The sequence below is a fragment of the Drosophila subpulchrella genome, chromosome 3L (genome assembly GCF_014743375.2).
Source record: "Drosophila subpulchrella strain 33 F10 #4 breed RU33 chromosome 3L, RU_Dsub_v1.1 Primary Assembly, whole genome shotgun sequence".
Lineage (NCBI taxonomy): Eukaryota > Metazoa > Arthropoda > Insecta > Diptera > Drosophilidae > Drosophila > Drosophila subpulchrella.
In genome coordinates, this window is record NC_050612.1 from 14,553,443 (window position 1) to 15,095,731 (window position 542,289).

The window sequence follows — 542,289 nt, forward strand, 5'->3', positions numbered from 1 at the left end:
TAATGTTTTTACTCGGGGTAATAGTGGCAGGAGGCGTGGCAGTTCCCGTCATTATATACACAGCCGATGCCTTTAGTATCGCCAACAAGGAATGATGTCTAGCTGGGATCCTAATACTGGAGCAATAGCTTCAATTGGTTCTTCTTTTGGCCACTACATCACTGTTTCGGTGTTCTTCATCACGATCGGTGGTCTTAGCTTGATACTTAACCTAATCCCGATGAGTTAAAGCCCGAAGATATGTAGTGTTGGATAAAAAAAGATTAAATACTTTAATAATTAAAATATATTTTCTACTTTAAAGTTTAAAGGAATGATTTAAATTTTTACCGATCTGGTAGCCCCAATTTCACCTCTCATGAGTTTTAGCATAGACATCAACCGTGACCATTGGAATACTTTTGGTATATTTTAATAAATAAAAATTGGTATAACAAGTATATTTCTTAAAGCCGGATGGTATTATTTAATTCTGCGGTCACACTGACAACAACACAAGTTGTTTTGTTAAACATTTCTTAAATTTTAGCCTTTTCTTAAAACATGAGCTCGCCCACTAGTAAAAATGTTAGCGAAACGAATGGGAACAAGCCCAAGAAGTCGGGCAAAACGAATTCAAATGCAAAAAGCGGATCCATGGACACACGCGCTGAATTGGCAGACCTCATCAAAAAGAAGGCAGAGACTTCGGTGAGACACAATATAAACAAACCAGAAACCGAAGGAACTTATCATGATTATATCGTATGAACTGACAGGAACAACTGGCCAATCTGGAGCGACAGATCTACGCCTTTGAGGGGTCCTATTTGGAGGACACCCAGCTGTGCGGGAACATCATCCGCGGCTGGGAGCGCTACCTGACCTCCAACAAGGCCACCAATTCCAAGGCCGACAAACGGAATCGCAAGTTCAAGGAGGCCGAGCGCCTCTTCTCCAAGTCCAGCATTACCTCCATGGCTATATGTAATCGTAAGTGAGAGATATATCGAGAATGGCCCAGATCCGGGGGCGTACTAGTGTTCAGATCTTGCGTTTTCTTAAGATATTGGTATTTAAGTATTGCGCACGATACACTATCTATCTATGTAGATATTAAACTTTCTAAGAAAATATAATTATATTTATTAAATTACAGCTGAGCGAGCCAGCGAATCGGATTCCATTACCAATGAAGACTCCAGCGACAATCAGATCTCAATCAATCAGAACACAACAACGGCCCACGATGGAGCCACAACAATTAAGAGCACTCCGAAAGATGAAAAGGGTAAGGCTGGAAAATTCAAGTACTAATGTACACCACATTTCCTGTTATAACCTTAAAAATCCCTTGCGCTGTTACAGATTCACCCTCGCATCGAAATGAAGTTAGTCTGGTCTCCAGTGCCGGAGTGGTGGCAGGACCCGCGAGCAGTGGTGGGGTCAACTCGGGAAACAAAGATGTCCTTGGCACACCCACATCAAATACAAAGAGCAAATTATCCACCAACTCCAGTGCGACGGCGAAGAAGAGCGGACACATAAACAAGAAGATTCGACATCGATGATGACTGCTGCTGTAGGGTCCGCACGCTCGAACGACCCACTCCTTATGTTCAAAGTTTAGAAATTACAATTTGTACAAGTAATAAAACGTAAGTTGTTTTATTAATGAGCCATTTATTTCCTGAGATATCGTATAGCACCATTTGTGGTCTCATGATTGTTCACAAGTAAAAGCCTTAAGATGGATGGCTTTCTTCAGGGGGAGTTCATCTACAACCTCTTTCACAATAGAAATGTACACTTTTATTATGTGGGACCTTTGACAAGGGTTCCTTTTACAAAGAGAACTATTATAAAACCAAAAATGTTTCATTAGTAATGATAAATTTAATCACGGCCTAAAAAAAATTGTACAATTATTTCACTATCTGAATTTGTTTCAAACTTCGCTTAGTCACTCAAAAGAAATGTTTTTGACACCATCATTGAAATTTCTATTCATGTTTGATAAAAAACTTCATGCTTCTCGGTTAAAAAGTATGAAATGTTAAGAAAAGACTTTATTCGGCCTCATAAATTAGTGTCTCTACAAAGGAATGTTTGTACTGGATTGATAGTTATTCTAATCATTCTTATTTCTAGGAATCAGTGGCAATAATTAACCAGACTTAAAACATAACACTTATACGAGACATTCATAGAGTCTGTTTGATAAAAATTAATATTTAACTTTAGTAAGAGAAATAAAATAGAAAATGCCTTTGTAGATTTCTACACGCAGGATGGGCTCGGCTTCAAAATAGCAGGCTTGGGCTTGATTGATGAGATACGGATTCCCCAGTCGTAGTTCGAGTTACTCTGGACTTCATGCTGATGTCACTCCACTGGTGATTTGGAAATATTCTAAGATAAAATTTTTAATTTTAACCTTAATTTCAACAAAGGAAACTTCGTTTTAAAAAATTTTAAGATTTGAGATAATATTTTGCCGAATTTAAAGTTACTTACTGTGTCTTTAATAGTTTTAGCGTATTGGATCGTAGAATAAAAACCACAAATATGATAATACCCTGAGACCAATTGAGGTAATCTGCTACTAGAAACGCCTTGGCCCAAATCGTATTCTGCACCAAGTAGGAGATTATCTCTAAGCTCCACGTCAACCCCATGACGATAAAGAGCCGCAGAAATAGTGCGTAACTGGAATGGATTTATGAGAGGCATTTTAAGGATATATCTTATGTAATATTGCTTTATTACTTGTGTTTGTCCGATTTCAGCTTCTGCTTTCTGCCATCCTTGCGGGCGAATTTCCTCAGTTCCATCTTTGATCTTATTAAAGGTATGGCCATCAGGATAAACATGGTCATGTTGAAGAGAATCAGCACTAATATCGGTCCAAAGAAGTAGAGCATAGCAGACCAACTTTCAGCTGGAAAAGAAAACGTGAGGTTAACTTCTTCAAATTGGAGTGCAATTGAAACTCACTGTCGATCCAACAAAAGCCTCCGGCGCCCATAAGAGGATTCCAATCCTCGTTCGCTACGAACTTATCCGATAAATAGGTGCCTCCGGTCAGGGCCACCGACATTCCCCACGCGTAGCAATTGTAGGCCAAAAACCGATTTTCTAACACAAAGACGCCTTTCATCCCATTCCAGAGGTCCAGGCTGATTACAGAAAGCCAGAAAAAGGCAGCCATGACGAAAAAGTAGCCCAGGAATGCTAACGAGTAAACCAAGAAAATATGTAAACGTTTTTATGATCCTTGGTCATATAGTCGCTAATATCTAACCTGCTGTTTGGCAGATCCCGGTCGTTAAGTGCCACAAGTCAAGAAGCAGGAACAAGTAGGCCATAAAAAGGCTGGCCATGTAGCAAACAAAGCATTTGCCATACAACTTTCTAAGTTTCTTAACGAAGAGATAAACGCCGATCGTAAGAACCATGCATGTCAACGATAGGATCAGCACTATGGGAAGATAAATTCGTCAGGGAGGATTTAAGAAATAATGATTTATATATTACCAACTGTCTGTTCAATTTTGGACGGCAATTTTGGGCAGTGGTGAGGTGCAATTCGAATATTACCGTCTGTGAAGTTAAGATGCTGAAGGCAGTATTCCGCCTTGTTCAGGTGCACGTTGTCAAAGTGGCGTAAGAGAATTTCATTCTAGAGAAGGACTACACCGATTAAACTGGTCTAATTTTTTATATTTATTAATGAAGCAAACCTCAAACAATGTGAATTTGTGCATTTCTTCTTGGTGATCTAGGTAGTACAAATCGCCTTCCTCACAGGGCTTGGGCAAGTCCCACTGCACCACTAGATCTTCTCTATAGTGCATTTTAACCACCGACCCGTTGTTGAGGGTTACGTTCAGGAAAGGATCGACATTACTCAGCTGATCCGTTGTCGTGTTACTGTAACAGTGACCGCCTAGTATTATTTGGTTATGGGGGCAGCAAAACCTGACGCAGGGCCTCAGTTTGCAGACACATCCTCTTATGTGGCTCGCTACAGCCTCCTTAGATCCGTTGGCCAGAAGCTTAAAGTCATATTCACCCGTCAAATAGGAGGGAATGAGTAGGTTCTCATATAGGTATGAGCCATTTGAGAATCTTTTTCCATCCGAGATATCTACTGTGTCGAAGAAATCACAGTCGATAATCTCACCATTGGATTGCAGCACAAACAATAGAAATGCAGTAAAAAATCCAAACAGTAGTTTCATTTTATATCGTTACACAGACTATTCCTAAGTACTTATTATATTTTTGAAAATAAATATGATTTCTTTACTTCGAAACCTTTAACAATTTTTTGTAGACGGAAAGCTTTAACTACAATGTACGGAGTCAAAACTCTGTGTTTCCGACAAAAGTTTTTAAAAGACTAATCCAAATCATAAATTCTGCCAGTCTGCAAGAGAAAATCTGACCAAGAATAATTTTGTTGAATCATCATTTATGCAATCATCAGTCGGAAATAAATTCTAAAAAAAATTTTGTTTTTCAAAATAAGTAAAAAACAAGAAAGAACGCTATAGTCGAGTGCCTCGACTATCAGATACCCGTTACTCAGCTAAAGGGACCAAGGGGAAATGGAAATAAGCAAGCAGCAAAGCAAGACTGAAATGCGCCACCTACCGGCGGTAGACAGAAGAATGCTATAGTCGAGTGCCTCGACTATCAGATACCCGTTACTCAGCTAAAGGGACCAAAGGGAAATGGAGATAAGCAAGCAGCAAAGCAAGACTGAAATGCGCCACCTACCGGCGGTAGACAGATTTAAGCGTTATGGGCGTTAGGGTGGGCGTGGCAAATTTTTTTTGGGTCAACCGATAAGTATTGATGAGACCAAACAGTTCAGTTAAAATTTTGTATCTAGCATGAAAATTGTGGGCGCCACAGGTTTGGGCGGTTTGTGGGCGTTAGAGTGGGCGCGGCATATTCGCGTAACAAAATTGCGCTGCTTACAAAGCTACGGAATCTAAATCTGAGATCCCGGTTCTCTATCTTTGATAGTTTCCGAGATATCCACGTTCATATTTACGATTTTTTGAAGTTTGGGGGTGGTTTGTGGGCGATAAAGTGGGCGTGACAAACTTTTTTTTGGGTCAATCGATAGGTATTGATGAGAACAATACATTTCAGTTAAAATTTGTATTCTAGCATCAAAACTGTAGGAGCCACAGTTTTGGGCGGTTTGTGGGCGTAAAAGTGGGCGTGGCACTCTACTGAAACAAACTTGCACTGCGTAAGAAGCTCAGGAATCTGCACGCCAAATCTCAATAGCCTAGCTCTCATAGTTTCCAAGATCTCAGCGTTCATCCGGACAGACAGACGGACAGACGGACAGACGGACAGACGGACAGACGGACATGGCTAGATCGACTCGGCTAGTGATCCTGATCAAGAATATATATACTTTATGGGGTCGGAAACGCTTCCTTCTGCCTGTTACATACTTTCCGACGAATCTAGTACACCTATCCCTCGCTTTGCGTCGTTTCGTTTTGCGTTTTTTCGAAGTTGCGTCGCTTCCTAATTATAACTAATTTTCATAGTGCGTCGTTAGATTTTCGATGTTGCGTTGTTTTGGGATGAAGTCGTTAATATGTTTTTAAAGGGTGGCAACACCTTAATTCCGCTACGCAATTAAAAAGCGTGAATTACTTTTTTTGTTTCGGCTTACTTATTCAATTTGCTTACTTGATGTAGTGTCATTGTAAGCGTCACTTGGGAGAAACGCGCTCGAAATAAAGTTACTTGTGAAATAAAATCAAATCAACCTGAGTCTACAAAATAAGGTAAATATTTTTCCATTTTATTTATTGATAAAGCTGTATTATTTCATAATTGAGTATGTAATTGAAGAATTTATTTTGTTTTAGTTTCTTTTTGTTTTTATATCTATAATATTTAATACAAAGAAATGATATTTTGGTTTTTTTTTATGATTTTGCTCAATTTTCTTTTTAAAAAGTAGTATTTTTGTAACCCTGGAACCCATCTTCAAACTTTACATGGTTTGCTATAGAAAATCCTAATTCACTTTGCGTCGTATTTTTTTGGAACGTATCCCCGACGCAAAGCGAGGGATAGGTGTATACCCTTTTACTCTACGAGTAACGGGTATAAAAACCGCGGATACAGTATAATGAGAATACGCAACCATTGTTCTTAGTAATTATGTTAAGACATACCGAATATAATTATTTAATTTAAAATACATTTCTTTAATCTTATGTAAAAGTAAAATCAGTGCAAAAAGAAAATAAATGGAACCACAGTTGCTTGGTTTAATCTACGAATAATTTTTATGTGTACTGATAAGTACGGCGACTTCCACAATCATTTTTAAGAATTCTTTTTTTAACGTCATTCTGAGTCACATTATTATAACTTTTACACTGGCCGGACTGTAGTGAGGGGACAGAGGGTTTTGAATTTAAACGGAAGCAGGAACGATTCTGAGCTCTTAATTTAACAAACTTAAAGCGGACTTCATAGAGTTTCATATGAAGTTTAAGTACAAACTGTACTCTGCACAGTGGTCGGGCTTGTATGGAGCCGCGGCCATAAATACTTCTAGATGTGCTACCGCTATGAAACTTTCACCAAAAATCTATAAAAATATTATAAATATATAGTAAAAAAATTGACCAGATCGTACAATTGTATCCTGTAGCTTCCTTGGGAACGATTTCCTCAGTAATTGCGCTTACTGGAGAAAGCAGTCATAAGTTCAGTAAATTCATAAATTCAGGCTGATATTTTTACTGTAAGTTATTTAACAACCTAGATCTATAATACCTGCATGTATGGGTGTAATTACTTATTTCCACCCCCACGCACACCCTCTCAGATAACAGACAAAAAGCTTAAGATATATACAAATATTTTTAATGTGGAAAACAAACAACAAAACAAAATCATATTCTTTTTAAATTGTTTCATTAAGTAATGAAGTAGTTGACTCTAGTAGCGTTGATTTTTGGTTGTAAGTAATTTTTCTTTGTCCAGTTATACATATATGGATCAGAGCTTAAAAGCAATCTGTTTAACAAATCTGTATTTCACGACTAATATTAGTTACTTTTGGTGGCAAGGAGTATTTTATAATTATAGTTTCCTCGCACTCCAGCCAATCAGAATTTTTGTTAAGAAATCTCTCTTTATTCCGATTAGCAATCTGAAAAAAACGATGCCAGCTTTTTACAAATATAGCTTATTTGTGATTGGAATTCGTCCAAATTCGGCTCATATCCCTTATTTCTTATGTCCTTAATTAGGGCATCCAGTACATTTTTAAATCTTTCCGCAAGTGTGCCAGATTCCTCAATCCAAATGTTAAAAACATAATTTCGAGTATACTCGCTTTGAATTTGGGTACCTGAGAAAATAATTAAATAATCAAACAAAAAAATAATCTCAAAACATAAAACACATAACAAATAACGCAAAAACAACAACAAACTACAACGGCAACAACAACATAACAGACACAGAACAAACAAGGAAGAACGCTATAGTCGAGTACCTCGACTATCAGATACCCGTTACTCAGCTAAAGGGACCAAAGGGAAATGGAGATATGCAAGCAGCAAATCGAGATTTAAGTGCGCCACCTACCGGCGGAAGACAGATTTAAGCATTGTGGGCGTTAGGGTAGGCGTGGCAAATTTTTTTTTGGATCAATCGATAGGTATTGACGAGACCAATACATTTCAGTTAAAATTTGTTATCTAGCATAAAAATTGTGGGCGCCACAGGCTTGGGCGGTTTGTGGGCGTTAGAGTGGGCGTGGCATATTCGCATAACAAACCTGCGCTGCGTACAAGGCTACGGAATCTAAATCTGAAATCCCAATACTCTATCTTTGATAGTTTCCGAGATATCCGCGTTCATATTTACGGTTTTTTGAAGTTTGTGGGCGGTTTGTGGGCGTAAAAGTGGGCGTGGCAATTTTTTTTTTTGGGTCAATCGATAGGTATTGATGAGAACAATTCATTTCAGTTTAAATTTTTACTCTAGCATCAAAACTGTAGAAGCCACAGTTTTGGGCGGTTTGTGGGCGTTAGAGTGGGCGTGGCACTCTACTGAAACAAACTTGCGCTGCGTAAGAAGCTCAAGAATCTGCTCGCCAAATCTCAATAGCCTAGCTCTCATAGTTTCCAAGATCTCAGCGTTCATCCGGACAGACAGACGGACAGACGGACATGGCTAGATCGACTCGGCTAGTGATCCTGATCAAGAATATATATACTTTATGGGGTCGGAAACGCTTCCTTCTGCCTGTTACATACTTTCCGACGAATCTAGTATACCCTTTTACTCTACGAGTAACGGGTATAAAAAGTGCGTCCCTCCTAGATAGAGCTGCTGAAAAATAAAAGAGGTTATGTTGAATTCTGCAATGGCAAATGTGCAGACGCAGGTTGTCGCAGCTGAAGTCAACATTTTTATACCCGTTACTCGTAGAGTAAAAGGGTATACTAGATTCGTCGGAAAGTATGTAACAGGCAGAAGGAAGCGTTTCCGACCCCATAAAGTATATATATTCTTGATCAGGATCACTAGCCGAGTCGATCTAGCCATGTCCGTCTGTCCGTCTGTCCGTATGAACGCTGATATCTCGGAAACTATAAAAGATACAATACTGGGATTAGGCATGCAGATTCCTGAGGTTCCTGCGCAGCGCAAGTTTGTTTCAGAAGAGTGCCACGCCCACTCTAACGCCCACAAACCGCCCAAAACTGTGGCTCTTACAGTTTTGATGCTAGAACAAAAATTTTAACTGAAATGTGTTGTTCTTATCAATACGTACCGATTGACCTAAAAAAAGTTTGCCACGCCCACTTCAACGCCCACAAACTTCAAAAAATCGTAAGTATGAACGCGGATATCTCGGAAAATATCAAAGATAGAGAAACGGGACTTCAGATTTAGATTCCGTAGGCTTGAGCGCAGCGCAAGTTTGTTACGCCAATATGCCACGCCCACTCTAACGCCCACAAACCGCCCAAATCTGTGGCGCCCACAATTTTCATGCTAGATAAAAAATTTTAACTGAAATGTATTGGTCTTGTCAATACCTATCGATTGATTTAAAAAAAAGTTTGTCACGCCCACTCTAACGCCCACAAACCGCTCAAGCCTGTGGCGCCCACAATTTTCGTGCTAGATAAATATTTTAACTAAAATGTATTGGTCTCGTCAATACCTATCGATTGATTTAAAAAAAACTTTGCCACGCCCACTCTAACGCCCACAACGCTTAAATCTGTCTTCCGCCGGTATCTCCATTTTCTTTTGGTCCCTTTAGCTGAGTAACGGGTATCTGATAGTCGAGGTACTCGACTATAGCATTCTTCCTTGTTTTGATTTCTATTCAAGTCCAGCATTACCTCCATGGCTATATGTAATTGTAAGTGAGAGATAATCGAGAATGGCCCAGATCCGGGGGCGTACTAGTGTTCAGATCTTGCGTTTTCTTGAGATATTGGTATTTAAGTATTGCGCACGATACACTATCTATCTATGTAGATATTAAACTTTCTAAGAAAATATAATTATATTTATTAAATTACAGCTGAGCGAGCCAGCGAATCGGATTCCATTACCAATGAAGACTCCAGCGACAATCAGATCTCAATCAATCAGAACACAACAACGGCCCACGATGGAGCCACAACCATCAAGAGCACTCCGAAAGATGAAAAGGGTAAGGCTGGAAAATTCAAGTACTAATGTACACCACATTTCCTGTTATAACCTTAAAAATCCCTTGCGCTGTTACAGATTCACCCTCGCATCGAAATGAAGTTAGTCTGGTCTCCAGTGCCGGAGTGGTGGCAGGACCCGCGAGCAGTGGTGGGGTCAACTCGGGAAACAAAGATGTCCTTGGCACACCCACATCAAATACGAAGAGCAAATTATCCACCAACTCCAGTGCGACGGCGAAGAAGAGCGGACACATAAACAAGAAGATTCGACATCGATGATGACTGCTGCTGTAGGGTCCGCACGCTCGAACGACCCACTCCTTATGTTCAAAGTTTAGAAATTACAATTTGTACAAGTAATAAAACGTAAGTTGCTTTATTAATGAGCCATTTATTTCCTGAGAAATCGTATAGCACAAGTATTACCATTTGTGGTCTCATGATTGTTCAGAAGTAAAAGTAAGGAAAAGCCTTTAGATGGATGGCTTTCTTTTATTTTTTTTTTTTTATTATGTGGGACCTCTGACAAGTGTTCCTTTTACAAAGAGAATTATTATAAAACCCCAAACGTTTCACTAGTAATGATAAATTTAATCACGGCCTTAAAAAATTTGTACCATTATTTCATTATCTGAATTTGTTTCAAACTTCGCTTAGTCACTCAAAAGAAATGTTTTTGACACCATCATTGAAATTTCTATTCATGTTTGATAAAATACTTCATGCTTCTCGGTTAAAAATGTATGAAATGTTAAGAAAAGACTTTATTCGGCCTCATAAATTAGTTTCTCTACAAAGGAATGTTTGTACTGGATTGATAGTTATTATAATCATTCTTATTTTAGGAATTAGTGGCAATAATTAACCAGACTTAAAACATAACACTTATACGAGACATTCATAGAGTCTTTAGTAAGAGAAATAAAATCATGGATAAAATAGAAAATGCCTTTGTAGATTTCTACACGCAGGATGGGCTCGGCTTCAAAATAGCAGGCTTGGGCTTGATTGATGAGATACGGATTCCCCAGTCGTAGTTCGAGTTACTCTGGACTTCATGCTGATGTCACTCCACTGGTGATTTGGAAATATTCTAAGATAAAATTTTTAATTTTAACCTTAATTTCAACAAAGGAAACTTCGTTTTAAAAAATTTTAAGATTTGAGATAATATTTTGCCGAATTTAAAGTTACTTACTGTGTCTTTAATAGTTTTAGCGTATTGGATCGTAGAATAAAAACCACAAATATGATAATACCCTGAGACCAATTGAGGTAATCTGCTACTAGAAACGCCTTGGCCCAAATCGTATTCTGCACCAAGTAGGAGATTATCTCTAAGCTCCACGTCAACCCCATGACGATAAAGAGCCGCAGAAATAGTGCGTAACTGGAATGGATTTATGGGAGGCATTTTAAGGATATATCTCATGTAATATTGCTTAATTACTTTTGTTTGTCCGATTTCAGCTTCTGCTTTCTGCCATCCTTGCGGGCGAATTTCCTCAGTTCCATCTTTGATCTTATTAAAGGTATGGCCATCAGGATAAACATGGTCATGTTGAAGAGAATCAGCACTAATATCGGTCCATAGAAGTAGAGCATAGCAGACCAACTTAGAGCTGGAAAAGAAAACGTGAAGTTAACTTCTTCAAATTGGAGTGCAATTGAAACTCACTGAAGATCCAACAAAAGCCTTCGGCGCCCATACGAGGATTCCAATCCACGTTCTCTACGAACTTATCCGATAAATAGGTGCCTCCGGTCAGGGCCACCGACATTCCCCACGCGTAGCAATTGTAGGCCAAAAACCGATTTTCTAACACAAAGACGCCTTTCATCCCATTCCAGAGGTCCAGGCTGATTACAGAAAGCCAGAAAAAGGCAGCCAAGACGAAAAAGTAGCCCAGGAATGCTAACGAGTAAACCAAGAAAATATGTAAACGTTTTTATGATCCTTGGTCATATAGTCGCTAATATCTAACCTGCTGTTTGGCAGATCCCGGTCGTTAAGTGCCACAAGTCAAGAAGCAGGAACAAGTAGGCCATAAAAAGGCTGGCCATGTAGCAAACAAAGCATTTGCCATACAACTTTCTAAGTTTCTTAACGAAGAGATAAACGCCGATCGTAAGAACCATGCATGTCAACGATAGGATCAGCACTATGGGAAGATAAATTCGTCAGGGAGGATTTAAGAAAGAATGATTTATATATTACCAACTGTCTGTTCAATTTTGGACGGCTCTTTATAATTCAGCATTGGGCAGTGGTGAGGTGCAATTCGAATATTACCGTCTGTGAAGTTAAGATGCTGAAGGCAGTATTCCGCCTTGTTCAGGTGCACGTTGTCAAAGTGGCGTAAGAGAATTTCATTCTAGAGAAGGACTACACCGATTAAACTGGTCTAATTTTTTATATTTATTAATGAAGCAAACCTCAAACAATGTGAATTTGTGCATTTCTTCTTGGTGATCTAGGTAGTACAAATCGCCTTCCTCACAGGGCTTGGGCAAGTCCCACTGCACCACTAGATCTTCTCTATAGTGCATTTTAACCACCGACCCGTTGTTGAGGGTTACGTTCAGGAAAGGATCGACATTACTCAGCTGATCCGTTTTCGTGTTACTGTAACAGTGACCGCCTAGTATTATTTGGTTATGGGGGCAGCAAAACCTGACGCAGGGCCTCAGTTTGCAGACACATCCTCTTATGTGGCTCGCTACAGCCTCCTTAGATCCGTTGGCCAGAAGCTTAAAGTCATATTCACCCGTCAAATAGGAGGGAATGAGTAGGTTCTCATATAGGTATGAGCCATTTGAGAATCTTTTTCCATCCGAGATATCTACAGTGTCGAAGAAATCACAGTCGATAATCTCACCATTGGATTGCAGCACAAACAATAGAAATGCAGTAAAAAATCCAAACAGTAGTTTCATTTTATATCGTTACACAGACTATTCCTAAGTACTTATTATATTTTTGAAAATAAATATGATTTCTTTACTTCGAAACCTTTAAAAAATTTTTGTAAACACAGAAACACGGAAAGCTTTAACCAATGTAAGGAGTCAAAACTCTGTGTTTCCGACAAAAGTTTTTAAAAGACTAATCCAAATCATAAATTCTGCCAGTCTGCAAGAGAAAATGCAACCAAGAATTAGCTTGTTTAATCATCATTTATGCAATCATCAGTCGGAAATGAATTCTAAAAAAAATTTTTTTTTTCAAAATTTGTAAAAAAAACACCGCGGATAAAGTATAATGAGAATACGCAACCATTTTTCCTAGTAATTATGATAAGGCATACCGAATATAATAATTTAATTTTAAATACATTTCTTTAATCTTATGTAAAAGTAAAATCAGTGCAAAAAGAACATAAATGGAACCACAGTTGCTTGGTTCAATCTACGAATAATTTTTATGTGTACTGATAAGTACGGCGACTTCCACAATCATTTTTAAGAATTCTTTTTTTTAACGTCATTCTGAGTCACATTATTATAACTTTTACACTGGCCGGACTGTAGTGAGGGGACAGAGGGTTTTGAATTTAAAAGGAAGCAGGAACGATTCTGAGCTCTTTATTTAACAAACTTAAAGCGGACTTCACCAGTTTACAAGAGTTTCATATGAAGTTTAAGTACAAACTGTACTCTGTTAAAAAAATGTTACTATAAAAAAAAGGTCCATAAAGTTCAGCAATGAGGAGAAATAAAATAAATAAATTAATTAATTAATTAAAATTAATTAGTTTTGGGAATTTTTGAATTGAAAATCGAGTTATCGCCAATAAAGCTTTGAGCATAGTTCTTATCACGGACAGACCACATTTATTGCAGCACATAATTGTTTGACTGATATTTTCTATATATAACTGCACTATTTCAATCGACCAAGTAAATAAAAAAATAAAACCATTAAAATTTTTGTTAAATCGGCGCTTGAAAAGTTAAAAGTTGACAAATGGTCACACTATCCCCAGAGAAATCATAATTTCAACAGAGGTAAGCGAGTTCGTATAACTGCCGTTTTGGTGGGCACAACTCTCTATAGTAATTTCCATTGAGTGTTGTAAGTCCAAGGTGTTAAATTAAAATAGTTATACACGATTTTATTTGAATTTGTTTAACCACAATCAATGAATGTAATTTACCTTTCAAATGTGGCAGGTTAGGCGTTAAGAAATCTCCGGTTGTACCATCATAAGCCACTACGGAATTGCGAAGAATCTCGATTTCATGTTGAGTGTGAAACCTAATTTCAGAACTAAGATTAGTTTGAGCATTAGGGCGGCTTTAATAGACTAAGCTCAATTGAGATAAGAATTTTTTGTCTGATAATATGGGTACTTTTATTATTTTTATTTTTGCGAAAATAACATTAATTTTTATATTGAGTATTTAATCTACTTACCAATAAACCAAATTCCAACTCAGTATTAAAACACTTTGAATATTATATACATAAATGGATTTAGAGTACTTTATGACATTTACTTTATTCTCATTTCATATTATTAACGAAAAAATGTACATAAAAACGTTACTGCTGCTTTGGTTTTCCTTCGCTCTTTGCCCCCGATAATTATACATAATTTGACTTTTCCTATGCTTTTTCCGGTTCCGTTCACTCCTTTGATCCAGACACACTCGTATTTTTGATGGGAAGCCTGGCTAGTTATCAAAATACTGCTCTCGACCGATTTTGGGGTGGTGGCCAATATTGTGGAATACTTCACTTTCTCTGTACAGGGTAAAATTCATTTATACATTTCGAGGCCGGAAAGGGTCCTTATTACTTGGAATGTGAATTCTGGATTCTGGACCTGGTCTCATTCATTCAACTAACGAATTCGCTATAGGTTAGCTATGTATTGTGTTAAGTTTGCTTTAAAAATTAGCCTTGGCTTATAAATATATTTCTGTGTAGATTTTCCTCAGCTTTTCCGCCAGGTTCTCGCCCGCGGTTTATTGTAGAAGCAGCCTGTAGACGGTTCGTGAGACGCAAGAAGTGCATTTGCAGTTCGGTTTGTTCGCTATTTTTGATTTCTATTCAGTTTTTTTTGGTTCGCTTTACAATTAAATTGTCTGACAAATGTACACAAGATAAATTAAATGGAATCGAAGCGAATAAAATTACATATGCGGTGTAAAATTACAAAATATCTTCTTCGTATTGTAGGTAACTATGGATGTAAATTGTAATCTATTCGATATTCCTGGGGAGAAATTGTTAATCTGAATAATAACATTGGTTCTTCTTAGCTTAGAAAATTAAATTTTTCTTTAAATTAAAATACATTGGCCAACATAGTTTAAAAACAGTTTTTAGACACGTTTTTCTTAATAAAAGCAACCATAAACTATCTATAAATTACATCCCGCCATCCACACACCCTCCTACTTTACAAGATATATCGTTACGTCCTTTTTAATCGCCTAATAGGTTGTAATGCTCTCTATGTGCTGTTCGGCTACTTAAGATTATTGTACAAGCGACAGAATCAGCAAACTGGATAGACGAAACGAAACCCATCGAATTGGATGCGAACGAAAGACTGAATTTTGTTAACAATAAGTGGGGTCGTCATCCATCCCGGTGCCCAGTGTACGACTCTACTGGTACTCGTCATCACTGCTCAGCAGCATGGTCTTCTCGTTGTAGTTCTGGCTGATGGTCGCCACCCGCTGGCCGCCGGGCTGGAACTTTCTCTGGTTGCCCAGCGTCTTGGAGGCCATGCAATTGCTGCCGCCGTTGCCCCCGGATCCTGGTCCAGTGGCCACCGCATTGTATCCCCCGCTGGTGGGCTGTGACGCCTGCATGGCTCCTGATCCTGCCCCCGAGCTCGGGTCGTCGGGATCGTAGCTGGAGACCCGAATGCCGCGCGAGTTCTTGCCACCTGTTTGGGTTTTAGTGGAGTGGGAATGGGCTTAATCATACCGGGTCACACGGATCGAGGGACTAAGTCTATGTACAGGGGCCATTGGATCATGCCATGCTTGCAGTACGTATGCCTTGATTAAGGGATATCATTAAAAACTTTAAATTGAATACTTTTGAGATCTATTAGGAGACCAATTAAAAATCACAAAAAGAATGATTCTAAACATCACGGTAAAAAATTATCCAAATTTAATAATGCCTAAGATCGATTATTTAAAAATTATCTACTAACTAGAGATCAAAGTTCTAAAAAGAGTTCTCTAAAGAAACAAAAAATTATTGTAATTATTGGCTTATCTTTTTTTAAAATTACCTCGTCATCCAATAAAAATGTACTACAAATACGAATTTCTAAATGTTCCGCTAAAAAATATATGTGTATGATTGCAAGTTCTTAATCAAGGCACAAGTATGACATATAGTTAGAATGAGGCCAATAAAACATGCAACGAAGAAAACGAGGCAGGCAAACGGTTGTCAAGCTTATCGTACATTTATTGCTAAATATTTTAGATATTTTATACAATTGGTTTAAACATTTACAAACAGAAGTAAATAGAAGCACGACGAGAGCTTATCACAAAAAAAAAATGTGGTCAAAAGGGGAAATCAAAATAAGAGAAAGAAAAAACTTGGTTTTTTGGTATCTTTGAGCGAAACGGAAATACGTAAATAAATGCTGAGGGGAATCTAACTTGAAGACTGCTTGAATAGAGAGTCTCCATTCTGTTGCATACAGTATAATAAAATCTTTGTTTACAAATACATAATATTGTACAATATTATAGTTCGTTTCGTACATAGCTAACATTTAAATAGGTTGTTTAAAAAACGCTTAGACTAAAGTGTAGAGTGTAAACATAAGAAATACAGAATTACAGACATATAGAGGCGCGCGGAACTCTAAGCGGGAAGGAGGCTGAAATCCCTAACTCAAAAGGCAATTTCTGTTCAGCTTTCAGCATTTTGTGGAGTGAGTAAGTAAGTAACTAGGCCTAGTACGTATCTCCTCTCTGAGTGTGCTTTCTGGGGGCTTTTTGGGGGATACTTTGTGGGGGGGGCTTTAGGCTAGGGCTATAAGTACACTTGTTTGCTTCGTTTTCGGATCGCCTTCCGCTTGGAATTGTGGAATTGTGATTGCAATTAGTATTTAGTAGCGAGCATCGCTAGAGTTTTAATTTTCATATTGATTTAGAGCTTTTCGTAACGCTGGGCCGAGGTTACTTCTGCAAAAGATAAGAAAAACAAGAAAGAAAACCAAAAGTGTGAAAAACATAACGATAATGGAATGAAAATAGGCATCGAAATGCATTAAATGAGAGCAACAGAACACAAGTAGAGATAAGATAGGCTTGGCAGGCACGAAGAAGGGAACGAAACATGCCACAGACACGAGCACAAAGAGATCTTGGGCTTAAAAGTCGAGAAAGTGGATAGGAAAAAAACAAACCTGAGCTGTACTGAGTGTACTGCTGGTACTGCGGATGGAAGTTGTGAATAGCATCTGTCATAATATCCTTGGGATTCATCGTTTCCTGGGGAAGCAAAAGCTTTAGATTGGGCAAAACTCAAAGGAAACCGAAAACTCACCTTAAGACTGCTGGAAATGGACTGCATGGTGACAGATCTTCCGTGTCCATCGCTAATGCAGCTGCGCGCATAGACCTATAAATATAATATGATATTTAATATAAATTTCATTTTGGCTACATATTATTAAGAGTTATATAAATAACTATTAGACCTATTAATATATACTTATATTAATACATTATACAATACAATTATACTTAACTACGACTTACTTTTATCGTAAAAATCAATTAAGAGAGATAAATTATCTCTTACTTTTTTCTCAAAATGCATTTTAAACAAATTTTGCTTTAAATAACTATATTTTTCCAGCCAACTCATCATTACATGAATGCCTTCCACCTCTCCCAACCTGATAAGCCCCGAAACTAACCCAAAAAACACTTATTCCGCTTCTATCTAATCACAAAAAATCGTAAATAGCTCCGTCAAATCTAAAGCCACTCCGACATTCCGGGACTCACCTGATAGGGGAATGCATAGCGCAGCGCGATGGCCGCGAACAGCATTTCGATGCAGATGAAGAAGTTCTGGTAGCCGGCGGAGACAGTACCGGGTTCCACGGTGACAGTGCCTGCACTGTCCACAATGGGCGAGATGACGTTGGCCTTCTCCAGGATGGCCAGACCCACTCCCTGCCAGAAGGACAAGAAGATCACCGACTTGATGGTGCAGAACTTCAGAACGGGTTCGAAGGGAGTCAGCAGGTCTCGCGTGGCAAAGTAGAACAGATAGAGACCATATAACGCCAGCGACACGGAGATGTTGTAGATAATCGTGATATAAATGTAACCGCCATCAGCACTGCAATGGAGATAAGGAGAGATATTAGTGGGATTATCCGAACAGTGGAAGCAAAGAGTGCTTTTTAAATATTTGCGTCTGCAACAAAGACATTTTTCTTCAGAAGATTTACTTATTCCCTTTATAATTCAATGTTAAACAATGAAATCTGGCGCACAACCGATTGGCCAAGTTAATCACCAATTTATGGCGCACGTTCGTGAGTAAAACTCACAACTGCGATGGTTTATGCCACCATTTAAGATGTAATAACACGGGTTATTAAAGCTAGATCCATTACCTCCAATCGCCATCGTGGTAGTGGCCAAAGGCCTGCAGAAAGATGATGATGAAGGCCACCAGCGGCTTGACCAGGCAGAACTGCAGAGTGGCCTGCTTGCAGAAGCGCAGGAAGCCAATCGTGTAGGTCTTGCCCTTCAGACAGCAGGTGCCATACAGGCAGGAGGTCTTGATGGGCTTGCCGCGAATCTCCGACATGATGTTGCCCTCGCCGCCCAGGTACTCATAGCACAGCGACAAGAAGTTGTAGATGACGAAGGCTATGGGTGAGAAATGAAATGATTAGCTGATGGCCCCTAAAGGAGGATTACGGCAGCCGAACCTTCGTAGCAGTCGCGCACGGTAAAGAAGTAGATGTACACATTGTCCGAGTTAAAGAAGAGCAGACTGATCCACGAATAGGTGGCATAGATGGGCACAATGAACAGGATGCGCACGATCCAGCGCTGCTCCTGCGGATTCGTGTACCAGCGCAGGTGCTGGTAAATCTGCGAAAGAAGAGGTGGTTCTCATTTAGTAAACAAGTCAGGTAAGTTTGATGAGTTAACCTACCTGTTGACAGGTGATAAACAAGGCGGCCCAGACGCAAACGCCGGCTAGAACCTGGGCGGTCTTGGTCTGCAGGAAGATGCCATCGCCCACATGGAGCAGGGGGTCCAGCGGCGTGCCCATCGGGGCGTTCTTCACCTGCACCACGTAGTTGGTCTTCCCTGTGACCTCTAGCGATCCCGAAGTTGTAGCCGTGCCGTTTCCACCACTGGCATTTAGAGCCGCCTCGATGAGACTGGCGGCGGTTGTGCTCATGCTGCAATGGAATCCAAAACGAAAGTGGGATTAGAGTGGGTCGTACTCGGGAATTATGATAGGGCCTGTTGAAATGCTCAGGGCAGACAGCTAGGCAGGCAGAAATGTTTACGTTCTCGTCTCGACTTTCACAGGAACATTGCTCCGAAAACGACATTCTACTCAGAGACACGAAACCCATTCTCACCCTGGCTGTGTTGAGCCATTAGCTATATTATAGTTGAGTTTAAGCCATAAATAAATATTCTTAAATATAAAATAAATAAAAAAAAACCTCTTTTACCTTTTTAAGATTTCCTACATCTTTCTTTTTAATAACATTTGCCTTGCAAACCATTTATTCGCGCTTACATAAATTTTAAACAACACGTTCGAAGAAAATATGTGAATCAGTCATGTGCAGAGCTTGAATAATAGCTCATGAATAATTATATTTATAGATTATTTATTGTAAAGCATGAAATGCCATTTAAAGCTTTTAATGGTATACTATATTTTACTTCTTATAACATTTTTTAATGAAAGTAGTTGTATATAATATTGTATAAGTAATCAGAATGTTTTAAGACTTTTGGTATATTATATTTAGGTGTGTTAAAAATGATCTAAACTCTCAGAAACACATGTTATTACACATATAAATCTCTATTTGTTGCTCCAAAATTTATGACAACACTGCAACAATGTTTGGACGAATTGGGTCAGCAAAGAAACAAAGTAGAGAATGTGGAGCGGCAGCAGAAAACAATAACAAACAAAAGAGTAGGCGGTGGGTGGTAAAAAGGGGAGGTGGGATTTAGGAGCAGAGGGACAGAGGCGCGCGCATTAGATCATCACGCAATCCAATATTAATAATGGACTCTCTGGCGCAACCAAGTAAAGTTATGGCCACCTCTGCACCTTCCACCTTGTCTCAGGGTCACTTCCAACTGCTCCATATCGATTTCACTCGCCTGGGAATGCCAGCCAATCAATAAACAAGTGTTAAGCAAGCCGAATATAGTACATATTTGATATGTATCTTGAAGCAGTGGCGGGTCTATAGAGTGCATCTGCTCGGGCAGCGAGTCCATTCGTCGGAAATCGCTTTAAAAATAATCTCAAAATGGGGAGCTTTTCGAGGAGATAAAGAGAGAGCAGTAGCGATGCTAATTAGCCGTACGGAAATAACCCCAAAGTGCATTGAAATCGGTTATATATATGTCCAAAGAAATTTAACTAAAAGATTTGGTTGAAAGGAAACATGTGGCCGTTCAAGTGGACTATTGGGGCACAGGAAATCCGATAAGAATTCCAGGAAATATATGTACATACAAGTTTATGTTAAAAACAGATTAAGAACTTTTATACAAACGATTTTATAAAGTATTTTAATGAGGCGAAAAAGTATAAAAAAATTTCAGCACAGGATGGCGAATATGTGTGGTATTTAAGGAAATGCCAATCCAATTCAATCCGTAGAAACTTTGCTGATAAGGGGCGATTTTAAGTATACAATCTTCTTAAATATATAAGTTCCAAGAAAATATTATTGCTAAGATCCCAGTTTTTTCATTTTTTAATGATACCATAGGTTCATATAAACACCAATGCCCCGAACTTAACCAAAAACCAAATCTGCAGTGAGAACTACAATTGGATATGAACCATGTTCATTGATCATCTACAAGCATTATTCATATGTATAATCATATCATAATGTATATTATTCTATTTTATTTGATAATAGTTATTGAGATCCCAATGATGCATGTTAGGGGGAATTGCTGTCGGTATCCCTATACCGAAGTGGAGGAGTTTGTCGAAGACTTCAAGTTAATCGACGACTTGGAGCTGCGCAGGGACAGCGAACGGCGGCGCTTGTCCGACTCGCGCCTGGCCTTCGACTCTTTATTGCGGAGCATCAGCAACTTAGCGTACTTGGCGGCCGACTCCTTGGAGGCAGCAATCCGCTTCTTGCGCTCGGCGATCATCCTCCGCTTGCGCTGCAGGACAACCGGGGTGATCAGGCGCTGGATCTTCGGCGCCTTGGTAATGGCCTTCTTGCCCTCCTTGGCCGGCAGGGGACGACGAACCACATAGCGACGCACATCGTCCTCCTTGGCCAGATTGTAGAGCTTGCGGATCTTGCTGGCCCTCTTGGGGCCCAAACGCCTGGGCTTGCAGATGTCCGTGAGACCGGGTATGTCCTGCTCGCCCTTGCGAACCACCACCAAGGCCAGCACGGACATATTGGCATTGACGATGCAACCACGCACGGATTTGCGCTTCCTCTCGCCATCGCGACGGGCACGGTAGCAGGATTGCCCGGACTTGAGGAGCAGGCGTACACGCTGCTGGCTGAAAACGCCCTGCATCATGGGGAATCCCTGCTTGTCATTTCCGCCAGCGATGCGGAGCACATAGCCATGCCACTCGTCGCCCAATTGATCCGCCGGAACAGAGGCGCCCATGCGCTTCTCGTAGAAAATACGCAGCTTGTGCTCGTCCACCACCTCGAAGAGCATCTGGCAGCCAGTGATTGGATAGGAAATGTTCAACTTCATCTCTAGATAAATTCTTATTGTCTTAGCTTGTAAGGATTGGATGTCTTGACGCTGGGCAAAACGAAAATGAATGAGTCGGGAATAAAAACCGGAAATGACAAACTGGAAGTCAGTTCAAATGTCAAAGTTCATTACACAACACTGATAAAAAGGGTTTAAAAAGTGTCGGTGAAATAAATCACGTGTGTTGCTTATAACGATAGGATCGTGAAAACGTCATCCTAGAACATTTATCCTCTGTAAATCTGCTTATAACAAAATAATAAGGTAAATTAAAAGCACCTGAAAAATAAGTTCCCTGCGCACCACTGTTTTAAATTAAGGTACAGTGCAAAAATCGGTACTAGAGAAAGACAACAAGACATTTTGGGAGTGCTATAACAAAGTGGTGAGCTCCTTTTTAACATCAGATAACAAATTGTAAGTGACTCACAAATGGAGAAATATGGTAAAAAAAAATGCAGAAAATATAAATGACATATATAACATGTTTTTTGTATATAATATTTACTTTCTAACGTCACTAGGGATTGTTCAGTAATGAAATGAATAGGGTTTTCCCATGGGAAGTGTAAATAAAAAATAACAATATTAGTCACACGAGTATAAAGAAGATATGTATTTTTAAGCTTAATATTATTTGTAAAATATAGTTCTTAAAACAAAATGTATGTAATGAAATTTTATATGGAACATTGGCTAGTTCGACAATACAAATTTGGAGTATTAAACACTTTACTTAAGCGAAATAAAGAACTTACAAACTAGGGCTTGTTTTGAATATATTGTTGGTATTTCAGTGGCTTTGACAAGGGTTTCCCATTAGGTGAATGAAAATCACGGCAGAGATAACGAATGAGTCACGAACTCGTGCCAAAGTTTAAAAATACTCGTATTGTTGAACTCGGATTTTGTGAGCACAACGCAAAAACGTTAAATGTTAAACGCTTGAATTTGCGTACAAAAACCAGAAGTAAATGGCCAAAAGAAGAGGAAGGCTAAAATGAAACACAATCAGCTGCACAAAGAAGAAGCAACAACAAGTTGCTGCTGGCGGAGAGATATACAGAAATTGGCCAAGCAAAAGTCTCCAGGCGATGAAGAAGAGTCTCCAAAAAGAGTGGCGAAAGACGAGTAAAGGCCATATTGCGATGAATGTCAGGCGAAAAGGGGGGCGAAGGAGAAGTTGCTAATTATAGAGGGAGTCGGTGGTTAGAAAACTTTTTGTGGGGCTTCAGAGGGTTAATTGAATTTGAAGCAAAAACAAAAATAAATAAAACATATGCCAAGACGACCTTTTGGAGAGTGTAGAAAGAAGAAGACTGCAAGCTTATCTTTCGCTCTTCCACTCACACACGCACACATACCTTTTGCTTATCAATGCAAAAATACATATGTAGATGTTAATAAAAACATACAACAAAACACACTCTCAATAATTTCGTCATCGAATCGGGTAATTCACAACTTGCCGTTTCAGGGAAAACAACTTTTACACTCACAAGCACACACGAACAATTCCTTTTTTAATTGGCACGCTAATTACCTTTTTCAAATGCAACTCTCCACGCTTTCGAGCGTTTTCACAGTTGCTAAATTCCGTTTAATTTCGCTGCGTCCGTTCAATTTCAATTTTCAATTTCCAGTTATCAGTTTTTCTTTCGTTTTTCACCTGACGCCAGTCGCGTCGCCCACTGACGTCGTCTTTTACTTCGAGGCTAAAAGAATGGCCTAAATCGGTTGATTTATGCCCGCGAACGCACACAATATGTTTGCCAATGTTTGGCAAACGATGCCTGGGGTTTTTCGCGAACCGTGGGTGTGAAAACAGCGAGGAAAGCGGAGCAAAATAAATGAAAATTACGCACGAATATATATGTCGGTGTGACCTAACTACGGGTTCCAAATCTGGATGCCAATACACAAAAAATACCGAAACATATGTTTTGCGGTATGTGCGGGGGAGTGCTGCTTTCAGCTGGTATTTTCTATTGACAGGTGGTAAGTAAATACCACATCGCACTGCGCAGGTAATAGCCTGTCTTCACTTGCACATGGTTTCTAATTTTCCGACAAGGGACATATGCGACTAACGTATAAAAAACTATTTATTTAACAGCACTTCTAGAATCCATAACTTAAGTTATTGGATCTCGATTTAGACGTGGGTTACCTCTATGATTTCGTGGCTGATTTCTCTAATATTCTAAATTAAAATGTATCTTTTTAGCGAGGGTCAAAAATGTAACCCATTTTCATGTTCAATTTTTCCCTAATTCCAATGGTAGTCAGAATGGGAACCCAAAACTGCACTTGTAGATTCCACAACTTGAGTCATTGGATCCCGATTTTGAAGTGGGATGTCTTTATGGAATGGTGGTTGAATTCTCTAACGATCTACGTTAAAATAATCCTTTTATGAGGGGGTCCAAATTTTAGCCTGTTTTCATGTTATTTTTTTCCGTATTTCCAATGGGACACCAAAACTGCACTTCTAGAATCCATAACTTGAATTATTGGATCCCGATTTAGACGAGGGATACCTCTATGAATTTGTGGTTGAATTCTCTAATATTCTCAATTAAAATTTATCTTTTTAACGAGGGTCAAAAATTTAACCCATTTTCATGTTTGATTTTTCGTAAGTCGAATGGCTTTCAGTATGGGAACCCAGAACTGCACTTCTAGAAACCATAACTTAAGTTATTTTGTGGTTGAATTCTCTAATATTCTACATTAAATATTTACTTTTAAGCGAGTGTCAATTAATTAATTCATTTTCAACTAGAATGAGGATTAGGAGAAATCCCCCTAATGTTCCAGCACAGTGCGACCAGACGTCGCCGGAGCGGGGTATTTCAAGCCGCCTGCCCAACGGCCACACTGATCTCGGGCGCCATGTTGTTTTTTGTCACCGTCACCAACACAAGCGCAAGAAATTACAGCACTTCAATTTTTGTGTTGCTGCCAGGAAAATCACAATTTTCAGCCCGATCAACTGCAGAGATTGTCAAATAAATATATTGAGTTTTGAGCCAAAACGAACCCATCTGTCTTTGTGCATTGGTGGTGCAGAATAAGTTGCGTTTTGTATGGTTTTCGTGGTGAGTGAAAGTTCATTGAATAAAAATCCAGTACTCGTACCCAGAAAGCGACGCCACGCCCCCCTCCGCCTCTCCTATCCGTTCGTTTCGCTTCTTCTTCATGTAGAGATGCTGCAACAACAACAACTACACTGGAAGGGAGAGAGGAAACAGAAAAAAAACAAAGAAAACTTCGCAAATCGGTGAAATTTAGTTAGAACAAACAGTTAAAAGTGTGTTAAACAGCATTAATTAGTGTCGCAACGCCTCGCGGGTTCCTCTTTGCTTTTCACTTTTACTCATAATTTTACGTCAAGGTACAGTTTAGCGTGGGTTCTACTAACCTAGTTCTAGATTCGTTTTCAAGATTACAGAAGATTATATAGGAATAGTAGGTATTACCGCGAAAAACGTGTGACCCAGGCCATAAACTCGACCTTTTCGCGGATTTTCATCCAGGTACACAGCCGCAGGCAAATTGATAAACATTCAAAATAGATAGAAAAGTCGTTTTGTAATAGTATTACTTTAAACTTTATTTGAAAGATTGCGTTTTATAAGACTGTACTTGATTAAAGCTAATTTTGTTTCATAAAAACTAATAAAATACCCTCAAGTGACCAGTTTAACCGACATCCCTTTTAAGCAGGCAGGTACAGATAGGCAATAATAACACAATAATAAAAGACATATAAACTTTAATTCAATTTTTATAATATAGTAACTTTGTTGATAACAACCAAAAACATATTCACCCTATAAAGTCGAATTTGTATTTGTTTTGTAAACCTCCCTTATTAATAAATATGCACCCCTTGAGCAACTATAGCAACGTCATTTAGGAAAATGAAATGAAAATTTTAGTTCAGCATTACCAAGGCAAACTCTTATTTTTTATAACGTTTAACTCTAAAAAGTCTTAATGTTTTGATCGAAAAACACCAATATATAGTATTGGTTGTATCACTTTAAGTGGCTAACAAACTTTTGGCAATATGTATGTATATTATTTTTATCATTATAAATTGTATATTGGTGATGATATTGGAAATTCAAGACTTTAAAGTGCCACAGTAATGCTTTTTTCGATTAACAATTTTGATTGTAATCTTCACCTAAGAACTATATTTTTGACCGCATCTATGCGTCTAGTTTAAGTGCTCAATACTTTAGGCCACGCGATCGCAGCGTGTTGGGACGATTTGGTCCGCCGCCAAAGATGCTGGTGCGGAAGTTTGGGGCCTGCGAGGGATTAATCCCCACGAGGCCGGGTTGTCCGGGAATCGGGACCGGACTGCTGGGAGCCCGACTGATGCCCAGGCCATTGTTTCGCAGCTTGGGCGCCACATAGGGACGCTGGCTGGTGGAGATACCGCCCAGTCCCAGAGGCGGCAGGATGCCTCCGCTGGGAGGAGTTACCACCTGAGGCTGTTGTGGCTGCTGTGGAGGATTCACATTGCCCTGCGGTGGCTGCTGCTTCACTATGGGCGGAACTATCGAATTGACGGAGGAGTAATTGGGAGGAGGCTGCTGCTGCTGAACTGGAGGCTGTACCGTAATCGGCGGGATCTGCGTCTTCTTCGTGAGCGCCGGAGCCAGGTACGGGTGCTTGCCGCCACCAGTGCCACTGTTGTTGCTCTGCGGGATGTCGTAGTTGCGGCCCGAGGGTGTGGTCACCTGGATACTACTCCCAGGCGGCGGTGCGCCACAAGGCTTGGAGTAGTCGTAACCATTGGGCATAGCCTGGACATAGTTGTCGAAGTACTGGGTCACCTGGTGCATCGGCGTGGAGTAGTTGACCGCGATGAGGGACTCCTTGGTGCGTATGCCCGACCGAGCCTGGGCCGCCTGGAGGCGCAGGATGTTGGCCTGCTTGATGTGCGGCAATAGCTCGGCGTCGCCCTTGATCTTCTCGACCACAGCCTCGTCGCTATCGACGTTGCCACCGCGGCTAATCCCTCCCTCGCTCTGCTCACTGGCAGCCTCCTTCTTGGTGGTGGTCTCCTCCGCGGGCTTTAGCAACTCCTTTGGCGTCTTCTCCTCATTCTGGCTGGGCACAGCCTCCTGTTTCTTTTCACCCTCCGGCTTCTTACGGTTCACAAACTCGAATAGATCGTCTATGTCGGGCACATCGGGCAGTGCTCCGTAGGAGTCAAAGCTATCACGGAAAGCGGTCGCCCACTCCTCGCTCTTATGCAGAGTCGGATCGATGATCAGCTTCGGCTGCTGCTTGTGACTATGACCGGCGCCCACGGGGGATCCAAGAGCAGCAGCTTCTCCGGGCGCTGAAATGCCACCCACATTCTTGATCACCGTGATGGTCTTCACGCGGGTTCCCTCCTTGGAGTCGATGTTGGTGGCAGCGTAGCTCAGGCTGAGGTCCCTCTTGGTCGGCTGCGGCTCCACGATCACTTCGGCGGGCTTCTCCGGGTACTTAATGCTGATTATCGTAGTTCCGTGTACGCCCACCAGCAGCAGAAGGCCCAGGGCGGCCATTATATGAAAGCGGGATATCTGTGGGATATTCCTTAATCAGTTTCCGTTCTTTTTTTTTCCAACCTTCTATCTTTGAATCAATTCATGGGTTAGTAAGGCCCTAGGGTGATTAATTTAATTAAATCTCTCTAGGACTGAAGTTATACATTTTAGTATGCACTTGAACTAATTATGGGGAAACATAATTTCTATATTTTGAATTTTATCATACACGATGGTTTTGGGTACATATTGCAACTCGAAGTGACACATTCGAGTATTGAGGGTTCAATTATTTGTTCAGATTAATATTTAAAAATCCTTACAGTACGGAAATGCTCTAGTCGATTATTTTTTAAAAGATCTTTCTTAATGGCTTCTGGCTTTATGAAATAAAATAAAACATAAAACACACCTTAACTGTATCGTATCTTATCTGCGATGCCTTGTATATTGCACTCTTCAATCGAATCAATCTTGATGTTGGTAAGGCAATCAAGTGATTTGTACATTGTTTTGTATCTAAACCAAACCCAGGATCTAATCAATGTTTTAAATTGTGTATTGCAGTACTGGTCTTAATGTTAAACTTGCGTTTATTTATGTGTTATGAGCATAGTTTGGAATATCTACACCAGCAGTAATAAAGATTGAAAGTCTATTATCAACTGGATGGCATTGCAAGTAAAATCTATTGGTCTTGGATAAGTAATAGCTGAAGATTGTTTGGTCGAAGTGAAGATCCGATAGGAAATATAACAGTAAGTTGTTCTTTATAAAAACCAGATGGGATCTATTAATCCACAAGTTGAACAGAGGATCTCCTCGAAATCACTGCATAGTTCACAATTTATGGCACACTTTTAAGGGTAGTCCTAGGCATAACGACCACTCACTGTCGATTTTCTCATTGCTTTAATCCTTCGCACATGCGATCGATCAATCAATTGATCCGATCGTTTAACGACGATGATACGCAGACGTGATGATGATGAATGAATGCTGTAATTGTGATGAGGATCGATGACGACCGAAGGCGGCGGAGACGAAGAAGGAGACGGTAACGCGGTCAATTCGATTTTCCTACTGCCGGTCCGAGATGCCAACAATGCTTTTTATATAGCCAGGCGGAAGGAGTTTCGGTTATTCGGTTTCCTGTAGCCAGCTCCCCGGCTCTGGGTATCTATATAACTGATGTCTTTGACACCGAGATACAAACAAACCGACAACAAGCCAATCGCATTAGCTCAAAGCACAAAACTAGCAGCGCCGTTTGAGTTAAAGCTGCATAATCGCTTTCCCATTACGTCCAAAACGATCAACGGGTTTTCTCCAGCCACTTCTGTTTTTGGAAAAGCAGTCGCCGATCCTCCGCTGCCCCCGATCTATTGATCCCACATCCTCCGATGGACACAGAGCCGTCTCGTCGGCACATAATTGAGTGCGACTAATGAGGAAATTCAAACGGGCTAATGATCGTGGAGCATGTGGATCTGTGGAAAATCCACTGGTGGGTGGTGGCTGCTCTACCTGCACCTTAAGTAGGGATTATAATTAGCTTTTCTCCCCAAACACATCTCTCTGTCTTTGGTAAGATCATGTGCGAAGGTCACCAGCTGCCCGGGTAAGTGAGACCTCATTTAGACCTTAATCTAGTTAAGAGCTACGGAGAGCTCGCACCTTGTTGCAAACTGGTCGTCTTACGCAATACCGAAACAGAGACGCTTGTCTTGGCCAGATCCAAAGATTGTCATGAGAAACTGCCAGGCGAATCCATGAAGTGAACTGCCTAATGTGTGTGCATCGAGCGATCAACTCGAGATAACATCAGGAGGAGACCACAGCCTTTCTCCCCCAAGGAACTTGTCTCTAAAAATAGTTTACATCGGAAATACAGAATTAAATCCTTACCATTGCGTGTGGTGATCAATGATAAGCTGGTTAAAGGCCTCTGCTAAAGACAGATCTAAGATCTTTTATTTTGCCTGACGCAAGAAGTTAGTTATCCGGTTCAAGAAAAGGATTCGCATGTAATAACTGCATACACCATTTTTTTTACCATTGAATAATGTAGAGAGGGTATTGAAGAATGCATTTTGTCGATTCCTCTATCGTAAACAGTAATTGAAAATCCAAAAGACTTTTGAAAAACGGAAAAACCTCGACTACAGTTCATTGTTAAAGTTACTCTTGAAATATGGTTTTTAGATGTTAGTTCAAGTTGATAAAGAATTTCATGAAAATCATCTTATCGGTGGGGTATCGATTTATCAGTCTTATTTTATTTGACAATGTGTTGGGCGCTGTCCCTGCTTGTGTTAAGGAAATACCTTTCTCAAAACAATTCTATTCTGAAGTGATATGGATTTATTTACAAAAATTATTTTGCTGGTCAGGTAAAAATTCAGGAATTATCGGTATTGAAAGGATCTCCAAGATCTCCAATCTTACATAAGAAGCTGTTAATTAAAACTTTAAGGAACGGAATTAAGATAACAAGAATTTGATGGTATTGATATTTGAAGGGCAGGACGACTTTGTTGAGGGGACTCCGAAGTTGTACCTAAAATATATATTTTGCATGCATAGTTTTTAATAGCTGGCTAATTGTATAGTAATCGTAAAAAAACATACTGTGTGGCTAACTCCTGATCTTGTGCTTTAGCTTATTAATTTAAGGAAATTTATTTTGTTGGCAAATTTTCCATAAGTATGCGATTATCGTTACAGATAAAACAATCAACGGGCAAGCACATCATCAGTGTCCAGGACGATGGACATCTGAACTCCAGCTAACGAATCTTCGATTAGTCTATGGATGCGAAGCGCCAGTGAGAGGAATCTCGGATAGCCAGACAGATAGCAACTCTCTGTCTGTACTAAAAAAGAAATAAATAACTAATCAAATCAAATTGATTGATCAAGATGAGTGTGATTATTCGGTTACAAAATCTGCCGTGGACGGCAAATGCGCGCGACATTCGAAACTTCTTCTCGGGCCTCTCGATTCCCGAGGGCGGTGTCCACATAATCGGCGGCGAGATGGGCGACGCTTTCATCGCTTTCAGGTAGTTAGCCTCAATCTGATCTATACGTAAACCTATAGCAATCTCGGAGCTCCAGCGGGTCTGGACTTGGGTCGGGGCCTGAGCCTCTCCTGAGTCGCTGCCGGGCTCTTTTCAAGCATGTATCCACAGCTGCGGTCAAAATAATAGCACTAAGTAATAATCTAAGAAACAAATTACTTGCGAAAAAGGCAATGCGAGTTTGGACATGGTTTTATGGACTAAGACAAAAGGTAATATCAGCCCTAATAATGCGCCCTTCCAGGTATTATATTAAATTTAGCTATATTTTATAAAGGTGTCGTTTAGCGTTCGAGAAATATATTTGAAATAGGACCTTTTCAGTTATACAAAACTTTAGGGATGAGAAAATAAAAAAAATGGTTAATGATGCTCTCGAAATAGGAATAAGAATGCTTTTTACAAAACACAAAATATTTAAGGCAAAAACATTTTTTTTAAAAGAAAGTTTCATAAAGTTTGTCTAAAATTGGATGGCACCGAAGTAAGTACGGTAAAGTATGAGAAATCGCAAGATTAGGTTCAATTCAAAATGCTGTAGTGATCATTAGTTAGTTAAAGAAAGGTCAAAAAGATGCCACGTGTGTTAAATTATTAGTTGTTTTTTTTTTGACAAAAAATCTTAACTTTTTTTGAGTATAGAGGACATCCACTGTTTAGTTCTAGAATTGTTTGAATCGTAGAGAGTTCTAGTCTTAAATTTATTTTATTTCTTACTCCATATAACATACATTTACGGAAGTAAAACTATCGTTAGCGTAACTTGCATGTTTTCTTTTACATATATAAAAAAAAAGAAGCAAAAAAAAAAAAAATTGTGAATATTTTGTCTTTAAAACCTACGAATATCAACATCCTTTATACGGAACTCTGAATTTACAATTTACTTAAGACGACGAATTGAGATAATCAATTTTTTGGTGAACTTTTAGCTTCGTAACGTGGGGTTTCTTGTTACTATAAGTACATTCAAATAAATATTTCAAGTCGATGTCCTTTTTAATAATCGATCGAATACTTTTTTGAGTATAGGAAAATAGTTTACAAAAATGTTGGTTACTGGTCAAATAGTTAAAAATAGTCATAGAATAAAATAAAATGAAAAAGTTTTAGTTTTGTTAAATTAGATTTTTTTTGTGCAAAATAATGAGAAAAAAATTCAATACAAATTTCTCACGATACCTATGTCACCACCGATTTTGACGATTAATCTATCCTTAACTCAATCTGCCAAGTTGAATTTCACCGTGTAAAAGTCGTATATCTCCGGCTAAGTACAGAAATTGCAGTGAGTAGGCTTAAACCTGTAATCGCCAATAAAATTATAGCATACATTGATATGTTGGCACTTTGTGATTTGCTCAGCAAAAAATTTCGACCGCTGTTCAATACTATTTGCGTAGGTAGAGAAAATCAGTACCCATGGGCTGTCAGCGCTTCTGCTGGCGACCACTGGTTTAAAACGATTTAGGATAAACTTTTGGAATGGAACTGGAATTCAAAGCGTTAAGTTTTAGCAGATACTTTCGGGTTGCAGCATTGGTTATAGGAGTTTTTGTGCTTTTTTCCACGATCGATAAGAAATGGCGTAACTACTAAATTTGTTTTAAACTACCAACGAAAAGCGTACTTCCAGCTGAAAGTAATGACCACTGGATGAGACTGCATACATCTGGAAATTGCAAGCTGAATGTTATATATATCGATCCATTAAGAAAGAAACGCCATGGAATGAATGAAAATACGGTGCTATTATTTTGACTGCATACAATATATGACTGATGACAAACGGGGGAAAATCAAAGCCTAACGAATTCCCGAAAAGGACTTCGAATATTTCCTCTTATAGAGTAACTCCCCTGATTTTTTGCATTTGTTTTTTTCTCCCTATCTTGACATAAATAAATAGCACTGACGAGGATGCCCGCTGCGCAATGTTGAAGGATCGCGAGAAGCTAATGGAGATCCAGGTGCGCCTGCTGCTCTCCTCGCGGGCCGAGATGCAGAAGGTCATTGAGACGGCTCGAAAGGGAGCCTCCGCTCCGGCGCCCATTTCCGTTCCAGTGCCCATGCCAGTTGTTGCACCCATTTCGGTGCCCAAGCCTAGTCTAGCTGCTCCAATGCCTCCGATTATTGGGGGTCTGAACAGCTTCCTGGGCCAAAGCAAGGTGGCGGCGCCAACAGGTGGGGTGCCCTCTTTTCTGGCCTACCAACAACAGGCCGGAATCCAGCTCTCCGAGATCACGGGCAGCCGCAGTCGCAGCCGCTCCTCCAGTTCCGATGACAGCGATAGGGAGCGTGAGAGGGAACGCGAACGGGAACGTCAACGGGAACGTGGTCGCAAACGTCACTCCGATCGTTTGGACAATAGCCAGGAAAGGGAGCTCAAGATGGCAGCGACACCATCTCCGTGGGCTCAGCCAACCCAAAATCAAATGCCAGCTGGTGACATGGGACTGGGTCTCAACATGGGCTTGAGCCTCAATATACCATCGGTATTACCCTCACTGCAAAGCTACACCACTAGTAGCACCACCAACAACGTGACCAACAACTACAATCTTGCTCCAAGTGCTCCCAATGCCCAGCTGCTGGCCGCTCTGAAGCAAGTGGCCAGCGGTGGTGGTGGTGGTGCTGGAGTTAGTGCACCAGCTCAAGGGCAGCCCACCAAATCCGAAGGCGAGCCCATTGCCTTCGCCAGCGTGAATCCCTATGCACAGATGTATCCGCAGCTGTTCCAGCAACAGCAGCTGCTCCTCCAGCAGCAGCAGACGCCGGCCAAGGTGTCACCCTCCATCGGTGGCTCTCCGGGAGGTGGAAACACGCCTCAGGTCGTCGCAGACACCTGCTACATTCGGATAAGTGGCATGTGCCAAAATACCTCATACAGCGACATCCGCAAGTACTTCCAGGGGCTGTACATTCCTCACAATGGCATCAAGATCATGATGTCGAATGGCAACCGCACCGGAGTGGCCTACGTGGAGTTCTCCCGCGTGTCCAGTGCCCAGAAAGCAGTTCAACGGAACAATACTATGTTTCGGGATCGCTTGATTCAGATAGCCCCAGTGGGCGACGAAGAATTTGAGCGGGCGGAGGAGCATGCCAATCGACAGCAAAGCGAGGGGAAGCGCAATCATAACCACAACGGTGGCGAGAGGAGCGAACGTAGCGGAGGAGGTATGCCCATGCCCATACCCATCACCAATGTCCTCTATGTAGAGGATCTGCCACAGCTCACCACCGAGCAGGAGATCATGAAGATGTTCTCCGCCAGCTACACCGTTGTGGACATTCTCTTGAGCCCCAGTCCCAACAATCGTCGCGAGTGCGTGGCCTTTGTCCTGTTTGCCAGGGAGGCCGATGCAGAGGCCGCTCTGCAGGATACCGCCAAGCACTATATAGGATTCCGCCAGCTTAGGGTGAGGCCCAGCAGTCAGGCGGAGATGCAGAATGCCAAGGAGAAGCAGCGCAGAGCGAATGAGCAGCTGCTCAAGGAGGAGGCCGATCAGCGCGAGGAGCTCTTGAAGGATCAGCAAAGGAGGCAGAAGCTGCAGCAACAGGAGCAGGAGAACAATAACCAAGCCAGCAGGTTCGCCGCCGATCCTAGAAGACGCCAAGTGGATGAGCTTCAGCAGCAGCAGCAAAAACAACAGCAGCAGCTTCAGATGCAGCAGCAGCAGATGAATATGGGTCCCAGCATCAATCACAATATGAATCCCAACATGATGCCTGCCTTTATGAATGGTGGCAACATGCCCTTTAACATGCCACCTCAGCAGCAAAACGGAGGCAGCAACTTCCCGTTTAACATGAACAACAACTTCAACATGAATAACAACGGCGATCCCAATGGCAATGGACCGAACTTCCACAACGATAACGGAGGCGGGGTTGGCATGCAGCGTCCTCGGCAAGAAGACGTGTTCGTGCGTGTCCACAACTGTGAGTATGCCACCAGGGTCAATGATCTGGGCGAACTCTTCTCCATCGAACAGCTGGGCATCGAGCACATCGAACAGCTTTTCAATGAGCGTAACCAGAGTTCCGGCGAATTCATTGTGGAGTTCACCGATCCTGCCAGCTGCAAGCAGGCCATCAGAGAGTACCACAATCGACGCTTTCGAGGAAGGGGATTGCGTGTGGTTTCGATCACACCACAGGAGATTGCTGATAGGATGAATAAGCCCTTCATGGACTATCTGCCGGGAGGAAACGGTTCCAGGAATGTGGAAAGTAACGATGTGAGTGGAAGTGGCAGTGTAAATGGAGGTAGTGGAAGATCTGACGGTAGTCACGGAGCACCGCCATCCCGTCGTCGCGGACCCAGTCGCTTCGATCAGCCGCAGGATCAGCCACCAGAACGCCTGGAGCGACAGCAATCATTGGAAAAGGAGGAGAACAGCAATAGCAGCTCCAACGCCCCCGTCAAACAGCACTTCAATCCCTTCGCTCGACCGGATCCTCCTCTGAGCAGCAGCTCCCTCTCGCCCAGCAATCTGAGCCAAAGCAAGCAAGCCTCTCCGGTGCCGGTCCCAGCTTCCCAAATCCCGGACAAGTTCAATCGTCCGGGATGCGTGGTGGCCATGCGAAATGTCCCCTTCAAGGCGGAGCTAAAGGATATTCTGCGCTTCTTCGGCGACTACAAGTTAAGTCCGGATGACATCATCAGACGTTTCAATGATGAAGGAAAACCCACCGGAGACACTCGTGTGGCTTTTGAATCGCCATCAGAGGCGCGTTCCGCTTTCGAATCGCGCCGCAGGAAACAGATATTCAATCGCACCGTCTACCTTGATATTATTTAGGCTATTGGCCCTCGACTGTTTGACCATCGCTAGTGTATATTGTAAATAAGTAATATTAAGACTAACACCAAACATACTAACTAGCCCCCAAGCTGTTTCATTTGTCATGTACATAGACCTTTTCAAATAAAACTAAAAACCATGTGCAACAAAGCGAGAAACTTTACATTATACATTTAAATGTGGAAATACGATACCCAAAGACGCATAGTAACTTCATAAACCCATCAAAGCCTATGTTTGATTTTATTTTTTTTAAAATCCAATTTATGTAAGTCTTTTCAAAAATATTTAAATATTAAGAACATTATTGTAAGTCATAACAAAATAAAACTTTGTTTAAAATGTTACAAAACCAACAAATTATTTATCCAAACTTAGGATGGATACGTGTTCCTACCTATATAATAGCATTAACCAGAATAGTTTTCATCAAGAGCTTGTCAATAAAAATATTCATAATACATGTACATTTAAGGTCCAAAAATGCTCTCCATAACACATATAAAAGGCTATACAAATCAGTGGCAATCTTAATTCAATCTTAGGCATAGTTCTGTAGCGGTATCACTTGTGACTTTTTCAGTGACTCCCGGCACAAGGGGCATTCATCCCGCTCCTCCAGCCATTCGAGCAGGCAGCTCCAACAGAAGATGTGCCCGCAGGGAGTCAAACTGCTGTTAGAGCGTGGTTCCAGGCAAAGGATGCACTGTGGGGCATCTGGATCTGCGTGCCTTACACTCGATCCTCGTTGCAGGAACTTCTTTCCGGTCTGCTTAATAGCTTCCAGCTGTTGGCGCTTGTGCTCCCGCCAGGCGTCCCAGCCACTGATGGCCAGCGAAAAGCTGACCTGCAGGAATGTGATGACACCCAGGATCTTGTAACCGTACAGCGAGAATTCCGGCTGCAGCCAGTGGCGAATGAGTACGTAGTTGATGCCTGTGGTGCGCTTGGACAGCTGGTACTTGCTGGCGTCCAAGTAGAAAAGTGATTTGTGCAGAGCCTTGACATAGCTGGGAGATTGCCTCAGCCTTTGTATGATCTTCTTGAGTTGCGGTTTGGCCTCTGGTCGGATCTCCTCGTGGTTTGCCACATATGCGTCCACTTTTTGCAGCAGTCGCTGGAACAGGGAGTCGCCACCAAACTCCAGGACAATAGCTATGAGTTGAAGCTGGAAATAACTCGAGATCTTAAGACAATTTTATAAAGAATGCCTTTGTTAAGCTTACCAATCTGCTGGGGATCTGCTTGTAGTTACCGTCCACTTGAATGATACCCGTGTATTCCTCGCCCAGCGTCTGGAGGCTATTGGCCGAGGCGAATCCATGGTAACTCAGCTCCGCCAGCAGCCTGCACATCTGGTTGTACTTTATCCAGTTCCGCGGACCAGTGAGGCGCAGGACATCGGAGAAATCCTCAGCCAGCTCGTTGGTGTACCGGGCATCCTTCTGCACGGATCTCACGATCTCCGGCTGCCGGGCACGGGCATTCCGAAAGTCCATGCTGACGGGGCTAATGGAATGTTGACTTTAACATATTTCATCCAAAGGCCGATCAAAGTGCGGACCAGATAACAAAATCAGCTGTTTTGCGCGGGTTGTTGCTTCTTCTTATTGGTAATTGAGATGACACTTTTGCTAGGAATAATAATGGCATTTTTAAACACTAAATTTGAAAGAGAAGCTCGGACACGATGCTTAAAATATAAAAAACATTAATTCCATTTATCATTAAATTCAATTTTGTTAGAACGTAAAATGGCAAGTGTTTATACTTAACTTTAGTTGCTTCCCAATAAATTTTTCATAGTTTTTCCAATCAAAATTGTTTGTAACAACTTTCAAAACAACTGCTCTTGCAATAGTTGCAATAGTCACGACCGACGGAACGCTCACCTCTAGCTAACGGCAGCGCACTTTCCAACACTTACAGTCAGCCATTTTGCATTAGGGCATCGCGGATGCTTTTTCTCCCTGACCAAAGGATATTTGGTTTTTCCATCAAAATTCGTTGATTTCGAGACGTTATTTCGAAAGCCCCCAATAAACAAGATTGTGTACCGGCAGCGTGTGTGCAATTGGCAAGTGGAAATTGTCGGAAAGGAACAGTTTTAGACCCCGAAAAAGTAACCAGCCGAAGACGTCACACCTTTTTAGGCACCAATACGATTACAGTTACTAATACCACGACTCACAGACTAATACAACAACAAAAACAAGTGCTAGAAAACAAGAAGAAGAAGAACTAGCGAACCTATCCGCAAAAGTCAAAGTACTTTTTAGTACTTTCGCCTCAAATCTAACTGCATTTCCTCGCGAAAGCCGCATTGAACTTTTGGAAATATTACGCAAGTACTATTTCTAGTCGTATCCGTTGGTTAATCATGGCTCAGTAAACATGAATCCGCAACGAGAATACCCTGCTCAACGCACTCCGTGTGGAGACCAAGGCAAGACGCAATTAGCCGCCCGCTGGCAGCTGCCCAGCCATATCATCAGTACTATTCCCCATCCCGAGTGCACTCTTTATAGCCACAACGATGGACAGCAACAACAACAACAACAACAACAACAACAACAACAGCAGCAGCAAGAAGCAACCTCAATCCTCGCATCATGGCAAATCCTCTTCTGGTGAATCGCAAAGGAAGTCCAGTGGTGGGTACTCCAATTGTACTCTTGCTCCTCGTTCTCTAGCAGAGGGCCTAGACTTTCCGTCCGGAACTTTTGTTTATCGGGTATCTGGCATTCTTGATGACCTATTCATATCAAATATTCTGGGACAGAACAGAACCTTTAAAATGAAATAGTTTTTAAGCCTCATCATTATGACTTGCCATTGCAAATCAACGTCTGGTGAATCGAAAGTTCCTAATTCATTTGGTTCTTGATAACCATCTATTTTCCAATTATGTGCTTTCGTTTTCCATTTTAATTTGTTTTTATTGATTATTGTATAAAAATATTCTTTAAATTCAAGTTCTTAAACAATGTTATTAATTAAAATAGCATATTATGTAGAATTCCATGAATATTGGCATTTCTGGCAATAATTTTCCAATATAAAAAAATCGTAAAAAATCATTTTGCTAGAGGAATATCACCTTTCAACTATAAATCCTATATTTTTCAATATACTTGTTCACCTTTCCCGCAGACGTACATGCCAACAGCAACAAGCAGCGGAACAGCCGCCGACGGGAGCAGCTTCCCACACCACGCAACGAACAGCAGCAGCGCAGCGCCAGGCAGCAGCAACAGCAACAGGCACAGCAGCCTGCCAAGCTACGTCCCAATGTGGACAAGCGACCTAGGGCTCGCGGTGGCGGAGGGACATACGATTTCCCTGCCTCGCGCGGCGAGGACGGGACTCCAGGCGGCTCCCGACTAGCCTACGCCGGCGCCGGCTACCCACGTAGCGGTGACTTTGACCATGAACTGAACTCTGTGTACGCACAGGGCAGCAAGAAGCAGAACTTGAACCATCTGCTTAACTTCCACTGCGTGCCCAGGGAACTGGAGCGGGGACATCACCACCAGCACCAGCAGCACCACGGCGTTGGCAGCCGGAAGCAGCGCTACAACAAGGAGCAGTTCCTGCAGGCCAACTTCCAGTTCGTTATTCGGTCGGGGGCAAAAGCCCAGGTGAATGGCTCGCCGGATGCCCTCATCGATTGGAGCTACATCGAGCAGATCAACATCCAGACCACCGAGGAGTTGCAGTGCCCCATCTGCCTGTATCCGCCGGTGGCTGCCAAGCTTACCAGATGCGGACATGCCTACTGTTGGCCCTGCTTGCTGCACTACCTCTCGCTGAGCGATAAGACCTGGCGCAAGTGTCCCATCTGCTATGACGCCATCCACGCGGGAGATCTGAAGAGCTGCACCATCGAGCAGCTGAGGGACTCGCAAGTGGGAGAGAAAATTACCTTCGAATTGATGCGGCGCCGCAAGGGCTCCATGTACATTGAAAAGCATGCTGCAGGATTGGGCGAAACCGTTGAACGTTTTCCATTCGTCTCGGCTGGCGAAGAGGCTAGACGCTACTCCAAGTTTCTAATAGCAAAGCGGTCGGATGTGGGCGCCATCATTGAGAGAGAGCGTTGCGAGCTGCTAGCTGAATCCGATGACTCCTGTCCTGAGGATGTGTTTATCCAGCAGGCGCTTGTGATGCTTCAGGAGCGCGGCGAAAAGTTGGGTCTCGAAAAACCAGATCCCAGAGAGGAGGAGGAGGAGGTACCACCGGCAAATTGCCCAGAAGCAGAAGCCAAGATTGATATTGAGAAGCCTGACGATGCCTCCATCTCGTCAGGAGAGGCATCTAGCAGCCTGAGCTGCTCCTCAAGCAACCATCATAAGTACTATTATTTCTACCAATCAAACGACGGACAAAACATCTACTTGCATCCTTTGAATGTGAAGATGCTGCAGGCTTGCTATGGCACCTTGGATTTGGGTCCCCTACTCATCGAAGCGCAGATCGTGCAGATGGAGCAGCACTCTATGGACGAGGACCATCGTCGCAAGTTCACATGCCTGGGGCATTTGCCTTTGACTTGCCAGTTTTCAGTAGTGGAGGTCGAGCTACAACCGCCGACTGTCTCTGGAGGAATACTCAAACTATTCAAAGGTAAGGCCACCGTAGGAAAATGTGAATTTTAGAAACTCAGCCAGTAAAAATTATTTTTGCAGAGGATATTTTACATCGTAAGAAGGAACGCCAGCGCCGGGATCGTGAGGAGCGTAAGAGAGAGCAGCACATCAACGAGATAAACGATCGTCAGATGGGTAAACTGATTGCAAGTGCAGCCAATCTCAACCTGAATTCATCCCATGAATTTCCCACTGTGAGTTTCCATTTGCCATCATATGGTTCGTTTGTTAATAAGTGGCTTTCTCTTCAGTGCGGCTTTGAGGAGGCTTTGCCCAGTCCCAGTGGCTCTGTTCCCATGACCATCAATCGCCAGGACAGTGGCTCCCGCTACTCCAGCGTCACTCTGGCCAGCGCCAGTCCCAAGCAGGAGTTGTGGCCCACCATTGGAAGCGGATCTCCGGGCAGTGGTGCTGCATCATTGGAGTTTCAGGTGGGAGCTTGGGGACGGTCAGCTCCCCCGCTGCCACGCGCTGTTTTGGCGCCACGAACCAGTGAAGAGGATTTCGAGCAGCGATCCGTTGGCCACTGGGGCCTGGGAGAACTTTTGGTAGGAGCTTTGGATCAGAAGAAGCAGAAGGTAGGAGCAGGAAAAGCCAATGCAGCAGCTCCTGCTGAATCCAAGAAGCAAAAGAAGGCCAAGGGCAAGAAGATGGTTCCCCTTTTTGCCACTGGCATGAATAGAGCTCCATGAAGGAGTAGGAAGTAGTGCATCCTCCTAGAAAGATTACAAGATTTATTGTATTTTTTGTTTAATTATGAGAATATTTCAACGTTATTTCAAATAACAAACACGCGATTGTTATTTCATTCAGGATTTGAAAAATCATTCAGCTAATCTATAATTTAACCCAACTTATATTCACATTACTCATAAGCATAATCGATACAATAAAGGCAGCAAGTAAAATATCAAATGTTACTATTTTTCCTTTGTCAAACCGTAGTGTTATAAATGTATTTTAAACTGGTAATTGTGTGTTGAATGACATTCAATTGACCCCTGACTGCTCTTTTCGTAGCTCCCAATGGAAGTGTAGAAATGACGTGCCAGTATTGCGTTGTTACAACGAATTACAAACGAATTAATTTACATTTGAAAGGATAGAGGAAGAGGAAGAGGAAATTTAAAGGCCGGCCAAATCCGTCGTCAATCGCTGCGTCGCTCGTACTCGAGATCTAAATCTTCCGCTACCGCCTCGTCGTTGGCACTTGGGGAAGGGTTCATCTGGCCGCGGCGCTTATGTTTTCTGTTAAGGGAGCCCCCACTTCCCGCTCCGTATTCGGGCGGCAGCTCCATGTACTCGTCCTCGGACCCTTCTCCATCGGTTGGGTCCGCATCGTCACCGTTGATGGAGCCATTTGGACTGCCCGGCGGGCTAAGGGCCTGGATGATCCGGCCCTTGGACTCGTTCCACAGGTTGTTCAGCCGCTCCCTTCCAAACAGCAGCAGGAAGGCATCAATGAACTCGCGTGACTTTTCCTCCCACTTTGTAATGATGTCCACCTTGACTTTGGTTAGCTCCCGCTTGCCCCGTGTCTTTAGCTCGTCCATCTTGTTCTGCAAGCGGAACTTCTTCTCGGAGAGAAAGGACACGTTCAGCTCCTTGGCCGAGTAGCCTCTGGCCAGATTCCTGCGCACATACACATCGTAGTCCTTCACTATCCGGGCCACAATGTCCGAGGTGGACACACCCTCTGTTCTCTCCGTGACCACGAACATTCCCTTCGCCTTGAGAGGAGCATAGATGTCATTGACTCCACCAGCGCCGTAGGGCAAGTCATCGTGAGCCACGAAATCGATCTTGTGCTCGTTGAGGTACTCTTCATTTATCGACCAAGGAGCATTGGGAACGATCTATGGGAAAAGAAGGAGAATTAATCTTAAGTATATCAGGTATTATAACATATGTTAAAAGAACTGATCATATATATCATGTATTATGTCATATATCTTTAGGATTTTATATACATATATTTAAAAGGTCCTTATATTTGTACAAACTGACCTCATCCACATAGCGACAATGGCGCACCGCCTCGTACCGCTCGAATCCGTTCATCACCGTGCGGCCCTTCATCCTGAGGGTCAGCTCATCATTGCACACGCCCACGATGAGATAGACGTTTGGAAATATGTTCTTCGCCTGCATCAGCTGGCGGGCATGACCCTGGTGGAACAGATCGTAGATGCCATCGGAATACACCCGCACCCTACGCGACGTCTTTCCGGCTCTGGCCATCTGATAGGTGATCCTCTGGGTGTAGTCACACCGCTCCAGCTCCAGCATGGCCTTGTCGTCGTAGGAAAAAGGGGCTGGCTGGCAAATATTCTGGAAGAGATTGGTGTATATCAGTATACCTGGAGATAAATTATAGGTATGGGACTTACAAAATCCTCGAAATCCATAAACAGCGGCAGCATCTTAAACTCCAGCGGAGAGGTGGGCGTCGCAGGAGCCGTGGACACCGGGGAGACCTCGTCCTCTTCGGGCATTTTGTCCATTGCTTACAAAAGAAAATATATACCCGGCTCTAAGTACAACAAAAGTGGTCCGCTCGAGGGGCTTTCAGCCGGACGACTGATTATATAAATTGAGACTGAGCCGGCATAGAACACACCAGTCTACTCTGTCGAGGATTGAGTTCTGACTACGAGACTTTGATGGAGAGATGCCCGCCAACTGCGCACTAGCGGCGATCAGAATAAATTGGCGGCAACTGGTGGCGAATCAATACAATTGAGTCCGGAGGCTGGCGAGGCACACGCCTTGGTGGCGGCTCTAGGCCCGGATTCATTGCTCATCTTCAATTGCCGCAAATTGAGGAGCAAACAAATAGGAAGCGGCGGCGGGTGGTCGCCTGACTTGGCACGGGTCCACCAATCCGATCAGGCGATGGGCTTGCAGCTATATATAAACCGCAGCGCCATTAAACAAATCAGTGAACCGCCTCCAGCCGGTGAATGGAAGCAGGCGGCTAATTGCGAGGGAATGGGTGTCCAATCAAGGCGAACGGTTTCATCATCGTTGGCGGGCGCAAGAGTTCCGCAATTGCCTTAGATGGCGACTGAATCGGATGCGCAATAGCTGGAGAAGCAGTCGACTACACATGCTTGTGGGTATGATGCAAATATCTTATAGATAATTAAAGAGGGTGGTCGATTGCATTTCCATCTCTTTTGAATTAGACTTTTCTGACAATTTAAATTTAATAACATCTTATTTCTTTATCTTTATGGCTAATTCCTTTACCTCTTTAAATGAATACACCTTTTTTTTCGATTCAATGTTTATTTTTCAAAAAATATTTAACAAAGCATTTGCAATAATTCCGCTATTGCCAACTGTTTCTGGTTTTTTTGAGTTTTCCGAATGCGTTTTGTTTGGTTGTTTTCTCTATAATTGGTTGGTGTTCTTGTTGTTGTTGTGTTTGTTAACTTAATTTAATGTTATGCGAAATAATTTAATATAAATATTTCTAGATATTTTGCGGCACCTGGAACTAACGCTGCCGCCGCCGATTTCATGCACGATCCGCCGAGTGCCTAATACAAAAATGAGTCTTTTCTGCGTTGGTTGCTTTTGTCCCACCACACACAGCTGAATTAGCTACAGGTTTCCTCGATTCCCTCGATTCTCAAAGATGGCGATGGAAAGGTGGAGTGGCTGAGTGGAGTAAGGAGGAGAACACGAGTGCCAACTAAAACTAGGGGATTACAGTACCACTTAGGGCTAGAGTAAATAGAAGTGGGTTCCGTTTCGGATTCGGGTGGCCTGCGAGTGGCGATCCTAGGGCATCTAGGGTGTGCCGCTGAACACTACTAGTTGCAAACGAGTCAATTTACAGTAGCATCAAAGACAGTAAGAGAAGAAGAAAAGGTCGGGCTGCTGTCCCGCACTAGAATCAATCGCTACGCCGCTCGTACTCCGCCTCCTCGTCCCCATCCGCACCCAGTTCCGGTGACCGGCTCTGCAGGCTCTGGTAACTGCGGCGTGCCAGCGAGGAGCGCTTCTGCTTTGGCCGCTGCTTGCCGTTCAGCGAGCCACTGCTGCCGCTGCCCTCGCTCAGCTTCTCGGCCATCTCCAAGTACTCGTCAATGGTCTCGCTGTAGTCCTCGCCGCCCTCCGTGTCATCGCCGTTCACCGATCCCGACGGACTGCCCGGCGGACTGAGCGCCTGCAGCAGCTTGCCCTTCGACTCGTTCCACAAGTGGTTGAGGTGCTCGCGCCCGAACAGCAGCAAGAAGGTGTCGATGAACTCGCGCGACTTCTCCTCCCACTTGGTGATAATGTCCACCTTCACCTTGCTCAGCTCCCGCTTGCCGCGCGACTTCAGCTCGTCCATCTTATTCTGCAGCCGGAATTTCTTCTCGGACAGGAACGAAACGTTCAGCTCCTTGGCCGAATAGCCTCTGGCCAGATTGCGACGCACATATAGATCATAGTCCTTCACGATCCGGGCCACAATGTCCGAGGTGGACACGCCCTCAGTGCGCTCCGTGGCCACGAACATGCCGCGCGCCTTCAGCGGTGCATAGATGTCGTCCATGTTATCGGTACCGTACGGAATGTCGTCGTGGGCCACAAAATCGATTTTGTTGTCGGCAATGAAATCGTCGGACAGCGACCATGGTGCATTCTGCACAATCTGTGGGGAAGAGAAGCGTGTTATTGAAGGATAAGTCTAATCAATGAGCGGGAAAACCCACCTCATCCACGTAGCGGCAGTGACGCACTCCCTCGTACCGCTCGAAGGCGTTCATCACGGTGCGTCCCTTCATGCGGTGGGTCAGCTCATCGTTGCACACACCGACGATTAAGTACACGTTGGGAAAGATGTTCTTGGCCTGCATCAGTTGGCGGGCGTGGCCCTGATGGAACAGGTCGTAGATGCCATCGGCGTAGACCCTCACCCTGCGGTTAGTCTGTCCGGAGCGGGCCATTTGGTAGGTGATCCGGTTCGTGTAGTCGCACCTCTCGCGCTCCAACATGGCCTCCTCGTCGTGGGAGAAGGGCGCTGGCTTGCAAATGGTCTGCAAAGGGAAACAACTATTAGTTGGGTTGTTCAACGGGGGGATAGAGAGTCCTCTGCCTACACAATCATCTTGAATATTGTCACACATGGTTAGGAATTCCTCTTACAACTAGAAAATATATGTTTCACTAATATTTCAATTGTACTTTGAAATGATTTCTAGAACTGTCAAGCCCGATGGGTTACTACATACATATGTATGTACTTTTCATAAAAGCAAATGACCAATGGAAATATGAAATGGAATCAACATGAATGAACATCCCTTTTCTCACGATCCTTAACTAGTTAACTAAATTTTAGTCCAATCATATTATCCCAAAAATCTACGATGCTCACCGCAAAATCGGAGGCACTGCTGAAATTGAAGATCGGCGCCGAGGTGGAGGCGGGCACCACAAGGGGATCCGGCGACGTCTGCAGCTGCGGGAGGTACTTGCGCTTGACGCCGCTGAGGTAATCCGATGTGGAGGCGCCGGAGATGGCGGGCAGCAGGTCCTCGGCGGCTGCTGCTTCGCCTCCATCGTCGGCGTCGCTCTGTGAGATGGTTCGTGTGCTGTCCCGCAGAGTGGTGGCCGCGGTGGTGGGCTCACTGGCTCCCTCGCCGACCACCAGCACGCCCTCCAGCTGGCCCACGCCCTTGGACTTGGACAGCCCCTTGCCGGGGCTGTTTGTGCGCTGATCCTGGACATCCGAGCCCGATCCCTTTGAGGCGCTGGTGGACGAGGGCATGGCAATGGCTGTCTCGTAGGTCCGCTTCCGGGTGGTCAATGTGGAGGCGGCGGAGGAGGCGGAACTGCTGGGCGTGGCCGGTGGCGATGTGCTGTTAATTGTGCTTTTGGCGAGTATCGATGAGGTGGCCATCGCAGCGAATGTTTGGGAGCGGCAGTTTTAACGGTTTCGCAACACGGTAACGCAGGAACAGAGATTCAAGTGACTTTCAGCTGGAAGAGATGGAACAAGATTAGATGGGTTTAATATTGATTGGAAATTATTTTTTACATGAAAAGCTAGGATAGAGCCTGAAAAATTGTACCAATTTTAAGGATCTAAAGTATGTATTTCTTTATAAGCACCTTAATCATGTGATTTTTTCTTTAATAATATTATTATAAAATTCCTCTAAAAAAATCCATCTGTTTAATCGCATTAACAAGTTTTGGTGGCCACATATTAAACATAACATAACCACCATTACGAAATTGGAAAGTTATTTTTGACCCCTGCTTTACTTGCTATTATGAGGTCGTTATAACTTTAAACATCATTAATTAATTTTATTCATTCATGGAAATTTTTAAAATGGGGTCTTACACATTGGCCCTTTATTTATCTTTTTGTTTAGTGAACAATGATTTATAACAATCATTAGCGTTTTTAATTAATTCCTACCTATTTTTAATCAAGAAAATATTATTATTACTTCAAAGAAACAGCGCAAATTATATTTTTATTAGTTTAATGTATACTTAAATGGTATGCACTTGTTTACTAAACAATTTAAAAATAAAATCCAATAAAGCCGTAAACATCTTTAGGTAAACAAAATTATTTTTGAAATTAGATTGAATGCATTTCTGCATAAACAAAACCACATTAACTTATTGAGGTGGTAAGCAATTTTGGACTACAGACAATCTTTTTGTATTATAAAAAACAAACCAAACAGATACGAGTATCAAATATCTTTCTTATTAACCCACTTATGTAGACTTCGAGTTGCAAAATTTGGAATAACTTTTCGCTGTCACGTGTGATACATCTGACCCTACTCCCCCAGCCCCGCCCCTTTTATACGAAGTTGAGACACGGCAAATCGATTTCGATTTTAATTGTCAAACGGATGATTTAATTTGCCACGCGCATCGAACCACAGAAATTCCCTAGAAATAAAGCGCAACTGAAAACTGCTGGTAAACAAAAACAACAAGAGACGGGTAGGTTGGTGGTAATAATAGACACGTAGTATTCTCGTTCTCGGAGCGGAGTGAGATGAGCAACTGAAGCAATGGGGGGCAGCTGGCTGGGGGTGGCAAAGTGGGCGACCGAACTAGTTCCGAGTGGCGCTGCACTTTACGTAAACAAGGGCAGACGGAACAGCACGTGATGACCCAGTAGCCCAAAACTTCTATACCGCCCTTCTATAGACAATGGTATAGTAAACCTATATACCTCGTAATATCTAAATGTATTTAATCATATATTTGAGCTACCAGGAATTTTCTTGTGCTCACTCAATGACGAATTTTCTGAAGGTCGTCCAAAAACAGTTTTTGTGCCAAAAAATATCGATGCTGTATGCGAAATGATTAACAAGATCGTCATGTGGCATACTGGGACATTATTTGGTCATGGCTATTTTTTTTATATTTAAGATTTTTAATGACGAAAATTAGAAAATAGCTTTAATAAGAATAGCATTATATATGTTAAACCTTGCGTGTTTTAAGAAAAATATTATTTTAATATGCTCTTTATAAAATATAACATATTATAATATAATATGTGCGTTTTAAGAATGTTTTTAAAGATAAAATATTTTTTACTTCAAAGAAATTTAAGACAAGGTGTATTTTAATATAAACATTTAACGATTAACATGTGCTTCATAAATTTGTTAATTTTCCAGCCAAAAACCCACTGTGCGGTCAGCTGTCTGGTGCGTGGCTAACAATAATTTAAGGTAGACAAACGATTTCTCATGTTTATTCATCACGGCACACATATCTATTAATCTACATATGTGGCTTACGTCGGAATATTTCTTGGCATTGAGAATACGTCAGAGTTGTCTACACACTTTGCTTTCCTTATCTCGAGATCCCCTAACAAACCGACCAGCGAAATTCCACTTGGAGACCCCAAATCAGGTGCAGAGAGTTATTTTTGGGAGTGTATTTTTGAGGTGTTCAAGGTTTAATCGAGCTCTGAGTCACTTGGCACTTGCAGTTCAAGTTCAAGAGATGAAACTCCGAATAAAATCAGATCTGATGTAAGCATTATTTGGGAACCAAGCATGTTGTGTCTCTTTAAAGCATGCTAATTTGGTTGCCAAGCTGAATTTTAGGTAACACTTTGGCCACCTTTAGCTGCGATACGTCAGGATCGTACGATATACGGCTATTTTTCTATGTAAAATACATTTTCATATCATCAAAAATTGAAAAAGATTCTGAGATATATAAAAATACCGTTTTTTAATAAAAAATTTACAAATTATTTATATTTCTGAATTTTCGAACATTTTAGTCATGAAATATTCTAAGAAAGTGATAAAAGTGATTCATTGCTTTCATAACGATAAAACTGTTTCTGATTTCTCCATGTTTCTTGATATATTCGAAAATTTTCCGAAAATACATTTTTTTTAAATATTTTTTTAAAACCACATCAGTGAATCATTTCTTTCAAGTTTTTTATTTAAGTAGAACGGAGGTTTATAATCAAAGCTGTCAAATCGGTTATGATTATAACAAAATGATTTAACAAGTTTGCATGAGATATTAAATCACTTCTTATCACGGTGATTTTTAAAAACGAATAACTTTAAAGGGTGGAAGCAAATGGTAGAAGTAGCGCCCAAAATCCCAAAAGATAATATAGCCAACATATGTATCTAATCTCCCTTACGAGTTTCAACGGTAATGACTTCAACTTTTTAACAATAATGACGAAGAGCCGCCTCCAGCGAAGTGAGTCAAAACGTAAACAAAGCCCGGAGAGAGTTCCATTTGAAACTATCGGGGCGGAGAAGTGGTCAAGTGGACGAGTGTGGCACCCGTAAAATCGATTGTCAAATTGCCGTGCAGTAAAAGCAGGTGAGCGATAAGATTTCCCTACCTGTTTTTACCTTATCTGCGAAAAGAACAATATTTGTGGGTGACGGGCGCTTCCGCTGCACTGGAATCGCGAATATCGAAACACGATAATTGGGTTTGGCGGAAACGAGCCGTGTTTCTACCAACACTATCTCCAGCGATATGACGAACACAGACTAACTTCTTAATTATATTAAACACACAGCAAACACACTCTCCAAGCCTGATAATCGGACTGTGCGATCTTGCCAGCCTGGCAAAACGGAGGGTGGGCAAAGTTCCCTATCAGTGCGGGATTATTTCTTTATACTAGGTACGTATTTTCCCCCAGACGAAGGCCAGGCTAACCCTGTCACTATCAGATGTGTGGAGCCACTAGAAAGATCATTTTTAAATCGTCTGATTTAGCATTAACGCTAATTTTACTTCATGGTAATACCTTTTGTGAATTTTATTTAAGACAAGCCTATTTTCCATACCTAAATAATATTTGATTACTATTTCATTGCATTAAATTGTAATTAAAAGCTGACAATTTAGTTCCTCTGAACATATTTTAAGCACTCTGATAATCTTTAAACCAGTTTGGTTCGTCACATATTTGCTCAAATTGAAAAAAACTCACACAAAAGAATGTAAATAATAAATTTTGTAAACAAAACCTGTAATACAAACTCTTGAAAAGGATCACACATATTTTTCTACGAATATACACCCTTAATTGTTGAAATAATGATAGCATTCTATACTCGTACACTTTTTGTGTTACACTTGTCAACACGGGAACCGGATGTGCTCAGATTATTCCAAATGATTTATTAAATTAGATCATCCGTGGAACGTGTCGAGATCATTAAAAAAATTTTTATTTTGTAAATTCACTCTGTGGACTATGAGCAGTACCCGATTTTAGCAACCGTAGTAAGGGATAAAGATTTCAGAAGGCCAAAAACCTTTTGCGAATCTCGCGGTATAGGAAGAAATGATTTTGGAGATTGCCTTTTGGCTGATCGTTCGCTTTTGGCCAAGAGCGAAAGGTTGAAAGTACAGTTCTGAGTTGGAACCCTCGAAATAAATAAGTGCGATTCCCAAGCATTATTCAAATCTCTGTACGTACGAGTGTTTTTGCCATTGATAAGCTGCGATCGGTGGACAATTATAGACTGAACTTGGTATACGACACTCTACTATAGTATATTGCCAGTGATAACCTTGTGGCGTAAGGGAGCTTATCATTAATGGTTGAAATACACCGAAAAACTGAGCTGACGTCAACTGTGATTTTTGGATGCTACGTGCTTAAATGTACTCTCTGTGAGAACTACTATCGTTTAGGGAATAGGAACTGCAATTTACTTATAAACACGTTGTGCTGGGCCACCCTAATAAAAGTTTATAGCGGTTTAGGGTTCGAAAGAGAGGGAGAGAGATTAGATTGCCTGCAATTGCACAATACCTGGGGCTATCGCTATCTCTATCTCACGAGCCTACGCATTAAAATACGAACTCCATTGAGAAGCCAAAACAGCTGATTCTGATTGTGCGTGTGATCTCTCCAACCACGCGCCCCCACTCTCTCTCTCATTCTCTCTCGCCTCTCTCTGTTGTGTTTGTTTGGCTGGAAAAGAGCGGCCACGCAACGCGAGGCAACGGTAAAAAGGCGCTTGGGAAAGTGGAGCAGTGAGTAAGACTTGCCCCATTGGAATGACGCTGCCGCCTGGGGAAATCGTACGATCGCAGGGCAAAGTGCGGCCCCTAATGACGCGTCACGAGAGTGAGAGAGAGAGAGCGGGTGTCCGTTGCAGGTTCAGGCGCAAAAAATCATACGACAAGGCATGACGTGGCGACGGCCAATTAATGGCGTCGTCTTGCCGGCTGCAAAGCAACAAAAACAAAAGGAGGAAAAAAATCGATAAGCCGCGGCGACAGCGCAGCAGCTGATTGGCGAGGGGCATAAACAGAGCAGGAGAAGGTGATTATGCAAACAAGCGCCTTGAGGAGCAAGAAGAATCCAAAACGCACATTGCCCAAAAAGAATTCAAAAAAGAGAGCTCTCTCTCTCTCTCTGTGCGTCTGCTCACGTCATCCTCTCCCATTGACCCGCATTGAAAAATCATCACATACAGCAAACCAAAATAGTTTCCACTCTCCACTTACTTTCCACTTTCTTCCAACTCGGAACGGAACGGTTCTTTCGTTTATCGATTGGCCTTCTTTCGCCCTTCTGCTGTTTAATCTTCGATTTTGAAGCGGAACTCAATGGTTTTCAGCTGGAATGACACACACGCACGGAACTCGGAGCACTCGTCGCTCGGTCTGTCGAGTTAGCACTTTTTGTTTGTTGTTTCGTCGCCGCAAACTCGATTTCGAATAACGCCAGCCGAACGAAACTTTTTTGTTGTCTCGGCAGTGTGGTCGCGCCGATTGCAATACCACCTACCCTGAAAATAAATACCGTCTCAGTTTCGAGAAATACCATTAATATACCAAACAACTAAAATAGTTAGGGGATTCCCCTAAACTATAAAATAGCTGAATGCAACCATATAGTAAATATGATTTAAATTAAGTTAATCCCCAACTTACAGTTTCTATATAGAGACAGGCTAGGAGATCGGCTTACAGATGTTTTTTGTTATCCATGATAACTTTAAGCTGAAGCTGACAAAAACACACATACACACTCCATTTTATAAAATAAGTCTTCTTTTGAATAAAAATACATCAATTCATCATCGTTTTGTTTAAAAATTCATCAATGATTCATAAAAAAACTTTTTTTTCCATACTGCTAAAACATTGGTAAATGGTATTGCAGAGTAAGGACATAATTGTTAGAAACATGGATACTCCTAAACATTTTGTTAATAGTATTTAAAAAAAAAATATTCAACTTTAAGTCACCAAGTAAAATCTGTCATATTAATAATATTGGTAAAAAAAGAAGGATTGCACAATGTTTTTTAAAATTATTTGGTTTTTAATCGCCCTCGAGGTAAGTCCATGCGCAATTTTGTTTCAGTTTAAGGATTTTGTCCTCCACGGCAGTGCAACCGGGTATTTGGAATAGGCCTTCGACCTATGATCCTAGAGGCACACAATCGCAGAAGGGCCAAGTATGGAAATCAACCGCTGGTCCTGGACGACAAGCTCAGTCAGGAATGTAAAACATTCGCAGAGGCAAGTCCTTTACAATTGATTCCCAGAACTCCTTAAAAGGATATGCACATACTTGAATATGTAGATGTATAAAAGACGTAGAAATAATTGCTATTTCTTTTATTATTATATATTCCTTATCCATCCTATTGTGTGCATCCATTTTTACTTCGAATCAAGAAACTTTATTTTTAAAATCTAAATTTTTTCAAATTCTAAATATTAGAACATGTACATATATTTGTATGTGGTACCACTTTCTTATTTTGGTATGTCCTTAAAAAGCTTTTAAACAGTTCTAACACTCAGAAATTAGTTAAGGATGGATTCGAAAGCGTTTGCGTAGAGGGCCATTCAGATGAAAACTTAGTAGGGGAGTGCGCCGATATCCATTCGGTCTTGGACGGAGGTGGCCCTATTGATGGCAGATATACCCAAAACGTATGCGTTTTTCGTGATGCTTTTCCCAGGGCTTGTGTTCGAAATTGGTTCCATTATCGAGGCTACCGTAATAATAAGAAATATTACAAATTTACGGCTATGATATGGAATGCCTCCACTAGACTTGGCGTTGGTCTGGCGAGAGTGTAAGTCACGGATAAATTTACCCATATCGGTCGATAGTGCAAGGCAATCTCTCCGCAGAAAGGATACGCGGTTCTTAGTGGTGAGGTATGTTCCACCTGGAAACATCTTTAAGGACATGGAATTCAATGTGCCCAAACGACAAACTCATTTTTGGGATAAAGTAGAAGAAACAGTTGACGTTGACCATAACCATCATGCAGTACGCACTACAACTCATTCTAACTCTGGCTCCAGTGCATTTGCTAATTGGATCTTTAAAACGTACATTTTAACACAAATATATTCGGCTGTTCATCCTATTTTTTCGTCCTTCCTAGGGATTATTTAAAGCAAACGCCATTTTTAAATTTCATTAATGTCTTTTGCGTATTTATTGACTTTCAGTGTCTTAAGGTTTTATCTGCAAACGGGTTTGGCTAAAATGTATTGTAAAAATAAAGCTTGAAAATAACAAACACCTTTGGATAATCTCATTTCACTCACTCTTAAATCACCAAATACATAGTTTATAAAAAATATTCGTTATAAAAAAACAAAGATTCTTTGGCAAATCAACTAAATCAAAAGCTACCGTTGAAGTTGGAACTCAGGAGAATTGACTGGATTCGGTTTAGGGCTGGGGGCCTTATCAACTAGCTACACACACGCATACGTTTCATATATATGTAGATTTTTGAACAACATTTTAGAATTCTTTATAGTAAACGTCTTAATTGCACAGTAAATGTCTTTAAAATTCGATTGCGTCGATGACAAGGAATTTTGTTCAACTTTGGCTTCAATGTTCCCGGGTCTGGCGCGTTCATCCCCGCCAAAACGTTCAGCGTTTGACTTGGTTTCTTGGCAAGCTGTCGAGTCGAATGGCAAGTGGCTAGGCTTGGGATTACAATTAGAATTAGGTGTAATAGGGGGAAAGTGTTCCGCCGCTTCATATTAAAAGCTAACAACGAATTCGAGAGTTCCGAGATTCCTCAAGAGCATATGTATGTGAGTATTCTCTAGGTCACTGGTTGCAAAAATGTCCGTGGGAGAGGTGTGGTATGAGTATTGCAGTGGGTGTGATGCATCCGCCCCTCAGCATTGGGACGGTATGCGAATGCCCTGTGTGATTGAGTTCTCCAGCACTATGTGGCAGTCGTCCAGCGGCTCGAGGATTTGGATGAGAAAGGTGAGAAGGTTGCGGCGCCGCAGGAAGCTCTCCTCCTCGTACATCTCGTGGGTGACTTTGGTCAGGGCCATGGGTTTTATGAGCCGCGTCAGCAGGTGCTCTCGCAGGCTCAGGCAGATTAGCAGCTGGAACTTGCCGTCCTTGCCGAGCGCCGTTCCGTTAATCTCGTCCATCAGCTGAACGTACAGACGCCAGATGCTGGAGATCTCCCGGCGCTGTAGACTGCTGCCACCGCTTCCGCTACCATTGCTGAACGAGGAGTCCAGGCTGGACGCCGAGTCCTCCAGCTCCATCTGCAGGTTGTGCTCAAAGAGCTCCTTAACCTTGGCTGTAATGGAATTAACAACCATAATTAGTAAACTGGATTTTCAAATAGTATAGCCGGGTTGTTGCCTAAACTCCACTTAAAAGTAACCCTTACTGAAATAGTCCCAGATGTACAGATTCCGTCCAAAGAACCTCGCCGAGCGGAAGCCGCAAAGAAAGACCTGCTCCAGACACTTGACCAGTCCATCGTCCCCGCACAGCAGGTTGGTCAGCGTGCCCACATCCCGATCACGGCTGGGTTTGTAGTGCCATTTGACAAGAACATTGACGCAGTTACCCAGCTGGTGCTGAATCTCCGAAGGCGCCAGCGACTCCTGGCGCTGCACACTGGGACTGCGCGTCCGGGGCGGAGTGCGAGTATCCGCTCCTGGTACCAGTTCTGCATTCTTGACACTCGTCGACACCCTTTGGCCCACCAACAGGCGCTCCGTGGAATCGTCATCTACACCACGGCCCAGCCAGCGGCCACAGGGAAATCTTTTGGGCGGGGGGAAAAAAATATGATGTTACACACGGGGACCACGGTTATACGGCTTGCTTTTTAGCTCACTTGTAGGTGTGGCCGGTGACCTCATTGCGCATCACCACCTGCTCCACCAGCCACTTGTGGCTGGGTCCCGAGTTGTCGTGACCAATGCGCATGGTTGTCAGTAGGCCAAGGTTCTTGTACTGCGAGTGAAGGGCCTTGGATTAGTAGGGAAGCTCGTCCGAAAACCGACTAACTTACGTGGAAGATGAACTCCAAGGATCCCTTCGGCACGGGCACCCGTTGTGTCTCGTTCATGGTGCCGGATACCATGATCCAGACGTTGCTGGAGGTGTGGTAGGAGCCATACTTGCGGGAGGGGAAGATCACGACGCGGTAGGGCAACTCTGTGGGCGGGGAAGGGAATCGAAGCCAAAAGGCCAATAAGCACAGGCAAAATATTGGACCGCTAGCGGCGGGACATACTCGTCGTGGGGTAAATGTTGGTGAAGCTGAAGTAGTCCACCGTGTTCAAGGTTAGCAGGTGGTAGAGAAACTGCTCCTTCTCCTCCTCGCAGCGCAGGAAGGCCGATCGCTTGTACAGCGACCGCAGCAGGGATTCGTCGGAGAGCAGGGTACGAAAATGCCTGGACAGCAGCTTCTTCTCCAGCGACAGACGCACCCAGGCGCGGGTGTAGCCAATGTGCGTCTTGATGTCCGCCATGGCCAGAACGTTCCTAAGAAAAATCAATTATTGATTGATTTTTGGATTTTTCCATTTTGCCACTCACTTCACATCGAACTCCAGAGACTCGGGTAGGGGACACAGCTGCTCCAGGCCCACGAATTTGTTCCGATCTCGCGAGCGACTGCGATTTGGACTGGGCGGACTGTCGAAGTCCGTTTGGAATGTGGAGAGATCTGGCACGGAATAGAAAAATCTTAGGCAAGCACTTAACAAAAAGGGAATCACATCTTACAGTCCATTCGCTTGCGCATAGCGTTCCAGGCCAACGCAGGCGAGGCTGTGGCAATGGTCATCTTGCTACCCGGACTGCTGGACACCGGCGGCAGTTGCTCCGCCCCGGAATTTTCACCTGCCCCGCGCGCCTCCTGCATCTCGAGGTAGGCCTGCAAATGGGCCCACAGGGCGGACTTGCCCTGCTTGTTCTGCAGGCCGTGCGACCAGATCTTCTCCAGTAGATCACACATGCTGGCTATCAAGGTGTTCTCCTCGATGCCATCGCCCTTTAGCCCCAGGGCCACTGCCTCATTGCCCATCTTCTCGAGCAGCATGCGCTTGGTCTTCGACTTTATGTCCTGCAATGAAATAAGTTAGAAACATTCTGTTTCAAAATACCAGCTAGCCAAATCCCACCTTCAGCAGTCGCTCCACAAACGTCCAGTTCGCCTGGGCTATCAGCGCTGGACTCACATCCGCTGTGGTCAGGTTGGCCGAGAGTCGATTGATGGCATTGGAGCCGGGCTTCTGGTCCAGCGAGATCTCTCTGGCCCGCCACTTGTTGCCGTTCTTCACCCGCCGCAGGCTGTTGCCTCTGTTGGGGATTCGGATGCGGATGCGGAATCGGAGGCGGATTCGGATACGGTTTTTGGTTTAGGTTGGTCGGTTGGTTGATGGAGGTTAGCGCGGATGAGTTTGAAGTATCGGTTTGAGTTTAGTTTAGAATTTCGAACGAGAACAAAGAGACAGCGGATTAGTGGGGATTCCGAAGGGGACTGGAGGATGGGGTGACTGGGTGACCGGGTGGAGGAGGAGCAGGCGGTGAGCTGTGGGCGGTGTGCATGCGGTGCAATTTACGGCGGGGAAACGGAACAAAACAAAACGAAAAGAAGAGTCTCGGTTAACGATTGGAGAATGCAAAATTTATTGTTAAGTGGTATGCACTAAAAGAAAACAATACGAGTAGAAATAAAGATATGTGGGTACCAACGGAGGTGAGTATCCAGTGTAAAACGCGCTACTTGATTCGAATTGATCCAATTTGGGCTAACAAAGGTACATGAAATACATCTACGTACAACTAGGTGTCTATGGTATCTATGTATAATTAACATTTAGGTAATATCAAACGTTTGTCAACCCTTTTGAGGGGCTAAGGTACATTTCTCTCTTGTTATAGGATGAGTGCGGGTGTTAGAAGGGGTATGGGACCGGTGTTTGATCTTAAAGCAGGACGTGCTCTACGACTAACTATACAAGAAGGGGAACAACTGTGGGAACTAGCCGACTAGGGCAACTACCTCGAGGCGCACTCCTGGTTGAGGACGCCCTTCTCGAGCAGCGGAAAGCTGCGGAAGTAGGCCGCCCGGTTGGCCAGTATCTCGCTGGGCGGCGTCACCTCGATGTCGATGCAGTTGAGCCGCTTCTCGAAGCCCTGCTGGGAGTCCTGGCTAAGCACGCACGGCTCGTAACTGGTTGCGGCGATCATGTTCTCCCCGTGTCGTCGCCTGAAATGGACGTAAGATATCAAGGTAAAAATCTATCCATTACCAAAGTCTTAAATGTCAAGTCTTTATATCGCACAAATCATTTAACACACCATGAAAAAACTGTCAAAAACATACATTTTTAAAATTTTATAAAATGTACTTTATCAAAATTGTTATGGTTTTTATTGCTGTGATTATAATCATTGAGGACGTAATCCCCAATGTATCGAGTCCGTATTCCGCCACCATGTTGAACTCGTCCCTCAAGGACGTTAATCGAGCGAAGAGAGAGTAGGTTGATAATACTAACATCTCACATCAATGCTTAAGTGACACCTTATCCTTGTTAGATTTTGGGACTTTCGGACTGGCTATGAGCTTAGAAAAGGTGGTGGAAGAGGTGGTGGAAGAGGTGGTGGTGCAAAGCGTTGGGGTGGTGCTGCAAAGCGTGCTGCAAGGCGTGGTCGAGGAAGAAGACGGTCCACTGGTTGTAGAAAACTCAACAATGCTGCCCTCATTCTCATCCCATCAATTGTAAATTGTATATCATTTGGAACGTTATAATAAAAAGAATTTTGTGTTCTTTTGTATAAAATAAATTAAATTATTTTTAAATGCTAGCAAATATCAATTAAAAAAAAAAATGTAAAAGCTTTGGAAAACCTGTCATTGCCCTCTATTTACAAAATGCACATATTCAGCATAAAAATGAAGTAGAATGAATTTTATCCAAATTTTAATTGTGTCTATCTGTATAATTTTACTCATTGAGGATGTAAGCCTGACGGAAACTAGCAGTTGCTCCACTCCACTTTCCACTAATACCTCAAACGCATCTCTCGCGGATGTAAGACGAGCAAAAAGGGAAGAGTAAGTTACGATACCGGAGTTCCAATGTCGCGCTACAGTTAAACAATATAATCTTTAGATTGTTGAATATTGTGCCCTCAGAGCATGCACGTAGAAAAAAAGGTTGGTATAAGTGGAAGCCGAGAAAGAAACGGCGTAGATTTCGTGGAGGGGGCGGCCGACGACGTAGTTTAACTACTTGTGGAAAACCCAATTATGTTATCCTGCTGCTTCTCTTCGCTATAAATTTGTATCTTTAAAATAAACTCGGAAAAATCTGAACCAGTAAGTTGCCAACTAAAGGTAATTGGAGGCTCACCTCAGTAGCTTCACGCGCTGGTCGAACAGCTGGAGCTGCTCATCGGGCTGCGACTCCCACATGGCCAGGATCTTGTTGTCGATCAGCGTGGCGAACATTTGAGATTCAAGGAAGCGCGAGAGGAAGGCGCGGTGGTGCTCCGGCTGATCCGACAGGAACGAGGATTTGTCGAAGTTCTGCAGCGTTTCACGGTTCGAGATCCACTCGTCCCGCGCCTGGTTTGGATAGATCACAAAGTACTCGTAGGCATGGAACATATGCACAAAGCGATTGAGAAAGATCTCCCGCACCGAGTTGTTGATGCGCAGGTCTTGGTAGTACTGCTCCACCGGCGTCAGTTTTTGTTTCTCCGTGCGCCGGGCACTGGCTGGCATGGTGGCGTCCACTGCGTCCACGTCGTGGTAGATGCCAACCGGCGAGGAAGAGAGCGAGACGGTGGGACTGCCCACCGGGGAGCCAGCTCCCCGGATGCCTCCTTTCCTACGGAGAAAGTCAGCGATGCGTGGCACGTGATCGATGCGCGAGGGATGCGCTATCAGCGGCTGGTAGTCTACCACGCCACCGCCTGGCGATCCCGACAGCGTGTAGACGGTCTCCTGCAGCTGCTGAAATCGCTCCTTGCTGCGGCGCACTGCCTGCAAGCCGGTGGGCAGGGTGCAGCTGGAGATCATGGCGTCGACACCACCTGCTCCACCACTTACGGATCCTCCAATCCCTCCACCAGCTCCCCTGCCCACATAGCCATTTCTAAAGCTGGGCTCATGATCGCGGTCCCGTTCGATCTCGAACTTGTCCAGCACCGAACCGATCTCGGCCATAAAGTCCATCTTGTGCGGAAAGACTGGGAGCTCCTCGGGCAGCTGGATGTGCTTCTTGTCGATGTCCACGAAGCAGAGGGTGGCCTCGCTGCCTATCTTATGAGCCGCTTCGCACTCGGCGTGCAGTCCCATCACAAAGGGCACCGGCGCATCCAAAAAGTGGTGGAGCGCGGCCGGCAGAATAGGAGCATATACGTGCGGCCAAACGAAGGGAAACAGCAACGAGGTAATGCACTCGCCCACGATCATAAGTCTTTGGTAGTCTGCAATGGAAACGGGGGACATTAAAACATCTGTTTGGCCTTGTGGGTTAGTCCCCTTGCTATACTGCTGAAAACCCTCCTACCTGTGGACCGCAGCAGGACTTGATTCTCCAGAAGGACGCACGTGAGCAGCTGTATGACACATTCCACGCCCAGGTACTTGAAAAGCAGCCGCAGTGGAAAGTCAAGGAGAGGCAACTCGGTAGCCAGAAGCGGACGCTGAAGTATCAGGGCGATGGCGGGCAGATGCGGCTCTGTGGGCGGCAGGTAAACGCGGATGGACTTGCCCGGTTGCGGCAGCATAACTTCGTAGAGAATGTTGTACACGTAGGACTCCAAGCTTATGCCAGCACCGGGCTGCCGCGGAAGACACCTATGGGTAAAAGAAGAAATGAGATTTGGTACACAGACTGACCCACATCTAATCTATATTCCAACACTAACCTGTAGAGATTCTTGAGAAACAATTGGGCGGCAAAGGCGTAGGGAGCCTGGCAAATCAGCGTGATGCTCTTGGCCACGTACAACTTGTCCTTGTTGATGTCGTAGTAGCTTTGTGCGGACTGCGGCGCCTGGCCGGCCACCTTGAAGTGCCTGGGCAGCGAGCGGCTGACCGGACCGTCCTGCTTCACCCGGCTGAGCGAGTGCGTCTGCTGGCCATTGGACAGCTCTGTGATGAACATGCTCTGCAGCGTGTGTATGGCCCCGCAAATGTTCCTGTTGCGGATCTCCTCGTAGAACACCAGGCTGAACCCATAGCAGCGCTTTCCATCCTCCCGCGTGGTGGCAAACGAGTGGAATCTGGGCTCAATGTTATGCTTCTGGGTGCGGAAGCGCAGACCCTGGGGCAGGGAGAGCTGTGGAAGACAAACGGAGGACAGGGTTGGGTGACTTGGCGATCTCAAGTGGCGGGCATAAATAAAATCCATTCATTCGAACACATGGCCAGATGTCGGAGATAAGAGGGTTTATCGGAACGGGAGTGGGGTTACGCGGCAGTATTCGTGGCATCAATTATAAACGCTCCGCTCTTCACTCCACACTATCAATGAGCTGGCTAGCCAAGCATGAATTTCCACCGAAAGGGCAGCCAATTGAGCTCAATTAGACATGAATATGGATTAGGGTGGGTCGGTTGTTTTGCATACCTAAGGTTTTTTTACTGGGGTTCTACTAAAAAATATAGTTAAGATTTATTATAAGAAATATGCAGTTATCAAAAATGACTGCTTCGTAGTTATAAGACTGATTGATTGGAATATCTAAAGAATAGGTAAACTACAATCATTGTAGTTTGTAGTACAATGTTCTCCTATAAAATCGAGTATATTATAATGACCTAATTCCATTGTCACATATTTATCCATCATCTTCTGACCTAAAAACACACATTTTCCATCAAAATTTGACAAGGTACACGATGTTAAAGGTTATTTTGGGCTACTAGTCCTATCTGACATTATCAACCGACCCACCCTAACAAATATGGCTGGGCATGAACTCAAATGTACTTCGGGTTTACCATGCAAATGCCGTGGGCATCGAAGGGGTTCCAGGGCACATTCTCGGGATAGTGGGCCAAAGGCTTGCTCTTGTAGGCGCGGTCCAGCGGCGAGCAGTGCAGGTTGTCCCCTAGGAGGCACAAGAATTCCAGATGAGTCCCCGGGGGGAATCTCGGCAAGCGTTCGCCACTCACCCGCAAAACGATCCGGCTCGAGGCCCGTGTCCAGATCCAGTCCGCATATCACAAAGTAGTCGGCAAAGCGCGAGAATTGCGGATCAGCGTCTCGCTTCAGTTGGTTCAGCTCGGATTGGGACTGGGACTGCTCTCCGGGCGAGGTGGGCGATGGTGGCACCTGGTTGTTGGAGCTCCCACTTCCACTTCCACTTCCATTCCCGCTGCTGCTGCTGAGCATCAGCTTGGACAGGCGACTGGCGACCACATTCTCCCGCGTGGTCATCGCTCCTGGTCGACGTCCTCCTCCTCCTCCTTTTCTGTCTCTTCTTTGTCTTTAATCCGCCAAATGGGACATCAAACAAAAAGCACGGCCCCCATGTGTGTGCGTGTGCTGCTTGTGTGTGTATACATGTACCGTTATGCGCTCGCGATTTCGTGCACTTTCCAATTTACACAACCAATCAATTTCCGTCTGCAAAAAAAAAATACATACGTTTTTGGTTACAACAACAGTTCAAGTGCTATTTTTACTTGTTTGTTTTTATTTTTACACTTTCGACGAGAGTGTGTGTGCGTGTGTGTGGGAAGAAGGGTATGCAAAGTTTTCTATGCCAATGTCGTCCACCAGCAACAACAAAAACACTCTCCTCCTACCTCTTATTTTCCCACCCCCACTCTTCTTCTTGCACTCTTTAAACTGAAACCCACTGGTGGACTGTTAAAACTGTCTTCAACTTGGAAACTGGGTTAAGCACTGACTGCGTCTTTGTTTGGATTCGAGTTTGAACCTACCAACAACAGCAACAACAGCAGCTGGGCAAACAAATAGCGTGGAGCGAGCGCGGAGTTTTAGATTTGAGAGAGCTCAACGCTCAACTTTTTGTTTTTAACACAAACGTAAGAAAGTTGTTTGGTTTTTGAAACACACTTCTCTGAGGATTCCTTCTATTTGTTTATTTATATGCATGTGTATATTGGTTTTATTCGAGTCGAAATTGCGAACGGATCTCGGGACTACGGACTACTTGATGTCTGATGGGAGACCTTTAATTTTCGACGAGTGAGTCTCGTCGGCCAAATTTTACAAAAACAAAAACAAAACAAAAACAGCAGAAGAGGCAAGACTACGTAAGAAAAACGTAAGTGTCAGCAAAACGTAAGTGTCAGTAAAAAAGGGAGACAGCCTCAGCGTAAGTGTCAGTGAAAAAGGGAGATGGAAGATGCGAACGTAAGTGTCAACAAAACGTAAGCCACCGTAAGTGTCAGTAAAAAAGGGAGATAGCCTCAGCGTAAGTGTCAGTAAAAAAGGGAGATGCAAGATGCGCGAGAGAAGAGAGAGAGCTCAACGCTCAACTTTTTGGCGAAAACAAATAGAGGTGGGGAAACGTCGATGTTTTCAAAGCATCAGTTGGCTAGCCAAACATCGATGAATTCTGTTTTCCATCTCTATTCCTGGCGGCTGCTCTCTCGGCTAAGAGTTTCACTAGTCGAAAAATCTTATTCTTTGTAGTGTGGCCGAAGTTTTCAAAGTTCACCCGCTATGCATGTAGCGTATTGACAAGCAGTTGGGTTTGTTGCCAAACGGAAAACAAATCAATTGAAGAAATTTAAAAAGGAGGAGTCTGCTGGTACACAAAGAATTAAAAAAAAAAATAAATGGAATGTTCAACAAATGTTTTTATTTATGTAAATTAGTAGTTTAAAGCTTCCATCTCGTCCCACGGATGCTTCGCCATCTTTCCCTCTCCACCGCAGTCCAGCTCCGAGTCCCAAGAGGCATATTGGACCTTGAGGAAGTGGGAGCCGGATTGGGAACGGAGTTTATCCGCTGATGCTGCAGGAAGTCGCCCAGCATCCTGGCAGTGGCTGGCTATGGCTTCTCCAACTGTTGCTTAGCGGGCGTCCTATTTTCCTCCTCCCTATATAAGCCAGTGGGTCCTCAAGCTCCGCTTAAGCTGGCCAAGTAGCTGGTGGTGGTGGTGTCCGGAGTCCTAATGAAGAGGTCGTCGGATATCTTATTACTGGTGGTTCTGCTAAAAAGATACTTAAATTAGTACAACGTAACCAAATTCTTTTGGCCAGGACTTACTTTATTTACGAGGACACGTCCGGGAGGATGTCCATGTAGAGAGCGAAATCCCACTCGGCATGTTCCTTCGCACTGGAATTCTCTAGTGGGATTCAACTATTCTGCGGATTTGCCCCTGTTGTGGTATTGCTTCCTGTCGGTGAAATCCCACAATAAAGGGCAACAGCTTGGATTAGGCGTCCTATTTGATCTGCACTGACCTCCTGCAGTCGATTTTGGGGTTTTCCTTCCATTTTTAGTTTCCATAACGCCTTTGCACGAACACCGCCAAAGATCAAATTTCTTATTCTTTGGGCCGCGGCTAACGGTGTTCATCGAAATTCACTCGTAAAATCTGGTATTTTTTCTGGAAGCGATTTCATGGGAAGAGAAACCATCTCGTACTCGCTTTTAGCTTGATATTTACCCGTTTTTAACTTAAAAACATTACTCACATTAAAAATTAAGAATGACACTTTTCAAATGCTTTTTCGAATTAACAAACCAAGAGCCCGTTGGGTGTAATTGCGGTTAAAATATATCAAAAGCACCTTTTTTCCATTATTGACCTCTATTTTCTCAGAATTATTTACGAAAACGAACTACTTTTGGTCGCAGTCGATGTGCTAGAACGTTTTGGTATTTTATTCCCTTCACCCAAGAACACTAAAATCTTAGGGGTGTTCTTTTTAAATACCACAATTGAAATTAACATAACTTATTAAATAAACCAAATAATTTGGATTAAATTAAGCTCTCATACATGGGATATAAATTAATCAAATAAATGAATAATAGTTAATAAATATTAGATATACGTATATAAATTAATAAAGATCCAAAACAAAAAGCCATACAAAAATACTATAAAATCAACCGCCAAACTGGTTCGTTAAATACCGCCACAGGGTGACTATGGCCGTGGAACCAATTCTACAGCAGGGGAGTTGGGGTGGGGAACCAGCAGGCAGCCAGCGCGGAACCAGTTATGAACCGGATCGCGACCTGACGTGAAAAAGTGTATCACATCACATAACATTTTTCGTATTAATTTGGAACGTAAATTGTGTCCCCCATCGCGACAGGAGTTTTCACCCGGGAAAAACGAGTGCGGAGGAGTGGCGCATAGGAGTGAACGCCAAGGAGGAGCACTCCCACACCGAAGCATCAAACGAATCGAACGAAACGCATCCCACATCCCCCGCATGCAATTGATTGATTGAGAGCACGAGACCACGAGTTCTAGGGCGATATGCATTCGTCACTCAACTGGACATCACGCGCGATCTCGCGCGTCCTGCGCAACAGCTTCTCCACGCTCCTGGAGACGGCCACGGGAGGCGGAGGAGGGGCAGCCGCCAAGGGGGCCTCCAAGTCTGGAGCAGGAGCAGGATCCTCGGGCGCCCCACGACCCCGTTTCGTTTCCGTCGTCTGCGGCTTTGCCAAGGACAACCTGCGACACAAGTACAAGCCGGGAAAGTACGGCGAGGACTCCTGGTTCAAGGCCTCCACAGCCAGCGCCGATGTGATGGGCGTGGCCGACGGCGTGGGCGGCTGGCGGAGCTATGGCATCGATCCCGGGGAGTTCTCCTCGTTTCTGATGCGCACCTGCGAGCGCCTGGTGCAGTGCAGCCACTTCAATCCCCAGCGACCGGTCAACCTGCTGGCCTACAGCTACTGCGAGCTGATGGAGCAGAAGAAGCCGATCCTCGGGAGCAGCACCGCCTGCGTCCTGATCCTCAACCGTGAGACGAGCACCGTGCACACGGCCAACATCGGCGACAGCGGCTTCATTGTGGTGCGGCAGGGCCAGGTGGTGCACAAGTCAGAGGAGCAGCAGCACTACTTCAACACACCCTTCCAACTGTCCCTGCCCCCGCCAGGACATGGCCCAAATGTCCTCAGCGACAGCCCGGAGTCGGCGGACACCATGAGCTTCCCGGTGCGCGACGGCGACGTGATTCTCATTGCCACGGACGGAGTGTTCGACAACGTGCCCGAGGATCTGATGCTGCAGGTGCTCAGCGAGGTGGAGGGCGAACGCGATCCCGTCAAGCTGCAGATGACGGCCAACAGCCTGGCGCTGATGGCCCGCACCCTGTCCCTCAACAGCGAGTTCCTCTCGCCCTTCGCCCTCAGCGCCCGGAGGAATAACATCCAGGCGAGGGGCGGCAAGCCGGACGACATCACCGTCGTCCTGGCCACCGTGGCGATGTGAGATGCGTGGTGGTGCCCCCCTGCCCCAACCATCCTCCCTAGTGATTAACGTTTACTTGTAGTCCGTACGTGTTTAGTTAGCTTTAGGAGCCTGTTCCGTGGTTCTGTCTACCGTTTAAGCTGCATGTTGAAATTGAGATTGTGGATGATGACGAGGACGACACAAAGATGCAATGACGCAACGACGACCCTTGACCCCATGAATTGTTAGTTACATATATACGAGAAAACTCATTTTCGAACAACCGACGAACTTCGACGCATCCTGGTGAGCGACCCCCGCCTTGATTGTATACATAACCCCTCGCTGTAAGTAGAGAAATGCGAACTATCTGCCAGATCTGGCGATCTCTGTCGTCAGTGGCATTCTAATCACCACAAACAATAAACAAACAACCGATTGCGAAACAAACTTCGACGCCGAGGATTAGGAATACGAGTCTGGGGTCCGGATAATGGACCCGGAATGGAGCCGAGTCGATTCGAGTGCAGCTATCTGACTGAGGACTGAGGATTAGCCGGGATTTAACCAGGCGAACGAACTGTCTTTAAACAATTTTTGTCGAAATGTACTCACTGATATTTGCGACCCAATAAAATTATTCATTGAAAACCCACAACGAATGCCAAGTCATTTCGAGATAAATTCATTAAACCAATAAATATGTTTAACTAATGAAAAAGTACGGAAAACTTATATAGAACGTTCTAATTGCTTAGATTAGCTCAGGGCCAGAAAGATGTAAATTAATAGATACAGCAGCGGTCGGGTTGATAACACTGGGGGTTGGTTGTGTCTTTTTAATACGCTGTTACAATCTATTCTTTACACCAGTACAGGGCATATTTATTTTTAAATTATAAAACCACTCGAAAGTTATTTGTTTTTTATTATCTGGAAGAAATCGATTGCGCTTCTGTGACGCAGGCTTACCTATATGCATTAAATCAATAATATAACAGGTTTTATATAGAACACATCTTTCTAATTGGAAAGATTAGCGCCAGGTCAAAAAATGTGTAAATATATAATTACAATCGAGGGCAAACAAAAAAGTATCCATATATTTTTAATTGAACTAAATAACAATCAATAATATCATACAAAAACCCTCACAAATGGTAGCGAAGGCATCTCTCGCATACAAAAAGTACAATTTTTATTTATTTTTTTTTTTTGATATATAGGGATTAGCTAAAATATTTAAATTCAATATGAAATCTTTACATTTTATATCAGTGTACTTCAAATACGTATTATCTTTTGGTACATTTTTTAGAGGTTAAATACCGAAAATATACCAAAAACGGCACGAAGTGCCATCACTATGCAGATAAGGAATCAAAACAAAAGGCGAAAAAATAGAATTCTTATTTTTTTAGCATGCGAAATGGGCAAATTGTTTTCGGAATTAAATAAATAATTGTCCGTTGGCTTTGCAACAAAGTCAACATGAAGCTGTACAAGCTGAACACGCACACGCGTGGATGCAATAAATCCTACGGTAAGGCAGTGTGGACGTTGTGCAAACATTGTGTTACATGGACATTTCCACACAGATGCGGACCTGGTGATGAATCTGAAGGACCATCCCAACGCCAATGTGGGCGATGTCGTCGAGATCTATGCCCCCGACGAGGAGAATGGCACCCACCTGCTGCTCCAGATCACCGAGTTCAACGGCAGCTGTGGCCGGGATGTGATCAGCATCGAATCGGGCATCGCCAATGCCTTTAAGATGCGTCAGTACTCCAATGTGGTGATGAGGATAGTCAACCCGGCGGATGTGGCCCTGGACTCCATAGAGATCACCTTCAAGGACCAGTACATGGGACGTTCGGAAATGTGGCGCCTAAAGACCTATTTGGTAAGGTAATCGCCTTCTTTCTGGTCAGGATCTACTCTAAAAGTATATCTCATCCCGCAGACTGACACCTGTGTGTATGTAAACAAGAAGATAGACTACAACGACATGCAGATCCGGTGCCAGGTGTACGAGATGTGGTCGCAGGGCGAGCGCGTGGCCAGCGGCGTCATCACGGAGGACACCAAGATCGTCTTTCGCAGTAGCACCTCCATGGTCTATCTTTTCCTGCAGATGTCCTCCGAGATGTGGGACTTTGACATTCACGGAGACCTGTACTTTGAGAAGGCTGTGAATGGCTTTCTGACTGAGCTTTTCCAGAAGTGGCGCAAGCTGAGCTGCAACCACGAGGTGACCGTAGTGCTCTTCTCCCGCACCTTCTACGCGGCTAAATGTCTGGATGAGTTCCCCGAACACATGCGCGACTGCCTGCAGCAAGACTACAAGGGTCGCTTCTATGAGGATTTCTACCGCGTGGCCATCCAAAACGAAAGATGTGACGACTGGTGCACTGTGCTGGGACAGCTGCGCAAGCTGTTCACTTCCTACCAGGCCACAGTGTTGCGCTACCATGAAAGGGAGAATATGAAGATCCCTCCGGCCACGAATTCCTCTGCCACGCAGGGCAACTTTTTAGAGGTGCTGAACATCTCACTGAACACCTTTGAGAAACACTACCTGGATAGAACCTTCGACCGCACCGGGCAGCTTTCTGTGGTCATCACCCCGGGAGTGGGGGTCTTTTCCGTGGATCGGGAGCTTACCAACATCACCAAGCAGCGCATTATCGACAATGGAGTGGGCAGCGATCTGGTCTGCGTGGGAGAGCAGCCCCTGCATGCGGTTCCATTGCTTAAATTCCACAACAAGGACACTACTTTGACCTCCGCTGATGACTACTCCCTGCCGCACTGGATTAACCTGAGCTTTTACTCTACCAATAAGAAGATTGCTTATTCCAGTTTTATACCCAGAATCAAACTGCCTCTCTTTGGCTCACAGCTAACGCTCCACGATGGTGTGGGCGACGGCGAGGGCGAGGAGAACGAGCGTCACTTCCTTAGCTGCAATCAGTCGGAGTACAAGCACAACTCGCTCTTCGACTACGATGCTTATGACGAGCAGATCTTCCAGCCGCTGCCCGCTCAAAGTACTTGGTAGGATTGGGCTTTATAAATATAACCGTTATGCCTTATAAAATGTATGTTCTCCTGTCCTAGCTCCTTGCAGCGCGTGGTGCGTGCCAAGAAGACTTCGGTGCCCAGTCTGGAGACCTATGCTTATAGGAACAACGACTGGGAGAACCTCACGCCCACTCAGATCCCGGCCATGCGGCGCAAGATGTCCGACCCAGACATTCACCACGGCACCTCAGCAATGCTGGCGGCATTGGTGAGGCACAAAACTCCCTATCCTTGATCTTCTTAAATTTTCCCCTTCTGATTATAGCAGCCGGATACCACGAATCTCTCAGAGTCACTGGCTTCAGAGAAAAACTCCCGGCGGACGATCGTCAGCATTGCTCCCATAGTGCGTCCCGGCCGTGCCCTGATCAATCCCTTTGATCCCTCGCAAGTGACCATCAAACTGACCTCCAATCGTCGTCGATGGACGCACATCTTTCCAAAGGGTCCAACCGGTGTGCTTATACAGCAGCATCACTACCAAGCGGTGCCGGCGAAAGCTCCACAAGCAGGTCAGCAGAAACCCTTGCAGCAGATCCAGAACAACAGCCAGTCTGGGTGCAACAACAACAACGAGCAGGACGATTACGGATGCGAGAGTGCAGAGCAGTACGACCGAGTGTCCAGCCATTCGCTGCTGAGCAAGTCAGCCTCCTCGCAGAGCTTTGTGATGGGTGATGAGAAGATGGACTGTGAGTTGCATTACCAACTAATCTTAGAGCTCGTATAATTTTTGTACCCTCAGTTTTCAAGAGGCGTCAGAACTCGCTGATGAACGCCCAGCCCGCCAATGTGCCCAACCTAACGGCCACCCAGGCGAAGTCCTACCTCTGGGGAGCCACCGGTGAGCAGGAATGGACGCCAGCAATTACCACGGGTAAGTGTTGCTCAAACAGTTGTGGGTTATTGTTTTAGAGATCGTATCGCGGGCACCAGTTGAGATGCCCTTTAAGTATGCAGTGCAAAAGCAAGTCCCAGCCAGTTTGGCTTCGTTTCTCCCGCGGAAATGTTCCTCCAGTTGCTGATAATCCTATTGGGCTACCAAATCGGAGCCAAGGCAAGCTTTGTGCGACCCTCTGACCTGGCTCAGTTTCTGGACAGGATTGGTCGCTTGCATCGCCTGCATGCCATCACCGTAGTGCATAGCCTGGAATCGGTTGATGCCAGCTATCTGGATGACCTGCATCGCGGGCTGATGGGCAACAGCAGCAATCACTTTTATTTGGTGCCACAGATGACGGCCACCGATAGCAATTCCACGCAGGTGCGCTTCAGTCAGCTCCAGGATGAGGAGACGCTGTACTTGGTGTTCGCCAGGGACTCCAGGGATCCAGTGGTTCAGATGCAGGCGCTCAGGGCCAGGGGAAGGCGCTACTCCAAGACGATGTTCCTGCTCAAAAGGCAGGAGTCCAAGGTGGAGCTGGAATACTTTTTTAACCTCCTATGGAAACTGCAGTTCCGATCCTCTTTGGTGGTGGTGGGCGCTAAAAAGTTCTACCAAATGGATCCCTATCCCACTGTCCGAGTGATACGCATGCGGAAAATATCCTCCTACGATCCGCATCACCTCTTTCCGTATCCCAATCGAAGGAACTTCTTGGGATACAGGATACGCATGCCCGTACAGCATGATGTGCCGAATACCTTTTGGTACCAGAACCTGCGGACTAAGGTCTGGGAACTGGAGGGCTTGGGCGGGATTTTGATTAACCAGCTGATGAAGCACCTGAATGTGACCATGGATTTGTTTCCCTTTAAGGTGAATGGTTCCTTAGTGATGAACATGACCGCTCTAACGGAATTGATTGTGCGTGACGAGGTGGAGCTGAGTCCACACTTGTACGATACCCTGCATCCGAACACCGAAGTCGACTACTCTTATCCATCGCAGGTGGCTCCGCGCTGCTTTATGATCCCCCTGGACAATGAGATTTCGAGGAGCCTGTATGTGTTCCTGCCATTCAGTCTCCCCCTCTGGCTGTGTCTGCTCGTCACGCTGCTCCTGGTGCAGTTCGTCTTTGTGCGTCGCCTGATGCCGGATTGTGGTCTCTGGGCCATACTGGGAGTGCCAGGAGCTGGCACAGCCAGATGTAGGAAATGCAAAATGGGCAGAAACACATGCACCTTTCTCATTCTCGTCGGGATCTTTATTCTTGTCCAGTCGTACAGTACCAAACTGTCCTCCTTTCTGACCGTAACCCTCACCCGGAGTCCGGCCAGCAGCCTGGATCAGCTGTTCGGGCTGCCTTACAGCATCCTGGTGTTGCCCTCGGATGTGGAGCCCATTGTGGGCTCCCTGGGGCATGCGGAGCAGTTTGCCACCAAGTTCAGCTTCACAGATCCCGAGGACTTTAACCAAAAGAGAATCGCCATGGCCCCGGAGTACATCTACCCCATCAGCAATATCCGTTGGCGTTTCTTTAATCTGCAGCAGCGATTCCTGCGAAAGAAACGCTTCTACTTCTCCAAGATCTGCCATGGCTCCTATCCATATCAGTATCAGCTCCGGGTGGACTCACATGTCAAGGATGCCCTCCATCGCTTCCTGATGCACGTCCAGCAGGGCGGACTGCAGGATCTTTGGCTGGAGACATGCTACCGCAAGGCCCGTCACATGGGCTACCTGAAGGACTTTTCCACTCTGGCGGAGCTGGAGGAGAAGCTGCAGCTCCGACCGCTGGCCCTCAATCTGCTGGCGCCCGCCTTCAGTCTGTTTCTGTGCGGACTGGTGGGCAGCGGAGTCGCCTTTCTGGTGGAAATCCGCCAGAGCTTCGGGTGCAGAAAAAGGTCACCGCCCACTAACCGCAACCCCGGGGATTAATCCAGTAGCTCATCCTAATCACTAAAACCCTTGCCGATATAGAAACGAATACTAAGTCTAATCTAATTTTACGTATGATTCACATTATTGCCCTACACAAATGAAACAACCCACCAATCGGATCTAACCAACGAATCGAAATTTGCAACCCATCATATACGTAACCCATCGAATCCTCCATCCATTGGTCGTTTAGTCAAGCATCTGAGGCCGATCGTCGAGGGCGAGCATCATCATCTGGGCGGCCTGGAGGCCCTAAGGGCTGTAGACCCGCCCCCCGAGCCGGAGGCGGAGGCGGGCGGCGGAAGAGGAAAGATCATCATAGGTTTGGACAAAAACAAATTCACCACTTTTGAACTCTGTACAAAGCATTAGCGATGCATCCAAAACACAAGCACACAAAAACTCACCTGCAACCACACACGAAACACGATTAGATACACTTGGTTTCTAATGATCTATGGATCTGAAGTTTGGCGTTATTGTAGATATAGTCCAGGGAGCTAAAGTAGAGGCTTCCCTTTATTCAGTTGCTGCTTTGCTTATGTATATATAGGGTTTTTAGAGTACTATACAGGTTTTTTTTATTAAACCCAGTAGTTGAGAGTTTTAAAATAGAGACAAAAATACTAGAAAAGTAAACTAAAATAAAGCTTCAGTATTTCAAAATCTTATAAAGTGTATACTTACTTTTAAGATGTTGATATATCTAATAACTTTATAAATATTAAAAGTACTAGGAATATTTTACTATCAACAGGGTTTTATATGAAGTTTTCTAGAATAGAAATACCCAAGGGTTTCCCTCACTCATAAACTGTATATTTATTAATTTATCATGATTTTATATCTTGGGATAACTTTGAACTAAAAAAATATTCACCATGAAAGTAGGATCATATTTGCTTATGGGTGACCCTTCATCCAAGTCTGTAGATTATCTTTGCTTTGCACTCACCCCGCTTTGAATCCCCGATACCTCGGCCAATGCACAAGAAAAAAAAGAAACCCCTGCATGTAGTTACTCATCCATTATAATTATAGCTTATTCCGTAGTTTGTAGAAGCCACCCAAAACTGCACAGCCCAGAAACCCACAGACACGCCCATAGGGAGGTGATTGGAACCCTCTTAGTTGGTAATCCCCACGGAGATGGGAGCATGTTGACCACCAGAGCATGTTCAGCATGTTGTCGTTGTGTAGTTTTGTAGCGTTAGCATGCTTGCCACGCCCACCTGCCACCTGCCACCTGTATTTCGTACGCACAACCTCCACACACGCTAACCCATCCGTTGGTGACAGCTCTCGTTCCCGGACTGGAGACCTCCTCCCACTTTGGTTATGATTTTCGTAGTCCTTCTAGCTTGAGCGATTTTGATTTACACACCTGTACCGGCGTTGGCTTTCTCTCTGCTCTGATCCCTGACCCGATCCCCGTGAGAAACCTGCTAATCCCCGCCTGGATCCGTTTGCAGGCGTCGACTGGAAGTCGCTCACGATCCCCGCCTGTCTGCCCATCACCACGGACTACTTCCCGGACAAACGTTCTCTGAATAACGACTATGTGATCTCGGATTATACCCTGCTGCCCGATGATGTGAATCATGATTATGCCCAGAGTAGAGCTGTCTACCGGAAGCCCCTGTCCACGGAGGAAGTGTGCAAGGAGATCGTGTCGCAGCGCCTGGCTCAGGGCTTCCAGCTGATTGTGGTCGATGAGAAGCCCCCGTCGGCGGGCGGTTGCTCCTCGGGATCGGCCGTGCTGCCAGTGAAGCCTCCGTGTGAGATTAACAAGGAGTACCTGCTCTCCATTGGCCGCATCTTTCACAAGATCTCTCTGAGCGGTTCTGTGATCACGGTCACGGGCTACAGACCCAGGTAAGCCTAATCTATATCTAAATCTAATCTAAATTTAGAATTCAAATTATATTATATTTATAAGATTTATAGTATAAGTTAACTGTGTAATATCAGCAATAACCTTAAGCATTTGACACTTTAACAGAGCTGATGAACGTAATAACTCTATAGATCCATTATACCGACTAAGGATAGTGTCAATACATGATATGATTTGCAGGTCATTTTGATAGTTTATTATTGGTTATGATTATATTATTATTATATTATTTTAAACCTCTCCGCGAATTCTTGACGTTCCTAATATCAATGATATTTTCCTTCTTCAGACACCCTTATCCCCCCATAAATGTGGACTACCGGTACCGCTTCCATGCCCCACAGCACGAGACCTACGAAATCTCCGGCGTGAATTTCACCACGGAGAAGCTGGAGAACTTTAACTGGAACCACATGGATCTGTACATCTGCACGCGTGGTGATGTGGATTACCCACTAATGGAGGTATATTCTATAATGCAATTTATACTTGCAATCCTCTAAAGAATTTCTCTTTTAGAGCCTCAAGTACTGGCGCTATCGCATGTACCTGCTGCCCAGGGAGAACATTGTGACCAAGATCGCCAGCTGCCAGCGCTGCGACATATTCCCCGATGTGACTGCGGATAATACCCGGGAACAGGTGGAGGACTTTGTCCGCCTTATCGAGGCGGTCAGCAAGCTGAAGCGCCAATATGCGCGCAAGGCGAGAGTAAGATAGAAAAGAATTCCTTGGCTTGGCTTCTGTGCATTCGTGATCCGTTGCGTTAATTCTGTAATTGCGTTCTGACTCCTAATTGACTAATCGTCCTGCCAGCAATGTCGACGGTGGATCAATCGAGGATTGATCGGTCAAACAGGCTTTCTAGCTAGTTCGTTTTTGAACACTTTGAAAAACTACAAACTACTGAAAATTAAAAAAAGATTTAAATTTTTTTTATATAATTCCTACAATTTTAAAGATCCTCTTTTAAAATGCCCAAGAAACTATTGTACATATTTTTTTAAAAAGATTTATTTTAATGATCTTCAACTTACTGTTGAAAAGCCATATTAAAATATTATTCTCTAAAGGTTTCTGATTAATTTTAATAACTATTGATAAAGCCTAAAAAAAAAACCTCTAATATTTCCCAAAATGAGTTAGGAAACTAAACATACTTTGTAAATAATGCTTTATTTCCCTAAGAAAACGAATGTTATCTATTGTTTGGTAACTTTAAAAGGAGGTTAGAAAGAAGAAGCGTAATCTAGAACTGTTGACTTAATTAACCCTGCATCACAAAGCCCGCTTTTAGTGCCCGTTGCCTTTCCCCTGATGTATCGAGTATCTCGCCTCACTTTTGCAGGACAGCCCCATCGCCCACATAACCAAGCGGAGACACAGTACCAGCATTATATCCAGGCCTCAGCCTAACCAGGTTATCTACTCAAATTATTTAAACAAATTAAACGTTAAAGCAATTTTTTTTTGTTTCATCTTAATGCGCACTTTTGCTTATTTTCGACTCAAAATTAACTTTCATTTGCGCACGTTTGAATTCAATATTTTGTAATTACTTCGATCGGATTGCTTAAGGATCGGTATTAATATTTTTTGTATCTCTTTTAAATGTCTCTGTCTTCCCGCCACACCCACTTTCGACCTGCCCCAATCCGCTCCGAATCTGAAACCGAATCCAACTCCTCAGGGACTCACGAACTCTCCGTTCCGGGAGCGAGTCGGCAGTAATCGACTGCCGGAAAAGCGACCCAGGTTTTTATATCGACTCCAAAAAAAAACAAAATAGATCTTAAGGCCCCTTATCTCTCTTGTACACAAACATACACACAATTCGCACATAAAAACACTGTACTAGCATTTGCATAAACCAGGAACCGTAATAGTTATATATTTATTTCATTAATTAGTTTAGTGATATCAAAAATAATAATTTTAATAATATATAAAGCTGCAAACATTGATTGTAAAAACATAGTATCGATGATAGTATCCCTATATAGTACAAAGAACTCCGCGAATTCTTCAGGATCTGATACCTAAAAATACTAAAAAAATACTAAAATATGATATGATTTGCAGTTCTACTTATTAGTTGACTAAAAATTGGTAGCTATAAATGTTAAAAAATTACAATTATTATACAAAAACGTATACTATTTTGAAAAATTCGTACTTGTGGTCTCAAAAACGTATTCTATCATTTAGGTATTTTACTTACGGTACCTGGTATAAGCTGCACGATTCGCTGGGGGTTTGGTTGGCTACTGTTCCTAGCTGGTTTGCTCCCAGGACTTTCAGGTTCCTGGGCCTAGGCTAATTGTATATATTTACTGTTGCTGGCTTGTTGTTTGGTTATACCCTTTTTGTATTGTACTCGTAGTCCTGTCGTTTTGTGCATCCCGTTCTCTCAGATTTTGTCGGTTGTTTGTTTCATTTCCTTTGGTTTCGTTACGTAATTTTTATATAATTTAATTTGGTATTTGGCTTTCAGCAGCATGACACACCTAGAATCACTGAAAAGCATCATAACCAATTAAACTCACCGCAGCAAAGGTTTGTGCCACCCAGAGGGCCAGGATGCCATCCGTCCTGGCTCCGTTTATCTATCACGACTCGACTAATCCCTTCCACTACCTCATACCCGAAATCCCTAACAAACACACACGCAATTGGCCTGCTGAATCCTGTATTCCCAACCCAGATACACACACACACACACACACACACACCAGACCCACCATGGATAAGGAACCTCTGATGAGATGGGTTACCCAATCATGTCATATCTAATCCATTTATCTTGTCTGCCACTCCACATGACAGCATTAATGTGCGTCCCAAATTGGAAAACGGAAGGATTCCTCGTATATTTCCCGCCACCGATGCAGTGGCAGCTGCAGGAATCGCCGCCAGAGATGACCAGGATGACGGGTAAGTCCTTCGCTCATGGGTAGTTCCATTTAAGTTTACGATTACCTTTCCTTCAGCTTCCACGTTGACATCCAATTCAGTCCGAATGCCACGCTGGCCGAGATCTTTGAGGCCATGAAGCATCCAGTGAACGGAGTGGGCTTCTTCTCCCAGACCCAGTCACTGCCCTCCTGCACTTTTGTGTCCTACGATGCGCTGATGTGGCTGAAGACCCGCCTCAACAATGGACGACATCATCCCCTGGATTTGCTGGAGGCCATGCGAAAGTGGGTTACTTTGTTATATGAAGAATGAAATGTTCTTACCTCTGCTTTCTTCTAGGGAGCGCATGATCTGCCATGCCTCTGGTGACTGGAAGAAGCCTGTGGTGCCTGGTTTTGTCTTCTACTATGTGGTGCAGCAGGACAAGAATGCCAAAGGTGGTTTGGTTTATGATTTCTTCTGTACTCCAATGTAACATTTAACGATGCCTTCTCATTTAGATTACGCCGCACCTTTGGGTGACTACAGCGCCTTTGTCAACGAATGGCTGGAGATTGAGTTCCAGGGCTGCAGCTTCCTCTGGCACGATGAGCCGGTGACCACCCCAGTGCCCAATTTCCTGAGGGACTGTCCCGCCCCCCAATCCTGGACAGAAACCTGCAGTAACAGTTCGTATTTTTGAACTACCCATATAACTTATAATATAACGCAACCCAATTTCCAGAGCGCGTCTATCGCCAGTCGCATCTGGAGATCGATGTGAACCAGAAGAGCGATCGAATGGAGTGGGGTCATGTCAAGCATCACACAGTGCTGCAGCCGAGATTCGCCTTTGAGATTGTGGTGGAGTGGGTCACCTCATCGGGTCCCATAGTGGCTGATTTGGTTAGTAATATCGTTAGGGCATTAAAATATATGATCTCTTTTATAACATTGTTGACCATTACAGATTGGCGGCTGGATGCGCAAGGCGAATCAGTTTAATTTCCTGGTATCAGTGCCAGCAGATCCAATGGCAGAGCCTTTCACCAAGAAGTCAGATCCTCTGAGGGGACCTATATTCATTCCGCTATGCACTACATTCCTGTCCAATGGAGCTGCTCTTTTCGATGGTACTTTGGGTTACATCTTACATTTTCATATAACTTACTTATAAACTTCGTATGTTGGCAGAATTTCCCGAGGATAGCAGATCGGATCGCATGTTGTTCTTGCAGGAGGCCATCTTGGCCAAGTTTGGATTTTTGCCCTGCGTTTTGGAAAAGAAATACAGTGTCGGCAAGGATGTGAGTGGTTCTTTTATATGTTTTTAAAGGACTTTCCAATATAATTGATCTGTTATAGCTACCAAAGGAGTATCAGTATGTGCACTGCACGGGCAACATGTTTGCTTTGATACGGTGAGTTTTTGGAATCTGTTATAACCTTTAATGTGTTCTAATCCATAATCCCTTCCAGCTGCGCCACGAACAATTACCAGGTGGAATCCCCCATTCTGCAGGAGGCGAATGTCACGCGCTGCGTCTATGGTCACACGAACAACACCAATGTGCCCAAGAAAGTGGGTTTCCTGTGGGCCTGGAATCACATGATACCCAACAAGAAGTGGAAGGCCCAGACTATCAACAACTCCGCAGACGGGGAGCTCTTTCAGCTTAAGATGCTGAAGGACTTCCGCGAGTTCTGCTCGAACAGCGATCAGCGCCTGTCCACTTTCTGGGCACAATCCCAGGAACTGAAGCGCAGGGCCCAGAAGTTCGAGAATAACAACAATAACACCGACGAGTTGAAGATCAGAGCTTAGAGTACAAGTGATTCGCTTTTTAGATTGTACATAAACAATATAAAGACTATAAATAAATCGGATCGAATATAAGCCTAATTTGACTGCTTTCTGGTAACCAGTTGGGCTTGATAGATCCCAAAGAATCGTTAGGAACTCACTTGCTTGATTCTTACTAGAAATTGCATTTATTTATCGTAATAAACTCAACACGTACATAATTTCCAGGGTATTGAAAATTTGAATGGCGATACACATTCGATAAGCTTTGGGGTCTTAAATGCTGCTAGGGGTCTGCGTCCGAATCCGCCCTTGAGTGTTAGGGCGTGTAGTCAAATAGATATATGTGTACTCACTCCCGTTTAGAGCAGTGGCTATAGGTGGATCCTTGACTAAAGCTAACCTATTTGGCTCTCCTCTTCTGGGGGTTCGCTTGCATTTACTTCATTTGTGACGGCTTTGGTCGTGTGGTGGTGTTATGGTGTTATTAGTTGTGGTGTACGATGACCTGGTTACGGGTTACTGGTGCTGTTGCTGTGGCTACACTGCTGGTGATTCTTGTTAAATGCTTTGGTATGCTGGCGAGCGGTATTACGTTTATTCATCGTCCCTCAGGAACAGGGCCAACTGCTCGCGATCCCGCTGCAGCCAGGCGGCGTTGAGGCGGATCGTCTCCACGCCCTGGGACACAGTACGCTCGCAGCCGGGGATCTGGTTGACCTGGAAGAACTCCTCCACTTCCTTGGCGCGCTCCTCGGAGGCGAAGTTCTCGATGAGATACTTGATCAGTCGGGAGAGCAGGAAGCCGCCCTGGTAGCGTTCCAGGAGCTGTTTGTTGTTCTCCTTGAAGAAGTCCCAGGCCATGTCTCGGCCCTTGGGATTGATGGCCACGGCGACAATGACAAAGACAGAGTCCTGAGCCCTCACTTCACCCTAGAAAACATAAAGTAAATAAATCCACAGAGTAATCCCCGAATGAAGGACTACCTACCGACATGGCAAAGTCAATGACGCGACGCAACAGCTTCACATCCCCGCAGCAGCCCAAGGCGCGCGAGATGCGGTCCTGCTCCTCGTGCAGATCGGTGGCCCTGTACAGATCGAGCATCTCCTCGAAGATCTTCTCGTCGCCATCCTGCAGGACTGCCTTGTAGCAAGTGGTGCGCAAATCCGCCGGCAGCGGATTCGTACCGTTCACATGACCGCGGAAGCGTAATTGCGCCTCCTCGATGGCATCTTCACTGCGGAACGAGACGAGGCGAGTGAGAACCAAGCTCCTGAGCAAAGTGTCCAGGTGATTTTCCCCGTCACGGGGCTCCCAGCCCAGGCGATGGGCCACCGGCTCGTACAGATTCCTGCCGAAGCGATGGAAGTCCTCCATAAGATCGGTGTGAGAGATAAGGATGTGCAGATTGGTGAGCGAGTTAGTGATCGCAGTCCACACCGTGTAGTTCGTCTCGTTCCTATACGAATCCACCAGAGCCAAGACCTCAGCAGTACTGGCGTGTCCCGCCTGCACCATGGCGAACATATCATCGATCAGTCCCAGACGATCCAGAGGCGGCAGCTCCATCTTCTCCACGGCGGGCATCAGTTGCTCCAGCATCTCTTTCGAGTAGCGGGTGCGGTAGTAGCCCACCGTTCCCGGATTTATCTTGATCCAATCGTCCTCGTCGACATCCTCGAGGGTCACCTCCATGGAGGTCTTGTCCAGCAGGAAGGTCTTGGCAATTCCCGTGGGATTCTTTGACGTGGACACCGAAATGGGCACCACCCACAGGCAGTTCTCATCTGCCTGCGAGCCATCCGCCGTGAATTTGCACTGCTTTAGGCGCAGGAGACGTTGGTTCTTGCTCGTCTGCTCCGACTCCACGCTGACCACCGGGAAGCCCTTGTGCTGCGTCCACGAGGTCATCACATCGCCCACATTCTTGGAGCTGGCCTCCTGCAGAGCAGCCCACAGGTCCTCGGTGCAGGTGTTGCCATACTGATGGCGAGTGAGATACAGGTTCATGCCCTTGCGGAAGTCATCCTCGCCGATGTAATCGTGCAGCATGCGAATCACCGAGGCACCCTTGTTGTAGCTGATCTCGTCAAAGATCTCGTCGATTTCGGAGGGATGACCCACGGGCACTTCGATGGGATGCGAATTCTTAAGGGAGTCCAGCTCCAGGGCTCGCGTGTACATGTCCGTGACGAACTGCGTCCAAATATCGTATTCGGGGAACAGGTGGTGCACGCACAGGAACTCCACAAAGGAGGCGTAGCCCTCGTTCAACCACAGATGGGTCCACCACTCCATGGTAACCAAATTGCCTGAAAGATATGGCTTTTATTAGAAAAATATGTATGTGTAATTAAGGGAGCCCAAAAGAAAAACCACTATAGATTATTTTTACTCCTATTGAATCTGATAGGGGAACACCCTTAAAGAACAATTTAAATAACAACCCGAGTTCATTCATTTTAAACCTCAAAGACATTGACACTAAAACCCAAAAGAAGTATCAATTCCCAAGCAATCTGCATACCAAATTGAGCTTCAGGTGCTTTTGCGTCAGACAACCTGAATCTGTGAATCAGAAATTATTTGAAGAATTTTTTAAAGATAAAAACCTGCTGCTGAATTTTAAGTTCCATGGGGAATGAGGGCGAATCCTCCGATTCCCCTTTACCGGATGTAGTATGTAGTACTCACCGAACCACTGATGGGCAATCTCGTGACCCACAGTCAGGGCAATCGACTGCTTGCGCATCAGCGATGTGTTCTTGGGATCCACTAGCACGAAAGTCTCGCGGTAGGTGACCAGGCCCCAGTTCTCCATGGCACCGGCCGAAAAGTCGGAGATGGCGATAAGATCCATCTTGGGCAGCGGATAGGCGATGTTGAAGTAGTCCTTGTAGTAAGGCAGCACCTTGGTGGCCACCTCTAGGGCGAAAGTGCCCTGCTCGCGCTTGCCAACGGGCGTAAAGACCCTGACGAGGACGCCATCGTCGGACTTGCCCTCCACATAATCGTATTCTCCTACGACGACGGCCACCAGGTAGGTGGACATGATGGGTGTGCGGTCGAAACGCACACGCCGCAGACCGTCTGGCAGGGAGTCCTCCTTGATGACCGGCATATTGGAGAGGGCCACCCGATCCTTGGGCACCACCAGGGTGATGTCGAAGGTGGCCTTGATGGCCGGCTCGTCCCAGCAGGGGAAGCAGCGTCGGGCATCGGTGGCCTCGAACTGGGTAACTCCCGCATAGCGCTCCTCGCCGTTGGGTCCGAAGTACTTGCTCCTGTAGAAGCCCTTCATCTTGTCGTTCAACTCGCCCGTGAAGGACATGTGCAGGACGCCCTGCGTTTCCGCCGGAATCTCCTGGGCGAACTCCAACGTGGCCGTCTCATTCTCTGCCGAGTAGACAATCTTATCCGGCTTTAGCTTGCTGCACTCATAGTTGAGTTCCACCGAATCAATCACAATATCCAGGGCATTAAGGGTTATCTGTGTGGTGGGCTCCTTGACCTGCAAGATAATCAGTCAAAATGTCAGTAACCGTTAGGTGAGCAACCCGAAACTTAGGATCGAAAACCGAAAACACAAAAAAAAAAAAACAGAAAGCAGAAACAGTTAGCCAAGCTAGCCAGGTTAGCCAGGCCGATGAGAAGAATGGCCAGAATCCACAAACAGTTACTTCAAGGTCGTAGAAATGCGGCTTTCTTGGCTTTGTGGGTTTCCGGCTTGAACCAGGCAATCAAAGCGCTCGAAAACGGGTTTTTGGCGAAATTTATACCCTGCCTAGGGGAGGATCCAGCCGATTGGCAGTCTTATTTATGATCTAATCAAATGATAATGCAATTCTTTCACCCCTCTTATCAGATTAATCAAGTCTTTGCGCAATCGCCGGCTTAAAAACCATTCATTTGCATAAACTTGCAGCGTAAACAACTTTTTTTTGCTGTCGAATATGATTAAACAAGTTAAGGCTTTTATAAAATATGAATAATTTAATAGACGTGTGTCTTTAAAACTTAATTAAAATAATGAAATATCTTAATTGCTTTTTAAAAAGATGGAAATATTTGATTCGCTTCGGTTATCCTAAGATTTGTAAATATTCAATAGGTTCTTTAATATCTAACCCAAACAAATTCCTATAAAATGATTAAATGATTGATTGGAAGGCAAAAAAAATATTTAGTTTGTGTATGAAAAATGATCGGTAATTTCTATCCCACATACCTTTCAGTGCTTGATAAAATGATTAATTGGAAATAGGAATTGTATTAAGATTTATAAACAAGTTTACAAACAAATTCTATCTTTATATTATGTTTTCTTACGATAATCGTAATAATTTAAAGATTCTTTCCAAATTTTCATAACAATATTCATTATATAATAATACAATCCTAGTTCTAGGGTATCAAAAGTGCGACTAAGGGTAGTAAATCATTTTCGTCGTTGACGCAAACAAAACGTAAACAAAATCCACCGTTATGAGCGGCGTTTGCAAAAAGAGATTGTCTCGAATATATATTTTTTTGCGCGGTACCCCCGAGTTCCATATCGAAACCGCCAGTCATTTCATTCCTTCTGCGCCGACAAAGAAATCGCTCTTCCCAGTGGGTGTACCCATATCTATATATATATCTCTATGGCTGTTCATCACTCCAAGTGTTTGCTTGCATGCAAATTGCAGCATAAAGAGAAATGTTAACAAGGAGAATGTCCAATACGAAATATTTTTGCACACGTCAGAGGAAAAAGTTCACACAATGGGGCGCAGAAAGTAACAATGCGGGAAAAGTGAAAGTGGGTGGAGTAGAGAGAAATGGAAAGAGATGGAGGATACAGTCGTAACTCCCTAACTTAAGTCACTAAATACTTGTTGAATAACTTCTGCTTGGGATAACATGATATAAATGTTTTAGAAAGGAAATCAATTGAATTTATTGTTCCTTCTTATATGTTCAGAAATAAACCTTATCTATCAGTTCTTTGATTCAGTTAGATAAAACTGCTTGAGCTGATTGCCGATTGACACACATATCTATAAAGCTAGGACTGGTACACGTTACCGCATCTTGACTGTACTCACATTGACTTGCACTATGGTCTTGCCCTTGAAGGTGAACTCCTGGAGATTGGGCTGCAGGAGCAGCTCGTAGTGTCGCGGCACCACATTGGTGGGCAGCCTCTCGAACTTTGCCTTCTGGGCCATCTTGCGCTCCTGATCCGATTGCTCCTCCTTGCTGAGTAAGTGCGTCTGCTGATGGGCTAGCCTAATCTGCTGATGGTTGCACCCTGGATGGTGGCGATCCTGACCAGATAGAACGTCCGCCGATGTGTGGGCTAGGATGGCACGGTATTGACTGCACAGATCTCCCAGTAAAGGAGCGTCACTGCTCTTCAGAGGGGCTCCAAGCGAGACACAAGAGTAGTCCCTGTAGAACTGCTTCTGCACCTTCACAAACTGCTTCGAGGAGATTAGGGCGTTGAGGTGGCCGCTTTCTGCTCGGAAAAATGGGTTCAGTGAGGTGGTCTTATCTGCTCTTCCTCTAGGCCTCTCCGGGGGGTTAGTTGGAGTAGTCCGATAGTGGTTAGCAACGATACTGAAGGAGGTGGAGCTGTTGTTATCGCCTGGTTTCGCTCTATTTATTAGCAACAAAGGGAGTTTCTGCGGGTTTCTCGCGGGGATGTAGCAACTCTGTAAAGATCTGGCAGCTGGAAGAGCGTAAAAGCGGGTTAGCACTGGGATATATAGCATATAATGCACACTGATAAGCGTTGTTATTTGATTAGCTATACAAGATTTCCGGGGGGGCGGGGTCTGGGATTCGAGGGAAAACGAAAAGCAAACCTTCGCACAAATGCTGTTCGAAATCGGAATTCGCCTTGGCCAAGTCCAAGTTGAGTTTGCCCAGTTCTGCAAGTATACTGTCTTACTATTAATTCACGATTCCGGATATATTCCGGAATTAACAAGGCGGAGGATAAAATAAAACGAGCAATATGCGTACAACACGCTTCGAGTGGAGTGGCCCACAACGTGAACGCAACGTTAAACGTAAGCCACCGTAAGCCGTAAGTGGGCCGCCCCCGACCGCCGATCAGCTGTTCCCAGTTATTATGCCAACTTAAACTAACTAAAACCATTGTCTAATCACCGTTCTTCAACTTCCAAGCCTGCTTGGCCGTGCGTATACCGCCTTTTAGTGCATTTTTGTACATGACTTTGGCCCGAATAAAATTAAAATAAAAATGAAAACACAGCGGAGCAACTCTACGGCAGTTTTTGTGTGTTAAAAGTGGGGCACTTACCAACACTGACGCTCGGCTTCCAGACGTTACTTTTCGTTTGAAATACCCCTTCAATTTTTGTTACGTTTTCCTCTGCTATGAAGTATTTCTCAAAGTATAGTATATTTTAGGTAACATTGTACTCGCCTAACATTTTTTATTTTTACATTATTCATTTCGGACGAGTTTTCAAGGAATCGCAACCACCTCATTGTACTGGAAATAGAGGTCTGGCAGTTTATACGCACATTTCGTTGAAAAACTAGTTCTTATATTTATTTTTTATTTCAGAGCAAGTTGAAATTGTAAACATTAAGAAACAAGAAACAGAACTTTAAAAAATGTTTCTTTTGTACAGAAAAAAATTACAGAAATCTAGCTTTTTTTCTTGGTTAAGGTGTATATTACCCCTCTATGTTACACTGTATTAGGACACGATGGTCACCCTTGTCATTCTACCACAAGCGAAATAAATGGAGTACAATATTGAACGATTATCAACAATTTTAAAAAAATTAAATTTTCTAATTTTTTCGATATATTCTATCGAAACCTATCGAGCCCTCGCCAGTGTTGCCGACTGCTTTCCAGTGGCCGCCCGGCAACACTGGTCAGCCATGGATTTGCTACCTCCGATCAAATCAAGTGAATTTAAAAGTTAGTTCAAAAAAACTTGTCGGATCGAACGGTGCGTAACCGGGTTCCGCGGCGCGTACTTTCAAAACCCCTCCGAAAGTCCGTAAAATCAGCGCGCTGTTTTCTAGACTCCTTCCATCCCGCAAACCCCTTCCAATCGGCAGAGCAACGGCACTGCCTCAATCAATTCCCTTAACCTAACCATAAAGCCAGGCGATTGTGCAATCGAAGGTTTCTCGTCCTACATATATAATCCACCTGTATAATGATCCGTAACCGAATCGGAATGGCGATTCTGCCCTGTTTAATACTAGCCACCTGCCTTCTGACAGTCCACGGAACACCACTGGAATGGGGTAAGACCATCGGCGCCTTCCAGTGCTAAGAGGGAATGGAGGATAAGAACAGTTAGGAGGAGCTACTGACCAGCTGGCAACCCTGGGGCCTAACCTTCATTTTACCGTCGCCAAGACTTAAGTTTGAAATCAATTCGACATAAACAATGCAGCCAGTGGTCTTATGTAATCGCTTGACATTACCCCGTAGCATATTCCCAACGCACGCATGTGTTTGTGACCGCTATCAGCTGACTATCGGAGCTGCCCCGGTAAAAAAAACGATTTCTTTTGTTATCTCTTTTATCAGTGGCAGAGGCGCCCCTTTTGCTATCAATGCACACGTCGCTGATAGCTGATAACGAATAGCTAAATAGCTACCTTTTAATGTTCGATACTCATTGTTATTAGACGTTTTCTCGTAAATGCTAGCGTTGTTGTTGTTACGCTTTCTCCTGGAAGGGTTACACGCTCTCTCGCTCTTTCTTTCACTCTCTTTTGGACTAAACGTGGCCGGCAAAAACAAACTACAGTTAAACTTGCCTAAATACAAGTTTCATGTATAAAAAAAATATTTTGTAAAGTGCAATTTTCTAGTTTATAGCCCATAAAAAGGTTTTAAAAACATAATGTAATAGCAATTTAACATCCTGTCAACAAATTTGTCCATCAACGTTTAGCTGGACTGTAAAATACAGTTGGACCGTCGAAAATTCCAGGTCCACAAACTGGAAAAACCACTGACCATTAGGTGAAGGTGAAAATTTGAATTTAAAATTGATCTCAACTCTATGAAAAGGGAAGATCTCCGCTGATTTACTATCAATCTCCTTCAGATGGATGGTTCACCAGCATGTAGTTGCACTGTACTCGGCATTTGCCACCACCTTGGCCGCCATGTGCCCGATTTACTTTGTCACGTATGCCACATCGTGTTTGCCGGTTTGTTTAGATTTCAGCGATTTCTAATATTTCAACAGTCCCCAGCGGGGTTTCTTGTTGCAGAAGAAGTTGAGAACCTATGCAGTGTTTGCTGTGTTCTGTATAACTTTAAACCAAATGACGGTTGCCATGGAATTTCTATATCGCAATCCGAGGCGAAAGATCCATTTAATTCTCTTCTAATCGGGCAAGCACTGATTGCTTGGGTAAATAAACCCAGAAACAGCCATCTGGAAACCCGATCCGACTTGACATATACATAGCATATAGCCTATAACGACGCGATCGGCGGGCCCCACGTGCGACTTGGGAACTTTTCCGAGGCATTCCATTAACACTTGCTCGCTTGAGTATTAGATATTGCTAATGGGTGGAAATCGCGCCGTGACGCTCCAAAAGCCGTGCGAAAATCCATATCTTGCGGGTATATCGAGATATACCGGCTATTTCTTGGGTTATATTGGGCCAAGTCATAAGAATTATTGACCGTTCTATCTATCGGGCATTTCAAGTAGCCCATTATAAATCTCAATCACTTCAGTTGCTGTCAAGTAATGGCTGGGAAAGATCTAGGTTTTATATGTAAATCCTTTAGTTTTAGTTTGATTTTCTTCTGGGATTAACTATTGAAATACTGTATAATAACTTTGAATCCGGAACTATTTTAAATTCGTCATCTTAAACATTTCCGAAAACGATAACACTTATCAGCTTTAGCAAGAATTACATTTCGTACAGAAAAATTCTTTATAAAACGAAACCCTTTTTGCTAGGTTTGCATATATTTTTCAACGTTGCTTCCTTCGCGGTATTTGTTTTCCACTTCATTTTTATGCTGACACGGCAGCCACATATTCATTTTTGCACTGGATAAAAAAATTATTGTAAGAAATTTCTTACATAACTTGTACAATGTTTCAGTTTTAATAATTCCACGAGAATGAACGTACACTTGGTTTTTTAATCACTTCACAGATGTTGCCTAAGCCTTTCAGCATTAAATTCACTTTGCTAACGCACAAACTAAAAATAAATTTTCTGCGTCAGATTTATAACTTATAAACAAGTACTTATGATCATAAAGTAGTAATTAAACTAAAGTTACTTAAAAGTAATGAGGGGAATTAGTGGGAATAAAATGTAAAAAGGCCAATTATTATTATAAGATAGGTTTTTGTAGCTCTGTCCCTTAGTTTTCAATCAACCGCTCCACGAATGAACTCAGCAATACGTAGGTATTATGGTATATTGCCAATTTAGCATTTTCTGCATCGATAAAAACGTTGACCTCAAACCAGAAGCGTGGAGGTCGACCGAAAGGTTCGTTCGCAACTGCGTTTCGAGTGGTAAATGTTAAATGCTGGCTAGGCTTTTGTTTTTGCGGCTCTTTTTTACAACCATCGATAATTGGAATGAATCATGAATAACCAATTAATATGGCATACCAATGATATTATCTATTCGAAGCTCTGTAATTAGGATTTAGAGCCATTATAAGTCAAAATAACTTGCAGTTAAACAAGTTCCTCTAATATTTTGCTATCTGTTTTGGCTTTTTGCAGTTTGTTGTGGTCTTTCGGTGTTTTCTCACAGCGACAGTGACCTAGAAAGGTGTTTTTGGCCATAAAGCTAGGGCCAATGACCAGGTCGCGTATGATGGATTATCGATCTGATCGATTGCTTATGGGGTTATTGCTTAAGGAACTGTGAAAGTAAAGCCTTGATATTGATATAATACAAATACTGTACTATCCAATGCGGAACTGCTGCCATTTCGGTTGTTTCTGTTCCGCCAGCTGCAGTTTTCCCATTTCCGCGAGAGAAGTGGAAAAAGCGAGTCAGGATTGTTTGCTTTATTTGTTTGCAAGGCGGCAGGTGTCGCACTTTACCCACCTGCCTGGCTAATTAATTAAATGACTAAATGACACGCCCCCAGAACGTTGGCAACAGGTTCTTTGATCTCGTTGGGGAGGGGGTATTCAAAATCGAAATCGAAATCCAAAACCGAGGGGTTAGGCAGGCGAAGCCAGATTTTGGAACGCTTATCAAATCATGTCACCATATTTTTTGCACACTAATCTTGGGACCGCCATGTTTTTGTGTACAAATTTCAAGTTTGCCATTGGTTTAGGGGACTGATACTATTATAACATTGCCTGATTCTGACGTCACTTGAAATTGAGGTGTTTATGGTTTGAGAACTTGTATATATACCAATTAGAGAGAATAAATTATTTTTGAGAATTTACCGCAGTTGGCAATTAAAATTGTTAATTTAAAGTCTATTAACCTCTTAAATACTTTGGTTATGATTTTTTTATTGCAACCAAATGAGGCTTTGGGAATCAAATAGAGACTTAACTGAAATCAAATACTAGTAATAGCCTTGAATAACATCAGTGATTAGAACTGATTTCTTAGGTCAAAAAGATGACATTACGTATCAAGGGATTTCCCTAGGGCTTTTGCAGGTTGACGTCTTAGGATCTTCGTCGCCTGTTGACTAATTTACAACACCTTATCAGTCTAGACCTTTAGACACATTTTTTTTTTGATGATTTGGAACTAGGTATTAGATTTTCCGCGGCAGTTGGCGCCGCATTAAATAATCAATTAATAAAAATGAAACGCAGTTCGATCAGAATTCATTGCCTGAATTGTGTTGCAAAATTTAATTTGAATCGCAATTTCCACAAATGGCGGAGCTTGATTGGAATTCGCGCCATTTTTGGCAACTTTAATGACGGCCGTTCGGGGGGGCTCGACAATTCGAGGGTCTTTTGCCATTGATTGAGCTTAATTTCCGCAAATAAAGCAGGGGGTCTTAGGCGTTTCATACTCTTATCGATATGATATAGTCAAGTGATGCTATCGGTCACGTTTGCCAATTCTAGAAGCCTACCAGAAACTATTTTTGATTTTAACAGTTGCCATTTTCACGCTCGCAATGAAGCATATCGGTTTCCAGATAAGATTACTCAGATATACGTATGTATTCGATTATCCTATTATGAGTAGTGCTTTAAATTATTGGTAAATGAGTCAGGGAAACCGGCCAACTATATTGATCACGTAGCTGTCATGTAGATGATCGGTCGATAAATAAGTCCGGGTGGGAAAAACTAGTTAGTTTTGATTTTTTTGAGCAACCTTAACTTGTAATAAAATTATTAAAGCATAAACAAATACTAAAATAAAGGTCAACGCAATAACATCATTAATTTAATTCGATTTTAAAGGATTTCAAAGGAGTTTTTATAAGGATGCCTAAAAGTATGAAGTATAAATTCGTACTTTTAAAGCATTTATAAGTGATATTGAAATAGTAAAACTTATAGGTTATATAACTTAATTATGTTATTTTAACCTTGAGATAACCACTCTTATTGACTTTCCTGTTTTTCTCTAACTACAGACTTCGCCGTCACGCTGAGGTCGAGGATCCAGTTCATGGACAGCAATTGGCAGACGATAGCCACCGCCGCCCACGAGTTCGACGAGCTGTCCGCCCTAACCTTTGACGAATCCGAGGAGCTGATCTACTTTAATGACCTGAAGCACAAGAATGGCAGCATATTCTCCCTGAAAAGGGATCTCCTAGCCGCCTCCCATGTGGTGGAGCAGACGATCGCACGCACGGTCAACGAAACTGTGGGCGGTCTGGCCTACGATCCACTCACCATGAACCTCTTTTGGTCAGACACCGAGCACAGGAAAATCTTCTTCGCCCCCATTCGCGGTTCGGCGCCGCCCAAGGTCCTGGTGGATCTGAGTGCAGAAGGAGGCCGCCCAGATGGCGTGGCCGTGGATGTGTGCCGTCGGAAGCTCTACTGGACCAACTCGAACCACTCAAAGCCCACTGTGGAGCGAATCAATCTGGATGGCAGCAACAGAACCACGATCGTTAACTCCTCCATCCATATGCCAAAAGGAATCGTGGTGGATCAATTTTCGGATCGTCTCTTCTGGATTGACGACCTCGATGGCATATACTTTTCGGTGGAGAGTTCCAAGTTGGACGGTTCCGATCGTCAGTTGGTGCTGAAGGACAAAAACCAAGAACCCCTGAATTTGGCTGTGACCAACGATGCCATTTACTGGACAGACAGGACCACCAAGGCGGTTTGGAGTCATCCAAAAGTCCGAGTGATTAAGGTAACCACCACTGCCAAACCGGATGAGGAGGAGGAGGATTCCACGGATAAGACGAACTTTGATCCTGAGCCGGTGATTGAGGTCAGTCCGCTGGTACGCGTGGCCAATCTTAGCGAAGAGGCGCGAGGAATTGTGGTGCGCACAGGTTTCTACCAAAGACTCCAAAAGGACCACCACTGCGCCAGCATTGTGCGCAAGGTGAAGGAGCGTTTGGACGAGCAGGTCAATAAGAAGGAAATACGCACTGTGCTGGACCAGAAGATGAAAGTTCTGGAGGACGAGCGCTGCATGAACGGAGGCGAATACAAGGCGCACACCGATCTGTGCATCTGTCCGACCGGCTTCAAGGGATCCCGCTGTGAGATCCGCGAGTGTCACCACTACTGCATTCACGGCACCTGCTACATGTCTGAGCAGGCCTACCCCAAGTGCTTTTGCCAGCCGGGATTCGAGGGCGAGCGCTGTGAGGTCAGCATGTGCACCGGTCTGTGCCTCAATGGCGGTCACTGTCGTCTGTCCAAGAACGAGAAGGAGGCGCCCAGCTGTGAGTGTCCTCCCAACTTCGGAGGAGCCCGCTGCGAGCAGAACTCCACTGAAATCTGCTCCCTCTTCTGCCGCCTGCTGAAACACGAGCCGAAGACCTATGTGCCCTTCGGCTGCCATGATATGTAAGTCGTGTTTTGGGACTTTTTAAGGAACTCTAACTAATTGTACCTTCTGTTCCCCCTTAGCTGTGAGGAACTGGCCCAGGAAAACAGCACAGAGATCGCCGTTCCGCAATTTAAGCACTTGGATGTGTGCATCACGCCCACAGTGTGGACCTGCAGCGTGATCATCATCCTGGTCGTGGGCATCACGACTAGCTTGCTGCTCCTGGCCGTCATCGTCCACGGAATCCGTCGCCTGTACAAACCCAAGCGACCGCGCATCAGGAAGACCTTTGTGGTGCGCAAGCAGGCCAGGACCAACTCGGCGGGAGACACGCCGCTGACCAACCGCCCACTGGCCACCGAGCAGTGCGAGATTACGATAGAGAACTGCTGCAACATGAACATCTGCGAAACGGTAGGGCTGTCATTGTAGTTCCATAGAAGCGATCTAACTTTTCTGTCACTTTGCAGCCCTGTTTCGACCCCAAGCTGGTGGAGCAGACGCTGGCCAAGTCCAGCTGCAAGGAGGACAAGAAGATACTCATCCACAACATGGAGGATGACCTGTACTAGGGCGCGGCGGACGGAGAACGACCTGCCCCCCCAAAAACTGAACCTTGTGATAGTCGTCGTCGTCGAGTGCGGATTGGTATTCGAGCTTGAAAAGCTGCTGCCCGCCCGGCCCTCGACCCCGTTAGCCGCCAAGGTGCTCACCCAGGCAACCAGCAACCAGCAACTAGAAATCAACCAATCACCAACAGCAACATGCAACACCTGCAGCAGCAGCAACAGCAACTTAAAACTGATGAGCCTGGAAAACTTACTTAACACTCGCCAAACCAAACCATTTACTTAAGCCGAAGCAACATGTGTACTTAGCGATCCTGGGAGGCGTGCTTCGGTCTCGCTAATTTATTCGTAGGATCATTTTATCCCAGGACTAGGATTTTTAGCTCAAATTTGTGAACCATTTTTTGAAAGTTTTTTATTTTTGATTCGGCTTTTATTTTGAATTCGTCATGTTGATATGAAAGCAAGTCGCGCGACTGACATTAGCTTTAAAAAGAACGGAATACGCACGGATACCACGAGCCTGTAGATCGTAATAGACCATTGTGATTGTGATTACTTACACCCTAAGCTGTTGTAATTAACCCTTTCAAGTGAGTCACTGTTCAAGTTCCTGCACCCCCTTGTGAAAAAAAGAAAACAATAGATAGATTCCCCCTCCCACTAATCTGCGAAATCTTGCCTCATCGGGTGATCCCTTCCCGCTCTCCTCATCCCCATCGTGCACTACTTTAGAAACGTCAAAGAAAAGCCCAGAAACCATGGGGAAAACTCTCACAGAAAGATCGAGAGTTGTAAATATTATTGCATAGTTTAATTTTAGTCGTAGTCCTTAAGAAAAGGGTTGAATAAAGAAAAACTACATGCAGTTGAAATTAAAGAGTGTGCTTACTTGCAGTTTATAGGCTCTTAATCACCGGCGTTATAGATAGTCACTTTCATATATAATATATGTACATATGCAGGTGCAACAAGTGAAGAACAAAAGACCATTGCCCATATTTTGGTCGTTACTTTTAACTTTTATATGTACTTTAATTTTTTGCACTTTATACTCGGTAAACTATTTTTCACAACGAATATTTCATAATTTTTAACACTAACCCTTAAAGCCGTTGCGATCAGCGGGATTTTTTAGATAGAGGTGCAGAAACATCGATATCATCGATGTTTTCAAAACAATCGAATAATAGTGCTCACATAATCCAATCGATAAAATATTATTAAACAGGGTGTATATTCTAGTAATACCCTCTTCTCACAGAGATCCATCCACCATCTACCATCCGTTAAACGGATGGTCCATATAACGTAATCTTATAGAACGTAATCGTAGCTTTGCCGATCTAAAGCCCCACATATAATCCAATTTAGGGAAAAAAAAAACTTACTTTTAAAACAAAAATTACATTAACATTATTAACATTTTTTTTTAATATAGTAAATTAATTTTACAATATAAATGTTTAAATGTAATTTATAACCGTTAGTAAAAATATCGGTTATGAGAGTTGCCAGACTATGGCTTATATCGATAGTCACAACAAACAATCGGTACTTAAGAAAAGTAAAAACATCGACCCAAGTTCCACCACTATTTCGTATCCATCTTGACAAAAAATTTTCGCAAAAGAAATAAGTTAGCAAATAACAGCGTTGCGGGTACTAAATCGCCACAATAACAACTGGAAAGCAGCGAGCATGGTTAGTATTAGCGAATTCAGATGAAGTTGCACCCGAGGACAGAGTTTTCAAGGGGTTTTCCACATCGCGTGTTTCGGTTAACTGTGAAATTTGCGCATTTTTTCGGTACTTAACCAGTGGCGTTGCAATAAGCGGTTCAGGGGGTTCCATGGGGGACGCTGAGGGTGTTCGTTGTTGGGGGTGGAATCGATGGAGCACCCCTTTGTGACCTTGCCTCCGTTTGGAAGCAGTACGTCACAATTGCGGACCCTCGGCGGATGTGTATCTATCCGAATTAACACCACGCGCTCTCGCACCTCCGGTTTCGTACAGCCCTTTGGTCCCATAGACGGATTTTACCTGAAAAAGGGAGGGGACAGATGTGAGATGTGTAGGGTCCTTGTAGACCTACCTTTAACAAATGTTTAACTAGCCATATTGTACAAAACCCTCAATCACTACGGATAACTGCCGTATTCGAAACCCAAACAATGGAAACCCATTTAAAGAACTATAAATAATCTATCGTTCAAGACCTAATTATCTGACCATATGGTGAAACCTTTTTATCTGTTAGCATGGTCATATCTGCAAAAATCCTCTTTTAGTGATATTACTACTACTGACTTATAGAAAAGAGTGGGGATTAACCACAATATGCTAACTATTTCTTAAAACCTCTAATACAGCTATAAATAATAGGAAACAGCCTATAATATCTATCATAATATAACTTTTGAAATTTAGATTAATTTTTAAAGCATCTTTTGATGAACTGATTTCTGCGAAAACAGTGAGAAATAGTGGGATCATGACAAATAATCTTCAATATAGCCTGTTCTTTGTGTGACAACCCAATAATTAGGCAAAAGTAAGAGAAATGCTTAAAAAACTTTTATTTTCATTTGAGAAACCATATTCCCTTGGCTAGAGCTTGTAAATATAAAAACATTTTACTTAACCCCTTTCAACCCTCTTTCTCTTACAGGGCAGCAACGACAGAGCATCGAGATCACCGCGTTCGGATGATCAGCGCGAGATCAACGATATGCCGGCCACCAAAAGATCGCGCTCCGACTCGGGTGAGTTTCCCAGCTGTCCGTCTATAAATAACTATGTATGATGGAATGATAACCGTGGCGATCAGCACATCGCCCCCAAACAAAAAAAAACAATAAACATGTTGTGTATGTCTGAGAATAAGCTTGGCACATAGGTTTATCAAGAATCCAACAATCCACGAAACGGAATCCACGAGGAGGATCCACGGCCTTCCGAATTGTATTGTATTTTTTGGTTGTCCAAGCATAAAACATAAGCACATCTTATATTTTCTCTCCTACTTTGTATTTGTACTCTACTCTACTCCGTTGCATCTAAGGGCAGCACTGACGCCACTAAATAATCGGTTTTTCTTTTTGTTCTGCTTAAGTAATTGCAGACTTCATAAACGCACGATGAACTCTAACTCAGACTGTGAGGTGTGAGGTGAGGTGAGAGTCAAACAAATCGATTTGAGAGTCAGTCTATCGCCAAAAAATCGAAAAAGGCGCGATCCCCAGTCGATAAACGAAACGATAACGATTACATATATGCTAAATAACGAAAGCGAAAGCGCAATGAAATGCGTATGCGTATTGTTGTTAAATCTAGGGCATCAGTGAGTCCTGAAAACAAAAACCGAAACCGAAACGAGTCGACGAATCGCCAGAACTAATCCAAAATGCATATATAACTATTATCTCTCTCTTTCTCTTTCTTCTATATCTCTCTTTTTTAGTTCTCGTAAGCGTTTTTCTCCTTTTAAGTTTGTTCCGCCTAAGACATAAGTTTAATCGAGCTCAAGATCGAGTTCGCAATCGAAATCGAAAACGAGGTATTCGAGATCGCGGGTATTCGAGATCGAGAGAGAGATGACCAATTAGATAACTCCACTACTACTCTACTACCAATCTACTACTACTACCAATCAGCCACAAAACAACCAAGCCCAACCAGTACATCGACATTAATCCGCTTCTAACCACCTCGCCACCACGTCGTCGTGTGCCGCCAGCCGGGGACTGATCCGGGTCCCGATCCTGAGATTCCCGAGACTCTGATTCTGGCTCCGGTCCTGTCCTGGTTGCATTTACATTAAGTACCAATGATTTTGTGTTTTGTCTTAGCTAGTTCAGATCAACCAACCAATCGTCCGTCCTGTCATTTGTCCGATTTGTTAAAATGGGGTACTAAACATCACCAACTAATCAGTCTTTAAGTAAACGATCTTTTCGATCAACATCCGCATCTAGTAATCCATTAACTTAAGACCCATGGGTCTAGCTCCTTGCGAGCTTCTATCTTTCTAGAAGAAACATTAACAGTGGGTAGATAACAGCTTTTTGTAGGTAGGGCGGTGGAGAACCTAACCAACTTAAACATATTGTTGCTCTTATTATCGTTTCAGCGTCTTGTTTTCTTTTTTTTATTTTTCTCTTTTTATCACTGAGCAATGTAAAATGTGTGTGACCCTTCTTCAAGTCAGTTACCGCGCCCCCAACTCATGGAAATCGAATACGAAAACGAATACGAAAACCGCACCTAAGGTTGCTTATAATTTCTAATTTTTATAAACTACTCGCCAGAGCTGAGCACACGCGAGGAGATCGGCAAATCCCCAAAGGCCCAGCCCGCGATTTTTTGTTCTCACTTCACCTGGAGGGGATTCCCCGGATGTCCTGCTGTGTGCCCAGTTCGCCTTGTCCAGCGGATGAATTTTGATTTGATATACATTACACATAACCCGACACATTACTACCTCCTATTTTATATATGTATATGGTATATGTATATATGATAATCACACTTGCATCACATACACTACGTATATCAATCAATTGCCTACCGATAAGCGAATATGTTTTATTTGACGGGAGCTTTCTCTTTTTATTCTTGCATTTTCCAGCCTTGACAAATAAATGACAAAAACTCAAGCCCCTCTGCATAAACGATAGACTCATAGAAAGACTCTCATCCAACGCAAAAGAAACGAAAAGTGAAATATGCATTAACCTTAAGTATCCAATAATCAATAATGATCAAGTTATAGCGGCAATATGTACCGATTGATACGCGCTCCATATATCCCAACTGATCCGCTCGAGGAGCCACTATATGATTAACAATTTGTTTTCTTATTTTTTCCTTTTTGTCTTCATCTTTCTTGCAGGCAGCAGGCAGTTTTTGTCTTTATTTAAGCGGTTTCAAACGCAATCTCTTGACCAATTTGTCTGTCCCATGCCAATTATGCCTTCGGAAACAGGCAGAAAAAGAAAAATACCGAACAAGTCAAATGAAAAGTCGAATCGAATCCCAAACAAATTGCATAGCTGATGATCGATCAACTGAACTGAACTGAACCCTCCCCCAGTATGAGATGCACTAATCCCTCTTCCCAATTCTAGGCAAGTCCACGGATTCGAAAATTCCCTACCTTTCGCAGCCCCTGTACGATCTCAAGCAGACGGGCGATGTTAAGTTCGGTCCGGGCACTCGATCGGCGCTCCTCGGCCTCTTGGGCGGCGCCCTGCCCAAGCTCTCCTCGGAGCAGCACGACCTGGTCAGCAAGGCCAAGAAGTACGCCATGGAGCAGAGCATCAAGATGGTGCTCATGAAGCAGACACTGGCCCACCAGCAGCAGCAATTGGCCACCCAGCGAACTCAGGTTCAGAGGCAACAGGCACTGGCGCTTATGTGCAGGTGAGCTAGATGGTTTCTGGGGTAATACTCTGGTATGCTGGATGATGTAGATTGTGTAAATGTCTGGCGAAGATTGGCACTCACGACTGCTGCTCCGCGTTACTGGAGGCAGTCGATAGGGTTCCAATCGCTGTGCCCTCTTAGCTGATAAGATCTGACTCCAACAACCATCAATTCCTTAAATTCCCTTTATAAGGAGACCAGTAACTAATTCACCTTCCGCTTACAGAGTCTACGTGGGCAGCATTTCGTTTGAGCTCAAAGAAGACACCATTCGCGTGGCCTTCACTCCCTTCGGTCCAATCAAATCCATCAACATGTCCTGGGATCCCATCACGCAGAAGCACAAGGGTTTCGCCTTTGTGGAGTACGAGATTCCCGAGGGGGCACAGCTGGCGCTGGAGCAGATGAACGGAGCCCTGATGGGCGGCAGGAACATCAAGGTAGGACGACCCAGTAACATGCCACAGGCCCAGCAGGTGATCGACGAGGTGCAGGAGGAGGCCAAGAGCTTCAACCGCATCTACGTGGCCTCCATCCATCCCGATCTGTCCGAGGAGGACATCAAGAGTGTCTTCGAGGCCTTCGGACCGATCCTCTACTGCAAGCTGGCCCAGGGCACCTCCTTGCACACGCACAAGGGCTACGGCTTCATCGAGTATGCCAACAAACAGGCCATGGACGAGGCCATTGCCAGCATGAATCTTTTTGATCTGGGTGGACAGTTACTGAGGTGAGTTGCTTGTACTTGAAACAATAAAATCCGGTGATCTAATCCGGTGTATCCTTTGCAGAGTGGGTCGCTCGATTACGCCGCCGAATGCCCTTGCCTGTCCCACAACAAACTCCACGATGCCCACGGCCGCGGCAGTGGCTGCAGCGGCGGCAACAGCCAAGATCCAGGCCCTGGACGCGGTGGCCAGCAATGCTGTGCTGGGCCTGTCACAGAACACTCCCGTCATGGCAGCCGGCGCGGTGGTCACCAAGGTGGGAGCCATGCCAGTGGTTTCTGCAGCCACATCGGCGGCTGCTCTGCATCCTGCGTTGGCCCAGGCGGCACCTGCTCTTCTTCCGCCCGGAATATTCCAGGCACCCTCTCCCGTGGCGCCCAGTTTGCTGGGTGTTCCCGCTGGACTCCAGCCTCTTCAGCCGGTCGTGCCCACTCTTCCGCCGCCCGCGCTCTTGGCCACACCCACTCTGCCCATGTCAGTCGGCGGTGTTGGTGTGGGCATAGTGCCCACGGTGGCCACTTTGTCGGTCTCGGAGGCCAGCAATGGAGCCGCCGCTGCGGCTGTACTCTCGGCCGCTGCAAATAACGCCGCTGTCACGGCAGCCAATCTCTCGGAGAACATCAAGAAGGCGCATGAGAAGCAGCAGGAGGAGCTGCAGAAGAAGCTGATGGACGAGGGCGATGTGCAGACGCTGCAGCAGCAGGAGAACATGTCAATCAAGGGCCAGAGCGCAAGGCAGCTGGTGATGCAGCGGCTAATGCGGCCGGTGGACTCACGGGTGATCATTCTGCGAAACATGGTTGGTCCCGAGGATGTGGACGAGACCCTGCAGGAGGAGATCCAGGAGGAGTGCAGTAAATTCGGCACCGTCAGCCGGGTGATCATCTTCAACGAAAAGCAGACGGAGAACGAGGACGACGACGAGGCGGAGATCATTGTGAAGATCTTTGTGGAGTTCTCGGCCGGCGCGGAAGCCATGCGAGGAAAGGAAGCGCTCGACGGCAGGTTCTTTGGCGGACGAAGAGTTGTGGCCGAGCTCTACGACCAGGGAATTTTCGATCAGGGAGATCTGTCCGGCTAGAAGGGGGAGATGATCCCGATCCCCCCGGTCTTTGTTCTGTCATTTTTTACGTAGCACCTAAAAACGAAAACGATGCAAGTTTATTTATTACGCCAGTCCGGAGACAACCGACCATTGTTGAGCGGCGCGGCAGCCAGATTACAATTATGATTATGATGAGATGATTCTGCAACGCAGTGATTTAGATTTAAAGAGAGATCCCCGTAGCGAGGGGAGCGATTTTCAGTGTTTTTGTATTATTGCTTGCCCTCGGAACACCGAAAACCACAAAAGAAAGCCCAAGCAAGCACACAACGGCCGACTAACAACGTGTACATTTACATTTGACTAATTTCAGCGCTTTCAAAATAAATATTAGTTTCCCATTAAAATTCGATTGTGTTTATAAATGGGTTAAAAATTAAGTAACAAGGAATGAAAATTAGGGAATAAATATCATCTAGAATTCATGTTTAGACTATTTTTTTATACATTATTATCCCTAACTTTCATTTTTAGTTTTTAAAAAGCAGAAATTAAAATATATTTTAGATTTGGTGCTCAGTAAAAATTATATATTAATTATTCCAATATACAAATTTTTGGTAATTTGAAAAATTAGAAATCTGTTAATATTTGTATATCGCCTCCTTGCCCATCTCCAGCGCACACATTAAAAAAAAACTATCGATAGACCGAGCGATTTTTAAAATGCAAGTGAAGGTATTTTTCACCGTTATTCCAGTTCCGCCATCTGGTCACGCTGCCGAGAAGAAAGAAAATAGAAATCAAAATAATGAAGTGATTTCCATACGAAAAACGCGAAATAGCAGAAAAACAAATAGCATTTGCTGGCGCTCGAGTGCCGCGGCTAACGCAAAAACGCTGTGCAATCGCGTGAAAAACTCTCGCAATTCGCCAGTTCGGTGGCAAAAGCAAACAAAGACAGCAGCAGCAGTGGCCGAGCAAAGGCAAGGAAGGCAAAGTCAAAAGCAAAGACAAACGCAAAAACAGCGAGGGATTTTTGGAGGCTACTTTTTTGGGGCGACATTAGGAGATAAAAGGTACAGAAAGCGTGGGGATCCACGGATTCGGCAGCGGATTGTCATGGATCCGGGATAAAAATATCCGGACAGCTGTTCTCTAGCACTTTGGAGTTCCGTGCTATTCAGGTTTTTCCGTTTCGTCTAGTCGCCCAGATAAGCCAGACAGACTGACGCTTTTTATTGTGTTTTTTGAGCTTTTTTTTTCGATTTCTTCAATAACTACGCACCCACACACACGCAAACATTTTGTTTGTTGGCATTTTTTATTGTACATATTTTGTGATAGTTGATATATATGTACATATGTGATCCGTGGAACTTGAGATTGTCTTTTGTGCATACACACACGATATAGATTTACACTTTGTTTTGGTCTTTGAGTGAGATTGCCCCGAGATTACAATCTGTGTATCCCTATCTCACCTGGCCAATTAGATGACCCTTGGTTATGTAACGCTATATAATGGCTATCGGAACCCAAGAACTGAAAACAGATTAAAGCCAAAAGGCACGTGCCTCTGTTTGAAAGTCTGGGCAAGATTGGCCAGTCACCAAGGGAACTCAAGTTGCAACAGTTCTAAGGTCAAGCCACTTTCCATACTCAAATAACGATAAGTAATGCCTATAGGATAAATAATAATAATTATAGAGTTTATGGCAACAACAAACACTTTGTCTTCACAAAATTCCTACAGTAATGGGCTCCATTACAAAAATAAATGTTGTTTGTAATCTTAAATAGAGCTGATTTCAATTAAAGGTCAAATCACTTCCTTAGTGACTTGCAATCTTAAAACGAAATTAAATGAAGAGTCAAACTTTTTCAGATGCTATACTATACTTTTAAAAATGTATACTTCTTTAACCAGCATTTTCTTATTAGAACCAAATAGATTAAAAATCTGTTAAAGGTCAAACCCCTTTCCAAACGACAAACAAACTATAACTTTGTAAATTCTTATATTAAACGCACTAAATGGAATAAAGTAAAGTAAAAGCCTGTCTACAAAGGTTTTTATTGAATTTAGTTTTCAATAGGAAACCTGTTTTCAATTAAATTTTATTATCAACCGTATAAGATCGATACTATAATAATCATGATGTCATAAATCTGTGGTTTTATAGTATGTCAGAAATACTATAATAAAAGTATTTTTAATAATTGAACATTATATTTGAATTAACACGTGCAATCCCTTTCATAAGAACTATTGTACGAAAGTTTAAATGATGCTCGATTCAGATAAAGCCAAATATATTAAGTATTTGGCACCAAGTTGACACTGATAATTTATAAATATGACAAATAAGAAGTTTAGAATTGGGAAATGAGTAGTTTTTTATTTCAGGCGATGATGTGTAGCGTAGGCCAAATACCCAAACAACACACTGTAAGCTTCCGATGATTCATCGTTCCAACATCTCCACTTCGTTCCAGACAACAGGGGCACCATTGAGGCACCACTGGCGGAGCACAGGAACTGCGGCCCCAAGATGAGCTGCAAGGTGCGGCTGATGGAGGATGGCTCGCTGGACGAGGAGCCGCTGACCCTCAAGGAGATCGCCTACCAGAAGCTGTGCAACAACCTGGACATAATCAGCTGCCATCGCCCCGATGGCAAGCGTGGCCTTAATCCGGGCATCGTGCTGCCCAACGAGATCTGTGACGGCTTTCTGGAGAACTACCAGCGCTTCAATCGCCCCCTGGACGACAGCGTCATCCGCCTTTTCGAGGACACACAGCGCACATCGCTCAAAATCGTCAATCTGCGCAACAGCACCCTGAGCAGCATAGGTGAGCTGGATTCTTCGCAACCGGCGTTGTATAATTCCATTGAATAGTAATTGGACAGAATTCACTCGGAGATCATGATGTCTTTTGTGTCCGTCTGTCGGAGATTTAAAACCTTGTCCCAAACAAAATATTCCAAATCTTCTACACGTTGCTCTGAAGCCTTCAAATTAATCAATCGGAATCGGGCTGCATATGTAAAATTATGTAAATCTCTATGCACATAGCCTTTTGCTGTATGTTTTAAAGCAAAAAGATCCCCAACTCGTTGATTATTTCAGACAAATAAGTGTTCTATCTTTTCTCAACTTTGAAAATTTAAACAAATTTGTTCCACTTATTAAAACTGTTTTTTAATTTTTTAGGGTTGGAGACCCTGATGCGCCACAAGCTTTTCGCTCTGTCCATGTGGTATTGCGACATGATAACCGTGGGATCTCACCACCTGCTGGCCCACTATGGCGACAGCCTGCGATCCCTGGAGCTGGGCATCAGTTCCCATCTGCTGCAGTATGCGGAGCCCAACGAAAAAGATCCGGTGGACTTCCAATTGACCTGTCCCCACCTGCGGCGCTTAGTGCTCAACGGTGTGGTGATGCACCACCGGCTGCAGTTCGCCCACCTGCACGACTTGGGCCACCTGGATCTGACCTCCTGCGTGCTGGCCAACTTCAGCCTGGAGGCTTTGGGTTCGCTGCCCAATCTGCACACACTCATCCTGTTCAATGTGTGGCCAATTGCCAATCAGCTGCATGCAATCTGCTGTTTGAGGCGTCTCTGCACATTGGACATTTCCATCTCCAGCTCTGGGAATGGCCATGGCACCTACGATCTGCCCGATCAAACGCTGGAGATGCTGATGGACAACCTGCGGCACCTCACACACTTGGATATCTCGGGCACGAATTTGGCGGGCAACGGGGTGGCCACCAAGGAGTCGACGAGTGCCAGTTCCACGCCCAGCCCCAAAATGGAGCAGAACTTTGCCCTCACCGACATCCCGGGACTGGCGTCACGCACACAGCGACCGCTGCAGTTCCTCGGACTCTATCACACGGCCCACTGGGCATGCAAAAGACACGATATCCCAGCTCTGGAAGTGGCTGGAGATGCCAACGAGCAGCAGATCCTCACCGCAGCTCGCTATTATCACGACAGACCAGTGCTACTGACAAGGGTGAGTTTGGCAATTGGATTGTTTAAGCTGATTTTATATTGTTTCCCTTTGTAGGTACTCAACGATCTGTACCATCTCTTCCGTTTCGAGAACTGCAAGGACATACACACAGCACTGGACGTTGTGCTCTCCGCCATGGACCGGCATCTCAAGTTCAAGCACATGCAAATCTCCGGCAGGTGGGTCTTAATATTAAAATAAATAACATCCTTTTTTATACGGGTATTCCTTTTCAGTGCCACGCTGTTCTATATTGTAAAGGGCAGGGATCGCTCCAAGTTTGGAACACTGCTGCGCAACCACATCATTCGCACGCTGCTTAATGGCATGGAGATGCATCTCACCGACGACACCATGCTGCGAAATGGTTACCTCACTCTTACCCAGTTTCACATGCCAGTCGATGTGGTAAGGATTGCTCTTATATTCCATTGACCCGAGCTAAAATTCCTGAATTCCCAGCTCTTCGAGTACGAGCGTCTCATCAAGATCTTGCTGCACGGCGTTTCCAAGACAGAACAAGAGGGATTTGTCCAGCGCATAGCCATCTATCTGCTGAATACACTGGCTTGCCAAGTGGATGGGCGACAGAAGCTCTTCCTTGGCGAGTTGGGCGTAGTTAGTGTATGTCTAAATAAAAAAAAATCCTGCAGGAATTTATATTAATCGATGATGTTTTTGTAGACCATGCTGACGCTGATCAAGGATCGCCTGACTCGCTCCGTCTTCGACGATGTGATGGAAGTGGCTTGGTCCACCATGTGGAACGTAACCGATGAGACTGCTATTAATTGTAAGAGATTCCTCGAAGGCCGCGGCATGGAGTATTTCCTCAAGTGTTTACATGTAAGTTTGGAAGAGATTTACTGTATACAGAGAACTGAGGATGAAAAGATTGAGTTCTATAAATCTATGTTTATTGTCGTATTAGAGGAACTTCAAGACTAGCTGTGGGGAAGCGAAAATATGTAAACTCCTTGGTCTCATCAACAATTAGGATTGCTTCCTGTACATTGAAACCTTTTAAACTGAACTGTATTTTCTGTAATAGACCTTCCCGGATCGCGACGAGCTGCTGCGGAACATGATGGGCCTGCTGGGCAACGTGGCCGAGGTCAAGTGGCTGCGGCCCAAGCTGATGACCCAGGAATTCATCGAGGTGTTCGCCCGCCTGCTGGACTCCCTGAGTGATGGCATCGAGGTGGGTGGTGCTAGTGCGAATTTGATGGCGAGATTGCGGGAGAGAGAGGTGGGCAGTGCTAACCATGCTAACCTGCGCTTCCAGGTCAGCTACAATGCGGCTGGAGTGCTGGCGCACATTGCCTCGGACGGAGCCGATGCCTGGACGATCAAGACGCCCAGTCGGGAGCACGTGCTGGAGCGCATGGTGGCCGCCATCCAGCGGTGGAACATCAAGAGCGAGCGGAACATCAACTATCGCAGCTTTGAGCCGATCCTGAGTCTGGTGCGCTGCTACGAGACGCCCCAGTGCCAACATTGGGCTGTCTGGGCTCTGGCCAATCTGACGCAGGTGGGTGTACATCCCCTAATCCTGTATAGAACTCTCAATTAATTTTTGCACATCTCCCACAGGTTTATCCAGAAAAATATTGCCAGCTGGTGGAGCAGGAGAACGGCATCCAGATCCTCAACGAGCTGATCGAGCACGAGAGTCCCTACTGTGAGATCAAGCGAATCGCTCGCCTGGTTATAGAGCAGTGCGACTCCGGATCGGATCGCATGGTCGAGGGCTGATGGCCAAGCGGATATGTAGGATAGCACCTTACTTTTAGGATTCGAGTTTGTTGTAATGTTTTTTTCTGCTTCCTCTGTTCCCCGTTTTAAGGCAAGTGTGCAAGTGTTATACTGTTCAAGAGATTCTCCCTTGACTTTTATGTTTACAGCGAGAGCAACAGATAGATGCAAGTTTAAGCTACGCGAGAATTATGCAACTTAAAACCTAATGAAGCAAAAGCAAGCAAAAATATTCGATAATTACATAATTACTAGATTATATATGTATATGATGTACCACATGTTGTAAGCCAGCGATCTTTTTAGGCCGTCAGAAGTGTAAATATTGTTAAAACCGGAAAGAGGAGGATAATAACTGATAGAAAAAGCAAGACAGCTGGAGATTAAATAAATCCTTAAGAATTGAATTCCCCTGGATCGATAGTTATTTTCTCTAGCTATATAGATAAACGTATTGAATTTAACAGTGCGATCTGTTCCTAGATTTGTGTTCATTATTCGATGCCCACTCCCCATTTTTTGTGCTTTCGCATCAACCACCTTAATCGCTCCAAGTTCTGGAGGATCGTTCTGCATAATCTAGCTATATAATCTAGACCCATAGAGACTAGACCGTAAGCACTGTAAATAATTGCAAGTAACAGTTCTGCGCTTGGCATTAATAATATTTATAACATTGTATGTTATCATTTAGTTATCTTATATTACGTATACATATAATTTGATTCGTAAGCGTGATCACGCCTGTGTCTTACACTTTCTTTGCACCATCCAAATAATTAGATGGGATGAGAGTTTTCACCCACATATTCCCTCTGTTGTTAATTTATAATCTTACAGTTGAACTTTTCTTTTGATTATTACATTATAAACATTACCATAAGTGGGGAAGTTCATTAGCTTAACTAAAACCAAACTCAGGAAACTCATAAAATTTTCTATTTCAAAAATATTAACTATGCAGATTTAAAATTTTAACTGGTTTAAATTATAACTAGGAAAAACTTCTAAGATTTTAAAACTTTATTAAACTATTGTTCGATCTTTTATTGCCAAAAAAAAAGGACTACTCAAAATTTTCAGTGAAATGTTTAAAAGTTCGACTGTAATTATAAAGCATCACCATACAATCGCAACTTTGTAGCAGAGTGTGGAGTGTGGCAAAAGGAGAGCTTCTCCTTCGTATGAAATTTCAATAAAGCTGCATCAATACAAACGTTGGAGGGTGTGAGTGTAGAGCTCTGGAATTGCGTAATTTGTCCACGAAGAGGGAAGGGGCGGAAGTGGAAGGAAATGCCAACGGGTTGGAAATGCTTTCCAGACGGAGCGCATGTGCCGTGGGAAGCCTGCATCCCCCAGAGAGCAGCCCTTAGCAACCCCATTCACCTGCTCTCTCTTTGGCTTTCCCTCCTCTCTATTTTGGCATTTCTCCCTTTAGTTGTCATTTTGCCGGTGGAAAGTTCGCTTGTTTGTTGTTGCCTGGATGTGAATGTGCAATATTTTTTAATTTCTGGGTGCAAGCAATACGGTAAAAAGCTAAAAAAAAAAAAAGCTTAATGTTAAGTTATATCCAAGAATCCGGTCCTTCAATAACAAAGAAAGCAATTATCCCCAGGGGTTAGCTAAAAAAACCATCAAAAGTCAGTAAGAACGTAAAGAAAGAGAATTTCATTCATTTTGCCAACAAAAGCATTCAATCACTGCAAATTGCCTAGTTTAATTCAACAAAATCAAAACAAAATAGTTCCGGCAATTGACGAGGCGTAAACAAAGTGCAAAACAATTGTTTGCCAGACGGATTCTGCGCAGTTTTCAGGGATTCCCTTCAGGATCAATAACCTCTCCTTATTGATAACAAGGAAATAGGGGAAAACGACAACAAACCGTTGCCTTGGCAATCAAAACAAAGGGCTCTCAAGGATAAGAAAATATTAAAAAAAAAAAAGGATATATGTTTGCCGGGCATGAAATAGACTAAGGTATTGATTACCGGCTTTAGCCTATGATTAACCGACAATTATTTTTTCTGGGCCCGCAAAGTAGTGCTACAATCCCAAACACGACAAATTGTAACAAACTGTTTTCACAGGCCCTAACAACGGGGGTATTCGAAAATCAAATAAATAAATAAATATCATTTCGACCTCGGCGGTATTCGAACCGCCACTCGAAAATCTTAAACACGCGAGAAAACCACATCTCAACGCATTCGACCAAATCGGTGGTGGAAGCTCCGTCGCCCAAGTTTCATTTCATTTCAATCAGAAGAGCTTTTGGGGAAAGAGCTCGGGAAAAGCTCTGCACAGTGGCTCCATTTGGGGAAACTCAGATAACTAAAACCCGAAACGAATTTAGGAAGTATAAATAGAATACTTAAAATAAACCACTATTATAACATTCAGTCTAATTTAAGATGTTTAGTCCCAAAAATGATTTTTAAACGAAACGTAAACGAAATAAATATCTGGATGTATGATATGGTATGACTTTTATAAATTTATTTATTTATTCTATATAATTATTTCTTTAAATTAAAAAAAAATGGTTTAAGGAAATTTTTTTTAAATAACAAGTTTTATTTCACATTTTCTAAAGATTAGTTAAGAAGATTCTGAAAATCCTTGAATGAATATGATATGATCCACAGCGGAACTTCAATCCCTACAATCACTGCCAATCTACAATATATCAACAAAATATACCCCTGATCCCAAGAACAAAACTGGATAGCCAGGAACAACAGGATGTGGCCCGGTTCCGAGCGAGGAAGCTCTCGGGCCCTGGAAAACCCAACCAGTCAGCAAAATGCCGGCGGTAGTAGTCAGCAGGAGACCCTGGCTGATATAGAACACATATCCACCATAGCCGGATCCCTGGCCTCCATTGGATCCATTTCACACACCCAAATGCGATATGTAAGGTCTTGGAGATGTTTTTAAGGACTAGATCTACAAATTCTAACAATTTCCAGCAATGCACCAATGATGCCGGCTATGATACGGAACACACTTCCCTCAACTCTGACTTTGATGAGGCCGAACTACGTCGGGAGTTACTGAGAGATGTGAGTTCCCTCAGAAAATCTTTAATTTACATTTTATTATAAATTTTCTAATGAAGTTTCAATGAATCGGAATTAATTTGTATTGAGCTATATACAACAATATATTTTGCTAATCTTAAATACCGTCCTTAATATTTTCTGTTTTATCATTATTTATAGAAATGGAAACTGCTCTTTGATATGGTGAGTAAACTAATGCCCCTATACCAAATTCTGCTCGGTTTTTATCATTACTTCTCTTTTCCAGTTCGATCCCGAGGGTTTCGGCGAAATATCCGTCGAGGAATTCCTGGTGGCCCTAAGGTCTCCGGAGTTCCTGTCCCAAGTGCCTATGAACAAGCGGGAGCTTCTTTTGGAGCGGGCCAAGAAGGCGAAACTGCCCATCGGACCTGGCTACGTGACGTTCCAGGACTTTGTGAATGTGGTGAGTGCACCGCAATTACAATCGCCACTATCCACTATCCTTTGGCCAACTGGCCAAGTAACCGGGTAACCAAAGTACCGAAGTTACCGTGCGTGTGTTTGTCCCTGGCTGCTCATCAACGGTAAACTCGATTTAAGTGCAAACACAGGTGCAAAGTACTCGGCCAGGACGACGACCGAAGTGTAGGCTCGTGTTCAAACAGAACGGACGGAGGACAAGGCTTCCTTCGTCCTGGCAAGAGCCACACTCTTGTTTGGCAAATGCAAAAAGTGCGCTTGGCAAATAAATGCAACGCTTACGGATACACAGTGGAAAAATAGGGTTACTTTATAGAAGTTCATAGTTCCAAATCATTTTATACGATGAAAAAACACAATATGTCCTACTCTAGCAACACCAAAAGTATGTAAAAGTCAAAGTTTAATAGATAGAGTTCTCTGACCACAAGGAAAATTACAATATTTTTAAAGCTCCCACCCACATTTCAAATTTCATACCAATCGAACATGAACTAATTAATAATTCAATTTTGAAAAAACATTTGCATATCATATATAGAACATACCTAATTATATACCAAAGAATTTAGAATTACTTACAAACTTTGATAGGGTTTTTTCTCCAAGTACTCCTATATCTCCTTTGGCCCTTTCGCAATGCTTCGCTGGACATTTGAGTGTTTGTCCTGGTTACCTAGGCTCTGGCTATTTGTCCTGATGTGGTCCGAAAATACTGGCCAGGATCTGGCTGCCTTGGATTTAAACTCCGAGGCAGCTGCTCCTGCGGGACAAGTGACTTCTGTGGGGGTGGTAGCTCTTTTCTCGGCTTTGCCTTTGATTGGCAGGGCAATCCTATTGCATTTTGATTGATTCTACCCAGTTGATTGGCACGCACACAAACCGCACACGACAAAACACTCATGCATAATCAATTGCAAAGTGAATATTCCATCGCCTTCGCCTTGGGCCATTCGATTGTTTGCCAAAGTGTCCTTAAAGTCATGAATTAGCCAGGCTGGCATGTCCTTATTTGTCCCTGTGTGTGGTGTGTGTGTGTGCCTAACGGTAATTGTGGATGAGACCCAACCCATTCCATTCTTTGTTAAATGGATTTCCATTCACTGTCCCCCGACGAGGACATTATTAGGTCCTTGTTTGGCCTGCTAATGCATTTGTTAGTCCAATTGAGGGCTCTGTTTCTGTATCTTCCGAAAGGAATTCATATCTCCGCCAGCAATCTGAGATCCTTGTTGCTATCGTAGACAACATATTTCCACTTAATTATAAATTTCAATGATCTGCTGCCGGAGGAGAGCATGTGATGGAGCAGGAGTGCTGGAGAGGGATCGCCAGGAATGCCGAGATACGATGTCCGACCTGACAATGCGCCATGCATAATGCAGGCTGATGATTGTTGCATTTTCAACAAAAGCTCGCACGTGACAAATCCTTTTATGGCAGCGCACAGAAATCGGAGTCGGGCGAGGATGTGGTTGTGGATGTGGACGTGGCCAAGACGAAAGACGCCACCGAGGGGCGCGATGTGTTGAACGTTATGACAACTGGAGGCACGAGGCTAGCTGGCGACTGTCGTTTGTCTTCTTCCTCGGATCGGTCTGCATCTGGCCGTGGTTTGGGTTCGAGTTCGGGATTTCTTTCGCTGGCATGGGGCATCAGGCACAGCAGGCGGCGGCAGCCGGTCAAGAATCAATCTGCGGCTCCATGGTCGTAGGCGAACTGGTAATGCTCTCATCTGCAATACAATAAGCTATATAGGCAAGATTTGATTAGTTGTGAATTTCATAGGGTTATAAACTTATTACATTAGAAGGTTAAATAATAAACTTGAATATCTTGACCATGTAAAGTTCTGGGTTTCCCTTGTAAACATATTACTCGTATATCTTATCTAAATGATAACATGCAGTAAATCTTATTTAACTCTCGTTTAAACCAATAATCAAAGTTAAGTAATTTTATTTATAGTTATAAATACTTAAATATATGACAAAATTTAGCAAATAGTATTACATTTTTAGGGGATTTTGATATATGTCTTGTTCTTTTGAACAGTTTTTAAGTACATACAGCTACCTCACATTTATTTTTTCCTAGGGCAACCTCAAGTTTAGTTAAACAAAAAAGATCTCATTGTGGTAGTACGCTTTTAGGGATAAGTAAGTTGATGCTCCGACCTTGTCTTTGGCTGCAATGTCGTGTATTGCCTTCGCCAATTTTCAGTGACCCTTCCATTGAGGAGTATCCACTTTTAATTGCAGTCGGTGGTGGTGGGATCGGGCAAAAAGCAGGAACGCCGCCAAGGAGCATTCTTGCATTAATCAGAAAGTCAACGGAGCTGCCAGGCATTCGATCATTCGATCATAAACGAAAGCAATTGCACACAACTGGCCAGCGAAGACGGGATGAGCTGAGCTGGGCTTCCACTGCCTGGTGGTGCTATGTGGTCCCAGTCTCCCATTCCCATTCCCAGTACCGATTCCTGTCCCGGTCCAACCCGATCCGGTCCAGTCCGTCCAACTGCCATTATCATAATCAGGAGACGCAGCTGGCAGACGCTGGACCAGCTGAATCTCATATCTGAACCTGTGCCAGTGACTGTGCCTGTGCCGAGCACGCACCAAGAAATTCCAGCGGCTTGTCTTGAATGGGCCAGGCCAACTGCAGAACGGTTGCTTCTCGAAGGAATGCCAGCCAGCTGCTGTTCTGATCTGCTCTGCAGCCTCTCCTCCTGGTGCCGCATCTCAGATCGGGTTTATTGAATAAACATTGGAGTGCCTGCATTCAGAAAAAATCCTTTTAATTGTTTTGTATTCGGAAAAAAAGTTGTAGAGTTCTGAAGAATTCTCTGGAATAAAAAAAAGAAATATGAATTTTAAAAAATTTATTCAGATAATTCTTGGTATTCTTTTTGAAGTCTCTGAAATAATATTCATACTTCTCAAAACACCTTTACCTTAAAAATGTATAGTTGCAGATTCAAAAATAAATATCTCTGGGCTTTAAAAGTATATTTTACAAATAAAGGATCAAGGCGTTGAAATACTATACATATAGTTTGTAAATGCAGGATATGGTTCCTATGATATCAATGTAAATATGATGATGTATCATTGCAAGTGTGATATGTTTTATAATAATCTTAAATCTTGAGCAATATAAAATGGCACAAGTAAAATATACTTCTCAATTCATTCCAGTTTCTTAAATCAAGTTTTTCCTTAAAAATATACAAATATTTTGTTATGACCACCTTTATAAGTTGGATTTCCCTGAGTGCTGTGATGCCCTCCACACTTCAACTGCCCTCTGATCCAGCCTCCGACGAGGTGGCGTCTGCTGCCGCTGATCTCGCGGAGCGATAGGCGGCGGAATCGGAATCAGATCAGATTCGGACTTTGGAGCCGCGAGTGCGACTTGGTCTCGGGTTTGATCTTGCTCTCGGGCCCCGAAGTAGGTGCAAAATGCCTTGCGCCTCGGACCCGGGGGAAACCAAACAAAACCTGGAGGCGATCTTTTGCGACGCGGTATTAAATCAATGCCAATCCATAAATGGCCTACGCGGCGCGTAGATTGAATTGGAATCTCTTGGCGATTTCATTATTCTGCAATAATATCGCGCAAATCGAGTGGGGCCACGATGAGATGAGCGAACATTTCTGGTTAATTATGAAGCGGCAGTTACTAACTCTTGACGGCATCTTACAGCTTATAGGGTATCAATTATGGGCCATTACACATTTTTCTGGGTTAAGCGATATCAATATTAGGAAGGCAGTTTGATTCTCTATTAATACGATTGCATAGAATGTATTGCCTTTTGATATTGGACATTTTTAAGCTGAGTTCTTCAATGGATTCCAAATTTTACCAAGTTTATTGATTATATTTTCTACTGCAAAATATAACCTTTGATATTTAGAAATCTTAATAAGAGGCATGTCCTTCATTTAATGACTTTCACATTTAATGGATCACCTTGAACTCGTTTCTTAATCGAAATATCCTTAAGGTTTTCCCATTCTTACCTTTAATCGTTTTTCCTGCACTTTGCTGAACAAAAACCGGAGAATTTCATGTTTATTTCGTGATGGCTGCTTGACTCGTGAATTGTGCTCGAAGTCGACGTGACGGGGCCAAAGATGATGTCGCTGTCCAATGGGGCTTTACTGACTCACCCACATCCTGGAGGTCTTTTTCGCCTCCACATCCTGCTGCAGTCGTTTTGCACCTCCTGCTCCACCTACTCGTTTTTTGCTGCTGACGATGTTTGGTCAATGGTCAATTTGGCAGCCGTTTATTTTGATTGTTGTGCATCCGGGGCAAGGATAACGACGTGCACACGAAATGGACCAGGACCCAGACCCCGACCCCTTTTCCTGGCCTCCCTGGCACTCCTCCTCTCCCCCTTTTTGGCTGCGTTGCAATATTTTTGCCATCGTCACGGAATATTCACCGATAACCCAGGCGCAAGTGGTGGAGATTGGACTGCAACTGGAGGAGCGTCCTCTGTTTGGCATCCTGCGGCGTCATGTCCCGTTTACATATCTCGCAATGATCATTTTTTCATGTTTTTCCACCTGCAGGTGTTGGGTCCCATTTATTTGGTTTATATGTTGTATAATCCGCGCGACCAAAATGTATCTACCAAAAAAGAGGAAATCGAATTTTTTCGGGAGAACTGCATTGTAATCCTTTAACACTTGTAGTTGGCAATCAAATTAGATTCCTAGGCTGGCACTCTGTACAAAACAATATACTCACTTTATAGGGAGACAACTAATTACGTTGAATAAATTTAAATGGGGTGCGCACCTGACATTTACGACGACACCATAAAAACCCGAGCTACTAGCTACTAGCCGGGGTCAATGAATGTCCATTGCATTCCTCCTACGCGTGCAGACAAAAAAAATGTTTTAACAATACAAATGGGTGCCCTATAATAATATTTAAGGTTTTGATTAAATTATTAAAGCGTGGTCACTTAAAAAATATTCTTCAGAAATGTTTACAATTTCCAAACATTTTAATTTGCTTTTGCGTATAATTCCCAACTATTTATTCAGGCTCCGCTTTTTATAGAAAGTAATTGATATTACTTAACTATAAAACAATCCTAAAATATGTTATTCTGACAAGATACAAATTACTTTGATTCAACTATAAAATTTTAAAGCTTCTCCTTTAACTTACTACTCCAGGAATACCCATGTATATCTATTATATTTCATTGGTAAATTTAGTAAAATCAATTTCTTACTGTGCACTCCCCTGCTCCGTGGCCCTTCAAGCTCAAGTGCGTCGCATAATTGCCCGAGGAGGTGGAGATGGGCAGACGGAAGCCCAAGCACGGGGTGCGCATCATTAACCTTGCAACCTTTGGTGCGCTAATGAGACGGCCAGTGTCCAATTTTGACCACTGGACATAGAACACGCGTGGCTCGGGTTGGCACCTCATCTCCTCATAGAGTAGTCTTCTCATGGGCAATAGGCAGCTGATTCCCTCGCCGATTGCGGCTGCTCAGTGGGTTGGAAAACTCCGCTGCGCTATTTGATTGTCCCGAGCGAGCGATCCTATATCCGATTTCCAGCACGCCCCTCCGACTCGCAAATGCAAACAATGCGTGCGGCTCAAGTGGAAGTCTCTTACGGCTCACGGGTCCTTAGTCCTTGGTTCCTTCTGTTTTTTGTCGGGCAATGGAGGCACCATTTTTGCCAATCCTCAAACAAAGTAAGAGTGCCTCGCGTGTCATTCCATTTCCGCCTGCCTCGAATCGCAAATCAAATACAGCGTTTCGAAGGAGCAGCTGCCAGGGATCCGTGCTCCTTGCTTTTGCATACATGGAAAGAAAATGTAGATATAGAAATCATTATTCATTGTACATTTTTAATGGATTCGTATAAAACATTTTAGACTAATCTTAAAGGTACTTAATCAATGATAAGTGAAAATCTTATCAAAATAGGAACATATTGCCTCGCTTACAATGATATTTCGGATATTTTCTTTTAAAAATTATAATCACAATTTGTGTAGTTCTTCGATATTTTTTTGCCTGCACACGCATATCCTTAATCTGTACTTTTGCAAAATCGCGTATAGCTTTAGATTTGCAGCTCATTCAAAAGCCAACGGGCGGTGACTTCGTCTCCATCTCCATTCCATTCCCATCCCATTTCCCATCTCAACTCTCTTAGTACAAAAGACGGCGTCAAAGGGCAAGACAAGTTAAGGTACTCGTACTATATGGAACACTCGGCGATTCTGATTGCGATTGTGGATATGGAAGTGGCTGTAGATTGCGGAATTGTGGATGCCGCAGCTTGTGTGTGTTTATTGTTCTGGCGGCGGCAAATACAGGAAACTGCAGAAAGGTGCAAACGAACTTCCGCTCCAAATCAGTTTTCGATTTCCTTTTTCCTCGACTACGCCCCTGCTTTCCATATTCATTTCAGCTGCTGTTTGCACTTTCCTCTCTGTGTTTTTTTCCCTTTGTTTGGCACGCGCTTGGGCAGATGTCACCTGAAATGAAAATGAGTTGATAAGTGGGAATTTTCTGGCTTTTTAGCATACTCCTCCATCCTCGAATCAATCATCATTCGGTAGCCACGGCGGCTGAAAGCCTGATTACCCCGTAATTAGGCAGCGGGCTCGGTCCTGCGAAAAAGAAAAAAAACAAAAAGAAACGCGGGAGAAAAACAAGCAAATGTGAATTTAATGAGTAAAAATGTGATAATTAGGCGGGACCCCCGAGGAGGCCGACAAAGGGCCAGCAGAAGCCCATCCCGCATCCTTTCGTCCCCGGGCTAATTACAGAGCAGGCCCAAGTCTTTTGGCCAGACAAGTGCATCCGTTTGCTGTAATTGCCGTGTTTGTTTAAGATTCAACCCATGTTCCAGCCATGTTCCTCCACCTGCAGCGCTCCCCAAGCAATGCAAATTGCAAATTGAATTAGGCCTTGGCATAATATTGTCATTCAATTAGATCATCTCGTTCCCAGTCTCCAAGGTGTTTCGCCAGTGCAAACATCAACAATTCCAGAGCCGCAATCCCACAGACTTTGTCTTGCTCTTGGGCATGCAAAATATAACATTTAATAAGCTGCCAAAGAAAAACAAAGTAATTGAGTGGCAGGCCAAATTGTACATTAACGGTTAATTGAGAAACGTTTGTTGATGTTTAGGTTGCTGTTTATGAACACTACTATTAGTGGGAAGGTTATGTATGTTTAAGACTGTCCTAGCCAGACTTTAACTAAGGATAGGAATATCTTGAAACTATAAATAAAATAAAATATATATTTAATTAATTTCGGTAAGGGCTATCTTTGCCAAACTTTAACTTAGGATAGGAATATCTTTTAATCGGAATATCATTTAAAATTTATAAACATCGTTAAAAATGACTCTTTTAATAACCTTAGGTTATCATTAAATATCAGATGATAAGCATAACACGACCTATGATTAATCAAAAACATCTCTCATACATTTCTTTAAATGGTATCTAACCAACATTCGCTTACAATAAAATGTTTACGGCATCTACTTAACAAGACTGAAATATCTCAGTGAAAGAGGTTCCTAACATGCATAAAATATGGAACATATATTTTCTGATAAATGTTTAAAATGGCTGTCCATGGTTTTTGCCTTGTGACCTCTGTGCCTACAGGCCAAATACTCGCTTTTGTTCTTTCATTAGCGAAACAGCAAGCACAGAACAATGTTAATCAAATAGCTCATTTAATAAGCAGCAAACCACGAGGACATTTTACATGGTCACCCTGAAATAAAGCCATTGGGCATGCATCATGCACCATGACCTCCTCATCCTCATCCTCCTTGCTCCTTTTTTCCCGGGCAGTTTATAAATATTGCTCAACTGTTTGGAATAAAAATGTCAACACGCCGGGCGAGGCCGTACGCAATGCATAATAGAGGGCCCACAAAAACCTCCGAACCTCTGAACGTCCGAACCACCGATCCTGTGGACCGCCAGTCATCCTACCACCGGAGCAACCGCCGGAGGAGATGTCCTTTTTTGCGCATAGCCACAGGCCGCAGGCAACAAAAAATACTGAAAACACATATCGCCGTGTTTGTGTGTTTCTGCTGCAACGGACGCAATTCAAAGGAATTTTTTGTGGCCCACAGAAAGAGCCGGCACCGTCGTCCTGTGGTCCTTCCCTCACTCCTTGCTCCCGTCTGCCGTTCGACCATGTCCGCCGACCCAATCCCGAGATCCCCAGCGTTAAATGTTTTGCGTCAATTTGTCGGCCTGTCCTGCCAAAGGTGAATGAGGTGAAGATACACTTAGGGGCAAAATTATAGTCCTTAAGAAACCACATGGATATTTAAGCATTCCTGAAAAATAAAAGAAAAAGGTTTTCGATATGATTCAACATTTCAAATCAAGTTATATTATAACAAAGTATTTAAACTTTTAAGTATTTTCAAAAATATTTTGAGAATATGGTTTGAACTCGAATTTATATAATTTTTTTTTAGTTATTTGGGTTACCATAAATAAAAATACTAAATTGAGAAAAAAAATTTAATACAAATTTTATTATAAAGTTCTTAAGCTTCTTAATCTATTAAAAAACACACTAAGATCCATTTTTGGAATCTATTTATTAAAAACAATTTAGGGTTATTTGGGTTAGTATAAAAAAATAGATAAGACTAGATAAATCAATATAGACCGCCCTTTCATATTGAATATTTTTTTAAGTGGTTTACCGTCACTTGTCTTAATATTTTGCACACGACTGTACCGTATGCTTTTAACACCGTTAAATGCCAGGGCAGTCGCCTACCTGGTGACGTCATGCGGAGAGCAGGACTCCGACTCCTTTTCCCTTTTGCGTCCAGGATAATGACATTATCAGCCGCAGCAGCCTTCGTCCGCCAAACAAACGATAAGCAATTATTTGTTGGGAATACAGTTTTCCCCTATTGGCCCTGTTGGCACTTTGTTGTGATCGCTTGATCTTGCCGAAAAATGCGATTTGTCACCCGTTTACAATGCGTGTGGGTGTTCGTGTTCCCATTGTTGACAACACAGATTCTCAGCGCCCTTTGTCTGCGAATCGTAACAATTTAATACCCAGAAATTGGTCCAAATCGGAAGGGAAAGTCAACTCGGAAGTAAAGTCGGATTATTTTTGATCTCGTCGTCTTCAATTAGATCATCTGACGTTTTGCAACACTGTTTGGGAAACACTGTTCTCAATGGAATACTGGAATGGAATTAGAATCAGCGTGGAAAGCGCAGAGCGCGAAGAGAAACTTACGCACGCTGGCGGGAAAGTTGTAAATCGATCGTTTTTCCTCAATGTTTAAGTGTTAATTGTGTTTAACAAATAATAATAATGGCTATGTTATAAGGAAAATTAAGGAGTATTGCACTCAAGTTGTAATTTCACCGCGTAAGTCGTTGTTTTAAGTGAAGCTCAAAAGTAGTGAGAAGTTACAGTTATAAAAGTACTCACATAAAATATGTGCTATGAAAACTACAGGAATCATGTTTACCTCTATTAACTGCACTTAAACCTATACTTTATGTTAATTAAACGGTTGCTTACACACACACACACTACACCCACGCAATAACCAGAGTTGCCACCTGATTGTTATTCCAGTGCCACAGCTTCCAGTTGTCAAGAGAAAATTTATCAATTAAAACAAAATTTGATAATTACTACCATTAAGGCTGGCCGACTAGTGCTGATTAACTAGAAGATACATAAATTTTCCCCCTCCCAGACTGGCGGAAGTAACTATTTTGTGCCCTGAGGCCGTGGCAAGCTTTTAATTTGTGGCCTTTTTTCTTTCGCAATCGTAATCGGGCATTTTAATTGCGTGTAGGCTTCATTTGGATGCGCCGTCCCCACTTTTAATTAAACACAATTCACATTTTCCGCTTTTTGCGGATTTTTGCCCGCTTCGTGGTTATTTTTAATGGCCGACATCGGCATCTCTGTGCCAACATCTTAATTACATAATAAACATAATTTAGTTTGGCCGGTCACACGCATAAATGTTATGTTCATAATTTTATGGCTCGTTTAGTTTTTTGTTTTCGGTGGGTTAAAGAATACCGGCGATTTGCAACAGCAACACCATCAATGAGCGAGCGAGACAGCAGTAGCATGTGGGTGTAAGCAAGTGTTTTGGTCCATTTTCATCCTTTCCTGTGTGTACACACTGTTCACCCTGTGTATTAACCCTTCACTTGACGAGGGGGTTATAACACCACGGTCACGGTGAAAGCCTCCTCCGGACTAACTAAAAATTCATGTTTGCGGGTTTTCACACGCAGGAAGCACAGCTTATCATCGGGATCCAAATCACGGACGCAACTCTGGGCCAATTTCAGGAAACTGGCGTGCAGGTGCTTCACAATCGACTGGGCGGTGGTCAGATCGAAGGATGTGTGCAGCAGACTATCGGTAGCATTCTCCGACACCACGAATCCCTGGGCCTGCTCCGTAATCCGGTTCGTGTTGTCGTTGTTCCGCTGCACCACCTCCTCCATGGCCTTCAGATAAATTTTTGACATTTTTAAAGAGACTTGAAAAACTATAAATTAAAATTAAAATTTGTTTGCTAGTTATGATCTGTGATCCGTATTCCAATAAGGTTGTCAGGGGACTGAAGATTTACAGAGTTTCCAATGATAGCTTTTTGAGTTTAGGGCACAAGCTTACTGGGATGGCAGCTTTATTGTAATATGTATCATCATATCAGAACCGTTTTAAGATGTCCTATTAAAAGCATTTTTTTTTAAATTAATTAGCTAGTACCATTTTATACAGATCTCATTCCTCGTAATGAATCTTAACTATCCCTATTCATAAAAAATCCATTGACAAGAAATTATCGAACTACCCTAGCTAAAAATGTCCTTCAACCTACAAAAAAAGTATGTAATTATAGGTGTTTCCCCATAATTTTTCACATTTAATGAACTTAATTATTAATTTAACCCCCAAAACTTATTTCCAGATGAGCGGCAAGCGGACACGTAGCTTTAAATGTGCCGTACACCATCGAGATCGTGAAGTCTGTTCTGAAAACGATTTCCAGTTGGTGCTCAACGAACCGCCACTCTTCCGAAAAATGGTGCACGCCGTGGCCATGGAGATCCTGCCCGAGGAGCGGGATCGCAAGTACTATGCTGATCGCTACACCTGCTGTCCGCCGCCTTTTTTCATCATCCTGGTCACTGTGGTGGAGGTGGGTTCAAGGCTCCTCCTTTAATATAACTTACACTTACATTATTTTCCCCCCTCAGCTGGGTTTCTTTGTGTATCACTCAGTGGTCACGGGTGAGGCTGCTCCAAGGGGACCCATCCCTTCGGACTCGATGTTCATCTACCGCCCGGATAAACGACACGAGATCTGGCGCTTCCTTTTCTACATGGTGCTCCATGCCGGGTGGCTCCATCTCGGTTTCAATGTGGCAGTGCAGCTGGTTTTCGGCCTGCCATTAGAGATGGTCCATGGTTCCACAAGGATTGCCTGCATCTACTTTTCCGGAGTGTTGGCGGGCAGCCTGGGCACTAGCATCTTCGACCCGGATGTGTTCCTTGTGGGCGCCAGTGGAGGAGTCTACGCTCTGCTGGCCGCCCATCTGGCCAATGTCCTGCTCAACTATCACCAGATGCGCTATGGAGTCATCAAGTTGCTTCACATTCTGGTTTTCGGTGGGTTATTTGACTGAAGAGTAACTCCTATAGATCATACTAGAACTTCTTTTCGTTTACAGTTTCCTTTGACTTTGGATTCGCCATATATGCTCGCTATGCTGGCGATGAGCTGCAGCTGGGATCTTCGACTGAGTTCGTGTCCATAGATCAGACGGAAACAGTGGTGGCTGTTTCGTATGTGGCCCATTTGGCAGGAGCCATAGCTGGCCTAACCATCGGTCTGCTGGTCCTCAAGAGCTTTGAGCAGAAGCTCCACGAACAGCTGCTCTGGTGGATCGCCTTGGGAACCTACTCGGCGCTGGTGGTTTTTGCCATCGCCTTCAACATTATGAACGGATTTGCCATGTTCAATATTCGCGTGGAGAAGATCCGGGTGACGGAAACGTATTTCAATGATTTCCAGGTGTGAAATCCCAGGAGGATTTGTTAAGGGATAACCAAAATGAATTCCTTATCTCGTATTTAATTGATATGCTTACATTTTGTTCAATGCGTTCCGTTGAAGTTTTTTATTGTTTTCGGACGTCGATTAAGTTTTGCGTTTATTGTTTTGTTAGCGGTGTATCTGTAGGATCAGATATATATCCCATTGTATGCTTACGTGTCTTTCGGCGTAAATTATTTCGTTTTGTTTGCTAGTTAAGTACAAACATTATATCGTAAGAATTGTAAGAGAATATTTACAACAAATCGAACTGATTAGGTGTAACATAATGCTCAAGGAATTACACATTTTCTATATTTACTTAAATATAACTGCAGAATCAGAAGACTTTATTTAGGAGCTTAGAATAAATCTCCCCAAGAAGCTGTAAAATATAAATAAAAAATATATATGCTTTGAGAGCTATATGGAAACCGATATTGGCAAAGCAAGCAATTTATTCTAAATTCACAGGCCTTATAACAAATTGAGATAACTACCTCAAGACCACAACTGATAAATAATAACGAGTATAATGCAAAAAGTTGAATACAATCGGTTTCAATTTGATATAGCCGAGCGTACAAGAGCACTGCCAGCTTTAAGAAATCAATTAAGACCAAGCACCAACAGAGTTAAGTGAAAATACACATATTTTGTATTTACATACTTGTTTAACTTGTAAATAAATAAAAAATAACTTTCAAATTTAAAGACAATTATTTTTAAATAAGGGGGTTAAGTTATAAAGGCGCTGCCAATTGGTTTTACACAGATTGGCATGTGGACACACTGGCCATGATCGTATGGACAGCGTTGCCACCTTGTTGTCCACCGATCGCGGTGTGGACACACTGATTCTCAGGACGCGTCATTTTGTCATTCCTTCCGTGAAAACTTCTTTAAATTGGCTTAAAAAGTGAGATAGAGTGTGTTTTAACCGATTGGCGTGGTGAGCGATAAGGTGGGGCCATCCATCCTTATCATTGCCATGAGTTATGACACAATCCGCTGGCAAAAAACTACAATTTCAGACGACGCGACACGCGCACCTGCGCCAATCCTTCGTTTTGTGTGTTAACTTTGGCTTTTTCCGGCGTTTCTCAGTTGCGTGTTTTTGGCCAGGACATTGGGACAGCCATTCGGAGGAGTAGTCAACAAATCCCAATCCCGGCGGACACGGAATTTATGTTTGTTTGAGCACATTTCGCCGTCAAGTCATTCGTCAGTCTTGTCACATGTATAATACTTCCGCGGGGGAGGGGGCTGCGGGAAGAAGCAGAAAATGATGGAAAAAATGCGGAAAAGGAAAAACAAATGCAAAATGTGACAGGAACGCAACTGAGACCCTTTAGCGATCCGGTGGACAGGAGCTGCTCCGCTCCCATTGACGCTGATTAATGTGGAATTGGGCTAATATTCATACTTATTTATGTCCTTGCACAAGTTTGGCAAAAAAGGGATCAATTCCAAAAAAAAGGTAACTGCTAAATTATTTATACATTTTCCATTTCTAAAAATATATATAACAATTATATTTTTTTAGTGCATAAACTTTTTTTGTTCATCAATTTTTTAAAGCAAATATATAAAGTAATATTGCAGAGTACAAGAGAAATGTTATATATATTATATAACTATTTGAGTTTGAAATAACCTACATATATTAATATTAATAGTTGTAAAATGATATCATAGTTTACTAGTTTAAAGATAAAACTAATTCGAAAACACATTGTAAAAAAAGTTTGACCAATAATTGTTTTTAGCCTATTGAAATATTTTAGTATCAACTTGAAATAAAAGTCTTTTATAAACCCTCTCTTAAGTTCATAGCAACGAATAACTTATTACTTTATGGTTATTTTATGGGTTCAGATTCAATTTTTTGTAATACCTACTCCCATTAGTACCAGTATTAAAGTAGATTTCTAAAGAAAAACCAGAACATAATTTGTAGCCGAGCCTCTAATGCGCTGGCTCTTTAGGAATACTTTAAGATCAGGTTTAATAACTCGCCTTGGTCAATAGATTAACTTGCTGGACGGCACTTAACTTATTCCCCAGGAATGAAGACAGACTGGAGTGGTCGTCAGTGTATAAATCATATCAATCGAAGCCTTCCTCCGCTCCGAAGTCAACATGACCAGGAGAACAGGCAGCCAATCCTCGGATTCTGGTGCGCAAAACATGTTTATAAAAAGTACAAGTTAATATTTATGTAATTCCACAGATGCGAACGCGGCCAGAGGAACCAGAAGAAGACGGCGGTGGAGAGATCATTACATTGACATATTCATGCGGAATCGAAATCGGAATCGGGGAATTCCAGGGAACACACAAACAATGGAGCACGCGACCATGTGGAGCGAAGTCTTGAGGAGGGCGTCCCACGCGAGAGCCAGAAATCAACCTGCAACCTGCAATGTGCCTTTTGTCTTGCCCAGGAACCTCACACATCTCGCATCGCACATCGTCCAGTTGTCGTCGCTTTATCCGCAACATGGACATGGGGACCGGGATCGTCGGAATGCTTATCAAGGGGCGCACTTGTAGCTGTCATAAGGCCAACTGAAATATTGGCAGCCCCAGCCCCAGTCCAAGCAGAAACCGAAACGGCTATCCCCATTCCCACCCCATTTTTCTCAATGGAGTTGGATGCACTGGACAAAAAGTCCACTTGAGGTGGAAAGAAAGGGGCAAAGGCACCAGAAATGCCCCAGGACTTGTCCTCCATCCATTTATCTCACTCGACGCCGGTGACGGCAACGGGCAAATATGGAAATTCGTTGCCCTGGCCGCCCCCTTTTTTTTGTGAGACCCCCGCAAACCCGCCACTTAAACCGCTTCATTAAACACTCCATGAACTCCCTGTCCTGGGCCAAGTGTCCTTATGTCCTGGCGGTGTAATTAATTTCTGCCACAGTCGAGTATTTGAAAAAGCTTAGAAATGCGGCCGAGGAGCGGCGGCAGGGTTTCCCGTGCCACAGGAGCTATTATGAAAGGGAGTCGAGTGGCGGGGATAATAACACAAGAAGTCGGAGAAAGAAACTGGAGTTTCAGAAAGGATTGCAGTTATGAATGCAAATAATGAAACTCTGTAAATAACTATGAAAAGAGCTACCTCAAAGATAAGGCCAGAGAGTGCAAAAGAATTTGCCACAAAATAACCATAACAGAATGTTTCATTCCACATTCAGTAATATTTTAATTACTTGTAAATACCTTACATAATTCCCAACTGATGTGGGATGAACAAGTGTTAATCGAAATTATCGGATTTACTCGATCAATAAACTTTGGCGTGTCACCGAACCAATAATAATTAAGGCAACTGCCTAAGGATTTCCAAAGGTTCACAGGACACCTGGCAAACAACGAAAAACCAGGACACAAATCAAACAAATGCGGGGTAAGTGAGCAAGCAGTGTTATAGTTATAGCCGAGCTAATCTGATTTACGGCAAGAAAGTGACTTAAAGCCCATATTGAGTTACCCCGAAAAGCGAGTCCGTCCTGCCACCTTGTCCTGTGTGTCCTTTATGGGCCTTTTAGGTTAATTGCTTCTGTTGCATTCCCTCCATTAACCATTGGTCACATGAGGTCATTGTGGCTTCATTCTGGGGGAGTACTTCCTTATCCGGATGTAAAATAGGAAACGAGACCGGGTGGGGAAAAGGGAAAGGCGACCGGGAAACACAATCAACACGAACCTAATGCACGAAATTAGTTTTCATATATGCAAAGCCGAGGGCGGGAGCCTTGGCTCAAAGCTGTCAGCTCCCAGGGATCGGGATCCACCACCCACCTGGCGGACACCTGTGCGTGCTTGCCGGCAGTTCTTCGTCGTCCTCGTCGTCATCCTGGCACAGACAACAAAGAATTCCTCTTCGAGGGCAACTGTCAAAGTCGTGGCAGACATTTTCATAATTTTCACATGCTCAGGGAGTTTTTCCCTTTCTCCTTCCCCGAACCCACTTTTTTTTGTCCCAGGCGTGCCTCTTAATTGCCCTGAATGGAGCTGGGCAAAGTGGGAAGCGTGACAGGAGTCAGGGTAATGCTATTTAGAGCCTGCCACGCCGACTGTCACCTGCTGGGATTTGTGCGAGTGCCTTGCCACCAAGGTCGCGACAGGAATTTTCACGACATTTTCACTCTTTTTTCAATCTGACAATTTTGGGTTGGGCTCACAAATTATACCATTAAGTAGGATGTGTTCGAGTTACAAACCTTAAATCAGTCTAATATCGTTTTATAATATTATATGTTAAGTTGGAATAATTTCGTAAAAGTGGAAAATTACCGCTATACTTAGTTAGCTTTTCTCACAAATTCGAAATTTTGTAAACTTTATTTTTAAGAAACAAAACACAGTTGTCAACAATGGATGAAGATGTATCGGAAGCAGTTCTTGTAGAAAAGAATCTGGCTTCCTCTATTGAGGAAACAGATCTTGTTGAGAAGATTCACTCAGCCTATCAAGAAGAAGCAGTTCTTGAAAAGGAGTCAAACGATAACCAGAAGGCCAGGGAAGAGCAGCAGTTCACCTTCTGTGACTTCCAAGATGAATCGCAGCTGAAGGTGCTCCAGAGCCTGATCGACAAGGAGCTCTCCGAACCGTACTCCATTTACACCTATCGCTACTTTGTCTACAATTGGCCAGATCTGTGCTTCTTTGCCCTTGATGGAGATCGCTATGTGGGCGTGATAGTGTGCAAAATGGAAGAGACAATGGAGGGAGTCCAGATGGGTTACATCGCCATGCTGGCGGTGGAAGTGGAGTACAGGAAGCTGGGCATTGGAAAGGCCCTCTCGGAAATGGCCATAGAGACCATGGCGATGAAGGATGCAGCCATGATTTCCCTGGAAACGGAGCTGACCAACAAACCGGCATTGGCCCTGTATCAGAGTTTGGGATTCATTCGGGAAAGGCGGCTATTGCGGTATTACATGAATGGAGTGGATGCTTTTCGTCTGAAACTTGTGCTCCATGACTCCTGCATGCTGCCCCTGAGCGAGGATTAGCATAGTTAGTGGTGGCTCCCTTTTGTTAATGAAGGCTTCTGATCGGTTTCGAGGTGGTTTTCATTTCTCTGACCTTTGCTCCGTTCTCTTCAATTAGCGCCCCAGCATGCTGCTACTTGGGTAGCCCGAAAAGATAGACTCTGGAGTCCAAGGACTTCTCAAACCAGGTAGATGAAACTCCGCCGCCTAATTGAGCCGCAAAACGGTCGATTTTGATGGCGATGCCGATGGAAACTGCAAAGAGTCATGCCGGGCAGGGTGATCAAACCGATCGACCAGAAGGGATAATTGCCTCTCAGGGTCAAAGTCTCGACACATTAAGGAGCACTCGTCGCCTCGATAAGGTTATGCTTTGATAGGTGGTCCTGCATCGGCATTCCCTTCAGATTCATTCATACCGATTGAGGGATTATCGTCAAGTTCTCGAAGAATGTCTTTCAGCAGTTATTTACAAGGTTGCTTGTTTTGATGGGGCCTGTTTGGTAGTAAATAAATCTCTGGTGGTCCCTTAGTATCTTTTAAAGCACTCTTTTTATAGGACTTGTTATAGCATGGGTGTGATTGTAATGGTCATGACTTAAACTAATTTAATTCCCAAGAACCTGATAAAAATTCTAAATGTTTTAAAATTATTGATATGCTAAACTAATGAACCTTTGATTGCGTATATTTCTAGTTCTCATTCCCTCCACTAAAAAGATAAATACTTGTTCTTGGATTTAAGGAAACATTCATCGATTGAGCACCTCTTTCAGGTCATCGCTTTCCTTCAGAGAGTTCTCTGAGGAACATTGAACCCTTGGAGCTTCTCGTCGGAGGTCTTTCAGCCCGCAGATCGTTGATCTGTGATACCCACTCGAAACTTGCTACCAGCTTCCTCAGTTGAGTTCTGGATCCGATTCTGGGTCTGAGTCCGACTCTGACTTTGACTTTAACTCTGACTCCATTCCATACACTTCACCTTTCCGCCAAATGTAAACAAAAACGTCCAAAGTCAACTTTTGGGCAGGTGGCTCCCAGCCGAAGCCGCAGCTTCTGTCCACAGCTCCGCAGATCCAGAGGCCAGGGAACAGAGAACAGATGACATGCAACGTTGTGGCAGAAACCTCGGTGGAAGGGGCGGCGCGAAGAGGTGAAGCGTTGATTGAGTTGCACCTGCCATTCGCAGAAACAAGCTGGACGAGAACAGGAGCGGGATGGGGGCAGTTGGATGCCCGCGTTATTTATGTGGATTTTTCGGCTTCAGAGAGCTGCAGCTCTGGATACCGAGTCGCGGTCGCCGTTGCCGTCGCCGTCTGAGCCTGTCTGACCTCGTCCCCGATTGCTGTTGACATTGTGCCTGAATTTCAATTTGATGTCCACGAGGCGGCAGCTCCTGTCTACCATAAATCTTGGTCGACCAACTGCCTCCTAGACTCTCAGGATTGGATTGGTTTGGCTCTGGCATTCTCTGCCTGTCTGTCTGTCCTCAATGGGAGTTCTACTCCGCCCCCGAAATCCAAAGGAGTCGCTTCTGCTTTATCTGCTATATCTGGCACTTGCATGTCCTCCTGCTAATTGTATAATTTAATTGGAACTTAATTGGTAGGCGCAATCAGCCAATTCTGATTATGGACAATTATTAATTGCAAATTAGGGACTGTATGCGACTATATGACAAGGGTGTACGCCAATTTTTGTAGTAATTTACTCTTGACTTCGATTATTGCCTGCTCATTGAGACACAAGTGAATTTCGTGCTTAATTTATATTAAGCTCTCTGAGTGTTTTATTTATTCGCCGAAGTAATCAAACATCTTTGATTTCGCAACGCTTCTTTGATTATGCATCATTAATAAGTGGCATTTTAGGACCATCAAATAGGGATATTATACCCTGTTCTTTTTAGGAAAAAGAGTTTGAAAGGTATTTTAGTTATTTGTGTTTTATGTAACATTAAAACCCTTCAATTGAAATGCTTACTTGAAAATTCATGGACTTCAGACCTGTAAATTTTTCATCCACAAAGAATGGAGATTACTCTGTAAATCTTCTATCTATATATAAAAAGCTAGCCCTTTTAAGCTAAGAATCAATGCACAGCGAAATCTACTTAGAGGAAAGCCAAGAAATAATTCGGAAGAGGTATCTTTTAGTCGAGCAACAAAGAGATAGCTAATAATGATTTTTGATTCGACAAAAGTGCTTCAAGCGGAATGCCTGCTTGGAAATTCATGAACTTAAGTCCTGGTAATCCGGCAGGATTGAAAACGACGTGGAATGACAATATGAATTATTACGAAATTCTTATGCTACGCCTTCATATTTCATGGGGGATTTTCAATTTGCCACGGCGCAAACTAATATAGAGCAAATATCGATTGGTGGGACGATAGTTGTTGGCTTGCCCCGCTTTTTGGAGTGGGAAAATTCGTTGACACACGAGTCTCCTTCGGAGTGGATATTAATTAAGGATTTTCCTCAAGTTTTAGTTGCAGTCTTTCGCTTTGAATTCCGACTCATATTTATGTGGAGCAAATATTGATTGAGTGGCTCCCACTTTCCACTTCAAACTCCCTGTGTATGCTTAACCGCCCTGAGTTATTTATGAGGAAAACGAGAATTTCATTTATAATTTAGACATTTATTTTTGTTCAATTTTTCTCTGTTTATTTATTTATCTATAATTTTTTTTGTCTTTGCTATTTGGTTTTCTGTTGTCTCGTGCTGAACATTTCCGTTTCCTAGTTGATTTTTTTTTGTTTTTGGGAGTGGAGGGAAGTGGAGCGAAGGATGGGCTGTGTGTGGTTCCATTATTTTGAAAATCGAATATGCTATCTTGGGGTTTTTGGGGCCCGCAAGGATTCTATTTTGGCTTACGCCCTGCTGGCTTTTATGCCAGATTAGCTATTTTCATTCTGCGATTACTTTGGATATTTCTCTATTTGCGTACGAGATATACATTGCTATCTATCTACATGTATTCCGGCGATTTTGTGTGCGTGTGTATCGTATCGTATGGTATCGTATGGGTCAATATGTCAAGCATCTTGATAATCGTCTTGCTCGATTATTTATTGCCTTTAAATTGTGACCAAAAACCATATCGGCAACTGAAACTGAAAGAAAAATGAGGGAAATGAAAACGCTTTTGTTGCTTTTGTATTTCTGTTGTATTCTTGAAATGTTTTGATTTTATTATCTTTGGCTTTTCGTGTGTATTTTTTGAATTGGATATTTTACAGTTGAATTGTTGGTTTTTTTCCCACTTCTGTGTGTTGTTTTTGTTTTTTAGTGCTTGTTTTTGTTTTGTGTGAATTTCACTATATTATTAAATAAATAAATAAATAGTTGGCTCGATTGACAAATTAATAAACCCTCGCTGCCCTACAATAAATAAATATAATTAGTAATACTTTTGAGTGTCTGTGTGTGTGTGTGTAGGGGGATTATGATAAATATTTGCTCGATTTTGTAACGCATTAAGTGACTTTAATTTAATTCGATTTGCTTAATTGATCTGAATTGAATGGTTCTTTGCTGTGGTTTTTCATCGTTCTTTTTGTAGTTGTTGTTTGACTAGTGTGCGACTTAATAGTATTTACAATTTGAAACAATTTGTTAGGGGCTAGTTATAACTAAATATGTATTATATATAATCGCTAGGAGCTACATAGTTCGGGAGCAGATTATGCTTATGGATGTATAAACAATTTGATACAGTTTGCTGATGCTTCGATTCATTCAGAGTAATTGCGGCCAATAAATACATAATTTAAGAAAACAGGCAGAAACCATTAAACGAAAACATGGATAATGGGTTAATTTAAATCATAGCGAGAGGCGATTAGTTCTGTTTCTTGATTTTCCTCTTGATTTTTACTTTGTTTTTACACGCGAAATAAATTCAGTCTTTGGTTCTATCACAACATTTGTTTACACGTTTCGGCTTCGGCTTATGTTTATGTTCATATTTTTTTTTGAGTTTTTTGAGTTTGTGTATGGTGTTTCGGAACTGAAACGGTTAACGGGTAACTGCAAACGGTAGCGGTAACGGTAATGCTAACGAAAAGCAAAAGCCAAACGAATTTCGAATTTAGTTTTGAACTAAATCGTTGAGTGAACTTTTCTTTTCCACCAACTCTCTGTCTCTCGGTCTCTCCTGAAGCTGGAGCTGATATTGCACGTGACTCCGGATGCCGATCCTCATACTTAGGACACACCCAGATCGTGCAGCAGGTGCTGGGTGATCACCTCGCCCTGCTCCTCCATCAGCTGGGCAGTGACCGTGTTGATCAGGTTGAACACAATGGCGAAGACGGTGAAGGCACAGTAGACGCCCAAGGCCAGCCACCAGATGAGCTGCTCGTACTCGCGATGACCGAAGTTCTTCAGCACCAGGAAGCCAATCGTGAGTCCTGCCAGAGCTCCCGTCAGGTGGGCAATGTACGACACCTGGGGACCCTTGGCGAAGGCCCCGCCATCGAAGTATTGGGTGTACAGAGCATAGCCCAAGTCGCAGGAGACTAAAAATAGAAGAATGGCAAGGGATCAAGTTAGTTACAAGTCGTTAACAATGTATACAAGGAAAGTAAAAGGAAATTTACTGAAGAATTCGCGTTTAGTTAAAAAGGTGTATGATTTACTGAAGAATTCGCGTTTGGTAAGTAAGTAATAAAATAAATAGACCAAGTGAAAGAGTGAAATGACAGTTATATTTGTTTTTTTTTTTAGAGATTAAAAAGAAAAGAAACTCACCAAAGATGACAACAGATCCCAGCTGCGTGGATGCGCTCTTCATGTGCGCATAGTTCAGTGTGATGTTGGCCAGGTGGGCGGCCAAAAGGGCATAGACGCCACCGCTGGCGCCCACAAGGAACACCTCCGAGTCGACGACACTGGTGCCCAGGGATCCGGCGAACACGCCCGCCATGTAGATCACACCGATCCTGGCCGTGCCGTGCATCACCTCCAGGGGAATGCCGAAGAACAGCTGGATGACGATGTTGAAGCCCAGATGGAACCAGTTGGCGTGGAGGAACATGTAGCTGAAGAAGCGCCACACCTGGAGCCGCCTATCTGGGCGATAGACCAGTACCGAATCCGAGGGAATTGGAACCGGGAGCCCGAAGTTCTGGGCGGGCATTGTGTAGCGGTCGTAGGCGAAGATGGCAATCTAAAATGGAGAGAAGAAGGGAGATTTGGGGGTTAGTTTTGGGGGTCTCATACACTGATTTATGTTGTTGCTGTCTGGCACGCGACCGCGTCCCAAATAAAGTCTTATGAAAATGTTTAGGGCGAGTCCTGCCAACTTGGCAGGGCTTCAAAAACTAAAACTCATACGCCCCGTGGGCCGCCCTGTAGGTTTATTTGATATTCGTGCTAGTTTCTATTCGAAGGGAAGCGTTTTTATTATAGAAGTAAAAGAGCATGTACTGCGGAGAGGTTGTTTTTCATTTAAAATTATATAAAATATAGAAATTTCTGGGGTTTTCAAACCTAAAGTTAGAAGTTCTTCATATTTGTTATCTAACTACCATTTCTAGTCATATCTCCTCAGTTTTTATATGACCAAAATGGCCTTAAAAACTGCGAGTTTCTGGTTTCATATGCTTTTCTATTCGCTTTTCCTTCAGCTGTTTGTTGTTCAACTTGTTTACAATCGATTTTCGGGGGCGCCAGCGAGTCAGACGCAGAAAACGAAACATGTAAAAGCGGGAAAGGCGAGGAAAACTCTTGGAAAGAAAACTTCCGCCCTTCGCAACTTCACCGCCCCGCCCCCTATACAATTTTTTTTATCGCTCTTGGGATGAAAGTTTGCGGCTTCTTTGATTTAATGGGATGAGTGTATCTCGACTTACCTCAATGATGGAGATCACTAGGATGAACCAGGGAAAGTGCTGACGGTGGACGTACTTCAGCAGGCCCAGATCCTCGGCCTCCGGAAGGGGCGTGGCCGGAATGGCCTCCCGCTGCATGTAGATGTGCTCCCCCTGGCGGGTGCAGCAGGTGCTGCTGGCCGTGCTGCAGTCCGTGTCGTAGGACGAGGAGCTGGAGGCAATGGAGGCGGGAATGTCAATGATGGTCTCCTTGGCGGCGGCGGTCGCGTCGACTGTAGAATGCTCCTCCTCCTGGGCCTCATTCTCCTGGCCCAGATCCACCTTGGTTTCGTTTACATTATGTGCGGGGCTCTCCATTCTGGCGCCGTTGAAGAAATTCTGTAAAGACGGAACACGCATAAAGTGAGTAATTAATTAACTTGAACCGAACAATAAACAAAAATCAATTAAGTGCATAAGTTATTCATAAAAACGCAGAACAAAACAAGAGCAATAACAACACTTCAGACTTCAGACGGGGAAAATGCAGCAGAAATAAAAGAAAAGCGGGGAAAAGCATGCTTTTTTGTGGCCAAGAATTTTGTTTATGGTCTGGGACACGGATTCCGATGGCTCTGCAACTTCCTGGTTTTCCCCCTGGTTTCGGCAAGGCTGAAGGGAAAACTGGGTCAGCTGGCTGGCTGGCTGGGTAACGGCTAACCATAAAATTTGATGGGCCAAGTTTGCTTTTCCCCACGTTACGGGGGCCTCTAAAATTAGCCGGACAATCTTGAAGATACTTTTGTAGTACGTTACATAAACTGCACTTTTTAGCCCTGAAATCATCTTCGCTAATGGCCAACTAATCAGCTAATGGTCAGGCATTATTGTAATTTGCCTGGCCAGCGACATTTCCCCTCACAAATTATGTTAATCGCATTCGATTCAATTACAGTCACAGCGCACAAATCTTCTTAAATTCCTCAAACAATTGTTCGAAAGAAAAAAAACCGAATTCATTGCCTTGCACAACAAAAAAAATTCCAAAAAACGCGTTTTTCTCACTCCCACTCGTTATGTTCGTATGGCCCCCTCTCTTTCTTTAAGTCGCGTTGCGTTTTTGTGGCCGCTACCTACTACCTACACTGCTCGAAAAAGTGAGTGGGAGCAACGCCTTGGCTGGGCTTTATTTTGTTTTTATTTTTTTCGGTTGCCTAGCAATTACAATATGGCACGAAATCGCAGTCGGGCGCTTATTAATTAATTTATTTATTAATTTTCATTGCAGACTGCACTGAATACCCATGCGAGCATGAAGAAGAGATGTCGAAAGCGGTCTTTTCAGCATAATGAATTAATTCATATAACTCTTTTTTTCTATGGTCTATGGTCTATGGTCAGTTTAGCATAGTTTCACATGACCCGCGGTGTAATTTGCATTTTTTATGCTTTCTGCCGCACCACTCGCACCCCTAAAAAAGTGCCAAAGGGTGCGAAAGAGAGAGGGCACACACAACACACAGGTTGAACAAACTCATTACGCCTCTAAGTTTAAGTGCTTTTGTTTTGCCGCTGTGACAATTTCTATTGCAATTTGCACATTTCTTGCATCTCTCCTTCACATAGTATCTTCGTATCTCGCGGATATAGTCTCATTAAGGTCGGGGCCCCGGGCTTACCTTAGGTTTTTCTGCCTTTCGCAATATTATAATCCAAAATGCGTGGGTTTCTTGTAATCCAAAAGTGTCTTTAGTTTATTGGCATATTCGCTCGGTTTTCACTTGATTTTTGTGGCTCACACATTGGTAACTTGGTTTTGGTAGTAGTATTGCTCATAAATCCAGGAGCTTGTTTTTCAGATATTTTTTTGTAATTATATTATTCTGGTTGCACCCACACACCGCACACGACAATTTGAAGATTTTTATGTTTCTGTTTATTTCGAGACGCTGTCTGAGTTCTTTTTGGAAATTCGATGATCTCGCGCTCGCGGCTCGCACGCAACTGACTTTCAACAGGGAAATCAGCCGGCTTTATAAGTGCTCGATGAGCAGGGGGTTTATAAGAGAGGGCCTCGAACTCAAACGTGTTGTGTTTTCGTTCCACCGTATAAGAGAGTCGGAAGGTATGGCCATCCAGATACAGATACTATGTGGGTGCACTGCAGTTATTCGCCTGCTGCAGCTCGGGGCGAGCGGTTCGTTGGGTTTGTGGTTCTAGGACTGGTTATTCACCGGCTTGGTTTCCCCATCCGCTGTTTGGTAACCCATAACGGCTGGTGGTGACTCATCCAGAGGGGCCAGCACTTCTTGCCAATGCCACACTGACTAACCATCTTCGACGATTTGCGATCTTTGTCATGACTTACTACGCAGATCTGGGGTCTTCTAATCTTCGCCACCTTGCGAAATTCCAGCAAGGTTGTTACGAGAAGGTGTTGCGGCGTTTTTATGACTAATTATTAGTGTAGAAAATCTTTTCATCGAACCAGAACTGGAAATATGATGTCTTGTTCTATATAATGATGCAAATTATTTTTATTTTAAGAACATTGAGTTTTTTAATCTGATTTGTGGTTTACCTTTAACACAGGTCTCAAAAGATACTGTATTCAGGAGTTTCATAATTTTAACCAGATTATGACTATAACATTTCTTGATATAAAAGTTTTAATTAAGATTTCTTCTGATTACGCGATTAGAAATAGAAATAATGTTTTTTTTTTTAAATAGATATCACTTACCAAACAAATTTAACCTAAATGCATGAAAATTTTAGTTTATATTTAGCTTTTTGCCTCATAGTGACTCTCATCAGGCAATTTACAGGAAGTGCCATTGCCCTGTATTTTGATGATTTCAAAGAGTCTTCGATGCTTTTAAACAAAGGGGCCATAAAAGTCAATCAAATTTAAAAAACAATTAAAGACGATGAGAGCCAGATTAAAAGTGATTTATCTTGGGCTTCGCAATTCCGAACAATTTTCAGAAGTTAAATCAATGCTATTAAGTAATGTCATTGTAATTGGTATGGGGTACTACACAGCTGTTCTTGAATAGGACCCAAATAACAATTTTATTTTCTGGTTAACGATGTTCTGGAACTTTGGGCTGTATTTTCAAATATTCGTATTTGTTAAACGTATAACACTCTCTCGAACGTTAACAAATATTTTCAAAATGCAAAAACCGTTACGCTTTATTCAATATCTAACACATGATTGGTTTTTTTTGGGGAACGTGCCACAGCAAGTGAACTAAAATGCAAATCAAGAATCAGTTTAGCAAGGCAGAACATGTCCCGGATTTGAATTCGAAACCGTAACCCTCAGATTCCCCTTGATTCCTCGATTCCCGGTAAGAGATCATCATGGTCAGGGGGTTTTAAATTTCACACCTTCTTCAGCTCCCTCGGAGGCGTTGAGCAGATAGAAATCGGTAGCAAAAATAAATATTTATACAAATTATTAGGCAGCCTAAGCCGCTGCAGTCACGAGTTCGCGGGAAAGGTCACGGCATGTTGCACAAAAGGAGTAGCTTTACCGGTGGCTTCCTGGCCTAAAGGATCAGGCGACGTTATTACGTGTTTTGCATGATAAGCTGGGAATTTACACAGATCTGATAGATAAGACAAATACCCATCCTGGCCAGTCATCATCGAGGAGAAGAACTCCCACTGCCGCATGTGAAAAGTGAAAATGTGAAAATATTTTCACAGCGAGGGAAGAGAGAGAGATGGGACGAGATGAGATGAGACGGAGTGTGCTCGTCCTCGTCGACTGAGATTTATGATGACTTTTTAACATGTGCGTGTGCAACAGGTAAGCAGGCACAAAGACACAGTTGCATTACATGGCCATGACCAGGCACGTCATCAGCTCTGAATTCTGAGTTCCCAGTTCTCAGTTCTCTTGGCTGAGAATCATCTTCATCGTAAATCCTTTTTTCCCACGTTCCCTCAGGTCGGGTTCTCCAACCACCGCTGGATTTTCATTGTGCCAGACACGCATCTCAAAACTGAACACTCCACGGTCAGGGACCCACTGCTCTGACAAGGTCACCCACCACCCAACCATCTACCCACCCAAAAAAAAAAAACACTCGACTACAGGTAACCAAGTGGGCGTGGGTGGGCTTTTCCCACGCAGGACGTTGATTCCTGGCCCGTCGCTCGGGAAATTCCTCCAGCCAACATGTGCTCAACATATGCGAATGCCGAGTGCCTCATGGGCCGGGAATCAGGAAATTCCGTCCGCCACTTGCGCTTCCCACCGCCCAGCAAGGTGTCCCTTTTCCGCTTCCCGGATTTTCATCTCATTTCGCGATTTTATTTTATTTCCCGCGCACTTGTCTTCCGCAAGTTCCGCCAAATGTTTCGCGATGTGTGTGTGGTTTTCCCAGCGCATATATAGGAGTCCTGACCAAGGATCTAAGGACTAATCATCGGCCAGGGGCGCGTCTTTCAAGCAGCTTCTCGGAAGGCAGATGCAAAGAGGTGTTTGCGATCTGGTAAGAGGGCCTAAGACCTATAAAGGTCACCTCTAACTGACTGCAAAAGTTGGTAATTAACTATAAAAAAATGTTAAAAATTTAATATTATACAATAGAATTCCAGAAATGTGTTAAAAATTGAATAAAAGTTTGAAATTTTGATTATATTAATGACATTTGTGTAACTAAATTAAATCTCTAAGTTGATATATAGAATTTAAATAATATATGGATCTAAGATGTTTGTATAAATGTTTAGTTAACTGAAGTATACAATTTACTTCAAGTAGAATTTATAAATTTTAAGTCTTTTTAGTATTTTATTTACAATATTATTATTCCTCTATCATCTTAAAAATCAGTTTACTCTTTAAGCAATTTACAAACTTTCAGGAAAACAACCAGGGAAAGGCCAGAACTAAAAGGCGTTAAGGATGCCCCAGGCGAAATGCAAATTTTATAGAACCATAAAGAGGCAACCGAACTTGACGGGCCAATTGCAAACGGCAATGGGAATGGAATTGAAAAATTGATTGAGAATGAAGGCCAATAATAATGGACAAGTAATGAGACTGTCCGCAACAGCCGAGGGAATCGTGGGAGTCGAGGACCAAAAGGAGCAAAGAGTGCTGGCCAAGGAGCCAGGACATGCTCGAAATTTATCTATTGGATTAAGGTCTCTTTTGTGGACGTCATTATGGCCAATGCCAAAGACAAATTGGAAATTTATTGTTATTGGCAGGAGATGGCGGCGGTTTCGGAAGGAAGGAAGCGTAGCAAGGATAACAGACCAGCGAATATGCATAATAAAAATGTCAATCAATGAACTGCAACGACCCGAAAGGAGTCCTCGCCTCCGCATCCGCATCCGCATCCAGGGAATCGAGTCCATGGGTCAGTAGTGCGGCCACGATAATTGAACATAAACATTGCATTCAAGTAGTAATTGTTGAAATTATTGTGCATCCTAATCCCGAACCAAGAAACCGAAACGAACGCAGGACAACGAAGGTTCTGGCTCTGCGGTCAGTAGTTCTTGGGTCTGAAAATAAGCAGTTTGTCCACAAAAAAAAGTAAACCCCAGGCCGGTCCTAGTTAAAAAGGACATTTGTATGTATGCCATAGACGATTTGGAATTTGGAATAGTTCCCAGGACATGTCGACACTGCCATTTCGGGGCAGCCAAAAGGGAAACACCAGTGCAAACACACAAATGTTGATGCCCGCATTTCTCCCAAGCGCTGAGACAAAAGAAGGCCAAAACGGAGCAATGGCCAAATCCAAATTGGCTCTGACTTTGTGGAGTAAGTCATCAGAATGAATAAATAAACAGGGCCTGGTGAGGATACGATAATGGTTTCAGATAATGGCCGAGAAAGAGGTCCTGAATCAATACGAAAAATGATGGGTACGTGAACCAGAGTTTAAAGAGCGATTTGTAAAGAGTTGGGTACATATTGATGCTTTGCAAGTTGATGACTCTATACAAGAACTCTTAAGCCATCAACTTCAATCAGTTGAAAGTAAATTTGTAAGATCAACAAAGTTTGAGCAATTTAAGCCCTTCCATATAAATCACAGCGTCCACACTTAAGTTGCGACCCATTTGTATTTAATTTGAGTATTCAGCAGAACTCCTAAATTGGCAAGCGCCGCAGCTCAGTAAAAAAAAAAGGGGGAACTCTTTATTTTCCCCTGACCAACCATGTTTAAAACCAGCACTCACCATCGAGGAGCACTTGACCACTGGACCCCGCTCGCGAAACTCGTGGCGCTAATCAGTTTAAAGGGCGCTTGTCCACTTTGGCAATGCTTTGGTTTTAATTACGCGGCAAAAGTTGGACCTCATCCGCATCTGCAACTGCCACTGGCTCCCCACCAACCCCATGCCCAACCTCCCCAGCTCTTCATCGCCAACTTTGCAATCTGGCGAATTTTTCGCTGCAGCATCTCGCCGGGATTCCCAGTTAGTTAAAGTGCTGGCAACACATTAAAACTGCAATTCATCCGCAGCCGCAGAGGAGGCCACACATGGTCGAAAGGATGGGTGGATGAGGAGGCTGGAAGAGGCTGCAGGAGGGGATTTGGATGGCCCTTTTGGAGGTTCTACAGCTCAGCAGGGGCTTGCAGCACTAATGAACATTTTATTACAAAAGTTTGCTCTCTGGATGAGGAGCGAAAACTTGTGTGCAAGTTGCACATCTTTTTTATGGCATTTCATTGGGATCTGGCTGGGATCTGGGCAGAACTTGGCCCAATTTGAAATATTATTATGCCAAGTGGCCAGCTGAGCCCACCCCTGTGCCTCCTGATCCCCTCGTGGAGTGTGGGCTGCACTTGTGCGACTTCAAATCCAGCTGGGAATGCAACTGAACCCTTTCTGGAGGAGGAGTGGGAGGAAGAGATAGAGGAGGAGGAGGTGTCTGGTTGGTGTCTGCGACCCGTCTGCACTCGTGACACCGCTGAAACCCAATCCCTGGCAGCTTGGATATTTGCTCAGCGGAACCAGAAGTCCAGTCAGCTCTGTAATTCCGTTTTAATTTGTACGCCCGGCGTGAAGTGACTTCGCTCCTCCTGGCCAGCGGAAATGGACACCCCAGAAGCATAGAGAGTCACCCCCAAGATGACCTTGTTGGCCTCCCCAAACCCCTGCTGGCCAACAAACCCAATGAAGAGCTCAGTTTTCTCTACCACTCAACGTTTTAATTACGGATTCGAGCAAACATTGCAACCGAAAATATTTGGTCAAAAGGGGAAGAAATGGGAGGGGAAATCTTAATGCTCGAGTGGAGAGGAAAGGGTTGCAGGGTCCTAGGGTTAGGGGTTAATGGGTTTCAGTTTCTAATCATGATTATTTTAATTGTCCTGACCTGAGCACTATATAAAAAAGGGGTTCAAGTGTGGGTAGTTTTGTTCAATTTTTTAATGAAAACTTTTTAGTTTCACTAGATAAGTTTTCAGAAATGATATAGGGTTAATGAGAAAAACTTTATTGGAGTTTTTATACATTTTTGTTAAGGGGGATTAGGGGCTCTCTTTTAAAGACTTAGTATTTAATATTTTAAAATGTTTTCAAATTGAATTTTATTTGGTATGTTGTTAATATTATAAAATATCCAAACGTTGTAAATTTATTTTTTTAATGTATGGTGAAGATTTGTAATATTTCATATTTTTTATTTGAAAGTTTACTTTTAATTTGAAATTTTTTATGTTGATCCCTTAAATTACTTCATCATTTGCGTTGGCATATGCCCCATAAAAAGCTACACCTGTTGGTCTGTCAGCTTTGGGGGGTTAAGACCCAGTTACCAGAGCGATCTCCGCTACACGACTGAAAGCCCTCCGTTCGGGGCACTGCCATTGATGGATTATGCTGTCAATCTCTGGTAAATTGCTCCTCCTTAAGCCCCCCTTTCCCTGCGCCTGTGGCACGTGCCTCCCCTCGCTTATCGCCCCTCCCCCTCTATCTACCTCTCTTTTGGGGACTCGACAAGTCGTCACTTGGGGGCTGGAGACCCCCAAGGAGGGGGATTGGGGAGGAGGATGTGGGGCCAGCCTTTTCGGTCCGCTCTGTCGGCATTCATTACAAGGAGCAGGCGGCTAATTGAAAGCTGCACTCGACCCAGCTTCGAAAAACGCTCGGGGAGGAAACCGAAACCGAAACTGAACCGACTTTTGGGCAGCTGCGAAGTTATGTAAAAGGGGGGTTGTCGTAGTTCCCCCCCCCCAGAAAATAAGGAGCGATGGATATTGAAGCGAGGCAGCTGTCGATTATTGACACTGCGGTTATGAGGTACAGTGCCCAAGGTGGAAAACAGTGGGATGGGGGAGATGGTTCCAGATTGACACGGAGAAAAGTGTAAAATTTTTACAATTACAATTTTTTGAAATTAAGTATATTGGATCTTTACTTTCTCGTATCAAAAATGTTATTAATTGTTTATTTTTCGCTTATAAAGGATTTTGATTCACTGAATTGTAGGTTGGGAATTATAAGAACACACATATTTTCTGTAACCCTTGCATTTCCTGAATAAAGGGTTGGGAATTATAAGCACAAGATGAAATATGGTCATATTATCAAGATAGTTTTTATTGGAATTGTAATATGCAGCATTGTTGTTGGTAAAATCTTTAATTTCGGTTCATTTTGTTACTTTATTAATATACTACAATATTTTTTCTGAGTGTAGGGTACAGGGGAGCATCGACCATCGATAAACGGCCCCAAAACAGATGCTGGCAGACGGCGTCGGCAATTACAACACGCGAACGAACGCAGGCCAGACAACAGGTTGGTCCTCCGGCTCCAGCTTCCATCTCCACTTCCATCTCCGCTTCCACTTCCAGCCGCACTTCCATCTCCGAACCGAAACCGAAACTGAAACCGAAAAAAGTTGGAGTTAAAACAGGAAAAAACAACAACACCCGAAAATATCCATTGGAGCCTGGCCATCGTTTTTCGGCGTGGTTTTTGCGCTTTTGTTTTCTGCTTGGGTTTTTGTTTTAATTTATTTTTTGTGTTTTCTGTATTTTTTTTTTGTTTGTGGTTAATGATGAGCCTGAATCGCCGTTCGCCGTGTGGCATGGACAGTTGAACCATCCGATAAGTCTGCCCTCCTGGAATCCTCCCCTCTGCGACCGACCAGCGCGATAATTGCCGGTAAAACGCCTCGCTTGGCCTTTTAAATGCTGACTCGCGTTCCTGTTGCTATATGCGCTCTCGTTTTTTCATGGAAATCGCTTAAAGTTCGGATCGTAGGGTATGCCTACTTTGGCAGGGGGTTGATAAGGAGTTACAGACACGGTCATCTAGGAAGTTAGGTTTGCAAAAGGTTAGGTTTTTGGCAAAACTTGAAAAGGGTGGCGGAGTTTCAACTCATTTTCTCGAAGGGTTTTGTAGATTTTTAAGGACTCACAAAATAAGTTTTTAATAACTGCAAAATAAATATTTATTAGGGAGATTTTCGTTTTTAAAAGAATTGTTAAAAGAAGATCGAACTGTTTTTGGAAAATATTATCTTCTTGATGTAGCGGCTTGAACTATCTAGCTTACAAAAAATCAAGAATAATTTCTTCTCGTTTTCAAGAAAGGATACTTTCTTCTCGGTTATTTCTTTGTTTACAATATTTGGAATTAAAAATGTAATTAAAGTCTTTAATTGTTTTATTGAAAACCATATATTACAGTCTTTTAAAATGCTCTTAAAATTTAAAATAGTATGATACGCTTATCCCTGCAGGGATAGGGCATATATCATTCGTTTTGGGGTATTCCTTTCTCCACGCTCTCCGTTCCGGCTGGCCCTTTTTTCGATGGCATTGTAGGCCGTCTGCAATGGGCCACAAATTGCAGCTGGCGCACGGAAGCGACGCTCACGAATCCCGAAAAGCCGAAAAAAAATCCATAACCAAAGTGGACGGTCGGACGCGGGGCCAAGTTGAAAGTAAAAAGTAAAGCACGCGCCGCTCGCGATCAGCACTCAAAGCCGTTGACCGCTGGGCTCTGCAGTACCGCTCCCCTCTGCCGCTCGGCTGTACCGCTCCGTTCCGATCTGCTGCGACTCAATCAACTCCAGATGCAGTTGCAGTTGTTGCACCTGCCCAGCAATTGCAGCCGAGTAATTAGTGACAGATCGCTGGCGCAATCGCGTGCTGATAATTCCGCTTTCCAATCCAACGCTTCGGTTGAATTTTCGAAACATTAGAGAAAGGCAGATCCACAAAAGGGTAGTCTACCATCTAATATCTAGTTCTATTTGGAAAATCCCTGCTCTGCTAAGCCATTTGCCTCGATTGTGGAAACTCTATTTTGCGTAATAATTCCTCAATCGGTTTATGCCTCCAAAACCCTGAAAATCGTAAACCCCTAGCCCCGAAGAAAAAAAAAAACAAAACATAAAGCGGAAAATCTGAGGCCTCACGCTGTGTCATTGTTTGGTTTTTTTCGCAATCGGGGATCAGAACATCCAGGACCAGTCGGTCCGTAAATCTCCAAAGGCCGGCTGTCATTCTCCTGCTCACGCGCCCTGCAATTTGTCATGGCCTGACCATGACACACATTTCACTCGGTCACGTTTATGGAAATGGAAATGAAAACGCATTGCAATGGAAATGAACATTTATTCGCATTCAATTCGGGTGGTTCTTCCTATTCCAGTTTGGTGCTCCTTTTCTGGTTCCTGCTCCCTTCAATGGGCAGGGAATTAGCGATGCTGGCAAAGGGCACGTTCATGCATTCGGGGATTCCGGGGATTTCGGTATTCAACCTTGTAAATGTACAATTTTCGCAAGGAACTCACACGGAGATGATAAAATAATGATGGAAAACGTATTTTTACTAAAAGATAACCTTCAGAAAAGAATCGAAGACTTTAGAATTCTTTAGACCTTAAAGATGATATGATATAACTTTGGAGAAAGTTATAAGGGTGAATTTTTTAATAACATAGAAATTCCTTTGAATATAGCTAGAAGTAAAATACTTGTAAGTAACTGACACAGAGATGACAATTTTATAAATATGATATGATATGGTACGATATGTATACCTTTGAAAAAAGTTGTAAGGGTGTCTTTTCTGGTTAGCAAAGCTTGAATGTCGAGTAGGAAACTAGTTTTACATAGCTTATTCTGTAATCTCCACCCTTAAGAATCAGACTTGAACATTCCATATCATAAAACATTCAAGGATGCTGAAATTTATGCTCAATAAAAGAATCAAGCCGGAAGGCCTATTGTATCCAGAGCTCGAAACGGAACGATCTCAACCCAAAGAAGAGGATCACTCCTCCAGCTGACGTTCTTCCAGGGCGCACTTTGCTTCATCTCCAATGAGTCGCCGTTTTCCTACCATAAACATTCGTGTTTATTGCAAATTATGGAATCAAATGAGTCGGCCAGCCGCCTTGTCACATGTTCTGTTCCTCGATTCTGTTCAGAAGATCCCAACCCGATGCCATATGGCTAAGATCTGGGTGTTGGTCTAGTCTTGCGGTCCACAGCTGACACCAAGAAGCGCGTGGCACCCAAAAGGAGCAGGGAAAGTGGATGGATGCAGATAGGGAAAGTACCGAAAGGACGCCCCAAGGAGTCTTGCTTATCACGATGCATTGGTAGTTCGCCACCTGAACGAAAGACTCGTGTCAGTTGTCAGTCAGTCAGTCAGTCCTTATAGGATGTTTTAGGGAGCGGGGAGCTCCTTTCCTAATGATGATGCTGTCAGATTTGCCCCGAGAACGACAACAGTTGGTTGAGTTGCCCAGCCAGCACGAGAGTTTTCACTTTTCCTAAAATGAAAAGTGTTTCGTCAATAATTTGTAAATTTAATTTGGTTGCCGCAACAGATGCCGCTGCTAGATTCTTCGATCCTGGACCTTTGATCCCTTGTTTTGTTTTCGAAAATGAAAATTAGTTTTGACGCTGTTATGACGGCTGCTGCGTCTTTGGCTGCTGTTTCTCCAGGATCTTGGCCTTGATTGAGGTCCTGTTTTGGGTACTGGCCCTTTGTTAATAATGCTGACCATTTGCTGGACCCGGGGTTTGGCCATATGGTGATCCCAAAGCGCGTGCCCAACACACGCTTTCCAGGAATAGCTCCTGCAGGACCCAAAACTAATCAGCGTATTTAAAGTGAAAGGAGGCAGATCCCATTAAGGGAATCGTTTCAGGGGGTCCTGCTTGTCTATTTAACAATCGTTGTTCATTAGTAGGTGCTTGATATATAGAAAACCTTATCCATGATCATTACGGGTTTTATATTAATTTCAAGTGAGAGATAATTTTGAATTTCCCTTGTATTATTAAGGTAAATGTTATGTACCACTAATTTTCCGTTCCATTTTCATAATATTTTAATCCAATTTTATATTCTACTACCCAAACGGTCTGTAAACGTACAGTAAACTGTTTATGTCAGCAGCTTTATGTTGCACAAATTGTAAAATGAATAACCCATCAATAACTTTAATTAGGCCGTCATATCAGTGTCTCATTAGCAGCTTATAATTCCCAACCAATACTGTTTCCTACTCGGCTGACACCACGCCGAATTCCCTTCAATTGGCAACCAATTATAACACGCTGCTGTCATAACAACCATCCTTTGGCCCCCAATCGGTCGGTCAGTCGTCCGTCATAATAGCGCGATTAGTGCCTCCATAATCCCCAACTCGGACTGGCGCAGATACGATACCAGATAGGGATACATATATATCAATTAGCTATTTGTACCCGCTTCCATTTGGCCATTTAATTGGCATTTAATGCCACATGGTCAACGGCCTTCTGTCCTACTGCTGCAAACGGCGATGATTATGGTAATGTAATCCCTGCAAACGGATTTAGCAAATTTTGGTGGAATTTGGCCAGAGCTAAAATTGAATTTTCGGTCGTTCGTCTGTGTGTGCTTGGTGTGGATTCATTCAAAACTAATTTAATTAGCATGTGTAGCCGCCAAAGGGAATTATTTGATATTGCCTCCGTTGTTTATGTTGTGGCCACAGGACATGGGATTCGGATTGGGATTGTGTGGCAGTGCAGTAAAAATTTGCCCATTCCTTTCAATTGATTTAAAGTGTGTTTAAATTGGATGCAGGACATCCCGCGTTACTCAGAGAAATAAAGAAAATGCTGGAATATATTATGAGACTTTATTTACGCTCGAGGACTCCATTATCCTTTGGTCAACACTCTTCCGCACTGGCGGCACATAAATCCGCAATTACATCTCGTGTTTTACCGCTCACCTCGCTGCATTTTTTAATGCTCTTAATGCCTTATGGCCCGCACAGACACACTTGCCGGGGTATCCTGGCCGCAAATTGTGAATTCGCTTAATGAGAAAATCCTCGCTTATTAAAAATGAAATTTCGCACTTTAAATACACATCTCGAGCCAAACTCTTCACTCAACCGATTTCCACTTGCGCTAATGGACGCGAATGGACTACATATATTTATGTGTCCATCCTCAGCTTCCCCTGGGTTTCTGCTCTTTATCATAATGAACGCCCCTTTCGATTCCCCCGCCCCAATCGCACTAATAAACTTATTTGCACAACTAACTTGAGCAAACATTTGGGGAACACCCCATCAAGTACACCTTCCTATGGCCCCTGGATGTGGGTCTGGATCCTTGTTCTGAAATGCGACTTCTTTACCAGGAGGGCGTCTGCGGCGACTCATTAGGAAACACCTACCTCTGAGCCTGAAAGAAACCCAACCAAGCCCACTGGACACGCAAAAGAACTAATTAATGCCGAAACACCGAAAAGCGCGAAATAAACAAATGAAAACAAGGTGGAAATTGTTGCATAGAGGATATTGAATGTGGGATACCCTTCACAGTACTGTGAAACATATGGGGTCTTAATGTTCTTATCTTAAGATAGTTGTATACCAAGTTTAACAGGAATAGCAATAAAGCGAGCCTAGTTACTTGGGATTAGGAGGATTGGTTATGGATTGTAACAAAAAAAAGACAACTTACTTGGGAACAGATCTTTAGATTTGTACTCAAAATTTTTACCAAGCTTTAATGGAATATCTCTTCTAACTTTTTAAAACAAATTAAGATATCTTATTTATTAGTTCAATTTGACTTTCTTTCGGGAATTCTCCACTAACAAACGTTCTTATCTAAAGAACTAAGCCCTTACTAACTCGCAGGGCATTTTCTTTTCCGCAATGGAACAACAGATGGACTTGGCCTTAGCTGGGTGTTGAGTTGAGCAGCCTTGCCCAGTTACAGCCTCCAAGAAACCCAGAGACTTTTAATTAATAAACGGCCCGCAAAATAGGGGCTGCTGAGGAAAAGGGGCGAGGTCTGAGGGTCTGGACTTTTTGGGACTGGGCTAATCGCTGGGATTATTAATTAGTTAGCCGTGTCGCGTCGCGACTTTGGAATGATAATTGCGCCTGTCGTTGGTCTGTTTCTCGGGCTCTACAAGTTGCCGTAAGTCTGGCAAATGATTTGATTAGCCAATCAATAATGGGCGCCCCAAGCCCCCGAGAACCCCTGTGTAGCCCCTGCGAAAATGGGGAACCATCGGCGGCGGCGGCGGCAAAATGATTTTGTTGTCTCGCCGCAGGCCACAAAGGTGCCAAAGGAACGTGGTATGGTATGGGATTTCAGGCGCATTATGGATTTGCCTGCCCAGATTCAGCTCCTTCTGCTCCAGCTCCTGCTCCTGCTCCTGCTCCTGCTCCTGCTGCTCCTTTTTCTCCTTCTGCGGTGGCTGGCAAAAAACACATAACATTTATTTATGCCCGAGACGTCGTTCTACTGCAGCCCCGACCTCAAACTCAACCGCAGCCTCGACCGTTTTGTTTTTGCTCGAAACCAGATCCAGATCACTTATTATTAATTTTAGTGGTTAAGAAAATGGGAGCTCCTCGGGTCCCCGAACTCCCTGAGCCTCAACTCTGCCGATCGGCAGTGCCTCGGGCCTCAAAAAGGCATGCAGATGGGCAAAAGGTTCCTGGCAATGTCCCATCTTGGCTCGAGTCGACTCGAGTCAAGTCTTGGGTTGGTTTTGTTTGGTTTGCTCTGATTTGGATGCCCTTACGAAGGGGTGTTCTTCATTTGTCTTGAAAGCTGAGATATAAACCACTTGGGCTCTGAACTTTATCTGTAAAATACTTACGTTATATAGGTAATATCAAAACTTCTTTTAAGGAATCTGTATCTGATCAGATGGTTATTGCCCACCATCAAAACATATCATCCAATGATTTCTGTCTGTTCCATGGGAATTATGCAATATTTTTAGATTTTTAATATTTTTAAGTACACTGATATGAACAAAAAGTACTTAAGCTGTTATTACAGATAAATTTTCCATATATTTCCATTATGTATGGGTTTTAGTTATGGTAAGACCAGTATTCTTACCATAAAATATCTTAAAATGTTCCAAAATCTTTTGAGTACCCCCGAAAAATGTCATAGTCCCTTTAATTTACTGCAAGGGTATTCCGAATTTTGGTTCCGCTTAGGCTAATCCTGCCCTTGGATGTGTTTTGTTTTCGGGGCACTTTTAATTAGTTTTGCTTTGAAGGCAGTCCAGAGTTCCAGCTCCAGGGCTGCCTGCAGCTCCCAATGGTAGAATCAGAGTCCGAGTCAAAGGCAAAGTGGTGCAGCATATGCGCTACTTGGAATGCGACGTCGTCGTCATCGTGGCAATGCCCAATTCACCGGCGGACTCCCAACCCCAGAACTCACTCATTTTCCCATTCAGTTTGGGGCAACGCCCACTTTTGGGTACGCTCCAAGTTCCAAGTTCGCCAGTCTCATTTTCGGCTCTCTCTGCTGGTCTTTTTTTTAATAGTCCTCCATTCGCCATATACGCAAATCGATTAAAATTGCGGACCGCAGCGCGTCCAGCGGACTGGAATGGAATGGACACTGGGATTGGGACCAGGTTTGGGTTTGGGTTTGAGTTTGGGTTCCTGGACACACACTCGTATTTAAATGCCAAGTGAAAAACTATAGCCAATTACTTTAAATTAGTGTAATTCCCATGGTATGGCATCGCCTGGATTGGATTGGATCGGATCGGTTTGGGTTTGGGTTTGGGGTTTCGTTTCGTTTGGTTGGGGCTGTGCTGCTCCTCTCACCCCTTTGAATTGTTGTATTTATTATTTTAGAAGCGCGGGGCCTGTGCCATTTGGTATTGGTCCATCTGGCCCGCGGGTGTAATTTTAATTTCTGCAGTCCCACTCCTGTGGCATCCCCATCCTCCACTGCCATTCCGATTGGTCCTTGTGCCCGTCTCAGCTGTTTAGAGACGCGTAATTGCCGTGCGTCTAAGCCCCACTTGGCATGGCCCACTCCCCGGTGTCCACCAAGATCCCAGATCCGCGCTCCATTCTCCACTGCTCCATGCTCCATGCTCCACTTCATGTCACAGGTGGCTGCCACAGAGGCTCCCACTCCTTGCCTCCTCCTCCGAGTGCATTTAATAACTTTTTATTCGCATCACCCTGCATGGAAAATGACAGGTGCAGGGGTGTGATGAACTGGATTAAAGGATTAAAATATTATCCCAGAATTACAAAAAGAGTAATTAGAAATAACGAAAAGAATAACGATTGTTAGCATTATTCAGTTGTGGTAATGGTAAGCGTGTGGATACCAAAATGATCTTGAACTTGTGTATCTGTGTAAGAATTATATTAATTTCTAAAATATTATTTGTAGGTATTGAAATTATATGTAATATATTTTTTAAAACCCGTAGCAATAGGATATTGGTTCCATAAAGTAAACTCAAACTTGAATCACATGTTTAACATCTAAATATTCCATTTATAACCTTTAAAGGGTACTCTTTAAGTCGTATCCTGTGCAATTACTTAGCTCTGCGGTTCTTTCACTTTTAGATCAGTTGCACTGTGGGAAAATATGTAGAAGCTGGCAATCAATGTCCAAAACTTTGCCCCACGGCCATGACAACTTGGCTCGATTTATGAGCCTACGCCCCGGAGACCCCTTTCGGCCTTCAAATCGCACCAAAAGACCAAAATGAACCCAGCCCAACCGATCCAACCGAACCAAGCCAAACCGAACTGAATCCATTCCAGCGGGCTAAGGAAACTGGCCAAAGCTGCAGTTTCTCATGGCTTAGATTTGTGGCAATAATTGATTTTAATTTATGTAGTTGAAAGCAGTGGTGTGTGCTGTTAAAGAAGGGGAATTTTGTTGGTGATATTTAGGCCTGTTAGTCCTAGTAAAACGAGTGATATATGCATACCTCATAATTGGTCAGTTTTAATGATATATATAGAAATACCCTGTCTTCGAAATGTAATCCATACAGTAATAGTTTTATTATGGTTTCCTTTTGTCAGCACTATATCTCTGAGCTCTCAGAAATTCATTGATAAGGTCAGAAACAATCCATTGATAAACCTTCCTATGAAACTTTGGACAGCAAACAGTTGCTGGCTAATCCTGTTAGTTGGCATAAGTTTTCGTAATAATTTTAGTGGCGGAGTGACTTGCTTGCAGGGTTCACCCTAGCGTATAATTGTCGGGGTCACCAATTTTGATGACTTTTCCGCCCCTGACTTTTCAACCCGGCCAAAAGATAAACAAGCCAAGTGGCCAGTTCCGAGAGTCCGAGCCGCGTTACTGGAGTGTAACTTTGCCTAATGAAATTATGAGGCATTTCTCAGCTTTTTGGCTTGTTCCCTTTATTTTTCTTTATTTTATTATCTTTTTTTTTTTGGCAAGATGTCTGTTCTGCGGCCGGGCAAATTAACGCGACGGGCTGGGAAAGCACTTGGAAAGAGGTTAAAATTCCGAGCGAACTATGACTATAACAGTTGGATTCCCATTCCGGCGAAGAAGAACTCCCAGTTCCCAGCTCCTCGGATCCCAGGCCAACCCAGAAGCAATTAAAACGCGTTTTCGCAATTAAATGACTTTGCTATTTTTATTTTCCCCCTTCTGGCATTTTTCCGTGTTTTTTTTTCTATAGCTGTTGGCTTTTTAGTTGAACAAAAGTTTATGTCAAAAATGTAAATCAGAGAGAAGAGAAAAGTGGGGGGCTGGCAAACGAAATGACTTTTGGTAATTAGACTTCTTGACTCTCGGGCTCAAGTTTTCCAGATCCGAAAGGGTGTTTTTTTTTTTTTGGTGTATTTGGGAAACTGTTTCCAATTAAAAACGGGCGGAGTCGGACTAGGGGGAATTAAGGGAAAATAAATACAGAATACGAAATTGTAATAACTTTATATCGCAGCTGGTTGTTTGTTTTCTGGAGCACAACAACTACTGTTGTCAACTCAACTGTTTCGCCAGCGGAGCGATGACGCTGCACTTTCCTCATCTGCCTTATATGTGCGGTATATGGTATATGGTACGTGGGATGGGGAAAAAGCATCATTATCATTTCTGGAACGCGACATTAACATTAACTTGGCTCCAAGACGCGATGTTGATGCAACTGCCAAGCGTAACGAACACGCTTACAAGTAAGCCCAACTAACAACGAAAAAAAAAACGAAGAGCGAACAAACACCAAACACAATCATCATTAGTGGTGTTAGTACAACGTTTTATGTCTGCAATTCTCCATATATGGAGGAATCAGCATTCGGCGATATACTATATAATCATCTGGAGCAGTCGGCGGGTTCTTCGGGAGCAGAGCTCTCTCCATACATACGACATCTTCTTCTTGGCCCGTGGTCACACCTCGCGTCTTCCCGATTCCATCGTCATCATCATCATGTCCCGAGTTAATAGGGTTTTTCTCTGAACAATTCTATCAATGCTTACCTCGTGTGTGCTTTTCAGATAGTCCAGCTGCATATAGTATAAGACACCTATTAGAGGCACGCTTCAATGCCTAGGAATTGCATGTTCCTAACTTGGGGGAACTTTGTTGAGGAAAAGGGGTTTCATTTTCCTAGGAAAGTGCTTATTTTCGCATGTTTGTGCCGAGGAAAAGCCATTTACCGCCCCTTCATTATATTTTCAGCATTTATAGGGTTTTGAAGTCCATTAACGCCGAACGAGGAGTTTCAAAATTGTAATTAATATTCTTTTCTAAGGGTATTGCAAGTTTTTCCACAAAAGTTGAATAACACTGTGTATTAAATATCATATATTACTATAAGGTTTATTTGAGACAGTAGACCACAGGTTTTATTTTAAATCGTATACAGTAAGGATCCATCCTAAATAAATTTTGTAAAGTGTAGAATTTGGCTTCCCTCTTATCAAGAAAATACCTTAAATCACTATTTAAGGTTTCTACATAAATAAAAACACCCAGCACTTACTAATTGTGCATTACACCCTTCCTAATCCTCACACCATCTCATCTTGCTTCCTCCCAAGTCAATTTCCTTATAAAACCCATCCACTGACATAACTGTTAATGCACTTCCTTTTTATTATAGGGATCTCGATGCTACCCTACGTGCTACTGGTAAGTAAAACCAAATCCCCGATTTCGATGTTATTCGTGGAAGTAAATTGAGATGTCAACTCGGTGCGATGATGATTGGATGGAGGAGTGGATCCGATGAGCAAACACCGATAAGGGGTCTTTAGTATGCCCAATACCAGATAGGCCAAGAGATACATATATATGGTATGTAGGACGGAACCGAAGATGATGCAAAACGTGGGCAACCTCCGAGATTTACGATGGAAAGTGTGAGAATTCGAGACGCGACAAATGACACGGAGCGAGAACAGTTAGAAGTCCAGAGATATGGGCAATGACTAGATCATTATCTCTCCGCTCTCCACTCTTTTCGGTCATCAGTGAGCCGTGAAATATGATCAAAATATTTATGCCCCGGCCGCAATTATGAGCCGGGGTAACAGGGAGAAACGCATAAAAAATAAAGAGGAATCTCGGCGTCCAAGAGACAATGGGACCCTCAGGTTTGGGTTCTGTTACCTGCTCACCATTCAGCCAGTCAGTCCAAATGTGTATACATTTTATGACTCTATTTTTTGTTTACCATCGAAAATTGTTTTTTACGATCCGGAGTTCGGAAGTGCAACGAAATTGCAATAAACATTCCAATTTGATTTGCCTGGATTGATGACCGCCGTTCAAAACTCGCCTGGAATTCTCAAATACATGGGCAGTTTCACACTCGCCCCTGAGTTTAAGTGCAATTATAATGTGACTAAAGAGACAAAGAGAATTAGAATCAAAGACAAATTGTCGACAGAACTAAGAAGCGACATTGCAATTAATTATTTTGCCCGCCCTGCCTGCACCTGAGCGACCTGAACTTTTTCTCCGCCTTTCTCGAGAGACAAGTGAGAAATTAAAACTTTGCGCTGCAAGTGGAAGGAGAGTGCACTTCCGACAGGTCAAAAATGAATCGCGCAATTAAACAGTTCCCCGGGTTTTCGGACAGGGGCTATACTTACCTACCTAACTGAAGAAAATTCAGCTGCAGAAGGTGTGAAAACTTAATTAAGCCCGAATGTGAAGACGCAAACAAACAAAGTGGAAAACATCGCGAGGAAAATGCAAGATATTTCTGGCCGATAAGGTCCACCAACTTAAAGTTTAAAGACTTGAATTCCCCACCTCAAACACCGAACACCGAAATGTGTTGGCAATCTCGAACCAGAGTTGCCAAATAGATTTCTGCGGTTGCCTTTTGCGGTGGCTTTGACAGCAGCTGACAGGGAACTTGTTTGCTCTCAAGCTGGCATACATATAATTGAAATAGAAATTCAGTTGTACAGGGGTCACAGTGAAATGGGGGGACTTTTTGATTCAATGTGGTGTAAAGAGGTTGAAATATTAAGCTTGGTCAAGGGAGTTGTTCATAACTAATGGTGTTTTTTAAAGGTATAAACATATCTTTAAAAGAAGAGCATATTGTTGGCTATAATACTGATGATAAGGTGTCTTTAAAACAAACATCACGGATATTGTATACCGTTCGTGTGACGGCAGGTATAGATTAAGTATACTTACGTGGTAGGATGGTAGTTTAAGACATATATTATCTTTTTAACATGTTTTTAAAATATTATAATTTAAAATTTTTAGTTGGTACTGTTCATTCATGTTTTAAAATGAACTCTCTAGATTTATTTTGGGATACTACCTGACCTTGATCACACTCGCACTTTACACAACAAGGCTACCTAGCTGACATTCCGCTCCAGCGATAAGAAAACATTCCCCGAGCATGCGTCACAGAGTCATGAAAACAATTTCATTGCCTCGTTTGATAAGGCCAATCGAGGGCCCGAAAAGAAACCCATCATCCTGGAACAAAGGACTCGCCTTCGTGGCTGAGCGGCGTGGGCGTTGAGTGAACCTCTTCGTTCTTCGGGAGACGGAGAACCCGGTGGTCTCTGCTGACTGCGTCTGATTTATGCGTGCTGGAGAATTTCATGGCTGCTTAATTAGTGATTTACCCAACCCAAAACACTCCCACGTATTCGGGGAGTGGGAAGTGAACAGAACCTCACACAGCGAATCTCAGATGGATGAATGGAGCGAAACAATCGCCTTGAATTAAACAATTAATGTGTAATTATCACAGTTTGCCAGGGATTTCCATTTCTGCCCCGGGCCAAGCGCCAAGGAAGGAACTAAAAACCGAAATCGGGGATCTGGAGATCGGAGAGAGAGAGTCGTCAAAACGCCCACTGGAGGTGCGGGCGTCGCCGATTTCTGGCCAGGGCGTGCCGACAAACGATCCTCCTGGATCCTCCACATCGAAAAGGGCAATACATCATCATCAGAGGCTGAAAGAACTAAATTGGAAGGGAGAAGCCATCCAGCGATCCTTGGAGTGCTGAGTAGTTGAAAACTGATTCGTGTAATTTGGTCAGATAGATGGTCTCACATACACCTGGAGAAAATATACCATTTAAGATAAGTCATGGCCTATTCCTGTTTTTATAAGTAACTTTTTAGGTTACTATAATAAACAATGGATAAATTCCTAACTATGCAATCAATATCATATCTTGAAAGATCACTATTTAAAATCATTCTCGCAATTGGTCGCATCATTTTTTTCGAGTGCCCAAGGAGATGCTCATCGTTAGAGGGGGCACAAAACAATTAGCTTTGGGTCAGGTTTAGGGTTAGGGTTGGGGGACCGGGATCGGGATCGCCACTTGGTCAACGATCACTGAAGGCGCCGCCGTCTGTCAGTCGGAGTCAGGAGCTTCAATTATGTTGTTAGGCTGGATCAAAGCGATCACCGATCACCGAACTCGGAAACAAGCCGAACTGATCATCGAAAATTGTTTCGGACACTGAAAGGGCAATTAGAGAAGAGGGAAGCAAACAGAAACCAGCTAAACCGAACCACGTGGTCGAGATAGGAACCTTTAAATTATGCAAATCTGTTTAGGACTAAGCCCGGAAGGACCAATTCAAACAATTGCATTAATGGCGCTGCAAATGTCCTTTAAGCAGGGCTCAGTTCCCAAGGAATCCAGCCAGCTGGACCAGAAAACCGATAAACTTTTGTAGAAAGCGTCTAGGCGTGATCCTTGGGAACCGATCGGATTGGTTCGGATCGACATGGGGATAATCCAGGGACACACAAAGGACAATTAACTGTTTCGTGCTCTAATTCAGGTGCGTGAGCCGAAAACAGAAATTGATGGCAATTATTCGGAGCTGAGCCCGCTTTAACCGCAAAATTGTCCCTGATCTTGAGGCCTTTCTTCTCCCGGTCTCCGTCCTCTTAAGCCGCATTGTCTTTGTTTGATCTGTACCGAAAGAAATTTGTTCCAAAGTTTAACTCTACTCTACTTCGTTTTTGGGAGTGATCCGAATCCGGAGCAATAGATGAAAGACCTCTTAAGGCGCCGCAGATCTGGCAAAGCATATAAAGTGCTTAGCATAATTAGTGGATCGTCTTGTAGAAATACCCATCCCTAAGGCCTTTGTTAGCGCTGAAAATCTGCTTTGCTCTCATGATCTCTAGTTTAAGCAACTTAGGCAATCTCTCGAAGATCTCGAACTAAACCGTAAGAAATTTTCAACAATTTGTTCAGCTTTTCTGGGATCCCCAAAGCTGATCCTCAATAAATTCGTAAGAAACTCCCATAAATGTCAAAATATTTACACAAATTAAGCATTTCTTTTGGATCGAAATAAACAGAATCTCGGCTCCATTGAGATATTTCTCAAAAAAAAATCATACAGCTTCTGTTGTTATGGAAAGTGCAGCGGAGCAGAAGCATTTTCCCACAGAGCTTTCCTGCGAACGGTTTGGGGTTCTTTGATCGCCGGAGAAGAATTGAAAATGAAACGGATTTTCATTCTGGCTTTTCTTTTCCTCTTTTTTTTTTGACCGGACCCATGACACCTGAAAGCGCCCACACGAAATTGAGACATCCACTTGGACCGGGGAGATCAGAGATCTCTGGGTCTTGCCCAATTCCCATAGCTTTTTCAAGTGGAATGTGTGCCGGGTGTTGCATCTGGGGGATTAGTAGCACTCCGGGCAAGTGATCGTAATGACTTTTGGATTTGATTCCGTGGGAACGGCAACTGCAGTGACATTGAAGTGGATCGATCTGGCGGAGATCGGAGATCTTTCGGTTGACAGCTGCGGCTCATTTGCATAAATTCCAATCCGTACCTGCATTCGTGCATTAAATTGTCTGTCTGGAGGAGTCGAAGTTGGATAACCGCAAAAGAAGTCACTTTGGCCAACTGCTGTGGTCGGAGCTTTCGGCTCCATCAAAGTTCAGGTGCAACAATGTTGACAACACCCTGCCGCCCTCCACGATCTTCGGTTCCTTCTGTTTTGGAAATATTATGCAGGGTAATCCCTTAATCGCCCATGTCCAGCCTCCTTTTGTTGCCCATATTTCTACTAATTTCCTTCGGGCCATTGCCATACCTTTTTGTCTCACAAAGGGATGCGAAATTTCTAATAATCCCTAAGTGGACATAATCCTTTTGTGTGCCACTGTTTGGGAGGATCCTTTTGGCATTCAGTTCCGTTTCTATCCGTATTGTGAACACATTTCCTACAATTTTTTAATAACTCTTTTGCAAAGTAGAAAATGTAGTGGAAATGTATTATCCCAACGATTGTCCTGTGGGCGGATATGGATATTTAATACTTTTATACATTTGTGTTGAAAGGCAGGGTCAAATGCGAGTTAAATTCGAACGGCGGCAAAGTTTTGAGGAAGAATTTCCCGAAAGAATTATCGAAACAATTGGACAAGTGAGCCGCTGGTCAGAGAAACCCGTTGGACAAGTCTTATCTGCTACGTGTGACACCATATAATACCATATGCTTATGTTTTCTGGGCCTACCCCCAACGAGCTTCACACATCTGTTCCCCGATCTCGGCGGAGTCTGCATCGAAGGTGGTCCAGGTCTGTCTCCGCTTAATAACCGAATAAAAAATGATAACCCGAAAATAAGAAGACATCAAAGAAGCCCAGCCACAGACTGCAGGCCAAATTAAGAGAACTCTGTGGCTACAGAGCCTAACAAGCTACGAAAAAGAAAGACCCGATAAAAAGAAATGAAGGAGAGCAGGTAATAAGTAGGGCGACTTTGGGATACCTTTTAGTTTGACTAAAATAACTCAAAATTATATATTTAACATTTTTATAAAACGTTAAGGTTTTCCTTATGAATCATATTGCAAACTTGTAATTTTGAAATGGGAGATATGTTTCTCTTAACGTTATTAGATTGATATGAATCTTGCAAAATCGATGTATTACAGCTTTATATAATGATGGCAGTATCTAAAATAATACCAAGCTTGATATTTTCCACCAAAGTACAACAACTAATATGAATACCCTGTACCCAAAGAGAACGGAGAGAGGAGCGAAGCCATAATGCACAAAGGGTCATAATGATCGGCAAAGATCGCAGCGCGTTTGGAGACCGAAGACCACCGCCGTCTAATTTATTCACAGCGAGATGTGGGGATCTGTTGGGGCTGCGTCTGTTGGTTCTGGACAGATCCGAGCCGCTCTTTAAACTCTTATTAATGAGCCGCGCAAGTGTCGCACGCAACGCGCCGATTAAGGCCCAGTTAACAGGGCTCGAAGGTGGCGACCGACCGTGTCCATGTCCGATGCCCAAAATCCGAATCCATGCTCGGGGCCAAGTCCGTATCCATGCACTAAAAAAAAGGGGCTTGAAGTCGACTTCAATTAACATTTTGTAGAAGTTAATATTTAATGTTTTTCTTATTATTCACTTGATACGAAAACTGACCTCTTCGTTATTTAATGGTTTAAATACAAATTTCAGAGCTTCGTCAGATTCAGAAAATATATGCAAGACCATAATAATTTTTCAATTCAGCAATTGATTTTAAGGCAGTGTATCTTTGGGATCTCTGGGATTAAAGTGCAGTCAGAGCGACGCTTTTATCGACCTAATGGACCTGGAACCAGATACCAGATCCCCCGATCCGTGGACCGCCTCTGTGTGACAACTGGGAACTTGCTGTTTCAATTAAGGCGGCCCATAAACTCGGCCCTCTTTTCTCGACCGATGTCTGTTATCTGCGGGGCTTGTCACTCGCCTCGATTTTGTTTTCCACTAAATAAAGACATTAAAAGGGCCGTCGGGTTCTGTTCTGTTTTTTTCTCGTGTCCCCTTGTTTCGGTTACGGATTTTCGGACGGGCTTAGCTGCTGGGATTTATTGGGGACCACCATTGGACTGTGTGGCTTAACACTTTTTAATTTCACTTGCCACACGGGGCAATCAATCTTGGGCCCCGGGATCGCGGAGTTATGAGCCTGAGAAATGGTCACCGGCCGAGAGTCATAAAGCATCATTAACAAGGGGCAGCTGCTCTCCGGCGCTTCGAGATGGCCATAACCGGGGATTTTTTGGACATGTATCTTGGACATTGGACATTGGGATGCACTTTTTGTGGGCGACCGCAGCAACAAGTTCCATAGAATCAGCTGCCGGGCGGGAAAAGTGTTGACAACTCGGCTTCTTGTGGGGTCGGGTCTCATCCAAAAAAATTGGGAGGTGGAGAGCAGGTGGTCTGTTCCCCCGCCTCGATTTTTGGGAATTATGTTTGCTTTATTGCAAGTTTTTTTTATCTTGGTTTTTAGCTGAGGGAAAGAGATCGAGAAAATAAGATTCGAGGGAATTCGTTACGGAATGCCAGACCTCAGAGCTTTCTGCTCTACTTTTCCCCTAGCTAGATTTAAACCGATTAGATTGTCCACTGGGGGTTCCTCCATTATCTCCAGCTGCTGGGAATTGAAAGGAGATTGCATACATTTTCTTTTCTATTCAACGCACCACAGAAACACCTTGCAGAGCTTATTAATTTAATATGGATTAGACCTTCTAAACTTCCTAAAAATTATTTTGAATTAAGTCTATTAATACCTATTGATTCTTTATACATATTTATTATCATATATCAATACATCTCTTAAGATCAGGGGTTTTACTTTAAAGAACCATTCAAAAATCAAGGAAGAATTGATTTCCGAGACACTATATTTTAAATATTAGTTAGTGAAAAAATTGTTAATATTATATCAATTTAAATTCTTAAATTTTCTTCTTTTTCCAGCTCAACTTGAGGCTTGATAATTTTCGTTTCCAATATCCCAATTAACGTATTGAACGTTTAACCAGAAACCCATCGACGTGTTGAAATGCCTTAACTTCTCTATCGCTCTCTTACCTCCAGGTTTCTTACCCTCACATAATCATATCGTAATCTTGGTAATCCAGAGACTAACAACGAAACTCGCCAAACGACCGATTCGAATCAAGCGAACATTTTCATGAATGAACCAATGAGTGAGTGAGTGAATGAATTTCGATTTCCACAACTCCTACACCACAATAGCGATAAGAAGGGGCATTTGGCGGGGGCAAATCGGGGTCCCAACCTACTCGCGCATGCAAAACACGATTTACTATTAAGGCAAAATGCGCAGACAGTACAACAAAAAAAAGAAAAATACAAACCAAATTGGGGAAAAGGGGATAGGGGATCGCAGGGAGGAACCACAGAAGCCAGACAACAAACAACTTTTGACGTCGCATAGAAGAAATTGAATGGAGTGGAGTGGCTGAATGGAGGAGTTCCATGGTCTCAAGACTCAAGTCCGAGGCCCGGAGGAGTTTAGAGTTTTTAGACCCGACGCGAGGCGACGCGACTCCATTCATAAATGGCCATGCCAAGCGGGTTTTGGCAACGTGCTCTTCGCCGGATGACTCATCTCCACTGGCTGGGAATGGGATATGGGATATGGTATGGCTATGGATGGCAATGGGGCACGTGATGCCATCGTCGAGGTGTGTCAATTAGCAGTTGTTGCAGTTGAAGAGGCGGTCACAGGAGGATGGGAGATGGGGATAGTGGATTGGGTTGCTGCACGAGGATGAGGAGTAGGTGATAGCTGGCTGTTTGAGTCCAGGGCGTGACTCATCTCGTCATGGGAGCTGCTGTTGCCAAAGAGGTTTCTATTCTCTGGTTCTTTGCTTAGAAATTAGCGAAATTCTTGCTATCCAGACAGATGAGTCGTTAGATTTGAAGACGATATATGTATATTTTATATAACAAGAATTTTTAAATTTATTTTAATATTTATAGTTTGGTAATAGGATTTTTAAGATTAAAGAATTAAGTTTTGGGATTTATCGATTAAGAAAATATCCATCCCTTAAAGTTCACAGACATCCTCACAAAATGAACTAGTTCTTTGTTCAAATTTAACTCAGGATATCATATTTTTAAAAGTGTTTCCTATTATAATTCTTTTTTTTTGTTTCACAGATCCGAAAGAAAAGAAATTTGTATACCCAAAAACTAGTTCAACGTGGAACTGGAACGTTCATCTCTGAAGACTAACGCCTATGCCAATTTATGAATGAAGCAATTGCCAACTGGTTTTTTCAGCGCCCAGACTTCCTGCGCCCTAGACTTGATCTGGAGGCCCAGACTAAAGCCGAGACTTGGAGGTAGACGACTGGCGACTGGAAGTGGGCACCCACATGATCCACAGGCCAGCGATAATTGTGCGGGTGTTCCGCACAACCACTTCAATACTGTGTATCCACATCCGCTGGCTTCTCTATTAAATGCGGAAGAGGGCGGCATTCGTATTCCAACAAGTTCCTGCCCCCCGACTCCAGAACTCCACAGTTCCCAACTCCAACTCACGTGCTGGGCGGGATTCTCCGCCGCGGATTCGTTTTTGGTTGGGGTTTCGAAGCCCAGAGTTCTGGGTTTGGCATTGTCGGCTCGCTTTGTGGCGCCCACAGCCGCGTGCCGCTCCTCCTCCTCTTTCCCTTTGAATGGTTAACTGTCATTGTTCTGGTACATTCGTTTGCTTTATTCGTCTGTAACTGGCTGTAACACACAACAATTGACCCAATTATGAGGACATCGGGGATATCTGGACACGGCGGAATGATTTTTCATGTCCATTGAACAATAGCTCCGGTGGCTTTATCTCGGGTAAAAAATCTGTGTTTAAGTCAGGTTTATTTGGTTAATTAATTTATCAAAATTATTAAAGAACTCCCTAAAGAAAAAAAAAATGTATGTATTTCTATTAAGTAAAAAGATTTGGAAAAAATTTGTTTAAAAGCAATACCAATGTTTATATTAAATTTTAAAGATATCCTAATTCATGAGTCATGAGTATGCCAAGAGTTACTTAGCAAGTAAATTACTTATTAAATAGAACATTACTTTATACAACAAAATAAGTAATATTTCCTAAAAGAGTCTTCATTATAGGCTTACCATCAACTTCTGCCTACAACCCACACCAGGCTCTGCATTTTCCATTTAGCCTTCCCGGCTAAACTTCATCCTTGGCTTGATTTCTTGGCTGCCTGCCTACTTGTTCTTATTTTGTTACAATTTTCCTGCTGCGAATTTCCCTCGAAAGTTGCAACAAAGTGGCGAAAACAGCCGCCAGGAGGAAGGCAGTGCGCAATTTTACTATCAATTAGGCGGCCACACGGGCAAAAGTCGAGTTTATTGTTGAGCCCCCCAAATTGGAGGCCGAGAAGGAGAATAAAGTAAACCGGTGGATAACTTTGGGGAGGTTCATGCACTGCGGAAAAAAATGGCCTGAAGTTAGAAACTAACATAAATGTTGTATTCCAAAAAAAGGTTACATTTAATTTCTGCCTCAATGAAAGTGTTAAATTCATTTTTATATTATTTACTTTCGCCACAATAAATTTCCTTCTTAAATTCCAGATGACGAGCCGCGTCCCACGGCAGGTGTGTTCGCCAGGGGATTTCAATGCCAAAAGAGTAGGGATTCAGGAGTCCCAAGGAGCGGGGGAATCCGAGGAGCCGGAGCACGAGCGCCACAGCAGCTGCCGCTGAATGGACAGCGGCTAATTCCCCGTCCGCCTGCCAAATGCCAGAATGGTAAGGCGGCAACAATGGTCGACGCACAGGGTGAAGGTCAGATTTCGGGCAATCAAACAATGGACAAAGGAATCGTTTTGAATATGAAATGAGATTGGCACACAACGGGTCGAGAAATGGTAGTCGCCTTGACCGTAGGTGGACTCCAATTACCCTACGGCAGCTGGAACCGCCTCGCCTGGCCTCGTCTTGTTTTGGACTCGGAATCGGATTCGGATTCGCAATCTCCTCGATCTCGATTGATCTTTCAATCAATGGCAGCTGCCTTTGGAGTGCGCCAATTTTCAATCTCGAACGTCAATATTTGCCTGGACTTAAGGCGGATTGGAAATTCCAGGAATGCCCTGTTTTTGGGGCAAATCAAGTTGGATATCTCAAGATAGGAGTAGACTATTGGGTATCCTGTAGTTTAAATTTGTAGGCCCAGTCAAATCTAAAAGAGCACTTCTTATTTATTTTTAAAAATCATCAGATAGTTGCCATAATTCTAATAGGATTAATGAATTTATAATAGTCGTTGAAATACACTTTCCTTCTGAAGGGTACCGGTCACTAAACTCGATCTAATCACTTCCTTTAAAGGCGGAATACCGCCCGATATCCCCACTTAAACCACTGAGGATCAGGCACGTTATCGCCAGCTTTTTATCGTGCCACCGCCCAAAAGGAGCCGCGTCATGAGCGCAGATTGAAATAATTCCGAGTTGCCAACTTGCCAAGTCATCCCGAATTGGTCAGCGGTCGTGGCCTCAGATCTCTGGGTGTATATATGTGTATATTCCTGGGGAGGAGCGGAGATCGCGTGCGATAGGCAACGTCAATATTTGTGTTTATTTCTGGCTCGGATCGGATCGGATCAGTTGGGAATGGGCATGGCCATGGGCATGGGCATGATTATGAGGTCCTTGTTAGTCCCTTTGAATTGGCGGCGCTTTCGCTTTGAGGTCGAACAAGTGGCTGCCCAATTTGCGCTCTGTTTGTGTATCATTTTGTGGGCCAGGCTAATTGTTTTGTGCCCTTAAAGATCGGCTACCTGACCCGATCTCGATCCAACTATGGGAATCTCGGCGGTTTTATTTGCCCTGCATTTCATTATTTTGCGGTGGATGTGGGAAAACTGCAAGCAGGCTAGAAATTTAACAAGTTCTTTGGGTCGTACAAATTGTTTAGAGTTTACTGGACACTTTTTACGAGGTGACTGAAAGAAAGGGAATGAGATATTGTGGTGTTGACATCCTGGTCTAGTATTTATTTTGTATTTTGTATCAAAAAATTAGGGAAAAAATTATTTTAGATTTCGTACAAAACTTGTAGATATTTATTCAAACATTTATAGTTCACACAACATTCTTTGGAATTTTTCTTGATCACAACAATATCTGCAAATAAAACGAAATTTTCTTTATAAGAACAGCCATGATAAACAAATGTCAGACATACTTCACCATTCTCTACAGGTGTGCTTAACTTCAGTATTTTATATACAATAAAATTTATTATAACTGGTTGAGAGGATCCAAAAAGTATGAAGATGTGGCTTAAGCTATTCTTTTTGATTGGTGATCTGATACTTTCCCTCCTGCTTGCAGATCAGTCCCTTCTCTAATAGATTTTCCATGGCCTCGTCCACATTGTCCACCAGTTTCAGCACTCTCTTCTTGGTCGTAATGCTCACCATGCGCAGGATCTGCTCCTTGGAAGCAGCACCTCCCACCACATCTATAGACTGCCAAACAATCTCCTCCATAGGGTCCTCATGATTAATTTCGAAAGACATTTTCACTTAATAAATTTTTAAAAAATGTTTGGAAAAAAGTTATTTTATTTCAAAAAATGTTATTAAATTGATACGTCTGTACGCAAACGAAGTAGAATGAAAAATGAGTGGGGATAGTACAGGCTAAAGTAATGAAGTTTTATTTCTATTTCCAAAGCCTGCTTGATATTTGAATAAGTACAGTCTAAAGTAATGGAGTTTTATTTCGATTCCCAAAGCCTGCTTCATTTTTGAATTTTCCCAATGAGCCAATTTTTTTTGCTGCAACCCTGGAGGTAACCCTTCTTAGCAGTTCATGCATTGTCATTTTATTGGTTCATAAGTTCACGGTTCATTTTCTGTCACTTGATTTTGTCCAGCTGACAGAAGAAATTTGCCATTTCACTGCATCTTGTGGTATGGGAATTTTCTTTCGAGTTCTTGGATAATTTGTACGGCTTTTTTATTTTGTTAGCAGCCTAGAGTTCTTCAGAATGAGTGCTTTAGCTGATGAGCAGATTGATTTGCAGGCAGAGGAACAGTCTGGGTGAGCTAAAAAGCTGCATTACTAAGTCTGCAAGTCTTTCCCTAATCAAAAATTCTGTAATCCCCAAAGTCATGAGGATCAGGAGGAGGAGCAGGCGCCGCACACGACTCTCCTGAAATGTGTGCTAATCAAGAATGCAAACCATGATGAATTGGCCAGCCATTGGGTCGAGCTTTACATGGCTAGTCCCGAACATGCCTTGCTTATTATAATGGAGTTTGTGGTGGAGGCCAGTGGAAGTAACTATAAGATTCCAAAAGATGCTGCAATGCCGTTCTCCTATGGGGACATCCTGCTTCAAAGCTCCCTGCAATATCGTAGTGTAAGTATATTAGAGGTACTTAACTCAGAATTGCTCATCCTAACTTTCCCTTATCTCTTCTTAGGTCAGCATGTATTATCCCCTGATTACGAAGACGGCCGAAGTATTTGCCCGCAGAGTGGTCAGCTTTTTGGAGGCCCTTCTGAAGGCGGTCTATGACATACCCGTTCCTATGTACAATATGTTTTTGCAAGAGGTGACGGGCTTTCTGATGGCCTGCTCGGAGTCCAGTGTTCGTCCTTTTCGTCACACGAGCACCATGTTGGGTAAGTAACTAAAGCAATATTAATTAAATAGAATTAGAAGCAACTATTTGAAATGATAATCATTTGTCTTTCCTTGTAGGTCTCAAAATGATGACCATTTTGTGCGATCTCACATCCGTGGATAATGAGCTACTGAAGACACTGTGGATACAGATGTTCAACTGGCTATTTGTGAATCGCTACCAGGATGTGGTGGACGACATAAGGTTCCTTTGTATCTCCGAACTGGGCCTGTGGTTCAGCAAGTACCCAGAGTGCCATCTGGAGCCACACCACCTGCGTTACTTCTTCGAAGCTTTGTCTGATAGCTCGACAATGGTGAGGCAGTGCATCCTGGCCAACCTCTCACGGCTTTGCCGCCATGAGGACCTCCGCACCATGTGCTTGGAATTGGGCTGTGAGTTCCGGCAACTATTCATGAACTTATCCGTGGACAGGGAAAACGAAATAGCAGAGGAATCCCTGCGCGTCCTTACCGAATTTTATCGATATTCTTCAGAAATTCTTAGTGAGGACGATTGCAAGGTGATTGAAGAATTTGTGTTCTTTGCAAATCGAGGAGTAGCCCAGGCAGCGGCGGAATTTTTCGTCCTGCGCAGAAAAGAAACGGAAGAAGCTCCATTTTCGCAAAAAATTCGACATCTGCTACAGTTTTACGTCGATAGATGTGAACATGAACATGCTGGCTATCTGGTGGATTCTTTTTGGGACAACTGCGAAATGGTTTTGGACTGGGAGCCCATGATAAAAATGCTTATGGAGGAACAGTACCCAAATCTAACCGAAGCTGAATCCTCCGCATTGATTGAAATTCTCACCAAAGGCGTTATTCAAGCAATAACTGGTGAAATTCCACAAGGAAGATATACCAAGGATCTGAAGAGGCAGCCAAAGGCGGGAGCCCAGGTGAAGGCCACCGAATTACTAGCACCTGTGCTGCCCCAACTACTTCGAAAGTATGTAGACCGACCAGACGATGTGATAAATCTTCTGGAACTGCCGCAATACTTTTGTTCCAAATACTACCGGGAGATTAACAACCAGGGTCAACTTGAGAAACTCTTAGATGAGATGGACATCCTTATGTTCCATCAAACGAGCAACCGTGTGCTGCGGCGTGGAGCTCACACTCTGAGTTTTCTTTTTAAAATGGAACGCACTCATCTCCACATACTACAGATGCTCAACAGTGCGGTGACCAACTACAAGATCGCGCTGCGCACTTGGCAGGAGAGGTATGGCCTGGCCAGCTCATCGTCCTCTACATCGTCATCGGACTCCTCCAAAACTCCGAAGAGCCGCTCCCGCCGGCTGCTGAACACCTTGCGTTTGTTGTGTGCCCTTTACGCACACTTTAATCTCAGTTTCGGGGGGCTGACCGAGTCGGTTCTGTCCAGCCTGAAGAGAGTGGTCAGGGTGCGGGATATGGGCAAGGATGGTCTGCCGGCGGAGGCAGTGTCTCTTTATCTGGCTGCTGGCTACTTCAGCCTTTTCTGGGACCTATACACCTTCAGGAAAGAGGCCGCAAGCAATTCAAACATGGATGATTCTTGTGCCGCCCTCAAGAAACACTTTGAGGACTATCTGTTTGTCACCTTTGAACAGATTGTGAGCGCTAACAATATGTCACAGGCATATAGTGTGAGTGAAGAACAAATAGCTTTAACTAACAGTTTAACTAACGTATATTAATGTTTCCAGTGCCTCTCATTTATATGCGATCTATTTGTGCTATATGGATATCAACTACTTGACAGTCACCATGAATTAGTGCGTTCACTGGCGTACGCACCGACAATAAATGAGGTGGAGATACTGGACAACTTCGTGTTGCGACACCTCTTTCGGACGAGTCCTGCGGATCTTATGAAGGAATCGAACTTTCTTCAGTTGCAGGTCCTGCGTCGCAGCCTGGCCAGCTACTGCAAACTGGTGGCCTTCAATGTGATTCCACCAATGCGCGCCGCTAGGATTTATCAGTACTACGAAAAGGTTGGCAAGTGAAATGATAAAATTCGAAGCTTTTAATTTAATCGCCTTGCCGTTTTCAGTACTATGCTCCCTTTGGTGACGTTTTGAGATGTTCCATGGAACTCACAATCAAAGTCAACTCCATCCACTATGGTATGGCACTGTTCCACACCGGCATGTTGCTCTACCAGAAGATTATGGACGATAATGGCGGTGATAGTGTCAGGGCTGCCGGTTCCCCAGAGTTTCTTGAACTTATCAGCCTGGCCACTCGATTGGCGGAGACCCTGAGTTGCAATACCTCTAGAAATCGCAACGCTATGATAACTCTCCACAAAGCTGGAATTATGTACGTTAAGGAATCGGTTCCGGACCGACCCACCGCTGCCCCGAAAAATCTACTCTTCTTGCGGGTCATGCAGATGTTTGTGCCGCAGCTTCTAAGGCAGGACAAGGTCAAGATTTTGGAATTACTTCAGACCATTGAGCAGCCGGCGTTACCTTCCTGCAACAGGGAGGAGTGGGAGCCTTTGGAAGCATATCGTTCCGCTTTGGGTGCTTACTTAAGAAGGGGTCGTTCGGATGTTTGGGTGGCAACATAGGGAGCTTAACTCTTAAATGATTCATTGTCTTGATTATACAAAGAGAACGGGGAAGAGATTTGGAAATTAAATGCTGCTTCTGTTTGATTAACTCCTTCAAATGTTAGTGCACTTAAGTTGAGAATGTTTTGGAGTTTAGGTCTCCGAGTTCAATTGGTTCGACGTGTGTCCGCACATTCGTGTTCATCCTGGCTACCTTTCTGTGTGAGTTTGACTGAAATTGGAAAACCCATCTCCGTTTCGCCTGCAGCACTTAGCGGAGCTTTTCCTGCTGCAGTGCCACCTTTCGCTCAAACGGCCACAAAAGGTTACGTAATAACGCCCAGTATCTTGTATCTGCAGGCTGCATTCAGTCGGCAGCTGCCGTGGTATCGAATTTCCGAGTCCCATTCATATCGAAGGCTGCTCAGCAATTTTCAATTTCGATGCCCGCTCGCTGACAAATTGACTCGCAACTTTGTGGGTTCTCTAGAGGAGTGAAATGGTGGGGGGGTTCCTCATGTCAAAGGCTGCTCGAGCCAACACGGCCTTTGACACCCCGAAATGGAGATGGCGGGCAGGGAATCCAATCCCAGAGCCCTCAAGGTGGGCGCTAAAATTTTGGAAACGAAACTACACGAAATGAAATTCAAGTGGATATTGGGTCACTTCTGGTTTTGGTTTTCAAGTGCCCGGCCGTTTGTCCATTTCCTTGGCACATGCCAAGTGGTCGCCGAGTATCCGATTTCGGGGCACCGGGAAAACCTACAAACTCCCATATAGAAACGGCAGTACTTTTGCAGATTCCAGCGGACACAGCTGTGGGAGATGCTCGGCGAAACATTCCTGGCCATCAAGCACAAGGCGGATCGATCGTTGGGGAGCAACATCTGGTCATACTGATCTTAATTGGAACATCTCCTCAAAGGAGGCACACTCCGGTGGATCTTGTTCTGCACTGGAAGAAAAATCAGCCTATAAAGTTGTAATGCTTAAAAGTGTAAAAAGGAAATCTACACATAAATTAAAAAAAAATATATACATATATTTATATAAATAAATATTGATTATAACCGGAACTATTAAGTAGTGCTGGGATGTTGTGTTCAACAGAAATTATAAACTAAATAGTTCTCCATCCTTCTTAATTTTAGGAGAAGTGTTATTTAACAATTTAAAGCATTATATTATGGTGTGTATTGTAAAAGAAAGTCCGTGAAAGGTTATTGTACCACGAATAACTTGTTTTCTTATTGATAGGAGTCCTTAAGATCTTGTTTATCGTTGGGTTATTATAAAGATAGCCCCTATTATAAGAGTAGTAGTATTTTTCCCAGTGTATTCGACAGGTAGCAACGAACTGAGCCAAGCAACCTGGCCATCAATTTCGCGTAACGGGCTGCGAGAACCGCTAGGCCATGGCAATTGCATTTCACGGTCCTTTCCGATCTCCCCCGATCTCAGATCCTGGGCTCGCCAGCGCCAACGGAACCTGATCACAGATGTCCTGACGGCCACAGCAGATCCGATCGCCCTCGGTTGCGGTTTAACGAGATGTGCGCCCGCCCCCTCGACACACGCCTCCACAGAAACCCCCGAGCCGAGATCTCCCCTAGCACGATTTTTGGACCTAATAATAAACCCCGTCCGCTCCTCGAGCGAAAGTGTAACACAATTTCAGACACGCGCATCTGTCGTTCGTTTTGAGTTTCGGTTGTCGGATCTTCAAGGAACAGTTGTGGCCCCCGAAAAAGTACAGAATTGCTTGCAAAAAAAAGACGAGTTTTAAATACCCAAGAAGGGGCGACACGTGGCACTTGATTCGTATCACATTTCTGGACTATTTCGGTAGTTTACATTTCGGTAGGGAAGGGTTCCTCTTCAGTTTTTTTTTTAAGTTTCGTTTACTCCTCTTGCCAACTGTCAACCCATTTGGCCGATATTTATGGCCAGTTGCCGTTGGGCATCGGGAATTCTTGGGGGAGGGGTCGTTGGCTGTTGCAACTGTTATTAACATGAATTTATTGCTTGTTTCGGCCTTTTTCGGCTGTGAATTTGAATTTCAGCGGACAAAGTGTGACCACACCGGACCTCCAGCGCTATTAGGGCCTAAAAGGGTTAAGAGCTTTGCCAGTGCGGGGAAAATATGGCCTGTTAGAAGTGCCATATTTTGGGTGTTCACCTTTTTTCAATAAAAAATTGTATACGTATTATGGTAATTTTAGAAATTTTGAACATGTTCGTGCTAATTTACCTTGTTTCAATGTTAAAATATATGATATACAGTTCTTTATTGCACATATTATACATTTATAATTAGTTTTATTTAAAATATTGAGAAATATAATTCCTAAAATGTTTTTTGACATAACCTTAAGCATTATTTATAGGATAAACAGTTTATTTACCCAATATTTCCAATTTGCTGAACATATCAAATAAGTAGCATTTTCTACCCGTATCCTATATATATAATATCCCATCATTTATCAATCTTCTGAGGCAACCTTTTCCCTCTCCATTTGATTTGAAAAATGTCTTTCTAATCGTTTGAGGAGTAACAACATTAACAATATGAACTTAACCAAATCCGTGTTGGCCCCGTCAAGTTGCGTGTAAAAACACGAATTTCTCGATTCATCATCGCGTCAGGAGGTCCTCACTCGAGGTCCTTCGGATCCTCGCGGTTCCATTGATAAATGCCAAACGAAATTTGTCGATTGTCAATCAGAGGATCTTGGGTTTGAGTTTTTGAGTTCGAGGTGATCCCTCTCGACTCCTCGACTGACAGCAAACACGCGGTGTTGTCCTTACTCGTTTTTTTTCTGTTTTTGTTATTGTTGCTGCTGCCTAATGTCTTGGCAAATAAGGAGCGTCGCTCCTGGCGACGACTTCTGCCACGGTAGTCCTGCATGTCCTCCGCATGTCCCATATCCCCTGGATGTCCTGTGCTCCCGGCAGGCACGGTGTGTGTAAATCAGGCCGCCTGTTTACAAATGTGTCGCCATCGCGTAACTCAATCCTTGCCGCGCTGGCAACACAGGATGCGCTCGACAGCCGTCGCCGGCTTGGCAAACCAATAAATACCATTAGATGTTGCCCTAAGGACTCCTACCTCGCCCCTTACACGGAGAAAAATGAAAGGTGCTTAACGGGATTTTGGGAATTTTGAATTACTGTAAGTTATAATGATTTTCAGAAAAATTTGTAATACATTTCCCAAACCCAACTTATTAGAAATTCCTAGAATTTAATTTAATAAAATTTTGGTATTTCGTTGGGTACATATGTAAGGTATATTAGTATACGAATTGGAATAAGGAATATGAGAAATTACAAAAAATTCCTAGAAACTATCTTAATATAGTTGAAGTTTAGCGATGGGCACTTATATAATGGCTATGAGTTCTTATTTAATTTCTGAACACAATCTAATAAGATATTTTAATAATAATACAACTTTAGTTGATCCTAGAACTAATCGCTTTCTTATTTAGTACCCTAAATCCGTAAAAATATTTTCCGTGCTTCTTGTGTATCAACAATGTCATGTGTCTGCATGTCGCCGTCTTTAACATATGTCCTTTGACACACACACAAATCCTTGAAAGGACAAAGGTGCCGGGGTGCAGCTGAACTCGTTCAGGACACGCATAAATTAACGGGCCGGGAGTTACGCTGATTGTAGCCCTAATCCCCGGTTCCTGATCCTGCACCTTTTGGCCCCATTAGCACGCGTTCTCCGCGCACGCGCAGCCACTTGAAAGGATAACGAATTTCGACTCCACTCCGGGGGCTACGTGGTGTAAGCAGGCGGCCAAGGGCCAGGACCCAGGGTCCTCTGGCTTAAGTGCCAGGGTTAAAATTAGTCGAGCCCTGTCAGCAAATCTGATTTACGCGCCATCTGCTCCTTTTTCTCCTCGAACCCAAATCCCGGCCTGCGCTCAGCTTTTCGTTCTCGGGTCTGCCTTCTTTTCCCAAATTATAATTTTAGTGGCAATCTAATTAAGCAATTACAAGCGTGTTGTTAAGCTGCTTTTGGCGTGTTGATTTATAATACTGGAAAAGGGGAAAAGTGGAGAGCAAGGCAGTTGGTGGATATGGAACCTCTAGAGATGATTTCCGTACAGATTTAAGTTGGGGTTTTGCATGATGGTGAAATTGTAGCTATTAGAAACCTATGTTTATATAAAAGTAAACAAAAATGTAGTAGATCTATCCCTAACTTTAATAAGTCCCTTATCCAACTTCTTTCTTATTATGAAGTAATCATTCATACAACTTTCTCCATGAATTATTGAATTGAATTGAACTGTCTTTGTGTGGATAAATTTATTTAAGTGCAGTAATGGAGCTTATTTTCCAGTAATACATTTTACAAATGAATGAACAATACTTCCTCTGAGGCTAAATTCGAGCGGGAAATGTTCCTCCACCCATTTTAGATACTACCCCCTCTCCACTCCATTGGGTTTACAAAATAGGAAGGTCTTCTGGCCTTTCCTAGGACACTCGACTTGACACCGGGACAGTTCAATTAAATGCGATATTTACAACACCTGACACGGACCACAAACTGGACAAATTAGTTGACAGGCCAAAGACGTTGACCACAGATGGTCAGGGGTCAAGTGTTGCTTTCCGGGACCCCAGATGCACTTCTTGGCCCTTTGCGAAGGGAAAGTGAATGAGAATTAATTACCATGCCATCGATATACAAATATTCCATAAACTTGTAGATATAATTTCCCAATGGACCGAACAACCCCATGCGATCCGACACATCCTCAACAATTAATCATGCGAAGAGACATAACTTTCGGTGAGATTTTTAATGACTGCGCCTGCTGTCATCGCGGCGATCGTAAAAACTCAGGCCATCAAATAGATTTATTATTGAAAATATTTTGGCTGTCCTTGGTATTGCGTTTTGGGGTCCTTTCCTTGCTGCAAGGATGTGGCATCATGATGATCCCAAGGATGAGGCGGCGTTTGCGGATGCCCAAAGCAAATGTTGTGTTAAATTTATTTTTATTGTATTTTGTCATTTTATGATGACTCTGCGCCCTCCCTTTCCTCCGTTTTAATATTGTTTATATGTATACAGTTCCCGGGGCATTCGATTTCGATTCGTCGAGGGTCATAAAAGTGCAAATGGTCAAACATTGGGGAATTTTCCTGGGCAGGGTATCTTAAGGGGGCAGCTGTCTTTGGATAGAAATCAATAAGTTACAATCAGAACAGAACCAGAAGCTTTTACAGTAGCCCATAACGATTGAATGCCTTCATCTACGGCTCTCTACATATCCGTTTGTAGCGCCGACAATCCTGTATACCACACTAATTAACCCTTGTAGCTCGGCGAGATGGATGACAAAAATGGGATGGGGCGGGATCTTGGGCCGAGGAGCACATACAACACCTTTACACATAATTAGGGGCCTGTTGACTGCTCCCGACAATGGATGTGTGTGTCTATATGGAAGGTAAACACATGTCTAAGCCAAGGCACTGCAAGAAATATAAAGAAAGTTCTGGGACTTGATTGATGATCACTGGATATATGTTTAATAGACATTGGTTTATAAGCCCAGCTAACTTTGTTTAATCTTAAATTCGTTATTCAATGTCTTATAAATGCTATTCATTCCTTAATGGTTCTTTAAATTATTTAACTAGCTGTAAACGAGCTTTAATTATTATAGGGAAGTGTTTTTTTCTGTGGCTTACCAGCTTAGTTCTAAATTTCTCCCAGTGCACCTTAACTTCTACTTGTTCCTAACCACCTCCGGCTGGAGCGTCATCTTGGTGCTGCTGCCATTCATTAATCCACATAGAAATGCCAATGGCAGAGTGAGATGTTGATAGTGAGCCGATGGAATGGATATGGAGATGGAGAGGTGATGGTGATGGTGATGGTGACCAAAGCGAATGCAAACGAAGGCGGCCGAGGCGGCACAACAACAAAGCGGCCAAGAGGCCTATTAGCCACAATAAAGAGGCAGCCCCCTGCCACCTCCAAATCCCCAATCCCCCTGGAAATTCTATTATGCAGATGAATGGATATGGGACTGACTGACTGACTGACTGGGTGTTTGTGTGTTTGCCCCGCCAGATGCCATTACAATGTAAACCCAACAAAAGTTCACTCGGCAAACTTGATGCGCGCCTGGACCAGGGGACGTCTTCATCTCCATCTCCAGATACTTCTCCTCATACATGTGTATATATCCGAGGCAGCACTTCCAGCCACCGCAGCGGAACAATTGATCAAATATCATAATTTATCAAATGACAATGCAACAGGCGGCGGCATCGGCGGCCTCTGAACGTTTTCGTTCCCGTATTTACTTGCCCCAATCCCCACACCAAAGACCCCGATCTCATCTTACCGATCCCCGATCTCCAATCCCCCATTCCATTCGAAAGCTACAACTTAATTTATTTGGACAATTTAGGTCTGACACAACAGCCATCGTTTGGCTGTCGTGTTCTCGGTCCTCTTATTTATTTCGATGGCCAGTCGGAACCCAATCTATTTAGCATAATTGCAGCTACGATCGGAACCGAGAGAACCAGATAATAATGCATTCTTGTGAGGGGTCTGTGTAATCCTAGATAGGCCACAGTGGGTCAAATAACCAAATTAAAAGGCCAGGGAAAATATTGGGACAAACCGTTTATTGTTCTATTATGGTAAACCTGGTCATGGCATTAGTTCTAATCTTACTGGGGAAAGCATTCTATATTGGAATTGGGTAACTTTTCAAACTAAATAGTGTCAAGTATGCTCACAAAATGGTAGGTTTATTAAAGCTGGATACGTTTCTTTCTGGTTGGTCCTCGATTTCAATAAAGCTATTAATTTTTGAAAGTTTTTTTGATTTTGTTGTTACTAGTTAAGTTTTACACTTTAAAAATGTAGAATCTCAAGAATTCGCGGTACGAACTAGACAAGTGATGCTTATGATTATTCCTTGAGAGTTAGCGACTGAAACATGTTACAATGAGATTGTGAAAAATTCACAGGCATCGATAATAAATTAAGCTTAAGCCAAATAATATATTATGATAACAAAATCTATCAATTTGCCTTAAGACAAAGTAACCTTTCACTTAATTCTCCATCAGAACTCATTGTGTAATATATTTTAAATTTCTGTGTGTTGTGTATACTGCAAAATTTGCAGTACTTGTAATTTCTTTGAGATCCAAATTGCCATGGACAGTTATGCGAGGGCCAGGACACTTCAGGAGGAGGCGGGAGTTCCTCCTGGGGGCGTCAAGCGATGTTGCTGCAACTGCAGAAGGAAACTGGATCCCTACCAACTGTTCGATGATAATGTGGAGGATATTGCCAAGAGCCTGGCTCAGATAATGCTGATCTGCGGCATCAGCACGGCGAAATCCTGTGCTGCCAGGTCGATTATCAAGAGGGCCTTCGTTTACCACGAACGCTTGAGGACCTCTTGTCCACCAAATCCGGCGCCAGGGAGTCGCTTGAATCGGGAGGACTTGCTGCAGGCTCTGCGACTCAAGTGCGAAATGGAACCCGTGGAGGCGATGCTCACCTATGCGATCATCAAGCGGGCCTTCAAGGCCTTCTACCATGGCAAGCCCCTGGTGACCATCAGTAACCCCATCGTGGACGCCATGGCGGTCCACACCCAGCATGCCGCCTGGATGCATGCCGCCCACAAGACAGCCAGGATCTTCGACAACTACAAGGCGGCCTTCTTCTGGGCCCACAAGCACTACGAGAGGCAGATCAATCTGGTGTACAGTGCGCTCTACCAGCGGATGACCACCAGATCGGATCCCCTCCTGGTGCCCGGTTGCCCCTGCAAGGGCTGCTCCAAGCAGGAGGTTCCCGGGCATCCCAAGGCGGGCCAAAAGCAGATGACCAAGATCAAGCTGTCGGAGGGTGCAGATCTCCCGGAACCCTGCATCCTCTGTGGCCTGCAAGTGCCGCGAATGGAGAAGGATGTGAAGATCAAGATGAAGCCTCCGCGACCCATCATCAACCACGAGGTCAATCTTCCCAGATGCCAGCAGTGCAACTCGCCTTTTCTCATCTGCGAGTGCAATATCGATCAGTTGACAGGCGAGCAGTTTGGTGAATGTGGTCAGGACTCCTACAAGGTGAAGTGGTATCGCCTGGAGGAACCAGTGCCCATTTCCCAACCCAAACCCCAGTCGCTTGGCGACGAGGAGCAGGACACCAGCTATGCGGAGGCCTTGGAACCTCCAGACGATTGGGACAACCATCATTGTCCCATCGACTGCAAGCACGACTCCTGCAGCGAATCCTCGAATGTATGTCATAGCACCTCCTCCTCGGAATCTTCGGGAAGTGACTTTGCCACCTGCGAAGAGGGCGATGATAAAGAGGAGGACGTGGTGGCCAAGTTGGAGGATTACCTTAACAAACTGTGGGCCGAGGAGGTGGCTCAAAAGAAGAATCCTTCGTATGTGCCCAGAACCATTGAACCACCTGGTTTGAAGTGTCTTAAGTGCAAGGATTAGTTATTGGAATCCTATATTTCTCTATACATATTTTGGCTATATAAATTATTGAGTGAAGGAAATTAGAAAACGGAAACAAAGAATGTGTTCAACAAATAAATTTTGAAGAAACGATAAGCTAGATATACATGTAGGCAGTTCTTACTATCCTTTCAGACTTTTTTAATCCTACAAAAGTTCAGAAGTCTCAAAGTGCGGGAGGTGTTCTGTCACTCCTGGTGTCACCTTTAGTTCAACGACTTGCTATTCCCCTGGGCCACCCACTCCCTGTCCTATTCCCAATCCCAATCCCATTGCCACCTGGGGAATCGATCGCCCACACGGGAGCCGGCGCTTATCACGCGCCCACAGATCGCGCCTTGACAATGGCCACTTAAAATGCCATTGCCGGTTGTAATCGCCTCTAAATTGCTGGCACCTCGCTTTTTTGCCCAGCCTGGAATGGGATATGGGCTATGGGATGTGGCATTCGATGGGTTGGAGCTACTGTTGTCATCGCCGGCTGCTCCGCCCAGCAGCTCCCAGGAGCTTCCACATAAATCGCTGCCCTTATCTAAGCACTTGCATCTCGCTCCGAACAGAGCTGCGGATCCGCGGATTCGGATTCGGATTCACGCTCCTCCTCACCGCTTATCAATCTCAGCTCATCTGCACGCAGAACAGAACAGAACTAAACCAGACAAAAAATAACAAAAAAAAAAAAAACAGAGAACGAAGCTGAAGCTGGAGAACATCTTCTGCGAAAAATAATTCCGCAACTTGTCACATTTTGTAAGATTCAAAGTCGCAGAGACAGGCACTAAACTGCAGACGCCTCTGCGCCAGGGATTCGGGGATTGGCCAGCAATGAAAGGAGTCCTTGACTGTCAGGATGGGACTATTATTACAGGGTATAATAGGGGTTAATCGACTATAACTGGAAAATACATAAAGGAGTAAATATATGGTTAAAATATAATATTGAGAAATTTGCAGTAGTCAAAAGAGTATATCATACCATATAATACTTATATGCACTCATATACCAAAATTCATGATGATCTGTAAAGATTAGAGGGAAAAAGTAATATTCGTTGTATGAACAATGTTTACTGGAACTCTGTTAAAAATATTTTAAGTAAAAGTGATACAAGTTTAAGTGGGATCTTTCGAAAACTTAAGCTTAATTTTTAGGGGGCTTCCTATAGTCCAATTATCCCGACTTACCCTCTCTATTTTTGGCTAGGCTCAGACTTTACCCTCGAATTCCTCCCGCCTGTCTTTTCGAATGTCTTCGCATCTGTCTGTCGCTGTGGCATGTTAAACTGAAGTCACATTTGCATATAGATTTATTTTTATGGCCACTGCCCTCGGATGGCTCGTGAACTATTTATGTGTGACGATCGGATCGGTTGGGGGAGAAAGATCTCTAGCCGAGGATCGTTTCTTGCCCAACTATGCTGGCATTTAAAGACCCCCATTAAATATTTGGAAATATTGGAAATCTCTGGATAATTCCGTCTTGCCAAATTCTTAATTATGATATGCTCACATTGAGTTTCTCTATTAGCCCAGATTTGATGTGTCTTCCCATTCCCTTATTTCTGATGGGTATTGTGTCTGTTGGGGTAAACAAAGCCCTCACACTCAATTGAGTGCCACTTTTCGATTTTGGATAGAACTTGGAAGCTGTTCAAGAGACGCAAGAAACCATTGAACTTTTCAGTAGCCATCAAATTTGCGTCTAATGCGAACTGAGACCCGAAAGTTCCCCGCCATCGTCTTCGAATTTGTTAAACCCCTGCACTCAATAGACACTGCAGCCACTCGAAGTTCACTTTGATTGTTGGATTCTAATGCACTCGGAGAAAAATATTGGAATTAAAGAATGGGATTTAACTTGATTTTAAATCTAGAAAGCCAGCGAAATTACAATGATATTGAAATCACTTATACAGGGTCCTTAAAGTATGCAACAATATTTATGTTGCATACTTTTAGACACTTGTTTAAACGATATCAAAAAAATTTTAAACCCAGTGTGAGTACTAGTTGAAAATAAAATAACCAGTAAGGGATTTTTTAAAAAAGATATATATACCTGAAAATATATCTGAAATAATGAATTATTAATGGTAGATAATGGTACGCTTTAATTTCCAATCCCATCTATGGAAATGTATAGCTAAGTAACTTTTACAAGTTTTAATTAAGAGCTACTATAATTTTTCTAGGTGTATGTTTTGTATCGATCTGTTCCATTGTTGTGGGCCTGAAGCTTAATAGTCTTTTTATAGCTGCACTTTTTCAACTTCAATTAATGAAGTGTCGAGTTGTTAACACCAAAACACACGCCTTGCTCCCAGTGGTGCAGCCTACTCCTCCCGATCCCCAGGGCCCAATGCCCAATCCCCACTACCCAACACCCTATAGCCAATACCCCTCCTCCTCCGTTTATGCCATCTCCCCATGGACCTCTATTTCCAAACATTTCGCCCAGCCGCGAGATGGGAACAAACTTCGCCGCTGCTGCAGGTGGGGCAGCCGAAAATGTAAACAAACAAATTAAAACGAGCATCGACAGCAGCTGCAGACTTTGCCTCAGGTGAGAAAACGGGGCTGGGTGTCCGGAAAATGGGGAAAAGTGGCCAGAGGGGGGTTGGCAGGGAAAATGCATTTTCACGGCAGCGCCAAAAGCAAATAACCCAGACAGCAACTGGAAAACGGCAGCGGCCAGAAGCTCTTTAATCCCAAAAACTTTGGTAGCACTTAGCGGTTTACGAGGCTCTCGAGAGGAGCCCTTTAAAGTATTTAAATACCCAGGTGGAAAATAAGATATGGAGAAAACCGTAAAGCCTTCCATCCGGTGCTTTTTTGGCGACACTTTGTCGAGATTGAGTTGTTAAAGTTTGATGTGTGATTAAAAGTGGAGTTTTGAGAGGATGTTATATATAATTAAATGGTTTTACTATATAGATGTTTAAATAAATTTTTAGATAATACATATTTTAAAATTTTTTTTTAACATTATTGATATGTAAAATTTTATTTCAAAACCTGTGAAGTTTTTTCGATTTTCCCAGCGCAGCACATCTCACTCCCACCTTAACTCCTTATTTATTGACCAGTTAGTACACTTCTCACATCATCCCATTGTGGTTCAGTTTGCTCCGCTGCTTCACGGTGTCCAGAAATCAGAAATCAGTGTGGGAAAACAGTTGGAGCGTCAACTGAAGCGCCGCTTCCACCTGAAACTCCACAAAAAAAGAAGAATCAAGTGTGGAGAAGGCCGCCGCCAACGCATCCAAGAAGTTCGACTCCAAGAGCAGTGAGAAAAATGTTAATGATAAACCTGTTTGTCAATTAAACAAAAATATTGTAATAGTTGATAACAGAATGGGCAAACACGAAGTGCAGTCAGAGGGAGTGAGATGATGAGAACTTCCCAGAACCGAAATGCTGTAAATGTTGGGGCAAACGGGGGAACTGGAGGGCAGAGGAGCAGCCAGGGACAACCTGTCAACCCAAAAGGGCCCAAAAGGCCCGAAGGCTGGACTGACTCGATGTGCTTGACTTTGGTTTCATTATCGCCTCGCCTTCAACTTCAATTTTACCATGTCCCAGGCCCAGTTCGAATTATGCACTGGGAAAAATAGGGAAAAACTGAATATTATAAGGTGGAATACTAATGAAAGTATACCTTTTATCACATCAAGGTAGATGTTTAAAGGAAGTTTTTTTTAAGGGAACCGATCACAAGATATTACGGTTTACATTTTTCGATAAGACTATATGCCCCATTTATAGGGAAGCATTAAAATGGTGCGAAAACTTTTTAGCTTAAAAATCAAAGAAATTAACTAAAACTATAAAAAACTTTAAAGTATAATTGTTAAATTTAAGTTCATCAAAAATATATATTAAGAGAGAGAGTTGGTTAAATTATAATTAAATAGTCGGGTTATATTCAATCACCAAGGATATTTTATTAAAATAACAGTACAATACTTTCTAGGATATGTTTTTTATCTTTCACTCCCATATATTATAAGGTTAACCTTATTTATATTTAAATTTCCGTTTCCTAGGGTATCGTACTAACATAACATAAAATCAAAGTGGACCAATCAGCACCGCTTTTTTTCTCAGTGCCATCCCATTCGCATCACTCGGCCAGTTGGCCGCTCTGGCTTATTGTTTAGTGAAGCATTTAACTTTTAAATATGATTGTGTGTGGCAAGAGGAAAAGTGTTTTGTGCATGTGATACCGTTTTGAAAGACATTCCGAGTGGCGATATGGTGTGCGGAGGGGAGTTGTAAGTTGGTGGGGGAATTGGGGGCATCTCGGGCACTTCACTCGCAGCGCTGTGAAATATTTCCCATGACAATTCTGTTTGTTTTTCGTGCATTGTGTGCTCGGTTGGCACCTCACCTGGACGGACTCCACCACTCCACCACTCCACCCAACTTATCCCACATTTCTGGACCGCCTTGTCTCGACTCGTCGCCCACTCGTTCGTGGAGGCCCCCGTCATCGAGGGCTGCCCAACACAGGTTACCCATCCCCATCCCCATCTCCATGGCCATCTCATCTGGAATGGTCCACAATGTGTGGAACTAGTTTGCTCTATTTGCTTTATCTATGCCCATTGCCGGTGACGGCTGTCTCTGCTTTTTCCCAGGCACAAGGCTCCTCTTGAGCGACAATAGCTGCCAGGCAATTCCCATCCCCATCCTCCACTTCTGCCCACCGGAGGGGGCTCCTCCAACTGGTCGGTCTCCCATATGGCGGCATTAGCTGATGGGTATTTCAACAGGCCGCCCGGCACGGGTCGGCATCCAAGGCATCCTGACATCCTTCCAGCGAGTTGCTAAAATAACCCAACATTTTGAAGGGAATTATGCCTGCTTTTTTGGGAACAGAAAGCCGAATGATGGGTGCTCTTACCCTTTGCAAAATATTGGAGAAAGGAGCTTTTAATACTGGATAAAAAAAAAGTTCTTTAAAAATATGGTACACTAAGTTTGACTATTTATACAACCTATCTTACGATTTTCTTAATGGGATAGTGAACCATTTTTATAAAGTATCATTGCAATTGAAATTTGTGATAGGTACTTTAAATATTGTTCACACATTTTATATAACTTTAAAAACCCTAGATCAAACTACATATAATGTAGAAAGGTTACCTAATATTAACAACCATTTATCTTTTCAAGCAACCATAACTCCCCGATAGAGTACAACTTATTAAGCTCCCTTCATTCCGGAGCTGTCGGCGAGGTCAATGGAGTGCCGCCGAAATTCCGCGGAATTAAACCAGCAAGAACCTGCCGAAAATAACCAAAAGCCCCAAGACGAAGGAAGAACTCAACTCGAACTAAACGGAACCACACCGAACAAGGGCAATTTGCGATCGTTGGTAATTATAATTGGGATTGGGGATCGTAGGGGGAATACTGCCACTCAGAGGAAGGTGGTGGATCGATTGGGGCAGTGGTATTTGGTCCACCAGCCGATGAAGTCCAGGCTGGAAGATCCCGCAGGAATCTTGCGCTTCTCGAGAGGCTGTTGGATGAGATAGCATAGGGCGCAGTAGGGTTGCGAGGTTTTGCGCAGCTTGTAGAGGGAGTGCCACCAGAAGTAGCGCTTGTATTCCTCCGGGTTATTTGTTAGATCCTTTAGATGACCCATAAGATCCTTTGGGGTGGCAAAGTCCAGGCTGCTAATATAAGAATGCTGAGGCACCAGATTGGTTAGGTTTCCTCCTCCAATCAGAACGGGTACTAGATATTTATTCATGGCTGTAAACATCTGCGGGGGCACATAATCCGGACATGCGGTGGGTTCAAAGATCAGCATGAAATAATAGTGACTGCAGCTAAAAGGGATGAAAATCAGGAAACGGTTAAAACTTTCACAAGATCGGTATATAATAACCTACTCATCGGAACCCAGGCAACTATCATGGGCATCGAGATCAGCATACTTGCGCAGCTCCTCCAAATACAGGCTCTCTGGCAGACTATTCTCATCCACTTCATACATTAAATACATAGCCAGTACAGACTTCTTATTTATTTCCCCCTCCAGACGTTGGATCATAGAACCTGGCATATCATCGGCAAAGTTGAGGCTGGGAGAACGGAACCAGTTGAGCCTCCTGGCCAGATTCGTATAGGAGAAATAGTAATCCGTCCAGATGAGCTGAGAATCCAGACGATAGGTCATGGTCAAATTGAACAACATAAAGTCAGGCAGCAGATCCTGCGACATGGGCTTCTTGGCTGCATAAACCACACAGTAATCGGGATTATGTTGGGTGCCATTCAAACCCTCCAGGGTATAAGGATGATCTGCATTAATGACCACCGCATCGAAAGCTTTGTCGTTGTAGTTCCTTTGGTTGGTGACCAGGCAACCGCACTCCATGTGGGCAGGTCCACCGACCAGAGGCTCATTCCACAGCAAGATCATCTTGAGGTCGTGGTCTTTGTCTCTATTCTGACGACGATATAGGGGAATTGTGGCGAAGAGCATGCAAACGGTGACCACAGCCACCATGGCTTTCAGGACATTCATACATTGATTGGGTGAGTACAGCTCCCGCTGGAGATTCCTCATCGAGACTGGAGATCTCCGGGGAGGAGGTAGCCTAATGGCATCCTCAGAGTTTATCGAGTCGCTATCCGGCATCCTGCGATTACCATCCTTACCAATTTCCTCATCCTTTAAGAGCTGTGATGGTAGAAATCTAGGGATTTCCTCCATTCCATCAGTCTGCTGTCTTTCCAGCTGCTGCGGATCGGGATTCCTCCGGAAACTGAGGATCTTGTCCACTGGCATTGCACGAAGTCTATCTATAGGCATTGCCAGTAACAGCTCTTGAAACTGGATGTATAATTTACAAATAATTTGGCAAAAAGGGGCAGGAAAATAAAGAAACTGCCAAAATAACAATTTCTAATAGCCCAATTTTTGGAAAACAAATTTAAAATAAAATACTTGTATCTTGAAAAGGTTTGTATGTTGACAGAATAGAAGAGCTTGAGTTGTTGTGTATAAATTTTGATCTAAAAATCAGCGAATACTCGAATATTCCATTATCACTTTCACGTTCTTTGATTTATGTATCCTCATAGAATGGAATAAAATACAAATTGCCTGGCAACAAAACGTCGCTGGGAATCGATTGCCTCGATCGGGCATCTATGGAAAACCCCTTTTCAATCAATCTAGCGATTTAACACCCCCCACACCCGTTTCCACTCCACCTGGCCACTTTTGCATTTCCGATTTGGCACTTTCATCAGAATGGCCACGCTTCCTCTTCGCCTTTTTGCCATTTTCAGTCCGTTCAGGCGAACAGGAACAAAGTAATCAATCATTTTGCCAAACCATCAGAAACATGACAATCTGCCAGAAAATTTGCGTAACGTTTCACGATTCACCGTTGAGGGGGGAGTTTTGGGCGTTACGAGAGGGGGGAGCATATAGCCATCGATGATATATCACTGCAATTTCGAATATTCATTTCTCCGCTGTTGTTTTTCCGACGCCTGCTCCTCATCGTCCTCCAGTTCTGGGCTCATTTCAAATGCGTTCCGCATCCGCGATGAGGATGTGGATGTGGATGTGGATGTGGACGTGGATGTGTCTGTGGATGTGGATGTGGACGTGGAGTGGGTGGATGGGGTGGAGTGGGTGCCGAATAGTGGACAGTGGAAACGCCACTTTGCGGACGTGCCAGGCGCTCCAATGGATCGTCGGAGCGATGGAGTGGATGGATGATGCCGGTGTCATTGTTTCCTCACCCATCCCATCCCATCCTTCTCCGCCACGCACGTTGTCTCAATTATGGGAGAGTGCCAGTGAGAAGGAGAAAAAACATATGTACAAAGAGGAAGTGCACTTAAAAAAGGATTTCCTTTCATTTTCTGAAGAATTCGCGGTGACAACAATTAACTAAAGAACAGAACATCGTTGAATTGTTCACATTTTATGGAATTTGTTTCGGTTTTACTACTCAGAGTACCTCAGAAAGCTGAAGAATTCGCGAGGTTTCATGCGACACTGTGTATACACACCACTTTTATTTTGCCAGTGTAGCCTTGCGGGAGGAGCTAGCAATTTTCGAATTGACAACCATTTAAATGTTACGCACTCATGTTAACTTCCACAACGTGACTCGCCGCGAAGCAGAAGTATTCCAAAAGGGTTTCGGTGGAGAGGAGACCATGTAAATTGCCTGGATCCGATGAGTTATGAAAGTGAAATGGATTTGTGATTGCCGGCCAGACGAGCGAAATTAGAAGACCGCCGAACCGAGCCACCGAACAAAACAAAGAAAACCCAACCGAAGCGAACCCAAACATATATAAATTTTAATTATTCCCGCGAAACGCTTGCGAAGGAAAACGAATGCATTCTGAGATCCCGATCCCAATACCAAATACCATATACCATATACCGAGTACCACCGATCCTGCTGCTCCAAGTCGGCGAATGGCGAATGGAATTGAAATTCCATTGTGAATATTTTTTGGGGGCGTTGCCGGCGCGTCGAGAAAAAATGCAATAAATATGCATATGAGAGAGCTCACCTCCAAAGGAGGTGCTTCAAAAAGGAGTCCCGAGGAGCCGAGTTATGGCGATTTGAATAATTTGGTTCCCACACTTTCGAAGATCTCTCCACTGGCAGCCCAGCCGTTTTTAATTAAAGTTATTAATACGGCTCCTCTTTCTGGACTAGGTGATTTACCTAACCACAAGATCTGTCTGTCTGCCCATTCCAGAGACTCCAAACTGAACAGTCTCCTCTGACTTTTGACTTCTGACTCATTTAAGGGGCTACTTATCGGAACTGGAACTCGAAACGAAACTGGAAGGTGTCCTTAAGCCCAGATCTCGAACGCGATCGGCAATTAAATGCCGCACACATTGTTGGCAACTGCTTAATTATCCATTCGATCCCATTCGATTCGATTCGAATCCAAAGAGCCGCCTTCGGATCGATTGCGTTGTCTCTCGGACCTCGGGTCCTAAGTCTTAAGACCTAAGTCTTAGGGAAAGGAGCTAACGAATTAACATGTAATTATCTCAGCTTGGGCCGCTGGCCAAAGGAAACGCATCGAATCGACGGCGACACCCGGACCAAAAACAAAACTGGCTAACAGTAATGCCATTTCGGCTATTTTCTGTCCTGATTTTGAAAAAACTCAAAACTATATATGTTTGAAACTCGGATATGTCTTTATCGTTCTCACTATCAGTACTTTTTGTAGTAATCTTGCTTGGTTTATATTTTTCGATTTAGGGGTTTTATTGATCAGAGAATAAACTACGAATTACATTTTTCAATATCAAGTTAACATTATATATAATGAATCAATAATTAAAGTACCTCGTTCTTTAATTGAGAACAATCGTTCTTAAAAACCGTGTAAGTACATTTTGGAATCAATGGTCTGAATATTAGTGAGAAATGGTGAGAAGAGAAAAGTTTAAAAAAGTTTATTTAACAAATTTTTGACTAATAGTTTAGTTGTAAACATATACAATGAACATACCGCCATTTTAACTTCGTTCTATTTTTAAGAACATTTTCAACTCAGATGAGAACGTTAGAATTCAGATTTAGCTATTTTTTATCACCTATAAAAGGCATCTTTGTTACCCAGAACCGCGACTGCAGCCTAGACCCGAGCAAAGATGCGAGGGATTCCGAGTCCCCAGAGGCTGAGGTAGCAGCTGCCGCAGGTTGCGTGCGTGCCGCTTCTTCCTCCGCCCCTTTGATTCCCAATTCCCGCTCCTGGGGGCGTGGTCCTTCTTAGGCGGATTCCCAAATTGATCTCTGACTTCGTGGACCCTTCGAACTGAGCTGATCCCAACTGAACCGACCACCCGCACTAATAAGACGAGGGGAAGGGGCAAGTGGCGCTAAAGTTGTCAGTCGCCTTGTCCGCAGGCGACGATCCTCTACACCCTAATTAGGTGTTATCTACGACTCGGGTTTGGCTCCTTTAATGTGGCCGACAAAGTGAGAAGGCTCGGCCAGTGGTGGTTTCTTGGAGTGATTAAATGAGCTACACCTCGAAGACCTCCGAAGACTTTCACTATTAACAAGCAGCTTGGCGCCACCGGTAAGCGGAATATTATAATAGAACTTAGGTTAACAATTTTCAATTGGATATTTTTAAAATAAAAACTCCGGTTTTTTAACGGAAAATAAGGTTGCGGTCAAAATACTCAATTTCTTTGGGTGGAAAAGTGGTTTTTGTTAAAAATAAACATTTTACGATGTGTTTTTTTGAGATAACTTGGCCAAAACTTATCCCACATTAAAAAGACTCACTGCTATATACAACATACAAGCTGCGTAATCAATATTCATCACTTTCCGGCACGTTTACAAAAATTTTAAATTTCACAAAATTTTGCATTTTTCACAAGGGGTAACATCATCTATTTTTGCAAAAATTGGTCAAAAACTAAGTTTATCAGTTTTAAATGCCAATCGATTGGGAATTTTGTTACGAGTTCAACAAGGTATGACATTCCACATTTGGAGCGGTACTTTTATTGTTTCGGCCAAAATACTACATGTTTTTGGGTGAAAAAGTGTAACTTTGGATTTTTGTTAAAAACCAACATTTTTAGTTGCGTTTTTTGCTGTAACTTGGCCAAAACTGGTCTCACATCTAAAAGACGCACTGTTATGAACAGCTAACAAGCCACGTAATCGATTTCCATCACTTTCCGGCTTGTTTAGAAAGATCCAAAATTTCACAAATTTTCGCATTTTTTATAGGGGTAACATCACCTATTTTTGCAAAAATTGGCCAAAAATTAAGTTTATCAGTTTTAAATGCCAATCGCTTGGAAATTTTGTTACGAGCTTAACGATGTATGACATTCTATGTTTGGAGCGGTACTTTTATTGTTTCGGCCAAAATACTTCATTTTTTTGGGTTAAAAAGTGTAACTTCGGATACTTGTAAAACATCAACATTTACCGATGTGTTACGAGTTACGAGCTTAATGCGATATGATTCTTAATATTTCTAAATTTTTGTGTAATGCTATGGTAAACATATTAATAACAAAAAAAATTCCTAATGTCTTGTTTTCGATTTAATAATTGGTTCTGATGAGCAGGGGATAGCACACTGTGCGAGTAAACTAATAACCAGCATTATTTTCTTGGCAGCCAGTAAAAAAAACTTTAAAATCCCTACGCATTTTTAAAAAACGTATAATACCGATTTAAAGACCTGTTGACCTACACACGAACATGACATAATCTCGGGGTTGACGCATCCCCTCACGCATTTGGGCGCCACTTATTCGGCGTATGAGTGTAATCCATCACTGACACACTTGTCCACTCGGTTGTGCTTATCACTGCCCGGCACTATACTCTGCAGGGTAATATGGAGCACTCATTGTCCAAATCCCAATTCATCCCGACTGTTTTGCGCAATTGATGGCAATCAAGGGAAGGGCAATTGCCGCGATCAACGGCGGAGACTGCTCCGTTCCATCAGGGGATGACACATCCGGAAACAGGCAATCAGCAAACCGGAGAAAAGCGGATTCCGCCGATTTGAGCGGGGCCAACTAATTGTGACCCCCTTTCGAGGTTTATCTATGATTTTATGAATGCAACTGCAAAAGTTCATCATAAATTGGATTAAGTGGACCACAAATCTTTTTTGTGACAAAGGCTATGTCATAAATTTTTTGAGAGTAATTTGAAAGAAATCTACAGCTTAAAATGGTATTTAAAGATTTTGATACACTTATTTTGATCCATTCTGCTTGGTTTATAATGAATGTATTATAAGTCATAGTAGGGTTAAAGTACATACTTTAATGTGAGGTATAATCATATTAGCCATGGCTCAGGTTCTTCTAAGTTAAGTGGTAACTTTTATAGTTATGGTTTATAGCGTTTTTATAATAATAAATCCTACTAGTATTTTATTAAAACGGAATACATATACAATACTTCTTGATTACTGGATCATTCGTGCACTTACTGTGCTTTTTGTAGGACTCCAGGCGACTCAGCTCGTCCACCTTCATGATCAGAGACTCCTTATGCGTGTTCCACTGTACAGTAGCCTCGAAATGCGCCAAGGTGGGTCTGGTGTAGAACGAGATGACGTAGGTGTGCAGCTCATCGTCTTCCACGGACTCATCGGTAACTGGGATCTTGCGGTCCATCTGAACTACCTTTTTCAGGGTATAGTTTTCGCAGAGCTCGGTGAGATTTCGATCCTCCAGATGTTGGTTCATATGGCGCACCACCTCGAGAGCCACTTTCGTAATGTGTTTCTTATTTGTCACCGTTTCAATGGGTTCACAGGAGCACCACTTGTCACGAATTCCCGCCTGAGAGCATTTTCTATTATGAGGAAGTTCGAAGAACAGGGACTGACATCCCTTGCACTGTGAAGCCCGAAGATTTGGATTAAACTTTGACATGGAGCTTACGTTCAGTTGGAGTAAGTGGTGCAGAGTCATGTGCACATCGAAACCTGAGGACAGGCGATTCTGGTTTGTCTTTAGGTTCTCCACATACTGGGGATATCTTTTTCTAAACCAGGGTGGAACATATATAAACATCATGGGTAGACGTTCTTCCAAATAACCCGATTTGGCATTCTGTCGAGTTACACCGTATCTATAGCCGTGATCACTCAGCACAAATACTATCGAGCGGTTGAAAAATCCCAGTGCATCGTACACTAAAAGATATTCCCAGAATACCTTGTCCAAAGCGGTGGCTCCCAGGAAATCCTCATGAGTGAAGCTGTTGCTCCAGAAGAGGCCAAATATGGGTGCCACTTTCTCAAAACGTTGCATAAACTGCCTGGCAAAGTCGAATACATACTTGAAACCCAACTTGCGGCCAAGGCAGAAAACATTTCCGAACTCACGTCGAGTTTTTAAGATAGTTTCCAAGGCAACTATGAAGTTTCTGAGATAGTAATCCACTGGCTGCTTCTTAAAACCGGGTTTATTATAGTTGAAGGTATTGATCTTACCACAGTCTTCGCCGAAAGCTGTTAGATAACCATAGCTCTTGAACCTCTGCCAAATGTATTTCAGTTTGTCGATAAATCCGCCATGACTGAATCGACTCTGTGCCATGGCCTTTTCCTCGGCGTTTCCAGTGAGCATGGCCAAAAGATTGGGTATGGTATTCTCACCCACCTTGTTAAATCCCTGCATCTCGAACCATCCTGGTCGTTGCAAGAATTCATGGAGCTTCGGCATGGAGCGTCTTAGGTTCAGACGAGATGTGGAATCAATACCCAGGATGATCACATTTGGCTTGGATTCCTCATCAGGGCGATCTTCCTCTGGATTCTTAGTGTTATGACTGAGACGGTCCTGAACAAAGAGAAACCCATCCTCTTGAAGAAGCTTCATTTCATTTTTTTCATTTACGGCATAGCATTGGCTACTCAAAAAGTCAATGTCCTTGGGTACCAAAAAAGATTGGTTCAGAGGTCGAGGATCAGACAGACTGTAAGAGATAAGGGAATACTTATAAGACCTAGATAATATATATTATTGTGGAACCCACGTAAAATCCTTATCCGGATATGAAGCGCTTGTATTCCTTCCAATCACCTGGTATTGACATCGTAGTGTCGCATTTACGACCTTTTTTGAAAGCTTTTCAAAGACGCCATCGTCAATATTGAGTCTGTATTGTCTTAGTTCCGGATCGAACTCACTTAAAACCAAATCATTATCGGTGCTGCACTCTTTGAAATGCTTTTTCTTGAAGACTTTCATTATGTCAGAGGAAAAGGGATCACTTTTGGGCATCTTGCAAGAAGGGCTATCCACGTAATATTGTTGCTTTTTTCTGGAAAAATGTTCGATGTTTGGATAGTGGGAGTGCAAAGCCAGTTTGGCAATGCACAGTATAAAGCCAAGGCTACAGAGTAAAAGTACATTACTCTTTAGACCCATTATATCGACTGAATTATCATTAGATAAGGTTATTATGGGTAGCATTATTATAGTAGCGAAATTAGTTATGCTGAGTTATAGTTTGTCATGGATCAGTTTAGTTAAAATACTGGGAGTATACTTCTTAACTCTTTATTTCGTAATAATAATACTATCTAGAAATCCATTTCTTCTTTTAGATTTCCTTACCGATGGCTCCTCTTTTAATGGTGTGTCTTTCAGCACTTTTCAAAATGCATATTTATGCGAGTTTGAGAGAGTGCCCAAGCACACAAATCAAGCTGACTATCTGGCACCGTGGGCTATATCTTCCCAGCCTTGTTTATAGCCTTATGGCGTGAGACACTGAGACATGGGCAATTATGTAAATATGCGGCGGCGCCTGCTAGCTGGGAAAGTCTACAGGACTAAGGACGAAGGACACAATGGGACAACCGCAAATTATTGCCGGCCATTTGGCGAATGAATGCGTGACAAAACACAGGGCACAGAGGACACTCCTTGGATGGAAACGGGGAGTATTCACAGGAGACACAGGCGACACTCGCGCACAAGGACAATGGACAATGGACAATGGACAGTGGGCGCAGCGGGAGTGGCAGCGAGGTCAAAGGTCAGCCGCGCTAATGTTGTGCTAATTGCTAATTGCGATTGGAACGCGGTGGAAATGGAAAACAGAAACAGAAAACAGAAAACGGGACAAAGGAGCTGCTGAGGCGGCGCTCTAGCCTAATTGAAGTGTCCTTGCCGCGCGATGATTTACTGCCCGGCGCTTGAGGAAGGAGGTAGCTGCCGATTGGCAAAGGTGCAACTACACAGAGAAAAAAAAGGAGTACCAACGAGACTGATTCAATACCAAAAAGGAAGGACAACGGCCAGGTCTCGAATATTCTTAAGGTATAATATGTACAAAGGTATATAAGGGTTCTAAACGTGTTACATTCAAGCACTCTAAACTTAAAATGAGAAAGTCACTTTAGATGTACTACTTGTATGTATGCAAGCTGGTTTTATAATACCGTTTCCTTTTATAATAGATCTTTGGGTTAATTAGTTCTGACAATTTTTTCATAAAAGCAGTTACTATTTCTCATTCATTTACCAACCCTGCCTGTTATAAGTTTGTATACTATAGTAACATAATAGCCTTTTTTCCCAGTGCAGTTTAGCCCTTTGCCTTTCATTGCCATCGAAAGCGGCGTCTGAAGATGATGACAGCAGCATCCGAGTGGACCACCCAGTGAGTCCAGCAAACTGCTGTTCTTTCATATCCTGGCAGGAGGTCCTTGGCCCCCAGAAAACCCCCTCTCCTCCGATGACTTTGTTTGGTAATTCGATCTGGCGCACGCGTGGCCAGCTCAAGTCGCAAGACCTCAGGACCCCAGGAGCAGGATCAATTGGTCGTCTGGCCAAGTGGATCACTCTCTCTCTCTGATCTTTTTCGGCAGTCGCCAGCAGTTGGAGTTACGTCAGATGAAAGGCATAGGATCGGGGGAGACCCAGAGGGCAGACCCAGTCAGGTAAGGCCAGGTGTCAAACGTGTAACTGGATACTCCTCTGGCCACCTCCTCGGGATCGGGATCGGGATCGGGATCAGTTCATCTTTAGTTTTGGCATATGCAAAGTGGACCACCAAATTGACTGGATCGACCGTCTGCTGTTTTTGGGTCACTCCTGGGCGATACTCTATAGAGGCTTATGGGGTATAGAGTATTGATTATGAGATGGTATGGTAATTATATTGAGGGTGTTCCAGAAATATCCTGAGGATCTTTACTTTTAGGCACTTAAAGGGAGAAACATTTAGTTGGAAAAGCTATATACTCTAAATATATTTGTAGAATTAAAGGTAGATGTTGCTGCCTCTTTCTTATTTTAGATAAAGTATTATATCAATATATTTCTATATTTCCAGGAAAATTAAAAGACAGTTAAACATTCTTAAATATTATATCTATTAACATACATCATAATAATTCCTTAAAGTCGTTCGTACGTTTATCTGCCAGTATCTTGTTTTTAATAAAATAAAGAAACCCACAAAAAAATATTTAAAAGTGTTTTCAAAGTCATTAAAAAATTGCAGAGCATACAACATCCGTTGTTATAATGCTGATCCTTCTTCTTTTCTCCCCCCGATCTCTTTAATTTTTTTGGGGCCTTCAAAATTGTCTTTGGCCTGTTTCTTTTTTTTGTTGGCCACCAGAGTTGATTGAAATTTCGGCAATGACCCCTGCAGCAGCCGAGAATTGTGGCCAAGACGGCAGCAAGAGCAGAAAGCAAAAGCACAAGCAAGAGCAGAGAGCAGAAAGCAAAAGCAGCTGGAAGCAGCAGACTGGAAGCAGCTGCCCCAACTTTAACTTGGCCATTAACGTTAACAGCGACCTTTAGTTTGCCCACTGGCCAAATCGACGAAGCGTTAAAACGCACACGGTGACAGCTTTTTTTTTGTTTATAATTTTTTTTGAGCCTTTCTTTATGGGCTTCATGGGCTAACAGTGGCAGTTGCATTTTGCCTCTGCGCCGCCGTTGCTTAATGTGCGATTTCTATCTGCAAATATAAATTGTAATTATTGCATTGTTGCGTCGGAGTTGCGGCAAGTTCTTATCAAAGGCAGCCATCAACGCCAGTCGGCTGACAAAGGCAGAAAAAATTAACAAAAAATTGCAAATGAGTGTCGAAAAGTACATATACCCCCTTTTTGCCCTTCTGGGTTCACCTGGCATTGTTTTTCCCTTTCCACGGCAGACAAAGCGAAACAAATTGCCCAACTTTAGTTGCCGTTTCTGCTGCTGCTTTTCGCGCTTTAACACTTTTTTGAATGCGGGGAGAGGGCCGGCGGTGTTTGTAAAATTGATGATGGACCCTGAGTTATTGCCTTGGCTTGGTGACGACAGCTGCTTCTGAAAAAAAGGCGTGGAGTGCGGGAAAAACTGGGGAATGACCACCCAGCAGTCAGAACAATCCCCTGAAAATGATTTAAGAAAATACATTTTAATTACGGCGCTCGAAAAGTGATGAAAATTGCCCGCAGTGAGAGAGAGAGGGGGAAAACAAAACGCGTTAATCAATAAATTGCCGCCCAGTGCAGCGATGATTTTCCCCAACCCATCCATGGAAATGCATCCAACGGTGCGTATGAAATTGAAAATCAAGCAACACAGCGGCCGGGGAACCACCAGAATCGAATAGCCACTTGGAGTTGAGCTGGGATCTCGTGGCCCTCAAAGACCACACGAATGGCGCCCCCATATGGAGATAGAGACCCTCCCTTTAAATATGGAGAAGGGGCCCTGCTTTGATTTATCACTCACTGGGTAACTTGGAGTCGAGCCGATCTGTCTGCCCCTTTCGGCCAGGGCATCACTCACTTGTTTACCAGAGGTTATTACACTGGGGAAAAATAAGGACATTGGATGGGAGATATTTTTAACTTAATACAAAGGATACGATCATATCTTACTACTACTAGCCATTGTTAAAAGAGAAAATAAAATTTATGATTAAAATCAAAGATTATTAAGGATTAAAAAATAAGTACGGATAAAAAACTTTAAAAAAACATATAAGATAAAAAAGTTTTTTAATTGAAATAAAGAATTGGTTTCATAGTAATACCAAGAACATAAATTGGACAATATGGATCCTAACTTTTAAATAGTACTATACCATTAATACTGGTCCTTGAACTATTCATGTTACCAGATTGAAAATATTGCAATAAATGTTTCCAATGATTAGAATTGTCTTGTATTGTACCGGAATATTTCTTAAAGAAATTTTATTTTATTTCAATTCAATAGACATTTTTTCCCTGTGTACTAACTGCGGCTTTGATTGATGCCCCCACACATGCACTGGGATAAAAGAAGAGAGACCCACACATGGCCACACCCAGACCCAAAGACCCAGACGCCGGCCTTCTCGATCACCTTCATATTCCTCATCTGTTTGCCTTGAACTTGGATCTCGGCTCGGGAGCCTTGAGTGTTGCATCTTGGCTAGTAGAATTGGTAGTGGACTCGGTTTTGGTATCGCTTTTGGCCCTTGCCACGGTCATGGCCCGTTAATTGAAATATGTTTGGGCCGCAGATCAAAGGGATCGAAAGTGGCGTTCGGGCGATGATGATGATGATTTGATTAATTCGAATGGGAACTGGGAACAGATCTCCGAGGATGCAGTCGATAATGCAGATGCAGTGATGATGGGTTCGATTCGGAACTAATTAAAACATTTAAAGTAAAACACACATACACGAAACGGCCAACTTTTTCGTTGGAACTATGGGGAAAATAAAACATTAAACAATCATAAAAATAAATACATTTTCCCACACTTTTGTGGAGGCAGCCAAAACCGAAACAAAAACAACAAACAAATAATAATAATAAAAACGAGAAGCAGTCGAGAAACTTTTGTACTACATGGAAATGTCATTCGCATAACAACAAAAGACAACGAACCATGATGACGATGATGATGATGGCCAACTACAACGGGCAACAACCAACAACGAAACAACGCACAAAGTTTCAATTCTCCACTCTTAACCCCTTGGTGCCCCAGTTTGCGGCAAAGTTGGTGGCACCTTTTGTGGGGTCTGCTGAGATAACAGCCAACAAAATGTTTGATGTACTTGAAAGTTAATGTTTTGTGGTGTCAACTTTTGCCTGGTTCCTCGATGGTTGGGTTGGGTTCGGTTTTTGGTGTTTTGCCTGGGCTTTTGCAATGGAGAGCGGCTTTTAATGGTCGGGGATTTTCTCTAATTTGGCTCGACAAAATTAGCCTTTATTTTAGTTGGCTAATCGCAAGTGATGGGCTTGTCGCTGCCAAGTTTGACCTTTCACACGCTCCCAGATTGTCGAAAAAGAAACCCATTTTCCTCCAATCCCCCCACCCATACACACTTTTGCTTTCAAGGAATTACAACAAAATTAACAAGAGCATTCGTTATCAAAAGAACTTTTAGCCGCCTCACTTTTTGGGGCCTTCAAACTGAAAAATTGTTTTCCCACGCAAATTAACACTTGACTTTGTTGACATATTTGCACAAGATGACTTCATTTTCTTGGGCGCTTTTTCCTACACTCACTCCCTCGCCTTCTTTAAATATTTTATTACTGTTGACCCACCTTCGCCCGCGACTTCTCACCTCCGAAAAATGAAAAGAAACCCAGAAATTCGTGTCTCATCTGCGTTTGCTATAGATATTGTAGGTGCTTCACTTGTAGTGCGTCATTGTGTCGATTTTTATGTGTTATTGGGTAATATTCACCGCTACGATTTTACAGTCACTAACCATTGTGGATGGGGTGACTCTTCTGCAGGTCTGGGAATTTGGCTATCAAGTACAAAGTTGTATCGTTAAATGTACCTATTAAAAATAAACGTATTGTGTCCAAGCCCATAAAGTATCTTAATAAGAATAATAACATATTGTCTTACTATTATGTGATTTTTTTCTGTACAAGATATCATATTAACAACGATGAAACAAACAAATAAAATAAATACATGGTATTAAACAGCAATATTTGTATCTATATAGATCAACATCCTACCAATATAAAATGCTCGCAATTGTAAATATGAAACTAGTACCAAAACTTTTTAAACTTTTCTCAAGAGCTAAGCTAACAAATTCATATATTTGATACACATCCCACAAGAGTCAACATTTTGGAGAATTTTAAACGGAAAAGTTTTCAAGAACCCCTTACCTAAAAATCATAAAACTAAAGCAGGGAAGTCATTGTTCACCTCTCGTGTCCCTGGCGCCCCTCCAATAACCCAGCATAATCCGCATGTCCAGCTGGGCTTATTGCTGCTCTTGTGACAAGCAGATGGACAAAGGACATCCACATCCTCAGCCACATCCTCATCCACACACTCGTAGGAAATGGGGCGAAGCCAATACTGAGGGCGCACTTTTCTCGGCGACTGTGTGCGCCCAATCAGGGGAAAAGCTGGAAAAGTGACCTGCACTCGGACATTTCACTTGCAATTGCAGGGAAGCACTCGAGGAAAATAAATTCAAACTCCTTGTGTGTGTGGGTCCAAGGATTCGGAGACAATAAACTTGCTGGCACTGCAATTTCTCAGTTATTTGCTGGGGGTTAGGAGGCGGAAAAAAGATATGATAGGAGTGGATGACACTCGTGTCAGCCATAAGCAGCTAGGATCAACTTTTCCGACTGGGAAAATGGGATTTAAAAAGAACCCAGCCAGAGCTACTGGGATTTGTGCAGCAAATTAGCTTCATTAATGGATGACTTATTCTCCCCCGGAGGAGGTGAACGAACCACTAGATTCTGCTAGATTCTTGCATGCGATTCCTTAGCAGCTGCAGTCGCTCAATCAGCACTGAAATTTATTATGCTCCATAATCATTTGTCATCTTTCCATTTCGCCCAGCATCCCAGTTTTCCATTTTCCCCATCCATTTCCATTTGGCGCCCGCAGCGAGCGCATTAAAATTTTTCGCAACATTTTTCACGCATATTCAGCATCCGACATTCAGTGCTCAGTATTTCAGTATTTCAGCACAAATGGAATGGCAACTGGAGCACGGGACACGCTCCATTTGACCAGCCACTGCGATGGGATCCAGTGCGGGTCATAAATATCCGGAATATTGTTAAGAATATAACAATTCTGCATTCTCCGTTCTCCATTCTCCGCTTGCAGCACTAATGTCAGCTGCCATTTTCCTCTATCTGCCTGCGCTTTTCCCTTTCGTTGGGGCCCTTGATACATTTTTATTGCATTCGAGTGGGGAGTTGTCTCCTTTTATGGCAGTCCAAAGGGGTCAGCAGTGACTCAATATGGGGGCGCCCTCTGGCGGAAGTTTGGATTAAACTGCAGCGGGTAATATAGCCATTTTTATTCAGGGGATTATATTTCAATCATTTTTTTAGCATATGCTATTTTAAAATCAGGAGAGTTAGTTTTTTAAGCCGTTTTTATTCAGGGGATTATATTTCAGTCATTATTTTGGCATATGCTCTTTTAAAATAACGAGAGTATGTTTTTTAAAGAAAGAAAAACATAACCTATATTTAGGATCGTCAGAACTTTAAAAAACCCCAACAAATCAAACCCAACAATGCCTCCCTAAAAAGTATTTCTATTACCAAATAATATAGCCGTTTTTATTCAGGGGATTATACTTCAATCATTATTTTAGCATATGCTCTTTTAAAATCAGGAGAGTTAGTTTTTTAAGCCATTTTTATTCAGGGGATTATATTTCAGTCATTATTTTAGCATATGCTCTTTTAAAATAACGAGAGTAAGATTTTTAAAGAAAGAAAAACATGACCTATATTTAGGATCGTCAGAACTTTAAAAAACCCCAACAAATCAAACCCAACAATGCCCTCTAAAAAGTATTTATACTACCAAATCGATTATTTGGTTAAAACAGTTTAACTTCTTTGAAAAAACTTTTCTAATGTATTGGCATCTCCATTGAGAAGCTTACTAAAAACTCAATTCATAAAGTATTTCTATCTCAAATTGAAATACGTTGTTCAAATATTAAACACACTTATAAACTTCTTAGCTTCTTCCTTTGTCACATAATACATTTTAAAGACTTTTCTATGTATTGTCGCCTCTCCCGCGAAAGTTTCTTCAAAAACGAATTTAAAGTTGGGCCACGCAATTTCCAAAGATATCCTTCTTGGCCTCGAGACCCATCCATTTTGTGAAACCGACAGCGATTGGTTACTCCCCTCTTTAAATAATTCAATAAATTTGCGCGAATGTTTCAACAATGGAAACAAATTTTCTCTTTTTCGGTGCTTGCATTCTTTTGGCAGCGCCATAAGGGGGAAATCCATAATTCATGCATTCGGCAAATAAGAAAAGCGTCGGGAAAGCAGGGAAAAAAAGCGGAGCAGCAATGAAAACATTAACAAGCAGCAATAAAATATGAGCCAGCAAATGTAAATCGCTTTCCATAATTCATCGCATCGCATTGAGCTGACTCGACTCGACTCCGGAGCACCGGATTTTGCCTGGTTCTGTACATAGATTTCCCTGGAAGCATCGTAAACCGAAATCGAAGGCTGGGCCCCTCGTAAAACTAATGAAATTTCAATTCGAATGACGCGACAACGTCTCCTGAGCAACGACCTGACCAGCCTGAGCAGCCTGAGAAATTCCACGAAATTTTCGCGCACTCGCCACGCCGGGAAAATTCATATATTTCCTCGGACGACGTCGACTCCCTACTTTTTCCCTGATTTTCCCAGGACAATGTTGGGCAACTTCCGTTGCAGGTCCGGTTTTTTTTCTTCTGGCTCCTCGATGGACTGGCAACGACAGGTGAATTTATGATGAAGTGAGTCGTCAGCATTATGCTCCTCTCACCTCGCCCGATTTTATCAGAATCTTCTTCGTTTTGCTAGGCAGGTCGCGTGTAAATTATGAAAACTGGCGATAAAAACGAAAGTAATTCAAAATCTTCGACGTGTGCGAGGGTTTATCACCTGAGCAGGGAACTAGGGACCCACACAACGCATCTCCCTCTGCAACTCAGATTTATATCGCTGGATTTATGATCCTGTTAGCGCCACTGCACTTGCGTATCTCATGTGTAGCATCGCGGAAAGGATGGAATACCTTGCTTACGACCTGCAGATAGAATGAGTAAATGCCATCCCCATCCCCACTTTCACCTTTCTTGCCTTTCATTACCTGGTTTTCAGTTTTCATTGTGGTGGTTGTGGTTACAAATATATCTCTTTGTTACTGAAATCTATTCATGGTTTTTAAAAATCTACGAAAACCAAAAACAAGTAACTTTTTAGGCACTATAATATACTTTAAAGGACAATAGCTGACCTTTATTTCCATTTTTAGAATGGTTTTTACACTTTAGGATTTAAAAGGTCAACCAAAGTTTGATGATGCCTTTTATAAACTGGTAAATCTATTCAAAGTTTAAGTCCCCTTTTTGCTGTATACCTCCCATTTTGTCGCCCCATATTTCCCCTTTTATGTGCCATTTCCCCGACAAACACTCCCAACATTCTAATGGTAATTAAAGCCATTTTCCTGTGACACGGCGACGCCATATTAATTCGAGCGGTCAGAAGACCGCAAATAAAAATGTCACATTTAATTTGTGTTTGTGTTTCTTTATGCATTTCGCTCAATTAAATTGCACTTGAACCTTTTAGAAGTGGAAATACCGCTGGTTGTGGGCGGAAATGCCTGTGACACGCGATTCGGCGATCAAAAAGTGCACTAACCCCTCCCTAAAACCTAAAAAGGATGCCCCTTTTTACCCCACCGACCACATTAATTTGGTTTCGCATGTGCGCCCGCCTTTAAAGCTGTAATTAGGAATACTATAGGAATACTATCACCCGGCGGGCAGGAGAACACCTTTCATTTGAAAAGTGTTTGCTCATTGAGTGGGCGTGGTCACTCCGTCCGTTGTTCGGGGAGCTGCAATTACGCAAAGGACCTCCTTTCTCGTTGCCTCGCGGAATGAAAAGACTCGCCGGCTTTTCGAGGGTTTGTTGTATTGTGGCTTTTCTTTGCGGGATCCCTTTGTTGGGCGAAAACTGCGAGCCAGATATCATTCCTAAATAGGACAGTGGAACAAGTATTCCGGATAGCTCCAAGAAATATAAGTAGAGATCTACTGATTTTTTATATTACTTTAACTTCCAGTTAATGATATTAAAGGAATATTTTTCAGGCTTAAGAGTTGGATCACATTTTCCTATATAGTGGGGATAGGGTTTATTGCTGCCGGCGCTCTTTCGACACACACACAGTAGAAATTAACCATTAGTACTGAATACGACATTCGTATTCATATCATATACATTATATACATTTCTTAGCAAAACTTATATCCATCTTATAAAATGGTTCAATACCTTGAAAATGCAAAGTATTTTCAAAGTAATTTCTTTTATAATCTTATGGAATTCTTCCCATCTATCGGAATGCAAGCCCTCGGTAATATTTTCCGCTTAGCCCTGCATCCTGCACCACCGTGGTTTGGGCTCCTCTATGCAAATTCCGGCTGCCCATTCTCACTTTTCCGCTGTTTTGTGGTCGGTAACGCTTTGTTCTCACCTCACAGCTCACACACATCTCATTGTTCCGTATCGGCGCTTTGTATCTTTAGCAAAATTGCCAAACCACAGGAAAAGCTGGAAAACAGTCGAGGGGGAAAAGCCAACCGCGTGTAATGCGAGAACCTATCCGATTGGAGGGGTCTGATTAAGCTCGGGATCTAACCGCAAAAGGGGTTCGAAACGGGGGGAAATTCAGACGTCTAACCCCAGAATTGTAGCAGAAATACTCAATCGCTTAAATATTTATGCAAGAGTGTCTGGCATTTGCGTTTGGCGAATTATTTTCTTGCAATTTTCCACACAATTAGAGGCGAGGGGAGAAAATGCAAATACCCCAGGATTTTGTTTCACTTCCTTTTTCTTTAGTTGCTCACATGAAGTTGAGTTTGTATCTCGGCCTTAAGTAGCTCCATAGAAACCAATTTCAATTGCTAGGAATTGGGAGCCAGGAAAAGCAGCCAGACGTGTGGAAAACTTTTCGCCGAATTTTATATTTATCTGTCCTACTTCCGAAAGGGGCGGCAAAGGAGGCGTGGCAAAGGGGGCGCCCCCTATTCCAAAAATAGGCGTTTCCAACGGGCGGCACTCGTCGTCGTCGTGCCCGTCATCATCATAAAAAAACAAGGCGATGGCAAAAGTTTTTCAATTTTTGCCCCAACTTTACCAGGCTGTCCCAACTCTCCGCCTCCTAGTCCTGTAGTCCTGTAGTCCTTTAGTCCTCCGGTTGTGTAAACATTTGTAGTTTACTTTCAGTTGGCAGGCGGCTCGTAAAATCTGTCCGTTTCGCTTGAACTGGAACCGTTTTGGAACTGTCTCGTAACTCAGACCCGCAGGTTAGCCCATCTTTTCACTTCCCATCTGCCCGTTTCCATATCACCGCCCAGAAAAACACGGAACTTTGGGTTTGTTTTGCCAAAAAGGACCACCGATTGAATTAGAAAATTATGCTGAAAGTTATTTGGATTAAAGAAGAAGGGCCCTTGACCATTGAGTAGGAGGAAATTAGGTAATGGGATAGAAAATTACTCGGGAAGGAGATTAAGTAAGCTGGGGACTCGAGTGGATTTAGTGGAGAGCATAATAATAAGAAAACACAATTTATACCTCAGCAAATTAAAAGAAAACTTTGAGTCAGCCTATATAAAAAATAGCTTTGCAAACTTATTGGAATTCGATTAGGAGGGAAAACAGAAAAAACAAAAGATTTTTGTTTTGAAAAACTTTTTAATCGGCTTAGGTAATGCTATTTAGGACTTAATAAAAAAAAACGTACTCAGAAGTTTCCCATACCGGGAATTGAACCCGGGCCTTCCGGGTGAGAGCCGGATATCCTAACCACTAGACAATATGGGACATGAGATTCGAGGCGGCGAATTAGTGTATCTAAACACAGCGATTCGCTGCCGCTATGAAGTTTATGTGAACGTGGCGTTCTATTTATAGATATTGTTATGTATTTTTTTTAACGTCGATAATAAAGGTCGTATAATGGTTTCTGAGTTAACAGGAAATTATTTGTTTATTAAACATTTTCTTTAATTTAAATTAAAAAATAAGATTCTAAATTAATAAAAAACAAAACTTAGGAGAGTGTAGAAAAAAATGTCCACACAAGTTTCCCATACCGGGAATTGAACCCGGGCCTTCCGGGTGAGAGCCGGATATCCTAACCACTAGACAATATGGGACTTGATAAGAAGCAGCCAGTCATAATTCTTCTACTTTCAGATGAAATCCTGTCTCAATATAGAATTCTTGTCCGAATAGTTTTATGGTTCTATAGCTATGCTTTCTTATCTCGCTGCTGGTTTATGTTATCAAGGCTGCAGTAATCATCATCTGGATCGTCAGAGGAGTTTCTAAAGAGATGAAAAGATTAATAACTAGCCACAAACTAGCACTGTTCAAAACTACCCAAGTTCCAATATATCACCATCGTATCGCGAACTGCACACAATACATAAATTGTTGCACTCCTGAAAGCACATAGTACAATAGATTCCCTTGCAGTTCGACGAATCACAGGGAATATTATCAGACCTGCAAAAGGGAAAGATAATTAAATATACTCGGAATAAGGTTAAGCTAACTTACTTGGTCAGCGGCTTATTGCAAATAGTGCAGTTTTTGCCAATAAAATTTCTACGACAGCCAATTAGGCACCTATAACAGAAAATTGTATAAGATTTTTAAAACATAAACGTTTGGAAACATACCCTTTTACACGATTGTCAAACCAAGGAAACCTGGATAATAATGTATCGTTATTCTCAAAAGCTTTTAATAAACGTGCCTGCTGACATCTTTCTTTAAAAACATTTTCTAAAAAAATATAAATTAAGAAATGAATAATAAAATACCTAAGCACTGCTCACTTCTTTCTTTCAAGATGGTATAATGCAAATCGTGAACTCTTCGACTGGATTCCTCGGGGTAAAAGTAGACCATAATACGGTGTCTTTTGCGGAGACCATATGGCTCCCAAAAAACCATAAACCAGGCCAGCAAATACAACAGTAGAATCCAAAAATATCGGAGGTAGTTAGGCTTCCCTGGGTTCGGAAGGCATCTTTGGGTTTTCATTTTAAAAGCTTTTGGCTCAAAAGCGTGAACAAGGTCTCTTAAAATGTCACCAATTTTACCTCCGCCCTTGATAACAATCTTTTGGTAAGCGAGAGCTGTAAAATTGACTTTAAAAATATTAAAAACCAATCCCAGGCTGAAGCTTACGTTGAAGACCACCAGTCATATGTCCATGAAAGGACATTAAAGTCAGCATATTATAAAGACTGTAGTCTACGAAGCAGATGCAGAAGAGCTGGATTCCAGTGATCATTAGGAACATCCATGAGCGACAAACCGTACTGTATTCTTTGGGCAGAATTCGCATCGAATTAATCTAAATATCTAAATGAATAACAACAGATTTTAATATTAATTTAGATTATACCTTCACATATAGATTCTCTTCACAGTTGCTCAAGGGTAAGGCTCTTACTCCCATTATCTCATGTTGTTGATCATCATAGTTTTCGAAGCCCTTGGTTATATAGACATTTTCGAAGCTGTCACTGGCCAAGTATCGAAACCAGAAGTATAGAGATTGCAGGATCACAGTGAGCAGAAGTATGAAAATAATTAAATCAAGATAAATAAACACATAGAAGAACTTGTGCCTCTGAGACTCAAAGTTTCTGGTTATATCCTGATCGTTCAGCTGACCTCTTTCTGAGGTTAGTGAACTTGTCGAATTCAATTTCAAACTGTGATCAAAGCTAATGGTGGTTATAAAAGTATATCGGATTTTCATAAAGCATAACTGCAAACCTGTAAGAAATTATATTTTTTAGTCAGGTTAAAGTATATGTATTATATCTCAACGCACGTTGGAATATTTCCTCAATGACCACCTGGGACCATTGGAGGTTATCATCGAAAAAAGTTTTCAAGTTCTTGAGACTATCGCAGAACCAAGCAAATCTTTCTTCATTACAGCAATCTTTGGTCTTCTCTCCGAATTCTCTTCTGCACTGAGTAATACTTAAGTTGCCTGCTTTTAAGCACCGATAAAAGGGAGTTCCCATCTTGTAATCAAACTGATCCTTTTGCAAGACCAACCAATCTTCACAGGTCTTATAAGTGGCATCTGTAGATGACATAGTACCTTTTTAAAAAAAGTCTATAAAGCTATGGTATACTAACGTATTTGAGATATGGGCCTCTCCAGATTTAGCAAAAGCTTATCTAGTTTATTCATGATCAGGCGCACCTCAGCCAATGTTGCCTGAAATGACTCTTCCACTGAATGAGAAGGATCATATATAATACGTTGCATGAGCCTCACAGCCTTTATAAGGACAGTTTGTCCGCAGGAGACAGAGTTTGCCATGATGCAAATGTTGTGAATAATATTCTTTACGGGTCCCGTGCAAGCTACAAGGAAAGCTAAGGCTATAATCACAGCTCGAAATTGGTAGCTTGATAAGCTGGCAAAGCATAGAGCTGCAATGCACCTGTAAAAAAAATGAGTTATTAAAAAACGAGGACTTTTCCAAATCCAACACACCTCGCTGGACGTCTCTGAACCAATATGAGCACTAAAAGAAAGAACAGAACAATGAAAACCCATTTTCCATTCAGATCCATGCAGGCCTTTTTGGGATTTTTGTAATACCAGATCAGTACCATTAATATTCCGACCACATATCCTGCGATAATGTAAAGTAAAGTCTTGTCTCGACATTCCAACAGGGACATTTGGTACCGTTCTGCAGCATTACATTCTGGATCAGGATCCGTTGGATCCTCTGGTGGACTTAATTTATAGATGGGAGCATCTCCCTCGGGACTGGGCTCTCGCTGTTTTCTAGAATCTGGCTGCCCCCGATCCGTAGTAATATAATAATTCTTATATGAGTTGTTAACTCCTTTGGCAGTTGGGAGCGCCGATCTTTCTTCATTTATGACATCCTCACCCACTTCACTTGGGTGTTTTAATGCATTCCTGCGTTGTCTATCATGTACGTCAGCTCTTCTGTGCTTACGCTCGCTTAAATTGTGTGAGTCTTTCATATTCACATGTAAAATTATTAAAGTTAAGGTATAGTTTTTACTACTAGTAATATAAGCGACAGAAAAGTCAAACAAATCTGGAAAAAGTCTGAGTTGCTTTCAATAAAAAGGTTTAAAATTACTCATTTAAAAAATTTTTGAATACATCCATATTTCCCATACCGGGAATTGAACCCGGGCCTTCCGGGTGAGAGCCGGATATCCTAACCACTAGACAATATGGGAGTTAAGATATTTGGATAAGCAGTGTTGGCTAACGATTTGGATTATTTAAAAAAATACACAAATACATTTTCAATTGACGTTCAGAAAATGTACCTAACAACTTTCAAATTATTATAAATATTTTTCTGAACTTAAAAATTATACTTATATTACTTAAAAAAAAAAGAATCTGTTAACCACATTTCCCATACCGGGAATTGAACCCGGGCCTTCCGGGTGAGAGCCGGATATCCTAACCACTAGACAATATGGGAGATGAGATCTTCCGATAAGCAGTGTTGGCTAACGATTATGTTTATTCTAGGATTTTTAGAAAAAAATACGAATATGCAAAAATTTGAGAGACATTCATAATTTTCAATATTATCCAGAATTTCCAAATGTTAAATTCATCTGTTATTTTGTGAAAAAAGCATGTCTACCACATTTCCCATACCGGGAATTGAACCCGGGCCTTCCGGGTGAGAGCCGGATATCCTAACCACTAGACAATATGGGATGTGATAGGGCCATCGACAAAGTTTTTGCCCAAGCTTTCTTGAGAACCGAAGGAATTCTTCGGTGGTTTATAAATCCAATTGGTCATCAGGCTTAACGCCCGTCAACACTTAATATTGAATAACCTCCTCGCGGGGGACCCACGCAGCATTTCAGATTCACTGTAATGAGGGGTCAACTTCATATAACCTCTTTCGGAATTAATTAAAAACCATTCAACACTCGGCGCTGGCAGTTGCATTCGCCGATGCCCACGACTCGACGGACTCCAGTGGCTGGGAATGAGGCACATAATCATCAATTATTCGCACAATTACCGCAAACAAATAAATATTCTTAATTTATTATGTTTTCGAATCGGGCTTGGCCGCCCACAATGGCAACAGGCGGCGGCGAATGCAGACGAAAAATCGCTACGAAAAAATATTAAAAATAAATTTCCAACCCGAATCAACAAACATACAAATTTCGGAGCAACGGACGGGCAAATAGGGGATTCTGAGGGGCAATGGGCTTGTTGGATACTGCGGTATTGAGATTGATGTCCATAAATTAATTCCTCGCCGCCCCGTCTCTCCCCTGCATTTCATTGTATCTTTTTAGTCAGTCTGGGTGTCGGTGCGATAAATTTCATAGATGCATTTGGTAATTTCAATTTGTTTTAATGTGTCGCCTCTATTCTATATATAAAGCACATATAGCACATATAATTTGAGGTTTATTGGCCGTGCCGTGGCTTTGCCTGGCTATTTCTGTCTGGCCTCGTGGGATGTGGGATGTTCTGGGGCATCATCCGCACCACAGCAATTGTCGCTGCTTATCAGAGGGTGATAGGGGAAATAGATGATAGGATATAGAAAGTATGAGGACCCAGCGACAGAGCTTTTCCAGTTGTCCAAGGGCGGAAATGTATTATATACATTTATCTAAAGATCTATAAATATGACAAGATATACTGGAAAAAAAATCAAGTACACATGGTCCTTTTAAATATAAGTATTTTTCGATTAATAAAAGTATTCAATAAATACCATATCACAGCAGATTTAATAGTAAGTTCTTCCACCTTATGATAGGGTAAGGTCCAAAAAAACTTTTGGTGACAACAGTCCATATAACATCTTTGATAAGCACTTAACACTAGTACATACATCTCCTTCTTCTTAATTTGTATTATGATTTGTTATCTTTTCTATATGTCCTAATGTCTAAATGTTCATTATTGAGAGATAATAAAAATTTTTTAAGATATATATTATATAGGCATATTTTGGTGATATTTTTTTCAAGTGATAAAGCGAAAGCCTCCTCGGCTAAATACTATAAATCAATTTCCGCCTTTGGGATGTCTTTGCTGCCGGACAAACATTTCCTGAATTTCCACCACAGGGATTTCAGGAGCTTAGGCCCCGTGGCGCCATCGTTTGAAGGGATTATCAGAGCATGGGGCTTTCCATCATAATTAATAAACTGTCGCTGGTCTCTGGCAGCATTTGTTTCCATCGGTCCGTGATGTGTCGCGTTTTATTTCCACATAAATTCCGGGGGCTTCCACATGTAGCAGTCGTAAAACAATGTTATTTCGGTTCTGTCATCAGCGTAGATCTCACCTCACCTGAACTTGCACGGTAATCGCCGTTTAGAGCCGGCTTCCTATCCACTTGGGTGTCCCCGAAAATGTCGTTTGAATGGTTTCCGCAATGAAGCGACAAAAGTGACAGCACAGCCGTGTCGGGAGTTATTGCTCTTGGACTTGCAGCCGCACAGCAGCATTTCCCCGGAAAATGCGGCCCATAAAGTGCGGGAAAATCATAGCAGCTCGAGCTGCAATGTTGCCCAATCTTTTCACGTTTCGAGAACTTCCTCTCGAATGCCCCGAAACCCCACAACCTCCAACTCGGACTTCATTTCTTTTCATTAGCCGCCCGCAACTGCTGGCCATCTATGGACTGACCAGGTCATAAAACGTAACTGGTTACTCCGCGTAACTCTTGGTACACGGCTCACTTGATTACTTGCCCGCTGGCCAGGTCTTTTACTATGTAATATATGTGTTACTGGCACAGACCGTCCGAAAGACCGACATGCCGACAAACCGACAGACAGCGGCACTTTATTAATGAAAAGCGCAAAGTTCTTTCTATTTTCCCAGCCCTTTTACGTGGGACATTCGGATGTGTGTGGCCTGCATCGAGGTCAGTTGGAGATTTGTTAACCGAAAGTGAGCGGTTTCTGCAACGGGCCAAATGAAATGGCCAAAAGACTGGACACGACAACTGCCAGACGCGATTATGAGGAAAGTTCGTCTGCGAAAAGGTCGGCAATTAGAGAGTGTTTTTTGTATTTTTTATTGGCCTCTAAACGGTGTTTCTTTTTTTTGGCTGGTCTAGAAGGGGAAAGCCAGATGGATAGTTCTGCCTAACGTGTGGGAAAGAATCTCATTAAGAAGTGGCGAATTAGTAGGTAGCATGATGTCACGTAGGATGGTTCGCAGAAACGTAGGGTTTAGTGAAAGTACTAAGGCTCCAAATAAAGAATTCAAAGAATTGTCTTTACCAAATACAGTTTCTAGGTTTTATGGTCAAAAATATTATATTATATAAAGTTAGTACCTCTTAGGTACATTTTATTTACATATCATATATATTAAACAAAAGTAAGTACTGGGAAGAGTTGTTTTTATCGAAATCATTATCCGTATTATCATTTTCAAGGCACAAAAAACTTAAAAATATTGTTTTTCAAATGTAGGGCTATTTTCTATATATGTTTATGTTGATAGCATGAACCCCCATGAAAGACTGCAGAAATCATAAAATAACTCACGCAGTGGCTGGTCTACCGATCTCCCCGAGGGCTAAAAACTGGAACCCCCGGCATGGGGCCTTCGGGCACTGCAAGTGCAATGAAACTAGAAACTGAAATACGAAATACGATGTATCGAAAAAAATGGATCCATAGCTGGAGATTGTTTCAAGACACCCACCAGCTAGGGAATTTTGCCTTTGTTTGCTGGGATTTATTCGGTTTTACTTCTTTTTTTTTGTATCATTCCCCGACTGACAAGTCGTTGGCATCTCTGGCGCATGTTAATTATGCCAGCGGACTACCTATCCACCTATACCTTCATATATATGCCCGATTACCCCTCCTTTCCAAAACCCAAGATGTGGGCCGTGGCCACGGCGAAAAGACCTTGACTCTCGCCAAGATCTTGATACGATTTATACAATTTTTGATTCATGGCGTCTCCGCTGTCGCTTTTGGTCGCTATCTTTGGCTACTCGCAAACCGAATTAATTTCGTAGGCCAAAGGCGTGCTGCCATATTTGTCGAGGCGAGAATTTCGAGTTGGAAAATTTGAATTCAATCAGCAATTTGCATAAATTTGCAGGCGGCGCAAAAAGAAGCTGCTTAGGCCCTAAAAGGTGGGATTAGCCAGACGCCCACATCGCAAAACGCCCTTCTCCATCCAAAATCCCCACTGGAAACCAAACTTAAGACTCCGTTATGGGCCGCTGACCCAAAGTGAGGTGGCTAATGGGACAGCCAAGTGACAAACTGGCCGAGAAACATGGCTGCGTGTGGGTCGTTGATTGACTGACTGATTGACTGACTGACTGATGGACTAAATAGGGCTGATCTAGTAGTCCCCGAAGTTCCGTTTCCCGCCCGTCTTATCGACAGATTTAGACCCACAACAGAACAGGTCCAAACATTCGCAAATTGTTTCGCTTTTGGCTTTTGTCGCGCGGGCCACCAAAATAGATTGGCCAAATGGGGGAGGTGGCCAGATCGCATCTGTCTGCGATATCGTACGATTTTGTATATATAAAACAAGATGTATTTTGGTCTTTGAGAGCGGAGACAGTTGGAATGCTCTACCTTAACAGTACTTGCAAACTGAGGTGTTGTATGATATCTTGCCAATTTTACTAAGTATTTCGTGAGAGATGAGAAAGTTTAAATACTATGCGCAGACTTCAAGTCCCACCATTTATATTTATTAAATCATAATTATCATTATAATGTAATGGGTCTTTCATTTTCATATCAATATTAACAGGTAATCTTTTTTTATGAGCTGCACTTATTGTAAGCATATAATTTGCAGTTTATAATCATTTATAGTTATCATGTCTAAAAAGACATGATTCAAGATATAATACCATTATTTTCTCAAATTATAAATATTATTGTTAAATATTGTTATGGTAGCTCTTCTTAACTAACTTTCTTTATAACACTCATATCCCTTTAATATCACATTAATGGTGTTCTGTTGCTTTAATGATATTGTTATAAATGGTTTTTTAAGAAACCCTTTATATTTAAGTCAGAAAATGTTGAATCTCTATGAATGTTTTTTTAAATCAGAAGATCTAAGATCCTAACTATAAAGATCATACCCCTATATTAAATACCAAATATGTAAATACAAACTTAAATATAATAATATACTATTTATTATTATAATTGTTTTTAAAATCAGAAAACTTAAATCCTAACTATAAAGATCATACCCCCAAGGATCAGTGTATCCCTATAAATATCGTGCTGCTGCCACTGCCGCCGTTTATTTTCTCAGTTTCTATTTCTGGCTGATTCATTCTCGTCTGAGATTGTGATTCCGATTCCTATTCCAATTCTCGTTCAGTGGGCTGATGTCGATCGTCGCCTCGTCGTGGTGGCTGCTAAATTTAAATGCCCAAACATCCATAACGACATTCATGGGGACCGGCCGGTGCAATCCCCCTTTTCCCCCATTTCACATTTTCGCGGTTCTCAGAATTTATTCGTATTAATTTTCCCGCATTAGTTTTTAATGCGTCGTCGCTAGAAATTAAAGCCATCGTAAAGCTGACAAATATTTTATGGCGAATGCTAGTGTGAAAAAAGCGCGACAAATTAATGAATTTATGGGACACTTTAGGGGGTCTCTGGTCTGTCTCTACATAATGGCCATTGGCCACCTGTCTGGCCTGGTCTGGTGGGGAAAATGCTCCCCTCGTGCTTTCGGATTTAAATCGTTTCGAGTGTCGCCAGGCGCCAATTGGTCACCCCATACCCATTCGCATTTTCCCATTTTGCGTGGGTGATTTTCAATTCGTTTTCCGAGCCAAAAAAAGAAAGAACTTTAAAGAGCTGTCGTACGTTATTCACAATTCACAAAACAAAGAGCGAATGTTTCTTGGAATTTCGTTTTATTTTCGAGCAGATGAAAGCGATTCGCAAAGTGTTTTGTTTGTTGTCACACATCGAGTGCATGATAGTGGGGAGTGGGAAAACCCGGAGGGGGGGGTCTTTATAGAGGTACTACAGTACCAGGACCACTACCAGTACCAGTACAGTGGGGACTGCCCACGTGGCTGCACTCGCATTCCTCGACTCCAACGAAGTCGAAGATGTCTGCGACATCCTGGGAAACTGAGTGGGCGACCTCGGAGGTGTGTGTAGGATCGGATCCCTAGATCTCGGTAACTGAGGGACCAAGGAACTGAGGAACTCTAGTCCCGGGCAGCCAGATCAACTAAATCAAATCGAGAACCGGCCTGAACGAAAGCCCAAAACTTGTTATTCGCCAGGCGCCAATTTAGCTGGGGATGCATCACATTATTTCTCGGCCTGTCGCCGTCTGATCTACGACTTTTGTTCCTTTATTTCTTTATCGGCCGGCTGATAAGTTGAATTGGTGCTTAATGGTAATTATTACAAAACCATAGAACTTTTAAAGAAAAACTTATAAATTAAATAAATTTGTGTAAGTATTAAAACTTAAAAAATGTAGACCAGGCCCAGATATTCTTGAAAAGTTAATAGTTAACTTAAAAAACCCATCCTTACCATTTAAAAAACGAATAATATTGTTATATATATATTTTATCCAGACTTTGTTTTTAAACACATAATATTTTACAATATTTTTCAGCTCCAAATACCTATCACAAACTAATCTTCAAAGCTCTGCCACAGAGTCTGTTAAACTGTTAAACTCAGACTAGCAATCCCCTGTCTTGGCCACATTTTCATGTGTTAATTTTTCAGTCTCAATATTGCTGCTGTTGTTGACCGCACGCGTTTTCATAAACAAAACACCAAAAACTTGAGGCAAGCCAAACTAAAAACCAAACAAACAAGATGCAGTATACAACGCTCGCGTGGCAGTCCCAAGTTTTCCGAGTACAGGTGCGGTTTAATGGATATAACCGTATAATAATAAGGTTCATTATGTTATTATTGTATTAGTATTTTAATTTTAATTTGGGAATTGAGGGTACACATTAGTATCTCTGCTTTCCGAACCTCTGCTGACTCACACAGTATACTTTACGGAAAACAAGTAAAACGCATGCTGACCATTGTTTTAAAATATTATATTAGTGTTAACTTGTGAATAAATTGTTTTTCAAGAACGTAAGAGATATATAAAACCCCCTTTAATCCCATTTCGCTCCTGCTTTTGGCACCGTCTTCTGGGTGATTCTGCTCCTCCTGGCGGAGTTCATCTATTTGTTTTCCAAACAAGCCTCTTTTGCAGACAGGCAGGCGGACAGATGCAGCCCCAGCAGCCCAGCATCTTGCTTTCCCCTTCCCGGCAGTTCAAGTGCGTTCAATTTTCAATAAATCCATAAAACTCAGCCTCGCTCCCCGCAACCGGATAAACCGCAGCAGACCCCAGCCCGCCTTTCCTCCTCCTCGCTAGAGTTACTCGGATTCGGATGTCTGGGGCAGTCCATGGCTGCATTTTTGTTTTGGTCTGTGCGGAGTAAACAATGCACCGGCAGCAGTCGAGCTGGAGGAGCTGGGGGAGGAGCCAGGAGCTGGATCCCCACCATGTGCCAGATGAGTCACGTAACCGTGGAACTGACGGCTTAAAATGGGTTGGTTTGTTCTTAAAGATTTGAGGCAGGCTTGTAGGTTGCTTATATCTTGATCAAGAATATATTTACTAACCAAGTGAATTTATATTAAGCTTTAAGTTTACACGATTTTTCCCATTTCTCCAAAAGTTGTTTACTGCAAATTAAACCTTTTTTTCCAATAGGTTAATATGCAAATTATAGCTCATCTTCATTGTGTACAAATAGAAGCGAAATGGGAATTTTATTTATGTACAAAACACATTGTAAGCTAAGCCAAACATTATCTTAAAAACTTGTGTGTTTACTGGTTTACTGATTAATGAAAATCCAAATTGGAAAAAGGTCCTATTCAAGCATGTGGTAATAACTTAAGTAGTAATCAGATTTACTTATGATTTAGTTTTATGAAATTTTGTTACAAATAGAAAATAAATATTAATAATTTAATCTTACTGCAGATTAAATCAGGTTTTCTTATGATTTTGTTTTATAACGTCTTGATACAAATATAAAATAAATATTAATAATTTAATCATACTAATCTTATTTTAGAAATTTATTAAAATGGCTGTTGTATCAAGTTCAATATATTCCACTGTAAACCTGCCAAGATTGTTTTGCCAGTCGGAAGTTTGTGAAGTTTCCACTGTCTATTCGCAGACTGGGTCCCCTTGCTCCGGACTCCTCTTACCCATCGAAGACATAGAAGACCATCGAAATCGATGGAGACTGTAATATTCCGCATCTGTTGATGCTGCGGTCCCTGGGCAGCGTCATCTGCAACTCATCATTCTCTGAAATATTGCTCTTTTGCATACCTGACGTTGTTTTTGCCGGGTTAACAGAACTTAATTCCGACCGATCAGACGGAGTCCACGAAAAAAAGAGGATTCCATTCAGCCGGCGGACGCCACCGCAGACATAATTTATTGCCACTTTTCGCAACGATTTTCATTTCTCGCATTGATGTTTTCCTCAAGTGTTTCCCTCCTTTTTTCGAGTTGGAGATATTTCAGGGCGGCACTAATTGATTGTGGGATGCTCCAGGAATCGAAAAACCAGGGAACTGCTCACCTCGCCGGGCACAAGTTAATTGGCCTGCTCCAGACAGTCGGACAGGGAACACAAACACAGGTACTTTTGGGCCACTTAAGTGCGCTTAATTAATGCAAACCGAGTCCCAATTGCATTGGCAGCAGGATTTCGGATGTCGGATGTAGGATTTCGGATTGCGGGTCGCATTAGATGCGCATCGGGGGTAACAAGCGCGTCGCCTGTTCTTCTTGGCCAGAATCTTTGGGCCACAAACCACTTAATCCACATCGCGAGGGGCGGTGGCAAGGGGCGTGGCCAATAGCCAAGTGTTGTGCAATTGCCGCCTGTTTTGGCTGTCTTCGTGGGGTGTTAATAGTAGGGGTAATCCACTTACCAGAAGAATACTGCAAGATATAATAGACTAGAAAATTGCACAGCTTTCATTACGTAACGTTAAAAATGATACTCATTTGTAAATATTACCAATAGATGTATATTATTGGATCTGTGTGGAATTAAGTAATAGTAACTAAATCGCGGTTATTAACCCCTGAAATGTATTAGACCAAGTATGGGACCATATAATCAACCCACTGCCTAGTAAAAACGTATATCGCCTTTTATTTATTTTACATCACTGCGTATACTACATCCCAAGCTATTTTTGGTTAAATGGTATTTTACCTTAAACTAATTTTATGGCAGTATCTTTAAAGCGCCAAAATCTTTTTATAAATAGTATCTTCGTAAATTTGGAGCACGTAAAGGTGTCACTAAAGCTATTTAACATACTTTGTTAGACCTTATAAATAAATATTTTACAAGCCAGCAGTTTATTGGAATACAATATAGTATAGTCTTCGCTTTCAGGGCATTAAACCTCCGGCTATGACCACCAATTTTCCTGCGTGGGATGTTGTTTTCTGGCCGTCGAATGTTTAGAGGTGGTTTCTGTTGACTTTTGGTGGCCAAAGTGGGTGTAGTTCGGGACGAAGGAGTAGAGGCTGGTCATTCTGGATTATCCTTTGTTGGGCATCGACAACAAGTTGGCCAGGAGGAGGAGCACTGGGAACATGGAGCCACTTCGTGTTGGATTTCTTGTTTTCACTCCACCCGCAACTGAGCCACGCACTTTTTCCTCGCCAGCAGGCTTAATTGCGAGGTGTTCAAGTGAACTCTGATTGCTGCTGCTCCGAACCCGAATCCGAATCCGAGTCCAGATTCCTCGCCAGCTTTCTTCGGTGGCGTTAATTGGGCAGCAGCCGGCGAAACATTTGCTGCCACTTTGATGCCCTGCCGAAGATACTCCAGCCAAAACTGAAACTTCAACAAGCTGCAGTCCCGAAAATTTGCATTTCAAGCAGCCCGCGATTTATGGCCCATCCGTAGGATCTTGGATCCCGAGGGAGCCTGCAGGGGCCTCTGTGACGAATCCAATTATGAGGCGCGCCAGCTGGAGGATCCAAGGAGGGGAGACTCCAATGGGTCCGACCCCGACGGGTGCCATGTGCCTGATGCGATAATGCGCCATCAAATGGCCATAAATAAGGCGCACAATGCGGATTAAGCGTTTTGTTAACAGATTTATATTGAGCTGAATTATGAGCCAGCGGCGAGCGGAGATTTAATGAGTTCCTCCCACCGAAATGGGGGATGCCAATGTGATCGGGATCAGTGAAATTAACTCGGGCTTATAGACCCCTTGGGATGTGGACTGCATCCATCCAGGGAAAGTCCTGTAATCGTTTTAAGGATTACCAGATATTAACTCCTTAAAGGGTCACTTCAGATTTTTTGTGTCCTTTCTCATCAAGATATAATATATAAGTTATAAGAACATATCCATAAAAATTTTATGGTTTAGGTTTTTTGTCTATATACAGTGGTCGGCATAAGTATTTTGACAAAATAAAAGTTAAGTATACTCATAACTTGAATTTACTTCTTGTAAACTATAGGCATCAATGGAAAGGTAATTTCAATGCCGTTTGAATGATACAATACATTTCTTTACCCATTCAGTACTTATTGAAAAGGACGAATTTGTGTAAATGAACTTTGAAATTTAAAAAAAAAACTTTTTTCCTCGTCTTGAAAACTTAAATTTTTTGATGCAAAAAGTTTCTTCAAACAAAAATAATAGTAACTGCAAAAAGAATTTTTCAAATATCATTTTGCTTATATTTTTTATGATTTTTTGAAAGTGACAATGTCGGAAAAAATTTGTATGAAAAAGACAAAAATATGGCTCAAATGCCTGTTTTTAAGCATTTTCAAAAATTCATAAAAAATATAAGAAAAATGATTTTTGAAAAATTCTTTTTGCAGTTACTATTGTTTTTGTTTGAAGAAACTTTTTGCATCAAAAAATTTAAGTTTTCAAGACGAGGAAAAAAGTTTTTTTTTTTAATTTCAAAGTTGATTTACACAAATTCGTCCTTTTCAATAAGTACTGAATGGGTAAAGAAATGTATTGTATCATTCAAACGGCATTGAAATTACCTTTCCATTGATGCCTATAGTTTACAAGAAGTAAATTCAAGTTATGAGTATACTTAACTTTTATTTTGTCAAAATACTTATGCCGACCACTGTATGTTTATTTTAAAGATTGTAAAATGTAATATTAGTATTAAATTTTACGTACGTGTTTATACGTTTATATAAATTTATCTTCTTAGGTAATAGTAATTCATAAAGAAAAGGAATAATTTTGATTTCACATTTATTTTAATTAAATATGTCTCTTCAGACCTAGCCACTTCCAATTACTGTAAGCATTGAATGTGATCAATTTACAATACTTTTGTATATCTGACCCCCACTATCAGTCCATTCCCCATTTGTTTCGTTCCTCAAGCTGCAGATATGAAATCCCTACCAGAGTTCCTGTCACCTGCACTCCCCTTTTGGCTGTTTCCATAGTTACTGAAAGCTTTGCATACCGAAACCAGAGGAGAATATGAATTAGAATTGATGGCGAATGGCAAACAAGACTTTATGCAGATACTTTTGATAAATTCATGAGACCTTCGGATGGGAAACAAAATGAATGAACACCGAAAGTTTGCAAATTGCAACAGAGAATATGCGCATAGAAGTGCCAAAAAATATTTATGCTGGAAATTCGAGCTGTTATCGATTGGGACAGGACATGCATATTGTATTTCTTTTGTTTTCCAACCATTTGTTTATCGAATTTAAGTGCTCCCCAAGGGGGGAAATAGGAAAGCTGTGACATTTTGGGATGTGTTTTTCTAGGTTATCAGAGGGGGGCTGGAAGATGGCACATGTATCGGGTGAATGGTCACTTAAAGCCTGGCCCAGAAATTACAGCCACCAAAAAGTAAGGCAGCCCACAAAAAATAACCCAAAAAAGCGGAGATAAAAACCGAGTTCCAAATTGCCCCCGAGGGCAGGCAATGGCAAATTGAGGCTGCCGCTGAAGAAGCCGCCTCACCTGGCAGAGGAGGAGTACCCGAAGTACCTGAAGAACCTGGGTTCCTTGAGGGAATTGAGGATTGGGGCTGGAAGATCATCCTCATCAGTCGATCGACGAGTGGCAGCCGCGTGCTGAACTCCAGAGATCCAAGGAAAAGGTGCTCTTTGGGCTGAGCGTCGAATTAAGCAAATTATGGAGGGCCCGACTGCCAATGATCGATCCGAATTGTGCCCCCTCTGAATCGCCGCCCCTGTCTCCCCAGCAGATGCTGCAATTTGCCTTAATGCCCAGGATTATGTTCGAACTTCGGAGCGACTGCGAAAGCTGCAAACTGTTGACTCTTTTTTGCCGTGTCCCCTCAAATTGGCGCATGTAAATTTTAGCGTCTGCAAAAGTCGCTGACCTATTGAGACAGGCATATGGATTGGCAAGGGGAGTTTGTTTTTATACTCCTTAATGTAATATGATATATATTACATTTTTTAAAGATTTATCCTTAGGAAAAAACCTCTCTGTGATTCAACTAACAACATTTAAAGAGGTTTCTATAGTTCTAATGATATGATGCCTTCTTTGCCTTTATAAATGTGGTGGTCAGAGTTTATCTATAGTTTGTTGCACATACCTAAGGTTCTGAATAATATGATGATGATTTGGTAGTTACAACTTTTTCTAACCGTATTTATTAATCATAAAATTGTTGAATATTTCCCGATCCTGTGTAGGGAATTTCGCGATCAACCATATACCTCGATTTCCAACCCGTCCTGCTTCTGGTATTTTGTCTCCTCCTTGTGCTCCTTATTTCCCCTGACGCTGACATTTGTGTGTGCGCTGAAATATTTTTTGAATGCAGATTTTTCACTTAAAATTATTTCAATTACGCCAAGTGCAGGCCAAGGAGCCCGGGGAGGCACCCAAATCCCCGGGACCTGGCTTTTTTGTCGACTTGTCCTCTTCTCCGAATGGCAAAGCGGCAAAGGCAGAATGGCAGCTGCTGCAGTTCAGTTGTCGCTTCAGCCTCGGAACTTAAGCTGCAAGTAGATTAAATGCCACAACCGCAAACAGACAAACTTGGTCAATTATTTTCAACGGCGGACACAAATTATTGATGCAGGCCCATCCCATCCCCCTGCAACCCACCGAAAGGATCGGGAACGGGTTGAGTTTGAGTTGGAGTTGGAGTTGGAGTTTCAAAAGCTGCCCGGCCAAACCGCATCATCAATCTGGGGAGGACTCGGTCTCCTCGAGTGAGAGAAACCGAGACAATGGGCCCACTCCACTCCCCGCTTTTATCGCAAAAGGTCTTCATTAAATTAGTGAAATGAGCAAGTCGCCGAGGATTCAGCTGCAACTCAACTGGAGGTGGCACACTCCGAAAAATATGGACCCGAATAAAGAAGGGAGTGCACTTCATACCAGAATAGGTATTTTGCTTATTTAATATATCTCTTAAATATAGTTTTAAATGAAAAGACTTGATCTAACTTGATTTACCTTATTTATCACGATTTAATGATCATCTTTTGGGACTCCATTCCTTGACTTCTGAGCCAGATTTGTTTTCAAGGTTGCAATTTTGTAGATATTTTTAATCCATATAAAATGATAACTTAAAATACATTTACTTGGACAATTTAATATTTTTCATTCATCAGATCAGTCCAAACAAATTGTATAATTTTTCTGGAATATATTTTTATTCAACCTCAATTATGCCTTCAGTGCACGATCTCGAAGATGCTTAAACTCTTAAGAACCTCTTGTTTCATTGAGGAACCTCTGAAGGTTCGCATCTGCGAGCAACCGCATTTAATGTCACAAATATTTGTTGTCAACTGTCAATTGAGTTGGAGGCAGTACGATACTGGATAGTGGATACTGGGATACTCGATACCAGGCGATTTGAAGCACTGCCACTGGTGACGACTTAACGAGAACTCGAGCTCCAGGTGATCCTCCATGCTCCTCCGCGATCCTCCAGATTCCAAAAAGATCCCTCCCCTCCGATTTCGATCTGATTCGATTGAGAAATCGCAAAAGTCTTGCTAAATTGGCTCTGCTGACTGGGTGGGTCGGTTTGTTCGATTGAACCATCAATGTCTCATCAAAATGCACTCGGTTTTTGGGTGGTGCTGCGGTTGGCAGTTGGCTCTTTTTGCTCCCCGAAATCGTGGCTTGCAGCTATTGAATTACCAACACATCCAGTAGAAGTTTACAATTTCATTTTCGGGCAATGCGAAATCCAAAACCGATAATAATAGAGCTCCCCCCCCCCGGGAGTTCCATGGCTAATGGGGCCACCACATGATGGGGCAATCTGAAAACAGAACAATGCCCAAAAGCTGATGGCCAATTTCTGTTTTTGTTTGTTATTAATTTCTGGCATGGCCCCTCGAAATGTTGGCCTATTGATGGCAGGTTGTTTCGGCTGATTGGGGAAATTAGCATGGGATTTTGGCGCAGTTTTTACCTCAGATTGGAATTCAAACGGAGTGGTTTGTAGGTGAACATGGCTTTCAAGGGAGAACTAAAACAAATAAAACACAATGAAACTTTAGTCTGGTAATTTATTGAGCTGGAATTCTCGTTTCAACTAATAGTATTCAGATATAGTATTATGTCTTTAAGCTCTGGTTTGGCATTAACACTAAGTAGGCAACTCAATGGAGGAGTCCATCGATTAGATAGCAGCCCAAACCCGATCCTAAGTCTTTGATGTGAGCCAGGCTCAGTTCTTGAAAGGCCCATCTCCACTCCTTTGGCATTGGCATAAGATGAATGTTGGGACTTACGAGCTAAGAGTATTTTGAGCGATCCCCTCTTGAAGTGGGGGCCAGGTTACAGGATATTATCGAGGGATACATATTGATAGATATGTTGTTTGAGCACACTGTCCTGGGGAAAGTCTTACCGACTAGTGACTAGAGACTAAGGCATAAGAGGAGACATGTATGTGTATATGAGCGGGATGCAGTCTTTGGACTATATGTCCAATGAGGATCATCCCATTCCGAGGTCGTTCATCAGGTGCTGCCTGATCACCTGACCCTCCTGCTCGGCCAGGAGTTGAGCTGTGACCGTGTTGACCAGGTTGAAGGCGATTCCAAAGGCGCTGAATATACACCACACGCCCAGGGCCAGCCAACGGAGGGGGCGTGGCCGCAGTCCCCCATCCAGCTGCCGGAGGAGCAACAGACCCACACTGATCCCCGCCAGAGCTCCGGTCATGTGGGCGATGTAGGAGACCGAGGGTCGCGTCTGCAGTTGCTGCACGGACAGTTCTCGGGAATAGAGGGCATAACCCAGATCGCAAAAGACTTTGACAAAATAAAATAATATGTAATTAGAGAGACTTAATACATTTTACAATACATTTTAACCCCAAAGCTTCCTTGTAAACTCACCAAAAACAATCACCGCCATTAGCTGAAATACTCCATGTCGCATCTGGCCAAAGTTGAGCAAAAGACTCGCCAGTTGGGCTGCCAGTAGGGCATATACTCCTCCGCTGGCACCCACCAGATAAACCTCCGAGTCCACCACCGAAGTTCCCAAAGAACCAGCCAAAACTCCGGCCGTATAAATCACCCCTGTCCTCAGCGATCCATGTACCAATTCCAAGGGCACACCAAATAGCAGCTGGGTGAGCACATTGTATCCCAGATGGAGCCAACTGGCATGGAGCAGGGCATAGCTCAGGAATCTCCAGAGCTGGAGCCGCCGGTCAGGTCTATACACCAGAAGTGAATCCTCGGGGGAATCAGCTCCCACCCATAGAAACACAAGGATCTGTTAAGAAGAGTTAAAGGCTATGACATTGTAGTAAATATAATAAAAACTTTAAACAAAGTTAAAACGGTTCAACGTATCCTGTTCCACATAACTTTTTTTATGACTCAGCAAACGAAGGTTCTGCGTCCTAAACAACCTTTTGCATAAATCTCCATTATCCCGAACTAGTTCCGAACCACTTGAAGAGCATGACTGCTATGGGGGAACCCCCATTCGCACTCAAGAACGAGGAAAACGGAGGGAAGCAATAAAATCATCAAGTCCGCACAGCCGAGACAGCTTTTTTGGAGGAGAAGGGGTGGCCAGAGCAACCCCCAAAGGCGCAGACTGCCAGCAGACAGCGACGAGACGTCGCCATCAATTCCCCCCAATCCCCGGGCTTCCTTTCGTTCCCGTTCCTATTCCTTTTCTCCCTTTTCCCTATACATAAGCCCCATTATTCCCCCTCGATCCCCATCTAAAATCCCCCTTTTCTGTGGCCCGGCGGCGTCCAGTCTGTGTGGTGTGCAAAAAGCCAGACGCGGAAAACAAATCGTAGACGTGTTGGATTTTTCGCACGCACTCCGTATCCCTTCTTCTATATCCCAAGGCCCCCTTTCTACCCGCCCCACGCCTATGCTACTCGTATATCCTTTAACCGGAAGCCAACTTCCATTTACAAATGCATTGGGTTGGGTTTCCAGCGAGGGCAGCTAAGTCGTATTCTGTGTGTGTGGCCCTGTCGGCAATTTGTTTGCCTCAAAAGTCAATTGCTCGACCAGATCTGCGATGCGTGGGTGGTATGGGTGGAATTCTCGAGCTGGTCGGGGCTGAAATATGATACAGCATCTTTGTTATGGCCAAGCAAACAACCCTCTTCGCTGGCCATCTCGTTTAATTTGAGATACAAAACGCGATTCAGACGTGACTGCAGAATGATGGCTCCAAATGCTTGGATGGGGGGCTAAGTGTAATGAAAACTGGACTTGAACTGCATTTGATAAGTAAAAATGGTATGGAAACGTGTTTGGGGTAATGATAATGCCTTATAAGATTGAGTTATGTATTAATAAAACATTATATTAAGTGGAAGTTCAGTTAATAAGACTTACACAACAAATCGAATAAGTTTCATGGGATATTTAGGACTAAAAGTACTTTAAACACTTGAATAAAGACTTCTGTACTTCTTTTGAGAATTAAGTGAAAATGTAATAAAAAGGCAACATTCAAGGATTGAGGACTTATCGTGCAATAAGCAATCAAAATTACCGAGACAGTCATCAGACACAAAAGATCAGGGGTTACTTGGGAGCCCAATCCAATATGTTGGCCATCACAAGGGTTGCAGAACAACTTTTATAAGCCAACAATTAAACCAAACCAGAATGTTGTGCTTTTATATGCGATGTCATGGAAACCTCAGCCCAAAGCCATCCCCAACCCTTGAGGCCACCCCCAAATGTGGCTTTTATGACCCTCAATCAACCCTCGAGGGTAATCGCATTAAAAAGCGGTCACATTTGGCGCCCAACGTGGGGCAGAAGCTATGTACGTACTCACCTCCAAGAGCGAGGCGAGGATAATGAAAAAGGGCGGAATCCACTTGGAAGTCGGGGCAGTCCCCTCAAGATGTTTCGCCTTGTGGTTCCCCCAGTCCGGGGCTCTACTTTTGGATGCTGCTGCTCCGGATGCCCGCTGCCCTGGATGCACTGGCTGCACCGCCATCAGCTGGTCGCAGCAGACGCCCAGCACCAGTCCGGATTTCGACGAGGACGGAGCCGGCGGCATTTGCAGAACGGTACTGGGCGGCATCTCCTCCTCCTCCGACTGCTCCACCTCCAACTGCTCCTCCTCCTCCTTCGTGCGGCCGAGGTGTCTATTTTTGGGGCGTCTGCCTTGTGACGGTGCCCCACTTAGCAGGAGCAGCTGAGGCGGCTTCTGTCATGGTGAGACGAGCGGAATGCTGTCTGGCCCCGGCGGCGGCCTTCTGGAAGGAAGGGGAAAAGTGATCACTTAAACAAAATATTTAGAATACCTTTCCGTGATTTTTTCTCACAGAAAAAACTTTACAATGATCCTAAGATAATAAAATCTTAGGGCATTGATGATCTTATTAGTTTTGATGAAATAGAAACAAGGCACATGATAAGTCAAAACCACAAAGGAATTGCAAACTTAATAAAAAGTATTTGCTAAGTGCTGTGGTCACCAGCAGAAGCAGAGGCCCACAGGTTACGATTTATGTTCTGACGGAGCTCTGCCGATATACACAGTATACCTACCTTTAGAGGTTAGCATACACGTCAATAAGTCATGCCTGAAAATCGAATGGTCATAGTATGTGAGCTGCTTTTGTTTTATTGTAAAAATACTGTTATTGACTTGGCTCTATTTTCTCCCAGTGCCTTTGGGGATTACGCGGTGCTGACTATGGCCAAATTAGCTCAAGGTTGTCTCTCTTTCTGCGACTGTCTCCGACTTTGACGACAACTGCAGCGCAATTTCTCCCCGACGCGTCTCGATTTGGCAGACGACGACATTCGACATCGCCAGAGGCGCCATCATTCAGGTCTATATCCCCCGGGGCCCCCTCCTTTGTGTCCCCCTTTAATGGCCCTAGACGGCCATAAAAGAGTCAAGAATTTATTTCTTTTTTTGCACTCACAAGAAATTTATTTCCGCTGCGGCAGCACCAAAGAAAAGAAGGCCAAAATGCAACCCCGAAAGTGCTCGAACTTGAGATTAAGACGGAATTCGGAATTCTTGCCCGGAGGAAGCAGTCGAAAGAACGCCGAAAAGGCATTTTGCAATAAGCCGGGAGCTTTCGAGGGATATAAAGTCCGGCGGACCTATGATCATAAATCTTCAAATTAAATGTTGCATAAGAAAGTAATGTATGGTGGGAACTAATAGAGCAGGCAATCCATTACACACATTGTTCCACTTTTTATCAAAGGAACTTTAACAGCTGGTGGAATAAATAGAAAAGAGAACTTATTTCAATTTTTGAAATATATACCCAACCAAGGTAACCAAGGACTAATTCAATTTATGGGATTCTTGTTTCGAGCAGACACTAAATAACTCGTCCTTTTGCTAATCTAAAAGAACCAGTGAGCTTTTGCCAGAGGGTTTACTACTTTATGTGCATGTTTTGGTTTTGGCTAGTTTATGTTTTTGGTTTATTTTAGAGGGCTTTCAGTTCTGAGGTCCCATGGCGTGTCCTGTTCGGTTCTGTTCAGTTCTGTTGTGGTGCGGTGCAGTCGCTCTTGGTAATGAGTTTTAATGGTGATTACCTCTGGCCCAGAACAACTGGGATGGTGGAAGGTCCTGTCGTGTTGTCCTGCCCTCTCTGCTGTTATATGTTTCTGTTTGCACCGAACCCAAGCCCAAAGCCAGACCAAAAAAACTTGTTTCACAGACGGAAGTGTTGCTCTCGGTCGGCCCCTTAATGATCCTGGCGCACAACTGGCAAACCGGTTAATGGATCCGAAATGTGGGGACCAAAGGAGCTGGCTGGCGGGCAGGCGCATGCCAAAACTGTAAAAATATCGACAGGTGTATCCTTAATGTCCTTAAACATCGATTCCTGGTAGCTTTGGCTGGTTTGTTCAACTCGGTCTGCCGCTTTTTCAAGCCGCTCTGTCCTTGGCACGCAACTCGTTCGTGTGCAGGACACTGAAACGCACAATATCCTTGAAACAAACATCCAACTTCCTCTGTGCCGGTGCCATTCCCCATACTCCCATCCTTTTTTCCCCTTTTTGTACCCCCTTCTGAGACCCTGTGTTTGCCTTCCTGCTTGGCTCATTTGGCAAAAGGCAAAAATCGAAGTTCAACTCGCCGTTGAAGTTGATTATGCAAGCCAACCTCCTTCGGTACTCCTCCAATGCTGTAACGTCTCCCCTCGTTACACAGCAAATAAAATATTAATGGGTAGATTATGCAAAAGGTTCATTACCAATTAAATAAGTATGAAATGTGTTATGGCCAAGATGGGGAGCATATGTGTACAATAGTCCCTTAGTTAGCCAAGATTGGGTTTACCTACATACATATATACATAAATTTGTCCTCAAAATTTTACTTACCGAGGTGTATGTTTATAATATGAAATAAGTTTTTCCCAATAAATTGGTTTAGTCTACTCAAAAAAGAAAAGCTTTAGTCCAACTATAACATTTTTTAGTAATTACATTTTTTACTTATTGCTCTTCCATTGAAAGAATTAGACAACAACTTCAGTGACATTTTTAGTGCTTTAGTTTTCAATTAGCTTTTATTTGCCTTAAAGTAGGTGGTAATTGGTTCACTCAATCTATTTTTCCAGTGACCTGCTCCTTGAGCTGCTGTTCTAGATTTCCCTCTAGTCGACCGCATTTTGTGTTTGCATTGGACAAACATTTCATTTACATAATGCTGACTATTTGTGTTTGCATTATTTGCCTGCCATTCCTTCGCCCCAAGTACTTTCCTAAGGTTATCAAATATGTGAGCACAGCCCCACCCGTTTTTTAGGTATTTTCTTTTATTGATTTATGCGGTTCAATGGGCCAGCTAAATTGGCTCGAAACACACGTTCGAAATTATTTCACAATTGGGGAAACTGGGATTTCTCCTCCAAGTAAATACGGTTAGTTAGTTAGTTGCATTTGCAGTTGGCAAGCGAAAGGGCGAGAGACAATAACAAATTTAATTACTGAAGCCGCAGGGTGCACAAAGCCACCCAAAAAGAAACAGTGAGAGAGAAATGTACTGAAAAAATACATAATTACAACGCGGCTTAAATGCCTTTGGGTCGAGAGCAAAAGTTATGGAAAACGAGTTGAGTTGGCAGCTCCCTCGAGTCGGCGGAGTCAGTTCAGTGGGCGGGTCGAAAAAAGTGAAAGAATACCGAAGAAAGTTACGTTAACAAACGCAACAACAAATTAACTGCAAGCAACATCCAGACGATGAACACGAACCACCAACAATGACGAGAAAATTATTATAAAACTATAATTGAAAAATGTTTACCAGGTGGGTGGCTCTTATGTCGGGCGATGGTGGGATCAAAGAAAAAATTATGGGAGCTTACACCGAAGAAATGGATATCCACACATTTGGACAATCATTTGAATTTATATCAATATACATGGTTAATAAAAAATATACATACGTTGCAAAAAAAACCAAAAGAAATTTGTACTAAAACGAATAATTTGGGTCACCATTTACTAAATGCATTCATAAATTTACAAAATAAATAAAAACAGTTTAGGTTAGTGTCATGACTTTTTCTTACAAAATAGAAAACCGATAAATGAAAACGAAATAAGAATCAAATTTTAACTTTTTAAGGTCATTCCTAAAATGTCGGGGTCACCACATGGTTTTTTGTTTCAGGACGAAAGTTCTATATGAGTACAAAGCAGATTTAGCTTCTGATAAGACTCACCCATTACTCTTTATTAAAGTGAATAATGTACTTACGTACCTTTAAAGGTCACCCATGAGAGCTTTCACTGTACTGCACAACTCTGGGAAAGGTTTTCACTTTTTTTTTAATTTTTTCAAAGGTTTTTATTCGCATTTCTTGTATGAGACGATAATGAAGCGTTATGAAAGATGTTCATGGAAAGCCAAAAGGGGTTTGGGGGATAGTTTAGCTAGTGGATGGGGTTGGCAGGGAGGCTTTGACGCCCAAAGTCTTAGTTGGTTTCACAATAAAATTCCGACAATTGAAGCGAATGCGATTAAAAGTCGTGCACGCCATCACATAAGAAATGCGAAGGGAGGGGTGGAGTTGGGAAAAAGTGAGAAGGGGGTCTTCGAGAAGGGGGCATTTGGAGCATCGCGATAGCCGGCGACTTGGAATTCTCAAGCCGAGAAACTGAGAAGCGGAGAAACAACGGCCCACGCAGGCTTCAAAGTTCATTTCCATTCGGGTTGCATGTCAAGTTGCAGTGGCAAAGGAGTGAGGAGAGCCGAATGTGGGAAGCACGCTAGCCCCGTCTCGCTCCAACCTACAGCCCTCTCGCTTCCTCGCACTCCAATAGATGGTCTTTCTCTTTGCTTTCAATTTAATTGTAATTTCTTTTGTGTTTATTGCGTTTTTGTGTGTCTGCTGCTTACGTTTTAATTTCATTAACTTGTGTTTACTGTGTGAAACACTTGCCCTTCCTCGGTCCCCCCTTTACGTACCCTTTGGACCGCCTCTGGGCCATAAAATGCTCAACATAAAATTTTAACCACAAGAGCTTGCCTCTGATTCTGTTGTTGTTTCTGTTATTGTTTGCACAATTTCAACAGAAGAATGAATGGAGCAGAAGCTGCTCTTGATGGCGAGTCGAGATTTCTGAGATTTAGAACATCCCACAGAACGGAATTTCGAAGCTGCCCAATTCGTTGGTGGTAAAAACGTCAAGCAGAGCCATACTTAAACTGGAAAGCATGTAAATAAACTAAAACTAGAGCAAGTCACTACCACACCAAGTAATATATACAATTTTATAAAACGTATGAAAAATAAAAAATCTTTCATCCATATTTCCCATACCGGGAATTGAACCCGGGCCTTCCGGGTGAGAGCCGGATATCCTAACCACTAGACAATATGGGACTTGAACTTGCTATTCCCAAAAGTTTTTAAGAATTATCGTAATACTTATTTATAGATATCATTATGGATGAAAAATATTTTAGATTTTATCTTATTATAATTGATGATGGTGATGATTTTATGCTGACCCTTAACACCAAAATTATTCAAAATAAACTTAGCAGACGAATAAAATTATCAAAATAATTAAAATATTTTAAAAATGAAATACAAAAAGTAATTGAACCATATTTCCCATACCGGGAATTGAACCCGGGCCTTCCGGGTGAGAGCCGGATATCCTAACCACTAGACAATATGGGACTTGGATGTTGTTATCATACAGGTGATTAGGAACTTTGGTAGTACCTATTTATAGATAGGAAATCTTCAAAGAAATGTATAGGGTTATGTATTTTTAAAATTTTAATATGAACCAAATTGTATAAAAAAAAATTTCGTACTGATTTTTAAAAATCTGGTTGGTTTTTGGCTTTTTCAATATCTACAAAATATAAAAAATTCGAAAAAAAAGTTGAACCATATTTCCCATACCGGGAATTGAACCCGGGCCTTCCGGGTGAGAGCCGGATATCCTAACCACTAGACAATATGGGATATGAATACGTGGCGCGCCAAACGTCAAATTGAGTCGAGCGCAAAGCAAGATCGTTTTTCGATAGTTGATCGTGAGCTTTTGTTTTTGAAGATTTATTTCGATCGACGTCTATATATAGCCACTGAATCACAGACGGCTACGCAGAAAATCCAAACACGATGACGAATGTAAATTACCTTTGGATGGGATCGGATTGAAATGGAATGCCAAGCGTTGGCATATGCTTATAATTCTGCCAGTCCGTGATCTGTGGAAAACCGCAAGTTTCCCTCCGCCCATTTTACCCCTTAGCTTTTCTTAGTTTGCTCTGTCTCCCAGCTTAAGTATTTATGTCTTTTCGTATATTTCTACGACTTCGCGTCAATGCACAAATCAGTTAACGTCCGGCAGACGACAACGTGGTGGATGGTTAAAAGTGGAGGATGGACAGACGGTGGACAGACTTAATCACCTGCAGCGACAAAGACACCACCGACGGAACCACCCGAACCACCTGATCCACCTGAACCACCTGACCACTGTTGTTGTTGCTGCCTAAACAAGTGCACCGGGTATCCATGTTTATTTTACGGTTCAACGATTATTACCAGTTATTGTCTAATGCAACCGTAAAAGGGGCCACCGCGGGGTAAGGTGGGAGAGGTCACACGCCCCACTACCACCACTGGAAGCAAAAAAAAAAAACGAAAAAACAAGGCAGACGACGAACAGCAACCACAACCAGACCAACGACAGACAGAATCGGGGATCGGGGGTACGGGAACCCTGGACAACTTTGGGACTGCAGTAGGTGTTGCCTGCAACCACCGATGGTGCAAGGTCCAAGTGGGTGAGAGTGCACCGAAAAAAATTGGGATACATTTGAGAGGTTAATAAATAAATACTAATTCGAAATTCAAGATGATCTGCGAACTGAATGTCAAGGGGTAAACTTGCTATGGTGCTGTAATAAAGCTATAATTTTTAAGAATGTAGACTAACTCTTCTATAATTTTTGATCACTTGGGAATTATAACAACACTGTTAGCATTTAACTTCATTAGTATTACTATTATTATAATTAATAAAAGTAGGGTCTCATACACATAGGTTATATATTGTTAAATTTACTGTATTCTATAATAATAAGATTATTAAATATTTATTATTCAATACCTTTCAATTTCTAGCAATACTCTGCATTCTGATTGTAAAAAAGAATGGTTTTTCTCTCTGTGCATTGGCTTGTAGCTGTGTAGGTTGTTCTTGTGGTCCCTGCTCATTTCGCTATCAATATTTCAAACACGTTCCAAACTTTTGCCTTTTTCAGAGGGGAGTAGAGTCCAGTGCAGAGGCATGGAGCGAGGGGGGTTCAAAACGGAAGTTCACACGGAAATATAGGAAAATACAAGAATAATAATAAAACGAAAAACGAAATATAAAAGACGACCAGACGAGCACAATGCTCATACGTACATATACATTTAATCAAAACGGAACAACCAAAAAATGTGGAAAAAATGAATCACGCAAACAGCCAGCGCAGATCGAATCGGGGTGGCTAAAGTTTCATTCAGTTTGGAAATTTAACATTCCCAGATATATAACCAGATATATAAACAGTCCAAAAGGGGAGGCCCATTTCGTAATATGGCAACTAAAATGAAAATGAAAACGAAAACGAGCACTACAGCCGAAATCCAAAGAAGTAGGGCCAAGTATTTGCGGAATGCCAGGAAATGACAAACACTTTGGCATGAGGCCACAGTGGAGACTGTCAAGGAGAATCTAAATAAAGGGGGGATTAATGTGGAAGTGGTTGCTGGGCAGACGATGACATATCAATAAATTAGGCACGCAGCCGATTAAAGTGCGTACAGCAGCGAGACAAAGTCTAGACGAAGGAGAATCCAATTAAACACCCAAATACAGGGAGAAAAAATCATGGATATTTTGTAAATATGTATTTGGTATTTTCTTGGGACTTTAAAATATACAGAAATTGTATTTAATTGTATTTATTTGATGGACATAATTTTGTTGTCTTCTAAAATAATTAGATTGAATTTATGAAGCGAAACAATTAAACAATATTTAACAATTTACAAGTGAATAATCCTACTCAAGTGATTTTTGTACCATGCAGATAACCCAAAAAACCTACAATTTCATAGATACTTTTGCGTATGGCCAGCAGATGGCATTCTGAGATCATTCCGAGCTTGATTTATGGCTTGAGAATTTCGCCCGAGTCCGATCTAATAAGCATCTATGGAAATTGCAGCACGAACTCCGCGAGACACTGTGATAATTAACTTCCATGCTAAAGATACAAAGATACAAATAGCGCCGAGCGGGTCAATTGCTGCAAAAAAGCCCCCCGTCTTTCTTTTTGCCCCGACTGCTTTTTCAGCTGATTGTGTCGAGTGAAGCAATTTAATGCAAAAGCCATCAATTAACCCGCTTTTACCGCCGAGATACAAAAGTATCTTTCGCCGCTCGCCGAACGGTTCGAGAAATGCTAGTTGAGATGCAACGATTTGCACGTAGTTCCGTTAGCTAATTGGAAGCTGATCTGCCTCCGATTCCCTGCCAATCGATTTGGCGGCCACTGACCACTTAGCCAGGAAGGAAACCCGGCGGAAATTGCCCTGCCAATGGAACATTGACCCAGGGCAGGAATTTTTTCCCCATCCGAAGCTGTCCGCTTGTTTGCTGTTGCCCCATGAATAATTAATTTATGATTTTTTCTCATTGTAAATCATAACAATTAATGTGGCCTTAAATGTTCGGAAGGTAGTAAGAGGGGGCGGGGACCAACATGACCATGGCCAAAGGCGAGCAGCAACATCAAAAGGCAATTATGCTACCCCAAACCCACTCCTCACCATCACCCACTGGAAAATGTTAATAAGAAAACAGCGAAAGAAAAGCGGGCCAGAATTCGCACGGTAATGGAAATGAAAATGGAAATGGCTTGACAAGCCTTTTGTTCTCGCGTTTTTCTCTGGCAACCAAAGACAAATAAAAGAGGCAAAAACCACAGATTGCCAAGGAAGGAAGGAAGGAACCAGTTGGCCGAACAAAAAACTCAAGAAGCCAAGAGGAATGTTCTAAAATGAGACAGCTTAAATTGGTGCTTAAATAGTTCTTATTTTAACAAGCAAGCCTGAAGCTATCAAGTTCCATCTGTAGTGGGGATCCATGGGTAAATGAGTGATGCGTACTTTTCTTGGGAAAGCTAGAACTGCTTTTTATTTTTTATGGTGACTGCTGGGAAAATTATCATCTTGTTAGATATTAAAAAAACTCAATTTAATTAATACCAAGTTAAGGTGATTTTTTCTTTAATATATAAATACGATAAAGTCATATTCCAATAATAATTTTTATCACAATTTTACATTTGATATAAAAAACACATCGAAAATAAAGAAGTTGTTTTATTTAAGTGTTAAGAAAAATAGTTTTGTATTATTTCCATAAAATAAAGCTTAATAATCTTAGTAAATTAAGAAAATCTTACATTTCTAGGGCTTTTCCAATAAAGATGTTCGTATTTGCCTTCGATTTCCCTCGCGATTTCACCGATGGTCAAGTTTTCCCAAGCTAATGTGCGATCCATAATTCGTGCGACTTTCCACGGGCCGAGAAAATCGCGGGCATATGTATAGCGCAAAAGCGGCGTCATTAATGGGTTCAATAGCTGAGCGAAGTCGGTGCGAATGTGGTTCACACCCGGATTTTCCCCTGGCCGCCCTTTGTGGGCTCAATGAACTGGACTCTGCCCCGCCCCGATTATCACATTTCGATTAGCGAAGACCGCGACTCCAAGACGGAGCTGCTCCGCTGCCTGCTGACCTGCCAACTGGCGGTTATAACCACATTAGCACTGCTGGCGCTGCCCTCGACCCGCCGATGACCCACCTGCCCCTTGCCCCCTGCCCCTCGGGGTGTATCCACATACACATATATCCCCGATCTACATTCGCTTCCTCGACGTTCACCAGGCAACTTTGTTGCCGCATTCAGTGGGCCCGTTCCGCCCCTTTACCGCCTCTTCTTCTTTGGACGAAAGCGGCGCCTACCTATAGATAACCCATCCCCCCCCCCCCCTTCTAGACTCACCTGCCCCACCCTCTTTCACTCCCCTTTCTTGGCGTGGTAATTATTCGCGCTCAGGTGAGTACGCGAGTCTGCAAAGCGTAACTTGTAGCTTGTAGATACATCCACGTATCTCTTCGCACGCATCTACATATGGAAAACTTGGGCATGGGCCGAAGCTGGAAACTGTGAAAAGCGCTAGAGATGAGCAGGTTTTCTAGCAGGTGGGTTATGGAATAGTAACCAAATGATAAATACATTCCACATACCAAAAATCCTAACTTATCTATAAATTTTCAGTGTTTGAGAAACTATAAATATATATGGTATAACATATATGGTAAGATTTACATGCTATGGATATTCTAAATGTTCAAAACAATCTGATTTTTAAAGAACAGACTTCTTATGAATTTTTTTTTGTATTATATAAATGAAATAAATAAATGGAAAACTACTTAGTTATTGTTTCTCCAATAATATTACCCTTACCTAAACTTGTGCACAAACCAACGTAAGTTTTATAGAGATTTAAATAAAAATCCTGCAAAAATTGAAAACACGGATAAATCATAGTTGTTGGGTTATTTTTTTTAATTCTTTTTAAATATGTTTGGAATTTCCCGTTATTGTTTGTTAACTTATCTTCCGCCGTGAGTCACGTGGCCATCGCTTTCGTGGCTGGACAAAAGTTAATCACCGTTGCCGTTTAGCTCACTGAGCTTGTTGCTGGGGCTCCAGTTGGATCTCGTCTGGGAGTTGGAGCCACATATACAATACATATAGCATAGTATAGTATAGCTGTTGCCTCGCATAGTTTACATTTTATAAGTTAATTGAGTTAACTGTGCAACGCTCTCACTTTGTGGTCATTTGCAGATGCAGATTGGCTTCGGTATCCGCCAGATATATGTACTTATATCTCTCCATCGGATGCCAGTTGTGATGATCGGGAGCAACTATCTATGGGTGGTCAGTCCCCATCCCTCGCCGAGAATACTGTTTTAATTATATAAATACTTTTCACCTTTTTGTCGGCTTTTGTAAATCTGCATAATTCGTGTTGCGGTTGAAAACATTAAAATTAAACAAAACCGAAAGAAAAAAGAACAAACCAACAATTTTTGCTGTTTAATTGCCAGAATATTTCATTTCAGATATATGAGTTTTCTATGCATTTTTTCTTTTTGTACTATTTGTCGGACATTTCTGTGTTTTTCTCGAATTTGGTTTTTCAGCTTTGATGTATCCTCTTTTTTTGTCTGACGTTTCTGGTTTTTCACATTTTGTCAATGCGAAATAATAGCCCAAATAGCTGCGATAACTCTTTGTAAACGATTTGCGTTCGGTTTGTCCGTGATTTTTGCTTAATTCCATCATAAATACGACATGACAAAAGTGCGTTGCAATGGATCAAAAAAGTTCAAATTAAAAAAAAACGGTATAGGGGATTAACAGAGAAAACATTTTATTAAAAAAAAATATCATAATGGTATCATATTATATTGTCTAGAAAATTAAAACCCATTTAACACATTCAGTATATTGAATTATTTAACTAAACTTTAGGTAAGTAATGTGAACCAGCTCAGATTTGTTTAATTAAATAGTTGAACAATCTTCTGTTGAAAAATATTTGTCATATGAGGAGATACTTTTTGCATTGCCAATAGGAAATACCCCTTAGCCGTGACAACCTCGTCATAAGCACTCTCCCAATCGAAAAGCATTTATACAAATTGTGTCAATAGCTGGGCTTTGATAGTTGTCAACCAACTTCAATTGCTGACGTCAAAGACTTGGGCCCACGCTTCGTGAGAAACTGGTTTTAGGGGCACCAAAGCCCCCGTGACCCCCTCCGAATCCCTCCAATATTTTCTTATCTTTGCGGATTTCAGGTGTTCGCATTGCGTGGGCCTGACTCACCTGAAATTCACCTCAACGCAGTTCGGATTGGATTGGTTCGGTTCGGTTCTCTAATAGAATTCGACCCTGGCGGGGTTCCGTTTCACTTTTCGTCAGAGTTATGCATTTGTATTTTACTTTTCGAAAGCATTTGTTGAGACGGTTTAGTTTCGATTCACACGTAAGATGCAGGCCTACAGTGATCGGTTGCTAAGTGGAAGATATTTATTTTTCTAATTACAATAAAGCAAGAATTATATTATTTATTGAATTATAAATGAGGCCCCTTTTTACTGGAGGATATGAGCTCAGAAAAAAATCTAATATCAAAAACCGAACTTCAGAATAAATTTATAGGTGCTAGCTAAGAAAGGGGTCTACCATTATTACCCCGAAAGTTCACTTGAAAATAATTCATAAATTCAAAATGATATAAAATTCGAAACCCATTTCAAACTATATGCTAAAATTAAATTCTGTAAAGTACTACATCTGAAATGTTTGTTTCTTTTTCTAAATGGAATTGCCACTGTATCTGTATCTGTGGGATGCATTCTTGGCATGCTTGTTTGTGGTTTGCACTGCAGTATTCGCAATTGTTTGCTTTGTTTTTGTTTATCGCCAGTTCGCGAATCTTTGTTGTCTTATCTTTGGCTGCTCTTCTTTCTTTTCAGTACTTTTTCATCGCTTTTTCTTTTGTTTTAGTCGCGCGCACGAAATTTTCACCTCCGTCGAACAGCATTGATGAATGAAAAGGGGGTTTGGGCAGGTGAAAAAGGGGGGAAATTGCCGATAAGCGATGAGTGTGCGGAGTTCCCTTGGTGGCTGCACTTTTTTTTTATTCTTGTGATTCATATTCCGCAGTCGCAGTTGCAGTTGCAGTTGCAATCGCAGTCGCATTTGCATTCGCACATTGCGCTGGTTAGGCATTTTTCCGGCACTTGAAGAACCCCCTTTTGTGTTTGGTGTGAAATATTCGAGTGTAGACAACGTTCTCCCAACTGAAATCCCATAGTAAAAGAAGCAAGCTTGATAAACGCACTAACTCACACAGACTTGCAGTTTTCCTTGGAATTTTTACCCACATTTATTTTCGGTGCATTTCCGCCTGCCATTTGCCAGGTTACCTTATCCTACTCCTTACCCATTTTCCTATACATCACTTTCCCAGTAGGGCAGAAAAAAAATAGGGGAAAAAATCTCAGGGAAAAGGCTAGCACTGAAAATGGACTACCCTGAAATTCACATTAAAACCGATGCATTAAAAAATAATGAAAGATAGTAAAATACACAAAAATGTATTGTTAAAAACAATTTTACAAATATTTATTTTATGGAACTATGTATACAAGTATGTATTTTATTTTTTGGGAAAGGAGTTTAAATAAAAATAAAGTACACCGTGAAAAAAAAATTATAAGATCAAAAGCAACAGATATATTTCGTTTCTTTTATAAAGTGAAGAATAAACTCTTTTCATTTTTTTAAAAATTAGTTCATGTTATCAAAGTTAATCTCCTTTTAGTAGGCAAAGAGGGAGAATTTTTTCTATTTAATAATTGCAGAACAGCTATTTAACCCATTTTTGGGCCATCGAAATCCCAATGGACTTAAAAACCCCTCGACTCCATCAAGGGTATTTGGCAAAAAAGGAGTTTCCTTCGCTTTTCATCTGCGCCTTACTTTTGGCATAAACATTTCCTAAACTTTTATCTAATTCAACAAACTGCAGCAGCAACAACAACGACACCAGAGGCCACAACAACGTCAGCTTCATCCATTTTGCAAGGTTCCCAAGACATTTCCACATTTTCCAAGTCATTGTTCTTGTTGTTATTATTGTGAGCTCCATCTTTGAGCTTTTGTTTTTCTTTATTTATTTTTTTGTGATTTTTTCTTTTGCATTTTCAGCGTGTTTCAACTTGTTAGGCATTCAACTTTTCACATCGTTGCTCTGCTTATTTTTTTGTTTTTCCGCCGCGAAGGTTTTTCCTTCAGCCGAGTGTGTTGGTTTTTTCGGACTTTTCGTTTCGGTTTGGTTTTTTGTGCAACACACACACACACGCCACTTGAATTCTTTGTTTTTTTGTTGTTTGTGTCGCCCTGAGACTTTGGGGCGCCTCCGAAATGGGGGCGTGGCCAGCAGGTGGACGGGGGCGGAACTTCTGGGGGTGTTGCGACTTCAAATGGTTGCATAATCCGGCAGTTTTTGTGGAATTTATTCAATTTCTCAAGCATAAAGTGCTGTGAATTATTTGCTGTGATTTTGAAGAGTGTGGATTATATCTGTATCTTAAATACTTGTGCTTAAAAGTTCATGTAAGCTAAGATAGATACAAGTTTTGGCGCAGAATACATATATACATATTTTATAAAAAATATTTTTTCTTACTCAATCCACCAAAAATTCGTTTAAATTTTATTCCTATTATTCCGTTGCCGTAATGACCTTAAAAATTTTGCACAATATTTTTTGAATTTATTTCGCTGCTCTGGCATAAACTGCACTAATTTATTAGCTCTGATTTGTATGCGTTTCTGCGAGTATCCCATAGATACCATCTGTATCTATATCTTTATACGGAGTGTGCGTGTGCACCTTGGCCGACAAGACAAACTACAAAACTGTTAGAGCCATTGTCTTTGCAACAGCTCAACTTGAAATGTCTGCTTAGATTAATGCGAATGCGAGAGGAACTGACACTAATGAAGGTCAAAGGTGGTCCAAAAGGGCGGAAAAGCTTTTGGGGGGGGGGATGGAAGTTAGTTGAAGACAGCTTAAGAATGATTAAACACTATAAACTGTTGACTTTTGCGTTGAAATTGCCTTGAGAAACAGGGGGAGAGCACAAATCAGTTGCTGAATTTAATGGCAGTCAAAAGTTTTGGCCAAATTAAGATCGGAGGAAGTGTAGGAGGAAATAAATAGTAATTAAGTTTTACGAGCTGGATAGTAATTTTAATACGCAGCTTAACTTTGCGTATTTTTTTGATTCAATATATGAGTTAGAAAACTTTTTCCCACACTCCTTCACTCTCTCTTTAAAACTTTTCCACTTCTGCACACAATAACAAAAGAAAAGTAGCCCGAAATTCGGTTGAAACAAAACTAAGCCACTCAGAAATCAGGTCTTTGGGTCTTTTTTCCCTTTATTCTGTTTGTTTCGCTATTTTGGTTTAATTTTGTTCAGCCCCTCGCTCTGATCTCTGTAAAAAAACAAACTTGACACATTTAAAAACCATATATTACAAACAAAAAACGAACAAGAGACCAGAAAAATTAAAATGCATTGCGTATGATTTTTTTAAAAATAGCCAACGCAATAATTTTTTCGTATTTTCCCTGCACTCGACAATAAACAAAAAACTTAACCAGAGACAAAAGCCCAAGGCAGAAGACCCCCTTCCCCCCCGCCCATGTCATTGAGTATATGATTTATGTATCTGAATCTGATTTTGAGTCTCTTCTGCAAAACTTTTCCCAGCCAAACCAAAGAATTTGGAAAGTGAATAAAATAAAATTCGCATCGATGCGACTGAATGAAATACTTTTTGAGACTTCGTAAATAAATCAAAGAGTAAACAAAAGTGGATGATTCGCACCCCGGAGACAGTCGAACTTAGTTGGTGGCAAGATGGATGTCCAAACTGGGAGCCCTAGGAACGCCCACATGGAATGTGGAGCTCTATACACTTCTCGGAGACCCTCCATCGATCGTTGGCCATTCCTGCCTACACGCACTCAGTCCGATTCCATTCCGAAAAACACTAGATACAATAGAAATCGAACAGCCAACCAGTAGCTGAGCTGGCCAAGAAGTCGGTCAGAAGTAGCACTTGTCCGAGATCCCACAAAAGATATCGAAAATGGAGCAGGGCAGCCCACATAGGAAAGTGGGGGCTACGCAGATCTGGGGATCTTGGGGGGAGACCTCTACGGAAAGTGGTTGCCATTTGCTGACAGCTCGCGCGCAAACGGTTTTTAGTTAAACCCGCGTTCCACTCACAAGCGATTTTCACCCACAAACCCTGCTTACATCCACGTTGCGTATACGCAATGTGTGACTAGTGGGTGGCTGGGTTGGCTGCGAAGGAAATGCAGTTGGCCCATCCCAGGAAGGGCAACAAATACGGATGCCGAACGACAAGCACAGATGTTTTTACAACCCAGAAGATACAAAGCAGACACAGATACTGATGCTGGAGCTGCTGCCGCACTGACAGATGCATATTTACATGCACTGAGATTTGAGTTGGTTGGAGATTTGGAGGAAAATTAATAAATTTCAATAAGAAGGGTATACTTAAAAATAAAACATTTTCTAAGTCTCTAAAATGTTTAATAATATATTCTATACTATCTTGTAAAATTTATATTTTAAAGGTTTTTGATTTATTATCACTCCAAAAATATTAATTATATGGGTTTGTAATACCTAATTTATAATATACGTGGACGAATTATATAGTCCTACATATACTTGAAGCTTATAACATGTATCTAAACATTATAAGAAAGTTAAGTCTATTTTTTCCAGTGCTTACTCTACTCAAATACGTTCAGCTCAGCTTGGTTCAGTTAGGAGTTGAGCTTTGCCAAGTTTTAAGCCGATGGATTTATTTTTTCGGGGGTCGGGATCTCCGAGGGCGAGATATAGTAGTAGGTACAGTGTTAGGATCCAAGGCGGGGGTGTTATGACTTACCGAAGGGGGTGCTGAAATGGGTTGACTTTTTTCAGGACATCCGGGGGGGAGAGGATTATGTTTACTAGATGGTGTGCAGCTTCTTTTCCCCTTCTATTTCTGAGCTGAAAAGCGACAAGTTACTGCGGCAGTAGATCCGAGCAGTAAACTGTTGGCTTGGGGCCTTCTCTCACTATTTTTCCCTCAAGGGGTTTTCCACTATTTTCCTCGATTTTCCAGTTAACCGTTAGTCGCGCGTGCTGCCGCCGGTTGCCTTTACAAAGTACCGTTCGCAACTGAGCTCGTTTTTTATGCGGCCCGATACTTTTATAGATTCGCAAAGTGCCGGGCCTGGCCAAAACAAAAAAAAAACAACAAAATAAAAAGAAAAGGGGTAGAGGCTCTCTTACCGAAGGGGTTACATTCCGCTATGTGTTAGTTGTGTGTTGTTTTATTTTTCACCCCTTTTTCGAAAAGCCGGCTCTTTCTGGCCAAGGTAAGGAACCCCCTTCGGCACCCTGCACCCCCTCGGTGAACCCCCCCCCCATTTTTGAACAATAAAGCCAGGTGCAGAAACATGTTCGAAGTTCGAACGCGTTGCCAAGTTTTCCTTTGTCGTGGCTTTTTGCTTTTGGCCAACCATCCGGTGAACGGTAAAGGTAAAGGTAAGGTATAGGTATAGGTAAACCCACAAGGAATCGCGCGAGGAAGCGAGAGCGGGAGAGTGTGCAAAAGGGAGGGGGCTAGCAAGGAGCCAGCTGGCTTTTACCGGCAGGTGCGACAGAGAGATACAGATGCAGCCGCCGACGGATAATTAACAAGTCACTCATTAAGTTAGCACACCCCAAGAAACCCCCTCTCAAAAACCATCACTCCTCTCAACTCATTTGTGATACAAGGTATTTTGCCTTTTAAGTTAATTGACTTAATTATTGCATTAACAAAACAATTTAGGGAGGGTTTAGTTCCATATTCCATCCAAATATCAACTAAAATATTCGTTTCTATTTTTATTTTTCTCTTTTGAAATTTTTACATTTCTAAAATTAATTTATCAATTAATCCACATCAATTTGCTATTATTATTTCGCACTTACCTTTCTTGACTAAACCTTTTTTTTGTAAATTCCAAGGCATGGCCAAATTAATCAAATCGCTTCGAATACAGCTGCTGTTTTCGTCTTGTTTATTGGGTGTCAAAAGGTGCATCCATCAGATACGAAATACAAGACACCAGATACGGACTACCAGCCACGAGATACTTATTTATGTGGGCTATCTCTTGGCATCTCTTGGGACTACTCATTTCTTTTGTACCGCGGCTTGTTAACATATCGAATACAATTTCTATATGTTGTGGCCTCTTGCTTTTTGAGGTTCTCTCTCCCCAAACAGCAAATAGCAAACATCGAGTGAGCCAGAGATACATTAACAATTGCAGAAACATCTTCATCAAATGGGCCCTATTCTGCTGCCGCTGACAGCTGATGAGGGCTCTCGCTCCCTCTCACTCCCACACTACCCCTATCTCACTTGCACCCTCTGTGAATCCTCTTTCAATTCGCGCAGATTGGATTCAAAGTGATTTCGAGTGCTGAATTAAGTGGCAGTTGGACGGGGGTCTATGTGTTCCCTTTATAGATCGTAGGGGTGCCAAGATCCTAACGGAACCAGATATTACCCTAATTAGCCGGGGGATAACTGATGATATGGGGGTGTTGTCAGCAGTTAAATGTTACTGATAAAAAATATTATGATATTAAATAAAAAATTGCATTAAAAGGAAATATTTTATTAGATTATATTAAACCAAATTTAAGATAATATTACCATGGGCGTTAAATTTATGCAAGCAGTAAAAATAATACATTTTATTTAATTTTTTTCCACAAAATCTTTTTTTATTTGAAGAGCAGCCTGTCGTGTTATAAGCTAAATACCCAAAAAACAGCTTATAATTAATTTCTTGCACCGCAAATGTTTTTTCAACGCCACCAAGGAAAACACTTTCAATCCAATTCCATTTCGGCCAGTCGTAAAAAATGAAAACACAAGGAAAACATTTGCCCATAAAAATTGCATTGGCTAAAAAGACAGTTTTTTAAGTTGTTATCGTTTCGTGTTTTGTATATTTTTTCGTCGCTCATTTTCACTCTCGCCCATTTATATTATTTTTTCTTTTTTAGCGTGTTTAATTGCCGTCCCTCGGAGCCGCAAAAAAATCAAGAAAATGAAACGAAAACAAAGAAAAAATCATAAAAGCCAAAAATACTACATACAAAAACAAGGTGAAAATATTGCGCAAAGCCAAAATAAAAAATCACAAAAATAACAAAAGAGGCTAAAGCAAAAAACAAAAATCAAACAAATTCAAACAGAGGCGAAAAGCAAAAGCAAAAAGCGATTTATGCAAAATACAGATAAGCCAAAAAAGAAAAACAAAAAAAAACAAAGACGATTAGGCGATTTAACGCACGCAAAATAAAATCCAATAAAATGTGATTACTGGGGGGGGGGGGGGGTGCTTAAGGGAGGGGCAAATCGAAACAGATGTTCGACACGGCAAAAAAACAACAAAAATAACAGTAACAAACAGGGGTGTAGGTGGGGGATTAAAGGGGGTGGACTATGACTTCGGAATTTTATGTATTAATTATCAGAGTCAGGCTAGAAAATTTAATTTACATATATTTTATAGTATTTACTTTAAAGTATTTTATCTTTGCGTTTTATGCGTTTTATAGCCATTAAGTTGGTTGATCAACTTTTAATAAATATTAGTAAAAAAAAAAAAAAAAAAAAAAAAAAAAAAAAACTTTAGGTTTTAATCTAAGAGTGAATCTTATTTTTGAATTGATCCTAAAAACACGTTATTATGTTACTCAATTTCGAAAAGTACCTGTACCTTTGGGATATAATTCAGTTTTGAGACCGCAAAGTATATATTATGATGAATTTAAAATTAAAAAAAAAAACTTTATAGTTTTAATCTAAGAGTGAATCTTATTTTTGAATTGATTCTTAAAACACGTTATTATATTACTCAATATTGAAAAGTATCTGTATCTTTAGGTTATAAATCATTCTTGAGATCGCTAAATATATATTTTGATGAATTCAAAACTCGTACCATTTCCTTTTTGTTACCTAAGCCCCCCTAAAAAAGTCCTCTGCACGCCACTGGTAGCAACAACAGTTGGAGGAGCTGTTACTGGCTCTTTTCCCCTCTTCTTCTCGGGCTTGTTGTTTATTTTGTTTGCTGCTCGTGCCTGAGGAAGAGATGGCCAACTACAAAGATATCCTTTGACAGGAAGAGAGCGAGGAAATCAAGGATTTCAGTCAACTATAGTTTATTTTTTCGGGCATGAGCCTCACCTGCCTCTGCCACATGCCGCCGCTCAAATTTCGCTGCTTCCCTCTTTTTTCGCACTGCTTCCTTCTCGTTTCTCTGTGGACTCTGCTTCTTATAACATAAAATAATTATTATGACATGCACCGCCCCCTCAAACCCCCGTTAAGCCCCTCCTTTGTGTCTGCTTCCGTCCCAGACAGAGGAAAAGGGATGGGGATATAGTTGCAACACGCCACCTAAAAAAATATGGAAAAGGACCAGGATCGAGGTACAGTAGAAGTTGATATATGAAAAAGTTACTTTATATTCTAAATTCAACTCATTAGATCGCTCATATTCAAGTTAACAAACAATCCAATAGCCCAAAATTAGCAATTGCTTCAGAAAATCGTCATCAGCCAGACCAAAACAATTTTTTCAAGCACTTCCTATAAATATAATGTTCTATATTTCTATTAATACATGTAAACAGAAAGCAGCAGTTCATAATAATACAATTTTAATCGAAGATATTTTGTTTATTAAAGCACCCAAAAAGATACTCTGAAAGCAAAAGAAAGCACCTACTTACGTATAAAAATATTTCGATATTTTCAAAGATTTCCCTGTTGGAAATAGAAATTATAATTTTTCTATGTACTGCAAATACCGCCAATGTCAATGTGCGATTCGTTCTGTAAAACATTTCTAGACTTCGGTCCAAGTATTGCCCCCATCCGAAAACCCCTTTTAAAACACTCTTCGCATACGAAAGTACAAAAGTGGGGGAAACGGAAAACGGAAAGTGGCTAGTAGTAATTTTATCGAGAAATCCGAAAGGAAGAGGGCACAAGCCAAGAAGTACGAATGTCTAAGGAATGCGACGCCTGCCGCATAATAACAAACAAAAAAACAAAGAGAAAAAAAAACAGTGCCGATGCAAGTATCTTAGGAATCGAAATCGAGTGTCCAAGTATCTGAGTATCTTTTAGATACGCATCCGCACAGTGGGCCCAAAACGCGCTCTAACTTCTTGTGTTCTTGTCTTTTCGCTTGGATAGAACTATTTAAAAATATATTAATATTACAATGTCAGAATAGGAATCTTATTTAATTATCAAAAAAAAGTTTTTAAAAAATTGTATTGTATAAATAAGTATCTTTATCTGAGTAAATATCCGAGTATCTTTTAGAAACGCAACTCAGTGCATCCGCAAAAGCAAACCAAGGCAAACAAAACAGCCGAAGAAGGAAAAACAAAAACAAATTGTATCTCAAAGATACGCGCTCTTATACGTTCGAACATGTTCGACTTGTATAAGAGAGCACCATGCAAAATGTTGCGTATAAGTTTGTTTGAATATAAGAGACAAGTGTTGTGTTTTTTCTTGGTTTACGGGAAGGGGGAGGGGAAGGGGAAGTGGAAGTGGAAGTGCAGAAAAAGTGGGGGAGCGAAACACGATCATTCATGATCGCTGGTGAAATAATTTCAGATATTTGTGCAATTCAATGGGTTTTGAAACTAAACTTAGATTGATATTAAGTTTTTTCCTTTTTTAATTCATTAATTATAAGTTTTTTTAGTTTTTGAATTAGGTATTAATATTTTGGCGTCTAACTTCAAAATTTAAGATGCCTTTTAACTTACTCACTGTTTATATTTAAACGGAAAAACTAAAAAGAAAGGGGAACTACTGCAGACATTTATTGCCTTTTTTCGGATTCCTTGCCATAGATTTATTTTATTTGTTCAAAAATCCATCAATGAGTTACTTTTCCATTCAAGTAAAGGCGAAAACAAAACAGCAGACGAAAAGTGGAAAATTACTACCGGTGCGTAACAGTTTATTTGGGTCGATTAATTTGTGAGTTTAGGTAAACATTTCGGCTTCCTTCGCAAACACGCATTCAAGACAAACAATTGCGAATTGTGCATATTTTTACCAGCTGAAAGTTAGAATTTCCTAGAGCTCCTATCCATCACCTGTTCAAACTGAAACTTTTCTCGGAGAAAACCCCTTTTCCAAGCCCATCTCCTTTCCTTTTGGGGAAATCTTTGGCAGGGGCAACTGTGCGCCTTGTCCATTAATTCAATGTAAACCATTCAAATGAAATCCATTAGAGTTTATATTTCAGCCATAAAACGTTGGGGGCTCCTTTTGGCAGTCGGTGGCTCCCATAAAGCCTCGTTCTGCATACAGCCCCCTATACCATTTCCCATTTTCCATTTCCCACATGGGTAACGAAGCCCACAAGGCTCAATTTAAAACCATCTCTCGTCCTTTTCCTCTGCACACAATGGCCTCCTTTCCCCGGCCAATGCCATTTTGAAAAGCTTAGCCGAAAAATATTTGCATAAGATTCAAACTGCAGGCAAGAAACGTTTTAGAACCCCCCCATTTGGCCCCACATTGCAGGCCAAAATAAAATGCAATTTAACCGGAATGAAACAAAATAACTAAACCCACCCCGAAACCCCCTCTTTGTGAGTGTCTTGGTCGAAAGTTTTGTCCAAGTTTTCGGCAGTCAAATGTGGAGTTCATATTTGCGTTGGAATTACCCCCCGAAACCCCATTTCCACATCCATTTCGTCCCCCTTGCCTAATTGTATGAAAATACTTGGATCCTTTGCTTTCTAGTTTTGGCCAAATGGGAATTTAAGCCCAGCCGTAGAACCGCCAAAAACTAAATGAAAACGAAAACGTTGAGCAAAAGGAAGTCAAGGTGTCGCCGCCGCTCGATTCCTTGACTTTTGCCAAGAAGAGAGATAAAAATTGGGGCCCATAAGGTACTCCACTTTTAAAACAAATACATACAAGGGTGGTCAAAAGTATTTTCACAAAAAAAAAGTTAAATATATTCATAATTTGAACTTACATCTTGTTAACTTTGGCATCAATGGAAAGGTAATTTAAATGCCGTTTGAATGATACAATACATTTCTTAACACATTCAGTACTTATTGAAAAGGACGAATTTGTGTGAAAATGTCCTTTTTGAACTTTTTTCCTCGACTTGAAAACTTAAATTTTTTGATGCAAAAAGTTTCTTCAAACAAAAATAATAGTAACTGCAAAAAGAATTTTTCAAAAATCATTTTGCTTATATTTTTTATGATTTTTTGAAAATGCTTAGAAACATGCATTTTAGCCATATTTTTCTCTTTTTCATACAAATTTTTTCCGACAGTGTCACCTTTAAAAAATCATAAAAAATATAAGCAAAATGATTTTTGAAAAATTCTTTTTGCAGTTACTATTATTTTTGTTTGAAGAAACTTTTTGCATCAAAAAATTTAAGTTTTCAAGTCGAGGAAAAAAGTTCAAAAAGGACATTTTCACACAAATTCGTCCTTATCAATAAGTACTGAATGTGTTAAGAAATGTATTGTATCATTCAAACGGCATTTAAATTACCTTTCCATTGATGCCAAAGTTAACAAGATGTAAGTTCAAATTATGAATATATTTAACATTTTTTTTGTGAAAATACTTTTGACCACCCTTGTATGTATATTAAATTATTCCACAAATAGTAAAATATATATAATATATAACTACACATTTGTAGAAATAATTAAAAAAGATAATATAATAAATTACTCTTTATAACATGCATATCATATAACATAGCCACATATTTTTCCATCACCACCCTAAAGCAAAATGCATTTCTTAAACCCCACTTTTCTTTACGATTCTGCAGTGGAAAATGCTTATGTTTTTATTTGCGTGCATACTTTAAGACAGTGGAAAATGAGAAATAGCTAAGAGCAGAGTGTTTTGGGGATTAGGAGAATGTCACTGTGGGTATAAATCGTGCCATGGGTAGAACCGGAGAATCTGTGACGTCAACCGAGTATTGACTGTGGCAAAGCATCTCGGGAAATTGGCTGGATGAGCAAAAAGTGAGGAGAAACTTTGGGTTTTGGGTGGGGATTTGTTTCTGCAGCCAAGCTCCAAGTGCAGCCGAGCATTTGACAGTCCTGGCATATGCAAAATTTACATTTGAATTAAATATTTGGCACCCTCCGCTCTCTATACATCTATAGGGATACATATCCATATCCATCGCCCACTCTTGGCCGCAACCACAAATGTCTGACATCTCTGGATCCCCGGCTGTCTGGTTTTGCTCCTCCACCCACTCTGCAATTTCGGCAGATTAACTTTATCCTTTTTCATGGGGTTCTGCTATCCCTTGGAGTCCCTGCCATTGGTGGGGTTTGTTGGGATTACGGAAAGGTGTGCGATAATAAGGATTATAGCACTGGAAAGCCGCTTGCAGCAATTATAGGGTTTTGATGTTTTGGGAGGACAATTAACTTAAACATGCTCAGCAAATGCACAAGGTCTGACAGATAATATATCTAAAATATATAAATTATAACCAAATATGATATATGATAATATTATTATTATTCCATAATATTTATTTATGCACTTTAATAATTCGTCATAGGATATCCCTTAGTCCAGCCACCTTTATAATCCATTTCTGACTTCCTTCGAATTCAGAAAACACAGAGTTGCAACCCTCCCCCGTCCATTTCCCCTTTAATTTCTAGTTTTCTTCCATTTTGCATAGTTTTTAATTAAATCAAAATATGTTGCACCAGCAAGTGTATGACCGAATGACCAAAAAAAGCAATAGCTGTGGGCGGGGCCTCTCCGATCGGAGCAATGGCGATTGCCAGTTGGGTCCAGTTGGGAGACCCAAGTCTTCGGGTCAGAAAGAGGCAGCATCTGCGGATGACCAGGGCCTTATGGGTCAGGTTACGAAACCCGTTTCTGGGTTCTCAGTTCTCATTTATTAGTTCTCAGTTCTGGTTTCCCTTCTCGCTCGCTCACTTGCCTGTGATTGGAAGAGTCCAAAAAAAGAAAGATATAGAAGGGAGTTGAGGTGCCTGCGCTACCTGCCATTTGCCTTGTCCGTAACTCGATGTCCGTTGTCCGTTAAGCAGAACACAGAGAACCACAGAGTCACAAGTCGCAGCCCGGTCATTAATAAGCCTCCGATATGGATTAGGGGTAGTTCCTCTATAAGAAAGAAAGGGTAGATCTAAGCCAAGTAAACTATTGTCGTAATGGTTAACACGTCGTGGCTAATGAGGCGCAACCGAGAGAATTTAAGAGGTATAAAACACATTCATTTGGGTGGGTTAAAGCCAGGCTGATTAATTTGTGGGAATGCATGGTTTCTCAAGGGGTTTCTTGAATTGTTTGTTTAACCCTTCCAAATAGTTATATAATTGTCTTATGTGTCAAGGAACCTCAAAGGTCCGGTAGTTCCCATTCATAAAAAGTAATGTATATTTTTAAATGCTTAGGTTGTTTATGATCCAACTGTAACTATAACTTAATAAAGTCTTAGGTTCTTGAATATGTTGCTATATTTTACAAAAACTTCTCCATTTGCATTTGACTACACCTGCCCAGGCAAATCTCTGCTTTTCTCAGCTCCAGCTGCAATTTTCCAAGCAGAATAAAGGGAAGACTTCAAAGGAGGTACCCCGGCTCAGAGTTCGTTTTCAGAGCCCACTCAACGTAATCACCGCCCAGATGATTCCCCGTTTCTGTTCAGGGACAGAAACACTTGTCGACTGAGATTCTCATCTCTCGATTCTCAACTCTCGACACAGAGATACTCGGAGAAGTCACAATTGAATTGCACTCGAGGGAGCTGGCTCCGAAAATAGAAAAGTAATAACAAGGAACTTATGCTAATAGCGCGTTCCAAAAGAGCCAAAAGAAAACAAACAACCGACAACAACAGGCGGCAGACAATTCATAAAAAATTTACTTGGGGAAGCCAAGGAAAACTGAGGAAAATGCGGGGTGAAAGGCGGAAAGGGAGGGAGAAGAGGCCACGACCTCAGGGTGCAATAAAAATTAGAGTGCGCAGGCGCAGCCGGAACGGAAAATATAGGAAATATATGGGGAAATATGTTTATTAAGATTGGGGAGGGGGAAAAATGAGAAGCTGCAGGAGTTGGGGAACCTTTTAGGCACCATCATCAGTCACTGAGTGTAGAGCATCCCAAAAAGGTGGCAATAGATCTTTCTCTTGCGGTTTCCAGAGGCGGACTTCATAAATCATCTTCTAATTGACTAGGTATTTTAGTGGTATTCCATGAATGGAACTTAAGCACTCCACTAAAGGTGATCATGAGGGAGCACTGGATTAGTTGACATAGGTTGCATTACTTGAAAATTAAATACCAAGTAGGGTGTGGAAAGTATTTCAAAAGTACTTGAACAAGATCAAAGTAATTAAGTTATCCTAAGGATGCTGAATAGAGTATGTTGAAAACTATGGGTACCATAGAACCTAGGCATTTTAAAATCCCCTGACTTCATTTTGTAATGGAATTTGATTATTCATTAAATGTATTCTCCCTATAAAGCAAAAAGTTAATATTACGTTTTGAAAATCCCCTAAGATTATATCCAAAGAAAAGTTTTTCTCCTTTAGTAGGAAAAGGCCAAAATTGTGTTCTGAATGAATAAATTCCGTAGTAAACAAATTCCTTGAATTGTTCTCAAGCAATACATCTTCGATTGCCCAGCAGATCGTTGGCCAGATGACCTCTAACCCAATTTGGGGTTGCCAAGTGGAAAGTTTTCACCCAGTGCAGCGCCTCCTCAAATGGTTTCCTTTAAATATCTCTCTTCGAGTGCGGTGCATAAACAAATTCTGGATTCGAGCAGCTGCGAATGATGATGCAGAGGATTTTCTTGAACATCTAAATTAAAATCACCTCGCATTTGGCATCTTTTTCCCGTCGCTTTTCTCCCCGGAAAATGCCCCGCTGACCCACCACCTTATAGAGGAGCTCTGTAGGGAGCTGGTGCAATTTATTACCTGCCATTTACCGTTCCTCATTATTAATTGCAAGGCAATTAATCAGTTTTACTTGCGCTCAACGAGGCGTATACGTAACCCCTCACTCTCCTCGCGGGAAAATGAAAATTTGAATGAATTGAAATGCAAATTGCCGGAGTAAATAAACATTCTCGGGGAAATCGGGGGATGACTTTAAGACATAGAAAGCGACGTAGTGTGAAATCGGAAATTCGTGTCTCCTCATGATTTTCCTCCCAATTTTTGGCTGCCTGTTTGTGTCCGCAGGACGTGGCAATAAAATGCATCGACAGTTTTCTTCTTCCTGTTCTTTTTCCCCCACTACTACAATATATATTTCTATTCGATTTTCAAGTTTCAGCTGCATAAGTACAGCCTCTGGCAGCCCGGGAAAACCCATACCTATACCCATACCCCACATTCCCACCCATCAAGGCCGCTGTCCCTTACTCAATAAAACTTTTTGATTTCCGCTCGAATAGACGAAACTTTTTAATGCGGATGTTCTGCCAGCAGCAGCAGAAAAGCAGAAAAAGTGAAAAAAAAAAAATCGAAAAAGAAAATGAAAACGAAAACGAAAACGAAATCAAATCAAATCAAACCAAATTGAATCGAATCCAAGGCAAAACAAAAGTAGAAGGGTGCTGTAAAAAGCAGAAATTTAAATGTAGAATCAGAATCAATAGCGAGAAGACTAAACACCTGCCAAATCGCCCTCAGTTCCATTTTAATTCAATTGGATTACTTTTCACTGGCACGAGAATCTCTACGCCAGGGACACTTTCCACTTTTCCCCCATCGAGATTCGTGGGGCTTCTTTATCGTTTTTGCAAATTCCCGATTAATGCACTCTCGGCGGCGAAAAATGAAAAAGAAAAACACCCAACACCTATGGCGATTCCACCTTCCGTTTTTCCAATCACTCAAATGGCACAAGAATTCAAAACAAAAGTGAAATAAAATTAAATAAAAGCAAACAAGGTATAAATGAATGAAAGGTACTGTGAGTGGAATAAACGTTCTTGAATGGATTGCAAGGGAATGACTAATGTGCATACAATGTGGGACAATGGAAGTAGAATTTCTGTAGTATGAACTTGGAAGTAAACAAACTATACAGAACTTTTATTCAATTCTTTGAAATTAACTTGTGAGTAGAGTAAAAGTTGTTCCCCAAGACACGAGTCAAGCCATTGTCAAATTGGTAAAATTAAATTAGAATAATGTTTTTATCATGAGAAGTGGATAACCTTTATAAAATCCTTCACAACACATCTTTATTAAAATGGTTTTTAAGTTCCCAAAATGATGTACTAACATTTGGTATACCTAGTGATTATACCCCTTTAAAACCCCTGAATATTCAATAGATCCCTTCATAACCAACCGAAATGTCCCCAAATCCATCTGGACACCTCTCAAAACCCCTGAAAGTTCCTGTGCCACAACAAAACCTTCGATTAACCCCGGCTTGGAGGAGAATAAGCACCGAAAGCGAGCCATTAACAACCTCAACTGCACTTAAGCCGGGAACACGAGACGCCAAGTGAAGTGGGGAAGCATCCAGATCCGAATACCACATCTCCACATCTCAGCCGGGGAATAATGGAGGACGACCTGGCAGCGCTCGTGCCAACTCCTCGAGAGTTTTCCTGGATGAGGAGGGGCCAACAGATGAAACCGAAACCCAAGACGAAAGCGAAAACGGAGACAATGGCAGAGGGCACAATCACCGGAAGAAAAACGGAGGAGGATGCCGGGTAAGGGAAAGGGAATGGGATGCAGCTGGAATCTGATAGGAACATCATCTTCATCTCGAGCATATCCGGCAAGTGCAAGTGCGTGGAGGTGGGTATTCTGCATCAAAGAGGGGGATTATGATGATGTCGCAGGACGGAGGATGGAGGTCGGAGGACGGGGAAGTGAAAGCGAGTGTTGACGCTTCCAGCTGCGGGGTTAATAAGCGATATAAGCGATGCGATAACGAGTTGTGGAGTACATGAAGTGCTCTTCTTTTCGACCCCCTGCACTACCATCCTTCTGATACAAGCCCTTCGTTGGGGATTAGGCTGATGATGAGGCCACACTGCGGAAAATCCAACATACGTTTATGATGTCATTACAGGGGTCTTATAAGGATACTCATTAAAGTTAAATTTATGATTGTTTTTAGAGGTATACTAATGTATCCCATCTAATACACTTTTTATCTTATAAAGGCACTAAGGCACATCTCCTTTTACAAAGTACCAATTTTTTTAAACCAGCTATAATATATCCTTGTTAGAGAAGAATTTCTTATTTGCAATAATGACAAACATCTCTTGGGACTTGAAAATTTTATATGTTCTCTAATTAAAGTAATGTAAAATATTTATCAATTGTTTATTTATCGGAATTATAAATTTGCCATAGGGTTTAAGGTTCAAAACTTTTCACGGACATCTTCTTTATAAGACCTAACATTTTAAGAACATAAACCTCTTTGAAGTGTTTCTCGCAGTGGAAATCCTAAACCTCTTTTATCCCCCTAGCCCCCCTGAAAAGCTGCCTTTGTACTCGCCTGCTAATGGATGTGACAAGGCATGTCCTGGCTGATCCTGCGATGTTCCTGATTAAGTGCAACTTTGACGTGGAACGGTTTAATTGCTGGAACACCCAGGCAGCTGTCCTCCACCTCCTTGTTCTCCATTAATGAGCTACGAATTTGGCATTCATCCCTGGCCTTTTTGCGGCAGGGAAATCCTTTGACTCGGGCCACAGAGAGACGACGACTCCTGCGATTCGAGATCCATGCGATCCATGTGCAAATTCGATCAATTCAGTCTGCTTTCCATGTCCCCTGGCCCGGCATCTGCCGTCGTTTTCCCCAGCAGCACGCGCATCCTTTTTGTAAACACCGGGACAAAGGACTTCGGGCACACACACACATGTTGTCCCGACAGGAAGCGCACTGATTGAGGGGCAAATCTCAGGTCCTCACCCTCCATTTGAAATCCTCTGGCCGGGGAACAGATGTTTTTATTGAGGACGAAGACGAGGAACAGGAACGCGTGTGCCGCCAGCAAATCGGAAGTGCATCCCCCTGCCTTCTCCATTCATCCCGCTCGGGTCCGATCCGATTCTCCTGCTCCTCTTTGATCTCTCCAGGCATTTAACCTACGAAATAGTTTTGGTTTTCGGTACCGCAAGATTTATTATTATTATTCTTCATGGTGTGCTTCCCCCGAATCCGATTGTTTTGCATCCCAATTATGGGACAGAGGTTCTGACCCCCGACAAGTGGGTTCTGGAGGGGGATTTTGTGAGGTATGTCAGGTCGGGGGATACGAAACATTACTTTGCATTACTGCATTCCGAAAGACAATTACAAGACTTGGAAAAATTATCCGGAATTATAAACATTATTATTCATATTTTAAAACCATTAAAAGATATTTAGAAGTCTGAAGAGTTAAAGTTTTATTGAATGTTAGGTAGGTTAGAAAGAGATAATAAGAAAAACTTACTAATTATATTACAAATATTTAGCTGTTTTTTGCTTATTTGCTTGCAGCTACAAGTATAAAGTAAATTTTTGCAGAATTTTGTAAAGTATTGTTACGGGAATATGATTATTAACATTCTATACTTCCAAAGACAATTACAAGTCTTACCTATGAGAATACTTAAAACGCTGTCTACTTTTCTAGATTCTATTAAAAATTGTACCATCTTTTAAAGAAATTTCTAGCAAAGGAGATTTTTTCAGCAAATAAATCTGGCTTAAGCAAAAAAAAACGGACCCCATTTGGGCCACCCGGCAAATCTTTTTGACCTATGCCGACTGACCAAGCGAATGCCTGTGCTCACTGACCTGTTAGGACGCTGATAAGTTCCTGGCCAGGATCGTGCTCCTGCTCCTGATTTTGCTGCCCACTGCTGACCTGCAACCATCTGCAACCATATCGAGTAATTAGATTTTAGAGCCAACTCGTGCACTTTCTCTGTGTGTTTTTGCATCGTGGCCAGGTAAACAGGTTTTTTTGGTGGCCCGGCAGTTGGAAGTAGAAAGTGGTGGGTGGTGGGTTGAGGGGGTGGTGCATTTTCTAATTAGTGCACCGCAAAATATGAGCCTGACCACCATCAGATACTGCTACTGCCGCCTGGCCTCATAAATCCCGAGCAGGCAGCCGGAGGTTCAATTAAATTTCGACTTGCGAATCAATAAACCAGCAACATTTTCAACACAATTCATTTAGCGTTCGGCAGGAGGAGCCGGGCGATAAAGGAGCAGGAGCAGGAACAGGATCAGGAGCAGATGTGTGCACCTGGAGGAAATCAAAGTGCCAAGGAGCAGGAGGAGGAGCAGCGAGGGACAGGGAAGCGCGTGTGCAACTCGACACCGGAACAAGTGGCAGCCAGAAGGGATGAGGGATGGGGATGAGCTGGAGGAGAGGCGAGGCCAGCGCTACAGTCTTACCTCATTGCAATTAACCGACCGATAAAACAAGAGACAACTAGTAAAAATTCAAAATATTTTATAGTTTTTTATAGTACTACAATACCTAAGCTTTGAAAATAAATATCATACGATACATGTTTAAGGATTATACCAATTTTTAATAAAAAAAGGTGTCCTTAATCAAAAACAATTAGTTCTTTTCTTTGAAGATTAACTTAAAGGTCCAGGGTATTTTTTGATCATGTCTACACTTGAAGTTTAATAATTACTTAATAAGGCTTGATTAATAATAGTTTATACTTGTTACTCTACTCACAAAATTGCTAGAGTTTTAAAATCATATCAGAAAGTGTCTAAAAGTATGCAATGGCAAACAAAACCTAATCGAACTTCAAACTTTGGATATTTAAATTTGCAATTTCTGTGGCCCCCAGGTTTTTTTTAGTCCTACTTCACTGTACTTGGCCCAATGAAGCGCTGTGTGCTTAATGCGCAGCGAAGAAAACATTTGGCAGCAGTCAGTTTGATGGGGTCAGGAACAAGGAACCCAGAGAAAGGTGCCAAGAGAAAGGAGAAAGGGACGAGGAGGGTGAGGAGCCATAAGCCAGGAGGCACGCGAAACTGCAGCAAGGCCAAACCGCCGCAGAAACTCCTGTTCCTTGTGAAACACAAGTTGGGATAATAACAGGAGCCAGAACAGAACCCAGGACCGTGGAAAGGGGAACCACACGGACAATGAGCTCGACATCCTGTCGATGTGGACAATGTGGACGAGGGCATCGCCAAGTCGGCGCACTGCATTAATTGGTTCAGTGATTTTTTTATGGCCAACTGGCAGCGTTTCAGCGTTCGGGAAAATAATAAAAGTGGAACAGGCATATCGAACCCAGGACCTGTCGACCGCAGGCAGAGGATAATCGAAGTGATGCAGTTCCGTGGGGAAGGGGAGAAAGGGACGAAAGGGAATGCAGGACAGGATTGCAGCCTGTCACATGTTTGTAGCAAAGATGCAGCCGTGCTGATAAAGAGAAAAGCCAAGGATGCACCACAAGATATAAGTGCACTGAGATAAAAGAAATCATAAAATAAATAAAAATATCAAATTTAGTTAAATACGTATGTAACTATCTTAGATTTACTAAAATATGTTGATCTTTGAGTTCATATTAAACTAAAGATACAAGATTTTTAAAGATAGCATACGTTTCACCAGAAAGTGTCTGGATTTTCCTTTTCCTACCAGCAGAGTCTTTTGATTAATATTATTTTTGAAAGCGCTGCAGTTGGAAACATAAACCTGCCTAAAGCCAAGTAAATTATTATTTATTAGTTATTATTGACAGGCCAAATTAATTGTCTCAGTGTAGGCATCCTTGGCCCAAACAAGTCTCAGCTGCGGTAGAAAGCGGAGAAAGGAGCCGGGCTAACGAGCGGAAAACACGATATTACAAGCCCATAACTCGTGGCCCAGAAGTGAGGACCCCGAACCCCGAACCCAGATCCCAGATCCCAGTGCCAGGACCTCTGGCACGCTCCTCTCATCCTCCTCATTCGACAGATGAGATGGCAGGGGAGCGGAGTCGGCGACAAATCTCATTAAAACTGAATCGAAATGGTAATTCGAGTTGTTCACAAACAGATCCCGAGATGCAACTGCGATTCCGATTCCGATTCCGTTTGCGATTGAGTTGATAGCGCCCGAGACCCATGTGTGTTTTTGTGTGTTTGTGAGCTCCTTATCCGCATCCTTGCATCCTTATCCTTCGACCCTGCCGCAGAAGACTTTGTTTGCCAAGATGTCTGGGGGTTGGGGTTGGGTTCACAAACACATATATAGAGAGGGCAAGGTGTGATTTGGCTGCTGCCATTGTCTGCAGGATGTGCTGCCTGTGTTTACCGCTCGGTTTCCAAATGCGGGCAGGTGGTTCTGAATGGCGGCTCAGTAGTTCCGGGGGGATGGGTCTTGTCTATCGATGTTCCAATCGACTGGAGTATCAGTCCCCGTCTACTTGAGCCTAATTGCAATCCAAGTGCTTAGCTGCCGGGAGTCAAAGGACCTCAAAGGACGCTTATAGTTGCAGTTGAAAGTACTCAATACATGGGTGGCAATTTAAGTCCAACCACTTGATTGATGATTGCCAAAACAAAACTCTGAAACAGTTAATTAATTTTGGAATAATTACCTAAACTTAAGGAAAAATGTCCTAATAGTTGGAGCCTACCACATTTTTTTGGAACACTTTTAATCACTTTGCTTTAAAGTTCATTTTCCTTGTCCAAAAGTATGCTGTGAACAAAAAAGGCAGTCTTTCTGAATGGATTCATTGTACTTCTGGGATTAAAAGATATTGTTGCATACTTTTAGACACCTAAAATTACACTTAAAAGTGATTTAAAAACCTTTCATTATATTGAACTATGCAAATTTTTTATTATAGGCAAGGAATTTAGCAATTATGTTTACATGTTATAAAGGAATACAAATGATAATATGTTAATGTACGTTGTCATTTCTTCTTCATTTTGTTAGAATACAATTTTCCCTCCTACAAGATAATTACATTTGTCCCTTTATCTATTAAGCCTATCTCCAACCAACAAGGAGTTGAATACAAGACAACAACCAGTTTTAATAAACCGAAAAGGCTGCAATAATGAACTGTAACTAAAACCAAAACATCTCGAGGCCATAAATATCAATGCAAGTAATACAGACTCTAACTGTGAGAATCAACATTTGCCCACAGGCCATTAGAATATTAGAATTTTCCCAGCATTTTCCATTTTCATCCCGCACTCTGCGGTGCTGTCATCTTGATTTGATTTTGGCTAGGCATCGACTTTCCATGTATTTCAATTAACATGCTGACAATGCGGCAGAGAGATGATGACATGCGGATTAGGAGTGATTATGAAAAATTACATTTCAATTAGGGGCAAAGTGAATCTATTCAAAAATCAAAAAAGGGAAATCGCTTGCCCGCATGAAGGATTGAGGGGGATGGGTCTGATTGAAGGGCAGTGATTGCCTGATTGATGGATGGACAGTGGCAGGAATTAAATTAAATGCATCGCGAGTGTCGCTTTTAATTAGCCCCGAACTCCGAACTCCAACGAAATCCAACGAATCAGCGGGATTAGTGCCCTGTCCACCCCGTGAAAGTGAGAAAATGTGAAAATTACGCAAAAACTGAGCAGCATTTCCGCTCTGCCACTCCTTTTCACAACTTTCGCGATTGTTTTCCATTAAGCTGAATAATTAGCATTCCTCTGCGCAAAGGTACGCGCAAGTTTCCCAGTTCTCCTCCAGCTTTTCAGCTTTTTATCGCAGCTCCGAAATTGATTTTGACACCTGAAAACTGCACAAACTTCTGGGCGAAAAACTTTCTGGCAAAAGAAAGTTTTTTTGGGTGCAGCGAAATGGATGGGGCGCCTAACAAAAACAGAATTAAACATAAAGATAAAGGTGATTCGAGGCGGGGTGAATGGTGCGCTATGTATATAGATACCCAAGGAAATCGCACCGAGTTCCATTTGAGCAAATAACTTTTTGTCTCGAAGATTACACGAGCATTACAAGACTTTCAGTCGACCTGCGGGAGAAGTCGAATTGCAGTCGAGGCTGATGGGGAATTATGGGGTGGTTCCAGAGGTGGAACTTAGTTGCCTGCTCTCCTCACTTCAGTCTTCTCTAAGCTGTCGAAATAGTCCAACACTTGGGGAAAAATAATGGAGGTAACAATAGTCAATATAAATAAAACAAGGAAGAACGCTATAGTCGAGTACCTCGACTATCAGATACCCGTTACTCAGCTAAAAGGACCAAAGGAAAATGGAGATATGCAGCAAAGCGAGGTTGAAATGCGCCACCTACCGGCGGTAGACAGATTTAAGCGTTGTGGGCGTTAGAGTGGGCGTGGCAAAGTTTTTTTTGGATCAATCGATAGGTATTGACAAGACCAATACATTTCAGTTAAAATTTTGTATCTAGCATGAATATTGTGGGCGCCACAGGCTTGGGCGGTTTGTGGGCGTTAGAGTGGGCGTGGCATATTCGCGTGACAAACCTGCGCTGCGCTCAAGCCTACGGAATCTAAATCTGAATTCCCATTTCTCTATCTTTGATATTTTCCGAGATATCTGCGTTCATATTTACGATTTTTTGAAGTTTGTGGGCGGTTTGTGGGCGTTCAAGTGGGCGTGGCAAACTTTTTTTTGGGTCAATCGATAGGTATTGATGAGAACAATACATTTCAGTTAAAATTTTTATTCTAGCATGAAAACTGTAGGAGCCTCAGTTTTGGGCGGTTTGTGGGCGTTAGAGTGGGCGTGGCACTCTGCTGAAACAAACTTGCGCTGCGTAAGAAGCTCAGGAATCTGCACGCCTAATCTCAATAGCCTAGCTCTTATAGTTTCCAAGATCTCAGCGTTCATCCGGACGGACAGACAGACGGACAGACGGACAGACGGACAGACGGACAGACGGACATGGCTAGATCGACTCGGCTAGTGATCCTGATCAAGAATATATATACTTTATGGGGTCGGAAACGCTTCCTTCTGCCTGTTACATACTTTCCGACGAATCTAGTATACCCTTTTACTCTACGAGTAACGGGTATAAAGATGTATGGTATGGTGTCTAAGAAATCGTTATCAAAAGTAATAAAATTCGTTGAAAGGTGTACTAAAGTATGCTTCTTTATATTTATGTTCCGAAAGACAACTATATAAGAGATATCTCCGGTGATTTTTGTAGCAACACTCAATATATAATTACATTAAATAGTTTAGAACATTTTACGACGGTTTTAGGTTTCACTTACATAAAATTCCAAATTATTGATATATACTTATACTCCAAATATTTAACTAATACACTTTTATTTTTTAATTTATATTTACTCACCATACCCTAGAGCAATCTCTTTAGTATCAACTTATAAAGAGTATCATAATTTGTCATCTTTTGATAGCTGAAGTTCATATTTTCTCAGTGTATGCACTTTCGAATTGATGTGCCTGTGGGGGGCTGCATATGAACACATGTACGTGTGTGGTTAGGTGGGCGGGGCAGCCGCAATTGATGTGGCAATATTTGCTGCACCTTGTTGGCTTCGTCACCCACCTGGCATCCACCTGCCACCCACTTCTCGCCCACCTGCCACCCACTTTCCTCTCGAGGGAACACGCGTCGTATGCGCAACTTGTGCAGTTTATTGAAAAACTTGCCTAATTTATGGCTTAAAAGTGGTATACTTTACTTGCTCTTTGACTTTTCTAAGCAGCAACTGACAGGCAATCAAATTATGCAAAGAATGCGCCCTGAAAAGCCGTAAACAATCCCAGGGAAACGAACTCCCTAAACGCAATTGAGTTAAAAGTGAGGCGAAACAATTTAATTGGGGAAAATGTACCCGCTCTCTAGATGAATTTCAATTGGAATTGAATTGCAAAACGAATTACCAAAGTGATTTACCCTGATCCATTTAACAAGTTCTTATGGCAACGCAGACATCATGCCAAGGGTCATGGCCAAACCCCTGCGACTCCAAGATGCCAAAGGGAAAAATCCAACAGATGTACGAGAGCAGCAGGATAAACAGTCGTTCGAATTCGAATTCAAGAGAACGCTTAATGGCGCACTAATCAAAAGTCATTATGTGGAAGCAGCAGCCAAGGACATCCACATCCTAACAAAGGAGGGAAAATTACGCGTATTATGACCACAGGGGCGGCGATGGCCGAGGAAAATGGAAAAAGGGGGCGGGGGTCTTTAGCCCAAAAAGGGGCGCGTCCCAAAGGCCCAGCCCTCGTACTCGCCGCTATTAATTTGTTTGTCCAGCTAGGAAACTCAAAATCTGCCCCATCATGGTGACTGGATGTTGAGTTCAGCTGTGGGACGGGGGATTCCCTGGGCAGCAACAGGGGTTGCCTTTCAGGTCGGAAACTAACCCGCGGATTAGGCTCAACTGCACGCACAGTCCGGAAAAGCGGAAAATCCTGGGCGGGGGGCGGACTCTGAATCCAGCAGAAGGGCCAAGTGCAGGGGTTACACATATCCTGGAACAGAATGCCAGGACACGTGCTGCGGCACAAGAAACGAGATTAGAGTGCCCAAAAGAAGTTGGGTCATGCGGATCCCATAAACTATAATCATAGTTCTTAAGATATGGTAAATAAAACGGTTTGCGGAAACTTGAAATATTTTACAATTCATTAAATATATAAACTAATTTAAAAAACTATAACTGGAATTTTAAGGCAATATAAGAAAAACCCCTAAAACACTTAAGATGCTAATGGCAAATAGATCTTACTATATAGATCTAACTATACCATATTTTTCTGAATTCTTTCCAGTATTTATACTTAAGAAAACACTTGCATGCTGTTTTCTAATTATTATAATTTGGATTCCACATTAAAATTCCCCGCAGAGAGTGAAATACCCCAAGTAATCAACTTATTGATAGAATCATCTTGTTTCCATTAAAAATGTATGGTTTCAAAAAATTAACAAAAATCACCAAAAACCTAAAAGCATTGGAAAATCACTTTCGAAACTCTATATAACCGAAACTAAGCCAATATACAAATCCAAAGAATATAAAGCAACCCAATCGGAAGAAGTTCTCAGAACTCGATCAAACATTAGCTTAATCATAATTTACCTGATAGATCCATTAATTAACTCGTATAAAATGAGTTCAAGGAACTTATCATCAATGGAAAGATCCCCCATAATTCCACAACCAGTTCGGCAGAAAGTTGATTTGAGATATTATTTCAACAGAAAGCCGAAATGTTTTGTAATAAATTGCCAATCACTCAGTGCCCATTTGGAGGAAACCACCCATTTAACCAACTCAACCCATCCACCCACTCGATTACAGTCCCAGTCCATGGAAGACCCTCTTCGTCACGGCATCAAGTATAGAACATTATTAAGTGATCCCAAGTCTTATGGGGATGGCGGTGGTTTTGGCGATGTTGTTTGTTTACCTGGCCGGCGATTGAAATAAACTCTCGTGCAATCCTCTGAAAATAGAATGAGTTCGTTTTCTGTTGCCTGCCAGAGGAAATTTGGGGAGATCGGGGTGTATCAGAGGTTCCAAATATATATTATCAAAGTTTTCGTGGGCACACGACGCTACTGATGACGTCGCGGCGCTAACGTCACCGATCCCATATATTTATTTATTATTTTTGGGGTGGAGCATTATTTATCTGATCTTATGATCTGTGGGATTTCAGTGACGTCACTTGGATCGCTCAACTGATCGTTGAGATCAGTGGGTGGTCATCACTGCTCTACGAAGAATTCAGCTGCAGAATCTCTCGATGACCTGGTTGATTGACTGGGAACTTGGGGTCTCTCATGGGGAGATTGCGTCTTTGGTCTGGGTTTATTTATTTGTATTTAAGGGGAATTGCGCCTTGTTTTCGCAAAACGCCTCCACATATATACGATAGCAATCTATAGCTTTAAAATAGACACTTCGGAAAAGTTATAGTCGGGTGGTTCCCTTTTCATGTTTGAATAAACTGGTCATTTCCCACCTTATGTTGTGATCAAATGCCTGGATAAATTAGCATTTTGTGTACAGATTTGATGGATAAACATTAGGGTTGTTCACAAGAAAAGGCATTTTATCCCCAATTACTTCTTTTACTTTGATTTATAGTGATAAACCAAAAAGAACTTAGTTAAAATTAGTATATATTTTCCTCGTTTATCAATCCATCCTTATAATTTTAATTGTTTAAATTCATATTTCAATCTATTTAAATTTATGAATTATATCATAAACTCTTCAGGTAATCAAGTGTTTTAAGTTCCCCTCCCGATTTCCAATTAATGATCAGATTTCTCTTTATGTAGACAAGCTGATGAGGCCAGTTCTCAACAACTGCTGACCCCTATCAGGTCATTAAAGCATATTTAATCGACTTGATATTCAGTTTTAACCCCCAACATGGGCAGGTGATGAGATGTAAAATCAGCACTTGCTCTCGCTCACCTCTGACCCATTTGAGATGGAGTCCAGCCAGGGATTTGTTTTTCAACCCATCGATTCAGCGATTATGGGCTGATTACGAACAGGCAACATCCCCAGCGCAAAAATCCTCACCAAATCACATGTTCAAGTGGTAGACCATTGAAAACCCAGCCCCCATTTCATCCATTCTCCTCCATCGTTCCTGATTGACGTCGACAACTTGTATTAAAACCAAGAGATTTTCAACAATTTCATAAAATTTTACGCCTATCATGTGTCGGCCAATTGGTGTCCGACCGTGAGGCTGTTCGTCTGCCATTGTTTGTTTTCATAAACACAAATAACTTATATCCGAACACGTATTTCTGAATTATTAGGTTCGATCTCCTCGTGACGCAAAGTAGTAAATTCTGACGCCCAACTCGCGCTGATGGCCTGCGAACAAATGGTAACCAAATGGATCCCACAAATGCCAGGAGAATCTCCTTCTGGGATCTCACCTTCCCTGCCTCCCCGATTTTCGAAATTTCATTCAGTAGCTAACCGGTGCAAACGCACAAATCAATTTGAGGCAAACAAGCATCATCGGCTTTATAATAATATTCACACCTCGCTCGATGACTATAAAAACACAATGAACCGAACATCATTGAGTGGGCACATTTATATTTTGAGCAAACAGTCGTTAAAAAACACCACAGGATATATTTGGGCCATCAGAAATGAGTTAAATGGCCGTGTACTTTAAATGACTGGAAAATTCGGTTGCGAACTAAAATATTTAATGGATCAGCTTTTATATATCATGTGGCTAATGGTAACAGTGGCACCAAATCTTAAGACTTAACTGAAACTATCTTGTTAGATCTTCGACTGACATTTATAATAATCCAGTCAGAAATTAAGAATCAATTGTCTTTCACAATGGAATTAATTATGCTTAAATTTTATAACTTGTTTCTTCCTTTTTTCTCTTCCTGACCCTAACATAGCGTACTTTTGTGTCACAGATGTTTTTTTCCCGCACAAGAAATGCAGCATACTTTTCAAAACTGATGGGAGATCATAAGTAAAATTACGAATCGCTAGACTTTATCATAGACAAATATGATCAAAATATCATACGTCTTTGAAAATGTGTTGGGGAATCTCAATCTTTATCTTATTTAACAGGAACATAAAATGTACTTAGCAAACCAGTCTGTTATAGTGATTGATTGTATCTATATTTAACTAGAACTAAAGAATTTCACGTCTCCAGTTTCGAATTACCCGGAACGGTGAATGGAGTTTGAGCCATGAATATATCGCCATAGGGATTATGCGGCTTTTGGCTCTCGCGGTCGTATTCGGAGCCAATGGCCCACAGCGACTCCAGATCGTATTCCTCCCGAGCGCTCGGGGAAAATATATGCAGGGCAATGTTGCCTAAAAGGAGAGTGAAGGTTTAAGATGGGATCTACTGATATGATCTATCAGGGGTCTATCAACCTGAACTTTCAACCAGACCTACCCAAATCCATGGCCATCCAATCCCGACTCTTGTCGCCCTCGATGCGGGGCAGAATGTCGCCCCTGGTCCGCTTGATCTTGAACATGCGACGCACAAACTCAGCCGTGGTCAGCATGTGCCGATAACTGCGTCCACTGCAGACCACGAGGTGGTCCACATATTTCAGGTTCTCCGGCACATAGCAGACGAATATGTCGTCCACATTCTCCTTGCGGAGCAGCTCCACCAAATCCTCCACATCGAAAACGCCACGAGTGCCACCTGTAATTGGAGAAAGGTCTTTAAAATCATGTTCATCCGGAAAGACCTCCCACTTACGCTTTAAATTCAGGCCATAGTAGTGATCCTGCTCAAGTTCCGAATCCTCGGGAAGCTGCTGCTCCTGGTGGCGCGCCTCCTCCACATCGAAAATCTCTGTGGCCTCCTCATCCCGGAATATTTTGTACTTGTCCTGCACACCGGCCACCAAATTCTTGCCGGGATTAGCCTCAGTTTCCTGGCTCTTTCCAGACTGTTGGGGCGGTTTGGAGAACTCGTGGTGGAAGCAGCGCAGGACAGGCACACTCAGGCGCCTGTCGTGGACCAGGCGGAACACGCGGGTCAGCATTTCTGTTATTTATAATTAATTAAGTAACAATTTAGAGCACAAAGTTGTTTATTCGATACCTATTCGATTATCGATTAGGTTGGCATCAAAATTATTATCTACTATTAACACGGCAGGCGATATATTTGTCGACAAGACAGTGTGATCCTCTATATTTAATAATATACCAGACCAGAAAAATGGATGGCGCCTTTTTTCAAAAATGTAATACATTTTAATATTTTTGCATATTGCTGCATAATAAAGAAAGAGGTGCATTTAGCCCGTCTGGCATAATAAGTGCAATTAAATAATTGCGGGTGACCTGGTGACACCCTTCTTCCGAAACCCAACGATTCTATGGTCAGTTAAATTCGAAACCTATACTGAATTTTATGCAAATGCATGTGGGATAACATTCTTAATAGCTAATTTTAAACTTATCAATGCTATGCTTTCCAAAAATACGATCTTTGCACACGCGCGTCCTATTTTTAAAACATATCTTTTCTTATTAAATTCCATCAAACAAATGGCTGTTATTGCGGAATTTAATTTGGACAGGGCACAGTGGGCCAAAGGCCTATATTTGTCGCCCAAAATCTGTAATTTCTTTCCGCAGCACTTTTAAAATTGTCTGGTATTTCTTCTACGTTTTCTCGAAAATAACTACAAAAAATATGTGTTTTGTAAATATTTTTAGTTTTTGTCATAACATATTTTTAAAATTTTATAATTTAAAATTTGTTTTAAAAAAATTGTTTTGCCAGACATGTCATTTTGTAAAGATTACAATAAAAACAACGAATAAAAAATGTTTTTTTGTAAAATGCGAATAAAAACAAAACTAGAAATTTTAATATTTTATGCTGAACCATTTTATATATATTCAAAAATACAAATTGTTAAGATATAAAACATTAGAAAATTCATATTTAAAAGCCTAGAACACACCCCAGGCATCCGCGAAGGCGGTGGCGAGTCTGGAGCACACGTCATTCGCCGCCAGAGGATAGCTGCTCACGGAGAAGAACTCCTCTGTCAAGTCAGTTGTCAGGTTTCCAAAGGCATAGGTTCCCATGACGATAACCACTGGTTCCTCTTCCTTTGGCACTAGATCTCTTAGATTACGTAGTGGTTTACCAGCGGCGCTCAAGGCGTACCGTTTGCATCCCACAGGAAGGTGATCGGAGATGGGATTCTTGATCACACTCAACAGTTTCAAGGAGGGGTCCTCCTTGGATCGAACCTCGCCCTCATTCAGCAATTTCACTATTAATGGAGCAAAGCCCTTGAAGGTTCTGGGTATAAGGGTTTCTTGATTGACCTCGATGAGGACATCCTTCTCCGTGTGTACAAAAACCTGTAGGTAACCAGCTCTATGCAAGGGAGAGTCGTAGAGCATCGTCAGGGTCTGGAGGGTGATATCCGGACGAACTGTGGCTGGATCCCTTTGGTTTTGTCGCAAAATATCCACATGGTCATCGCAATTCAGCAGCTCAAACTTGTCGTTGACCTTTGGATGTTATATGTAAATATAAGATTTGTATCTATTTAAAAAAGTTATAAATACCTTAACCACTTCCAATTGGGCACCTTCCAAAACAACAATAAGTCGCTTCTGGCTGGTGTTTTTTGTTACAACCTTGAAACGACCCCTGTCCAAGTTAACTTCCTCAATATCAGTCATATTTTATATGGGATTTAATTAATAGATATGTAAGGAAAAACGATGCGGTTCCGAAAATCAGATTTTTGAAGTGACAAGTTGTTGGACGTTGCAGAGCCGGGCTAGTGATGTGATTTTTAAAATTAGGGAAGGCTACATTTCTCGATGTTTTTGTTGATATCGATATTATGCTAATCATCGGCTGTCAAATTAATGCGTTCAATGAGAACACGATATTTTTTCGTACAGCCCATAACGCGTTAGTGCTGACAAGTGGGGGCCAGTGCTCTCCCGCCATCTGGTCACTCTAGATAGTCTCCAGAAAATTAACCAGCCGCCTGATAAAAATTAAAAGTTATTAAATCGCAACAAAACCGCAGCCAAGTGTGCACAATGAGCGAGCAGAAAACGAGTGGGAGTAGGTCAGCGTCCGCGGCGCGACAGCAAATCGAGGCGGAGTACAAGGACAAACGGGCGGGATGGCATCGCTTCTACAAGGTAAATGGAAATGGAAATTGGATTGGATTGGCAACAACAACTGCGCCTGCAACCTTCCAATTGCACAGAAAACTGGGGGAAAAGTGGATAAATATGTGGAATCCGCAGGGGATCGTTGTGTGATGCAAAGCACACACCTTTCGCAGAGCTCCTTTGGCGGTTCGATTTCCACGAAAATGTGATGAGTGCGCAAAAGGCTTCTGCAGATGCCACCAATACCACGGCAAGCTTTCAGTGTGTGCGTGCGTGTGTGTGTGTCGGTGTCAATGTTGTTGTTGCTTTAACAGCCAGGCTTTGGTTTGGGCCAAAAACAAAAACAAAAGGCAGCGAAAAAGAATGTACAAACAGATTCTCACCTATACACATGCACCAGGCTGCTCACCTGCTGCACTTTACTTTGCATTCTCTTCGGTACATGTGTGCGCCTATGTGTGTGTGTGTGTATTTGGCATATTTATGCTTGCCATATATATCTCTATATAGCAGCGATACCTTTCCCCAAAAACGATTTCCTTGACTATCAATAGAGCGTTGAGCTATTCCGCGAATTCCATGCCATTCCCGTTTGGCCAAATCAAATTGGAGGCGATTTCTGGGAAGAGCGTTGCGTTTGTTGTTGTGTGTTGTGATTGTTGCTGGATGTGCCCCCCAAAAACCAAATACAACAAATACAGCCGTGGAGGGGTGACAGTGTGCTCTCCACTTAAGAACTCCCCGCACACACAGGCATACATTTGGTCTAGAAGAGAGAGGCTCACGCACACAGGGGCACAAAGGGCATGCGTCTGGTTTTTTGAGTCTCGCTTTGGGCTGCTGCTTCTTCTTCTTTGGCTGCCTGTCGGAATTGGAATCGGAATCCTCTTCTTGCCCCCTCCTCCGCCTCCTGCTGCTGCTCCTCTCTTTCTGCTTTATAGCCAGTTCCGGCGAACTGTGTCTTCAGCTGCTCCTCCTCCTCCTCCTGCTCCTCGTTCCTCTTCCAGTGCTTCCACTCACTTGAGTTGGGATTTCACGGAATTCCACTCCGCAGTTAGGATGACACAGTATACACCATCCATACACACGTACACATACCCGTTTCTGGACCCTCTCCTCGGGCATCCTCGTCCATCATCATCATCAGCATCCTTTGTGCCCCCGCGCCGAGGATAATCTAATTTTCCAGCTAACTGAAAAAAGGAGTCTGCTCGCAATTGTGAGTCTCAACTGGATGGAAAAATCGCTGGAAGCCATTTCAATTGAAATACAGTCTAGCCTGGCTAACCACGATTTCCATAAGTAGAAGTTTGAGTTTACAAATGCACATTTTTCTGTGAAATTTTTAACGATTTAAGCCGAACCACATTTTCAATTGAAAGTTCCGCTATAATATAATTAAGTGAAATTTTAAAATTCTTATCAATCCATTGCACAAGTTGAACTTTGAATTTCTCTTCCGTTAGTACTCGGAAATTGGATCATACCTATTTCAGTTCAAACCAGATTTTAAAAAGCTAAATGGATTTTTAAAAACCTACAAATTTGCAAGCATTAAGATTATTAGGTTCCCAAGACAGCTTTAAGGTCAATTAAGATTAGATGAAAGGTTTTTAAAGGTCTAAGATTAGTCTTAGGAGTGTTTTTATTAATTCGTGCTTGGCCTTGAATGTAATATTTTAAGATAATCATATTTGATTTAATTTGCAGTCTTTCAATATCTTAAATTACTAATAAACCCGAAGATATGTAGGTCAACTTTTTCGAATTTAAGATTTGCGATGTGATAACTAAACATAGGGTTGTCGGACTGTATGCCAAAAACGCAATGACGCATTCGGATCGTATTGTTTTGTTATGCTTTTTGCGCACTTCATGTATAATCATTTCCATTGAACGCACTCCCGTTACTGGGTCTTCTCCTCCTTCTTATCGGCTTACACCTAGCGCCTTCTCGATCCATCCTTTCCGTCATCCCACCCATTCCATTGCGCTCCATTATGACAAACTCCGTCGACTGTGACGAAGCTTCTTAGCTTCCAAAAGGTAAAACAATCTTGACCAGAAGTTAGTATCAACAGATGATGGTTAGAAAAATTAAAAATCTATTATAATCCCTGCAGATGAAGATTTGAAACCATTTAAGAGACTTTCCCATTAAAAATCGATGTTATTTATCAGTTCTTTATAGATCATATAGAAGGGTATATACAATCCGGCCTACCCAAGTCAATTTCCTTTCTCGCTGCAATTATGCTCTCATGTATGCATGCAATGTTTTTGTTACTGCTCTGGCTTTTCTTTAAGCCCTGCAATGCAAAACAGAAAAAAATAATAACAATAAAACTGTTGGCACGACACGCTTTGGAAATTCAAGACCCCAAGATTTCGCCATTCTGCCTAGAAGAGTCACCTGGATAGCCACAGAGCATAAAAAACAGTTTGTAGCTGCGGTAAACGGCCCAAGACTTGATGTTCAATGGAGCCGAAGAACTGTTTTCTCTTTCTGAAGGAATTGTATACATATTGGTATAGCAGTGGGATTTTTAAGACCCCCAAGATGCTTAGAACCAAATATCAAAGTTAGTTCCCAATTTAAATAATAACAGTTCCAGTTTGGTAGCATATAAATTACCCTCGCGCAACAGATGGCAAAAGTGAATTCTGGGAAGTAGACAAAAGTCTTTATCACTAGCAAATATTTGAATAGAATACCCCAATTATCTGCGCATATTCTCACTTGACATGTTGATTATCAGACATCAAACAATAGAAAATACCATTATTGTATGAATTCCGGGAATATTTAATGCAAGCCCAGTTTACTTTCCGTTTCAAAAGAATTATCAATAATACCGATAGCGATGCGTTGCGTAGAAAGTCAGTCGCTGATATTTCTCTAAGAATTCCCCTTATCGGACATTGCCCTCCTCAGATTTGGAGATTACGTAAGAGCTTGGCTTACCAAAGTGATTTCATAACAGCACGGCAAGTTTGCAGCTGATTCACTTTTGAAACATGACGAACTGGCAATTAACAACTGATTTTCGAGCTGCAGGAGAAACAAAGTGAAGTATGTGTGTAAAATCATGTATGGTTACTCATCATCGGACTCGCATGCATGTGATTAGGTTATCCGCTGACTTTGAGCCGCGTTTTGAGAAACGGAGCACTTGTCACCGCCAGGTTGGCGCCATTGACCTTGTTCGGTGTTTGGTGTTGGTTTGCCGATGGATCCGATGGTTCGATTGTCCATGGCACTTTACAGCTGTGCCAGCAATTGTATGTACATACATTCGGCTGATAAAGCACCGCCACCAGCGCCGGTCATGCCCAAGATAATGCCATTAACAACAGCCTGGCTAATTAGTCACGCCGGGTTTGTTGGCTGGGTGGGCTTCGGTTCTAGTTCCCTGTCCCAGTTCCTCCCAGGCCAAGTTCCCACATTTATCTGCGCAGCAGAAGGAGGGTTTGGCCACCCAGAGAAGCCCTTGATAGTGGGCCAGGTGGTGAATCACGGCCCAATGGGGCAACCCCATTGGATTTATGGGTGCAAAATGCTAAACGTCAGTGTTTTGCAAACACGAGAGCGGAATATACCCAGGACTTATCAATGGGATTTCCAGCACTAGCAAATATTTCACTTAAAATTAATTTAAAAGGAAATTCAGTCAGACAAATATGTTTCGTTTCTATTTATCAGCTATGCATACGTAATGTTTAAAATTTCTGGGAACCCTATGAGTTTCAATTTTCAGTGGTGTGTTTTTTAAGGGGTTAAATCATATTTGTTCTATTTGTTTACTTTCTTAGAGATAGGTATAACAATAGAAATTAAATGATACTTGTCTACTATTAATTATTGTTTGCTTTCTTAAGAAGGCATTGAATCATTAAATATTTAAATAATTGGCACTTATCTTATTTAAGACTGCTTCAGTGATCGATTACCACAAAAATACTCCCCAAACTGAGTTCTCTTGAATCGTTCAACTAGCTACTTAAGTATGTACAAAACTTTTTATTGTCCAATAAACTTATTTCTAGGAAAATGGCATATTTTTCGTATTCCAATGAGGCATTGTATTTTAAGAACTTGACGATTATAAGCTAGTTTTTTTTTTAAATTAGATCGCATAGCACAAGTCAAAATCCCTAATTAACTGCAAGGAAAGTGACTGATAACTTAAAAATTTAAACCGCCGAACGTTGACTTCAGTTTATGGTTAATTTCGATTAGACTAATCGCTTTTTGTGAAATTCCAGGAAATTTGCGAGTGCTGCGACAGGGAGGCAAAGGAGAAGCTGTTCACCACATTGGAATCGGAGCGTCACGCGAACCGCGGCCTGAATCGCTATCGGGATGTGAACCCGTACGACCATTCCCGCATTGTTCTGAAGCGCGGCAGCGTGGACTACATCAATGCCAACCTGGTTCAGGTGGGTCATGTTTTAAGGCATACTGTTTCACCCGGTTTAACGCTCCATTTTCAATCTTTAGCTGGAGCGCGCCGAGCGTCAGTACATCCTGACCCAGGGACCGCTGGTGGACACAGTGGGCCACTTCTGGCTGATGGTCTGGGAGCAGAAGTCCCGGGGGATCCTCATGCTCAACAAGCTGATGGAAAAGAAGCAGATCAAATGCCACCTCTACTGGCCCAACGAGATGGGAGCGGACAAGGCCCTTAAGCTTCCAAATGTCAAGCTCACCGTGGAGCTCATCCGCTGCGAGACCTACCAGAACTTTGTGCGGCGGTGGTTCAAGTAAGTCCTTCCTCTGGCTGAGGTCTTGGCAACCACATAAGCCTATTCCAAAGTGGTATATCACTTAACTACAATGCATTACCTTTACAGACTTACCGATCTCGAAACACAGCAGAGTCGCGAGGTGATGCAGTTCCACTATACGACATGGCCGGACTTCGGCATTCCCAGTTCGCCGAACGCATTCCTCAAGTTCTTGCAGCAGGTGCGCGACTCTGACTGCCTCAGCCGCGACGTGGGTCCCGCCGTGGTGCACTGCAGCGCCGGCATCGGTCGCTCGGGCACCTTCTGCCTGGTGGACTGCTGCCTGGTCCTGATCGACAAGTACGGCGAGTGCAATGTGTCCAAGGTGCTCTGTGAGCTGCGCAGCTACCGCATGGGCCTAATCCAAACGGCCGACCAGCTGGACTTCTCCTACCAGGCGATCATCGAGGGCATCACGAAGCTGCACGATCCCGTATGTATGCGCGACCAGCGGCCGGCGTCTGGGAGCCGGTTCCTCGGGGGCTGCCAGGTGCCGCCGTTCACCTTGGAGATCTCGCCTGTCCTGGGGGTGTCACAGAAATCTCTAGAGACTGTGACATCGCTTAGTGGGGAAATTGTTCACATACTTTGTGTGCGTCACAGTGTCTCTAGAGATTTTATTAGTTGTTTATTATTTTCAATTTTTTATGGTTTTCAATGGAATTTTATTTACCACCACAACTATATGATTTGTTATGATACATGCTTTGTTTTCGTTTTCAATTTTCACCCGTTCAGTGTGTTGGTTTAAAAATATTCAAGATTGATACTAAACTAAATTAATTTTCAATTTCATTGATGCGAAGGAGATTGCGTTGATCTTCGGTTGGTAGAGATTTCTGTGACAGCCCTGAATATTATACAAAACTAATTGTAGCCTTTGTACCTCTTCAGACCTTTCTCGACGCTGAGGAACCCATCATCGCAAACGACACAGACACCCACACACTGGATGAACAGCCGCCGCCACTGCCGCCTCGCGTTCAATCGCTTAACCTGCCGCTGGCCCCCAACTCCGGTGGCATACTATCGCTCAATATGCGCGCCGCCCAGGCCAATGGAGCTGCTGACAACGCTGGCGACAAGCTGAGCAAGGATGCCCTTAACAACTTCATCAATCAGCACGATATGCTGCCCTACTCTGAGGTGGCCGACAGACGTCCCTTGCCGCCGATACCCACGAGAGCTTCGAACGAATCGGACAGCGACGAGGATTACTTGCTGGACGACGACGAGGAGGACGATACGGACGAGGACGAGGAGTACGAGACCATTAACGAGCACGACGCCGAGCCAGTTAATGGCCATGTGCCCCTGACGACGACACAGCCGCATGACGACGATGTGAATGCCAACAGCGAGAAACCAGCGGCGCCAGTCGATGAGCAGTACAAGGCCAACGGCATCGATCCAATTCCAGGCCAGCTCCCAGCCAGGTAAGAACCCAGTCGTAATGTAGAATAGGTGGCTTTAATGGGAAACCGAATATTTCAAAACTACCTACATTGCTCTCAACAGAAGCAACCTAATAACATATGAGATATAAACAAACTTTCTAATAATCTCCTATCCTTGCAGTCCCGAGAACGAGCTGAAGCGGCGGAAACGCAACGAGTACCAGGCCAGTCTGGAGCAGAAGGTCAACGACATCAAGCGGAAGCAGCGGGAGAACGAGGACAGCCAGCTGGCGGCAAAGAAACGAAGGTCATTACTCACATATATTGCCGCTGGTGTTGTGGTGGGCGTGATCTGCGCCTACGCATACACGAAGCTAGGATAAGTGCCCCCATTAGCCACTAAGTAGTCGTAGACCAGTAGCGATAGCTGTATGACGTATTTAGTTGCCGTAGGACACTGATCACCGATTCCTCCCTCCCTGATGACCGATTTCCGCCGATCCCTACCACCGATCCCCACCAGCGCACGTCCGCCTGGCCTGGCCTGGCATGAAATATGGCCACAAATCAAGGACACGACAAGGGACGGATCGGCAGTGGATCGGATCGGATAGGTTCAGAGATCGGATGGAGTCGCATCGCAATCGCAAACCAAGGATTGCAGATTGCGGATGCCGGATTGAGCTGAATGAACGATACACGAAGCATAAATATTAGGGAATTTTTTATATATATACGAAAAAGAGAAAAAACAAAACAAAACATGCAACTAAACTAAACGAGAATCGGGTAGAAATCACGTCAAATGTAGATTTTGCGCAATAGACTGACATTTTAGAACAAATTTATTTTCTACACTCTAAAAATGGATTCATAACAGACCAGAAGAATCCTCCGAAACGAACCACACCAAATCGCTAGCTCCCCCTTATATTCGCTCGCTATGCAATAAAATTGATTATTATACCTTTTATAACTACGATCAACGATTCAAGCACCCCGACATCCACCCACACGCTTCACTTGTTGTTGTACAGCAATTTCTTATAGCATACGACCTATGTATATTTATTTATGAAGATTTATGAGAAACAAACACTTGTTGTAGTACATGGCAAAATATAAAGTGCAGCAATGTGCCAAAAAGAAACGAATCGAAACGGAGAATTGTATGAAAGCAAAGCCCCTTATGACTTTTAATTTTACTTTGCCAACCCGCCCCGTACTAACTTTGAATTGTTGTGTTTAGAAATATTCGTCTTTGAAAAGCACTATATTGAAAAAATCGAAAAATGCGACGCCATTAAAGCAATAATATAAAAAAGCAAACATATGTAGCACAAAGTACACCTATATCTCGTTTACCGCTTGCTTTTTAGGAGTTTTATAATCAAAATTAATTTTATTTCGTACATGAATCGAACCATCTGAAATCAAAAAAAGTGATTCTTTTCCAAATTGTAACCTTGGACTCGGCTAGTTGCATACTAAATTAAATTAACGAATATTTTACTGCGTCGCTAAGCGAAGTATAGGTGTATGATTTAATTGTAATGCTGGTTTTGCCAGGGCAAAATCACTTGTATTCAACAAACGAAGGGAGAAAAGGCGGAAAACTATTCAATGGTTTTTCCAGTAGAGTAAGTGTGTAACCCCCAATCCCAAGAAACATATTTATATAAACGTGTAGCGTGAGAGGACGCAAAAAAAAACGACAAGAATTATTTTTTATATGTGTAACCCACAATTTAACGAAAATTCAAGTAACCACCCACGAAGAGATACGAAATCGGATGAGCCAAGGAGGATAACTAATAAACGAAAATACATATTTATATTAATTATATTTAACAGTAACAAGTAATAACATGAACAATACCTATAGTAATGCCTAGTTAACTGAACGTCGGCTAAGTACACCATCCACACACGGAAACAAATCGAACACCACACAACACAAACCAACACAAGTACTATATATAATGCCTATGAGAAAGAAAAGAGAAGTGAGAGAAAGTATTCAAATAAAGCTAATCATTTAAGACACGAAAATGCGAACCGCTTTAACTTGGCGTATTCCTTACTGTCATTCATAACATGTTTTCATCTCTCTGTTTTCAGACGCGAAAATCGACACAAAAAGTCCAAGACAAAGTAACGGCACAGCCCATCCAGTCCAGCACCAACACAAAGAAACAAATCTAACATATCATTTCGCATTACTGTAGCTTCTAATGCCAAAATAAATGTTTTTCAAATTACTGAACATTTTCAAAGTGTAACGCTCATTTATCGATGAATTTATTTCAGTGCGCAGCTGTTATGTAACAGCGGAAAGTCGGTAGCAGAATGTTATGTTTAGTATGACCATGTTTTGAAATATACCAGTTGGACTGCGATAATTATTAAATCGCCTACATATTCCTATAGTTAGGGTATTCCCTAAGCTGTTGAGTATTATTTAGAAATAATTTTAGACAGTAAAGCCTAGTACTCAGATCGGCCAAGAGTTTACTAGTCGAAAACTGTTATTCTTTTTTTGTGTGACCGAAAATTTCAAAGATCACCCGCAATGCATGTAGCATGGTCTTACTGTCAAGCAGATGGGTTTGTTACCAAGCGATAAATAAACAATAAATTAAAATAATTTAGTAATTAGTAGTTTAAAGCTTCCTTCTCGTTCGACGGATGCTTCGCCATCTTTCCCGCGCCACCGCAGTCCAGCTCCGAGTCTTACTGGGCATATTGGACCTTGAGGAAGTGGGGTTGTTCCGCTGATGCTGCAGGAAGTCGCCCAGCATCCCGGCAATGGCTGGTTATGGCATCTCCAACTGTTCCTTAGCGAGCGCCCTATTTTTCTCGTCCAAATTCACTCTCTAAATCAGGTAGTTTTTCTGGTATTTCCTTAGTTCATCTAAGTACAGTGCTGAAAAACAAATAAACAGCGTTATCCGCGTATTTGCCTCTCGCTCACTCCAATGGTTAGCTCGCGATTTTCGTCGATATGATTACTAGGGCTTAACTAAAAATGCAAAATAAAAAAGAACATGATTTTGTTCCAAACAAGTTGACAATAGTTTCAAAACTAAGTGTTCCCTCCATTGCTCACATTTCCTGTTGAATTTTCCAACAAAAAATTCTGCCCTCCTATTGTTAGTATTTTTTGTACTAATTAGTATTTTTGGTATCCGACGCTGATAACAGACCGATAACTTCTGTCACATTGCAGCCCTGAGAGCAGCTATCAAAAAAAAAACGTGCGCACGTTTCGTTTTCGGATTTTTTGCTCTTCGGTTTTGTTTTTATTGAAAAACTAAGTGAAAACATGGCCAGCAAAGCTAAGAAGGAGGTGCTGTGCGACCATTGCCACGAAGGCTATGAGGCAAAGATGGTTTATACCGCGCAAAAGACGTTCGTGGGGACGAAAGTCGTGGACTTGCTGGAGGCCATCACCCACAAGAGCGTGAGTAAAAGCGCGGCATTCGTATCTCCAAATCAGACCCCGGTCTATCCCCATCACCCCCTTTCAGATCCCACCCAACGCAAACGTCAAGATATGCTTCATCTGTGCTTCGGGCTTCATGTCCACCCGCGCCCTGATCGACAAGGTCCGTGAGACGGTGGACAGGATCCTGGCCGCGCCCGCCAAGAAGGGCAGGGTCAGCAAGGCGGCGGCACAGGATGCACAGGATCAAGGGTCCGCTGATGAACCGGCCCCTGATATTGTGGACCTCACTGCAGAGACGGAGAAGACGCCGGCCAAGCCGCAACCAAAGAAGAACACCACCATTCGTCAGCGCAGCAAATCGGTTGCCTTCCCCGCCAGCCACATGGTTCCAGATCTTGCTGGGGTAGCAAACATCAAGGCTTCGCCTGCCAAAAGGCAGCTGTCCCGCTTGCTCGGGGACAGTCTCGACGATTCCGTGAAACTGACGCCTGCCAAAGATGTGTCGTCCTCCAAAAAGGCTTTCCTAAATCTCTTTGGCAACGGCGATGATGCCATGGAAAAGGAATTTGAGACCGAAAGCGAGGAAGGGGAGGAAGCCGAAGCTGGCTACCTCACGATCAATACCAACAACTTCCAGTGCGCTGAGTGCGAGTTCCATACAAGGTTCCCCAATTACATAAAGGAACACATGCTAAAGGAACACGGCCAACAGCGTGCCCGCATATACAGCTGCCCCATGTGTACCAAGAACTTCGGAGTGCTAAAGACCATAAAGGACCATGTACGGGACGTCCATTCGCGCGTTTTAATAAGCGAGGCCGAGGCCAAGACCAAGGCAAATAACAAGGGAAAGCCGAATGAGTCGGAAGCCGATCCAAAGCCAAAGTCGCAGACTAAGAAGCCAAAGGTGCCGGAGACTCAGAAGCAGAAAAAAAAGCCAAAGGAAGCAAAGTCGAAGGCCAAAAAGGCAGAAGCGGCAGCAGAAAGCAAGTCTAAGAAGAAGCCAACAGAGGTGGAGGCAGAAAAGGATATAGTAGTGAGCCAGGAGAAGCCGGATGACACCCAGGATCCTAAAGTCGCCCTCCTTAAGTCAGAAGAGAAAACAGTGCTCAGCCAAGAGAAAGCAGTTGAGACTCCGGAGCCCAAAGTCGCCTCCTTTAAAGCCCTAAACGAATCCCTAATGAGGAAAAGGATGCTGGAGAACGTGCTCGACTCCGAGTACACATTTGCCATCAACGGATCCAGTGCCTCCACTCCCAGGGCCGAGTCCACCAATTTTCAGTGCGACATATGCGACTGCGAGCTGGCAACCGCCAAGCAGATGCAGGACCACATGAAGACTGCTCACGCCATTGACAAGCCGAAGGTGTTCAAGTGTCACGTCTGCGAGAAGAGTCTGACCACCAAACAGTCGCTAAAAACGCACCAGGCTCTTCATAGCGATGGTGCTGAGGTGGGCAAGTCCACCAAGCGAAAGATACTCCAAGAAGAGGATGAGGACGTTGATATTGAGGGCAGTTTTGAGAAGAACAAAACTATCGAGGATGATGAGGGGCCTAGGGAGGAGAAGATTGTAAGAGAGAAGCCTAGTAAGGATACCTCCTTAAAACTCGGTCAGTCTAAGGTTGGTGGGCTCATGTCCGCTCCGCTCTCGCCCGTTAAGAAGGCAAAGAAAGGTAAAGCAAGCCTCCTAGACGTTTCTGGGGTCACCACAAATGGAGAATCTCCCTCCAAGCGCAAAAAACAAGTCAAGTCCGAGGAGACATCCTCCATTTCCATTTCCGATGTGTCTCAGCTGGAAGAAATAAACCACAATGTGAAGCCACACAAAAAGGCCCGGCTGGAGTCCGTTGGCGACTCCACTACCGACGAGTCTGTACTTAGCTGCGACCAGTGCGGCAAGTCTGTCGGCTCGCGCCAACGTCTGGACTCGCACATTCAGAAGAAGCACATCTCCCAGTTGAAGTGTCCAAAGTGCAAGGATGTCTTCACCCAACAGCTAAACTATGTGAGCCACTTTTCGGATTGTTTGACCGACAACGGATTGCCCTGCGGCGTGGACAAGTGCACGAAGGTCTTCACGGAGGCCAACTACCTGAGCTCTCACCTCCGCAAGCGCCACCACTGCTCCTAGGCGTTTTAGTTTTCATTTCCTTGACCATTTTAGTCTTACGTTAGGTTATTGATTAGCTAATGTATCATGAAGTACATTTGTTTGTTTTTGTTTTTGTAAGGTTTTATACTTAACTTTTGGGTGTTCCTATTGAAGTCAACAAAAACTGATATGCAATGTATAACTTGGTTACATCTCTTTAAATTTTTGACTATTGAATAACTTTGAGACTCCTATTTGTAAAATGCTTAAGACATGCGACACGAGCTCAAGCTAAAATTTATCCATAAAAAGCCAGAGACGGAAAATATACATTTTTACGTACTTAACAAGAGTATGTATAAATTAAATACATTTTAAAAAATTATTTTGTACTGAACAATAAGCTGTTAATAAAAATGTCCAATGACTACGGCACACAGAGAACTTGTTTTAACCGCAGGATAGGGAAACAAAGCATTTAAAGTGTTCTTATACATTTATTTGTCATATTCCCCCAACAAAAACAAAACTAAAATTGCGTGTACGCGAAAACCAACAATATGCGAGAGCCAGTCGCTTAGGAGAGCACAAGGATTGAATACAATACAGATGTTAAATCTGGGGAAGCATAGATTCTCCACAGGAGTTCAACAACGAGGGTGAAATGAAAACCGTATTGTCTAGTTACACTTTTCTACTTAATGTAAACGATGATAGTGATGAGGGGTGATGGGAGGTGGGAGTAATTGGACCCAGGATGCTACCCGATCACTCAGGACGTAGCCACTTTGCCGTGAATCTCCGCCTGGGCCACCTTCATCACCTCGAGGGCTCCCCGCTTGATCAGGTCCTCCGCCAGCGTCTTGCCCAACTGGTTGGCCTTCTCGTAGATCCCCCGACTGTGGCAGGCGTGCTGGAAGAGGCCGCAGAACAGGTTCTCCACATCCTCAATGAGTACCGATTGCTGCGGAGTTGGCTGCTCCTCGTCGGCGTAGTCGAACATTTGGACCGTTTTCTGCAGGAACGGGCACTTGGCTAGGGTTGCATTTCCGTTGCCCTTGGCCGCCGGCGCCTCTAGACCGCTGCCCTGATGCATCGAGGCGAATGGGCACTTGGAGGAGGTGGCCACATTGTCCACTTCATCGCCAACGCTGCTGGCATTACTGGCTCTGCTGCTCGGTGGCGTGGGCAGAATGGAAGCAGGTGCTCCGGCCGGTACACCTCCCGTCACTGGACACTTGCCCGCCTGAGCATAGGATACCTTGGTCTCCTTGTTAACATACGGACACTCGCCCATAAAGTCCTGACCCACGGGCATCTGCAGCGGACAGTGTGCCGTGTTGGCAGCTTCATTTTCATTACCATTACCATTGTTTGCGTTGCAGGAATCGCCCGAGTCAGCGTGAGCCACTGGGCACTTGGCGGGTGCCTTGGTCGGATTGTGCGTCACTGGACACTGGCCCATCACTTCCTGGCCGGCCACCAAGCGCAGCGGGCACTGTCGGGGAGTTGTGTTGGCATTGCTGGTATCCGCATCGCCTCCGCCGATCCCGGCTGATCCTACAGCACTGCTGTTTCCCAACACTGGACACTGGCTGGCCAACTCAGAGAGCTGATCCACGGTGTAACCGGAGAGAGCCTCGCAGGCGGCCACATCTTCACAGATCACCGGAGGGCTGCCCTGCTGGCGCGGACTGCTTGAGTTCGAATCCGAGCCAGAGGAGCTGTCGTTACCATTCCTGGCACGCTTCGTAGCTGGCGGGGAATCGCAGCTGCTGCTGTTCTCCTCCTGCAGCTGGCTGGCGCTCTCCTGGGCTCCCCGTTTCCGCTGCTCCACTTCCGATTTCTGCTCATTCAAGGCACAAGCCAGGTTATTACGTATCTCGATGGCGCCATCCAGACTCCAAACAGCACCGGTGAGGGACAGTCCCACTTCCTGGCTGTTTCCATTCAAGGGTTCACCCTTTAGGATACTCCAAACCGCCACTGGGGCAGAGCAGCCACCGCCCAGAGTCTTCAGAAAGCTTCGTTCTGCCAGGATGCGGCACGTTGTATTCAGGCACATCAGTTTCTGCAGCATGGTCAGCACTTGGTCGTCATTAGCGCGGCACTCTACGGCCAGGGCGCCTTGTCCGACGGCATAGAGCAAGTCGGTTGGCTCCAGCACCTGGCTGATGCGACTCATCCAGCCCATCCTCACCAGGCCTGCCTGGGCGAGAATGATGCCGGAGAACTTGGAATCGGCGGCATCCAATTTGGCCAATCGGGTGTTCAGATTTCCGCGGATATCGCATACAGTTAAATGGGGATACATCCGACGGATCTGAGCCGTGCGACGGAGAGAGGAGGTTCCTAAAGATAGCAGCATTTTTCAGTTAATAAAATAATAATTATCATGTATTTATCCACACTCACCAATCACACTGCCCTTGGGAAGCGAGGCTATCGTGTGGCCCTTGAAGTTCTCCCGCAGCACCAGCGCATCCCGGGCATCTTCTCGCTCCAGGACTGCTCCGATAGCCATTCCTGTCGGCAGTGCGGTGGGCAGATCCTTGAGTGAATGCACCACAAAGTCGACGCCCCCGTTGCGCAGTGCATCTTCCAGGTCGCGGGTGAACAGGCTCTTTTCGCCAATCTTGGGCAGGGAAACGTTCAGCACACGATCGCCAAAGGTCGACATGGTGTCTGCAAAATGTAAATGGACTCTGTTAACAGTCTTATATGGTATTTTTAATAATCTAAGGTTTACAAGGTTTAAATTACATTACAGTTTGCCCTATTTATCTTGACAAATAGTTAATTTTGATAAGTAGTCAAATATTTGCTATCATAATACCCGCCATAATCTTTGTAATCTAATTTTTGTGAATTTGTACAAAATAATAGTTAACAGACTAAATGGATATAATATACATACAATGCTTACTTTCCCTTCATTATTTATCTTTGTAAATTTGTTACTTTATGTGTAAATACAAATTTTCTGTCATAATGTTTTTTTAAAGACTGCTGCCTTTTATTGTATACATACTTAAATTTATTTTCAAAAAATTTGAAAACTAAAAAGCCCCGAAACACAGTATCTAGAAAGGAAACCTCTTAAATTGATCATCTGGAAAAGGTGTTCCCATAATTACAGTCTGTTATGTCATCATCACCTGATAAGGAACCCAGTAGCACCCCAAGTATATCAACTTTATGACAACAATCAAGCGAGACATGCAAACGGAATATATCTCCCCAACGTCCCCTTCTTCCATTATGGACACGCAACGATAATGTCTTTTCCAAATGTTTTGCTTATCGGTTCGGGAATACAATTTGAATAAATGTCCATATCAAAAGAGGATATTGCGTGCGGGGCGTTGAATAAAGCACTTGCTGAATTTTATTTTAATGGAATATCGATAGGGCGAGTGAACTGCAAGTAATCCAAGTAGATTACGTTTGTTCGTGCTCGCCATGCCAAAACCATAAATCAAACTGACTCATCGTGAGGGCTTCCAAAAATATTTCCAAAAACTGGCCAATCTTATCAGGTTCATAGGTACTCAACATGCCTGTTTGAATACAATTTCAAAAGATTTCCCTATAATGTCGACAGAAAGAGTATATCTAATCGGAAATATTTACTTAATCGTTGGCAGAACGGTAGCGATCAGATAAACTGATCAGATACCATATCATCCAAAAGAAAAATCCACACGTAATGGCAGAGCGCATAAGTACGTCTACAAAGTTTGGCACACATATGGAACTAACATATTAAATAATTTTTTGAGAAACAGTATAAGGTTCTTACCAAGATCAATTTGGATTTTTTTTTCAAATCAAAAAATGTACTTTACACTTTCAATAAAAGGCTTAAAATAATTACTAGTTGCATTTATCTACAACCTGTTGTAATTTATATAAATAAGTTACATCAATTATCAATTAAGGTAGTACCTTCGCACGATTCACATCTAAGCAAACCCGTTCAGTTAATAATGGAAATATTAATAATTTTCAGTGCTATTTTAATACCCTACACTGTAGGTTTGCGGGAATCGGTGTGTGTGAGTGTGATATAACATTTTTTGGCATTCCCTAATCTCGATAGCAACAAAAACTACTATAGGCATTGACATTGAGCAAACTATGCCAAAATGGCACGTGAGCGGGAAACGGATGACGAAAGAGCACAACCGCCGGGAAAATAAAGAAGAGATCGAAACTCAACTAAAAATACCGATCATATGCAATCCTATTTAAACGATCGTAACATTTCGTTTGACCACTATCAAAATTCGTGATAAGCCGATGGCTTCCAGCTGGACTTTCCACGAGTCATGCTGCGCTTCCAGTTTCCAAATCTCTTTATGCAGCATGAGTTGGCTGTTTGCCTTGGCTTGGAAGGGCTTCCAATGTCTCACTATGCGGCACGAGTTTCCAATTCCAACTCCAATTCCCCTTTCCAGCCCCAGCCCCAGCCGATATCCCAATATTTGTGTTTACCCCGACTTTCACTTACGGATCTCGAATTTCTGCTTGGGATATAGCTTCTGCAGGCGGCCGATGACATGTTTGGTCTGAATGAGAGCCAGCTGAAAGGAGGGGGATAATTTAATTGATTAATAAAGTGTCCATTAAATGCTAAATGCAAATGAACCGAGTGAAAAGGAGAGAGAGTGGCTCACTCAACGTGCAAATAAGTCAAGTAATTTGAAATTAAAATGCCAGCAGCACACAGGTGGCCTTCATTTCAAGCACGATCAAAGGTGGCTCAGTGCAATTAACACAAAAATTATTAAAAAGCTTGAGGTTTAAAATCAAGTTTTTGGAATGGAGATCAAGAGAGCGGCAGTCAAGTAAAAAGCATCAAACAAAAAATATGTACAGTGGGGATTTCAGTAATGTAAATGTTACTAATAGGTACCATAAAAATTAGGCAATTAAATACATTTTGTTTTAAAGTATCTATTTAGCTAGTAAAATAAGCACTTAAATACATTTTTGTGCTGTTTTATTATTATTTTCCCCTGCCAATTTGACTGATAACAAAGTTCCACTTTTTGAGTGTGTACTGTATAAGTTTGGACCCTCTCTCTCTCTCTCTCCCCCTGCAAAAGTGCGTGTTGTTGCTATTGCGAATTGTGTAACAGTAAAGTAACCAAAAAGCAGAGCAAGTACAACAACTACAAGTACACAGTGCGGAGAGCAACAAGTCTTGCATTTAGGGAGTGGAAGGCGAAGAGAGGGGAGGGGGCGGGAAAGAGAGAGCCAACAAAATGTGATTGAAATTCAAATGCAGCATTCCAATTCGAATTCAAAGCGGATGTATGCACATATATTTCGATTCTTACCTCGCTCTTTCGCGAACCAACGCGTATAACCTTTTCCTGCGCCGACATTATAACAGCCTTAAAGTTTCGCTAATCAGTATTGCACAATAATTGTTTATGCTAGGTTATTTGTTCGTGGTTTCTGTTGTTTTTGGCTGCAAAGTGAAAGTGGGTGCGAGAAGGACAGCTTTCGGGGTCACGTTGGCAGCAACTTAAGACGCGGGTGCGAGCGAGAGGGAGCCCAGAGATGAACGATGAATGAAAACGTAAATGCACGCACTATTCAAGACACATTATTAGGTTATTGTCACGTTGGCTTTGTACTAAGCGGTGGCTAATCCCAAATCGTTAGATCTTTTAAAATTTTAGCTGCTGCTGGCCGATACTACGACCGAGCAATGTGAACGTGAATGTGAACAAAGTGTGACCGCGGGCGGGCCGTTGAAATATACGAGGCAGGGTGGATAGGGTTGCCGAGAGCGTGGGGGTGTTTGGGGCTAGCGCCATGTCATTTAAAATTAGCTTAGATTTAAACATAGTGTAAAAGAAATTTTCTATTAATTTTATTTTTTTTCTATTTTACCATGTCTTATAGCATTTTAACTCTGAAAAGGTATTTAAAATATAAAGTAATTGGCTTAAGCCTAGTACTCAGATCGGCTAAGAGTTTCACTAGTCGAAAAATCTTATTCTTTGTAGTGTGACCGAAGTTTTCAAAGTTCACCCGCAATGCATGTAGCATGGTCTTACTGACAAGCAGCTGGGTTTGTTGCCAAACGGAAAACAAACCAATTGGAGAAACTTAAAAAGGAGGAGTCTGCTGGTACACAAAGAAGTTAAATTAAAAATAGATGGAATGTTCAACGAATGTTTTTATTTATGTAAATTAGTTGTTTAAAGCATCCTTTTCGTCCCACGGATGCTTCGAAATCTTTCCCGCTCCACCGCAGTCCAGCTCCGAGTCCCAATAGGCATATTGGACCTTGAGGAAATGGGAGCCGGATTGGGAACAGGGTTGATCCGCTGATGCTGCAGGAAGTCGCCCAGCGGGCGCCCTATTTTGCTCCTCCCTGTAGAAGGCAGCGCGTCCTCCAGCTCCGCTTAAACTGCCAAGTAGCTGGTGGTTATGGTGTACGGAGTCCTAATGGAGAGGTCTTCGGAGATCATATTACTGGTGGTTCTGCTGAAAAAATACTTCTATTAGTAAAACGCAACCAAATTATTTTGGCTAGATCTTACTTTCTTTGCCAGGACACGCCCGGCAGGATGTCCATGTAGAGAGCGAAGTCCCACTCGGCATGTTCCTTCCCACTGGGATTCTCTAGTGGATCTGCTCCAGCACTTCAACTATTCTGCGGACTTGCCCCTGTTGTGGTATTGCTTCCTGTCGGTCAAATCCCACAATAATGGGCAACAGCTTGGATTAGGCGTCCTTTTTCATCTGCACTGACCTCCTTTAACCGTTTTTGGGGTTTTTGTTCCATTTAACATTTTTTAATTCCCCACTGCTTCTGCACGAACACCGCCAAAGATTAAATTTCTTATTCTTTGGGCCGCGGCTAACGGCGTTCATCGAAAATTCACTCCCGAAATCTGGTATTTTTTCTGGTATTTCCTTAGCTCATCTGAGTACCACGCTGAAAAACAGACCCGACGAAAACCTTTAGCCGCCTGTTTGCCTCTCGCTCACTCCTATGATTAGCTCGCGGTTTTCGTCGATGTAAGTACTAGGCTTAATACTCAACAGTTTAGGGAATACCTTAATTATTTGTATTAAACAATGTAATGGAAAAATACCATTATTCACTTTGTAATGAAAACCTTGCAACTCTGCATTCGATAACTAACACTCGCGCCCAACCTATCAATCTCAGCTGTTCGGCAGGAAAAGAAAAACAAAGAAAATACAAACGGATTATAAATGTTTCTGGTGAGAAAATGTCCTTAATACAAAAAAAACATAATTTTAACCACTTGTTGTATCCATCAGTTCATCAGCCGTCCCACGCGGACGCTGGGCAACCGGATGCAGGCGGTTCGCGAGCGTCTGGGCGCGGATTTAGCCGAACAACTGGACGCACTGCATCGGAATGTGATGCGAACTGGCCTGGTGTCCACCAAGGAGTTAGAGGAGGCATTCCGCAAGACGCGCGTCAGGGACCACAACCCGAACCGCTTGAATCTGCTCTGGCTGCTTGGTATTGTCTTCTTTATTATGGTGGCCACGCCGGTCTTCTACGAGACCATCTCGTTCCTGCTCGGCGTGCGCTGCTTCCTGCCCAACAACTACCTGGTCTGGGAGGCCACGCGTCCCATCAGCGACTGTGAGTTCTGCAAGGGCGTCCGGGCTCCTCTGATCCTGGCCAATCTCACCATGGAGGAGTTTGCGCCGCACGCCTACTCCTCGCTGCCCATCATTGTAAAGCGGGCGGTGGCCCATTGGCCAGCCCAAAAGGACCTTAGCTTTGCCTACATTAAGGATCTGTACGAGAGTGTCCCTGGAGCCATGGATACGGACTGTCAGTTCCTGCACTTCAACTCGGATCTCAAGACGCTGAAGGATGTGCTTGCCATGTCTGCGGAGCGTTCGAATCTGAGCCAGGGAGTGCCCTGGTTCGTTGGCTGGAGTGTCTGCCAACCGGCTGTCCTGGCGGAGCTGAGGAAGCTATATCCCCGCCCTCATTTTCTTCCTGTCGATGCCGAAATGCCACACACGGATTTCATTTTGATGGGCTACGAGCAGGGGGCTGTGATGCATGTAGGTGTGCACTGGAAAATCAGACTACTTAAGGCTAATATCTCGGTTTTTCAGCTGGACTACATTCCCCGTCTGATGTGGCAGGCCCAGCTGAAGGGCAACAAGAGCTGGTTTCTGGCCCCCGCCCCCGAATGTGACCACCAGTGCCAGCCCTTCTCCTTCTACGTGGAGCCCGGCGATGCTGTCCTGGTGGACACGCGCAATTGGTACCATGCCAATACCATCCCCAAGGGTCAGTTTTCGCTCACTGTTCAGTCGGAGTATGGATGATTGTCCTGTTAAAATCGGAGATTAATAATTAAAACTGATCTTATAAGTTAAGCTTTATAATCCTAAGGAAGTAATTGTTTACCAAATAAGTTATTTTTAATACTGGTCTAGACTGTATGTTTATTAAGACCGCTTGTACGTTAACGTCATTTTCTTAGCCATACATATGATAAGGAGTAATTGCCACTCCATAATAATCAACTTATTAAGCGATTTTATTATATTAAGAAGCTTCAAAGTGAGAATATAACTCTAGAGATTTCAATATTTACCATTTAAAATGTATTCATAATTCTTAAGTTGAAAAAATCTTAATTAACTTATTTGTCAGAAAAAGAAGTCATGATATTTTTATAACTAATCACTTTTAAAAATCAAACCGCCACCGCTGGTGCTATCGATATCCGATAGCTGCGGCGCAAGTCATTCAAAAGAAGTGATCGGAAAGTGAGAAGCGTAGACAATAAAATGGAAAATAATGTAGATTTTAGCAGGATTTCGTCCAAGTTATACCAGAAATACGCACAGCATGTGAAGAACCTAAAGGACGTGTGCGTGTCCAAGACGGTAATGAAACCGGGCGCCTTCTTCGACAACCTGAAGCAGATGATGGAGGAGGAGGCGGCGGTTACCACGCCCGCGAAGGATATGGGCTCGGTGGCCGACTATGCGGAGCTCTTCACGACCCTGGAGGAGTACCCGGCCAACCTGCAGCGGATGCCTAAGAAGCGTGAGCTACAGCGCACCAACTCGACGTTTCTGCGAGGAGCAGGAGCAGCGGAGGACTCGGTGGCCATGGCCATGAACACTTCCAACGTCTCGCTCAGCCTGACACGTCTGGAGGAGCAGCGCAGTTCCGTGGACGTGTACAATGACTTCAAGGCCTTCCAGCGGAAGCTGGCCAAGATCTACGACGAGGCCGCCGCCCTGGACACCACGGATTCCATATACAAACAGAAGCTGTCGCAGCTCCACGGTTTTGCCCAGCAGCTGGAGAAGCTGATGCCCACCGGCGGTGAATCCCCGCCAGATGCCTTCACATCCGAGGAGCAGGAGACACTATTAGCAATTGCCGCCAACATGGAGCAGCTCAACTATCTCCGCTCCAACAGCCTCCAGCTGCCCAATCCCAACGAGATACTGGCCAACGGAAGTGTGGCCGCCCGCCTCGAGATGTTCGTCGAGGTGCTCACCTATACTCTCCTCCAAATCAGCAGCTACAACATGGCCTTGATCTAAGGTTTAATCGAGAGTCAACTACATGAATCCACTAATATGAATATTTAATAGAAAATCTAATAAAATTGAGATCCCTTTAATAGAAGAAAGATTCCGGTGGCAATTAGGACAGTATTTAAACCACTTAGGAATCAAGAAGCTATGTTCAAGCCTTTTATATGTACATACGTGTTTATTTGCTGCTTTCAGCCATAACATCCCAACACAGTGTGCTTCCAAATTAAACAATTTATGATTACAATGGCAATTATATATAGCTTAAATATACAATTAGATGCACCTAGATAAGAAAAAGGGTCCTCCAAAATGTCTTATCCCATCTAAGCACATTTGGACGAGTTAGGGGGAGTCCTCGCTGGCATCTTGCACCTCCTGGGAGCTCCTCATCTGGCCGACGGTGTCGTACAGAGCCACCAGCTTGCGCACGGAGCTGCCCAGGTGCTCCACTCGGTGCCTGTAGGCCAGACATCCGTCCAGGTCGCTGAAGGCCTCCTCTCGCTGGTCGGTGCTCCGCATCAGGAGCTTAAAGTTCTCCAGGATCTTGGACAGGGCCATCTCGGCCTCCGGGCGAAGGTTATAGACCTTTTGGGACTCCGTAGGAGCCACATTCTGACTAAGAGCCTTGCTGTTGGACTCGATGTGGAGCAAAGTGTTGTTCGACCGCTCCATTATCTCATCGATCTTGGCCAACTGACGGTTCATGGTCTGCCGATTGGCGGCTAATATAACGCAGTAATAAGCCATCTTGGTTACTAGTTTTATCTTATAATTAGTTAATATTTACCCATTCCCGCCAACATTTTATCCACAGCGTCAGACATTTCGAAATTGTTTCTTTTTTTTTTGCCAGAAGAACAGAGTGACCGTGGCTTTCAGGGAAACAATACTGTTGCTTCAAAAGAATATACCAAATAAATCGAAGTTCTATCTAAAATTAAACTTGAAACAACGGTTAGTTCTTAAATTGTGAAATTCGAAAGTTTGTATTCCAAAATAACTAATGAATATTTCTTTTTTTTAGTTTCTTTGTTTACTAACAGGTACTTTATCATATATGTACAAAATTTGAACAATCAACATCCTTTGCCATTTTAAAACTGCCAAAATGTACACCATTTCCAACGCAAAAAGTTAATTTAACGTTTGGTTTATTCAGTTGTTCAAATTGTATTTGACTTGTTTTCTATTTAAATTTAAGTGTAATCCGTTTGGTTAGCATTACAATTACAATTTACTCGTACACATCCTCCTTGTCGGCGACGTACTTAATAATGTCGGCAGGTTTAAGCAGCTTCTCGGCATCGGAGTCGGGGATCTCGAAACCGAACTCGTCCTCCATGGCCATGATGACCTCCACGTGGTCCAAGGAGTCCAGTCCCAGGTCGTTGATGAAGTGCGACTCAACGTTGAGCTGTAATTGCGAGCGATTAGCATTTGGATATTCAATGGCACAATGGCGCAATGAGCTTTGTTCAGTTCTGAGTTCTGAGGCGACCATTGCACTGGCAAAGGCAATGTGTGGCGTTTACCTTGCTGGGATCGATCTTGTCGTAGAGCTTGAGCACAAGCAAGACGCGCTCATTGATCAGCTTCAGCGAGAGCGGCGGTTTCGCCGAGTATCTGCGCACCGATTGCGTTTGCCAGCGACCACTGCACTCCTGGGTTTTTGGTTTTTTGGCCAGCCCGAGAAGAAAGGAACGAAACACAGAAACCGGGTTAGTGGCGCCACGAAGTGGTTTAGTTTACCTTGTCGGCGGTGACTTTGTCGTAGGCGGAGACCACCTTCAGCACGCGGAACTTGATGTCCTCGATGGTGCTCTTGGCCGAGTAGCTGCGCACAGCGAACTTCTGCGAATTGTAATGTTTAATGACTTGTGGGGTGAGACTAGGGCTAATCAGTATGATGGGGCTTTAATCTTGAGTTGCCTTTAACTACAAACTGAAGTAATATTGAAGGCCTAAATCATTTTTACAATTTAAAAACCTGACTGTCCTAACTTATTCTGTCTTGCTTTCTTCAAGATAATGGGTACTTGATATTATAAGTTGGTACTAAAGAGGTCTATATGTACTACAGTCATTATTCGATTGTGTTGCTGGCTTTCAAATGAAATTATTATTACATCCTTAAACAAGACGAAAATGTTCGTGTTATTGGAATTCTAAAAGCAGTAAGTTTGCTGGACTTTCCGCGTTTACTTTTAGCCAGTTTCCACTGTAGTACTATCAACCACACACACAAAGGCAATCACCGGTGTTGACGGTGTGTGTGTGCGCGATAGACGATAGAAACAATCATGTTTTATGCAAAACAATGTGATGCAATCAATTTGGATGGTTCGATTACCACATGTCGAGGTTCTACTGTCGTTTTGGAGCTACAAACACCTGGATGTTACGTTTTGGAACCCGTAAATCGCCGAACCAATGAGGTTAGGTATCTAACTGGGCTGGGCGGTGCGCTCCTCCGAAAGGAGGTTTCCCCACCGAACGACCGCTTACTTGGCTCAGCTGGCTGGTCATCGAGGGCACGGCAATCCTGTGCATCATCCTGGAGGCCTGTGACTGGACGAGGGCGCCGGAGGCGATCCTTCGGGGGGCCAAAGTCGCCGCCAGTCGACTGCAGCTGCGCGCGATCTGTGTGAACGACATCTCGGTTCTCCTGCAACGGAAATGCACCCGGATTAATATCGCGTCTTTCTGCACGCTGCCCGGAATGCAGGCACGGAAATTGAGCAATATTTACACTGAGTTTTCAAGATTATGTAAAAGTTCTGGAGCAAGTGAAAGACGGCAAGTGAGTGTGACCAGACTTGAGCGACAATCTTTTTGACAAGTACCTTCAAAAATACCAAAAATATTTGGATCCAATTTAAAGTAACTAACTCCTATTCATTATCATAGGCCGATTAATTCTAAGTTGATAATTTAAATTATTTTACTTTACTTATTTTTCATACTCCTACACTACATTTAGTTTTAGAAATGTATATTCCAAAATACCGTTAAATCCTAACCTAAGATCTGGCAGCACCATTTACATATCGAAACAGTATTATCGATTGCTTACCATTTTACCAATCGAATAGGCGGTTCATTTAAAATCTCACAAGCAAAGAGATAAGGAAAAATAGCCACGTTTGCACATTGAAAAAAAAACACGTGACTAATGGCAATCCAAATGAAAATGATAAGAAACCAACAATTCATATACAAACTTTCATATATTTATAGGTATTTTTTTTATAAACAATATACATTTAGTCGGAACATTATCCATATAAAATCCAAATTACACAACTCGCTGGCGCTGCAGTAACAAAAATACATAGGTACACTATATAAATTACACGAATATAACAAAACAAAAGTCGTTTTAAAGCCACTTTTCCGTTGAAAGTCATAGTAAATTCCTTATTGCGTTCCAATCTGCAAGGGAAATAATTAAGAAATGAGGTCAGCCCGATAAGGAGTGTTTTCTCTGGGGCAGCTGGAGCCGGAGCTGCAGGCCCATTAACGAATGACGTTACTTACGATAACTAGATGGCCCTTATCACGAACCACACCCGGCTCAGCGCCCGTTTGGATGTCGATGACGCCGCCCTTGCCCTTGACCACATTGTGTTGCACCCTGGAATCGAGAAAAACCCAAGTGATTAGAGGGAACCCCAGAAGACAGCCCCATTCAAGTACTCACGAATCTCTGTCCACAATGGAGACAATGGAGGCTGTTCCCACGGTATCGATGATATAGGTGCTGAACTCGATGAGGTGGGGGATGATCAGGATCAGGTCGCCCTTGTCCTTCTTCAGCTCGAGCGGTATCCGGATGACCATCAGGTCGTCGTTGTGGTTCGTCAGCGTGAAGTCGATCTTCTCCAGCGGCAGGCGGTGCTTCTGCTTGTAGGTCTTTCCGTCCAGAACGTAGACGGCCTTGTTGCTCAGCAGGATAAAGCGATCGCGGGACTTGTAGCCATGTCTATCGAACTTGGTGCAGAAGGACTGGTACTTCAGCTGCTCGCTGCCAAAGGTGCTGGCCACAAAGTCGTTGACCCGCTGGATGTGCTCCTTGGGGATGCGATCCTCCTGGAACCAGCTAGACACACTACTGGGATAGTTGTTCTTCTTGTCCTTGAAGACCTTCTCCGCGAGAACCTTCAACTCAAACTGCCTCTTCTGCTGGGCCGTCAGTTTCAGGCGGTAGATCCTGGCCAGATGGAGGCGATGCAGGCGGTGCAGGATGCCAGAGGCCTCCACACAGTGTCCCGGGGCATGGGGCCAGCTCTTGTCCAGCACCTTGGTGGGCAGCTCCTTGGCCAGCCGGAGCAGCCACATTCGCTTGGCATTGGCGATGAACTCCTCGTTGAAGCCATTTGGAGCATCGTTCCTCGTGATGAAGCCCTTGATGAAGGCCCTGATCTTGTCGGCCGCCTCACGGCGCTTCTTGGCCGCCTGCTGGGCCAACTTCCTCCTGCAATAGCTCTGCAGGATGATCACCTGGGCACGCAGCTTAAGGTACTTCCTCCTCTGCACCAAACCCTTCCAGTGGGCCTGAATGATCGCGGCTATCTGGTGCTTCTTCTCCTGGTAGGCATCCTCCGTATCGAACAGGGTCCTGGGCCAGCGGATGAACAGCTTCGTCTCGCCCACCCGGTACTTCTCCTCGTCCCAACCCAGATCCTTGACCAGCTGCTGGACTCCCGCCTTAGGGCCGCCGGGTCCCTTGTAATTGGGCCACGTGGACTTGCTCAGCGACTTGTAGCGCTCCAGGAAGAGGTCATAGGTGCGACGGTAGGCGAAACCAGCTCGCCTCACCCTCAGGTTCTCCATCAGACCCAGGTACTTGACCTGGTGGAGGACCAACTCATCGTTAAAGACGGTGGCAGTCTGCAGGTCATTTGGCTTGATGCAGCGAATGTAACTGGGCTCCTTGCACATCAGGATGTCCATGAGGTTGTTCAGCGAAGCGCGGAACTGGGTGATGGCCGTCTCGGGACGCTTGAGGCTGCGGAGCTCCTTCTCCGGGAAGCAGCTCCTCACAATGCCATTGCCCGCCTTGCTGAGTGTCTCCTTGAGATCCCTGAACAGCAGATCGTTGTTCTTGTCCAGGAAGCCATTGACGCTGTAGGTGACCTCGCCGGCATAGTGGACCAGACGGAACTCATCCCGCAGCATGATCTTCTTGATGTGCGCCGGAGCCTTCTCATGGCAAACGTAGTGATGATGCTGCGCCAGTTTCTGGGTGAGCTTCTCCAGGAACGTCTTATCCGTGGGTTCTCCCGGTCGCAGGCACTCCTCATCCAATATAGAGATGATGCCCTTGTGCTTCTCCTCGATCAGATTGCAGATCACCTTGTTGTCGAAGTACTCCACGGGTATCCATTCGATGCCCTCCCTCCTGTACTCATCCTGCTCCGATTTCAGGGTCAGCTCGATGAACAACTGCTGCAGCTTCTCGTTGCAGAAATTGATGCAGAACTGCTCGAAGCTGTTCTTTTGGAAGATCTCGAACCCGTAAATATCCAGGATGCCCATCACATTGTTCCTGGCTCCACGCGTCTCTTTCGCCTGGAGCGAGATGTTCAGACGCTGAACCAACCAGGAGAACAAGCGATCGTAGACAGCCTTAGCCAGGGCATCCCTGGCATAGATGGCCAGCTCGTGGTTGAGTGGCGAAGTGACCACATCCCCACGAGCATCGATGGTGCGGTGCGTCAAAGCGGCCTCCAGTTCGCTGGCATTCACGCCCAGCAAGCGAGCGGCGGTGACCACCAGATCCCTGCTGTTCACCTTGGCATTGCCCTCCACCTCGTTGAAAGCGACGTTGCCCAGGTGCAGGATACTCGCCACAATTCCGAAGATCTCGCGCTGCTCCTCCTGGCTGAAGTCGATCACACTCAAGGCCTGCTGCACCTGCTTGAAGCTATCCGCATCGTCGATGCTCGTCACACTGCCATTGAGCTGGGAATCGGAATTCAGGGATTAGGTCGTTGGTTCTAAATGTCTTCCAGAGACTAAAGCATTTTAGACATCGGTACTATTGATCGAAAAATATAAGTGGTTTACTTTTTATTTACTAGAATAGTTGTTATATTAAAGACTAGTTAGGCAATTATGATCCCATGGATCAATAATAAATCAAACGTGAATTCTTCAGAAAAATATAAACTTTGGTTATATTGGTTGTCGATAGTAGAGATAGTAGATAGAGATAGTAGAGATCCAGAGACTTACCCCATCTGTCAGGTAGCTATATTTGTCCAGAGCCCGCTCCAGACGCAGTTCCTGCAGAAGATCCTCATCGGCGCCGGCCAGCAGTTGATAGAAGATGTGGAAGTTGCGCTCGCCACCCATTTGGGCCACCACTCGCGACTTCTCCAGCAGATAGTTGAGGATGTTACCTCCGATGGGAGCTCCCTTGAAGTCGAATTGGATGTCCATGTACTTGCCAAAGCGGGAGGAGTTGTCGTTCCTGTTCGTCTTGGCATTTCCGAAAGCTTCCAGGACAGGATTACTCTTCAGCAGACGATCCTTTACACCCTCGACAGTCGTCTGGTTGCCGGAGCAGGCGGCTATGAACTGCAGCACCTTCTTGGAAGCCTCAGTCTTGCCTGAACCACTCTCGCCGGAGATCAGAACACACTGGCCACGGTTCTCCTCGATCAGCGAGCGGAAGGCATTGTCGGTCACCGCGAAGCTGGAGGGGATCAAGGATTACTTAAAGGTTCCCTGGTAAGGTCTTTGGACTCACATGTGTGGGGGCATCTCGTAGAAGTGCTTGTTCCTGTACGCCTTGACATGGTCAGCCGTATAAATGGGCAGCTGCTTGTAGGGATTCACGGAGACTAGCACCTGGCCAATGTAGGTCTGAAAAAAATAGGGATTAATATATTATTATAGAGGTTTACTTAAATGTCGAACTTTGTACTCACATAAATCAGGTTCTCCTGGAAACGCTTTTTCAAGTTCTCAATGAAGGCACCTTCGTCCTGGTAGTTTTCCAAAAGCACAAAGTCCTGCACTCCAGCACGATCTCTTTCGTGCAAACCCGTCTCCATTTTGAGTTGAGAAGTATAGCTGAAACAATAAAGTAACCAAAAATAAAAAATTGCTAAGATGAGAAGAGGATCAATCAAAAAGGTCAAAATCAATTGAATTATCACAGGGTAAGTTGATATTTCAAGAGCAAAACAGAATAAAGTAAACTTGATATTGACAAGTGTACTTCTGGCGCCCAAATCGAAAAGAGAGAGACCTTAAGTATTTCGATTATGATACTGTCTATGCTTTAAATTTTCGTACAGATAGCCTTAATCTTAAAAAAGATTTCTGAAAAATTATAAGAAAAAAAGTGAACTTTAAAGATTCTCTGGAAAACATTTCAGGATTTTTTTTAACAACCTTTTCAGATTTTTTAACATTCTAAGAAAAACCCTCTTTCAAAGCCTTATCTATCACGTAACTAATCTTATTGTCCACCAGAAAGGGTTGCCATGTTTAACCGCCTTGATTAGGAGAAACCTCTTGAAACCACTATAGAAAAGCCCATAGAAAGCCGAATACCCATAGATAAGATTTACGTAAAGTTTATAGAGTGTATGGGAATAATAATTTATAACTACTCTGCGGAAATGAAAACTTGAGCGGCCAAATGACAGTGAGCCATGAATGAAGTTGGTTTTGCCCAAATCCGAATGCCATGACTTCATCAGACATATCCAATAATATTTTATCTGCGTTCCATTGCAATCAAGTCTTTGGTATTTATAGAAGAATATAAATATTGGTGGGCAGGTGCAATTCACCTTATCGATGCCATATTTCATGGGGGAAGGAGGTTAGAGTTGGCTTTATTGGATGACTGCTCCAGATCTACTGATACGCGGCGGGTAAATTCATAAAAGAAACGATTATGCAATAAATTTCGAGGTCTCAATTGGCCGAAATGGAATAAGCGATCATAAAAAGGAGTCTTTAAAGTTTATTTATGCTCTCCTTGTTTTATCACTATTTGTTAAGTTAACAAAGGTCACTTTATTCAAAAGTTCTTTATAGATTCTTCACTACCTGGCCATGGTTATTCGATTATCCTTATTGTGCTTCGACTAATATTATTCCACAACACTTGGGCTTTCAGAACTGGGACCTCTAGAGAAGATGTCAAATGTCACGCATATTCCGCCCTTTGACGGCTCCGCTGGCAAACTAAACCGATCCGCTGGAAGTTGAGGCGTTTTAACCATCAATACTTCTCTACCCTGCATATCAATTGGCCTCGTCTGTATTTCTGTTGTTTTTTTTAGTCGGCACATTTATCAACGATAATATACCCGTGGCCGCGATGAGGAGGAGGAGGCGGAGGGCAATGCCGCCAATCAGTCCCCGATTAGATAGTGCCTTTCGCGAATAAACTCGGGACCCGATTTAGAATACCATGACAGAAACGCAGGAAAGCAAAGAATTCCGGAGTGGATGTTGTACTAAGGGGCTCCAAGTATCTGAGATCACGATAAGTCTTGGTCGTATGCGTCAATCCTGAAGTTCTACTCTCTCGTCTTCTTAATAATTCGAGATATTTGCCATGAATCACTGTCGTGAAACAAGAAGTTTAGATAAATCTATTTGTATATAAGAATTTTTCAGATTTGTTTCTTCAAATAAATTGTGCCAAATGCAATTCAGATAACACTTGTAATACTTCCATGGAATATTTCTTTGTTTTCGCTACATTTAAAAATAGCTTTTGTTTGGGATACGAAACTTAAAAAAACAACTTGTTTTGGAGAAATAAAAAACATGCATATCATATTTTAGAAGTAAATCATTCATTTCAGGAAATGAATCATAAAATGATTAGGAGTAAAGGAGATACTTAGGGTCTAAAACATTATTTGATTTGTCCCCTATTCGGGAGAGATAATCTAGGTGTTCTGTAATATTTAAATTCCCAAGTATACCAAAACATTTCACTTTCACTTTTTCTTGTTTACTAAAGCTTACTCTAGAAAATTTTTGTCTTCCATTAGACCGCAGGCTAAAGATTGAATTTCAATGTACATTAAGAAATATTTATAGATCTGGGTCCAAAATTAGCACTTTAACTCGAGGTCAAGGAAAATACTCCCACTAGGATATATGAAATACAAGTAGTCCGCAAAAAACCGAAGTTAGAACTTAATTGTTCAAAGTTTTCTAGATGACTGGCTAGCGTTTTTGGGTTATTTCTGAGTCAGAATTGCGAACCCCGACTCAGAAAAGCACTCCAGGCGCACATTAGCACTGTGTTATCAGCTATCAGTGCGCTAAATAATAAGTCATTGCCGAATGCAAACATTGTAAGTACACACACTCGTTTTCAATTGATGTCACTATTGTTTATTTCCATTTTACATTTACTCTGGTCTTGCTCAATTCGGAAAAGGGGTTCCATTCGATGGGGGAAAATACTGGAGTGCCTGACTAATTACAAAATGTTTGCCGACGTTTCAAGACGGGCAGACTTCCCAGGAATTCTGGAAGAGACCGGCAGACACGTCCCACTTTCAAAGGCCGAGATCGCTGCCAGTCGATGTTTGTCACATAATTGTTTAATTGCACGTAGGACGGATTGATGTGGATGGGTAAACTTGGATGAGAACCATATATGAGTGCATGACATAATGGGCACTGCCTTTTGCAGTCATTCTGCAGTCATTTTAGCACCTTTAAATCAAATCAACAGACGCCTAAGATTATGCTACGTCTGTTTAAGGAATTGATAAGGTTCTTTAACCCAGAGAAACTCGTTATATGGCGTTTATATAGACTGTTTGGGCCGATTTCGGCACGCATTTGTGATAACACAAAAACATATGATTATTTGTTGGAACAAACGGTCAGATATCATTATGATTAGATAAACTTATTAAGGGATATTGATAAAAATATATAAACAGGTATATGAATGAGTAATGGGTTGCGTTATAAATATAAGTAAGTTAATTAATAGTACTTATTAAATTGCAAAATAACAATGTAATTGTTGTGATAAGGCTTTCAGATAGATTAAGTTCTCTACCTTCTTGAACGACTAACCTTGTAACGATAATATTTATTTTGAAAGGGTATCAAAAGTCATTGACTTTCGCCCAGTTTTTTATCTTTTCCTGGGGGAGTCGTTTTTGTCGGCTTGTTCTACGCATTCTTTTATCCCCATTCAGCTCTGTAGTTGGAGAACTGGTTTCTCCGTTCCAGAAATACTCCACCTGTGATGTAACACAGAACTCCGGCTTTTAGTGGTATCAAACAACTCGTAAACATGTCTACGACACACGACCCATAACGGAACCCAATATCATGAGACCCGCCCAAACGAAAAAGTTCTTTAAAGCTCTTAATCGCACACGGAAAAAAATGATGTGGGTAAATATAAAATGGTTTTAAAGAAGTTAAAGATCTTTCAAAAATGTAATATCATCTTTTGAACTCTTGAGTTGAACTCCACTTTTTCCTTCAGTGCACTAAGCTTTATGCATACAAATTACGTCATTTATCATATAGCAATATCGCGGGATATTGAACTCTTCGAGTTAGGATGGGGAAACTGCAGGGCTGGCAGATCGATTAAAGAACTGAAAAACCTACAAAGAAGAAGGGCATGAAGAGGAAAGATCCCACAAAGCCCGCATAATCGTATGCAAACTAATGAGCGCGGTTATTAGAACGGTTCTTGATTGATCCGTGATCGAGATCGAGAAAGAAAGGCGGCCCAAATTTGGGCCAATGCATGGGTTTATTCTAATGAGAAAACCGAGAGCAAGATGTGAGATTATTCCAGATGCACCGCGTATAAAAAGGCAATGCAGCTAGAGAGGTCAGGTTATTCGGAGAGAGATCATGGATCGAAGAGTGACAGCTATTTCGTTGGGTAAGTATGGATATTCGGTTTCCCAGAAAGAGATCCTTTTAAAGGGCGGCACACTCCATCCTTTCAGTTTTCCTGCCCCTGCTGGGAAGCACCTTGTGTTTCCAGGAGAAGGCTCCGGGGCAGACGAGCCTGATCTCCGGACAGACCAGGACGGATAAGCAGCAACAGGTGCTAGACGATCCACTGGGCAGTGGACGCGGGCTCGAAGAGCACCTGATGAAGACCATTGGTAAGGGCGGCATCAAGCTGGTGATGGCCTCGGGCGCCCCGTCCACCACACCGAAACCGTCAGTACAACACCATTACTATTATCCACCAGAGGATCAGCAGCACCCGCGTCAGTATGGCTACGGTCCTCCGCCACCATGGTCGCCGGCACCACCACCACCACCGCCACCTATCTACCCACAGCGTCCTTGGGGGCCACCACCGCCTCCGGGACCAGGACCGCCACCTCCTCCGCCAGTCCAGCCGCCCTTCTACAATCCCTACTACAATGGTTTCAACTACTACGGCGGCTATGGATATGGGGCCTATGGCTATCCCGGCTTCGGCGGCTATCCTGGCTTTCCCTACTATCCCTTCTTCCGCTCCTCGGCAGGAGGAGTCGGCGATGTGGATAACCAACTGTCCGTTCCCGAGGGTCTTACACCCTCCGGCATTCCTGGCGTTTTCCAGGGCAGGGCCACCCTGCTGAGCCAACCGAACTTCCTCGAGGGCAGAAACAACGCCAACATTGTGCCATTATATCACCTGCTCCAAATGGCCAGGACCTAGAGTGATGTGAACGAATTCCTAAATAAAACTGAATAACTTATGTAATACATATGTGGCTTAAAGAGTTGTTAGTTTTAAACAGGGAGTTAAACAAAGAAGTGCTGAGTACCACACAGAGAAAATTCTAACGTTTTCATCTGAGTTGAAAATGATCTTAAAAATAGAACGACATTTTAAAGTTGAAAATGTTTTTATTTTGCTCGAATCAAGTTGATTTGGCGGTACTTATGTACATTTTATATCTCAACAAATAAACTTTTAGATCAGTCTGTAGTGTATACTTAAAAGTATACTTAATATTGAGAACATTGATACCAAAATGTACTTAAACGGTTTTTAAGAACGAATGTTCTCAATTCAAGAACAATGTTCTTTGATATTTCTCTCTGTGTATTTCTAACCAAAAAAATGAAAAAATTTGCGATATATAACATTTAATTCTTCAACATAACCCACGAACCTTATAAATGGATCGGGTTTAGACTGTGGTATATAAAAAGAAATCATTCCACTGAATAGGTATAATAATAGAAAATCACCTTAGGCAAGTAGAAAGGCAAAGAGGTGTTTGTTCTTAATCAACCCAAGATCAGTGGATACAAAACTTTGCAAGATCATCTACATGAACGGATCATTAAATGCGCAGGGAACTCAACAAAGGCCGCTGACCGAAAGAATCGATGATCGAATTCGTTCGGGCGATCGTCATCGCCATTTCTCGCACTCGCAAAGACTGGAAATTAAGATTCAAAAGACCGCATCAAAAATACAAAATTCTGGACCTACTAACCGTGAGTCATCCGCTTTGGGGGACGAGGTATCGAGGCCCGGTTCGAGGAGATCTTGCCGGCATTTGTATTTGTGACGCATGCCAAGTGGCTGGGGCTCGGATAACCATATAGCTATGTAACCATTGAGTATTAAACAATCACCGCAGCCCGCTGTTTTTCTTAGCTCATTGCGGCCATAAAAAGCGTCAACAGTTGGGGCTGATCTTGAACGCGATTTACTGCCAATTGCAAAAAAAATAAAAATCTGCTGAAAGTGCTGCTGCCAAAAAGAGGTTTCGTTTTTTACCTTTTGTTTTCGGTTGCTCAAAAACAGACTTTTTGCTCGTACTCACGTTGAATAAGACTTGCGGCTTCCACGAAAAGCCCTTACTTGGCACTTTACCCACTTTACCCAAACTGAACAAATCCGAGGTGCTATGTAATTGTGATCCCAACACGAGCTGACACTCACTCCTCCATCGAAAGAAATGGAATGGAACTGCTGGAACTCGGGGTTCTTGGGGCTCGCCGATCGAAGTTTTTTATGACAAGTGGGGATTTTTGATATACTTGTATTTTGTACTACATTCGCTTGTGTGGGGCATATGGCCACATGGCGGTTTATCGCTTTATGAGGGTGGATCAAAAGTATAAAAAGTATAAACAGATTGGAAATGGAAAAGATTACTCATTACTAAATTCTTTGCAGTTTTAAATACAGTAACAGTACTTTTATACATGATCGTAGGATCAATTATTATTATATTATATAAGTATAATATGTTATATTAAATATTATATTATATTATAATATTAAACAATTTCGGAAAGAAAGATATACTTCTCATACCTCCCAAAACCATTGTTAGCCTTGGTATGCAAGATCTTAGTAGCCCTACTTCATATAAAATCTCAACAACCATTCATAACTTCTCTTCCATTGCATATGACATTGTCTGCCCATTCACAAAATAGAGCATACCTATTGTCAGCAAGACCTCATTCAAGTCTTGTGCCAATCTTTCGTGGAAAACGATGTGCTTCGATGGTTATATGGACGTTTATGACAATCGCTTGTGGTTTCTTGTATCTTATCAAATCAGCGCTTTAAAGGGAAATTAACGAATGCAACTGGCTAAAGAACCAGGGGAAAAGGCACCCTATATGTATGATATATACAATGTACATTGTGTACGATCAATAGTCATATCAGTGAAATTGGTTGAACCCCGGGAAAAAGATAACGCTGCCGATTCCGATAAGAGAAAGTTCAAGTTTGTCATCACGTAGCGATTTTAACATTTTTTGAGTGGGTGCGGATCGTTATGTTCCCAAGATTCGGTTATGTTATAGGCCATGAAGTAAAATCACCACATGACAAGGCTGGGCGATAGTAAATATCGCAATTACCCGAACCAAAAGGCGTGCAATTTTATTTCCTTCTTCGGTTCTTCGTTTGTTCTTTTGGCTCTTTTGTTTGCTTGGCTTGTTAGTTGGCTAAAACTTTGCATTACATCATTACCAAAATAATCACTTTTTTGTGAGTTGCTTATTTTTTATCCCTTGGTTTTCCAACTCGTTTAATTTGGGTGCCAAGTGTGAGGCAATGACATTGAGGACAATGCTTTGTGCACTGGAAAAAAGGTGTTCTAAAAATAAGAAACCAGCAGCGGATCGTATAAATATTGAAGGGGGTTTAATAAGATCTTTTGCATGGATGTTTCTTCAATATATCTTTGAAGAATACTTTTATGTTCCCAAATAGTCATGTCATTTATGATCATATATTACTTTTCCACTCTATCACATATCATATCATTTTTAGTCTTCAGAGTAAAATATATTTTCACTTGGAGGAAAAAGAAACAAATTGACTTATAGGTATCACCTTTAAATATTAGAAATGAGCTCCTAAAATGTTTATAATTTGTCTAGTTTTTTCCCAGTGCGGAGTTGCCTGTTGTTATTTGTTTGTATTTAAACAGCTGACAGATTTGGCGAATCATTTGGTTTCGTTTTCGATCCATTGCAGTTGGTTATTTTTAAGCGGCTTATGGCCACTGTTTTGAAAACTGGGTCAAATTAATGGAGGGCCGGCATAGTGTGGAAATGAAATTGAAATTTGATACAATTTCAATTGGTCAGACATATGGGAGAGGGGAGGAGACACGTATATCCCCTATATAATAACCATCAGAGGAGTACCGATTACTCATAGCTCGCTCACGCACACGCATACGCCCTGTTGACCCGCTTTGTGTGCGTCTTGTCTGTTTGTTCCTGCTATAAAACCTGGGCAAACAAACTTATCCCTGGGGAGTGAGCGGGACGGAGACAGACAGGTGGGACCCCAACCCCGATATATCCTCATGCTTATAGAGGATATGGCATAAATATGGAGTGAGGCCCCAGGAAGCGAACGCAGGAGGGAGAGAGACGGCGCAATAGAGGTGCCTAAACGCTCGCTTTATTAGAGGAGCATCACCATAAACCAGATCTCTTCGATTTGCGGTGGCTGGCACACTGAGAGAAACTCGGTTAATGTAGCAGTTGATTATTATATTACTAAAAAATAATCTTAACTTTGGTCATATATTTTAAAAAAGAATTTTAAATCACTCGAACCATTTTGGGAACCTCTCAAAATAAAACCCTAACACGTCTTAAGAACGTTTATGAGTTATTATATAGGGTTTTAAATAAATTAAACTGTTGTTGTCCTCAAATAATATTTTAAAAGATATTCTGTTTAACTGATTTTAATTTATGAATATTTCTCCCAGTGCACTCCTGCTTTTGTTGCTCTTTTTTGCTGTTGTAGCTTTTGTTGCGTTTGGTGTCCAAGTTCAAATCGTGCAAAGGAAAGAAAGCAGCGGAAGACGCTGCAGATCACGACCACGGGCAAACCGGCAGAACCGCTTTTTTTGAATTTTTTCTTTAGCTTTTTTATTATTATTTTTTTTTTTTGAGTTATAAACTCATGTGCGCGGCATGGAATCGCTGGTTTTTGGTGCCCCCGACATTTGTTGGCTGTCAGGATATGCAAAAATTGCAATCGTAATTGATTTTATAGGCCATCACGCTTCGTTCACGGCGAATTAAGAAGTTCGAGCCATCACCAAGGTGGACAAACGACGGGCACATTTGAAATCGGGGGGCTAAGTACCCATAATTTCACAAACTGTCAACCGAGAAGTCGTTATTTTTTTTTTTTGTTTTTGCTGCTCTACCTGTTTGAATTTCTTTTTCGATGCGGGTACCGTTAGCTTGACCCGGTAAAGGTGACGTTTTCTATGTTTACAGCGAACTTGTAGTTGTGGATTGTGGATAATTTTGAAAATCGAGGCTAGGGCGTACACATATACAGTATCCGAAATCGGTTGGTTAATGTTAATGTTATTGCCAAGCACCGCACGCCCAACGCATGCAAATGAGCAACCGAAAAAGTTCTCGACGGCGAAATGAAGAAATTAACAAGCGGTTTCCGCAAGCGAGCGCACCTTGCCAAAGTTGAATTTGAACTGACTTGGAAGGTTTCGGTTTGATTTGCCGCCACATTTCGCGCTCAGCTGTGCACCCGACAGTGCTGCCAGATCAGCTCGTTTCCCGCCGGAAGTAGCCCGCCTCGAAGTAATCGTTATCGAGTTTGAATTTGAACAAGGGCTTCTATCTATCTGTATAAATGTAATTGGCTTGAATTTTTTAAATCCCACAATAGATACCAAAATCATTGGGTTTGAAATCCAATTTAACTTTAATAACTTAAGATTAAAATTTATAGAATAACAACTATACACACAAACAAAACAAAGCCGAACTTAACACAAAAGTAAGCTCAAGGAATTATAATTATCGTCTGCAGACTGATTCACCAAATTTATTTCTCCTCCTTTACTGCCTTCCTTTCCATAACAATGTGATACTGATAACTAGTCTAGGGTTTAAAGCCATAACACAACATTATACTTATTGATTTGATCGCCGATAAATGTGTGTTCCAAGAGTGGTTTGTCGTCTTCAATCCAGAAATGCGAGTAACGAAAAGCTTTGCAAAAATACCTGTAGTTGAAAGTTAATGTGTTTTGCGAGAGGGCCAGGATCAGACCAGGCTAAAGCCCTGAGTTTGCTGGATGGCCTGGAGTAGTTTGTACTTGAGGCGCTCCTTGGTCTTGTATCGCGGCAGGTCCAGCAGATTGAAGCAGGTGTGAGCCACGGGCAGGAATCGTTCGTCCGGGGTGGGTTGAATGGTGAGCTGGAAAAGGTTTTTAAGTCCTTTGTGCACAGCTAAAAAGTAAAGTTAGAAACTCACTTTAAGGGCCTTCATCCCCTGGATGGGTATACGATCGCTGCCAGTCAAATAGAGAAGAAAACTCTTCTTCTCCGCCTCCGACAGATCATGAATGACCTCCCAGAACCATTTGATCTGTGTCAAAAAATCAAGAGTCAAGGTTTGGTAACAACTCCTTTCAAAAAACTCACTGTATCATCGCCCGAAGTGTAGCCCTCCCGGTACTCGCAGTTATCCTGCAGTGCCTGCCAGTCGTAGTCTTCGTTTCCTACCACCACGGCCATCAGCTCCTCCGGCTGGAATATCTGAATAACCCTACCAGAGCACACCTTCATAAAGCCCTTGTGAAATGCAGTGTAGTGCAGAGCGACGGACTTGTTGAACACAAAGTCCACATACAGATCCACAAACTCCTTCCTAAAGTGGGAAGATAATCAACAAGGATGTGAGGAAAGAATCGGTTACCACACCCACCTGTTTTCCAGCGTCACGGCTATCTCATTGCCACCGGGCTTGAGGCACTTGGTCTCTGCCTCGCCAAACACGTCGCGTGAAATCTCAAAGGTCAGATCAAAGACCTCCTTGAAGTCCTCTCCCTGGTAGTCGAGCAGCGACTGCATGGAGTTGGCCTCCGGCGGCGAGAGCTGCCGTAGATCGCTGAGATCCACCGGCTTGCCCAATAACTTCTTGTACAGAGCCAGCGGAAATGGCAAGTTTATGATCGTAAAGTTGTAGATGGCCAGGCCGCAGAGTACGCCAATTAGGAAGTACATGTTCTCCGTCTCGAAGGTGAGATCTGCAAACCAAAGTAGACGCGACTCCTCGAACTCCTTGAACATTCCGTACTTGGGATCGAGGAGATCCTTCAGCAGCAGCATAAAGAACTCCTTGCGAACGCCGCCGGCGTCCTCTGCCTCCTCGCCCTGGAACTTGATTTTCAGCGGCTTCTTGAGATCAGTCTGCGTGTAGCGCTGCAACTCCCGAAGGGAATCCTGCACCAGGTTCTCTCGCGTCACGTTCAGCACAATGAACTGGGAAACGGGCATGCCGTAGTGGAACAAAGTGAAAGCCTACGGGAGGAAAGAGTATCTATCAGCAACGAAATCTCTCTCCTGGACAAGATTAACGCACATGAGTGGCCGCATTGGCCATGGCAGAGTGCATCTGCAGCGCCTGATCCGCCTGGAGCAGCGCCGTCTTGGCAGACGGATCGAAGAGGAATGAAAAGTTGCAAATGTTGAATTCGCTGGCAGTGTCGGCCATGATCCACTTGACGTACTCCTGCTGCACGTCCGCGTAGTCAGCCAGATCAGGCCAGTAGAAGGTTTGGTAGTTGAGGCGGTCTTCGCGCAGGTTGTTAATCACGCAGAGCGTCTGCATCAGTTTCAGGATCACCTCCAGCTCGGTGTTGTATGGCAGCAGCTGAAACGTTTCTAGAAAATTAGCATACATTTCATATTAGATTGTAAACTACCTACCCTCTGACGCCTTTCGGCGCTGGGACAGACGACAGCCAAGCCCATTTTGAAGCTAATTATGTGCACAACCACGTGCAAGAAATTCTGGACAAGATGCTCAAAGTACTCGGCCGGCGTTTGGGCCAGCCACTTGATCAGCACCTTGCGCGGATTCTCCGTTAGCTTGAATATGGCATTGGCGAACGGAACCTGCAGTGACTTGTAGTGCTTGGAGTTCACGAACTCATGATAGAGAGGTAGCAGGAGATATAAACGCATGCTCTCCACATCTGCCGGCGAGCCAACCAGCGAACCAACTAGCTCCTTAGTTATATTGTCCCAGATCTAAGGGGATGAAATGATTAAAAGGATGCCTAAAAGAGTATATTAAGTGATAACCTACCACCTGCTTAATGCTTTCATTCTCCACCACGCGCAGATTGTCAAATGCCAGTTGAGCCTCCTCGAGATCCAATCCATGGTTCCGAGCAGAGCAGCCAAAGTGTCTGTCGTGATCCAAGAGGAAAGAACCATTCAAACACGCCTGACTCTTGAAGATCAGCTCAATGGAGCTCAGCAGATCCATATCGCTCTGATCACTCTGCTTAAAATGGGCGCATTGCTTTGTGACCTCTGCCGTCAGGGTCAGGATCTGCGATTTGGGTCTGCAATGTAAGGAAAGTCAGTATGTTTTCGCTCAAATAAAGTTTGCAAGCTATAACTACTTGTAGTTTCTGAAATCCTCTGGCGGCATCTTGTCCATAAAAAGAGTTGTGGTCACAATTGACTGGTCCCCGCCTGAGAAAATCTGATGGATGACCACGGCGACCTTTGCATCGTTGGACTGCAGCAGGGCCGAACCACTAGGCGACACCCAGGGACCGATGACCACCTGTGGCAGCATCAGGCTCTTGGTACTCCTTGTACCCAGCTGCCCGGAGCTTCCTAAGCCAAAGGCATAGACTCTGCCACGCGATGGAACCAGTGCCATGGTGTGCCGATTGCCACAGGCCACCTGAGTGATGGTGCTGCCCATTAGCTCCATTACCATTCGCGGCAACATCTCGTTCGAGCTGAAGCCATGGCCCAACTGGCCATACGCGCCCGCTCCACAGGTGAACACTCCTCCCTCGTTGGTCAGGAAAACGGAAAACTCATCGCCGCAGGCCACAAACCGAACGCCCAGGGTGCGCAGCGTTTTCAGCTGGGTGGGATAGGCGCGGTTCGTCTCGTCATTCAGTCCCAGTTGCCCGCAGTTGTTTCTGCCCCAGCCGAACACCGCACTGGACTTGGAGATGAGGAACGAGTGATTGCCGCCACAGGCAATCGCGGCCAGAGGAATTCCCAGCAGAGTGGTCAGCTGGACGGGATGGTTGCAGTGCGTCAGCTCGTTGGGCGACTTCACGCCTAGCTGGCCGTAGATATTGGAGCCCCAGGAATACAACTCGCCACCTGGGAAGACAAAGAAATTATTAGTCATTCAAATTATTATTAGTATTCAAAGATACAGCTTGCCACCTGGGGAGTCAAAGAAATGTACTAGTCATTGCTTTATATGATACTACGGTTTTCCCTTTATATGTTGCATTATATGGTAGGCAACCTAACCAACCAACCAACCTTGGGAAATTATTTTATGAAACTTATCTCCAAGGTCTTGAATTAAAGGGTATTAAATGTTTAAACTATACTATTATAAACAAAACAGTACCAGTCCAAACCTCATCGAGTAAAGACGTGCTATCAGCAGAACTCCGCGAGTACCAGCAGTTACAAATACAAAATTCTAACAATTTTTGTAAACACAAACAAGTGCTCAAAGAAAATTTCAAAAAAAAAACCCAATAACAAAAATCACATCGCAACCGTTACAAACGCGCACAAGCGCCTTGTGCAGCGGGCGGCAGCCCAGGCACAACAACAATGCATCGACCACCGGACTTAGACTTCCCCCCTCTGTCTACAAGAACAGCACTATTCGAACCGAAATTTCTCACGATCACCAGAACGGACAATGAGACATTTGAAAAAGTATCACCATTCGTGATTAAAAAGGTCATTGACTTCACCTGCGGTGGCGAAGTGGAGTCTTGTAACAAGAATAGAAACGGAACCTTATTAATTAAAACCAAAGGCGCAAACCAGGCATATAGATTACTAAGGCTAACGCAATTCCACAACTTCACTGTTTCCGTAACCGAGCATGAAACTCTAAATTTCTCAAAAGGAGTCATCTACTCTAATGAACTTCGCAACATAGATGAATTGGATATTCTAAACGAGCTTAAGTCGCAAAAGGTAACCAACATTGAAAAAATACGTATCATGAAGAACAATATCCTACAAGAATCAGGACTCATAACCGTCACTTTTGGATCAACAACTCTACCCGAAACCTTGATGATAGGATACGAGAGAGTTAGAGTTCGACCACATATTCCACGCCCACTGAAATGCCGTAACTGCCTGAAGTTTGGACACCCGACCAAATTCTGCAGAAGCCCCAAAACCTGCTCCAACTGTTCCGCAGAAGCACACACCACAGAGGACACCGAATGCGACAAACCTAAGTTTTGCATAAACTGCAAGTATGATATAAACAACCAATTCAATCACAGCCCACTAGATAAAACATGCCCCGCCTTTATAAAACAAAAAGAAATAACAACAATAAAAACCCTACAAAAAGTTGACCACAAAACCGCCACAAGAATATATAATATGCGCCACATCCATCAAACTACTCCGTACTCCAAGATAACGTCCACCAATCAACCTACGACCACTGTAAGCGAAGCCCAAAAGACTGCCAGCACCCAGCACCTACCAGCACAAGCACCAACCGTCAGTTAAGGTCATACACCGACATCATGGATCACCAACCCACCACTTCGTCCAAACGCACCGTCATTGAAGAAATGGAGACTGAGATTTCATCAGATTCCACTACGACCCTCCCAAAGAAGAAGATGACTGAATCCGACCGTAAGCTTAGAAGCCAAAATAATAGTAAGACAAACCTAACATCAAAACCTTCTCTCAAAGCCAAAGATAAATCAGACAAATCAAAGCCTATAAATACTACCAAATTAGCCAACGAATTAAGTAGACTAGCCAATCACAACAGCTCTGAGGAAGAACTTTGAGTAGATATTTAAAAAAAAAAAAAAACTATTTAAATAATCACAATGGTATTAATCCTGCAATGGAACTGTAACGGTTACATAAACAATTACGACCAACTACAATTATTACTTAATTGTTATAACCCAAAAGCCATCTGCCTGCAAGAAACCCATTTACATTCCCTTAATAACATTCCCATCCCTATCAACTTCACATTCATACATAAAAACACATCAAACAACTCCCACGGTGGAGTAGGAATTCTAATCCACAACTCAATTCAAAACGAACAAGTTAATCTTAACAACGATTTCGAATCTGTAGGAGTTATTATTCACTCCAAACAAAAGCTTCGACTCATATCCACTTACATTGCCCCAAACAAGAATTTTGAACTACGAAATTTGGAAAATATGTATGGTAATCCCAATGAAAATACCATCATAGCAGGTGACTTCAACAGCTGGCACCAAAGCTGGGGATCGCCTAACAATAATAGAAAGGGATGTACGATTTTTAAATACATTTCACAATCTAACCTAATTACCCTAAACGATGGCTCCCCAACCCATTTCTCAACTCACCATACAATGACACATGTGGACCTAACAATAATTACCCCGAACCTCGCCACTCAGACCAAATGGAAAACCGATCATGAACTCTTCGGTAGTGATCATTTTCCCATCCATATTAATCTTTTTGATAATGAAAATTCCAGTAAAAGCTACAAGATCCCCAGATACAAACTTGAATCCGCAAACTGGCCCCTCTTCACATCACTCACAGATATTTTCCACAACAAAAGGCCACCAAGCAGCCAAATAAATCAAGAAGCCGCCAACATTATAAAAATAACCCATCAAAGCGCAAGTACAGCAATCCCGCAATCAAACCCAGCATTTAATAAAAAGAAAACCGTCCCTTGGTGGAACACATCCCTCGAACAACTTAGAACCAATAAAAACCAATCGTGGTACTTGCTAAGAAGAAGTATATCTCTCGAAAACATCATACAGTTCAAGAAAAACAAGGCTTTGTTTAGAAGAGAACTGAAACAAGCAAAACGCAGCTCTCTGCAAAAGTTTACTGCAGAAATAAACCCGAATTCAACTCCCTCAAAAATCTGGGCAAACATCAATACATTCTGCGGAAGAAAAACCAGAAATGATATACATTGCTTAACATCCCCCTCAGATCCATCTATAAACATTATAAATTCAGAATCCATAGCCCAAGTCCTCGTCACTCACTGGTCAGAATCGTCTTCGGACTCTAAATTTACCGATTTATTCCAAACTAATAAGAACAGAGTCTACTCAATGAATTTATCCCACAATCCATCACCGGAAGCAATCTCAGTAGAATCTAAAATCACATTGATTGAGTTCAAAGCAGCTCTAAACAGCCTCAATGGAAAGACACCCGGTCTTGATCGCATTTCATACCCAATGATTAAAAACTTCAGTCAGCCATTAACAAGTCGGTTAATAAATTTATACAACAAAATCCTAGACAGCCACATCCCTCAGCAATTTAAAAACAGTATTATAATACCGATCCATAAACCCAATACTCCCAAAACATCTGTAACCTCGTATCGTCCCATATCGCTCAACCCTTGTCTTTCGAAGGTGCTAGACAAAATCATAGCAAACCGACTCTGGTGGCTTGCATTAAACTGCAAACTCCTCGATAGTCGACAGCTCGGTTTTCGAAAGGGCATGTCCGTATCTGAATGCCTAACTCTGTTAGACTACCAGACTACCGCAGCCCTATCAACCAGAAGCCACATTTCAATTATTAGTCTCGACTTCGAAAAAGCTTACGACAAAATAGGAATTCACGCAATAATAGACGAGTTACAGAGATGGAGAATCGGACCAAAATTGTTGAATTACGTAAAAAACTTCCTAACCAATCGCAAGATAAAAGTCAAAGTGAGCAACACTTTTTCTGAAGACAGACCACTGTACAATGGGATCCCTCAAGGTTCACCACTGTCCGTAATTCTCTTTTTAATATCGTACAACAAACTATGCCGCACCATTGAAATCCATAGGGGATTCAAATTCTTTTCCTATGCAGACGACTTCACTATACTGAAGAAAATTAATAAAAATGTAAACACAATGTCTATAAACAGCCTATTCACAGACATATTAAGCTGGTGTGACTACTCAGGAGCGAAACTCTCTGTGCAAAAATGTAAACATCTGCATATCTGCCGGAAACATAGGTGTAATTTTACAATCACATCACAAGCATACCCTCTTAACCAAGCTAATTCCCTTAAAATCCTTGGCCTTACCATATCAAGTAGATACAGGTGGAAAGATCACATAGACACTCTGGCAGTATTACTATCAAAAAGACTCAACATAATTAAATGGTTAGGCAATCGTAGATACAACTGCGACACCAGATCTTTAATAAATACAATAAACGCTCTTGTTATGTCCAAGATTGACTACTGTCTCCCATTTTATGGGAATTGCCCTCTCTCTTGTCTAAGAAAACTCAAAACTATCTACCATGCAGCTTTAAGACTTGCTTTTGGAGCACCACGCACAACTCCAATCAATAACCTTCTGATTGAATCCGATATTACACCTATCGAGATTAGAATTGAGCTGACCACTGCGCGGATTTGTAAGGTTTTCTCATTCGCCAAAAATACGCCACTTCAAACCGTCCTCCAAAAGATAAAGAACGCCAAAAGAACACCCAGAATACCTTCAATCCTACATAAAGCGTCAGAATTCGTTCTCGAAAATGGAATAAACTGCACTTCAGTTAAATTAAGGAAACAGAAACATCCACCATGGTCCTTCTCAGAAGATAAAATAGACTTAACACTACATTACACAACTAAATCGAACACTCCTACAACTGTTTTCCAAACAAAATTCCTCTCCCTTAAAGAACTCTACAATAACTACGCATTCATATACACAGATGGATCCAAATCTGGGCACGGAGTATCTTATAGCATCACTACGGACACACGCATCATTAAAACAGCACTCCTACCAGCACATAGCTCTATCTTCACCGCAGAAGTGGCAGCTATTTATGCAGCGTGTGATTACGCTGTATCACAAAAGAAGAGATTCGTCATTTGCTCGGACTCGCTATCGTCACTGCAATCAATAGCCAACATAAGCAACCAATCCTTCTACACCGCTCGAATCAGAGATATTCTCAACAGCCATCAGTCGTACATAAAATTATTGTGGATCCCAGGACACACAAACATAACTGGAAACGACACAGCTGACGCAGCTGCCAAGGAAGCTCACTTATTTCCACACCTCTACGAAAACAATTACAACTACAAGGACACACAATTATTTATCAAACAGAAATTCAAAAAACAATTCGCATCTCTATGGGAAAATACTTCAGACCACTATAAACTTATAAACCCCAACAAACTATCTTTAAAAAATTACAACATTAAAGCAAACGATATTAATCGCCAAGACTTGATTAAGTTTTCAAGACTAAGGCTGGGACACTCCAAGCTCACGCACGAACACATAATAAACAAACAAGCAGCACCGCAATGTGTGCGCTGCAACACATCGATCACCATCAAGCACATTCTCCTAGAATGTCCTCTCTTTCTATCAGAAAGAAACAAATTCCTACCTTCAAACCCGTCAGAACTCCTTACCCCCAACACCCCCAATATCATAGCTTCCATGAATTTCTTAAAGGCAATAAAGTTATACCATGTAATTTAAAACCTAGACATAGTCTATATGTAAAAATGTAAATTGTATATAACAAACGTAGCTTAAGGCCACAGTAGCTATAGCTACAATGAAAAGCATAGGCTATAGGTAATTTCTCAATTGCCTTTTAGCCTGAGAATAAATAAATAAATAAAAAAATTATAAACAAAAATAAGAACTCAGGGAAACATAGACTAAACGCACAGATTTCCCTTCACACTTACAACTGGTCAGCGCAAGGCTATGATTGTTGCCGCAGGCGATCTGCACCACCGTCTTGGAGACTAGTTGGCGCACCACCTTGGGCAGCTGGACGATGTCCTGGTCGGTGGCGTGGCCGAGCTGACCGCAGTCGTTGTCGCCCCAGCTCAACACCTGGCCCCAATCGGAAAGGGCCAGCGAATGGCGGCTGCCGCAGGCGATCTGGATAACGACATAGTCCTGCAGTTCGGGGATGAGCACTGCAAAGAGTCGGCAGAGGAGTGAGTCCGGGATTTGGCCACCTTGGTTACAGATTTGAGCAGTTTGGTGATTGAAGTGATGCGTTGATGAGGTGGAGTGAGTGGATAGTGAACTGACAAGACGATAAATGAAGATTACATACGAAATGGCGACATACGTGGCCTTTTGGTGGGCAGTTCGTGTCCCAATTGGGAGTGGTCGTTGCTCCCGCAGGCGTAGACCTTTCCACTGGCGGTCAGGAAGAGGGTGTGCCGATGGCCACAGGCCACCTGCATTACGGCCGAGTCCGGTGACCAGGGGATCTGGCTGGGCGTGAGGATCTGTCGGAAAAGGGGGTTTGGGTGGGTAAAACATGAGTAACCCCAGTGGGCCGGGGCCCGAGTTTCATCTTTCCACCTGCTCATCCTCTATCCCGCCGAGTCCCAATTGTCCGTGGGAGGTGCTCCCCCAGCAGTAGAGTTCCCTGCCGGCTGCCATTCCTCGGGATCCTGTATCCAGCTCCTCGCTTCTATCGGGGGCAATCTGATTTACTTGTCGGTGCTACGAGAATTTTCGAGAAAGTCGCCCAATTGTTGGCCGCATTCTTTTTTGTCCACTTTCTTTCGTTTCTGGATTCTCTGCTCATGCCTCGCCAGCCTTTTGATGTATGCCTCCTGGATCTGTAGCTGGATCCTGTTGCTGTTTGAATTATGGCCTAAATGCTCCCTAACTGGAATTTACACTTGCATTATTGTTCTAGAAAACTAAAATATAAAAACTCAAAAACCAGCAACAACAAAAAACCAACAAATAATGGCGGCGCTGCCAACTTGTTGCGCCGACCTCACTTTTCGCAGGTGGGCAGGGCAGGGCTGCATCGCTACTGGACTTTCAAAATCCGCATTGGCAATAAATAATAGATTTAAAAATATTCTTAGATCGCCTAAGAGTTATCAGTAGGTTTGTAGTATGACGGAAAATAGAAAAAGTTTTATTTGTCATAATGGTTATTCATTATGAAATGCTATAAATTATGTTTTCATTTCACGAGTAAATGTAATTTGTTTCGAAATGTATTGGCAGTTGAACTGTAATTTTTATAATGTCGCCAAAGAACTTGTATCATTACAGATCAAAGGCCACAGATAAGGAAGCTGAGAAGCCAAATAGTACGTGGTATATCGGTCTTGCCGAATTATTTGAGATTTATGATAAGAAATCTATGTATATAGTAGTAATACTTATGGATATAAATTACAATAGGTATATTTTTAATGTTAAATTGGATAAATTGCAGTTGCTTGCTTCAAACAAACTACACCACAAAGTTATAGAAAATAAAACTATTTTGATATTACACTGAATAAACCAATTATAATTCTTTAAATAAACTGGTTTGTTATTCATTGTAATAAAAGTACGTGCAAGGAATATATCCGCCATTCCAGAACATCTGACTCCATGATGGTCTCCAGCCCTGGTTTCCATATCAGCCGTTTTTTTACCAGACCGCCACCGCTGAACTTCTGACCTTTGGTCATTTCGACTCGAAAGATTGGCCCGTATCTTAGTATTGTCTATCCGAGCCATCAGCCCTGGCGATACCGCGCGAATCCATAAGATTCGAAAATCGGGAAACGCTGCACCTGCGGCGATTGAACAAAGGAAAAACCGGTTGCCACGGGGATTGGACAACAACGACACATCGCATCGCGTGTGAAAAGAGTTGGATCAGCACAGTTGTCGATTGATTTTCACCTGGCGCAGTTTGCCACGCCAACATGCAGGAGGCCTACGTCAACATCAACTCCATTCCCACCCACATCTTCACCTGGGGCAGGTGGATCGAGGAGACCATTACCGAGAAGGAGATCGTCATCTGCATAACCGGAAATCCGGGTCTACCAGGTTTCTACACAGAGTTTGCGGGTACTTTGCAGAAGGAGCTGGGCGATCTTCCCGTTTGGGTGATAGGTAAGAGGCCTTTACTTCCTCCATCATGGCAGCCCCTCTTGTTACTAGCACACTTGATTCCCCTCCAGGACACGCTGGCCACGATGATCCGCCAGAGGCCAGCATTCGAGAGGTCCCCCAGCTCAGCGGCAACGAGGAGCTCTTCAATCTGGACGGACAAATCCGGCATAAGATCGCCTTCATCGAGAAGTACGTGCCGAGTGATGTGAAAATCCACTTAATTGGCCACTCCATCGGTGCCTGGATGATCCTGCAGCTGCTGGAGAACGAACGGATACGGAATCGCATCCAAAAATGCTACATGCTCTTTCCCACCGTCGAGCGGATGATGGAGTCGCCGAACGGCTGGGTCTTCACCAAGGTGGCCATGCCCCTGTACTCGGTGTTCGGTTACATCTTCTTCAGCTTCTTCACCTTTCTGCCCGTGTGGCTGCGCCTGATGCTGATACAGATCTACTTCCTCATGTTCTCCATTCCACGGCAATTCCTGGGCACCGCCCTGAAGTACTCCAAGCCCTCGGTGGCCGAGAAGGTGGTGTTCCTGGCCGACGACGAGATGGCCCGCGTTCGCGGCATCCAAAGAGAGATTGTGGAACAGAATCTGGACCTTCTGAAGTTCTACTACGGCACCACCGATGGCTGGGTACCCGTCTCCTATTACGAGCAGCTCAAAAAGGACTTCCCCAAGGTGGACGCCCAGCTGGACACCAAGAAGATCTCCCACGCCTTCGTCCTACGGCATTCGCAAGCGATGGCGGGAATTGTAAGGGACATGATCCAGCAGCATCGACGCGGATGAGGTCGATGGTTTCCCTAGCCCAGATTATCAGCCCTGTCCATTTCCCCAATTCGTTTCCAACAGACTTGGAATCCGGATTAGGTTTGAACAACAATACCCATTAGCAATTCCTCCACTGCCTTCGTGTGGCAATTAGTTTGTTTTTATTAGTACCTTTCTGAAGCTCTCGAAGGAAACTCTAAATATAGTCAAAAGTGATTTAACCAGCTTGAGATGTGGTCGTGCGTTATTTTTCCGGAGATCCTGACCTACTGCGAGAACCCGATTTGGAGCGACTGCCCGAGCGTGAGCGAGAACCGGACTTCGAGCGCGATCTGGAGCGGGAACCCGACTTCGAGCGACCACGGGAGCCCGACTTTGAGCGACCACGGGAGCCCGACTTTGAGCGACCACGGGAGCCCGACTTCGAGCGACCACGGGAGCCCGATCTATCCGATTCCCCGCCAGAATCGATGCGGTTCTTTGCCCTCTTGCGCTTGGTGGCCCCATCACTGTCACTGCCGGATGCAGAGCCACTGCGGCTCCTGCTGCGCTTGCGGCTGGCAGCTCGTTCACTGCCGCTTCCAGAACCACTGCCACTCCGGCTGCCACTGCGATTGCGGCTCCTGCTGCGCTTGCGGCTGGCATCCCGCTCACTGCCGCTTCCACTGCCACTGGCACTCCTGCTGCCACTGCGATTGCGACTCCTGCTTCTGCTTCTACTCCTGCTTTTGCTGCGCTTGCCATCCGATTCGGATTCACTAGTGGAGATCGTCTCCTTGGACAGCACCTTGAGGCGCTGCTTGGCCGAGAGTTTCTCCTTGGCCTCCTTAACCGGCTTGGGCTTCTTGCCCTTCTTCTTCCCCGACTTGCCACTTGCCCTCGGCTCCTCCTCGCTGTCGCTCTCGTACTTCTCCGTTTTTCGCCTCCGTCCGCCGCTGCCCTTCTTGCGCTCCGCCTTGCTCTTCTTCTTCGTGGGACGTTCTCCCTCGCGGCGAGGACCATCGTTGTCGCTATCAGTGCCGGAGATGTAGTCATCCTTGCGCGCACGCCCGCCTCCCCTCTTGCGCTCCTTTTCCGGTGCTGAATCGGCAATGATGAGCATGTTCTTGGTCTTCTCCACGTACTCCTGCCGCTTGGCCAGCAACTGGTCCCTGGAGGTCTTGGCCTCCTCCTCGCGCCGCTTGCGCTGCTCGGCCACTTTGATCTTAAAGGCCTCGCGCTCCTCCTCCTGCTTTTGGCGCAGCGAGCGCTCCTCCTCGTCGATGCGCCTGGCACGGCCCACATGGTATTGGGCCTGGGAGAGCAGATCCTGGCAGGTGTTGGCCTCGATTCCGGCCACCTCGATGTTGAAGCGGTTCTTGTCGCCGTGCACAGACAGATATTGGAAGTATCTGTGGAAGATTAGAGAAGATATTTCAGTGCACTTTGAAACAGGAAATGTGTTTATCACTATGGTTGATTTCCACCACATTTTATATCAGTTGATAATCTAATCCTACCCGAAATTTTCCCAAATTCATGCTGATTACTTTGCATTAATCTATGATAATAAGCTGATAAGGTTTAATAGACCTCCCAGTATTCAAATTTAACAATATCTGGTGGTACCTAAACATAGGGATGACCAAACAAACAATGTTTATAGTTCAAACTTACTTTTGAGCCAGCTCTAGTTCGTGGACCGCCTGCAGCACAACTTCTAGCGTGGATTTCTCATCCTTGAGTATGGCCATGGCCAACCGTGAAAGCACCACGGCTATATTAAAGAGCAGCACAGTGTCCTGGGGAGCGACTCGGCGGGCCTTCAGTAGCACCGCCTTGGCCTCGACCAGCTTGTTGGCTCGCAGATATGCTCTTGCCAGATATTGCATCACCTCGACGTTGTTGTGCTTGTAGAACTTCTTCATGCAGTTCTCGTACATCTGGATGGCGCTGATGTACTGCTTCTGTTCTACATAAACATGCGCAATGTTCAGCCACACGTCGCAAAAGTCGGCGGTGGCCTCGCGCACCTGGGCGAAGATATCCCGCGCCTCGATCACACATCCCTTATGGGCCAGCACGGCTCCGATTCCATTGGTGGCCCAAATGTTGCGGGGATCGTTGCGGAGAACCTGGAAAGCGGAAAAATTAAAATATAATACATATATATTATGAGCTTAGTTTAACCAGACCCACCTGCTTGAATATGGCCAAAGCCTTCTCCTGGTGCTTCCTCTCCTTCTCCTTGTCCCTACTCGGCTGATGAAGTGTCTGCAGGGAAAAGTTTCCCAGGGCAATCAACGAGTAGGCATCCGTAGACGTGGCCGGATTCTTGAGGATCGTTTCAAAGTTCTTCTGTCCCAAAGCAAACTGCATCTTGGCCAAATGAAGATTTCCCAGCAACGATCTCGCGTCCGGATTATCGTTGTTTATGTTCAGGGCATCCTTGAAGAAATCGGAGGCCACGAAAATGAGACCCTTGTCCCTGGCCATGCAACCTAACCGAAGGTAGCAGTCAATATAGTTGGGATGCTCCTTGAGAATCTCCTTGTAAAGCTTGTCGGCCACATCGTAGCTGCTCATTGCCTCGTTCAGGCGGGCCAGGTTGTACTTCATGGTGACCTGAATGGACTCGTAGTACTTGACATCCTTGTCCATTTCAGAGGTAGCGTGCTTCAGGGCCGACTCCAGAGTGTTCTTGGCCATCTTCAGGTTGCCCAGGCGGTAGTGCAGCGAGGCCACATTGTTCTGAATCTCAGCGGGAATCTCATACTTGGCTTTGTCCCGCAGAATACTAGAGGCAGTGCCGTAGGCATTCAGCGAGGCTTGCAAATCGTTCTGCTCCAGGATCTGGGCCAGTTCTATCCAGGCTTCAATGTCCTCGGGGAATTGTTCGGTGACCTTCTTGAGGTGAGTCTTGGCCATGTCTCGCTTGGTTTGCGAGTTTGAGTGCGCATACAGCGATCCAAGGATCTTCATGGTCTCGTAGTTGCCCGGCTGGATTTTCAGCACCTTCTCGAAGCACTGGGCGGCCTGGAAATAGTTGCAGGGTTAGTTAGTGCTTTTAAGATTGACTAAAGGTTTTATTGCAACTTACATTTTCGGTGTCCCCCCGATAGATGTACATCTGACCCAGTCCGTAGTGCGGCAGCACAAAGTTCGCTGGCGCAATCTGGGTGGACTGGTAATAGTACTGGAAGGCCTGATCGTAGTCGCTTTGGGCGTGGAAGCTCCTGGCCAGTTGGTAACAGCTCTCGGCTCGCATCGCCTCGTTCTCGGTGTTGTGGAAGGCGTGCAGCGCCAGATGGTGGACCTTCTGATAGTCCTTCTTGAAGAAAAAGTGATTGGCCAGGTGATTGAGCACCATGGGATTGGCATTGTCGATGGTGTAGGCCTTGGAGAGCATCTGGACGCCCAGCTTGTTGGATTCCGGCTCTAGTTGATTGAGCTTGAGCACGGCCAGGCCAATCAAAGCGCCCACACACTGCTGATCCAGCTGGAGAGCGCGTTCGAAGGCCAACTTGGCCTTCTCGGGATTGCCCATCTTGAGGAAACAATGGGCCATGCCAATCCTCACGTTCGCCGGGCAATTCGGATTGGTACGCAAGGCCTTCTTGTAGAAGGCCATGGCTCCGCGGTAATCCTTGCGATTGAAGGCTATGCAGGCCTTGCCCAGCAGCGAGGGAATATTCGAGGGGGACTGGTTGAGCACAAAGTTGAACTGGGCATCCGCCTGGTCCATCTTATCGCCCTCCAGCAGACAGAAGTAGGCCCTGCCCAGCAGATGGCTCTGGTCGTACATGATGATCTTGTCGGCACTGGTGTACAGGTTGGTGGCCTTCATGAAGAGCTCGCGCTTCTTGTCCTTGGACTTCTCGCGGTACGCCTCCTGGACATAATGGGCGGCGAGCATGTCCAGGGCGCGCATGAGGTCCTTGTCCGAGTCGCGGTAATCCCTAGTGGCGTCATCGCTGCGCGACTCCTCCAGCAGCGTGACAAAGTCCTCCGTCTTCTTTTGCTTGTAGTAGGCCAGCTGAAAATATAAAAAAAGATGTACATATATACCTGGCCATGTGGATCATCTTGATTTTTAGTTGGCTTTTCAACTTACCGCCACATTGACCCACACATGCAGGGGTGCCCGCTCCTGCTTCAGAATGCTCAGCACCTCCGGGCAGTCGGGCAGTTGATCCGGGTCTACCTCGATCACCTAAGTTGGGGACAAAAACGATGGTAATAAGGCACCAAAAACTGCGATTCCATTGCGATCCCCGAAAGCAAAGTTTACCTCATCGGTGTCCTGCAAGGGAATCTCTATGCAGTTGGACATGGTTGCGTTCGTGGTGGCCTTGAGCCAACAGCCTGAGCGGGGAAAAACGGTTTTCTGGCCCCGAAACTCTTAAAAATTTGCGAAAATCAGCACAAACTAGCAAGAAACTATCTTTTCTCCATTCCGGTACGCTTGCTAGAGATGGCAGAAGAGTCGATTACTGACAGCGATACTTCACCTGCTATCGAGTTTCGATACCGATGCTTGCCTGTACCAGAGATGGCGACTCACCTCGTTTCAAGCCAAGTGTGTTGCACTTTGTATTATTACTCCTTTGACATATTTCCCAAAACAAGTAATTAATATCAAATCAATATCAAATTAATCAGAAACATTACCTCAGAAACCTTTACCACTTGTGAGCTGCATTTACTCATTTTACTGTTCAATTCTGTTTCATACATCTAGCTACTTTTGGCTACAGCCAATGGCTCGGCACTGATTGACTAGAAGGGTTGGCAACTCTGGCAGTTGTAGACAAAAGAAATGTATAGATAGAAAATGATGTTGTCAAAACCACCCGAAAGATAGTGAAATTCTGCTTAGTTATAAATTGAGATCACGCGGAGGACAAGTGAGATGTGCTAGCCGATAAGATAAGATGCTGGCCCTGGGCAGAACGGCCTCCTTGGGCGCCCTTTCCGCCCGCCCCCTCGCCATTTGCCACCTGGCAACGCGAACGAAAACAAAAACAAACGAACACAAACAGGGGCAGCAAACAGATGTTTGTCTCCTGTTACGCAATCCCCACAAATTGGCGCAAAATTCAATGACGCCGCCTGTCAGAGCAGCGCCGGCAGCTGTGGGCACAGGAATAGCAACACATTCACACTCGCAGCAGACGAGCAGGCGCCTCCACATCTCGTCAGCGGATAAGTCACGATATTCGGCCAGCACCATTATGACCACCTACCACAAGGAGCTGCTCCTCAAGGACTACGACATAGTGGGCTTCGATCTGGACGGCACCCTGCTGCGCTACAATCTCCGCGAGATGTCTGCGCTGATCTATGGGGTGCTCAAGCAGTTCCTAGTGGAACAAAGGGGCTACGACAAGGAGCTGCTGGCTCAACCACTCAATCTGGACTTCCTGCAGAAGGGCCTGTTCCTCGACGGGCCGCGTGGCAATGTCCTGAAGCTAAGCAACGAGGCCCAGATCCTGCGAGCCACCCACGGCACTCGCCTCCTGAGCGACACGGAAATCCAGGCCATCTATGGACAAGATCGGAAATGGGACATCACCACCGCCTTCTACAGGGATCCCCTGTCCACCTGGAACGGTGAGGCGTCCACGCAGATGCGCTCGCTTCTTGATTACTTCGATATGCCCAGTGCCTTGGTCTTTGCCCAGGCAGTGGATCTGGTGGATAGGTCGGAGAGGAAGCCAGAGGCGGGGGAGGAGTACCAGGTGTGGCAGGATGTGCAGGCGGGCCTGATGAACATCTATAGTCGAGAGCACTTTAGCAACGACAAGAGCCTGTATTTCAAAAGCATGCGAGCGGAACCTGAAAGATTTGTGCTCCAAACGGACGCCAGCGTGATGAAATGGCTGGGGGAGCTGCGAAAATCGGGCAAGAAACTATTCCTGCTCACCGGCTCCAATGTGGACTTTGCCAATTTGACGGCCACCCAAGCGCTGGGCAAGGATTGGCGCAAATACTTTGAGTTCGTGGTGACGTACGCCAAGAAACCGGGTTTCTTTACCCTGCAGCGGCCTTTCATGCAGGTGGATGTGGATAAACTGGCGGAGCTGCCGCAGGAGGCGGAAGAAATAAGGGCGGGCGAGGTCTACTCCCAGGGAAACTGGCATCAGCTACATGCTGCCATGGCCAAGATGCTCCACAAGGAGCCATCCCAGGCCAAGGCACTGTATTTCGGTGACAACATTGTGCAGGATGTTTACACGCCGGTCAAGCACCGCGACTTCGATGCCGTGGCCATAGCGGAGGAGCTGCTCCTGGAGGACGGTAAGTATCCGTATGCCGCCGAGTTGGACTCCCAGCTGTGGGGCTCGTACTTCGCTCTGGACTGCACACCCACCCTCTGGGCCAGCTTCATCAGCAGCTACGCCCAGTTGTGCGTGCCCTCGGTGGAGCAAGTGGCGCAGACTTCGCCAGACCAGCGGATCATCTGCTCCAATCCGTATGGCTTCAGTCCGCGGCTGCCCAAGGAGCTGGAGACCGTGCAGCTGAAGAGCTGCTGGCGGGGATGAGGGGGTGGCTGACCTGCTATCTTCCCCCTGCAGACAATAAACGACCTGCGATCCCGGGACGCAGTTAATCCGATAACGCTTCTTTCAGCTTCAAAATTCATACGTACAGACAATTGTATTTGATAATAGCAATAAACAACGCGATCTTCTGGAATATTCAATTAGCACATACAGTGCATGCCATAGCTATAAGGTTTTTCGAAATTCACTAAGATTAATTGTTTTCAGGGATTATTTGAGTATACAAAAAGAGTCCATAACCAATTCAATTGTTAATGCTAGACATGATTCATCAATTCTAAGTATTTCGACTATTTTATTAAAATCCTTATCTTATTTCGGTTTACGACTTCCGAGGTCTTATTCCAAAGTCCAAAGTAAGGACCGATACGTGCACAAATATTGGATACGTAAATCAACATACTACTGCAATTGTTAATACATTAAATAGTTTAATAACCGAAAGTTTTAATATACTTTAGCCCAATTTATTGTATAAGCTAACATTTAATAGCACGATAAGCTACTAATTTTCCAAACCTACACGTTTTATAATGATGCCATGCCTTTTTGAGTATATATAGTTAAGGATTGACACGTTGTGAAACTGAATCGCTAATTTAATTCACAGTGTAGAAAAAATTGCATGTGTACCAGAGAAACTAAAAGCAAATAAAACGGGGTTGTGCATCATCATAACAAATGCTTTTTATAAACAATTGAGGCAATTCAGGAAAATTAAACAATTGCATTTTCCAGGAATACAAAGCAAACTGTGTTTCGCTTCTCCACTTAAGATGATGTGTTCCAAATCAAGTTCAAATGCTTTTTACAAACAATTGACGCAGTTCAGGAAAATTGAACAATTGAATTTTCCAGGAATACAAAGCAAACTGTGTTTCGCTTTATCACTTAAGATGAGGTGTTCCAAATCAAGGCCAATTGAAAATTCAACTAAAAATTAGTTTTAATTGAGTACACTTTGTGACTGAGCTTGTGACATGGGTTGTGCCTATAAGTAAGTACGTGGGAATACTACGTGATCGAGAATATAGAAACTTTACACTTAAGTGGGAGACGGAAATAGGCAATAAATATGTAGCTGGGATGACGATGAGAGGGGATTAGAGGACCCGCTCCACGGCCAGGGCGATTCCCATGCCGCCACCGATGCAGAGCGATGCAATGCCTCGACTTCCGCCAGTGCGCTCCAGGGCGTAGAGCAGAGTGACCAGGACACGGGCACCCGAAGCGCCAATCGGATGACCCAGGGCAATGGCACCGCCATTAACATTCACCTTGCTGGCGTCCAGCTGCAGGTCCTGCAGCACGGCAAGGGATTGGGCGGCGAAGGCTTCGTTGAGCTCGTACAGATCCACTTCCTCGCGCTTCCAGTTGATCTTCGTTAGCTAAGGGAGGGGAGATCTCAGTAAATGCAGAATAATTAAATTTCTCCATGTATACCAGGGCTTCCACTGCGGTGACTGGCCCCAGACCCATCACCTTGGGCTCAATGCCACTCTGCGTCCAGCCCACAATCTTTGCCAGCGGTTTCAGGCCCTTCTTGGCCACCTCCTCGCCAGACATTAGCAGCACGGCGGCGGCGGAATCGTTGACGCCAGAGGCATTGCCAGCGGTTATGGAGCCGCCCTAAATAAACAGGAGAAAGTGGGTTAGCCATTGTTGTGTTTATCTTTGCCTCTTCTTATGAAACCCACTTCTTTGAAGGCTGCCCGCAGCTTCTGTATGCCCTCAACGGTGCTGCCCGCCTTGATGTACTCATCCTTGCTGAAGATCTGCGTGCCCTTGCGATCCTTCACCTCCACGGGCACAATCTCCTTGTCGAAGTAGCCACTTTTCTGGGCCTCCTCCGCGCGATTTTGTGACTGCACGGCATAGGCGTCCTGGGCCTCGCGACTGATTTGGTATTTCTCTGCCAGATTCTCGGCGGTGATGCCCATGTGTATGTTCTCCATGGCGTCGGTGAGGCCGTCGTGGATCATCGAGTCCACCAAGGTGCCGGGGCCCATTTTGACGCCCTGCCGCAGGTGCATGACGTGTGGAGCGAGGGACATGCTCTCCTGGCCGCCGGCCACCACAATCTGTGCGTCTCCCGAGCGGATGGCCTGGTAACCCAGGGCCACAGTTCTGGAAAGGATTGCAAGCGGCATAAGTAGCTGAACATCTCTATGGGACGGGATGGGCAAACCCACTTCAAGCCGGAGCCACAGAGCATATTGATGCCGTAGGCGGGCACCTGGATGGGCAGACCCGCCTTGAGGGACGCCTGTCGAGCGGGATTTTGACCCTGACCGGCGGTTAGTGCCTGACAAAGGAATTTACATAACAAAAAGAATGGTGAAACGGGCGTAAACAAATGGTAATTGCGAACCTACCTGGCCCAAGATCACCTCGCTGACCTGTTGGCCCTCCACGTTGGCCCGCCGGAGCACCTCCTGGATCACCACGCTTCCCAGATCGGAGGCCTTCAGTTTGGAAAGCGATCCATTAAAGCTACCTGTTGATTGTTTGGATTGGACAAACAGAAAGAGAAAGTTTCCCAATTGGAAGTGGCATGTCATGTGTGGAACGGCTGGTTTGTATGGGCTTTACCTATGGGCGTGCGGGCGGCGGAGACGATGAACACGTCAGACATTCTGGCTAAGCGATGGACAGGTGTTTACGACTTGGCTAATGGGCAGCAAAATAGATTCTAATTTTCGAAAAATTGGCTGGCGAAAATGTGACCAGGTTGAGCCAGAACACACTCGTGGCCCATTATTTCGGTATATACTGAAATAAATGGTCTCACAAAAAACTACGGTGGGTGGCGCGGCTAAGTTAGCGAGGACACTCACCCTCTTGGTATATTTGGTATAACAAGTATGTTTCTTGGAGCCGGACGGTATTATCCGTTAACTATTCCGCGGTCACACTGCAGTACACAGAAAATTTACATTTTTGTTGAGAAAATTAGGGAATTAAACGCACAAAAGGCGAGTTAAAGAGGCCCGAAACGCGCAGCGCGATTATCAATCGCCCCGAGGACCAACAGGCAGTGCAGAAGGAGACCGCGGAACAGGGATAGCCAGGACAAGGGCCAACGAAAGCAACAGCCCTCCGCCGCCGCCGCCCAAAAAGAGAGGAGAAAAAAAAAACGACTGAGGACTGCCAACCAGCCACAAGAAGAAGCACCCCCGCAATCGGCCAACTCCAGAGCCCAAGGAATCCTACAGCCTAGAGCACCATGCAGGCGATCAAGTGCGTCGTTGTGGGCGACGGAGCCGTGGGAAAGACCTGCCTGCTGATCAGCTACACGACCAATGCCTTTCCCGGCGAGTACATACCCACCGTTTTCGACAACTATTCGGCCAATGTGATGGTGGACGCCAAGCCCATCAATCTGGGCCTCTGGGATACGGCTGGGCAGGAGGATTACGATAGGCTGAGGCCACTGTCCTATCCCCAGACCGATGTCTTCCTCATCTGCTTCTCGCTGGTGAATCCGGCCTCGTTCGAGAACGTGCGGGCCAAATGGTATCCGGAGGTGCGCCATCACTGCCCCAGCACACCCATCATCCTGGTGGGCACCAAGCTGGATTTGCGCGACGACAAGAACACAATCGAGAAGCTGCGCGACAAGAAGCTGGCGCCCATCACCTATCCACAGGGACTGGCCATGGCCAAGGAGATCGGGGCGGTAAAGTATCTAGAGTGCTCGGCCCTGACGCAGAAGGGACTGAAGACCGTCTTCGATGAGGCCATACGGTCCGTTCTGTGCCCCGTGCTGCAGCCCAAGTCCAAGCGCAAGTGCGCCCTGCTCTAAAAGAGTTGTTAGAGAGCCGGAGTTCCCCGCCAGCCCCTCGATGGACTCTGTTTAAACGTAATATTATTAACTATAAAAGAGAACATTATGTAACCTAAGCGTTGGCCAGGCTAAATGGCTGATCCGTAGTTTCTTTGTTACAACTTTGCCACTAATTTCCGCTGCTACAAGGGGCACTTGCCTGCCCCCCGTTCAAACTCTTGCTTTCGTTTCGTTCCGAGTTCGTTTCGTGTGTTCTGTAATTCATAATCCAATTCTGTTTACCCGTGCATTAATTTCAACTAAAAGTTACAAGCGAGATGTTTCTAGATAAAATGGAGAACTATAAACTCTAACTGTATTTTGTATTATTTAATAACTTTTGTAATTAAAATTAATGTTGTAAAACTGAGGTAAAACCAAAAACAAAAAACATAAAAGAAGCGAAAACCTAAAAAAAATGTGAGACGTGGACGAGAATAGCCGCATAAAGAGCATAAAGCATAGATGTCGCCTGTTGATCGAAGGTCCTCCAGCCAGGATCGGAATATTGAGTCAGTAAAGTAAACGTTCCATTGCAATTACACTTACATTATTACATACTTGTATTTAGATGTTGTTGGATATCGAAGCGACGACGCGGGCAGGTAACAACTTTTTAAACTTTTGCTAGATCCAGGAACTATCAATATTTATATATACATGTATGTATAAGATGAAAAGTCCTTCGTATACTATGTACTGAAATTAAAGGCATCAAACTGAGCAACTTTGAATACTTTGTATTTTAAAACAACAGATATTCAAGAAAACCAACAGCAACAAAACAAGAACGAAACCAAGATAATTATATAAATGTGTCTATTTCAATGGAAATCAATAAAGCATAAATAAAAGGAATTCGATTTGTTTACTGGAGATATTTTCCAAGCTCGGGTCAGTGGACTTTCAAGTATTTGTTTGGGATACGATCTGAGCTATTTTCATATTCCAGCTTGAAATGATGGCTAGAACTTGATTTATGAACTAAGACTATGCAAATAAGATAGAATTATGAATGGAAAAGAGCGTATTACTAGTTTCAGCTGGGCTTATTCTTGTAGAGTCGATTTATCTCAATTGGCGCTGGGTTCTGCGCTGTTCTTCTCCAAGATCTGAACAGCATGCGAACAATCTTACATTCAATAGTTTATGCAGGCTGTAAATCGCTTATCAAACTTTAATTGTCAATGGCTGACATCACGAGAGCTCACTGTACCCAAAAACGGAGACGGACTTATCAGCGCCCGAAAAAGAATTATTTGCTTATCTCGGCGAAAGTCGAGAACCAAAAATAATCTAAATCAGCTTGAAACAAAGTAACCGATTCTTATAGCCCCTCTTCTGATCATGTCTGGTTTTACACAGAAACACTTTGGGATATCTGGAAAAGTGTTAGATGGGAAAAGATTATATTTTTTCATTCTTTTCTTGTACATATTTTAAATTTGATTACATATCTTATTTTTGTAAATACCATTTAGTTCTTGTTCATAAATTTCGGTGTACCTGATCAGAATAGTTGAAAATGTTTGGTAGGGTCAGGTTTTAAAAAATAAGCATTGGTAGAAAAAATTAAAATAATATATTTGCTATTTTTTGTATTGATAAAAGCATTTTATTGAACACATTAAAACAAAAATTGAAATGTTAAGTATTAGTTAAAAATTAAGTCTTGCATCCCTTCGTATTAAAAAAAATATTTTAGAGAGCACAGGAAAATAATTGTTATAAAAACTAGTTATGAAGGGATACGTCTGGAATGCACAACAACGACTCTGACTTTTCCCCCAGTGTACGCTCTCCCCTTCAGTTTCTGTGTGTGTGTTATTTGGAATGTTCTCGCAGCTGGAAATAAACCGGGCTACAGCGAAAATCATTTATGTTTATATGTTACACAGGCAAATGCGGCGTATCTGAGATTCGGGGCAAAGCGGAGGGGTCAAGTTGCGGCATGTGTGAGCGGATGGGGCGTTCGTTCCGGTGACGTGGCCATTGATGCTCCGAGCTGACGTGGACGCCTTTCAATTAAACAAATCACCTCAAATCAATTAGCTGTGGTGGTGCCAAATGGGCCCCTTCATTCGAGTCGGTTTATAATGCACTTTCAATGGTCTTAAGAACTAGGCAAGTTTTACAAGTTATTTGGCATGCGAAGTGGGAGATTCATAGGATCAATCTTAATCTCAGGGATGCTGGTTATTTGGTCAGTGGCCCTAGAACTCTCTAGAACTCGTCGTGGCGGGCCAAAGCCTCGCCGAAATCGGTGGCCTGGGAGCCCACGAAAACGTCGTATTTGTCCAATACTTCCTCCTTGGTCAACTTCTCGTCGTGATCCGCATCGGCCTCGAACAGCAGGTGCTTGGCCTCCGCCTCCGAATGATCAAAGTCGTTGGGCGCAATCCACTGCCTAACCTCCTCCTCGTTCAAGTAGCCATCTTTGTCCAGGTCGCGGTGCTCGGAGAACGACTCCCTCTCGTTGGCCACCCACTCGGGCTCCACGTCCTCCTCGCCCGCCGAGCGGTACATGTCACCAATGTACTCGTCCACCGAGATCTTGCCATCGTTGTCCTTGTCCAAGTCGGAGAAGGTCTCCTGCAGCACCACGGCCTTCATGCTGGGGTGCTCCTCGGGATGCAGGAAGGCAGTGAACTCCTCCCTGGTGAGATTGTCGTCCAGATCCTTGTCGGCCGCCGCCCAGCGGTTGCGATCGCGCTTCAGCAGGCTCTTGTAGCTGATTCCTGCGAAGAGAACAAAGGATGGGAATCAAAATGATGAATTTACTTGGGGACAAAGTGATTCACATGATGGAAGGTAACCTAAAGTAGTTAAAAGTATCTTGTAATTTAGAACCAGGAAGTACTAAGTTTTTTAGACTGATATGTTAAGATCTATAATAGCTACTCACCATTTTCTTCCTGCTCCCTCTCCTCGCTGCTCAAATCGTCCATGAAACCATACACCGTCTTCCTGTAGGAATCCCAGCTGATGGTGTTGTTGTTCTCCGGATTGTGTTGCCTCCACAGGCGACCCACATCCTCCTCGATGTAGCGCCTCTGGGTGTAGGCGATCCAGTTCTTCAGCTCCGGCAGCGTGACGAGCCCGTCCTTGTCCTCATCGATGCGATCGACAATCAGGCCCAATCTCCGCCTGCTCTCCTCCGGCGTCAGGGTGTCGAACTTCTTGGACTCGTCGGGACCCAGGAAGGCCTCGTGGTCGAACTGGGCGTTGTGCTCGCCCCCATCGAAGTGCTTGGCGTGCAGGGAGTCGTGCTCGAGGGGATTGTAGGGCGGCACCTCTTCCGGAATGCTGGAGGCACTCGCTCCACTTATCGCCACCGCCGTCGCCGTCAGCGCAACAACAAGTAGCAGCATCTGAGTTCCGGTTCTTGCCATTTTCCGCTGGCGTCCGTTCGGTTCGAAAGGCTTACTGAGAATAGTTCGTGGGAGATTGGGATTCAGATTCGAACCAAACACAAACTCTCGGGTTGCTCTGGCAGTGTTGGAAAACGTAGGGGGACCAGTGATGACAAGGTGGCGGGAGAAAGAGTTTCAAATCGTTTCACTATGTAAATTAACATGATCTCGAATTTTACTACAGACTATGTTATTATTTTGAATACAGTACGAAAACGGATAGTAAAAAGTACTCAAACTTTGACTGAAGAACAAGTTATAGTTGGAGAAATGTCTAAAAAAATGTTTTCTTTTTAATTACTCAAAATAAACAATTTTATTAAGAAGTTAAGTAAATGTAAAAAAAAGAATATAAAGAAATTGAGAATATTAAGCGGAAGATATGTTTTAATTTCAAAACAATTTCAATTTTTGTCCAAGCCAGCGTACCCCACTTACAAAATATAAATATAAGGAAGCAATGTGTGTACTTCCTTGGTTTTTGATTGAATTTATTTAAAGTCCTTTCTGTAAAGCTATTTAATTGTACAAATAAATATGTGCAAACTGAAGCGATGGGCTAGCTACAATATATCACTTATCTCTATTTACATTCGTGTAGGTGCTGCCGGGAGGCCTCGAAACTGGGTGCTTTAGGCAATTATTTGGGTGGCTCAGCGCCGTCCTGTCCCAGCGAACTAAAGTCTCCCGTGTTGCAGGAGATGCTGGGAATATCGAAATTCGAGAAGCCCCTATAGTTGGCCACCTCGGGCTTCAAAGGGGATGGAAGGAGGACAGCTGTCCCGGGCACTTCGCTGTCTATCAGACTATCCGTGGTGCTGTCCAGCAGACTGGTCTCCGGCAGAGCTGAAGGCGGCTGATTAACTGGCCCTTTTTGTGCCAATGGGTCGAATTCGTCGAGATTCAGCTTGGAATCATCCGCCGTGCTGTTTTCGCCACTCTGATCCGACAAATCAAAGTCGTAGTTAATGTTGGTCAGGCCTCCTTGAAACTCGGAGCCCAGCATGAGCACATCGGAGGAGGAGGGCTCCTCCAAAAGGGAAACGGAATCAAAAGCGGTGTAGCTGAAGATTGGAGATGCAAAGAGGTTGTCGGCTGGCTGAATATTCTGCTGCAGCGGCGACAGACGACCCATTGAAACCACACTCGTGTCCTTCAAGGATAATCCAGCGCCTTCGGGGGCTATTATAGGCTTTGCCAGGCCACCAACTGCAGTCAGTGATTGGGAGGTCAACGTACCGCCGCCGCCGCTCAGCACATTCGCCTGATAATGACCGGCTTCGCTTTCGTTGAGGAGGTGAGCCCGGGCCTGGCCAATCAGAAAGGCGGGTGTTTTGATGGGCAGCAGGTTGAGTGGTGCCTTGGCAATCACCGTGTCCACTCGCTCGGTAACCTCTCTTTGAAAATCAATAAGCTCCATTTCAAAAGATGTAATTCTGGAGCTGATCAGCGCGTTCCTCTTCTGCAGTTCCTCCATCCGCTTCATGTTCTCGGATATCAGGTGAAGACTCTCGCAGGCCAACAGGGCGCTTTCCCAGGGCGTACTGTAGGCCTGCTGACCGGACATCAAAGCTTCGAACTCCTCGCTACTGATGCCCAGACTCTCGCCATTCAGATTCTCAATGAAGGCAATGGCCGAGCAGAGATTGGTGAAGTAGTAGCCGCTCTCGCCGCTCATCACCCGCGCAGCATTTGTGAAGCGCGTGACAAAATTGATGTTGCTGTGGAGTCGCACAGGATTGGCCTTAAGCACCACGAATATCAGGGCGGGCAGGAAGTCATCCGCACTCGCAGGTCCACCAGTGGCCCGCTTCAGGAGCTCGAAGATGTGCCTGCAGCAGCGCCAAGTGCACTGCAGCTTCTCCTGCGGCGAGTAATACGAATCGATGCCCACCAACTCGGAGATGGCATTGTACACCAGATCCCTGGCCTCCGAGTTGACCTCATCGATGCTGCAGTCCAGATGCTTGGCTGTAATCCAGCTCAGCTTGCGAATACGCTTCTGAACCTTCACATCGCTGTCTTCATCGGTTGTAAAATAGGGACTAAAGAGGAATCTGGAAGAAGGGAGAGTTATCCGGGACTTAGAGATAAGTACTCCACTGATATATGACTTCTGGATGACTCACTTGTGGTTCTGCGTCATCACCACTTTCTCAAAGAAGTCGATGGCACTGTCGCGATCCTCGTTGGTGGCTATCTCGAAGCTGGGATCGTTGTGCACGGTGTCCGAGACCTTGGTGTAGGCATTTTGCACCAAATCCGATAGTTCATTGATGTTTTTGCCGCCATTTCCGTTCATATACTTGCGTATTTCGGTGTCTAAACGCTGGATTTCCAGCTTGAGTTTGCGCTTGCCATCGTCGGGAATGCGCAGCTGGCGCAACTGCAGCAGGAACTGATCCTCGGGCACATGACCCCGCTGCTGGGTAACTAAGTAGCACAAAACGATAAGCTTTGGGAGGGAGTATGACTATGGAAAATTACTTTTTTGGGCTCCAGCTTGTAGGGTCTTCTGCAGGACAGCGGTGAATTTTTTCTTTTGTAGCGTTCCCGAGAGGTCCTCCTTCTTGACCGGCTGCTGCTCCGATTTCCCATGGCTATGTCCATGTTGTGGGGATCTTCGATCCAAGGAAGCACTAGAGGATCCCGGGCCCGTTTCGCCTGCCTTCTCTGTAAAGTAGCACTTCATGACTGACTGCTCTATGGGGTTATGGATACCTACAGTCCGCCTAGGGGACTTACGCTTCAACTTCCGCTGCTTATCGTGGAACTTCTCGCGGTAACACTTGGAACACAGGCCATCGTTCTGGGGAGTCCCGTAGAAACCGCAGCCCATGCGGCACTTCAGGTCCTGCTGCCCCAGGCGCAAGGAAGGAGGTCGCGCCGCCGTCGACATCTCGGGTGTTTGGCTATGGAGTGGTGGCCTCTTATCTCCGGGAATCCCTTTGTTTCCTCTTGTTTTCGTGGGCCGCTTATTCGCTGACCGGTATAAAAATTAGTTCATCAGCAAAAAACAAATAGCACATATTTTATAGTTCCAGCAAATAAAGTTCCTTCCCAATCAATCAATTTTACAAAATTTACAAAAAAAAACAAAACAGCAAAATAGAAGAGTCAGATTCTCAGACGTAAGAAAACGTAAGTGTCGGTAAAAAAGGGAGATGCAAGATGAACGTAAGTGTCAACAGAACGTAAGCCACCGTAAGTGTAAATTGGAGATAAATAATACGCATGCAGACAGCGTTGCCAGACAGTTAGCTAGGGGTGGCACATCGTGCAGTAGTTAGAGATGAGCTGGTTCGCCGGCTTTTAGTTACCGCCCATGAAATGAAACCAGTTTGGTTCTTTTAAGGGGATTCCCAAAAATAAAAGGAAGGATTCCTTTCTATGCGACTCGTGCACAGTGTGAACCGCCTAACGCAATGAAAAATTTAATGAAAGGAATATACACTACTTTTATCTTTAGTCCAACTGTTTTCCATAAATTTACCTTTTCAATATAAATGCAAACTTTCTTAAAAATAGAGTGTTAAGAAATTTAAAAATTTAATTTACAACCAATGTATATCTCTCGAAAATGGAAATTCTAATTTAACTTATACCCACAGTCCCGTCATAAAATCAAAATGCCATCGGGTTATGTTCCACTAAAATTGAATTTTAGCATATTTTATTCGAAAAGAAAACATTTAAACTGCAACTGAGAGGAATTTGCACAATTTTGATCGAATACAAGTAAAATCGTAGTGCCCTAGGAAACATTTCAACACACATTCAGTTATTTGGTTGCATACAAACATTTTTAAAACCAGTTACACATTTTGTTTTTCGCATTAGCAATTTGATAAAGTAGTTACATTTAGGACGGTTATACACGTAAGAAGAATGCAATTTCTGGTAGGGTCACAAACAGCAAGTAGTTCACAACAGCGATTGGAAAAAGCTCGGAAAACACAGAGTTAATATGGCTAAGACTAGACTATGAATTCGCAAAGTTTTGTCCTACCTGCTTTATCGATCTTGTTCCCAATGAAAAATCTAAATCTGCAATTAAACCTCCAACTCGTCCAGCTTTCTCAATCTAATTGACGATCCAATAATGCTCTCAGCTACCAACAACTCGACTAGTTCAACACTACCTCTATTTTATTTCTAAATCTTCTAAATTTGTTCTCTTCTCTAGCAGTAAAAAGATTTGGAAAAAACCATTTTGTCTCTGTTTGTGTTTTGATTAGTCTTAAAAATTGCTAATACTATTTCGCTACTTTCATCAAAATGCAACCTTGCCTTGCCGTGCTCAACTACTATCGATAACCGATAGATTACGTATACTAACATGATCGTTCTTGTTTTCGTTTTCATTCACTTTTCATTTGCAATTCAACCGTTTCGAAAAAGTCTCGTTTATAGTTTTGAACTGGAGTTTAACACTACGTATGATGTCTTTGGCTTCTGTTTTTGCTTTGTATGCGTTCAACTCTTATAGCTAAAAATGTAATTATCGTTAACACGTGTGTTTTCAACAATTATGCTGCCATTTTGGTTATAGGTTTTTGATTAAACATTGTTTTCTTTTTTTTTTTGATTTTTCCATATGTGAGTGTGAGTGAGTATCAATTCGCTACAAAAGAGTTGCATTTGTAAAAAATTCAAGTCTAACGATTTGCTTTAATAAATTCCTTGTTCCAATCGAAGATCAATTGGAATCAGTTGGCTGATCTGATGACTCTGGTTCTTATTTTGTCTTCGATTCATTTTTAAGTACCCTGTGTGTTTTAAAAGTTTTTTTTGGTATTTAATAAAAAATACAGAGCACGTTAAAAAAGTTAAAGTAAATAGGAAATGTACACATTAATTTTGAATATATACAAGTGAGGGGCGCAAAAAACTAGAATATTAATGAATACAAATTAATATCAATTGTAGAATTTTAAATGAACATTTTTAAACTAAAACTCTTATTAAATAACGACCTGTCTTTATTTAACTATAGAGCTATCAACTAAATAGGTTGTCCACCCTTTCGCCTACTGTACTGTACTTGACTAACTCTCTAGGATTCTACTAAAGACAGTTTAAAAGTCAGCAGTATTTTTGGTTCCTTAGTGACCTGGTTAACTGAAGTATTTCAGTCCGGCAATCAGCATAAATTTCTCAATAAATAACTCGGAATCGAGGACAGCAATGTGAGCCGCACGACCGATTAAAGTGTTGGCCGTATGGGGCAGGGCATGATGGACGTCGAAACGGGCCAAAGTCAGTTCCGGCCTGGCCAAAATCGGAGCGATTATGTTGTGCACCATTTCTCTGAAAATAATGACCTCTCTGTAGTCATAGACATGAGAAAAAATCTATTGTTATAATCACCTGTAAATTGTACCCAACGAGGAGCTATCCCTCATGGCCGCCTTGCATAGTTCCAATCGAGCCGAATGGGCTGGAACATAGCGATCCTGGCTGGATCCACAGAGCAGGATGTTCTTGAAATGATGCAGGGTGCTCCTTTGGCTCAGCCTGTACAGAAAACTATTCCTCATGTCGGTGGTATCGCGCATGCAGAGCTGCAGCAGGGATCCCGATTTTTTCCACTTCTGCATGAACCACATTCCTACGGAATGAGTAATATAATAGTAACTTACTATATAGAGCAATAACCAAAGGATGTTCAAAACTATGCAATAATATATTTCGTATTAATTCCGAAAGTACTGCATACTTTTAAATACCTTCAAAAATGATGTATAACCCCATGGGATTTTTTGTGACACTCTTGATAGACCCTTACCCATATTGACCAATCCACTCGTGTTGTAGAGTGTTCCCAGATGAGGTCCTGATAGCGAGAGGAAGGTGTGCAGACGGGGAAGCAAGGGTCTCATTTGGGGCCTGGCCAAAGCACTCCTCACAATGATTGTTCCCAGGGAATGGGCCACAAATGAGATGCGAGCGGGATTCAAGGCGCAGCTATCGATATGGTAGAGTATCTCGGTTACCAGCCTAAAGGGATACAATATAAAAATTAATATTTCTTAAAGCACACCTTTAGGCACTTTTAATTAGTGATATCAAAATAATAGCCCTATTTTTTAGGAATAATATAAGTGTCCCCCCACTCACCGATCAGTCATGGTGTCAAAGTCCGAGAAGGTGTCTCCCTGATTCCGCTCCGACATGAGAAACTCGAGATTTACACCGGGCAACCCAAGTTCCAGATAGGTGCGCACCAGCCGCAGATCCGCCGAGTTGCCGTCTAACCCGTGGACACAGATGACCAGGTGCATTCCATTCGGAGAAAAGGCGCGGTACTCGTCACTTATATAGAAGTAGGGCAGTTCCGAGGCCAACTGGACGTAGTCGGAGTATATGCTGCCCTGGTATTTGATCTGTTTGCGGAACTCCTCGCGGTACTTTTCGAATTCCAGCAGGGAGATGCTGGGAGGAGCCTCCTGAACGGGGTGTCCTCCACCTTTGCGTTTGTGCTTCGAACTGGGATTGGAAGTATGGCTCGGCTTGACAGCCCTGGTCACCTGACCATTGGAGTTCTCCTTGTTCTCGTCCTGTTCGTGCTCCAAACCATTCTCCTGAGCATTACCATTTGTTGCATGCGATTTGCACTGGTGGTTCAGGGAGGGATTGGGCTGGTTTAAGGGTCTCTTCAACTCCGCCAAGCTGTGGGATTTTAGGACCGGTTTGTTACTGAAGATGGCCGGCGTGGAGATGGGACGCAGTGACTCGTAGATATGGTACACTGGATTATCAATGGCTCCTATGGGTTGGCGTTCTTTTAAAGGAGGTGGTGGCAGATGGCAAGGGATTACTTTGGATTTTGGCGCGGGAGGAGGAAGTGCAGCAGGCGGAGCAGGCGCTGGCTCTGGTGGTGGATCACGGAACTCATCAGGTGGCGGCGGAGCCAGGACCAAGGCCATCTCCTGCTCCTGATCCTGGAACTGCTGGGGAGGTGGCAAGCAAACTGAATCCAGTGGTTGCATGTCCTTCAGACTGGTTATATCGAAATCCGATTTGGATTTTTCGCAGGAAGAGGTCGTCGCCTTGTGACGATTCCTCCTCGGCGGTGGTTCCATCTCCTCCACCTCCGTGGACTCGCCATTGGGAAGCTGACGCAGTCTATCCAACTGGTAGCGAGAACGTTCCCTTTTAATATTCACCGTCACCGAGGAGATCTTCTTGTGCATCTCGGTTTGCTGGCGGGCAGGAGTCCTACTTTGACTGGAGGATCCCACGGCCTGCCTCTTCCTGGTCTTGTGAGGATGTTGCTGTTGGAGCTGCTGCTGTTCCAGGACCTTCTGCAGCCTCAATCTCAACTGCTCGCCATTCAAGCGCGTCTCCATGGCCATGCCCATGCCAAGATTCAGCTGGGTGTGCCTCTGGCGATTGGTTAGACCCGTACTGGTGATGGTATCCGGACTGGAGATGGCCAGCGAGCTCCTCCGGCTGCTCACCCAGCCACTCTCCTCGCTGAGCGACGAAGTGGAGTTGCTCCTCTGCCTCCTCAACTGGGAATCCGAATCGAATTCGGGAGGGGGGGCCAAATTGGGCAGGGATTCACTGAAACCGCTAGTATTCGGATCACTGCTGGTGGTGTTATTATTGCTGGTTGTTCCCTCCAGGCGAAAGGGCACACTATTGGAACTGAGCATCTGGAGCTTCTGCATCATGTCGCTCTCGGAACTGCTCGACTCCTTCCGCAACTGACCCTGCCGCAGCATCTCCTTGATGTCGGAAACCCTCACCCTGGCTATCTCCACAGCTCGAGGGATTTGGGAGGAGCTGCTCCTGGGCATGGTGGTATGCTGACTTGGAGGGGGTGGGGGATAGGAGTTCCGCGGCGGAACCATTGACTTGGGCAGAGAGTTATACCCATTGGTACAGTGCTGCTGTTGTACTACCACCTGTTGTTGTTGCTGCTGCTGCTTGGGAGGATTAAGCAGCTTAATCTCATGGAGATAGTCGAACTTCCCATACCTCTGCCGGAACTCACAGATGTTCCGCATCAGATCATCCGCCTGGAGTCGTGGCAATGTGTGGTTATTGGTCGTGGTCACCGTGGTTAGGCCCTCACACCCATCCAGTTGGTCAAGGGATTTGCTGTGACGCGCTGGCACACTGGAGTCCAGATCGAGATCCTCCAGCAAACCGGTGACCGAGTGCCTGGACAGATTGTGACGTAGTGTAGGAGGAGCTGCTGCCACTTCCGCAGGCTGCTCCTTACTGGGAGCAATGGTGAGGCTCGCCTGAAGCACCTCGCCGCCCAAAGCGAATCTCGGGGTGATCACACACTTGGCATGCGGATGAGCTGGACCACCCGATCCATTTGTCTGCGGATAGTCGTAGTCGAAATGGCAGGCCAGGCAGTCCTTGATGCCGTTCAAACTGCTGCTCGAGTGGGTTTTGTCCACCTTTTTCTTCTGATTTGGAGCTCCGACTATGGCTAGACTATCCTCCAGCTGGGGATCACTGCCCGATCTTCTCCTAGAGTACGTGCTATTCGGTGCCACATAGCGATCCTCGAAGATCAGGGGCAAGGAGGAGGCATCGCCATCGATGGGCGTACAGTGAACGGGCAGCGGCGGCAGGGACTGAAGGTAGCGACTCCTTCTGGCCAACTCCGCTATGGCCACGTATCCCTGGCAATGTCCAGGCGAGGGTGATCCATTTGCCTGATCCTGGCAGCCAGCTGCCGCCGCATGACGTGGTTGCTCCAGCACAAAGAACCCCTCGGCGAATCTTCGCACCCTGAGTATGTGATGTTTCCTGGCGAGGAGTGTGTGCACTGCTGTGGAGGATCTGGAGGCCAGGAGAACCCTCCGCCACCAGAAAATGCTCTCCGCACACAGTTGGGCTATATCCGAATTGGCCCGAATGGCGAAGTCCTCCTCCGCCTCCAGTTGCTTCGCCTGATCCAGTAAAAGCTGCAGTCTTTCTCCCGTGTCATTTTCCCTCAAGGGAGGAGATCCTATCTGCGAGTTTATACTCGGAGGTAACACTGTACTGAACTCGTTCAGAGTGGCCTTCAGTTGTTCAATGGCACCTAGAAGTAGGGATATCAATCAGAATAACATGTCCTTTATAAATATATCATTTAACATTATCTTAAAAAATTTTAAAAATTTCATTTCTCTTAAAATCAAATCGTAAATATAGTACCGAACAATATATCGAAGTTTTTAAATTATTAAAAAAATAAAATATCGTATATCGGATCGATTTATTTAGAGTAAGAGAGTAAGCTCAAGTTTTAGTTGTAACGTTTTCATTTCTTATAAAACACCAATAAATATAAATTTTTGTAAATTTAAGGAACATATTTTAGACAATTAATCTTAAGAAAATATAAATAGATAAAAAAATTTGTGTATATATGGATATTAATAGTCATTTCCTGGAATACAAACCTAAGAGCAAACAGCAAATCTCCCGGTGAATGGCTCTGGATTGGAGCAGCCTGCCCGCCGGACCTCCGCTGCACTTGGTGGTGCCACCTATCTGGGGCCCGAAGAACACTGCCTCCAAGGGTCCCGGCGAAGTGTTTCCCCTGCAGCTCAACTTGCCCGCACTCCACGGCTTCGAACTGCGAGGGGCACTGAAATATACGGAGAAGGCCATAAAAGACCACAATTAAATTTTAATGCTTGCGGAACATCCAGTCCATATCTACCATATAAAGTTACACATAAAAAGAGAGAAGAGGACAGAGACGGACAGACGAATACGGATACGGATACGGATACATAAAGCAAGCTCTCCTGGCCACAGAAAAACTACTACGGAGACCAACTACGTGAACCGAGCGAAAGTACGGAATTTACACAGATACGGAGATTTAGTTGTGATGGAGTTATGATGGGCTCTTACCAGAATTTCATATACGAGAACATGCTTTTCCTGCTACCGCAACCGGATTTCAGTGTTGAATTGGTAGAGTTAGATCCGTTAAAATGTGATTTTTGATGGTTTATATATTTGGGTTTATTTCGATATCGTTGGCGCGCAAAAAATGAGATAAATGAATCGCAGGTTATAGAAAATGATAAGTGGTTTACATAAAACTGCAACTAAGTCGTCAAACTGAAGTTCTGACTATATATTGCAACTTTTAAGGGATTCAAATTAACAAAATGATCTGTTAAAATTACATTGCTGACAAATATTTGCACATTAAAATAAGAGAAAGTCGTAAAACTAATGCATCTTTAAAAGTACCCAAAAGGAAAGCATAAGAATTACATAGGAAATATTAGAAAGTAACTAAGCAAACGAAGTTTTTTTAAATCTAAAAAAACTTTTAGTTTGTAATTGGAAAGATTCTAAAAAATGAAATCTTAACACAACCCAAAATAAATTATCTAAGAGAAATAGTCGTGTGCAATTTTACCTATTAAATTTAAGAAAGAGCTTTCGAATACAAGTTACTAATACAAAAAAGAATGTTCTTTTATAGGAAGGCAGTAAACCTTGTTAAATGGGGATTACAAAAGCTTTGCCAACTACCGAACTTTAAAAAGGTCTACTTATAATAAAATCACTAAGAAGGATGCTTTATTATTCCCAGCCCGTAAATCAGAAAATTTTTCACTGGCCAAACGCAAGAGATTGCAGAAATTTAATCCCAAGCACTTTAAAGTTTCGCCCACGAAAATTCGCTGGCGAACTGGTAAGTCCTGTAAATTCTGGGCATGATTGGACCTCAGCCTGCCAAGATAATCAGGCAATTTACGGCTTCGCTCATGAGGACGAAAGCGGCGGGGATTTGCAGGGGATTGTAATCAGGATGAGTATTCCGCATCGGGCAAAGGAAAGGCCAAGGTCAACAAGGAATTCCAGAGCCCCAATGAGATGATATTTTATTTATACGAAGGAGATAGACTCAGTCAATTTCAAATTCCGTTTCATATTTTGTTGGCCGAAGGATTCCGTACGAGGACCTCGTTTTGGGTTTGAGAAGTAGCAGAGGATTTGCACTCGAAAATTGCCGACAACTTTTAGCAATACAAAACAGATTAAAGAATTACTCAGAGCGCAGAAGTAAAAAACGGGGTAAACTTTGTCAAGGATAATAAGAGGAAAATACAGGCAGAAGGATGGAAAACTTTTGCGGATTCAAACGGCGAAAAAATTGACTCAACTCCCCGAAGGATCCAGCCACGCCCCCTTTGGATCCTGCAACGCCTCTACATCTTGTTAGACGTGCAAGTTTCGTGTTGTATATATCTACTTTTTCAGCGACTTTTTTATCCGGCAGGAGCCAAAGGACAATTGCATTGCGAGAGTCATTAAAATTTATGCCTTGACATTTTTTATTTGTATGAACAGTGGGCAGAAAAAGGGGGGCGGGGGACAAAATCCTGGGGAGCCTGTGTGCAATTTTAATGAGTTGGAAATGATTTGTGCGGGTAACTGGCCTACGAAATCCCCCTGCTCCGCTGCTGACGCCGCAATCTGCAATCCCCATGCAACAGGACGCGATAAAAATAGAGAGGGGGATGCCACGCCCACTGCCCCACCCCCAACCACCGCCCACGCAGCGGGTTCAATTTACTGTGAAAAATATGACTATATCAACGGTGACATTAGAGATCATGTTGTCATCTTCACTTTGCATCTCCTGCAACGAATGACTTTTAGACCCATGAGTGCACTGAGAAAAAATACTTGTACTATTTTGAAAATTTGTTTTTAAACTTTTTAACTAATAAAATAATATTATTTAATATCTGCCTTATTATATTTTTATTAAAAGACCAATTTTAAGAAGAACCAATATTATATTCACTGAGTTTTTTAAGAAGCGACTATCTTAATTCTTCAAATCGATTACAATAATACTTTTTTTTCAATAGTCATCATCTTCAAAAATTAGTTTAATAAATGTTATACATTTTAAATATTATTGGTATATTTTAAGTGTTAAGATTTTAAATATTACTTTTGCCTAACAAATGTTCTCTAAATTATTAAAAAGAAGATCCTAAAAAGATTTGTTTCCAAAAGTATTGAAGGTATTTATATATCCCACTCTAAGTACCCACAATGTAGGTCCATGCTCTAAATAAAAATGTGTTTCTCTACCACAACCGCTACCATATGTGCTGCTAACAATTTTTCATTACTTCCCATTATTTCTCGCAGTGCACATCGAGCACACCTCCACTACTCACTTGATGTACGGCTGATGGAGGGCCACCAGGCTGGCATGAATGCCCACACTGATGGCCGCCAGATGGAAGTAGTCGAACAGCACGGGCAGATGGTAATGAAGGCCACGGCCCGGATGGAAGTTCAGCTGCAGGTTCCTGCTGGAGGCCAGTGTCAGGGTGGAGCCACTGCCACCGGATCCGGAGAAGCTGCCATTTCCACTGCCGCTCCCGTTGCCGTTCAGGCTGCTCGTCCCGTTCTGCTCGCCGAACCAGAGCTCCAGCTGCAGCGAGAACTCGGCCCGTTCAATGGACTCCTTCAGGTGACGACTGTCAACTGCAAAAAAAAACGGGGAGATGGGGAAAATCAGAAAAAATGAGAACTGAATATCCGTCTTGAGGTTGAGTGAACTGCAAATCCCCGGGATAAATGCGGCAGAAAATCCTGCATGCAAACATCCTGCATAAACCATGCCCACCACACGATTCCCCCCCCCCCCCAGAATTCTCCCAGAATTCCGATTTCAATTCCGTCTTTGGCTTATTTGTTTTTCTATTGATTTTCGTTTAGTTGGGCATGGTATAGTGGTAAGTGGGTGGTCCCCACCCTTTGGAACCCCCAAACAAAATGGGTTAATGTCCATGTAGTTGTGCATGCGACAAAGACAAATCAAAATTCTGCGAAGACCGCAAATCGTTGGCCGGAAACCAAGTGAATCGATGAGTCAGGAAAATGTTGTCCTAGTGGCCGACATTTGTGTTTGGGAACTCAATCAATTAGGCTTCATTGTCGATTCAGGCAGGGCTTCCAGTATTAAATAATAATGATTTTGCATGTTGGCTTATGAGAAATTTAGGGGGAAATTAGCTTAAGGCCTAATAACTTTTAACTTAGGTGTCTAAAAGTGTGCTACAATATATTTCTAATTATAAACACAATGGAGTTATTTCACAAGGTTATTTTTGGTACTTCAGCTTAATTAGAAATATAAATTTTCAAGAGGCTCTTCATAAAATCTAGATCAATTTAAGCTGCCAAGACTTCATGCATCTAATATTCAACAAGTGGGCTAAAACCTTAACGTAGCCTCCAATATATTCATCAATATAGCGATTATTCCGCCTGCCACTCCATTACAATAACCATCAGGGTTCGCCAGGGCTCTCCAGCACCCAATCTCTACCTACAGCTACCTCTATGGCTCCATAATCCCCACCCACCCATCGAAGCCTGAGCTGAAAATGTTAATCAAATTCAATTTGCTCCACATGTCGGTGGTGGTTTATGGGGCAGCTACTTGGGATTCCTGCAGCCTTCCTCCTCTCGTGTGGGGCCATAAAATTCATTTGTTTTCATAAAATAAGGATTTACTGATGGCAGAAGGCAATAAAAAAAGAGAAGGGGGTTCCACAGATCTCTTTAGCTTGTTGAGATTTTTGCTTGGATCTTTCGACTGCGCATCGCTCATCCGCCATGTGGTCCATGGTGACAATTGCTTTTGGCTGGAATAATTTAAATGCCGAGGATTTTGCACAAGGGTCTCCTCTTCTCTAGCCGCTCGACACAGTTTATTTTATTGTCTGCGGTGCAGTAACCCAGTATGCGAACTATACGAAAGATAAATGGCATAGTAAGGAGTAGTGGAAAAGCGGGGAAATGTGGGGAAAGCCAGGGAAAACCCCACAATCACACACATGCGAGGCATCAACAACAGACTGAGAGCTGTCAACTGAAAAGTTACTTTTGTTTGTGCGGCTCTTTCTAGATTTCCCGCACTTTTGCTTGGGAAACTTGTCCAAATGAATTAATCACTTTACTTGGCAGCCAAGTGGATGATGTTTCCATTGTTGTTCAAGGATGTGAAGGCGAGAAAAAAAGCGGGGGAAAAACCATAGGGATAAGGGTCCTGCGATAGGCATCCATCAAGTGCTCGTCATCATTCTCGCACTTTTTCAAGAGCAAGTCTCGCCTTCGAACACCTTGAAACAGAAGTCTCTTGACGCTCTTTTATTTCCTCACACAATACCCATAAATATGAGAATAAAAATATCTCTTTATATTTTTATCCAACATTTCCATTTGCTTTGCCGTTGGCGCGTGTGTACATATTTTCATGGACTTTTCCGCATTTTCCGCCAGCATCACATCATCCTCACTCCGCACCTCTTGTTATTGTTGAAATTTACTTTCAATTTGCCTTTTTCAACGCATTTGTTTTTTCCGCCGTTAAGTTTTTATGAGGCTTTTATGGTGTTTTATGGCGTGGCCACCCTGTATGAAAAATATTTTTAAATGTGATTGTTTTATAATCTGGGATTAAGGCTTACTCGATGGAAACTATGTAAGCATTAACTTAAATGAATACGTTAAATGAGATTTTTAATTAGGATTTATGGGAAGTTTACAGAAGGAATATTTAAGATATGATTAAGCAAGGTGCAAAGATTTGTATAATATTTTATGACATGTTTATACACATAAAGATTGATAAATATCTGTACCTATAAGAAAAGGTATTTTAAAATATTTATTTCTTAGTTTGTAATATTATATAGGATAATATCAATATAGGTCACTTTTCAGTCGATCATCTACCATAATCTATAACCAAATTGTTTACTTTAGATTCCACCTTATACTTGGCCTTCTGCCTTTCGTTCAGCGTCTTCTTTTTTCTTTTTAATAAAAACTGGGTCAATGTGTGGGCCAAGTTTTTCCCTTAACTTGCTGGAGGGTCTCCCAAAAGGAGTTCCGAACTTCCAGTAATTGCATTGCAGCCAGGGCAGCAAAAATCCTTTTAGCTGCAGTCAGCAATAAATGCAATTAGGTGGAAAGGAAATTTCCAAACTGGAGTTTGCGTCCCGGGCCATACGTCTTCGGCATCTGCCCCGTGTGGCTATCAACTCCACTCCCGTCCCCAGGAGCTGTAAAGTTTTCTTTTTATTCTGGCCAGAATCAGAACTTTGTTCGGTCTCCCTGACAATTTGATTTATACTTCCAATCGAACAATAAACTCATTTCGGCACCGAAAGTTTCGCTGTCCGCTGAGTGGACGAGTGATTTGGTGTCTGGTTACCCGCTTTGGGGTTTTTCCCCGGTTTGCCATCAAAATGCCACCAATGCGGCAACGGGGAATTCCCCGACATTCTTTTGGCTCAGGTCAATGTGCACATTTCTAGCCCAGCCTACTTGGCACATTTCCCTGACATTGTTATCATTTAATTTGGGACGCCTAAGAAAATTGCCTATATGGGATAGGGAAAGGGATATTAAACATGTGATAATAATTAAAAATTTATGATTTATGGAGAGGTAATAATTAATTCTTTAAAAAATTAATTTTAAAGTTGTCTTTCTATTGATTTTATTTTTTTATTATATTTTATTTTGACTAGGATCTGTTTAGAGAATGTTTTACAATCAATCTTTATCGGAGTCGTATACTCTGTATGGTATAAAATCTAATAGGTAAACCTGTAATGCTATTAATACAATTTCAATTAGTCATAATATAAATAAATAAAACTAGAATTATGCAGTTCCAGGCTGAAATTGTACTCAATGTTTGTCGACACGCTTTTTCTCAAAATAAAACACAAACACTGCAATGCCAACAATGCGGAAGAACGCAATGCCTTTTCGCATTCTTGGCAAGAGGCACTCGAAAGTGCAATTTATGCGCTAGCCTACTTGGCCAATGGCCACACTCTTAAAAACACTACTTGTCGCCTTTGATTTTTCTTCAAAGGTTAGTTACCTTTACCCAAAAGTTTCATTCATTACTTCTTTAAATATTATACATTTATCATCAATATGTATCTTGGGAAACTTGAAAGAAAATGCTGTACTAAAAATATTCCATTTTAATGGATACTATAAATAAAATAGATATTTTCCCTATACAAATCTAAAATATTTTTACAATGCATCCTACAACAGTAAGCATTAAATAGGAAATTATAAAAATCCTCTGGATTTTTAAATCAACCTTTTTAAATATATTAGAATATATATATATTTAATTTTTTTTAACAGAATATATCAAAACACCCACTTTATACGATATATTTCTTTTGTACACTTAATTTTGTTTTCAAGGATGTGTAGATTTATTTTTCCGAGTGCACTCACCTAGTAAATGGCACCTGAAGTGGATGATGTCGCGCAGCGGAACCTCCTCGTTGCGGTAGAGTATCTGGAAGATGCGGGAGGCGCCGCTGCCGTTGATAACGGAGGCGGATGTGCAGCTGCCCCCCGCCGGCGCTTCGAGGAGGCGTGGCACTTCCCCCGGCGACAGCTGCTCCCCCCTCTCGCTGTCGCTGCTGCCGTGGTCGGTGGCGCCCCCGTTCGCGTGTCCGTTCTGTTTTCCGGGGCCACTGGCTTCCGGAATGCTCGTCTCCACCTGCACAGGTAAGCGGGGCGAAACACGCAGGCCACAGCGCACCTGGTAGAGCCTGGAAAAAGCAGGGGGTGGAATATCAATTTAATTAAGTGTACTTTATCAATTGGAAACAGGTGGGAGCAGTGTAAACTTTCGTTTAAAACGGTTTCAAAGCTCTCGAGGTTATATTTCAATAATATTTGCCCAAGTGAGCACTTTTAAGTAATTCTAAAACAATCAATTAAGCTTTGTAACAATGTTAAAAATGATATATAGTTTTTAAAACACGAGGTTAAATTTCAATAACATTTGCCCGAATTAGCACTCTTAAGTTATTCTTAAACAATCAATTAAGCTTTTTTATTGAATAATCGTTTTGAATTTGACATAACATAACATAACATGACGTTGGTAAGTAAATAAATATATGTAAATAAAATTTAATATGAAAAGATATAAAAATATCTATAAGTTTTTCAATGTGTAGTACTTGTTTTTAAAGACATTATTTTTTTTTAACTTGGTTAAAAGAATTAAATATAAATAATAAAATACGAGTTGTATACGTAACATGCACAATAATGGTTCCCTTTTTTGATTAATAGTATATTTCCTGCTATTCGTATCGAATTTCCCCCACAATCCAATGGCTGTCAAAACCTTTAAAGACCAAAAATTCTCAATTCCCTGCAGATTTGTCGGCCACTGACACTTTGGTCGTCAGCAGCATCGTTCGCAGTGACGGGTAAACAAAGGGAAATCAAAGAAAAACCCATAAAAATCAGCCCAAACAATTGCTTGGTTTTTCTTTTCATTTCCACTGGCACTCGCACATTGTATTTGCACTTTGTTTTTCCTTTTTTATGTATTTTTAAATACGAGCCGAGTGGCCCGGCATTCGTTTTCTTCAAGAGCAGCAACAAATTGAAATCCCATAAACACTTGGCTGACAATTAGTGAGTGCTACGGTCACTATATACATGCACATGAGTCCCCTTTTTCCCTTTTCTGCTCTTGATTGGTTGTGCACTCTTTATTTGCTTGTTGCACTGCATTTCTGTTTGCCCAACACTTCAAAGGTCTCCCTGTGTGTCGACCAGTGTGCTCAACAAATTGGAGAAAAATTAACAATTTTATTTGAAATATTTTGTGCCAATAGTTCAGTTGTGTGCTGTGTGTGTAATGTTGCAATTGACCCGGATTTCTTCAGTGTTTGCACATAATTACGAAGTGCAAATCATCGTGGGCAGCCCGCACTCGAAGAGCTACTAATTGCAGGAACTAAACTTTAAAGACCTTAATAAACTGAACGTTTGCGACAGCACAGCGTCTTAAATATAAATTTTGCTTCGATTTTTACGAGCCTCACAAAACTAAACAAGTAAAAAATCGATGATTTTTGTTACCCACTAAAAACTGGGATAAGCAATAGTTTCGACAATTATGGAACAATTTTAAAATTTGTTTAATATGTATTCGGTATGGAAAACGCTTTTTATAGATCAACTTAAATGCTCAAAAACAATAATTAATTCATATTAAATATTTCGTTTTGCAAAAGGTTTTCTTAGTAGGACAACCAATTGAAGATGAGAAAGGTTTTGAAAACACTTACAAATATGCCTAAAAGTATGCATTAGAAAAGGCAACTTGCTTAGCGAAATGGATATCGAGTAAAAAATTGTTGCATACTTTTAGACACCTATGTAAGAGATTTCCAAGTCCTATTGACAAGGTATTTCAGTTTTTTGTGCCTTAACTTTTTTAGAGATATTACTTTGACTAACGCATTTGCCAGCTAATCCGTCATCTTCCACGACGTTCAAATAAAAGTTTCCCGGGACTTACTTTTTACTTTACGTTTCATTGGATGAATACACGACCGAGCTTGAGTGCTTTTAAAGCACCAGCGAAGACTCACCCGCGCTGAAACAAGTCCACATTGAAGAACTTGTGCAGCTCCACGACGAATTCGATGGTGGCCTGTAGGTCGCCCATGGTTCCTGGATTCCTTGACCTCCCAACGGGGGACTCCCCTCCTTGTGGTCGTCTCAAGTTGTCAGCAAGTTCATTGGCTTCTCCCTGGTCAAAAGAAGGAAAAGAAGTACACGAAAATGGCTATAAGTTTAAACTTTTATTTATGGTATTTGATTTTTCCTTTTGGCTTCTACTGCAGCGCCCACGGAAAATCGGCGTTGCAACCAAGTTGCCAAGTTCGATTGCCGTGCTCTCAATAAATTTATTGGCAACTATTGACAGCTTGGCCAATTGATTGCCCCGTAATTGTGCGAGGAAACTGTGCCAAGTGGGCGATTCTCGCCGAGCGCGCTTTATTGCATTTTTTCGCGGGTGTATGTGGCCCTCTGTGCAGAGAAAAAATAATAACTAAATTGGCCAGAAAAAGGACGTTTTTTTATCTAGAAATAGGTCATATTTTTTAGTGTAGACAGGTATTTGTATGTTTCCCCTTTTTTTGGGCTTTTTAGCTGTCGCAAATGCTTTTATCCACTATACAAATTTATGAACTAACTAATAAGTCGAACCGAATAATGTTTGTAGCTCTAGATTGATTGCAGTTACAAAACAAATTATTTTAAAAAATTCTTAAAAATGATTTTTGGGTATAGTATTATATTCTTAAATATTTTGTTTTAGTTTAAGGGGTTCTTGCAACTGAATCAAAGAGTATAGTTAGAAGAAAACCGGATTAGTCCTGTATTAAATGTGAATTTAAAATTAGTTCCAGGATTAAATGACATTATCTAGATAGCACAAAAGACCAGTAAAACTCAATAGGTGAAAATACATGAATGACCGCCATTCTCATGTTTTTCCCATTGTGTAGCTCGGTTGCTTTGTGTGTTTGTGTGCTCTGGGGTTAGCGGGTCAGCCACAACAACAACAGTGGGACCAGAAATGGGGGAAGCCCCGCCACGATGTCAGTCGAATGGGGCCAAAAGCGAAAGGAAGACAACAACAACGTCGACAACTTTTAATCGCCCAAACAACAAAAGCTCCTTTCCTTTCCTTTCACGGCAACAAAAAAAACAGAGAGAGTGAGATGGATAGAGAGGGAAAGTGGGAAAAGTCGGGAAAGTCAGTCAGTCAGTCGCCTGCGAAAACCACGCCTACAATAACATTAACGTGCTGCAGTTAATGCCACCCCCATCGCTTTTCCGCCCACTTTTGGGTGACCTCGCTTGTTGACACAATGGAAGCAAAGCAAGAAAATTGCTGCTTTTGCTCTTGCTTTTGCTTCGCTTCTACTTTTGCTTCTGCTTCTGCTGATGAAAGAGTTCTGTTCTCCGTGTGGACTTTCAGGGATGCCCCCGCAAAGGGAACGTGTCTGTTTTCCCCCAGATACATCTCTTCTCCGCCGACTGTCTGTTGTTCGCCTCATTGTCAATGTGGGTTAACCTAAGTGAGCCAAGAGGTGGGAGGTGTGGGTGAAAAGTTACACTGCCAACCGAAACATTATGGGACACTTTTCCTGCATTATAGGCTAAATTAATTAGCAATTAAGTTAGTTAATATATATTATTTACTTTACCTTTTATGGCCTTTATATCATTTATAAAGGTGTCCAAAAGTATGCAATGAAAATGGACAAGATTAACGAATGTTGTTTATCAACATATATTGTTGCACACTTTTAGGTACCATCGTAAGTGTTTTCAAATCACTTTTTATAAAATGAAGGGATTATTATTTTTGATTTATTTTGAGACAATAAAAAGATTAGAAACCAGCTATATAAACATTTTCCTTAAAGAACATCTCTATTGCCCGGGATTTAGAGCTCAACCAAGTTGACATCTCGATTTAGGCGACGCAGACTTATAGTTGCCAACCGCACTGTTCGTCTAGTGCAACTTGGTGAGTGAAAGTGATGATGCCATTTGTTAGCAAAGTCCTTAAACCGCCGCTCCTGCCATCCTCACATCCTGAGTCCCTAGTTCCCAGTTCCCGAATCCCCATCCACATCCCCGTTTTATCCCATGATGTATGGGCAAATGTTGTCGCTACATTTTGACTTACTTTGTCATTAAGTGTGCGCCCCGCCCAATTCTCCCTTTTCGCTCGACAAATATTTGTGTTCATGAATTTGAAATGTTCTATGAGGCTTTGGCTTTCGGAAATTAAAAGCAAATTTGCTTGTTAGTTTTCGCCCACGCAAACAAACGAGCGTTTCAAATGGTTGCTTAACTTTTCAACATTACGCATACGCCATGTTGTCTGAACGAATTTTTCCAAAAAATGCAAAAGGAAACTAGGTCAACGCCAAAGTTCACGCAAAAAACGAATTGTGAATAAAGTGCCAAACAATGAGTCCACAAAGAATGAGACTTTTTTTTTCATATATATTATAGTTTGGTATAGTTTAGTATAAAACGGCAAGCGGAAACTTTTAAAAAGCTCTACGAAAACACATTTGTGCTGTGGACGAAGCGGAAAGGCGGAAAATAGAATTTCAGTGGATTAACAAAGCATAGCAATGCCGAACTATAATAAGGATTTTTTGGGCAACTTAGGAGACCACAAAGACAAAATGCATTTATCAAGTTTCTAATTGAGAACTTGAAACTGCCATAAAATAGCATTAAGACCACAAAAGTATAAAGTTTCTGAATGAAAGGCTGTTTTGGAAATTCACCTAACTAAATTAATATCAAACGAAATGAGCTGTGAACTATTCAACATCGGAAAGAGAGACCACCAAGAGTACGCCATAAAAATAAAGCTACAAAAGCCACTTGAGTCACTTATCGAAACAAAAGGCAGGCCAAACAAACAAAGGCGCAAAGACCCAAAACATAAGACCAGCATTTCCGATCGTCATGCCTGAAATTTTTTACACAGAGAAAAAATGTATATAAGACCTAATTGATATCAAAAGGGTTAATAAATATTTACAGTCCATTGAATAATGTTAACTTGATAATGAAAATGGCAATTTTGGGAAAGTACTTTAGAACTGCAGTAGTTCGATCTGGACACTCTATAAATGGGAACCCTCTTCTAGAACATATTTTTTCCGTGTAGCCCAAGCGAAGCTGTCGATGACAACGGCCTCATAAACGGGAGAAATCAAATCGTTCGTGCTTATCATCGTAATGATTATCCCTAATGTCCCGGGGAGGGCGAAGAAAGGACTTCCGCGCGAAGGAAATGGGAAAGGAGATGGCCTAGCATATCTCCCAAAGTAAACCCACTTCTTCCCCAACTTCGCTCTTCGTTACGTGTGCCCTAAATTATCGCTGTCTGGCCATAGTCCAAATGGCAAGAAAAATAGGGAGAAAAGAGGACTAAGGACCGTCAATGGCAGACAAACGAGGGTTGGTCGCCTTTCCTTCCCCCCCAGATGAAGATAAGTTGGTGACCCCGACACGTTCTGTTTTTTTACGTCTTCCCCACTTGTTTTGATAAATATATTCGAATATGTATAGTGTATATTGGGGGGCGCACATACATAAAACAGGGCGTGTGAATGTGTTAATGTCTAAGGTCGTCGTGGCCTGTTGATGAATGGAAAATGGAAAATGGAAAGGAAAAGCTTTCATGTTCATATTTCAATTTAATACCGCAGGCCGGCCGGTCGCATTTCCTTTTCCGAGGCCCTTTTATTTTCGGCCTCGTTTCAAGGCCATAAATTCCATTAATTTCCTCTTCAAGCCTGACTTTATGATTGAGAAAAATTAATTAAAATATTTTGAATGGCTTCAAGCTTGAGTCGGATCAAAAAGATTGCGTTGCCCGTTGCGACCAAAAGGTCCTTGAAAAATAAATAGGTTTCATCCAGGAGCTCAATTTCCTTCATTAACGATTTATATTGCCTACTTGTTGGCGCTAACCTTCAAAACTTCGATACTAAGCAAATTTATCCAACTTGCAGGCAAGATGTTTATCGCATGTAATTTGAAACTCTGAAAGAGGAAACTTTTTGTTGATTGTTATCTCGGTATCGTGGTATCTCGGTTGCCCCGAAACACACGAAGCAACCCATAAGAGGAAAAAGCTCTATCAATTTGGTTGTCCGGCAACTTTGGGCCACCTTCATCCCAGTCCCATTCCCATGACAATTTCTTTTGCAGCCAGACTGAGCCGGAAATAGGCAATTTCATATCAGACAATTTCAACGACCGATTTGTTTGCCTGGGCGGCGAGTTCCATATGCCTGAAACATGTGTTTTTCCATTAAATTATTCATCAACTCGGAAAGTTAACCAGCCAGGGCTCTAACTCGGGCCCCCACATCCACATCTGCCCAGGAATCTCATAAAAAATGCCCTCGAGTGCCGACTTCGTCGCCGTCCATGAGCATGAAAATAATTTTCCCTGGCCTCCAAAACTCTTTTCCAGTCTATTGTGCACAATAAAGCAAGGAATATGATATAGTCCTGTGTATGGACTAGTAGCTGCCCGTCACAAGAAAAGATTGTAAATATTAAACTCTACTAAAAAGTCAAAAGGTTCTCTCCTAAAATGATTCCTGATTAAATAACAGGTACATTTTCTTTAACACAACAAATGTTATACACTAAAATTACATGTTCATATAATTAAAAAGTAAGTAGCTGCTTCCAGAAAATCTGGCATAAAACGCATGATGCTGAAGAATTCGCGTTTTCTTTAAAGTAGTTTACTTTTAAGTGTCGGCAAAGCGTGGGAAGATAAAAATTCTTATAGGATATGTTACATGCATTCTGTAAAAACAACATAACCCTGCTATTAACAGGTAGTACTGGCATAAAAAAAATTGCCAACAGTTGCAGCTGACGGCGGCTACAAAAAGGCGAAGAGAACCGAGGGGCAAGGAGGTGCAGAGGTATCTTGGCCAAGTGCATCGCGTGCCGGGGGAAAAGCCAGGGGCGCTCGGGCGGGCCACTTGCTCACGTTCACGTGTCGGGGCCCAAATGGGTTTGGGCCAAGTTGGGGGGAGGGCCCATAAAGGGCGAGCCGAACAACTCAAGTGCGCAGCCAACAATAACAAAAGAACAAGACCCCAAACCGAGGAAAGTTAGGAAAAAACCTGGTAAACAGGGCTTGTGGTGAGTGCAAGGAATTGGTCAACGTTTATACGGGCCTCTCACATCTCACGTTGCAGGGGAAAAGCGGAAAATGGGTGGTAGAAAGCAATTGAAACGTCTGGGCGGGGAAAAACTCGGGATGGGAAATCTTGTGGCCCATCAAATGGAATTGAAGTGAAGGAAGCACGAAGCAATGTAAGATTGCGCAGAGGCTCAAAAGAGATTTGCGAAATGAAATGGAAATGGAAAAAAGGAAATGAAAAAGATCAAGAAAATGGCGAAGATCCAGGAAAGATGAGAGACTTTAAGAGGTGCCATTGAAGTTTAAGTTCCATGAAGAGAAAAATAGAGGCAAGAAGATGTAAAATTTAAAGAAAAGTATATAAGTTATTTAATGAATAAAAACTGAAATAATTTTATTTTATAAGTAAGTAAGTAAGTAAGTAAGTAAGTAAGACGTAACACACATATTACAAATAGAATTTTAAAGAAATTATTTACATAATTAAAGTAAAGAGAGAAGGATCTTTTAAAAATATTGTATTTATTAAATATTATTTCAGCAAAAAGCTGAAGCTCCTTATTGGAATGTTAAAGTTCAGCTTCATTAAAATGAACTGAGAAGCCAGGCCGGCAAAGCGAAATTAAGAACATTGCAGAGGATTAGAGCCCAGGGAAATAAAATATGGAAGCCTGAAATTCGAGAACCTAGCGCAGCATAGAGCATAGAAACTCTCCAGCTACGGCTGGGATAATTAAATCAAATATATTATTTATCAAGCCATGAAGGCTGCACTGCAACTAGTTGGCTACAACATAATTTGCTGAACTTTCTGCAGCATTTCCGAGCATACATGATGCATGGCGTCTGCTCCGCCCACCGGATGACTTAATTATATGCACCATCCACATCCACGTCCTTTGGCTCCCCTCTTCGTGAAGGACCCTTCCCACTTGGTTAACTCCAACAAAGCTCAACGAGTTGAGCATTGTGTAGAGCGGGCATGTGAGCACCTGAAGGACCTCCGGGGTCTGGACTCCCTAATGAAAATGGCAACTTGAATTGGCAGCAGACCGAATCGGGGGTGGAGTAGGATTGGGTATGGGGAATACGGATCCGGGAACCCACGGGGGTTGGGGCGAGGAAAAATTGAATTGAGCCTTTTTATGCGACCAGACTGAGGATGGATGGGGAAACTGGAGACGGAACAGGATATTTCATTACATTTAAGCATGCATGGCTGAATGGGAGGATTCGGTATGGTTTGGTTAGGGGGTGGCTTAGATAGGGTAATGCCCACGTGGAAAAAATGGCAACATTGTTGAAATGTGCAAATATTGGCTCAAGTGAAGGCAATAAAGAGTCAGCCCCGGCAAATCGCTTGTCCTTTCCAACAGCCCTCGAGCACCCGAGGGTTATCCCTTTCATACGGGTACCTGGTATTCGCAGGATATTGGCTAAATATTATTTTATAGGAGATGACACAAAAATTTAAAAAGCTTGGTAATGCTAGAAATAGAAAAGGAGGTACTCAAGATATTAAGAGGGTTCTGAAATCACATAAATTATATATGGTATGAGAGCATATGAATTTATTTGTACTATACTTTTAGAAACCTTTTTAAAATATTTTTAAAATTTTTTGTTTTCGATTCTACCTTGCATTATATTCCAAAATAAACGTTTGAATGTTATAAAATATGTTCCAAAAACATTCCAAACCACAACTACATTGAAAAAGGGTGTATCCTAGTCTTATACCAAAATGCGGCCAATTCCCAAACCATTACCCATCACTTCACCTGGCATTTCATCAATTGATGTCCCTTTAGTGTTATCCCAACTTTAACCCTAAAAGCTTACGATTGTCGACAGCAATTTCAATTTCCCCTTGATTGACAGCCCGAAGCCCGCCTCCTTTTTGCATAATTGCATACCTGGCTGGGCCATATTCAGGTATTTCAATGTGAATATAAATATATAGGGGCTTATATGTTGTTTTTTCAGAGCGGTCGTGTCATAGATCTCGGCAGGAAGAGGTCTCAACCCCATGTGCCTGTCACAGCCTCATACGTCTAGTGCGGTTTTGCTTCGGTGCGGTTCAGTTCAGTTCAGTTCAGTTGGGTTGAGTTGCGTTATGTTGTGCGGGGTGTTTTTGCGTTATGCGGCAGTTAACTGTGTCGTGACATGTGGCAAGCATAAAAGAACCGTAAAATGTCATGTTTGTTTGGGGGCTCCCGAAAACATGACGTGAAGTGGTCGAGATGGAGCGGAATACTGGAAAGCATGGCTGTACGATGACTTGTGACTCACGCATTTGCTAAATGGTCGGAATACTGGGTGGGTTCTACGAAGTGGGTGCTGGGTGGGTTAATAGGTGGCCGTGTCAACACATGGCCAAATTACACTAGGCACGCAGGAAGGAAGCCGGAGAACCACAAGAAATTTCGGTGGCGGTAAGGATTTTTTAATAAAGTCGCAACGCGAGTTGAGTTGAGTTAGTCATGCGAAGACAGGTGGTGTGTACAAAGGACTTGTGCTCCCCAATGAAAAATCGATTCTTATATTTGGTTTCAGGTTAATATATATCTAATTCTATTAAAGGGCACTTGAAGCACAAATTTTGTGATTAATTTATGTATTAAAAGTTTCCTAAAAAGAACTATCTAATAATTTAATATCTCTCTTAAAGGTTTATAAGGGTATGCAATGAATATTACATTTTCGATTGAAAATATATTGTTGCATTATTTTAAAATGTCTTCCTCATTTTCATCACAAAATTCATTTATAAAATTCTGAATTGGTATAAGTAAAATATCCTATTTACAACTAAACATCATATTATGTAGCACAGTGTTTGGGCGCAGTTGTCACCCGCATTGCGAGTCCCTATTTAGTCCCTTTTTGTTGACCATCAAATTTGCGAGCAAATGTCCCGTCCTGAGCTTAACTGAACCATCCGAAATTCGTTTTAATTAAATGCATCATAAATTCTCGCACATTTCGGGCTGTCACAGAAAAAAGATTCCACCGAAATCGCACTTGTCACTCAGTTTTGAACACTTTTCCATTCCATTCTTGATTCACTTTACTCTCTGGGCTTTTTGGGTGGCTTTTTTTTTGTAATTTTATTTGTTTGCCGAGGTTTTTGCCCTACAAAACGACGATGCCGATTTTTTGTCGCTCATTTTTGTGTGGCCATGAAAAACACCCAAATTTATTTATACATTTTTGCGTTTGCTCTGCGGGGCTTTGCGTATGAAATGTTTTTGCAATTTAAAAATAATTAACCCAGCGCGAATGTTGTTTGCTCAAAGAAAAACATGTAAGTGCGGGAATTATAGTGAGTTGTGGGATGAGATAAAAATATAAAGTAATTGCTGGGGGTTTTTATAGGGAGAGTGTACTTCTTCGAGCGTGAATATATTTTATATTTATTTTATTTCTTAGAGCTCATCCTCTAAAAATACAACATTTAAAATTTAATTAAATATCATGTTGGAAATGTAACATATTTTTGTCCCCATGAGGAGCCCTTGTTTAGGGTTTCTGGGGTAAAAATACCTCGAAACTCGATGGGAATTTAAAAACGTGGCGTCGTCCCTTCTGCCAGCCCTAAATTTAGGTGCCGAAGAGTTTGGGCCATTGAATTAATTAGGCTGCGACAACGAGGAGCACTTTAAGCTAGGGCGGTCAAGTGGTGGGAGTGGCACTCACATTTTGCCCTAATTTTACTTTCTGCGATGCGAGGCGATGTTATCAGGACACACACTTTGGGGCTTTTGGGTTACAGGACGACCAGCCGAAGAGACAAGCGCTCTCTCTTATTTTTTAAACCATGCCGATGTCATAATTTAAGCACTTCTTCATCTGCCTGAGGATTATTTGCACTGCCCGGTGGACATTTCCATGGCCATTTCCCCGCCTTCCTCTTCCGGCTAATGAAATTAGAGTGCAAAAAGCGAAAAATCCGAAAAAACCGCAAATAACCGAGTGTGTTACAAAGAGCGGAACTATTGTGATATTTTTTTTTGGTCTCAAACCGAACGTGTTTCAGAATTTCCACCGCCAAACGCACGTCCGCACCGGGAAAATGTCTACAGCCAACTGAGACGGAGAAACTGCGCCGGAAAATGAGAAGCCGAGTGCTACGAGAATTTTGAATCGAGTACGGGAGAATCGACCACCGAGAACGCACCACGGAATGCGTTGTCGGGTGAATTGTTCTTCGTGCTCTTGGCCGTATTTCTACCATTCAGGCTAACTTAATTTCCTTTTTATCTCTAAGAGATATAAGTGAAGAGAATCAGCCGTTTTTTAAGGCACTTTCTCTCTTTGGAAAGATTGAACACTGACTGATTGATGGAAATTTAAATTTTCTGGCCAAGACGGCTGATAAGTGATTGATTAATTGGCCATAATGGTGCGGTATCAAATATTCCAGTGAAATTGAAAGTGTTAGTTCCAAGAAAGTGTAATTTTTTACAATGGAAGCTAAGTGACTTGTTATAAGGAATATCATTATATTTAAGTTGCTACACCAAACTCCTCTATTCATACTTTCATTAGGAAAAACATGGATTAAAAATCAATTATTATTAATGAAAATATATCTTACAGGCTACATAATATTTAGTTAGCCAACTTATTGAATTCCTTCTATTATATAAATGGTTCTTTTAAATTATTTTGTTGTAAAATAAAAAAAACCTGAATAAGAAACTACTTAATAAAAAATTCGTTGAATTTGCAGAGATAAATGGATCTTTAAAATTTAAACAGAAAAATGGACCAAAGTAATAAGTGTTTATGTTACGGGTAATGAAATAAGACATTGTATAAATACCTAATGAAAAAAATTTCTTGGAAATCGTAACACGTATAATTGTACAGCCTTTTTCCTCTAGATATTGTTAAGTCTAATCAGAAGATATGGTCTTTTTATTCACATTTCCTGTCTAAAAGATACAACTTTTTTAAAAGTTCTTCCCATTTTTAAGATTTGTTTTATTTTTTATTTGTACATAAAAATCCCTTTTATAGGGCATTGCTTCATAGCTTTTAATCTTAAGCACTACCTATAGCCTATTGTCCTGGCAGCACCAGCTGATTTCCTCTCTTCAGAACCCTCTCTTCCGGAATCTTCTGCGCATGCGCTCCCTTGATCCTGGCTCTTTGGCCGAGCCGAAGTCGTCCTGTCTGTTCCCCCGGGTCCTGTTTTTGTGACTAGCCCTTGCCGGCGGCCACAAATCCGAGGGATCCGACGGGGGAGTCCTGGCGAACAGCTGGACTCGAGGACAGAAAGGAGGCATCCACTGGGATAAGGACAATGGGACAGACGCCAAAGTCGCGAATCGCTGGCAACAATGTTCGCCAAAAGCTCTTCTCTCATCGCTGGAGCAGAACAAAGTAAATCAAGGATGGAAATCTCGAAGCCGAGGAGTCCTTTCCTCCTTTCTTTTTACTACCCCTCCACCTGATTATTTTATCGGCATTAGTTTTGTTTAGTTGCCACACAGACAGGTGGCTGCATTCATTCCCCAGGTGAAAATGTGTGGAAAAAGAGAGTGAAGGACTTTCGGGGGGAAACTGCTGACAGGCACTTTCCATTTTATTTGCGCGCATTATGGCGAAACACGATTATTGAGCGGGAAAAAGGGCGCGAAGTGGGCGTGCTGTTCAAAATGGATTGCTCATACGCACCGTTGCACCCCATGGGAACCGCCGATGAAATGATAGGCTTATTTCCGCCAAAATGATGAATACTGCTTTTGCGGTTCACATTTACACAGAGGGACACGATTAGGCTAATTAAAAAATGTGCGAATATTATTTTGGGGATTTTAATTAAAATGTGAGGGAATAATCCTTAACAGCCTTCACAAGTTACACGTTAAATGGCCATCAATTTCAGTTGATGTCCTTGATAATTTGCCGGTTTAAAATGATGCAAATGGACAGTTAAATCCAATTAAAAAGTATGGTAAAGCAGGCCAAAATATTATTATTTTTTGGTTTTCAATTATCGATGGCTCATTAATATTATATTTGAGAAAATAATCCTTAATCGTATTTGCCAGTTACAAGACGAGTGTCATTTAATTGAAATCTAAAGCAGCTGATGTCCTTGACAACTGAATGAATAAACAGATTTAATTAATATTAAATTGATTTTCATCATTCACTTTCATTTTGTAAGGTACATTTTATTTATATTTTACATGAGAAAATACAGGCAATCCTAGGCATAATTTAATTAGGTTTACTAGCTAATTATCAACAAGAATTTTTTACACTTACGCAACTAAGCTAAGAATACGCGAATTTAGATCGTTCAGCTGTGAGTGTTCGACATTCACATTCCCATTCACTTTCACTTTCACCGGATTAACCGACAGTTCAGCCCAGCTAGTAAATCACTTAATCGCATGTGTATCCCTATATGGAGTGCGGATTCTGGGGCTATCCATGGATACGTTGATCCCCTAATTGGGCTGCACCTCGCAGACGAAGTAGGTCTCGAAGCTGCAGGGCGAGTCGTTCCACTTGAGGCCCTTGCCATCGCGGTTCCACAGCTCCAGGCAGTTCTCCTCCTCGCCGTTCTCGTACCGGAAATTGTTGGGCTCTCCGGCGTTCCAGTTGGTGAATGTGATGGGTCGCCCGGTGGCCATCCAGAAGAAGTTGCCCTCGTCGGCCAGGTCCGTGCCGGAAATCCAGAAATGTTCGTGGCCCAGGCCTGGAAATTAAATGAAAAGCGCTCGGATTATGCTTGAGGAACTTATGTATGCAAATTGTGTTTTTTTCCGGTTGTTTTCCAGTATGGAAAGGTATATAGATTTCGGGGAAATTCTTGAAAATCTATAGTGCCTTGGCATCTACTTATAAAAATCTACCCACTCTAATCTTAGAATCAGCGCATTGCGAAATCCTCTAAAATGAGACTAGTCATTTATAAAGGTATCGAAAAGTAAGCTACAAAATATTATCTGTGCATCTCTGATAAAAGCACAAAACAAAAGGTGGGCAAAAGTACTACAAAATATACCTAAGCTTGAAAAATCAAATTACATTTAAAGTAAAATAAATAATTAATTTAAATAAATTAAAATACAAAATATTGTGACAGATCTGATAAAAGTATACTACAAAATACATCTAAGCTCGAAAAATCAAATTACATTTAGAGTAAAATAAGTTAATTAAAACCCTGACTCTCATAGTTTTAATCTGATTTATAGCCCACAAAAACTGTACCCAAATTGATTAGGTTACAGCCTGGTGGCAAGTATTAAATTAAATCTTTCAACTGTGCAACGGAGCCAATCAAAACATCTTTACCCTGACAAAACACAGGCAGACTGACAGCTGGACAGCTGCATTCATATTGGCACAGACTACTCGGCGTGCAAAAACTGAAATCGGTTGAAAGCCGATCAATATGACAATAGAGACCCGGCCAGCAAACAAAAGCATTTGCAAATGCCGCAGGAATGGAACCGGGGGAATTGTGAGCTGGACTGGACACTACAGTGGACTTTCTAGTGCCATAATACACGGAAGTTGGTAACCGAAAACCCATAGGAAAAGGGGTCGAGATCGGGGAGTGGGAGAATTGGAGATTGGGAGTTGGGGTAACGAACTCCGATGCACTTTCCATTGCATAAATCTCCATAAAAACACACATGGCAATAGACGCAGACAAACGGAAAAAGTGAATGTTGCACATTTTTGTTAAAAGCTGACCGCCGCAGGGCCATGGGCAAAAGCCACGCCCACTCACGAATGGGTGGGGAAAATAACAATAAGCTTTGAAGGGTTGAGCGCACTTTCTAGGCTATCAAATACCCAGGGCTATACACCCAAAAAAAAAACCAAAAGTATACACTTAATAAGCGTTGTGTTAAAAGTATACTAAAGTTAGTATAAAAATGTAAGTATTAACTCAACACTTATTAGTTTCAACTGTATACTTTGTAGTATTAAGCTTATACTAATTATTATATGAGTGAGACTCAGTAGTATAAATAGTATACTGAACATTAAATAGTTTTTCATGGTGTGAAACTAGGACAATAGCGATTATTCGAACATATATTTTGGTGTGAAACCAGGACAAAAGCGAGTATACGAACACAGAAAATGCTACCGGAGTTGGCGTTGCTTGACGCGTTAATTATTATTGCCTTCCGGACGATCTCGGACGACGCAGCGCTCGTCATTGCAGGCCAAGTTCCCCTATGTGAACTGGTGCGGGAGCCACCAAGACCGAGGTGAAGAGGAGTGCCAGGATGCAGAGCGTCGACAACTGGCAGGCAGCCTGGGACAACTCCAGCAAGGGACGCTGGACGCTGGACGCAAGGGTAAATAGGAAGCACGGCCAGGTAGATTTCTACCTCACGCAGGCGCTGAGTGCACATGGTTGCTTCCGAAGCTTCCTTAAGCGCTTCGGACACGACACGGAGGAGGACGATCAGCATGTCCTATTTTAATGTCGCCGCTTCGGGTCTGATCGCCAAATGCTGATGAAGACCACCGGGGCAAGAGTTCGGCCAGCGACGGCAGCCTACGCAGCGAGTGTACTGCGAACGCAGCGTCGCATCGAGAAGGAGAGGAGAGAAGCTACAGCCTAGGTGGCTACCATTGCGCTAAGCAATACCTTGCGATGATACCGCGCAATCACGGCCCCTACTCTTGTTGCTTGTACTTGTTTTAGTCTGTAAAAAAAAGGAGCTAAAACATGTTGTGTGTTGCGCAAAATATGAAAATTTATGAAATAATAACAAAATAATATGTGAAATAGTAATAAAAGAAAAACAACATACAACTTGATTTTATTGGGTTTGGGATACCACGAAAAACAAAATGGTATAAATTTTATGTATACTACAGGCAACGGGGAAATCGTATAAGTTTTATACGAAATAGTATAAAATGTATACTAACGATTTCGATAAATAGCTTAAAAAGTATACTACGGCTCTCTAGATTAGTATAATATGTATACGAAATAGTATAAAACGGAGACTACATAGGATAGCTTTTATACTAAATAGTATAAAAAGTAAACTATCAGCATAAATTTCAGTACACTGAGTGAGTATAAATTGTATACTCGTTAGTTTAACTTTGATAACTTCGAAAGTTTCAGTTTAATACTTTCGGTGTCATAAATTTAATACGCATCTTATCAAGATATTTTTGACACTCAATAGTTTAGTTTTAATGTACGAATAGTTTAGTTTCTATGATCATTTTTTTTTGGGTGTAGTTAATATACTTTATTTTACTTTATATATCAAGAAATATGCAACTGAAAATTTAAGATTTTTAACAACACCTTTATAAGTTGTCTTAAAGCATGAAAATATTTTGAATTTGCAGAACGACGATGTTATATTTTTTTAATAAATTTATAAGCACTTTTATAAGGTGCCCAAAAGCAGGCTACAAAGTCCTTATATTACGGCATACATACTTTTAGACACTTTTTTTGGTGGATTTTTTAAAATGTAGAAATCTAAATACTTTTTTCAAATACAAAATTACTTAGGGTGAACTATAATTTGTGTAGCATACTTTTGGACACTTTTCACAGAGATTCTATTTCACTAGAGTTAACAATTAAGCGTTCTAAGCAACATATTTCACAGAAAAACTCTTGATTGCCCCCTACATAAAATGCCATCTCGGCACGCTTCTCACTTTAATCAGTTTGCCCCTGCGAAATCGTTTTTTCAGCTCCTTCGCCAACTTACCAAAGTCACGTATGTGCTTCTCCAGTCTATCGTTCTCTTCCTGTGATGAAATGCTGGCCAGATGCATGCCGTGGTACCGGCAATATTGTGTGGCTTTGAACCAGTTTGCCTGTAATGGAAAAAGCGAAAAAAAAGCACACATGGAATTGAATTGAATTGAATTTAAGATGCATGCCAAGTTAAAGATTATATAATTGTGTTTGCGCAATCGGTTGACCCAGTTTCCGAGAGTCGAGAGATCTCAATCCTGCGGCAGCCACTGAAAGGTGCCATTCAATCTCGGTTCCCCAACAGCCGACACTTGTCAATAAAAAAAATCACAGAGATTTGTTTTCTCCTAGTTTTTTGCGGCCAGGCACATAGATACCAGAATGTGTGAAGGGGGCGGCATTGGTCACGCATTCGCATGGAAATCGAGTTTATCTTCGGATCTGCGTGGGTTTTGTAGCCAATTAGTGTTGGTTTCTGTATCCGATGCGGTTGGCCTATCTAAATGTTATCAGGATCGAAATTGGCATAGGAATCTGAATTGGTTTTGGTCTATATGGCGAATGGCCATATCCTGTCCGCCCCCCGCCCCCAAAAACAACATATTCAATTAACTCTAATGGACTTTGGCCATTGGGTCATTAGCAGGAATGGATGGTTAGAGCACAAAAAAATCTGATGGTTAGTGGGGCCATATATCTCCTGTTGTGAGCTGATGTGCACATAAATCGATTACGCAACAATCCATCCTGCATGCTGCTTTCCCTTCGAGAGACTCTCTCCCCTGCTAACTTGGCTTTAATTGTATTAGCCGTAATTGTGCGCGAATAAACGCGGGAGATGCGGCATCCTGCCATCCTGACGTGCCACATGTGGCATCTACCATCCAGCCAAAGGTGGAAGATGGAAGGTGTTTAATGCCCTCACTTGTCTTTCTCTCGCCTGAAAGTGTTTATTGGGCTGTAAAAGGTTCATCTCGCCCCGCCGAGAAGTCAATTAGTTTGGTGTGCCAGGGTTCACAACAAAGCCAGTTCCTTGGCTGCCTTAAATGGCCCGGAATTCTGCTTCCAGGGAAACTGCAAAAGGTTAATGCCTTGGCTGACTCGCATTTTGATATTGGTTGGGGATAATAAAGAAACCTAAAGCAGTTCCAAAGGTTGTCAAGGTTCTGACAAGGTTAACTTACAAAGAAAGTCTTTGCTTGGGTTAGAAATATAATGGTTATCCTGAGGTCAAGGAATTTCAGCTTCTCATAGAGCACCAGGTTGTTCCATAGAAATTCATAGAGGGAAATTACCTTTAAAGATGTCTAGAAGTATGCAGCAAAAAATAATATCCTCTTTCTTCTATGTTGCATACTTTTAGACGCCTTCATAAGGTATTTTATTTTATAAATTTATGGTTTTCTTAAAAAGTTATAAGTTAATTAATAAAAAATTAGCCAAGAAATTTTTTCTACTACGATTTCATCACTATATTCTAGTCTTAAGGATTAGGCACCAATTTTTGGGTTAATCAAATTCCGACCCACAAAATTCTGTTAAATCATTTGCAATAGGTAACGGCGTCCAATTAGGCGTCTGAAGTTTACACAAAACTCAATTGAGTGGCAACAAAATATTGGCCGTGTTGTTAATGTCATTAGCACAGCCACCTCAACACATAGCCCACCTCCATCTCTCAATTAGCTTTGATTTGATTTGCGCCTGCGTGAAGTCCAAAATGACATTATGCCTCCGACTGCCGCTGTGCGGTTGTCAAGTCTTATTTTCCCCAAAAAAAAATTAATTGCTTCATTTGCATATTTACACGCGAAATGAATTTGCATTAAATTGCTCATATGTATTGCATAACATTGTGCCACTGCCTAAAGAGAGTGAAAAAACCCAAAAACTGAATGACTTTTGAGATATTTATAAAAGGCTGCGGTAGAATTCCTAATTAGATATTCCCATAAATAATCGGAAAACACTTTGGAATCTAAATGCTTGGTTAATTAACGGGGCAATATGAAAAAAAGAAAGAAAAACCAAAGAAGGCAACGAAAAAGAAATATAAAAATTAAATATTTAAACTTTCTGATCTGTTCAACGAACTTGGGAATGCTCTAAAAAAAGATCATTAGCTATAGAAAACCGTTATGTTATAACTTGTTAAGTCACCTTAATTATGATAATTTTTAAAGTCGTAAAGATAATCAGAATAACAATGAATATTCAAATTATTAGTGATATACAAGAACTTTGAATTGAACATAACATTCCAGGAAATATTATAAATTAACTTCACTACCATTTCTTCAAAAATATAATATTATCTCAGCAAGAGTAAAAACAAAATAAACGACTTATTAATTAAATTCCAATTAATTTAAAGCAGAGTCGTAAAGATAAGCTCAATAACAATATATATTCAAATTTCAATGGCACTGATAAAGACGACTTTTTAAGTGAACATTAAAATCTTTAATCCCTATTTCAGTAAGAGTAAGATCGAAAACAAATTAAAAATTAAATTCAAATTAAAATGCCAACCTCCTGAGCATTTGAGATGCTTAAAATTTGAATCGCTTTGACAATTGGCTGGGCAATTGTGGGTGTTGGAGTGTGCGGGACAGAACAAGATATAGATAGAGCGCGGTACCGTTAGTAAAATCAAATTTGGGAATATTTATGGGTTTTCGGTTTGGTTTTCTGGGTGGCTTTCGGTATCCACTGCCTAATCAGCCAACTGGTTAGAAGGAGATGGATTTTTTTAGTTAATTAACGAGCTAATAATTAATTCATTTCTTTGATTATCCCGGCGGCAGATTGCAAATAGAATTGTTTTATTTACACGCTCACTCAGAATCGTTTATAAACCAAAATATGCAACGAAAGTTGATTAAATATTTATTTATTTGCTTTCTGCTGTCCGCTGCAATTAAAGCGTTCAAATGTCGAATTAAAATTGTGGAGATTTATTTGTCATCGCCTGGGTATACAAAATTAACGAAAACATTTTTATTATGCCAAGCAATTGAGAGATTGTGTTTGGGCTTAAACGGCATTTGTTTGGGAAGATTCTATTCTGGTTTTTAAGTGAGTTATTAATTGAAGGACTGGCTTGTTCGGAATTTACATGTATGACTGAGACTTTGAAAATTTAATTGACTAACAAAACACTAAACCTTCCCTCTATACCCTCTATCCCTCGCTATACCTCTATCCGCCCATGATTTTGTAGATGGTCTTCTAGAATTATCGTTACAGCAAGTAAGCTTTATACGGAATTCATTAAATAGACAACTAGATCTCGTGTTTGTTTCAGACCCGTCTGAAGTCACGGTATCTAGAATTGACGCTCTTGTTGTACCTGAAGACCGATATCATCCAACAATGGAATTGACAATCTGCCTCCCATGCGTTGATACCCCCTCTCCTTTAGTTTCTCAAACTAAAGTGAGATGTTTCCGAAAATGTGACTATAAAAAACTTAACGACATGATTTCTCAATATAATTGGACAGAATTGTACAATTGTATCGATATTGAAAGTGCCACTGAACACTTCTATATAGTGTTAAATACCTTTTTTAATGAATGCGTTCCTGATAGGTTCCCTTCAAAGACAAACAGGCCACCTTGGTTTACCAATGCGCTTCAAAGACTTAAAAACCTTAAGACAAACACTTATAAAAAGTATAAGAAATCGGGTGCGCCATCTGATTTTTCGAAATATGTGGTGGCTCGATCGGATTTTAATGTTCTCAATAGTCATTGCTATTCTATGTATTTAAGTCGATGTAAATTTGAATTTTCAAATGATCCGAAGCAGTTTTATAACTTTGTCAATGCCAAGCGTAAGTCGTCAGCATTGCCTTCATCGGTACGTTTTAACTCAATGGAGGCATCGACGGATTCTGAAATTGCTGATTTATTTGCCGAGTTTTTCCAAACTACTTATAGTTCGGCTGCTTGGTCAAATTCTAACTACCCTAATCCCTTAAATAAGGCAAATTGTATCTTTACCCCTGAAATTACGGAAATTTCTCTCGTAAGAGACTTAGAAAAAACAACGCCATCTTATTCTCCCGGTCCTGATGGACTCCCCGGGTGTGTGCTTAAGTTTTGTGCTTCAACCATATGTAAACCGATTCTTAAACTCTTTAATTTATCTATTTCATCGTCAGTTTTTCCTACTATCTGGAAGGACTCTTTTATCATTCCACTTCACAAAAAGGGTGCGAAGGCGGATGCCCAGAATTACAGAGGTATTTCTAAATTGTCGGCAATTCCTAAAGCATTTGAACGTATTATTACTTCTCATTTGCAACATTTATGTTCCTCGCTAATATCACCGTGTCAGCATGGTTTTGTTAAGCGAAGATCGACCACCACCAATCTTCTGGAATTGTCATCTATTGTAATTAATGGATTTAAGAATAAAATGCAGACTGACGTTATATACACCGATTTTAGTAAGGCCTTTGACTCTGTCAACCACTCTCTTCTCTTATTTAAATTAAATCAGCTTGGGTTTCCATGTAATCTATTAACTTGGATTTCAAGTTATTTGAATGGTAGGACTCAGAGGGTTATATTCAAGAACTTTGCCTCAAAACTGATCTATGTGACATCTGGAGTGCCTCAGGGTAGTCATTTGGGCCCTTTGCTGTTTACTTTGTTTATTAACGATCTTCCCTCTATCATAACACACTCTCGTGTACTAATGTATGCTGATGATGTTAAGCTTTGTTTATCACATAATGATACAGCGTCGAGTTTCAACTTACAGTCAGATATAGATTGTTTTCAGGGATGGTGTGAGTATAACCTTTTAAATTTGAACTGCCTTAAATGCAACGTTATGACTTTTCATAGGGGTACTCCTACTTTTGTTAGTTACTCTCTTAAAAATACGCCACTCGACCGCATATATTCAGTTAATGACTTAGGCGTTCTTCTGGACCCAAAACTTAAATTTGACTGCCACATAATGTCCACTGTCAGCAAGGCCATGAGTGTTCTTGGGTTTATAAAGCGTTGGTCAAAAGAATTTGATGACCCTTATACAACCAAATTATTATTTACCTCCCTTGTCCGTCCTATTTTGGAATACTGTTCTTCAGTTTGGAGTCCACAATATCAAGTGCACATTGACCGTATTGAGTCGGTACAAAAAAAATTTCTTCTTTTTGCCCTTCGTAGTTTGAACTGGGATCAAAACGTAAGGCTACCTTCCTATCAGAGTAGATTACTATTGCTTAATTTACCTACCCTTGCAAATCGTAGAACAATGCTTGGTACTATTTTTATGCAAAATCTTATAAGAGGTGATATTGATTCTGTAGAACTTGTAAGCCGCCTAACTTTCAATGTTCCTGTTAGACTTACACGAAATTATTATCCCCTAAATTTGCCACGATGTACATCCAATTTTTGTCTGCACGAGCCCTTTCGCGTTCTATGTAATAATTATAATAACCTTTATCATTTACTTTGCACTTCAACTTCTATCCCGGTATTAAAAACTAATATTTTAACTCATTTGCTTCTTTCTTAGATGCTTCTTTTATTTTCATTTGTGTTCCGTCTCTATTTGTTTATTGTATCTTCCTCGCGAACTCGTATTTTTGCCCAAATTGATAAAAGGGCCCCGCGCGTAACAAGCACGTGCTTGGTGTCGTTGGGCCACTTGTTTGTACTGCTCGTAGTGCATCAACGTCCATCAATATATAAAATTTATAGTTTGCAATTTAAGAAGACAAGGTTCCGTTAAGCTAGGAAATCTATTAGTCCGCCAATCCAACCTCTATAAATCCGGCATTTAACCTCTTCCTGAAAGACCTGCCCCATTGGTTAATATTAACGATATGCATGCGATTATTTTACAATGGTGAAGCAGCTTTAATTTTATGGCTCTACCTTTAAAGTTCAAGGAGACTCTGCCGTGCATTTTTATGAATATGAAAATATAATTCAGTCTGACGTGAAACCAGTAAAATTACCAATTTTAGTATAGCCACACCTTCCGTCTCTTTCTATTAGTCATACGGGCAGTGGTCAAAAAACGATAGCGGTTTTACGAACGCCTTTCTGATGCTTTGACTAATTCGTTTTTAATATGAATAGCCGCTTTGTTATCGGTTTTACTATATCCACTGATCAGTGACCAAACACGCGCCATTTTTTGATACCCTAGATATTTTTATTCATGGTCGATTTGTTGGGATTTTTTCTTTTTGCTTGGTTTTATGTTTCTGTTTATGTTTATCGGCTTTGTTTTTAAAGATGACTTTGGGCTTAGTTCTATGACTGGTTATTACCATTACCATTTATATTGCAGGGAAACAAGAGTCTATAAAATTGAATGATCTTAAGCATTTGGAGGATCTTTTAGCTTTAAATAGAAACTGGATATAAACATTTTAATAATTTAAATATCTAATTTTAAATTTTCTGCCAATACTGACGTTACTAATCACATTATAATTTTTTAGTATAAGTGGCAATCTTAATTAAAGAAACATTTTTGACTGTTGCATAATTTTTTAAAATTAATATTCGGTGTGACTAATTTTATCTATGTGGTGATGATGTTATATCTCATCAAAGAAAAAAACGATGATAGGTTAATTTGTCTATATTATTAAAAAGACAGAGTATGTTATAAAAAAAGAGTATGATTATATAATGAGATGTAAACACCTTACAATCCTGATTCGCTAATACTTAAGACTATTGATTGTTTGGTTATGTAAATACCCGAAAAATAAACTTTAGGAAACAGAACATCCCAGCCAAAGAAAATGTTTTAAAATGCAGATTCTGGTTTTTCTCGCCCACACCCAGACCAAACCAGAAACCTGCTGATCAGTGTAATGCATGAAGTTAAGCTTCTTTAACCGCCCGGCTGTAATATTCCATATGCATATGCAACCATCTTGCAATCAACGGCAGCTGAGAAATCGGAGACCCATCAAACCGGACTTGTGGAACCGTTGGCTCCGTTGGGTCAGTTGCATTCGGTCGGTAGCTTTTTGTTTATGGACCGTTTTGTGGGGCGTGGAATGCGGCTCACCTTGAAGAAGATGCCGAGGTAGTAGCGCTTCTCCCCGAGTTTCAGCAGCGGCATCGTCCATTTGTTCGGCGTGTACTGGGACTCATCCACGCAGTTGGGGCAGTCTAAAAATAGGGATCGGAAAGGATGGAGGATTAAAAAAGGCATATGGCAAAATATGGCAGCGATCTTAACACAATTCATGCGAAAAACGAGGCACAAATGGGCTGGGTGACGTTTCGACTTAAGGATAACTAAAAAACTCTTCCTTATAATACACGCAGAAAAATTATATAAAATGGGGATCAAAACGAAATTAATTTGGATAACATAAATTAATAAATATTTATTTTACTATTTATGATATTTAATTTTATGTTAAACATTCTAAAAATATTCTGATGTCTTTACAAACATTTCCTGATAAAACGTCTTTTGGCGTCTCGAGATCATTGACATTCTTCTTGCTACATTGAAATTTTATGCAAACCTTTGTAATAAAAAAATCTATAAACTCTCAAAATATACGAAATTTATGTTACAGGTATCTAGTTTCTGTAGCACTTAAAATGAACGTATTAACAAGCTGGTTAGTTTGTAAAATCAAAAGGACTTAAACTGGTTTGTTTAACGTTTGTCAAACGCCCAAAATAAAAATGGTGATATGCAGACAATTCGCGCTTCTTTGGGTTTATCAGCATTTATAAGGTAGGTTGCCTTGTGCTTGATTCACACTTGATCGTAATTCGTCTATAAATGTTGTATTGCCAAAAGAGAAAATCATTAAACTATAAATTATATGGGGGAGTATAATCCGACATATAATTTATATGGGGACATATAATTTATAGCACCAGAGTTCTTTTCTTTCACTTTTCGATTGACTCATCCCCTGACTAATTAACTGTCGCATAAAACCAATCTTAAATTGTGTTTTTAAATGCCGAACCCACCTTAAACGTCCATCTTATACACCAAGTGGACAAAAGACTTAAAGACTAATTGCGAACGATGCGCGAAATGTTTGAAGTCCCCAGATTGAGTTATGAAAGTCTGTCCGGATGTCAAAAGGAAACAAATTCGAGTTGGGAACTGGTTCCCTTTTGGAATTCTCCGAGAACCAGTTCGACTTGTCCAAGTGACTTAAGCATAATCCGCAGTGACGCACTCCAATCCAGCTTGAACTAGAACTCATTTTGGATATATCCAAATCAAGGTCTGGCCAATCTATTGTTTGATCTTAAGTGTGTGAAGGTCACTTACGTTATATTCTTTCCAAAATAAAAATCATAAAAAAAGCGAAACTGTTTCCCCTTTGTTTTGTAACTGTCTTTCCGCTAATGTTTATTAATTAATCATACGCCATGTCTGCCCATCTACATCCACGAGCATTCTGCAAAGGCCTTGCTAAAATTCATTTTATGTTGATGGCGATTGTCGAATGCCACTGATATATGAAGGGGCGTAGTGACAAGGGGTTCACTCCAAAAAGAAATAAATTTACTTTGAACACCGGGCCAAGTCCGTGTGAAAACATGGACAAAAAGCAGTTAACATTTTAGCTCCATCGTAAACAATGCAAAAAGGCGGCTTAAAGTAATGTCCGAACAATGCAAAGATTTGGCAAGAGTTGTAGGTGTCTGGGAGTTGGCTAATTGCAAACAAAATCTTTCTTATAAAGACAAATTAGGGGGAATATTTTAAGAAATAAATCTTGGGAATAGCAAGTTCTTTATTCAAATTTTTGGTAATCTATCGAGCTATTTACAAGTAAAGTTTTCTAAATAATCTCTAATTTTGTCTGTCTAAATTATGTAAATTTCATTAATTGAATTTTACTTCAGTTATATGTTTAGGCTGATAAAATTAGTCAACTGTTTTGTTAACATGATAAGCATATTTATTTATTACCCCTGCTCAACAGGTGTTAATTGAAAATCTTTTATGATTTATAGTGCTTGTAAAACATGGCATTTATGCTATTTAGTGTTAATGAGTTTAGTATTCATTTAAAAAAACGTTAATTAAGCTTTTTTATGACTAAGAAAAATAATTTACAACTATTTTTTGTTAATTGATAGCTTTGTTATGTAATTCATTTTAGCACCTATTATTGTTAATCTGAATCCTCTACTTTCACTGCAATCTGCGGTGTTGCATCATGAAATTAAGGCTTCTCTGTTAATTAATTTTCCTGCCTTATAAGCAAAATTAAAGACCGGTTAAATTCCCGATCAGCAAAGCTCTTCCTGCTCCTCGAATCTATCTTTCCTCAACCCTCAAAATAATCAAAAAACTGACTTGAATCAAATTAAAGGTGCCAAATTGATTAAGATCCGAACAAACATGAAATTTCAAGTTTGCATGCAGCTTTCATTCGACAAATAACTTCAAAGATAACCGTAAAATGAAATATATATTTATTCATTGATTGTTTATTGATTTTAAAGGCAAACACTATTCGACTATAGTTTCCCGTGTGTAGAGGCGATTTATCATAAAAGTTATAAACCAGTTTGGTCTCAAGAGGCGATTACGCAGAATGTCGAAAAGTCAATGTCAATTTGTTAATTTTTCAAGAACTGGTACAGCTTCTTTATCCCCCTAAACTGCAAAATTAAAGAATATTTATGAAGCATTCTTAAAAAGAATACACAAAAATATAGACAGACATATGCAGTTTATTTTCTAAAACTTTTATATGACATTTAACCACATTTATAGCTGTCGCTCTCTACCAAATACAAATTTTTGTAGAGAAATATTTTCGTGTTTATGCTAATTATCTTGGACATGCAAGCAGACAAAAGAATATTAAATATTTAAATGGGTTTTTTCTGTTACTTTAATGTTTATGATTGGGTTCATAAATGTTATAAAATCTTTTATTTTTCAACAGCTGCAAATTGTTTATGGGGTATTAGGATTAGATTAAACTTTGTATTACAAAGAAAAATCTTTAACATATTTGTATGTACTATGTACAAACATATATTTTATAAGTGCAGAACGAACCATTTGTTATTTATTTATTTTACTATATTGATTCACCTTTTATAAATTTAGCCCTGACCTTCGGTTCACTTTTTGCTGCCTTTACTTCGATTTCAACCTAAATTGATCGCCTTTTCCAGTGATTTATATTGGCTTTTGTATAAATTTATTTTTTCCCTTGATGAGTGGCTTGTGTCAACAAAATTGCTTGTTTTATTACAAACATTTCAACGGGCAACAGAAAAGGCAATAAAAATGCAGGCAGGTGCACAAATAAACATTTGACTAATTTCGATCCAAATGGCCAGCGATACCAAAAACCAGAAAAGGCCAAAAACAAATCGAATTGGGCCAAAAACAAAGAGAGCTCGCGATAAATTAAAATGGAATGGCATGGCACAAACAGTAGCTGTCCAAACATAGTTTATACCAAATACATCATCCATTTTGGCTCAAAACTCCTCAATTAAGCTTCCTAACTTCACACATCCCAACCAAACGACCAACCAACCCAATTCGAGAAAGTGAAAGTGAGTTATCGTTTTGGGTTCGTTTTTTGTCAGGATTCCTTTGTCGTATGTGGGTTATGCAATGGGTTGTGGATAGCATTTTTTAGAGTTTTCAAAACCTACCCGCTACAGGACCTGGTGCTTTGTTCGGCGACGCCATTGTCCTGTCCAATATGCATAGTATTTGGAGGGAGATTATCACAGTCAAAACGATATACTTTTGCATGTTTCCAAATATTTTATTTATGAGCTATATGCAAATGTTGTTTTTTCCGTTTTATTTTTTTGCTTTACACACTTCCGCACACTTTTACCCTGAAAATTCCGTAAAATATTTGTAAAATGTGTATCGAAAAAAATGTTGCTTTTGTTTTTCAACGCATATTTTTATCGGTCGTTGATTGTCTGGTTCGAATTATGAATTATTTAAAATACAAAATAGATGCTTATCGCATGAAATCGAAAGTTGACAAAATGCGGAGACGGAAACTTCAGTATTTTGAATCGTATTAAATGGTGTGCGCAGGCGTGCGCCCAAACTGACCGTCGGCTGTCGAAGAACTAACTCTTTCGGCTTAACTTGGCTCAAACCAAGGCAGATCTCGGCGGGTTTCTCTCAGGGATGCGGAGAAGCCGTCGGAGAAAACCACTCAGAGAGATCTTCGGAGTTGGCTAACTGGTTTGAGAGAGTCCAAGATCTCCGAAGACTCGAAGACGTACTTGTTTGGCGCAAAAAAGCGAATCGGGACCCGAAAGATTAACATCACCCGAGATCGACCATACATGGTTATTCATATGTGGCTATGTGGATGTGTGGATATGGCCAACGGTCGGCGGACACTTGCGGTTGTTTGTCAAACACTTGACACAACCTCAGCTGGAGATCGAGAGCTCGAGTGGCATCTGAAGCCGATTCGGAATCTGAATCTTAAGCCGAATACGAAGCCTCACCAAGGTGAAACGTGCCGCGAAACGAACCCCAAACCTTTAACAAGAACGCTCTAGCTAAAAGACTCGAATGAGAGTTACCCGGTAACAAAGATCTACTAAATATACATAGAGAAAAAGAGAGAAAGCATTATTTTATTAGATTTTTAAACATTTTAAAATTCTTTTGTCGTTAGGTTACTAAAAAATCTTGGTTTTCTACTGACTCTTAAATGTATGTTTTTTCCACTAATCGCAACATAGATTACCCCGTAAAGAAAAAAAAAAACCGGAAGACTTTTAAAGTACCAATGACTCACTGGCTAATTAAATAAAATATAAATGGACTACAGATAAAATACAAGAATTCACATAAATCTAGGCTAATTTAACATACTCTGAAACTACCGGGTGCAAGCCAAAAAGTGGAACCATTTCAAAATTCTGGTTTCACTTCTGCGGTTTTTGGATTCCCCCCTCGGATCAGTTCTATTCTCTTCTCATTTTGGTTTCAATTCTGATCTGGGTTCTCGGATTACGCAATTTCACCCCGGGATTGGATGCATTTCGATATGTGGGCTCTGAATTTGGTGTGCTTATAAACTGGGCCGAACTAGAAAACTTCACATCTCTCTGTTGCTGGCCGAATTTCTCGACAGCGACCTTGAGATGCAGATGATGAACTAGTTTTTGGCTTAGATTGTTGGTTTCTCCGGCTGCTTTTCATTCAGCGAATGCTGGCTTGCGTGTGGTATCTCAGGTAACACATTGCGTATACGCGATGTTTGTCAGATACCAAACAGAAGTGATAGGAAGATAAATGGTGGGATAATAATAAGATTTATTTTTTGAGATCAAATAGGTGGGCTTGGAAGATTCGCTTAAGCTGTTTTTTTGGAGATGTGGTAGGAACAATATTATATTTTTCAGTAAAAATCTTATAACCTTTGTCAGGGCTTAACATTTATTAATTTTTTACAGCCAAGTATTAGTAAAAATTAACCATTTAGTTAATACTAACTTTATACAATTTTCTAGCATTTTTAAAATCAAATGACTTTATAATTAATTATTTTTTGAACAAGTTAACCTCGCGGTAAAAATAATTTCAGACAGATTTAATACCACATAATATAGCCATTGCTAAGCATTTAAAAAATAGCTTGCGAAATTCCATCTTAAAGATTTCATAATTTCTGCGATTTAAGCTTGAAGTTCTTTACCAAATTGTAAAACCATTAAGTTCATAAAACATATTGTGCCGGCAATTAAGAGTCGGCCATAAAAATTGATTGTCCCGCCGAAGGGGACAAAAAGTATTGACAACTTTTTGCGGAAAATGTCAGCAGCAGCAGAAAAAGATTCAAAAATTCCAATTGCAGATGGGAGGGAAAAAGAGCCGGAGGGAAACGCATCTGCAATGGCCGCAATTTGTGAAGAAATCCAAAAAACCAAGTCCAAAAACCAAGTGCCAACCACTTGTTGCATGAAAAAACCACTTCATGTTGTTTGTTTTTACTCGGCATGCTTACGTGATTTAAATTATTTTTTTTTCGTCTCCTGGTATCTTGTAAGCGGCATCGATTTAATTTCGAAGTTCTTCTGGGGTGGACTAATTAGTTAATTGGAAACAAGCAATCGGTGAAACAAGAAACGATTCAGAGCCGCTGAAAATTGAATGGGGATTTATTCAGATTTTCAGTAGTTTTATGTGCAACACCCTAACCAAACCAGAATAGAGAAGACTTCGGAAATATTATATAGGCGACGAGTTCATTGCTATCCGTTAAAAACCAAGGCTACAGCCGATGGAGATAAAAATTCTTCGAGGGGATTCACCGAGTCGGAAATGATTTCAATATTTACAATTAATTTTAATTACTATAAATTATAAAACCATTAATTGTCATTAATATGCTGTTAATTTGTGGATATATTTTAATAAACTTAATGATATAATAAGCCATTGGCTAGTGAGCTATAGGGACTTGCATAAATTTTCTGAAAATAGTTTTCGTAAGCCATTCTTGGAATCAAGAGACTCCCCTTATTTGACCCTCGCATGTGATTTGACTCGGGTGAATCCCCCGAAACAAAAATTCAGCGGGCAAACCTTCATCATCTTGATCTACGCAATGAATGGCCTCTGGTGAATCTTCAAACCTGTGCTTTTACAATTCGTTTGACGCTAATGGATTGAAAATATAAATTCAGATTTGTTATGCCAATATGAAATACATTGTTTGTTGGTTTAGCCGGATTCTAGAACCAGATAACTCGTTCCAGTTGGAGTTTTAGATGGTATATGACGCCTATTGGCTGTGTTCTAATTTTAAATTGATAAAACCTGCGGAGCTTATAAGTTTTTTAAATTTTTATTAGGAGAAATATATAGATAAAGTAATGTTTTAAATTTTACTAGCAATAGGTGCCGGAATTTAAATTATTAGTTTTTAAACACTCCGATAGCAGCTTGTTAATTAAAACAGTTTCTTCCCCTTAAGATACAAGGTACAATAACTCACTTCCGTTTTTTTTTTCAAAACCCATTCTTATCTCAAACGACTGTCGCAATGAATTTAAGAGATTCGCTAACAAAGTATCCTTAACTAGTTCTCGACTTTTAAAAAGTGGGTGCAATGTCTCCTCGACTTCAGTTTTATGGCAGCTCTTTTGTTTCACATTCTTTTCGACTCGTGTGTGGATAATAAATTTTAATGGTTTGACGTTTCAGTTAAATAAAATCCCGTCATCGAACTACTTCTAGAGTCAACTTGATTCGATTCGATTCGATGCGATTCGATTCGTGGTCGTAAAATTTATTCGGAAGATTTTGCTCAGGGTTAAAATCGGTGCGAAAAAAGGAGGGACGGTTGGCAACCAGTTTCGACCCTGGGTTAAGTGAAATAAAAGCTTCATAAATTTGCCAATTTTTTCGCCTTTAAATTGTGTAAATAGCCTGACAAAACGAGGCTCGTCTGATATGTTATGTAAACCCCCTTATGCAGCCCGAGGCCATTCATCATACGCACTGTGGTCCCGGAGGCGACAAAGCGATCAGTGCCAACAAAAAGCTGCGAAATGCAAATAAATAATGAAGGAGGGTAATGCTTGAAAGGTGCGGGTAATGAGTTGGAATAGTTCCACTAAAAGTGGTGTGAAATAGAGTTTTAAGTCAAGAGAAGAGAAGAATACAAAACATGATGATGAAAATGAATTAATAAATTAAACAAAGAACTAAATTAACCAACCAGCTAATAAAACAAAGTGTGGGGAAACAAATTCCAAAAGAATAACAAGAAGACAATAAATGAAGCTCTACAAACTAAATTATAAAACTATTTTAAACACTCCGACAGGAATGTGAAAATATTTTAAAAATTCAATGAACAACTTAAGATAAAGAATTTAAAGAAACTGCCAGATAATTTTTTGTAGTCCCTTAAAAAGGCAACCTGAAAAACGCTTCGGAACGTTAATTGTAATTTTGAAGCCTCTTATGGAATTTTCACGAACTCGAAATGGAATGAAAATAAAACAACTTATCAAGGAGTGAATTGAAAGTGACAGCAGCTTGAGGCAAGGGAATTCTCCAACTTACCTTAAAAATTGAAATAATTTTATGGTATGAGATAATAATTGAAACGATGCAGCTTGAAAGCTGGACCGCATTGAGTGGAACTAAATAAATTAAAGTGGATTGATGGATGGACAGCGCGGCTAATGGCATAAGCTCTAAGTAATTTAGAAGGTGGGGTTTAACACAAATTCCATGCTTGATCACTTTATCAATAAACGCGTAAATGGGGAATTGATTGATGGATTTTAGGGCAAAAGAGCAGGTTGTTTTATGGATATTTAATAGATATGTACCATTATCGAAGAGTGTTATTTAAGTTTTGAGGATCCGCTTGCATATAAGTCAATCTAAGTGTATGTACTATTATACTTTAAAATATAAATATATAATAATATATTACTATTGGTCACCATATTTATTTGTAAGGTGTAAATTATAATATCCCAAAGGTTACTTTAAGGACATCTCAACTCACCAGCATCGACCTCGTTTTCGCTGGGATCCCGATTAAATATGTTGCCATAGTACTGGTCATGCTGCTCCGACTCCACGCTCTGCAGGGATTCCTGCACATCGTAGTCGAAGTCCTCCTGGTTGGCCTGTGGCTGCTGATCCCGCTCCCGCTCCTGATCCTGGTCCTCCTCCTCCTCCTCCACCCGCAGACGCTTCCGGTTATAGCCACCATGTCTCTTGGAGGCGGCAGCTGCCAGGCGATTCCTCTGAGCTCCCCCACCGCTCCTCTTGAAGTTCCCCCCACCACTGGCCGCAAATCCTCGAGGACGAGGTCTGGGCGAGGGTTTCGGCTTGGGCAGGATATCCGCTATGGTGGGGATCTTCTGGTTGGCCGTGCGATTGGGAAACAGCCGGCGCTCCAAGTAGTTAGCAAATATCTGCTGCGTTATCTGATTCTGGCGGGCTATCTCGCTCTGATCCAGTTGGGCGCCTGCAAATGGAACCACAATTAATCAGCGAACAAGTAGTCCCCACATGTGGGTCACTCCAAAATATATTGGGCAATATCCCAGTCTTGATTTTTAAGGGTAATTACATAAAGTGCGGGACTGACAGCCTACGCTGAAGTGTTGAAAATAAAGTAATTAAAGCGGAAACCTTAAAAACATAAACGAAGTTCGGTTACCCTTGTGGGTAAATATCATACGATATCATATACCCTAATAGCGAGTTAATGGGCACAGTTAGGCAATAGAGTGGTGATTTTTTATACCCATGTTAAGGCAACATGATGAGCACGTCACTTGATGAATTTTTGATTACATCGTTTGGGCTGCGAAGTGACACGCAGACATCATTCAAAAAGTCTGGGAATCGGGGGAAGGCCCCTTGAGGCACCTTATAAAGTGTTTGATCGTGGCTCTTAAGCTTCACTTCTGCCAGATGAAAGTGAGAAGATATGGTAATGATTGAGTTCCCGCTCTCCAAACATCATCACTTGCCATTTCATTTCCCCCGAAAAAAAGTGAAAAGTGCGTCAAGGTCGGAAAAAAAACTTTTACTACCCAGCGGATTGCAGTCGTTTTACGACCTCTTCCAGTTTCCGGAGCTCCCTGTGATGAGTCCGAAATTGCCAAATAATTGATATAAATTTTGATTTTTAATCTGGGCTCCCAGATTGTGCCTTTTGTGCCCCGCCCAGCCCTCAGCTCCTAATTTGAGTGGCATTTTGGGTTAAATTTATCTGCAGGGCGCAAAGAAAAATGCAGTAAAAATAAAACAAAATTTATTACGCAATTAACGTAATGTTTTTAATATATTTTTAAATATACATATTTTTGCTCACTGCTTATCGCCAGTTAAGAGTACAACATTACGCCGCAAAAAGAGTTGAAAATTCCGCCCTGACATTTGTCTGTGATTGAGTGGGACATACATAAGCGGCTATCTGGTGGTTTTCTGGGGGGTTTTCGGGGGTTTCAAGAGCAACGATGTCAGGTGAAACATTAAAGCCGGATTACCGAAAACAAGGCCTCTGCTCACTTGACTTTGTGCAGCGGATAATTCGGCGCTTTATCTGATTGCCCTCGGCCAATGAAATTGGACTCCCTGAATGGGCGAAGCACTTGGCAGCAAATCGGCTGAAAAGATCTTCATTTCAGATCAGAGGTTGTTAATCGAAAATTCATGTCTTCAGCAATTAAGTGAAAATTGTGAGGCAATGGATTGGAAAGCTGTGTTGGGTAAGAAAAGCGATTAAAAACTTTTAGACTTGGTTTTTATAATATTTATGTTGACTCGATTTTCTGTTAGGTTATTGCTTTGTGAAATATCCCTTAAAATTTTAAGTAATTTTTAATCTCTATCAGCGGATGTGAACATTTTCCAACAATTTGCCAAGAATTAAGGTGCTTTGAAGTCCCAGCGGATTGGCAAGTCATCGAACAAGACTTTGAGGCCGCCAGAGAAACGAGAACAAAAGGCAGCTCAACGCACTTGAACAAACTCGAGTTCGTTGCGCAGTTATTGTTCTTTAAGAGACGGAATCCTTGGCTTGTTAACTGGGTATTATGCGAGATAATTTACGTGCCATTGTTGAGCGCCATTTACTGACCGATTGAAAGTCGGGCAGAAAATATGAAAACAGCCGAAACGTGATGGCCTAAATGCTCTTGAAGTTGTGAAGAGAAGAGGGGGAGTTCTGATCGCAATCGCCAATCGCTGATCTTAAAAGTGCACTTAAAGAGTGCATATATAAGAACCAAAAATATATTTTTAAATGGTCTAATAAGATTCTTTCTTCTACTAGTTTTTAATGGGACAGTATATTTTAAATAAATTGTTATCCATTAACACTAAAATACACTGAAAACAGATAGATTTTGTTTTGTTAGTATCTTCTTAAATTCGCGAAGCGTTTCGTTTGGTTTCCCACGCTTTAATTTAATTTCCAAATATGTCAGTACCGAAGGCTGATCAAATAACTACCTGAACAGCTGAATAACTACAACTAAATTCCTGGTCCTTCAAGCCGGGTTCTTAAATAAAACCCGTTTGCTGGAAGTTATGGTATTACTGAAGTTAAAGGTGACTTTCTCTTAATGCCATTTGATTATAAATGGCTTTTACTACTTTTTTAATTATTAATTTAAATGTTTGATGATTATTACAAAGGATCTTATAGATCTCAAGTCTAAAAGGGGATCGTGGAACGTATTTTTCCCTGTGCAGCTGTCGATCGACTGGGCATTCAATAACTTCACGACTTGGCGACCCAGTTGTGTCTCCGATGTGGCGATGTGTATCTATATCGGGCAACAACTATATAGCAGATACTTGGACCGGCTAATTGTCGTTTGCACAGGCCCCATAAATCATGACAACTCGCTGAGGATGTTGGTTTCGCCTTGAGTGAAAAACGAAGCTATCAAAGCGGTAAATCATTTCCACCAGCATCTGCACTCTGCAGTCGCTGTTCTGTGGCCAAGAACCGTCGCAAAATGTATCTGTATCTGAAACTCTGGGCTGCCACAAGCCGCTGCAATTGCAACTGCAACTATTTGAGGGCCGTGCAATTGCAATTGCCGCTTGGCTGAAAAGAGGTCAATTAGCTGCGAGGAGTTGCCCAGAGACAAAGGATTTCGCAATTCCGCTCGCTAAACGATTGTTTTTTCTGCGATTTTTTTCTGTTTGTGGACCAGCTTCCACATTCCATAAAGATTCGTTTTCAAACGCTTGCGCAATCGGCTGTATCTCTTGTTTCGGGCAATTACATGAGCAGCCAATGCGGCGTATACGTTACGCAGCTTTTGAATTTTGAGCTGTGGTCAAACTTCTCTGACTGACGCACCCAAGGTGCCAAGAATCGGTCTTTTATGTGATACATTAGATCATAATTCAGTTAAGTTGGCAGTCGTGGTTCAATGTCAAGCTAAAAGGCTTGAAAGATTTATTTATTTGTTTAAGCTGAAATGTGTAATTAAATTCATAGGCTCAGGTGGATACCCTAACAAAGCAGAAAATACTGGTTTTTGGTATTGCATGTTATACGATTTTAGCTTTAACTATTAACAGAAATAAAAATAAAAATTTATTTAACTTTTGTACCTATTTATTTATTTAGTTAACAAATGTCAACATATTTATAATTAACATAAGACACTTTATCAGTGTGACAACCAATTAATATAAGTATTATTATTACTTTTTAAATGGGAACAAAGTGGTTTACAGTTCTGCAGATCGCATATTACTAATAAGAATATAGAAACTTCAAATTGATGGAAACCCAAGGAAAAGCTACTGAAAGTGTATTCAAATAACTACATATATCTTAAACCAATAATTTTTCTTATCTTGACAAATGGGCCTATTAAGTGGCAGGCCTTATGATTGTATTCTTACATTTGAATATATACATTAGCATATTTCGTATTTTTGGAGAACTTCAGCTAATTTTTAAACATCACGACAGGCGAATTGAATTTCCAATGCAAATCAAAATTCTTCGCTGGCTTAATACCAAGTAATTTTTGATACAGGCTCGTCGAGAGGTTTTTGAACTCTTATTTCTCGATTTCGCTTTTGGTTTTCTGCTAGCCTTTCTAGACTCATTAATCTTTTGGCCATTTTTGGGAAAAGGTTGTGGGCACGTGTTTGTCTTTCTGCGGCTTTTGTTCTCGCCAAAATGTCACGAGGTAAAAGACTTAAACTTTGTTCACCAACTCCTATAATTCTTTCGTTTTAATGCCTTTTCTGATTTGCGTCAGTGTTTTCTTCTACTCAATATTTCACTTTATATTCTGAGGTCACCGGCATTCCAATTTCAAAAACAAAGTCAGGCAGCGCAGGCAAAAAAGTGAAATACGATTTAAACTGGATTTCTTGTTTCGTTTTATGGTTGAATATTAATGCAACTAGAAGATGCGCAATGAACTAGGTTCTATAGATGCATATACATATAACACATTCTATATGTATCTCCAAATGAGGGGCGGGTTGATAAAGTCTCAGATTCGATTTAGCTCGATTTGATTTTACTCATATGTTTATGATGCGAAATGCTTAAATGCCAAATGGTGCATGGGAAACACAATTAGCATTTTAATAACAGCCAGAACAGTTTTTGTTGAAATCAGCTTTTTTGTTGTAAAACATATGCAAAAATCACATGATGAGCTGCGAATTAATATGTTGTGAAGAAACAGTAGAGATAAATGTATAGAGATTTTTTATGCAAATGTACTTCTCTCTCATTATAAATTCTTTCATGATTTGTATTATTAGTAACGAAAAACTAGATTTGTTTGGATTTCCAAAATAAAAGTTAACCAAAAACATTTTTCTTTTCTTTGAAACCATAAATCGTATTGATGTTTAACATTGCAAATTATTATGTTTTATGGCTATTAGTTGGGGTAGTAATAAATTGCAAATACTTGGGGAATTGACATGTTAGGGAACCTTTAAGAAAATACAGAATATAAATTAAAAATAAATATAGTAACATTTTAGACTGCTTTTTGATCTAATACAAATCATTTTGATTTCTATTCAATCTATTATTTTGCTTACCTAATGCTCGTTAAACAATTTTTAGATTAGCTATTGCTGTTCCCTGCTTAACACCTCTTTATAACCCACGCAACCCTTGAAATGCCACACAATTTCCACCTACATCGCCCACACTAAGACCACATTAAGGAAAAAGCTTGGTTCAAAGCAATCTGGCCAAGAGCAATTGTTAGTATTTGCAAATCAATTGACACAGCCTCTCGACGATGTCCATCACAGAGACTGAAAGACCGAGAGGCTCCGACCCTGACACGGATTTACCACAATGGGAGGCCACTTGGAGAAGTGCCTCAAAGGGGCCAAGTACTCACCTCTCTTATCACGGTCATTTCCTCCTCCGATATGGGCCATAATATTGCTGTCACTCGCATTCCCGCTGATGTGATTGTTTTGGCTCAAATGGAAGCCGTGTGGAATATTACTGATAGAGTTAACCACCGGTATTTTGGTAACTGGTGTATTATGGCCGGAATCAACACTGGCCAACGATATCAGCACTACAATGATCGTGGGGCGTAACATTATCACCGATTTGTACTTTTCACGCCTAGTCTTAGACACCAGTAAAAGTTGCAAGTGCACTTTTGGGAGATCTCTATCAAATGCACGAAACCGAAAACCGGGGAAAGCAAGTCTGTTATGGTATGGTATGGTATAACCTCCGATCCGGAGCTGTAACTGAAAGCCAACTGACCGATGTTGGTCTTTCAGAGGGTTTGTCTACCCAGATCTGTAGCTTATTTGGTATGCAGCTTAGCTTTCTAAATTATCAAATAATATCGGGGAAATGTTTTGTATCTCTCGGATCTAGTTTTAATATTCAAATACTTTTGGTTTTCACCGCCCAACTGTCAACGGTCGACGGGGCGGGCTGGGGTCTTTAAGTCGGGGCCATTAATTCGCGCCTTCGATATGGATTTTAAGAGCCAGGGTTCGATGCCTGGTCGTGAAGGCGAACGCGGATTAAGTAATCACCCGGCTAGATCTCCACTCAATTCACTTTCTTTCCGCTTTCGCAGAGAGACAGGGAGATGGGGGTTGGATGGAGAGAATTGGAGTGGTTTTTCGGGGTCTCTGGGGTCTCTCACTTTTTCTTATGGTCTGTCGTTAACCGATCTCAAAAGTTGCTCGCATTCGGGGCCGATCCGCCGAAGAGTTAACATCTAGGCTGAGGCACCGCAATGCGATATACACGATCTTTACGATTTTCTCGACTCTTTCCTGCGATCGCACTCGCCGGGTTAACTTACAGACTAAAGCGTTTGAACGCAACTAAAACGAGTTCCTCGCTCGACTCCTCTCCGAACCGTCGATCGGTCAGCTGGCCCGATCCGCCAGCTCTCTCCATTTATAATGTATCTGCGAAGTCTCTCGACTTGTTTGAGCTGACCAGACCACAAAATGCCGCTGCATCCAACGCCTTCTTCCGCGGCTCTTTCCCTTGGTCTCCCCTGAAGATTTCTGGCGGAGATGGGTCTCATGATTTTTAATTACAGGTGTGCAATAGACGAAGATGGTCGGAACGGATCGGCATTACGGTTCTGCATCGCGAATTCGCTATTTTTAGCACCTCAGCGGCCTTGAAAGGGCAGTTAAAAACCCTTCAAGAGGGCTATATCATTTTGCGAAACAGTTTACAATGTATGAAAGCCTTTAGATATTTCTCAACCAGTAATTTAATCCAATAAAATTAAATTTTATATCCTATACGGATCGCACTAAATGACAAATTCAGGTGAATATTGTGTTTCTTGAATAATTTTATATGGCTAAAATTTCAAAGCTGCGTTTCAAATTAAAGATAAGAGATACCATAAAGCTGTCAAATATTATAATGCATGCTTTAAACCATTTTAAGATTTCTTTTCAGCTCAATAGGGGGTATAAACTGGTTAAAGTTTGCAAAGAGAATCGCAGAAGAGCAAAATATTAAAAACTGCCGAATTAATGGAAGTATAAAAGGGTATATTCATTTTTGTGCAGGGTATTTAAAGCTTCGCAAAGCCAAAAGAAGTCTGGTTTTTTAAACAACCAAGGGTCTGGGTAACTTAATCCCTTGCAGGGAGCTTACTCCGACAGGTCAGCAAATCTTCACTTGCGGTTTTGACACCCTTGAAAGTAAAAGGACGCCACAATCTTTAAATTTTTAATTTTAATTCTTGATTTAACTGAATCCAAATCATACATTTACGTAACTCTAGTCGAAATATTTAGTATTCGTGCGTCTAACTAAACGAGTTGGTACGAGAGGGTAATTGCCAAAACCAAATTTCAAAGACAGCTGCTGTGAATTTTATGGAGTGTCGCGTGTAAAAGCCAGTGGATGGGTTCCGATAAGGTGTGCATCATGTCCGGTTGAAGGTATAGGATTCGCCTTAGGATAGTTCAGGGTCTACTACTTCTTCTTCTTGCCCTTGCCCTTCTTGCCTTTGCCCTTGCCCTTCTTCTTCTTCTTTCCCTTTTTACCACCTGCCAGCATTTCCTCGGAAACATAGGTCTCGGTGGTGACCTTACTGATCGGAAGGGTTACGGGTTGCTTGGGGGTCCTGAGCTCTATCTCAATGGTGTTCTTCTTGTGCTGCGACTTGGCCTTGCTGCCCAGTTTCACCAGGAACACGTCGCTATCGGTCTCCTCGCAGGTCTTGTAGCAGACCTAAATGGAAACAATATTAAGTTTGAATAAACATATATTCTAATATTATTATTAGGTAATCTTTAATTATTAACTAAACATTTAAAATCATTATAGGAATCACCTAATTAATTCAGTCGGATGGAAGATGGAAGAAGAAAGTCTTGTATAGGGAGGTAAATCACCTAATTTGCACTTATGTGCTCAAAAGAGTTTCCTTCAATCTATTACATCTCCCCTGCGATTACCATAAATAAAACCAATGGAAAGCTGCAGCAGATTTGCCACCGCAAAACGAAACAAGTGCTCCACATTTGAAGCTGGCAGATGTTACGCAACAAAATGCACCACAATTGAGGCAATTGAAAGCCTTCCCGAAGTTGCAGAAGTAGGAGAAGTTGCACCACCTGCAACTTCGGCATTTAGAGGGGCCAAGTCACGGACTGAAAAGCGATCACACATTCCGCATTCGCACACGTAACCAGCGATCCCAAAAAAAGGAATGTGGAGGCGATCAGTGATTATAGTACACCGATTTAGGATTAAACATTCTTGAAATATGGATTTTACGTGAGCCAATTACTACTGGGACACATTTTTGTACGGTAAGAGATAAGTCATGAAATGATAAACCAATAATAACAATTCAAAGGATTATGTTTCCCTTCTTTTCTAAGAAGTGAAATTGTCCGTACAATAGTGGAATACATTTTGAAAAAAATAATAATATGCCAATTGTCAAAACTAGAGTTATTCATTTAATTTAAAAATTAAATAGAATTGAATCTGAGAATGCTTTCTTTTAGACACCTTTTTAAGGGATTACATGGAAAAGGTAAAGATATTATCAATGAACTCACCTCAATGCCCTTGCGCCTCGTGTCCAGATTGACGCCCTTCATGGTCTGCATAATGTCCTTTCGCTCCACCTGCATGCAGCAGGATCGCTGATTCTGGGCGGGACACTGGGCGGGCACAATGCGATCGGATCCGCCGCACAGCCGCTGGCGGTAGCAGTCGACCTTGGCCTCCTGGGCGTCGCAGGCCTCCTTGATCTTGGAGAAGGGCACGTAGTAATTGTCCGTCTCGCAGGCGTCGTTGCCCGAGTACTTGATGTTGGCCCGCACCTTGGGGATGTTCGGGTGGTTGATGATCCTGCCACCGGTTCTGCGCTTGATGTGGTTCCTGGCGAAGGAGCTGCGCTGCAGCATCTCGTGCAGGCAGGACTCCTGCTTGGGCTCGCAGTCGTTGGGATCCTCCCGGTAGCAGGGATCATCGTCCGCCCCCAGATTGGGCGCCGTTTCACTGCCATCCAGGACGCTCTCCACCTTGTGGGTGTTCTTGAGGACGCGGATGGTCAGACCACTGCCATTGAGACAGGCCTCGAACTCGTCATAGGCCTCCGGACCAGGATCCGGCCTGGTCGGCTGGATGAAACAAGGAGCCAGCTCCGGACTGCAGTCGCAGTCGCAGGCGCATTGACAACAGCCATCGCAGTCGTCAATATCTAGTATTGAAAAAAAATAGTAAAGTTTTATTACAAAATAAAAAATTATAAAATGGAAGTAAGAGATAACCAATACTAAATCAAACGTAAATATAATTGACATATATAATAATATAATATACTACTCAAATTAAATGACGTGTTTATAGATATGTTATCGATGCACTTACTCTCGTTCATGGGCTTGAGCATCTCATTGGTGATCTTGAACTTGCAGTCGACCTTCGGCTTCTTGCCCTTCTTGCCCTTCCTTCCCTTTTTCTTGGCCATGTTGTGTGGTTCTGTGGTCGAGTGTCTCTAAATCAATGTAACTATTCACTAAGTACGTCTGCAGGTGTTGTCTGCTTAAGGAGTGCTGCTAAAATATCGATTCCAAAGGCCTTCAATTCTCAATTTGGATATTGTACTTCACCAGTAAATGGCGCAATTTCCGCACAGCCCGTTTTCGCGCTGCAATAAAAAAGAGAGGCCGCGTTATTGGATCGCCACGATAATGATTTAGTTAATTGGATTAAAGCGTACTGCTCTTCTGTTTTAGTTTCCATCCAAAACTCGCGTAACTTTAACGAAAGAATTTATTTTTGTTTATTTTGTGCGGCAGACAACATTTCCCGATTGAATATATAAAACGAATGCAAACCGAGTAATGATCTTTTACCCCCCGTCTACTTGGTGTTACTAGAAGTAAGGTGAGTTTCTGGATGTGTTGTTTATTTCAGGGCCTACTTGGCATCTTAAAAATTATGAAATGAAAATATTGAAAAAAATAAGGAGTGGCAACGTTTTGTATTTTCCGGAAGATGTAAGACTGATTTTTTGAAGTGATCTATTTTAAGAATTTGGATACAGCCTAATAACAAACATTATTTGTTGTTAATAATCGTCTCTTTAGAATTTTTTTAATAAATCATTCATTCTAAATAGTTAGGAACTCACCTTCATCGCAAGCCATATCGTACTCCTGCTCTCTATCGTGGCATGCAGAACCACTGGGCTCCTTGTACCTCATTTTCCGGGTCGCCTGGAGGACACCTTCGCAGACAGGATCGCATTCCTCGTAGGCGGGACCGTTATGATCCCCTACGCAGTAGGTGGCTCCTCCCGACTGCCGCTTCTTCTTGCCCTTGGCGTCCTTGCCATCCTTTCCCTTCTTGTCCTTTTTACCATCCTTGTCCTTCTTGGCATCCTTGTCCTTGTCCGGCTTTCCCAGAAGTACCGCGTCAAGTTTCTCCTGGATGAAACGGGGATATGGTGGGATTCCCCCGCAAGGACCGCATTTCTGCAGCTTTTGCTCGATGGGAGACATATTACAGCGCTTTGTGGGAACAGTGGGACATTCTGGGGAGATGGGGATTACATTTTTATATTTCATATCATTTTTTCGTATAATATGAGTTAAGGAGGAAGTTTTTTAAACATGCTTTTGAGTTAAAGATTACAAATACTACCAAGGACGTGGAAATAATTAATTTTAGTAAATAGAAAATACATCGCTATAATATTTCAGATATTAATGGATATAAGGTTCCTTAAAATAACATCAAATTGTTTTAATTATTCCTTCCCTTAAGTATTAACATTTTAAGAAGTCTCCCATAAGAGAAAAGGTGTATTAAATAAAATTGGTTTCCTTTTAAAATAAATGTAACTAATTTGAATAATGAACCAGAGTTGGTATCTTGTAGGTTCTTGTTGGATTTTTAAGGTCTGTAAGGGTAAGTACTCACCCCTGTCGAACTCGTCCTCGCAGTAATCGCAGGGACACAGCTTGTCCAGGTTGCAGGAGTAGTACCTGAGGCACTTGGCCGGCGGTTCGTACCGCTTGGCACAGGGATCCACCATTTTACACTGACGACAGGGGGGCTGGGCGCACGGGCCCTTGCATCCCTTCTTCTCCATGGGTCCCCCGGTGGCGGTTCCTCCGCCGCAGCAGGGGCTGCAGGGATCGCACGGATCACAGGGATCACACGGACCACAGGGACCACAGGGAGGCGGACATGGTGGCCCACAGCCAGGAGGAGGGGGACACGAGCCGCAGCAGGGAGGCGGGGGACAGGGACCACAGGGTCCGCAGCAGGGCTCCGGGCACTTGGGATTGCGGGAGCAGACCTTGCTGAAGGGAAATGTGGACACTATGGCCGGACCATTGCAGACCAGCCGGAGGATCAGCACTATGTTGCCGGTCTGCATCTTGCAGAGATTGAAGAGGGGCAGCAGCCGCTTGGACAACTCCGAGGTGGGGCACCACTGCTCGTGGCGTTCGTTCAGCTTCTCGTAGCAGGCACAATTGTCCAGGAGACCTTTGCTGTTGGGCCCCTTCATCTTGGGCAATTGGGCGATGTGGCCCAGCATGGCCCCCTCCCAGTTGGGATTCTCCGCGTCGAAGGACTCCTTGACCCTGTCGAAGATTGGCTTCACCTTCAGCTCCGACAATCCTATGAGGAACTTGCAGCTCTCCGTGCGTTTCTTGTAGACATGCACCTGCAGCACATCCTTATCCGTGATCGGCGAGTCCAGGGTGAACAGGGCGCACTTTCCGCACTTGGGCGAACAGGGGTTAACACAGGTGCCCACCTCCCGATCGCAGAGATTCACGTACACCGACGAACGGAACGTGATCTCCGTGCAGGTGGGATACTCCTCCGGAGCACAGAGATTCTGGCGCGTGATCAGCAGGTCGTCCACCACGAACTCGAACATGTACAGGAAGTTTCCTGCAATTTTTGGGGGTTTCTCGGGTTTCTCATTTTTGTCGGGCTTATCAGACTTGTCCATTATTCCCGGAAAGAGGTAACCTTAACTCGAACACTGAAGCCGAACGTGAATTTTGGCTAGACTTCGTTTTTTTTGGAAAAACTTTTAATTTTTGCACCCGAACACACGCACTTCCTAAAATTTAGAGAATTAATTTGAAATTTTGATTTTGATTTTGAACGGGTGTCCAGACGGGGAGAATGATGTGTTCGAACTGGTAATACGAATTTGTTGGAAAGGACTACTAGGACTAGGAATTTCTATAACTTGTTATTTTGAATACCTGGGCTCTACGTTTTTAATTATTTAGTTTACGTACATGTTAGCATTCACATATCTTAAAATAACAATTACATTATAATCTCATGCAAACGCATATTTCTACTTAAGCTTCATGCCATAACATGTGTACCAATATATTCTTTATTTATTAATATAACATAATTTCAAAGACATTACCAAACACAAACATTTTTCGACTTTACATAATGGATCTAAGTAATTTAAAATAATTTAGATCATATATGATATGATTTATATACGTATTACTATCCTTACGTATCCTAATATTTTTAAAAGACACTGTGAGCAAATTGCAGATAGCGAATACACGTAAATATCCCCATAGCCATAAAACACCAGCTAATACAAGTAAATATCCCCATAGCGATAAAACACCAGGATTGATGTAGAAAATTACAAAGTATTTATTTATTTTTATAAAATGTAATGTGATTGGTACTTGGTCACATATCATAGTTAATCAGCGGGTTCCTTGACGAATATTAAAGATATCTCAAGATTACTGGATGAAAACGGAATGTAAAATCCTTGCTGAAGCTCCCGTCTACGGTTTCCTGGTCTTGATGGACTTGCAAGGATCGCAGGGATCGAATGGCGAGGGACACGGAGCAGGCCATACTGCAGGCGAAGGACAACAGCCAGGGCAGCAGGGGTTCTTGCACTTGGGACTCTGGACGGGGAAGGAGGAGACCACGGAGGGACCATTGCACACCAGTCTCAGGATCAGGACTATGTTGCCGGTCTGCATCTTGCAGAGGTTGAAGAGGGGCAGCATCCGCTTGGTCAGCTCCGATGTGGGACACCATTGCTCGCGGCGCTCCCGGTGCTTCTCGTAGCAGGTAACACAGTCGTTGGTCTTCTTGCAGGGACCCCTGATCCTGGGCAGGCGCGAAACGTGCGTCATCACGTTGTCCTCCCAGTTTATGTTCTGGAAGTCGAACTCCTTCTTCACCCTGTCGAAGATCGGCTTCATCGGCAGCTCCGCCAGTCCGAGCAGGAACTTGCAGCTCTCGGTGCGCTTCTTATACACGTGAATGTGCATCACATCCTCGTCCGTAATCGGTGAATCCATCGTGAACAGAGTGCACTTTCCGCACTTTGGGGAACAGGGGGTGACACATTGGCCATCCTCCCGATCGCGGATGTTCAGGAAAATCGACCGGAAGGTGATCTCTGTGCAGGTGGGATACTCCTCCGGGGCACAGAGATTCGGCCGCGTAATCAAGAGATCGTCCACCACAAACTCCAACATGTACAGGAAGTTATCTGCAAGTCGGGAGGGTTTCTCCGCTTTGTCCATTTTATCTTAAAAGCCTTAAAAACTAGATGGACAACACTACAATATCTACACCAAATGGCAAATTATTATTTGTTTTTGTTATTTTTGTGGTAAAAGTGAATTTTGAAATTTTCGGGTCCTAAACACAAACGATCAAATTTTGTAACAATTTGTTGGAATTTTTTTTCGATTTTGATGGTGTGCCGAAAAATATAGACTGGGGTGTTTGAAATGATATGAATAAATGCCCGAAGCCTGCTTGTAACTTTTTAAGTTTGATTTTTCAGAACTTCCAATGGAAGTCCTAAACTGCTAGTCAAAATTCTATATCTTGAGTTGTTTGATCCCGATTTAGACGTGGGATATCCCTTTGAGTTTATGGTTGAATTCTCCGACATTCTATATTAACAGTTTTCTTTGAAATGAGGGTCAGAAATTTAACCCACTTTCATGTTCGATTTTTCCGTAATTTCAATGGTTTTCAGTATGGGAACCCAAAACTGCACTTCTTTATTCTATAACTTGAGTTGTTGGATCTCGATTTACACGTGGGATACCTCTATGAATTCATGGTTGAATTCTCTAATATTCTACATTAAAATGTATCTCTTAAACGAGGGTCAAAAATGTAGACCATTTTCATGTTCGATTTTTCCGTAATTTCAAAGGTTTTCAGTATGAGAACCTAAAACTGCACTTCTTTATTCTATAACTTGAGTTATTGGATCTCGATTTTCACGTGGGATACCTCTATGAATTCGTGGCTGAATTCTCAAATATTCTACATTAAAATGTTTTTCTTAAATGAGGGTCAAAAATTTAGCCCATTTTTATGTTCGATTTCTCCGTAATTCCAAAGGTTTTAAGTATGGGAACCCAAAACTGCACTTCTTGATTCTATAACTTGAGTTATTGGATACCGTTTTAAACGCGGGATTCCTCGATGAAATTGTGGTTGAAATCTCAAATATTCTACACTAACATTTTTTTTAACGAGGGCCATATTATTTAATAATTTTCTTGATCATGTTTATGTATTCTTTAAAGCTCTGCATTCCTTAGAAATATTGTTTCCAACTATTACAACTAACACGTTTTCAAGATACGATCATCTTTTTGTTGGCCATCTTTTGTGCATGCCATAAACACGATATACCCGTATCACAAGCAAGACAAACGTTCTTGGCTTGCAATGCAGTTCACCTCTAGAGGTAATTAAGAGACTTCGAACGAGGTTTTCTAGCAATGCGTTAAATACTTTATTTAATGTCATAAAATGTTTCTACAAAAGTGATTGATCTACATTGCATTTAATCGCAGTTAATTAGCGGCGCCTGACAACTCCAATCCCTCCCATCCAAAAACCCATCCATTTCCGTTTCAAGCCGCCTGAAGCTCGCCTAAGTATTGTGTAATAATAACTAACATGTTGCAGAAAGGAATGGACTTTGGGCTTTACAACTAAACAAGAACACAATAAAACAAACAGAAATTGATAGGAGTTGAAATCGATTACAGGAATTGGTTTACAAGATATTTCCTTGGAGCAATGTGACTTTTTGAAGCTGCAGAGGTAGGTCCCAGTGACTCTGCTAGACGACACTAACGTCATGGGTCTCGAAAGGAGATGGGCGGAAAAAGCCGCGGCCACTGCACGAACTCGATGCCGTAGTGCAGGATTCCCGTGGCACTGACGGCAATCATGGCTCCCCAGAAGAGCATGAACAGCAGGTTCTCCGTGTTGAACTCGGCCGGGTAGGTCATCGTGATCATGAACATGGCCACGGCCATCAGCAGAACCGAGGGGAAGGTGAAGAACCGCCAGCCCCGCTTCGATTCCAGCGGCGATGGCACGGCACCGCCCTCGTTGTCGTTGATCAGATACTTGCCGAGGAACAAGTCGATGCTATCCTGCCGCTGGCCATCGGCAAAGTTGTTCAGATAGTAGCGCATCAGCGAGTTCTTGCCGTCCTGCAGAGCACCAGCCTTCGTCCTCTTGCCCGTCCTGGTGAAGTCCGTCTTGAGCGCACACGTGCCGGAGTATTGCAGCGACACCAGGTCCGCATTGTCCGCCCAGACGCCCTTGAAAGTGCTCTCGAATATTGCAGAGGCCTGTTCCACTCGCTGGCCAACATGCAGCACTCCCAGCTTCTGGAGCACCGCCGTTAGGGATCTCCGGGCCAGCATGCTCTGCACTACATTCGTCCTGTCCAGACAATCAATGCAATTTGTTCGGAAGACGCCCGTCTGCGTGGACACCAGCTTGCCGTCGTCGAAGACATGATAGACACCGAATTGGTCCTGCTCGTGGGCCAACCGATCGATGAGTATGTTCAGCCGGTCCCAGCGCATCTTGCGGCACTCGCTATGGAAGTCGAAGGACTCATAACGCACTCTCTGGTTGCCCATTTCTCGAACCAGACGGGCGTAAGTCGCCTCCAGCTCACCCTCGGCGCCCTTGTGATCCACCAGATTCACAGCCACATTGTTGCCGTACAGCTTGATTTGTTCGTTGAAGTGGAGGGTGCAGGCGGCCAGATGATCCTTGCCAGGCACCAGAACGGGTCGCGGCTTGTACCGCAGGTTGGGCAGCTGGTGCCAGTGGAAGGGCATGCTGCCGCGCGTCTGCACGAATCCCGTGAGCTGGCCATTGAACTCCACAATCTGCTCGGTCTCCACAAAGTTGGCCACATGACCCTGCTCGTCGCTGCCGCGGCAGAAGAGTCGAGTGCCCGCACGCTGCACAGAACGCCTGGTGACGATGCTCCAGAAGAAGGTCTGCCCGTTGATTTGCACCTGGTTTATGGACACGAAGCCCAGGACGAGGGGCAGTTGAAACTTCTCCATCTTGTCGCAGTTGAACTGCCGCAGCACATAGCCATTCCAAACGAATCGCTGCTCAGCCCGCTGCAGCAACCCAGGCTGTTCTGGCCGTGATTGGGCCGCCACCTCCCGCTGCCGCTGGAGCGAGTTGGTGAGGTCGTAGCGGTAGGAGAAGTAAAAGTACTTGGTGTCCAGTGTCTGGCGGAGGAGGCGCAAGTACGTCTCGTTCTCCTTGCGCTGGATGGCATTGGGAATGTAGGGTATGATGTCATAGCCGGCTAATCTCCACACGACGGCGCCATTGAGCACGCCCACGAAGAGGCGGTGGGTGGCCACTAGAAGGTAATCGCAGCTCAGCAAGTGGATGGTGCCCAGCACCCCGCAAATCCTCCTGGTGGGCCGCAAGTTGGCCAAATGACCTCCGCCCGCTGGCTGAACCCGGGTGACCTTGTCGTGGCGCCCGATTACCAGCACCTCCGGCCCTCCGTTCGGCTCGATGATGAAGCTCTCCGGCGTGATGTACAGGTTCATATCATCGTACACCGCCTTCTCCTCCAACCCCATGCTCTCCATGATTTCCGGGGGCGGTGGTTGGCCCAAGTCGAAGGCTGGGGGTTAAAGTTAAGATAAGGGTTAATTAGAATCGCTGCACCTGTGCTTCATCTTCTTCTTTCGCTCCAAGGGGATTCCTCACTTTCTGTAATCGGGGTTTCCCTATCGCTGTCACACACGCACAGCACCAAAATCAGCCACAGAAACAGCAGGTCTACACGCTTTTTATTGATTTAACACACAATTTGGCGTTTCATTGGGGTTTTTTGGCCAACTTTTTTGACACTACGTGTGTGATAGGGATGGGCTAAGTGGCGACATAGCGATGTGCTTGTGTGTGATATTTTGAGGTGTTCACACTGACTCACGTGCATCTGGTATTGCACTTTCGCAGGAACACCAATCTAACCAGGAGGGCATTTTTTTCGGTTTAGGGCAGCATAGTTCGGCCCACAAAACTTGAATTTTGTAACTGAATTGGGTTTAACCAATTTTTACTTGACATTTCTCTCAAAGCCAAAAATACTTAATAAGCAGTAGTCGATATAAGCAGTATCGATACTATCGCTATCCAAACATTTTGGCGGGAATCCATCCCTAGATCACCAAACAATAACAGAAAAAGATCAACAATGAGCGGACAAACAAAATTGTTTGGCGACAAGGCCTTTGAACTGCTAAAGGAACTGGAGAGATCCTCGCAGACCATTCCCGCCTTCGACGACGACGGGGTGCGTCAGGTTCTGGAGGAGATCAAGGCGATATTCGAGGAGAACGTGGCCCAGGCCTCCAGCTACAATGCCTCCGGGGATCGGAGCCTGTGGCCGCTGCTTAACTTCAGGCATGCGGCCCTCCAGCGGAACAAGCGGTGCCTGCTGGCCTATTTGTACGAACGGTGCAAGAGGATCAAGGCCCTGCGTTGGGAGTTCGGACCCATCATTCCCGGCGACATCAAGCAGTCGCTCTGCGAACCGGAGGTGCATTTCTTCAACAACTACTCCAAGTCCCTGGCTGCCTACATGTGCAGTGCTGGCTACAACCAGGGATTGCCCATCGATCTCACCAACAACCTGCGTCCTCCGAAATCCCTGTACATAGAGGTGCGCTGCATGGAGGATTACGGAAAATTCGAGCTGGATGACGGCGAGGTGATCCACCTGAAAAAGAACAGCCAGCACTATCTGCCTAGGGCTCAGGTGGAGTCCCTTGTGAGGCAGGGCATTCTGCATCACATAGCATAGAGTATAATAGTTAATGTTATTTACTATATATAAATAAATACGGAATTATATAAAATATTTAAAAGATTTAAATTAGTGGTGTTTTAAATTACACTTTTGCAACACTGCAAAGTGCTTTTCAGTATATTTTCAAGCGCATGGTTGGTATTTTGAGCGTGACCCGCTGCGGTCACACCATTTGCGCATAATTTTAAAATCGAACGGACAATTTGAGACGCTGCTTTCGCTGTTCTCATTGGAATTATTGCGAAAATTAGTGTTCCCCCAGCGTCCTTCTGTAAATAGTAGTTAAAAATTATCAGCATTTGGTTCGGTGGACAGTGGAAACAAGGATTTCCAGGAATCGCACATACACACACGCACGCATACTAGTGCAAAGGCCTGGCGTCACTTTTTGGGCTGTACGCGCTAAAAGTTTAATTAATTGATTTAAGTGATCGAAATGGACATATCTGGTGGGAATACGTCGCGCCAGCCGCCAAAGAAGTCAAACCAAAACATCCAGGTGTATGTGCGCGTCAGGTGAGTTGATACATTCCTCGTGGATCTAATGGAATTCAAGATCTAACTGCGATTTCTCATCCTCCGCAGGCCCCTTAACTCCCGTGAACGCTGCATCCGATCCGCCGAGGTCGTGGATGTGGTGGCCCCCCGGGAAATAGTCACTCGTCACACCCTGGACTCCAAGCTCACCAAGAAGTTCACCTTTGACCGCAGCTTCGGGCCCGAGTCCAAGCAGTGCGATGTCTACTCCGTCGTGGTGTCTCCGCTGATCGAAGAGGTCCTCAATGGCTATAACTGCACTGTGTTCGCCTACGGACAAACGGGAACGGGCAAAACCCACACCATGGTGGGAAACGAGTGTGCCGAACTGAAATCCTCCTGGGAAGATGTGAGTTGCGATTGAAATAAGGGAAGGCTAGGGGCGGAAGATCATTGTATACCAACTATTTCTATGGATTCTAATAGATAAAAGAATAGGAACCTGCCTCAGCCTATAAGAATCGTCTAAACCACCTTATCCCAAATTTATTTTAAATAAACCTCAAAACGACTGAGGTATGGATACAAATATTTCTATACCTTCTATAAGATTTTAGGAAACAAACCTCATGCTCTAAGAATAGTTTAAAACATCCGTATCTCATATTTAATCCATATATAATTAGACCCTATTGAGATATAAATAATTTTCATACCGTAATTTTCTCAGCCAATTAAACTATCGGCAAACCACGAATTTAAGGTTCTACAGCATCTCCTCCTCCTTATCTTCTATTTTAAAACAACAAAAAAGGGCTCTTGCAATATTCTAGCCATCTGGCTCAAGGCCAGGCCTTCAAAACCTGTTTTCTTATACCAAGAATCACTAATCTAACCTTTTCTAATTTGTTTCCCCGCTTAGGACTCTGACATTGGCATCATACCGCGAGCTCTGAGTCATCTTTTCGATGAGCTGCGCATGATGGAGGTGGAGTACACGATGCGCATTTCCTACCTGGAGCTGTACAACGAGGAGCTGTGCGATCTGCTGTCCACCGATGACACCACCAAGATACGCATTTTCGATGATAGCACCAAGAAGGGATCGGTTATTATCCAGGGACTGGAGGAGATTCCCGTCCACAGCAAGGATGATGTGTACAAGTTGCTGGAGAAGGGAAAGGAGCGCCGCAAGACGGCCACTACACTGATGAACGCCCAGTCCTCTCGATCGCACACTGTGTTCTCCATAGTGGTGCACATCAGAGAGAATGGCATCGAAGGAGAGGACATGCTGAAGATCGGTAAGCTGAATCTGGTCGATCTGGCGGGCAGTGAAAATGTTTCCAAGGCTGGAAACGAAAAGGGAATTCGCGTGCGGGAGACAGTTAACATTAATCAGAGTCTCTTGACGCTCGGAAGAGTAATTACCGCTTTGGTGGACCGTGCTCCTCACGTTCCCTACCGCGAATCGAAGCTTACTAGGCTGCTCCAGGAATCTCTGGGTGGCAGAACCAAGACCTCCATCATAGCCACCATATCACCGGGCCACAAGGACATCGAGGAGACCCTAAGCACTTTAGAGTACGCCCATCGAGCCAAGAACATTCAAAACAAACCCGAAGTCAATCAAAAACTAACCAAGAAGACGGTGCTCAAGGAATATACTGAGGAGATCGACAAACTTAAAAGAGATCTCATGGCGGCCAGGGACAAGAACGGAATCTATTTGGCCGAGGAAACCTACGGCGAGATAACCTTGAAGTTGGAATCGCAAAACCGTGAACTTAACGAGAAGATGTTGCTGCTCAAGGCCTTGAAGGATGAACTCCAGAACAAGGAGAAGATCTTCAGCGAGGTGAGCATGAGTCTTGTGGAGAAAACACAGGAGCTGAAGAAGACCGAGGAGAACCTTATGAACACGAAGGGTTCGCTGCTTCTGACCAAGAAAGTGCTAACCAAGACCAAGCGGCGCTACAAGGAGAAAAAAGAGCTGGTGGCCTCGCACATGAAGACGGAGCAGGTGCTGACCACACAGGCGCAGGAAATCCTGGCCGCTGCTGATCTGGCCACCGATGACACCCATCAGCTACATGGAACCATCGAAAGAAGGCGTGAAATGGACGAGAAGATCCGCAGATCCTGTGATCAGTTTAAAGATCGCATGCAAGACAACTTGGAGATGATCGGTGGCAGTCTGAATTTGTATTTGGAGCAGCAGGCAGCTTCCAAGGAGCACTTAAGCCAGGAGATGGGTAAGCTACCTACAAACAATCCCCTTGCTCTCTTCCTTCTTATTTACCATCTTATTCTTTTTAGTCAACTCCAGCAATGTGAGCCAACGCCTAGCAACCAATGCCAGCAAGAGCATTGAAATCCTTAAGGAAAGGTGCACCCAGTCGCTGGAGGATCAGGCCCAGCTCCAGAATAAGTTGATGACTGAGGTCTTGAAGATCAGCGATCAGCACTGTCAAAATTTTATCGCCCAGCTGATGACGCAGTTGCAGCAGCGACAGCTTTTGATGAGCAACGAAATCGAGTGTAATCTGCAGGTGATTGAGCAGAACAATGAGCTACATAAGCAGTTATTGGACACCATGCAGGAGAAGTTATCCAACATAATTTCAACCAGTTCAGAGCTCGTAGAAGAGCATGTACAGAAAGTGCACCACCATCTTGAACAGCTCAGCGGGATGAGTTTGCCGGATGCGGAGGAACTGGAGCAACTGAAAGAGGAACTGTCCAACGAAAGGGCTCTGGCCCAGCAAGAGGAAACTCTCCTCGAGTCCATGATGATGCAGATGGAACAGATCAAGAATTTGCGTGCCAAAAATAGCATTAGCATGTCCATCCGCCTCAACAAGATGGAGGAAAGCCGTCTAACCAGGAACCATCGCATCGATGATACCAAGTCTGTCGTCCAAAACTACCAAAAGCAGGGGATTGAAGTGGCTGAATTTACAAAAGGTGTGCTCAACTTCGTAACAGAATCGGGAATGGAGTGTCTGGACACAAGCGTTGCTAACTGCTCCATGCTGCAGGTGCACATGAAGAATCTCAACCAGGAATATGCGAAGCAAACAGAAGAAAATGTGATTTCAAGTCGCCTTCACCACCAGCAGGTGGTTTCCATCTGCCAGGAGAACAAAAATCAGCTTGAAGCGCTGCAGGAGAAAAGCGAAGCTAATCTGGAGCACATTGTGGGCGAGAGGCAGAAGCTCATCACTGAGGACAGGCAGCGGTTTATAGGACATTCCACTGTGGCCACCGATCTAGTGCAGGAGTTGAACAAGCAGTCCACCGAGCATGCTGCGCTCCAGCGGCAGCAGCTGCAGATTTCCGAGCAGGAGCTTGTGCGCTTCCAGCAGACGGAGTTGAAAACATATGCGCCCACCGGGACCACTCCCTCGAAAAGGGACTTTGTCTATCCACGGACCCTGGTGGCCACGTCGCCGCACCAGGAGATCGTGAAGCGCTATCGCCAGGAGCAGGACTGGTCGGATCTCGACACCACAGCTACCATAGACGAGGTAATTGAAGAGAACATTTGTATGTACACTGGAAACCCCTAATACTTGTTTTTACATTCTATAGGGCAGCGAAGGTGAACACGACGACTCACTGCAATCCGTACAGGAGCTTTCCGAGACGGAAACCATAATGAACTCCACGCCCATTGAGCCCGTGGATGGGGTTACCATAAAGCGCGGTTCTGGCACCACCCGAAACTCCAATTCGAATGCTCTGAAGCCACCCGTAACTACTGGTGGAAAACGCAGTAGCTCCCTGTCCCGCTCCCTTACGCCCAGTAAATCTTCACCTCGGGGTTCCCCCGCCTTTGGCAGGGTAAGTCAACTGCAAGTCCGCTAATGACTAAACAAATAAATCCTCCGATAAAATATTGCCTTTATTTTCCATATTTTTAGCACAACAAAGAAAACTTGGCCTGATTGAATTCGATGACAATAGTACTCTACCCAGTAACCCGTTTATGTTTGTTTGGCTCTTCTGGATATTCTTTTTAATCTGTATATCAATCTTTTGAATTTCGTACATTTATTATTAAATAAACTTAGTATGCTATGTAAAGTTAACGAAACCTTGAGGCTTCAGTTCGAGTGCAGGTTCAAGGTTGAGGACTCACTTTGAGTGCGATATAAAAATTTTAAGATTTCAAAAATATTTTTTGCGACTACATGTAATGAAAGAAACAACCGAGCATCTAAATCAATCACTTTAATTCAATACGATGTGACCATTATTTTACTTTGGAGAATTCAGATTCGTTGAAGTTTCGTTTTTAAAACTTGTAATTAAGTTAAATAACCGTAACCCTAAGTTTATTAATTTTCATAGTGATAAGTTTTCTTTAAATTATCCTTCTCAAAATGTAAAGAACAAAAGAGTTTTATATCTGTCAATACCCTAACTATCTATTAATCTTCGTCCTGCTCGTCGTCATCATCTTTGAGAATACCCAGTCGACGGGCAACCTCCTTAACGTTGGCAATAAACTCCTCCTGCACAAGGTTAAAACTCATGGCCAGTAAGGCAATGCCGAAGAGCAGATATAGCGAGCAATAGGCAATGGACTGCTCCGATTCATCCTTGACTCCTTTGGCGGGGACAAAGTCACCAAATCCTGGAGGGAAACGTGAAATCAGAAACAATTTCAAATAAAGTTATGGGCACACTCACCAATCGTGGTCAGCGTGATAAAGCAAAAGTAAGCGGAATCCAGGAAAGACCAGTTCTCCCAGTAGGCAAACAGAGCAGCTCCGCCGAGGATATAGCTAACCACCAAAAAGACGCACAGCCAAATGGGCACGGGGCGATCTTTGGGCAGCAGATCACCATAGTCGCCGTACTCATCCCCGCACATGGAGTCATCGTCATCATAATCGTAGCTGGGACGTCGACGGATTTGCCGCTGCACTGGAAAACCCATGGGCGACATGATTCTCGGGGATGGAGGCAAACGTTCGGCTCGTTCCCTGCGCCGATTCCTCCTGGGCTCCCGACTCCTGGAGTGACGCCGTTCCGTTGGATAATCCTCGTAGTTGTTGTCTTCATAAAGAGATCCCTCATCGAAGCTCTCCTCCACATAGTCCTCGTAGCGTCCTTGGGAGTGGCCGCGCCTATCCCGGCGATGATCCCTTCCTGGCGGTGGAGCATCGTAGTCGGGCAGTTCGAGATGGTTGCCATATCGAGAGGATTGCCTGCCCAGGCTTCCAGCTCTTCTGCCATTATTATTCTGGCGATGGGAACTCTGAGGTGGTGGTTGCGGAGATCGCTCTCGTTCCCGATCCCTCTGGCGCTGCCTCTGGTGAGCAGATCTCGGCATGGACTGGCTCCTTGGCGCCGGCTGTCTTCTATTGCCACCGCCACCGAATTCATCCAGAGCGTATCTATTTGGTATAATGGGCGTTTTCCTCACCACATCCTCATCCACATCTTCGTAGTGCGATGAAACGTGCCTCGGATCCACGGACTTGGCCCTGCTTCTCCCAGGAGCCGAGTGAAGGCGATGCAGTTCCCTGGAAGCTTTCGAGGATTCCTGATTGTGCGGCGACCGAACCGAACGCACACTGGCGGCTCTTTTGGCGGGAAGTGGCATGTCGCTGAAGTCCTCAATTGAACCAGCGTCCAAGTGGGACCGGGAATAGCGCTCCCTCTCCACCGTGTGCCTGTCCCTCATCCGATCCCGCTGCCTCTGCCGGCTGCTGTAGCGATTGGACCGATTCAGGGTCTGGGTTTCGTACTCATCCCCGTATATGGTGTGCCGCTGGCGAGGATCGTGGTGCGAATGCTGCTGCTGCTGGCGGCGACTGCGTCCACCTCCGCTGCTGCGATGCCCGAACTCCCGGTCGTCATAACCTCTGCCCATGGTGCGCAGTTCCGGATCGGAGTAGGCATGACCCATGGAGGGACCTAGACCTGAGTCATTTCCCGATCTTTGGGTCATCTTCATGGACCGCCGGAACGAGGGTGGCGGTTGGGAACGAGTGTGGCGTTGGGAGCGCATGGATCTCTGCCGGGAGCGGGCATTCCTCGGACGTTTGGCCGTGCGGGTGCACACATAGCAGCAAATTCTCCAGTATAAAAACCTATGAAAGAGGTACAAGTAAAGATTTGAATAGAAATAATCCATTACTGAATAAAATTCATACATTTTCCAGTACATCGCTGTCAACTCACCGGAATGATGTGGCCATGACATCTCCAATGTTGGACAGGCAGATGAGCATCAGCGGAATGCCCACGATGGCGTAGAAAATCGTTGTCACCTTGCCCCAATCCGTGCGCGGCGATATGTGGCCATAGCCTGTCCAGAATACGATGAAGAATATGAAATTACCTTGTTCCAAAAAGGTATGTTGGATTTTGTATTATGCTTGTGGCTTCACCTTCAACCTTGTGACCGCAAAGTTCTTGAAACGCTAATGAATCTAAGACCCGCTAAGGCCTAATCTATCTGTACTTCTTTTTGAACAAGCCAAGCCCATTATCGCTCCCAAAAAGCAAATGGCAAACAATTGCCAACATGGTATTTCAAGTCGGCCGCTTTTGGCCTTTACGGAAGTGTGCAAATTCATAGATAGCAAAGGCAGAACCTCTTTGCTTAATTCTAACTGATGGGCGTCGGTCACTAAACCCATTTGTGTGTTAGCCATAAATCCATATCGGGGAATTGTGCAAATGGTAAAGCAAAAAAACCGAGCTCCCATCATCAAAAGCCAGAGCTAATAAACTACTTTAACGAATGAGTTTGTGCCTGAGAGTCGAATAGTTAAATGCCCTAAACGGCTTTTACTAATGACTAATGTGATTTTGTATTAAGTTACAATACGTTATATTATTCTAAAGCTTACTATAAATATTAGAAGAACTATGATTAATTTAACTTGATTTGATTATCCTCTAATCTTTGATGATATGTTAGCGGAATGTTATCACTAAAGCTTAATATCTTGTAGAATTACAAGTAGGCAGTGAAAGCCGAGTATCATCTTTTGGAGTAAAGCCTTTAGTCTTAAGACCGTATATTAAAAGCAAATAATTTCTTCTCCATCTTCTGCATCGAATCACTAAACCCCTTGCTGGGGTATGCTGATAATGAGAAATTCCCATCGTTAAAATCTAAATCTAAAACAGAAAAAGGTAATCACGATCGGTCAGTGGCGTTTGACCTTGCTGTTGTTTTGACCACAGACAATTGGATGGCAGCAACTCCACTTTTGGTTTCATTTGACACCCTCCCTCGCTACCGCCCCCTTTCTGGCCCATCACCACCTGAGGTGAACCCATTTTTAGAGGTCACCCACGTGATGGGTGCTCAGCTAACTGTGTCCAAAGTGGATCTCTGACCTGTGCCTGCCCTATGCCGCCCTGGAAAAGGGAGTGCTTATATGTACCAGCTCATGGTGATTTCCAGGAATGGGTTTATTGGGTCGATCAATGAGCAATTACCTAATGATTTATGCGATTTCAACGTGATCACTGAGTGGACAAAACCACTGCCCGATCCATCCGCTTGCCTCATTGGTTCCTGGGCGGATCGCGGTCTGGTCGCGCTTCAGGTGAATCAACCATGCGATACGTGGGCCCAAGATTTGTGAAGATTTCTGTCTGGCACGATCGTTGTTGATTCATTGGCCGGGCAGTCGCCAAATCCACATCCACATCCAAATCCCCACCTGCGGCTGCCCTCTTCGCTTGACTGAGTTTGTGCGTCGTCATCGCCGCTGATGTCTCTGGTTTTATTTATTTTTGTTGGTTTTTCGGTTCTCGGGTGCGGTTATATAAGTAGCGTGTGCCGATCGTGTTTCTGAACTATTCTGTTGCGGGAGCTTGCAGCGACCAAGCGAAAAATACGGGTCAGTGTGTGAACGAATAAGTCGGTTCCAGTCAAATCATGCAGAGCAATTGCCTCATCATCGTGGCTTTATGCCTCCTTGGATTAGTGGCGGCTAAGTCTTCGGAGGGTGATCAAGATCAGTGGGTCTGGCGATCTTACAATCGTCGAGAGCGCTCTTTTCGGGACATTGATCGCAGTTCCCCCATAAGGAACTCCTATGACCAAAAGCTGAGAAGGGAGCCTACAACTCGAAGACCCTTGCCTGGCCAGCCGGAGAACGATGAGATCGAGGACTATGCCGATGTGGTGGAGCCCACTAGATCATCAGATACTCCAAATGTGGGCACCCGTCAGTTTAATCCCTATGGAGGTCAACCCAATGCCGGACAATTCGGAGGACTTGGAGGCTATGGCGGAAATCCAGGTGTGCTGGTGGGACCCGGAGGACCGACTGGAGTCATAGGAAGACCTCAGCTGTACCCCAATCCCTATCAAACAGGCTATGGTGGATTCTCGGGAGCCCAGAACGGCATTGGTGGATATCCCGGAGGCTATTCAGGAGTAGGACAGGGTCTTCCTGGAGCTGGATTCCCCGGAACTAACTTCAACAACTATCCTACCAATGGACTGGGTCTCAACCAATTCCCTAGCAACGGACAGTACCCATATGGATCCTATCCAGGAGGTGACTTCAGTGGTAACCAATTTGCGGGAGCCGGTGGACAATTCCCAGGATTGGGACAGTACCCCGGTAACCAACAGTTCGGCGGACCTCAGTACACCGAGGGTTACGGTCTGGCTGGAGGATTGGGCTTAGGTCAACTGGGACTTGGAAACGGTGGTATTGGATATGGCGGTAGTTTCCCACCTCTCGGAGGCGGCTTTGGCTACGATGAGAAATCTCCAGCTGTGGCAGAAGGCAAAAGTGCTAAAAGTGTGGCTGCGGCACCCAGAAACGTGAATGATAAGCTCAGTAAGAAGATCTAATTTAGAAATATGAAACTGAAAGTATATCTTCCATATTTATCCTCGCTGAGACTTAAAAGATCTACAATCGAATTTAAAAACCACACAATGTATTGTTCCCTTCTTACACTTTTCTCATCCTGAGTTGTAAATAGTCCCCTAGTGAACAGTATTCTATGCATAGTTTAGACTTAGATTAAGCAAATAAATCACAATCCTAATTCAACCAAGCTTTTTGTGTTCTAATAATATTCACTCACCTATGGTAGTTATCACTATGATGGAGTAGAACAAGGATCCAGCAAAGGTCCACTGGGATTTCCGCAGATCCTCGTCGCCATCCCAACCGTCTGCCTTGATGGCCGTAAGGATCTGCTTTTCAAAGTTGGCCAGATGCTTGCTGACATTGGCCATCCAGTCGCTTTCCCGCAGGACAACTGCATCGTCTGACAGAAGCCAGATATTCTCCGTGAGATTAAAGCGAAGATTCTGTATGTCTCGCTTGACCTGAAGAGGGATATATGACTTGGTGGTTTTCTAATAAGATCATCATCTCACCTCCAGTTCGTGGGGTCGTTCGAGGTGCTGGAAGAGGTAGGCACCGCCCACGCAATAGGAAACGACGAGGGCCACGAGCAGCACATGGGACACAATGCAGGTGAGCACCTTCCACGAGAAGCAGATGGCAGCCACACAGCGTCCGCGTTCCGGCTTCGCTGGCTCCATCATGTGCGCCGGCAGAGATTGGGCCCGCCTACCCGACATGGCCACCCTCCTCTGGTCTCCTTCCCTGGGCTAATTTACCGCTCGGCTGGCTGTAAATTATGAAATGCAAAAGAAACTAAATAAAAGGATGGTAGCGAAAAGTTTGCAGGTCGACATAAGAAATACCCTGTTCTATGCTGTGTGCCTGCAGAAAAAACACGGTTCCCATCTAATAGAGCAATGGTTCTTGGTTATGTGATAAGTCATAACTCATCATCATTACTATTAAGTCCATATACTAAACCAATCTTATGAATCTTTAAATCAAAACGTTTTTCCCAGAATTCCCAATGGCTAACAGTTTAGATGAAGGCTGCCATAATCATTAAACTAATGCCTCCAAATAAACATCCCTTTTTATCTAGTCCCATGTGTTTTTTCTGGTAATCTCCAAAAGGAGCAATTACAGACAAGCCGAAAGGTAAACGCAACAAAGCTCTATAGCACACATGTTTATTTGTCCAAATATTTATTTATTTGGGTTGCTGGGGCAAGGCCGAAGATCCGAGGGGATTGGGCGCGGAAGCCACCGAAAGACTCGAGACTCCATGAGACTATTTTGGGTTTACTGCCGCCCGGCGGGGGCATTCATCTCATCGTCAAATCTCGTGCCACGCCTGTCGGGAACTCTTCTGATTCTCTTTACTTATAGACGGGGGACTACATAACATGTCCGAGCAATTATGAACTTCGATTTCATTTGGGCAATTAGCGTGGGTAATTTATGGGCCCATCGGGATTGAGTTTGGAATTGCTCTCGATGATGATTACCGATTGCAGATCGCGTTCTGATTCGCACTGAGGGAAACTTTTTTAGTTTTCCAATTTACATTCCATGCTGTATATTTGCCCCGAACCGATTCGATCCGCACAAAGAACCGACGCACCGATCCGTACGACCCACAAATTCTTACTGAGGATCGCGTCCACACAGATGGACTCTCCACGGATCTCTCGGGAAATCGGTTTATTTTTGGTCTTACGCGAAGTTCTCTTGTCTTCCGTAGATATATAGTTTTGGAAAAACTTTTAGTTTCGCCTTTTCTCTGGCCTTTCGTTTGTTTTGTATTGTTTGGCTCTCACTAGCATCTAAATTTGTGGTTTGTTTACGCCGTCTCTCTGTTTGAAGATCTCATTTAATCAGCTGATACAGGTGGTCTATTGCTTAATCTGATAATCCATGAGATTACTTGATGTTAAGTGATATATTTCTGGGATCCTAATAGTGTTGATACCAAATTCAATTGATTTAATTATGTGGACATTTTCGAAGACCTTTCGCATTGTTTAGAATTAATTTAAATTCATGGAATTTAACTATCTTTTTTATTTCGTGCTAAGTTCTTTGTTTGTTTTATGCCCTTATCTCTGAGCTTATCAAAAATCGATTAGAGTCAAGTTAAACTTGACTGCCTACACCTTTGTAACTTAAGATAAGAGCTGCAGCTGTAAGTATTTTTTAAATTATAGCAAAAGGTTTAACTTTAGTCAACATTCAATTGCCGGAAGGAGCCCTGAAGACCGAAGAGACTCTCGAAATCCACGGGTTGACCCACTCGGAGACTCTCATCGGTTCCGTAGTTCTTCTCCTCCTCCCAGTAGTTTCTGTAGGCCAGAATTCGCTGCTCCCAATCCTTTATGAGTTCCGGGATCGAACCATTCTCCCCTCCATATTCCACAGGCAAATACTTCTTGGGGATTTGGTCATAGAGTGCTTCCCATTTGGTTCCGTGGACGTAGAGCTAGGGGTTTTATAAGATCTTTAGTTTTTTCTAAACTTACTTTTCAAGATCTTTTTACTTACCCGTCCTTGCTGCTTCTTTGACATCATGGGCTTGATCATATTGAATACGGTCTCAAATCCATTGGGAGTGTTGATGAAATGAATACCTTGAGGACGAAGTGGAAGGGCTTCTTCCTGGAAAACAGTCATCTTCTTGGCAAAAGACGGTGTCATCTGCAGGAAGTGACCGGTGGTGACATTGGAAAGGTCCAAAATGGAAATCAGTCCATTCACAATGGCCACATCATCTTCGTCGAGCATAATCTGCTGCATGAGACCACCAGCTCGATTTACCTCCTGAAAGGTGTATTTGCTTGGATCGTAAGTGGCCATGCGAATCATAGCCAAACGCGGACCATTATCGTTTAGGGGACGTGGCAAAATAACTAAAGTTCTGGGATAAGATTAAAACAAAGATTAAGGCAATGCATTTTACGGGTTTTGGTCTTCCGAACTCACCCTAATTTGAAAATATCCAACAGTTTCTCCACATCGACATTATGACCCAGGTAAAACTCTGGGTACTTGGTCCTTAGTGTGTAGAACCTATCGATCTTGGCCTTGGTCCTCTCCAAGCTGAACTTGCAACCCCTTAGGAAGTTCACCAGGAACTGGTCATCTGTGCGGGCTTTCAAGTGGGGCTGCTGCCTAATCCAATCCCTTAAAGCGGCTATATCATCATCCAACTTTTTGGGGACCTCGTTCAGGATCTCGATGGCATTTTTCTGGAGCTCGGGGCTCAGTGGACGGATGGAAGGCATCTCGTTGAGGTCTCCTTAACGGTCAATGAACGAATGTTGATTTTGCCACCCCAGCATTTGTGTATTTCAAGTTGAAATCGATAAGCTATCGCCTGAAAGCTGATAACCATATAGTCGCCAAGAATAAGTAGTTAGCAGCAGAGCTTATCAAAACCATTTATTGTGGGTTTATGGCCCAGATGAGTTTACAGGTATTTTAACCGATTCAGTCGATGACCAACTGGCGAAAAGAGCCATCTAGGCCAAAGTGACTCTCTTCGGGGTTCAGATTGGTGGGCTCCTCGCGTAACTTGTCATTGGTTCCAAAGTGTTGACAGTCCTCAAAGTAACTGCGATAGCTAGAGAGCTTGGCCTCCATCTCAGTTGCCATATCCTTCATGGTTCCCTTGGAACCCCCATACTCCAGTGGTAGATAATGTTTGGGAACTCTCTCAAAGATAGCCTCCGGATCGGCAGTAACTGAAAGCTAGAAGTGGAGAAGTTATAATGATTGGTTGTAAAAAAATTCTATATTATCCTACCCTTTCTTTGATTTTTTCTGGAAACCATCCCAGCAGTGATTTGAAACCCATCTCAAAGGCCTTGGGCACATTGATAAAATGGATTCCCTTCTGACGCGTTGGCATTGCCTCATCCGCATAGGTAGAGAATTTGCTGAGAAGATGGGGCTGGAGGGCAAAAAAATTCGCACCCGTCACTCCACTCATATCCATGATCTCCACGTAGCCACTGACCGAGGCATTATCATCCTCCAGCATCATGATCTCGCCGAACATGGAACCCACTCTTAAAATATCCTGGAACTTAAACTTGTTAAGGTCATAGGAGCCAGCTCGAATGATGGTCACAGCTGGTCCAGTGTCTTCCTTATCGAGGGGAATGCGCAAGATAACTCTGGAAAAATAAAGGATAAGGGAAAGATAACAAGAGTTACAAGATCACAAAGTACTATCAAGTACCCCATTCGAATAATCTCCAGAACCTGAGGATCGTCAGCCAGTCGGTGTTCGTTGAAAACCTCAGGAATTAGCGCTTGTAAGCTGTAAAATCGATCAATCTTTTGCTTGGCCTTCTCCAGACTGAATTTCGATCCCCGGAGGAAGCTGAGCAGGAACTGATCCTCCAGGCAGGCGCAGATATGAGGTTGCTTCTGCAGCCATTCCTTGAGGGAAGCGATGTCCGATTCCACTCTACTTGGCACCTCGTTAAGCTCCTCAATTGCCACTTTTTGCAGAGCAGGCGGTAGAGGTCTTATGGGCTTGAAACTTCCAATCATTTTGGTAGCGCTATCAGTTGCAGACTAACCAGAATTTTAAACACTTAACTCCGACAATGCACTTCGAAATGGTGAACACTAATAATATTCAAAGCGATAAGTAACGACTAATCTGAGTAGCGATTAGCAGGGGTATGGGAAAGTTATGTTTGCGGCATTAAACTTTGATACCATTTGCTTTAAGGTTATATTAACAAGCATTATATCTCTATATTTAATAGTATATGGGTCCTGTTGGTCCTGTAAGAGATCATACATTTTAAGAATTCAAAGAGAACATTTTTCTTTTCATTTAATTTTTTTTTTCATTAAAAACTTTATTCAAAGAGAAAAATCAATTAGGCTACACATGAACTACGGAACTAAGACTTATCAACTAGATACCCGGTTGAAGCTGCCACCGTAACTAAACCTAGTCTGGGTTGCAGTTATATTGAGATGTTGCATAAGACACTTGTTTATAATATATGGGTAGATTTAAATGATCTATAAATACGCTGATCTGATGGGCTGTCGTAACCTAGGAGTGGATTGCTATTGCACAGAAGCTGGAGAAGATCTTTTAGAGTATCTTTTAGTAGAGGCCGGAGGGCAGATCCGTCACCTTGGACATGGATCCCTGGGTGTGGGATCTCGTTCGCATGGTGGGACCCTGGATCTGTCCACCATTCGGAAGTCCGAATCCCGAGTGATCGTGCATCCGCATGGCCAGGTTGCTGGTGAAGTATATCTGCTGGTTGCTTCGCGACTTCTCCCTTCCGATGGCCGCCTCATTGAGGGCTTCGGGATGGGCGGAGGCGAAGGCGGCCTCCAGGCGCTCCACATTCTTGGTGACCCTTCTGGCCTGCAGGGCAGCCGAGATATCGGGCTTGGGATACTTCTGCGGTGTGTTCATGCCGGTCATAAAGAAGACCCCGTTGAATTGCTGGGCTGGCGGCGTGGGAGGAGGAGGAGCTGGAGCCTTGACCTTCACCGGGTGATGGGGAATCGTCGTCACCGGCGCCGTGTCCTGGGCACTCTTCCTCAAAGCCTGCATGGTGGGATCGTGTTCGTCGTGCCGCGCATTCATGATCACATCCAGGAGCTCCCGATTCGTGCTGGCATTGTAAGCCGTGGCCGTGGCATTCGCCTCCGGCATGTCGGGAGTGGGTGAGTCCATTTGGTAGGACGCCGGCTGATCCGTCTCCGGAGCATCGTAGTCCACCTCGTCGAAGAAGCTCTGCATGGCGGCCAACCGCTCGGCGGCAGCGGGATCTCCCGGTTGGTGCAAGACCATGCCATAATCCGAACCCTCCTGATCAGAGCAGTCGGTGCGTGCCACCAGATGTGCCAGCGAACGGGATTTCCTCGGAGGCTGCGGTACTATGTTGACCGGGACAATATCCTTCTCTACGGAGCGGTGGTGGCGCATCTTTGAGCGGGAACCACTGCTCGCCTGGCTGCTGATCTGCTTCTCCGCCTCACTCACAATGTTGTCCAACTCCTCGATCACATCCTCAATGGTGGCCGCATCATCTTCATCCTCCTCAGGCACAACCTTTCGCGACTGCTTCGCCTTGGAGGGGAGGACCAAAATGGGCACTGGACTGAGGGATGCACCCGTCTCCGAACTGCTGATGCCCTCGTCCTCGTGCTCCGAACTGCTCTGCTTGTTCTTCTTGGGCGGAGGAACCTGGCGGGGAAGGGCTACCGGCTGGTGGCCGGAGGAGGACTCCACCGGCTTGAATTTGGACTGCTGCTGGTTGCCCTGCAGGCGGAAGATTTCGCGCTGCAGTTCGGCACATCGCTCTTGGAGACGCCGCTCCATGGAGGTCAGCACGGCCTTCTCCTCGTGCAGGATCTGCACCCTTCGCTCCAGGATGACCATCTGGCTGCGCACGCGCTCCGCATCCCTGGCCTGGGTTATCATCTTGTCCACATCAATATGCAGTTCGTTGAAGCGCTTCACCTCGATCTTCAGGGCATCCAACCAGGGGGATGAGGAGGAGATGGTCCTGGCCAAGGTGCTGGCATCTAAGCCCGCTTGGAAGAGCTCAGCCTGAATGTACAGACGCTGCTGGATGCTCACGGCGCTCTCGATGAAGGTGTTGAGGAATCTATAAGAGATTAGAGGCATGAAGCAATCTGTTTTTGATTTCATCAGCGGATTCCCTTACTTAACACCCGCACACTGAAGCTCCCCGGAACCACCGCCGCTGTTCAGGATGCCCACCAGTAGGCGAAACCGAACCGGTTCACTGCATCTCAGTCGCAACGTGGACATGGCATCCGAGACGGCTGTGTGACCCGCTGAGGCTATCTTCTGACCACCACTGCCGCTCCCAAAGGGCTGACGATCGCAGGCGGAGGCGAGCAGCTGGAGGGCCAGGATGCGGGCTCGGATGCCCTGACCCGTGGCCGAGGAAGCCAGGGGCATGAGACCCACTGGTGTGTTCCCCAAACGGGCTATGGCATCCAGGGATCGCGAACTGCAGATGCTCAGACATTGCCTGGAGGAGATTATGGATTAGTGCACTTTCTAAAGACTTTTAAGAGGGTTCCAACTCACAGGCAAGACAGCTCATCCAGCAAAGCACGACGCTGATAGCTCTGGGGATTCCTGGTCAGGGCCAGGGAACTACTGGCTCCTGGCAATGGAGCAGGGGCGTTGCTGGCCTGGGCCATTTGAATGGCGCGCAGGACCTCCAGTAAGTGGCTGATGCCGTCCGCAGGAGTGCCCACAAACTCCTGGACAAAGCTGGAAGGAAACTTTGTAAGCAACAGAGATGGATAGGATAATATGTCATCCTCACCTGGGAAAGGAGACCCGCAGATCAGCCCTCAACTTGGTGAGCAAATCTGTGATGGAGCCGAACTGACGCAGGGACATCTCTCTGTCATTTTCTGGCGGAGCAGGAATGGGAGATCTAAAAGGGATTAAGGGAAAAGATTAAAGAGTTGGCCAGTAGGATTCCAAGATCCAATCCTTACTTGTACTCCGAGTGTTTGGCTGGCAGGGTGGCCGATCGAGAGGCCTCTTCCTTGGCACTCGGACCCGTGCTCACATCGTAGATGGTTACCTTTTTGGCCGAACTGCTGGCCTTGATGAACTTCCTCAGCGAGTGCACATAGTCCTCGGGATTGTAGACTGGTGGTCGTTGGTTTTCCTGTAATCCATATTTAATGAATAATTATTTCTGAATTTCGGTCTATTAGCTTAGAGTTTTAGGCCAAACCGTTTTTGCAATCGGTTAACTTCCCTATTACAAGGAGGCTCTTTTATCTGGTAGTTAAGATTACTAATTACCTTGCTGTAAACTGGTGCCTGGGGCCAGCTCTGTTCGGAGCCGCCTATTTTGTAGGAGGCCAGGGATCCGTTGAGACTGCTCGCTCCGCACTTGTTCGTCCCCGAGCTATTGGATCCGCCTGCCTTCTGCGGGGGAACCTGACTGCTTTGACCCTGGCCGGCCATCTCGCACACACTGGGAGCCATCTGGTGGAGGTGCGGTTGTCCCGGGTGACGAGGTTGCGGATGGTGTCGCTGCAGTGTCGAGCTGTCGCTGCGTTAATTGGAAGGGGAAAACCAATCGGGTGGAGTCAATTAATGTACGTGCTTGACATGGGAGAACTTGAATTTACATATAGGTGGGTATATAAAAAAGTGGTTGGTAGCTGGAGCTGGGAGTTTGGAGTTTGGGTCGCCACCACGTAACGCACCGGAAAAACAAGCCGTTAAGTTTATTGAACATTTTGAGCCAAGGCTTATCTGCAGTCGTAGCTGGAGTTGGAGTTGGATTTTGAGGTGGTTTCTGTGGTGTCTCTGTCTCTGGACAGGTGCCTTTGCATATATCCGCTGTCAACGACACCCAGATCGCAAAGAGGTGTCTGGCATGTGGGCTGCAGGCCTGTTTCCTAGCCACCACTAACCGATCCGATCGAACGCGATTTTGATCTGTGACAGTCGCTGATTTGTATTTCAATTTCGGTTTCTGCCTTCAATGAAAATTTGCATTTTAATGTGCTAGGAATAAAGACACTTTCACTGACTAGCTAGCCGAGCTGATCATAACCCCATGGGCTGAAGTTCCCTCTCGAGAGACCCGTGTACCGTTAAACCACAATGAGGGGTTAACGGTTCATATGTGGCTATGCAAATCGCATATGCCATTGTGCTCGGGTGGTTATGACGGGCAACTCAGGTGGGTTACCTCAACCCAACTCAACTCAACTCAGTCGGTATCAATCAGTTCCAATCAGTCACGTACCGCGGATGCTCAGTTATGCCGGGGAGTGGGTCTGATTTGATTCTTTCGTCAGGTGTGCCTGAGTTCCACGTACCCCTCACGCAACTCCAACTCCAAGCCTGATTGACTGGGGTTACCATGGAGATGCGGTTCCCACAGCAGCCCAGACACAAAAACACTTCGATCAATGTCAGCAGCCATTGGCCGCAGACAGGAGAAACTCAAAACTCAGATCTTGTCGGCAGCTGCGAGCCGTGTTGAAAGATCACTCAAAACAGAAACCAAGGAGGCGGGGTGCGAGCTCTCAAATTTGCATAAATCAATTTGTGAGGCAGAAATTGAAAACTGCTCCACAAAACTGGAATTGATAAGCCGTGAAATGGCACCCCGGGCTAATGGCTTCGAAGAGTGCTCTCCATTAGTTGCAATAGATGTCCAACCGATTTTATTTAGACCGAGATGGTCGTGGGTAATTTCGTTTCATAGCACTCTGTCAGGGTCATTGATTGAAATGGAAAACTAAATGTTGCTGAGAAATCCTAATATAAAATCAGTTATCTATCAGCCAGTAGAGGTATACTCAAAAATGTATTCGTTATTGGCTTTTAAACTACTTAGTTTTCGAAGATACTTTTACGACGCTATAATTCCCAACTTGTTCTAGTCACAGCGTGTTCTCAATGCTGCATTTAAAAAAGGTAAAGGATTGGGGTATACAGTCATTTTAATCGTGGTCAAAATCAGTTTAGAAGCACTCATCGATGGACGGCAACCATCCACTGCAGTAGTGCCAGACGGCCCAGGCGGACCATCCCTGCTGGCTGAGGACCTTCTGGGCACAACGGACGGAGTTGGTGATGTCGTCGCTCAACAGGGCGTTGCAGCTGAGACCGCACTCGTTGTAGGAGAAGCGACCATCGGCCTGGCACCAGTACAGATCGTTGATCTGGAAGATTCCGTAGTCGTTGGATCCGTCGGAGTTGGCGGGTCCCACCACCCAGGTGCGGTAGTCACTCTCGTGCTGGGCAATGCAGGTCCACTTGTCCAACTGATCACGGGGAACTCCCAAGTCGGACATCTCACGGGCCAAGGAGCAACGATCCATGGTACGTCCTGCCAAAGCAGGAGCGGCAATAGCCAGAACCACCAGAGCAAAGAAAGCCTTCATGTTGATTTGTTTAAACAAAACTGTCTGAATAACTGAGCTTCTACCATGGGTATTTATGGAAAGTCATTCCTCAAACGTTCTTCGGCCTATCAGCTCTCGAGTTCTGAAGTTCAGATTTTAACACTCAGAGATAGAAATATAATTAAAAGCCATACGTTTCAAGATTTAAATAATGCAATGAGTCCAAAACAACTTAAATAAAACAAAGTATTTTATCAGCAAAACGGGTACATCAAAAGGTTTAATCTCAAAAAACGCAAATAAACCTCACTGTTTAGAGCACTGCATAGTTTTAGGCTAACAGAACATATATATAGGGAACCAGGATTTTAACTAGTGATAAGTCTCTATCAACTACCTTGAATATCCGGTGTTTACCAAAATGTAGTTTTTGTTTGGGTTTTTCAAGTTCATTGAATTGAGGAGGAAGATAAAGAATATTTAGTTAATGAAGAAGAGCTGATAACAATTTAACTAAAAATAAAAATCAAATATGAAATAGATTAACAGAGAATTTATTGCGCATTTCTTATAAATAATCGACTTTGATCTCGACATATTAATAAAATATCGGGGTCACCAATTTCTTAAATCTGCCACTGATTGGTCAAAAAAACATTTTCAAATTATTTTTAAGATGTTCATTGCAATTTGAAATCAATTTTTGCATATTTTAAAAGGGTTTTTTTTTTAAATTATAACAGCCCTAATTTTTATATAAAGATATATTCTCTCAAATTTTAAGTATAATAACAACATTATTTGCGTTGGAAAAAAAAATTCCCTTAAATCAACAATGTTAGTTGGTATGTAGTATAATTAAAACAAAAGGTGGAACATTTTATAGGATAGGATTCCTATCAGTCGAAGATTTTGTATAGCCATTTAGTTTAAAATCTCTAGTTTTTAGTGACACACCTGTATGAAGGTGTCTATTTAAATTTACTAACCAAATTTAAAGTTCTAAAATTGTCTTACGATCGACGGCACGAGATGAAAGAACATTTTGCCTTTCATATGTGTGAGTTATTTGCGCGGGGTAGCTTATCAATGTGTAAACACTGTTTGTGTGCCGGCAAACAACGAGCAGAGCTATCCCCAGCTTAGTGAGAATGTTTTAAATTAAGAAAGAATCAAATGATGTATATATGCAAAAGTTTTATTATAGTTCGTGGTCGAAATCAGCTTAGAAGCACTCATCGATGGACGGCAACCATCCGCTGCAGTAGTGCCAAACAGCCCAGGCGGACCATCCCTGCTGGCTGAGGACCTTCTGGGCACAACGGACGGAGTTGGTGATGTCGTCGCTCAACAGGGCGTTGCAGCTGAGACCGCACTCGTTGTAGGAGAAGCGACCATCGGCCTGGCACCAATACAGATCGTTGATCTGGAAGATTCCGTAGTCGTTGGATCCGTCGGAGTTGGCCGGTCCCACCACCCAGGTGCGGTAGTCACTCTCGTGCTGGGCAATGCAGGTCCACTTGTCCAGCTGGTCACGGGGAACTCCCAAGTTGGACATCTCACGGGCCAAGGAGCACCGATCCATGGTACGTCCTGCCAAAGCAGGAGCGGCAATAGCCAGAACCACCAGAGCAAAGAAAGCCTTCATGTCGAATTGTTTGAACAAAGCTGTTTGACTTACTCGACTTCTGCCCCGGGTATTTATGCAAGACTAGACCCCCAACTGTCGTTTGGCTATCAGTCTTTGGGCTTAGAACACTCGAAGATAGACATATAATTAAGGTTAACTGATTTAAATATTTCTATTCGGAGCAAAACAACGTTATCAGCAGAACGGGTGCATCACAGGGTTCCATCTCGAAGAACACAAAAGAACTCAGTATTCGGAGAGTGCTGCATAGTTTTAGGCTGTTCTCCGACCCAAATAGAGGTCACAGAGCTTTCGAATGATAAGCCACTATCACTATCAACCACCTTGAAAGTAAAGTGTTAACCATATTTCGTCATCGTTTGGGTTGTTGAAGTTCATTGAATGTAGGAGAAAGGTAGAGACCTCGACGCGCCTTCAAACTGATTAGCATAATTGCTGTAATATCAACAATGGCGATGAATTGGCTTAGAAGGGGCTCCCATTCGAGCCCATTTTGTTTGAGTAGCCGAATAGTTTGATGGAGCTCTGGAACCGCCCAAGTGGTAGTCCAGATGATTAATCACAATTTCGGACCGGCCATAAACCAGACCACAACCGGGGGCTAATAGCTGCAGTCAAGTGGAGCTCTTTCGCCATTAAACCTGCGATTCCGAACTCCACTTCAAAGTCGGACATTAAACTTGGGGATGGGAATTCGTCTGGGCGAAAGAAAGAGCCATAGCCCGCATGTATTGCAATTTCCAGACTCGAATACCTCGAATGCCGCACAATGAATAACGTTGAATAATTAGCCCCCACATGCAACCCCACCCGAGTTGCGTGAGCAGGGACCCACCAAGACAATACAATGCCTACTATATTAGAGATAAATATTTCGAATAGCTGGTGGAAGACAGACTTCGGGCAGCTAACTTGAAGCGAATGGATCTCTTACGCACAAAGACCTGAGATACGCTTTTATTCCAATTTATTCAATGCGTAGAGATTGTCTGCTCGAGTGTGAAGAAACTGAAGAAACTGCCATATCTGGTCGCTAAACGCTTCCGTATTTTTTGGGGGTATGGTACTCGAATTGCCTTTTGTTGAGTATGGAGATTGTTCGATTTATAAGTGTGTTTCAAAATGTTTTAAGTCGGTAAGGTTGTGAACAAAAGATGGTTTAACGTATGTAATCCAATGATAAGAAGTCAAACTTATCATACTTGAGGAAATTTCTTTAACTAAATGCAGATCAGATTATGATTTAATATGTTATTCTGGTTTTAAGGATTAGAAATCTGATTTCATAGGTGACTGCATTTATGAATGCAAAATATAAAAACGAAAGAGCCGAAAATCTTAAAAATGTTTGGTGTAATTGTATATTTTATGGATCATTTCATTTAATGGAAGAGTGGATTTAACTGCCGACTTTGTATGAGAAAGCCACCTTATTTGCCCCTCTAATGATGGGTAAATAGTACTGATTGCTCTTTCCGAGTAAGTAGTTCTACAATGTTGACTCAACTGCGACGACTAGACTGCTCTTCTTGGGTATAAATATTTCGAGACTAAAGATGGAACAATCAGTGAATAATTGCATCTTATTGTGAGTAAAATGAAAGCCTTCCTTGTGATTTTTGTGGTGGCTCTGGCAGCAGTCGCCACTCAGGCCCGAACGATGGATAGATGCTCCCTGGCCAGGGAGATGGCCAATCTAGGGGTTCCCCGGGATCAGCTGGACAAGTGGACCTGCATTGCCCAGCACGAGAGTTCCTTCCGCACAGGCGCGGTTGGTCCAGCCAATTCCAATGGATCCAACGACTACGGCATCTTCCAGATCAACAACAAGTACTGGTGCAAACCGGCCGATGGTCGCTTTTCCTATAACGAGTGCGGCTTGAGTTGCAATGCCCTGCTGACCGATGATATCACCAACTCCGTGAGATGTGCCCAGAAGGTTCTGCGCCAGCAGGGGTGGACCGCATGGTCCACCTGGAAGTACTGCAGCGGATCCCTGCCCTCGATCAATAGTTGCTTCTAAAGTCTTAACAATAGAAATAAATGTGTTTGCCCAAAAAAAAAATCCTCTTAATCCAACCAGAACAAGGTTACCCCTAAGATGAAGAGCTTTATCTAACTTAAAAGTAAACAAAAGAGTTTCTACAAACTATAAACCAAATATTAATAAAGGGCAAATAATATCCCTATGTTCATCATTCAATTTGACGATAAGAAAATCGGTTGAACTTATGTAAATGGAAATCTTTATAGAGCATAATAAAAAGAAAATGCATTCTATATCTTTTTGCGTAGAAGATGTGATGTATAATATATCACAGAATCGATTGTTTTGAACAGCAGATAGAATAACACCTAGTATAAAAATCTGACAAAAGAACATGTATTTATTTATCACAGCCTTTTTTTTTGGGAGGTACTGACTGATCTAAAGACATCTCATAAAGCTCATCTTCGATTTATGGCCAATTTCCAATATTTAAAGACCCCCATTTCTCGAGTGTAGTTGGGTGGTGATCTCTTAGCAATTGCAAAACTGTCTCCAAATGGAAATAGGAGAGCCTTTTTGGCTCGACGGGCGGCGAAAAGTGAAATTTTATATAATGGCCCCACATAACAGAGTCATTATGACAGTTGGCCTGGCCAAAGCGACTGAAATCTATTAGACATTACTACAGGCCGGCAAAGCGGAGCTTCAGTCTTGGCCAGCAAATAGCAAATGGTAAATGGTAAATGGCTGGTAAACAAGTTAATTTAATTTCCAGGCATAAAACAAATTACGTATGAAAAGTCGCCGTTATCGTGGCGTTTATTTATCATGCCTGCTATGCTGGTATATATTTTAGTCTCGTTGAAGACTCTTAATGTCTCTAGTGGCAAGTGCCAACGGACTTTGGCTCGGATTGAAAACAATTTCGATTCAATTACATCTATGGCAGAGCAGAGACATGATGTAGGTCTATGGGATTGCCATTTGCGGCTAATCGCTGGAGATCAACTTTGCCATTTAGAGTTCGTTTAGGCCTGGCCAGATGGCAAAAAACATGTAAGATAAAAGGCAAAGACAAGTTCGAGTCGGAGAGCCTAGAGCCTAATGTATTAATTTGTAGTGCTATTCTCAAGGGTGTCGGTTGGATGGCATTCCTTTAATTGGATTAGAAAACATAAGCCATATACCAGGGTCTTCTAACCACTAGAAAACTTTCCCAATCAAGGCGGGTTCTCGGCCACCACACCATTTCGGACAGCTCATAAAATTAAGAAGAATTAAGAAAATTCCGTGGAAATGGGAAAGTTTCTCTTCTCGCGTCAAGCCGACACCTTGCCAAATTGTTACACAAGCCGCTAAAACACACGAAAAGATATATGGCCAAGATCTGACTGTCTATCTGAAACCCAGTCTTTGGGATCGGATGTGGGTTTACGTTCGGTGGTGATGGTGTGTGGTGGCATTCATTCGCTGACGATGATGCCAGAGATTAAGTCACCGCTGACAGGCAAAAGTTCTCATGGCAGTTCCATTTCTTTCTTCGCCATTTGCATTTCTGTGTTGTTTGCCATTTGTCTCTGGTCTTGGCTGAAATTTACCCACACTCACCGGGCCAAAATGAGATAAAACTATTAGGAGAATTTAGCAACCGACAAAGCCGGAGAGAAATGTGGCCACTTTTCAGCTGTCAGAGATCTCTCCAAGGAGATCCCGAACAGATTTCCCAAAGCTGTCAGCTCCCTTGAGCTACGATTCGAGATCGCATCGCCCATCTCCGACTTTTGTCATCTTTTTGATTGTGCTCTGGATAGTGCAGTGAGAGAAATACACTTTTAAAATGTTAGAAATTGTTCATACACAAGAAAGATTTTTATATATCAAGTAAATGTTTTCCTAGAATTATTAATTTTAATAGAGAACTACATTAGTTGTACTTTCTTAAATTCATCATGTCAAACATTTACTTATAATCACAGAAATCAATAGGGGCTTAAATCAATATTAAGGGTGTCTAAAGATATGCAATATTATATTTTAAAAAACAATAATCTGATGGACTTATTCAAAAAGAATAAGTCTTATAAACCTTGAAGATATATTTCAAAACCCCAGGTATTTGTATCTGGTAGATTGTAAAATTCGTTTGAAAATGAAGTCTTAGAAAGTGTAACCCAAGCTCATCCTGCTTTTTTCCAAGTGTATTGACGACTGTCATGCTTGACGGCTTCGCGCTTGACTCTAAATTAAAATGGTTTTCTTCAGTGGGTTTTTGTTTTTGGGAACAGATTTTCCACCGCTCATTATAGTTTTCACTGGGACTTTTGGGGCGCAGATTGCAGTGGGTCTGTCCGCCCGAGGTTATGTATCAGCAGGCCCCAGCTGTCAAATAATATAATTAGGGTTTATGCTTTCGTTGAAACTATATCGCAGCGGGGTCTGCGAGTCTCTGGAGCTTGCCATTTGACACAGTTGCGTTTTGGGGCTGTCGCAGAGAAATGTTCATAATTTGTGAGCCGAGTTTGTGACAGGTAATTGATGCCGAAAGTGGCTCGAACCGGGGGCCAAAGCAGGTGTCACTGGTCTTACGACGCAGTTGGCCTGTCATTGACAATGGCTGCTGAAGATCATGTTAACTTAACCGGGCGGAAAAATAGTAACGCGATCGTTTCGGGATTGTGCAAGTTCAGCCAGGGCCTGAGCATCCACAGAAGACGCACCATACCTAGAAGTCACAACGTCACATGTCTGGTAATCAGATCCTGTCCAGCTTTCTCGCAGAACATTCCAGATCACTCAAGCGATCCCCAGTAATCTCGTCCACACACTGTTGACTCCGCTAAACGGGGAAGCCAACTGCGACGATGAGGATGGGACTTTGACTTCTTCCATTTTTTTGGGAGAATATCAAGGAACTAGAGCGCTGATAAAGGTAAACCCCCGTCGGTTTTGAGAGATATCCCCTATCGGTTTAAGCGATTTGTACAATTTGAGGCATCGGTTACGTGACTTTATGCCAAGTGGAAAATTGTTCGAAGATATTTTATTTTCTTATATTTTTTATAAAAATCGGTTGACCCAGAACTTTTTATTCTGCCGTTTGTTTCTCCAAACTTATCACCTCTATCTTCTTTATGAACCATTCGTGTGTTCAGTTGGTACACCTGGAGAAGTTCGCACTTCCTAAAAGATATTCATTAAAGTCTGCCACATTTTGCTCTCCAGTAACCCGTTTCCCAAGCAGCCTTCTTCCAATTCCTGCAGTTTGTCATCTAGAGCTCCCCAGACCAATTAGATGGGCCACAAACCAAGTGTAAGCCCCACCCTGTGGTAAGTCGGTTCCAACGTTGTGTGGTTATCTGTAGACCATCATAACTTAACGCTACAGTGACTTCCAGCAATTGTTTTAGCCTGACCCACGCAATGTCGCTCCAGAGGGCGGCGAACCTCAACCTGGGGGCAATTACTTATGCATTTCCAGGCCCGACTTGTGCTAATGTGCTCAGATTATAGGAAACACTCTTTACCAGGGCTCTTCTGGTCTCCCCCCTCATTTCTCCTCCATAGGAAGCCAGGAATGGTACGAGTATAATTTTCCGGTCTTTGGTTTCCTGCTTTGTTTTAGCCTGCTCCTCAGACGATCAGTCCCACAGCACTTACTCAGCAGAGGGTCTTGGTCTGTGCGTTTCCACCTTTCCACTTCCTTTGGACAATCTCTGGGTTCCCGTTCCCGTTCTAAGAAGTCAAGATGTGTTCGGTGCCCAGCCGAAGTACGTTTATCACCAGAGTGAGAGACGGCTACTTGTATAATTTATTGCCCACTGTGCTGGTCAGTGGCTACATTAAGAATTCATTGACCGGTCCAACTCAAAGTCATCGGCCTGTGGAAAGGCGAACAGGAGAAGGGTAGAGAGGCTGCAGCTCTTTCTTCGATTTTCTCCCATTAGGTTTAGAAAGTGTATGGAGAAAGAAAAATAACCAAAGAATCTTGAAATGTTCAGAACTGTTTGCTTACGAACATAAAGAAATATCTGATTACTGCTATTGAGCAAAACCAAATAAACATGACTTGTAATGACCCAATATATCAAGACCTAAAGAGTATCAGTTTAGGTAATCCAAAAGAACAAGGGAAAGCTTTAGATTTAATCCAAGTTGATTGAGAACCAAGCAGGCGTGACTTTTAATGACTTAATATGTTATGGTCTCAAGAGACTTATTCTCAGAGAACCATAAGATCAAGACAGATCTTAAACTAAAATCGATAGTTTATTGACCGTCAAGAAAGAATTAAGATGGCGCTCCTTTTTCAATACGAGTCTTTTCCAGTATTTTTGTTTTTTTTTTAAATAAACAAAGTAATTTGTGTTATGATAATATAGTAATGGTTTTGTTAAATAAAATCAAAATCAATATCAATACTTTACACCAGCATGACTTCACAAAATATAAGCAATATGATTAACAGTAAAACCAAAATTTATTTTTAAATTTAAATGTCTTATACCAAAATATTTTGATAAGATTCACACAAAAGACACGCGCAGAAGTAACTCGGGGATTTTTTCAAGATATTTTCATTGATAAATGGGCTATAATTGGTTAGCTATGATTTAATCCGCTTTTTCTAGACAGTCAATAAACTATCGACTTATATTACTATAGGTCGCCATTTGTGTATCTATCAACTTGGATTTAATTTTAAGCTTTGGCTTGTTCTTTTGGATTACTTTAACTCAAGGCTTAACATATTAGATACCTTTAAAAGTCATGTTTATTCAGTTGTGTTCATCAGATATTTCTTTGCATTCGTTTACAGCTTTTTCTACACTGTTAAAACTGACTTGAAATGAAGATGATTTAAGGAAGAAATGCCTGTTGATCTTTCGATTTTCACTTTCTCTCAGCAGAAAATCCAAGCTACACCTCCAGGCAAAGAGATTCGAATCGTCAAGTAATTGCAAAACGTGTGCACAATTATTTATATTTTTCGTGGACGCCCCAGGCTGATAGTCTTTTCTATAATCGGTATCACATTATTGATTTTAAGGCTTAGCAGTTGTCTTCTCAAGTACATGAGACGGAAGTTTTGCTCTGAGCCTTTTATATTTAAATTTAAAATTATCATTGTCGCATTCTGCGCTTTAGAGACACCAGTTTGACTGGTTTGGTTTGGGACTCAGTCAAAAGACAAGTCCAAGTTGAATGAAATTATAATGAATTAGCCTAGGTGGGGTTATTTTTTTGAATTTGACCCGCTGACAGTCAGCGCTTCAAGTTTACTTTCTTTTGGAAAAAACGCTGCAAAATGCGACTAGCTAATTTTATGGCAAACCGAAGCTTATAAATTTGTTTGTTTTAAAAATATTTCCTATTGGCTAATATGTATTTATGGCCTTTGATTTGCTAGGCCGACACTTTCAAGTTGATTGGCGAATTCCAATAAAATTCTATTCAAAAACTTAGAAAGTGAACCTTTAACAGAGTCATAAATCGTAAAGATCAACGTGGTATATTTTGAAGTGTAAAAGAGAAAATATTTCGGTGAAATTTAAAGGTGGAACTGGAATGTCTTTTTAGGGGATGAAGTCGAACTTCCAGTTTCCCAATTTTCAGTCTCTGGTAAAACACAATCGGAGTAGCATAAGCAGAGAGTATAAATAAACTCTTAATTAATTCTGTAACCCAAACGAATACCTAATTTTTCAGCTGTCACAGAATTATCTTTCTTATTTTTTAAAAGAGACAACGATTTTGGGGGATTCGGGTTTGTGAAATATTTTTATTCAGGATCAAGATAGGTTTAGAAGCACTCATCGATGGACGGCAACCATCCGCTGCAGTAGTGCCAGGTGGACCATGCGGACCATCCCTGCTGGCTGAGGACCTTCTGGGCACAACGGACGGAGCTGGTGATGTCGTCGCTCAACAGGGCGTTGCAACTGGTACCACACTCGTTGTAGGAGAAGCGACCGCTGGGAGGAGAGCACCAGTAGTAGTCGTTGATCTGGAAGATGCCGTAGTCGTTGGATCCGTTGTAGTTCTCGGGACCCACCACTCCAGTGCGGTAGGAGCTCTCGTGCTCGGCAATGCAGGTCCACTTGTCCAACTGATCCCGGGGAACTCCCAGGTTGGACATCTCCCTGGCCAGGGAGCAACGGTCCATGGTGCGGGCAAAAGCTGGAGCGGCGCAAGCCAAAGCTACCAAAACGATGAAGGCCTTCATAATTCCAATTGAAACTGATGCCGAAAGGGAGAGTGGGCCGTGCTTTTATAGGGCGGTACTATCTCAGCACATCCTCACAATGTTACTATCTCAAGTGCTGCCAACTACTTTCCTTATCGCAAGTGCACACGAGACGTTTAATAACTGGCTTTTGAAAAACGCCAGACTATTTATCAGTTACTAAATGGTCTGAAGCAGCTCCTTTTGAAAAACATAAGAGTGTGGCCATTTCGTTCAACTAGATTAGCCTCATCTCAGCCAGGCCCTTGGGCTTTAGAGCAAGTTGTATTCATTTTTCAGCTTAAACGTCGTCTTTTCCAGCCATTAACCTTGTTAGCATCTCCGCTACCTTTGAAGTAGGCAATTACGAAGAGTCTGCAGTGGGCAGAAGCTCTACTTCGGAGCTCTTGAGTGAGCTTTATCTAGATATTGAGAGTTTCAGAGTTTCAGCTAAAAGACCTGAAAGAACTCTATTTGGTGCGGACTGGCACATCTCTTGTAACGGGCGTGCGTTCAATCGTAAAACCACTGGCTCTTCAGAGACCCCAAGGCTACCACACATCATCAACAGTCACAACAACTTGGTTGCACATTGCTTTCTCGGCGGATGAAGTCGGTTGGACTCAAGTACCGACTCCATCTTCAAGTCAGACTCTCCGACTCTGACTAACGACCCGACCACAAGTATGCAAACTGCGGGCTGTTACATTAACCCCATTCGCAACTGGGAGGAGGGGCTTTAGCGGTACTCCTTGGGGTTACGAGTGGGCCTAAATCTCCAGGCAACTGAGGAGGGGGCCCAGATTTCCACGGATTTCTGCAATGCCAAGAAAGTTGTTAACCTTTCGCGTGTGGCTAAAACCAAAGACAAATGACAAAAGGCTACTGCAGAGGTATTTTTTGAGAGAGGGGGAGCTCTTGTCAGTTTGTTAGAGCTCTCCAGCTTCCCAGCGTGACCTTCTTAGAGTCCCATGAATTATAGATGAATTTATTAATTAATGCTAATTTGTGAACGAGTGGAGCGGTCTACGTCTTCAAGATGAGTTGTTGATTCTTTTGTCGGCGCAGAATGCCTATCACTTTTACTTTTTGCTGATTTATCGAATCGCCGCAAAGTAACTAATGGCTTTTCTCTATCCCCGAAGTGTGTCACCTAACAGTTCTGACCAACAAGAATTTTCTGACGACCAGACCAGACCTCATTGCATATGCATGAGTTTGCTTCGGAACTTTGTGCCTGTGGAGCTTACAATCGACGCAGGCCAATTAAACCTCATTTCCATACGGATCGTCGCTAATTGTCAGCCAAACTTTGAGTTGAGAACTGTTAGGATAATGGCCAAGAATCTCCAAAGATAAGAAGCCGCCATAGCGATAGCTGTTCTTCCCCGGGGTTAACAGTTCCCTATCCCAATTAAGGCAATTACAATCACATGAGATAAAAACGGCAGAGTCAGAGGAATTTGCAAACAAAACTTGGTGATAAGACTGCCATTCGGAACCCTTTGGATCCCTATCATTAAATGTTCATCGCCAAATGAAGAGCCATTGACAGCCCCAATATGCTTATCACCCAATCACAACTCAAGTGTTTTTATGCTTTTTGAGATAAGGCTCCTGGCTACGGTGTATAAAAGCGCCCATTGCGAGGACCTCACCATCAGTTTACTTTGGTACTCAAATCAAAATGAAGGCTTTCATCGTTCTGGTTGCCCTGGCTTGTGCCGCCCCAGCTTTTGCCCGCACCATGGACCGTTGCTCTCTGGCCAGGGAGATGTCCAACTTGGGTGTTCCCCGGGATCAGTTGGACAAGTGGACCTGCATTGCCGAGCACGAGAGCTCCTACCGCACTGGGGTGGTGGGTCCCGAGAACTACAACGGATCCAACGACTACGGCATCTTCCAGATCAACGACTACTACTGGTGCTCTCCTCCCAGCGGTCGCTTCTCCTACAACGAGTGTGGTACCAGTTGCAATGCCTTGTTGAGCGACGACATCACCAGCTCCGTCCGTTGTGCCCAGAAGGTCCTCAGCCAGCAGGGATGGTCTGCATGGTCCACCTGGCACTACTGCAGCGGATGGTTGCCGTCCATCGATGAGTGCTTCTAAACTGAATTCGACCCTCAATAAAATGATTGCACAAATCCTATCCTTCTTTGCCTATTGATATTCTCAGTAGTGTATTCAAATTTATTTTGGATCAACTAAGTATGGGCCATTATTTCCCTCTTTCGTGGACATAAGTTTTTTCTCTATCACGCATAGTATACAACACACATATAGATTTTGACACGTGTAGATCAAACAAGCAAGCAAAAACAAATGGTTAGCTTCATTGTATCATTGTATTATGACCTTTGATATAAACCATTCCGAAAATAACTAGAGAAAAGATCTTAGTTCGTTTCGGTGATTCGCAATAAAGACAAACTAAGAGCTTAATTCCTTTGTTTTGACCAGCTTTCTCCTAATTTTGATATCTTCCAAGCCACAATTGTACCCTTAAGCCATCAAATTCGAATTCGTTTAATAATCGCCTATCGTGAGCTCAATTCCGAGATGCCCTAGGCTCAAAAATTTGTATAATCGTTATGACATTATTGTATTTGCCGATTTTTAAGTTCTCTCGCGTTGGAGACGGAAGTTTGCATTATTCGCCAGTAGTTTTGTTTGTATATATATAAATTTAGAGTCATTGAGCCACCAGTTTGACTGGTTCGGACCCCAAGTCGAAGCTGATTGGAATTATAATGAATTTGTCTGCGTTTGCATTTTATTTGGCTTTGACCCGCTGTCATTTTTTAGCTGTCCGTCAGGCGAAGCATTAAGTTTACTTTCTACTGGGGAAAAGATATATATTTTATGCTGTGCTGGCTGTGCTAAAGTTTCTAGCCCCGCGATGATATTTATGGCTTTATCAGTAAGATAGGCGATGCCAAATTAAGCATATTCTGTTCAGCAGATTGGAAAGTATTTCGATCAAACGAAGTAATTAAGAAGTCAAGCTATAAAGAGGCTTTTGATTTTAAAAGTGAAATCTACACAAAAGGCAAGATCAAACGTTTGCAATTTGAGAATTTGCCAACCCACTAATTCTAGAAAGAAAGATCCCAATACCAAGAAGAAAATGTTCTTGAAAAAGTTTAGCGAGATGAAACTCTCTTGAAGTAGAGATACAAGTAGTTTCGAAGGACTAAGAAGGATAATTCATTTAAAGCAATCATTTTATTGAGGGTAAAATTCAGTTTAGAAGCACTCATCGATGGACGGCAACCATCCGCTGCAGTAGTGCCAGGTGGACCATGCGGACCATCCCTGCTGGCTGAGGACCTTCTGGGCACAACGGACGGAGCTGGTGATGTCGTCGCTCAACAGGGCGTTGCAACTGGTACCACACTCGTTGTAGGAGAAGCGACCGCTGGGAGGAGAGCACCAGTAGTAGTCGTTGATCTGGAAGATGCCGTAGTCGTTGGATCCGTTGTAGTTCTCGGGACCCACCACCCCAGTGCGGTAGGAGCTCTCGTGCTCGGCAATGCAGGTCCACTTGTCCAACTGATCCCGGGGAACGCCCAAGCTGGACATCTCCCTGGCCAGGGAGCAACGGTCCATGGTGCGGGCAAAAGCTGGGGCGGCACAAGCCAGGGCAACCAAAACGATGAAGGCCTTCATGATAGAAACTGATGTGGTATCCCGGAAAGCAGGGCGCTTTTATAGCCGGAAAGTTATCTACCCAAGGTGCTATCTCTGGAGTATTTTTAGTCTGGAACCGCTTAGAAATTAAACCATATTGATAATTCGGCTGGAGTATTCGATAATATGAATAAGGTATTACGGAAATTCGCTGGTGAGTCCCCTTGCAGTTGGCAGTTGACGTCAGGCAGGTCCACCTGCTCTGAATGGATGCAAATTGGTGGAAGCAGCTTTTGCGATGTGGTATGGAGGACTGTTTGCCTGGCCAATTGGCCTCTGATCGCAATTATGGCCTCTGGCCCATTGGCTTCAATTAGCTTGGGTCCGACAAAGGGCCGGAGCTCAGGGCCCCTCCATTCGATTGTTGCCCCAGTACGGTTACCCAATCCCAATCCAACAATTGCTTCATTTGTCAGGGCCCGTCAAGGTGTCCAACATCTGTTGATGGCCGGGCTAATGTGGCTTTAACGCGGTTTCCAAAGAAGGAAGACTAAGCCCAATGTAAAAGGAGGTGCCGAAAAGAATGTCTGATCGCGTGAAGAAAGAAATTTCTTTTCTTTATTCGGGTAAGGCTGAAAGTAAGTTGGCCATTCGCTGGGTTGCGTGTGTGGGGAGCACCTACTCCTCCCTTTGGACTTCAGACCTCCAGACCGTGGCCAATGCATAAGCTGTTTAACAATTGTTAAATCAGACCGGAACATATTTTCTGTAGTTCGGCATACACTCGCTTTTTCATTTTTCAGTCTTTTTTTTGGGGCCTGTGCCTGAGTCTTATGACTGTTATTTATTTATTTACAATCTGGTTTCTTTTGTGGCCTCTTCTTTGTCTTCTCGCATCTGGACAAAGTGGCATTGTTACTCGGATTGGGGCTGCTGCGAAGACTTTGAAGTCTCGTGCCGCTGCCAATTCAATTTTCACTTCAATTTTCCATGAGTACAGTTAAACGTAATTTGTTTTCATGCTTTTATAACGCACACGCACCATGTCTCATTTTTTCTTGGGTTCTTTTTCTTTTTTCCTCGAATTCTCGACAGTTTCTTTCTAGCTTGTGATGGTTGTGTGGGCGTCACAGTTCAATGTCAGAGCTGCCCACACGGAGATTTACATATCTAGGTTTGGGCAGCAGTGAAGATAGAAAGTCGGAGGCCATTAGCATATAAGGCCCAAAAAACCAGAGGCATATCCCATCTAGATCTTGACCAAGTGGGTCTTCCGAACGAGCGAAGTTAATGAAAGCCTGACCCTCTGACTTAGTTGGCTTGGTTGGGAAAACTGGCTTACCTATTTTGCCTATCCTCTCTGGAGAACCTGGATTCCAGTTCAGGCTCCGAAATCCAGATACAGCTTATTGACCCGATTCCGAATTGGGCCACTGCAGAACGTTCTCAAATTCTACGACGATGATGGTTAGGATCGAGTAAGGCTAACTAGCATCCACACTGCACTTTGCGTCGTCATCGAACAAGAGGCATAAATTGAGGAGATGAGGAGATTAGTACGAAGCGAAGAACTCCGGAGCAAGAACCACTCTTATTATTATGGTGGATGCTGCAATAGGCCAGTTGGGGCCAGTTCTAGCCGGGTCCAGTACTCGTTTTACCGTTAGCAGCAGAATGCACTCCACTCGCGATGCTGTTAGCCCAAGAATCGAGGGGGGGGGCTGATGTTAAAAGGGGGCCCGGGTGCCAATACCGCACTTTTCTATCCAATCAAACTCGTTTCTTCCGAGAATACACAATAGGAAAATTCATATCGCGTAATCGTCAGCGACACTTGATGTTCGAGAGGTGTTTGAAATGGGAGTTCACTGCCGTTTGGCTTCCGAGGACCCACTTTGCTTGCTTCGCGATGATCGATCTGTCGATTGAACTTGGCTAGACCTTTTCGACCGTCTAGCTAAGCCATCGTTCGTCTAATTGCTAGCCAAAACCGAGTTTAAAAATCCGCTTTCTGCGATCTACACGTCCGTCTCGAACTAAAGTCACGCACCAACTGATCCGAAGTTTAAAACTTGGCCTGAACCCAAGACGAGCTTAAAAACCGAAGTCATAGTCGCTTACGAAGAAGAGATCGTAAGAGAGAGAGAGCTCTCCCATAGACTGGGTGTATAAGACTTCTTTTATAAGACCCCGCTTGTGAGCAACGGTAGCAACTGCACACCTCCGAATTAATGAAGACTGTCAGGCGCCTGAGGGAATCTTCGGCTCGATTCTTGGAGCACGACCACAAACTGTGATTAGTTTGAAGAATGTGCCAATCCAGACCCCAATAGAATCGAACCCAATTTAGCAAGTATAAGTGTCTTTACCAAGAAATCGAAATTAATGTTAACAACTAGCTTACGGTAGGGGTCGTTATGACAAAACAGTTTGCTGATATATTCCAAGAGCTCAAACTTGTTAACCTTAGGGAGATCCAAAAAATCTATAAATTATTATGAAGACTGCCCAGTGTCTTAGAGCATCTTTAATGCCCAATATAGCCAGAATATCAATAGAGATAATTACGAGTTGTAGGTGTGCCGGTTATATTGGATCCGATAAAATTTTGTCAAATAAGCACTATCACCGATCAAGTCAGATCAGTATAAAATAAACCATCTAATAAATGTGGGACTCCCCAGGATTTTACAGCTAGCACATATCTGTGGTAACTTATATTATGTAAGGATATCTTTCTTTTTTTAAATAATATTATTTGATTAACTTAATCGATTAATTAATTAAAATAAATTAAATGGTCATACCCATTATTTAATTAATAACAATATGAACAGCTTGATAAGTTAATTTCTTTAACTCAAACACGATAATTAAGAATTCAGCTGAAATGCAAGCAACACTTTTAAATTGGTTTTATAGTTTTGGCTTAGCTACAGCCTGAAAGCATGCAATATATCCACTGCTGACAAAAGCTGCCTGCCATGGCGCTCACTTAATCTTAAACAGTCTTTGGTTCTGCTCACCTGTCAACAACCGACTTTCCCGCCTCGTACATGGAGTCCAGGGAGTAGTCGTCGCCAATGGAGCTGTAGACATTCGTCTGTGTCCCGGTTGTCCCCACATCGCAGTAGCTGCAGCTGCAGCAGGAGTATTGGGAGCAGAACGAGGAGGCATCCAAGTCTGTGATGCCAATGGAGCACTCTTCATCTAGAGGTCGTGGCTGGAGCTCGATCTCCACGGGTGCCTCTTTCTGGGGGGAGTCCCCTCGCTGCGAACGACTGCTTGAAGTTCAAAAATTAGTAAGGGCATTATGACACTTTCTTAAGGTGTTATGACATTGGCTTCAAATTCGGAAAACTAACTGGTTTGTGGTTTTATGAAAGCTATATTTATATACCTACTCCGATCTTTGTTAAAATATGTTTCTTGTGTTATAGCAGCTCTTAAATTCAAGCTGCTTCATTGAATATTAAACTACTTTCAAGACTAAAGGAAATTATTGTTATTATAATCTTAAAACCAACCGTTATTACAATAAGTGCTGTGTAAAATGAAGCAGATCGAATTTTAAAGTAGTTCCATCCATAAATGTTGTACTTTGTTTTTTAAAAGTTATCTCAGATATTTTGTAAGCCAGTGTCATAGCGCCATAGTTTTTTCTAGATCGATACAACACTCCATCTTACCTCTTGGTGCGTGAGTCCATCGTGTCCATGACCACGTTCCAGGTGCGGTGTATCAAGTAGAGCAGAAACAGCACCCTCGACGTCTCTCCATTGTGCGGTGTTGCGTTATTTGAGGCATTCTGACCGGCTCCCAAGCAACTGCTCGAGCCCAATCGCTCCTGGGTGTCTTGGGCCTTCCGCTGGCTCTGTTGCGGATCGTTGTGATGCGGATGGCGGGCGGGCAGGGTCTTGGAGCGGTACTCGCTCTGGAGACAGTACTCCCGCTTGTGCTGCTGGTATCGCCGACGGGTGTTGAACCTGGAGTTGCCCTCGCCGGCGGCCCCCTCCTCGGCGGTTATGTCCACGCCCCTGCTGCTGCGATTGCCCATCTTACAAAATCGCGGATCGGCGGCCGTCGTCAAACATTGCCTAATGTGACATGGACATGGACATGGACAACATATGTTAGAGTTGGAAGCTGGAAGTGCGCATGGATGCAACGACGAGTATCACAACTGACACAATTCTCCCAACCAGTTTGCCAATGGACGGCGTTGTAAAAAAGTGAAGTGGCGGCCAGCAGAATTGGGTCAGCAACGAGTTCTTAAACTTGGTATTGGGGTCACCCCAGAACAAATGCCTGTAGATGGCTCTTCGGATGGCTGCTTGTAATTATGATAAACCATACATCCATCGGCGAAATGATGGATTGCATGGACCAGTTTGGACATGATCCTGGACGGCCAAATGGCTCTTCTGTGAGGCGTGGAAGCTGTCATTTCTCGGCACATCTTATGACACGCTATCTATCATCCAAAGAGATTCAGGCCAGCCAATCTGTTCTGATCATTAGTCGGGCAATACATCAAATTAGCGCCCTTGCTCGATTTGTACGCCCAGCACTTGCGGCTTGACCCAAGAAACACCCGAATTGAACTACATTCCACCTATATACGCTATATGGAAACCACAACTAGGCTTATCTGCTGCGGCCACTGACGTAGTAAACGTGACCGCTAAATGACAAAACACGATCGTAGACCCAACCACGGGCACTATCAGTGGTCACCGGCCGAAAGAGGGCTGGACTTATCAGTGGGGCACAGTAAAAGGTGCTACAGAGGGATTTTCACTACACAGAAACAATATATGATGATTACTCACAGGGTTTCTATGTATGCCCATTGAAGAATGTTAAAGTGATATTGAACATTGCCATACTTTGATAGCTCTCTGTTCAAAAATAAGATCGATTTAAGATCGGAAAAGAAGGAGAAGAGAAAGATTGGGACTACAATTTCTGTGAGTAAGGGCGAGAAACAGATATTCAAAACTCGAACTTCTGCATTTCGATCATGATTAATTCGAAATTTAATCCATCCGATTATAAATTCTTTTCAAACATTTTCTCCGTGTACCTGGGCAAACAAAACTTAATTTTAAATTAGTATTAAAAAACATATTTGATTAGGCATTAATTATAGAGCGAGTTTCTAGAACAACTTTCATGGAGCCAGCTTTACAAAGAATATGTAAATGTGAGTCATAAAATGGAGCAGCAACCAGTTATTTTAGGGTCTCTTTTATAATGGGCCTAAGCCCTATAGAACCTTTTCTGCCAGTGAAAGTGACGACAACGAAGTGGAAAGTTTCTTGGACACCCGAGACCAGGGAAAAGTGGGTAGGTTACGTTGACTTAGGTCGTTAAGTGGAGGGGCTACTGTAACTGAATTAACCGCATCGTAAATATGCCTTCCTGACATGCGCATTAGGCGTGAGAGCTGATGGATAGCCATTGTTCCTCCCCCCAAAGAACCTCAGGAACTCGAATCTCGACTCTAATTAAACTAAATACGGCACAAGAGTTTATCTTATCAACGAATGCACCCTGTACGAACCGACCAGCAATGTTAACTATAGGGCAAACCGGGTGCCGAGCACTGAACTTTAAAAAACGAGACCCCATCTGGTTTTAACAGACAGTCGTGTTTGCAACGATCTAGCGAGCGGTAGAGTTTTCGCTGTTCGAGAGAAAGGAACCGAGGAACCTGAATCAGAACTAGGCCAGATTAATACTAAGGAGTAGAGTAACTAGGACACACCTCCAGCCAAAATGAGCCAGAGCCAACTGAGCACAGAGCAACTGCTCTTCGAGGAGAAGCCGCTGTATGTGCCCCCATTGTCGGAGCTGCAGAACGGTGAGTTCCGAGTTCCCAGAGATTCCAGATTTGAGATCCCAGAGATAACAATACGTGCCATATTCGCCCGAAAGGCATGTGCAAATGACCTTCAGAAGAACAGTGCCGAACTTTCCATAGCCGGTTTTTGGTCGGTACTGTTCTGTTATTTCTGTTTTCATTGAGCAATCCAAAACACAAACATATGATTGAACCGAAAGCTTTTGGCTTAGCTTTTCGCTATATGTCGTCTAGATGGAGGTCGAGATAAAGCTCTAATGGATTTCTCTTCTCCTCTCTCCAGTTATACAGGGTGCGTTGAGTGCCAACTTCGCCCAGGTGGACGTGAGTGTGGGTCCTTGTCCGGACCTCAAGGCCAAGCAGTTCAGCCTGGTGGAGAGTGGACTGGGTGGCAAACCCACCCTGCTGGAGGCAGGCGGTCCTCCCTTCCTGCTGCCCCTGGTGCAGCGCGACAAGCTGTACAACATCGCCGAGATCACGAGGAAGATCCAGGGTCCTGGCAAGATCTTCGCGGTGGGAGCAGGAGCAGGTCCTTGGCCCATCCGGGGATCCAACTGTGAGGGCATCTTCAATCTCTCGGTGAGTGAGAAGGATGAGCTCACGAATGGCAGCTATACGGCCACCGTAAGGGGAGCGCAGGAGGAGTGCGTCCTGGAGAAGATCCCCCACTCGGAACCCCGCTGCGCCCTGCTTCTGAACCTCTTCCTCAGCCAGGGAAAACCCGGTCAGGTCCTGAAAATCAGCGCCAAGCAGCGCACTGGCGAACAGAACTTCATCGAGTGCATCCGGAAGGGTCTGGAGGTCCACTATGGCGACAAGGTGGTGGGTTTGGGCGGTATCTTCGTGATCAAGAAGGGTGCTGCCCACCAGCACGTGATGCGGGACTTCAGCAAGACGCCCATCAACAGCGACGCGGAGGTCAACGAGTGGCTCAAGTTCTACGAGATGCCCGCCCAGCTGAATGCCGTGGGAACTCTGGTGACCAAGGAGCACGACCTCGACCTCCGCCTGCAGCACTTCCACTCCTTCTCCTTCGAGAACTGGGGCGGTCACTACCATTACGACACCACCCCGGATATTGTGGAGTACGAGGCCTATTTGAATGTGGCCGAGAGGGTGGTCAGGGTGGACAAACCGGTGGCCACGCACAAGGTGGGACGAGACTAGATCTTATCTGCCGTATCTAGTTGTAGACGACTTTTCCATTGCCCGAACCCCAAGCCCCCGTAAATCATAGTAAATAAACAAAACATAAGCTCGAAATTAAAAGTGGTCTTAGTTGATTTTTTAAGAAACTGGTATATCTATGTAAGGAAATGTATGTGGCTATCAGGCTTACCCCAAAATTGCTAATATTCTTAAAGGTTACAAAACAAAATTAAACTGCAGTTAAGTTTTTAAAATTATAACCACAAATTAGAGTTCTGGTACACCTTCTTTATCACAAAATTAAACTAAAAAAGAAAAACCACAATATTATACATATATCAGCGGAAACCCTGTATCAGCAGAAAAGTACTATCATGACAGGCATTCGAATAGCTGACACTTTTACCAGACGATGGTATTTCAGTCAGTCAATGGTGTACCTCCAGCAAGGCAAGTCCCTCAAATCATATCGAAATATTTGCAGAGATAAGATGAGCCAGAGTCACCTTCAAACGGATCAGCTGCTCTTCGAAGAGAAACCACTTCATGTGCCGACCCTCTCAGAACTGCAAAAAGGTGAGAACTACTAGAGAGAATACTTGACAAAAATAGTACTGAGCTTTTCTCTTGCCCTCCAGTTATACTGGGTGCTCTGAGTGAGAACTTTCGAACCGTTGATGTTAGTGTGGGACCTTGTCCCGATCTAAAGGACCCCCAATTTGGCCTGGTGGAGAGTGGTCTGGGTGGTAAAGCCACTCTACTGGAAGCAGGTGGACCACCCTATTTGCGACCCCTAGTCCAACGCGACAAGCTGTATAACTTAAAGGAGATTACTCGCAGGGCTCAAGGTACTGGAAAGATTTTTGCTGTGGGTCCAGGAGCAGGTCCTTGGCCCATTCGTCATTCCAATTGCGAGGGCATCTTTAATTTTTCCCTCAATGAAGACGATGAATTTACCCAGGGAAGCTACACAGCCACTGTGAGGGGAGAAAATGAGGATTGTGTTCTGGAGAAGATTCCCCAGACCGAACCCCGTTGCGCCCTGATCCTAAATCTCTTCCTCAGCGAGGGAAAACCAGGTGAAGTTCTCAAAATATCCGCAAAACAGCGAACTGGTGAGGAGAACTTTGTGGAATGTATGCGAAAAGGTCTGGAGAAGCACTACGGCGATAAGGCGGTGGGTCTGGGAGGGATCTTTGTGGTCAGGAAGGGGTGTGTCCACCAGCACGTGATGCGGGACTTCAGCAAGACCCCTATTCACACCCAGGAACAGATCCAAAACTGGCTCAAGTTCTACGAAATGCCCGCCCAGCTGAATGCGGTGGGCACTTTGGTGACCAAGGACATGGGTCTGGACTTAAGGCTGCAGCACTTTCACTCGTTTTCCTTCGAAAACTGGGGTGGTCACTACCATTACGATACCACCCCTGATCAAGTGGAATACGAGGCCTATCTGAATGTGGCTGAAAGAGTAGTCCGTGTGGATAGACCAATAGTAACCGATCAATTAGGAAGAGACTGATATATCCATCATTCTGCCCAAAAATAAACGTCTTCTGGGAAAATGGTTTCGATTTCTGTCTGCTCTCTTTTTTGGATCACCAACTTGTGGCTTGTTTAAACCGCATCATTTGTGGAACGAACCCCCGGGGAACAAGCTTTATGTAATTGCCAAAAATTAGAGCCAACGACGAGCCGCTTTCTTCGAGATGCAAATCGATGGCTAAATGATCTGCACACCATGCCGGCGAGATTGAGGTGCTACCTTTATGAGTCTGGGGCTGGGGTTCTGGAGCTTCATGGTTGGCCTAATGAGAGACGCGATACGGACGTCTAGCTAAGCAGGCCGTAAGTAATGCCCCAAACATGCAGCTATCTGTGTTTTTCTTTTTGCACCGCTGGCCATTAATTATTTAATAACTTTGATTCATGCAGAGCAACGGGGTGAGTGCATTGGCGAATTCAGCCAGTAAAACGTTTTTATGGATTTCTGAAACTAGCAGGGAATACCAAATACCAACCCGTTTGTTGTGACAGTTACAATCGATCATATCGACAGATCTATAGATAGATAGATGATAGACTTACCCACTCCCGCTGCGAGTCCCTCAAAATCTCCTATTGTTTCGAATCGGCTGGGCTCTTCCTAACGGGTTTCCAATATTTGCATTCAGATATTTATTATTCCAGAATCTGGTGACTGGCAACCTTTTTATGAAAGTAGCACTCTAAGCCGAAACGCGCACACAAACATAACAAATAAACCAAAACCTCCATCGATTTGATCCAATTTAATCTACTGGCCAAGACGGTGCGGTGAAATGCAAATGCGATTTCTTCGTCCCACGAAAAAAGAAAATCTCTTTTTGTTATTGCTATAACCGTTGTGGTTGTGGCATTGGTTGCTTTTTTTGTAACCGTTTTTGTGGCCCAGGCATACTCGGTTTATTCATATTTTAAACACACCATTAGCACTTTTTATTAGCTGCCTCGCTTTGATTGACTCGACTTCCACCCGATCTTCACTTTACCAGACGACTATACCTCGGGTGTTTTGATTTTCGACTTTGGATTGGTTTTGGCTGGGATTCACTATTCGAACGCGTCTGGTCGGCTGAAACGCGAGTTGCAGACTGAATGAAGTCCGCGATCAGATGGCTCGACTGAAGCCACCGGTTGGAGTAGCTTTTCACATGGCATCGCGGCTCTTCAGGCGCGTAGATAGCGAACTTGTTTGGGGGATTTCTACAAACATCGGTTCTATCCGACCATGCACGGGGGAAAATCAGAAGCCCTCAGATGAAGCGTGGCTTTTCAAGAGTATCACTTTAAAAAGCTTCCAGTTAGAAGCTAGAGCTACTTACATATGTATCATAATAAAGAAGGGGAAATCTTTCTATGTTCCAAAGTGTTCCCAAAGTATATAAAAATCAGCTCGACTAATTTTATAATCTTCTCAAAAAATTAGAAAATATATATTTACTCTGAGTTTCTCATTTTGAAGGGCGACAAATCAAAAAATACTTAGTACAACATTTATTTCACATTATCCAATGCTATTTCTTGCTGTGTGGAATATAAAAATAATTAGTTTTACAGCTTTTGCCAATTATGCCAATCATTTTTTTTGGTACTTAAAAATATTCTTGCTGTTTTATGCATAATAACCATCTTGCCTACATATCTTATATGTAATATCCTATATACATCATTTAAATGACAGATTAAAGTCTCTCCAGACCCCTTTTCATATCGCATTAGTTCGACAAGTCTATTGCCGCCACTGCCGCTACTCTGATAAATCAGGTTGGCTTTTCGGCTGGTCTGTTTTACAAGCGTTTTTAAATTGAAATTGTCGTTTAATCTGTAATTGGCCACATTTGTTGATAGAGCCAAGACGCCGGGCCAGTCGACAAGTGCATCAAGCGAGTGCCGCAGCGATTTTCCCAACCCCAACACCAACCCAACCCCGAAACCAGTTCCCACAGCGATCCAAACCAAAGTCGCTGCCAAGGCTACTTGGGGTATGGTTATCCATATCCATTTTCATTAAAAGCGACACGAATTTAGTTAGTTTTAGTTTAGTCGCTGCTCCTGTTAAAGCGTGTTGCCCAAAGGCAGATCGGGCCAGGCCCACCGCCAACTCGTTCAATGAACCCCCTCCAAAGAAAGTAGCCAAAGCTGCTGGCTGACTTCATAAAAATTGCATAATGATTGAAGCCCCGGGGCTAACTGATGTATCGCCATTATAATAACACAGCAATTTATCCTCCATTCCGCCGGCAATTTAATAAAAATGTGTGATTGTGTTTTTGGCACAGATCCGGAAGGCGCATTGAGACTTAAAAATTAATGCTAAAATCCAGAAGAGAACCTCTGGGCTATCATAAGAAGTCACCATAAGATATCACACTTCAAATAAATTTTAGAGATAAGTTAGTATGAGTTAATCTTCAAGTAATGCTACAGTTAGCTATTGCCTTTACAGGTAGGAAATATATAATTAATATTGCGAGCCATGCCATTTTATGATTAACATAAAATTTAATTGGTGTCAGTAGACCGGCATATAAAATGATTTTGGTTAAGTTAGTAGCTGACTTTCAGGCTGTTTACATTTTATTTTAAAGAAATAGTATATTTTTGGGATGCTGTTATCTTCTACGTACTAGGTCTATAAATTAGCAGTGCTTAAAATAGCGTTGCATACTTTTTAGAAATATTAAAAACCTCCACTACAGTACTCACCCTTTTAAGCCATACCAAAAAGACAATCCTCTTTGATTTATAGTTTCTTTATATATTTCTTTTGTATACATATACAGTATATATTCGTCTGCTTAGAACTGGGTTTTTATTGAGAATACTTGAAAATGTAGCAGCTGGTGTTCGATATTGTTGAGTCTCGTAACTGAAAGATTGACATAACTAAACTAAGGTTATACGAAGATCTCTAGATTACTTTGGCCTCACTCTATTTTGTGCTTTTGCCAGGATAGGGTTGTGGTTACAGTGGGGTCTCGGGTTCCAGAAACCAATCAAAATTAATCATTTCTGATGTAAACAATAGACCCAACTGAGCTACCGACTTTCCGATACAAAATTGGGGGCTCTTTAAAGGAGTTAAACATAATGGTTGTGCAGTTGTCTATATGCTATGTACTCGTGTAAAGGGGGTTCCTATAAAGGGCAACTATTGCTGATTGCTTGAAGCTTGAGTGTCAAGTGGGAGTTTTCAACCAAAGTTAACTATTTACATGTCTAAGATCTTGCACAATAATTAGGAACGGGTAAATGATATTAATCTATAGCTAGGGTTTCTATTGCGAGCTTATTGAATCTGTTTGTTAAGATCTCTTTGAAGAAGAGCAAATATTTCTTGAGATTTATCTTTTTTTTATTCGTAATAACCGCACAAAAAATATATCGTATTGATTAATGAGTTCTTCGACTAGAAGCACAAACCGCAAATCTTGCAAGCCTACTCAATGTAGATGTCCTCGATGGGGTAAGCGGTCTCAATGAATTTCTGGTAGAATCGCTGAAAAGCACGACTGAAAGAAGGAGGGTATGTATGAGGTATGTTTTCGGAGGGCTCACTGTACCGGGACTTACCCCACTGCCTCGGCCACTGGTCTGGTGGACTCGGAGCCCTTGAAGACGTGACAGGCGAACCGCTGAACCGTGGGATGTTTGGTGATGAAGCCAATGAAGCGGTGATCGCGAGGGTGAAATGCGCAGAAGGATACGTTCTTCAGGGAGTAGAAGTAGTCGATGCAAGGCTTCTTGTCCTTTTTGTTTTGCTGTTGGGGGAGAAATGTGGGTTTATTAAATGGCTTTGTTATGATTCCTTATAATGAAAAGGTATATTATTATGATTGGTGCTTCCTTAGACGGCTTAAGTGGATATAAATTAAAAAAGTACTTTAAAAGTAAGTACTTTAAATAATAAATAAAGTTAAGAATAAATTCCACCGATATCGAAGCCTTTGATATTTTTAGTCACTAGGACTTTGAAATCATTTATGAAGGTGTCTAAAAGTATGCAGTGATAAAAGACCTTGCATACTTTTAGCCACCGTTTAAGAACTGTATCAAAGCTCGAGGTAAGGTAAGGAGGAAGATATACGATTTTGAAATCGTTCTTTATTCGTTCCATTGGCCCTTTCAACCTATGTCCCCTACTCACATTCGGGCCCGATCGATCCACCATGCGCAGTCCCTGGTCGGAGACCTCCAGGATGCAGGTCTGTCCGGTGGGTGAGTTGCCGTACTCGCCGACAATCTTGCGCACCGCCTGGCAGACGACGCCCGTGCCCTTGTGCGCCAGCGTCTCCACGGACCCGAGGTAGCCCAGTAGGTAGCGCTCCTTCTTCACCAGCTGCACCGTGGGATCGAACTCGTTGTAGTCCAGGTCGACGGCGTAGGCCGAGGGGAAGATGCCCTGCCTGCCGGTGCGCAGGTTCACGCCCTCGCACCACAGGTCCTCGGCCTCCTTCTGCACATAGACGGCGTCTCCGATCTCCAGCTCGATCTCGTCGTGGTGCCGCGGCACAAACTTGTGCAGGCCACGATGGGTGGCCTCCAGCATCTCCAGCTGGCCAAAGGGCACGCCCCCAAAGGGCGGCGGGAAGGGGGATTGCGAAACGGGAGACGTGATCTGCGGCGACATGCTCTTGAAGTCATTTGGGGAGTGCGCAGTGCTGTGACCACTGTCCACGTCGCCCAGACTCTGCATCCTCTCCGAGTCCGGACTGGAGTCCTCGTCCATCAAGTAGCCGCATTTGAGGGACAGGAATGAGCGCTGTTGTCCACTCCGAGCTGCTGGAGGAGCTCCTCCGCCGCCACCACCGCCATTGCGGAACTCGTCTGCCAGGGAGCCATAGTTGGAGCCACCTAGAAGATGCAGAATGGAAGCTGCAACGAGGCCATGAGTGGGTTAGCCCGACACTACGAAGGGAGTTAGACTAGGACTGTCCGGTTAATAGAAGATACTAAAGTCAAACCATGAAAGTTAAAGAAACTACAAAGGAGCTAGTAATTTGAAATCTTTTTTCAAATATGCCTAAAAGTATGCCTTTATATTTACACCTGCATTTCTTCGCATTATTTCTTCGGGATGTTGATTAAAAATAAATTGCTGCATACTTTTAGACACCTGTTCAGGAGATTTCTAAACCATACTGTTACTATTTATTTTTGACACTACTTCTATATATTAATTTAGATAAGATGCTTCAAAATATGTGTTTCTAGGACCGGACTAGCCCCGTGAGACTACTTTCATGCAGGACACTCTAACCAGGATCTAAGTTCCCCATCTCACTTACATTTCTTGTTTTTGGGTATTTCGGGCAACTTGCGACGACGACGGGTGGCAGCCGAATTCGGGGCCAGCAGATCTGTACTAGCTCCTATGGTCACAGGAGCACTGTTGCCACCCAATCCACTGGTGTCCATGCCCAGGAAGCCACCAATCGCATCCTGGTGGTTCAACGGATGATGTCGGTGCGAGTTGAAGGAGTCGTTGGTGTCCAGGGAGCCATCCGAGGACAGAGTGACCTTCAGCCCATCGCCCAACTCGTCGTCCTCCACTTGCCGCATCTTGGGCTCATGGTCCACCAGGCCGATGCCGTCCTCCTGATCGGAGCCATCGCCGTCGCTCTTCGAGGAGTGCGAATCCTCCATATCATCGTTGGGAATTAGACTGTAAAAGGAATTTCATTGATGAGTGAATTGGAAAATGGCAATCACATTTTTATAAAGGTCACAAAGTACGCAGTAAAAAAATGATATCAACTTTTGGCTTACAAATATACTGTATCATTCTCTTAGACTCCGTTTTAAGTAATTTTAAAACCTTAGTGATGTAGCACTCTCGAAAAGTTTTGTTTTCGTTCTCAAACTTGCAAATACATATATGCCTTCAAGGATACCGACTACATTTTTAGGGGGTGCTCTTCGGGACACGTGCAGCTTCTTGGTCTCCCGTTACTCCCATCACTTCTTTCGATTGCACCCAACTATAAACCTTAACCTTTCAACTTACGAGTAAAATGCATGGGGATTATTTTTCTTGCTGCCTGCACCAGATCCGAATCCTGCAATCGTGTGTGGCTCAAATATGGGCCTGTGGAACTCCTCGAACTCGCTGTCGGCCATGTCGTTTTGGGACCTGGGCTCCGGCCAGCTGCCACGCCCACAACTACTGGCTAGCTGGGGCTCTAATGAGTCCGATTCGATTTGTTTTTCGTTGGAATTTCACTTGAGTATTAGGAACTCTAAAGTTTTCTGCCAGCGAAGTCACTTTTTTCACTTTACATGCGAAAATCGATAATTTCCTTGACGTTGCTGGCGTACTTGAGTGTCCCCGTCTGAATTCCAGATGTGAGTGGTGCCATATAATGCCTTATAGTGGAGGCCCGAGCCAGGGAAATTTGGGACTTTCAGCTGTCAGGCGTAAGCTCTCTCTTACTCACTTTCTCTCTCTCTGGTGGAGAGAGTCCAACTTGTTTTTGTTTACCGCTGGCAGGGCAAAGGTTGGGGGGTTGGCGGCATCCCTTGGGGGTTGACAATTAGCGCGCCTGCGCAGTGACTCACATCCGCTCCCCGTTTTTAAAAGGGGGTGTCTTAAGAATTGCAATGCTGTTGCGCTTTGGGCACGTAGAGCCAGGAGCGGACTTCGCAAGAAAGTGGGTTGTAATTCCTACCTACTTGGACCAAAATAAATTCCGAATTTTAAGGAAAGCCATGGAAATAATGTTTAAAATATGGGTTGTCATACCTTGCTAAACTCATAATTTAAATCCCTACCGTTTTGCATTAAAATCAGAAACATTTTTTTTTTCAGATTATTTTTGCAAAAAATGTGAAGTAACCCCCTTATGAAAAACACGAAAGTTGACAAAGAATTATTTTTTTCCTAATCAGTCATAAAATGATTAGGATCGATAATTAAGGTCATCAGCTATAAAAAACAGGCATTATTTTCATTGTGGAACCATTTTTGAAAAAAATATAACATCAATCTTCTTGAAAAAATGTTATTTTAACCGTTACAGAAATCTATACCTTGTCTAAATGTTATGGCAATATCAACAGTCTGCAAAAGTTTTTTTCAAGAAAATACACTTCTAGCTGAACCAGTTCCCCATAAGCTATGGGTATAGCTAATACAGGATAAGTCTCCTTTAAAGAGCTTTTCTAAGAAATGTTCTTGGCGTTAACTTATTAGTATTTGCAGATAACTGAATTCAAGTGAGCAGAAATATTATTAATCAGGGCGATTGTGTAAAGTTGAAGAAGTTATAGGAATTATTGTGATATCCAAGGGTATAAATATTCTGAGACAGTGGATCACTATCAACAATTGTCACTCAACATCCAACTCAATCACTTAATGATGAAATCCTTTCTGGTGATTTGTATCATGGTTCAGACATCATCAGCTATCCTGGCTCGAAAGATGGATCGATGCTCTCTGGCCAAGGAAATGGCCAAGCTGGGAGTGCCTCGTGACCAGTTGGCCAAGTGGGCTTGCATCGCCGAGAGGGAGAGTTCCTTCAAAACGGATGCGGAGGGAAGATCCAATCCCGATGGGTCCAACTCCTATGGCATCTTCCAGCTGAAAGACCTGTACTGGTGCCAACCATCCAAGGGAAAATTCTCCTACAACAGCTGCGGCACAAGCTGCAATGAGATCCTCAAGGACGACATTAACCAGTCGGTGAGATGCGCCCAGAAGGTCCTGGCTCAGCAGGGATGGTCGGCCTGGTCCTCCTGGAAATCGTGCAGTGGAAGCCTGCCATCAATCGATAGTTGCTTTCAAAAGGCTCTTGAATTTGTCACATTTAATCTGGACTTTTATGACGCATATATATTTACTTTACTTTCTTTAAATACCAATAAAAATGATTTATTATTTGCAAGATAAATTTACTAGATTCGTTGGGCATGATTTCAAAACTGCATTATAATCACATTCTTTATTTCCATATAGTTTATTTAATTGTCTTTAAAATCTCTTTTCTAACGGCATACATATAATATATCGTTTTACCCTGTGACTGAAAGGTAAAATGAGTATTCTTGCACATCTACTGAAATGAGGTGACAAAGCCCTATAAATGACAGGTCTTCTTTAGAGGGGGTTTACTAGGAAATCTGCTTCCGATTTACGCTGACCGCATATTTAGAGATAAGTCAATTATTTATCTGAAGAATTCTTATCGCAACAGCGCATTACTAACAGGGGGCTTTGTTTAATGTTGATTTCACTACACAGAATTTCGCAATCTTCTGGGGTATAAATACTGCGAGAGAGCTGGCAAAGTCAAGTAATATTTTATAGACATTCAACTCATTCGGACCACTATGAGGTGTTTTCTGGTAATTTGTGTCCTGGCTCTGGCTGCTCCGGCTATACAAGCCCGCACCATGGATCGGTGCTCCTTGGCTCGGGAGATGTCAAATCTGGGAGTCCCTCGTGACCAACTGAGCAAGTGGACCTGCATTGCGGAGCACGAGAGTTCCTATCGAACTGAAGTGGTCGGTCCACCCAACTCCGATGGGTCCAACGACTATGGAATCTTCCAGATCAACGACCTCTATTGGTGTCAGCCTCCGAGTGGAAAGTTCTCCCACAACGGTTGCGGGCTGAGCTGCAATGACCTCTTGACCGACGACATCAGCAGGTCGGTGAGATGTGCCCAAACTGTCCTGGGTCAACAAGGATGGCCTGCCTGGTCCACTTGGCACTTCTGCAGTGGGGACCTGCCTCCGATCGATGATTGCTTCAAATAGTGAGACACACATTTTATCTTGTGTAATATTACTCTTTCTTTATGTATTGCCATAAGTAATAATAAAACACACATACTATATATACATTGTTAATCAAATGTATTACTCTTAGTTGGTTTAACTTCAATATACAACAGATGTTTATCTTTAATAAAATTTATTATTATTGCGTATACATTGTAAATTTTAGGTTTATTAAATGTTGATGCAATTACCCTTTCCAATCCTTGAGTTAAATCCGAGTCACAGCTCATCCCTTCCAAGCCCCCCTCTCCGAATTAGCTGTCTAAGTTAATTATTCCGAAATCAAGAGCTGCCATTCATCGTGACCTCGACTCCGTTCCGGACTCCATCTCCGCCTGGGAGACTTCTCAGCGGAGTGGGAAGCATCCTCCATCCCCTGGGGCCACCATAAATCCTTCAGCTCGTGGGTAAATACATAGAAAGTGGATGGCTCCTGGGAGCCAGTCGTTTGTCGGTCAATCAGTTAGCCAGCACCATTAGGTTTATCGCTTCGGCTGATGAGTTGGGTAGTGGGATACGGTGCGATGCGATGCCCACGCATGTGTTTAGTGGGGTTTTCGCATATTTTAATAGTCAAGTGGAAGTGACTCTGGTTTTTCCATCCACCCACTGGTTTTGCGGCTCCCCTGGCGCTATTTGCTTTTCTCGAAGTGCAAACAAAGGCCCAAGAAAGCGGGCGGAAAGAAATTGCCATTTATCTACTATTGACTCAGTGGAAGCATCAAGTGGTTGCTGGCTGTGTTGGCGTGGAAAGCGCTTTTCTTTTATGGCCCCGACTCTTGGATTGTCCAACTGAACTACCTAGCAACCCATTTATTTGACCACTCTCAATGTCGCAGACTCAGGGCTTTCCACAACTAACTTCATATTGATTTTATCTAGCAGGAGTTTTTCGTATTTTTGCAGGGGTTTCACTAGGTTTTCCTTACGGTACACTAGTTACATCCGTACCAGCATAAATTAAACGCCTGAATTTGAAAGTCAAGCACAGAAGTCTGTCTGTCTGTCCACCAGCCCCAAGCCCGTGACTTTTTCCTCATTCAATTGAAAGTTGTTGCTGCTGATTAGAAAGTGAAATGACGATCATATGGTGAATTCTGAACACCCTTTTTTCAAATAAAACCATACAATTTCTTTTAAGATTAGAGCAAATTACTAGGGCTACGAAATCACTCAATAAGGTGTCGAAGTAAGTATGCTACAATATATTTTTAGTCCGTAAGTCCTATAGATTCCTCCCAATAACAACGTTTGTGTTTTACTGCATACTTTTGCACACTTTTCTGAGTGAAACATCTATGTTTAAAGAATAATACAAACTATTGTCTTAAAACAATTGTTAAGCCGACTTATATTAAAATATATATTCAATAATTTATCATTTACCTACAAAACAAACCTTTTCAAAGAATTTTAAGGACTCTAATAGTCAGGGCACCATGACGTCATGCGTTAGCGTTTTGGCCTGACTCCAGCATGATTTGGCCAATCAGGACATGCCACCCCGAAAGGAGGAGGGTCCTTTTGAATAGAATGGAAAGACTCACTTGTAGCTTTTATATCCTTGAACGAATTTATCTCGCCACGCACACTTAATAAATACAATTGAATATGTATCTGCTGTATAACTCTGCGAGTGTGTGAGTCCTGCGGGCCGCCTATAAAAGGAGGGTCGCATCCGAAGGATCTTGCAGTTGGCGCTGAGTTGCGCATACGACGCGTGTGCCCGTGGATAAATAAAAAAAAGGAGGAGTAACTACCAAGTGCAGTGCAGTGATGAGTGCTTCCGGCAAGAGTCTTCTGGGCCTGTGGCTCTACAGGAGTGGCGAACAGGAGTGGGCCGTCAAGCAGGGAAGTCCCCTGCATCAGCTGAAGAAGGATGCCACTTCCGGTCCAGCTTCGCATCCGAATCTCGCCCGGCACTCTTCAGCTCCACCAGAGCCTCCCCGGCTGGCCATCGGCGGAGTCAGCCAGGATAATGGCAGACAGCACTCCCCAGGGGAACGCATCTCCATCATCTTCACCCTGCGCAACCAGGTGGGGAATCTGGCCAGAGCCCTGCAGGTTTTCCAGGAGCTAGGCATCAATGTGCTGCACCTGGAGCTCTCCCCGCTGGAGACGGGCACCAACCAGGCGGATGTCCTGGTGGACGTCGAGTGCGATCCGCGGCGACTCGACCAAGTGGTCAAGATGCTCAATAGAGAGGTGGCCTCCGTGAACTACACTTCCGTGAACACCCAGGGCTTGGCCAGGGCTCCACCCCTATCGGCCTGCTCCAGTTTCGGTGAGTTCTTCAGGAGATTATAAAATGAATATTAGTACCGTTCCAAAATTTGATTGAATTTATTATATTATTGAAGACAATCGTTGTAAAACAAATTTGCTTTAGTAAAAAAATCACTTCTTAAAGCTTACACACTAACACCGTGAAAAGTATCCTTTTACCAAATCCAAAAATAAAAGTCTCGTATTTCTTTAACGCAAGTTTATTTTATTTACATGCATTTTTTCTAACTAAAGATCATCTGCTTGGCAAACGAAGTAAAATTCGTAATCATCCCTCCAAAGGCCCATTTGGCCGTCATACATGAAAACATATCTTTCGGATTTATCGTAGTTGTAGACGGGTTGTCCGAATCCCCACTTAAAAAATGATACCCGGTTTCCGGAGGCTGCAGATACGAATTGGTTTGATTTTGCACGATCGTTAATGCCCAGCCAGTAATGATTTTTCTTGAGCTTAGCCTGGATAGCGTCGAATTCCCATTCGTGTTGAAAGATGGCCAGATTGCCACCCATCTGGAGACAAGAGTTTGCAGAAGAATTCCAATTTTTCTTGACATGGCTCTCCACGTAGAAGTATCTCGATCCAATGCGCTCGAAATTTGCCGGAATAGGTTTTTCTACAACTTCATGCTTTATCTCTGGTGAAGTCTTCTTGGCAGTTAGTGCTTCTTGGATGGTTACTAAATGACTGTGTATCTTGCTTTGTGCCACATCCATTTGCCTTTCCATCCGATCCAATTTTTCCAATACGGTGGGGCAGAAATCGCGGCTGTGATGATCAGATACCTCCACTAAGACACACAGGTTCCATAATATAAGTGGGAACAAAATATATCTTCCTGACTTGACAACGACGAGATGTTCTTGTTAACTAATTTTTTTGGCCCGACATTCAAGGAACCCCAATCCCACAGTTCTTAGAAATCGAGGGTATTTTTGAGAGTTTTCGACTTCTTGTACTTTAAAAGCATTTAAAAAGCCTTTAGAATAAATCTATGAAATTCATAAGTTTAGGAAACAATATTAGAGGGACATCAATTATTGGCAAGTGGATTTCTGTGTGTTTTTAGGAACTTTTTTGGCTTAATGGAATTGGTTACCATTAACCTAAAAAAGTGATAAAAAGCTCCTTTTCTTGTCAATACAACAAGTGCAAGGTACCTTAAAGTCGCCTAATTTAAGCCTTAGCATTCTTAATTGTTCTTATCGTTTACCCTTAGTTGTATGGTTATTATTATTTTGACACTAAATATGATTTAAGGCATCCCCATTTACCAGAGATATCATATCGTGTCTGTTTCTGTTGTCCCACAAATTATTTTTGCAATAAAAGTAAAGCTTACCATAAAAATAATAGAATACAAGCAGTTCAGAGTGGCCACACCTTTTTAAATATACCTAAAAGAATGAGCCATATAAATTCCCATATATGATATGAATGCAAATATTAATCCATTTCGATCAGATTTCGGGGACATGGTGTGGTTTCCTCGAAAGATCTCTGACCTGGACAAGGCTCAGAATGTCCTCATGTACGGTTCGGAGCTGGATGCCGACCATCCCGGATTCAAGGACCCCGTGTACCGCAAACGACGAGAGCAGTTCTCGGCCATAGCCAACAACTTTAAGCAGTAAGTGAGATAATGGATTCCACCCTGTATACACTCTATAATCCCCACTCCTTAAAAAACCCATCCATTCAGTGGCAACCCCATTCCACGCGTGCAGTACACACCTGAGGAGGTGAAAACTTGGTAAGTTTTGATTGCATTCGACTTTTATTGCCTTAGTATCGATTCAATTGGGAGGTTTTCTAACTTTTCTTACAAGGGGCACCGTTTTCTTGGAGCTCCATCGACTTTACGTGTTGCACGCTGTGCCGGAGTACATGGAGACCTGGCCGGAGTTGGAGAAGTACTGTGGCTACCGCGTGGACAATGTTCCTCAGCTGCAGGATGTAAGCGTCTATCTCAAGCGGAAGACGGGCTTCCAACTGCGCCCCGTGGCTGGGTATCTCTCCCCCAGGGATTTCCTCTCGGGACTCGCCTTCCGCGTCTTCCACTGCACCCAGTACATCCGCCACTCCTCGGATCCCTTCTACACTCCCGAACCGTAAGTAGGGTGATAATAATTATGTTTTCAACTTTAATTAATTAATTGAAAGATTGTATGTAAAAGTTTACTAGGATATTCCTATATATAATTATTATAATATAACTTCTCATTGTGACATATGGATTATTATGTGGATAGAATTTTCTGACTTGTTTTGATAACCTCTGAAGGCTAACACTTTACTAGCAAACTTTGTGTAGCAACTTGTTCATGATTGCATACTTTTAGCTGGCTGAAAGTAATATTGGAATGAAATATAAGAGACAAAGCTAGTTTTAATCATGAGTCAACTCTCTAGTCTGAATAAATATATAGTAACAAATATGTTTATATTTAGCGGATAAAATTAGTCATTTTATTTTGAATAATTATTTTACAGGGACTGTTGCCACGAGCTACTTGGCCACATGCCCCTGCTGGCCAACTCCAGTTTTGCCCAATTTTCGCAGGAGATTGGCTTGGCCTCTTTGGGAGCTAGTGATGCGGATATCGAGAAATTGGCCACGGTAAGTATTCCAATTCTTTTTGTTTGTTTTCCACTTATAATTTTATTTTCCTTTAAGCTATATTTCTTCACTGTGGAGTTTGGGTTGTGCAAACAGGCGGACAGCACTTTCAAGGTTTATGGAGCCGGTTTACTGAGTTCCGTGGCTGAATTACAGCATGCTATTTCGGCTGATAATAAGATAAAGAAGTTCGATCCGGAGGTGACTTGCCAGGAGGAGTGCATCATCACCTCCTACCAGAACGCCTACTACTACACCGATTCCTTTGAGGAGGCCAAGGAGCAGATGAGGTGACTTGGTTTTACTAGAAAACGAACTGCAAATATTTTTAATAAATCGAAAAAATCGTATTTTCAAGGGCTTTTGCCGAGAGCATCCAGCGACCATTTGGAGTGCGTTATAACCCCTATACGATGAGTGTGGAGGTCCTGTCGAATGCCCAGAAAATCACAGCTGTGGTCAGCGAACTCAGGGGGGATCTCAGCATCGTCTGCTCGGCCCTGCGAAAGATCTCCGCCACGGATGAAAATCTGGATGTGGACAGCATCGCCAACATGCTCCACAATAGCCTCAATGTGCGAGGTGGGGCATCTGGAGGAGGCGGAAGTCCTTGCAGTCCGGATAACTCAGACAACTCGACGGCAGAGGGTGACTAAGAAGGGAAATGGACAGAAAAGAAACCTAAAGGGAACAGATTTTGGGGACCACAATGCAGTATAATTCACTTAGCATATTATTCACAATTTTAAAATACGTTGAGTTCTTAGCAAAAATAATTAGTAGGAAGTTTAATCGAATACATCGGGTATAGAAAATCGTTATATGTTTGAATTTTGGTAAAATGCTACGAAACACCAGGTAAATTATCAGATTTTAAAGAAAAAATGGTATTACCACCGTTAAATCACTTTTAAATATTCTTAAAATTTCTTAAACCAGCCTTGTGAATTATACTGTACCTACACTTTTTGAATATGCACACGTATCCATGTCTATATGTCTAGCAGTTGTTTATTCAGATCTTAAAGCTATGTAAAAACTATAGTAACAATAAATTTGCAACCTCTCGGTGTAGCTGTCCTATTTCAATATCCTATATGTAGGATATGTATCCTACTTGTAGATCATATCACAGTCGCTGTTGATGAGCAGCTTCTTGCTCATGTAGCTGGTGAGGCACTGGACAAAGAAGTTGGGGATGGTCCAGAGGTTGAAGCTCAGAGCCAGGACTCGCCATTGCTTAAGGATGAGCCGGATGTCGGAGAGCCAGACGAAGCGGTGGCCCACTCTCTTGGAGACCTGGCTGGTGACGCCTCTGACCACGCCCCCGGCTATCCCAGAAACGCTGACCCTTCGCCTTTTGGTGGGAGACCCATCCTCTGATCCCGAGCCCGAACCACTTCCGGAATTCTGGCGGGAGTGGGTGCGCGATCGGTTACCGGCGCTGTTGCCCCCGGAGGTCAGGTACTTCTGGTCGAACTCCGGCTTGAGGTCGACGCGTGGCGCTATTTGTATGCGATCCACTGTATCGCAGATTTCCGCATTGCTGATGAGTATGCCCGCCACTATGTACATCATCTTGAATACCCTGTTTTGGGGAAAAATTCGTACAATTATTAAAGTTGTTTCGGGAATTAAGAAAGCACCAAACGCACCTCACAGTATGTGAAATCATCTTGGCTCTTTAAAGATGTCTGTATACGTATTCCCGTATTTTTGTCTATTTATTTGTATATATTTTATTTACTGCCTGTCTTATCAGTCACTGCGTGTTTTATTGCCGATCTGCTGATGTTTTTATTCGCTAGTTTCTATGCTCCTCGGCACGTGGTTCTATTTATTTGCACTGATCACAGACCGACTGCTCGGTTCCGTAGCTGAAATCCAACTGAAAGCCCGGGGCGACCTGGAATTGATAAGGCCCTCCATGTGGATAAGGCTAATGCTCGCCCAAGAATCGAGATATGATCGTTCGTTTTTAATGTGTCTGCACTACAAATGCGCTCTCCTACTCGGTCTTCTCTCTTTAAGACAGAGGCGATAAGACCTGACATTCGGCTTATCGATCAATTTTATGGATCATAGCCGGCGTCTAAATAACTCTGAATCGCTTGGAAACTACGTAATGTTTGCTGTACGCCGTGTACCTTGGACTCTGGATTGGATGAGTAGGCGGCGGTTCGGCGTTCGTGGTGATTACCCATTATAATGGGGTCTAGTCTGGTCTGGGCTCTATCGCATGAACTGGGTCCGTGGTCTGATAGTACAGCCTTATCGGGGGAACACATCTACTTCACCTTTACTTAAGTAAACAGTCATTTTTTTCGGCGGATTAATGTTGCTTCTCCCTATCTCAGATTTTCAAACTATTTAATTTTGGAATTCTTCTATATGAGCCACTTCTTTAGTCCAGACACTTTCAGACTAGGATTGTCTGGGGCAGAAGCATAGCTTATTCGTTCGTCACTATTCTGAAGCGCTGTTAAACTTTCATCATGTTTTCCCTACTCTACCACCCTGTTGTAAAAAGCTTTCGAGGTTTAAGGCATTGGTAAGTGTTACTGATGAAAGCTTCTGTTTTATAGCTACCCATTTTAAGTTTTTTTTACAATTTATAGCAACGATATAATTTTGTATAGCGGAGCGAATTAAAAAAAAAAAGTTAAGCAATTAGTATAGACACAACCCATATTGTAAAATTTCTCAGGGAAAGGAGTTGTGAAGAAAGTGGTGAATGGGGGTCAAAGAGAAAGACGGTTGGTGTTACCAGCTCAGGATAAATATGACTCATGTTCATGAAGAGGAAGAACACTTGGCGCCTTGATTCAAAAATATTGCATTCTTGAGCTTGATAAAAAGTGTAGGAACAGAGAAGAACGAGAATGGATAATATAAACAAGGAAGAACGCTATAGTCGAGTACCTCGATTATCAGATACCCGTTACTCAGCTAAAGGGACCAAAGGAAAATGGAGATATGCAAGCAGCAGAGCGAGATTGAAATGCGCCACCTACCGGCGGTAGACAGATTTAAGCGTTGCGGGCGTTAGAGTGGGCGTGGCAAAGTTTTTCTTGGATCAATCGATAGGTATTGACAAGACCAATACATTTCAGTTAAAATTTTTTATCTTGCATGAAAATTGTGGGCGCCACAGGCTTGGGCGGTTTGTGGGCGTTAGAGTGGGCGTGGCATATTCGAGTGACAAACTTGCGCTGCGCTGAAGCCTACGGAATCTAAATCTGAAATCCCATTTCTCTATCTTTGTTATTTTCCGAGATATCCGCGATCATATTTACGATTTTTTGAAGTTTGTGGGCGTTCAAGTGGGCGTGGCAAACTTTTTTTTGGGTCAATCGATAGGTATTGATGAGAACAATACATTTCAGTTAAAATTTGTATTCTAGCATGAAAACTGTAGGAGCCACAGTTTTGGGCGGTTTGTGGGCGTTAGAGTGGGCGTGGCACTCTGCTGAAACAAACTTGCGCTGCGTAAGAAGCTCAGGAATCTGCACGCCTAATCTCAATAGCCTAGCTCTTATAGTTTCCAAGATCTCAGCGTTCATCCGGACGGACAGACAGACGGACAGACGGACAGACGGACAGACGGACATGGCTAGATCGACTCGGCTAGTGATCCTGATCAAGAATATATATACTTTATGGGGTCGGAAACGCTTCCTTCTGCCTGTTACATACTTTCCGACGAATCTAGTATACCCTTTTACTCTACGAGTAACGGGTATAAAAAGTTGGAGAAGGTCGCAACAATTTTAAAAAGATATATGGAAAATTTGAGTCCGCAAAACAGGACCCAAATCATAGGCAATTTGAAATAGTTAAGGACACCTAATTAATCGATACGCAATTAAGTTCTTCATCTAGTTTATCTAGTTCTAGCTCCTTGCCCTTCTTCCATTCCCCCACTTCACTTCAAAATCAGACACGGATGGAATGACACAGTTAAAAAGTCTTTAAAAAAAAAATTATTGAAATTAAATTAGAAAAGGCGATGTTGGTAGTACAGGGGTTAAAGCTAGAGCTTAATAAAACCGATATGTATTCGAAAGGTTAACCTGTTTTAGTTTTCAGATTATTATTCAAAGTTAACCTTCATGTAATGATCAAGAAATTTCTGATGGGTTTTTAAAAAAGAATACGAATATTTGATGTTTTTAAATTTATTATGTGTTATGTGTTATGTGTTATAAAGCTTGTTAGTTAGTATTTCTACTAAGCCTAGTCTGCAGATGGTCCATTTAAATTGTACGATATCTTTTTGGTATTTTTAAATTTTGTTAAAAGAAATGCCTGCGACACTACAATAATAAACAAAGTTAAGAAAGTTAAAAACAATATTACAATTTTGAACCTCTTCTTTTACGCAACAACTTCTAATTCCGAAAATATATTTTTTAGCAATCAATAAATATTATTAAAGTCTTCCAAATCTAAATCTAGCTGCCTTAAATTTCCCATTTTCTTCATAGCTGAAGAAACATTTAATTTACACAGACTAGAAACTATTCAACAGTTGGGATGTCACACATGCAAGCCGCTTGACTTGCCAAATTAAGTGGGGCTCCGCAATTGACTACCCGGAATTAATTTGTGCAGTCATTCGATTCACTTTCTTCACCTCATGTCGACAATAAACGCCCCGAACAGCTCTCAGTCTTGTGTTCGACCACAAAACCATTTAATTTGTTGGTCGAAAACCTATAACAATAATTGACTTTGTTCCGCACCCGAAACTCTGAAACACCCAGAAACTGCGAAACTCTGAATTTCCGAAACCCAGACACACTCTCAAGGTGTCCTGGTGAAATTCTTAAGCAACACTCTCCGACTGGAGAGACTTTCCCACATAAATTATGCAGGACCTGACCACTGGCGCCTGTCGACAGGAAAGTCTGGAGTGCAGGAGCAGGAGTCCTGTGAAACAAGATTATTTACAAAATGCCCAAGCCACAGAATCTTAAACACAGCAGAAGGTCCTTCTCTGAGGGCGGAGGTCGGAAGAAAAACAATTTTCACAAAACACAAATTTCTGGAGCACACAAATGGAAGTGCAAACAAACAGACGAACAAACACAAATGTTTCAGAGGAGGCAGACAAGTCTGAGCTGCCAAAAGGTATTCCCCAAGAATGTCTGAGGGTCCTGGGCTCTGATTTGTCTCCCCCTTTACACAGACACAAAGGAGCCAGGACAACAGGACCCCAGCTCCTCATCCACATCCACATCCATACATCCGCACAAATGGAGACGTTATCGTCCTCATCATTTGGCATCGTCTTGGAGCAGGAAACACCACAAACCATACGACCTTGACACACACAACCGAGCTGTCTGAATGCTCATTCAAGTGTCCAGTCTGAAAAATGGCCACCTACTCCTCCTCCTTCTCCTCCTCAGCCTCTGTGGGCAACCAGGATGGCAGCCAGGGGCTTTCAAGGAAGCTGGATCTCTCTGGCCTGCCGGTTAATTGTGCGCCCCATCCTTCGTCCTTCTGGTGTTGTCCTGGGTAATAACCGTACCGAACCGGACCAACGCCATCTCCTGCAACTGCACTTCTGAGTCCGAGATTTCACAGCTTGGCAGGCACTTTGAGGCCACTTGTTGCCTTGCAGCAGTTGAAACACGAGACTTCCTGGGATAATTGAAAGTCTGCCTTTAAGATGACCAGCAGGAGCAGCTCAAATGCAAATCGCTTAGTAAATTGGGAATGGAAATTGAAAATAATGAAAATGCATAAAAAATAGAGGCTATGGTGTGGGGCACTTTCCCTGGACATGATATATGATGGAACCACGGAGACCAGCAGGAAATAATTCCCGATTCTCCGGGGGAGTGGGACATGCAAATATTGAAACGAAGCGAAGCCTGGCACAAAGAAATCTAAACAACACAACATTTTTGGCCAGCCACTAACAATAAATGATGATGGATCCTGGGGGAGGAGCACTGAGGAGGTCCTGAAGTCCTGGAGTCCTGCTCGAAACATCGCTGATTAAACGCGAGTGCCACGAATGCGTCGCGAGGTGACGACGATGTGGACTTTTGGACTGGTTAGGGGTTCCAGGGGTTCCATGTCTACGTGTCCAGACGGGCAGACAGGCTGCAGTCGTCCAGCTTGCAGGCTCTGTAGATCCCAGAACCCAGTTCCTGACAGACGACTGTGGCAGGAGATCTACCCCATGGCTGAAGGATAAAGGACAGCTTCGAGTCCCCGAGTCTGTGGCAACATTTTCCACAAAGGACCAGAAAAGTGCAGATTGCAAAAAATCAACTACGGCCATATTTGTTGGCCATGTATAGATTCTGGTTTCTGGTTTTTTGGGCAAACATTTCCGGATTTTCTTCATCCCATATACCTTCTTTTTTTTGCATTTCTCTAATTTATTTCTTCATTTTATTTGTTTCACAACCGACAGCGCCGAACACTCCGCATGCAAATGATGTTGAATGCGATAAGTGTTCGAAGGGTTGGTCATTCGCTTGATTTTATTTTCCAACTGGAGGTGGAAAATAAATAATAAAAAAGAAAAAACACTTGAAAACTGCAGACAGCGGGGGAAGGGGCAGCTGGATTCAGCAGAGCATTTTGAAATATGAACTTGAATTGTCTGCTCAGATTATGGATAGATGGTGTGTGTGTGGTATATACGGTGCATGTGGCCATCACCCTCAGTTGATTTATTAAGATGCCTTTATTAGGAGCAACACTAATTGCTGGTTAACCCATTGAAGCCGATCCAATGGAGCAAATCGCAACCAGGCACTTAAAGCCAAGCCAGCATCTCATCGGCGAAGAAGCTCCTTCATATTTCATGGCGCAAAATCAAGTATCCGCCAGGTTGCGCGGCATTGGCAGGCCAGTGCATTACCATCAGCTCACATGTCCTTTGTGACAGGATGACCCCACCCCCTCACTTTTCTATCCTTGCTCCCGCCAAGCTGCACATAAACCAAATATGTATGTAATTTTTTGCAATTTTCTAACAAAATTTCGCATTTTTTCGTGTTGCTATTTTATTTTGCATGGCTGACTGGCTGCCTGGCTGGCTGGCTGCCCGGCTGACTGTCCTGTGATGTCCTTCTTGGCTGTCCTGGAAGGAGGCCACTTGGCAGCCGGATCACGTTGGAATATTTTCAATGTCCCGAAAGGGATGTACATATACGGGGGGATATAATAATTTCATGTGACATGCAGCGGTCTTCTTGCTTTCGCTACCTTCCCACTCCCTCGACCCCACGACCCCTTTGGCCCTTTGATATATAATTTTGCATTTTTTAATGCCTCACTTGCCCCGGGCAACTTGTCCTGCATGTCCTGTGTGTCCTGTGCACTTTTGGGCAGCGCATAATCTCATTTAGTTGCTGGCAAAACGCTTTTTAAAATCAAATTTCCGCTAAAACATTTTCTATTTGACATTTCGTTGGCATTTGTGGCTCACAAATGGAAAATAGCGTGGCTCTTTGTCTGTCAACTGGGAAAAATGCAGGAAAAAAAAGATACCATCTTGATGGACAATTTCCTTGAAAAAAGAGCTGGAGTGTGTGAATATTATTTGCACTTTGCTGCAGTTTGATTGATCCTGGAGAAGATGCCCCCTGCAAACGCATGTCCATCATAATTAATGGCTGAAATCCTTACGCCATAAGTCGGACTTGCAGCTGCCCAGGAGTCTAGTGGGCCCACCTCCACCTCCGGCAGGACACCCCATTTTTCCATCTCCATTTCCATTTCTAGCCGAGTTGGCTCCGCCTCCAAAAGCCGGCAGTTGGTGCGTTTTCTGTGCGTTGTTCGCTGGCCGCCTCGCTCTATATACCGAAAAACCCAACGATAAGGCGAAGCAGGAGGAAAAGCCTGCTGCCTGCTGCCTCCTGCCAAAGGAGGCAGGAGAAAAGGCAGGAAAAGCTGGGAAAGCCAGGAGACACAGAGTGCAGAAGAGTAAATGAAAATGAATGGCAGGCCGCCTAAAAGTAGGCAGCCAACAGGCGGCCCCCAGCCAAATACATACATCGAAAAAAGGGGGGGCGACTCCAAGAAAGCTGTTTGCCTGCCGTCCACGCGGCGTATGTGCAACGTGGCCCAGGCCCACGCGGCGTATGTGCCATGTGCAATGGCAATACATACGTGGGGACAGCCAGAGTCGGAGATGCGTAAATCAATCAGGAGCCAGGCCGTCGATGGACATCCGCTAAACTTATTTGCGCTAAATTATTTTCGAAGGAGTGGTGGCGGTCGCAGGATAATCGAGCAAACAGGCAAAACGCTCAAGCACTTTAGTCAATTTAATTTCCTAATTAACTGGCAACCTCATTGGCCTTTTGGCCCCAGTCTCCGCCTTCCTTCCCCGCAGTTAATGTGCGTTTGCCCGAAAGCCAGGACACCAGGACACCGGGAGTCCTTGTGCCATGTCCTGGTAATTAGCCGCACACGTTGGCGAAGGTCCTTTAACACCAGCGCTGATGATCCTTGGACGGGCATGCAAATTAAGTCAAAACAATTGTCCACACATACATTTACCCCTGCTGAAACGGAAACCCACATACATTGACACTAAAAGGATGTCCTTTTTTTTCCACCGTCCACATAAATATATGTAAACTTTTTGCGCTGTGCCGCATAATAATGTGTCCGGTAAAGCAAGGATAACGTAATAAAATAAAAGCCACTTCACACATCCTTCGGTCCCGGGTCCTTTGCACACAATGTCCTGGCTGGCTGATTTTTTCTCGCTAATTTGTTTTACTTTGTTTATATTAAAAACATTGTTTGCCCGTCTGTGTTAACCGCAAAGGATAACATTGGCCCCAGGGCTGACCGGCCAGCGGATGTCCTTTTTGGCCCCGTGTTTGACATTATGTCAGCAATTAAATTGTCATGTGAGCTGGATGGATAAGTAAATTATATGGCCAAAAGATGCTGATCGGGGGAGAGAGCTCAGTCAGGAGAGTCTGAAAAGGGACCTTAAAACAACAAACCAAAAAAAGTGTCCTTCTGTGTTTGCGGCACATTGCTGGTTTTCGGTTAAGTGACCGGAAAATTGGGATCCTTTACGGCACATTTAATTCACACATATGAGCGGCACAATTACCCGAGAACGCCCAGGACATCCCCTTGTATACCCTTGTAGACCCCCCCCCCCTCTCTTTTCGAGTCCTTTTGGATACCCACGTAAGCGTAGACAAATAACACTTAAGCGCGAGATGCCAGCACAGGATTCCTGCGGCTCTCCAGACCCAAAAGCCAGTGGCAAAGCCAACACCAAAGGATGTCCTGTGCACTGGAAAAAAAGGTTATATTATACATCCAACAAGAGCCAGATTTTTGTAATATTTACTTTTAGCACTTTGGTAAGTTTGTAGTTTTTAAGATCTATCATCATCTTAATATTATGTAAAATATCCTTATATTTTCCGTTTTGAAGTTATTTTATGTTACATTTATTAATTTTAAATGTACTAGCAAGAGTTTTTAAATATTGTAGGGAAGATATTCGGTTATAAGAAATTCTTATAGAATTACAAAAACTTGTGCATTTATTTAATGTTTTTGAAAGATTACTGTTTGGGACCTCGTTATAAAGATTTATTACTTAAAATTACCATAAATAAATTATTAAAAAAAAAGGTCACATGGATTCAAATTGAAAATATATACAACGAAAAATAAAAATTATATACAAGGGTGGTCAAAAGTATTTTCACAAAAAAAAAGTTAAATATATTCATAATTTGAACTTACATCTTGTTAACTTTGGCATCAATGGAAAGGTAATTTAAATGCCGTTTGAATGATACAATACATTTCTTAACACATTCAGTACTTATTGAAAAGGACGAATTTGTGTGAAAATGTCCTTTTTGAACTTTTTTCCTCGACTTGAAAACTTAAATTTTTTGATGCAAAAAGTTTCTTCAAACAAAAATAATAGTAACTGCAAAAAGAATTTTTCAAAAATCATTTTGCTTATATTTTTTATGATTTTTCGAAAATGCTCAGAAACATGCATTTTAGCCATATTTTTCTCTTTTTCATACAAATTTTTTCCGACAGTGTCACCTTTAAAAAATCATAAAAAATATAAGCAAAATGATTTTTGAAAAATTCTTTTTGCAGTTACTATTATTTTTGTTTGAAGAAACTTTTTGCATCAAAAAATTTAAGTTTTCAAGTCGAGGAAAAAAGTTCAAAAAGGACATTTTCACACAAATTCGTCCTTTTCAATAAGTACTGAATGTGTTAAGAAATGTATTGTATCATTCAAACGGCATTTAAATTACCTTTCCATTGATGCCAAAGTTAACAAGATGTAAGTTCAAATTATGAATAAATTTAACTTTTTTTTTGTGAAAATACTTTTGACCACCCTTGTATATTGATACGCCTCAAGGAAACCTTTTTGTGTATGAGAAACATTGAACCTGATTAATCTTAAGTGGCTTTAATCTAAAGCTCTAAATAAAGGTAGGTTCTTAAGCTAATAAATTTTAAAGTTCCTACTTGTTGTTTTAATAAAATGGATTTATTTTTTTAACTGTTCCCGAGGCCACGTTGACAGGCCAAGAGGCGTGCCGCGTGCCGCAGCCTTGGTCCTGGAGTCCTGGTGGTCCTGCGGGGAAACGCGGAGCCACTCAGCTGCAACCTCGACAAACGACAGCTCGGGTTTTTTATATTTTCACGCACACAAATTTCCACATTTTTGTCTGGGGACCGCGTGCGTGTGAATATATTTTGCAAGGAGTTCATTCTAAGGACATTTCGCAGGAGCGGCAGTGGAGGCAGTAAGTAGAGTAAAAACATGAAATCCTTTTCTATATATATATATTTAACAATAGCGGAGTCAGCGGGACTCCACAGCTACGTTCTGTAGCCGCAATGTCTGGGTGACAGGCTGACGAGCTTGGGATGCCTTTTGTGGGTCCTTGGAATGAGTTTTTTTTTTTTTCAAAAAAAGACTAGCTAACGGAGCGGAAAAATGAACTGGCTTTGTGGCTTTGTCTCGCCATACCCTCGAATAGATGGAGTTCTATAAGAATAATTATTATCAGAAGGAATACAAAAATATTACAATTAATATAAATCGAATTTAATTGGCATGACAAATACAGAATCATTCTGGAAACCTGTATACCAGGTTTTATCCCATTCAAACTGGAACTAATAAAAAAAGAACAAGGCTATAGTATTATGTTTTTATAAAAAGCTTACCTTTTTAAATTGTTTTTATATATTTTACTTGAAATAATAAAATACATAATTATTAAAATTCTTACCGATAAATTCTTAAAATTATATAAAGTTGTTAACTGCATTTGAAAGATGTATTAATTGTATACCCGATTTAATATAAATAAAAGGGTTTTATTTAGATCGTAAAAACTCCCTTACATACAATACGATTTTATAAGGCTTGGAAAAATGAATTAATTGATGAGCAACCACAAGTCGAGCTTTCCATTTTGGATCCTTTTTTCGCACTTTTCCCCCAGCTTTTTCGTAGAAGATGAGCTCTGAGCAGATTTATTTGTGTTAGAACAAACGGATTATGACTTCCATGGAAGTGAAAACGGGGGCAACAATGAGCCAGCCACTTGTTGGCGTTTTGTGGCTTGCCAAAAGCATCCGCTGGTACTTAACCCTCAACCCTTCTCCTTTTGGCCCTTGCCACTTTTTGCCGGGGGTGTTAAATGTGCTCTTAATGAGAGCTCGTTAAAGATGATTTGCGGTGACCCCACACCTTTTGTTGGGTTTCGTTGGGGTCACCACTTAAATTTGGCCAAGAACACTGACTGCACTGGCTTATTAAAGGAAAATGCAAAACAGGGCCCAAGCACAAGGACTTTGGGCAAACAGAATGCTGATGATAAACTGGCCATTGGCCAAATGAGAAAAGCCAACGCATAATCAAACACCGAAAAACCAAAAAGGCAGGTGCATCCAGGTGGAGTTCCCCTGACCCCTCCGACCCCCCCGATTCTCATTTACCTGTTTTCGTTCGGGAATACTGCCTCGAATGTTCTTTGGCTCAAACAAATTTCTGTTTGTTGTCTTTGGAGGCCTGGAAATTGCGTTTCCGCTCGAGGAACGCCCCCTGCGCCCCTCTCAATTTCGATTCCCCAAGCATGCTGTGAAATGCTAGCTGAAAATCCTGTCCAAGAAGCGAGTATTTCCTTTTGGTCCTCTACAGCACCTAGAAAAAGTTAGAACTATGATTTTTTGTTAATTTAAAAAATGATTTTAATTATAAAAGGTTTAATATTGTCAAATTGAGTTTTAAAATATATTTGTAATGTCCACTAACATCTTTCATTAAATAAATGTAAGCAACAAATTTTTTTTCTTGTTTTCCAAACAAGATTTTAAAATAGCAAAACGATCTATGGTAATTAAAATTTAAATAACAAATTTTTAAACGCTGAAAATGGTGAAAGGAATTACATAAAAAAATAGATAGATAGATAAAAATAGATGGTATCTTTTAGTATTGAAAATACTTCAAATGCATATCCATAACAAGTCCAATCATCATTATAGTTGGTATAAAAAATAAAGTTTAAACTATTAAAAATTCATATAATTTGTCTATACAGAAAAAACAGCTAAATCGTGTCAAAATTGTTTCATTCTTTATAAACATGGAAAATTTAATGCATAGATAAAAGTGTATCTTAACTATAAAACATGTATTTAGATATTTATATATCAATAGTTGTATAGATATTTTTTTCACATTTTCCTCAGTGAACTGCGCCTGTTTGCTTTCGGGTTTTTGGTGGAAATTTTGCGCTTGCAAATCGCACGGAAAATTCGAGAACGAGAAACAGACAGAGGCAGCGGCTGCTGCATGTTGGTTTTGGGCTTGAGCATGTGTCCCCCTATGTCAGCACCCCCTTTTCCATTTCCACCACCCGTGTAGGTAGGTAGTTTCCCCCACTTTTCCAGCTAGACCTCCAAGAGGATTTTCATTTCGCAGCTTAGAACTGGACTGGCTCGCTGGGTGCTCCTCTGCTTTTCTAAATAATAGGATTCGCGAGCGGCAACTTGGAGGAGGCGCCACCCCCTGGGTTTTCCACCCACAAGGGGGGGGGGGGGGTTGGCCAGTAGGGTTGTATAGCCAAACAATGCAGCAGACGCATGCATGATGGCCTCGAAGGTGGAGCGATGGTGGCAACTCTGGCAGTGGCAATGGCAACTTGGACCGGCTATCGATTGAATTTATTTGCATTTCGCATGGGAAACACGCCAAAAAGAAGGGAAGAACGAGGCGGCCGAAGAGGCCTGGTCAACAATTCTTTCGATTTTCATTTCCGTGTCCTCTCCAGGCATCGCCAGGAACAACAACAAGGTTGTTGCAAGGACAACAATACTGCTGGCAACAACAAACATGGCGCAAAAATCATTAGAAACTCTTTTGTTTAGCTGGCGCACGTTTGCAGGCGAGTCCGAAACGGCAGAGAAAAGTCCTGCGACGCAGGCTTTTTCCTTTTCGCCGAGGACGAGGCGGCGGCAACGTCGCGTATGCGCAATTTTCTGAAAAAATGTGGTTAGGGGTAGTGGTTGGGGGTGGCTACCCAATTGACCGAGGCCGAGGAAAGGACCTCCAGGGCTCCGGATGATGGGTGGTTTTCAGTGGGTGTGGGTGGGTGCTACTGCTGATGTGGCCACTTCTTTTGTTGCCCTCCCCGCTGGCGGTCACTCCTGATTCCCGGCACCCGACCCCTTCTCACCCCACCCAACTTTTGCGGTAGTCTCATTTGCCGGCTCCCCTTTTTTGCGTGGCTCGTTGGTTTTGCGTGATCCACACTTTAAGCAGCCTTAGCCGCAGTGGCCGCCACCAGAAATCCTTTTCAGGGGCGGTGAAAGGATAAGGGGGACTGGGGTGCAGGATTTCAGCGCTAACTAAGCGATTTGTTAAAGTGTACACTGTCTGTTCTCGTTAGGATTTCAAAAAAAAATGTTATAAGACTTAAAATATTTATTTTAAATAATTTGAGGTTCCACCAAAAACCGTAGGTTTCTGATTTTGCATATAAAGTTTCCTAAAAGTAGGCAACAATACTTTTTTAACGCAAAGGTCCGATTCCACCATATTAATTTCTGGGGATCAAAAATATTAAATTAAATTAATTTATGAAAATAATTTTTAATCATTTGGCATTAGTATTACAATTTGTTCAATGAATTTATGATTTTAATAAGATCATAATACCCATTTTCACCCTTATATTTATTTATATTTCAACACACTATTTCTCTAAAATTATGTTTATATTTTTAACGGAGTGTATGATCCTATATGTTTATCTTCTTAATTTTAACCATTTTTGTTAAAAATATAAAATTTCCTTTTCCATGTATAGAGATTCTCTGAAATCGTTTTCCATTTGTTTTCTTCATTTTCAATTCTGATTCTAAAAAGCCTACTTTTCTCCGCTATGAATGTCATCTTGCTTGTCCTTGTTTTGAGTCTCTGGCAGGGAAAGCTTGAAGAGCCTTGGAGGAGCGTTCAAGAGCAGCTTGGAAAAACTGGCAAAGAATGAGGACTTTTTGTCCACTTCTATGGATGGGCGCAGAAAGGCGCAAGGCTTTCCAGCCATTTTCCGGCGTCTCCCACATCCTTTTTCCCTCTTTTCTCACTCTTTTCTGAATACCGCTCCTCCTGTGGACAGTAGCATACGGTAGGTCCCTCTTTTCGTCTATTTTCATTTGGAATCAATGCTCTCCTTCAAAGAGACTTTCGATTAATCATCGTTATTTGTTTATCAATATTTGAGAATGATGGTCAGGTACTTAAAAGAATTGGAGATTCTGTTACTCACATTTTTTAATGTTCACTTTTCTATAACATAAAATGGGGAAACTTTTAGTAGTTCCGTATGCTAAGTATTATCATCCAACATTTATTTCTTTCAAGGATTGAGGATCTTAGGATCAATAACTTTATTAAAGATCAGAGGTTGTTACAATGTACAAGACATGTACTTTTAGTATCAATAAATTTGTGTACAATTACCTCCCATAGATCCTTTATAAATATTATCTTCAGATGTTTCTACAGATTTGGTTGGAACTTTCTTTTAAACGATCCATAAAATATTCGTTCGCCCCAAAGAGTAAAATTTCAATCTTTTTAAAAATACATATCTTCGAATCTATAATGTTCTAAAATGTTTTGGAGAGTATTTCCAATATCGACAATCTCTTTCCGAACTCCGGCTTTCAGTGGCTTTGGTCATTTCCTGTCGCCATTTCTTTGGCCATCGCTTTCTCCTTTGACTGCAAGTGTGTGACGGTATTTTTTCAGGACTGGCTGCTGGCAATTTGAACTCTTTCGCTTTGCCAGCGGATGTCCTTCGGAGGTCCTTTAACGTGGTTTCCACACCGATGCCCTTGCCACTGCCCACACGCTTTCTTCACGCCGCTCCGATAATTTCACTTTGAATTTCCTCATCGCAGCTTTTCAGGAGAACGGAAGCGCGCTAGTTTCCTTTCCCAGCGGACCGGTTAGTTTTTCCTCGTTGTTTTTCCAGCCACCGTGAGCCATCTTCGGACTTGTCAAAGCGGAAAGGGCCTTCATTTCCGCCTCGAAAGAGCCGCCGCGTTTTCCCCTTTTCCAATTCGCTGGCTGCCGAAAAAAAATCAGAAAAGGAAGAATTCTCCTGCCAAATGTAAGTGTGCATTTCTGTAGATTAAAAATATTTGAGTAGGGATTTTAAAGATTTCTGTGATCGCCATCCTTTTGTTTATTTTGGTGGGCTTTTTTAAATACATAGTATTCTGCCAACAAATTTTGAAAATAATTTGAAACTAAAGTTTTAATTAGAATCAACGGTTTCTACAGCAACATTTTTTAAACAATTTTTTAATTCAGAATTTCTTTCCGCCTCAAAAATTGCTTTTATTATTATAAAACAGTTATAAGTTCTAAACACAGAAACATTTAAAGGATAATATTTACAGTTAGTTCCTTTTTTATAATAGCCATAACTTGTTCCTTCTTTTACTTACAAATTTGTTGCCTACTTTTCGGTGCTAGAAATATCTATTTATTTGATAAAGAAGATATTCTTTGTGATCAAGTAAACTTTAATATTTTTATTGACTAGCTTTCGGTGTATTAAGAATATTTCAATATATTTTTTAATACAGCATCACAATAAAAATCATGTTCTGTCTTTAATGATATTTTAAGGGATATTAAGAAGAATTAGTAGTCTTTAAAAGATGTTTTTTAAGTTTTGTTACTTTTCATAATCAACAAGATTGGATTTCTGGAATTATAAGCATACATTTCTAAGAACAATTCTTTATATATAAATTCATTCTTAAAGTTGCTGAGAATTGAATTTAAGAACTAAAAGGAATGTCGAAAAGACAGGTGACAATACAAGCCAGGAAAAAAGAAACCTCTTTCTTTTAGCCCCAATGATTTTTCCCCGGCAAAAGGCTCATCTCAAGACGTCAAGGCGCCGCAGAAATGAAAGACACCCGAAGAATGGGAAGAATTCGAGCCTCTTGACGCCGATTCGCCGAACGAAGGCCTCAAAAAATAATTTGCGGAGTGCCACGCGTTTTTTAGCCCATGTGTGCACCCCCGATTTATATATGCAGATTTCTATATATAAAAGTATTTGGCCCCCACAGAGGCACACACTCACGTATATATTTATATATATATATACAATATAGATATATTTCGAGTGGTCGGGCCAATCGGCGTCGAGCACGAAGTTCCCAGAGGCTCGTGGAGGCGCCCGAATGCCAAAAAGTTCAAAAAGAGAGAGGGCAAATGGAATAAAATATGCAAAATATACAAAATAGCAAATACAAATACACAAGTGAACACACGCACACGAACACATGCAAAACAAAGAGGGATTTATTTTAGTTGTTGTTATTGGCTGCGCAAAGCAATAACAACTACAAGGGAAAAACCAACAACTATTCATATTAAAAATGCGTTTTCATAGGCGCCGCCTACCGCGTGACGTCACATGCTGCACTTGCTGCATCTTTGCCTCCTTTTCTTTCCTTCCTTATTTTCTCCGTTCTCTTTTTTTTGCTCTTTTCGGCTGCCACCTAAGTTTTCGTTTTCCAAGTGGGTTGGTGAAAGGGGGAGAAAGGGTGGGAGGGAGCAGAGAAGAGAGTGCAGCCGAAGCTTTTCGTTCGTTTTCGCTCGTCTTTCTGGCGCTTTTTTTGTTGTTGCTCCCCCTTCTTCGATGGTTCGCATGTGTGTGTGTGTGTGTTTGTGTGTGTAGGAGCAAGCAGCTCGCTGTCTCTCTCGCACTCTCGCCCTCTTATGGGCACTTTAAGGGGCGTGGCCAAGTGTGCCGAGTGTGTGTATATTGCTGTCGCCACTTTTTCTCTGCTCTTTTTTGCCATAGTTTCTGTGCCTAAGCAGCAAAAGCAACAACACAAAGGTTAAGGATGGTGGGGCGAATAAGAAGAAGAAAGAGGGTTGGCAACTATTTTGAAACACTTTCTTACTGGACATTGGCCAGTTTCTCTTTCTTGCAGCCGTTGTTGTTGTTGTTGATGCTTGTGGTGCTGCTGTTGTTGTTGCATCTCAGTTGCAAGTTGCTGTTGCTTTTCTCTTCAAGTTGCAGGTGTAGGCTGCAATTTCAGTTATTGCCTATAGGTAAACTACTATGCCGATTAGATGAGATTTTTAAAGAAACCTGTTTTATTTTTAAAATTCAAAACTTACATAATTTAACAATTTTATAATAAAATTCCCTAAATTAAGGCCCATGTAATATATTTCTTTTGTCGTTCAAGTGCTTAAAAAAATGTAACAAAAATATATTGGAATATTTCTTAAGCTTTCAAAATATACTATCCGAGAAAAATGTCCTGAGAAATTGGTTAAAAATTTTATTTTCCTAAAATATTACGCTTTTTGAATATTTTACTATTTTTATAAGAACTTAAGAAGCAGGTATAACTCTTGAAGAATTACTTGATTGTTGAAACTGTATTTTCGCTTGTACAAAATAATAAAATAATTAATATTAATATTAATATTAAAGTAGACTAATCATTTGCATAAGCTTTGAATTATATCTTTAAGTTATGGATTGAGATGTGATATAAGTTGTAGAGGTTGAATTGGGTATTATAATTCTTTTAAACCAGCTTAAGGTTTTCAAAAAAGTAAAAAACAAAAGGTTTGATAAAGAAAACAAAACCTTTTTTTTTTTTGAAAAATATTTTTCTTAAAAATGTATTTCTTGTCTTTAAAAAAGATATAAAAAAAAAAGTTTTTAAAAGTTGTAAGCTAATTTCTAAAAAAAAGATCTTTATAAATCGGAAAAAATAAAATGCAAAGAGAGCCCACACTTCCTCTCTTAAGCAATCCCACCCAATCTTATTAAATTCGCCGCAAAACCGGAAAACAGCACGCCGGCGCTCTCTTTCGCCGCGCGAGAGCGGGCAGCGCTGCCAACTGCTCGGTCGGCGTCGGCAGAGCGGCGTCGAGTTTCATTCAATTTTTGAAATACAGTTCGTTTATCTGTGAGATTCAGTTCGTTTTTGACTTTCGGCGTGAGTGCAACGTTTGACTGAAAGGCAGCGACAACAACAAAAACAACAACAGAGAGACACCAAGGCAAAAGCAACAACAAGTGACGTGCAACAACAACAACAACAGAAACAGCATGTGTTGCATGCAGTGAACAAAAAACAAAAAATAAAAACAACAAGGCGAAAACATAAACAGAAGTATTCTATTAATATTTAAAACAAAAAATAGTGAACTTAGAGTGAACGTATCGGAAAAAGTGTATGTGTGCGGTGATTATTTTATTAATTATAGTGCTTTATTTATGACAAATGACTGGGCTGCAATGGAAATCGATTTTGTACCTCCCCTATACATATATAAATTATCCAGTGGAAATGCTAAGACCACACCACCCCTCCACCCCCTCGCACATTTTCCGCGCATTTTCCTTAGCGCTACCAAAGAAATTGTAATTTATTAATTTATAACACAAGCCACCCAGCGAAAAGGTCGTAAAAAGCAATGTTTCTTGGTCTTCTTCGGGAGCCCATGAAAATTAAGAAGAAAACCCACTCGAAGGAGCAACTTTTGCGAGTTTTCCCCACTTTTCCGAGTGGGTGGCACGCGCCAAAAACAGTTTGTAAACATTTTCCCAGCACAGCGAGCGAACGATACGAAACACGAGAAAATCCAGACGGAAAACCCAGCTCTCTGGCTCTGTAATTTATTACTTGCTGCATAAATAATAAATAAGCGTTAATAAATAAATACAATATGCAATATATAAATGTGTCTGAACGCCCGCACACCGCCCCCTTATTTCTCGCTGTGTGCTCCTGTGTGTGTGTGTGTGTTTGTGTGCCCACTTTTAAGGATCCACAACCTCGAGACTGAATTAAATAAATAAATACAGAAACAATAAATAAATAAAGTGGCCCTCTGTTTTTTTTTTGCCGTCAGCAGCTGCGCTGGCTATAAATAATTAAACGAAAATAATATATATTACGAGGAAACAGGAAGAAGTGTGGAAAGTTTGTAAATCAGGGGAGGTGGGAGTTTTGGTATTATGAGTTCAAAGAAAGTTCATTCAAAAAAGTGTGAGATGAAATTGTAAGAAGTTAGTTTCAAGTTTTAAAAGTTGTTACTCATTTAGAAAAGATGCCTTCCTTTTGAATAACTATTAATAGCTAAGTTAGTCGATATGAACCATGTTTAACATTTATTAAAGTCCCCATTTTAGTTATAAAATTCCTAAAATCAGGCTTGAAGCTCTCCGATTCTTTCTGCATTTAGGCAATTTACTTATTTATTTATCTGAGGCCGAGTTTTTCCCAAGAAGCATCAAATTTAATGCGAGCAGCCACGATAAAAGCAACAAACATGAATAAATAAGGGGAATAACAAAAGGCAGAGCGCGGCCATAACAATAAAGCAAAAGTTGCCAAAAAGGAGCGAGCAGACGGGGGTTTTCCTCGCCGGGAACATTTCCCTCAGAACCCCAGATGATGGAGGGGTATGGCCTTACCCCCAGATTCCCTCGACGATGACTCTCTGGATCCGGGGAAACAACAATAAAATAAACAAAAATAATAACAGTCGACGACGCCGAGTCGCTACAGCCACAAGATTTAATTGGAATGAAATAATAATAAACGTAAAAAGTAGCAAGAAGAAGTATTATAATAACAATAATAATAAATATAATTAAATTTTATGGCCGCCGCAGCAGAGTCAACTTTTGCAGCCCGAACAAACGAGCGAAAGCGAACCCCACCCAGCACAAACACACATAAATTAAAATTATACAAAATATTTAAATAAATATAATTACTTTTGGCCTCCCTCGTCCCCCGTCCGTGCCATAAATAATAATATTTAATTAAATATAAATCTATAGACGGGCGATGTGCGCATGCAAGTAGATCCAGAGACAACAATACAAAATAAGCAATAATCGCACACACAATTACAAAGCGATTCCACATAGATACCACATATAGATACATGTCGGTACATATGTGTGGATATGCGTATAAATACGATACAGAGGAGACTACAAATAATTGCAGCTCAGTAATATAAATTAAGCCAAATTAAACATAAATAAATGTGTGCTTAGCTTTTAGCTAATAAAGCACATTTCTGGCCTGGGCGGTTCCAGTGGGTGGTGGGTGGTGGGTGGCCCGAGTGGGCGGTTCGGGGTGGCTGGGAAATACTAAACATAAATTAATAGAAATTCATGGAAATTTTCGACTCGCAGGGAAGGGGGCCAAGATTAATAGGCTTATTTAATAGAGTTATGACTAAGAGCAAATGCGCTCGCTGATTCAGCTTGATGTGGATAAAACACTTGCCTAGATATTATTGTTATAGATCCGAATATATTCAAGTGGCAGGGGGAATAGTACGGCAAATATTATCAAGGCTTACTTCTGGGAAATTATGCAAGCACTATTAAACCAGAAACGTTTTCTTTGATGATTCCAACAAATAGAATTTATAATTAAATGTGTTTGGTAAAGTTATATTTATTAAAAGCTGGCATTACTACCGAAAATTTAATGGTTTTAAGTGTCAAAACCCTTTAAAATATAGGATCTAGAGAAAGATTTGAGTACACTTTAATACGGGTTTTAAAATATTTAATGAAGTATCTGTTGATATCACGACGATTTATAAAGTTGTACCCAGAAATTATAGTAACAGTCCCAACAGAACCAAATGAATTGTCCATATAAATATATTTTAAAAACGAAAAAATGAGAATATACCGTATTTAGAGGAATATTGTCTAAAATTAGAAAATGTATAATGTGTTTTTCCAGAACTACCCTGATATATTTTCCCCGAATCATGTGATATTTTTCTCTCCTTCTAGCGCTTGAACTGCTCCCAGGAAAAGTTCTCGTAACGCCCCCGAAAATGTTTTAGAAACCACGCGGAAAACCTGCAAAAGAACCGATAAGAACGGAAAACTCTACATCAGCACCATGGACATGACCAAACAGATTGTGGACTTTGAGTTGAAGACGGAGGTGGGTGAGGTGGATCAGTACGAGCCCAGTGACTACACGATGGCTCCCTTGGAGGAGCCCAAGATGGTGGTGGAGCCACAGTTGGACGAGCCAGAGGATTCAGACAGGAAATACTCCCCCGAGAGGGTGGTGGAAACCACTTTGGAGGATCACAAACAGGATGTGAGCCAGGGGGAAAAAGATACAGATGTAAAATCAACCGAAAAAGATACAGCAACATTGGTGGTTAAGCCGAAGGCCAGTCTGATGAACGATCAGCCGATGACCCCGCCACCACGACCCTTGACCTCCAGTGAAGTGGTGGGTCTGCGGGATCCCGATGATCCCGAGCTGCGCCTGCGCCTGGAGGCCAAGAAGTCGCGCTCCCTGCCAGTCTCCCCACAACCCCAGCAAAGCCTCAAGCTAGCAGGCTCCGCACTCTTCGAATTCGGCCAGCGATCCTCGCCAGTGGAGGCTAAAATCAAATCTAATCCCGAGCTGAAGGCCCCCAGGAGGAAAATGGCTCCTCCCAGCGGCGGTGGCGATAATCAGCAGTTCTGCCTGAGGTGGAACAACTACCAGTCCAACTTAACCAACGTCTTTGATGAGCTGCTGCAAAGCGAATCCTTCGTGGACGTGACCCTCTCCTGCGAGGGTCACTCGATCAAGGCCCACAAAATGGTCCTCTCCGCATGCTCACCTTACTTCCAGGCCCTGTTCTACGACAATCCCTGCCAGCATCCCATCATCATTATGCGGGATGTCAACTGGTCGGATCTGAAGGCCCTGGTGGAGTTCATGTACAAGGGCGAGATCAACGTGTGCCAGGATCAGATAAATCCGCTGCTCAAGGTGGCCGAAACCCTGAAGATCAGGGGTCTGGCCGAGGTGAGTGCGGGTAGGGGCGATGGAGGCGCCTCCGCACATCCCATGTCCGTCTACGACGACGAGGAAGAGGAGGAGGAACTGGCCTCAGCCACCGCGATCCTGCGACAGGATGATGACCCCGATCCGGAGGAGGAGATGAAGGCCAAGAGACCCAGACTGCTGGCCGAGGGAGCCCTGGATCTGAACCAGAGGCAGAGGAAGAGGTCCCGGGATGGCAGCTACGCCACTCCAAGTCCCTCGTTGCAGGGTGTGGAGTCTGAGATCTCCGAGAGGTGCTCCGCCGCGACGCCCGGACAAAATCAGAGCCAACCGCTGGCCATGACCACCTCCACGATAGTGAGGAATCCCTTCGCCTCACCCAATCCCCAGACTTTGGAGGGCAGGAATTCGAGTGTGGGTGGCAACCAGAGGAACTCGCCACAACCGCAGGGTCACAGCAATGGAAACGGTGGCGCCACCATGCACTCCCCGCCCGGAGGCGTGGCCGCCCAGTCCGCCCTGCCACCCCATATGGCCGCCGCTGTGGCTGCCGCTGCCCACCACGCCGCCGTCGTGCCCCCTCCCCCGCCAGCAGCCATGCATCACCATGCCGCCGCCGCTGCCGCCCAGCAGTTGGCCGCCCAGCACCAGTTGGCCCACTCACATGCCATGGCCAGCGCCTTGGCCGCCGCAGCCGCCGGAGCGGGAGGAGCAGGGGGAGCGGGTGGAGCGGTATCCGGAAGTGGAGCCGGAGCCAGTGCCCCGACCGGCGGAGCAGGAGTGGCGGGAAGCGCCTCCGCCTCGTCGGTGGGATCCCACCACGACGACATGGAGATCAAGCCAGAAATTGCTGAGATGATTCGCGAGGAAGAGAGGGTGAGTTCCAAAAAATATTATTTATAATCAATATCTAAAGAAAATCATACAAAGTATTTTTAATAATCCTAAGAAATTAGGATTTAATAAAATACTAAAAGTTATAGATATATTTTCCCAAAGATGAATAAATAGAAATATCCAAGGTTACAAAAAAATGATTAAAAGGATTTTTCATCATCTTAAGAAAGTTTAAGAGTATTACAGTAAATAAAGTTTTAGAAATACGACATCTTGAAATAGTAAAAAAAAAATATTTTATTTGAATAGATTATTGGATTATAGCCTCATAAACATTAAGATATTTCAAAAGTAACACCACAAGATTTTTAGAATTCTAAAAAGTAAATCCGAAAATCCATTAAAAAATAATGTACAATATATTCAAAATAAAAACAAGAGAGAACGCTATAGTCGAGTACCTCGACTATCAGATACCCGTTACTCAGCTCAAGGGACCAAAGGGAAATGGAGCTATGCAAGCAGCAAAGCGAGATTTAAATGCGCCACCTACCGGCGAAAGACAGATTTAAGCCTTGTGGGCGTTAGGGTAGGCGTGGCAAATTTTTTTTTTGGGTCAATCGATAGGTATTGACGAGACCGATACAGTTCAGTTAAAATTTTGTATCTAGCATGAAAATTGTGGGCGCCACAGGCTTGGGCGGTTTGTGGGCATTAGAGTGGGCGTGGCAAAGTTTTTTTTAGATCGATCGATAGGTATTGACGAGACCAATACATTTCAGTTAAAATTTTTACTCTAGCATCAAAACTGTAGGAGCCACAGTTTTGGGCGGTTTGTGGGCGTAAAAGTGGGCGTGGCACTCTACTGAAACAAACTTGCGCTGCGTAAGAAGCTCAGGAATCTGCACGCTTAATCTCAATAGCCTAGCTCTTATAGTTTCCAAGATCTCAGCGTTCATCCGGACGGACAGACAGACGGACAGACGGACAGACGGACAGACGGACAGACGGACAGACGGACAGACGGACATGGCTAGATCGACTCGGCTAGTGATCCTGATCAAGAATATATATACTTTATGGGGTCGGAAACGCTTCCTTCTGCCTGTTACATACTTTCCGACGAATCTAGTATACCCTTTTACTCTACGAGTAACGGGTATAATGATATCATATTAGCACCAATAAATTACAAAAAGTCAAGTGATCTCAGCAATGAATGCATACAAGTAATTGTGTAGAAAAGAAATGACTAAGGTAAATTAAAAAGTCAAACGATATACAGATATTTCTTTGAAAATTGCCTGAAGCTAATAGATATTTCCAGAGAAGAAAAAATGTTTATTAATATGTCTAAAAAAAATTCCAAGAAAATTCTAAAAATTTAGAAAGCCCATAAAATTAGTTTCATAAAAAAAGGAAGTGACTAATAAGCTAAACATTTTGAATATTTCTTTAAGAATTCCTAGAGAATAACAGATAGACAGCTAAATCGATCCAAAGAGATTGTGTATAATAATTATAGCATTACTTAAAAGAAGTACTTTTGCTAAGAAAATCATGAAGTCATGAAATGAGGCAGGTGATCACTGATCTCCGTGACTAATAATGCTGTTCCACTTACATGCAAATAAATATATTGCCATAGATCGCAGAATCAACTTGTCTTCTGAGTCAGTACAAAGTAGTAGATAAACAATCGAGCTTATGATCATAAATATTGATAAATAATGCTTATTGCATATATGGGTATCATATGGTATGGAATGGATTTCTTTGCATGGACGGAAGCTAGCCGAGCTTAGAGCTAGAAAGTAGGGTTCCGTTTCCCGGTTCCCGGGCTCTCCGTGACCCCCGATGACCCCTTTCCACCGTCGAAGGCTGCGCAAAAGCAGCCAGCTTGCATAATGCGCATACGCCGCGTACCCCAAAGTGCATTTGTTTAGTCCAGACAATCGCTCACTTAGTTAGTCTTACTTATTTTCCCCGGCTGGAAAATGCATGCATATTAACGAAATCTTTTGCATTCAACCCCGTCGCATTACCTTTTCGTTTCGTTGTTATTTCTATTAGATTGCAAATTAAAGCTGGTTTACTATTTGTATAAGAAAACAGACCATCGTGGGTCAAGGGGGGGCGAGGTCGCGACATTAAGTGCGTCAGCGGGTTGAAAAAAAATAATTCAACAACATTTAATGCTAATGACGAAAATTGCACAATGCACGCATACAAATGGGCAAAGGAAAAAGCAAAGAAAATCAACAAAATTATAAACAATTGGCAGAAATTGATGGCAAGGCAAACAAAAGTCGCACAAATATTTGATTTGTTCGTCTCGTGCATCTGATTCTCTAATTCTCCATAATTGCAATTTGCAACTAATGCGCCTCCGATTTTCGCTCAATTTTGCACTTTGGATTCTGCATTCTTGTCTCCAATTTAGCATTTTGCATTTGTATTCCAGCAATAAACACTTAATATTTGACATTGAGCACTATTCTTGAGAGCTGTATTTTTCCAAATGTTTACATGTGCCTTTGAGAGTGGGTAAATAAATCATTATAAATGAATTTTGCATTAAATAATGATTTATGCATTTAGTTATTAAATGCAGAAAGACTGTGTTATATCAGTGTACCTTCCGAAGTACATATAGTTCCGATTTCTAGACAGCTGCCTGCATATTTATGAGATGCGGAGGCAAACCCTTAGATATTCCCTGCTTTTTGCTCGCACAATTTACTGTTCCTTTGTTAATTTATTGAAATGAAATGAGAAATAAAATCAAGAAGAAATAGACGGCAGTAAAAGCGGCAAGTATGAGTAGGCACCCCATTGCCAACTTATTTACCTCCCCTCATTCCAGGGAAAACCACCCAAAATTTGACGACGTCACTGAGAAAATCCAGAAGGAAGCTGCGGCTGAGAGCCTGTTACTTAATAGAGTCCAACTTTTGCCTCAGTCAATTCCGAGAGTTTTCTCTCGGCGAGTTTCTTCCCGCCCCCCTCGAGTTTTCCCCCACTTTCATTCATAGACCTCGCACTCGGAAAACTCACACACACTGTGGGCAAGAGAGAGAGATGCGGAGACACACACGCAGCATTGGGGAAACCCAGCAGTCAGGAAAAGTCGCAAGGAACACGAAATCTGGAGGGCTTTTCCCGCCTCCCCCCCAGAAAAACACACATTTTTGTGCAAGTTCCTTGACTTTGGCTTTTCTTCTGTGCGTTTGCGAATTGTTTTTGCAAGAAAATTACTGAAAATTGCCAAGTGCTGAAAGTTCTTTGACAGCCAAGGGCGGCCCCCATACCATCCATCCACTTTTCCGAGTTTTCCAGTGTCTCTTTGTCTCCGGCGTTAGTCATAATTGCTCCATGTGTATCTCTGGTTTTTTTTGGGTTCTTCGAGCTGGTTTTAGTTTTATGCAAAGCAGGTTGGTTGAACTCTATCCAGAAGCAGAGGAAATGGTACGCAAGTTTTTTTTTGACCGTGTGAATGTTTCTCCTTTCAGAGATCCAAGTCTCAATCCCAACTTAAGCCAAGTGTCATCCGCTGTTTCCTGTGCGGTCCGCAGCTCATTAGAGGTCTTTGATTGATTCGAATCGGGGAAGTGGGAAATAAATCAAATTTATGTCCGCAGGTTTTACATAAATGTTCGGCCACCCCGAAGAAATAATGGAAAATGTCAGCGGGCCAGCACTCTTATCGCCAAATAACCCAAAAACCAGGCCCTTTCCATTCCGATTCCGATTCCGAAGATTAAAGGATTTCGTAAGGCGGGCGGCACTTTGGAAGAATGTTCAGTCGCCTGAATTATATGTGAATTCTATAATTTACGAGGCAATTTCGATAATTTCTTTAGTTTGTGGCCCTGGCCATAAACGTTGCAGCAATTGTTCTTTCCCAAAAGGTTATATAAAGGGAGTTTTCGGTGCCCGAGTGGCACGACCATTCCACACACTCGAAATAAATAAGTAATTTATTTTATGGCAGACCCGAGCGGGCCATAAACCCACATAGATCTTATCGCCGCGCAAATAATACAACAATATAATCATAATAACAATTTGTAATCTTAAGTCGCGTCGATGCCACAGCTCTTGGCTTTGGTAATTTCCCTGATAAGATTTCTCCAGCCTGTTTTTTCTTTTTCTGGCCTTCTGTGCCCCACTAGCTTTTTCTATTTTATTTTTAATTCTCTCTGTATTGGCGCTACGTGATCAGTGCTCTTGTAGTTCTTATATTAAAGACTGATAAAGTCGCCCGGATTGTATGACTCGTGGACTGTGACGCAGCGACTTGGCAAATTTGGCCAAATCATCTTTGTATTTACAGGCCGACGGTGATTGTTTAAATAAAGAAAAAACGATTATCGTATACGGGGGACAATAGAATTTTTATAACACTATATATGTGGGTTTTTTAATTCCAATCATGGGACAAGTCCGTGCACTTGCAGGTGGGTAATTATAGAAAAATATTTGGCTAATTGGCCCTGGGTTATAAGTTTAATATCAGATTGGTTAGTTTATGGCTAAATACCTTTGGAATCTGATTTTTTATCGGCTAAGATAGGACTTAATATAGGTTTACAACCCGAACTTTGCACATTTTTAAAGGTTGGAAAATTTGTTATGTTGGGATTTAAATTTTTTTTGGTTAAGATTTCGAAATAGAACATTTTTTTTAATTTTCCCCTAAGAACAATATTATGGTTTATATACTTATAAATTAGTACCATTTAATATATTTCCTAGGAATATTGCTTGAAATTATTTTAAAGCTAGAACTTGGAATCAGATTTTGAAGGAACCGGTTTCTTTCGTGCAGTTCTATTAACAATTTTAGAGCTAGAACTTTGAACCCTCGTGAAGTTGGGTAATTTCCCCTGCAATGAGTTCATTCTCCCGCCCATCCAGTCCACTCCAATACCATCCCACTCGATTTGTTTAATGTTCCAGCTGCTTTCAGCTCCTTCGTTTGTTTTCCCCGCGTTAAGTTTTGTTATATTTCCATTTATTTGGCTGCCTTTTGTTACACTTTATTTATTTATTCCGCATTTATTGTGGGCTACAGACACACACTTTTCTGTCGTTAGTGCAGTCGCGACTGTTGTCTTTATGACGACTACGATGACGACGACCGTGATGATGATGATGATCACGATGATAATCATGGCCGTAGCCTGTTTCTGCTGCTGCCTCGGTGTGTTTTCATTGTAGGAAAGACATAAGAAAATTATAGGTATCTGCCCTTATGGCGCTGCGCAGCGGAGCGAAACAATAAAATATAAAATAAAATATGTACGAGTCTGTTTACGCAATTACAAGCAGACAAACACAGGGCGACCGTCCCAGAGATACAATATTTATAACCGTCAGATACGAGCGCGCTGCAGCTACAGATACAGAAACAGATAGAGATATATTTGTATATAGATACGTGTGCATCTTGCAGGTACAGTGACAATTAGGGGCTCTCGGAAAGGGAGCACAGATAGCGGTGTAAATGAAAACCGAAATTAAAGAAATTATCTCACATCTGGCGGAGAAACTACCGCAAATGGCATTATAATGTGTTATAATTCGACAGTACTTACACAGCAAAAAAGAAAATGTCTCACTATCAGTTGGGAAATACATACATATGTCATTTTGTTATTAGGTAACTCAAGGTATTTTAAAAGTAAATAAAACAATGTACGTAGTTCAAGACAGTATGAATTCCATATCCAATTTTTTAATCGTACTCATGAGCCTATGTATAGTTTTACCTGAATTTACTTTATACTTCTTATTTATGATTTTAAAATAATCCTTAAATAGTGGTAATATTTGTATTACGTATTCTTAAAATTGGGGCAATTACCGTCCACTTTCCTTAAGTTCCGCATTAAGCCCTCATGATTTTTTCCCTAGCCAGGATAATGACAAACACGAATTACAGCAGTGAGTGCGTGAAAAAGTAAGGCGCTCTGAAAAACGCCTCTAATTTGGCAATCAGCTAAAAAAACTCTTTTCCCCCGTTTTTCCAGCACTTGGGCTTAATGGTGCCGCTTTGGCACCACCCACCCGGCATTTTCCGCCCACTCTGTGCACCACCCACTTGAAAAGTGAGTGCAACTGCAGTTTCTTCTTTATGCGAATGCAATTTGCTGGAAAGGTTCGATTGCCGCAACTGCACTCCATGTGGTTTTCCTTTTTTCCGGCCGCTTGAGTCCTTTTGTGCATCCTTTGGCAGGCGGATAATTCGGCGTGAAATTAGCCAGCAAAGTGAGCGAAATCGAGTGGGATTTCACATGGTTGGGATTGGGAATTTTCCGAACCGACTCCAAAAGCGAAGTCCATCCAGAGGTTTTCCATTCGGTGTTTGTTTATCTCGGCGGGCTGAGTCGCATCTGTAAACACAGAAACAGCATTTGAGGAATGGGCCTTTGAAGTTGCCTTTCCTGCATTTGATTTGTTATTTTATTACTCTACGAATTTTAACACATCTGCTGGAAATGCATCTGTGAATTATTAAATGTATCTTGTATCTTGCATCTTCTATCTGCTGCCAGCGACGAACACATGTAAACGGAATGTTCTTTATTTTGTTGTTGTACTTTTTCCATCTTCTCCTCGCGCGCACATCAATATTTATTACTTTGTGTACATTTGCCGTAGAACAAATTCTTTTTTTTCCCATTTATTTATTCTCCCTCTGCACTGCATTTCTTAATTTAGCCATTCCTCTTCATCTCCTTCGTTTGTGTTTTATTCCCTTCCTTTTTGGCCCTTCCTTTCCCTTCCCTTTCCCCTGCAACGACTGCAATTGTTCTTTTTTCGTTGCACCCCCGCTTCGCAAAGAAGTGAACAAAGGAGGTCCAGAAAAAGGGGGTGAGGATCTGCCCAAATCGAATAATGCACCATACACTTGGAGAAATTCAAATTCCAGAACTAGTATTCAAAATATAATAGCTTACCACTTTTTAAACAAACATTTAAGTGGATCTTCACATCTTCAGCTTTTTAAAATAAATCTAATGGAATAGAATTTTATAATTATTTTATCAAATGCCTATATATGATAAATGTATTTAAATCAATTTTAATTCTCATTCAAATATAGTATATTAATTTATATCGCCTTTTTTAATACATTTTTACCAGTGCATTTTCTTCTCCATATTTTCTCTTTCCGATTCTGCTGTGGCGTGTAATTATTACGATTGGATATATAATTTGTAAAGAGAAACATATGTTTCCATTTTAGTTTTTAATGTTACTTTTGAGCTGCTTTTGCCTTAGCTGACTGCTGCTGTTTTTATTTATGCATTTTATTAGTTGTGTGTGTATTACTTCTTATTTTTTAATGCTCCCCGCTTAGTCCGCAGTCGGTGGAAATTGTTTGGAAAGCCATTGAAAGTTGATTTTTTAATAGCTGAGCTCTCTGCGGATGGCAGATGGTTTTCATTTTATCTGCGCGCCCTAGCATCTGGAAATGGAAGTGCCTGGTCCAAGTAGGTCTGCCACACATCTATCCAGATACAGCTATCCAGATAGCGAATGCATCCGCCAGATACACTCTGTGCACTCCATACTACCCAAAGCACCTGAGCACAAAAATGCAAATGCAAACGTCGCCGTCGTCGTCGTCTTTTCCAGGTAAACAGCGACTCAGAAACTATCGTATTTACAATATTTGCTCAACGAATACATTTTCTATTCAATATTTATTTAACGGTAAACAGAAATGTCAACAGAAATGTGCTTAAACAAAAGATAAACGCTAGGTTCGTGGTGGACCACGCCCTGTATATATGGTGGCAGTATGGAGTATGAGTATCTTGTATCTTGTATCTGATGAGATGCGAGTTTCTGCGGTTGTCCAATTGACACCATTTGCTCCTCAGCGCGGATTCTGCGGTGGCTTCTGTCGCCTGTTGCTGTTGCTGTTGCTGCTGGGATGTTGCATGTTGCTGCGGGGATGTTGCTGCCGCTGAGATGTTGCCGGCGTGGCGTTGACAGGCCGCAAGCCACAGTTGCGCCCAACGTCTCAGCCAGTTGTCAGCGGGCCACGCACTTTTTGGTGTCACTGTACGAGTCTATTTGTCTGCCAGAAGCAACAGATGCAGATGCACTGAGCGAAAATGAAAGCCAAAATTTTAGATTCTAAATGAACAGTCTGGAATTGAAGTTCCCCACAAATTTTAGGTGGAAAATCCGAAACAATAACTTTTTTTTTTAATTGTAGGCAGCTAGACAAATGGAAACATGAGTTCCGGTCTAAGTTCGATTTTTTAGAACTTGAAATCCGTTTTCTGGTTTCCACAAAACTTTTGTTTTTGATCTCAGATCTTTTTCTCTGTGTACAACCTCTTTAGAGACAACGACAGCCGTCGCATTAATTCTTAAGCAATATTTATAGTTGTATTTTGTCAAATATTTGCACAGTTTGTTTTGTGCGCTGTCAAAGACATTTATCAAGAGTCTGCAAATGCAAATGAAAATGTGAATGCGAGTGGAACTGCAACTTACAGTTGCAACTGCTGCATTTGCATTCGCATCTGTATCTGTATCTGCAACTGCAACTGCATTTGCTAATTGCCCCTAGTTTCGCTGGCGTTCTCATCGCCGTTTCGGCATTCATTCATTATATTGTCGCCTCGAGTTGTCTTTTTCCTCTGTGTGAGGTCAAATTTACTTTATTAATTACAACCGCAGCGGCAGAATCAGCGGCAACCGGCAGCAATAAATTTAAATGAGTCGCAAATGTGTGCCGCTCATTTCGGGAAACACACGACAAAAATTGGAAACTAAATGCTGCCTAATTTTTTAAATTGCCGCGCTTGGGGAACCGACTCGATTCGGTGACCCATCCATACCATATGCCATATACCATATAGCATATACCATATAGCTCATTTATTCGCCTTATTCCAGGAACACACACACATAGATTGCTACTTATTTTTCCATGCTCGCCATAATTAATTAAATATTTTCATAGCCCCGTGTGTTTGCCTACTTTATAATGGGCTAAGCAAAACTAAATAAATTTCGCGCCGGGCTATAATTAAATTTATGTGGCTGAGTCATTTTCGTGTGCGATGAATGGACGCCAACTTGGTCAATGGTCTATATGTCTATGTCTATCCTATGCCCAAGTCGAAGTCGGGTCTTTATTCCATTTATTTATTTGTGGCTATATGGTGTATATGGTATATTAATTTATTGAAATGTTGCACAATGCCAGAGGGGAAATCGCCGAGTCAGTGGATTGTAATTTAGCAGTTCCCACAGATCTCGATGCATTTCTGCCGGTGATTAATTGCTCGTACTTATTATTATTCATTTCTGTATGGCTGCTCTAAAATCTCAACTATTTTTCTGACATTTACCTGAGGTATTTGCGATTACTTAGAGGCCCCCGCACCCCGTTCCCTTGATTTTTGTATTTTATACATTTTTTGGCTGCCGAACAGGTCTTTGAACTGTTTTCGCATGTGCGCCAGATACAAGATACAAGATACTTTGTTGGGCTTTTTGTTCTCCGCTTGCTCCTATGCAAACGAGCATAATTACTCGAAATTAAATTCTAAATTTATAGTTTGGCATTAAGGCATTAAGGGAATGACTAAGAGACAACTCGGAGCCGTTGTGGGTGCGACTTTCTGGCTTTTTGAATTTTAAAATTTTCGAGTATTTCGCTTTACATTTTCTTGTTTGTAAACGATGCTGCGGCTGATTCATGTCATCAGATTATAATGAAATTGGTTTATTAGTGATAATTCGGGCTGTTTACCGGGGAGTGGCGTTCTTTACTCAGGAGTCGAATGACTCAAGCCGTGAAATATGATATAATAAATTTGCCAGATAAAGTGCAAATGGAAATGAGGTGGTACAGGGGTTAAGCAGATCAAGCCAGAGTTTGAATGATGAATGGTTATAACTTTGTATGGGGATTTTATCTATTAATTGGGACTACATTTCCAGATCAAAGTCTTATTTTCACCCGTGAAAACCCCATTACATAATCATTTGAAACTGATCTTTTTAGTGGGCAGCTAACTTGTGATTATTGTTCCTGGAAAGGCTTTTAATTAGGCACCTGGGCTACCGTCTTGCATGTAATTAGCCATAAATTGTAATTAATACGCTGCTGAATTATAAAAAAGTTCAATTGAATCCAACAATTAAGTGTGGCAGCGTCAAACTAATAAATACATATATAAATTACACGGCTCTGCCGCGGAACAGGCGCTCATGTCAATCGAAAGCCAACGCCTGCCGTGGTCATTAAAATTGCCACTCCCCCACGGCCACTCCGCCCCCAGAAAATATATATGAAAAAATACAAAAAGAATACAATATACTTAATCGCATATGCATAAAGCGAAGACAAAGGAACGACAATCCTCGCTGTAATTACACAGAAATTTAAATAATAATAAAAAGTGGGAAAACTTTTACGTTGATGACTCCCGCGCTGGCAAGCCGGCAATTAAAATATAAAATGTAAAAGAGCGAGTAAAAAAATCCAAAACGAATGTCTGTACTGCGGGGATACAATAAAATATGATCGTGTAATTTTTTATAGTTTTAATTAATGGCTTTTCTTAGAGAGCTCCGGTCGTCTCGCCCCCACCCATCGCATGTATTTTCCATTTCCATTCGCCTCGAATGTATTTTTGTGTTTTCGTCGGTCAGTTGAGCCACATTCGTAATTATATAGTTTTATTGTGAGCCGCAGTACGAAGGTATTTTTCACCTTTGTCATCGTGACGCTGGGGTTTTCTTTTCGCTTGGCATTTCCCCCGTAACCATTTCCACTTCCATTTCCACTTTTTCGGGGTGCAGCGGAAATGAATGAAAAGCCGTTTCGATATGTTTTCCACATCCAGTCTCCTTTAGGTAATATCACCTGATCGCTGAAATTCCAGTTTCGAACATTGCCTCGCAGCTTTATTTATAGCCACCGAAAGTGGCGTTATTAATAATATTTATTTAAATGGTTACTTTATTAATCAAAGCTCTGTTACACGTGCGTTCTGATTTTGTATCTTCTTTTGTGCGAATCCGCTGTTGTTGCTGTTGGCTTGTATCTTTTTTAGCAGCTCGTTTTTTGTCGCTTTGTGTGTTTATTTGCATTAATTATTAATTTGCTCGTTTGGCAGTTTGCGCATGCGCAAATGTTATAAAAACGGGGTACAAAACTCACACAAAAAAGAATCGAGAAACGGCGTCGAAATGTTTGAATTTAATTTTAATACATTTCGCCTGTGGCCAGCGATCTTGGATTTTTATTTTAATTTTTGTTTTTTTTTCTCAGTTTTTTTTTTACTTTTATTAGTGGCTATCACAGTCGGCGTGTGGCGGCTGTCGAGTGAAAAATCAAATACAAAATTTAGCAGGGCTTAAAAATAGCTCTCATCCGATGGATTCGCTTTAGGAACTATTTAAGCTCAAAGACTGGAAATACGGTTGTTTGGGGCAGCTAATTATACAACTCTCCGGGGGCCGGCGACCTAATGAGCTCCAAAAAAGCCAAAAAACAAGGTCCACATCAAGACAGCATCATCATTTAAGAGGCTAAATGAAAGCATTTCAATTGTCTGCATGAAAGCCCCTCGGAAAATGAACAATAGTTGGAACCCTGAACCGGCTTAACCCCTTTGTGTCCCACACACAGCCCATGCATTCATCATAATAATAATAAAATAATAAAAGTGTATACAAAAAGTGTTTTGTACGATATATCAAAGAACATCCCCGAAACCATCATAATAAAATCCATCTTGGCCAGCTGGCTACATCATAAACTCATGGCTGTATACACGAAAAAAAAAACTAAATAAACTCAGGGATGGCTCATTTATTAATCAAAACTATCTTGTTTGTTATTGCCATTGAGCGCGGCATATTTCTCGTCAATTTTAACTAATAAAATTTAATTTATTTAAATTCCAAACGCTCACATAGAGGCACATAAAAATCAAATCACAAACATTGTTAAATGCGGCTAAAAAAATAAATACTCGAAGCGAAAGAAATAATGGAAACCAGCGAATATCTCAATAGAAATGAAAAGAAAAACACAGATTCGAAATAATTTATGCCCAATGACCGAAAAAGACATAATAGAATGGCAGCAGCAAATGTTTCTTGTGAAACAAAGGTTGGAGTCGGTAAATCAGGGTTTTCGACTGCGATTTACTAACTAATCGAGAGGAATCTTGGCCTAATCCGGCCGACGACAGGTGGTCCAATATGCCCATCTAGAGGGTTAGGTATACGAAAAGCAAATTACACAAATTTAAAAATAATAAAACTAAAACGTGTCTGCATAAATTAATTAATAAGTCAATTCCAAATGTGAATGTGGCAGTCGGACGAAAAAGGAGACAAAGACGAAGATACACAGATAAATTTAAATATATTACTGGAAGCTGCGAACTGCAGATAAGTCAGAGTTCCCATTCGCTCCGTTCGAAGTGGTGGATGCCCTCTAGAAGAGGTAATTGCCTCCGCCCCCGGCCACCGACTAAGGGTTAAGCTGGATCCAATGGGCTCCGAGTTTATAAGCAACTTTTATGCATTATTCTTTTTATCGCTTTTACAGCCAACTTAACTGCCGGCCTCCTTTGACGCTTTCATTGTCTGTCATTTGCGTGCCATAAAAAACACACAACTTTATAAAGAAAATAAACGTTAAGCATCTTAGTAGGAACAGACAAAAAAACAAGGAAATTGAAATCGGAAAATTTCCTCATCCATTTAAATTTTCTATTCACTAGCCACATAAATAAGGAAAACCTTTAGTGGTCGGCGGCAGCATCCGAAATTTCCGCTCGGCGGGCGACTCATTAAAAGTAAATAAAAAATCAGATACCAAAAACAATCGAGAAGCGTTTTTGGGCGCTTGTTGAAAAAACGATGTTAAATAAATAAAAATATATAAATACACATCAAAATACAAATAAAATGGATATTCAAAGAGCAAACATCGAAGGCGCGACTGCTAAAATGCTCGGCCACGCATTCGGACAAAGGGGGTCGTGTAAATTTATAAAGCCAACTATATGGACTGCCACGCCCCCAAATGAAAGACCAAGTTAGTACACACAGAAAAAATATTATTTTAGATGGATTCTACCATATATAGAGGTTTTTAAATTTTATATTCACGAAAATATTGCAACAGAATATTTAAGTTCACTTTATTTGATCTAACTAAAATGAAAATATTTTTTTAGATGAATATTACTAGGTTCAAAATGAATAATGCATTTATTATAGAGCGTTTTGATTTCTAAACAAATACATATATTTCTTATAAAATTAAAGACTTATTTAAGATGGATATGAAATATTAGATTAAATATTTTTATAAATTTTAAATTGAATTTTAATTAGTGTAATTCCAATCGATCACCTTGAAATATTTTTTCTCCGTGCAATCGAAAGTCTTTGCGTTCGGTTTCGCGTCCAGTTTGATTTATTTCTGCCAGCGAGGCCAAAAATAAATACCGCAAATAAATAAAAATCTAGTTTGGCATTTATTTATTTTATTAATTTGTGCTGCGCGTGTTGCTGCTGTTGCTTCTTTTTTTCCACTGCCACTGCCATTGAAAATGATTCACTTATTAAAATACTCGGGCGTTTAATATTTATTTCGAGCGTTTATGTAATGCCCGTTTTATTATTTCATTTTTCGTTGCGCTGCCTTAGCGAGCAAATTCATTTCACAACAATGTGGCTGCCTTTTGTTTATAATTAAACGCAGAAAGCGTATTTCTTAATTATTTATTTTATTGTTGTTTATTTTTAAATGGGCTACAGACAATTTCCTGCACTTCAAGCGAAACAAATAAAAGTGACGCAGCTTTTTGCGATCTGAGCACTACTTTGGCTTTTCGTTCCGTTCCCCCGACAGCAATTGAAAAGCAAATCCGAGTGGGCATTATTAAAGTTCAGCAATGATTATACATGAGCTGAAAGTATATTTCCTCAGAGAAGATTATTGGTCGAGGAAAGAATGGCCCAGAATATCCCCGAATATCCAGGCTATCTAGATGGATGGATGCTCCTGGCATTTGTTGGCTGATCCAACAAAGGATGCATCGACTTAAGCCTGTGTGCTAAGCCCGAGTCAAAGCCTCCTGCGCTTCTGTCGGAGGATTGGATTGGGCGGGAAAGGATTCCCGTTCTCGGAGGTGGAATGGCGATGAGATCCGCTAATTGCCAGAGGTCCTAATGCAAATTTAATCCGTGTGTGTTGCGAATTATTTTCGCCGTCCGCAGACTGCAATTGCAAATCAATTGCAAACTGCAATCTCAGCTGCTCCCCGTGTGTGTGTGCGTGTGTGCGTGTGTGCGTGTGTATTTACATATGTAATGGTCTCGTGTGTCCACACACGCACACTCGCGCACTTAGTCCTCGACTATTATAATTATCTTGAGCAGACGGCGCTCGACTAAATCAATATTATGGCTGACTAATAAAGGTGTTGCCCACACACTCGCAGCTGCACGGATTTAGATACAGAATTGAATGTAGAAACAATCGCCGCAGTGCCAGTTGCAGATACATTCGCAGACACATTTGCGGATACAGTTACAGATTCAGATACAAATGCATTTGCAGTGGACGAACGTTTGACAGGTCGCCTGGAAAGGGCATTAGAAATAAGTTGGAATAATATAAATGGACTGGAGTTTAGCTACACCGGAAGAAAGTAAGTAAGGGGGTTGTTCAAAAATATTCCAGTCCTTAGTTGACTTACTTAGGACCTTAAAGGTACAGATTAAAGAAGGATATTCTTATCACAAGGTTATCTCTATTTAATAGGCATTAATTAATCCTAATCTTTAATTGATATTGAAAATTGTGATATATTTAAGTATAAATGGCATATAGTACATGGTATTTGGATAATATAACTATGGTTTGGACACTTGTTGATATTCTGTTTTAGAAATTTAACTGTTTTTTTTTGTTTTTTTCATTTTACTTAGATTAATATATATTTTTTTAAGTGCATCAGCCTGCATCCCACGCCCTCATGAAAGATTTAGGATCTGCCAGGACTTCTGTCCACCGGCCTTTAATGAGGCCTCACTCCGATTGGTTTTTATCCCTGATTTGTATTAATTACACGTACCTCCGAAGCTCTGGATGTCCGTAGGCTGGCCCTGCCCGTTCTAGGGGGCCGTAGAAAAAACAATCAAATATGCATTTTAAAAGTTGCCCGACTTCGGACTCGGAGCTCCAGTTTCAGTTTTCAGTCGAGTTCAGTTTCGTTTTTGGACCCATCCGATCCGATCCTTTCCGACTCAACTCGACTCGACTCCCCCATGGCCTGCAACTCAAACAGCAGCCAAAGCCCAGACCAAACCATATTTGTCTAACCTGGGCCACACACACATATGTCAGGGGGTTTTCGGGGGGCTGTCAGAGGGGTTTCGGGGGTCTACGGGCCTCTATTTGCCCAGGACCCGGGTGCCCGAGTGCATGCTGCGCTCTGTTTTTAGACAGTGGGCGGCCGCTGCTCCTCTCTATGCTATTCAAAAAATTTAATGGCATTTTAAATAAGAAATTACACAGGCCGTGCATATTTCATAAGACTTCGTATGCGCCGGCGATGTTCGACGCGGCTCAGAGTTCGGAAAGTGGGGAAAAAGATGGGGCGGGGGTAGAGGTGGAGATGGGCCTCTCGACCCGACTCCCCAAAGTATCAAATGGAAAAACTGTGGCCCAAAAGCAAAGAAAAGCGTGCCACGGCTGCAAAATAGTTGCAGTTTTCCGCCTCAAAGCAAAGGGCTTGAAGTAAAATGATCGACGGGAAAATACCATTCAGAAATGGGAAACAAAAAGGGGTATTTCAGAAATGTCTAAGATGTCAAACATTGATCTCACTTCGAAAAATTTATTGACCCACATTTTTAAAAAAGCTGTAATGATAATAAATGTTTTTGAGCTATTTGTTTTTTATATTATCGGATCACTGAGTTTATTTACATATTTTAAAAAAATTTTAGAATATTTTAATTGAAAGTGAAATATGTTGTTATTTAACCTTTAAAATTATATCTGTTGTAACTTGATTATAGAGGGTACATATACATTTCAACTTTTTACCAGAACATCATACCCCTAACTTTTCGCTAAAATAATGGTGGAATGTTAGCTGTAATTCTAGCTTTACATGGCCGAATGGACGCGGGCAGGCTAGGTTGTGCAAAAGTTGTGCTACCTTTTTGCATAGCTTTGGACTCATTTAATATTTATGTCTCTCTAAATATTAAATATTATTTCAAGGCTTTGCAGTGCGTTGCAGGGCCCCTTTTTCGCCTTATCGCCTTTTCGCCCCCTTTAGCTGCATTTCAGTTGCATTTGCAATTGCAGTTGCCGCAGTTTTTGCCTTTGAGGCATTCGATTGAGAAGCGAAAGCGTAGCATACATCAGAGCGCTTGACCGGAGTCGGATTTTCGCTTCCTGGCTTTTCTTCCTTTTTATTTAAACTTGCGAGATTTGCGCGCCCATGAATAATTAGTTAGTAAGTCCTTTCTTCTCCGGCTTCTGATGATGGAGGAGGCGTGTTTTCCGCTTTTTTCCGCTCTAGTCTGCCAGCTTATACAAGTTTAATATTTAATGACTGTGTGCAGCCGTTTTAACACTTTGTAGACTTTCTCCCCAGACCCCTCGCCCGCTTTCACCCCCCCTTTTCTTGCAGTGAAAGCGCGCTTTCAATCAGCTCAAAGGACACGCAAGGCTTTCCGTCCAGTCCCAGGTCATTACATTCAACCAACAAATGGGGAAAGGCGAGGAGATGCCCGTGTATCCTCATTATCCCCTATGCTAAAAACAATAAATTACTATTTGCAAGAGGTTAATTTTTACTTTGCAACTACAAGCCGGCAGAAATAACATGAGCAGCGACTGCAGAAGTTACAATTGCCCGACAACTGCAACAACCATAACAATGTCGGCAAAAGCTGAAGTAAATACTATAAAAGCCAGGGTCGAGCTGGCCAGAAATGCCAGCCAAACACACACAATGTGTAGGTCCTTAGAGATGGCCAAGGGTTTCGATTATCGATGGGGTCTTGAATAGAGTTTGATTAAAAAAACTGAAGTTTATATTGCTTATAAGTTCTAAAACAATTAATATGGAAGGCATCATTATTAAAACCAATGAATATTTTTAGTATGCCAATAAAGAGTTTAAGGTCTTACGTAAAAAGTCATGCATTGTTAAATTCATATCGTTCTTGTATCTTTATAAATAAATGCAAATAAGTTTTTTTTAACATTGTATATATATTCATGGTAAAATTTATAAGAAACAAAAAGTTTCACAAAAATTTATATTATATTATATAGCAATGCGAAATCTTTATATAAAGATTATAGTATTTTTGAAGAGATCTAAAAATAAATATAACAATGTTTTACAAATAGTACCTATAAGCTAAAAAGTAATTTCTATTGAACATTTTTTCCATTATAGATTTTTTTTACAATATTTATACCCTCTAAATTTAATATATGAGCGATAGGGGCAATATGATATGATGGATTATGTATTGAAGAATATTTATAATAGCTTGTGGGTATAATAGATCGTGTCACGGCGTCACCTCTGTCACAATTCGCCCTTCCGAAAGTCCGAGTTCGCAGGACAGCCGAGCAAGACAACTTTTTGGGAGGGGTCAACAATGAAAGCAGCACACACAAGAGGGGTGTGGGCATGGGCATGGGCATCCAGGGGCGGGGGATGGCCGGGCAGAGGGGGTGCCTCGGATCGCGGTATTTTCGAGTTTCGAGGGTCTGAAAGAAGTCGGCGTCCCATTTGAATGTTTTATAGCAATTTCTGTTGTCGGCTGCGGTTGAAGTTGCTGTTTGCCGCTCTGCTGTTGCCAGTTAGTCGGCAACTTGACACACCTCAATGCACGTTGCACTCAACACTTGGCGTATAATTATTTATTACATTTAAATTATTGTTGCCATTGTTGTGAGGTGAGTTGTAGTTGTTACTCCAGCGCAGCAACTTTCAGGGGGTTCCGAAGTGTGGAGTGGAGAAGTGGAAAAGCGAGCTTCATGCACTCGCACTTGGCTTTATGATTGCTACAATTATTGTGGCCCCTGCAATTCCTTGGACTTGCAATTGTTTATTGTTGCTTGGCTCTCTTGCATTTCATTATATTCCTATTCCTATTTCCATTCCGATATATACATATGTGCGGGGTGAAAGAAACCAGATATCGTACCCAAGAAGTACCTATCTATATACCCCATATAGTATATATGTACCCACAACAGTAGCTTTCGCCCGCCTCGCGAAATGTGTTTTTCACATTACTCCCATGAATAATGCATTGGGCCAATATGCATATTTTATGTGAAATTCGTGCAATAAAATACTATTAAATATTTAGTTGCCGCCGACGTCGACGTTTTTGTCTTGCGGCAAACAAAAAAGGAGCCAAGGAACCCTTGCCATGGGTGTTCCTCCCATTAGAAATTCGGGGGGCCTGCCACTGGAAGTGGGATTTATAAAAATGCAAATCGATTCCCGGCATCCCCGATGGAAAGTGTCAGTCCAGAGGACTCGATAATTGTACTCTCCGGGGTCGTTATTCTTAAATGAATTATTTCTGGCGTCTTAGAAAATTAATGAATGGCACCGGACGAGCTGAACTGCAGAACTAGAAGGTGCGGCTACACAGAGGAAAATGGGCTGTAAGGTCTTTGATATTAATGATTTATACAAAATCTACCTTCGGAAAAAGCAAAAATTTATTGGAAGATTTAAAAAAATATTTATTTGAAAGAACTCCACTCAAAATAAAATTGTAACAGTTCTGATTTGTAAAATTTAATATTAAAAAAAAATGTAATCTTTTATTTTTACATTAAAAATTTAAAATAAATATTGGGAAATTAAAATCTTTAGATTTTTTATAAACAAAATATCTAGATAACAGATCCCTAAATTAAAACTTTAAATAAATATTGGGAATTTAAAATCTTACGATTTTGTATATACAATATATCTAGATAACAGATCCCTAAATATAGTCCATTTTCGTTGATAATTTTTAGCCATGAAGGAATAACAGTAGCTACTTCTAAAAGACAACGTGGCCAAGGTTGCCGGAAATGGGGGGCCGGAGTGGGTGGAAAAGTGGGTGACCCCAAAGTGGGTGGCATGCGTGCGACTGGCTGAGTAATACAAATAAGTGAATGAACAGAGAACTACCTACTGTTCTGGCGGCCGGAAAGAGAGTGGAAATGCGGAAGTGGCGGAAAAGCGAGAGCTAGAGAGAGAAAACTAGTTGGCAGTAGTAATAGTGAAGGCTGAAGGCGAACAGGCGCCCAGGAAAAGTAAAAGCTGGCCCACAAAGCGCAAAGGAAATCGCAAAGTTCCTGCTAGTTGTGACGCACAGGGGCGGTGTTTGGTGGGGGCTTGGGGTGGGAAAATGGGAAATGGGAAAAGGGGGGTCTTGTGGTGAGCAAGTTGCAGACAAGAGAAATAACAAACTTGAGACGCCACCACGGTGGAACACGAATCGAAAATGAATAATAAATAAAGTGTTATATAATATAAGAAATATACACAGCAAAAACGGCAGGAGGAAAACTACAGTAAAAGTTCTAAGGAAAGCAGGGGGTTAAGGATAAAGGACATGCCGGGGAAATGGGGAAAATGGTGTAGTTTTAGTGCTTTTCCAGCGGGGAAAGGGGCAAGTGCTGAGTTTATGTGCGCGCTTGAAAAATAAAATTAAAATTGCATTAGAATCCAAGGGGTATTACAGCCAAGAGGGGGGCGGTAGAGGGTTAAAAGGGGGTTGGGTTAACCCGCGATGTAGTGAAAACTTGAAGGCTGTTGAAAGCCAGGGGCGTGGAGGGGGGCTGGAGAAAGGGGTGGGTAGTCTATGCATTTGGATTGATGGCAAATGCGAGTGTGAGGGCGTGTTATAAATTTATATTTTATTGCCAACAGACACACACAAAGTTATAGAAATCCATATATACCCAGCTATACCCTGATATATATATATATATAGAGAGCGAGATCCCCAAGTGTGGGTGCAAATAAAAAAGTATTGAAAACGTACAGGCCACGAAAAATATTTTCTTTGCGGGGAAAACAAAAATCAATAAATTTTTATAGAAATTTGTAGCAGCGGAAAAGTTAATTAAATAAATTATTATGTGAATGGGGCGTGCACACGATGAGTAATTGGCAAGAAGAAGAAGAAGAACCAGCTATGGAAAGAAGCAGCAGAGGCAGCAGAGGCAGCGACGTCAGCAGCGAAGCGCCGCAAATTAAATTAAATGAGTTGAAAGAAAGTTGAATGCGCGCACACTTCGAATTTGTTTTTGTTGGGGCAGGGGCGTGGCAGGGGGGCTGGGGGAAGGGGGGCTTGCTGAGAGGAAATGCCAACCAAGGGGAATTGAAAATTTAATTAATTAAACATTTTCGAGCAGAGCTCGTAATATTTTATTATATGAATTGTACTATGCGCGAGTTTTATAATCGCCACTCTGAATGGATGAATGGCTGACAGGGGGTTGATTAATCTCCGACAAATGCTAGAGAAGAGGAATCTTACGATCTCTACATTGGGAAAATAAGTTATACAATCGGCAAGTTTATAATTAAGTTAAAGGTCGATATTTTCAACCGTTGGGTACCCATCTCAATATATTGAGAATAAAATGTTCTTGATATAAAAAATATGACATGTTTATATGACTAATAATCCCTGTCAAAATGTAAATACTAATTGTATACTTTTAAACTCGTTTAAAACTAAATAAATCGAACAAATCTGTGGTAATTAGTTGGGTACCCATCTCAATATATTGAGAATAAAATGTTCTTGAAATAACAAATAATACAAGTCTCTATGAATAATAATCTCTGTTAAAAAGTAAATATTAATTATAAAATTATTTAGCTCGTTAATAATAAAATAAATCTAACCAATCTGCGTTAATTGGATACAAAAAACCCCGCAGATACACTACTCTATTTGCCGACCAGTAATTCTAATATTTACAACCGACTAAAGTGCCCACACTGCCGGTCGTAACCCACAGCCCTCTCCTCAAAACCGGTGGAAAAAACTCCGGCGTCATTAACAAAGTGTTTTACATAAAATAGCATTTTTAACGCCATTTTGTTTGCAGCTCGGCCGCATTTGTTACAGTTACGGCTACTGCCAACTGCCTGTAAAAATGTAAAAATGCTTCCGACTTTTCAATTTCAATTATTCATACGTTTTATGACCTTTCCTTGGCATGCAGAGTATGGAGTTTTTCCAGTTCGGCCCTGTTCTCCGGCGCCTACTCCTCAAATATTTAAGACTTGCATTATATGTTCTCTTTATGCGCTGCATTTTTTCCATCGCTTTGTTTTTTTTTTGTGTTTCTTATATTTTTTTACCTCATGCTCGCTGCACATAATTTGTATTACGCCCCTGCATATAAAATGCATGGCTACGTGCGCGCAGGGGGCGTGGCCAGCCACTGGCCAACTGGCAAGCTGGCCAAAAGGAAGGCTTTATGGCCAGAGCCTCAGTTTCGGAGGCACGAAACGTGCATCAATTTAACTTTCCTATGCCTCCGTGGAGTAGAGCTGCAAAAAAGCGAAATAAAAATGGGGATTCTCTCCATTTCGGTTTTTAGTTTTAGTTTTGGGTTTTAGTCCCAGCTCCCAGCTCCCGGTTAACCCTTAAATGGCCAGCGCTTTTTGCCCGGGCCCACTGATTAATACGGCCGAAACGGTTAAAGGCGGGCTCAATTAAGCGGCAACGGCGACTTCCCCCTGAATTCCTAATAATAGCAATAAATAAATGGCTTTTTGCACATTCCGCTGGCCGAAGTCGAAGCCTTTTGGCCGTAAAAAGCCGCCAAGACAATGGGGTCGGGATGGCCCCACTTTGTATACTAATTTGCTTTCGCTGGGCTCCCCGTTTTTTTTTCTCTTTGCATATGAAAATGCCTCCGCAACATTTATGGCAATCATAAACTTTTACGGCCAGCCACAATTCGTGTGCAAATGTCACAGGGCCAAAGAAAAACTAGCGATTGGGCCGAGTTTTCCTTTCCGCCTCAAAGAAAAATATAAAAAACAGATACCTGGTATGCAAAGTTTCCTAATTATTTAAAAGACCTGAGGAAGGAAATGTAAAAGGTTATGGCTGAGGAATATATTTCTCTCATTATGCTAAGGTGGCTTTTACATTTTAAGCTCTCAATGTGTGTCAACCATTTAAGGGGCTATGTTTAAAATATGTAGGTATCATATTTACATTAAAAATATTTTTATAAATATCTTGCAACATGTATAGGAGCTATCTGAAGCTTATAAGTAATTTTTCAAAATTGTTAAATATACCTTATATTATACCTTAGTAAAACCCCCTTAAAAAGCCCTTAACTAATTGGTATTTTCCCAATTTGTTTAATTCCAGGCCAAGATGATCGAGAGTGGAGGACATGGTGGCTGGATGGGAGCTGCAGCCGCTGCAACTGGAGCAGCTTCAGTGGCGGGTAAGTTCCAGAACTAAACCAGTTTCCCTTTCAGCCTTTTCATAATGTCCGCGTGACGTGTCTTCCAGCAGATAGCTACCAGTATCAGCTGCAGTCCATGTGGCAAAAGTGCTGGAACACCAATCAGCAGAACCTAGTGCAGCAGCTGAGGTTCCGCGAGCGAGGACCCCTGAAGTCCTGGCGCCCGGAGGCGATGGCCGAGGCCATTTTCAGTGTCCTGAAGGAGGGTCTCTCCCTGTCCCAGGCAGCCCGCAAGTTCGACATCCCCTACCCCACCTTCGTGCTGTACGCCAACCGGGTGCACAACATGCTGGGACCCTCCCTGGATGGCGGGGCTGACCCTCGGCCGAAGGCCAGGGGTCGTCCCCAACGCATCCTGCTGGGCATGTGGCCCGAGGAGCTCATCCGCAGCGTCATCAAGGCGGTGGTCTTCCGGGACTATCGCGAGATCAAGGAGGACATGGGCGCCCATCAGTACGCCAATGGACAGGCCCATGGAGTAAGTATTATTTTACTGAATTTGTCTTGGGGTGATTTTCAAAGATATATTTTTTATAACCTTGTTTAAAGCAAGTATAACTGAATTATAAAGAATTTTAACTCACCATTGGGCAATATTAATATTTTTGAAAAGTTCAAAAACATTTTCAAATTCCTTGGTATAACCTTTTGCCTGATATTAATCTAGCAATTGATTTTCTTAGAACATATTTTATAAGGCCATAAAATGTTATTTGAAATGGCTTAATAATAATAAACAATTTTCAATGGCATGAATTAATGGCCGTACTAATTTTATTCAAGTCAGGTGGAATTCGTTTTTGGGTAAACAAAAAATGTAATTATATTATTTTAGAGGCGCCAAGGTCTAGTTTCAACGTACATGCTATAAGCCAATTTATTTGTAGTTGTTTCTAAAATAGCACATTATTAACGATTTACTGTAGGCGGTGATCTTATAGAAGTTAATGCTTCTTTTGATATTGTGCACCAACTTATTTTAAAATATTTTACTTAAAACTATTTCTTTTTGTTATACCTTATAATGGGGTCTTGTAGGAGAAGCTAACTTGATCCAATTTTAACCCTCTGTTTCCCCTCTTCCCCCTTTTCACTAATCTTAGCAAACCTATATAGGCGGAGGCACCACTACGAATGGCTATCACAGTGCAGCGGCGGCCAAGATGGCGGCCCAGAACGCCTCGCTGGCTCCTCCGGACGCGGGAAGTCCCCTGAGCTCCATGACGGAGACCCTGCGCCGCCAGATCCTCTCGCAACAGCAGCAGCAGCAGCACCACCACCAGCAGCAGCAGTCGCACCACCAACAGCAGCCCTCGTCGCACCACCAGCAGCAGTCGCCCCACGCTCAGTCCATGAACATGTACAAGTCGCCGGCCTATCTACAGAGATCCGAGATCGAGGATCAAGTATCCGCAGCGGCGGCCGTGGCAGCGGCGGCGGCCAAGAACCAGCAGAGGGGTTCAGAGAACCTGCCCGATCTGAGTGCCCTGGGTCTGATGGGCCTCCCCGGGCTGAATGTGATGCCCTCGCGGGGATCGGGCGGAGGAAGTGGCGGAGCGCCGCCCAACAGTGCCGCCTCCTATGCCCGCGAGTTGTCCCGCGAAAGGGAACGCGATCGGGAGAGGGAGCGGGAGCGGGAGCTGTCCCGCCAGTACGGCAGCCAGTCCAGGGGATCGAGTTCCGGTTCCGGCAGTGCCAAGTCCCTGACAGCCAGCCAAAGACCAGGAGCCGCCTCGCCCTACTCCGCCGCCCACTATGCCAAGCACCAGGCGAGTGCCTACAACAAGAGGTTCCTCGAGAGCCTGCCCGCTGGCATTGACTTCGAGGCCATTGCCAATGGGCTGCTCCAGAAGTCGGTGAACAAGAGCCCCCGCTTCGAGGACTTCTTCCCAGGACCAGGCCAGGATATGAGTGAGCTCTTCACCAATCCAGATGCGGCTGCAGCTGCTGCGGCGGCAGCCGCCTATGCGCCACCTGGCGGGGCAGGCGGAGGTGGGGCCATCCGGGAGTCGCCCCTCATGAAGATCAAGCTGGAGCAGCAGCACGCCACCGAACTGCCGCACGAGGATTGAATCCTGGGCAGGGGCGGGACAACGGGGGTGGCGCACCCTCACACACTGGGGTGGGGCGGGTTCTAGGCGAGCCAAAAGAAAGAAAATTCAAGGGGGTGCTAAGTAATCCTTGGATAATCCAGTAAGTAATTATGGTTTTAGTTTGTAAAATATATGTGTTTACAGAGAAAATAATATTTAATCAAGCCACATTTTATTTAAAGAAACATCTCTTGAAATAGAAAAAAATATGTAGGAAAGCATGACAGCCCATGTAAAATGTGACTGATAAATAATAAATATCTTAAATGAGTGACAAAACACACATTGGTTATCAAGAATAATATATTCAAATAAGATTACTTTCCTTAGCAAAATAGCCCAAAATGTCCAAAGATTACTGGCACCTAGAAATATCTGCCCAAATACCAGAACCACCCTAAGACCCAAAATATATATACAAGAAACCACAAACATATTTGGACTGCTACTTGAACCCCAACGTTTTTAGTGTCTAGTGCTTAGTTGAAGTTGCTAACTGGTTTTTACGCCTAGGCTAGTTTTAGAGCGTAACGAGGATGGTATAAAGTATTAACCTATTATTAAAGCACATCCCAAAACACAACACACACACATGCATACTTCGGAACTTTCCTGTAAGGATAGGATCTCGTACTTGTCTTATTTATTTTCGAGAGAATTCGTTGCGTTGATTGCCTTTTTTTGCCACGCGAAAAATAATAATAATACTAGGATTACGATTAACAATAAACGTAACCGTAAACATTTAAAGTTACGATTAGAGACTTGTGCATTTCTTAAATGTAGCTTAACCCTAGAATAGTCCACAAATACAAAAACACACTGAATGTTGTCAAATCCGGTAATTACAACTTTATATATATATATAATACGTATATACGCAAATACTTTAGATACATAGACCCAAACACAGATAGAGGTGCACACCCATACGCACGTACACATACTTATATTAATGGTATTTCCAAATGTAACTGTAAATAATGTACAAATTTCCATAGCTTTAGGCTTCGACTTAATCTTAGACTTACCCCCAAAGCCCCTTCGCAGCACTTCTTCTATGGTAATCGTAAATTGTATTGTAAATGAACGAATGAGCAAACAACGCAGGCAGCATCACATTAAATTTGTGCTAATTTTATGTAAACAATCACACAATCACACAGACACACCCATACACCATATACACACCATAGCACACACACACTCGACTGTCAGATATATGCATATGTATTGTCCGTACTCTGTGAGTGAACTATTATTATTATACCTATTATTACGATTATTATTATTATCTATCCCCAAAGATGCGTGAGGCATTCTTGAGTTTAGTTAAACAGTAAATTATACAATAATAAACAGAAAATAAAAACAAATTGAAAAGCTAAATGTCATCCAACCTGTTTTGATGTTTTATTTATGGGGGAAAATGGGTGATACACCTTGAAAGGGGGGATTTATAAAAGGGATTTCACTTTTTCATGGCCCAAATGGAACCCACGAGCCTAAGAAAAGTTGTTTTGGATGGCTGATATGCAAAACTGATGATCTCTATCACTTTCTGGATGATTCCAAAAAATTAGGATTTTGGTCACTTTTCGGAATTTTTGTAAGGGTTTACATCGTAATTTCTTGAAAAAAAAACATTTAAAAATAAATCTTTTAGCTGTAAATGCCAATCAATTGGGAATCGTTTAACGATTTCAACGAGGTATGCCATTCCAAATTGGGATCATTACTTCTCTACTTATAGCAAAGATAAAGCTGTATTCTGGGACGAAAATCAAGATCTAGACTTAGGTTAAAAATACCATATTTTTTACAGGTTTTACTATTGTAACTTTGCTAATATGGGACTTACAATTAAAAGAAACACTGTTTTGGGGAGCTAGAAATCACAGCTAATGATTTCTACTACTTTTCACTTTACTTTAGTAAAATACATATTTGCCCAAATTTTGGTTTTTTTAAGGGGTACCATCATCAAAATTTGAAAAAATTAAAAAAAAAAAAAAATTTTGGCCTAAATGCCAATCGATTGGAAATTTCTCCACGAGTTTAACGATGTATTACACTCTATGTTTAAAGCACTCAAATCCAAGATGTGGTCAAAAAGTAGAGATATTTAAATTGTGTTTCATATATAAGAAACATTTAAATTCTCAAGGAACTCGAGGGAAATAATAACTATGATATTAATTTCAGCTTAGGGAAACGCCAAACTTTAAGGCCAACAGCAAATGCTATAAGCATTTGCAGAAGTAATCCCCTTAAAACAGGAGTGAGGAAATTAAAAGGAAAGGGTTTTGCGGGCACTTTCCGACATTTCACTTGACTTAACCCCTTCTTGCTGGGAAATGCAATTCCTCGGCACCAACTGCTGGCCCCAATTCCGAAGACATAATTCACTTAATGCCCCTTGAAGCAAGTGCAACTTGGGGAGAACGACTCCACAACAATGCCGACACACACACCACATCCGCTCACCCCTGGACGTTTTCAAGGTCAAGTGGCAAGTGAAAGCGACGTCATGGCCGCCCTTTGTTGCTGCTGCTGTTGTCGGTGAAAGAAAACAATTACTTTGGCACTTAACAGCTTAACACATCACTTTGCACTTGATGCAAAACTCGGTCTGCTCGCAGGACTCGTGACTTGGTCCTGCCGGTCCTTGCGGCTCCTCCGGTCCTTGTGGTCCCCGGAAACATCCTGAACATCCCCGGCATCCTTAGCTGCGGACTGCAGATAAATAGGCGAAGCCAAAGCCAAGCGGAGAGGAGAAGGGCTCCCAAACACTGTCCGCAGACGGGAGACAAGCTGCAGAACAGTGGTAATGCTCAAGGTCATTCCGGAGCAGTGACTGGCCACCCTTTGGGCAGCAAGCAAAGCCGACACTGAGAGAAACGCGTAGGTCATTCATGAATGAGGTTTTATTAACAAGAAATCCACTATATTGAAAATACGAAGACCTTTGATCAGAAGGATCAAGTCATCAAAATATTTCGGTGATATATATACGGAGGTCCACAGTAGAACATATAAAGATATGAAACTATATTGTATTTATTATAAATTTGACTAACAAACATTATTATGGGCAGAGAAAAGTTTAAAAAAGTTATGAAGAATCATATATTTAATTCAAACATAACATTATTATTAAATAAACCTTTATTACAATACAAATCTATTATTATTAACAATGTTCTTTAAACACTGATGATAATATGGTTGTATATGAACGATATGTACCAATCGCTTTCACTCAGAAAAAACCTTTTTCCTAGATGTTACACAAGTGATTCAGAGAAAAGGGTTTACATTTTATAGTGAAATTTTCAGGAATTTTCCAATATAGCTTAGATCTTAACTTTTCTCTCAGTGTGGCGAAGCCAACGAGGAAGTCAGCCGTCGACTGGTCCTGAATGGCAAGTGGCTTTCATCTTGTGAGACACCCACACAAACCCACTTGGTGGTTGGACAGGGGCAACTCGGATTCGGATGCGGAGGCAGGGGCGGGCTGGAGGGGGGCCAGAGGGGGCAAAGGATGCGGAGGAGCAACAGGAGTGCCAAAGGGTCGAGTCTCCTCTCGTCTGCTGCTGCTTCTGGGTCTCATTCTCGGTCAGCCTTGAATTGCGACCCACAAACAACTTCCTTCCAGCCACGACGTCCTGCCTTCGCTTCGTCCTTGCCAGCAATTCGCCTGTGGTTGCCGCCTGCTGTCTGTCTTGCTGCTATTCCCCCCGCCTCGTCCATGTCCTTGATCCCCTCTCCCTCCCCATCGCCGCCTCTGGTTACTGGCTGTGTCTGAAGTTAAGCATTTGCGGCTGCTTGTAGCCCAAAATCCTGGCTGGTTGGCTGGTTTGCCGGTTGTTGGCTGCCTTGCCTTTCCTTTTGGAAGTCCCCCCCCCCCTCTCCGCACTTGACACCACAGTTGCCCCTGCAACAGTTAGCAGCCACTCTGCCGTTAGCCATCTTGACAAGTGGTTTGGCGCCGCCTTAACCCCTTGAAGTCCTGGATTTTGCAGGGGCTTGTGGCGGCACAGCAACTTTGGCTTTGCAAGGAGACTTACCATTGCGAAACTACAAGGCCTTGAGTTCTTATCTCTACTTTCTTGCTTAGCCAATAAAGAGGGTAATTTATATAATGGAAATTGTTAATTGGATAATTTACCATAAGCATAGGTACATTTTCAAAATAAATACTTATTGTTAAGGGGAAAAGTTTAAGTACTTTCTTTTGTATTTTGAACTATTGAACTGAACTATTTCTTCATGAAGTAACCCTGATCTCAAGGAGAGATATAATTATTAAAGTGGTATCCTAAATTTGTTGTGTTATATCCTTTAATTTATTCGGGTAGTTTCAAGTGAGTTTCTTAGGTGGTAATACTTTTTTTTGATGATATTTAGTTACTTAGATTAGGTAGGTGTGGTTGAGGATTAAAGGAGCTACAAAGCTAGGTCACCCGATAAGATACCATATAATCCGTGAGTAGATTTTTATATGCTCATCTTACCTAAGCCGTGAAGTCTAAAAATTGTTTAATGGCTTGAGATAAAAGTATTAAATCTATTTTCAGCAAGGACGTTCTTCGCTGCCTAAAGTTTATCTTAGGTTTAGTATTTTAGGTTTAGGTTAAGGTCGTCTGTCTTGATATAAGGCGTTCTTAAGTATTTTTTAATCCTTTTGGTGACTCAACCAATGGGTTAATCGCAGGGAAATGCCTGTGACCTGGCAATTGGCCCCACGCTCGGCGGGAAGATGCAGCTGAGCTGAGCTGAGCTGAACTGAACTGAACTGGAGTGGAGTTGAGTTGAGTTGGGTTGTAGCCCAAGTTGCCTGCTCTCGAGAAATTACAGATAATTTGTTAAATATGGCACAGCAGTGGAGCATGTGCAGTTTTGGCCAGGCCAAAAGGGAAAGTGCAGGCGAGGGGACTCCCTCCTTATCCTGCTACTCAGCAAGGACAACCTTGTCGTCGTTGGCTCAAAGCCTTGACTTCCACTGAGTCGGTCACACAGACCGGAAAAGGAAAAGGAGTGGGGCTTTGGGGGAATTCAGGAGTCGAGACATTTTGCCAGACACTTTTGCCTCTCGGTCTGCATCTCTGTCTGAGTGTGTGTGTGCGGGTGTGTGGGTGTGTGGGTGTGTTTGGGTGTTTGTGGGTGTAACCAGGAGTCTCTGTGGGTGTGTGTTTGCTCCGGCATTCCTCAAGGTTGTTTCAATTTTACTTTAGTCTGCACAACCATTTTGTCCTGAATGCCCGAGTGTGTGCGTCTGTGTGAGCTATTAAAGAATTTCCCCAGCTTGTGAGTGGCTACTTTCTCCTTTCTCCCAGCTCTCCCCCGCTCCTTGAGTCCGTATGTGTGTGTGTTTGTGTCAAGGAAGCAGGAAGCTGTTGATAGTGTAATGTGGCAACATTATTTGCTTGATTGCTTTATTTTACGCAAAAGGTGTTTGTGGCTTGACACCACTCACACTCAAGAAACAAATATAATACTTGTACAAATGCACAGGGGAAAATATAATAACTACTCAAATAAGAATCACCTTTTCTGATTTCTACAGACAGCGCTCAGACTTGTTACTTTAATAGGAGGTTGAAATATGACCATGTTTAAAATATGTATATAAGTTAAAACATATAATACATTTTATTGGAATGGATTATTAATAAACATTTATTAAATATAACTATAATATATAAAAGCTCATTTTTCAAAGCTTAAAGTCGTTATTTTATTGTGTATACATAGATCTTGCAATATGAAGTTAAAGAATACAAATAATAAATTTTGAAAGAAAGGATTTTCTAATAAATTATAAAAAGGTTAAATAGGAAAAAAAATGGCATATATTGTTCTGTTAAAAATAGATCTTATTGAAGACCAATTTTTGTAACATCTTATACGTTGGCTTATTTTATCCATCTATTAAATAATATTCTACATAGCTTATACTTTTTAAAATTTCAGATTGGTTATCAGGAGATAAAAGATAAGGTAATAGAAATGCTGGCTATTTTTAAGACATTTTCTCTCACTGTAAAGACACTTATTCATTCACTCCTGCTGAACGTCTCAGCTTTCCTCGGTCGCCCCTTCTCGTTCTCGATTGCTTAAGTAAATGTTTGCTGTCGAAATTTTCTGTACATTTATTAGCTCACTTATGCTGGCCATTGTCCACCTTTTGGCCCGGCTGACGTGTGCGTCCCTCGGCCTACAAGGAACAACAACATTTTTCAGGCCGAATAAATGCAAAGAAAATATTTTGTGTAAACATGCATTTTCCTCGAACTGCACTGCATAAGAAAGCAATTGAGAGATTTATGCTGGTATAATGCACTTGTGGCTTTCTGGTCATCGGACATTGGACACTGGACAGAGGACGTCCAGATATCTGGATATCCAAAATCTGGAGATGGCACGCCTGGGATTGGATTGCCTGACTTGGCTTTGTGGCGACGTGTGAAAGTGTGAAAATTCCTCAAGGATGCTTGGCTTGCATAATTGCCTGTGATTTATTGGGACTGAGATGGCAGATCGAAAGTGAAAAGCACAGCATAAATCTTTTTAGCACACACTTTAAACTCGGAGATATCTTACTTGTTATGCCCGAGCTTTAAACTAATCCGCTGAGCTGCTTAAAAAATGGGATGTCATGGCAAAAAATACAACTGAACAAATCAAACAAAAACTTATGTGCACACAGGACTCCAGCAGGGGGAACCCCGGTACCCCCATCCAGCTGCAATATTTTAATTAAAAATTCAATTTTAATCAATGCATTAGCAAAATGTCTCGCTCTCAGCGAGAAATGGAAACTCTGTAACGAACAGCGGACGTTGGTCCTTGGAAAAAAGGATCCTGCAGCAGCAAAAACACAAGTTTTATGCGACGTCGAGTTTTGAGCATTGAAAAATAATAAAAATCGCTACAAAAACAACAAAAAGGAAATACGCTGAACGCTGAATAAAAATGGAAAAAAAATAAAACCAAGTCTGTTGTATATACAACATGCAGAATGACAAAAAAAAAAGAATATGTTGCGCCACTCGAAACCAATAACGAAGGAAAAAATCTATGGAAAGTAGCCAGAGAAAAAGCACAGACCGTTCGGGGAGTGAGAAGGGGGTTTTGGGGAATAGAAGGATACCCAGATATGTATGTATGCACACCAAACACCACACACACACGGCACACACACACTCGCACACCGTATACATAGTGGCATGTCTGTAAAATGTGTTGCATTTTTATTATAACTTGAAAACGTTGATAACTCCGCCTATTCCTATATTCCCATATTCCTATTCCTAACGAATGTGCGACCGATACGTAACGTTTGCTTTCGCCTCGGCTCGGTATCGCTACGTTACGTATACGCCGAGTGGACCGAAAAAAAAGGAGTACAAGGGAGGAAGTTCGAGGCAGAGGAGCATCGCATCGCATCGAGTGGAGGGAATACATTCGATTGAATTTAATATGCATGCATACAATGGCCGGAGCTCCGGCTACGGCAAGATGTGGTGGAGCTGGAGATGGAGACCGGGTGGCCAGGACGTGGTGGCTCCACCGGACCACTCGTCGTTGTTTAGGCCGTGATTCTATGTATCCGCATGCGGATGAGGCTGTGTGGGTGCCGTGCCGCATCAAACGGCAGCGATGGCTTAGCCAAAAGTGCGAGCAGCAGCAGAATGCTGGATATTCAGCAGCCAGCAGCCAGGATCCAGAATCCGGAGGACCTTCCTCTGAGGAAAGGAAAGGCGAAAGGAGGAGCGGCGACGACGACGATTGGCGACACTGGCGACTGCTTTTTTGATGCCTTTTGCTGCGTTGCACTGGCAGAAATTTCTATACCTATCCATGGGCCAAATAGGGGAGGACTAACATTTATGTAATTAAAGCGAAGCATCATTAAAAAAAATCTTAATAATATTCAGATTATCGCAATCTATTAAATGGTAATATTGCTATATAACTTAACAGCCCTGCCAATATACTTTGCATTAAATGTTACACTGCAATACAATTAAATATGGCAAGTTTGTACTAACGGTGATTAATTTAATTACAAGCACTTAAGTTCAATTAAATCTATATTCCTATTTGGAATTTGTTATTAGAAAGTTATATTATATTGCGCTACATATATTTAATGTAACAATGTAAACAAGTTTAAAGTGCAAGCCGTAATATTATACAAGTTTTTGTTTTAATGCGCATTCGTGCTAATAAATGGCAATCAATTCTATAATATCTTTATGTAAGATAAATGTAGGTATAGGGTTCCAGTTAATAATAAATCATTTGTTTTCTAACCAATCACTTCCCTATATTACACAAGATTAAAGATCTTTGAGATATATTCTATACCAAATTTTTTTAATTTTCCTATAGATTCGATCTTAACAGCTTACTCACTTTCGTTCTCAGTGCCTTTTATCAAAATATATATCATTTGTTTTCCTACCAATCTCTTACCTATATTACACAAGATGGAAGATCTTCTGAGATATATTCTATATCACATTTGTTTAATTTTCCCAAACATACGATCCCAATAGTTCACCCACTTTTGTTCTCAGTGCCTTTTATCAATATACCACGCATAAATGGAATGACTGGGCGTGGGTGCTGCTGTTTCTGCTGCGGTTCCTCAATCGTGAGTGGGAGGGGGCTGGCCAGGAGCAGGGGCAGGGGCGTAGTAAGAAGGGGGAGCAGGTCCTGTGTTCCTCAGTCACTGCGAAATGCAGCAGTCAAACACATACAAGCGGGGGTACCGCACACACACACACACACGAACTCAGCCATCAAAAGCCCACGACAAAAACAACAATAACAGAGGGCTTTTCCCGGGAAAAAGGGTTGGGTTGGTGGTCCAGTGGGTGTTCCAGTGGGTGTTCCAGTGGGTGGGTGGTCCAGTGGGCTGGTGCTCGAGCCCCACTGCTGACGACGCTGGCCACGACAGAGAAATAGAAATGACGTTGGGCCCTGTGTTCCTATTTCTATGGCCCCCAAACTCCGGCTCCGAACTCGGGAGTACGGTTCTCTGGACTCCGGACTCTGGTCTCCGGCACTCCGGCTGTGGCTCGTCGGCTATGACGACGCCGAAATTTAAACTCGGATGCGTGTGCGTTACAGAACCCCCCTTGGACGCACACCCCTGCCCCTGCCCCTCCACCCTCAGCCCCTCGTGGGCACATAACTTTTTGCATGCAAAAGGCAGACGGGGGCGGCGGTGGAAAATGGGGAAAAACAGGGGGCATAGGCATACTCGCCCATTTGCGAAATTTCTAATATGTAAAATGTTCAATAGAGAAAACTATGTGTGTGGGCGAAAGAGAGGAGCAAAGGAACCGGGTTCCTGGAGCCTCGAACTTTGGGGGCGGAAAATCGACAAGGGGCTGCGGGGAAAGTGGGGAAAGTCCAAGGGGAAAGCAAACTAAAAACGAACATGGCGGCGCTGATGATGCTGGCCAGTTTTCCCCATGTATCCACTGCAATCATCTCCCTTCGTGGGTGTGTGTTTGTGTGTGTGTGGGGGAAATCGAAATGTATGGCAAAAGAAATCGGGGAAAGGAAAACCCAGTGGGCGGGCGTCTGCTGGCCGGGGGAAAGCGAAAACTGAGCCTAGAAAACGACCAACGGAATCGCAGAGGAAAAAATCAATCATTCATTCGTCATATCACCTTAGACTCATTAAGGAAATGCCAAAAGCCGCTGGCTCTGTTGCTCGCATAAGATTGCAGTGCTAACTAGGGGACAGACACCCGAAACCCCGACCATCTGCTTGTCCTACGACATTTACAGTCGAGGTCATGCGAATGGGTATAAAAAATATATTTTAAATGTTTTAAAATTTTTTATAAGCTTTTGAAATAATAAGTTTATTAGAAAACATAAAAGAATAAGCATGTTTATTTAATCGCAACTTCACGCCTGAGAACATTTTGTTCTTATAATAACATTTCAAATATCTAAAAAGTTTATAAATGCACTTTTGTGTACTGTATATTATTTATTATTATTTTATTGTATTTTATTTTATGTATACTTTATGTTTTTGTCTATGTAAAAATAAATAATAAATAGCTGTTGGACAACCTAAAAATAAATGTATTTCTAATATGTATTACTTATAAATTATATTTGTTTTAGTTTAATAATATTTTATTTGGCATTTAAATAATATTCATATTTACTGGAATAGTTTCAGTTTCATAATATTTTCTTAATTCAAAACTTCCGAGTTGTTTTGATATTTAAACTAAGGATAATCAGTCATCTAGAATACGGCTTTGTTTTAGAGTACATTACATAGTTATAAATATTCAATAAAAATTGTTGCTTACGAAATATTGGACGTAGACCTTTAACAAACAAGGCACTACCACTCCAAGTACCTATAATCCTAACCCTCCTTGTCATTAGTTTTGTGATCGATGACGGGTGGCGTCAGATGCATCAGATTCGGCTGCGTTTCAATTGGCAGCAGGAGCAGGAGCAGGCAGGACCTGAACCAAAACGATACGAAACGAGGACCAGATTCAAAGCAGGATGCGCCAGACTAGCGTTACTTAAGCCAGGACATGGCCGAACTGAAAAGGACTGGAGGACCAGGAACGTAGGAGAAATGCACCCCGAATCGCATGTCCTACGCACTACGGGCAATAATTGAGTTTTCATCAAAGAGCAATCAGGCGAAATTTCGCACACCGAACGCGTTCTTAACTAAAAGGGTATGTCCTGTGCCCCAAAAATCGAGGAGGACAACCAGGACTCGGAATTCGGAACTAGGAACTCGAATTTCGGATAAGCGCAGCCAAGTGCAGTGCTATAAATTTTCAGACGGGTGGAAGGCGCCGAAATGGTGGCATAAAATAAAATTTAATTAGAAACGTAACCAGGAACCTAGGTTCCTAGGCCTCCCAGTCGATGCCATATGGGATGGGCCGGGGCATTGGATGGCCACTGCCAGGATAAACGAGTCCTGGCTTTGAAATATTCGCCCTTAGTCGCCGGCTGCAGGCTGGAGGAAAATGCATTTTTGGCCAAACGAAAATTGCAGGAAAATGCAACGAGGAGTGGGTGTTGTTGGGGGGAATTCTACGGGATTCCATGGGATTCTATGGGTTTCTAGGGGGTAATGTATGTACGCGTTAGGCGTGGCTCTCGAAACTTTCGGCGCCGGCAAAGGCGGCCCGCATTTGACAAGATGAAGGCTCTGGAGGGGGGAGAAAGTGGGTTCGAGGCCTATGTACAGCAAAGAAGAAGTTGACGGAAACCACGAAACTAAATTGCCGACCGGAGCTCCGGAAAATGGAAAATGGGAAGGGAAAACGGAGACCAGAGACCGGAGACCGGAGACCAGGGACTGGCCAGTCAACTGCGAGGACGTGCGAAAAAGACGGCGCACTTTTCTGCGCAGGCAGCCAAAGGATCTGCCACCTCCAGCATTTCTTCAGCCACCCACTAAAAGCATTGATGCATTACGCGCCCCACCCACTTTAGGAGGTGGAAAAGGGGGCTTCGGAAAAGGATATATCAGACACATCCTTGATGGGGCGTTGTCTAATTAGAACTGCAGGATATAGCGGACCGAGGACCACGTTTTTTGTTATTGAAATTGATTTGGCTTTGCATAAATTTCATTGAGCACTGCAAGTAATTACAATATATCTTGCACCTGACCAGGATCGAATGGGTTTTTCCCCGGTTTTCTCCCCGTTTTTCCCCCCTCTTTTTGCATAAATAACTCTAAGTAAATTTAAGCACTGAGGCGGACACATCTCGCTATATACGAGCGCATATATAAATTCCCAGCTTTAGTCAGCATTTCTCTTCCTTTCCCCAATTGTTTTAGTTGCCTGTTCGTCACGTTCATTGGCCGTCTTTTTCCAAAAACCCCACCCTCTTACCAGCCCCTGATGGGGATTTGCTTTCATTTAGTTTCTATGTTTGCCATATGTCTTGGTTCTTTCAATATTTCATGATTCCGATAAGCTGAAATATGTGGCAAAGGCGCTCGCAGGATGATCGAATGTTCAATAAAGCAACTCTTGGTTTATCCCCTTCTCCAAAGAAAAAAATTATATTTGATCATATCATATAAAAACCAGTTATACCATTTTTTTTATCCATACCCCAACCACCTTGCCATATATGAACAAATTATGTTAATAAGAAGTTGACAACATGTGATTATAGCCTATAGACATGTTATATTTAATGGAAAATATCTTAAATTGTCTTTACCTATAAGTTGTAAAACATTAAGGCCCATTTCGAGTACCTTGTAAAGCATAAATATGTAATAGCTTGACAAGGTACTTGATAAGTACTTCGAGAGGCTTTAATACCTCCTATAAAAAGGGCTATTCTCCCAATAAACTGAATTTTCGGCTGCACTTTCAGTGTTTTACCCCGCTTTTTTTGGCTTTGTGCAATAACTTAATAAGCTCAAAAACTAGTTTTTTAGTAGTTTTTTAGCTTGTCCATTACAGCGCACCTTTTTAAGCTTTTTGAAAGGTATTATTCGAGGCTACGGGCTACGAGAAAAATAAGAAAAAATGCATCGTGTGAGCTGCAATTAAATGCGTTCCCCATCTTCCTGGGGTAATATCATATTAGCAGCGCCTTTGGCCAGCACTTTACATGACATCCATCCCCTTTCCCTTTTCGTCTCTGCAGGAGCGCAATTAACTAGGCTTTTACTCATCTATGCTTAGAGCTTGCACTGGGAGAAAAGTAGTGTTGAGAACAATTTATTCTTCAGTTTGGGAAAGGCTTCAAAACATAAATGTAATATTTCAAAGTTTTGGCAGATGAAAGAGGATGAGAAAAAAATATGAACTATACTTGTATATAAAATATTAGAAATATAATAATTTCTGAATGCTACATAATAATAATATAATAATTTCTGAATGTTACATATGTTTTTTTCAACCCACTTGAGAATACCCTTGAGTGCCTGAAAACGTACAGAGTTTTAATTTTTATAAAGATCATGTCATTCTAAGGTATATAAGTAAAAGGATATATTTACAAAGAAATACAAGACCCAAATAAAAAAGCCCAAAAATATTGAAAAACAGTTTTAGTGATTATATCCCAACATCACATTTTTTAAATGTTTTTAATGAGTGCACCACAAACACTTAGGACTCCTTACACCATATTGATACTCTTAAGATGACTCTACGCTTTTCACCTCAGTGTGGACTTGCAGAAAATGGGCTTGAGAGTTTTGAGACTTCGGCTTGGGGTTAGGGTTCAGGGGTCAGCCGGCGAAGTGCACCCAATTACCTTGGCCTGGTCCCATGTCAATCCATAAAAATCCATTTGCCTCGGCTGCCGTGCTGCTCCTTTTGCAGAGGTGTCACAAATGCGCTCGAGGAGGATTCGGAGAAGGAGCTCTGGGAAGTGGGATATGGTATGTGGATGTGGGAAAGCCGTAAAGCATTTCACGGAACGCTGCAGCTTTCAATGGGAATTTGCCTTGATGCGTTCGCACACAACGGGCAGAAAACAATTTTCTAGGCCTGTATTTCCTTGCCTTGCCATCGCCTTTTTACTTTACCCCTATATTTTTTTTTGCTTTTCCAGCATAACTTACAACATGGCAGCTCAGACATTGATATAAAGCCGGGGCCGGGCTGCAAATGGAGGTCCAGGCATGCGTCGGACCTCCTCCACGGTAGCGAATAAAACAAAAAACGTGTGCCAACTAAAAAATGTATATAAAAAGAAAATGCAAGGACAAGGCAAACATAGGAGCTGGCCAAGAAGCGGGGATGGGATTGGGAATGGGAATGGGTTCGGGCCATCATGGCGGCGAGCTTCGATTGGTGTAGAGTAGTGACCGGGCCTTGGGGCGCTTCTAGTGCGTGTCTGTCCACCCTTCGAGAGCCCTGGACAGTGGACACTGGACAGTTTACACTATTCTCTGCAGTGGGAAAAGGAGAACTGGAAAAATAACACACGAGCTGGCAGCGTCCTTTTCTGCTGCCACCGCTTTTTCCCACTTTTTTCCCGCCTTTCCACATATATTTTTGTGGCAGCTGCTCTTTACTTGGCGACTCCTTCACGTCAGGCTTTTAGCGCAAGAGCTTTGTCGCTGCAAATTCATTTATTCAAAACGCCCATCAGCGAAAACGAAAATACCAGTTTCATATGAGCAACTACTTGATTTCTTTGTCATAATATTTTGAAATATTTTATTGAGAACTCTTGTTTTAGCTTTAAAATAATCATTTATAAGAACATACCCTATGAAAAAATGTTCCTAAAAATAAAAGAAACTGTTTTATTATTCTTATAATGTTAATCTATATAGTTGTTTATATTTCTTAAAAAATAATTTATTTTAAGATTATTTTATTAAATTTATTAATATTATAAAATATTATTAAGATTAATAAAAACACACCCTGTGAAAAAAAGTTCCTTAAAATAAAAGAAACTTTTTTATTATTATACCCGTTACTCGTAGAGTAAAAGGGTATACTAGATTCGTCGGAAAGTATGTAACATGCAGAAGGAAGCGTTTCCGACCCCATAAAGTATATATATTCTTGATCAGGATCACTAGCCGAGTCGATCTAGCCATGTCCGTCTGTCCGTCTGTCCGTCTGTCCGTCTGTCTGTCCGTCCGGATGAACGCTGAGATCTCGGAAACTATGAGAGCTAGGCTATTGAGATTTGGCGTGCAGATTCCTGAGCTTCTTACGCAGCGCAAGTTTGTTTCAGTAGACTGCCACGCCCACTCTAACGCCCACAAACCGCCCAAAACTGTAGCTCCTACAGTTTTGATGCTAGACAAAAAATTTTAACTGAAATGTATTAGTCTTGTCAATACCTATCGATTGACCCAAAAAAAATTTTGCTACGCCCACTCTAACGCCCACAAACCTCCCAAGAAGAAGCTATGACGTCAGAGCCAGACAATGCGAAATGTTTTTACGCGTGTATGTGTGTGTATGTAAATACATAGTTGCCAGCCGAACTTAGCGGCAAAGAAAAAAGCACTGCCGGCGCTCAGAGAAAGCAAAGTGCGCGGCTAACTTATTCTTTTGAATAATGAATTTTTCACGCCTACCCTAACGCCCACAACGCTTAAATCTGTCTTCCGCCGGTAGGTGGCGCATTTAAATCTCGCTTTGCTGCTTGCATATCACCATTTCCCTTTGGTCCCTTAAGCTGAGTAACGGGTATCTGATAGTCGAGGTACTCGACTATAGCGTTCTCCCTTGTTCTTATAATGTTAATCTGTATAGTTGTTTATATATCTAAAATTATAATTTATTTTAAGATTATTTTTTATTGGTATATTTTTGTCCCCCCTCTATAAGGCTGAGTTCCCATGCGATGGGTTCACAGACCTTCCTCCTTATGTGCGCCTAACTAGCCAACAATTAGAACAGCCGGGCTGGCAAAAACACGGCAGCCGTTAATAATAATATATTATAATAATTTGGATGCTGAAAATATCGTATGATTGCCGGGCTGCTTCTGTGGCTTCTTTGCTTTGCCTCTGCTGCTCTAACAAAAAGTAAAAGACGCCAGCAGCATCCATCGATCAACGATCCGAGGATCGTCCAGAGTTTTATTCGGTGTTCGTTTTGAGTTTGAGTCCCAGGCCAGCGAGTGGAACGCCCCAACATCCCAGACAGGGACTACTGTTTGGTTTGCTGTTTTTTCAGGAGGGGAAGAGGGGCTTTCGAGGAGATCGAGGAGCCCGAGGAACCTGGGGAACCTGAGGAACCCGAGGAGCGGCCCCTTGCCAGACGGCTTCTGTTGTACGCAGTAATTTCGCTGGAAGAGTCCGCTGCCGAGGCCTTCGCCCGGCAAACTGCTTATTACCATTAATTTTGAATTGTTTTTCGTGATCTTAACGATTGCCGCGATTTGCAGCTTAACAAAAACGAAGACGAAAGCGGAGTCGAAGGAAAATAAAACAAAAAAAAAACCGGCACTATAAAATGCCTCTCCCGAAATACCCTAGTCAATTCTATAAAGTCGAAGAGAAAATAAAACTGATGTTTCCCAAAAAAATTCGGAAACGATCTAACACTTTAATGAACCCATGAAGTGATAGCTTGAAATCAAAAACCTTTTTAGGTAAATTCTATGTAATTTATAAGTTTTTTTGTTCACCTGATATACCTCTCCTGTTAGGGTATGGGAAAAAATAATTTTTATGAAAATATATATTTGTGCATGCGAGTTTGTGAGTTGGAGACTGCATCCCCGCTTCCTGCAAAAGTCAAACTCATCTGGGAGACTCGTGAGTTATCTGCAAAGCTGCTACTGTTTTGCATGCAGCATTAGCCGCAATTGCCATGAAGTTTCTTATTCGACTAGCAGTAGATTTAAATTGCAGAAACTCTCAAAAAAAAAAGGAGCTCTCAAAAGCTATGATTTCGAAGGCCTCACATAATCAGTGTGTGAGGGGATTATTAAACAATTATGTTGGCAGAGATTAAAATAATTATAATTTGTACATAAGCAAAAAGTGCTTGGTAAGGCAGATGCAAAGAGTAAAGATCGAATATAATGCCAACTAAAATAAAGGCTGGAACTAAAGTAATTGGCTCTACATTTAACATAAACATTTGTAATAAACAACTTTAGAATTCAAGAACTTTTCTTATCGATCCCCTACCTCTTAACAGATTACAGTGCAATTCCACAATGCGAGAAAGATCGAATTAAATACAATTTAGAGCACTTCGAAGGGGAGTAAAAAAGGTTTAAAATTCAGACTGACCATTCGCAATCATTTATTGCCAATGCCATTATTCAAATCGCATATTTTTCGCATTTCTCTCCATAATTTGCCTCACTTTGCATGCGCAGATCTCTCATTTCCTTACTTTGTGTGTGAATGTGTGACTGTAATGACTTCGTTTTGGTTCTTTTTATGAGTTTCCTCGGAATTATTTTGTATTCTTTTCTGGGTTTGTGTTTTTTGTGCGGCCTCTGTGCGTAATTACAGTAATGCGAGATCGAAGCTTGGGCAAAAAACGAATCAAATTAAACAGTAGCCGGGCCATCGATCGATTCGCAGGCCAGTTTCCAGAGTTCTCAGCGAGAACTGAGAACTGAAAACCGAGCAGAAATCATCGCCCATTAAGAAAGTTGAGGCAGAGCTGACGTTTGCAATTACAGGGAATCGATTCGAATCGAATTGGGTTTGCGTTTTCGAATTTCGAGAGGGGTACAATTTAGTCCGGCAATGCATTATGAAATTAAATAATTATTATCAACTATTTCGCTGGCAGCGAATGGGTGGGCAACGCGGCGTATGCGATATTTGAGCTATTGAATATTCATGCAGGCAAAGGGGGGTGGCACCCAACCGCCCAACCACCCTACGCACCACCCACCCACTGCACCACCATCCTAAATGCAATGCCGAGTATTTCGGCAGAATGCAGTTTGTTATATAACACACATAATTATAGGCAAATCGTGGCAACGAATTTTCGCCACGCACACACAACCGCCCAAGCCACCCACAAACGCGGCTCTAATGCAGTACCCCACCGCCCAACCACCCAGCCACCCCACCACCCACTCGCACCACCCAAACACCACCCCTCCGCTGTCAATGAGGGGCACTTATGTGGCATTTGCTGCATTTTCGGTGCCGAGGCGCAATGGACACATAAAATAGTGGAGAGCGGAAGAGGGGTAGGTGGGTGGTGGGCGATGGGTGGTGTTTGGTTCGGATGGGGGACACATTTCTAAGTATTATACATGTATGTACATATATGTGCCCCGAGATGTGCGTGCACATAGGTATGCGTGTGCGTATTTGTATGTTTTGACCATTATACATGATTTCCTCGCTTTGTAGGCCTCTCCTGGCCATTTGTATCTGTAGATGTTAGCCGCAGTTATGGGTTCCCGTTGTCGGGTTCCTGTTCCCAATTCCCGGTTCCCGGAGTTCCCGATGTCCTGGGAACCAGTGAAGGAGCAGGAGATCACTGCGCGGCAACGAAAAGGATTTTCAATTCAACAAAAACGATTTCGAATTCATTATTTACAGGGGTTTGGAGTATTGATTGAAGGACAGAGATAGCGCTGTCATAAGGAGAGTTTTGGGAAAGTAGGAGTAAGGACTAGAAAATTCAAAGTAGGGATTGTACTCAGGATACAATTAGGTAAACAAATTATTTTTATATATTCAAAAATAAAACACCCAAGTATATTTTATATAATTTAAATATAGTTTAATAGTAAAGAGAGGGAAGTATTTCTTCCAACTTATGCCTTAATAATAATATTTAAAGGTCTGACCGAAAATATCTGTTAAAATGTGGTACATTCTGTAGGAATTCTGCATATATTTATAATACCTAAATATTTATACATGGAATATTAATATTTTATGTCTTAACTCAAGATATAAGGTTTCAGGGCAGAGGTTATCACCCCATAAGCCCGCTGAATCTTCCATATATTTGACCAATAGAGGGCGACAGAAGACCCTTGGCCAAAGACCCCTCACAACGAGAGAGAAATAGGATATAGCAGCCCATAATGAAAAGAGAGGCCATTAAGTTTTCTGCCAACTTTGGCCGGGTCATTGTTGTTTCTGTGGACATGGCTGGTGGCAAAGAAAAGTCGGGTGGTGCACATGGCAATGGCGGTGCGATGGCCACCCAAACCCACTCGACAAAACGTGGAGCATCAACAGTCGAGGCCAAAGTCAGCGCGTCATCGATATGGCTGCAAAACGGCGACTGCAACTGCATTTTGTGGGTGGAATGGGATGTGGTGGGTGGGGGTCAGGGGGGGTTTGTCGGGATTGGGTGGCTCGGCTGGGTGGTGCAGCAGGACTCCGATGCGTAGGGCCTGAAGAAGAGAAATTGGATGCGTGTGCAAAATGCATTTTCTAACACAGCTACGATGGCGATGGCGACGACGATGCAGCGCGAGATGCAAATGCACCGGCACAGAGTCCAGATACACACTTACACTCGGAGAAAATGGGGTGGTTTAGTTGCAAATTACACAAAAAATATAAAGAATCAAATCAAGACTGCCTTCCAAAATATTACAGGGTTATGAATATGAATATAACATTGTTAGTTGTGTTTTATCAAATCCAACAACCAATATTTTTGGAAAAAGGTATTTCAAATAAGTTTTCTTAATTTTAATAACTTTTAGTCATGTCTTGAAATAATATATATATTTATGGACTTAGCCAGAGTTATTATTATTTAAAATATTATTTGTTTTTATGAATTCTTTTCAAATTTCTGTCATTCCTTAAAACAGATATTTGTTATTAACATATTTTAAACAATATAATATATGGAATTGAAAATATTTTGTTTAACAGATGCTTAAATTCGCAATCACAACGCCAACTAACCTGTTGAATATGTTTTATACCTGTTGTAAATATTTAAACAATAACCCCGAAATAGTTATAATAAATATTTATTATTATTATGCATTGTTTTTAGAGTGCACCTCGCACACACTCGCACATTTGAGAGCCCAGCGTAGACAGGATGCAGGATGCCGGGGCCCTGGCAACGTTTTTGTGATTTATTTTTAATTGAAATTCTAGAATGCGTGCAAAATACGCATGCAAAGTGTCTGCTGCACCTAGAAAACTTTTTGGGCCTGGTCCGGTCCGGTTTTTGGTTCAGTTCGGTTCGGTCCGTTGCATATGTATTGGTATTGGCATCGGAGGGTCCTCGTCCACCCATCTGGATCCCAAAACACCCGACCATCCACCCACTTTGTAGGCCTGCAGGCGAAAATTGCATATGCGTAAGCGTAGACGAACTAGGAGAGTTTCCAGGGGCTGGGATTGGAATTGGGATGGGGTGGCTTTTCCGAAAGGGGTGGCGTTCTGGGGGGCTCATAGGGGCTCTATAGGGAAGTCCCGGCAAAGTCAACGTCACTGGCGTTGCTGTGCGCTGCGGTCGTCGTCGTCAACGGTTTTCCTGCCTTGTTGTAATGTTTGCCAACGCCAAAATTTTCTACAAAAACAAAAATTGGAATTAATTTTGTTTTAGAGAAAATTTCGCTTGTAGGCGCGACAAACGTGGCATTCGCATTGGTTTTGAGTGGATGGGTGGATGAGTGGGTGGTGGTGGGTGGTGGGTGCCGATGGGTGGCTTAGTTAGGGTGGTGCATTGGGTCGATCTGCCTGCTGCATATTTGCTGATAATAATTAAGTGCAGGAAGGCGTATAAAGGCGGTCCAGGCACAGAAAACAGAGAGCAGCACCAGGTCCAGTCCACAGATGCAACTGCGGGCTTAGTTTTCCGGGCGGGAAATTGGTGTGAGAGGGGGGGGGGGGGGAGGGGAAAAGCCGAGCTGTAGTGGGAAAAACGCAGCCAATGCATTGCGGTATTGATAATTGGCCAACGGGTCAGACTTTTAATATCACATGCAGCTCGCAGGATTTTCGGCAAGATCAAGCCGCTCCCTTGCACACTTTGCAAAAAGGGAAATAATATTAAGAGGCTTAAAAAATATGGAAAAAGTATTTTTTATGGCAGTTTAAATTATAGTTTAATAAGCAATCGTTTTTGATTCAGCAATTAGGTGTTTGCAGAAAGGAAATTAGAAGAATCTAATTATAGTCGTACAATTTTATGTAAATATCATAAATAAAAGTTAAACGTAATCAGTGTATGAATATATTGTATTTACTAGCATATAGAATACAAATTAACTTTAAGAAATTTAAATTGTTTTTTATCTTTTAGATGTTAGGGAAAATGTTCTTTAACTTAGAAAAGGAAGGTTTATTTTAATTACAACTTTGTGGATTTATTAATCTTAACATTGCTATTGCTTGTCTGTTTTCTATATTGGTCTCTCAGAAGAATAATCCTATATTTTCTCTGAAACATAACCTTATTATTAACTTAGAATATTTCAAGATCCTTTAAGCTTTAAATTGGTTCCAGTATTTCCCCTTTTCCATCAATCGAATGACGATTTCCATACGATCCGGGTTGAACGAACTCTTTTGAGCTGCTCCACAACTGATTATCATTCTTCACCTGTGGACAACCGACTCCAGGATCCAGAAAGCAGTATCCAGAATCCGGAATCCTGCAGCCTGAATCCAAAGGCCCGGTTGCCCAATCCTGGAAATTTCGTTTTGTTTGCCGGCCTCGGCTCCGTCATTTCCGGCATTGAGGTAACGAAATTTTATGCATGGCAACTAGTTTTGTCGGTGGATCGGGTGGTTCGGGTGGTTGGTGTGGTGCTGGAGGAGCAGGTGTGGTGGCCGGCGGTGGAGGAGCTTTGGGGCAACGTCGTCATCGCCATCGTCATCGATAACGGTTGGGGCGCATGGAAAAGTCCGGCGACTTTGGCCAGATGAGGCGCCCTCAAGCGGAGCCCCTGCATCGAGCTTAGTCCTCAAAAACACTCGCATATCCGTAGAGGTTGGGTTTGAAAGGGGGGTGAAAAAGAGGCCCAAAAGGGGGTCGGGGGGTTAGGGGTAGTAGGTAGTTTGAGGAGCCTGCTGGTCCGTTGTGCAAATGTGCAAGCTGGCATCCGTTTTCTCATTTTGAAAGATTTTTGTTTTTGTTTTCTCTATGTTCAGTCGTTGCTGCATGCGAGGGGCGGGGGTGGGATTTTTTGGGTGGGGGTTAGACTGCTGCACAAACACGCACACACACGTACGACTCCCGAACACACACGCACGTTTGGGCCCAGGAAACGGAAACGAAAATTCTGCGAAAAACAACAACCAAGAGCAAGAGGAGATGCAGGATGAGAATTTGGATGAGGAGCAGCAAAAAGGGGGGTGTGGTGGGTGAGGGTGGCATTGGATTGGGAGGCGAACAGGGGGTGGATGGGGCAAAGGGGTGGCCGCAGGAGCATGAGCAAAAATAACGGCGCAGCAAACATCGCTGATGACCAAACAGCGACACAGGCATCGAACGGAGTCCTGTCCTCCAGGAGAGGAGCCACCCAGCAGAAAGATCCAGAAACAGGCGACAGTGGGCTTGGAGTAGGGGAAAAGTAATCAAATTATTATGACTTTAAATAATAGGAACTATTTAGTATTTCTCAAGAGAACTTAAATGTTATAATTAAAATCTACATACAAGTCAGAGTGGAACTTACACAAAACAAAGGAATCCTTTAGGCACCACATTTTGAAAAAATAAAACTATATGTGAAGTAGTTTTTTTTTTTAACTTTATTTTTTACTTTTTTGATCTTTGCATTATTTAAATAGTACACCAAATGTGACCTCTAAAATATATCATTTTATAAAATATGTAGAAATAGCTCAAATTTAAAAAAAAAGCAAAACTAAACTTAGAAGAACCTTAAATATATATATTTACCATTTCTAAAGTACGAATGATTGAACATTAATTTACAAAGGTATATTGTTATTTGTTGAAAAATAATACAAGATTTGAGAATTTATCTTCATTAAGTTGTTTAGTCGGTGTATCTTGTCTGTATTCATAAGGATTATTTAAAATAAAACCAGTCAATAATGAATATCACTTAATTCTTAAATATCTTTACATTGACGAAAATGATGGCTTTATTGAAAAGGAAATGAGAGATACGAGTTAAATGTTCATTATAATCCCTACCATCCCTTTTGGCATTCCCATAAATCAGGCCCACTGTCCACCATCTTGTCCACTCACGCACACCCTCGCAGGACGGACACACACTCATGAGCGATGGCCACGTCCAAAATCCATCTACATCTACGCGTGGCTTGAGCGCTATTTGAAAAGGCTTGCCCCGAAATTTCATTCGCCGCCTTTTGTTTGGCCGCTGCTGCTGCTTTTCCTGCTGCTGCCTTTCCTACTCCTGCCAAAGTTGCGTTTTCCCACTTTTCCTGATGACGACAGCGATGGCGATGGCGATTTTTCAAGCCGCCATTTTGCGACTTTGGCGGAAGTGGACACACACACATGGGCGGGCGGGCAGGCAGGACGAACAGGATGCACATACGCAGGAGGCAGGATCCAGTGCCCAGGAGACGTGGGTGTCCGAAATCGTCGAACGTGGCCCAAAATGCCATTACCGCCACCGTCAACTTTGGGCCAGGCCAAAGATGGAGTGTCCAGAGCAAGTCCTTCCTACACCGTCCATCGTCCTTCGTCCTGCGCTCGGCGTCCAAAACAGAGGAGAGCAGTGGAGCCCTGTGCGTGTGTTTGTTTTCTGCACATTTGCATTTTACGAATATCCTTGCGCATTAGGTGCTCCTTCTCACTCTTCGGGTCCTGTTTTCGGCATCCTTCTCGTTTTTTCTCAACGAGCAGGGGGCGGAGGATAATGGGGCAGGGGGATCGCGGTGCTTTCATTTCATTTGCCAGGCCCGAAAAGTTTTGCCTTCTACTTTGCCTCGGCGAGGAAACTGGCAACCGGCAACCGGCAACGTTGGCTAACGCATTTTTCGCCAATGTCCAGCAGCAGGACATGGACATTGACGGACGGCCTCCGAATTGGAGTGTGTTTTCGAGGGGTTTTCTGCAGCTCTGGAGACCGGGGTGTGGGCTTTTTGAATTTCAAATTCAAATTCAGCTGCAGCTCTCTCTGCCAACCCACATCCTGCTGCCAAACAGGACCTTCTCCTTGCGAGCCCAAAGTCCGAGAGTCCATGCCGCGCCTTTTTGTGCGAAAATGCGAAACTTTTTCGGAAACAGTAAAGATTTTTGGTTGGCTGACGCAGCCAATCTCCGACGAGCAGGCGTCCGCGTGGGCGGTCAGCAGAAAGGGGGTGTGGCACTGCGGCAGGATATCTGGATGGCACTGGCAGTGGCAGGCACCATGGAATATGCATGTGTATCCATTCTAAGCAAAAGGGTGCTCCTCGCAGCTCTCGAGTCCTGATTGCTTTCGTCCCTTGGGGCAGGAGTACGGGGCGTATGTGCGATGCGCCTGGCGCAGCGCTGATTATTTAATTCATTCGCTTAATCCGTTATTTGTCCACAGTAGGGATATGGTCTTCGATTTTTTTGTTTCTTAGACTGAGAAATATTATATTTTCGAAGCAATACAATTTTAATAAATAATAAAAATTATAAATAGCAGGATTTTGAAAATATATTGATTTAGGAAAGGGTTACATAAATATATAGATATAAAAGATCTGAGAAATAAGCCCTAGATTAACTAGATTCTAAGGTTTTAAGGGAAGAAGAGCATGGAAACTTTTGAATTTTTGATGATGTTAAAAAAATATGAAAGAGTATAAAGGAATATAAAATTTCAAGTTATTTATTAACCAATTTGAATTGAATTGAAACTTACTTCACACGCTTTAATAATTCAAATATTTTATGTGCCTAATTTTTTATACAACAGCCTTAGGACTTTATATAAATCATATCAAAATATTTTATTTTCGTGAAAATTATGTTTAATCATTTCTTTTGAAAATAGCACAGGTGTTTTGAATTAATATTATACATATACTCACCCCATGAATAATAAAAATATATTAAAATTTCAAATAATAAAAAAACTTTCAGGTCTTACATTTCCGAGAATTCTGCAAGAAATCATTGCCCCCTTCCTGAGAGAGAAGTACCCACCCAGATTTATATATTAAATACCCGTCATTGTTCCGATTGCCTTTACTTGAGCAGAACACATCACATCTCATGAGAGCTCGAAGACCGCAACTAAAGGCAATTAATTAATTTGTTTACATTTGCACAAGCTGCCACGAAGAAATAGGAAGTTGCTGCAAGATCAGACGCAGATGCAACATCGGTCGGAGCAACAGCAGCAGCAGCAGCAGCAACAACTGACATGCATTGACCGGCGAAGCGTGCATTAAAACATTTTCAATGGAACTCCAAGCCCCTGTGGTCCCCCCTTCGATTTTGCCCCGACTGCCTCTGGTTTTCTGGTCTCTGCGCCCCATTCAAATAATTAACTGCAAGAATGCAACACGAGCAATGCAAAACGAAGGCGGCTGCGGAGTGGCAACTGCCGCTGCTGTTTGTTATTATTTTTAATATTAAATTGCAATTGCTGCGCTGATTTAATAAAAGCGAGCAACAAATCTGAAAGAGTGCAATAAATGTGGCAGCAGCAACTCTGCAACTGCAGCAGCAACAGTAAACAGCACGTTGCAATTTTAATGACCGGCGAGAGGAGAATCCGGTCGATCGATGGCCGATGGACGATGGCTGGCAGATCAAGTGATCCGAGATCGGAGATCCGAGATCCCAGTCCCAGATGTGCCCGCCGATCCGATATTTTTACAATGTTTAGCCAAAGCAAACACAAGAGTTCACATTCAGATTTAAACCAAACAAATCGGTGGAGGAGAAGGGCAAAACCGAGGCAGACTTTACTATATACACATAAGACATTGCCCCTATACGATCCAAACCGTTCCGATCCGGGGCAACTTTGTAGACCATAAATTTGAAGACTGCACAAAATAAACTAAACATTAAATAAAATATTTTATTATGTTGCAGCAAACCAGTTCGCCAGAGTCGTTGTCACACACATTGCCACACAATGTTGCATGTCTGGGACGCGAATATTGCTGGGGATGTGGCTGTAAATATGAGACTGCGACTGCGACAGCGACTTCGACGGGTAAGGAGTCGATTTTGAAGTCGGAGACTGACACTGAAAGGAGACGGAGACGTGCCCGTCGAAGACTCCAAGTCCGATTGCCGGCAAAATGCATAAACAACTCCGGAGTCGGTTCTCCTGGCCTGTCCCCACACTTCTTCGGTTATCTATGAATAAGCAGATGGTTTCAGACAGGGTATATCTATAAGGTATAATAGGTACTGAAACAATGTTTGGTGTATTAAATAAAAGGCTTTGCTTGCCGTAAGCGGGTGCCTGGAACTTCTCCATACGGTTTAAAGGTTAAGAAAAACATAATTTTAAAACCCTTGATAAGATATAATCTTCTCTTTTAAGAAGAAATATTTATAAAGAAAAGTTTACGAATAGTATCTTTGTTGTATTACCATTTTTTAGAATTTATATTTATTACGATAATATTTTTAGCTTATCTTTGGTATTTAGTTTTTATTTATTTTTAGCATTCATTACCATTTTGAATAAAGATCATATCATTCATTCAAAAAGCTAACATACCTAGGGTATATCTCTTGTCCACCAACTCTTTCCCCCACATTCTCGTTTTTTATTTCAATTTGCAATTCAATAATTTTTACGCATTATTTGTCGCGTGTGTTTGTCTGTCAATACGCTTTTTATTGAAATTTATATAAGGAAGTTTACCGCTAGACAGCGTCTGTGGATCGGATCGTGGATGGTCGATCGCTGATCGCCGATGGTCGATTGCAGATCGTTGACTCGGTGACTCTGGGCAGCGGAAATAATTTAGACGCGTCCAAAGTTTTGTTTATGCTCCGTCATTTACCCAGATACATGCGAATACACATGAATATTGCAACTGGCAGTCGTCTGCATTTTTGATTGGCCTTTAATTAAATGACAAAATATGTGGCGACGGCAAACAACTCGCCCCGTGCAGAAGGCAGCTGCGAAACATGAATTATGCCACTAATTGAGGAACGGTGTGGGCCGGGCAGCTCCGCAATCAAACTCCATGTCTCCTCGAGCGGACGGGGGGCACTGGCGGGTTAAAACTGGAGTGGCATTTGGGTTAATGTAACACTGCAAGCCCCCGAGTTGTTGACAGGAATCAGGGAAACACGAGGAATGTCAGCTATTGACAGGAAAACAGGCTATAATTGCTATATAAATAGATTCAGTATTTTAAAAATAATATATGACAATTAATTATTCATCTTTTATTTTTTATTAACATTTTAGAGAGCTCAATAGTTGCTATAAGATTTTCTCAATGTCATTAGTTGACTAACTGCCAGCTGCACAGTGTGAAAAAGAGATATCTTTAAGAGCTTTGTTGAACTGTACAATAAATCTCGAATCATTAAAGATACTCATATTGAATTCCCACATAAACAGGCCCCTCTTTGGCCTCCCCTACAAGCACTTTGGCCATGTCTAGCTAATCTGTCTCTCCACGGATAATCCGCCGAAACGCTGAAAACATCTTGGAACAAGTTCAAGATACGACTGCAGACGGTGTTCTAGATTCAAGCAACAAAGTTGCAGAATCAGCAACTCGTTTGAAGCATAACCAACCAAACGAACAGAATTGAGGGGACACAGTTAGCATGCGCCTTTGCATTAGTTTAGTGTCATAAACTTGACTGCTTTATAGAAATGTTGCAATTTAGTTAGCAACTGTAGTTTGAGTGGATGGCCTCCTCACTTCGCCGCCCTCTAGAAGTCTTAGTTACACTGGGAGAACAAAAAGGGTAAATATTATAAATTTACAACAAAAAAGATGTGACCATGCTAAAGAATACGAGGTGAAAATTAGTTTCTTGCCCACAAGTGGATCAGTGTGACCTTGTTTGGAAGAAAAAGAGATTGCCTTGGATGCATTGCAAGCAATTCAGAGCGATTTAAATAAAAACCTACCTTCTTTTTCCCAGTGCAGTCGGCATTCTTTGATAGTAAAGCTACAATCAACAATCAACAACGGACAGCGTTGTTGGCTGTCGCTGTGTGTGCTGTTATCATATCTTTCACTTAAAATAAATAAAATTACAATTTAATAATATAACGTGCTTCAGCCGACTGCCCCCCTTTCCTGCTTATAGTTTGTGTAGTTTGTATAGCTTGCACCTGAGGAGCCGACACTTGAGTGCAGAACAACAGCAACAAATAGTCAATTAATTATTACAAGAACAACGCGATGTGAGCACTTCTTACGAAAGTGTTCTGTCGCTTTTTCCCCATTTGTGTTTTTTGCGCTGAGTCTCAAGCACATAATTGAAACTTGTTGAGTTCGATAGGCAGCGATCCACCCGCCGTTTGATTTTTACCTATTTTATGTTAAGTTTTATTTGCCGCCCTGATATTGATAGGCAGTCGACGTCGTCGTCGTCCCGCTGATAATAATAATAATTAGTCATTTTATTGTTGTAAAATAAACTTGTTTTTAATTGCCTGCTGATACGAGAGCAGCGAGCGACGTCGGAAAGTATCGGAAATTATACGAAATTAATCAGATAGTGGGGCAAACATTGAGCAATGTTAGATATTTGACATTCAGGCAGTCGCATTCATTCATATTCCCTGTGTTCAACTGTAATTAAAATTGTTTCTACCCCCATTTTGCGGGAACATTGTAGCTGGAACATTTAATATTTGCAAAAAACATCGTGGCCATTGCCGTTTCCACTTCCACCCATTTAGTTTTAAATTGCGTGTAGTACAAGAAAGAAGGCGGAAGGAGAAGAAAAAGTTGGCCATAATCAGGGCCATAAAAAGCGCAGCCGGAAATTGCATGTACATATAAAATTTTGAAGCTTAGAAATGCAGCTCGAGTTGAGCCACCCACGAGCTGGATAATTTCAATAGTTGCAATAATGACCTCACTGCTGCCCAATTGGGCAAGTGCACTTTCCTCGGAAAGCCCCCTTTCCCTGGGCAGTACCGCCCCCCCATTCCGCAAAATCCCTCGCATAACACCAGCGAGTTTATTATGTCTGCACTTGGGTTTATTTGCTTTTACTGCCTTTGCTGCGGCGATTTGTTCTTTCGATTTATGGCAGGGACGTAGGGAGGGGCACAGCTGGAAAGGGGGGTCGGAGTGCTTGGCTTGGGGCAAGGGAAACCCATCGTCCGATTCTTGGCCGTCCTATGCTGCGCAACATTGTTGCAGCCAGTCCGCCAAGTTCGACGGCAGTGCGAGTGCAAGGGAGCGTATAAAACGTATAAATAAAAGAATTCAAATAAAATTTTTAATAAACGAGTTGCCATTAAATTTATACATTAACTATAATTTTTATAGTTGGCGACTTTGTTTTGTATACGACCAGCGAGAATGGTTTTAAAGGGAGTTAAGGGGGCTGAGAAGGGGACAGGAACCAGACGAGGATGTCGCCTCCATGGGAGCGGGAACTTTAACGAGGCGTCGGTCCCCTTTCCGACTTCATTGTATTGCTTATAGCCGGCGATTTTAATTGTGTTTAGAATTGCCGCAGAATTATTAATAAAGAATATTTGATTTCAAAGCAGCTGCTTAGTAAATACCCTTACCAAAAAAAAATTATATACATGTTATAATGCTTAACTATAACTAGTTCTAAATAATACATCATAAAAGCAGTGTGACCAGGGCTAAGTAATATATACCAAGCTGGCAGTGTGACCCTGATGCAGTAAAATGTTCCAAACTTATTTATATAATAGTACTAAAAACTTTTTTAATTAAATAAATAGTACAGATAATTATATTCATTAAAGCTTGTATTATTCTCATATAAAACAACAGAAGTTAAGGACCTTTCAAAGAGTGTTCTTGTCATAAGTCAGTTATTTCCTGCCCATATCTTTCTCATGGATCAGCGGTTTATTTGCTTTTGGATTATTATTGACAAATCCCCTGGCTGCGCATATTTTGTGATATTTTGAGCCCGTTGCGCCTGGGCATTGACAAGTTGACTCAGCCTCGCCTTTGATCTTTAATAAATTTTGAACAAACAAATCAAAATTGAATTCAACTAAACAAAACCGAACAGATCGACATCGACGTAACCCCTTCGCTTCCATCCCCCCGGTGGAACATCAAAAACCCAACAGCAACTAAACATTGGCAAATGCATCTCGAAATGGAACTCCGGAGTTGGGGGCAAAGAAGCCCTCCTCTGTAATCGTTTGTTTGTTTGCATTTTGTTTGGTGTCTCTCTGTGTGCATTTTCCACCCCCTGCCCCGTAGATTTTCCGTTTTTCCAGGGTGACGAAGGCAACGTGTTGACGACGGCGGCGCTTCTTTGAGATGGAAGAAAAATCCCCAGGCAGATTCTTGACAGAAATTTATAATTAAACAAATGCCGGGCGTTGAAAAAATATTATACCATTGCTTTTACCACAGCATTTCTCTAAGTTTCTCAACGATCTTGCTTGGGTTTTCTATTTTTCTTCGGGGTTTCAGGGAGAACGTATACATATAAACAAAGACCATTTAATTTTGTGGTGATGAATGTTGGCCGACGGTTTCTTTTGTTGTTGGTAATTGAGTTGTTGCCGTGGCTGTATCTCAATCTGTATTTGTATCTGTATCTATATATGCGGTTGTTTTTCTACGGCGGCGCTGATTAAAGCGGCAGATTGTTTAGTTATGTTTTGTTTATATAGAAATATACCCCACCCGCAGTCTGCAACTCCTCCGTTTGTATTTATAATTTGTGCTTTAAATCACACTTAGAAGTTTCCACCCACAAGAAGTTCTTCGATTTTCGGCCAGTGCACGAAATCGAAAACGAAACTTTCTGAATTTTCGAAAATTGCATTTTGCATCATTAACAACGCATTTGTCAAACGCATATGCATGCCGCCTCCATATGGGCGTGGCATGTGTGTGCCACTATCTGTGTGGGTGTGCGTGCGGGGAGTACGTGTGTGTTAATGACATGCTCACAAATTCAAATTAACATTTTGTAGCAATCCCAGCGACATCGAGGCTGCAAAACTGCAGCTGTGAGTGTTGCCAAAAATGATGCACACACAGTGCGTGCGAAAAGTGTGCGAAAATATGTGTCGATTCCATAATTTTGATTGGCATTTATTAAATGTGTTTATTTATCCTATATCCTTGCCCATCCTAAGAATATTTTTGTACTTGATGAGGACTACAAATGTTCATGTTCCCATTTCCCATTTAAAAATTTTGTAATTTGTAATTTATTCCTACAACATTATACTTTAAAAGAAAATATATAAGTTTACTTTCCATTTGTAAATTTTTTTTAAATTCTGTTAGGCTCGTAAAAATTGAATACTTATACTTTTCGATGCCTTAAAAAAATAGCGAGTCCCTTAATTAACTCTTTCAAACCCATCGACTCATTTTTTGGCTGGATGAACAGACTTCCGCTGGCCACTGTAGCTACATTTGTCATTTTTGATCGAGCATCAAGCAAACAATTTAACACAGGAGCACGCAGCCACCCACCCACAGGATACATGCAAAAATGCTGAGCACATTGCACTCGTCGCCGGACAATACTAAAAATCACATCAGAAATGCAACAATAAACGCAAAAACTACACAACAGCAAACGACGACGACGACGCTGGATGGGAAATTCGAGTGGGCTGCGTTTTTGGGGGCGGTTGATGCAGATGATGACGTTCAGGATGACGATGACGATGCCGATGACGTTGCGACGACACTGCCTGCAGGACATCGGAGCACCCACACACACCCACTCTGTGGATCCTTTTCCCCCTGCGATGCATTCGACATGCATGAACAACAACGACAGAGGCAGGCAACAAAAGTTTTGTACTTGAACTTCCTTAATAGAATTTTTGAATACGCAAAAACACTTTCAAAGAATATAAATAATGACCATTCGAATTATCAGGCTGGCTGGCTGGCTGGCCAGATTTTTGGTCACCCTGCAGAGGAGAGTCCAGAACACAGAAGGCCTGGAACGGCCGATAACAATAAAACAAAGGATTCTGGGGAACAAAAGGGGGGAAATGTGGGGAAAGCAGGGAGAAATGGGGGCAAAGCCTCAGAAGAGGGGATTCCTTGTGCGAACCTGTGGCAGGCTCTTAGTTACCTTTGCTCCGATAATGCAGCTGATGACAATTGTCGTTACGAGCTGCCACACTGGCAAATAAAGTGTTTGAAATAGCTAAGTTCCTTGGAAAGTTCCCCAACATAAGCAATTTTTTAAGCTGCGTTCAATCCTTCAAAATTGGATTACCCATATAAGGTGGATGCATTTTGTAAATAAAACAACAATAAGACACTCTTAACTAACTTGACTACCTTTTTGCAGGCTACACATTTGATATCTTTAACCAACAATCATCATGCTCATTGCCATTTTCTCTTGATTCTTTATGATGTTTTATATATTATATTCATATACCCATGTACCAAGTTTTTAAGAAGATATTAAAATGATATACTTAAAAGTATGTTTTTTGAAAATAATATTTTAAAAGCTTTGCTAAGTATTATTAAAATAAATAAGTACAAAATTCTGATTTACAAATACGAGTTCTGTTAATTTTAATCAATGCAATACACCAATGTTTACTGTTCTTACCTGTGAAAATCAGAGTTTCACTTTGGCGGAAAAGCCAGCCCGTCTAAACAGTTTAATTTGATTAACGCTGCCATCAATCAGTGATCCATCAGGGCGGCGATCAATCTTTTAATTTAGCAGTGTCACTGCGGATCCACTTGAACCGCCGACCAACCACTGCGCATCCATGGCGACCATGCAAAAAATAAATCATAAATCGAGCGACAATGGTCGTTGGGTGACGGAATGCAACCAAACCAAGGCAAACAATCCCAGCCACCGGTGGGTTGCCATGGCCATGCCTCCTCCAAAAGGGTCTCCGTCTCCCCAAATATGCATTGACAATTACATGCAGCCTACAGAACCCATTCCATCCTGTCCTCGTGGAGAAATGTTGCCTGCGCCTATCATTATTTTCAGTTAGGAGCGGTCTACGGTTTAGAAACCAGAGTCCTTTTGCATTGGCGAAATTTGCACTGCGAAAAAAGACAAGAAGCTTTCATATGGGACAAACCGTGAACAGTAGGACAAACATTTTTGGTTTAAGCAAACAGGAAAGTTAAGAAATGTATAATAATAAATATATATATTTTTTTTGGTAATACATATCTTAAAAGAACCATTGTAATAATTTTAACAGCATATGTACATTAGACTAAAATTGGTAGCTTTTTTATTGATATTTACAGGAATATTTGTAAAGACTACTTCGCTATGCTTTACTTTGCTAACAACTATAGCATCACAAAATTTATTAACTAATCCTCTTCATATTTAACAGAAAGTGACACCCTCTAAACTAAAGTCCAAAATGTTGAAATATTTTTTAGTGTACTTAAATTACGCATGAGACTAAAGGGGGAAATCAGGGGGCGAGGTCATTCTCTCAGTGATATATTTTAGTTTTGTAGAATTTCGCAAATGCCAACCGCCGTTCGACATTTGGTATTGTTGCTGCTGTGGCGTCGTCATCGAAGCGAAGACAATGTCTGCGAAATGGGCAGCAGGGGGTTAACAGGGAGGAGGGGTTAAAGGCTTTATGCTGCACTTAGCAATACTCGCGTTTCGAAAGACTTGATAGGCCCATCTATTTCTAAATTTATATTCCCGAAAAACCCAAAGATTCTAAAAACCCCTAATAAGAAAACAACCCAAGTGGGAAAAGGGGTAAAGGCTCCAGTTAGCTCCCCTGTCTATGCATACTGAATGCGAATCCAAAACTAAACAAAAATATGAGTTACGCACGAAATAAAGAGCCGACCTGAGCCGCAGTGGAAGAAAATTGCATAAGAAATCAAAATCAAATCAAAATTGTCATAATAAAACTGCATAGCCGGCAATCCATGCCTTATTCAGCAGGTGTACGAGAAAGAGAGGGCTTTAGCCAGGAGAAAGAGAGGGGTATAGCCAGGGAGAAAGAGACAGGAGATGGGGAATGCAATCAGGAGCCGAGAGCTTTATGTAGAACAAAACAAATTAATAGAATTGTTAAATGTGACAGGCAAATGTGGCGACTACGAGAGCAGAAATCCAACAGAATGGGTATGGATGGGTGAAATGGTAAAATGGGTGGGCTCTTTGGGGGGCGGGGTAGTTAGTAGTATATATGGATTTTCGTTTCTGGCTGCGTGGTGCATACAAAAAGCGCAGACAATGCGATTAGTTGTCGTTGTCGTTGCTGCTGGAGCAAAAGAGCCAGTTGCAGATGGGTTGGAAAACTGTGGGGGTAGCAAAATTGGGAAGCCGGCAACGCACAACGCAAAAACCAAATGACGAATGACATTTTATTACGGCACCCAGAGGGGCACGCACATGTCGAAGAGTGGGCGTGGACGTGGGGCCTAGGCTCGTGCGACACCCACCGCCCACATCCACAACCTAGAAACCCTCCCACCACCCAGCCCCTCCCATCCCCCTCCTCGGACAGAAACTCATCTTGTATGCAAACTCAAAACTCAAAAATTCCTAGACAAAAGAGTACACACAGGAGGACCGGCAGCAGAATCAGGATACTAGGCAGGATCCTGGAAGCCACTGAGAAAAAATATGCTCTTTGCTAGCTGTATTTATTTAGACATTATTATCCTTAATCGTTAGGATATGTATATAAAAAATGGTTTTTCTAAATTTGCAATATAACAAATACCCAAAAAGTACTACATGTTGATGACCTTGCATATCTATTCGAGCACAGATTCAACTTAGTAAATGATATTGTCTTAAATTTTGTTCTAAGCAAAATAACAAAATTAGGTTTATCAATATTTTTGAAGTCATTTGTTTTATTGAGAATTATCATAACATAAAATAAGATATTTAGCTTCAACATTAAAGTTTTCTTTGTTCCCTTTCTTTCAGAATTTTCAATATAATAAAAATGGTATTATAATTTATAATCTTAGATATTTCATCGTAAAACCACCACCCAGATAATTGTAATATTTTCCCCTGTGCAGGATGCAGGACGCCAACTACTAGCCTGCTAGCTAGGACGTCTGTTGATGAATTGGGCCTAGGACCCGGGTGTTCGGAGGTGGAAACGGAGGGCAGAAGTGGACCAGTTGCCATGCCGACTGCGAGTTGCAGGCCCAGTTAAATAAATATGAGTTCAATTTTCATTTCGGCAGAGGCAGAGGCAACTACTGCAGGATGGCCAGGACACTGGACACTGGACACTGGACGTGGGACTTTGGATTTCGGACTTTGGCAACGGTTGTTTTTATTGGCGGTTTACTGACCTGCGCCAACGGCAAAAGCAACGGCAAAGGAAAAGCCTCAGACACATTGCGCATACGACACGTAGGCCCCGTTGTGCTGTCAAAATGCGTGAATTCATTCCGATTCGATTGGACTCGCAGTGGCCACATACACCTTCTCGCATTTCCCTAACCCAAGCCCTTTTCCCCAGTTAATATCGAAGGAAACAGCAACAGAAACAGCAACAGCAATCGAAACATAAACAGAAACAGAGTTATGCAAATGTTTACATAACTAGCCAAAAGACTTTTTCGGCATATTAAAACACACTTACCAAACATGGCCAAAACTGAGAGATCTCACGATTGATAGTAAGGGTCCAGTGCGGCGTTTCCTGTTTTGCCCAACAACTCTCGGCCAAAAACGAAACGATACGAAACGAACAATTACCAAACATCATTTCCTCGAACATATTTATTAAACCTGTCCAAGGGGAAAAATTCGGGGGCGGGGCAAGGGGCGCCGCTCTAACAATTGCAAATAAAGTCAATTGCTACTGCAGAAATGCTCGGCGGCAGCGCCCAGCCAAACATATGAAGTTTAGGTTTAGTTTCACTTCGCTTAGTAGAGCCCCGACCTGCCCCGCCCCCTTCGTCCACGCCCCTGGCCACAGCGATTCGCGTAAAAAAGACATTATGGTCGAAGGCAGAGATACAACAAAAATATCAGTAATAAATTTAAGCACGAAACAGGCAACGAAGGTTCAGTTACCCTGGGAAAAATATAAGAGTTTATTATAGATGGCACAAAATAATAATAATATTTATCGTTTATTTGAATGCCTAAGTTATCATATTTACTTACTCAAAGTTTGTACAACTTAACCTTATATGTTCCAATACCTTTAGGGTTTTAAAATTCAATAAAACGATCATAACATCAATAATAAACTTTGCTTATCCTTGAAATCATCATATATAACATCTTAGATATGTGATTTGGTTAGTTTATTTTTGTATGTAAATAGTCTTAACCTATTCAGATTTATAGTTCCTAAAATTCCAGTGTTCTAATAAATAATATATATAGTAATTTTACTTTATCAGTTCTTAAGTCTAAGATGCACCATCTTCCACAGGGTATGATCAATTACATAGGGCAATCGGAAAGATTCCATGTTGCCGGTGGACGAGATGCGAGATGCAGCCACCGCCGTTGAGGTTGCTGCTTGGTGGTTGCAAGTTGCTGCTGCTGCTGCTGCTGCTGCTGGTTGGCGATGGTGGGGCACGTTTTCTCGGCGGGGCAGGGGGCACCGCAGTCGGCGATTCTGATTCCGACGCCACCGCAGACGCGTCGTGTTTCTTCGTGGGCGATGCGATGCGGCAGAGTCGAAAGACAACTATTTTGGCTGCTACTGTGCCAGGTTGCAACTGCAACGGCAGCAATAGCAGCAGCACGGCAGCAACATCAGCGTGCCCAACGATGCATGCAAAGCAGTCGCAGTTGTTGCTGCTGTGCGGAGATGTTGCTGCCGTGCTGTTGCTGCTGTTGCTGATGTTGCCGCAAATGATGGCTACAACTTCTTCAGCATCCCGAGACCAAGACGAAGACTGGGATGTGGATGTGGCATTGTGTGTGGCTAACCGACTTTTATTGTTGCCTCGGATTTAGCATATTGCAGCAGCAACTTGTTGCTCGTCGAGGAAGAAAAGGGGGCAATCCAAGACTTCGCCTTCGTCTTCGACTGCGGCAATTGTTCAAATTTCGAGCTGCTACCGCATGCAAAATATGTGTAATTGTTTGATATAAGTTGTTGCAGCAGCGGCAGCAACGACTAAAAATGTGGCCCATTGTTTTGGGCATGATTTGTTGGGGCTGCCCCCTCGCCGCATGCCCCTTCTGCATCCCCACCCCCAAATAGCCCGCATTTATAGTATTGTTAATATTTCGCATATTATGGCAGTGTGGCGTCGTCGCTTTTTGTCGTCATATGTTGCAAGTCTCGATTTGGACATTTCTGCAGCCGCAGCCGTTCACTTAATCGCCAATGTTTATTATACTTTATTATTTGTACTGCCCCGACATCTGCATGGCCTTTTGTTCTTGTCGTGTCCGTCGCCAGATGGATTTTCAATTATTTTCGCACACTTTGCAGGGGGAAACATGATTTTCGAATTATGCCTGAGCCGAAAGACCTTGTCATTAAGTAAACAAAATATTGATATTTACATTTCTCATTTACACAAGGAAGAAATAATTCGAATTTATAAATAATCATGCAGTTCTTAGATTAAAATCAAGGATAGAGGCTATACGAAGTCAGGGAAATAATTTCCAACGCTTGAAATATCAAAAAAAAGGAATTTACTTTATTTCCTATGCTACTATTGTAAATAAGTTTTAATATTTTCATTTTGAAACTAAACTTATCTTTCATAGACTTCATATCAATGAAAGAATCAAAGGATACGAATGAAACGTTGTGTACTTTCAGATACATAAAAAAAGTATAATTAATTTTCTGTCTGGTCTCTACTTTTGTGTACTTCTTCTGATCGATCCAAAATGGGTATTAAATGTGGTTCCCCTCCAGAAAAAATCTAACTCCAAGCTTCAATTGAAATACCCGCCCTCTTTGCAGGTCGTTAAATATTCCTATTTTATTTTTGCCAGCGAAAAAAATATTAATTTATGTGGCTGTCGTGTGTGTAGTATATTTGGACGAGGTTGTGTTAATTTTATTTGATTTATTTTTAATGTCGTGGCGAGTACATGTCTCCCCCCTTTTTCGAGCCCCTGCCCTTTGACGGGCGACTCAAGCAAATGGATGTGGACTCGTTGTCCTTTTGCAAGGCGACAGAAAATCAAAACACAAAAACGCATGCACACACCCCGAGAACCCTTACCCCCTCTAACCAGATAACACCCACCCATGAACAGGGGGCTTTTTTGTCGGCACATGTAGAAAATCAACTAAAAATTCGCGAATTTCTACGCTGGACAACTTTTGTGCCAATCTCCCTTCTAAAACTCCGCGCCACCCACTGCCCCACACCCCTGGTTTAATTTTTTAACATTTTGCATATTATTTTGTTTGAAGCGCAGTTGGGCAACCCCGTTTTTTACACCCCCTTCCTTCGCTTCGCCCCCCGTCCATGTGTCAAACATGCCATTTATATGCGACGAGGCTGCTGCAATGGCGATGTGGGAGTGAAGGATTTCAGAAAACATTTGCCAAAAAATTTTTTATCAAAGCCTTCAGCTTCAGCAGGAGCCACGACGCATTGTACGTCGGGAAATTTGAAACTCGATAGACAAAAAACAAGCCGGACAAGCAATAGAAAAAGGAAAATCCACAGCCCTCTTGATGCCCCGTCCTTTGATTCGTAATATTTTTTCTACGGATAGATTTTCGCTTGATTTTTACTGCACTCAGGACTCGAAACGCCGCCTGCGACTCTGTTGCTGTCTGCATTTTCCGTTTGTCCTTTTTCCCACTGTCCAGGAAAAAGCGAAAAAGCGAAAAAGCGGCTGCCTGTCGATTTTCCTATGCCGACGCATCTGCAGGAGAAAGGGCTGCAAAAAAATGGTAGGGGGGAAAAGGAAAGGAAGGTGGAAAGCGGCAATAAAACTAAGCAAAAAACGCATTTAGTATAAGGGCCTGACATGTGACAGAGTGGAAAGGACATAAGGACATCCTGCGAGTGTGTGGGCGTCTGTTTGTGTTTTGTGTTTGTCTCCCTGCAGATATCTCCTCTTGCAGGCACTTGCCACAAAAGGAGTGGGCACACACCACATACATATCGGGGAGGTCGGGGCTATCTGGGGTGTGTCCACAAAGGCATGGCCAACGCATCGAAATTGGTCACATTTTTTGAAAAGAACTACAAATTGTTACGGCAGCTGGGCCTTCTGTTTCTGAATCCAAATCCATAGTTACTGCTGCTGCACTGCCTACTTTAAGGCGCCCCAAGGGCATCGATTCCGGTTAATCCGAGAGGAAAGATCTTAATGCGAAAAGCGCCTCAGTGAAAGCTATGATAAGGATTTCAAGGGATATGGGTTAAAAAAATGCAAGGAATTTAAATAGCAAGTAGAAATAATCTGGATATCTGGAGGGGCTTACTGGTTAATTAAAATCGCTCAGTAGGAATATTTTGTAGGCCTCAGTAGTCCTTTATATCAATTATATAACTGAAGTTTAATAACCAATTTTGAAATCACTTATGGAAGCATCTAAAAGTATGCAGTAAAATGTAGAAATCCTACATTCTTCCAATTGAAAATATATTGTTGCATACTTTTGAACAGCTTTATAAAAAACTAAAAAAATTCATAGTTTTGGCGTTGTTTTTCCAGCCAGATAGAATTAATAGAGTGTTTTCTGTTGACACCCCCTTGAACAGCCATTATCCAGTGTTTATTCGATTCGTTTCGATTGCGAAATGCACACAAATCGACCTCTGATCAACGTCAGTGTTATATAGTACATTTGCCTTAATCACCAACAGCGCACAGCTGAACTGCGGACTAATTAATGGTTACCCCTCCTCAGCCGTACGCCCATGAAATGTGCGGTTTTGTTGCTGCTGCTGCTGCTGAAAAAAAGGAAATGCAAACTGACTAACTGCAATGCAAATAAAATGTGCAGCAGTGGCAACAAACAAGAGTGAGTGATAAAGTTGGCCAAAATGCGCTATCAATTACACGCGGATTTTTGTCTATTGGTGTGAGGGGGGAATGGCAACAAAGGGGGGCTCTGTCCACCTGCAACAGCTTTATGTTGACACGTGCAACATGCTGTTAACACCAACAATCCGTATGTGTGAGTGCCAGCAACACTTTCGCTTTCAAACGCATTTCGCGTGAATTGCAAAAAAATAAAAATAAAGAGCTGCATTTGTGGGTGAGTTGCATGTGCAACACATGTGTGTGTGTGGGTGTGAGTGTGTTTGGTTGTGTTGCTGCTGCAGCAAAACGCACTGTTGCATGCAATAGCAGCGGCAACAACAGCAACACAGGGGCAACAACATGAACAACCGCATGACAGCAACGCTTTTTACGCGTGTTTTTTGCACTCGTGCTCGTTTCAACGACCGTGTGTGTGTACTTTTTCACACACAATTTGTGTTCCCCTACGAGTGTGTGTGTGTGGGTGTGAGTGTGTGTTGTTGCTGCCGCTGCTAGTGGCTTTTGTTGTGACATTTAATAGCTATACAATGGCTAATAGTTTCCACGTGCCACCGATTTTCATTCATAAAACGACCACTTAAACTGCCAGGACCAACATGTTGCGATCGTCCGTTTTTAGGAGGATGGTGATTTCTGAAATGCCAACTGCAGTATAACCCATGGGGTTTAATTAAGAAGTAGTTACATATCCTGGCAAGGAAGATATATAAGAAAAGCCCTGGGTTTCCAGTTTAATGAACACAATTTCAAAGCTAAAAAATTACAAGTAATAAATATTTAAGCTAAGCAACTAGATTAGGTTTGATATTTAAAGAGCTATGTTAAGTAAAATTAGTTTGTTGTTTTAAAACTTATTTTTTAACAGTTTTCTTCCTAAGTGTGTATGTCTACATGAAACGCTTTACTAATTTACCAACGAGTTCGTTTTCCTAGAATGGATGGCTAATGTGATTGTTATTTGTTTCTTTTTTAGTTATTTTAAAAGAACTTGTTACCTACCTTTATCCATTTTCCAACATATCATATCGTATCTTGTATAAGCTAAAACTAAGTTTGCTATATATTATCCTTAAGAACCTTTTTCTATCAGATCCCTTAATAAATTACCCTGTTATCTAGGAGACCTTAACATGCATTGGCAATCAAGAGAGCTTTTAGGCCGTTAAGAAAAAACAAAACGGTGTCAACCGGTCATCGTGTGTCCATTTGACCCGCGTCCTGCATCCATTTGCATTCCCCCGTCCACTTTTCCGACCCCCGCCCACCGTGACAACATTGCGATAAAAATCAGTTTGAAAAAGCCATGAGGTGAGCCACAAATTTGCGGTCAATTGGGCTTTTGGCCTGTTGCCGCAACAATGGGCAAACAGACGACCCAACTGGATGTGCATGTGCAACAAAAATGCATCGACAGCGAGGCGGGGCCAAAAAGCCAGGAGCCTCCGATATTGACCCTGCTTCAAAATCATTTTTTCCCCGCTGCATTTTCACACATTTTCACACTTCACCAGAACGGAAAACGGCAAAAAGGCGACAGGCCGCTGCATAAAAAGTGCAACAATTCAAATGGCCCAAAAATCGAAAGGGGGGCGCAGAGATGAGAAGCCTACTGCAAAAATTCATACAAAAATCGGATCGGCGCGTGCGAAAGTGGAAAGTGGAAAAAAATCAATGCAACAGCCACCGCAAACAAGTGGTCAGGGGCGGGGAAAAAGGGGGCGTGGCAGGGGGGAAAAACCAGGCGAGTGCAGCGTGGATTGAAATCCCTAATAATCGCGATGAATGCACTTCTGCCATAAAAAAGCAAGAGAGAACAACAAGGGGAAGCCCCCGTAAAAATGGTTTGGAAAAAATGCAAAAATTCTGGATGCTGTGAATGGGGGGGTTCGGAAAAAGGGGGGCCCAAGCGAGGCCTGAATGGAAATGACCTTCACTGATTTTTACGCTTTTTTACCAACATGGTCAGGACATTGATATGCAGCGCAGGATAATCGCGGCCAGTGCAATCAAAGTGCAGTGCAGCAGAAAAGGGGTGGCGAAAGGGGGCTTGAAACAAGGCTGAAAAAGGGGCAAAAAAGGGGTGCCTTTTGGCCATTTTTTCTGCACCCATTTCGCGACGGGCTGCCAACTGTTGAGCCCACTGCAACCGCTGCAAAAAAGGGGGAGGGACCGGGATCTCTGGCCGTGCGACCTTGACGCGTGTGCCGCATGCTGAACAATCGAATGGACAGCCAAATTGGCGGCATCATCATCATGGCCATCATGGTCATCATCATCCCGCTCCATTTTTTCCGGCTGCACTTTCTGGCCGCGATGCATCGCTTTTTTCGCTGTCATTGGCAACCTGCAACACACAGCGAAACATTTTTCGGGGGCACGGCCCCCGTTTTCGGGTCGCGTTTTCGTGCGTGCCACTGCCCATTGAACAGCCGCGTTGCATGTAGTCAGATTCGCAGCCAGTACCAGTGCCCACCCCCCAATTTGCCACGCCCCCCCTCCCACATAGCGCCTTTTTTTCCCGCCCCCTCCGGTTGCACCGGGAAAATTTTCATTCATGCATTTTGTGTGTGCGTCGCGAGCAAATTCATTCAGTTTCAATGCCTCATTCATGGGAATGCCAAAGTGCAGAGGGGTTTTTTCCGCGGGGGCGGGCGGCGGCCTCGTTTTTTGCCGCCTGGTGGCTTTGACTTTGGCCAGGTGTTGACGGCCCACACAGGTGTGAAATCAAAGGAGAGGAGGGCCCTTAGAAAACACCTTGTGCAGCTAATCGCACATCTTATAGAAACTGCAGTTCAGAAATACAGCCCTTTTAACGTTCAAATGAGAATAGTTGTGTATGGGTAATATAAATCCCTAGAAAGTAACTGAAAAGGTTTATAAGATTTAATTTATACTTTCCAATTTAGTGCTATTTGATGTATAAACTAATAAATAACTCATAACTATGCTTTCCTATTTTAAAGATTTATTAAATGCATACATTTCATATTTTTATTTTTATAAGAACTATACAAATTTAGTAAAATTCATTGGTTCCATGACAATCAGTTAAATTTTAAAGCACACCCAAAATAAATAAAAAGAGGTCTCATCAAAAGTAAATTTATTTCAACCTCTCTGAAATCAAAAACAAGCCCAATATCTTTTCAGGATGTCACTGCACCGTATATCCTGGCAAAAAAACAATACTCCATAAACAAAAATCACTCAGTTGGTAATGATTCCGCCCCGACTTCAAACAAATCCCCTGGCAATTACCTGGAGTTCCCCTTCTGGATTTCTGCCTTCTTATAATAATCGTGCATTGTCAAACACCGCTGGCAATTATAAGAAATCTTCCCCCTGGCAAAGATGAACACAGCCTCAAAGATTTCCACCTCGAATATTTTTCGTTTTGTTTTTAATATTTCTGCTGCCGCTTTTAATTAGTCTGGCAATCGTTTGAGCGCTTTTTGTGACAATTCCTTGAGCAGGACTTTAATTAGTGGCATTCTCCTTGCTGCACCAATCACTGCTGACTCGCGGAAATTATGTCAGTGAGGGCTTAAAGGCGGGCTCTTAAAGGTTTTGAGGTGCAACGGCTGCTGGCGAAGTGGACACATGTGCTAATCCCTCCCAGAAGGATGCAGCTTCGATGGCCACCCCGACCAGACCACATGGCCTAACAACTTGCAACAACAGACGTCGTCGTCTGTCGATCCCCACCGACAAATACAATAAAAAAAGAAATTATTTGCCTGCGTCTGCACTTGAACCGGGGGCATGGGCGTGGCAGCGGAGGCGTTCATTTGTATATAAGTGCAGGGGGGGTACTGGGGGTTCCTGGCTGGATGTTCCAAAGGAGCGACAATGGCCAAGTGGAAGCGGAAGCGACGCAATGCAATCAAATGGCGCAGCGCGCAAAATCTACAAAAACACAATCGCACACACATGGGCAAATACAGGCAGCAGATGGACACACATGCAGCATGGGCGGCGGGCGATGAGAAGGGGGGTCGGGAAACAGAGGACACTGGACACTGGCAACTTGCAACGCACGCGAAAATCTTGCCAGTGGGGCGCCCGGGAAACTGGAAGGCCCAGGATACCAGGACCTCTTCCTGTTCGCCTGCAAACAGTCCTCGGTACAGTTGCGCCGTCTAAGCCTGCTGGCTTCAGCAGGCGCAGCATCCGCCGAAAGGGGATTCCCCTCTCTGGCCTAACCACCCACCACCCCCTTCTGACCATGTTTTCGCGTTCGTTTTGCCGCGTTAACTGTCCATCAATGCGGGCCCAATGGGGGAGTGCACTGAGCAAAACGGCAAAAAAGGGAGTTACTCTGAAACGGAAAGTGTACCCTTATTATTTTACTAGGATTTCAGGAATATTTTTTATTAAGATTTTCTTGAAGCCTAAAATGGGTGTAAGTATTTATGGAAAAGATACCTCCAATAGATAACTTTAAAATTACAAATATCTTATGCTTAAATACAAATTAAAAATGTCCGAAGCTCGATGCTGTACCTATAGGCTTTGGTTATATTGATCGGCTGAGTTGGGTAAGTTTTTTTCACCAGTTGAGGTATTTAAATGATAGGAATTTGAGGTATTTGTAAAATGATAAAGCTTCTAAGATGCATCTGTGTTTTTTCATTATCTTTATGTTATAAACTTGATGTTAGGCTTGATCTGATGCAAAAATACCTGTTAATCAATAAACCAAAAAAAAGATGTTAGTAAGGCCTTTATACAAAATGTTCTTCTAACAATTATACCTTTATCACAAAAAATTATAATTTATTATTATTATATTAATTATTATAATTAATTATTATATTAATTGATTCGATTTTTAGGAATAAAATACCTATTTTCTGGCAGATCCTATAGAGATAATATTTTTCCTGGTGCATCTGTTTCTAGCTCAGGCGTAGGTCTCGTCCTCGTCCTCATCATCGTCCTCGGCCTTTTCCACGTCCTGGTGCTCGTCCTCCGTCGCGTTCTCATTCTCATTCTCGGCCGGCTGTCTATCTGTTTGTGTCTGTGGCATGCACCCCTCTACCTGATCCCCGACTGCTCAATCCTGGCCCGCAGCCCCACCCGTTAACCCCAGGATGCCCTGGATGGAAGCCCCATCCTGGGGTCCAGTCCCCAGTACCCAGTCCTCAGCCCCACCCCCTCATCCCCGATTCGTTTCCCAATCAGACAGCCAGCGGCATCGTTAGCAACGCAACGCAACGAAACGCGACTCCCGGAGTTCGCCTGCATTCGCAAGTTCCAAGTTTCGTTGCAACCCCGATGGTCAGCAGCTCGGACTTCCACGTCCACCCCGTCCACCAATCCACGGACTCAAAAACCCCCTCCACGACCCCAAATATAAGCCCTTTTTCATTGCCCATACGCCCTCGAGGGGGTTTTATTGCGCTAGGCATTTTTGCATATTTGAGGCATCATCGCTCATCGCTTTTGTGTGTAAGCCAACTTTTAGACATGGTCGAAGGTAAAAACAACGGCAGGAGCAGAGGCTGCAAAAGCAGAAGCAGCAGCTGAGGACGAAGAATCGCAAAGGGCTAGCCCTTTGTGCCACCCATTTTCTGCATTCTCTAAGCTGCAACGTCGCCGTCGCTGTTGCACTCTTCTATTTGCCGTTTTAATATGCAACATTTTTTCCCGCTGATCTCCCCGCCGGCCATGCCCCATCCCCAGTATCCATTTTACCCTCATGTGTGTTCGTTTGGTCACCTCAATGGTCGCAGTGTTGAGCACTGAGAACAAAAAATAGAAGGCCTTATCTACAAGAAACTGGTTCGGTTAATTAGAAGAGTTATAAGAACAAATATCGAAAACATGATATTGCATTAACTAATATTTCCAGCTTCTAAAAGTATCTCATCTTTCCAGGGCTTGAATGGGCCACTTGACTTAAAATATTGTCACTATTATAATTTTCATTTTTCTCGCAAGCTTGCAAGTGTTTTTTATAACTCTTTAGCTTGCTTATAAAGTAGATTTCAGTCTTAAGTAAGTTTTGTATGAACAACTAAACACTGATTACTTATCGTTTAAAGTTTTTCTAGTTATTCGGTTTAATTCACATACACCGTTTCTTTTGAAGTTTACTTGATCCCAAAACAAAGATGAGCAACGTTCCACTTTTGATTGTGATAATAAAAAAATAGTAAATGCTATATAATTACAACTTATAATTTCTATACCACCATATTGATATTTGGGGAACGATAAAATAAGATATGATAAAACATTTATTGAAGATCTTACAAGGTATATGAAATTTCATTAAAACTGATTTGATTTAATTAATAGTCACACTTTGGTGATGCCTTGACAAGATTTCTTACGTATTTTGGTGACATCCAAGTACTGGTTATACTAATTTTCGGCCAGTGCATTCACACTCATGGCAACCGTTTTATTTGTTTGTTTGCTTGTTCGTTCACT

General features: G+C 42.6%; 76 protein-coding genes, 2 long non-coding RNA genes and 8 other non-coding genes across 138 annotated transcripts; 34 read left to right on the plus strand and 52 right to left on the minus strand.

Annotated features, from left to right (window-relative positions):
* The first annotated feature begins 482 nt into the window (after positions 1 to 482).
* On the plus strand, positions 483 to 2,467 carry LOC119554802 (chromatin modification-related protein MEAF6). 2 transcript variants are annotated; one of them, XR_005219840.1, is made up of 5 exons: positions 483 to 690; positions 759 to 972; positions 1,139 to 1,270; positions 1,348 to 1,637; positions 2,256 to 2,467. XR_005219840.1 is itself a non-coding variant. In XM_037865852.1 (4 exons), the coding sequence occupies exons 1-4, from the start codon at positions 544 to 546 to the stop codon at positions 1,548 to 1,550; spliced, it is 696 nt and encodes a 231-aa protein (XP_037721780.1). In that variant the 5' UTR covers positions 483 to 543; the 3' UTR covers positions 1,551 to 1,665. The 2 variants fall into 2 exon arrangements, 1 of the variants encoding a protein (XP_037721780.1); XM_037865852.1 differs by lacking the exon at positions 2,256 to 2,467 and having other exon boundaries at positions 1,348 to 1,665.
* LOC119554803 (G-protein coupled receptor Mth-like) lies at positions 1,691 to 4,226 on the minus strand. Its single transcript, XM_037865854.1, has 7 exons — positions 3,723 to 4,226; positions 3,517 to 3,661; positions 3,284 to 3,460; positions 2,977 to 3,213; positions 2,749 to 2,920; positions 2,497 to 2,688; positions 1,691 to 2,391 (listed from the first exon to the last, which is right to left on the minus strand). Exons 1-7 carry the CDS (start codon positions 4,221 to 4,223, stop codon positions 2,283 to 2,285), a joined length of 1,533 nt encoding a protein of 510 aa, XP_037721782.1. The 5' UTR covers positions 4,224 to 4,226; the 3' UTR covers positions 1,691 to 2,282.
* Positions 4,227 to 9,586: 5,360 nt separating this feature from the next.
* Positions 9,587 to 10,945, plus strand: LOC119554804. Its single transcript, XR_005219841.1, has 3 exons — positions 9,587 to 9,718; positions 9,796 to 10,085; positions 10,677 to 10,945. It is a non-coding gene; the product is annotated as an uncharacterized LOC119554804 (long non-coding RNA).
* On the minus strand, positions 10,695 to 12,789 carry LOC119554801 (probable G-protein coupled receptor Mth-like 2). The gene is made up of 6 exons (XM_037865851.1): positions 12,156 to 12,789; positions 11,938 to 12,094; positions 11,398 to 11,634; positions 11,170 to 11,341; positions 10,918 to 11,109; positions 10,695 to 10,812 (listed from the first exon to the last, which is right to left on the minus strand). The coding sequence occupies exons 1-6, from the start codon at positions 12,654 to 12,656 to the stop codon at positions 10,704 to 10,706; spliced, it is 1,368 nt and encodes a 455-aa protein (XP_037721779.1). The 5' UTR covers positions 12,657 to 12,789; the 3' UTR covers positions 10,695 to 10,703.
* A 1,956-nt stretch (positions 12,790 to 14,745) lies between these two features.
* On the minus strand, positions 14,746 to 23,377 carry LOC119553384 (transmembrane protein 184B). Of its 2 annotated transcripts, none has more exons than XM_037863740.1 (8): positions 23,239 to 23,377; positions 18,895 to 19,147; positions 18,665 to 18,830; positions 18,344 to 18,602; positions 17,724 to 18,063; positions 17,257 to 17,331; positions 17,117 to 17,201; positions 14,746 to 15,622 (listed from the first exon to the last, which is right to left on the minus strand). In XM_037863740.1, exons 2-8 carry the CDS (start codon positions 19,144 to 19,146, stop codon positions 15,339 to 15,341), a joined length of 1,461 nt encoding a protein of 486 aa, XP_037719668.1. In that variant the 5' UTR covers position 19,147; positions 23,239 to 23,377; the 3' UTR covers positions 14,746 to 15,338. The 2 variants fall into 2 exon arrangements, with proteins under 2 accessions (XP_037719668.1, XP_037719669.1); XM_037863741.1 differs by lacking the exon at positions 14,746 to 15,622 and adding an exon at positions 16,136 to 16,892.
* Positions 20,855 to 23,379, minus strand: LOC119553385 (40S ribosomal protein S6-like). The gene is made up of 2 exons (XM_037863742.1): positions 23,239 to 23,379; positions 20,855 to 21,743 (listed from the first exon to the last, which is right to left on the minus strand). The coding sequence occupies exon 2, from the start codon at positions 21,690 to 21,692 to the stop codon at positions 20,925 to 20,927; it is 768 nt and encodes a 255-aa protein (XP_037719670.1). The 5' UTR covers positions 21,693 to 21,743; positions 23,239 to 23,379; the 3' UTR covers positions 20,855 to 20,924.
* A 1,207-nt stretch (positions 23,380 to 24,586) lies between these two features.
* On the plus strand, positions 24,587 to 35,377 carry LOC119552925. Of its 2 annotated transcripts, XM_037862867.1 has the most exons (4): positions 24,587 to 24,796; positions 27,821 to 28,011; positions 29,981 to 30,318; positions 32,246 to 35,377. In XM_037862867.1, the coding sequence occupies exons 3-4, from the start codon at positions 30,176 to 30,178 to the stop codon at positions 35,142 to 35,144; spliced, it is 3,042 nt and encodes a 1,013-aa protein (XP_037718795.1). In that variant the 5' UTR covers positions 24,587 to 24,796; positions 27,821 to 28,011; positions 29,981 to 30,175; the 3' UTR covers positions 35,145 to 35,377. The 2 variants fall into 2 exon arrangements, with proteins under 2 accessions (XP_037718795.1, XP_037718794.1); XM_037862866.1 differs by lacking the exon at positions 27,821 to 28,011.
* LOC119552927 (DNA translocase FtsK) lies at positions 25,821 to 27,271 on the minus strand. Its single transcript, XM_037862870.1, has one exon. The coding sequence runs from the start codon at positions 27,269 to 27,271 to the stop codon at positions 25,937 to 25,939; it is 1,335 nt and encodes a 444-aa protein (XP_037718798.1). The 3' UTR covers positions 25,821 to 25,936.
* Positions 35,378 to 35,653: 276 nt separating the features above from the next.
* On the minus strand, positions 35,654 to 36,760 carry LOC119552926 (peroxisome biogenesis factor 10). Its single transcript, XM_037862869.1, has 2 exons — positions 36,374 to 36,760; positions 35,654 to 36,315 (listed from the first exon to the last, which is right to left on the minus strand). Exons 1-2 carry the CDS (start codon positions 36,644 to 36,646, stop codon positions 35,689 to 35,691), a joined length of 900 nt encoding a protein of 299 aa, XP_037718797.1. The 5' UTR covers positions 36,647 to 36,760; the 3' UTR covers positions 35,654 to 35,688.
* A 301-nt stretch (positions 36,761 to 37,061) lies between these two features.
* Positions 37,062 to 40,711, plus strand: LOC119553359 (RING finger protein 10). Its single transcript, XM_037863704.1, has 4 exons — positions 37,062 to 37,801; positions 38,301 to 39,773; positions 39,836 to 39,990; positions 40,048 to 40,711. Exons 1-4 carry the CDS (start codon positions 37,684 to 37,686, stop codon positions 40,486 to 40,488), a joined length of 2,187 nt encoding a protein of 728 aa, XP_037719632.1. The 5' UTR covers positions 37,062 to 37,683; the 3' UTR covers positions 40,489 to 40,711.
* Positions 40,546 to 42,451, minus strand: LOC119553361 (choline-phosphate cytidylyltransferase A). Its single transcript, XM_037863707.1, has 3 exons — positions 42,187 to 42,451; positions 41,804 to 42,127; positions 40,546 to 41,652 (listed from the first exon to the last, which is right to left on the minus strand). The coding sequence occupies exons 1-3, from the start codon at positions 42,298 to 42,300 to the stop codon at positions 40,945 to 40,947; spliced, it is 1,146 nt and encodes a 381-aa protein (XP_037719635.1). The 5' UTR covers positions 42,301 to 42,451; the 3' UTR covers positions 40,546 to 40,944.
* A 616-nt stretch (positions 42,452 to 43,067) lies between these two features.
* Positions 43,068 to 51,019, minus strand: LOC119553360 (choline-phosphate cytidylyltransferase A). Of its 2 annotated transcripts, none has more exons than XM_037863705.1 (4): positions 50,807 to 51,019; positions 45,171 to 45,775; positions 44,506 to 44,829; positions 43,068 to 44,444 (listed from the first exon to the last, which is right to left on the minus strand). In XM_037863705.1, exons 2-4 carry the CDS (start codon positions 45,693 to 45,695, stop codon positions 43,701 to 43,703), a joined length of 1,593 nt encoding a protein of 530 aa, XP_037719633.1. In that variant the 5' UTR covers positions 45,696 to 45,775; positions 50,807 to 51,019; the 3' UTR covers positions 43,068 to 43,700. The 2 variants fall into 2 exon arrangements, with proteins under 2 accessions (XP_037719633.1, XP_037719634.1); XM_037863706.1 differs by lacking the exon at positions 50,807 to 51,019 and adding an exon at positions 46,535 to 46,553.
* Positions 51,020 to 51,056: 37 nt separating this feature from the next.
* LOC119553362 (Golgi-associated plant pathogenesis-related protein 1) lies at positions 51,057 to 52,742 on the plus strand. Of its 2 annotated transcripts, XM_037863708.1 has the most exons (4): positions 51,275 to 51,644; positions 51,698 to 51,829; positions 52,118 to 52,395; positions 52,454 to 52,742. In XM_037863708.1, the coding sequence occupies exons 1-4, from the start codon at positions 51,606 to 51,608 to the stop codon at positions 52,722 to 52,724; spliced, it is 720 nt and encodes a 239-aa protein (XP_037719636.1). In that variant the 5' UTR covers positions 51,275 to 51,605; the 3' UTR covers positions 52,725 to 52,742. The 2 variants fall into 2 exon arrangements, with proteins under 2 accessions (XP_037719637.1, XP_037719636.1); XM_037863709.1 differs by lacking the exon at positions 52,454 to 52,742 and having other exon boundaries at positions 51,057 to 51,644; positions 52,105 to 52,236.
* Positions 52,736 to 61,798, minus strand: LOC119553358 (DENN domain-containing protein 5B). 3 transcript variants are annotated; one of them, XM_037863700.1, is made up of 15 exons: positions 61,528 to 61,796; positions 60,754 to 61,207; positions 60,580 to 60,689; positions 59,502 to 59,914; positions 59,141 to 59,430; positions 57,977 to 59,057; positions 56,620 to 56,826; positions 55,736 to 55,913; positions 55,338 to 55,677; positions 55,149 to 55,278; positions 54,844 to 55,094; positions 54,619 to 54,764; positions 54,442 to 54,560; positions 53,986 to 54,368; positions 52,736 to 53,892 (listed from the first exon to the last, which is right to left on the minus strand). In XM_037863700.1, exons 2-15 carry the CDS (start codon positions 61,016 to 61,018, stop codon positions 53,471 to 53,473), a joined length of 4,335 nt encoding a protein of 1,444 aa, XP_037719628.1. In that variant the 5' UTR covers positions 61,019 to 61,207; positions 61,528 to 61,796; the 3' UTR covers positions 52,736 to 53,470. The 3 variants fall into 3 exon arrangements, with proteins under 3 accessions (XP_037719628.1, XP_037719629.1, XP_037719630.1); XM_037863701.1 differs by lacking the exon at positions 61,528 to 61,796 and adding an exon at positions 61,267 to 61,281; XM_037863702.1 differs by lacking the exons at positions 52,736 to 53,892; positions 53,986 to 54,368; positions 54,442 to 54,560; ... (2 more) ...; positions 55,149 to 55,278; positions 55,338 to 55,677 and having other exon boundaries at positions 55,771 to 56,145; positions 61,528 to 61,798.
* A 1,978-nt stretch (positions 61,799 to 63,776) lies between these two features.
* LOC119554614 (protein phosphatase PTC7 homolog) lies at positions 63,777 to 65,637 on the plus strand. The gene has a single exon (XM_037865608.1). The coding sequence runs from the start codon at positions 64,056 to 64,058 to the stop codon at positions 65,019 to 65,021; it is 966 nt and encodes a 321-aa protein (XP_037721536.1). The 5' UTR covers positions 63,777 to 64,055; the 3' UTR covers positions 65,022 to 65,637.
* A 716-nt stretch (positions 65,638 to 66,353) lies between these two features.
* Positions 66,354 to 77,588, plus strand: LOC119553500 (GATOR complex protein Iml1). 9 transcript variants are annotated; one of them, XM_037863911.1, is made up of 21 exons: positions 66,360 to 66,525; positions 66,581 to 66,888; positions 66,949 to 68,042; positions 68,106 to 68,277; positions 68,335 to 68,761; positions 68,815 to 68,946; positions 71,087 to 71,215; positions 72,366 to 72,768; positions 73,080 to 73,254; positions 73,310 to 73,501; positions 74,139 to 74,210; positions 74,481 to 74,545; positions 75,617 to 75,724; positions 75,781 to 75,990; positions 76,046 to 76,143; positions 76,207 to 76,374; positions 76,431 to 76,591; positions 76,656 to 76,818; positions 76,880 to 76,992; positions 77,051 to 77,106; positions 77,165 to 77,588. In XM_037863911.1, exons 1-21 carry the CDS (start codon positions 66,474 to 66,476, stop codon positions 77,508 to 77,510), a joined length of 4,644 nt encoding a protein of 1,547 aa, XP_037719839.1. In that variant the 5' UTR covers positions 66,360 to 66,473; the 3' UTR covers positions 77,511 to 77,588. The 9 variants fall into 9 exon arrangements, 8 of the variants coding, with proteins under 8 accessions (XP_037719845.1, XP_037719847.1, XP_037719846.1 ...); XM_037863912.1 differs by lacking the exons at positions 74,139 to 74,210; positions 74,481 to 74,545 and adding an exon at positions 75,285 to 75,346 and having other exon boundaries at positions 66,359 to 66,525; XM_037863914.1 differs by lacking the exons at positions 74,139 to 74,210; positions 74,481 to 74,545 and adding an exon at positions 75,288 to 75,346 and having other exon boundaries at positions 66,359 to 66,525.
* On the plus strand, positions 68,970 to 71,087 carry LOC119553504. Its single transcript, XM_037863923.1, has one exon. It carries the CDS (start codon positions 69,076 to 69,078, stop codon positions 70,888 to 70,890), a length of 1,815 nt encoding a protein of 604 aa, XP_037719851.1. The 5' UTR covers positions 68,970 to 69,075; the 3' UTR covers positions 70,891 to 71,087.
* Positions 77,589 to 77,658: 70 nt separating the features above from the next.
* On the minus strand, positions 77,659 to 83,783 carry LOC119553501 (puromycin-sensitive aminopeptidase). Of its 2 annotated transcripts, XM_037863921.1 has the most exons (6): positions 83,650 to 83,728; positions 83,343 to 83,408; positions 82,581 to 83,206; positions 80,188 to 81,004; positions 78,481 to 79,805; positions 77,659 to 78,422 (listed from the first exon to the last, which is right to left on the minus strand). In XM_037863921.1, exons 1-6 carry the CDS (start codon positions 83,711 to 83,713, stop codon positions 78,087 to 78,089), a joined length of 3,234 nt encoding a protein of 1,077 aa, XP_037719849.1. In that variant the 5' UTR covers positions 83,714 to 83,728; the 3' UTR covers positions 77,659 to 78,086. The 2 variants fall into 2 exon arrangements, with proteins under 2 accessions (XP_037719849.1, XP_037719848.1); XM_037863920.1 differs by lacking the exon at positions 83,343 to 83,408 and having other exon boundaries at positions 83,650 to 83,783.
* Positions 83,784 to 84,385: 602 nt separating this feature from the next.
* LOC119553502 (protein cueball) lies at positions 84,386 to 91,906 on the plus strand. Its single transcript, XM_037863922.1, has 4 exons — positions 84,386 to 84,774; positions 89,111 to 90,518; positions 90,582 to 90,915; positions 90,972 to 91,906. Exons 1-4 carry the CDS (start codon positions 84,684 to 84,686, stop codon positions 91,071 to 91,073), a joined length of 1,935 nt encoding a protein of 644 aa, XP_037719850.1. The 5' UTR covers positions 84,386 to 84,683; the 3' UTR covers positions 91,074 to 91,906.
* A 732-nt stretch (positions 91,907 to 92,638) lies between these two features.
* On the plus strand, positions 92,639 to 98,677 carry LOC119552899 (poly(U)-binding-splicing factor half pint). Of its 6 annotated transcripts, none has more exons than XM_037862820.1 (6): positions 92,732 to 92,774; positions 93,742 to 93,835; positions 94,195 to 94,246; positions 94,534 to 96,494; positions 96,724 to 97,227; positions 97,289 to 98,677. In XM_037862820.1, exons 4-6 carry the CDS (start codon positions 96,379 to 96,381, stop codon positions 98,304 to 98,306), a joined length of 1,638 nt encoding a protein of 545 aa, XP_037718748.1. In that variant the 5' UTR covers positions 92,732 to 92,774; positions 93,742 to 93,835; positions 94,195 to 94,246; positions 94,534 to 96,378; the 3' UTR covers positions 98,307 to 98,677. The 6 variants fall into 6 exon arrangements, with proteins under 6 accessions (XP_037718746.1, XP_037718748.1, XP_037718749.1 ...); XM_037862821.1 differs by having other exon boundaries at positions 92,737 to 92,774; positions 94,186 to 94,246; XM_037862818.1 differs by lacking the exon at positions 94,195 to 94,246 and having other exon boundaries at positions 92,639 to 92,774; positions 96,200 to 96,494.
* Positions 98,678 to 99,036: 359 nt separating this feature from the next.
* On the plus strand, positions 99,037 to 104,736 carry LOC119553909 (protein zer-1 homolog). Of its 4 annotated transcripts, XM_037864585.1 has the most exons (10): positions 99,037 to 99,349; positions 100,770 to 101,126; positions 101,489 to 102,300; positions 102,355 to 102,479; positions 102,537 to 102,708; positions 102,763 to 102,924; positions 102,985 to 103,146; positions 103,352 to 103,501; positions 103,586 to 103,831; positions 103,894 to 104,736. In XM_037864585.1, the coding sequence occupies exons 2-10, from the start codon at positions 100,826 to 100,828 to the stop codon at positions 104,053 to 104,055; spliced, it is 2,292 nt and encodes a 763-aa protein (XP_037720513.1). In that variant the 5' UTR covers positions 99,037 to 99,349; positions 100,770 to 100,825; the 3' UTR covers positions 104,056 to 104,736. The 4 variants fall into 4 exon arrangements, 3 of the variants coding, with proteins under 3 accessions (XP_037720513.1, XP_037720512.1, XP_037720511.1); XM_037864584.1 differs by having other exon boundaries at positions 103,352 to 103,831; positions 103,894 to 104,055; XR_005219790.1 differs by lacking the exon at positions 99,037 to 99,349 and having other exon boundaries at positions 100,826 to 101,126; positions 103,352 to 103,831; positions 103,894 to 104,146; positions 104,205 to 104,736.
* A 2,048-nt stretch (positions 104,737 to 106,784) lies between these two features.
* On the plus strand, positions 106,785 to 120,343 carry LOC119554127 (protein rhomboid). Of its 3 annotated transcripts, XM_037864899.1 has the most exons (7): positions 106,785 to 106,970; positions 107,027 to 107,119; positions 107,279 to 107,302; positions 107,367 to 107,543; positions 118,577 to 118,807; positions 118,866 to 119,277; positions 119,340 to 120,343. In XM_037864899.1, the coding sequence occupies exons 1-7, from the start codon at positions 106,800 to 106,802 to the stop codon at positions 119,687 to 119,689; spliced, it is 1,458 nt and encodes a 485-aa protein (XP_037720827.1). In that variant the 5' UTR covers positions 106,785 to 106,799; the 3' UTR covers positions 119,690 to 120,343. The 3 variants fall into 3 exon arrangements, with proteins under 3 accessions (XP_037720827.1, XP_037720829.1, XP_037720828.1); XM_037864901.1 differs by lacking the exons at positions 106,785 to 106,970; positions 107,027 to 107,119; positions 107,279 to 107,302; positions 107,367 to 107,543 and adding exons at positions 116,830 to 116,997; positions 117,891 to 118,067 and having other exon boundaries at positions 119,340 to 120,339; XM_037864900.1 differs by lacking the exons at positions 106,785 to 106,970; positions 107,027 to 107,119; positions 107,279 to 107,302; positions 107,367 to 107,543 and adding an exon at positions 116,830 to 116,997 and having other exon boundaries at positions 119,340 to 120,339.
* Positions 109,638 to 116,796, minus strand: LOC119554129. 2 transcript variants are annotated; one of them, XR_005219799.1, is made up of 5 exons: positions 116,386 to 116,796; positions 114,138 to 115,930; positions 112,824 to 114,086; positions 111,589 to 112,204; positions 109,638 to 110,338 (listed from the first exon to the last, which is right to left on the minus strand). It is a non-coding gene; the product is annotated as an uncharacterized LOC119554129 (long non-coding RNA). The 2 variants fall into 2 exon arrangements; XR_005219798.1 differs by having other exon boundaries at positions 109,638 to 110,408.
* Positions 117,485 to 118,229, minus strand: LOC119554128 (dynein light chain roadblock-type 2). The gene has a single exon (XM_037864902.1). The coding sequence runs from the start codon at positions 118,128 to 118,130 to the stop codon at positions 117,816 to 117,818; it is 315 nt and encodes a 104-aa protein (XP_037720830.1). The 5' UTR covers positions 118,131 to 118,229; the 3' UTR covers positions 117,485 to 117,815.
* Positions 120,344 to 124,038: 3,695 nt separating the features above from the next.
* LOC119554622 (N-alpha-acetyltransferase 30) lies at positions 124,039 to 125,251 on the plus strand. The gene has a single exon (XM_037865616.1). The coding sequence runs from the start codon at positions 124,087 to 124,089 to the stop codon at positions 124,726 to 124,728; it is 642 nt and encodes a 213-aa protein (XP_037721544.1). The 5' UTR covers positions 124,039 to 124,086; the 3' UTR covers positions 124,729 to 125,251.
* A 2,614-nt stretch (positions 125,252 to 127,865) lies between these two features.
* Positions 127,866 to 132,520, minus strand: LOC119554621 (protein rhomboid). The gene is made up of 4 exons (XM_037865614.1): positions 132,206 to 132,520; positions 130,569 to 130,925; positions 129,466 to 129,883; positions 127,866 to 129,233 (listed from the first exon to the last, which is right to left on the minus strand). The coding sequence occupies exons 2-4, from the start codon at positions 130,902 to 130,904 to the stop codon at positions 128,920 to 128,922; spliced, it is 1,068 nt and encodes a 355-aa protein (XP_037721542.1). The 5' UTR covers positions 130,905 to 130,925; positions 132,206 to 132,520; the 3' UTR covers positions 127,866 to 128,919.
* Positions 132,521 to 162,017: 29,497 nt separating this feature from the next.
* On the plus strand, positions 162,018 to 165,407 carry LOC119553418 (cohesin subunit SA-2). The gene is made up of 7 exons (XM_037863795.1): positions 162,018 to 162,076; positions 162,138 to 162,206; positions 162,276 to 162,528; positions 162,593 to 162,794; positions 162,874 to 164,435; positions 164,496 to 164,786; positions 164,846 to 165,407. The coding sequence occupies exons 2-7, from the start codon at positions 162,154 to 162,156 to the stop codon at positions 165,365 to 165,367; spliced, it is 2,883 nt and encodes a 960-aa protein (XP_037719723.1). The 5' UTR covers positions 162,018 to 162,076; positions 162,138 to 162,153; the 3' UTR covers positions 165,368 to 165,407.
* Positions 165,408 to 172,458: 7,051 nt separating this feature from the next.
* On the plus strand, positions 172,459 to 173,948 carry LOC119555003. Its single transcript, XM_037866145.1, has one exon. It carries the CDS (start codon positions 172,568 to 172,570, stop codon positions 173,870 to 173,872), a length of 1,305 nt encoding a protein of 434 aa, XP_037722073.1. The 5' UTR covers positions 172,459 to 172,567; the 3' UTR covers positions 173,873 to 173,948.
* A 5,288-nt stretch (positions 173,949 to 179,236) lies between these two features.
* Positions 179,237 to 180,725, minus strand: LOC119555002 (alpha-(1,3)-fucosyltransferase C). The gene is made up of 2 exons (XM_037866144.1): positions 179,800 to 180,725; positions 179,237 to 179,736 (listed from the first exon to the last, which is right to left on the minus strand). Exons 1-2 carry the CDS (start codon positions 180,723 to 180,725, stop codon positions 179,322 to 179,324), a joined length of 1,341 nt encoding a protein of 446 aa, XP_037722072.1. The 3' UTR covers positions 179,237 to 179,321.
* Positions 180,726 to 185,701: 4,976 nt separating this feature from the next.
* On the minus strand, positions 185,702 to 187,847 carry LOC119555001. The gene is made up of 2 exons (XM_037866143.1): positions 187,453 to 187,847; positions 185,702 to 187,392 (listed from the first exon to the last, which is right to left on the minus strand). Exons 1-2 carry the CDS (start codon positions 187,845 to 187,847, stop codon positions 185,841 to 185,843), a joined length of 1,947 nt encoding a protein of 648 aa, XP_037722071.1. The 3' UTR covers positions 185,702 to 185,840.
* An 11,386-nt stretch (positions 187,848 to 199,233) lies between these two features.
* Positions 199,234 to 199,305, minus strand: Trnae-cuc. The gene has a single exon. It is a non-coding gene; the product is annotated as a tRNA-Glu (tRNA).
* A 263-nt stretch (positions 199,306 to 199,568) lies between these two features.
* Positions 199,569 to 199,640, minus strand: Trnae-cuc. The gene has a single exon. It is a non-coding gene; the product is annotated as a tRNA-Glu (tRNA).
* On the minus strand, positions 199,638 to 202,528 carry LOC119553979 (DC-STAMP domain-containing protein 2). The gene is made up of 10 exons (XM_037864686.1): positions 202,019 to 202,528; positions 201,655 to 201,965; positions 201,338 to 201,598; positions 200,903 to 201,279; positions 200,683 to 200,851; positions 200,328 to 200,630; positions 200,169 to 200,274; positions 200,047 to 200,115; positions 199,867 to 199,992; positions 199,638 to 199,811 (listed from the first exon to the last, which is right to left on the minus strand). The coding sequence occupies exons 1-10, from the start codon at positions 202,522 to 202,524 to the stop codon at positions 199,736 to 199,738; spliced, it is 2,304 nt and encodes a 767-aa protein (XP_037720614.1). The 5' UTR covers positions 202,525 to 202,528; the 3' UTR covers positions 199,638 to 199,735.
* A 149-nt stretch (positions 202,529 to 202,677) lies between these two features.
* On the minus strand, positions 202,678 to 202,749 carry Trnae-cuc. Its single transcript has one exon. It is a non-coding gene; the product is annotated as a tRNA-Glu (tRNA).
* Positions 202,750 to 202,931: 182 nt separating this feature from the next.
* Trnae-cuc lies at positions 202,932 to 203,003 on the minus strand. Its single transcript has one exon. It is a non-coding gene; the product is annotated as a tRNA-Glu (tRNA).
* Positions 203,004 to 203,176: 173 nt separating this feature from the next.
* On the minus strand, positions 203,177 to 203,248 carry Trnae-cuc. Its single transcript has one exon. It is a non-coding gene; the product is annotated as a tRNA-Glu (tRNA).
* A 13,906-nt stretch (positions 203,249 to 217,154) lies between these two features.
* On the minus strand, positions 217,155 to 237,466 carry LOC119553242 (protein rhomboid). 3 transcript variants are annotated; one of them, XM_037863513.1, is made up of 5 exons: positions 236,429 to 236,502; positions 236,256 to 236,359; positions 219,925 to 220,351; positions 217,995 to 218,379; positions 217,155 to 217,907 (listed from the first exon to the last, which is right to left on the minus strand). In XM_037863513.1, the coding sequence occupies exons 3-5, from the start codon at positions 220,174 to 220,176 to the stop codon at positions 217,591 to 217,593; spliced, it is 954 nt and encodes a 317-aa protein (XP_037719441.1). In that variant the 5' UTR covers positions 220,177 to 220,351; positions 236,256 to 236,359; positions 236,429 to 236,502; the 3' UTR covers positions 217,155 to 217,590. The 3 variants fall into 3 exon arrangements, with proteins under 3 accessions (XP_037719441.1, XP_037719444.1, XP_037719443.1); XM_037863516.1 differs by lacking the exons at positions 236,256 to 236,359; positions 236,429 to 236,502 and adding an exon at positions 237,332 to 237,466; XM_037863515.1 differs by having other exon boundaries at positions 219,925 to 220,348; positions 236,256 to 236,516.
* Trnae-cuc lies at positions 224,894 to 224,965 on the minus strand. The gene has a single exon. It is a non-coding gene; the product is annotated as a tRNA-Glu (tRNA).
* Trnae-cuc lies at positions 225,197 to 225,268 on the minus strand. Its single transcript has one exon. It is a non-coding gene; the product is annotated as a tRNA-Glu (tRNA).
* On the minus strand, positions 225,491 to 225,562 carry Trnae-cuc. The gene has a single exon. It is a non-coding gene; the product is annotated as a tRNA-Glu (tRNA).
* Positions 237,467 to 259,557: 22,091 nt separating the features above from the next.
* LOC119553408 lies at positions 259,558 to 261,066 on the minus strand. Its single transcript, XM_037863781.1, has 3 exons — positions 260,708 to 261,066; positions 260,390 to 260,650; positions 259,558 to 260,304 (listed from the first exon to the last, which is right to left on the minus strand). Exons 1-3 carry the CDS (start codon positions 260,994 to 260,996, stop codon positions 260,126 to 260,128), a joined length of 729 nt encoding a protein of 242 aa, XP_037719709.1. The 5' UTR covers positions 260,997 to 261,066; the 3' UTR covers positions 259,558 to 260,125.
* An 852-nt stretch (positions 261,067 to 261,918) lies between these two features.
* LOC119555405 (ribosomal RNA small subunit methyltransferase NEP1-like) lies at positions 261,919 to 262,665 on the minus strand. Its single transcript, XM_037866762.1, has 2 exons — positions 262,549 to 262,665; positions 261,919 to 262,491 (listed from the first exon to the last, which is right to left on the minus strand). Exons 1-2 carry the CDS (start codon positions 262,663 to 262,665, stop codon positions 261,919 to 261,921), a joined length of 690 nt encoding a protein of 229 aa, XP_037722690.1.
* A 264-nt stretch (positions 262,666 to 262,929) lies between these two features.
* LOC119553425 (tyrosine-protein phosphatase non-receptor type 61F) lies at positions 262,930 to 271,566 on the plus strand. Of its 5 annotated transcripts, none has more exons than XM_037863803.1 (7): positions 262,930 to 263,142; positions 267,382 to 267,555; positions 267,617 to 267,879; positions 267,970 to 268,336; positions 268,710 to 268,728; positions 268,781 to 269,339; positions 269,482 to 271,346. In XM_037863803.1, exons 1-7 carry the CDS (start codon positions 263,038 to 263,040, stop codon positions 269,681 to 269,683), a joined length of 1,689 nt encoding a protein of 562 aa, XP_037719731.1. In that variant the 5' UTR covers positions 262,930 to 263,037; the 3' UTR covers positions 269,684 to 271,346. The 5 variants fall into 5 exon arrangements, with proteins under 5 accessions (XP_037719731.1, XP_037719733.1, XP_037719732.1 ...); XM_037863805.1 differs by lacking the exon at positions 268,710 to 268,728 and adding an exon at positions 271,422 to 271,566 and having other exon boundaries at positions 262,931 to 263,142; positions 268,798 to 269,339; positions 269,482 to 269,607; XM_037863802.1 differs by lacking the exon at positions 262,930 to 263,142 and adding an exon at positions 271,422 to 271,566 and having other exon boundaries at positions 269,482 to 269,607.
* Positions 271,567 to 272,531: 965 nt separating this feature from the next.
* Positions 272,532 to 275,273, plus strand: LOC119552937 (zinc finger protein CG2199). The gene is made up of 2 exons (XM_037862890.1): positions 272,532 to 272,763; positions 272,831 to 275,273. The coding sequence occupies exons 1-2, from the start codon at positions 272,626 to 272,628 to the stop codon at positions 274,880 to 274,882; spliced, it is 2,190 nt and encodes a 729-aa protein (XP_037718818.1). The 5' UTR covers positions 272,532 to 272,625; the 3' UTR covers positions 274,883 to 275,273.
* Positions 275,274 to 275,320: 47 nt separating this feature from the next.
* Positions 275,321 to 280,591, minus strand: LOC119552938. Its single transcript, XM_037862891.1, has 4 exons — positions 280,189 to 280,591; positions 279,357 to 279,429; positions 277,259 to 277,528; positions 275,321 to 277,195 (listed from the first exon to the last, which is right to left on the minus strand). Exons 1-4 carry the CDS (start codon positions 280,234 to 280,236, stop codon positions 275,616 to 275,618), a joined length of 1,971 nt encoding a protein of 656 aa, XP_037718819.1. The 5' UTR covers positions 280,237 to 280,591; the 3' UTR covers positions 275,321 to 275,615.
* A 1,433-nt stretch (positions 280,592 to 282,024) lies between these two features.
* On the plus strand, positions 282,025 to 283,460 carry LOC119553846. Its single transcript, XM_037864490.1, has 3 exons — positions 282,025 to 282,097; positions 282,158 to 282,925; positions 282,980 to 283,460. Exons 1-3 carry the CDS (start codon positions 282,089 to 282,091, stop codon positions 283,193 to 283,195), a joined length of 993 nt encoding a protein of 330 aa, XP_037720418.1. The 5' UTR covers positions 282,025 to 282,088; the 3' UTR covers positions 283,196 to 283,460.
* A 48-nt stretch (positions 283,461 to 283,508) lies between these two features.
* LOC119553847 (augmin complex subunit msd5) lies at positions 283,509 to 284,580 on the plus strand. Its single transcript, XM_037864491.1, has one exon. It carries the CDS (start codon positions 283,664 to 283,666, stop codon positions 284,432 to 284,434), a length of 771 nt encoding a protein of 256 aa, XP_037720419.1. The 5' UTR covers positions 283,509 to 283,663; the 3' UTR covers positions 284,435 to 284,580.
* Positions 284,581 to 284,586: 6 nt separating this feature from the next.
* Positions 284,587 to 285,442, minus strand: LOC119553850 (augmin complex subunit msd1). The gene is made up of 2 exons (XM_037864495.1): positions 285,219 to 285,442; positions 284,587 to 285,153 (listed from the first exon to the last, which is right to left on the minus strand). The coding sequence occupies exons 1-2, from the start codon at positions 285,253 to 285,255 to the stop codon at positions 284,774 to 284,776; spliced, it is 417 nt and encodes a 138-aa protein (XP_037720423.1). The 5' UTR covers positions 285,256 to 285,442; the 3' UTR covers positions 284,587 to 284,773.
* Positions 285,443 to 285,565: 123 nt separating this feature from the next.
* On the minus strand, positions 285,566 to 287,258 carry LOC119553848 (acyl carrier protein, mitochondrial). Of its 3 annotated transcripts, XM_037864494.1 has the most exons (5): positions 287,181 to 287,258; positions 286,937 to 287,096; positions 286,196 to 286,282; positions 285,964 to 286,092; positions 285,566 to 285,845 (listed from the first exon to the last, which is right to left on the minus strand). In XM_037864494.1, the coding sequence occupies exons 2-5, from the start codon at positions 287,084 to 287,086 to the stop codon at positions 285,666 to 285,668; spliced, it is 546 nt and encodes a 181-aa protein (XP_037720422.1). In that variant the 5' UTR covers positions 287,087 to 287,096; positions 287,181 to 287,258; the 3' UTR covers positions 285,566 to 285,665. The 3 variants fall into 3 exon arrangements, with proteins under 3 accessions (XP_037720422.1, XP_037720421.1, XP_037720420.1); XM_037864493.1 differs by lacking the exon at positions 285,964 to 286,092 and having other exon boundaries at positions 286,181 to 286,282; XM_037864492.1 differs by lacking the exon at positions 286,196 to 286,282 and having other exon boundaries at positions 285,570 to 285,845.
* A 381-nt stretch (positions 287,259 to 287,639) lies between these two features.
* LOC119553919 (unconventional myosin IC) lies at positions 287,640 to 300,370 on the minus strand. Of its 5 annotated transcripts, XM_037864602.1 has the most exons (8): positions 297,195 to 297,363; positions 296,908 to 297,126; positions 291,367 to 291,511; positions 291,186 to 291,301; positions 290,669 to 291,131; positions 288,132 to 290,395; positions 287,969 to 288,065; positions 287,640 to 287,863 (listed from the first exon to the last, which is right to left on the minus strand). In XM_037864602.1, the coding sequence occupies exons 2-8, from the start codon at positions 296,985 to 296,987 to the stop codon at positions 287,849 to 287,851; spliced, it is 3,180 nt and encodes a 1,059-aa protein (XP_037720530.1). In that variant the 5' UTR covers positions 296,988 to 297,126; positions 297,195 to 297,363; the 3' UTR covers positions 287,640 to 287,848. The 5 variants fall into 5 exon arrangements, with proteins under 5 accessions (XP_037720530.1, XP_037720533.1, XP_037720534.1 ...); XM_037864605.1 differs by lacking the exons at positions 296,908 to 297,126; positions 297,195 to 297,363 and adding an exon at positions 300,118 to 300,370; XM_037864606.1 differs by lacking the exon at positions 296,908 to 297,126 and having other exon boundaries at positions 297,241 to 297,367.
* Positions 295,295 to 296,207, plus strand: LOC119553921 (cyclin-K). 2 transcript variants are annotated; one of them, XM_037864608.1, is made up of 3 exons: positions 295,310 to 295,340; positions 295,408 to 295,569; positions 295,660 to 296,207. In XM_037864608.1, the coding sequence occupies exons 1-3, from the start codon at positions 295,310 to 295,312 to the stop codon at positions 296,115 to 296,117; spliced, it is 651 nt and encodes a 216-aa protein (XP_037720536.1). In that variant the 3' UTR covers positions 296,118 to 296,207. The 2 variants fall into 2 exon arrangements, with proteins under 2 accessions (XP_037720537.1, XP_037720536.1); XM_037864609.1 differs by having other exon boundaries at positions 295,295 to 295,340; positions 295,408 to 296,207.
* Positions 300,371 to 300,730: 360 nt separating the features above from the next.
* On the minus strand, positions 300,731 to 310,745 carry LOC119553698 (probable E3 ubiquitin-protein ligase HERC4). 3 transcript variants are annotated; one of them, XM_037864255.1, is made up of 11 exons: positions 310,357 to 310,745; positions 310,103 to 310,280; positions 309,723 to 309,959; positions 303,358 to 304,084; positions 303,036 to 303,297; positions 302,654 to 302,977; positions 302,307 to 302,597; positions 301,650 to 302,245; positions 301,367 to 301,592; positions 301,197 to 301,310; positions 300,731 to 301,139 (listed from the first exon to the last, which is right to left on the minus strand). In XM_037864255.1, exons 1-11 carry the CDS (start codon positions 310,435 to 310,437, stop codon positions 300,987 to 300,989), a joined length of 3,189 nt encoding a protein of 1,062 aa, XP_037720183.1. In that variant the 5' UTR covers positions 310,438 to 310,745; the 3' UTR covers positions 300,731 to 300,986. The 3 variants fall into 3 exon arrangements, with proteins under 3 accessions (XP_037720183.1, XP_037720182.1, XP_037720184.1); XM_037864254.1 differs by having other exon boundaries at positions 309,723 to 310,001; XM_037864256.1 differs by having other exon boundaries at positions 310,118 to 310,280; positions 310,357 to 310,744.
* Positions 310,746 to 311,429: 684 nt separating this feature from the next.
* LOC119554686 (lipid droplet-associated hydrolase) lies at positions 311,430 to 312,924 on the plus strand. Its single transcript, XM_037865688.1, has 2 exons — positions 311,430 to 311,913; positions 311,982 to 312,924. The coding sequence occupies exons 1-2, from the start codon at positions 311,721 to 311,723 to the stop codon at positions 312,710 to 312,712; spliced, it is 924 nt and encodes a 307-aa protein (XP_037721616.1). The 5' UTR covers positions 311,430 to 311,720; the 3' UTR covers positions 312,713 to 312,924.
* On the minus strand, positions 312,833 to 317,141 carry LOC119554683 (RNA polymerase-associated protein CTR9 homolog). Its single transcript, XM_037865685.1, has 6 exons — positions 316,965 to 317,141; positions 316,788 to 316,886; positions 315,774 to 316,709; positions 314,873 to 315,709; positions 314,351 to 314,808; positions 312,833 to 314,085 (listed from the first exon to the last, which is right to left on the minus strand). Exons 1-6 carry the CDS (start codon positions 317,004 to 317,006, stop codon positions 312,939 to 312,941), a joined length of 3,519 nt encoding a protein of 1,172 aa, XP_037721613.1. The 5' UTR covers positions 317,007 to 317,141; the 3' UTR covers positions 312,833 to 312,938.
* Positions 317,142 to 317,468: 327 nt separating this feature from the next.
* LOC119554684 (5'-nucleotidase domain-containing protein 1) lies at positions 317,469 to 319,917 on the plus strand. The gene has a single exon (XM_037865686.1). It carries the CDS (start codon positions 317,608 to 317,610, stop codon positions 319,216 to 319,218), a length of 1,611 nt encoding a protein of 536 aa, XP_037721614.1. The 5' UTR covers positions 317,469 to 317,607; the 3' UTR covers positions 319,219 to 319,917.
* On the minus strand, positions 319,654 to 321,986 carry LOC119554685 (acetyl-CoA acetyltransferase, cytosolic). The gene is made up of 6 exons (XM_037865687.1): positions 321,832 to 321,986; positions 321,615 to 321,736; positions 321,432 to 321,544; positions 320,937 to 321,366; positions 320,683 to 320,868; positions 319,654 to 320,627 (listed from the first exon to the last, which is right to left on the minus strand). Exons 1-6 carry the CDS (start codon positions 321,872 to 321,874, stop codon positions 320,343 to 320,345), a joined length of 1,179 nt encoding a protein of 392 aa, XP_037721615.1. The 5' UTR covers positions 321,875 to 321,986; the 3' UTR covers positions 319,654 to 320,342.
* Positions 321,987 to 322,124: 138 nt separating this feature from the next.
* LOC119554687 (ras-related protein Rac1) lies at positions 322,125 to 323,914 on the plus strand. The gene has a single exon (XM_037865689.1). The coding sequence runs from the start codon at positions 322,466 to 322,468 to the stop codon at positions 323,042 to 323,044; it is 579 nt and encodes a 192-aa protein (XP_037721617.1). The 5' UTR covers positions 322,125 to 322,465; the 3' UTR covers positions 323,045 to 323,914.
* Positions 323,915 to 325,113: 1,199 nt separating this feature from the next.
* LOC119552498 (calumenin-B) lies at positions 325,114 to 326,527 on the minus strand. The gene is made up of 2 exons (XM_037862102.1): positions 325,971 to 326,527; positions 325,114 to 325,803 (listed from the first exon to the last, which is right to left on the minus strand). Exons 1-2 carry the CDS (start codon positions 326,455 to 326,457, stop codon positions 325,289 to 325,291), a joined length of 1,002 nt encoding a protein of 333 aa, XP_037718030.1. The 5' UTR covers positions 326,458 to 326,527; the 3' UTR covers positions 325,114 to 325,288.
* A 425-nt stretch (positions 326,528 to 326,952) lies between these two features.
* LOC119552497 (rab5 GDP/GTP exchange factor) lies at positions 326,953 to 329,629 on the minus strand. Its single transcript, XM_037862100.1, has 4 exons — positions 329,224 to 329,629; positions 328,966 to 329,151; positions 328,608 to 328,911; positions 326,953 to 328,535 (listed from the first exon to the last, which is right to left on the minus strand). Exons 1-4 carry the CDS (start codon positions 329,375 to 329,377, stop codon positions 327,119 to 327,121), a joined length of 2,061 nt encoding a protein of 686 aa, XP_037718028.1. The 5' UTR covers positions 329,378 to 329,629; the 3' UTR covers positions 326,953 to 327,118.
* A 489-nt stretch (positions 329,630 to 330,118) lies between these two features.
* On the minus strand, positions 330,119 to 354,141 carry LOC119552496 (protein FAM135A). Of its 3 annotated transcripts, none has more exons than XM_037862097.1 (10): positions 353,765 to 354,141; positions 344,937 to 345,097; positions 342,766 to 343,088; positions 338,658 to 338,970; positions 336,355 to 336,384; positions 335,895 to 336,082; positions 332,599 to 335,530; positions 332,267 to 332,478; positions 331,849 to 332,089; positions 330,119 to 331,788 (listed from the first exon to the last, which is right to left on the minus strand). In XM_037862097.1, the coding sequence occupies exons 2-10, from the start codon at positions 345,011 to 345,013 to the stop codon at positions 331,596 to 331,598; spliced, it is 4,509 nt and encodes a 1,502-aa protein (XP_037718025.1). In that variant the 5' UTR covers positions 345,014 to 345,097; positions 353,765 to 354,141; the 3' UTR covers positions 330,119 to 331,595. The 3 variants fall into 3 exon arrangements, with proteins under 3 accessions (XP_037718025.1, XP_037718026.1, XP_037718027.1); XM_037862098.1 differs by lacking the exon at positions 353,765 to 354,141 and adding an exon at positions 353,612 to 353,672; XM_037862099.1 differs by lacking the exon at positions 336,355 to 336,384.
* A 2,110-nt stretch (positions 354,142 to 356,251) lies between these two features.
* On the minus strand, positions 356,252 to 381,621 carry LOC119554911 (C-type lectin 37Db). 2 transcript variants are annotated; one of them, XM_037866013.1, is made up of 5 exons: positions 380,678 to 381,621; positions 375,316 to 375,783; positions 366,852 to 366,955; positions 359,803 to 359,911; positions 356,252 to 356,783 (listed from the first exon to the last, which is right to left on the minus strand). In XM_037866013.1, exons 1-5 carry the CDS (start codon positions 380,886 to 380,888, stop codon positions 356,533 to 356,535), a joined length of 1,143 nt encoding a protein of 380 aa, XP_037721941.1. In that variant the 5' UTR covers positions 380,889 to 381,621; the 3' UTR covers positions 356,252 to 356,532. The 2 variants fall into 2 exon arrangements, with proteins under 2 accessions (XP_037721941.1, XP_037721942.1); XM_037866014.1 differs by lacking the exons at positions 375,316 to 375,783; positions 380,678 to 381,621 and adding an exon at positions 370,457 to 370,877.
* Positions 381,622 to 382,529: 908 nt separating this feature from the next.
* On the minus strand, positions 382,530 to 384,819 carry LOC119555346. Its single transcript, XM_037866684.1, has 3 exons — positions 384,676 to 384,819; positions 383,859 to 384,505; positions 382,530 to 383,019 (listed from the first exon to the last, which is right to left on the minus strand). The coding sequence occupies exons 1-3, from the start codon at positions 384,773 to 384,775 to the stop codon at positions 382,762 to 382,764; spliced, it is 1,005 nt and encodes a 334-aa protein (XP_037722612.1). The 5' UTR covers positions 384,776 to 384,819; the 3' UTR covers positions 382,530 to 382,761.
* LOC119555345 lies at positions 384,819 to 387,493 on the minus strand. Its single transcript, XM_037866683.1, has 3 exons — positions 386,233 to 387,493; positions 385,442 to 385,843; positions 384,819 to 384,955 (listed from the first exon to the last, which is right to left on the minus strand). Exons 1-3 carry the CDS (start codon positions 387,278 to 387,280, stop codon positions 384,888 to 384,890), a joined length of 1,518 nt encoding a protein of 505 aa, XP_037722611.1. The 5' UTR covers positions 387,281 to 387,493; the 3' UTR covers positions 384,819 to 384,887.
* Positions 387,494 to 387,942: 449 nt separating this feature from the next.
* Positions 387,943 to 389,076, minus strand: LOC119555349. Its single transcript, XM_037866687.1, has one exon. The coding sequence runs from the start codon at positions 388,860 to 388,862 to the stop codon at positions 388,107 to 388,109; it is 756 nt and encodes a 251-aa protein (XP_037722615.1). The 5' UTR covers positions 388,863 to 389,076; the 3' UTR covers positions 387,943 to 388,106.
* A 1,059-nt stretch (positions 389,077 to 390,135) lies between these two features.
* Positions 390,136 to 392,726, minus strand: LOC119555344 (phosphatidylinositol-3-phosphatase SAC1). 2 transcript variants are annotated; one of them, XM_037866680.1, is made up of 2 exons: positions 392,585 to 392,726; positions 390,136 to 392,272 (listed from the first exon to the last, which is right to left on the minus strand). In XM_037866680.1, the coding sequence occupies exons 1-2, from the start codon at positions 392,634 to 392,636 to the stop codon at positions 390,450 to 390,452; spliced, it is 1,875 nt and encodes a 624-aa protein (XP_037722608.1). In that variant the 5' UTR covers positions 392,637 to 392,726; the 3' UTR covers positions 390,136 to 390,449. The 2 variants fall into 2 exon arrangements, with proteins under 2 accessions (XP_037722608.1, XP_037722610.1); XM_037866682.1 differs by lacking the exon at positions 392,585 to 392,726 and adding an exon at positions 392,359 to 392,539.
* An 82-nt stretch (positions 392,727 to 392,808) lies between these two features.
* LOC119555350 (DNA replication complex GINS protein PSF1-like) lies at positions 392,809 to 393,514 on the plus strand. The gene has a single exon (XM_037866688.1). The coding sequence runs from the start codon at positions 392,849 to 392,851 to the stop codon at positions 393,455 to 393,457; it is 609 nt and encodes a 202-aa protein (XP_037722616.1). The 5' UTR covers positions 392,809 to 392,848; the 3' UTR covers positions 393,458 to 393,514.
* Positions 393,515 to 393,619: 105 nt separating this feature from the next.
* Positions 393,620 to 398,029, plus strand: LOC119555342 (kinesin-like protein Klp61F). Its single transcript, XM_037866678.1, has 6 exons — positions 393,620 to 393,979; positions 394,049 to 394,349; positions 394,863 to 396,195; positions 396,260 to 397,470; positions 397,535 to 397,786; positions 397,867 to 398,029. The coding sequence occupies exons 1-6, from the start codon at positions 393,900 to 393,902 to the stop codon at positions 397,888 to 397,890; spliced, it is 3,201 nt and encodes a 1,066-aa protein (XP_037722606.1). The 5' UTR covers positions 393,620 to 393,899; the 3' UTR covers positions 397,891 to 398,029.
* Positions 397,947 to 404,507, minus strand: LOC119555343. Its single transcript, XM_037866679.1, has 6 exons — positions 404,301 to 404,507; positions 403,323 to 403,579; positions 403,025 to 403,271; positions 400,139 to 400,265; positions 398,639 to 400,047; positions 397,947 to 398,582 (listed from the first exon to the last, which is right to left on the minus strand). The coding sequence occupies exons 2-6, from the start codon at positions 403,527 to 403,529 to the stop codon at positions 398,377 to 398,379; spliced, it is 2,196 nt and encodes a 731-aa protein (XP_037722607.1). The 5' UTR covers positions 403,530 to 403,579; positions 404,301 to 404,507; the 3' UTR covers positions 397,947 to 398,376.
* LOC119555348 (shematrin-like protein 2) lies at positions 401,792 to 402,860 on the plus strand. The gene has a single exon (XM_037866686.1). It carries the CDS (start codon positions 401,856 to 401,858, stop codon positions 402,783 to 402,785), a length of 930 nt encoding a protein of 309 aa, XP_037722614.1. The 5' UTR covers positions 401,792 to 401,855; the 3' UTR covers positions 402,786 to 402,860.
* A 310-nt stretch (positions 404,508 to 404,817) lies between the features above and the next one.
* LOC119555352 (alpha-tocopherol transfer protein) lies at positions 404,818 to 406,100 on the minus strand. Its single transcript, XM_037866689.1, has 3 exons — positions 405,772 to 406,100; positions 405,334 to 405,706; positions 404,818 to 405,271 (listed from the first exon to the last, which is right to left on the minus strand). The coding sequence occupies exons 1-3, from the start codon at positions 406,071 to 406,073 to the stop codon at positions 405,014 to 405,016; spliced, it is 933 nt and encodes a 310-aa protein (XP_037722617.1). The 5' UTR covers positions 406,074 to 406,100; the 3' UTR covers positions 404,818 to 405,013.
* A 134-nt stretch (positions 406,101 to 406,234) lies between these two features.
* LOC119555347 (retinol-binding protein pinta) lies at positions 406,235 to 407,361 on the minus strand. Its single transcript, XM_037866685.1, has 3 exons — positions 407,033 to 407,361; positions 406,595 to 406,967; positions 406,235 to 406,539 (listed from the first exon to the last, which is right to left on the minus strand). Exons 1-3 carry the CDS (start codon positions 407,347 to 407,349, stop codon positions 406,279 to 406,281), a joined length of 951 nt encoding a protein of 316 aa, XP_037722613.1. The 5' UTR covers positions 407,350 to 407,361; the 3' UTR covers positions 406,235 to 406,278.
* Positions 407,362 to 407,628: 267 nt separating this feature from the next.
* Positions 407,629 to 435,782, minus strand: LOC119555577. 3 transcript variants are annotated; one of them, XM_037867047.1, is made up of 9 exons: positions 435,300 to 435,782; positions 429,886 to 430,293; positions 429,223 to 429,477; positions 410,636 to 410,888; positions 410,320 to 410,495; positions 410,142 to 410,255; positions 409,898 to 410,086; positions 409,506 to 409,838; positions 407,629 to 409,445 (listed from the first exon to the last, which is right to left on the minus strand). In XM_037867047.1, exons 2-9 carry the CDS (start codon positions 430,251 to 430,253, stop codon positions 407,924 to 407,926), a joined length of 3,210 nt encoding a protein of 1,069 aa, XP_037722975.1. In that variant the 5' UTR covers positions 430,254 to 430,293; positions 435,300 to 435,782; the 3' UTR covers positions 407,629 to 407,923. The 3 variants fall into 3 exon arrangements, with proteins under 3 accessions (XP_037722975.1, XP_037722974.1, XP_037722976.1); XM_037867046.1 differs by having other exon boundaries at positions 429,223 to 429,480; XM_037867048.1 differs by lacking the exons at positions 429,223 to 429,477; positions 429,886 to 430,293; positions 435,300 to 435,782 and adding an exon at positions 427,539 to 428,234.
* LOC119555583 (lysozyme S) lies at positions 412,279 to 412,776 on the minus strand. Its single transcript, XM_037867057.1, has one exon. The coding sequence runs from the start codon at positions 412,738 to 412,740 to the stop codon at positions 412,318 to 412,320; it is 423 nt and encodes a 140-aa protein (XP_037722985.1). The 5' UTR covers positions 412,741 to 412,776; the 3' UTR covers positions 412,279 to 412,317.
* On the minus strand, positions 413,921 to 414,521 carry LOC119555581 (lysozyme S-like). Of its 2 annotated transcripts, XM_037867055.1 has the most exons (2): positions 414,383 to 414,521; positions 413,921 to 414,294 (listed from the first exon to the last, which is right to left on the minus strand). In XM_037867055.1, exon 2 carries the CDS (start codon positions 414,284 to 414,286, stop codon positions 413,927 to 413,929), a length of 360 nt encoding a protein of 119 aa, XP_037722983.1. In that variant the 5' UTR covers positions 414,287 to 414,294; positions 414,383 to 414,521; the 3' UTR covers positions 413,921 to 413,926. The 2 variants fall into 2 exon arrangements, with proteins under 2 accessions (XP_037722983.1, XP_037722982.1); XM_037867054.1 differs by having other exon boundaries at positions 413,921 to 414,520.
* Positions 415,928 to 416,618, plus strand: LOC119555580 (lysozyme P). The gene has a single exon (XM_037867053.1). The coding sequence runs from the start codon at positions 415,950 to 415,952 to the stop codon at positions 416,373 to 416,375; it is 426 nt and encodes a 141-aa protein (XP_037722981.1). The 5' UTR covers positions 415,928 to 415,949; the 3' UTR covers positions 416,376 to 416,618.
* Positions 422,092 to 422,574, minus strand: LOC119555586 (lysozyme A/C). Its single transcript, XM_037867059.1, has one exon. The coding sequence runs from the start codon at positions 422,563 to 422,565 to the stop codon at positions 422,143 to 422,145; it is 423 nt and encodes a 140-aa protein (XP_037722987.1). The 5' UTR covers positions 422,566 to 422,574; the 3' UTR covers positions 422,092 to 422,142.
* Positions 424,240 to 424,715, plus strand: LOC119555582 (lysozyme A/C). The gene has a single exon (XM_037867056.1). It carries the CDS (start codon positions 424,253 to 424,255, stop codon positions 424,673 to 424,675), a length of 423 nt encoding a protein of 140 aa, XP_037722984.1. The 5' UTR covers positions 424,240 to 424,252; the 3' UTR covers positions 424,676 to 424,715.
* On the minus strand, positions 425,773 to 426,269 carry LOC119555585 (lysozyme A/C-like). Its single transcript, XM_037867058.1, has one exon. The coding sequence runs from the start codon at positions 426,233 to 426,235 to the stop codon at positions 425,813 to 425,815; it is 423 nt and encodes a 140-aa protein (XP_037722986.1). The 5' UTR covers positions 426,236 to 426,269; the 3' UTR covers positions 425,773 to 425,812.
* Positions 431,836 to 433,331, plus strand: LOC119555578 (ester hydrolase C11orf54 homolog). Its single transcript, XM_037867049.1, has 2 exons — positions 431,836 to 432,062; positions 432,346 to 433,331. Exons 1-2 carry the CDS (start codon positions 431,978 to 431,980, stop codon positions 433,227 to 433,229), a joined length of 969 nt encoding a protein of 322 aa, XP_037722977.1. The 5' UTR covers positions 431,836 to 431,977; the 3' UTR covers positions 433,230 to 433,331.
* Positions 433,307 to 434,747, plus strand: LOC119555579 (ester hydrolase C11orf54 homolog). Of its 2 annotated transcripts, XM_037867052.1 has the most exons (3): positions 433,307 to 433,370; positions 433,696 to 433,787; positions 433,850 to 434,747. In XM_037867052.1, exons 2-3 carry the CDS (start codon positions 433,703 to 433,705, stop codon positions 434,731 to 434,733), a joined length of 969 nt encoding a protein of 322 aa, XP_037722980.1. In that variant the 5' UTR covers positions 433,307 to 433,370; positions 433,696 to 433,702; the 3' UTR covers positions 434,734 to 434,747. The 2 variants fall into 2 exon arrangements, with proteins under 2 accessions (XP_037722980.1, XP_037722979.1); XM_037867051.1 differs by lacking the exon at positions 433,307 to 433,370 and having other exon boundaries at positions 433,658 to 433,787.
* Positions 435,783 to 438,102: 2,320 nt separating the features above from the next.
* Positions 438,103 to 441,097, minus strand: LOC119554914 (JNK-interacting protein 1). 2 transcript variants are annotated; one of them, XM_037866018.1, is made up of 5 exons: positions 440,761 to 441,097; positions 440,042 to 440,418; positions 438,901 to 439,607; positions 438,327 to 438,514; positions 438,103 to 438,265 (listed from the first exon to the last, which is right to left on the minus strand). In XM_037866018.1, exons 1-5 carry the CDS (start codon positions 440,871 to 440,873, stop codon positions 438,193 to 438,195), a joined length of 1,458 nt encoding a protein of 485 aa, XP_037721946.1. In that variant the 5' UTR covers positions 440,874 to 441,097; the 3' UTR covers positions 438,103 to 438,192. The 2 variants fall into 2 exon arrangements, with proteins under 2 accessions (XP_037721946.1, XP_037721945.1); XM_037866017.1 differs by having other exon boundaries at positions 438,901 to 439,628.
* Positions 441,098 to 442,110: 1,013 nt separating this feature from the next.
* Positions 442,111 to 442,719, plus strand: LOC119555408 (lysozyme P-like). The gene is made up of 2 exons (XM_037866765.1): positions 442,111 to 442,554; positions 442,711 to 442,719. Exons 1-2 carry the CDS (start codon positions 442,111 to 442,113, stop codon positions 442,717 to 442,719), a joined length of 453 nt encoding a protein of 150 aa, XP_037722693.1.
* A 340-nt stretch (positions 442,720 to 443,059) lies between these two features.
* LOC119553490 (lysozyme X-like) lies at positions 443,060 to 443,641 on the plus strand. The gene has a single exon (XM_037863898.1). The coding sequence runs from the start codon at positions 443,085 to 443,087 to the stop codon at positions 443,511 to 443,513; it is 429 nt and encodes a 142-aa protein (XP_037719826.1). The 5' UTR covers positions 443,060 to 443,084; the 3' UTR covers positions 443,514 to 443,641.
* Positions 443,642 to 445,241: 1,600 nt separating this feature from the next.
* Positions 445,242 to 449,518, plus strand: LOC119554829 (tryptophan 5-hydroxylase 1). Its single transcript, XM_037865902.1, has 7 exons — positions 445,242 to 445,821; positions 447,289 to 447,454; positions 447,527 to 447,577; positions 447,654 to 447,935; positions 448,318 to 448,444; positions 448,502 to 448,734; positions 448,803 to 449,518. Exons 1-7 carry the CDS (start codon positions 445,314 to 445,316, stop codon positions 449,098 to 449,100), a joined length of 1,665 nt encoding a protein of 554 aa, XP_037721830.1. The 5' UTR covers positions 445,242 to 445,313; the 3' UTR covers positions 449,101 to 449,518.
* Positions 449,434 to 450,344, minus strand: LOC119554830. Its single transcript, XM_037865903.1, has 2 exons — positions 450,100 to 450,344; positions 449,434 to 450,032 (listed from the first exon to the last, which is right to left on the minus strand). The coding sequence occupies exons 1-2, from the start codon at positions 450,117 to 450,119 to the stop codon at positions 449,558 to 449,560; spliced, it is 495 nt and encodes a 164-aa protein (XP_037721831.1). The 5' UTR covers positions 450,120 to 450,344; the 3' UTR covers positions 449,434 to 449,557.
* A 16,653-nt stretch (positions 450,345 to 466,997) lies between these two features.
* On the plus strand, positions 466,998 to 497,738 carry LOC119553414 (protein bric-a-brac 2). Of its 2 annotated transcripts, none has more exons than XM_037863789.1 (5): positions 466,998 to 467,237; positions 469,837 to 471,715; positions 494,147 to 494,225; positions 494,294 to 494,724; positions 495,350 to 497,738. In XM_037863789.1, exons 2-5 carry the CDS (start codon positions 469,949 to 469,951, stop codon positions 496,316 to 496,318), a joined length of 3,246 nt encoding a protein of 1,081 aa, XP_037719717.1. In that variant the 5' UTR covers positions 466,998 to 467,237; positions 469,837 to 469,948; the 3' UTR covers positions 496,319 to 497,738. The 2 variants fall into 2 exon arrangements, with proteins under 2 accessions (XP_037719717.1, XP_037719718.1); XM_037863790.1 differs by having other exon boundaries at positions 494,297 to 494,724.
* The last annotated feature ends 44,551 nt before the right edge of the window (positions 497,739 to 542,289 follow it).

What these genes read in the sequence shown, in the direction of transcription:
- LOC119553361 (XM_037863707.1), bottom strand. Translation starts at nt 42,300, where the DNA reads ATGGACAAAATGCCCGAAGAGGACGAGGTCTCCCCGGTGTCCACGGCT. An exon ending in TTATGGATTTCGAGGATTTT is followed by an intron (nt 42,128 to 42,186) that starts GTAAGTCCCATA and finishes AATCTCTTCCAG; the next exon opens with AATATTTGCCAGCCAGCCCC. An exon ending in ATTGTCGCTATGTGGATGAG is followed by an intron (nt 41,653 to 41,803) that starts GTCAGTTTGTAC and finishes CTTTTCCCATAG; the next exon opens with ATCGTTCCCAATGCTCCTTG.
- LOC119555344 (XM_037866680.1), bottom strand. Translation starts at nt 392,636, where the DNA reads ATGCCCTCCTGGTTAGATTGGTGTTCCTGCGAAAGTGCAATACCAGAT. An exon ending in AAGTGCAATACCAGATGCAC is followed by an intron (nt 392,273 to 392,584) that starts GTGAGTCAGTGT and finishes TTTAACCCCCAG; the next exon opens with CCTTCGACTTGGGCCAACCA.
- LOC119555408 (XM_037866765.1), top strand. Translation starts at nt 442,111, where the DNA reads ATGATGAAATCCTTTCTGGTGATTTGTATCATGGTTCAGACATCATCA.
- LOC119555345 (XM_037866683.1), bottom strand. Translation starts at nt 387,280, where the DNA reads ATGGACAAGTCTGATAAGCCCGACAAAAATGAGAAACCCGAGAAACCC. An exon ending in CGAGGACGAGTTCGACAGGG is followed by an intron (nt 385,844 to 386,232) that starts GTGAGTACTTAC and finishes CCATCTCCCCAG; the next exon opens with AATGTCCCACTGTTCCCACA. An exon ending in CGATATGGCTTGCGATGAAG is followed by an intron (nt 384,956 to 385,441) that starts GTGAGTTCCTAA and finishes TTTTTATTGCAG; the next exon opens with CGCGAAAACGGGCTGTGCGG.
- LOC119555348 (XM_037866686.1), top strand. Translation starts at nt 401,856, where the DNA reads ATGCAGAGCAATTGCCTCATCATCGTGGCTTTATGCCTCCTTGGATTA.
- LOC119554622 (XM_037865616.1), top strand. Translation starts at nt 124,087, where the DNA reads ATGGATGAAGATGTATCGGAAGCAGTTCTTGTAGAAAAGAATCTGGCT.
- LOC119554128 (XM_037864902.1), bottom strand. Translation starts at nt 118,130, where the DNA reads ATGTCAAAAATTTATCTGAAGGCCATGGAGGAGGTGGTGCAGCGGAAC.
- LOC119555582 (XM_037867056.1), top strand. Translation starts at nt 424,253, where the DNA reads ATGAAGGCTTTCATCGTTCTGGTTGCCCTGGCTTGTGCCGCCCCAGCT.
- LOC119553362 (XM_037863708.1), top strand. Translation starts at nt 51,606, where the DNA reads ATGTTTTTTAAAATTATTTGGTTTTTAATCGCCCTCGAG. An exon ending in GGTTTTTAATCGCCCTCGAG is followed by an intron (nt 51,645 to 51,697) that starts GTAAGTCCATGC and finishes CCTCCACGGCAG; the next exon opens with TGCAACCGGGTATTTGGAAT. An exon ending in AATGTAAAACATTCGCAGAG is followed by an intron (nt 51,830 to 52,117) that starts GCAAGTCCTTTA and finishes TCTAACACTCAG; the next exon opens with AAATTAGTTAAGGATGGATT.
- LOC119554829 (XM_037865902.1), top strand. Translation starts at nt 445,314, where the DNA reads ATGAGTGCTTCCGGCAAGAGTCTTCTGGGCCTGTGGCTCTACAGGAGT. An exon ending in ATAGCCAACAACTTTAAGCA is followed by an intron (nt 447,455 to 447,526) that starts GTAAGTGAGATA and finishes CCATCCATTCAG; the next exon opens with TGGCAACCCCATTCCACGCG. An exon ending in ATATCGAGAAATTGGCCACG is followed by an intron (nt 448,445 to 448,501) that starts GTAAGTATTCCA and finishes TTTTCCTTTAAG; the next exon opens with CTATATTTCTTCACTGTGGA.
- LOC119553850 (XM_037864495.1), bottom strand. Translation starts at nt 285,255, where the DNA reads ATGTCTGACGCTGTGGATAAAATGTTGGCGGGAATGG. An exon ending in TAAAATGTTGGCGGGAATGG is followed by an intron (nt 285,154 to 285,218) that starts GTAAATATTAAC and finishes GCGTTATATTAG; the next exon opens with CCGCCAATCGGCAGACCATG.
- LOC119554621 (XM_037865614.1), bottom strand. Translation starts at nt 130,904, where the DNA reads ATGGAGAGCCCCGCACATAATGTAAACGAAACCAAGGTGGATCTGGGC. An exon ending in TAGTGATCTCCATCATTGAG is followed by an intron (nt 129,884 to 130,568) that starts GTAAGTCGAGAT and finishes TCTCCATTTTAG; the next exon opens with ATTGCCATCTTCGCCTACGA. An exon ending in GGGATCTGTTGTCATCTTTG is followed by an intron (nt 129,234 to 129,465) that starts GTGAGTTTCTTT and finishes TTCTATTTTTAG; the next exon opens with TCTCCTGCGACTTGGGCTAT.
- LOC119553979 (XM_037864686.1), bottom strand. Translation starts at nt 202,524, where the DNA reads ATGAAAGACTCACACAATTTAAGCGAGCGTAAGCACAGAAGAGCTGAC. An exon ending in GAGGCCCATATCTCAAATAC is followed by an intron (nt 201,599 to 201,654) that starts GTTAGTATACCA and finishes TGTCATCTACAG; the next exon opens with ATGCCACTTATAAGACCTGT. An exon ending in TATGACTGGTGGTCTTCAAC is followed by an intron (nt 200,631 to 200,682) that starts GTAAGCTTCAGC and finishes TCAATTTTACAG; the next exon opens with CTCTCGCTTACCAAAAGATT.
- LOC119555578 (XM_037867049.1), top strand. Translation starts at nt 431,978, where the DNA reads ATGAGCCAGAGCCAACTGAGCACAGAGCAACTGCTCTTCGAGGAGAAG. An exon ending in ATTGTCGGAGCTGCAGAACG is followed by an intron (nt 432,063 to 432,345) that starts GTGAGTTCCGAG and finishes TCCTCTCTCCAG; the next exon opens with TTATACAGGGTGCGTTGAGT.
- LOC119555585 (XM_037867058.1), bottom strand. Translation starts at nt 426,235, where the DNA reads ATGAAGGCCTTCATCGTTTTGGTTGCCCTGGCTTGTGCCGCCCCAGCT.
- LOC119553408 (XM_037863781.1), bottom strand. Translation starts at nt 260,996, where the DNA reads ATGCTGACCCGCGTGTTCCGCCTGGTCCACGACAGGCGCCTGAGTGTG. An exon ending in CTATGGCCTGAATTTAAAGC is followed by an intron (nt 260,651 to 260,707) that starts GTAAGTGGGAGG and finishes CTCCAATTACAG; the next exon opens with GTGGCACTCGTGGCGTTTTC. An exon ending in TTGGATGGCCATGGATTTGG is followed by an intron (nt 260,305 to 260,389) that starts GTAGGTCTGGTT and finishes CTCTCCTTTTAG; the next exon opens with GCAACATTGCCCTGCATATA.
- LOC119553698 (XM_037864254.1), bottom strand. Translation starts at nt 310,437, where the DNA reads ATGGCAGCCGGCAGGGAACTCTACTGCTGGGGGAGCACCTCCCACGGA. An exon ending in TAGCCTTGCGCTGACCAGTT is followed by an intron (nt 304,085 to 309,722) that starts GTAAGTGTGAAG and finishes TTGTCTTCCCAG; the next exon opens with GTGGCGAGTTGTATTCCTGG. An exon ending in ATGAAAGCATTAAGCAGGTG is followed by an intron (nt 302,978 to 303,035) that starts GTAGGTTATCAC and finishes TCATCCCCTTAG; the next exon opens with ATCTGGGACAATATAACTAA.
- LOC119555579 (XM_037867052.1), top strand. Translation starts at nt 433,703, where the DNA reads ATGAGCCAGAGTCACCTTCAAACGGATCAGCTGCTCTTCGAAGAGAAA. An exon ending in CCTCTCAGAACTGCAAAAAG is followed by an intron (nt 433,788 to 433,849) that starts GTGAGAACTACT and finishes CTTGCCCTCCAG; the next exon opens with TTATACTGGGTGCTCTGAGT.
- LOC119554683 (XM_037865685.1), bottom strand. Translation starts at nt 317,006, where the DNA reads ATGTCCAACTGCATAGAGATTCCCTTGCAGGACACCGATGAG. An exon ending in ATGTGTGGGTCAATGTGGCG is followed by an intron (nt 316,710 to 316,787) that starts GTAAGTTGAAAA and finishes TTATATTTTCAG; the next exon opens with CTGGCCTACTACAAGCAAAA. An exon ending in CTTTGGCCATATTCAAGCAG is followed by an intron (nt 314,809 to 314,872) that starts GTGGGTCTGGTT and finishes TCCGCTTTCCAG; the next exon opens with GTTCTCCGCAACGATCCCCG.
- LOC119553418 (XM_037863795.1), top strand. Translation starts at nt 162,154, where the DNA reads ATGAGTGCTTTAGCTGATGAGCAGATTGATTTGCAGGCAGAGGAACAG. An exon ending in CAGGCAGAGGAACAGTCTGG is followed by an intron (nt 162,207 to 162,275) that starts GTGAGCTAAAAA and finishes TAATCCCCAAAG; the next exon opens with TCATGAGGATCAGGAGGAGG. An exon ending in GCTCCCTGCAATATCGTAGT is followed by an intron (nt 162,529 to 162,592) that starts GTAAGTATATTA and finishes ATCTCTTCTTAG; the next exon opens with GTCAGCATGTATTATCCCCT.
- LOC119553425 (XM_037863803.1), top strand. Translation starts at nt 263,038, where the DNA reads ATGAGCGAGCAGAAAACGAGTGGGAGTAGGTCAGCGTCCGCGGCGCGA. An exon ending in TCAATGCCAACCTGGTTCAG is followed by an intron (nt 267,556 to 267,616) that starts GTGGGTCATGTT and finishes TTCAATCTTTAG; the next exon opens with CTGGAGCGCGCCGAGCGTCA. An exon ending in CCAGGCCAGCTCCCAGCCAG is followed by an intron (nt 269,340 to 269,481) that starts GTAAGAACCCAG and finishes CTATCCTTGCAG; the next exon opens with TCCCGAGAACGAGCTGAAGC.
- LOC119555346 (XM_037866684.1), bottom strand. Translation starts at nt 384,775, where the DNA reads ATGGCCAAGAAAAAGGGAAGGAAGGGCAAGAAGGGCAAGAAGCCGAAG. An exon ending in GCTCAAGCCCATGAACGAGA is followed by an intron (nt 384,506 to 384,675) that starts GTAAGTGCATCG and finishes TTTCAATACTAG; the next exon opens with ATATTGACGACTGCGATGGC. An exon ending in CGAGGCGCAAGGGCATTGAG is followed by an intron (nt 383,020 to 383,858) that starts GTGAGTTCATTG and finishes GTTTCCATTTAG; the next exon opens with GTCTGCTACAAGACCTGCGA.
- LOC119554802 (XM_037865852.1), top strand. Translation starts at nt 544, where the DNA reads ATGAGCTCGCCCACTAGTAAAAATGTTAGCGAAACGAATGGGAACAAG. An exon ending in CTCCATGGCTATATGTAATC is followed by an intron (nt 973 to 1,138) that starts GTAAGTGAGAGA and finishes ATTAAATTACAG; the next exon opens with CTGAGCGAGCCAGCGAATCG. An exon ending in CACTCCGAAAGATGAAAAGG is followed by an intron (nt 1,271 to 1,347) that starts GTAAGGCTGGAA and finishes GCGCTGTTACAG; the next exon opens with ATTCACCCTCGCATCGAAAT.
- LOC119554687 (XM_037865689.1), top strand. Translation starts at nt 322,466, where the DNA reads ATGCAGGCGATCAAGTGCGTCGTTGTGGGCGACGGAGCCGTGGGAAAG.
- LOC119555347 (XM_037866685.1), bottom strand. Translation starts at nt 407,349, where the DNA reads ATGATTGGAAGTTTCAAGCCCATAAGACCTCTACCGCCTGCTCTGCAA. An exon ending in CTGGAGATTATTCGAATGGG is followed by an intron (nt 406,968 to 407,032) that starts GTACTTGATAGT and finishes TTATTTTTCCAG; the next exon opens with AGTTATCTTGCGCATTCCCC. An exon ending in CAGAAAAAATCAAAGAAAGG is followed by an intron (nt 406,540 to 406,594) that starts GTAGGATAATAT and finishes CTCCACTTCTAG; the next exon opens with CTTTCAGTTACTGCCGATCC.
- LOC119555405 (XM_037866762.1), bottom strand. Translation starts at nt 262,665, where the DNA reads ATGACTGATATTGAGGAAGTTAACTTGGACAGGGGTCGTTTCAAGGTT. An exon ending in CCCAATTGGAAGTGGTTAAG is followed by an intron (nt 262,492 to 262,548) that starts GTATTTATAACT and finishes TAACATCCAAAG; the next exon opens with GTCAACGACAAGTTTGAGCT.
- LOC119552925 (XM_037862867.1), top strand. Translation starts at nt 30,176, where the DNA reads ATGAGTGTGATTATTCGGTTACAAAATCTGCCGTGGACGGCAAATGCG. An exon ending in GACGCTTTCATCGCTTTCAG is followed by an intron (nt 30,319 to 32,245) that starts GTAGTTAGCCTC and finishes ATAAATAAATAG; the next exon opens with CACTGACGAGGATGCCCGCT.
- LOC119555352 (XM_037866689.1), bottom strand. Translation starts at nt 406,073, where the DNA reads ATGCCTTCCATCCGTCCACTGAGCCCCGAGCTCCAGAAAAATGCCATC. An exon ending in TTGGATATTTTCAAATTAGG is followed by an intron (nt 405,707 to 405,771) that starts GTGAGTTCGGAA and finishes ATCTTATCCCAG; the next exon opens with AACTTTAGTTATTTTGCCAC. An exon ending in CAAAGAAGCAGCAAGGACGG is followed by an intron (nt 405,272 to 405,333) that starts GTAAGTAAAAAG and finishes TAAAACCCCTAG; the next exon opens with CTCTACGTCCACGGAACCAA.
- LOC119555586 (XM_037867059.1), bottom strand. Translation starts at nt 422,565, where the DNA reads ATGAAGGCCTTCATCGTTTTGGTAGCTTTGGCTTGCGCCGCTCCAGCT.
- LOC119554684 (XM_037865686.1), top strand. Translation starts at nt 317,608, where the DNA reads ATGCTGGCCCTGGGCAGAACGGCCTCCTTGGGCGCCCTTTCCGCCCGC.
- LOC119553242 (XM_037863516.1), bottom strand. Translation starts at nt 220,176, where the DNA reads ATGCCGCCCAGTACCGTTCTGCAAATGCCGCCGGCTCCGTCCTCGTCG. An exon ending in TCCTCGCCTCGCTCTTGGAG is followed by an intron (nt 218,380 to 219,924) that starts GTGAGTACGTAC and finishes TCTTCTTAACAG; the next exon opens with ATCCTTGTGTTTCTATGGGT. An exon ending in AATGGCGGTGATTGTTTTTG is followed by an intron (nt 217,908 to 217,994) that starts GTGAGTTTACAA and finishes ATTTTGTCAAAG; the next exon opens with TCTTTTGCGATCTGGGTTAT.
- LOC119552926 (XM_037862869.1), bottom strand. Translation starts at nt 36,646, where the DNA reads ATGGACTTTCGGAATGCCCGTGCCCGGCAGCCGGAGATCGTGAGATCC. An exon ending in AGCAGATCCCCAGCAGATTG is followed by an intron (nt 36,316 to 36,373) that starts GTAAGCTTAACA and finishes AGTTATTTCCAG; the next exon opens with CTTCAACTCATAGCTATTGT.
- LOC119553848 (XM_037864494.1), bottom strand. Translation starts at nt 287,086, where the DNA reads ATGTCGTTCACACAGATCGCGCGCAGCTGCAGTCGACTGGCGGCGACT. An exon ending in TGGTCTCCGCCTACGACAAA is followed by an intron (nt 286,093 to 286,195) that starts GTCACCGCCGAC and finishes CCAAAAACCCAG; the next exon opens with GAGTGCAGTGGTCGCTGGCA. An exon ending in ACAAGATCGATCCCAGCAAG is followed by an intron (nt 285,846 to 285,963) that starts GTAAACGCCACA and finishes TCGCAATTACAG; the next exon opens with CTCAACGTTGAGTCGCACTT.
- LOC119553501 (XM_037863921.1), bottom strand. Translation starts at nt 83,713, where the DNA reads ATGTACAAAAATGCACTAAAAGGCGGTATACGCACGGCCAAGCAGGCT. An exon ending in GATTGCCCATCAGTGGTTCG is followed by an intron (nt 79,806 to 80,187) that starts GTGAGTACTACA and finishes CATATCTTTCAG; the next exon opens with GCAATTTGGTTACCATGGAG. An exon ending in TCATTGACTTTGCCATGTCG is followed by an intron (nt 78,423 to 78,480) that starts GTAGGTAGTCCT and finishes TATGTTTTCTAG; the next exon opens with GGTGAAGTGAGGGCTCAGGA.
- LOC119555001 (XM_037866143.1), bottom strand. Translation starts at nt 187,847, where the DNA reads ATGGGTCTAAAGAGTAATGTACTTTTACTCTGTAGCCTTGGCTTTATA. An exon ending in TATCCGGATAAGGATTTTAC is followed by an intron (nt 187,393 to 187,452) that starts GTGGGTTCCACA and finishes TATCTCTTACAG; the next exon opens with TCTGTCTGATCCTCGACCTC.
- LOC119555342 (XM_037866678.1), top strand. Translation starts at nt 393,900, where the DNA reads ATGGACATATCTGGTGGGAATACGTCGCGCCAGCCGCCAAAGAAGTCA. An exon ending in TGAAATCCTCCTGGGAAGAT is followed by an intron (nt 394,350 to 394,862) that starts GTGAGTTGCGAT and finishes TTCCCCGCTTAG; the next exon opens with GACTCTGACATTGGCATCAT. An exon ending in CCACAGCTACCATAGACGAG is followed by an intron (nt 397,471 to 397,534) that starts GTAATTGAAGAG and finishes TACATTCTATAG; the next exon opens with GGCAGCGAAGGTGAACACGA.
- LOC119553490 (XM_037863898.1), top strand. Translation starts at nt 443,085, where the DNA reads ATGAGGTGTTTTCTGGTAATTTGTGTCCTGGCTCTGGCTGCTCCGGCT.
- LOC119555577 (XM_037867046.1), bottom strand. Translation starts at nt 430,253, where the DNA reads ATGGGCAATCGCAGCAGCAGGGGCGTGGACATAACCGCCGAGGAGGGG. An exon ending in AGGCACCAGTTTACAGCAAG is followed by an intron (nt 410,496 to 410,635) that starts GTAATTAGTAAT and finishes TATGGATTACAG; the next exon opens with GAAAACCAACGACCACCAGT. An exon ending in CTGGATGAGCTGTCTTGCCT is followed by an intron (nt 409,839 to 409,897) that starts GTGAGTTGGAAC and finishes AATCTCCTCCAG; the next exon opens with GCAATGTCTGAGCATCTGCA.
- LOC119553358 (XM_037863700.1), bottom strand. Translation starts at nt 61,018, where the DNA reads ATGACCACGCGGGAGAATGTGGTCGCCAGTCGCCTGTCCAAGCTGATG. An exon ending in TATGCGCAAGCGAATGGACT is followed by an intron (nt 55,279 to 55,337) that starts GTAAGATGTGAT and finishes ATTCCGTGCCAG; the next exon opens with ATCTCTCCACATTCCAAACG. An exon ending in GTACATCTGGGACTATTTCA is followed by an intron (nt 53,893 to 53,985) that starts GTAAGGGTTACT and finishes ATTCCATTACAG; the next exon opens with CCAAGGTTAAGGAGCTCTTT.
- LOC119554803 (XM_037865854.1), bottom strand. Translation starts at nt 4,223, where the DNA reads ATGAAACTACTGTTTGGATTTTTTACTGCATTTCTATTGTTTGTGCTG. An exon ending in ACAAATTCACATTGTTTGAG is followed by an intron (nt 3,662 to 3,722) that starts GTTTGCTTCATT and finishes GTCCTTCTCTAG; the next exon opens with AATGAAATTCTCTTACGCCA. An exon ending in AGGCTTTTGTTGGATCGACA is followed by an intron (nt 2,921 to 2,976) that starts GTGAGTTTCAAT and finishes TTTCTTTTCCAG; the next exon opens with CTGAAAGTTGGTCTGCTATG.
- LOC119553847 (XM_037864491.1), top strand. Translation starts at nt 283,664, where the DNA reads ATGGAAAATAATGTAGATTTTAGCAGGATTTCGTCCAAGTTATACCAG.
- LOC119555003 (XM_037866145.1), top strand. Translation starts at nt 172,568, where the DNA reads ATGGACAGTTATGCGAGGGCCAGGACACTTCAGGAGGAGGCGGGAGTT.
- LOC119553909 (XM_037864584.1), top strand. Translation starts at nt 100,826, where the DNA reads ATGAGCTGCAAGGTGCGGCTGATGGAGGATGGCTCGCTGGACGAGGAG. An exon ending in CAGCACCCTGAGCAGCATAG is followed by an intron (nt 101,127 to 101,488) that starts GTGAGCTGGATT and finishes TTAATTTTTTAG; the next exon opens with GGTTGGAGACCCTGATGCGC. An exon ending in CTCTGGCCAATCTGACGCAG is followed by an intron (nt 103,832 to 103,893) that starts GTGGGTGTACAT and finishes CATCTCCCACAG; the next exon opens with GTTTATCCAGAAAAATATTG.
- LOC119555343 (XM_037866679.1), bottom strand. Translation starts at nt 403,529, where the DNA reads ATGTCGGGTAGGCGGGCCCAATCTCTGCCGGCGCACATGATGGAGCCA. An exon ending in CATAGTGATAACTACCATAG is followed by an intron (nt 400,266 to 403,024) that starts GTGAGTGAATAT and finishes TATTCTGGACAG; the next exon opens with GCTATGGCCACATATCGCCG. An exon ending in TATCACGCTGACCACGATTG is followed by an intron (nt 398,583 to 398,638) that starts GTGAGTGTGCCC and finishes GTTTCCCTCCAG; the next exon opens with GATTTGGTGACTTTGTCCCC.
- LOC119555583 (XM_037867057.1), bottom strand. Translation starts at nt 412,740, where the DNA reads ATGAAGGCTTTCTTTGCTCTGGTGGTTCTGGCTATTGCCGCTCCTGCT.
- LOC119555002 (XM_037866144.1), bottom strand. Translation starts at nt 180,725, where the DNA reads ATGCCTATAGATAGACTTCGTGCAATGCCAGTGGACAAGATCCTCAGT. An exon ending in AGTTGCCTGGGTTCCGATGA is followed by an intron (nt 179,737 to 179,799) that starts GTAGGTTATTAT and finishes CATCCCTTTTAG; the next exon opens with CTGCAGTCACTATTATTTCA.
- LOC119554801 (XM_037865851.1), bottom strand. Translation starts at nt 12,656, where the DNA reads ATGAAACTACTGTTTGGATTTTTTACTGCATTTCTATTGTTTGTGCTG. An exon ending in AGGCTTTTGTTGGATCTTCA is followed by an intron (nt 11,342 to 11,397) that starts GTGAGTTTCAAT and finishes TTTCTTTTCCAG; the next exon opens with CTCTAAGTTGGTCTGCTATG. An exon ending in CTGAAATCGGACAAACAAAA is followed by an intron (nt 11,110 to 11,169) that starts GTAATTAAGCAA and finishes AATCCATTCCAG; the next exon opens with TTACGCACTATTTCTGCGGC.
- LOC119554830 (XM_037865903.1), bottom strand. Translation starts at nt 450,119, where the DNA reads ATGATTTCACATACTGTGAG. An exon ending in ATGATTTCACATACTGTGAG is followed by an intron (nt 450,033 to 450,099) that starts GTGCGTTTGGTG and finishes TCCCCAAAACAG; the next exon opens with GGTATTCAAGATGATGTACA.
- LOC119554614 (XM_037865608.1), top strand. Translation starts at nt 64,056, where the DNA reads ATGCATTCGTCACTCAACTGGACATCACGCGCGATCTCGCGCGTCCTG.
- LOC119552496 (XM_037862097.1), bottom strand. Translation starts at nt 345,013, where the DNA reads ATGGGCGACCTACAGGCCACCATCGAATTCGTCGTGGAGCTGCACAAG. An exon ending in CTTCAGGTGCCATTTACTAG is followed by an intron (nt 338,971 to 342,765) that starts GTGAGTGCACTC and finishes TTTTTTTTGCAG; the next exon opens with TTGACAGTCGTCACCTGAAG. An exon ending in TTCTCGTATATGAAATTCTG is followed by an intron (nt 336,083 to 336,354) that starts GTAAGAGCCCAT and finishes CGTATATTTCAG; the next exon opens with TGCCCCTCGCAGTTCGAAGC.
- LOC119555580 (XM_037867053.1), top strand. Translation starts at nt 415,950, where the DNA reads ATGAAAGCCTTCCTTGTGATTTTTGTGGTGGCTCTGGCAGCAGTCGCC.
- LOC119552937 (XM_037862890.1), top strand. Translation starts at nt 272,626, where the DNA reads ATGGCCAGCAAAGCTAAGAAGGAGGTGCTGTGCGACCATTGCCACGAA. An exon ending in AGGCCATCACCCACAAGAGC is followed by an intron (nt 272,764 to 272,830) that starts GTGAGTAAAAGC and finishes ACCCCCTTTCAG; the next exon opens with ATCCCACCCAACGCAAACGT.
- LOC119553504 (XM_037863923.1), top strand. Translation starts at nt 69,076, where the DNA reads ATGTTCCTCCAGTTGCTGATAATCCTATTGGGCTACCAAATCGGAGCC.
- LOC119552497 (XM_037862100.1), bottom strand. Translation starts at nt 329,377, where the DNA reads ATGTCGACGGCGGCGCGACCTCCTTCCTTGCGCCTGGGGCAGCAGGAC. An exon ending in TAAGCAGCGGAAGTTGAAGC is followed by an intron (nt 329,152 to 329,223) that starts GTAAGTCCCCTA and finishes GCTACTTTACAG; the next exon opens with AGAAGGCAGGCGAAACGGGC. An exon ending in GTGATGACGCAGAACCACAA is followed by an intron (nt 328,536 to 328,607) that starts GTGAGTCATCCA and finishes CCCTTCTTCCAG; the next exon opens with ATTCCTCTTTAGTCCCTATT.
- LOC119554914 (XM_037866017.1), bottom strand. Translation starts at nt 440,873, where the DNA reads ATGGCCGACAGCGAGTTCGAGGAGTTCCACAGGCCCATATTTGAGCCA. An exon ending in AATCCCCATGCATTTTACTC is followed by an intron (nt 440,419 to 440,760) that starts GTAAGTTGAAAG and finishes TTCCTTTTACAG; the next exon opens with TCTAATTCCCAACGATGATA. An exon ending in CCAGTGGCCGAGGCAGTGGG is followed by an intron (nt 438,266 to 438,326) that starts GTAAGTCCCGGT and finishes TCCTTCTTTCAG; the next exon opens with TCGTGCTTTTCAGCGATTCT.
- LOC119555349 (XM_037866687.1), bottom strand. Translation starts at nt 388,862, where the DNA reads ATGGACAAAGCGGAGAAACCCTCCCGACTTGCAGATAACTTCCTGTAC.
- LOC119552899 (XM_037862818.1), top strand. An exon ending in AAGATCGCGCTCCGACTCGG is followed by an intron (nt 93,836 to 96,199) that starts GTGAGTTTCCCA and finishes TCCCAATTCTAG; the next exon opens with GCAAGTCCACGGATTCGAAA. An exon ending in CTGGGTGGACAGTTACTGAG is followed by an intron (nt 97,228 to 97,288) that starts GTGAGTTGCTTG and finishes TATCCTTTGCAG; the next exon opens with AGTGGGTCGCTCGATTACGC.
- LOC119553921 (XM_037864609.1), top strand. Translation starts at nt 295,310, where the DNA reads ATGGATCGAAGAGTGACAGCTATTTCGTTGG. An exon ending in AGTGACAGCTATTTCGTTGG is followed by an intron (nt 295,341 to 295,407) that starts GTAAGTATGGAT and finishes CCATCCTTTCAG; the next exon opens with TTTTCCTGCCCCTGCTGGGA.
- LOC119552498 (XM_037862102.1), bottom strand. Translation starts at nt 326,457, where the DNA reads ATGGCAAGAACCGGAACTCAGATGCTGCTACTTGTTGTTGCGCTGACG. An exon ending in GAGGGAGCAGGAAGAAAATG is followed by an intron (nt 325,804 to 325,970) that starts GTGAGTAGCTAT and finishes TTCTCTTCGCAG; the next exon opens with GAATCAGCTACAAGAGCCTG.
- LOC119552927 (XM_037862870.1), bottom strand. Translation starts at nt 27,271, where the DNA reads ATGGCCGCCCTGGGCCTTCTGCTGCTGGTGGGCGTACACGGAACTACG.
- LOC119553500 (XM_037863911.1), top strand. Translation starts at nt 66,474, where the DNA reads ATGAAGCTGTACAAGCTGAACACGCACACGCGTGGATGCAATAAATCC. An exon ending in GTCACGGGCTACAGACCCAG is followed by an intron (nt 72,769 to 73,079) that starts GTAAGCCTAATC and finishes TTCCTTCTTCAG; the next exon opens with ACACCCTTATCCCCCCATAA. An exon ending in TTGCTGGAGGCCATGCGAAA is followed by an intron (nt 75,991 to 76,045) that starts GTGGGTTACTTT and finishes GCTTTCTTCTAG; the next exon opens with GGAGCGCATGATCTGCCATG.
- LOC119553359 (XM_037863704.1), top strand. Translation starts at nt 37,684, where the DNA reads ATGGACAGCAACAACAACAACAACAACAACAACAACAACAACAGCAGC. An exon ending in AATACTCAAACTATTCAAAG is followed by an intron (nt 39,774 to 39,835) that starts GTAAGGCCACCG and finishes TTATTTTTGCAG; the next exon opens with AGGATATTTTACATCGTAAG. An exon ending in CATCCCATGAATTTCCCACT is followed by an intron (nt 39,991 to 40,047) that starts GTGAGTTTCCAT and finishes CTTTCTCTTCAG; the next exon opens with TGCGGCTTTGAGGAGGCTTT.
- LOC119553384 (XM_037863740.1), bottom strand. Translation starts at nt 19,146, where the DNA reads ATGAGCACAACCGCCGCCAGTCTCATCGAGGCGGCTCTAAATGCCAGT. An exon ending in CCATTTCCAGCAGTCTTAAG is followed by an intron (nt 17,202 to 17,256) that starts GTGAGTTTTCGG and finishes TTGCTTCCCCAG; the next exon opens with GAAACGATGAATCCCAAGGA. An exon ending in GTACACTCAGTACAGCTCAG is followed by an intron (nt 15,623 to 17,116) that starts GTTTGTTTTTTT and finishes AAACCCAAACAG; the next exon opens with GTGGCAAGAACTCGCGCGGC.
- LOC119554127 (XM_037864899.1), top strand. Translation starts at nt 106,800, where the DNA reads ATGTGGCCCGGTTCCGAGCGAGGAAGCTCTCGGGCCCTGGAAAACCCA. An exon ending in GTCGGGAGTTACTGAGAGAT is followed by an intron (nt 107,120 to 107,278) that starts GTGAGTTCCCTC and finishes CATTATTTATAG; the next exon opens with AAATGGAAACTGCTCTTTGA. An exon ending in GGAAACTGCTCTTTGATATG is followed by an intron (nt 107,303 to 107,366) that starts GTGAGTAAACTA and finishes TCTCTTTTCCAG; the next exon opens with TTCGATCCCGAGGGTTTCGG.
- LOC119554685 (XM_037865687.1), bottom strand. Translation starts at nt 321,874, where the DNA reads ATGTCTGACGTGTTCATCGTCTCCGCCGCCCGCACGCCCATAG. An exon ending in GCGAGGTGATCTTGGGCCAG is followed by an intron (nt 321,545 to 321,614) that starts GTAGGTTCGCAA and finishes TTCCTTTGTCAG; the next exon opens with GCACTAACCGCCGGTCAGGG. An exon ending in TGCGGGCAGCCTTCAAAGAA is followed by an intron (nt 320,869 to 320,936) that starts GTGGGTTTCATA and finishes CTGTTTATTTAG; the next exon opens with GGCGGCTCCATAACCGCTGG.
- LOC119553360 (XM_037863705.1), bottom strand. Translation starts at nt 45,695, where the DNA reads ATGGCCACCTCATCGATACTCGCCAAAAGCACAATTAACAGCACATCG. An exon ending in GCAGTGCCTCCGATTTTGCG is followed by an intron (nt 44,830 to 45,170) that starts GTGAGCATCGTA and finishes TTCCCTTTGCAG; the next exon opens with ACCATTTGCAAGCCAGCGCC. An exon ending in ACTGCCGCTACGTGGATGAG is followed by an intron (nt 44,445 to 44,505) that starts GTGGGTTTTCCC and finishes TCTTCCCCACAG; the next exon opens with ATTGTGCAGAATGCACCATG.
- LOC119555350 (XM_037866688.1), top strand. Translation starts at nt 392,849, where the DNA reads ATGAGCGGACAAACAAAATTGTTTGGCGACAAGGCCTTTGAACTGCTA.
- LOC119552938 (XM_037862891.1), bottom strand. Translation starts at nt 280,236, where the DNA reads ATGTCGGCGCAGGAAAAGGTTATACGCGTTGGTTCGCGAAAGAGCGAG. An exon ending in TTGGTTCGCGAAAGAGCGAG is followed by an intron (nt 279,430 to 280,188) that starts GTAAGAATCGAA and finishes CCCTCCTTTCAG; the next exon opens with CTGGCTCTCATTCAGACCAA. An exon ending in TCCCAAGGGCAGTGTGATTG is followed by an intron (nt 277,196 to 277,258) that starts GTGAGTGTGGAT and finishes TGCTATCTTTAG; the next exon opens with GAACCTCCTCTCTCCGTCGC.
- LOC119553414 (XM_037863789.1), top strand. Translation starts at nt 469,949, where the DNA reads ATGGACATGACCAAACAGATTGTGGACTTTGAGTTGAAGACGGAGGTG. An exon ending in TGGAGCAGCTTCAGTGGCGG is followed by an intron (nt 494,226 to 494,293) that starts GTAAGTTCCAGA and finishes CGTGTCTTCCAG; the next exon opens with CAGATAGCTACCAGTATCAG. An exon ending in CCAATGGACAGGCCCATGGA is followed by an intron (nt 494,725 to 495,349) that starts GTAAGTATTATT and finishes CACTAATCTTAG; the next exon opens with CAAACCTATATAGGCGGAGG.
- LOC119553919 (XM_037864602.1), bottom strand. Translation starts at nt 296,987, where the DNA reads ATGCGTCACAAATACAAATGCCGGCAAGATCTCCTCGAACCGGGCCTC. An exon ending in CCCAAAGCGGATGACTCACG is followed by an intron (nt 291,512 to 296,907) that starts GTTAGTAGGTCC and finishes TTATTGTTTCAG; the next exon opens with CTATACTTCTCAACTCAAAA. An exon ending in TACGAGATGCCCCCACACAT is followed by an intron (nt 291,132 to 291,185) that starts GTGAGTCCAAAG and finishes GATCCCCTCCAG; the next exon opens with CTTCGCGGTGACCGACAATG.
- LOC119553385 (XM_037863742.1), bottom strand. Translation starts at nt 21,692, where the DNA reads ATGAAGTTGAACATTTCCTATCCAATCACTGGCTGCCAGATGCTCTTC.
- LOC119555581 (XM_037867054.1), bottom strand. Translation starts at nt 414,349, where the DNA reads ATGAAGGCTTTCTTTGCTCTGGTGGTTCTGGCTATTGCCGCTCCTGCT.
- LOC119553502 (XM_037863922.1), top strand. Translation starts at nt 84,684, where the DNA reads ATGATCCGTAACCGAATCGGAATGGCGATTCTGCCCTGTTTAATACTA. An exon ending in CGGAACACCACTGGAATGGG is followed by an intron (nt 84,775 to 89,110) that starts GTAAGACCATCG and finishes CTCTAACTACAG; the next exon opens with ACTTCGCCGTCACGCTGAGG. An exon ending in CCCTTCGGCTGCCATGATAT is followed by an intron (nt 90,519 to 90,581) that starts GTAAGTCGTGTT and finishes GTTCCCCCTTAG; the next exon opens with CTGTGAGGAACTGGCCCAGG.
- LOC119554911 (XM_037866013.1), bottom strand. Translation starts at nt 380,888, where the DNA reads ATGTTACGCCCCACGATCATTGTAGTGCTGATATCGTTGGCCAGTGTT. An exon ending in CGAAAACGAGGTCGATGCTG is followed by an intron (nt 366,956 to 375,315) that starts GTGAGTTGAGAT and finishes CCCTATTTTTAG; the next exon opens with ACTGCCCCAACTGCGTGGAT. An exon ending in ACCTCGGCATCTTCTTCAAG is followed by an intron (nt 359,912 to 366,851) that starts GTGAGCCGCATT and finishes TTTCCATTACAG; the next exon opens with GCAAACTGGTTCAAAGCCAC.
- LOC119553846 (XM_037864490.1), top strand. An exon ending in AGCAGGGGGCTGTGATGCAT is followed by an intron (nt 282,926 to 282,979) that starts GTAGGTGTGCAC and finishes TCGGTTTTTCAG; the next exon opens with CTGGACTACATTCCCCGTCT.
- LOC119554686 (XM_037865688.1), top strand. Translation starts at nt 311,721, where the DNA reads ATGCAGGAGGCCTACGTCAACATCAACTCCATTCCCACCCACATCTTC. An exon ending in TCTTCCCGTTTGGGTGATAG is followed by an intron (nt 311,914 to 311,981) that starts GTAAGAGGCCTT and finishes ATTCCCCTCCAG; the next exon opens with GACACGCTGGCCACGATGAT.